The 524506-nt window shown below is 38.8% G+C and overlaps 6 protein-coding genes across 16 annotated transcripts; 3 read left to right on the top strand and 3 right to left on the bottom strand.

Moving 5' to 3' along the window:
• Window positions 1-1724: 1724 nt before the first annotated feature.
• On the top strand, window positions 1725-41184 carry dvl1a (dishevelled segment polarity protein 1a). 4 transcript variants are annotated; one of them, XM_084428337.1, is made up of 15 exons: window positions 1725-2148; window positions 11849-11918; window positions 14366-14487; window positions 26253-26365; window positions 30638-30776; window positions 31633-31726; window positions 31807-31876; window positions 32084-32223; window positions 33599-33675; window positions 33771-33838; window positions 33934-34011; window positions 34114-34248; window positions 34395-34562; window positions 35822-36040; window positions 38872-41184. In XM_084428337.1, exons 1-15 carry the CDS (start codon window positions 1979-1981, stop codon window positions 39390-39392), a joined length of 2184 nt encoding a protein of 727 aa, XP_084284463.1. In that variant the 5' UTR covers window positions 1725-1978; the 3' UTR covers window positions 39393-41184. The 4 variants fall into 4 exon arrangements, with proteins under 4 accessions (XP_084284463.1, XP_084284462.1, XP_084284461.1 ...); XM_084428336.1 differs by having other exon boundaries at window positions 26253-26371; XM_084428335.1 differs by having other exon boundaries at window positions 1730-2148; window positions 33934-34248.
• A 3736-nt stretch (window positions 41185-44920) lies between these two features.
• tnfrsf9a (tumor necrosis factor receptor superfamily, member 9a) lies at window positions 44921-48768 on the top strand. 2 transcript variants are annotated; one of them, XM_084427352.1, is made up of 9 exons: window positions 44921-45031; window positions 45364-45511; window positions 46263-46379; window positions 46496-46633; window positions 47056-47128; window positions 47234-47304; window positions 47391-47432; window positions 47563-47703; window positions 47789-48768. In XM_084427352.1, the coding sequence occupies exons 2-9, from the start codon at window positions 45370-45372 to the stop codon at window positions 47917-47919; spliced, it is 855 nt and encodes a 284-aa protein (XP_084283478.1). In that variant the 5' UTR covers window positions 44921-45031; window positions 45364-45369; the 3' UTR covers window positions 47920-48768. The 2 variants fall into 2 exon arrangements, with proteins under 2 accessions (XP_084283478.1, XP_084283479.1); XM_084427353.1 differs by having other exon boundaries at window positions 44965-45031; window positions 45336-45511.
• A 1298-nt stretch (window positions 48769-50066) lies between these two features.
• Window positions 50067-69718, bottom strand: ccdc187 (coiled-coil domain containing 187). Of its 7 annotated transcripts, none has more exons than XM_084427271.1 (13): window positions 69582-69701; window positions 68458-68548; window positions 63301-63363; window positions 62153-62282; window positions 61848-61938; window positions 56642-56720; window positions 53947-54993; window positions 52930-53045; window positions 52051-52128; window positions 51852-51974; window positions 51405-51478; window positions 51239-51324; window positions 50067-51151 (listed from the first exon to the last, which is right to left on the bottom strand). In XM_084427271.1, the coding sequence occupies exons 2-13, from the start codon at window positions 68504-68506 to the stop codon at window positions 50991-50993; spliced, it is 2097 nt and encodes a 698-aa protein (XP_084283397.1). In that variant the 5' UTR covers window positions 68507-68548; window positions 69582-69701; the 3' UTR covers window positions 50067-50990. The 7 variants fall into 7 exon arrangements, with proteins under 7 accessions (XP_084283397.1, XP_084283396.1, XP_084283398.1 ...); XM_084427270.1 differs by having other exon boundaries at window positions 69433-69670; XM_084427272.1 differs by having other exon boundaries at window positions 56648-56720; window positions 69433-69670.
• A 1542-nt stretch (window positions 69719-71260) lies between these two features.
• Window positions 71261-73138, top strand: uts2a (urotensin 2, alpha; the record flags this gene model as incomplete). Its single annotated transcript, XM_084427752.1, has 4 exons — window positions 71261-71366; window positions 72391-72504; window positions 72601-72644; window positions 72762-73138. 4 exons carry the CDS (start codon window positions 71261-71263, stop codon window positions 72873-72875), a joined length of 378 nt encoding a protein of 125 aa, XP_084283878.1. The 3' UTR covers window positions 72876-73138.
• Window positions 73138-75268, bottom strand: LOC311302126 (uncharacterized protein). Its single transcript, XM_084427753.1, has 4 exons — window positions 75217-75268; window positions 73882-73979; window positions 73614-73786; window positions 73138-73449 (listed from the first exon to the last, which is right to left on the bottom strand). The coding sequence occupies exons 2-4, from the start codon at window positions 73972-73974 to the stop codon at window positions 73380-73382; spliced, it is 336 nt and encodes a 111-aa protein (XP_084283879.1). The 5' UTR covers window positions 73975-73979; window positions 75217-75268; the 3' UTR covers window positions 73138-73379.
• Window positions 75269-79833: 4565 nt separating this feature from the next.
• On the bottom strand, window positions 79834-519774 carry camta1a (calmodulin binding transcription activator 1a). Its single transcript, XM_084428326.1, is given in 27 exon segments — window positions 79834-80276; window positions 82859-82889; window positions 83134-83208; window positions 83415-83614; window positions 84440-84460; window positions 84627-84698; window positions 85163-85406; window positions 86268-86446; window positions 86929-87413; window positions 88677-89028; window positions 89134-89212; window positions 89330-89520; window positions 90083-90237; window positions 108698-108832; window positions 109118-109244; window positions 109729-111959; window positions 113174-113314; window positions 117060-117213; window positions 153277-153348; window positions 227455-227590; window positions 289586-289653; window positions 405101-405126; window positions 405129-405156; window positions 405158-405178; window positions 444769-444872; window positions 515745-515846; window positions 519717-519774. Coding segments are annotated over 27 exon segments (5487 nt in total). The 5' UTR covers window positions 519742-519774; the 3' UTR covers window positions 79834-80243.
• Between the last annotated feature and the right edge of the window lie 4732 nt (window positions 519775-524506).

The raw sequence follows: 524506 nt of genomic DNA, 5'->3' as shown, positions 1-524506 counted from the left end.
CTGTTAAAAATAGATACTTTCATGCTCACAAAACTACAGAGCATTGTACTTTAGTGTAGTTTCATTCCACTTTTCTGTCTTCTGAGAATGTTCTCTTTATAAGGACATGCTGTGAGTTGGCGGCTGCAAACAACATGCAATAAATTGGCCAAAATATTAGATAATACGGTAACACTTTACAATGAGGTTCATTAGTTAACATTAAAGTATTAACTAACATGAACTAACAATGAGCAATACATTTGTTACAGTATTTATTCATCTTTGTTAGTGTTAGTTAAAAAAAAATACAGATGATTACAGATTTAATAACGTATTAGTAAATGTTGAAATTAATATTAACTAGAGTAATAAATGCTGAAGATGTATTGTCAATGTTAACTAAGGTAGTTAACTAATGTTAACTAATGAACCTTATAAAGTGTTACTGATAATACTAGTGTTCATTATTAACTACTCCTTTTTCCTGCATTATATGGAGACTTATTTTATTTAGGCCTGCTGCTTTGCCATTTATTAATGTGGCATATTAAATGTAAATATATTGTATATTGATTGTGGCATTAGATGTTGTTGTAGCTTTGGCACTTTCACATACAGGGTTCAAAATGGGCCAAGAAAATTTCCTTTTTTTACCTTTTTCAGTAAATGGTTAGCAAAAAGAGGCTTAATCATCCTCAGGAGGTCATATATTTATAGAAATATTTTCTAAAATGGTAATAGTTATATATTTATTTTATGTTATTTTAATTAATTTTATTTTCTATGTTCTATTCAAATACAGTTTTAAAATTGTAATAAAATAAAATAAAAATTAAAAGATTCTTTCATTTATTTTGGGAATGGTCTAAGGCACACGACTGTCTGACGATTGTTAGTTTTATAGAAGCTGATGATGTGATAAGGTGTTTCTCATGGGGTGGAAATACAAATATTTATATTTGATTGAATTAATATAATTGCTTGTTATTATATTCATCCAGTCAAATGGAATGGAAAATGCCTATGTTTGAACAATTTACATTAAAACATATTTGGAAACAATATGAAAAAGAAAAAACTTACAATCTATGCAAACTATGCACCTTCTGAATATGCATAGCAACTAATATGTACAAACATTATACATATTAGTTGCTTTTTTTTCTTTCTATAAACCCCTCACGTATTCTTGTTTGTACAATATGCTTGGCTCTCAATAATAAATAAATAAATACATTTATTTGGTGCCTGATATCTTAAATCTATAACAACGATGACCATAGGTCTTTATGTTTTGTCAGTGTACCGTCCCATACAGACAACAATTTTGTTTCCTAAATCCTAAACTTATAGAACAATGAGATACAGGCCTGGTTTCACAGACAGGGCTTAGATTAAGCCAGGATTAGACCATAGCCTTGTTCAATCAGGGCATAGCTTTAATAAACATACCTTTAGAAAAAAATCATTAGGCCTACTAGTGTGCATCTTGAGACAATATGCCATTGCAAGTTGCTTTCAGTAAAAAAAAAAGAAAAAAAAAGCATTTTAGTCTGGGACTAGTTTAAGCCTTGTCTTGTTCAGTGTTTTAACAGCTGTTGGTTTAGCGGAGCCACAGCAGCTCAGTGGATTGACTGTCACGGACTCTGACTGCCACTAGAGAGCAGCCTACCTCCACTAGAAACCTGAAATGGTAAAATATCCTGAACTCCAGCTCATAGGGATGTGAACCGTCCCTTCCTGTTTTACTGGCGATCAGAGAGAAACATTGACGCCGTGATAGAGACACGCAAGCTTCGAGAATGTCTGGAACCGCTCGCTCCGTCCAAGACCAGGATTTTTGTTTGCCTACGTGAAACCGGCAACCAGCAATGTCGCCTTATAACGCATTAATGACACTTGACGAGTTATAGTCTACAAATATATTTTGTATCGCGCTGCTGCAACCCTTGCTCCTTCTTCTGTCAATGATTGTCCTACCCACATAAGCCTACTCATGGCGGAGACCAAAATTATATACCATATCGACGAAGAAGAAACCCCTTATTTAGTGAAACTGACGGTTTCTCCGGAAAAAGTCACGTTGGCGGATTTTAAAAATGTCCTTAATAACCGTCCGGTCAACAGTTATAAATTCTTTTTCAAATCTATGGATCAGGATTTCGGGTAAGTAGGTGGAATTATGATTTGCTCATATTGTTGTGTGTGTTCGTAGCCTTTTCAACAACCACGATCACACCCATCATCGACACAGGATTATGGCAGCCACATGCCTTATAGACGCTGTCAAAACCTGGAAAGCATTTAGAACGTTTGCTTTTTCGTTGTGACGTTGTTACATTGTTACATTGTTGCTGCTGGCACCTGCTTTGAACCCGTGTTCTAAAGTGCGCGTTCCTGCGCGGGTGCGTGTGCTCGACTCAGAAGTCAGAACCCACCACCACTGTGGCAAGCCGTCGTAGCATTTATGTGCCCTTCTAGTGTCGGAATATCGTAATTTCGAGTTTCGATCACAGGATGACAAAGTGAAGTTGTATTTACAAGTGGAAAACTCTGAATTACACGATACGCGAGCTGCTGAGTTGAAACATGGCAGGAATATTTATCAACAATATAAATAATATGATGTATGAAGTCTATGGATCTTATGGATCAGTGAGCAGAAAGCAAGTCTTTAGTGAATGGTGTAAAGTGAATCACCCCACCCAAGTAAGGCAGCATCCTTACTACAGCCTTTTCATTGTTAAAAGTACCTTATTTAATTACTAGTAAGTAATCCAATGTTCGTATCCGGCCGCCTATGGCCAAACTGTTCTACTATCACATATCAGATCGGAAAAGGGATTTATTTTCAATAATGAAGAAAATATTCGAAAAGTTGTACTAAAGTGTCTAATTTGTGTTTAATAGTAAAGTGTTTATTGGTTAGAGTTAGGTGTTGGGAGGGCTTTATTGACCCATCCGTTTAATAATTTTAATAAATATAATAATTTACCCTCTGTTATTATTGCATATACGTTTAATGTAACAACACTGAGGTGCAAATAGTATCTGCCACTATTTATAAGTATAAATAGCATCTAAGTAGTAACTACTACAAAGTGTAAATATAATCTAGTTGCTATTTACATAAGATGACTAGTAGCAAAAAGGCCTATTAATATTTGAATGTCACATATGAAGTGCTTGTATCTAGTTATTAGTGAAATTGAAAAATATACCAGTCACTATTTGAATACTTACCAGTGATTTTAAAATAAGTACTAGTAACATAATAAATACTAGTTAGTTTTAATGAATAAATGTTAAATGGCTTGCCACAGCACCACACATGCACTGCAACAGAGCTAATTTTGTCAACTCCAGTCGCATGCTTGGAGTTGTCCACATGGTGCAAATATATCATGGTGTTTTCCTAATACAGTGTCTTGTGATGTAACTCCTTTTGACAGTGACTTGTGCTCTGGTTTCTCTCGAGTTTGAATCTTTTGAAGTTAAGGCCTGGCCATCAGAGGCATCGTCATAGAAAACCTGAACATGACATGACAAAGTCAGTCTGATCTTTTAAAGGTGACAGCTCCTTTTATGACTAAAACAAACACACTCATATCACCCAGAGGGGAGAATTACGTTAATTAACCTTGCCATGTTAGACAGGTATGTGTGTTCATACACTGACCAGTGTTGACCAGATCAAAGGAAGACATCAAACATAATCTTGAAATCCACTGAACATCTCACAGGTCCTAATTTGTTCAGACTGCAAACTCATTAGTATAGCAGAATTTCAGTCATTTTCTGTCACTTCAAAATCACCACTAATAGACTGAGGTTAATTGAGGGGAAGTGAGAGACTGCAGTGAACCCGCAGCTGCAAGGCATAGCAGTCACTTTCTAATTTGTCAGTGTCACCCAACATGTATATGGATTAGTTGCCTAAATGGCAAACAGGCTGCAGATAAAACGAGCAACTGTCATTTCAGCTTTCTATTATATTGTTAAACATTGTTCATTTTGAAACCGAGTCAGATTTGAGAAGTGTTCATATTCGTTTACAATATAGGTCAACTAGTGATTTGAGTTCTATTCTAACATTATTGAAGCTGTAGTACAATTAAATATGTTTATTCTAACAGAAATTATTATTTAACAGAAACATGTACATGTTACATGCTATTAAATGTAATTATAATAGCAATAGAAATACAAGTGCATAATTACAAGCAATTAATTTCTCAGTAGATACAAACACAATAAATTCTGGGTGGCATTTGAGGTTTTTTTTTAATTATGGTTGCTGCTGATATCTATATAGTACCTATATTTTTATTTTATGTTGCCATAAACAGTCTTCTAGCTGAGTATGTTGAGTTACTTGATGAGTTACTTTTAAATGATTTTTCTTAAGTCAGTTGAACTGAATAAAGGCCTGTTCACACCATGAAAAATAACTATTATGATAGCTATATTAGCGTCCACCACTCCAATACATGATAAAGTTCTATTTATTATAAGTAATGTCTGTTGCTTTAAATGCTCGAGGTCTTTAAAATCAGGTGAACTGTGGTTCCAACAATGTTTTGTTATCATTAAGGCTAGTGTAAAACATTGCAACAATCTTAATGCACATTTTTGTGTTTATTTTAAATGATTCATTGCTGCCCAAAAAAAGGTTTGTTTTTATAACTCCTTCTGAAATGACTAGAGGCATATTGTTAACCAGTAGCCAAACAGCTGTGTATCATTATTTTAGCAAACATTTGGTTTGGTTTCATTCAATAACATCTACTTATCACGATCCAATCATCTATTTATCACGATCCAAGTTCCGCCCATACATTTTTCTTCTCCCTGAATATCCTGTTTTGTTCAAAAATACATCACATTATGAAAGTAAAAAAGGTTTGCGAATGGTATTCCCTGTTTATCATAAAGAGTATCTGCTTATATATGTAATGTCATGGATGGATAAATACATGGATTTGATCTAGGCTTCGCATGTCATGTTATAGATTCTGGATCCCTTATTTAGGTTCAGAGATGACTGTCTCATTTGATCTTAAAAGACACAGACAAACAGGCACAGATGTTTAGTGATGTGTCTTGGATGGAGATGCTCCGGTCCAGTAGAGAATGTGGTTAATTGTCACAATTTGAATTGAAGGCCTCTTTAATCCTACATAGCTGAGGCAATTGATCTTCCACCTTCATCAGACGCTTTTAAATTCTCTTATTCACCACAACGCATGATGTTGGTGTTCTAGCATGACCTTTCAAAAAACTTGCTTTTCCTGTTAGCATAGGATAGTTTACTAACAGTGTTGCTTTCCTGTCACACCTAGCACTGAGCGCTCAGTTGGCCCTGGTGACTGTGAAGCAGACTGCGAGAACAAACGACGCTTGACCTTCAAAACCTGACTGCTAGTTCTCCTTAGCTACTTTATGTTAAAATGTGGAGTAGCAAACTTGGGCCTACACACTAAAAAACAAATTGGAACAGTTTTCACTCAGAAATTTATAGGAAATTTCACAAATAATTACAGCAAGTAAACTTGAAATTTCGAGGTAAAACTTGAATTTTCTTGTAAAACCTATTCCAATCATTTTTGTCAGTGCAAATAGGATACTTTGAGTTTCAGCATGCCGACTACAAACTTGGATCTGGACACATTTCAGAACCATAAATGCATCCCAGCGGGAGTTGATTTATTTTGTGTGCGGCTAAATGCGGCAAACATTATTTTTAGACAGCCTTGCATTGTTCATTCTTCAACCATTCACGAAGCAGGAAGAAATGCAACCAGTACAAGTCTTTTGAGATCTCAAATGCACAAAAGATGGTCTTAGGCCTCTGTAATGTGGGCTAGTGAACATTTACATTCACAGATCAGCGATGAGATGAACCTAAGAACTCTGGGATGGTGTAGAGACACACCCCTTATTATCACATCATAACTAGCCCTACAGCGTCCAACATAAACATCGATAATCCCACTGTTACTGCCACAGATCTCCACTGTGTGTGTCCTCCGTAATAATAAACAACATTCTGCTGCTTCTGATAATAACTTCTGATATTATCCACCACAGTCTGTTAATACCCCTGTAAACCTTTGCTCAAAGCTTTGAGGGCAGACCCCCTAAACACCATCTCTCTGAGGGCCGATTTGTGCCATTTACCTCTGCTGCGCTGCTGCTGCTGCGTGTGATTGTTGGATAACATAATCTTAAATGAATCTGATGTGTGTAACAAGATATGAATGAAGACTCCAGATGGATTTCCTTCACTTTTAAGTAGTTGCATACAAAGCTCTTGTGTTTTAACTAATGGTTACCTGGTAATGGATTCTTTGGTGTCAGGCCAGGTTGATGTATTATTTATCAGACCCCCATTGACTTCGCAGAAAGATTTCAGTTGTGTTTCATTTTTAAAGCGTTTCTGTCGCGTGTGTTATGCAGAAGGATGTGTTTGGCGTTTGACTGGAAGTGATATATCACTCTGTACTTAACAGCTTTAAGTGAATAATCTCATGGTCTCATTCACTGAATGATTGTCGGGCATTAATCGGACTGGGATGGCTCTCGTCTCAGCCCTGATAATTTGTTATAGGATCGCACTGAGCTGGGCCGCAGTCCCACAACACAGGCAATCCCTGATAAATGATATCATGACCATGTGGTTGCTAGTCAGAAAAGCCCTAGATTTCTGAATGAGGGCATGTGCCTTCGTCTGCTAGATCTCACTGGGATGATGTCATCAATGGTGTTTGCATCTCTTTTACTCTTTTTAGTAAGGCTAATTGGGCAATGAAACATGAATTGTGCTAGGGCTGCACAATATATAGTTTTAGCATTGATATCGCCATGTGCGCATCCACGATAGTCACATTCAAGGGCATTATTTTTGGCTTGAACATTGGGGGGGTTGAAGAGTGAACCGTTCAGTGGGGTCTCTCTCGGGGCATGCTTCCTCATGAGATTTATGTGTTTGTTTGTTTATATATTTATTTTTGCAAAATGGTCTTTTGTGGTATCATCCACACATGCATTGATAACATAACTGCAATAAAGTAATAGCCTAGCCCTAGTTAAAGGAGCTGTATGTAAGAAATGTAATTCAATTAATCATAAAATGGCCCTGATATGTCACTAGACATTAAGAAATCATGTTCATTTCAAATACTTATATCACTGACAACAGTAGTCCGGCCAGGATATTGTCATTTAAAAGTTAAGTTGCAGCCCTCAACTGATGTTGATGTTGTCATGTTGTGTTTTGGCCTGAAGCTCCACCCTCCACCTCTCTACCAATCACGAAGTCAGTAGTGTTTCGGCATCGGGGTTGCCAGCTCAGCTCTAGTTACCACAGCTGCAGCTACAAACGTTCCTGCTGGATCCTGCAGCCTATCTGGCAACCTCGAGTCAGGGGGGAGGGGGAGGGGATACACCGCTCTACAGTAATTTGAAAGTGATTGCAGTACCAGTTTTGGCCACAATCTTACATACGGCTCCTTTAACAATTTCTTGTTTACATAGGATATGATGTATTTGTGCTTAAACGGACACATACACACAAAAATTGTGTCAGAATGCCTGTCTCATCTTGGCGAGTATCTTCGTAAACACAGTTGCTTATGGCTTACGTGAATGTAAACAATTGAGAAAGAAAACGGATGCGGATCTTTATATTGGATCTGTACATTCGGCCTAATATTCCTGCCGCTGTCTGTGTCATTAATGTTAATCAAGCAACAATATACAAAGAGGAAATCACTATTTAATTAATACAGTGAAGAGTATAGTGGTAGGCTACTTTATGTTTGTTTATGTTTATTATTCAATTTCTGAACTTAAATACTGTTAGACTTACCTGAAAAACATAAAGAACTGTTTATTACATTTATATCTTTGTTCTATTGTATTTATCTATATTTCTAATTTGTTTATTATTTTCTATGCAGATTCGCTGTCCTACAAAATCACCCCAATCATTCTAGAATGATTAATTCTTTCTTTCCAAATAGAGCTATTCAAGTCATCTGGTGAATCGCAATATTTGTCGCATTTGAAAAAAAAAGTTTGTACATTTGTAAAATAGAACCTTTTTTTCAATATATCGTGCAGCCCTAAATTGTACCTTAAATTGTACCTTTTTGAGGAGAGTTTGTTTCTTTTACTATTTTTTTTAACTTTATTTTTATTTTTACTATTATAGTATTTAATATATTTTTTTATATGTTCAGTTTTTTATTTATTTATTTAAGGTTTAGTAATTTGATGTGCTTTTGTCATTTTTATTAGTTTTTGTTTTTCTAATATTTCTGCTTGTTTAATATTTTCTTTACTACATACACCTTAGTAACTACAAAGCAATGCTCTGGCAACCACATATAGCATTTCCTTCAGATAATGCAAATCATGTATTATTTTTATTCTGATTCTTAATATTTTATTGCTTGCTTAAAGGGATAGTTCACCCCCAAATTAATATGTAGTCATCATTTAATCACCCTCATGTTTTTCCAAACCTGTATGACATTCTTCTGTGCACCGATTTAAAAAAAAAAAAAGTCCATAAAATTGATTACAGTGGGGTCCATCCCAAACAACATTGGCTTTTCATTGCATGCCATGGACAAAAAAAAGCAATATCTTTTGTGTAAAAGAAGTAAGTCATACAGGTTTGGATTGGAACAACATGAGGGTGAGCAAATAATGACTGATTTTTAATGTTTGAGAGAGAACTGTCCTTATAAGAAACTTTGTTATAGCTTCAAAAAAAAAAATTATGTGTTAAGACAATATTATTACCGGTACTCCAAAGAACAGCTTTGTACTCCAGTTTGTAACCAAAGGCGTTACCTTCCCTCACAAGTTTGGACAGACCACACTTCCTTATGGCCACCCCCACGGCCCTCGCTGTATGTTGCTGTATATTGTAAAGACCTCTTGAGAGGACACAAACACTTCCTACCCATGACTAGAGTTACACCCCAGTTTCCTGTGCTGGGCTCAGGACGCTCGGACAGGCTGTAGAAACTCTACTTGTTTTATAACTCCTTCCACAAGACCATGTTATCATCATCCTTCAGTCCCATTCAACTCACCTCCTCAGTCTCACAGCCGTGTGGGTCACGTGACCTGGAAGTTCTGGAGGAGCAGAGAGGAAGACGTTACAATTACGACAGACTTCTGGAATTTCTCAAGTCACAGTGCTCTGTCAACACATTTTAGGACTGCACAATGTTGATATTTTTGTTATGGCTGAAATATAATTACTGATATTGCATCTAGGCTACATTTATTCGTTTAGCAGATGCTTTAATACATTGGGGATTTGAAGGAATGCTTCAACACAAGCACTAAAAGAGACATTAATGTAAGAAGTGATGTGATACAAAGTTCTAAAATTGTTAGAAATCATTAGAAAATGACAAGCTGCTATGGATGTAGAAGTGGCAAAAAAGAGCAAAGATGCTATATTGGGATGTTCGGGCATGACATCAGTTAGTAGGCAAACACGGAGGGTGAATTTGTTCCCTCAGGAACATCGAATGGGTTTTTAGAGTGGCTGTGTTCGATTTATGATTAAAATAAGGTCTGTGGTTACTGTGGTCCGCAGACACTTTCCCGTTTTGTTCTACAACATAAATTACACAGTCATACCTCACAGTCATTTGCAACAGTTCTCAGATGTTTGTCTCAAAAGTCCCTATGAGAAATAGAAACAAATGAAACAATTGTTGGCATATTTGTTGTTTGGTATTTGAAGAATTTGATAATAAATGTTTGAGTTCCTGAAACGTGACTTTTGATTGCAGAAGCAGAGCTTTGAGATCTTACTGAAAATTGGGAACAGAAAAAAAAAACAGAACCAAATGATTTTCATTATGGTGCTCACACAATATAGGATTTTTGAACAAATCTCTTGAATGAATGATTCATTTATATATCAAATACATTTTAACAGTCACTTGTTGCCACCTACTGGCATAACAATGTAATAGATACAATCTTTATTTAAAGGTGCATTGCGCAAGTCTCTGAGTTTTTGCAGAACTATGCCCCCTTCTGGCGACACACGAAACTGCAACCAGAGTTGTGCACGCGGTTACGTGGAGTTTGCGTTGGGGTTTGGGATGAACTAGAAGCCGGTCTCTTTGAATCCATCTTCTACTTTTGCAAAAGTCGCTTGAGTTGTCTTCGCTGATGCGGATAATGGCGGCGAATACACAAACCTGCCAGACATAGCCAGGTGAGCGTGAACGCGCATGACGTCACGCCCAGTCGATTCCGTCCCGAATCCCTCTTATTTATTTTACTGAACAGGATTATAGAGGCAATCGCAGTGATCATAGAAGGGCTCATTCAGCCCATCAGGCAATTGTTTAAGCATGTATGGGTTCGAAAAACGGGTATTTTTAACATGAAATGTTGCGCAATGCACCTTTAAAGCTTAACATTTGCTCTCTCTGGCTCAGCTGCAGTGTGAAAGTGCGGTATGATTGTAATTTCAATTGTTTTATAGATATAGCAAGAATCGTCATTGTCATTCATAAAAAAAGACCACGTGTGTGTTTGAATTGAGATTGCTCAAAAGTAATCTGGGACCAGGCCCGGGCGAACACTCTACTTCCACGACCCATGACTCTTATGATCCTGCCCTTTTTAGTAAACCAAAAGCATACAGCATGGCCAGTGTAGTCTGATTCTTGAACATATGACTCTTTTGAACCAGTTCTTTTTTTTAGTGAACCAAACAAATGCAACACAACCAATTATCTGATTCCTGAACAAAATAATATTTTGATCCGGCTCTTTTTAGTAAATCAAAAACACAGCGTTGCCTGTGTAGTCCGTTTCATGAACTAATGACTTTTATTAATCGGCTTTCTTTAGTGAATCAGTGACACTTGTGAATCAGTCAGTTGGTGAACTTGCAATGTAAGACTCACTTAATGAACCGCAAGTGACTATGTGTTGTACTTGTTGGCTTGTGAGAAATTAGTGTAATTTTTGTGGTTATTCATATGTGAATGTTTTAATACAGGTATATTTAGAGTTAATTATTGGATTTTTCAGCATTACAAATATGGAATATAATATTTTTTTTTTTTAAAGACAGCTTTATTTCTGATTCATTATATCTTCTGTTGAAATTTGAACGATCTCATGGTCGTTTTACCAATACGGTCAAAGATATGTTGTGCATCCTTAATCCTGCTTTGTCAGACTGCGAATCAAGCCTTCCCTTTAGTGGTTTTGTCAGTCTCATGTGGTTTTTTGTGTATGTACTAGTCCTGCACACAGTGACAAGAGACCAGCAGGTGTGTGATTGCTGAACCTCGACTGGAAGGGTTAAAGGGTAACTGTGTGGTATTTGTGTAGGGAATTTACAGCCTAGGATGGACACTCTGCTAACACACTCACTCACTCTATTAATAACCTCTTGTGCCCTGACACCTTTCACACATATAAATGTGCCTACACTTGAATATATATACAGTATATATATACCCTCAATACTCATAAATGTGCACACATTTAGAAAAATATTAGATGTGCATGTATACTAAGCCACTCTCTCGGTCCAGCAACAGCAGTTTTAGTAGGTAATCTGAAATGTGCATGAGGTACTAATGAGGCCCGTTAAAACGGAGTAGTTTTCAATAGAGTAGTCGGTCAACAGGGGCGTTCAGCATTCTCATCATGAGCAGCCAGCAGTTGAGAGCTAAGTGGAAAATTCCGCTGTTTGAGCGTGACATGCTTTCAGTATGCCTCAGCTTTTGCAAATAGACGTGAACTGATGTGCAATCCTGGGTGCTGGTCTCACAGAGTCCCTAACAGTTTGTGTTCTTTCCTGCAGAGTCGTCAAAGAAGAAATCTCTGATGATAACGCCAAGCTGCCCTGCTTCAACGGCAGAGTGGTGTCCTGGGTAAGTGAGACGAATGGTCCCCTCCTCTCTGTCTTGGATAGATTGTGACATTGCAAAATATAAATATATCAACCCTGCTGAAAAAAACCCCAGGCCTAAGCTGGTTTTAGTGGAGTTCTTTTTAGTGGTAATCCGATTCCTGTACAAATACTCATACTCTTATGAACTGGCAGTTTTTAGTGAATCAAAAACACACAACCCAATTAGTGTAGTTAGATTCCCAAACAAATTACTCTTATTTACAGACTCTATTTGGTTAGTCAAAAACATACTGGACAACTAGTATAATTAGATTCCCGAACAGCTCACATATAAATATTCATCAACTCACACATCAGTTATGATAAATGGAAGCTCAAGCATGTTTGCTTATCTTGCGAGAACCAATGAGGTTCATTCTCGTGTTACACAGCACGTTATTAAGAATAAAAGACTATATTAAATCTGTACATCATATAAAAGGATCGTGTCTCTTCAGAAAAATGTCATATTCAAATCATATGGATTAGTTTTACGATCTCTTTATGAACTTTTTGAAGCGCCAACATTTTTGTTTTAGTTAATTTTAGACAGAAAGCTGTCAGATTGCATCAAAAAAGATCATTTGTGTTCCGAAAATCTTATGGGCTTGGAACGACATGTGGGTGAATAATTAATGACAGAATTTTCATTTTTGGGTGAACTATCCATTTAAACCAAAAGCATGACCTGTGTAGTCTGATAAGTGAATGAATCCTATGAATTGGCTCTTATTTACGGAATCCAAAACATTCAGCATGGCCGGTGTAATTGGATTCTCAAAGAAATTTTTTTTTTTTCCTGAATTAAAAAGATCCTGAACTAATGAATCTTATGAACTGGTTTGTTTTAGTGAACCAAACAAAACACTGTGACCAGTGTGTTCTGATTCTTGAACAAATGACTCTTATGAACTGGCTCTTTTTAATGAATCAAAAACATATAGTACAACCGGTATAGTTAGATTTCCAAACAAATCACACTTATAAACCATCACTTTTTAGTCAAGCAAATAAATACAGCGTGGCCAGTGTAGTCTGATTCCTGAATGAATGGTTCTTATGAGTGGCTCTTTTTACTGAATCAAAAACATACAGACACATTTCAGCTGGCCAACCTGGGAAACCAGATATGGGATAAGGACAAAAATACAGGATTGTTTGAATATTTACCTTTGATAGTGACGGCAAAACCGAGGAATAATAATTAATCAGATTATCAGCTCTAAAACATATCTACACTATTATAAGCAGCTGTTATACCTGTGTGTTGGTTAAAGTTGGTGTGAGGTGCAAAATACAGGTTAGTGGACTCCAGCGAGCCTCCAGCTGCAGAGAGTTGCACAGACATGCTGAGATGCATGACATTGAGCTGTGCAGCACTAAAATATGTGCTTCATCGCCTGCTGAGTGTCCAAACACGGAGACCTTCAGTGTACTATATCACGATCACTGCTTTAATTACCATAGTGTACTGGATTTCTGCCGTTCTCTAAAGTTTTATCATTGTTTTTTTGTAGAGAATATAAACAATAGAATGTGTTTTTTATGAGTAGCCTTAGGTATCCACATCTATCCTCCATTATTTGGATCATGAAAGCACTGTACTACATTTTAAGACCCCTTTTTGATTAAATGAAGAGGAGTCTGACCACTCATAAGCTGTTTTCGAAATCTCCCCCATACCCTCATTCACTATTCCCTAAATCAATCCACTAATATAGTCCACTTGAAGGAGTGAATGAAAACCAGTGAGGGAATTCGGACACTGAGTGCACCGGAAGGGCTGCCGTGTTTGCATAGTTTGTGCTTGCAGTTTAATAATCATTTTAAAACGTAGCAAACTGGCAGCTCCAGTAGTAAAGAAAACATTAATCTTGAACTCTATCATGGATGTACAAAGAATGTATAAATTCCTTGGTAATCGATTATTACATTGTTTAATTAAGGGTTGTACATAGTTTCCATGATAGAGTTCAAGATTAATGTTTTCTGTATGATATTACGCTGTACCCACATTGGACCAGTGGTTTGGAAAATGGATGGATGATTCAGCTGCAGGCGCTATCTTCTGGTCAGATGTGGGTATTCATTCAGCGCGACCCTCACTGGGCATTATGGGTACTCTCTAACCTGAAAAATAGTGTTTTTGTGTGTGATTTAAGCGAAGACTGCATAATTTATCATACCATTGTGGTCATTTTTTATTGCTGATTTGAAATATGTTGAAATAGCTGCCAGGACCTTTACCAGGAAGTCCGCCAAGTGAACTGACATGCCTTTTTTCACACTCCTGTCTGCTCAAACAAATGCACTCTCTTCTCTTCCTTCTGCTGGTCTACTTACTTATGCAGGGCTAGTAGTTAGTCTAGAGAGTTTCTTCCTGAAGCCTTTGTGATTAATTGTGTGTGTGTGTGTGTTTGGCTGTAGTTGGTGTTGGCTGAAGGCACACACTCGGATGGGGGATCTCAGTGCACAGAGAGCCACAAAGAGCTACCACCACCCTTGGAGCGAACTGGAGGGATTGGAGATTCCAGACCCCCCTCTTTTCAGTGAGTTATGACATGCAAATAATTTATCTGACAAATCATCATTTATTACTCACTTTTCAGGCCCATAGTACACCAGGTCTGATAAGAACACATCCCATTATAACTGTGAAACATGGGTTTGTGACAAATGGATGTATGACAAATAATGATGATGAAATGTATAAATCTAGTTCAAAGGGTCAAGTTCTTCATGTCAGCTTCATACAAAAAAAAACAAAGAAAAAAAAGAATGTTTATACAATTTTCAGCAACAAAAAAAGGAACTGTCTGGATGATTAGGATGCATTACATTGATCAAAATTCTATTCATCAAAGAATTAATAATTAATCACTGTTTCCACAAAAATATTAAGCAGCACACTTGTTTTTGAGCACATTTCTGAAGGATCATGTGATACTGAAGACTGGAGTAAAGATGGTGAAGATTCAGTTTTGCAATCACAGAAATAAATGACATTTTAAAATTTATTAAAATATAAAATAGTACAAATATTTCACAATATTACAATTTTTTATGTATTTTTGATCAAATAAATGCAGTCTTGGTGAGGGTAAAAGACCTCTTTCAAAAACATTAAAGAGGTGGTATAATGCCCTTTTCATAATGCCCTTTGCATGTAAAATAAGTCTTTGATGTGTGTATGTGAAGTTTTAGTTCAAAATACCCCACAGATATTTTTATATAGCATGTTAAAATTGTCACTTTTTGAGGGAAAGCAAAAACGCACCGTTTTTGAGTCTTTCCCTTTAAATGCAAATGAGCTGCTGCTCCCGGCACAGAGGGCGGAGCTTCAACAGCTTGTGTCCTTTTACCTCACACAGACATGCACTGAAAATTAAAAAAACGTTTAGCCTTTTATGTTCAAGCCGGAGTCAGACAATGATGGAGAGACTCCAGAAGTGACATCATGTAGAATGCAACAGGACGTTTCTGTATGGTTAGTTGATGAATTTATGTAGCTTATGTGTTGTTATCTTCTAGTCATTGATTAGCATATTCTGTCATGATCATATATAAATCGCATTCCCGGGTGTGGGGTTTATGTAAATTTTAGGGTTAGTGATGTCACTAACCCGGGAGGAATGTTGTGTAGTCCCTACCAGCTGTTTGTTGTAGTCCTTAAAAAGCAATTTCTTTAAAGGTGATCTAAGCGATGTTGGGTGACGTCACTTCTTGTTGATTTTCAAAGTATTGTCAAACAAAACGGAGGCTAGCTCAACCCTCCCTCCTCCTCATCCCGTCCCCTCCCCCTCCCCCTCCCCCTCCCTTCCGTGCTTCCTGAAACAGTCATTAACCATTTAGGGCCCGTCCACACGGAGACGCGTTTCGCTGTATACGTATAAATTTTTTATCGTATAGGCGTTTCGTCCACACGGATCCGGCGTTTTGGGAGACTGAAACCGCTATTTTTTGAAACCGGGTCCCAAAGTGGATAAATCTGAAAACGACACCCTTGCGGTTTCGTGTGTACAGCCAATCCGTATATTTTGTGAAACGATGATGTCATCACATCACGTGTCGTCTGTATCACGAGTAACAGCAACAACAATAATAGCGGACTTATATGATTGTATTCGTGCTGCAGAAGCTACTAAGCCTACTAGCTTTATTACAGCAAAATCTATTGCTTCTCTGCAACTGTGGTGAGCAAAAAGCGATAATCTTTGTCTTCTTCTTCTTGGTTCGTATACAGCGCGCAAGGTTATGCGCATGCTCAAAGTCTTCTTCTCCGTGTATAGTGTATCTCTGTGGCAGAATTACAGCGCCCCATACTGGTCTGGAATATATACTACACCGTTTTCAGTCGGTTTCAGTGGTTTCGTGTGTACGCAGATATTTCTTGAGACGACGCCGTGTTTACGGAATTTTTTTTTATAACGAGGAAAAAAAAATATCGGATCGGGAACGCACCGGCTTCGTGTGGACGTGGCCTTAGAAAAACCAAACTGGATTTACCCACCTGTCCAGCAAAAACAGAGCCACCTGAGTTCTCACCACCTTTTGAACGCATTTCCGATGTAAATTCGGGACTTCGCACGTTCCTTCTCCTTCTCCTTTTCTTTGTTATTTGTTCATCGGAACGTCGTCTCTTTGGTCGTGTGTCGGCCATATCAAAATCCTCAAGAATATAAATTTTAACGTTAGTCGTTGTCTAGGACATCTCTCCTCTAGCTAACTTCCCTCTTCATGCTTCTCTCTCCTCCACTCCCCACACCCCCCTTCATGTGCATACGCACTAACCACCCAATCCACAAATAATTATTGTCGGTTATTGGCTGGAAAAGTGTTTGTTATGTTTCGTGGTCCAGGCTGGGCCAGTTTGTTTTTCTTGCCGTTTGTGGAGCCTGGGCTGTCTACAGAGACCGTGTTGCTTTACTGTGTGTTCAGGGGACAGGCAGCTAGCGGATAGTGAGATGTTTTTTCCTGTATGTGACAAAAAAAAATTGGCCTAAAAAACGCGTGACATCGCTTAGAGCATCTTTAAAAGAAAATATCTCCCTTTGCTTTGAACTTTGAGCATTGTAACTTTGCAGATGTTGTTTATGCTCAAACAGCAACATTACACAATAACTAAAGTTAGAAAAGTGAAATCATACTCAACCACCCCTTAAGAGGTAACTTTTGGCCCTCTAGCTGTTAAAAAACAAAACTGCATGCATTTTGAGGAAGAACGTTGTTTTGGTTGTGCTTCGGCTCAGTGTGACTGTGCTGTCATGCAGCCATACCGAAAATTTTCAGTAGGAATACACGTACCATTACACCCCTAGTGTCTGGACAGTTACACCAAGAAATAACAATACATTTTAATGTAGAAATTGAAAGCATGTCCAACATAGAAGTGTATACAAGTCATTGTATGATTTGCATATACGCATTATATATGCATATGCATTGGGTTTTTGAATAACCAGACAAATACATCTGCAAACGTAGGCATGAACACACACACAGACACACACATTCTTGTACATCTATGTGGGGAAATTTATTGATACAATGCAATCTCTAGCTCCTTACTCTAACCCTACCCATCTCAACTAAGTGCCAAACCCAAACCCTTAACTTCATTATAACTTTATCCCTAAAACCAAATATTGACCCTCAAACAGGCCTTTAAAGGAGAACTCGGTAACTCTAGCGAACTCTACTCACTTCTTCGCTGATTTTCCCTTTTGTTGTCGCATGTTTTCCCCACGAGCTCCCCCTACAGCTGTGGGGGGGGGGGGGGGGGGGGGGTATATTTCGTAAAAAACACGGTCGTAAAAAACTCACTTGCGGCGGCCTCCTCCCCCTCTCTACCGCTGCTCATGTGCGTTTGTTTTGATCGGAGCAAGCCAACTGTATCGTGTGGAGCTATGTCTACCGAGGTGGGTAATCTGGTAATACATCATACATGCGTGTTTGTTTATGTCGAATTGCCGTAAAGCAATTTGTGTTTCGCGCTCGTTCTCATTCTCGTTCTCGCTTCTCACGAGACTTCCAATTTCTATCTTGCCGGGACGGTAGTCCCCAAGTTGCAAGGTTGGTTTTCCGCCTGGGAACGCTGGGGGGAGCGGGGAAAGTCACCAGTATCACCAGAACAGGTTGTTTAACCATCCAAATGATTTCTAGACAGTTTTATTACGTTAAAAAAGTTACCAAGTTCTCCTTTAAAGGGCTCTCAGAAAGTGAGGACCGGCCAAAATATCCTCATGTTACTCTCTTTGTCCTCACTCCGATGGTCTAAAAATCAAACCGGTCCTCACAAAGATAGTTGTGAAACACACAACACACACTCTTGACAAGCATTAGAAAACCACTGATTTGATTTGTTCTGAGTTCCTGACCACAGTCACAGCAGTAGCAGATGTATGTTATCCAGCTGGATGGAAAATATCATTCTTGTCCTTCCGGGAGCCACATGTGTGAATCCCAGCGCCTGTCTCTTAAGCTGTATTCTAATAGGACACAGATTTGCCTCACAAAGTTCAGTATGTTTGTTTGATTTGCCAACATTCATGTGGTCAATGTATCAGTCATGTATCAATGCGTCCCTACATTCATATACATAGCCGCCCACATAATAATTCATGTTCTTGGGCAAATACCAATTATAGCCTTTATTAAAGTAGTATAGTTTATGGCGAGTGGTGAAAATATACAGATAAACTGCAGCTTTACTACAAAAACAAAGTGTCCCATGTAGTATTTTGCATGTTAAGACAATAAAGTGGTTCTTACTCATTTAATTGAAAATAAACTGTCCAAACCAACCGATTCACTTAACAAATCAGATTTGTTCGCTTGGGCCCTAAAAACACTCTTACATTGAATTGCTGTGAAAAAGTCTTTAAGTGTTATGTTGTGCCTCTAAAGCAAACACACAGATTAAATATTCTCTTTGTAGGTATTGAAGATGTTGAAGGCTAAATTTAGATCAACGTGCTACAGGGCAATTTTGCAACAGTCTTTCTTTGTAGTCTCTTTTGCACCTGTTCACTTTGTGAAAGTACTGCGTTTTTTCTTTATCTAATGTTTGACTTTCAGACTTGTGTGTGTGTGTGTGTGTTCTCAGTTGTAGCCTTCTCACCCCACCAGAGAATTCTCACCACTTGTTTTCTGTAGTGTCTAGCGCCATCTAGTGGCAGAACATGTAACGGTGAACCACAGACAGCTTCCTTTTCCTCATGTCAGTCCTTTTCTCCCAGCATCTCTCCAACAGACTACCAGACAATTTAGCTTGAAATAAATATGAATTCCCACTCACATGTTTCTCCCACAAGAAATCTCCCTCATTTCCATTATAAAAGCTTCACTGTAAGGCGCATCAGTAAGTAACCAAATGTTATCCCCTGCCTGCTCCCTTTGTGCTGTGCATTATTTATTGGTCCTGCTGAAAGCATTTGGTAGGGTGAGGAGAGGATGTTTTCCGCCGTCCCTTGAGCAGCTAATCCGGATTAGTGGACATTAAAAGCCGCATCTCTGTTGCCCCGCGGGCTCTGCAGGGTGACACAGCTGCCTCGGTCTCCCCCAGGACTGAACCGTCCGTCTGCCTGCTGCTCCTTGGAAATACAACATACTCACTCAAAGAGTACAAGAAATGTGCATTAAATGCATCAAATGGTATTTTATACCAGTGTTCGATAAATAAAATAGATTTCAATCTGCTAAATTTGTTACATTTGGGAAGTTTTTCATAAGCCATTGCAAATCAGACAAAATTTAATTTGCATTGATTAATTGGGTTGAATTTTCTTTTACTTCACTTTTGGCGTCAACAACAAAACAAATTCCAATGTATTTCTCTTCACTTTTTAAATTCTTAATCTATAACATTATGTATTTTACTGCTCTATATGATTATATTCATTTGACTTTTTATTATTTGGATTTAGCTTTGTTTTTGCCTCCTTTTTGCGATCAGCACAGACCTGCTGTGACCAACTTTAAGATCACGTCCTGCCAGTTGAGATCCACTGCTTAAATGCAGGTTTTTGGTGAGCTGATTCATGTTCTTTTGGCGAAACATTACCATACTGGTGAAATAACAGGCTCCATCCAGCAGAGAGAGACATTAGCACACTGCTTTGTGTTTGAGATAATTTTGCTTAAGGGGCGGGACTTGTCATTTTGGCATGTGCATGTAAATGAGTAAGCTTGAGTTAGATACATTTGCTTAGTTAACCTCCTGGGACCCAGGAATAGACTTTTGTCCACTGTAGTGGACATTATATTTGAGTGAATTTCTCTGACATCATACATGTCACATGTCACATCCTGGGTGTCCTGTAAAGAGCACATTCAGGACTTTTCAGAGATACCAAATGTTTGGAGGTTTCACCATGAAAACAACTTATCCTTGGTCTTTAAAAATGTCTGACATTAATTTAGTGATCAAATGTAGCGTTCGTATGGAAATATGATAATATATTGTAATTATAATTTAAATCGGACTACTTTTCACATTGCATTTCATAAACCAACATCTCAGGAAAACGTTATGGGGTTTCAAATCAAAAAATGACTTTCTGTTACAGAACAGGACATTTATTTCATATATGTCCACTGTAGAGGACATCAGGACTTAAATCATGTTTATCAGGCATTTTGGGAGACACAACAAGTGAATATGGAAATAAGTTATACATCAATATTCCTATGAAATATTAGATATTATTATTAAAATGTTGCTAATTATGACTCCAATTATTACACTTCTTTTTTCATTAAATGTTGCTCCAAGAACACATTAATGTGCAGATTAGATACAGTGTATAGATACATTGCATTGAATGGGAATATTAATTTATGGCCATTTTACCCACATATTGCATAAAGTAAAATGGTGTATCAATTCATTCCATTATATCTTTCATAACATAGTTGTAAATCATCTTTATACAAATTTTAGTTAAAATAAATCCTGAAACCCCAACATTTATTGATGATTAAAAAAAAAATCCCATTGTTTTTGCCTATACATATAATTTCATGTCATTTTATTTTTTAAACAACTGAGTCCTGGTGTCCACTACAGAGGACATAGCATAACATATGAATAAAATATCATTTTTCAAAACATTTTTTTTTTTTTTACCATTTGTTTCTTGTGCTTTAAACAATGTGATGACATGAAAAAAACTAAATAAAAATAAAATAAAATAAAAATTCTTGGTCTCAGGAAGTTAAAACTATTTCTCCCTGAATATCTTTATATTCCGAAGATTTTTTTACTCTAATGTAAACAGGTAGGTTTAAATACGTTTTAGCAGAGCTCAACAGCCTGGATATAGATAACTTTGTTGTATATTCTTTTTGGGGTGATAATAATATAGTATATAAACAGATTTAAAAGCAGAGTAAAATGGCAAAACTTAAACATTTGTGAATCTTAATAAGGTGTCAATGCATTTAACCCTCATGTGGTCTTCGGGTCATTTTGACCCGGAGAAGATTTTCTTTTTCCCAAAAATACTAGTTAATGTTATTGCATTGGACTGAAACTTAGTGACTTTGTTCCCAAAGGGTATAACTACTTCTCAAATGTTTTTTGAAAATTTTTTAGGGGGGGGTTTGTTACCTTGTTACACTTGTGGTCTTCCCGGGTCAAAATGACCCGCCTATAAAAAATAGCTTATAAATCACTCATTATACCATATTTTCACCAAATCTTGGATTCAATCTTTTTGTCAACTTGTTCTCGTTCAATTAGGACTGGTTTTGTATTTTCATTTGCATCTGATTAATCGTGGGCCTCATTTATCTGAGAGTAGGCATCTCATTTTTTGAGTAAAAAAAACGTAATTTTTTTATAATTTTGGGATTTTTTTTTTTTTTTTTTTTTTTTTAGAAAATTGGTACTGTTGATCACACTAGTCTACTTTAATGTTTCACCGGGAAGTTTGTTTTGAAAAACTTTTATTTTGTAAAAAATGGTACATAGTCACACTTGTGGTCTTCCCGGGTCAAAATGACCCGCCTATAAAAAATAGCTTATAAATCACTCATTATACCATATTTTCACCCAATCTTGGATTCAATCTTTTTGTCAACTTGTTTTCTTTCAATTAGGACTGGTTTTGTATTTCCATTTGCATCTGATTAATCGTGGGCCTCATTTATCTGAGAGTAGGCATCTCATTTTTTGAGTAATTTTTTTTTATTTTTGAATAATTTTTGGAAAAATAAAATAAAATCTGAAGAAAATTGGCACTGTTGATCACACTAGTGTACTTTAATTTTTCACCAGGAATTTTGTTTTGAAAAACTTTTATTTTGTATAATATGGCACAGAGTTACACTTGTGGTGTTCCACTGGGCCATTGAGGGCCTTGTGGGCCATTGTTTCAATGGGCCATTGAAAGTGAATGGGAGAGACCAATGCAAACAATGAATGGAACAACACAAAATAGGTATCATTTTAAAGTTTAGAATCTCAGCTTTTTAATGCATCTAATCACTTTGATCAACTCCTAACCAGAGCTGAGTTATCACTCTAAAACTGAGTGTTCCCCCGCAGGCGCCACCTAGCTGCGAAATAAATAATCATAATATTTTTCAAAACTATTACCTTGATCAACTTAAAATAGGTGTCATTTGAAAGCTTAGAGTCTGAAATTTACAATGAATGTAGCCAATTTTATGAACTCCTAAGTAGTGCTGAGTTATTTGCTGATAAATAGAAAAAAACAAATTCATAATTTATAAACTACTTTTTTGTACTACATTCAGCAATGTCAAATACATCATACAGCTCAGATAGTCCTGTGTCATATGTCATTTGAAAGGTCTCAATTAGTAGAATACAGCAAGCATAATTGTTTCAGGCTTTTTACTAAACTTGAGAGAGATTTTTGTAAAAGAAGCCCTTCAAGAGACCCATGTGTAAACCATATATGGATGATGGAATTTTAGACACATTTCTGCTCGTAACTTCATGAAACATGCTCCGATTGTGGAAAATGACACATCATTATTTACAGCAGATGCTTACAATTAAAATGAGTCCAAACTCAACATAATCCATCACTCAGATCTAAAGATATTCCTCATGGAGTTCTAACACAAAAAATACTACAGACACACAGACTCACATAGCCAAGCAAGGTAGCTTAGACTTGGCCTTTTTACTCGTAACTTCATGAAACATACATCGGTCATGAAAAATGACACAACGTTATTTACAGCAGGAGCTCACGGTTAAAAAGAGCCCAAACTCAATATATTCCATCAATAAGATCTAAAGATATTCCTCATGGCGTTCTAACACAAAAAATACCACAGACGCACCTAGCCAAGTATATACTCATGAAGCTCTCACGTTTGGTTTTTGCTCATAAATTCACGAAGCATGCACAGATCGTAGAAAAATGTACATCATTATTTTCAGTAGACTATCACAATTAAAAAGAGCCCAAACTCAGCATAATCCATCACTCAGATCTAAAGATATTCCTAATGTTGTAACACACGAACCCCCACAGGCGCTCACAGAGCCTTGAATATAGATGTAGCCTAGCACTTATGTCGCATTTTAACTCGTAACTCAATGAAGCATGCATAAATTGTGGAAAATGGCACATCATTATTTACATGAGATTGTTAAGATTAAAAAGAGCCCAAACTCACCATAATCCATCACATGCTCATATGTGTACATAAACAATGAACATGCTCCTGAAAATGTTTCATTCACTTTCAATGGCCCATTGAAACAATGGCCCTCAATGGCCCAGTGGAACACCGCAAGTGTAATTCTGTGCCATTTTGTACAAAATAAAAGTTTTTCAAAACAAAATTCCTGGTGAAAAATTAAAGTAGACTAGTGTGATCAACAGTGCCAATTTTCTTCAGATTTTATTTAATATTTCCAAAATTATTCAGAAATAATGTTTTTTTTACTCAAAAAATGAGATGCCTACTCTCAAATAAATGAGGCCTACGGTTAATCAGATGCAAATAGAAATATAAAACCAGTCCTAATTGAAAGAGAACAAGTTGACAAAAAGATTGAATCCAAGATTGGGTGAAAATATGGTATAATGAGTGATTTATAAGCTATTTTTAATAGGCGGGTCATTTTGACCCGGGAAGACCACAAGTGTGACAATGTGTCATTTTGTACAAAATAAAAGTTTTTCAAAACAAAATTCCTGTTGAAATATTAAAGTAGACTAGTGTGATAAACAGTGCCAATTTTCTTCAGATTTCATTTAATATTTCCAAAATTATTCAAAAATAATGTTTTTTTTACTCAAAAAATGAGATCCCTACTGTCAAATAAATGAGGCCTACGATTAATTAGATGCAAATAGAAATATAAAACCAGTCCTAATTGAAAGAGAACAAGTTGACAAAAAGATTGAATCCAAGATTGGGTGAAAATATGGTATAATGAGTGATTTATAAGCTATTTTTTATAGGCGGGTCATTTTGACCCGGGAAGACCACAGGTGTTATAGGGTTTTGAACACCACATGAGGGTTAAATTAGGTAGGTTACACTGCTTTTACACAAAACTACAACTTAAGCTGAGTAAATATATGTCTGGGAAAATTTACTAGAGAAAAGACTCTAAACTGGGGAGTTCATTAAGAATCACTCAGAAGCTGACAGTGCTGTTATGTCTATTTGCATTGTTTTAGTGCTCAATTTATTTAAAGGAGTCATAACCTGCAATTTTCACTTTTCCACGAGAATCAATGTATGTTATGATCGACTAACGATTATACACTGGCCGGGAAGCCGATATTTAAAAGTGAAGCGTTTGTTTACCTCAGGGTAAATAAACCAGCGCGCGTGCACGCGCACTCAAATACGAGATTTTGATTTCAGCTCCCTCTTGACGTCATGAGGTAGTAGGATATACCATATATGGACACCGCGGCAGGAAGCCCCCCCTTCCCCTCTCCCCCTCATAGTCAGTTCAGTCGAGAAAGATGGAGAAACCGAGTGCACACCGGACTTGCTCTGTGGTTGATTGCCATAAAAAACATGTAAATGTGTTTTATCTCCCAAAATCGGACGAAACTATCAGGGACCAGTGGATGAAATTCATTTTTAATGACGCTGTCCCAACAACCCTTTCAACTGGCGTGCAGAGCCATATAGAGCGTCCACGACAGCCAAAACATCGCATTGATCTCGCGAGACAATAATGCCTTCAGAAATAAGGGTAAAAGTAGGTCTGTGTTTATTTTTTTTCCACTTTTCTTTTTTAGAAGGGCCTGAAAGACTATAATACAGCAGTAGGTATCCAATGTAATACTAGGTTATGACTCCTTTAAAGAATTATGCAAAACGCTATAGTTTATATCTATTTGTGTTTTGCATTTAGCGGCTGCTGTTATCCAAAACGACTTGCATTGCATTCAAGGTTGCATTCATTCATTTCTTGGAAATTGAACCCATGATCTTGGATGCAGGTTTTCGTGCTGAAATACAAAAATGACCAGCATTTATCTCACGTTTTATCACGCGTTAGCATCTTTGTGTGGGCTCAGTGTCTCAGCAAGCTGTTCTCACCAACCTTAGGTTTCTTTTCTGCCCTGAGCAAAAGCATTCCACCCTCTCTGCTAGAATATCTGGCCTTTGGCAAATCCGCATACACTTATCCGTTTACCCCCAACAACCTGCTCTTCTGGGGCCCAACCACCCCATACACAAAAGAAATATATTTTCTGGATATGTTTTGGAATATATGCACATATTTGAAATTGGCCCAATAAATATATTTCATACTTATATTTCATATATTTTTGTTATATTTCAGAATATATTTCAATGTATTTTTTTCTGTACGGGTCCCCAAAAGTGTCAAAAATATATGTGGCATATATTCCAAATACATTGAAATATATTCTGAAATATAACAAAAATATATGAAATATAAGTATGAAATATATTTATTGGGCCAATTTCAAATATTTGCATATATTCCAAAACATATCCAGAAAATATATTTCAAATATAATTCTTTTGTGTATGGGACAGCCCTCCAGGATTTGAGACTGCAGTTCAACCCAGCTGGACCTAAACGCTCTACATTCTCAGCTTTGAATAACTAGTGACAGCTGCTGAAAATGCACGACTGTAAATCATATACCCCTAAACAATGAAATATCTGTTAGTGGTGAAATTGAATGTAGGTATGGTAATCATAATTTTAGAATGTTTCTTAGAACATTTTCTCCTCTTTTGTGACCAAGTGTATTGTGACTCAGCATAATAGAGATGGTCTCGAGGCCATATAATGAAGACCTTTCTGTTTGTGTGTGTGTACTAGTGCCAATGCGGTGAGTAGTCGGGATGGATTGGACACAGAGACGGGCACAGAGTCTCTCCAGAGCCAGCGGAGAGAGCGGGAGAGGCAGAGAGCTCACAGGAGGCTACGAGAAAGTGAGTGTGAGTGACGACCCGTTCTTACACTATACACAGCACATATCATGTGCCAAGAATCTATTTATGCCATTTAATCAGGAAACATGATACATAAGACATTATTTGGAAAGGCAGTTATTGCCACAGGTGTTTTCCCCAGGTGATGGATGTCTGGCAGGTGAGTGAAATATCCTAAGGACAGACACGTGATACAACAAAACAGCTTTTGAGCTGGTAAATGTGATGTTGTTTTAGGGCAGTCAGAGTGTGCCTTTTGTAGTTTGGAAAGGTTTTTATAGTGCAAATAGTGTCAAAATTTGAAACTTTCTATATGAAATATAATGCGTTTTTCTAATATAGCGATACATCAGAAAGACATAGGTGGAGAGAGGCCAAACATGACATCCTCATGACAAAGGGAAAAGGAAAAAACAAACATAAAATTAAATAAATGTACTGCTCTTTTTTACACTAATACCACCATTCAAAAGTTTAGGATTAGTGAGTCTCTTGTACTCAAGGCTGCATTTATTTGAACAAAAAACAGTAAAAACAACATCACTGTGAAATATTATTACAATTTAAATTAGTTGAAATAAGCAGAATTGTCAGCAGCCTTTGCTCCAGTCGTCAGTGTCACATGAGTCTTCTGAAATCATTTTAGTATGCTGATTTTTTTCAAGAACAAAATTATCTAAAATGCTGATTTGGTGCCCAAGAAACTTTTCAAAAAGTTTTTGTGAATAAATGATGACATAATTTCCCCTTTAACTTTATCTTCTTGAAAGCTAAGAGGTTGGCTCATGGTGTTGCAGGATGTAGCTGCTTTCCTCATGAATTTTTCCTAGAATGCCCCTGTTTTTTGGGTTGTTTGCTGGAAGTTTGCTTATTTTAAACCAGTAATTTACAGAAAGTCTGTTTTTGTTAGGGTACATGCTGAGTTCTGGGTAAAGAGAGGCCATTTGGAAGCATGAAATCTGCCTTTTGCAGAGAAAAAATATTCTGTCATCAACAAAGAATGTTCTTAGGGGTTCCGTTGCCTGTAATCAGAAAAGGTGTGTGTGTGTTGTTGTCAGTAGATTTTAAGGTGAGAAAGTCCTACCTGAGTCTGGAATGTCTACATTATTGAAGCCAGAGTTTCTTAATGCCTCTTACTGTATGGAAGTAAGATACAAGATTGCTTCCTTCTCACAACTTATCTGATGCAGTTGGGAAATCACACCATTCCTCCAGTTTTGTTCACTGGAATAATTTCATGTTGCTCGTCCATTAGTGCCAAGTTCATTTATTAGTGCAGCGACAGAAACAGATGGAGGCGTTTGTGTGTTTGCTGAAGATACTGATGATTTATGGTTATTCGTTGAACCTCTGTGTTTACGACTGTCTGTTAGAGACATCATGTTACCTGATGTTTCTTCTTTGCAGACAGCATTGGTAGATTGTTACCAGATAGGAGTGCTACTTTGTTTGTAGTGTCATTGCTTTTGGTTAGTTACTCCCTAACACTGATATAAATGTTGTGATCCACACTGTGCATGTGTTTTTAGCTTCTCTTTGAAGTCAAGGATCTATTCATTTAGCTTGTGTATGTCTTGAGCAGTCTTGTAGCTGTGTGGTTTATATCTGATGATATCACATGAGAAATGTGTCAGGTCAGCTCCCCTTTTATTCTCCTCCAGAAATAGTTGTGCATAGTAGAGCTGGTAAACCCAGAAAACTGCCATGATAGTGTTCAGTCACTTAAGGATTCCAGCTATATATGTGTGTGTGTCGGGATTCTTTGATGAATAGACAGTTCAAAAGATATCTTTTGTAACATTATAAATGACTTTACCGTTTATCAGTTTAATACCACTTTCTGATTTCTTGAGCAACGAATCAGCATATTAGAATGATTTCTGGAGGATCATGTGACACTGAAGACTGAAGTAATGATGCTGAAAATTCAGTGTTGCCATCACAGGAATGAATTACATTTTAAAATATATTCAAATAGAATACAGTTATTTCAGATTTTTCACAATATTACTGTTTTTACAGTATTTCCGATCAAATACATACAGCCTTGGTGACCATACTTCAAAAACATAAAAACTATTTTTACATGTATGCATTATATATTTTTGTTATACATGCATCTGTATTTTATTTATTTATTTAACTGGTAAGAGATTGCACAAATACACACATTCCTTCCATTGATTCCACATTCCTTCTATTTTCATTGATTATTAGTCATTTTATTCTTTTAGTTGTTGCAGCTCAAATCACTGTGCATTTTTATTTAGCTCTTACTTTAGAAAAGCAGATTCTCCTTTTCATTAGAACAACAACAAATGAAAAATTGTGATGTCTTTTTGCACTGCTTATTCACAGGGTACATTGGTAAGGCTGTCCTAGTGCTGACCTCTGCTGAGTGTGATTGCATGAAAAATGTGTTTGGTTGTTAGGAACGCCAGACAGGTGTGTGCCCTAGGGGCAGGAGGAGTGTGAGAGGAGATCTCTTTTCTAGCCTCAGGCCCTTATCTGTTAACCATGCTGAGTTTCCAATATTCAGTTTCAATGTGTTCATTTTGTGGTTATGTTGATTTGTCTTGGGTCTGGCTCGTCTTTAGGTTAAGCAACCTTTCATGAACTTATCGTTGTGTGTTGTTTTGCTGTCAACATGAATCCTCAACAAAATGACAGATTCTCTTTGCACACAACCTTGCCAATAAATCATCAGTTATCAGCGGCAGCAGTGGCCAGAGGCTTAAATCTGAGTAACGTATACTGCACCTTCGCTCAGGGCCAGATCATTTTCCCGTTCCATTGGAAACTGATGCGCATGTATTTGATAGTTTAGTTCTCGCGTAAAGGAGGTTACGTTTCATTGAGTGCTAGAAATGCTGCAAGCTAATGAGAGGTGCTGCACTGTAATGAGAGCCGTGCAGCAGCAGAGGTAAGACAAATGCGTCTCTCTGATACCAAGATTATTCTTTAAAATATATTTTTAGTTTAAGATTAATTGCATGATTTTATCTTTAAAAAAATCGTATTTTTTAATTGATTTCCAAGACCACCTATAATTACTTATGTTTTATGTAAAAGAAAAAGTTAGTTAAGTTGTTCAAAAACTCTCTATTGTGATATATATATAAAGACATAAGATTATATTATCTTAATCAATCTAATGAGAATAATTTATACATAATTATTAATAAATAATAGTATGTTAATATAAATTAATTTTATTTTTATTTTTATTTTTTTATAAATCTTACCATATTAAAGATGTTTACTTAAGATTTACAATAATTTCCTGATCAGTAGTATTACGTAATTCTCAAGAGTGGACACACACTGTCACACCCAAACACTAGAAACTAGTTTTATGTTCAGGAAATCGGATTAAATGAACAAATAAAAAGGCTTTAGTCTTTTTGCTGCCTGTTTTGATTTTAGTATGAATATACTGGTCACTTACATTTAATAATATGCGCTTTACAGGAATAAGTTGATCTCCTTAAGCCAGATGTAGAGGGATAATTTCCACATGTCTTTGTCTCTATTTTTCCTGTTGTCGGCCGCATACTAAGTGAGCCTAAAAGGATTCCGGAGAGGATATGAATGCATTACCCACCTGTGGATGATTCACTCTGATAAAGGGCTCCTGATAGGCTGTTTCACACAGCTGCAGGCGGACAGCTCATCTTGCCACAGGCCTCTGCTTGTACCCTTAATCGCTGAGGTGATACAATTGTCCTGTGAACTCACACATGGCAGAGGAATGAAAAAGCTTCCTCTGTATGCGAACAGTGCCGTGGTTGGCTAAAATAGCCGTGACTGATTTGTGTGTTTGAGTGGCTATGTGGAGAGTAATGGTCTGAAATGGGCACCTCTGCAATACTGGAATGCTTTGGTCGCACTCGGGGACCACAGCGGTCTTATCGTTTGGTCAGACCTTTTCAGCGCATCAGATGTCACCCAGAGACGCAACTTCGTCCCTGTCTCTGTACGTATAGGCTAACCCAGCCATATTGTTAGACTGACGTGACAGATTCTAAAAGCCTTCTGGATAAAGCACATTTGAGTAATATGATTGCACATTCATTTAAATGCATCAGAGGGCAGGATTCAATTTCTTTTTAAACAATGACTGTCCTTATTAGTCCATTAGCATGATTCATTGTCTAAAATTTACTGTCAAGAGCCTCTTTCAGAATGATGTACTGTATTCTGTCTTTTATGTGCTGTCATGTTGTTGATGTTCCTCTGCTTTTAAACAATGTCTTATTTGTTTCTTCTCAGTTCCTCGCGTGAACGGTCACTCGAAATCAGAGCGCGTGAATCGTGACTCCGCTCTTGGCTATGACAGTGCATCCGTGATAAGCAGCGAGCTGGAATCCAGCTCATTTATTGACAGCGAAGAGGATGAGGATGCCAGCAGGTCAGACATCCCCCAGTGTTTCATTTCCCTGAAAAAATGATTGGCTCAGAGTGCATGATTCATTTCCTTTAAACAATGACTGTCCTTATTTGCCTATTGGCATGATAACATTTGAATCTAATTTGTGTAGCTGGCCCAAAAATGTAACATGAATGTAATGTTTAAAATGAAAAATGAAGTATGGTTTGTCAATTGATTTCAATTTTGATAGATTTAATAATGTTTAATCTTTTTTTCCATAATTATGTGGCTGATTTGAAAATTCTGTACTATTTTGTCTTGATAAAATACAAATAAAATAAAACACTAACAACTAAAAATAATTGTTTTAAATGCTACTAGTGAATTTAGGTATCACAACATAATAATGTACTTTATGAAGATGGATCATCATTTTAATATTTGCTGGAGATTATACTTGTCAGTGTTATTAAATTATTAAATGAAAACATAACTAAAATCAGCCTACATAAATTAAATGAAATCTCTTATACTATTCTATCTTATCTTATCTTATGTAACCATTATGACACTAATATATTGTGCATGCATCCAATAATTAATAATAATTCTTTAAATATAATTCATTTGTTTTGCCACTGACCTGCACATAAGTCCTTCTTTGGTGTTTGAATTAACTTCTCATCGGGTTTGATTTCTGAGAAACTTGATTTTTGAATGTTAACACATCAGTGCCAGTCAGAATAAAAAATGTCAAATGAAAATAGATGGCCATAATTTTAATTGAGAGCCAAATTGAGAATTAAAGTAATGCATTTAGAGTTTCATAATTACATGGTGCTTCATTATTGTAGTGTTGGCCTCTGCCCTGACCTCTCATTTTTGTCTGAAGCAGACTTAGCAGTTCAACCGAGCAGAGCTCTTCATCACACCTCATGCGTAGACACAAACGCAGGCGACGGAGACAGAAAGTCACCAAAATGGACAGGGTGAGAACATAGAGGGAAAGTACACATTTCTACACGTTAGTGTTTGATCCTTATCAATCTTTTGTATGTTCTCTTAACAGTCCTCATCCTTCAGCAGTATTACAGACTCCACAATGAGCCTCAACATTATCACGGTCACTCTCAACATGGGTAAGAAACTTATTCACTAGTTCACTCCCTTCTTTTTCCCATTGTTCATCCTTGTGCATCCTCCCTCGCTTCTCTATCTCTCCACTCCACCTGCACTCAGGAAACTGAACTTCCTGTTTTTCAAGGTCTAGTGTGCACAGTGTGCTCTAAATATAGCCCTCAGATGAACACATAATTGAAAACAGCTTTATCTCTCTTTCTCTACAGAGAAGTACAACTTCTTGGGTATCAGTATAGTGGGTCAGAGCAATGTCAGAGGAGATGGAGGCATCTATATTGGCTCCATTATGAAAGGCGGAGCAGTGGCGGCGGATGGCAGGATTGAGCCTGGAGACATGCTGTTACAGGTGAAGGGATCAGCAGTCTGGAGTGATCTAATGCATTTTTTGGAAGATTAAAAATGATAATAATTGCCAATTTCCACATTGTTACAATGACAGTTCATCTAAAAATCTTGTTCCAAACCTGTATAACACAAAAGAAGATATTTGGAAAATTTGGACAACATGTAGGGTTAGCTTTCTATTAAATGTTATATCACCAGGAAAATCGCCTTAAATATATCATTTTGTTAGTAAGGTGTTAATTTTGAAATGACCATGTTCCCATTAACAGAACTGACACTTGCCAGTCTCTTCTGCTTTTTAGTTTCTAAATATACTTTTTAGGGAATATCATCTCCTTCTGTTGTTGACTTATTTTGCTCCTCTCCGTATCCTTCCTGCTGAAAGACCCTGTAGTCATATCTGTTGTTATTTACCACAGTGGACAGAATGGTGCTTTCAACGCTTTTGTCATTTATTTACATAATAAAGGGGTTTTCCTCAGCACTGGTGATCTCAAATTCTGCTTAGAAATGGTAATGGTTAATGACCCTGTTTTATTAGGTGAATTTTTGTCAGTGGCGTCCAAATGACCATGAGATACAGTATCACATATGTATGCAAACATTGTGCACTCTGGTAGACTGAGACATTGGCTTCATTCACTTAAAAATTCTGTCATTATTATACACCATTACAAACTTATTTGACTTTCTTTCTTCAATGAAACGCAAATATATATATATAAAAAATAAAAAATTCATATAAATGATTATATAAATATACATTTTAAACTATATTTTTTGATAATGTCCTGGTCGCACATTTTTCCATGCAGTTACAATGAATGGGCAGGAAAAGGCATTATAAAAGTGCATTACTATAAAAATAATCCATATGCACCATATTTTTATATGATGGCTTAATGTGTGAAGAACAAGTTGTTGTTGACTTAGTGTCTGTTTGTCACACAAAGCTATTAAATTTCAGAATATAGTTTATAGTCATTTACTTTTATGATACCTATTTTGGAGCTTGACAGCCCCAGTTCACATTCACTTTCTTTTTGCTGAAAAGAGTGGCCAGGATTTTCCTCAGATATTCACTTTTTGTGTTCCATAGAAGAGACTAACAGTCATGATGACTTGTAATTATAATCATGTGAATTTGGGAAAAAATAATAAAATCGCTGTACAAAGCCTCAAATACATATATATATATATTTTTTAAATAAAAACTGATTGTGGAAATAAATGTTATTGTATCTACAAATAATACAATACCAATTCTTCATAACTCCATGTTGATTTTGCACAATATTAAACCCACAGAAACTTTTGAAGTCCTTCAAGTTAAAAAGCTTCATATGATGTGAGGTTTAATGGAATTGTAATTTCAGGTGAATGATGTGAACTTTGAGAACATGAGCAATGATGATGCTGTCAGGATTCTACGGGAGATCGTCTCCAAACCTGGGTGAGAGAGGCTGCCACACCTGAAATTAGTGACACATTCAATAAATCGTGTCGTAATGCTCTCTTCAAAATTCATGTTTCATATGTCCTCTACAGGCCAATAAGCCTAACAGTGGCGAAATGTTGGGACCCTTCTCCTAGAAGCTACTTCACTATACCTAGAGGTGCGTACCTACCGCCTGCCATTATAGCAGCTAAATTAGAGACATGAAGAACCATGCTGCATTCATCTAGTTCATTTATCCCTATCTATCCTCAGCTGAGCCAGTAAGACCCATTGATCCTGCAGCCTGGATCACACACACTACAGCACTTTCTGGGCCGTACCCCCATTATGGTATGATCAAAGTCACATTCACGTTCCATAAGAGACCATCTGTTAGTATAATGGTAGATGATGTATCATGCTCAACACTGTTATTTCTTTCTTATTTCACAGAGTTTGATGACCTTCCCCTTTCTGTGCCAAAAACAGACATGGCAACTATAGTAAAAGTCATGCAACTACCAGATTCAGGCCTGGAAATCCGAGACCGAATGTGGTTGAAGATCACTATAGCCAACGCTGTCATCGGTTTGTGTTATTCTTTGCTGCGATTGTTTGGCGCACCTTTTTTGTTCCGTGTATATTCCAAGCATCAAGTTTTTTGGTTGATGTTTTGTATAATCAATGTATTTACTTGTGTTATTTTTCCTCATTGCTCGTTCTCTGTGTTCCAGGGGCTGATGTTGTTGACTGGTTGTTCTCTCGGGTGGAGGGCTTCAAGGACCGCCGTGATGCCAGAAAATATGCCAGCAGTTTGTTGAAACACGGCTACCTGAGACACACAGTCAATAAAATCACCTTCTCGGAGCAGTGCTACTACACCTTTGGAGATCTGTGCCAAAGTACAGTCAACATACAGTCATACAGTCATGATCATACAGGGCACTGCTGTTTAAAGTGTGGGGTCTGTAGGATTTTTCAATCTTTTTGAAAGAAATCTCTTACACTTGCTCAAGCTACATTTATTTGATCAAAAATACAGTAAAAACTAATATTGTGAACTAATGTTAACAAATACATTTGATTTTAATAAATGTTGAAATGAACCTTAACAAAGATTAGTAAATGCTGTAGAAGTGCAGTTCATTATCAGTTCATGGTAACTAATGTAGTTAACTAATGTTAACTAATGAAACCTTATTGTAAAGTGTTACCAAAAAAATCTTACCGACCCCAAACTTTTGTATACCTTTAAGAAGTTAAGATAAGATCTGGCCCAAGGTCAGAGCCATAAAGCATTATTAAAAGTGAACTAAGTAACTTTTTTACCTTAACTGAACAGCTTCGGAGTCATTGGAATGGTTATATTACTTATTTCGGGTTGAATGGTGGTCGTTTCGCACCCCCCTGGTGCCCGTGAGCGGAAAATTCGCACTTGCAACTTTGAGACGGCGGGCCGCCGGCCGCCGCGGCAGGAAATATCGCGTGATATCAGGTCTCGCGATGTAAACAATTGCTTTACAGCCAAAAGAAATCTGCTCAAATACTGTCATTATTGCGCTCCCTCACGCTGTCCGAACCCGAAGGAAGAAGATGTTTTAAAGAATATCCCATCTGCTTTGATGTCGTTGATCTACTAGCCTCTGGTGTCTGAGAATCACCAAAGAGTTTTTACAACAGTGTTGTCAAATATCTATTCCGAAGCTGTGGGGGGAGCTCTAGACTGCAACCAGAGTTGTGCACGCGGTTACGTGGAGTTTGCGTTGGGGTTTGGGATGAACTAGAAGCCGGTCTCTTTGAATCCATCTTCTACTTTTGCAAAAGTCGCTTGAGTAGTCTTCGCTGATGCGGATAATGGCGGCGAATACACAAACCTGCCAGACATAGCCAGGTGAGCGTGAACGCGCATGACGTCACGCCCAGTCGATTCCGTCCCGAATCCCTCTTATTTATTTTACTGTACAGGATTATAGAGGCAATCGCAGTGATCATAGAAGGGCTCATTCAGCCCATCAGGCAATTGTTTAAGCATGTATGGGTTAGAAAAACGGGTATTTTTAACATGAAAAGTTGCTTAATGCACCTTTAATAATACTATAATTAAAAATGATGTGAAATATCATAAATAATTTTAATGGTATTAAAATGTGTTTGTTTTCAGATATGGCTTCTCTCAATCTGAATGAGGGATCCAGTGGTGGTGGCTCTGACCAGGATGGTCTCGCTCCTTTTCCTCCACCAGGAACCAACCCCTGGCCCCTCGGTGGCCAGCCCTATCCTCACCCAGGTTACCCCACTGCTCCGCCAGGCTTTCCTCCTGGATACTCGGACCCCTGCCACAGTTTCCACAGTGGCAGTGCAGGCAGCCAGCAGAGTGAAGGTGTGTGTGAAAGAGAAATAGAGTTTAGTGATGGATAAAAGGGAAAACCCCTCAATCCCGTGAACTTCCTGTGACTTTTTCTTTCGGTTTTAAGAGCGCTTGTTGATGTTAAGCAACAACAGCAGCACTGCCCTGTTATGTTAGCGACTACTCAACATTTTTTAGGGCATTAGATGGAATTTATGATAGTAAAAAGGAAACCATCAGTGGGTTTATTGTAAATGTGCATGTAGGAAGACTAGGTACAATACTACGGTATGTTTATGCGTGTTGAGTTTTGCTTTCAGTACCTAAATGAAGGCATTGAGACAGAATGACATCAGTGACACAAGACTAGTAAATCATGTGGACATGTTTGCATAAAGAGGGATGATGGTAACACTTTTAGTTTTTTTCCCATTTATTCAGAAAATGGTCAACCCAAAGGTTTAAAAATCAACCTTTTTTGACATAATAGCAGTCGTTACTTATGTAAATGAAAATGAAACGCATAACTGATTAATTAGTCAGAAACAGTTAAGCTAGTAGTAAACAGCCTGGTGTTACATTTATAACACCTTTCCTGAAAATGAAAATTATCTACAATGTGAATGATTATAACTTATGTGTAATGCTAGGCAAAATATAAAATAAAATCGAACAACATATTACTAAAGATTAAGGACATTCTTTAAAACTGACGCCAGACTATATGTAACCACACAACATGCATGACAATGTTAATATGGAAAACACATTTAATAAATATTAAATCCTAAAGACACACTAAACAAACAGGAAAAATGCTGATATTTTTTTGTATTAATGCTACAAAATCATACCCAAACACACACACACACAAAATTCTATCAATTAATTTGAACTCACTTGAAAATCTGTGTCAAAGGTGAGAATTGATTTGTCTTTATCAATGTTACATTTATTAAGTGTTAGAATATTCCTTCCTTAAAAGTATATTACAATTTATTGATAAGTATATCATGAAATACTAGTTTAACAGTAAGACTAAATCAAGATCTCAGATGCCAACTATTTTCTTTTTAATCATTCCATTTCTAGAGCATCATCATTGTCGCTGTATTCAGTTGGATTTTCCATATATGTGGTATGACCAGACTTTTTAAATCATTTATGCTGCTTATGCCATCCTTTGCACCCTTTGCACCCTGTACAGAGCTGGGAATGTGTATCAGGAGTTATGTGAAGGTCATCAAGCTAAAATACTTATAAAACACCAATCCAGCATACTCAGGTTTGGTCGCTTCAGGAGGCATAATGTAGGGTGGTATCACAGAAACTGAGGTGCAGGGTTCGGTTTGTGGGAGTGTATTGGAAGGACTGGTTGGGTGACGTGTCATAATTATGATATTCCCTCTGTTTTGCTGGACGTCTGTAGACTGATGGAAATTTTCTCCTAGGCACAGGGGATCCGGTAAGACTAGCACTTTCACCTAAATGCCTTTCCGCCCCACTTTTTCTCCTTATCATCTTGTTATTTCAATGGTTTGTCATCATATGGCATTTGACTCATTGAGATGGCCATTGTGACTCCCCAGCTGTGTTGCTTGTTTGTGTTTTTGTGTGGGCATGTACAGTTCTATACCTTCATTGTGCACAAGAATCAAACCGATTCTCATCTTTTGAAAAGTTATTTTGCATTACGCTTTTCTCTATTTGCCAAAGTCTGAATCAACTAGGGAAAGGAAAAATGAATATTTCCATGATGATGTATGATGTGAGCTGAAGCATTGTCCAGAACTGTGTTGACCTACCCTCAATGCTGACGTTTTTGAAACGCATAACCGCCAAAAAAAAAAAAGTATTTGTACCACATCGTTTATATGTTACGTTACTCATATATTGATGTTGTAAAGTACCCTCATGGTATTGCTGTCCTATACACCCTGCCCTAACCAGGTGCGACACAACAACACCACAGCCAATCAGAGCAGAGAGCATAAAGCTAAGAACATGATGCCTCTCGCGACAGCATCCTTTTTTATGCTGTTCCTTGTCAGACATAGGGAATTCGTTTTTTTTTTATTGTTTTTAATATTACATATAGAATATTTTAAAATATTTTTGCCTTTTGTGTTGATGGGACAGTTTCAGGAGAGATGGGAAGCAACCATGTCATCCAAAACGTTGCTGCACAACATGAGAGATTTTTTCAGTGTTTATAAATTTCCACAATCAGTCTCTTCTTGTATATGTTTGATGTTTAATATACACTACTGTTCTAACGTTAGAGGTCGGTAAGATTTTTTTTAAAATGTTTTTGAAAGAAGTCACTTATGTTCACCAAGGCTGCATTTGTTTGTTCAAAAATACAGTAAAAACAATAATATTGTGAAAATAACTCTATTCTATTATAAAATGTTTTATAAATGTTCCTGTGATGGCAAAGCTGAATTTTCAGTAGCCATTAATCCAGTCTTCAGTGTCACATGATCCTTCAGAAATCAGTTGTTAAAGAAACATTTCTTATCAATGTTGACAACAGTTTTTATAGAAAGTTCAAAAGAGTGGATCTTTACTGTCACTTTTCTTAAATTCAATGCATCCTTGCTGAATAAAAGTATTAATTTCTTTCAAAAATTTCAAATATAATTTCTTGACCCCAAACTTTTGAATGGTAATGTACAAGAGAAATGCAGAAAAAAGGAATTAAGCAACTAACCAAATGTAGATTTGCTTGTTGCGGCTGATGGAACAGAAATTCGGTTAACACTGAAGAAATGGCTGTCATTGCTTGTCAAGTCTGGTTAGCGCATGGTTTTATGAGGAAAATAATACTACTTTTGTCCTAACACATTATTTTTTCTTTTCAGGTAGCAGAAGCAGTGGCTCCAACCCCAGCGCTGGGAAAGGACGGAGACCCTCCCCTCGAGAGAAGGACCATAAGGCGCCGTGCTGTGGGGGCAGCGAATCAGAACTGGGCACATGGGTTGGAAGGAGGGGTGAGAAGGCATCCAGTCAGCTGAGTCATCAAAGTCACAGCCACAGCCGCTCTGCTGTCAGTCAAGCCCACTCTGGGTACACTCATGGCCACTGTCACAGCGTCTCGCAGCATAGTCACAACTTCACCTACACCCACGCCCCTTTCCTTCAGCCCAATCATCTGTCCTGTGCCCACAGCGAGAGAAGTCACGGCTCATCCTACGGCCCGCCGGGTTTGCCCCCTCCGTACTGCCTTGCTCACCTCGCCCCCAAAGCGGCAGCAAGCAACAGCGCACCTGGGGCTCCACCCATTCGGGAGTTAGGAAACGTCCCACCAGAACTCACGGCTAGTCGGCAGTCTTTTCAACACGCTATGGGCAATCCTTGTGAATTTTTCGTTGATATTATGTGACAGAAGAGTGCCTTCAATCCTTTCAGAGCACAAGGCCTATAGTTCCCCCCCAGTTTGCTTCATGAATTTTTGCTACTGACGATCCCTGCACTGAGAATGTACTAACTGATAGCCCGATTTAAATGACCCAATAATGAAAATTGTCATTTTTTTATCCTCATGTTGAGTTTCTTTCTGCTGTGGAACAAAATAATCAGTGTTATTGTTTACAAAAACTAGTAATTGAAATAGTAGATGAAAGAAATTAGACTAACAGCAACTAACAGAAATTCAGATGAATATAAAAATACAAGCTAATTCAAAATATGAATAAAAACTATAATAGTCTGTAAATAACACTAAAATGCACTGTACAAATTAAAATGTTATCTAGAATATCCTGACTTTTTTTTTTTCATATAATGAGAGTGAATAGGGACTGGGGCTGTCAAGCTTCAAAATGACAAAATAAAAATAAAGTATCAAGTAATCCATAAGAATGAGGCGAACATTATTATTGAATCATGAGGTTTGTTTTGTAATGAACAGACCAAAATTCATTGTATGGCTTATGGAAGACTACTTTTATGGTGCTTTTTTGTCATTTTGGAACTTGACAGGCCAGTCCCCTTTTATTATATGGAATATAACCAGGATATTTTGTGTTCAAAAGAAGAAAATGTTTGAAACAACACGAGAGTGAGCAAATGACAAAATTTTCATTTTTAGGTGAACTCTTCCTTTAACGTCCATTCAATGTTATTTAGATCAACGGAGGACACTCAAAAAGCACAACTGCAGAGTTCATTTAGACTCTGACACAAAAACTACAATACTGCAGTAACAGCACAAGATAACATAACTAATATGCTTTTTAACAGGAAAGTCAGTGTATCAGACTGTCTGCTTCTTATCCCAAGCTGCTCTTTACTTTGCACAAGTTAAAAGCCAGACAGCTCTTAACACAGTCTGTGCTTTTAAATATATCCATGCGCTGGATTAACGTTTTTCCTTACACAGTTGCATTCGCAGAGTCATAATCCTGTTGACAATCACAATGACAACTGACGTCCCTAAACACTGCTGAATGTATTGTCTTGTGAGGCTACAACTCCGCCAAATTCCCTCATTAGCATTATAGCATGTTAAGCTACAGTATCATTAAGTAAATGCTTGGACGTGCTAATGGTTGCAAAATGTTGCAAAGATTTCCACCGTGAACTCTTAATGTACATGATACATTTGAAACAATAACAAACTTTATTGGTGCTTTTCATAGAGTCTGTGAACTGACTGTTCAAACGTCACCAGTTGTCTTAGCATTTACCACTGTATTACGAACATCACTGTACAGTCAATGCAGTAGTCTATGATCAGCGTGGTAGTAGGCCCTTAAAGTTAAAACATAGATGATATTTAAAGAGGCAGATAGGTTAACCAAAGTCCCTTGGCAATTAGTGAGTTGTTATCTTTGTTTAAAAATCTTGTCTTTATTATGGATGAAAGGCTATGATGTTTGTTATGGTCAAGTTTCCTGGTAAATAAGTGAGGTGTTGTGAAAGAGCATACTCTGAATGTCCTTGTTTGTAATGTTCTGTTCCATGAACTGACCTATCTGCCTGAGCCAAAACAGAAGAGAGACGCAGTTTCTGTCAAGCACTTTTGGAATATAACTTCTGGGCCCTTTCGAATGAAATGCTGATTGCAGTGAAAGCTGTATGCTTTATTGTTTCTTCACAAAAGAGGAATAATAAATTGTATATATGATAAATATATAAAACCGAGAAAATAAATTTTATGGATTAAGAAGTGGCCAGCCATTGTCTTGAAGTGGGGTTTGTTCTGAGATTCAAAAACAACTTGTTCTGCTTTTCCACCGTCGGGCCCAGCGGTAAGGAATGTTCCCACTTGAGCCTGGTACGGCACGAATACAAACAGTTCTCTCCTAGAATGCGTGTAGTGACGTAACCACTCAGAATCAGGTCACTTGTGCACTATTTGAGCAAAGTAAACAAAAGTTCCAAATCTGATCATCCTCCTTAACGCCGTCGCTACTTGCATCTCATTCCATCTGTAAACTATTGCGTTACCAAGGCAAAGACTGACGCACATGTATTACATTTCAAAGAGCTCTGTTATCAGCCCCATAGTGGAAAATAAAACGATATCCTTATTGGCTGCATAGGCATGCATGATTGGCATGGAATGGAGCGATTAAGCAACGAGAATGGTTTGGCATGAGGGTGGAAAAGCGGGAAAAGTTTCTGAAACAGCGATGCCATAGATTAACTATTTTCGGTTCTCCAAAGAACCTTGCAATGAGCAGTTCTTAAATGAACCTTCTTTTTCTTAGTGTGAAGAACATTTTGAAAGGTGCCATGAATGTTAAAAGCAAGGTGTTGACCTTGATCTGATCTTCACTATCTAATGATTTCATAATTTTCCTTTCATTTTCTAAGAACAGATATCTCGTGTCTACGCATCTGGTATTATGAAACTTGTGAGAAGCTATCATTTCCACATCTCTGAAGCATAGTTTCTGATGGTGATCATACCTCCACTGAGATTTGGAGTAACGGAACAGCATATTTTTCACGCTTAACCAATGATTAGGAATGTTGATCTCAAAACTAAACTTTTGATATGAAGTTGAACTTTGAGATAAAATGTTCTTATCGTTGGTTCAGCACGGAAAATATGTTGTTCCGCTACTCAACCAAAGCTCAGTGGAGGTATGATCACCGTTTGACACACAAATTAAAAGTTGACACAGAAATGAAATCGAAATCTATTCTGAATATCTGACATATTTGAATCTCTGCTCACTTATGATCCATGAAAATCACGTTTCTGGGTAACTTCCAGATGTTCTGTGGAGATTGTCTATCACTCATCATAAACAGCGTCAAGTTTCTTTGAAGATAATTTTTTATGGTAAGTTTGAGACACTTACTGGCATACTTACAGAAGTGTTTCCCCCTGCTACTGTACATGTAGGCATTTGCATGAGTATGCTTTGGACCCTGCTCTATCTCTGACTCAGTACTGCAGCTTCTCAGTATGAGGAAGTGACACGCCTTTTCTGTAGCTTTTAACTTTTAATCCCCTCGATTGCGTTTGTCTAAGACAACAAACGTATTACTTAGAGAGGAAGTGTGACAAGTGGAAAGAACAGATGCTGATGGTGATACTTAGCCATGGTTTGACACAGATGTATATCTCTTAAACTTAGCAACGCGTGTGTGATATGTGCGATGAGTGTGATGCTTAGACACGTTTTTCTTGCCACTTCAAATGACGTTTTTTTTAAATGATTCGTATTGCGTATGACGCGATTGGAGTGGGTGTCATTTAACCTTCTAATGAAAAGGTTAGTGTGGGAGTGTGTGATGTGATCATTGTAGGAGGATATGTCAGAAGATTACTAGCCTTCTTTTTTAGTTAATTACATGACATAATAGCATTTTAGAATAGCACTGACTTGACCCTAATTTCTGTAAATGATGAGAATAGTCTGACAAACTAAAAGACAACAAGTGATTCAATGAGATGCTATCTGGAAGTATCAGGGGCGTAATTTGTGGGGGGGTATATTTAAATCTATGCATTACAACCCCCCCAATATTTATACCATGATCACATGAAAAGGAGGCATACCCAAACTTCACCCCCCCCCCCCCCACGTTCAAACCAAATTACGCCCTTGGGAAGTATTATCACATTAGATATGGTGAATTGGTTTTAAATTAAATGCAGCTTATATTAATTATGAAGGCTGCACCTCTGCGTATCATTCATTTGACATGGGCAACTACCAATACTAGAGATGTTTAGCCACATCCCATTAAAAGACAATGGCATTCCTCTCAGGTGAGCTGCAGATGAGCACACCTGGTCTCACAGGTCTCACATACAGTATGTCTCTCAAAGATACTGTCATTTCTTTCAATTCACTGTCTGTAAGATGAGATGATTAATGCATGTCTGGAGGTTAGCCTACTGTTTCCTGCATAGAAACATTTGAGGTAAGTGGGTTTTTTTTCTTTTACTTTTTGTAATCAATCCTATTTCCTCATTTCTCAGCTGTTAAACTTATGTCTTTTCCCATAATTTAAACGATCGAGCTCTTTTTAAGATTCTGATTGGCTGTTAATGTTTTTTTTTTTTTCACTCATCAGCTGGAAAAAGTGATTCCAATGATATCGTTCCTCTGTGCCGTTATCGTTATAGTTGTGGTGTGCTCTTATTTTAAGAACGATTTTTAAAACTTGATCTTTATCGTTAAGGCTTGTTCACACCAAGTCAACTAAATTGACTATGTTAGCGTCCACACCAACGCACGATTACATTGTTTAGTTTAAGCATGCTCTGCAGTTATGTCAACTGCTGGTGTGAACGGGCCTTTTACACAGTAAATTGACCATGCATTTGCACACAAATGATCACAAAACATGTTCAAGATGTTTTAAAAACTACTTGATAGACAGCTAAATGCTTTGATAAAATGCATGTGGGGTGAAATCTTCAAAACACCAACTGTCTGAATGTCGCTAAATTATTCACCCACTATAGGGCCTATACAATATACAATCCCTGGAACTTGGGATCTGAAGGTTTTTTTTAATGCTTTTTCATTTCATCAAGTGCTTTAATGACCATTCAACACTAATGCGTTGCTTTATGCACTCAAAAAACATTTTGCCCTGTATATAGCCTATTTAAGATTTATGTATTTGAATTGCATATAAAACATCAATCCATTTAATTGAATTATTTTAATCTAGCATAAATATGTTCATTGTGAAAACAATAAAATTTACATTAAAATATTGCTAGATGTGAAACAAGCTACATTCAATTGGTTAAAAATGTATGAGATCAAATTGGATTGTTTACCTATATAAATTATGTAGGCTATGACTGAAAAATATGCATCACATTAAGTTTATTAGTTTTTTAATGTTTAAACTGTAATCCGAATAGATGGAAATTGTTTATGCAATTCACTAATCTTAAATTTAGTGTGGAAATGTTTACTCGTGTTGCTGTAAAAAAACAAATGATAATAGTCACATCCTACTCGGGACAATGACTAAGTAGCCTATCACCTGATTCTTAAGAATAGCCTCCACTGTATTTCAGACCTCTTTCAACCTCCGTCCCAAAGCGAAAGAGCAAAATTATTAAAATATTGGGGAAGTCGAAATACTGTTCCGCAGAGTTTCTAAATGTGAGTAACATGGCACTAAGTGATGCTCATGAGATCTTTTGTGCGACACTGAGTCATGATGTGTCATTAGGCAGACGTTGTAGCCAGGCTCGTAAAATACCAAGTCAATAACGTCGATCGATCGATCGATATATCTATCAAATCTTCGCTTTTTCCTGTATCTAATTATGTTTCGCGGTAGCAGCTAACACTCCAAGCTCGATATGAAAATGTGTGAGGAGAAAACACTCGGCAACCGAGGACAAAGACGAAGTAAAGATAGAACAAAGAGAAAGAAAGAGAACGTGTCATTTTGCTCACAGACACAGAAGCCACACCTACTACTGAGTTGTCAACTTTAGCGTGTGTGCGTGTTTTTAAATCATGAGCGGAGTGGAGATTCTCATCTTAGTTCGTGTTTTCTTTGAGTCAGGACCACTTCACTAAAACAGTAAGAGAAAATATTTATTCATGACTAATTCATTAATAAGAAATATATTAATAATTGTAATGTATTACGTTAACATATTAACGTGTAGTCTACATTTAAAAAATATTTAAGCATTTGTGGATTTTAGATGTTCATTGAGTGTTTTACACTGTTGACAAAGTTGAATTAACTGATTGATTAATTCATTTTTTAATCATTAATACTAATATTATATCAAAAAGCTAATGCTTTTCCGTATATCACATATGCAGTTAATTAATAATAATTAACTAATAAACAATAATTACTTACTGATGTCCTTTAGTTGGTGAATTGTTTTCTTTTTTGTGTAGGAAGAAATGCTGACTGCTTTCCAAGGACTGTATGTCTTTCTGATATTCAGTCTAGTGCTGAACTACACTATGGGTTCTGATTCTGGCTGTGATGATTGGAAGTTGTCTGACTCTGGACCAAATGTCTGCTGCAATAGATGCAAGCCAGGTAATAGACAATAACTGACTGCAATGTGATGTGTTATGTAACGTAATATGATATCTGTAATACTGACATATTCTTGTAAAAACTTGATCTTAATTTTAGGAAGTGCACAATTGCATAATTTCCCTTTTTTCAATGACTTATTGGAATATCGAAGATGCAAAAAAGCAGATTACAGTTTATCCTTGAAATTATTCATTAGTGACCAAGTGAAGGAAGTTTCAGATGATTTTGAAAGTACCACATGAAAAGAATGTGGTTTAGCACTTTAAAGGGAAATCCATGAATTGTTTTGTCATTGCATAAAAATGAATAGATCATTCTCAACCTCAAACCAAGGGTTGTCCCAACACATAGCACAATACTAGTGCCAGAAATATTACTGTGAATGAGGAACTCTGTAAAGCTTCCTTGCTCGCTTGAAATGTAAAGTAGCAAACCTTCTATTCACAAGATGAATGAGATACTCAGTGGATCTCAGTCTCTGTTAGCAGTAATTGTCCTTCTTTTTTGGAGATGTCTTTCCAGATAAGCAAATGTTATCTTGTTGTATGATTGGCTTATTTTAGTAAATGTCATAACTTTTGTTTGTTTTATGTTCATCAAAATATTCAAACTTATTTAAATGCTGGGTTTTAATGAGATGAAAAAATCTCCCTCAGGCTTTTGGACCGTTATAATAGTGCAGAAGTCATGCGTGTCAAATGTGTATGAGTTTCAAAGCCATACTGTAAATAGTTGCTTGTGGTTACAGGGAACCGCTTGGTGGAAAGTTGTGGAAGTGACCCAGGAAAGCTCTGTACCCCCTGTAAACCTGGCACGTACACAACCAGTTTGAGATACTTCTGTTTGAGATGTACCGAGTGCACAGGTATGATTCTGTTTTACATCCTCACTGTCATTTTTTTTGCAGTTTGATAGAACAAATGATTTTGCTTTAAAACATCATACTCTGTAAGCATTAATCTTTCTGTTTCATGTTTGTAGGTAAACAGATTACACATACACCTTGCACTATCAGCAGCGATACGGTATGTGGATGCAAGGCTGGATATCGGTGCGGAGACGACAAATGTTCATTCTGTGTTACTGAATGCAAGGAGGGGGAGGAGCCCACCAAAAACCGTAAGAATTCCGGACCCTTTCAGGGGCCGTTTACACAACACCATTTTCAAATAAAAACGTACAACTTTTTATGGCCATTCATTTAGACGACAAATGCAAACTTTTTAAAACAGAATTCAAAGTGCACGTTACGGTTATCGTCACCAAATAAACTGCAAAAACGCGAATTTGTGAAAATGGTGAAGTCATGTGCTTGCGTATAAGGCCTGTATGTTCGGTCTATAGGCATGTTGTGTTTCTTTACCAAGTGACATTGCCAACTACTGTCATAATACAGCGTTTTTAGTCGTTTTCGTGATACGCAAAAACTGCAAAGCTGTTGTGTAAACGTACATTCAGATTCAGACAAGCTGTTCAATAGGAAATTGCTTGCTGTTTTGCTATATTATTTTCATATAAATTCTTTCATTCAATGCTTGCAGGATTGTGCAGAGAATGTCCAAAAGGAAAATTCAATGACAAAATCCACAGTAACTGCAGAGAATGGAAAAAAAGGTAGCGTACAATTACAGTTTGTCTGTTTTTAAAACAAATATATCATTTATCTGAAATTAGATCTGCATTTGCCATAAAACTCATTCAAACTCATTCATTCTCTAGTTGTCCCGATGGACAGGTGATGAGCAAAGGAAATGCTACCAGTGACTGTACTTGCAAATATTCAAACGAAGGTAACTAGGAATACAGAAAGACAATATAACTTGGGATGTCAAGTAACATACTGCCACATAATGTAATGTTTTTGTGTCTGTTACAGAAGCAATACAAACGACCTTACATGTTGTGAGCAATAACAAAGGTAAATGAGAATATCTAGAATATCTCGTTGCATATCTGTGATCAGCATACATGATCAATTTAATTGGACTGCATATCTTTCAATATGGATATTGAACTCTAACCTTAGAATATATTTCTATGACCTCCAGAACAGACAAAATGGCTTCCAGTTTTCATTGCTGGGGGGATGGCAGGGTTGGCTGTCCTTTGTATCATAGCATCAGTGGTTGCATATGTAAAGGGACAAACCAAAACAGAGAAGAAGCCAAAAGCTGATGCCGCTGACCAAGGTACCATTTAAACCTGTGTTCATTTTTTCCTTTCCTACATGGTCATATTGTCTGTATTTACAGTATTGTAATTTCCTTCTTTTAGACCGCTCAGATGAGTCCAGGATTATGGTCGTGGAGCAGGAAGACTGTAGTTTCTGTCATCCTGAGCAGGAACAGGGTGGCAGCTCAGAGTCCATCGATACACAAGACTCGGATTCTAAACTCATAGTGTGAGTTCACTGGACAGCTTTCTTATCTTACCGTAGTATTGCTACAACAGCAAGAGGATAACATCCACTAAAAACTGTTGACTGGGTGTCTGTCAGCCATTCCAGCTGGTGTATCTGTGATTTAATGCGAACAAAATGGGCATTTTTATGCTGTCACTTTGTGCATTACATTTTTTAAATTATAAAGCAAGTTGCTCTTGATAACACAAGATGAAAGGGTTGTCATCGTAGGTGTGCAGTAGCAGACAGTATGTCAACACTTTTATGAGAGTAGGCGTCATCTAAGGGTGCTTGCGTCACATTTTCAGGTCAAAGCCCTCTTGAAATACCCTGGTGGGCTTCCCCACTTTTCTGTTGAAAACAGCACCTTTTTTTCTTTTATAAAAACACTGGACCAAGAACATTGAGACAGAAGAACAATGAGGCTGTTTTACACTGTATGTCTGCACTTAACACTTTAATAATAGCATTTTTGTGTATGGTAAATGTGGTTGACCGAGTCATGTTGGAAGTGGACTCAAGAAATAGCAGCGTTGACTGTCCTTCTGAAACTAAACTTTTGACCTCATCAAGATTGTAGTGCATTTTACTGTTTTGTACATAGTAGGATTTAAAAGTAAATAAATAAAATTGTCAACCCTGGGCCAATCTAAACCAGAGTTAACAGAACCATGAGTTATCGTTTTCCATTCATTCACAGTTCGTTCTTTACCCTGGGTTAGGAATTAATTCTGGGTGATTAGGTTTTGAGGTTTCACACCGGGTTAAAGTTCTTATTTGCATATTTGCATTGTCAGTATAATTTACTTGACAAACATGCAACTTGTTTAAATAAAGGCTTGTCTCGCTCTTACACATTAGTTGGGCTTATTGATTCCTTTTGGTTCGATTTTTCGGACTTTCAACTATAAGAATAAAAAATATCTCCGCTCTAGTGGGTGTGTTTGACAATGACCCTTTTATATAGCCTACTGAAACAAAATAGAGCGCGTCTAGGTTGCTATAGCTGCACAACTTAGGTTGGCCTTCACATTCTAACATTGCATAGTTTCACACTGTATACATTTGGCACAACAATGTCGTGGGGTGAATGTGATTTCGCCAACAACATTCCACACAACCAATCAGATTTGGGGGACATTTTTAGAGTTTTATGTCAAGTAGGCCTACAACTAGGGTCGGTATTATTCACCTACATGTATCATTTCCCTCTGATTTTAGGGATAAGTCATGGGTAGGGGTAGGTTTAGGGGTAGGGATATGGTTAGGACTAAATTTTCAAACAGGAATGTTGTTCCAGGATCAGCTAAATATGTTGATCCAGAAACACCCAAAAGACAATAGCTTGGTGTTAAGGTCAGTGTGAAAAGCCCTATAGAAGTATATGGGAAGTAAAAATGCATTATAGTGTGCTGTAAAACAAAAGTCCCAGGTTGCCCCAGTGGCCATATAATTTATGTGTTGGGAAATTTCCAGTAAGTAAATAGTTTTAGTTCATGGGGCATATAATTGGTCAACCTAATCTAATCTAAAAAAAGATTGTTCAATGAACTCTATATTCTTAAGTTTTTGGGTGACTCAGCGGGAGTTCCCTGATGACCAGCTTTGAACAAAACCTTACTGTACCTGTAGTATGATCAGCCTAGAGTTAACCTAGGAATTACGATGAATCATTTTGTATTCTGGTTTCATTTTCATCTCAGGCAAACACTAACATGTGCTGACATGTTCGATTTAAATCTCTGCATTCACAAAAAAAAGCTTTCTTTTTTTCTTGGCTCCAGGGAGATGAATTGTATTTATATACAGGGCATTATAATCTTAACAGCAGTGAGGAGGGAATGGAAAAGCTGGTGGGCGAGTGATGCGATGATCTTAGTCTTCAACGGTCAAAAAGGTCACCCTGTTATGCGTCACAATGGTTTTACTATGTAAAGCCCTGTATAGAGTAATCATGTTTATAAAAGACCAACCTCTTACAAAAAATAAAATAAAAAATCCCAGCACAAGTTTCGCTTTGTAGGAAGAGAAGGTCTCGCAGAAACTTGATGTTTGAGGTGCTTCCCACAGAGATTTGCATGAATTTGTTAGTAAATAGGGAAAGTCTCAACCTCTCTATCTATAGTCCAAATTTAAATCCACACAATTTCTGCTGTAAGTGTAAAAAGTGTTTATTGATATCTTTCTGACATCCAGAAAGATATTGATATTATAATTGTATCTGTCTTCTGTACAAAGCATTTTTTAAACATATAATCATTGAAGAAGGCATACAGATTCATAACAAATTTAACGTTGTCATAACAGTACTGAATATATTGGAAACATATAATAGTGACACTCAGCATCAGTACAAAAATACAACACAAAAATTGTGTTACATTTCCTCCAGTCTTGTAAAACTATGCATATATAGAATATGCTGATGTACACTACAAAGAGGGAATATAACTCAAGCCGGAAAAGTCTCGTAAACCACTGAATATTATTAGTAATAATATTAAGAATAGTAAACAATTCATTTTTACAATCTGAATGCATGATTTGTTTTTGCAAATTGTAACTTCTTACAATAAGAGACATTCATACATGGGAGACAAATGGAAATGCAAATTTAGACTGGTGTAGTTCCTGGAACAAAGAAAAAAAAGTTACAAGCAATTCTAAAAGAATGCCCACTTAGATATATTCATAGATTAACATTAATACAGAAAAACTCCAGAGGTTAACTCAACCATGAGCCAACATCCTTTATCAAAACATTCTGGTTTTCCCAGAAGTCATGTTTAATGCTAGGGTCTATTAGAGGGAGGTTTCCCACTGTGGTGACATGCCAGCCTGTAACCAGCTGCTAAACAAAAATGAAACAGATAAACCGAAAAAGCATGACATGACTGAGACAGATGTTCACCAGCAATGGCAGTTGCAAGTTCAAGTCGTTTTGTTGGTTACAAAAGTATTCCACAAGTCTTGGAGAAAGCAGAAGACTGGAAAGCCCGAACCTGTCAGGACATGCAAGCATATCTTTAATCTTTTATGGTTATGAATTCATTATTGCAGTTCATTTGTCCCGCATCACTGCTGCTTGCAGTTGTCTTTCTGTTTCGAATTTTCCTTTTTCTCCTTGGGCTTTGCTCGTCCCGGTTTGTCACCCTGTCGTTTGGTGGGTGGCACAAAAGTAGGTTCTTCCAAGGGATTGTACAAGCCTACTTGTGAAGTTTGATTTAGACAGGGACCTGTAAATTAAACCATTTATAATTATTGTTTTGTTACAATTTATAATTATGGTAGAAACCATTTGTTATTTGAATGAATGAAAGCACCATTAATTTGTCCTGCTTCAGCTGCATCCTTCCTTTGAAAGGTGGGGTCCAGCTCTTCTGCAATATTCCTGATGGCTTGCGCTTGCCTGTAGCGACACCAGATGATGTTAAGGGATATTTCTTGAATGCATATAAGCTGTAATTTATCGAGAAAATAGTGACTTACATTGTCATGGAATTGTGACTAGGGGTGAGGTCATCAACTGGGGATTGAAGACCTTCAGAATCCAGTCTCCGCCTCTGTATGTTCAACGGCAAAATTCACATTCTAAATTCTTTTGTAAAAGCAGGTCTACTAAAGGCTGGTTCACTTTGCACCAACAAACACAAAACAGTTCTGGATTTATGTTTTTTTTGGCTCCATATTGAGTTATGTGTGAATCACCCTTAAAGGAACAATATGCTGATGAATCACATGATGAATTCATGTGAGCAAGTCAAAAGGCACGTTTAACTAGTTTCAACAGCACCAATTTTAAAGACATGCATGACTAAGGCAATTCCACAGATGAGTCATTTTATACACTCAGCAAATAACTGAAATAATTTTTTAGTTAGTAAAGAGTAAATGGTAAAGCAATAACAAAAGACACACTTCTAAAAGTGTGGCTACCTGTCTGTCACATGCTGTTCTCCTTTCATTCTCCCTGTATTCCCGCCCAGGTCCAACAGGTTCCAGCTCACGAGAGCTCCGTTTAGCCTTTATCTCCTGTTTCTGCATGAAACGTGCAATTTCCTATCACAAAACGAGAAATTAATTACCCACTTTTCATGCGTTGGGAAAGCAGCCCTTTCATTCAACCTCTTCGCACCTCATCTTGAGCAACCTGTGCCGCTCTGAAGTCTCCAACAGGACAGTCCCTTCTAAGAGGAGAGGAACCTGGCTGAATCTGAGAAGAGAAAAGAGAAAAACCAACTTCAGCTTACATTGTTTTATTTGAGTAATTTTGCTACTGTCTTTGATAGGATTACAAGACTTCATTTCTGAGGACTAATAGGGGTACGATGGTATATACCAGGGGTCTCCAATCTTGCTCCTGGAGCGCCTCCTTCCAGCAGAGTTTAGCTACAGCCCTAATTAAACAAAAAACCTGAAAAGGCATGTGTGTTGGAGCTAAAATTGGCAGGAAAGTGTCGATCCAGGAGCAGGACTGACTGGTACATACAGGAGTAGACAAAAGTGGTGTCCGGCTTAGGAAAATTGACGCCTTTATTCAAATATTATTAACAATGCTGTAAGCATATTATGTAGTTGTGCTTGAAGGCAATTGTTTTAATTGTGATGATGGAATGAAACATGCAAAATTGTGCAGACATCATTTTTGGCCAGGCGGTCATTCAAATTATGAACAAGAGAGAACAAACAAAATATTAATGATTATGTTGATTAATGAATAACTGTCAATGTATGCGTTTTCCTGAGATTTTTTCATTTTCTATGCCTTTTTTTGCATAGTAGAATAAAACATGTAGCTGTAGTTTAATTTTGAAAGACAAATACCTAAACCAAGTTAAGTGTGCTGTTCTTCCCTCCTATTTAAAACATTAAAAAAAAAAAATCTAAAATATTTTCCTCATATTTTGATGGTTGATTCAAACTTGTACAGTCATTAAAACATAATATCCCCTCCGGACATCACTTTGGCCACTACTGTACTGTACTGTATATTTGCACTTTTAGTTGAGTTCACCTCTTCGACCAATCTCTCCTCCTCTTCCTGAAGCCTGCGGGCCAGCTCCTCATCCTCCAGCACTTGCTCCAGCTCTCCCAAGTCAAGAGCAGCCATTCCACTCCTAAAAGCAGATCCTGTTAGGGAAAGAGGTTAGAATCAAAACCAGGTAATGTTGAGACAAGACACCGGGTTTTCAGACCACCATCACCTTCAACCAGTTGGGCCTAGACCAGGGGTGTCTATTCCTGCTCCTGGAGGGCCACTGTCCTACAGAGTTAAGCTCCAACAAACCTACATTTTGAAATTTCTGGTAATCCTGAAGACCTTGGCGGCGTCCAAAAACTTAGGCAGCTGACTTGTTGCTTCGCTGCCTTATGGCAATGACTTTGCAGGCAGCAATTGCACATGAAAATGTATATATATATATATATATATATATATATATATATATATATATATCTCGTTCTGATGGGATTCGGACATGCCTTGATGCCTTACCTTGGAAATGCAGCATTTTTTTGTTTGTTTTCGGACGCAGCCACAGGTGTGTTTGATTAGGGCTGGAGCTAAACTCTGCTGGAAGGTGGCCCTCCTGAAACAGGATTGGCCGAGGCCATCGAACTTTAAAAGTAGGTAGATTTCCTATTATTAAACAGTAGGAAACTTACTGAGTAGATTATATCCCCTGGAAACATACCTCAAAGGAGACAAAGTAAGAGCCAAATCCAAAAGAAATGCAAGAAAATCCAAGCATATGTAACGGTGAGGTACTAAAAAGAGAGAAAACAACTGATGCTGCTGTAGGAGAGATAGAAGCATTTTGAGGTTTTTGAGAAACGAGGATGAGATCTGGAGGAGGGGTCAAGCTTGAGAAAAAGCAGATCACACCAAAAATTTGTCTCCACTTCTAAATTGTACACCAGAAGAACGCAGGGATGCACAGGAGTTCTTGTTTACTGATTGGGGATGATTTGAAAGCAATGAGCAGATGTAGGGACAGGCTCAGCCGCACTGCAGAGCTCAGAGAGAGGTTACCTGCTCCGGAAGACTGGAGTCTCTGCATCCGTCTCTCCCTCTCCATCTCCTCCTCTGTGCTCGATCTTTCTTCCTCAAAGGTCTGACAGCGCTCGCTTTGGCTTCGCCTCACTCTACGCTCTCCATACCTGTGGTCCCTGTCTATCCTCTCACCCTCGGCTAATGATCGAGCTCTCTGCCGTGTGTTTCTGACTCTCACCATCTCCCTCAAACGATCCTCCACTTCCACCTCCATCAACTGTGGTGCTCTAGTCTGCAGTGAGGGGGCATTATTTGAGAGTCTTGCTCTAGCCAAGTTAGAATCATCTACGCTGTATGTTCTGCTTCCCTCACGCACCGATGTCCGCCTGACATTACCATGGTAGCTACGTCTCATTGAAATGTTCCGTTGAAACCCCTGAGCTTGAGTCTGGAGACCTTGAGTTTCTCTGAGGTGTGTGTGATCATCCCTTAATATCCCTGTAGAACACGGAACTCTTTCCCTAGTGTCACTGTAACCACTTTTGCTCCTCCGTTCATCCGGGAAATGAACATGTCTTTCCCTAAAACTCTCCCTACGTCCGCAACCATCTCCCTGCCATGTTCTGCTATGATCCTCCCTCACGCTGCTTTGGCGACTCAGCCTCGTTCCAGAGACCTGCTGCTTCTGTTGCAATATTCTCTCAAGTTTATAGACGGGTTCAAAGAGATCATCCTCAGAGCTGTGGCTGAGGTAGCCTTGCTCGCTCATATCGTTCTTTATGAGCTTGATGACATCACCCCATCCACCCGACAGGTGTGAAGATCTGCTGCTGCTGCTCTGGCTGGTCAAGCTTCTGTCGTCCTGCTCTAAATGTGTTCTGGAAGGTCTGCCGACCAACTTCCTCTGCCCTACAGTGGGTTTGCTGTCCTGCCGTGTGACTGTAGGTCTACTGTACTCAATCAGGTCCTCCTCAGAGTCTGAGTAGGTGGGCGAGGAGGAGAGCTGCCATCTTCTAGTTGGAGACCGGTTGTGAGGAGCGTGAACAGGCTGGGGTGAGTATGGACGAGCAGGAATGCTTTTGGATGCTTTAGTGAAACCAACCATGCAAACACAAAGCAGGGGATTTGGGAAATTGTTAGAAATCGGGTGGATGCAGAATAAAACAATTAACTCATGAAGCTCTGTTTAGAAGTTAAAAGGACAAATGAACCATTAAAACATGCATTACATGTCAAACATAAACATGACGTGAAAATGAAGTTCCACCGAATTAAGGATGATTCAGGGTGTTGTTAGTATGCCAATAAAATAATTTTTTTATTGCAAGTCATAAAAGTTATGGCGTAACCATAGAACCTTTCAAACAGGAAACAAACATGAGTGAATAGGACATTACCTAGGGATAGTCATCATCCCATATGAGGTCATGTCTAGTGGGGTTTAAAAAGCAGCTGGCTATATGCGTCATACAGTATGATGGATACATTAACATTACACTGCATGTTGAAACAGTTTATTTGTGTATTATTTTAGTAGATTTAGTATTCCAAATTTGCAAAAAGATGATGGACTACTCTTTAGGGATGAAATTGCAAGCTGCTAAGGTGTCAACATCACCCGTGTCACATTACTGCAAATCAAATCCTTATATGGGAAAAAACCATTTGACTAAAAAACGAATATGCATGTGACAAGACATTAAGACATAGTCACAATGTTTTTGGGATTTCAAAAGAAATTTCCTATGGACATATTTACTACTTTACAGGAAAGCTACTGTTTTCAAAGTAAGAGGGAGATAAACAGAAATATTGTGCTACAGACAAAAGAACTTTAGTAAATGTCCATAAGGTCTGTTTCACACATTGTGTATCTTCATCCCGTTCACTGGATGAAGGGCTCAATCCAGATGATTTACAGAGTTTATAGCTGTATAGGGTTCAGGTTTAGTGTCAATGTAAATGTGACCCCCCTCGTCATGTAAACCAGATTTCACACTTCTGATAATCAATAAGTTCAAGCGATAAGTTCACTTTCTAATTCTATGCAAGAGCGCAGTGCTATTGTACCCTGGTAATCCAGAGTTCTCGCGAGAGCACAAGTTGAATTTGCTCAGCGAGTTACTCTGGTGTGGAGTAATGATGCTCATTAAATATGCCCCTCGATCTGAGCTGCACCAATCACATCGGGTTATCTGATATAGGCGGGCCAGAGGCGAGCTAAACAGATGATGACAGCGCTGTGACGTCGAAGTCATTAGTAAACATTGCAAGATGGCTATGGATGAACACCAGTTGTTTGAAACGGCTTTGGCCGCTACAATGAACGAGTTAGACTTGGCTTTTTATCTAAAAGAGCAACAGAAGACGCAGCTCGAATCGTTCCTTTCCAAGAAGGACATTTTTGCTGTTTTGCCGCCCGGATACGGTAAGAGTCTAATCTACCAGTTAGCTCCGCTGGTAGCTAAGCGTATGGGGTTTATTGGTCGTAGTGTTATCCAATTGCGTGCAGTGAGATTTTCAAATGCACGCTCGGTGCCGCCCCTCGAGCTGGCCAATTTTCATTAGTCAAAGCCAGACCATTAATCTTTCAGATTTAGGTCTGGATTTCCAGGCTAGTGCTATTGCAAAACAGAAACACTAAGTGTGAACACAGAATCGGCTCAAGTATACCTAACAAACCTATTTCATAAAAACACTCCAATAACACCAAGCATGAATTTAGTTATTTTACCTTTACCATCTTTATTTTGGTAACTGCTCCTGTGTCTCTCACAAAGCTCTTCCTCTTCCTGAATCCTTTTTGCAATTTCCTAAAAAAGAAAACCTAAATGAATTATTACAGATAATAATGTTCAGTGGGATCTGTTGGGGTTTTGAACAAGTTTTTAATAAATACAGAAAATCATGTAAAGTATGGCTGCAAGATTATAGTTGGGGAAAATACTGGTCTGTGCGATGAATAAATTTACCACAGTAGCACGCGTGCGATAGATTTGCATGTGTGTGAGAAAGAGCCGCTATCTGAAATTAATCCGAATCACGATTTGGCTTACTACGATTATAAAAAATAAAACTCAACGTTTTGATTTAGTAGGCCTTATGCGAAGCACTGAGATTGGATTGGTTTGTAGTAAATGCTGCTCCATCTCTGCAAGCGCTGTTAACGTGCATTTGAAAAAGCAACAAGCGCCGAACATCTTTCTGTAATGAGCAGTGTTTACAAACCTGTTGTCCAACAGAGGAGAACTTAATTCCAAGTTTTTACTCCAAACTTCATAATGCCAATCGAGTGTTTAAAATAACTTTATTATGTGATCTGACGAGGCTTCATATCATAGAATGAGGCAGAAATTATATTATTTTATCTAAACGGTGATTGTGACAAGACATTAAGATAGTCTTGTTATCAATGTTATTTGGATTTCAAAAGAAATGTCCTTACTATGAACATGTCGCTTTGCAATAGCCTATAAATATACTTCATTCTTATGAAAATACCCAAGATTTCTAGAGGAACGCTGATAAAACATGACAATAAACATTCGATTGCAACAATATATATTTATCAGTCAAAACGTCTCAATCTGTATCATATGAGAATAGATTTTCTCCAGTGTAGAGAAGTTTTTTTCTCTCTCAGTGAAGATTTCCTGACAAAAATTAAGAAATTTCGTCACATATTTTTAAAGACCTTTCTAACAATTTATTGGAAAATGAAGCTGCATTTTCAAGTGCTCAACCAAAATGGACGGATGTTGTTTGGATTGTGGTTAGTGATATTTGGCTATATTATAAACAAAACGAACTTGATGTTAAGCAAGAGGTGTTATGTTCCTGCAGTCCGCCATTTTCAGCAAATAAAACGTTTATCTGAAAACATTTCTGGTTAAAGTTTGTATTTTGTGTGCCCTGTATGGAACATTAATGTCCTTTATCAGTCACATGCCTATGATGAACTGCACTACTTGTGGTTGTTTTCAAATAAGGTAACAGCCGTTTTATTCTTGTGCTATAATTGAGTGGCCAGTGCTATAAAAAATGTCAACGTCTGTAGCACCAGTGCTATTTGCAAAAAAAAAAAAGTTAACGTACAGCTCTGCTGTTCTGGAACGTCAAAACGCTCAGTGATGACACATTGAGGTAAAATCCAAAGCGTGGGTTTTCTGACAAAAATGTATCCACCCACGTATTCAACATAGACACAATTGAAGACGGTATACGTCAACAGAGGGGAATTTCCATGCTTACGTATAAAAGGCCTAAAGACCTGCCTGCTCTTAAAGCCAAAAAGCCCACCATGCAGAATCTACACGCTCGGCTTGCAACAAAACTGGCAAACAGAGGCCACAATGTATCTCACCACTGACCACAATGACTCAGAAGTTTCCACTGACAATGTACCATCGAAAATTAAACCAGTTACAGTACGATTACCGCACTGATCTTATCTTTAATCTTCTCACATGACTATCATCATGTAAATAAAGACCAAATTAATACACATTTTATAATAAAGTTACAAACTACAAAAGCATTACTTTAACTCCAACATTTTTATATGCTTGTAAGAAATTAGCAAAGTCACTACTAGCGCCTCACTTGGTTACTTTTTGAAACATCTGGTATAGTATTTCTACCTGAAATACTCTAACTGTGCTATAAAATGTATGTCCTTTAAAGTCTTGCAAAAACAGCTATAAATGTGACACAATACACTGTGTGTGACAGAGATTTACAGGACTTGACCAGAAGATGGCAGAGTTCTGCCTCATTGACAAAACTACAGGTTCATTTCTACAATCATAAAATTTACACTGAGCTTAAAAATCTGTACTTGGATTCAAATGCTTGAACTAGGAACTAGACTGATTATTTATAACAAAGTTCTTCAAGGTTTGTCTGAGAAAACGGGAGAACGGTAAGTTAAGAGAGAAGTGGTTTAGGTCAGGGGTTTTTACTCAAACGGACCACAAGGGTGTGCTAAGGCGCCTGTGGAAAAAAATGAGAGAAAATAAAGCAGATTTTACAATGTGTTTTAATAATAAGCTTTGGATTGATGCTATTAATTGTGAGATTTTAATGTTTCTCGAATTTTCTAATAGGAAGAACTAAAAATTAATATAATGAAGAAAAAGAAAGAAATTAGGTCAATTTTGCTATTAACTTAAATTTAATATAAAAAATTAAATATTTTAAAGCACTTTGCCTTTAGACAATGACAAATTGCCAGTCATTTAATTTTTGGAAACAACATGCTGTCTGTATAATACCATGTTTATTCCACACACATCATAAATGGGTCTGTATACGTGAAAATAAAAATCTGCCTTTAATAATTTTAGTAAGGAGTCCTTACAAGCAAATCTCCAGGGGGTCTTTGGCATTAAATCATGTTAACCTCCTTAGCAGAGTCTCTCTATGTCTGTTGTCATCAGGTCCTGATGTCCTTAACCTTTAAGGCTGACCTTTCTTACTTCACAGCACTAACCGAATGAACTCCACTGTCCTGGGCTGAGAGATTGTGCCCCACACAGGGACCAGCTCCTGTCTCTAGAGGTCCGACTCAGAGCTTATCTGGCACCTGGACTCATAAGAAATCATCCCAACAGATGTGGTTTGTTTGTGTACACAACAATTAGAATGGCTGAGTGAGAATTATGTTCAACATTACTCTTCCGTGCTCCTGTATGAGCCTGATAGGACAGCAGGGTCCACAGCAGCGTGTGGAGATGATGTTAAGATGTGACCTGGTGCCTCACAGGCTTTAATTAACACAGGACTGCAGGGGTGTAAATATTAGTAATTAATGCAGCGGAATGACATTTACTGCAATATGGCAGGCCTATCAGTGCCAAAGATGCGACTCAGGTTTGAAAACACACTCAAAATTACTAGCAAGTATTAATTAAATGATATTTTATCATGTCTGTTTTATCTTAACTTTTAATTAACACTGCAAAGTCACATTTACACAGTACATTTGTTGCTTTCCAGTAACATTTTCTCAATTAAGTTTATTTTGTTTTAAGGATGTTTAGATATATTTACTGCAAAACAAGACTAAAATGTGGAGCTGGCAGGCCAAGACATGATTCATGAGTCAGAAAATACCTGCAGGAACAGAGATCATGTTCACTAGTCAGAAAATATCCTAAATGTCCATAATTACTTGTTCAGAATAAGTCAAATGATTGGACTGTTTTTTAATAGGCCTCACAGGCACATTGACTCAGATTTATCTGGAATCCACATCTCTGAGATCACCTGTAAATGATAGAAGGTGGCCAGGATCAAATTGCTTGATATGCCAGTGTTCTCTGACTCAGTTTTTCTAACTGCTGAGCCAACAATTTCCAGCTTTGCCACCTGAATCACACGGGACTCTCCAACTCCCAAGATACTCCCCAAAACACTTTATGCTTTGATTTCCACAGTAACCCCCCACAGGCTGTCTGTCTTCAAACAACTCTGAACAAGAGACTCCTTAATCAAGGTTCACTGCATCATAGTTCGAGAAAAAAAAAAAAAAGCTACAAGCTAATCAATTTTTTTTTCCAGGCAGATTCAGAGGCCTTGTTGCTACATGTTTACATTTCTCAAAGACATTTAACTCTGTTCTAGTTTAAATCATGACAATAATTGCTCTCATCTATGAATTTGTGCAAAACAAAAAGTAGTAATGCATTTATGCTGGAGGTCTCGAGAGAAATGGATTTACGAGGGTTTAAATGTGCATCTCTTATTTTTGTTTAAATACACAGTACATTTTATTTAATTAATTGAACTGAAAAGGTGAAAACCATCCTTATTTTAAGCACAATTACAGTTCAAGGTGAATGAGTGTGGTTAAGACAGACATTTTATATTTTTATTGCCATGGTTCTCAACCTTTTTGACTCAAAGGCCCCCGTTGTCCAACACAATATTCCTTTATAGGCTACAATATGCCTGATATTTCTGCATGGATACAGTATAATACATTTTGTGATTCCAGAAATTTCAAGAACTGTTTTTCAAAAAGAACAAAAGTTACTATATGACTGTAGTTTACATAATTTTTTTTTTTAGCATTTTAATTTAGAGTTTGATTATTTTAATATATTAATAATAAACTTAAATACTCAACATATTAATAATAAAATGAAAATTATTCATTTAAATATTTTTAAGTCACCCCTGGTTGAGTACCACTGGTTTAGTTGTACATGCTCAATACAGGAGGTGAAATATTAGATATGAATTAAACATTTTTCACACTAGTCTCATTTTAACATACTCCGTTTCAGTCTTTTAGCTACAACTTATAAACTGTCCAATCTGCTGCCCCAATTCTATTTTAAGTTCCTTACTGCAAATCAGATAAACATTCTGTGACAGAACTTAGATTTAATATTTCTATTAACTTTGAGTTTTTAGATTTTGCTGATGGTAAACAACTATTAGTACAATATTACAAGGAAACCTGCAGGGTCTGTTTTTAACCACTATGCCACACCACCTCCAACACAAAAAACTGCTACAACATTTATGGAACCTCATCAAGAAAGCTGCAAATCCATAGAGGTTTGCTTTTATTTCTGGAGAACATTTCCACACTCAGCTTTTTTGCCCACGACTCACTGAACGAGAAGACCTCGGTCTCTTTTTGTGTCCCTGGGGGGGTTCATTTAAGGTGGGCTGAAGTTCAATGCATCTGGATTTGATTAATGCACAGTTTTGAGTGTGACTTTTGCTTTATAGCAGCTTGATGCTCATTCCTGTGTGGTCTTTGCCAGCACTTACACTCCACATGAGACTAGCTGAATAAATCAGCTTACTGGCGTCCCACAGTGACTCATTAACTATTGATCCATTTGATGCTTCAGACAAAGCAGTGCAGAGGTGTAAATGAAAAACAGAAGGAGTGAAGTTTACTGAGCCTGAAGTGTGTTACACACCTCGTCCTCCATCTCCCTTCTCAGAGCCTCCTCCGCACGCCGCTGGATCTCCTCCTGAATCATTTGTGCGTATTCTGAGTCCCGTTCCTCCCTAACAGAAAAAATAATGACAATAAACAACTGAAAAAACATGTCTGTTTCCTTAATGTAAGAAGGAAGCACAGAGATTGTCACACTATGGGACAGTGGTGGACTTTGGACATGCTATCAGCTACTGAACTGCTCATATACAGTACATAACTTTGAATACACACAGTGTCCTATCTGATAGTGGTCTCTGACAGTGTGCGTGTGTGTGATCTTACAGCTGGCGAGTGGCCTGTTGCTGAAGCATCTGAGCTGTCCGCTCCTCCTCATCCTGGAGTCTCTTGGCTACTCTGATGTCCCTCTGCACCAGCTGACTCCTCTGCACATTTGAGTTGTAATACTGCTCAACTGTTGGAGACAGCATGCAAATAAGGTTACAGAAAAGCATGTGGAAGATACACTACAGTTCAAAAGTACTTCACTACAGTACTTTATTTATTTTATATAGAAAGATGCATTACATTAATCAAAAGTGACAGTAAAGACATTTATGTTACAAAAGATTTATATTTCAAATAATTGCTGTTCTTTAAGTTTCCACAAAAATATTAAGAATTATATATATATATATATATAATTAAAAAAATATTATTGTTTTCAAAATTGATAACAATAAGAAGCATTTTCTTGAGCACCAAATCAGCATATTAAAATTATTTCTGAAGGATCACGTGACACTGAAGACAGGAGTAATGATGCTGAAAATTCAGCTTTGCCATCATAGGAATAAATACCATTTTAAATATATTTAAAAATAATAATTTTTAATTAAAATAATTTTTTCATATTTACAACATTAGTTTTCCCAAATTTGTTCATATTTACAACATTAGTTTTTCCTGCATTTTTGATCAAATAAAGGCATCCTTGGTGACTAATAGACTTTTAAAAATCTTACCGACCCAAACTTTTGAACAGTATTGTATATCAGGAGATTTAAACTTTGACTGATTTCTAAAGTGTTTCTTTAAAATATACTACTGAGTGTTTCAATAAATATGCACAGAGAGAGACTTTCCGATTTACATGTAAAGCAACCAATAGCAGATTGTTTTGTTTTTACATGCCATTTAGTAATGGGTAATAGACTAAAATATTAACTCAAATATTAGTGCAATCTCTGTAAACGGCTGTATGGAGAACAATCTAAAACTACACTCTGTCTTGTCTGACCAAGCAGGATATTTTAATTAAACAGGTAGATTGACTCACATGAGAGATCTTATATATGGCTACGCCCTTGCATTTCGAGGTGTGTGAATACCAGCCCTCTTTAGAAGTTTACAAAAGATGGATGAATGTGAAGACTTTTGAATGCTTTAAAATCCTTTAGGTGTGGCAGATGAAATAAGAGAACGGGTCTTACTTTCCTGTTCCTGCAGGTTATGAGCTAGAGCTCCATCCTCCAGTACAGCAAAACACTGGCACACTGCAGACGAGAAACAACACTCAATACAACTGCAGAAACATGAATGATGCTGAGTGCTGAACTTTATTTCTTAGATTTTAAAAGAACAGTATCTTTTGCATTTTATCCACAAAATTATAAACATTCAAGGCTGTAACTGGAGACTTTGTCAAAGAAAATGTGACAGACTTGGAAATGTGTTCAAAGACTATGTAGTGTTATTTCATGTCTTTAGTGGTCACTTTTGGTAAACTAATTCAAAGCTTCATTTGAAAGTGTTCATAGCACTATTTTTGTGAAGCCTCATATTTCAAAACAAATAAAAAAATATTTTATCCCTTAAAAAAAAAACAAAAAAAAAAAACGCTAAGTTTAAAAATGAGACACTCATATTTCATAAAACCATAATAACAGTCTCCATGACAAAAACGGACCCTGGAAAGTTAAAAACAAAATTACACTTGTGGTTTTGGTCCCGTAAGTGTCACATTTCATTTTAAACCCTGTGTTAAAATAACTGACATCACAGGAAGGCTCTCGCTGCTTTAGGAAAAAAAACTTAAAAGGAATCTGTGTTGAAAATAATTTCTCTCAGTTTGTTAAACCAAAGTCATTTCTATGGGGCAAACCATTTCAGAGGGTTTAAAACCAGAAATATGAAGATTGAGCTCAGTTTTTTCATTATTTTCAAAATTGTCTGAATAGCTCTTTTAGTGGTAGGACTACTGTTCTAGGTGATGAAGATCTGGTCATGCATTATTTTCTGTGGTAATCAGCAGGGTTTTGATGCTGTCGATAGAACCTGGAAAATTCCTTTAAAACAAAAAAAAAACAAAAAAACACAAGGAGCAAAAGCATTGAGTGCCAGCCACTAAACTCTAAATTTAACAAATGTTCATGTGAACTGAAAAGTACAGCTCTTGAGTGTCTTTCAAGCTGATATACAATTACATAAAATCTACAAATTACATAAAACCGAAAAACTCCATCAAGTGACCAAATGGTGTCCTAAAACTCCATCAGGTGACCCAATGAAAAAAAAAAAAAAAACCTTGGGAGAACCCAGGCTCAGTCGGGGGCCAGTTCTCCTCTGGCGTTTATTAACTAGAGGCCGGATTGTAATTTGAACTGTAAGATTAAAAATAATAACATTGATTTATTTTGTGCATTGCCATTTTCTTATCCCTTGGGAAACCCACTCTATACAGTGAAACTAAAAATGCTCAGTACAGTGTTCTGCATTTACTGACATGACACTGCAGAATCCCTCAAGGAGTTACAGAAAATTCTACATAGCTTGTGCTACATGTTGTGGTGAATGTTGAGTAGTGTAGATTAACACAGTGTCATTGTTGTTACCAAACAAACACAAACATATATGGCTCTCATAAACGCGCAACAAAACTTCAACAAACCCGCTGTGTGTGCCGCCCCTCAGGTTATCCACAAACCATGTAAGCAAAATACAAATTTAGTCAAAAGCAACCTCAAATTCAGGGATATACAAGGCGGCAGAGCCGCAGAGAGTTTCTGAGGGGAACATTCAGTCTGTAATTGACACAACAGCTGGAGTCTGAGGCTATAGCGCTGGTGCTGGACCTGCGGTCAGAGCGGAGAACATTACAGACCCTGAGAGCAGTAAAAAGAAAGAAAAAACAAGAAGAGCGTTTTATAAAATCAAGAGTCGCCTCATCAGCGCAACTGCTGGATTCACACTCAAAAACCTGAAACACATAAATGACACTACATCTGATTTTTCTTCAGTGTAGCTTAAGCAATTATGCTGAATTAGAGTAGCATGAACATAATATCCTAATGGAGACATCCTGACTTCAGCACAACCTCTGACCTGAGCAGCTGGTGGAAATCTATGTATAGCTGAGAGGCCCAGCCATCCTGTCTGGCGGGGTGAAACCTACCGAAACTACCGTCCGACTAAAAATGTGAACAGAGAAAAATAATCCTACTGTGGGGTCTCCTAAGTTTAAACGCAACTGTTTGGGTATCCAAAAAGACAAATGTCTTTCCTGCTTGAGCCCACCTGCTGCATACTGCGATAACCCATATCAGGTCACACAAGCACCCCCCAACAATGCCCTCACACATCCATCCACCCAGAGCGCACACACACATATACGCCTGCACACAGAAGGAATGGTTTCCAGATGTGCCAGCAGCAGAAAAAAGACATTAAGCTGAGCAGAAGGATAGTGAGATCGGTGGCGTTAATGTTGGAGAGGCAGCAGAAAGAAGGTGTACAGATAAGGACAAGAACACGATGGTCAGTTTCGTTGTCCTCTTTTGAGACATCCAGTGCTTCTGTAGACTCAGTAGCTGGTTTGTTTTGTCCAGCAGCCAAAATACTCTCTGCCTGGGAACAGGGCATGAATAGAACTCTAACATCAAGAGAATTACACTGCAAAAATATTTGTGGATCCATATATATACTGTATGTGTTTGTGTAAAGGATAAGGCAGCAGAATCTGAATCGATGTCTGCATCTGAATCCTTTCAATCTGATTGCAGATTTTGAATTCACTGAAATCCAATGAAAACATCTACATCTGCATTTCATTTATTGAGAACAAAATGCGTGATATGGCATTTATGTCAGTGTTACAGTGAGAAGCTTAAAAGTAAGCAGTCAAAACACATAGACCTAGACATTAGCATGGCCCCTTAAGTACATAACTGGAGTTTTTCAACATTGATGTTTCTTGAACAGCACATCAGCATATTAGAATGATTTCTGGAGGATCATGTGACACTGAAGACCGCAGTAATGATGCTGAAAATGCAGCTTCGCATCACAGAAATAGATTACATTTTAAATTATATTCCATTAGAAAACAGTTATCTTACAATATTACTGTTTTACCGTATTTTTTATCAATTAAATTCAGCCTTGGGGAGCATAAGAGACTTTCAAAAACAGTAAAAAAAAAAAAAAGTTACCCAAACTTTTGAACAGTAGTGTATACAGTAATTGTTCTCACATTTCACTAATTATGTAAGATCCTACGTCAATCGATTCCATTTGGATCTAGTTTTCAGACTGAGGTGTTTACATGAAATATATTGGGAAATGATTGGGCTATCGGTCTAGAATATTAAATATACTACAGAATATTAAGTGATTAGGCTGCATGTAATCATAGCTACTGTTATCAGGAAGCATAAGACAGCAAAAGATATGTGAAGCTTATGCTAGCCAAGTACATACGCCTACAGCCAATATTAAAAACATCTTGTCTGATTCCTTCAGTCAAAACAATCCTGATAACACAAGAACAACAGAATGACCTACTGACAGTAGGATTTAGTACATTGATAAGGTTTGGTCAAGAAAACGTATTGGTCTACTCTCTGAACACTGATCTGTCCTTCAAACTGATAAGACTGTTATCAACCTACAGATTAGGCCATGTTTGCCAAAAGAATTCTGCTCGTCTTCATCTACAGGCCCACTAACAACAGCAAGAGTTCTACAAAATATATAAAAAACATTAAGAAAAACCACTTACAGATTCACACGCTGAAAGGATCATCCATTTTTATCCAGTAGAGGAAGGAGAAGATGTACACCTGCGTTAAACCTCACTTAGAAAGTCTTCTTCTCGATAGCTTAAGCACCTGCTAACCTGCTCTGCACACACTCCTCTCGTTTCAGGAGGAGGGATCTGAACCTGCAGGCCCGGTTCTGACCTCAGCGTTCAGGTGTCAGATTGGATTGGCAGGCAAGAGGGTGTGGATATAAAGTTGTCTAACTAGTTTTGCAGAAGCAGAGCCAAAAATCACATGCTCACATTACAAAGACAAATGTGTGTTTGAAAGCATATATGAATACTTCAAAAACAAGATTTTTGACATGTGTAAATTCCTACACCCACTTAAAAGATAAGATAGAGCCGTCATCAGTTACAGACAGACTAACACTGGGACGAAACAAAACAAAAAAGAGCTTGACAGGCTAGTGAGCTGAGACAGGAAGTCTGAGATGGATCAGTCCATCTCACCAAGGCTGTGTTTATTTGATCAAAAACAGTGTAAAAACATTAATATTGTGAAATAAAATGTCATTTGTTCCTGTGACGGCAAAGCTATTTTCAGTTTAATGTGTCCTTGCTAAATAAAAGTATACATTTATTTCAGAAAAGAAATTCTTACTGACCCCAAACATTTGAACGGTAGTATAAAGAGTACCACTGGGCAGAGGTTTCACAGCAGAAATAGGAAAAAGGTCACTGAAAGCAGGGAGTGAGGGATGCAAAGGGGTTAAAGTGCAGAGAGGAAAGAGGCTGCTCTTTCTCAAGGGAACTGGGGTATAGAGACAGCATTCCCAAGACTAGGTCAAGAGAACAACCAGAGCAAAAACACATCCACAGGAACTGATAACAGAAAAGTGAAGACAAAGAGAACTCACTACTATATATGTATTACACAATGTTATGGGGAATACTGAAAACAAACGGAGGAAATGAAAACATAGTTGCTCACAGGCCATGTAAAAAGATATATAAAACCAATGGGATAGAAACATGGCAAAGTTCTGTACATATCTACAAAAGCCTAGACAGTTAATTGGGTGATACAGGGTCTAATAGGGTCTTTGTTCAACAGCCAGTGCTTGTTTAAGCGTAAAAACACAAAGCAAAACAATAAAAGCATTGTGTACAGAATGGGAACGGAAAGGAAAATCATCATAAACATTTCCCCCTTCAAAAGAAGCAGTGGGTCGACCTCAAAATACATGATTTTTACCTAAGAGATAATACTTGAGCAAACAGGGCCATGTGGAAACATTCTTTCACCAGTGGAAGAAAGACAGCTTTTTCTGCTTCCGAGATATACAGCAGATGTCTGGAATGTTAATCAGATCTCAGACTTATCAGTATAGAACATGCAGTACTTTGAATTTGACAGCAGAATGAGACATCTGAAAATCAGAGCGGGAATCAACAATCAAGACCACAGAATGATGTGACGCACACATCATGCATACACATTATGTGTATCATACTGCAAAAGCACAACTCTTCCTAAATGAAACGGTCTGCAATGTGCACACACAGAGTCATAACCACAAGCAACATGTGCATGTCAGGCAGGTCTTACCCTCCTGGATTCTGGGCAGGTTGGACTGATCCACCTCCAGCTCGGCCATGACTGCTGGCACTGCTCAACAACTCATGCCATTCAGCAACACCTATTCTCATGAAAGACAGACTTTGGTTAGTGCTCAACTGACGGGGCCAAACTAGTTTATTTGGTCACTGTGAGCGTACACACAGATTGACAGGTCACCACTGGCTCATTAAATACTATTACTTATGAGACATGCATCTAGAGTCATGATTCACTGCAAAGACTGAGCTTTGGCAAGAGCTTATAAAATATTCACGTTACAGAACAAGTTAAATATTTGATCAACATTCCCATGAAAAGAAAAATAGATTAATGTATTATTATTTATAATAGTAGCCTAATTATTTAAAACAAGATGATTTTCTCTTAAGAAATCACATGTAGGCACCTATAAATAACCAGAAAAATATTTGAGATTTATTTTTAAATAATAAATCATCAATAAAATAAAACAAGAATGAAAGTTAAATAAGCCATTCCATTAAATCACCTGTAAAATAATATAAAAGGTATTTTCTTAAGAAATAACCTGTAAAGTAAATAACGTTACATGTAAATCGTTTAAGAGTCTCTATAGTCTAAAACACGATGACTGATTAAAAGCTCAAAAGGTTCAAATTTAGGGCCAAAAGATAAGAGTATCGACTGTGTTTTACTACATATTGACAGAAAACATAAAATAGGAATGAAAGACAAAATATATGACAAAGCAGCACGCGACAGCAGTAACTTACTAGCCTAATGCAAAAGCGCCCTGAAACAAAACAAAGCGAAACTAAAAATAGAGAGAAAAAAGACAACAAACCGGCAGAAGTGAAATGAATGAGGACAGAGTGGGGAAGACCGAACTTCACATTCCTCACGTTTTTCACCTCAATGATTCATCACACAAACATCAAACACCGAAAACATGATTCACAACAGACACCAAACACAGACTCTTACCTGCTCTGCGCTCGACCCTCACTTCTCTACAAACGCTCTTTTTTATGTTCAACTACTTGTTGCATATTAGGGCTACTCGAAAAAGTTTCATTTCTCAAAAGCTCATACTAATTTCGGCAGTGTCTGAAATAAGCCTGAACTATAATTACCCAGCCTCAAAGTTTCCGACCAGGCAGACTGTTTTTGACAACGAGACAATGGCAAGAAGCTTCCACAGGGATGGGAAGCCAGCGCGGACAAACTTCTGGACGCTCCCTCCCTCCCTTACATCACACTGGTTCATCCAATCACATAAAAAAAAAATATATATATATATATAAAAAAAAATATATATATATATAAATGTTAATATGAATATAAATAAAAAAACTTTGATGCCCTATTCACCTTTTAAAATATACTTAGATCTGAAATATGTATTGATTTTACAAACTGCACAGAAAGTTAAAGCTAACTTAATATAATAATAAATTCTTAGTATTTTACTCTATTACAAAGTGTTCCTAAGAGACGTGGGAGGATATTGTGCCCTCTACTGACGTTTGAGTCTTAGAACCTTTCCTCCTCTCTTCCTTTTGACACATCTGCTGTTCAACAAACATAAACAAGATATAATGATGTTTTGTGCATTGTACTAATATGTTATATATTGTAAAATGTAGGCAAAATATTCAAGATAATCCTTGTGGTTTATCTTCTCCACAATGTTTATTTTCTTCCTCAGCCAATTTTTGTCTCGTTTTCCACTTTAAATATAAACATTAATAAATCAAGATGCATTTAGGCTACTTGAGAAGAAAATTACTTATGGTATTATGTCATGTTTACTGGAAATTAAGTGAGTTTTATGCTTAAAACAAGAAAAAAAAAACATCAGGGGGGTAAAAATAGCTTCTTTTTTTTCAGAAAACAGGACTATATCTTAATATCATAAGTCATGTTGCTTCTCTATTAATTTAGGAATGTTTAGATATTTTTTAATGGAAAACGACAAATATAAGCAATATTTTGGATATCATGAGTATATCATGTGTGTTGTGCAGTTGAAAAGTTATTGCATTGTGTTTAATGTTGAGAGCAATTCATTCAAACAAATTCCTCATAAGATCAATCTCATAATCAAAGCCAATGAGAATCAACAAGTGTATAGCCAGACTGTGAGTGACATACATCCTTTTAAAATGGCTCTTCATCCCAACAGTCTGCTCTGTCTGATTATACTCCACGCTTTGTAAATGTCAAATGTGTGTCACTAATAAGATGTTGCCAGTGGGTGATAAACAAATGTCATTCTCTCCTCAGCAGATGGGTAGTCTGGAGTTTATATCCCTGCTGCTCTTGAGCTTCGTTTTTTATTACCTTCACTGACATTGACAGTGTCTTTAGCATCAGTGTGGCTTGAATTCCCAATAAAATCTTTTTTTCCTATGCATCAGTTCACCAACCTTCATTGTGAATTTAAAGAGATATATTTCCATCCTTTTCAACGTGAAAGGGCTAGATTCATGGGCTAAATAAGACAGCTGACATATTCATAAAATCATCCCGGTCATAGACGGACATTTGCGCACCTGTGTTCCCCAATTTACAAATTCAGTAAAACAGGCCAATGAGATTCAAAGGTGATAAAGCCACTGTGGATCTGCTGCACCGGTCATCCTGATTTATTCATGGCCATATCAACTCTACAGGATCCACATTTTAAATAAAACTTTCAATAAAAACATTGCATTCATTATGATTAGAGTGGAGTATATAAGATAAGAGACCATCCATCCACTCCATTCACCAAAGGCTGACCTTGGAAGACCTTCATCCTGCAGCAGAGATGATCTGTAACCTGCTTCTGTCCTGCTCTGTCCTCCTGCTGTCCTGCAGTCGTCTGCTAGCACATCCCGTTACAGACACAGCTGACAGGACTTACAGCGGCCCTGGTGAGTGCATTCACACACAACTTTTCAGATGGGCATATTTTACACCCTATATATTTATGGATGTTAAAGACTGTATATATATATGTGTGTGTCTGTGTGTGAGTGTATGTATTTGGCACCGTAAGCTTATATAAGATGGCATTTATGGCAAAATACTGTACATCAAAATAATGCAGGGATTGGATGTGTGGAATTTGAAATCAATAACTATATATATATATATATATATATATATATATATATATATATATATATATAAGCTTTTTTAATTACCTATTTAATAATCGATGTATGATTTTATTATGTTTAGTTGAATTTGATTTAATGTGGTTAACATTGTTTTTGTCCGCTGCACTCTCAGAAAATAAAGTACCTAATTGTACCTTAAGGGGTACAATGGCTTGTCACTGGGGCTGTACCCTCAAGGGTACAGTATTGTACCTTAACCTTTAAAAGAAACGGTACATATATGTACCTTTTAATGCTTTTTGACCCTCAAAAAGGTACATATATGTACCTATCCTTGAGGTCCAATAATAAGCCCTATGGGGTACGTTAGTGTAGATTGTACCTTGGGGGACAGAAATGGACTCCTACTGTACCCCTATTTCTGACAGTGTGTATGTGACATACTCAGAACAGTCACTTTTTTTTTGGTTGGAAACAATGTAATTAATCCAATCACAGCTGTAATTAATTTCTGTAAACTGATCTATAATTACACTGTTGATCCTTTCACTACCTCTTAACCCACACTTAAACCTACATATACCACCAGACCTGTCCCTAAACGTACCTGTATCCCACCTCAAGAGCAGCAAAAGTGTTTCGCAACACATCATGAACACAATAAGTGTTTAACACTTTTTTTTTTTTTTTTTTTGATGCAAGTAGTAGTTTAAGGCACCTTATACAAAGTGTGACCCAAAAAGGTAACATTAATTTTGTAATGCTGGTGCCAAATAGCAATACATGCAAAACGGCTGTAGCTGATGAAATCTGCTGTGTCTGTTTGCTGCTATAGATTCAGTGGAGTCGGCCGGAGTCATCAGCCCAGATGATTTCTCTGTCTCGGATCTCAATGATCTCCTGCAGAGGGCAGCAGTCGTAGGATATCCCCCGCTGCTCAGCAGAGAGAGTGAGACTCACTCATCTCACACAGACGTTTCATCACAAGCTATCTTTCAATGTTACAGAGGATGAAAAACAAATGCTCATGCTGTTCCTTTCACAGGTACCAAAATGTCTGGACAGATTCCTAAAGAGGCTCTAGGAGAGGTAAAGGAAATAACAGTCTCTTCGCTTGTAAATACTGTAATGCTGTGTTGTTCATGTGCATTATCTTGGTTATATTACATTTACATGCAAATATGTGACCAACATCTTTCTCCTAAGTTTCTGTTAGAAAAACCGTATCGCCTCATCCCTCCCAGCGGACTGTGGGGAAGCAGGAGACAGTTCAGGAAGAGAGGAGGCAATGCAGACTGCTTCTGGAAATACTGTGTTTGAGCCTTTCATGACACACTGAACAGAGGGACAGGGCTTTTATGGACTCGCACACACAGATATAATACAGTACACTAATCATACAGGATACAGTTACAAACAAATGCGCAAAACAGTTGCTGATGTAAACCACTAACATGTAAAATATCTGGGATTTTTTTTCTACATATCTTCAGCTTTTAATGCTGGAATATTTGGATTGAGTACCAATACCATATTGAAGAGACCACAGCTGTATGTTTTAAACCATGTAACTCTAAATAAATGCAAAAATAAAATAATAAAAAGCCTCCATTCTTTGTCCAAATGAGTCCAAAATGTTCTTCCCATTTTTTAAATTGAAATATAGAGTTCACATTTGTACATTTTGCAGCTCCTTTTATTTCTCGTCTTACAATGAGTTCTTTATACAGAGATACAGAGAGCATGCATGCAGATGAGATTCGAGTGTAAACCTGATAGCTTTTCAAGCATTTTTGTGACAGATGAATTCCTCCAAACTATTCTTCAACCTTGGAGGCTGGACATCCACTTAGCTGGGGAGGACAAACGGTAACGAGATGCATCTACGGACTTACTGAACACACACACAAAAAAGAAAAAGACAAGCCAAAGACTGAGCTACTGTATGATATGTGTTAAACACCACTTGTCACTTTCAGTATATTCTTATAAAATGTATAAAAAACACACACTTGTATTATGTTTATGAGAACAGCAGATCAGTGGGTGTTTGATTACCTGCTGTGGACTCTTGATGGTAAGGCTCTATGTATTGATACTCCTAGACGTGGAAGGTCTCTCTTCTCCAGATCTTCAGTATTAGGCCAGAGAACCTCATGAGAGCCCATCAGCTCTGTGTCCTGTCCTTCCTGCTCAGTCACTGGAGTCATCGCTCTGAGGAGCTCTATCATCTAACAGCAGTTCAAACAAAACTCATGAATGAGCCATTTCTCATTTTTAGGACTGAATGACTCTACTTGAGGAATCAGTACAGAAGTTCCTTCACCTCTCTGACAGTGTGAGTGTGAACAGGCTGAGTGTCACTCCACCAGACACACAGCAGCAACAGACCGAGAGACATGCAGAACGTCCTCTTCATTATATCTGTAAAACAGAGGGGTCTCAAAAACCTTATCATCATGAGGCAAGGAATTAGCCTTAAAGGGATAGTTCGCCCAAAAATGAAAATTCTGTCATCATTTCGTCACCCTTACAAACAATTGTGGGGCACCATTGACTTCCATAGTATTTTTTTTCCATACCATGGAAGTCAATGGTGGCCCATAACAATCTGGTTACTGACATTCTTCAAAAAATCTTCCTTTGAGTGCAGCAGAAGGTTTGGAACAACTTGAGGGTGAGTAAATGATGATAGAATAAATTTTTTTGTGTGAACTATCCCTTTAAGGCAATAAACAAACAAAAACTGATATTATTAAACGGTATTATGAAAATACAACATTATTTATAAATACTGATATGACATATTGCTTATTATAAATAATAATCATTATATAATATTAAATATAAATAAAAATGAGTAATTAATAGTTTTATTCATATAGAATTTGTTGATATTCATATACATATTGCTTATTATAAACAATAATACAATATTAAATATAAAAAAACCTCTGAATTAAGTACTTTATAGAACTATAGTACAATCATATTAGCGATTAATATCTACAAAAAAAGTTTATTGGGGTTCTATATAGAATCATAGGGTTCTTGACTAAATTTTAAAGAACACTTTATGCCAAAAAGGTTATATATAAGACACAGTTGATGGACCCCGTAAAAATACTATGGAAGTCAATGGGGTCCATCAACTGTTTGGTTACAGACATTTTTCAAAATATCTTCTTTTGAGTTCAGCAGAAAAAAAAAAAATTCTTACAGGTTTGAAACAACTTGAGGGTGAGTAAATGATGACAATTTTCATTTTTGGGTGAACTATCCCTTTAAATGATCACATTATGCGTTCATATTTAACATTTTTCTTTTAGTAAGAAGGTATGTTTATACAATTTTATTAAATAAAAACGTCTTAAAACAAAATCACTTAATTAAAACTAAATCTATGATCCCATGATGGAAACCCCTAAAAGGTTCTATAAAATATCTAAAGTTTTTTTTTATATATATATATATTAAAAATATAAGGGTCATTAAAATTTCTATCATAATTGGAAAGAGGCTCTTAATACATTACATATACATGTAGAGCAGTATACTAAACAGATAATGCAAAAACTTAATGCTTGCAAAAACAAGCAAATCAGAATAGAATTAAATGTAAATGATATGAGTAAAAAAATACAAAGCCTTTGTTCCTTACCTGGACAGCCTTCCGTGATACCCAGATTGTTCTTGTTGTCCAGAAAACAGCGCTATAGTGAGGTGAAGGAATCTTTACAATTTATATCCTGACCAATAACCACGTGTTTGGATTCCAGAGGGCAGTTACCTGGCCCATAAACCCCGCCAGACCCAATCACTGTCCCCTGCTCTATCGCCAACATTAAAAGCAAAAAATGCCTCTTCAGCACAAGCACAAATGCACACACAGCAGTCATTTACTGTTATCATAAGCTATTATTCCCATACATTCCTGATCACACAAAATTACTAACCATTAACTAACCATTTGTTTAATCACTGACTCTGAATATAAGTCCAAGGACAACCAATAACTCTAAAATTTACTGTATGACCTTTCACTAATTCATGATCATGATTCAATGAACACGAACGCCATCATTTGGACCTAAAACTGTCATAGCATCTTCTCTTAATGACAGGATGCAGTGTGTTGCAGTGACCTACAGATGGCCCAACTGAGCCAACAAATCAATTCAACCTCTAGACAAGGCTTAAACCCAAACCTAGTGCCAGACTATAATGCATGTTTAAATGCAACTTGCACTGGCATATTTGAAAATACGTCAGTGCTATTGTTTTGTCTCAAGATCCACACCAGTAATGCCCCCCCCCCAGTGCTTTATATTAAAAAGACACTAAAATGACTTTGAAACTTTTTAAGTTTTTTCCCCTTTTATTATTTTACAGCAGAGAGAATATAAAGCATTCAGAAAACATCTTTCATTATTTAAGGGCAATTCAAAACATTTTGCATGGCTTCAGCAGCTGAATTCTCTTTTTTTAACATATCCATCGATTCAGTGACTCTTTAACATGCACAATTACAAAAATAAATTGCTAAAACCAGGGAGAAGGAAGAAAAACAAAGACATTTAAAAAAGAAGAAGAAGAAGAAAAAAAATCAGGGGTAGGAAGGGAGAGGGCTACATAATCGGGAAAGACAGAGAAAGACAGCTAGAGAGGAGAGGAAAAGTAGATCTAACACTAGTTTAACATGCAAAGTGTAGAGAGGCCCAAGTGTAGCTCGTAATAAAGGCAGGGCCGTTATTTTCTGGGTTTGAAAGGGATGAAAACGTGCAGCTCCATGAAGGGTGTCGTATAAGCACTGTCCTTAAACTACTGCATTCTAATCTCACAATACTGGCATTTGCATAAGAGTTAGTCAGCTACGTGTGTCCAACAGATCGCTGTCCCCATTAGGTCTACAGGTCTTCACTTCAGGAATTGCTTATTGCTCTGTGTCCATGAATGGTGGGATGTTTGTTTCCCTTTTCTAAAGAATGCATGCGCAGGAAAGTTGGTGACGCGACAAACGAAAGTGATGATGAGGTATCTTCTGTGGGCTGAGCTGTGATACCGTTAAAGCTAAAGCAGAGTTGTCAAAATGAACCCGTATGCGACCAGATGAGGTTACAGTCTGGCGTTTATAAACTACAGCTATGTCTATCTATGGCTATAAATACGTGATGATGACGATGAATCGATCTGAGCAGCACTTTTTCATTATTGTGATACAGTATATCCACGGCAGTGTGTTTACACTACAGGATCCGGAGAAGCTGCATGGAACTGAAACATCCATGCGTATTTACACAAGCATCAGACGCATTCGTGCAGACCTGCTCCATTCGAACGGGCTTGATCACTCTTACACAACACCAGCCAGAGCGGCTCTTTTGACAAATCGGTTTTTAGAGACCCAAGGTACGCCAACTCAGCTCACATAGTTGGTTTAAAAAAAGGTGAACAGCATGACATGTTCAGAATCACAGTAATTTGATCAGGACAGTGTGGCTCGTTTCCCAATAAGCAGCAACTAATTCTCAAGTGACCTGCTCTACTTCCCCTTTTCTCCAGTTTGGCACCTGAGTTAAGATACAAAAGTGAACCCGTCAGATTCACAGCCGAGGTTTCAACTGCACTAGTGCCATGGACACTTTAACGTGGATATGGACACAGTTCTGTGGCGCGTGTTTTTGTATGAGGTACACACAGGTTCTTTTTTCTTTTCTTCTCTTTTACCTGCTTCTGTTGCGGAGTCGTTTAAGAAATGGGAATGGAAATGGAAAGTGGAGTGGAACTGAATTCGATGCCGTTTAAAACAAAACTGGAAGCCAAATTCTATTTGATCAAAAAAGAAAAAAGATTCATGCTGCCCCTGTAAATATGAGTACTGACAATTTGCCAGCTGTTTTGACTTTTTGTACTGTAAAGTTACGTTTCGTAGCCATCGGTCTGTTTGAAGTTCTGCAACCCATGAAAGCAGCTGCTTTACAGAACAGTATTTCTTCAACAAGTCTACCTGACTACCAAATCTACAAAAATAAGCATGCTTTGGGTGCTGTTTCAGCAACCCGGTTATCTATGTTACCCATGCAAGCATAATAAGACTCGAGTTGCCACCGCAGTGCATCAGCTGACAACCTAAACTGCTACCGGAATGATGAATGCAAGGCAAGAACCAGCCGGACTGAAATCTGCAGTCCTTGCGGGTTCATCTGGCAGTTCCAATAGAGGACGTGAGTTATGACGAAGCCATAAATTCCTGGTGCGTTAAAAATGAAATAGGCTACATGGAGAAAGTACAGACAAAGGAACAAGTAACGTAAAGGAAAACGACTATAATTCACTTCTCGCTAATGCCAGTCCCTTGCAAACCTCACATGCAGACTGACTGACACGCTGGCTCGCTGGATTTAGAATATGATCAGGCACTTCCAGCATAAGCACTCTGAAGAAAACATTTACATATCCTTCTCTTGAACAGAGACACAAATACAAAACATGACAAAAACATTTTGACGTGAGGGGGGAACTGAAATATACACATTTTAGTGCATTAGAAATCGTTTTCAGGAGTGTTTCCACACACTTCTTTTCAAAAGCCATGGAAAGTTACGGCACTGCAACACTGGTGAAATCGGTTGATCTTTGGAGGTCTATCAGGCCCTTGACGCCAACGTTTTAGCACCAAAAGAATCCCGTTTACATGCATAACAGAGAACCTAATCTTTCAGTCAGTGTAGCAGTGTGGATTTCTAAAGAGGTTGTGTCATTATTGTGTCTTTACTGTCAACTCACAGGGATTCTTGCACACCTTCTTGAACTAGACTGTCAGAATGTTACACTCAAAACTGGTCAACTACCTCTGCATTCATAACAGAAAAGCATATTTTACATCGTTTCACTGACATAATACAAAAGTATTTGGGCTTATGAAACACAAAACAAACAAATATACAAATAAACCAAATTGGATATGTGATACACTTAAAGATCCTTCCTGAAATACACCATCATTCTTGACTGACTGTGTTCATGGGTTATGCATATTGAATGCAAGTGAATCTGATCACGTTTTACCATGTGATTATCTGTTCAGCAATGATTTACTTCCTTTAAGCAGTAGCATTCACATTACTTGGCACCGTTGGCAAAAAGATTCTTGGTAGCCCCGAAAAAACAAACAGATGTAAACATAACCGAATGATCATTTTGCCTTTTCTCCTACCTCATAAATAGAATTTTTCATAATTGCAGGAAAGTCATGCTTTAGCAAAATGTTCTTCTCAAGAACATTCAAAGTAAAATAAAATACTCTTATAGTGAAATAGTTTTACAGAGCATAGCCACTAATGCTTTTGAACTCTTTTTTTGTATCTTTGTTCGTTTTTGTCATGCACATACAGTAGCTTGACTTTATCCCAGGTATTTACACTATGTACAAACGATACAACCATACTTCTTAGGCATTCAAACAAAACTATACAAATATTTAGATTTTGACGCTAATCTGTTTTGATCCCTTTCAATGAGTAAAATAATATATTTCTAAAATACAATCCTGCTTCGATAAATGTTTAACTTTGCGTACCGGCAGCCTTCTTTATTTACAGGAACCGCTCAATTGTCAAAAATATGGATTTGTCTAACCCCGGGTGTGGAGACCCTTTAAAGTATGTCAAAGATATCAAGGCAATGTATGTAACTTTCTCTTAAACAGCTTTAGAAAACCCCGGAAGTTGATTTTCAACCGAACAATAGCTTCGCCAATGACTATTTAACATTGGATTAACAAAAGAAAACATATTACAAACTTGCCAATAGTAAATGATGGGCAGAGGTGATGACATTTGGTGTCTCCAGTACATGAAAACGATACAAACGAAAAGACTGTGGCCTAGTTTCAAGCATGTGTAAGACAAGATCTGCCTGGAGCGATCCGTGTGTGGCTGAATATCATCAATCTGAAAATAGTTGTTGATTACAATTGTATGTACTTCTTGTTGGCGAAATAAAATCAGCATGACATCACCCAAGCCTGCTCGTTTACCTCTTACATTCATTAGCAACCCAGTCCCCTTGTAGCTAAGGGAAGACGGGCGACTGTAAGGGACAGACTGGAAGAAGTTTCTGATGAATTCAAAAACTAATTCATGAATTATACATCGTTTTTGGTAACAATTTTACCCTCCAAACACATCTTGTCATCTTTTTGAAAACTACGAAATACACTCGGAACAGGTCCGGCCATGTTTCTGTGTCGAAGCCATATTTTGTCACCATCTTTCTCTTTTCATTTCTCCTTTCTTTACGAGCCACTGAAGAGCATGACTTCCAATCTTCCATCCATTTTCAAACGAAACATTTCAACGCTCATCCAAAATGACAAATCAATCCATTAAAAAGTGCAAAAAATGCCACGAAGCAAATGTTCTTCCTCCTAAAACAACGTCCTTTGAGTTTGTTTTGATCAACAGCGGTTGCCTCTTTTCTTCATAAAAGAAACATAGAAGGAATAAAGAGATATGAAAAAAACGCAGTTGTTTAGTAGCCGAAGTATCAGTCATACAGTAGTAGTAAGAGTTGCAGTGTTCTTGCTATTTTTTTCCTCTTGTAAAACGTCTCTGGTTGAAACAGAAAAACTGAAAGGAAGAGTCTGGAGAGTAATGTCACATTGTGAGGGGGCTCTTCTGGACGCTCTCATGTTCCCTGGCCTTTCTCAATTCTCTCACTCTGAAAAAACAAACAAACACACAGACATTAAGATACACAGGTTCAAAATCTCAAAGATCAAATCAAGCTGTGGTTATTGTTAAAGTGGTTATAGTTTCTTTCTTGCATGAAACACAAAAGCAGATATTTATCAGAATGTCCAAGCAGCTTTTTTCTATACAATGAAAATGAATGGCTGTCCCTGCTCATCATACATTGTATGGAAATAACACAGATGGACATTCTTCCAAACAACTACTTTTGTGTTCCACCCACAAAAAAAATAAAAAATAAAAATCATACAGCCTTGGAACAAATTGAGGGTGAGTACAAGACGTTTTTTTTTTTTGTTGGGCAAACTATTCCTTTAAACAGAAAAGAAAACTTTGAGAAAACCCATTTAAATCTTTAAGTATCCATCCAGCACAGTGTAAAATATTTTGTTGAACACCGACTGTTATGAGATTGCATGGTTTATGTGGAACACTTAAAGGGTTAGTTCACCCAAAAATGAAAATTCTGTCAGTAATTACTCACCCTCATGTTGTTCCAACCATGTAAGTCTTTCGTTCATCTTCGGAACACAAATTAAGATATTTTTGATGAAATCTGACAGAATTTTGACTCCTCCATAGGCTTCCAGTGTGACCGAAACTCACCGGCCCAGAATAGTTATTAAAACATCGTTAAAATAGTCCAAGTAACTACAGTGGCACTACATTAAGTTTATCATGCGACGAGAATACTTTTTGTGCGGAAAAACAAACAAAAATAACGACTTTATTCCACTTTTCATTTCCTTCTCTCTGGGCCTCGTAGTGTGTTTGCGCTGCGCGTCTGTGTTGCACGTCATCACGCAACACACACATGACTGGCGTCGGCCAATAGTGAGCCTACGTGGTGACGTGTAACACAGACGCGCTGCACAAAAACACTACGCAAACCAACTAGACATCCAGAGAGAAGGAAATGAATAGTGGAATAAAGTCGTTATTTTTGTTTGTTTTTGCGCACAAAAAGTATTCTCGTCGCTTGATATACTTAAGATTGAGCCACTGGAGTCACTTGGACTATATTAACGATCTCTTTAATAACTTTTCTGGGCCAGCAAGTTTCGGTCACACTGGAAGCCTATGGAGGAGTGAAACATGGCTCAGATTTCATCAAAAATATCTTAATTTGTGTTCCGAAGATGAACGAAGGTCTTACGCGGTTGGAACAACATGAGGGTGAGTAATTACTGACAGAATTTTAATTTTTGGGTGAACTAACCCTTTAACTAGTTTAAAGATGCATCTACATAAGATAATATACTACAGATCAAAAGTTTAGGGTCAGTAAGATTTTTTCTTCATGTTTTTGAGTTCTTATGCTCACCATAAATAATAATATTGTGAAATGCAAAATGTAATTTATCCCCGTATTGGCAAAGCTGAATTTTCAGCATCATTACTCCAGTCTTCAGTGTCACATGATCCTTCAGAAATCATTATAATATTCTGATCTGCTGCTCAATAAACATTTTTTCTTCTTCTTCTTATTATTATCAATGTTGAAAACAGTTATGCTGCTTCATATCTTTGTGGAAACCATGATATACATGATAAATATATAGTGTAGTATATAGTAACATCATAAATGTATTTACTCTAAATCATCACTAAATAGAAGTATTCATTATTTATTTCAAACCTTTGAACAGTAGTGTATATAAATGAACAATCATTTTCTATATCACTTGTATGAAAGGACACTGCTCTAGCCAGTGCTCTGTGCAAAAGTTCTCTCAGATCTTCACTGACGATTTGCCCCATTTTCTTCATTGCCTCACCTTGTAAGTTTCTGCTCTAAGTAGATATTTAGGACAAAAAGCTTAAAATAGTCTGCATTTCATTTAATACTAAACCAGTCTGAAACCTTCTCATCTTGTAGTCTTTAACAAAAAAGTTGTCTGCTGTCTGATGATCATTCTGTCTACTTCCTTTTGAAATATATCAAACATATAATAAAATAAAAGCAACTTTGTTTTTGTACTGTTTTGCTTTTTTTGTACAAAGATGTGTCATCTACAACCAAACAATTAAATAGAGATAGACAGTTCCCACTGCAGCATGAGCAATAAAACAGGCTTTAGTCAGAACCAAAACACACAAGCCAGAGAGGCAGACAGTTTTCTCTGGGTCACATATTTCCCAGCATGCCTCATGGTCAAAGAGCAAGACTCATCATCACCATCATCATCTCCATGCAACGTTGTTTACACCAAACAACCTTCAATTCTTCCGTCTATCTTATCTTTTCCTCTTTACAAATGCTGGAAGTAAAGGAAACTTAAATAATCTAGACAGGAGAAAAAGGTGCTTGTTTAATGCAGCATCTCGGTGGTTAGTGTATAGCAAGACACAACTGATATCCTGAGGCCCTTGATCTCGGTCATCTGTGCGTCCAGTTGGTAGCTGTCATGCAAGCAGGCATCAAGCAACGGTGATGAGGAGGGCAAGAAGGAGCAAGAGAAGAAGATGTGTGTGCGCGTGACGAGCGAGAAGGAAGAGAGATACAGTAGAAAAAAGGGAGACATACTGAATCGCTGAGGCTGCACTCACCCGCTTGAATAGTCTATGGTCCATCAAGGGGCTTTGCATTAACAGCAAAACAACACCAGACAGCTATTAGCACACAGCAGATATGATGATGATTGGGGTGGAGGGGGGAGGCAAGGGAAGGGAGGAGCACCTCTCACTAAACCACTCATGATTAATGTATCACACTTTCAAAGATTTCTGTTAGTTCTGTTAGTATCTGTAATAAGTTCACCAAACAAAAGCGTCACATTTGTATTTGAATCAGGAGCGGATGAATGGTGGTAGTGGGAGAATACCTGTGGCGGCAGCGGCGGAGGAACTTCATGATCTTGCGGGCGGCCTGATCTTGCCTCTTAGTGAGAAGACTGCTTCTGAAACACAAATGTCGCTTTTAAACACATTTAATTTGGCATATTACATCTTGTCCATGAATAAAATATCTCGCAGGGCAAAGCTCAGAATACTATGCCACTTGGAACAGATTCATAAGTGCTATTGGCTGACTACATAATATCAAACAACAGTTGGAATCAGATTTGGACAGACGTTTTATCTCGGGGCGGTGCATGGGTGCTACCTGAGTTTGTGCTGGACCAGTGCCGCGGTGGCTGCTCTGCGGTGGGGTCTCAGCCGGCCAAACTCCCTGTAGCTGCGGTAACACTGCTGGATCAGTACGGCCGCCCGCCGGCTCTGCTGGAACTTCTTCTGCTCGTGGTAGCTGCGGAACTTACTCTGGATAAGGATGGCGGCCTGCGTCATCTTCTTATAAAGTGCATACTGATACATAAACACACATTTTCAAGACATTAATGACAAAAAACTAATTGCACCCTATTTGACTTACATTGGCCACACACACACCGCAAAGTTTAGGAAGCGAAAACCGTATTTAAAGGGATAGGTCACCCAACAGTGAAAATGACTTTTCAAACCTGTATGCATTTTTTTTTTTACATGTTGCATTTAAAAAAAATCTTATTTCTATAATACAGTTGTTTCCAAACTTTTTAAAGCCCAGGACCACCAAAAACTACCCACTTCTTAAAATATAAAGGCAGCTATATATTTTCAGCCATTTATCCTGTGTGAGATAAAAAGCGTGATATAAAGTTAGCTAAATTAAATGGGCTTTTATATTGTTACTGTACTGAAGCCAATGCAAATGACTAAAATATGACCTAGAAAATATTGACTTTGTATTAAGTTCTACCCGCTGTTATGTAATGTTAGATGCATAAACTAAAGAAAATCAAATGTATTTTTATTGTACCTTTGACAACGAATATTGTCCTAGAGCAGATTTACAGTACACAGTGGCATCTCTAAAATACATTTTTACATTTTTCCAGTTACATTTTTCCTAAATCCCGCTTGCAGCCTACTGAGGGTCTCCAGACTCTTTTAAAAACACCTGGTCTAGCGAGATCTGTCTCTTTGGTCCGCACAGTGTGGTGTCCCTTGCAAGTAATGTTCAGAGAGACATCCTTTTGTCAAAATGTGTGAATGACAGTGTATGAGTGGCCATTGCTATTGAATCAATTCGAAATTTCTCCAGTCCAAAAAAATCTGCTTTAAATAATGCATGAACAATGAAAAAGTTACCTTCAAGGCTATCCATGTTAGCTTGTAAAAGAAAAGAAAAGAAAGATTTGTCATGAATGTGACCTTGCGGTTGATGTTGCTCTGAAAGCTTATAATTGACTCAATTGCGTTTGCTGGAACTTGACGCATTAACCAGACATCCAGCAAAGGTTGGCAAAGACAATGTCAGAGCATCTTAAAGGATTACCTGCTTGTACTTCCTGTAACAGCGCTGAATGACAGCGGTGGCTACTTGCTGTTGCTCGCGCAGTGGGCGTCCCTGCAGGGAGAGAAGGAAAAGAGTTGGTCTGAGGAGTGGGAAACACATGGGAGACGGCCACTAGGCTGCTCACTTGCAGGAGAATGAAAGTCATAGAGAAAAGACGCCCTTCTTGCTTAGGTGCAGCTGGGTGCTGAGAGACCAGATGCCTCTGAGCACAAGCCGCCAGTTTGGCCAGCTGGTGAATCTTTGTGGAAACTCATTACAGGCAGCCACAGGAGGCAGCAATCGCTCCTTATAAGCCAGGCCATGCGCTGGTTAAGCCACCTTACCCATGCGGAAGCTGTGGGGACTGACTACTCTGTGTCTGTGTGTTAATGAAATTGAAAGGAAGGACAAAGCAGGAAGGAGACAGAGTGTTCGTCCCATGTTCGTTCCTACCAATACCTGTGCACAGACGTTTACATCCTGTCTCTATTCACACATCAACACAAGCGCGTGGCACCCGAGCCACTGGCCTGTACCTTGTACTTGCGGAAAGCGGTCTGCACCAGCCGTGCGGCTTCGTAGAGCTCCCTCTGCTCGGGGTCCGACAACGTGAGCTGGGCTAGCTCTCTTTCCACTTTGCTGTTGGAGGCTCTGAGAAACTCACTCCACTCGGCTGGAGCGGGCAAGGTCGGCTTCTCAAACGGGCCCTCACGCATGGGCGAGTTACCCGGGCTCAGACTAGGGTTGGAGGGAGGGGTCAGGGGTTCACTGTATATGGGACTGCACAGAAACAAAACAGGCACATACATATATGAAGTTAGCAGGGCTAAGGCATACATTTAGTTTTTTCTTTCATTTTCAGGGTGGGAAATTAACACCCGCCACTAGGCAAACGCAGGTAACATCAGAACATCTCAGCTCCATCATGCTCTTCGCTTAAAATGTATATTGAGAATGTGAATGCACTACAGGCTCACATTTGCGCAATAATATTTTTTGCTGCTATACGGTCAAATCAACAAACAAAAAAGATGAAAGATGCTCACCAAGGCTGCATATATTTGATAAAAAAATCCAATAAAAATAGTACTATTTTGAAATTGTTTTATAATACAAAATTAACTTTTTTATATTTTAATATATTTTTTTATTTAATTTATTCCTGTGATGGCAAAGCTGAATTTTCAGCAACCATTAATCCATTCTTCATAGTCACATGATCCTTCAGAAATCATTCTAATATGCTGATTTAATGTTCAAGAAAAATATCCTATTATTGTCAGTGTTAAAAACATGTTATTAATGTTGAAAACATAAACAGTGCAACAGAAACTTTACATTTACTGTTTTTTTTTGTGTGTGTTTTCAAAAAGAGGTATAACTACATCCGTTTTCACTCAGTTAACTTATAGTTATTTTAAAGTGGACTCTCTGAAAAAAGGATGTTAATGCTGTGTTTGCTATATATCTGAAATATATCTTAACTAAAAAAAAAAAAGTTTTGTACAAATTTGGAGTGGCTGCTAAAATTCTGCATTCACCAGCCACTGTGGTTGGGCAAAAAAGTTAATTTCCCACCCTGGTCGTGTATTTCAGTACATATGTATATTAAAGTATGCATTTTAAAAGCCGTTGGCTAACCTCAAGTGGATGATGCTGGGCAGGTGTTCCACGTCTCCCAGGTAACTGGCCAGCCAGCTCATGGTGTTGGTGAGGCCACTGTTGTCCAGAGGAACAGACTCCACGGTTGGAAAATGTTCCCGCTTGATGCGCTCCGGAGTTGCCTCAATGATGTGCTCCGCCAGGCTCATCATATTTGCCTGTGAGGCGCACAAACAAGCAAAAACAAACACATGCATTCAATGTTACACAAGCACTGACTTTCTAGTGTGACAAAAAGCACACACACTTGCTAACCCAGCCGATCAATCAAGCACCGGGGTGTTTACTTTGGAGGAACACGCTGCAACAGCCCCTCTATCCCCATAGAGTGACAGAGATGAATGGGGCTGGACTAACTCCTGGCAATAGGAGCAAATCAATGGCAGAAGTGTATTATGTGGTGACGAAGGTCTGTGCAGAGAGCGGGGCTGTGACCGCGGCTCTCTAGCGCTTATTTCAAATGTCAGCAGGACGGATGGTGCTCTATATACCCCTTGGCCTCTCAATGCTTGTAGTCGTGTTTGTTTGCTGAGCCTATTTACTGACAAATGCATCAATACAGGTGTGAATGTGGCTGGCTGACTGTGAGTGAGTGCCGCTTAGGGCACTGTGTGAGTTTGTGTATGTGCACTTCTCTCACCTGCAGGTCCTCCATGTGAGACAGGCAGTCCTGGTTCTCTAGATCCTCCTTGTAAGAAAGCATCTCTGTGTCTACAATCTCCCTCTCCACCATTCCCAGCATGCTGAGGGGTTCGCCGCGCTGTCGTAATCGGCTGGCCAACTTCTCCTTCCCTACGCCACTGATGCCTCCCTTCCTGAGCACCTCTCTAGTGCCCCATTTATGCCCTCCACGGAAAGAGGCCATCTTGGCTTGTGGGATGCCCCCTGTCCCTAAACCATCCTCAGAGACGCTCTTATCCGGGCTGGATGGGGTGGAGGCGAGGGTCTTAGGGCTGGTTGACAGTTTATGTGTCTGCTGCTCCATGTTCAAGGGAACCGACATGGGCTTTTCCAGCTGTGCTTGCACAAGCTCTGGGTTGGGCTTGTGTTTCTTGGCGAGGGGGATTTCCTGCTGGCACTCGTTGCTGTAGTAGCTGGAGGGCTCTGATCTCGGTCTTCTCAAATCTATGCACAAAAGAGAAAGAGAGAGTGAGCTGCACACAGAGGAGAGGACGGAGATGATATGTCCATTATATTTGCTCTGTCTATGAGGTTCTGTTAGTTACAATCAAAAAAATAAATAAGATAGAATTAGATTGTGCAGCAAGTACAGCTCATTGAAGCAAATGCTATAAAGTATTAGCCTGGTCCTACCAGACTCTCGTACATTTCATTTGTACAGAGAGTCAGGCCACTCTCTATTGACAAGCGTTAACTTTGAAGGCGGGTACTCTGTTGTAGTTTAAAACTATTGGATCTGCCCAGAGCCACTCTGGATCTGCCATAACCAATCGCTAACGTTTGGCTGTGACGTAACCCTACAACTCAAACTAGCGCACAACCTCAACATCATCGTTCTCAGCCACTCCCTCTGTTCGCTGATTGGACTGGTAAAAATTTTGCCAGAGAAAACCCACGAATATACCGCAAACCCAGACGGAGTACTGATGGAAAATTAAAATTGAGCGGAAGTACGTAGGAGGGAGGAGCCAGGCTAATAAAGTATTACATTAGGCAAGCAAATCTGCTGTAATATTTTCAGTAAAGAAGCATTAGTCTGATTTCAAAACAGTAATGAGCTACAAGTAGCGTTTTTCAACTAGTAACCTAGTGAGCTCTCCTAAAACATCTCCTATCAGTCTCATATTTAGTTTTGGAAAGTCTGATTCAGTTTAGTGAATTGGTTCATACTGTACTTTTGATATATATACATACAGATACATACAAATTATCAAAAGTGACAGTAAAGGCATTTATAATGTTACAAGACTTCAAATAAATACGGTTTGAACTTTCTATTAATCAAAGAATCCTGAAAAAATGCATCACGGTTTTGACAAAAACGAAGCAGAACAACTGATTTCAACATTGATAATAAAAAGAAATGTTTCTTGAGCACCAAATCAGCATATTAGAATGATTTCTGAAGGATCAAGAAATGCTGAAGACAGTACTTATAAAGCACATATAATCCCTAAATCCTACCCAGTTCTTACCCAATACCTAAACTTAACAACTACCTTACTTACAAGTATCTAATTACTATTAATAAGCAGTAATTAGGAGTTCATTGAGGCAAAAGTCGTAGTTAATCATTAGTTAATAGTGAGAATTGGACCCTAATCTAAAGTGTGACCATAAGAAAATGCCCCCTTAAATAGCTTTAAAGCAATTAGCAACTTTTTGTTACTATCTTGCAGTAAAACTAACTACTTTACAGGTTCTCACCAGGGTTCTGGTTGGTGCAAGGTGTTGTAGTAGTGGTGGTAGTACCAGTGTTCTGCCCACTGGGGGTCACCATACTGTCACTGCCCCAGCTGACCATCCAGCTGTTGGAGGTGGGGATGTCAGGGTTGGGAGAGAAAGACATGCTGGAGGTAGGGGGTAAGGAGGACGGGGTCTGCTGCTGCTGTTCCTCCCTCTGGAGCTGCTCCAGGCACTCCGCCAGCTTGGTGTGGCCACGGGAGCGGGCGATGGAGAGGGGCAGGCGGCCTAGAGAGTCTGGGATTGCCAGTGCTCTCCGGTCCCACTTGTACAAGACCACTGCTGCCTCCAGATGACCCAAAGCACAAGCCCACATCTACAACAAGGAAACAGAGTAAAAAGAGGAGTAAGAAAAGCAAAGACGGCGCAATGGAGTTGTCAAATGCACCAAAGTTCAATTAAAATTGCTTGAGGAGCATACCAGTGGAGTGCAAGAGAAGTGATCCACGTTGAGAGGGTCCACCTCAAGTTCCAGATCAATGCTGTCTGCATGCTTCGTGCTAGATAAGATAATACCATTTCTCATGGTTAGCAATGACAGAGGAAATAACACAAAAACATATTTACACACAGATGTACAGTAGATAGATCTGAGTGCTCTTATCGCTTTAACTGACCGCCATTTGATGAGAGTCTGGATGAGGGTGGCGTAGCCTTGGCCTGCAGCAAGGTGTAGCAAGGTCATGCCCCGGAAGGTCTTTGAGTGAATCAGGTGTTTGGATTTGGCCCAGCAGGCCCTGTTCATCATCTTCTCACAAACAACCACCACACGACTCTCAAAAGAGCTTCCTGCCTGTCCCGAGATACACTGCAGGAGAAAATGGAGTGCTTCATGTCTTCACAAGCTCAATGAACTGTCACAATCTTTCACAAAATTTCATTGCTTTCTGCATCATTTTTTATGGCAAAAAAAAAAAAAAAAAAAGCTACTGTATAATCTGAGAGGAAAAGCTGCAGCGATGAACATTTTGTGAACAATCATTATAATAAATTGGCTCAACTGGCTCACATAACTGGTTTTAATTAACACCATGTTATTACAATATGCAAAACTTTTCATCTAAGTGATGTAATGGAATTTTAATATTGTTTTTTTGTAAATGCAAATTACATTTAGTTTCTAAATGACTATGTTTTTTATGAGCTAAATCATAGCAGCTATAAACACAACTGGGAAACATGAAATAACAACCACCCATCAACAAACACATAATAAACAAAAGTATATACATAAATATATACTGTATATATATACCGGTATACATACACATGGACAATGGAAAGACTTTACAATATGGCTGAACATACTTGTTGCCGTTTTAAAATACATTCTAATCTCACACATAACAATTACTGATGTGCTGCTGTACCTGAGACTGGCTATTAGCACCTCCGTTCCCCCCTACTCCTCCTCCTCCAGACCCCGCTGTTCCTCCACTGCCCTGCTGCTGCTGACCAGCCATCTCAGCCATCCTGCGCTCCATCTGTTCCAGCCGCTCCAGGATGGACATTCTGAACTGGTTATCTGCAGAGGAAAATTCCTATCAGTTTAACCACTTGGGTTACAACTTTAGTTCAACAATAAAATAAAAGATCTAAATGAACGAAATTCGCTAATGATTGTACAATTCACACTTCTGCAATGCAAATGGTTGCTGTACACCGCACTCACTGAGGTCTGAATAAATTCTTCTTTGGTTTAGCTCACATCCCCAAGCAAAATTCTGTATTGGATGTTTAATTAAAACTCAGTCATTACCCTTATGCTTTCCAATCAAGACACAGAGTCTGATGTTATCAATCACCATTTCCGTAATTGCAGTCATTATTGTAAATTAATGGAATCATTAATGAGGCACACCAACACATTCAGCTTCAAAAACACAGCAGTGAACATACACAGATTTGTTTGGAATTTGTACTTCCTAACTAGATTTGTACATTTTCTGCACATGCAAACCTCACTACCATTATGCAAGGGTGCCCAGGGCATTGCTATAGGGTTGCTAAGGTGTTCTGAATTGTTGCTAGGACGTAGGATGAGTTAAATGCTTACAAAGTTACTTTGTAACCCAAATCCAGACACACCAAGCAGGTTTTTCTTACTGGATTTGACACTAAACATGGCCATGTAATCTGTCAATCAGAAATGCTCACTGTGCAGATGTAAAAGATGAGAACTGGGACCAGCACAGGTGAATTACAGCACCAGTACTGAGAACTGTATGTGTCTCTCACTGATAAGCCTGTTTCTGTGGCAACCTGCAGCTGCACGGTAACCAGGCGACAGGGGCATGCTGGGCTGTGGTTTGCTCCAGTGTCAGTTTATTGATGAACAAGGAGGCACATTGAGAGACGACTAAAGTGCAAAAAGGTTTAAAAAAAAAATCTGTATCGCCCATGCTAATGTAGCTAGTAAGCAATATTTTATGTCTTTTGACTAAACAAAAGTATTAATCTAGAGGGCCACCATGAACACCACAAAGCAAACAGATAGTGTTTGGTTGCCTGGTGAAAATGTCAAGAGTGATCATGTACATAAATTCACACTGTTTGACAACTCAGTAAGAGTCTGGTTGCCGGAAGGACAGCAGTCATTTACAGTAGCTGCGTTTACATGGACACTTTTTGTTTTAATCGGAATGAAATCATCATTTATTAAGCAGATGAATCCGAGTGTTTACATGAACGCTAAATAAAGTGGTCGGGTTGATGTGCGCGTTTATATGTGTATATCACAAGCTTCAAATTGGAATAAAGACATGCGCACACTGCACTAATATAATATTTCAGAGGATCGTGAGAGAGCGGCGCGAGGCCGGTGGCGTGATTACTGATAAGCGACTCTCCTAAATTGCTTATTTTCTTTGTTTTAAACTGCAGACTTAATATTTATCTATTTTGGGTCCTAATAGAGTGGTGCAGGTATGGCATCACTTTGTAGGCCAAAACGTAAAACGCAGAAGCAAGTTAGCATTTTAGCCGAAGTCAATGGGTTTTTTGAATGGGGTTTTGGTTAAATGGCTGAAATAAGGTCTATGGTGAACACAAGCTCAAGACACTTTCACGTTTTATACTACGACATAAAAATACATCAATATTACCCTACTTGTGATTTTTTAAATTACGATTTTTTCTGTTATGTGTCTTGAAAAAGGCGGTTGCTAACAAGTGGCTGTAAATGGAACTACAGAGGCAGTCGTGGAGATTAAATGTCATCACACATAACAGGTAAACTCTGTTTGCTTTCACAGCCTCATTATGCTTATATTTGTGCTCTTATAAACTATTCTAACTCATAGTAACTATCAATGTTGTTGTTGTTTGTTTGGCTATTGGGTTTTTGTCGAAGGAACCAGTGTGATGCTAATTGCCGGTTGACCTACAAAGAAACGTCATACCTGCACCACTCTATTAGAAGACGACGAGCACATGAAGCTTTGTGCTGTGCTGCGTATTTATTAAGCAGTAAAAACGCTTGTTCCCGCACCCAAAACAAAGACTGGTGGGACGTTCCACCTCACAGACAATGAGTGGAAGGAGAATCTTAGACACGACAGTCATTTATGACACTATATTCGATAACAACAGCAAGTTCCACGTGTATTACGCAATTTCTACGTAATAGAACCTAGTTTCGGTTTTCAATCTGATCAAGTGTTTATATGTCCCCTCGATCGGATTACAAAAGGTTTAAACCACCCCTTACAATCCGAATTCAATTTGAATCAGATTTGGCCAATTCATTCTGACTGACGTGGTTACATGTTACTTTTTTATCACGACTGTGCTACTAGTTCAATTACAATCGTATTATTAGGGTCTATGTAAAGGTCATGGAGTATTGCAATGAAGCAACACATGGCCCAGAGTCAGCAACCTTGACTGGCTCAGTGTTGTTATTGTTAACCAAAACTATTAAAAATAATTTTCAGTAATTGGAAGAACCTGAAATCAACTTAAGTTTTACTTTCAGTCTACTAGCTATAGTTCGTCAACTATTTTTGACTCGTCTAGATTGCAAATCAGGGCAACAATCTGAGCATAAGTTGTGTAGTGTATTCCAGTCTTGAGTGATTTTTAGCATGTTGCTTTGTAGTTTCTATGGTTTTCCGTGTAGTTGCTAAAGTGCTGCTGAAAGAGCCTATGTTATGTGTTCTGGGTGGTTAGCAGTGCATTGCTATGCCAATTGCTAAAGTATTTAGAGTGTAACTTAACATGTTGCTATGCAGTTACTAACTTGTTCTGAATGGTTACAAGGGAATTGCTGGGTGGCTACCTTGTCAGTCAGGCAAAAAGTCTTACAGCTACTTAGAAAAGGCTTAATTCATGTTCGCAACATAAATTCTGCAGTATATTTTCCAAAGTTAAGGGATTTGTTCAAATCTCTTAACCCAATCTCAAAGCCTTTACAATGACCATTACTAAACCCTGCTGGGTGAGGACTTGCATGATTATCTTTCATTTAAACTATGACTTATTGAATCAGTGGGCTTCAGTCTGTGTGCAGTCAGTGTTAAGTCTTCATTCAGATACCATGCCAGGAAAGAGAGAGATGGAAGCTACAAAGATGGCAAGAGAGACAGACAGAGAGGCCGTGCGAGCACCAGTTAGCAGCAGCATTGACATGTCTTTGTTCAGACACAGTGCTGCAGTCTGCTGCAGTGCAGATGATGTCATCTCCACCTGCTGCGCGTGTGAGCTCAAAATGCCACACACGTACACTGCAGAGGGAGAGGGGGTTGGGGGGAGGGGCCACATGCAGGGGGCCACCAATCAGAGCTGAAGCAACACAGTGACCTTCCTATTTCTCCATAAACTACAAATGTGACAGCCAATAGGACAGCAGATATTTAATGAAGAAAAGTGAACTAAAACTCACAAAGCCATATTTTTTGCTTTCTTTTTTATGTTGAAGAATACGTTATATTATCATTTCCCTATTCTGATGCTGAGCTGTCAACACACACTACTTTCTTTAATAATGGCCATAAAGTATAAATTGGTTATCGGAAGTATTAGGACTGCACGATAATGTTAAACTGACAATCAAGAGAACGACGTTAACGGATGTTTATTATTTTAACATTATCTAGTTTCCTGATTTAATTGATCATATATTAACTATATATAATAAAAATTGGGAATTTCACTGTTTTAGCTTTTGAGAGAAGCTTATTTATATTAATAAGCTAATCTTTAACATGTTTGTCTGTGTTTTTAAGTCTGTGTTGTTACAGTATCACCAATATCTCAGACAATTACTCTTAATCAAGAGAAGCAGAAAAAGTGGCCACAATTAATCGGAATTTTTTTTTTCAAACTTAAAAATTTTATGCGAGGAACGGGACCAAAAATAAATTAGCTAATTAATAATAATAATAATAATAATAGTAATTTGTTACATTTATATAGCGCTTTTCTGGGTACTCAAAACGATTTACATGGAAGGGGGAATCTCCTCAACCACCAGCAATGTGCAGCATCCACCTGGGTGATGCGACGGCAGCCATATTGTGCCAGAACGCCCACTACACACCAGCTTATTGGTGGAGAGGAGACAGTGATGAAGCCAATTAGTAAATTAAACTGAAGAACTGCACTCAAACCCAAAAGAATGGCTATAAATCATGTGTATTCTGCCAGATTTACTGAACAGAAAGACTTTTTCAAATGATATGCAAGTAACTTAAAAAGAAGCCTATATTTCAAAACTGTTCATAGGTTTATTGTGCATTTTCAAGGGTTTTTTTCTGCTGGGTTCAGCATGTGCAACATGGCCAAAATAACTCCAAAACATTGTTTTTGCATCATGTCTGGGATCCTTCTAAGTGTGAATACAAAATGATTATGTGCCACTCACAGTACGTGTAAAAAGGACTAAGACAATATCCATATATAGCCAATAGCCATATCACCCTGTAGCCCAAGACTGGTTGCCCCCTGAAGCTAAGCAGGGTTGAGCCTGGTTAGTACCTGGATGGGAGACCTTCTGGGAAAACCAGGTTGCTGCTGGAAGAGGTGTTAGTGAGGCCAGCAGGGGGCGCTCACCCTGTGGTCTGAGTGGGTCCTAACGCCCCAGTATAGTGATGGGGACACTATACTGTCAAAAGAGCCCCGTCCTTCGGATGAGACGTTAAAACCGAGGTCGTGACTCTCTGTGGTCATTAAAAATCCCAGGATGTCCTTCGAAAAAGAGTAGGGGTGTAACCCCGGCATCCTGGCCAAATTTGCCCCTTGGCCTCTGTCCATCATGGCCTCCTAATCATCCCCATATACTGATTGGCTTCATCACTGTCTCCTCTCCACCAATAAGCTGGTGTGTAGTGGGCGTACTGGCGCAATATGGCTGCCGTCGCATCATCCAGGTGGATGCTGCACATTGGTGGTGGTTGAGGAGATTCCCCCTTCTATGTAAAGCGCTTTGAGTGCAGAGAAAAGCGCTATATAAATGTAAGGAATTATTATTATTATTAATATCATCATATCTTTCTCTCTGGAGACTGCCTTCTTGTGTGAGCTGACCTAAACTGCCTCCAACACTGCCTCCAACACTGCCTCCAGCTGTTTAAGCGTTTCAGAATCTGCCTTTCCCTTTAACACAACCTTGAACCACATCTTTCTCTCATCCTCTTTTCATCCCTTCTCTTAGAATAAGGCACTGAGTCACATTCATGGACGTCAGACATACGTTGTGTATGTGAGCTGAGAGATCCTGGGGAGTAATGGCTGAGAGAGAAAGAGAGGGAGCTGATAGACAGCTCAATGAGAGGAGAACTTCATTAAGGGTCTATTCACTATTTATTCCTGTGGGAGACTTGATGAGTCAGGAGCTGAAGACTGAGTGTGTGTTTGTTTTCAGCTTAGGAACTGCTTCTGTATCTGTGAGGATTCTGTTTATACAGTCACATATACACAAACAAACACACCTGGATTAAACACAGAGATAATAATGCTCTGTCTTTCGCTAAAATAGCCTAGTGGATTCTCACTCGATCTACCTCGCTCTTCCTTGTATTATAATGCTGAGAGTGAAGTAATGGGAGCAAATGGGACTGCACTCATTTGTTGCAATAAACCACAGCAATAATGTACTGCATTAATATATAATTCTATGGAAGGAGATATAAGTGCTATGTAGGCGTCCCTGTTACCATCTTTCTGTGTTGTTAACGTTTACAGTGCCCACTTAAAGATTATACATAATACTTGCATTTGTATATACATGTAAACAAACTGTATACTTCACAATTTACATGTACACTGAATACTGCCTGTTTTTTTCTTAAATGGTACACTTTATTAATATAAAAATGTAGTTTGGAACAATTTTGTCAAATGACTAAATTACATGCATATTCAGTTCATTGAGTGGCATCCAGTTGTTGTTTTAGAAATAAATTAGTTATTAGCGTTGTACATGCAATTTTGTGATAAAACATCTTAACAATCTGATCAAATGATGAAAAATGTGTTAAAATTATGTTACTTTTGGGTCACATTGGAAATTGAAAGTCAAGTTGAGTGCATTGCATTGTGGGATATAGTATTCTAGGCACTAGGCAGTGTGTTCTGTTGTGTACTGCATACAGAAAACTGTATATGGAAACTGTATATTGCAGGTTTATAGTGCAGTATGGTAGTATGCTGCTATCCTGAACTATTCATCAATCACAAAACCCCATGCTTGGCCATCAGGTGGTTAATAATACCCCAGCTCTCTAGAATAATGGTATTCTGGAAAAACCCCTTCCTGAGTTAAGCTCCGCTGGATGACATAGGCTGGTATTTAGTGGAGGGAAGGGGGAGTGCTGTTGGCAGAGGCTCTCCCAGCTGAAACCACCATCTGCATTCACCCTCTCATCTCACATTGAGCAGAATAAGAGCATGAAACAGCAGTAGATCAGAGGATGTGAATAGTATCTATCACTCAATTCATGTGAGAATGAACTATGAACTATAGGGTAATGCATCATTATCTCTAATACTGCTCCATCTCAAACATAACACGTTACCAGCCAGTAGCGCAAGTATTCACAATGTTAAATAGAGTGCAAATATAATATTTGTAGTCAGAAGGAAAAAACTGAATTAGTGAAATATTATTAGAAAGACTGAAGAAAAATACAAAATGTGTATTGCAAAATAACAATAGATGTATGCAACAAGTCACTGTAATTTTGTCACCTAAAAGATTTGTTATTCAATAAAGCCTAAGGGTGTTTAAAGGTCTTTCCTCTCAGATGTGTATTTTAGTCAAAATTATGAACAATCATACTGTCACACTCACAATATGACAAAAATGACAGAGAATTTTTTTTTTATCTTGTATAATTTTTTTTTTTTAAATCACAATTATTACATAAAAAGTTGAAATTATGCCAGTTACAATTACGAGATACAAAGGAATTTACATAAAGTCAAATTAGAGATAAAAGTGATAATTCTAACAAAAAATGTCAACTTTGTCATAATGACTTTTTATCTAATCATTTCTAAATTTTATGTTATAATTTAAACTTTTTATGTCATAATTTTGATTATCAAAGCATGTTATTTTTTCTTATGTGGCAGAAACGGGTTGATCATTTTGCTATGGAGAGATCTCAAAGTGGGATTTCTTTCACGTGTGAGCAGGGAAAACCTGAAATTATTCAGTCAGTATGAGAAACTGCATTCATCAACTTATTAGAAAGCACAAATATCACAGCTTTCAAATATTGAAATAAATACAAACTTCTGTCATGAAACTCTAAGTGGTGCAAGCTGATAGGTCCTTAACTCAAATAGCTTGCAATCATATCATTCTCTATAGGGCACAGCTGATTGGTTCCTGCTGTATCAGTAGCCCATGAGCTTGCATGGTCAATCTTCAAATACTTCAAATTTAATAAGGTTGGCATTTGCTATAGCAGTGCAGCGTGCTTTCAGAAACCCTCCACCTTCCCCAGCTCCACCTGCATAGATCTACTACGGGTAATGCATGTATGCTATTGTGCAGCAGCAGCATGTCTTACTTTCTCACAGCAGCATGTTGTGTATGTAATGGCAGTAGCTAGTCCCACACTTGCTCTGCAGCAGCAGCAATAACAACAGCAGCGTAGCAGATCTATTCCACCAAGACCAAACCTATCAACATTGCCATATCCATTCCTATGCCAAACATTCAGACAGTTGTCATGAGAGAACTCCACCTTCAAGACTGAGAAGAGTCTAATCAAAGAGATGCAGCATATTAGGGGTCCTATTATGGCCTTTTACAAAGTCTTGATTTTGTTTTTGGGGTGTACTAGAATATGTTCTCATTATTGGTTGACAACAATTATTACAGCACCTCTCTTCCCAGTCTGCCTCGAACACACTGATTTCGATTAAGCCCCTCTTTCCGAAATATGACATGTCCTGTGATTGGTTAGCTGGCCCAGTGTGTTGTGATTGGTAGCGCTTAGCACGTGATCAGGAAATGTCCTGCTCCTTCATAGCTGTGAGTGTAAATATTGAGGATGGCGTCAATTTCCAACCAATTCAAGCCCGATTCAGACCCTGACAATGTTAATGAAAAAGAGGACTGTGTAGAATGGATTACATGAACAGACTTTGCAAGCACGGATTTCACAGGACGTTTCAGAGTGGTATGTTTTTTTGTAATTTTCATATACATTATAGATACGATGTTATCCACCATTTAATCGTGAGCTTACAAAAGCAACAGAAAACAAGCTGTTCTCCATAAGATGTGCAGCACAAAGATAAACGCAGGGGTTATAATGTTCAGGAACAGAGTTTAAAATACATTTTTACCACTCTAAGTTAGTCAGCTTTCGTCAAGTAAAACAAATGAGTTTTGGAAAAAACAGTGTCTCTTTGACAGCGACAACACTGTCTTCTCTAATGCAGCTCAGCCAGGCCTCGTCCTGCATATTCCATGGGCAGGGGTTATTAAAATGAGTACCATTGTGACTTCATAAGATCCGGAAAAAACGCGCTGTATTCCAAACGAGCCGTTCGTTGTAGTTCTTGAAAAGGGGATTCTGTTAAATAAAATATCTCCCTTTGGAGTTGACTTTGAGCTTTGTAACCTAGTAGATCTTTTTTATGCTCAAACAGCAACATTACACACTAATTAAAGTTCAAAAAGTAGAAACGCATAATAGGACCCCTTTAACCATATCAGCCTTGGTGGACATTGTACTGAAGTTCAAGATGCCAACACTGATTGTGGTAAGTTAAACCAAAAACACAGTAATATGTGACTAGATGTTTCTACCACAAGTACACATTCAAACTTTGTCATGTTGTAGTTAAGTAAGAAGTATGGAAATATAATATTCTTATCTAAAATAACTATTTATACCTTAAATCGAAAGTACACAGTTGGAAACATGTGCTCATTTCTGTATTTCCATCCATGTCTGTTAGTGGAATTTTACTACAGGCAGCAGCACTATTTCCTACCGCATGAGGCCTCTGCAAGTGCCCTGTCCCAACACAGGAATGCTCACACAGAACAAGTCCCTTTCAGTCTAGACTTCAAAAGCATTGGGAGCAAGTACTGACTCCCGGTGCTGCAGAGAGTACTATGCTATCACTGCACAGCTCACACACAAATAAAAAAAAACCTCTTCTTTTCCCAGGTGTTACAACAAGAATTGAGTGTTTACACACAGGTTGAGCTCTTCTGCCCTGATTTTGAGATCTGAACCTTCAACTCGAGCTGACCGGCTGTGTAAGAAAGCTCAAGCTCTAGTAGGAAATGCCAGCAGTGACTGTTACATACATGTTGCTTTGCTGTCAAGGTTAGTAGTGATTAAATGGGTTAACGTGTGTGTCACTTCTGGAAACATACTAGTCCTATGAAACAGATAAAGGGATGAAGACTTTCCATGCCTGACTCATGACATGGCATTATGCTAGTCACACACTTTACACTGTACTGATATAATTTAATGTCTATCACAGGCATAGAGCAGCGAGAATGTGCTATATTGGTGAGGAAACAAACATGGGGTGTATAATCTTGATTTTATACCACAGGTCAATAAGCAATATGTTGATATTTAGGATTTTAGGCATGATATTGGTAATTACTTTGTCTGAAACAAATCGGTTGAGTGAATGATTAAATGATTCACTCAAAGACAGTCACATGTTTCAATGTTTTCACATGGATGATCTGATGACTCACTCATAAAGCTACTTGATGCCATCTACTGGCGTAACCATATAAAGAGCAGACAGAGTCACTGAAAAATCCTCACCACTAATAATACACAGACTGACAGCCTTAACCCTGCTTCTATTCTACTATTTCAAAATGTTTTATAGTATATACGTCTTTTTAAAGCATTCATTGATCTTGCTTAATACTAATCTTTACATATACTAATACATGTTTATGTTAGAAAATTATGCATTAGGATTAATGCATTAACTTGAACAAACAATTAACAATACTTTAAGATTTATACATGCTGTATATGTGTTCTATCATATTAATTCATTAACAAATATTAACATGTAGAACCTTCTTGTAAAGTATTCATATATTTTTTACAGACTAATGCATAACATTCTGTATGCACATGGGACAAAAGTTCTGTTGCAAATAATGCCCTTTAACCAGCTTCCCAAATCACAAAATGGATTTTGAAAAAAACTTCACTGCGGTCTCCTTCTGGTCGAATGGAGCCCTTCAATTTATCTCCATACAAACCAGCAGCAAATCAAATTAAATCACAGGCAGGCATCTCCATGAGCTACAGTAACTGCTTTACCCATCCTCCAAGACATGCCCTGGTTATATCTCCTACTTCATGTGCCATTGTGTGACACGGTTTATGCAAGCACTAACAAAATCCTTTATCGTGCTTGGCAGTACTGCCAGACTAATACATCATTATACAGACTAGCTGTATTGTGAGTAGTTTTTCCAAACTTTTATATAAACCAGTCCACAAAAATCTCACAAAAGACTCATTCATACTATTATTAATGACTTTACTGTTCATGTGAGTCAGCTATTTTGCTCAGCTCTCCCTGTCATCATTCAGACAAACATACAAAAAAAAAAAAAACAGGCAGCAATGCTGACTACAGTGTACAATGTCAAATATATTTCAGTGATAAAACTAACAGTGAAAATGCTTTCATCAGCAGCATTATTTGGTATCAGCATATCTTCTGTAATTTCCTTATATATTTTACTTTCAGTGACTAAACTGGCTTATCATTGTTTTAAAAAAGACAAAGAATCCTTAACTCAAGCTCAAGACTTAACAAATCTAATTTTCAGTCAATTTCAAATGTTCCTCTAACAGTCTGAGGGCCGCTGTGCCATTCTCCCTTACTGCTGTCTGATTTAACACTAATTAACGATTGTGCCCTTGAGGCACGTGTTAGATAGAAGCAACTAAAGCACAATGTATTCTGCATTGGTCTGGGGTGCAAAAAATATTATTTGGGATTTGGCCAATTACTGCTAGAAGCTGACAGAATCAATTCATGCATCTCCAAGGAATCTTTCACTTAAAAAAAACTTCAAATCCATATTAGAAGCAACTGATTTGAACCAATATTCAGACAGACCACATAAAATATCCAATAGTACACTAAGTCAAACATCAAGTTTCTTCTAGTCTATCACTAGCTACTGTATATGATTCAACATGTTTCTCAGATCTAATGAAATAAACTGAGCAGGATCTGGGAGAGTGCAATCGGCCGAGAAATGCTGGCACTGTACAATATGCTGGCTAATCTTAATGGGTATTCAGAGCATGATGATAGCTGCAGAAACACTGATAACAGGACATAACTGACTCCTTTCCTTAACAAGATGACTGTCATGACCTCAAATTTATATGAAATAACCTGACCAGAGGTTCTCTGAAACTCAGGTTAACTGTTCTGACATTTCCTGCACTACTCTAAATGAGGTAGAATTTAATAAAAGACAACCTGAATGGAAATTGATTCCTTATGAAATAGAATGTATTAACAATTTTTTTTAAAAGCATATCACTTGTAAAGAACTGACAGTGTTGTAGAAATGGAATCAATCAATCCCTCAGTCAATCAATGTTCACAAGTATTGAAAATTTTGTATTTGCAATGTTCGGCAACAAAACATATGACACGACTGAAATCCCAATATTACAAAAATTACAGGTATCTAGTGCCTAATTTTTGAGCTCCTGGATGGAACATGGTGTGGAATATTAATTTAGACGTAACACAACCATGAAAGCTCTAGGGTTGTTGAGTTCATTAACCCTCTGCATCATGTTGCCTCAGGATAAAAAAGCAATTTTCTACACTGTGCAAGCACCCATGAGATGGATTTTTCAAGCATTAAAAATATTATTCAAATTTTGTTATTCAGTAAACTTCATGTTCAAACATTTATTGCTTAAATGTTTTTTAAGCAATAAATGTAGAAGCAACGTTATGACCTGTACATTGACATCACACAGGCACTATATAAAATACAGCAGTTGTTATACGTTTCTATTTTTATTATTATTAATTATTAAAATAGATACCATTTATAGAATTTGCTTAAGTTATGATTCATGAAGCAGTCAATATAAAGTCTATTACACTAATATTTAGAAAATAGTTTTTGATTTTAGTGACGTGTTGTATATAATGCAAGAAAAATGGGTGAAACTTTTTAAACATTTCAATCACTATCAACAGGTTGTTGAGCAGAACATTGTTGGAAAACAATACACACGAGTGTAATGATTGTTAATCTCTATTTTCCTGGCACAAACCATAACCATTACCAATATAAAGCTCGTTTGTCAAACTTGTGTCGTGTTTGTGAATGTTTCGCGAGCTCACTTAAGCGCGTGCCTCGTGCGTCGCTGTCCTCGGTGCTGAAATCAAGAGCGCAGATCACAGGACTACTGTGTGTGTTACACACATACATACACACACTCCGGTCACGACTACATCTAACAGAACCACTAAATGGCAAGACCGCCTTACAAATGAGCTGTTTTTCCTACTTTTGCCGTGTGATGTTTTGGTGCATTGAAGTGTCAAACAAGCGGATCTTTGTCATGTCCTATTTAAGATGATAGAAATGAGAGTGCATGCAGCTAGAGAACTAGTGAATATGTTCAAACTATGAAAAGGACATTACTAAGAATAATATACGAAATAGCAAAACGTTAACTATCTATTTGCCTCAAAACCAGAACAAGGTGGTCTGCTCCACGAGCCTCGTACATGTATGTCCAAGAACAGCGTTCTTGTGTCTATTTTGGAAGTTGACACATTCAGTTCAGGAAACAGCAAAAAGAAGTGCTTCAGCAGAGAGCGAATTCAGTCCAAACAGATCAGCTCGAGCTTATCTTAAAGAATATATTCTTTCATTTTCTGAAAAAGCAAAGGCAGCAGGAGTGTAAATGTAAACCGTACAGAACGTCACATTTCTCTATCTGAAGTAAAGGTTCACTTCCACAGACGGAAATGACAAGTGTTTAAAGTGGGCTAAGCACATGTAGTAACTTTAGAGACAAGACTGCAAACACACAGACACTAGGTTCATTTGAACATGTCCAACCTTCTATTTCACTGTCCATGGAGAGTCGCACTGCAAAGCAAATGGTCCCCTTGTCTTTAGGAAAAGCAGATGTCATTCAACGGCATCCTGACCACAATGTCCCAAATGGCCGTGTCTCACACACGCAGTTTGTCCCTGTATTTACTAATACTGGACAAAATAAATGTCCCTTTTTATACTAGGGGAATATCCTAAAAGGTCTAATCAACAATAGAAGAAAGTGTAGAAGCGACGTGCAAGAGCAGAGAGAAATGTAAAGCCCGCTCACTTACTCTCGTACTCTCCCCCCCGCCCCTCTTTACTCCAGCGCTACTGCAAGTGTTGCCAAGTCCATTAATTATAAGCCACTTTGTTTAATAAAGTCCTTGCAAATATCAGCATTGTGTGTTGCGGGGTTTCAGGCTTTTTTTCTTCTTCTAGAAAACACGCTTTTCTTTGGAATACATGATATATATATATATATATATATATATATATATATATATATTTTTTATAAAAGGATGTATAAATGAAAATACACTAGGCCTATTTTGAAGCTAGGCAAACAAGTCTTGCAAATAATGTTTAATAAAAAGTATATGTTTATGTTTTAATTAAGCATTATGCCTCCCTCCATGATGATATTTGAACAACCAACAGCAGGAGCAAAATGAAAAGAAATCGCGTAGCCTACTGTATTTATTTCAAAGCAATCGCTAACTTTTCTTGGAAGATTTGGCAACATTGACTACTGCTCCCCCGTGCGCGCGCGTGCATGAATCTCCGCGAGAGGAGACGCTGCGCACGTGCCGCAGGTAAACAGACGCCCTAGTTTTTCCACGAGCCACGAAGACAAAGCAAAAAAAAACTGAAGCAAACGAAGAAATTATTAATGGGAAAGACAGCATGTGACACTGTCTTTCACATTTATAATGACTACTGCACTTTTCCTCAGTTTCTCAAACCGGCTTAGAGAATTTTCCCATAAACATATTTAATGCTTTTTGGAGGTGACGGAAAATTTTACCTGGGAATCGGTAAATGTACGAGGCAAGACAAACAATTGTATATCTATTTGAACGACTGTTTATTTCCCCTATATTTGCAAATCACAGGCATTGTGATAAACCGCTGTAAAAATACGCTAGAAATGCTGGTTTATCGCAGTAGCCTAATGTGTGAAGAGCGGCATCGACTGACCACAGAATAACTAGACAGTAATTTGGACGCACAGTTTAATCGGTGGACAATATGAATTGGCGTGAAGACAATATACTGGTCACGGTTACAGTGCACGATGACTCCAGCCTGTGGCTTTGTACCTGCAATGCTGCAGAGAGAAGCAAAGCCCCGCCCCCTTTCTGCATTATGACAAATCAAGGCAGGCAGCTGTGTGCCATTAGAGCATCAGAGCACAGCTGAAAGCAAACGATAAATGTAGTGTCAAACAGCAGACGCTGAGGTTTGTCTCGAAATCGTTTTATTTGACTAGAGCTCAATATAGAAACCAGGCTGTGGTTTAATGACCAGGAGTGAGAGTCAGTGCAGTAGCAAGTGAAGAAACCCCAAAATCCAGTAACTGGATTGAATATGATGATAGCTATGGCTCTGATAAACAACAGTGTCATGTGGGCCACGTCCTAAATGTACTGCTTATATAGCCTGCGCACACTATCTTTTCCATATACTTAGGAATACTCATTCAAATGTGTATCAATAACATGCCCAATAAAGAAAACTTCAGACTTGTCCTATCTCAAACTTTGTGATTTCCTTCCACACACCCTCATTTCCAGGCAGCACTGTTTCATGAAGTGCTTAAAGTCAAACCAACTGATGACTCACTCTAATTCAGTTAAGCTTATTCTTATCCACTAATCCAATAAACCAACCTTTTGCTACTTAAGTTTACAAAACACTGAGCAGTAAGAAAAAGTTCTTGAGAACTCTGTGAATGTTGAGAATGTAGTATATTGTGGGCAATTTAGTCATTAAAGTAGTTTAAGTGTGCATACAAATAAAAGTGCATGGCTGGCTGTGTGTGCTGTCTGTGAGATGTGAATGGACTGGTGTTGAGCTGTTTGAACGGAGACATGTTTCTGAGAGGGGCATCGGTCCTCTGTTGCTCTTTCTCTGCCTTAAGGACTGTCTGCATTGCAGCTGTCCCTTTCCACAGGCTCCTCCACCATGCCCTACTTTACCCTGTCAATGCACACTGCAGCAACAACACTCACCCCCCGCCCCCACCTCCACAGACAAACAGCACCACACACAGGCACTGGCACTCTCTTCTTTACTCAGACTCATAGGAGACAGAGCACTTAGCCTGTCCTTGTAACACACACACCTCCCAGATTACATATCCACAGAATTCGGCCGTTTAATAAATATGTGCAGTGATATACAGTAAGTGCATCTGTTGGTGTGACTGTGAGCGCATGTGCCTGGTCCCTCTTACTGTAATGCGTGATCATCTGTACTGGTTTGGTTTAGTTTAGTCTTCTGCTCTCCAAACATCATGCTTGTCAAACACATGCTGTATCTGAATGCTGGCTGCCACTCCTCGTTGCCCAAATCATTCTTCGGGATTGTTTGTCTTGGCTAACACCTGATCGGAGCAAGCAGATTAGAGCTTCGGACGTCAAATTGGCAGGCGTGTCACTTTGCCCATATGCTCCAATATTTTCATAAGCTCTTTGACGCCACAGCCCCAGTTTGAGGCAGCCTGGGTAGCACTGAAGCGTGTGTGGGATTGTATTTGGTTTGCCAGACTTTAAAGAGGGCAAATCCCCCACAGCGATCATGGTATGATTAGACTTAAACCCTTGTGTTTAAGTTATCACTAACAGACTGGGACAGCTAAAGGACGCCGTAAAGTTCACCGATGTGTGCAAAAAGCAAGTAACAGAATCAGTACAGCGTAAGTGTTTAATAGTGGATCTGAGTCACATGTCTTTCTTATTGTCCCATCTTCTCACAGACAAACTTTACATACTTATTAATGGTTTACATGGTAAAACTTTAGGTTGAATTTGTAACCATTTGCTAATGCATCAGGTATCATTAACTAATAATGAACAATATTTGTAATGCATTTATTAATCTAGGCTAATGCTAATTTCTTCATATTAAATTAAAACACTTCAAGTTAACATAGGAATGAATATTAAATCAGTGTCATTTTAGTAATATTTATATAGGGTGAATACTGGCAAAGTGGGACAATGGTGGGACAGTTAAGCTTCTTAATTTCTATCTTTACATGTAAATGATTCCATTACTAAAAATCAACACTGAGCTCATCATAAGCAAGTATGTGATAAAAAAATATAGATTCTGTGGCTATGACATCATTTCCGGGGGTGTGGCACACCATATTCAACAACCTTACAGTGAACCGTGATGGTAAAGTAAAATGACATTCTGAGGTGAATAATGTTAAGATTATAAAAATGAAAACATTCATGGATCATTTGTGATTGTTATATATTTTGTTATAGGATGTAATGGTGAATCAGAATTTGTAAAAATCACATTCATATGAATCTTTTTTTGTTGTTTTTTATGTGATTTTGACACTGTCCCAGTTTGCCAATAGCGCATTGTTAAACTGGGACAGGGTATTACTAGCAAACTGGGACAGCCATTCAAGTCATTCTAATGGGGGAATTGAGTTCCCTTTTTGTATGCCCCTCATAAATTTAGTTAGCTAGATAGATATTTCAACAAAGATTGTAAACTGATTTTAAAAAACAAGATGGAGGGTACAAACTCGGATGGCTGGAGCCTGGGACATTTGCAATATTTGCAAAAAACTTTTCAACAAAAAGGAATGAAACTTAGCCTGTGTGGAATACAATTAGCCTATAAGAAGAAATGTTTATGAAGATTGAATTTTTTATTTATTTATATGAAATAAACTAAACCCAATACAAAATATTGTGGACAGGCGAGGGAGGGGTGGAAAGAATCTGCTGTACCTGCACCCCTCCTTAAAAAAAAAGATTTTTATTATTTTTGTTGTTGTTGTTCATATTGTTATTGTGTATTTAATTCATTGGGCCTACATTTGAATAACAATTTAATGTGTTTGAAGTGTCCCAGTTTGCCAATAAAGGTGTCCCAGTTTGACAGTAGCGCCTGGAAAAATGTTTGAGGAAGAGTCATCCATCCTGTGTTTAATGTTTCTTTCTTTTTTATTCTGTATAGTAGAGTAGAGCACTTAAGCTATTTAGAATAGTGTCATATGAGGAGCTAAGACATTTGGATCATAATAAAACATTATGCAGAAGGTAAATTATCAGAAAGTGTCCCACTTTACCAGTATTCACCCTACTATTATAGTATTTATTTATATTATATTATAGTATATATATATATATATATATATATATATATATATATTATTTATTTATTTATTTATATACTATTATAGTATTTTGATTTTTTTGAGTATTATTTTATATTTATAGTTTTCATTTTAGTAATTTTTTGTACTTTTGCCTTTTTAAGTTTTAGGTTTTTAGTGTTTCCATTAGGCTATATTTTTTTATTTCAGTTTTAGTAATTTTAGTACTTCAACTTATTTCAATTAGTTGTCAAGTTTAAAAAAAAAAAGTTTTTCATTTAATATTTATATTTTTTTGTTATTTTACTTCAGCTGTTTGTTCATTTCAATAGGTTTAGTCAAGGCGGGACTTGATTGTCCATCGGGAATTGATTAGAATGTTGTCTATTGCTGTAAGGTCCCCAAGCCAGATGTGAAGGAGCAATCAACCTTCAGTTTGTCTTAAGTCATGGAAAGCTCATCAAAGTCATCAGAGTACTATTTCCAGACTGCTTTTCTCCTTGACCCTAAAGTATTAACCACTTATATAAATTACTGCCTCTCTCCTTTGTGCTTGCCATACCTCAGATTAAAGCACAAAGGGCAAAACAAGCATCAAAAGCTCTTCCTTATAGTCCTTAAACACATATTCTACCTAATTACAGGGTGGTCTACCCTCCCTTTAGCTTTGAAGAACACACTTGTTGACCTCAAATACATATTCAGCACATGTGGTGATTGCTTAGACTTCAACAGAATTCTGCTTTCTTTGCTAAACTTGCCCTCTATCCCCACCTAGAGGTCAATTGCAAAGCAAACCTCACACATGGACATTTTAAACGGCATCTTATCCTTCCTCAATCCACATTTTTTATTAACACACACTCTTTCTCTGCCTTCATGACATACTCTTTATCTCGATCAGATGTGCCTTTAATTTTTTAATAAAATGTGGGATAATTAGAAAAGCCTTGGGCTAAGACACCATTATATAATCACCTACTTCAAGTAGCTCAATAATCAGGGGTCACAAGATGGGTTCCAAATTTAGTAAAGTAACACATTTTTTTCCTCCTACAATGCAGAAAAAGACAGAGGAAGACCTACCATCAAGTGACAGCCAGTCATGCTGGGATGAAGGTAGGGAGGGCAGTGCACGAGCTTTATACTCAAACACAACCGAGTTAGAGATGATTTGATTACTGACAGCCACCTGCAGAGTCACCAGGCCTGTGTCATGGGCTGCAGACACACACAACCCCATAATTAGAGAGATCAGAGGAAATCATGAGGAGTTCATGCAGTTCTGCTCCTTATCAGGGGTGGCATCTGAGGGCTCACAGAGATTCATTGCAATCCAGGAAAACATTTACTATTTTATGTTTTTTGAAGTAATGAACATTTTTCTTTTTAGAAACACAATATTTCATATTTACTTCTTAATATGAATTAATATTTACTTCTTAAATATGGAATATTAATAAGTCAGTTACTTCTGTACTACTGTTTGTATGAAAGTGAAATTACCAGGACAGTAGCAACGTAAAACTCCAGGCTGGATGAGGGAGGCAGGGACAGAGATCTGATCAAACAGGCAGGAGTAGCTGCTGTTGTCTTCCTGCCATGATCCTGTGATTAAGACCTTCACACCACCCTGAAATATGGAGGAAACAAATCCTCACATGACCTACGTTTATCATATCATAATTATTAATATAAATAAAGGTTTAAATAAAGATTTGAAGAAATTAAGTATTTGAAAGGAGAATAAAATACACATGCTACAATGCCATCTTGTGGAAGAAAATAAGACTACAACATCAATACGTTTTAAACTGTTTTCAAGGGTATTCTGCCATCTCGTGGTGCAATAATGCAACAGCAAGAGATCAAATACCGGGTTCATAAATTAGGCTATTTTAAAAAAAGTCATAATAATAATATAAAGGTAATTTCACAAATGGGTTACTAAAGACACAATTTTCAATAATCTAAAAATGTATAAATAATAATTACAATGATTTTCGTTGTCTAATAATATAAAGCATCTAATAATAATATTAAGAAATAATGCTGAGTATATGTAACTGAAATGCAGGAAAAACTGAATTTAAAGCATTTAATTCAAACAGACATACCTCTGGGTAAGACCACTCTGGAGAGTAGTCTGTGACCATGAAAAGTCGCCCGGTGGCCTGCAACATTCCCAGAGTGCCCTGGGCCACCGCAGCTGACACTACTTCAGCTACATGCATGTAGGCCAGTGATCCTGTCTCTCCTGAGCCTCCGCCAGCGCCAGCACCTCCACCTAAAGACTGGGGGCTGCAGCATGACTGGAGGCAGAGCTCTGAGGGGCTGTATCCTGACACTCTGTTGCTTGTATTCTCTTGACCTTGCTGTTGGTTCGCACCTGAGGTGGCTGTTCCATCTGACCCAGGTGGGGCCACCAACTGGTGGGTGTATAACGTTCCCGCAGCCCCTACAGCCGTGGCTCCGCTGTCTACAGAGATGAAGTCGTTGATGAGGTCAGAAAACTGGTTTCCAAATGAGATGTCAAAATGATCCAAGCTGATTTCCATGCCTGTGCCTCCTCCGCCATTGGCTCCGGGTCCACTAAGCCCGTGGTTAGTGTTGTAGAGCCCCTGAACCAAATTAGCTCCCTGAATCAGTGGCTGGAGTTGCTGTTGCGAGCTGTTGTTGGGCCCGCTCGTGGTGTTTCCATTCCTCAAAGCCACGGCTTCGGCTCCATTCTCAGAGCTCTGCTGCATGAAGTGATCTGCTCCTCCGCTCTCTCCGTTTCCTCCTCTGCAGGATTGTAGATGATCCCCAGACTTAAGTAAACCATCTGTCCCATTCTCAGTGGCCCCAGTCTGACCGGACCCAACACTGCGACTCTGATCCATACCGACCACATCCTCGTGCTCTGGACCAAGGCCTGGAAAACCTCCCTGGTACTGGAGGAGCTGCAGTGAGCCAGCCTGTCCCTGGGCCTCGGTGGGTGAGCCTCCATTGCAGTTGGGTCTGTGCTGGCCCTGGTGGGTGTGATGGTGGTGGAGGTGGCCATTACTGCCAGGCGATTCCGTTTTTACAACCTGCAGACCCATGTAGCCTCCATCAGGGGAGTTATGCTCCAGCAAGTGGCCCTTCTGGCTGGAGCTCTGCCGGCCTTGTTGGTTCTGGGCTGGCTGTGGTGGTTCTTGAAGGAAGAAGCTTGGAGATTGGTTCTGGTGAGCTAAGTTGTTCATTGCCTGGGTATAACCTACGGCAGTGGCACCGGCGGAGTAGTCCTGCTTTGCATCGATGGCACTGAAATCCATCTGCTCCAGGGTGGTGCTCGGACTCAGGCCCCCTCCAGATGGTAGCAGAGAGGAAGCAGGGGTCAAGGTGAGTGAGTTCTCGGCGCCAGAGCCGCTGGAAACGCTACAGCTTACGACTGCCCCCACCTGGTAGTTCCCTTCTTTGGCCAGCTGTTGTTCAAAGGAAGTGTCCTCAGTCTTGATGTTCTTCACCAGGGCAGAACTGAAGACATAGTTTGAATCAGATATAGTTGGCGAGCGTTGCAAACCGTTGGTGTTAGCTGTCGAGGAGGACGAGGCACTGCATGTGCCATTCTCCTGCTTTAATCCACTTCCCCCATATGTCTGGCCCTGCTTAGGGTTATTCAGGAAGCAGTCAGGGTCGAAGTTCATAGTGGTTTCTGGGATTTTAATGCTGCCAGAGTCTAGGCTGCTGGAGAGGACAAGTTCATCAGAGATGCCAGAGGCAGACAGCATGGATAGCCCGTCTGCTCCAGGACCGCCTGCATCTGCGCTCCCACTTCCTGGAAAGGCAAATTTGTGGCTGTCAGAGGGGACTGCCAAGACCAGACCGTGAGAGGTGGCATCGGGGCCCATAATATGTGTATTGGGGCCTCCAGTGGGGGACATGCTGTAGACGGGATCCCCAGTCACCTCAGACATGAAAACACTCTGGGATAGGCTGCTCATGACAGAGGCAACGTGGCCCATGCCTGTGACCGCTGGGCTATCAGCCATGTCGGGGTCCGAGTTCAGCCCGCTGCTGATGGACACAGGGGAATTCTGGGTTGTGTCTGGCACTTCCACCTGATTGGTGGAGGATACCTCAGTGCTGTTCTGGTGCAGCAGCACGGGTTTGTGGACCTTGCCGTTACGTTTCTCACGCACGCTCCCTCCTCCTGTTCCTCCACTGTTCTTGCTGCTGTGGCTGTGCTCTGTCTTACCCTCTGACACATCATTATTCTGGAGCTCAGAGTGGGTGCTGCTATAGCCTCCTGAGCGAGGGTCCACTTTGGGAGAGATTATCCGGTGTTTGGCGCTGTTACATTTATGATGCACACTGCTTCCTGCACCTGTAGAGACATAACAAAATAGCAACTCTTTAACATTTAATAATTATAATAATGAAAAACAATATATTATTATTATTTATTAACATTATCCATACTATTTCAGTCAGAAGAATTAATATCTCTGACTCCTTAATGACATTATCCCTTTTAAAATTAACATTATTCCAAATAATCAACAGAATCCATAGTATTATCAAATATTATTATTAAAATATACATATAGATTATAAAATAACAACAATGATACAATTATTATTATCCATAGTAATTCATTCAGAATTATTATTTTTACAACTTAATGACATTAGCCCATTTAAAATTAACATTATTAGTAGTATTAGTATTTTTATTAACAATAACAGTACATTATTATCATTAACAATTTAAATGAACATAATCATACATTTCCTCCTTTTCCCATTATTTAGTCCATTGAAACTACATTAGAATAATACAAAAAACACATCATAATAACTACACTACTATTTTAGATATGACACCACTATAAGAGGCTCTGTTTGCTTTATATACTGAAAATAAAAAGAATTCAAAGAATGATCCACATGTCTTTAAAATTGAAAATGCTTTGATGCTGATATTTTGAATGAACACTGAGATTAATTCAAGTCTTTATAGAGACCATCAATCATCAGTATTAATCGTTTCATGAGAAGCCAACACACAGCTTTACCGTTTTGTTAATAAATGGCTGATATGTCTCATTAGTCATTATACTGCAAACTTGGCAAATGAATTTTATATGAACATAAAACAAATGGCAATCAATCTATCCCACAATCATTTGTTTTAAACACTCAATTCAATTTGCTTCAGAGTAACGGCACCCTACAGGAGCAACACCATGGGATTGTAAAGTGCTGTGTTGGATATTTGTGATGAAGTACAAGGTGAAAATTCATTTGTTGTATACTTGAGTAAAAAAGACTGCCCTGACTGCACAGATACAGAGGAACATTACGCCCCCCAGTGGTGTCATTACAACAGACAGCTCAATAAATCAGCACATCTATGAAATGTTCATCCTGGACCTAGAAGCTGCTGTACTCTAATTAGGCATTCAATCTGCTCTACACTCACCTCAACTTTTAAAGTTCTTGAAGACATATTTAAAGCACTACCTGCTTCCTCAGTCTCTACCTGTCTCTTTCTGACTGCCTCTGTCCCACACCCCAGCCCTCCTGTCTGTCCCTTACCCAGAGTGCCAGTGCAGAGGCAGTTGTGAGTCCGGGGAGGAGGCTTGGTCTGGTGGCTGTCCAGTATCTGCTGCACCAGCTGCTCCACAGAGAAGCCAGAGCTGCTGTTCCCATTGCTGCAAGTCCACTTGATGCCATGAACTGCCGAGGGAGAGAGGAGACACAGTCGTCAGCCCACCAGCCGAGCCTTCCAGCCCTCCCCCATCCCGCCTGTGCACTACATCCCTGACCTTACCTCAGAACCAGACTCCATATCAAAAACACTTTGTCCAGTACTACGAGAAAAAAAGAGCCGTTTACTTTCTAACCTCAGACAGGAACATGGAAAGTTCAAGAACAGATTTGGGCCTGTTAAAGGTGAATTTTCAGCTGAGGAGGGAGGGAAAAAAAAAAGAGCAAAAGTCTTTCTTGTCTCACTTCAGCTGAAGTAAAAGCCCCAGCCCTTTGACAAGGTGCTTTTTGCTGTTTATGCCCTCTGCTGCCATCATTTCCAAGCTCAGCCTCTCTCCTCTGAGAAAAAGAACAATAACAACAACTGGAACAGAAAAATGGCAAACGGAAAAATGAACGCAACAAAGGAAATGTGGCAATCTCTGGAGAGGAACGGTATTTAGAATATCAAACAGCATTGAGCTACCTTAATATGGCTTGTTCACGCTTTGCTACTTCAGTGTGCGTAACAAGCTGAGGTGAGATTGCATGTGAAAGCGAGGGGAGGAAAAGGGAGGCGAAGAGAGAAAGAGACACAGAGTCAAAAATAGATAAAAGAGACAAAAGCATTTGGCTTGAACTCGCAAACAGTGCTGCGTCACCAGCCGGAGCCGGTACAACAGTTGTCACATACACAGCAGGTTTCTCTGCTCTGCTGAGCTCTGCCATTCCGCGCTTGGCCAGAGAATCGCAGCGGCGTTCCATAAGCCATTACACCAGCATGACCATGCTCCAACAGACAAATCAATCTCGCAGCGTGAGCCTGAACCAGAGTCACAGCACAAGGCAGGTCATGTAATGAAAGGGCAAGCTGGTTTGGTGGATACGGCGTGACATCGGCTGCGAGGATCTGAAGAAGAATCCACTGACTCACAGAGATCCACAGTGGCGGTTACTAATCGGCTTCTATCGGCCCAAACGTTGTCAAGGCAATGAAGTTCATGTATTTCTTTAGTGCCCAAACTGGGGTGCGCAATAACTTATTTGGGTACTTGAGATGAAAAGTAATTTAAAAAAAAATCTTTAGATTTACACCAATCTTTACATGGTGTAAAATGGCATATTCAATTAAATAAATGTATAAAAAGAGATTTTTGTAAGATTTTTTTGTAAATTTTATTAATAATAATATTATAATATATTATGTATGTATTATAATATGAAATGTATTATTCATATTTATTAAAAAGTTTTGAACACAATCTCAAGAGGTTTTTAATTCTTGTTATTGCATTTTTCAGGTTAGATTTTATACTTAAAATGCTGCTGACAAATCAAATCAAAAGATTATTCTCCCTGCCAGCCACATCCATATCCACAAGTTTAAAACACCCCATAACCACACCCATCGACTTTTTTAAAATCTACAATTTTTAATCGCAGCTTATGTTCAGGAAACATAAATCACACCAGATCTCTCGTCTCCTACTGTGCGTGCGTCTCTGATCATCTGCTCATGCAGCAGTAAGGGGGCTTCAGGCATGGCTGGTCCACGGTCTCTTAAATTATATCAGCGGAGAGAAATGAATCAGGCCGGCCTGTTCTCCTCTTCAGCTGTACTGTGACTAAGCAACTGATACCTTTCATGACCTGCCATCTGACCTCTGCTGCACATGCCTACTTGAACATAAAACCAAATTTACAATCTATTTTACTAGGTCTAAGATGATGTATTTCTGAATGGTAATTGAAAATCAACTACATCAACCAAAAACCTGGAGCTTTGATCTTATCTGTCAGGAATTCATTTGATTGTGAAAAGTATTCTCTATTTGAAAGTGGCTGAACTAAACAAGAAAAACAAAGAAAAATAAATCAAATTATTTACCTTCAAGTACAATAGTGAGATATTGCTGGTTATTGTCAAAAAAAAAAACATATTTAGGATTTCATTTAATTTTTCTTATAATGCAAAAAGTTTGAATTCTAGATAACAAGAAAGCTCAAAGCTTTGATGACGAATTAAAATATATCTCAGTGGCTTTGTAAAAAACATCAATATCACCCTGCATAATAGAGCTTGAGGGCAAAAATAAAAATTCGATATTTCACACTACAATGATGAAACACGCTCATATCGTGCAAAGCAGGTGATGATGCAACCTCAACATTGATGCATTTCCATGGTATCTGATGCAAATGCATTACAATGTTTGAAGCAGAGTTACTGAAACTTCTCCGCAACCCATCAACGGTTACAGCAGTCTTTCTCCGAGGACTGTCAGTCGAAGAATGCATCGCTCCTCACTCCCAACTCAAAACACACCTCGCCACGTTAATGAATGCAAGCTGTTTGTGTATGATATGGGTCACTCAAGGGAACAAATTGGGTTTGTAGAGCTGATGTATAATGCATCCATGAATTATGCATGGCTAATATAGTTCACAATGAATCTTTGACTGTTAACAGGCTGCATGTCTGCAGCTCCGCCACTAGGTGGTACTGTTGCTCTTCAGATGAGCTCACATCACAGATGGCTGTTTGAAGATCATGAGGGTGAATCTTGTGGCCCTATTAGCCTAGTCTCAGTGCACTGGCCCGACTGGTGGAAGCCATCTCGCACCTTTGCCATTGTCCACACCATTTGCAATGTTAATGACTTGCATGCATTACTGCAAATGGTTTGAATGTAGATCAGAGATGGAGTGTAATGAACACATTAGTTTACAGCACGTGTCTTAAAGTCAATGTGAAAGGGAGCTCTTAAGTGATTGCCGTGAGAGCTCTTAAGGGAATCGTAACACGCGGCAGCGATTACAATGTCAGCTGAGCTCGTCTGTATTCCCCTCGCCGACATCTTGTGTCTAAAAGTGCTGACGCGAGAGATCCGACTTCATATATTCATTACCTTGACAGCCCTGTCCTAGTTCGAATGATCAATGCCAGGCATCACATACAGAGACGTGTCCGCACAAGACTCTGGGTAAACATGATTATATGCATGGCATGTCATCTTTTTTTTTTACTACATCCTCATTAGACAGGTTTCCTTTGGTCAACTGACCCTGGGACACCAGGGCACCTCAGAGTGTGCATGTACAGGCGGTGAGATAATAATGTCAAGGGTTCCACATGGAGACTTGTCCTGCTATGAACTAAGACAGGCCAGATAAGCTAGATCAGGCTGAGCTGAGAGAGACTAACTTCTCGTGAAATATCACATAACTAAAACAGCACAGGTCTTGCATTAATCATACAGAAATTATAGAAGACAACGTCATGTATCATTGTCTAAGCATCTAAAGGCTAGTTCACACTGCCCTAACCAGCACCAACAACTGTTGGGTTTTGCTGGATCAGTATTGTAATCCTTTTGGTGTTTGTTGTGGCAGTGTGAACCATCTTGTAATATGTAATCAAGATATGTAACATATTAAACATGTGTAATTAAATTGTCAACATATTACTATGGAGTGCACTCCCCCCCCCCCCCCCCCCCCCCCCCCCCACACACACTTAATTTAAGAGCAAACCTCACTAAATGTATTATTTTCTTTCTTACACATTACTTAGTATTTTAGCAAAAAAAAAAAAAAAAAAAAATTTGTATATATATATATATATATATATATAATACACACACACACACATACATACATAGTATATAAAGTTTGGAGTAAGATTATTCAGTTATGTGTTATGCATTCAGTTGACAGAATGTGATTGGACACTCACACATGGGTTTCAGTTGGCCAATGAGTTCCTCCTTCGTCCATTTGGCCCATTCTTTCTTGTCTGTATTGATGGAGCACAGGATGGGCCCACACGGCTTCCCACAATCCTCGATAGCTGGCACATTCAGGTAGTGGACCAGCACAATGTCTGGGTTCTGGGGAAAAGAGAGAGAAAGAGGAAAAGAAAAAAGAAGATGTAGTGTGGTGAGTGGAAAGGTTTCATAATAACGGTTTCATTTATGGAATTCGATTTATAGCTGTATATAATTTCCAGCTTGTCCCAAGTGTTCTTAAGTAAATTTAATACATTTTACTTTTTCAATGAAAGCAAGATAATTTAAACATTTAATTAAAATGATAAATTATATTTTTTAGTAAATATAAGAAAAAATTGCAAAAAATGTAAGCACAAAAATGGAGCCTTTAAGGATCATGTTAGTTATTGTGTGTTTAGCACTAGCTATTATATTTGGCAGCTATCCAGCACACTTGACCACATTTATGGAGTGATGGAAATGGAGAATAAGTGAAAGCCCGTTCTGCCCGTTCTTCTCCATCATTTGAGGATTTACTGTTGTCATGATTACGAGAAAACACACATTGTCTCTTCTGAATAAAATAGCTTAGAGTCTGCTTTCTAGCGCAACATTAATTGCACAGGCAAATAGTGCTGAGTCTTGTGAATAAGGTGTAATCTATAATAAGCCTAATTTACATAGAAAGGAGGCATGTTTGTACTGAAAAGAATGACAACGATTTAATTTAAATACACACAGTGGCGCCTGGTTAAGCCAAGAGTGGTTAGTGAATAAAACTGTTTGTGCGCAAAAGTGGTGCAAATGTTTCCTGATCGTACGTAGTGCCAAAGTTATTCAGAGAGAGGATAAAACCAGGAACAGAACATCCCCAAACAGAGATGAGTTGTGTGAGGTTTACAAAGTACCTGTTTTTTGTACCATTGTGGTTGTCAACTCAAAAGTGGGGGCTTATTTTATATATAAAAAAATTCTGTCAATTTCAGGTCAGCAAGTGTTCGCTGGATACATTTTGGCAGCTTATGAATAAAACGGTTGTTTAAAGCATATCTAGCCAGTATGAACAACATCAATTCCGTTTGTAATCATAAATAGCGTTGATTACAAAGAGCTGTAAACAGTGACAAAACAAGCGGTCCCCTGTCACCACAGAGATTACACACACACACTCTTACAAAATCCCACTCGTTCCAGAACACCAACATTTGAATGTCACGTGAAACGCAGATACATAACGCATACACAAACCGAATCCGTACACTGAAACAGTGAAGAAAACTGTCCCTTTCATTAGCATTTTTATTAGTTTTATGAGCATTACGTGCTGAGTGAATTGGGGGCTGCGGCTCTGTGCTGCCTCCGCCTTCAGCATTACATTTTGACGCACATGTGCAAAATCTATGCATACTGCATGCTCAATGGGGTAATACACACAGAGAAAGACATTCATACAGCCGCTGGCACTTTTACAGAGAGCACCATGGTAACCACACCTGATCACGGCTGTGTCCGAAAGCTTAGCAGGCAGTATAAATAGTATCTTTATAATTTCTGCCACAATGTTTGCGTAACATCCAGCCTTCACTACTAAGATGCATTAACCTGTTCAGAAGAGATGCACACTTCACTGCCTACAGTATGATATCCCACAAGCTCGAAAGTCGGACAGAACACAGTTGAAAGTATATATATATATATATAATAATTTTAATATATTTTTAAACAATGTATAATAATAAATAATACAATTTATTAATACATTTATTGATAAATAAATGAATAAAATGTATGCATAAATCTTCCTATCAAGAAATAATTTCTGTAGCAACTAAGCACATACATATAATTATTTTATTTCTAAATCTAACTTGGATTTATTTTATGTAGATCATTTGTCATGACACCATGGTGCCTATTTTTAAGACTACTAAGACTTTTTTTTTATTGAGACAATATATCATTGTAGCATTATTGTGACAATAAATAAAAAAATAATAGTCCAATATATAATACACATAATACAATATAATACAACACAAATAATGTGAAAATGGTCACAATGCAATAAATAAATAAATTGAAATAAATAAATAATGGTCTCTTAATGGCCTCAAAAATACCCCTTATTTTCTTTGGAAAATTTTGGAATGACACCCAGAACAAACATTTTCAGAGGGATAGGTAATGAACAGATGAGCCAAGAAAGATCGATGCCTTGGAAGCCTGGTCTGAAACCAGAATCTGTAGGCACCTTTATACTAAAATGCTGCATGTTTAGTCACTTAAGGAAGCTCCTTTAGTTTCATAGCTCTTCTCATACAAGACATCTCTGAACCCCTCTATTACAGTGCTGTTGACCAGGTTCAGACTGACATTTCCTCTCTCAAACAGTTCTCCGACTACAACTGAATGGACTGCAAATCACAATTAGACAGAACATTCACAATCTCTGCATGGGACTAACAAGCCTTGAACAGTGACCACGGAGAGTGGGGACAAAGTCTGCAGGACGAAAAAAGACGGCAGAACAAATCAAAAGCTAAATTCAGAGAGCTCAAAATCAAACAGCCCTGTAATTCACAGCAAGAACTTTTGATTGAACTCTTCAACCAGCACACTTGATATTCAAAGGGAATGTGTCAAGGTGTTTGAACAGCACCTTTGATGGATTAAAAGGAAAAGATTTGATTTAAAATTTAAATCCATAGGAAATCTGTCTTCATGAGAGGATTTTAAGAGTAAGTTCTGGTGTACTATTCTCTTTCAAGTGGATGAAGGGAGTGTGCTGGACCGGGACTTGGTTGGAGAGGGCGAACTAAGGACTCTCAGGCATGGGTCCTGCTGCTGTAGCCGTAAGCTTGTGGGAGCAGACACCAGCGCTACATCCGCATATGGGACAAGCAGCTGTGGTAATCACCAGGACATGCCCTCAATCCTTAACCAGCATGAGAGGAGTAAATAAAACCCAGACTCATGCCATTAGGCAAACATAAACACATTATCATGCATATATGGGTGTCAAATGGATTAAATTGTCAAAAAAGAAATATGTATAAAGAAAATGTATATAAAGACAGCGGACAGATGCACGTTGGTAAATTAGGGAATGAACTTGCGCTCCCGGGGCGGTTCAGTGAAAAGAGGAGGCGTGTTCCGGCGCAAACGTTCCCTGGTGCTATTTTACAGTTCCAGAAAACAATTCCACCACAGACCAGGAAAAATCTAGTCTAAAGTCACTGGCACGTTATTCAGATGCTATTTTAAGGGCGCATGCTTGGCCATAATGTAGCGTGTGCACAACGCGCATACACTTTGCTTCTCCCATCTACACAGTAGCAGTTGCCATTTTTGCAAACCATACATAATTACAAGGAAAAATATTCCACACGAGGGAAATCATTGTGGTGTCCATGAAGATGTGAAAAAATAGGCATAAATCTAGCTTACACATTTACCCAAATTATTATACGCCTGCTGTTTAACCGAAGCTTATTTGGAGGGTTTCTCCCATCCCCAATGTCACTTCTCTGTCTTTTACGGCCCTGACAAGAACGTCGGTCTCCTCGGCTGTAAACCGCTCCTGGTGTGCGCCTGGCAAATCCGCCGTTATAATAGCAATCCGCCATGGAACAAGTGCGCCTGCTTTTAAAGGGAATGTGAGATGACGCTCTGATTGGTTTATTTCACGTTACGCTCAAACCACACCTATGTAGCTACTTCAGACCAACCCATTTTAGATTTCCGAGATCCGCCGAAACGAAAGTTACTTGCGTTTGATACTTGCGTTTCAGATCGTTAAAATAGGGCCCAAAAACATTATACATGCATAAACAAACATTTACATATATAAACATATTATAAACATACAGTAAAAGTATAAACCTATATATAGCTAGCCTACTGAGAGTGGTAGTCTAACTATACATATACTATAAATAATAGACTATACATACATAATCTAAGAAAAACTATCCAAATACTTTACATGTGTATATATATATATATATATGTAGAGAGAGTTATGGATAGGGCTAGGGTGTTGGGACCTTCTAGCTCCACCCATTACACCTAAATTACATCTAGAGAAGGGGAGCTGGACTTCACACTCCACCCATGTCTGTGCAGTGAGCAGCTTCTTAAAATAAGCTCCAATTTTTCTATGTGAACCATAATTTAATATTTTTTCCTTTTGATTTTGGGGTTAATTATGACCCCAACATTTCATTATATTCATATAAGCACACAGAGTAAAAAATACAGATAGCCAATACCACATATATACACAAGCCATGACCACCGCACACACACATACACTTTCCTCTTTTTCGGTCCCTCCTACGCCGATACATTTGTCCCTGTTTTACAATGCACATTTGGCAGACTTACAACCCATCCAAATATAAGTAATCTGTGAAGCTGTGCTTCGGTCGTAAATTCAAGAGTGAGCCAGAAGCGTATGACATCTACGGCTCACTCCTTTCTCGCTCTGTCTCTTCAGAGAGCTTTTACGCACCCACACAATCACGCTCGCACCCCCTCTAGACCCTCTCTCTCTTTCCGATGGCACAACAACACAATGAAAATGTGCGGTGTCTTATAAATCTATCAGGATGCAAACTTAATTTAATTTAATTTCCTGCTGGCTGCTCTCTTTTAATAACACAAGTCCAACAAGCAAAAGAAGGAGACTGAGGAGGAAACTTTCAGCCTGGATACTATTTGGTGGAGAAAATGCGATCTCATAAAGGTATTGATTAATTGTGCAATGTAATCTTTAGGCCATGTTTGTGGTACATTTCCATGGAGGACCAGGGCTTGCTTCCAGGTTTGTTGATGAGGGAGAAGGGGGCCAAAGTTTGGATAGAGTTGCAGCGTGTGCAGGGCTTGTGGTATTGCGCAAACGGCATTTTTCATTATTAAAGGCATTCATTTGAGCTCAGCACCTTTACGCTAGGCTCATCCCTGGAGTGCAGAGGCGTGTAGATCTTGTACTGCCGGTCTATAGAACTTATACTTATCCCTTGACTTCACTGTTTAAGAGCATTACATGCTAAATGAAGGTAAAAAAAACTTCATTAGGAAGCATTCTGTGCTTGAATTCACAGAAATTGTTTTCTTACTCTAGTCTTTTCATTGGTAAGCAAGAAAAGCAATTAAAGCTTGTTCGTTTTTTGCTTTAAGCTCGCAGAAAGAGAGCAGATCTCAATTCTAAAGGTGTTTCTCTGTTTTTGTGTGTGTGTGTGTCTGGGGAACACACAGGTACCTGGAAGCACCGTGGTAACCTGGCAACTAGTAGCTGGACGCCCACATGGATGAAGCCAATGTGGTCATGAGTGCTGCCCCATAGCCGGCCTCAAGTGCTATAAATATCCACTAGTAATAGCTTCAGGGTCATTACTGCTGCTCAGGCCTGCCTCCAACCAGCATCAACTCCAACCTGAAGGGCTGGGAAGAAGGACAGGGTTTTCAAATAGGTATCTGCATATTACGGATGATTTATTGCAGCGTGGGGGTGGGACGGAGTGTTCTGGCAGATAAGCATTTGTGCGTATAAGATTGTCTTTGAGTTGGACTTGTTTGAAAGCAGGCGGTTTGGGCTTCATATTTAGCTGGCGCTGGTTCAAATCTGGACACATGAGAACATTATTTGTTTTGTTGCAACTGATTGCTGCTTCTGGTCATGTGAATGAGTCACTCCTGTTATGAAAATCGTGCCCCAACTAATATGTATGAATATACTGGATAAAATATTACGCTCGCAATTTGTGACATGCATGAGATCATCCTGCAGGAAGTGTGGAAACAACAGCACAAACACAAGCAAGTAATTAGCAATGAATCTTTATCTATCTATCTATCTATCTATCTATCTATCTATCTATCTATCTATCTATCTATCTATCTATCTATCTATCTATCTATCTATCTATCTATCTACATGTATCTATCTATCTATCTGAATATCATTATATACGTATATATGAATAAAATATATACATAACATAATTTTACATCATTTTGAAAGTCTGATTTACATTTTTATAGAAATACTTTTTAAAATTGTAACCCATGCATAATAATCTTTTAAAAATAACAGTGTTCAAAACATTCCGCAGGAATGACACCTGACTAACATCAAGCACGGTTTAGTGTCCTGGAACATATACGTCATGACATTCGTTTTTGAGACACTAGAGAAGCAATGACGCTTTACTGAGGTCCCATATTTTATTTGAGAGCCGCATACCCATTTCCTGACTGGCATAACACCCTCTTAATCTCAATCATTGGTGTGAATCTGGTGCCAGGGCTAATTGTTTGAACAACAACAGACAGGAAGAGTGTTTGGGAAAGTATGGCACAACATAAACATCACAAATGCTAAAAACTTAAAAGCTAAAAGAGAAAGTCTTGGCACAAGAACAACAAGAACCTCATCAAGGTTAAATATCTTAATTAAGCTAAATAGCACACAAACGAGTCCAAGAGAAAAAGAACCAGTGCTTCTGTAGCTCTGAGAAGAAAAACGTCAGAGAGGAGTTCAAAGCCGCGGCACAAAAAGACACGGCCAAGCGCTGCACTCGGCTGACAGGAAACCCCTAGAGGATTGTGGGAAAAAAGCATGGGAGAGACAGATCCTCTGACTCATTTCTTGTGAGCGTGGTGAGGAACATACCCACTGGGTGTACAAGCAGACCCATTTCACTAACCCATGTTACATAAATCACAGCACTTCTGATATGCCGCAACAAATATTTAACTTTTTTGTCTCTATCTGTCTCACTATTTTTAACTTGATAGAAGGGCTGTGCTCTCAAAGTACCGCTGGGCTCAGTTCTGGGGGAAGACAATGTACTCTAGACATGATGTAGAGCTCAGTGTCATAATGAAGCATCAATAGTTTTCTCTATGAAAAAAACGACAGCGACCTTCAAGAGAATGGAGCATCAAACAGGTTGTAGCTGATTTCATTGGGATAAAATTGAAATGGTTAAGAGTGTGAGGATGTGGGTGAAGTTTAGCATTTAGAGTGTGTGAAAGCACAGTATGCTAATGTGAGTGTGTGATACAGTGTGGGCACATATAATAACCAATCCAGGTGTCTAAATGCATTTTAGGTGCTGCTTTAAGTAGAAGAAAGAAAGATTTTCACTCTTAAAAATATAGGTTCTTTATTGACATTGATGGTTCCATGAAGAACCATCAAGATTCATGGAAATTTCTATTGCACAAAAGGTTATTTATAGTGGAAAAAAGTTCTTTCGATTATTCAATTATTTGCTCAAAAGTTAGATCTTAGATTATCAATCAATTTTGATTGATTGATAAACTAAGCAAAAATGAAAAATGATACCGTGGCAGCTCTAAACCTGTATGACTCTTTTGAAACAAAACAAAAATTGTTCATATGAAGAAAGTCAATACAACACTGGACCCCATCGACTTTCACAGTATGATTAAAAAAAAGAAAAAAGAAATGAATACAGTTTTGGAATGACATGAAGGTGAATACATAATGACAGAATTTTGATTATTCGGTGAACTGTCCCTTTAAGAGTGCAAATACAAGAGTCCACCGTCATGATGAGTGAAAGAAGTGTGTGTGTTTATGAGTGAGAGAGGTGATTAAAGCCTTGCCCTGGCGGGTGCCCTGGCTGTGGCATGGTGATGGATGAAGCAGTGTGTCCGTCATTAGGCAGTAGGCTGGCCCCTGGCACCCACACCCAGCTCTTAAATGTATCCATACCTCGCTGTCCCCCAGTGCTGCTGTTCATTTCAAGGTCAATTGACTCAGTGCTGCGCAGGGAACAAAACATCCCCCTTTCTTCATAGTTTTATTTCCCATTACTGACTGGTGTGTTTGTGTGTGCGTGTGTTTGTACACAAGCGTGTGTGTGTGGGTGTATACGCCACGTCAAAGCCGATGGTGTGCAGCAAACACCCTACAGCTTGTGTCTAGTACAGAAGAAGACCCTTGTGTGAACCCTTTAATGTTTATGAGCCTGTATATGCAGAACATTTTAAAGTGCAAGTTGGTAAAAGACAGTTACTTTGCACCCAGTTATGAAAGCTATGATGTCACTTCCTGCCAGTGCAACCTGTTTAGCACAGGGACGGACCTACGGGTGGACCAAGGCCCAACCAGATTGACAGCTTGCCCACCCTGTCAGATCCAGAGAAATATATATATATATATTTTAATAAAACAATTCTTCAATAATTATTTTAAATGTGATTTGCTTTTCGTCGAATATGCTATCGTGATTTGCTTGAATATGCTAATTCGTCTCTTCAGTTACGTTGCGGCAGTAGTAATGTTATGCTCTTCTTCACGCCAATACCTGGATTCCAATTAGCAGCTCCCTTTTTATGTTAATACAAAAATGGCTAAACCGCTATCTATGACACATTTAAAAAAGAAACAAAAGATGACACAGACAAAGATGACAGGATGCCGTAACAACTTGACACTTTTGTCTTTTGAAAAAGAACTAACAGATAATAAGAATTACGACAATATTTGCATTTAATATTTGTGAGCAAGGGGTTTTCTGAAATGTACATAAGCCACATGTACTGTATTAGCAATGGGAGGTTGTTGATACAGGACCCTGATATGGTTGTTATCAGGACTCGGCTTGGATCTCTCTCTTCTGCTTTGTTTTTGTTTCCGTTTTTCATGTGGCGGCCGCTTTAAAGGTGCTCTAAGCGATGTTGGGTGACGTCACTTCTTGTTGACGTTCAAAGTATTGTCAAACAAAACGGAGGCTAGCTCGACCCTCTCTCCTCCTCATCCAGTCCCCTCCCCCTCCCTTCCGTGCTTTTCCGATGTAAATTCGGGACTTTGGGCATTCCTTCTCCTTTTTGCCTCTTCTTTGATATTTGTTCATCGGAACGTCGTCTCTTTGGTCGTATGTTGGCCATATCAAAATTCAAGAGAATATAATTCTAACGTTAGTCGTTGTCTAGGACATCTCTCCTCTAGCTAACTTCCCTCTTCATGCTTCTCTCTCCTCCACTCCCCACACCCCCCTTCATGTGCACGCGCACTAACCCCCCCAACCCCCAGCCCAATATCATTCTTGTTGGTTATTGGCTGGAACACTGTTTGTTATGTTTCGTGGTCCAGGTTGGGCCAGTTTGTTTTTGTTGTTGTTTGTGGAGCCTGGGCTGTCTACAGAGACTTTTTTCAATGTGTTCAGGGGACAGGCAGCTAGCGGATAGTGAGGAGAAAAAAATTCTGCTTAGAGCACCTTTAAATTGCTTTAAGTAGGCAACAAAAATCCATCCAACATATCTGCACCAGGGGCATTTTTTGATATGATGCACCATAAATATTTGAGGCTGTTCACACTGGACACATCAAATGAAACTTTATAAACTGGAACATTTGAATTTCTGAACGAGTTGCATGATGATGTTGTATTGAAGCGTTCATTGTAGCGCATTGCAATGCAATGCCCCGTTCGCTTTGACATGTTAATGACCTGTTTAATCTTACAAACTACCTTTAAGTCATGGGCGTTAGTATAGTGCCACGCAGGGATCAGTCCATCAATGTATTTTCTTCAAAATTAAAAGCCAAATGAAAAACATGGGGTAATATGAATTATTCCGGCCCACACATACTTTTTGAGGCCTACCTATCATCCACTTTCTGCATCCGCCACTGGTTTAGCATGACTTGTTTTTCCTGTAGCGGAGGCAATTACAGAAAACAACACCTGTCTCACATATGGGAAGTTTCATATAGGGTTTAAAATTTACCCCACCTGCCAACAACAAGTGAATTGAGAAAGTTTACCAGTGATGATTATTTCTCATCTGCAATAAAACTGAGCTGTTTTGTCTTACATATTTGTGGAAAACAATGGAGATTAGTGCGTCACTTGCAACAGCAAAAGTCTATATCATGCCACAACTGAGGGATTTAAAAACTAGATATAAATTACTATATTATTATTTTACAAATAACTAATATTTTTATGGATTGTCCAAGTTTAAGATTTAGGAAATTAATACAATTAATAAAATATGTATGATTTTATTTATTAATTTGTATTGATTGTAATGTATTATTTTGGATAAAGTCTGTTAAGTGAATAAATGTCAATGTCCTGTAAGGCAAAAAAAAAAAAAAAAAAAATTGAAATCTGTTTGACGTAAAAGTGCCGAAAGTTGAAGAAACGCCATTCTAACATGTTTAGCTGACCTTCTGATGTTAAGTAGTAACTTAATATACAGCAACATCAATACTAAAAATCATGAATTTTGTTATAGTCACACATTCCAACATTGATTAAGCACTCACTCCAGCACCCATCACACTCTGCGTGTCTCTTATGCATTCTCAGACTACTGCTATGCAATGGCCAGCTCATCTAACGCCCACATTCAAACACACAAACAAACATACACATTTCATGCAGAAAGCTGCAGGCCCCACAGGAGGTGCAAGTAAATCCCAGCCCCATGGGATGCACAGTAGGAAATGGGTGAGGAACACAGCATGGCTATTTGACAACTCCTCACTGCTCAAGCGTGTGAAACGACCTCAGCCGGTACACATCATCCTCCACTTCTCAAGGACTGTGATGTGCCATTCTCTCTCGTTAGGTCTCGGCTCGGCACCACTCGACAGACATGAGAGAGAAAAGCGTGTGGAGTGGTGTTAGCGAATGTAACTTTTTGAGGAAGAGGACGGAGCCGGTGCAAAGCACGGCAGAGCGCTTCTGCAGGAGCCAGAGGCTGAGGCCTGTGATGTTTAATTCAGAAGCCCATAATGACTCAGATGAAGTCAAGAGCCAGCTTTAAATAACTTAGCTTCCAGGGGCAGAACTACTCAGCTCACAAGAGTGTGTCCGTGGATCGTGCGGTTATGTGTTTGCCCAGGTGTCAACATGTAGTTCTGCAAAAAAACTAAAAAAACTAAAGATATTCTGTATTCTCCACTCTCTTTGGAGTACATGTTCATAGCAGATTAATTAGACTTTGCACAGAGCACAGAGGACAAAATGTAGGAGTTACTGTAAAAGTACAGATTCCACCTTCGCTGCCACTAGTGTTTCAGTTATTCATCTGGCAGCTCTCCATTAGCTTTGTGAGTGTGTGCCCTGAGCAGACCGGGAGCAGGCCGTCTGGGAACCATCAGTCTGCTGTGATGGGCTCAGTGGAGCTTGGTGACTGTGGTCCTAATGCCCAAAGTCTCTCACAGGAAGTGCAAGTGTCAGTGAAGAACACAGCAAAGACAGCCACCCCTTGCACTCAGTCTAACCCTGCCGGTTAACCAGCTTGTTGGGTTTTAGATGATGGCTTCTCATCTTGAAGCTTCAGCATGATCTTTTTTGTGAACTAGCATAGCATTAACTAGCATAAATTACAAAGACAAAAATACATTTCTAGATCAATATTTATGTTCTTGTTTCAGTAGATATTAAATAAGACAAATTTACTTATACAGTAAATAAAAAATATTCTAGGTTTATTTAGATTAATACACAAATGATCTAAAAACAAGTCTTAAAGGGAATACCAGTATATGAAAATATGAAAATTCTGCCATTATTTGCTTACCCTCATGTTGTTTAAAACCCTTAAACTTTGGTTAATCTTTAAACACAAATTAAGATATTTAAGCTTTTAGATTTTGATCTTTTTCAATGTTTTAAGTTTTGGTTACCTAGACTTTCAAAGGAGGGACAGAAACCTAAAAATATCTTAATTTGTGTTCCAAAGATTAATTAATGTCTAATGGGATTAAAATGACATAAGTCTGAGTAACTGATGACAGAATTGCCATTCTGAACTGTTCCTTTAACTCTGCTATATTACTTAATCTAATGAAAAAAAATTCAATTCAATTAAATTGACTTTGTTTTAAAGGTGTTTAGATATTTTTACTGAAAAATAAGAAAACTATATATTACTATATATAAAATATATATATTTTATATATATCAGTATGGGATTAAAATGACTTGAGGCAGAGTAACTGATGACAGAATTGCCATTCTGAACGGTTCCTTTAACTCCGCTATATTAATTTATCTAATGAAAATATTTTTAAAATTAAATTTACCTTGTTTTAAAGGTGTTTAGATGTTTTACTGAAAAATAAGAAAACTATATATCACTATAAGTAAAATATATATATTTAATATATATCAGTTTTTTTCTACAGTGCAAGCTGGGCCAGACTGGAAATTCATGCTGGTCTAAGCAGGGAAGCCTGAGTTTTGATTCTAATGCTAAACATGAGCCTAAGCCAAAGTCTGAACCTTGTATACCAGAATCATAATGTGCAAATAATGCTGAGGCCATCAATAATTTATATTTTGGGAGAAGGCTCTGTATGGCAAACAGTTCCTTGAGTGCCAGGACTTCTGGCTCCTGATTGAATCACAGAAAAGCTGATAGGATCAGGGACAGCAGATAAAAGAAGATAACATTTATAGCCTTAAGATGCTGTGGCACTAGCCTCGGTGTAATATGGAAATGGCCTAGTGAGTGAAATTCTGGACAAAAAAGCAGTTAAATAAATTTTTTTTCCATGATATTGACCATTACATCAACAACATGAGGTACAAAATCAGAATGCTGCAATATTAAGTCCAGCACTGAGAGGGCCAAGAGCACACTGACCACTCCAGCTGGGTGCCAGCGCTCAGGAGACACCCCCAGATGCCTACACACACAAACCCTCGCCCTCTGGGACAGTAGTTGCCTAGCGACCAGCAGAGTGAGTTAAGTCACTTTAGGAGAGAGGCAGAAAGACAGAGGTGTTGGACAGAGGGCAGAACTGAGGGTGCTGAAATTGGTTTGATGACAGGTGAAAGAAGTGAGGAAACAGAGAAGAGAAGATGGAGTAAATTGACAAAAAGTACTGAAACAATGCGAGAAAATAAAATTTCTGTGATAGTAAAGAGAAAATGTGAATTGAACTCAAAACAACTAAGTTACTTACAGGGTCTCATTCTGTGTATGTGATTGCCTGAGAAAAGGTTTGAGCACACGTCAATAATCTTCTAAAATGTATTATACATAAAAATGCAAAATTCACAAAAAGATACGATTGAGATACATATTTAAAGAAACCTGCACTTGCGAAATGTAATGTGTCATGACAGACAAACACATCAAAGATGATTTTGTTTTTAACACATAACCAAAATAAAAATGTGTCAAACTGAACATTACAGATGCGTGTATCAGTCACCCGAATCCGCTGTTAAAAATAAATCATATACCCACCACCCACCAGAACCCTTTGATTTTCTCTGACTTAGATATCCGCACCTGATAATCATTACAATGATTCTAGTTCTCAGTTAAGTGTGATGATATGGAAATATACTACACTAAAGTAGGCTGCTTTACATTCCCTTATTTGCCTAAGCACAGGCTTTATTCCCTTCAAACTTAATTTGGAATGTCTGTACTTTTTTCCCCTTCCTTTTTTGTTTTTAATTGTCCTTTTTGAAATTTGTCTAGAATCTGTTTTGCCTCCATTGCTGCTTAAAAAAAGTGTCAAATTAGTGTCTGACGAAAAGTTAATCTTTACTGAACATCTAAAATGTTAATATTTCCATCATTTTCAAATAAATGCTGATCTTTTGAGCTTTCTATTCATCAAAGAATCCTGGTTTCCCACAAAAATAAACTAAAAAAGTTTCTTGGGCACCAAACCAGCATATGATAATGATTTATGAAGGGTCATGTGACAAAAAAGACTGAAGTAATGCCTTCTGAAAATTCAGCTTTGACATCACAGGAATAAATTACATTTTAAATATATTCAAATAGAAAAGTTATTTAAAATAAAAAATTTCACAATATGAATGTTTTAAAATAAATGCAGCCCTGATGAGCATGAGACTAAATCATTAAAAATCTTACCAACACCAAACTTTTGAAAGGGATTGTACACACAAATAACGTCCCTGTTATTCTAAACCAATAAAAAAAATCATAATCTTGCTTTGTCCACCCCAGACACATTTTGTTTTCTGCTGATGTAACCAGTAACCAAAGCTGTGTGGCTGGTGAAAAATTATATTAAGGGGTTAGTTCACCCAAAAAGTGAAAATTCTGTCATTAATTACCCTCATGTCGTTCCAAACCGTAAGACCTTTGTTCATATTTGGAACACAAATTAAAGGCACACTATGCAATATTTGTACCTTAATATAACAGCTTCGAAATCATTTCAATGGTAAACAAACTCATAGTAGGGAGAATCATCCCGATAGCAAAGCAGGGAGGGGGACGCCGCTGGCAAAACCAGCAATGCAAGTTTGAGAGGTGGCGTCCCGACAAATCACGACTTGCTTTACGGCACGATGTCACATACATCAACAACATATGAAGCAGCCTCAATGGAAGACATTAATAATTCAGACGCGAATCATGGCAGAGTCGACGAAGAAAACGCGGTCGGAAGAGTCAAGGAAAAGAAAACGAGAAAGTGAGACACTCGGTCAGGCTTTCACTCGTTGGCGAGAGCTAAAAAGCAGCAAAGGATGCAACAGCGATGCTGACCTGGCGTTCTTGTTGATGGACTAGTAAGTAAATCTCTTATTTGTAAACTTGCTTGCGTTCTATGTTGTATGTTGCTGTGCTTGCTTGTTGTATCACAACGAAGTTGTTCATTCATCCAATGTTGATAATAAGACCAGTCCACTAATTTCCACATGTCTAACTAGCTATCGATTAGCAGAGCTGTTAGCAGACTTGATAACAAACACTTCTCTTATGTGTTTTTGCGTTATGTTTTATTGCCCAGCTTGCCTCACGAGCAAGTTTACCAGCTGAACTCAGGTGTTGTGATGTGTATTTATTACGTAGTTCTTTGTCAGGTTCAGGTTTCGTATGGCATGTGTACTGTGCTTATGCAAACTTTAGCTGGCATATATGTATGAAATCGTGAAACATTACCTAGTCAGTAGACATCTTCGGAGGCTATCTGTGCCTGTTCGATGCCCGACGCTTCCATCCTACTGAACAGGTACTGGTATACAAGGGAGGGGATCAGGTCGAGAGTGCAGAGACTGCTCTGCATGAGTGGTATTCACGACAGTAATGTTAAAAACAAGTACTCCACAGCGACTCTAGGGGTCGCTGTTTGACAAAAACGGAAAAGTGCATAGTGTGCCTTTAAGATATTTCGATGAAATCCAAGAGTTTTCTGACAGCAACGTTATTACCACTTTCAAGGCCCAGAAAGGTAGTAAAGACATCGTTAAAATAGTCCACGTGACTACAGTGGTTTAAGCTTAATTTTATGAAGCGACGAGAATACTTTTTGTGCACAAAAAAACAAACAAAAATCCAATGCTGTTCACGTTGTAAACAGTGTAGCTCTTCCGGGTTCTACGTCAGAACGCCGAGTCAGTATTGGTCGGCTCCTGTGTCAGCACCACACACATGCTCACATGAACAGTGTTGGAGACTGACATGGAAGAGAAGAAACTGTTGAATAAAGTCATTATTATGTTTTTTTTTTTTGTGCACAAAAGGTATTCTCGTCGTTTCATAAAATTAAGGTTGAACCAAAACATACAAACAGATAAAATCAAGTCCTGCTCCACATGATCCTGTTTCATTATGCACTGCAAATGTCTTTTCATGTTGTCTTTAAGAAATGCTCTTGGTCCTTACTGGACGACAAATACACAGTGAAGGTCAGTCACCATTGCACAGAAAATACTCTCCTCATCGTGTAAGCATGCTGCACAGCGACCCAAAATCTCCTGCTATCAACGGCAGCCAGCTGCCCTCAGAGATCTCCCCCAGCCCAAACTCAGGGCCGTGACAGAAACCGAGCAGCGCAGACCTGCTGCTGCGTAATAGGAAATTAATTGAGATCATCAATATGGTATTAATCATTAAGGCACAGGTGCTGAGATAGCACTTCTGCCTGAGTGAGCCTGTTAGCGATGCACACGTTTAAAAAAGTTTGACCTGCTGTTCGGTTAAAGTGAGTGGGAAAGAGAGAGAGAGAGAGAAAATGATAAAGATAGCAAAGAGCGAGTCTGTCCCGTGCTTATTAAGTCTGCTGACCAACACGCGGCAAGGTGTCACAGCAAAACGCATCACCGTGAACGTCGATGCCATTCAGGTGAGCAAACACGAAATCCATTGTCTGCATCCGTCCCTCGGCGAGGTGGGGTGTGAACAAACGTCACTCAGTGCTAATCAGGCAAACACAGCACAAACTGCAGCGACTACATTAAGCGGCTGGGCATGGCACGTCTCCAAACAGTCGAGGGTGTCTAACTGAGCGGACATTCCACAACATAAATTAAACATGGCTCGGCTAGATAGCTCTCATGCTCAGATGATGCACGGCAGTCAGGATCGATGCAGACACAGGAGCGGCTCGCCGAGCGGTAGAGAGGAGACACGTGGCGCGACTGAACGTGGCCCCGGCGTGGGGTCCGGCCCTGCACTTAAGCAATAAGCACGCAGAATATCAAACAAGCAGCAGGACAGGCGGAGGAGACTTGACGAGCTCACTCACATGGGTGTAAGGGTTGAGCTTATGAAAAGTTTATGAGTTCTGCTCAAAACAGATTGATTTGGGGTTAAAGCAAATGCCAAGCCAGAAAAGCCCTGAAGCTGAGAGAGGGGATTGGGTAAAGAAGACAAAAGTAAAGAGAGAGAGCGAGCAAGGGACAATCAGGCAGAAACACACAGAGAGGAGAAAGTGACAGAGGTTAGGACTGAAAAATATATTAAAAAGATTCATGTCTCTTTTCTATTCAGTGACTGTAAAAGTAGTGCATATGACTTATGCACTATATTCCTAAAATGGTAAAATAAACATGATCTATAAACATTTGTGCTTTAAATCTTCTAAAGTTTTATGCACTACTTTTAATTCTTTGTAATTCTACATCTTCATTTTTATTTTTATTTAAATTTTTCTATCCATTCTTGCCTTTTCTGTTTTTCTTTGATGTACAGCACTTTGGCCAACCAAGGTTGATTTTAAATGTGCTTTATAAATAAAATTTGATTTGATTTGATTTGATATGGTATTAATTTCTGTTAAAATGATTGTACAAATGTGTGCAGTATTCTACGATATTTAATCTGCCTAGCACTTTATTTTACAGTCCTGTTATTACATATTTATTATAGAGTTATTACAATAACTGGGTAATAACTAGGCACTAACCCTGAACCTACCCCTAACCCTGTAGTTCCCTTATATTAACCAGTATTTTGTTAAGTACACGTATATACAAGTACAAGTATACGTAAGTGCACGTACTGCAACCTTATATTTACTAATATTTCTCTTTTATATATTTGAACATCCTGTACAGACCGACACATCTGTGCACACAGTTATTCTTCTCAGCACATTTGTTTATGCAGTATAAATCTCTGTATAAATATACAATTAGTGTTATTTTGTTTTTATTATTCTGTAAATACACTACTGGAAGCTTTTGTTACCAAACCAAATTCTTAGAGTGAGTGCATTCGACCGAAAGACAAACTTTTTCTCTCTGATACTGTTCATCTGAGGACCGCTGTTTACTGACTTTGTTCAGTTGATCATTGAATCAATGAATCGGAACAGCAAACAAATCGCTTTTTTGAACTGGTTCTTTTCAAGGTTCACAATTTTGACTGAATGATTTGTTCATGAAGCAGACTGATTCGTTCATTGATTTAATGTTTCTGCTAAGACTACAGCTCACTGATTGGGAAGATTAACAGTGAAAAATTACTTACATTTCTATCTATTTTCTTCCACAAAGAGGATTTGAAATGAAGCCACTTGAAAAAAATTAGAAAATGTTATGGTGCTTTTTTAATGCTTTTTGTATGGAAAATAGCTGTGTGAAGCTTCATATTAATACTATTTTGTTTAGTCTTTTTAGGTTATATACAGTAGGTTTGGAATGGCATGCATATCAGGATTTCTAGGTGAACTACCCCTTTAAACACTACGCCTGTTCAGGAAGGAGATGCTTGAATGTGACTCTAGCTGGGAGAGTGTGGCCAACGTGTCAGTAGTCAGCGTGAGAGTGTTTAACATGCTTGGCCATATGTTTGACCTCTCTGAGATCAGTAGCTTCAGGCCTCGAGGTCTGCGTGAGGTCACCGCAGGTGTGAAGCAGATGTGGAGAACAACACTGGTTCAGGTGTCCATAAAGGCAACAAACACTGCCTGTCAGTAATTGTTTGCATGCAGTCCGTTTGTTAATGGCTTACTGCAGGTACAGTAAACAGGATCCGTATTAAAGGCGATGGGTGTCATTTTTTCAGAGACAATCTTATAGCAGTCTATTCATCTAGAAACACACTAAAAACACAAGTGAACTTGTGCAAAGATACAATAGGATGCAGACAATAGGATGTTCAAAAACCTAGACATACAGAAATCTAAAATTTCCATATTACTCAATGTGAATTTTGATCATGGTGTTGGATAACAGAGATTTAAAGATTAAATAGATCATTTTTTTCTGTCTACCAATCCCTACAATTTGAGGTATTGTGCTTCACATGAGCCACACTGCCCAACTGTGAAATAATAGGGGAAGTGATGTCATCAAACGCTGCTGTCTTCAAAAGACACGGGTGGCAGGGGAGCAGGACTCTTTGATGTGGCCCCCGGAGGGGTCTCTAGCCAGCCTGCTATAGAGAACAGAGCTGGAGTCTTCAGAGAGATAGGCCCTGGGCTCTACCGATCCCCATACACCCACCCACACCCACACACTCCGTGATCAATAGTGAGTCTTAATCAATCTCAACAATGCCTTACCCACTCCTCTCTTCTTTAACCTCTGCCCTGCCAGATACAGACAGAGTAGTTTAAAAGGCAAATACACGAGTGTGCTCTGGTGCATGAGTGCTTATTGCTACTTTTTGTTTATGTGCGTTCACAAAAACAAAAAGCACAGATTTTTAGCTGCTGCTTTCCTGTGCTAAACTCCCTACCATGATGCTAAGGTGTTCTGGACAGTTGCTAAGGTATAGTTAAGGTGATCTGGGTGATTGCTATGGCGTTGCTATGGTGTTCTGGGTGGCTGTAAGGACATTTCTAGGGTGTTCTGCTGGTTAGTACAGCAGTACTAGGCTATTCTGAATGGTTGCTAGGGCGTTGCTGTGTCGTTCTCTGTGATTAAGGCATTGCTAAGGTTTTCTAAGTGATCATTAGGATGCTGCTACGGTCTGGTCATTAGATCATTGCTAGGGTGTTCTGGTGGTCACTAGAGCATTACTAGACTGTTCTGAATGGTTGCTAGGGCATTGCTATGGTGTCCTGGGTAATTCATATGTAATTCCTATGTGTTTAAGGTATTCCTATGGGTGATTTGGGTGTGCATTAGAGTGTTGCTAGGGTGTTCTGGTGGTTACTGGAACATTACTAGGCTGTTCTGGGTGATTGCTAGGTAAAAGTATCTTTAGATAATATTCTGGTGCCTATGGCTTGAATCCTTCCTTTAATGTAAGTCTGTGAGACTTCTTTTCTCTCGTTTTAAAGGTTAGTTCACCCCAAATGAAAATTTACTCATGTTGATCCAAACCTGTATGACTTTCTTTCCAACTGAATTGGACCCCATTGACTTTCAATGTAAGGACAAAAAACACCTTTTCAAAATATCTTCTTTTATGTTCTACAGAAGAAAGAAAGTAATTCAGGTTTGGAACAACATGTGTAAATGACTTTTGAACTACTTAAAACAGGAGACAAACATTAGACAAACATTAATCTTAATCTTACAATTAAGATTTTTACAACCACCACTAATCATAATGAGAAACTAAATTAGCTAATAAAGTAATGCGGTGCTAAAAGAAACAAAACAAACAACAACTTAAATTTGCTCCGTGAACGGCACTGACCACAAACATTGTTGTGGATAAACAGATTCAGCATGACACTGCTCCTCTTGCCGCTCACCAGTCTATTTTAATTGGCTGAGTGCTCTTGTTATGAATTGATGAAAAGAGGAAGGACTCGGCAGGGAGCGTTACAGAGGTAGCATTAAAGAGCATTACTTTAACAACGCACCTGTCTCATACGGAGAGAATCAGTTCATACTGAACTAATTAAGGCAGAAGAAAAAGCATCAATCAAGCTACTGAGCATGAGCAGGAAACCACCACAGGAAGAGACCTCCGCTCCATTTGGCATCATCTGGGGCCTACAGGCTAATTTGTTTACATCCATAATACATTCAAAGGATTTATCTAACTTGCAAATGAGCATTCATTTACTGGTCCGAGAGGTACTGTGGATTGCAGGGAGCAGTGGATAAAGAGAGGAAAGGTGTGGAGGAGTAGGAACAGCTGGCAGGGCAGGGAAAGCAGAAGGGCGGAGGTGGATTTAACCCTTCGCCACCCTGATGTGAGCTTTCTGGGTCATCAGTGCTTTGTGCAGGCATGTGAGTATTTTAACAAACATTTCGCATCTGGTTGGATCAAATCGGATTGGGCTTGGATGGTAGCCATACATGAGTGCTGTCTACAGAAGTCAAAGGTCAGATGGACAATTCCTGGACCAGTTTCAAGGACACCATCTAAAAGTGACAACTCCATAACAGATTGTCTTGTGTCCAGACACACTCTGATCATATGCCAAATGCCAGGATAACAAAAGGTGTGTGTGTGTGTGTGAGGACGGGCCGCTCCCCGAAGGGAAGAGAGTAAATGGCTGGTTAAAGGTCTCCTCAACACTGCTGCAGGGGATGCGTTGAGTCAGTGGCCTCTCTGCAATGATATGGTCAGGAAGTGTTTTCTGAGGCCGTCTGATAAAGACACAACTTTAACCAGCGACAAGAAAGCAGATGCCACATTTATTGATGTAAATGCAATTACAACAAATATGACAGAAGTTTTGAAGTACTGGTTTCAAACTTCAAAAAGGATGTACAGTAAAAGCGGCATACAAGGAGTTTATATTGTGTTGTGTGCTACAGGATTGAGTGAGGAACAGATTGCGGGAGAGCATTAGAGAAGTAGAGACATCTGTTTGAAGGAAGCATTCTTTGAGTCAGATTTTTGCAATAAATCAGTTCATCTGGTTCACAAAAACAGAATGATTTACTGGTGAATTGGACTGATTTGATTCTCAACTTAATCTCACAGACTCAGACTCCGGCTGTGGTGGTTTCCGAGTTAATAGCTCATTTGATGGGAAGATTATCAGTGTATAACAACTTAAATTTTAGTCTGATACTCACACAAATCGATTCAAGAATATCGACCACTTTTGATTGTTTTTTACGCTTTGCTTTTTTAAGCTTACTTTCACTAACCATTATTATCTTCACTTATAATATATATTAAAGGGATACCCCACCCAAAAAAATTACGATTTTGTCATCATTTGTCATTCCTAACCTGTATGACTTTCTTTTTCTGCAGAACACAAAAGAAGCTATTTTTGAAGAATGTTTTTGTTCATACAATGAAACTCAGTGGGGACCAAAACAACATTTGATCCCATTTTTCAGAATATCTTCTTTCATGTTCCGCAGGTTTAGAACAACATGAAGGTGAGTAAATTATGACAGAATGTTCTTTTTTTGGGTTAACTATTCCTTTACTATATTTGAAACGAGTGAAAATAAATGGCTAGTTACTGACAGAGCGATGGAGTCTAGAGGTTCATGACAGCACTGAAAGAAGGTGTGCTGTTTTCATGTGTGCAAGCATGAGTGTGAAAAAGTGTCAGAGAGACAGAGAGAGAGAGAGTTTTGTGGGAAGAGGACAGCAGATCTAAGGATCCTCAGAACTGCAGTGAGCTGAACTCATGCTGAGATTCAGTACCAGAAATGGAGAGGCTTCAGGCTAAACATTCATACTGCTGCTAAACCACCAACACTCACACAAACTGTGATTTCAAGATATAAACAAGTTTTCTTATATGTTTTGACCGCTTGCACAAGCATATGCACCCAAACACAACACACATGGCAAACATACGTAATTTTTGTGTTCTCACAGATGTCTGTCTCCACCCACTTCAAGTCTTCTCCGTCTGAACGGATGGGGTCAGTGTCGCCCTACGAACACGCGCTACTGTGTGTGGCTCAGCATTTGCTGAGCCAATATCTTACATAGATATGGCAAGGGCACTGATGAGAGAGAGCGAGAGGGACAGAGAAAGAGAGAGAGTGAAAGAGAGACAGAGGGGATAAAGGAGAAAAAAAATCAATACCATATCTCAACACTAAGCACAAACCAAGCCAAAGCAGCAGGAGTGTGCAGCTTGCTACATAAACTGGACAGCTTCATCAGGCTTCTTCAGCACACCAAACACACACACAGTGTTTCCTTTCATTTCAGGCAGGCTTAGGAAAGCGTGTGCATGTGCCTGCTGGGAGAGCAGCACAGGGTGTTGGTTGGCTCACGGAACGGAGGATCTAATGCCGCACCTCCATTTCCCGTGTCCAAACACTCGTTTTTTCTCCCTCTCTCTCTCACAAACACACACATACACTGGCCGAGCCCTCAAAATACCCAGTCTAAAAATAGCCTGCAGGGAGGCGTAGGCCCGGCTATTATTATTACGTGCACGTCCTGCCCGCCCCTACCAAGGAAGGGGACTAGACTAATGCTTTTTCTGGTGCAGGCAATTAAAAAACTATTTGTCACCTGCCTAGCGCTGATGTTCGGGCCCCTGGCGCAGGATTACAGGGTCCCCTGATCAGATCGGCTCGGAGTTGAGATGGACAAATGAGAGATGGGAGGGAAGAGAGGGCTGATAGAAGGATGGGAGAGCAGAGAGCAGGCCTGGGAGGGTTCCTGATTTATACAGACAGGTTAATACCAGAGCAGCCAAGCCTCTGACTGCCACCGCCATCAGGAAGTCATGCAATATTTAAAGCCCGCCGTATTAAAGACGCTCGGCTTCAGGGGCCATGGCAAAAATAGGAATGTATATGTCTGCAGGCCTCTCACATATCCATGTACTGCACATGCAGGGGTGTAGCAATCAATGTATCACTTTTTAAAACAAACTTTGTAAACCCACATTTCGGGAAATCAACATTTATAGAGTGTAAAGAAAGAAATTCTTGTCAGTCATGTGGTGAGAACTCTGGTAAAACTTAAAATATTATTTCCCCCAAAATATATGATTTTTTCTTAAATATATTTATTAGCATTTATGATTAGGATAATTTCTAAATATATGAGTATTAAATATAATCATTGCAATATAATTGTTTTTTTAAATCATCAATATTACATATGATTATTATGGTTATTCCCAATAAATATAATCATAATAATCATAAATAGAAATAATTAATAATTAATCAAGTTTTTGCTATTAAATAAATAAATTGCACTCCAACGGTATCACTTTGCTTGGTGTGAGGAGAAAAAATCTATACTTTTTTTCATAGTATAAAAAAAGAAAAAAAGAAGACAGTCACATAAAACAATTTTAAGACTTTTCAGCAAACCAGGCTGGATCTTGGGTGATTGTCAAATAATTAATATTAATGAGTCAAGCTGACTTTTCACAGAGTTCCTATGTCCATTCATACCTGGGCTCCCCAGCTGCATTGTCACTGGAAGCAGTATGCGCACACATTTGAGACACGCACACAGAAATGCTAAGCCATTGTCGCCTGAGGGATCAATACCCCCGACTAGAACAGAAAGTAAGGTGTTGACAGATTCAGAGATGCACAAAAGACTGACGGAAAGATTCTTTTAAAGGCCCGGCTCCCCCACCAGCCGCTCAGAACAGGAACCTGGCACGTGTTTGATTGTTCCATTCATGCTATCGATTTGGCCACAAAACAATTACCATCGCAAAGCGTCAATGTTTTCCAGACACCTCATTCTGAGAGACGGCATGTGCTATCTTGATACAATTCTGGGTGTTATGGCAGCTGGCGGGACTCATAACCCAAACAGGCCAGACTGACCGAGGACATCCTCTTCCTCTTTATCATTATTAACGAGATGAAGACAGAAAAAAAATATTTTGGCTTAAAAATTATTTATACAGGCTGATTTTTTATTTTGCAGAAAATAAACACAATTGTGCAAAATGAATGTCAACATAGTTATATGTGTTAAAAAGCGAGCTGATAGCATACAGTAATACGTTAGCCAATATAAACATAGGACCTATAAGATATATAGGACTTTTTGAATGATGGTTGTTCCAAATCTGCACAGATTCTGTTCCAGCCTGGTTATGGGTCTTGGAGAGTAACTCCAAAGGCCCCAAAGCCTTCTGTTTTATCGTCCTCTATCATTTGTGAGGGTGCAAAGAGCACAGACGTTCCCCCAGGCCTTCTAACGAGCGATGGAGATGGACCAGTGAAAAAGGCCATCAAAGCTCTCTGGGCGTAGGGCAGTGTGCCAGACTCAGGTTCTGAGTACGGTTATGGTGGCAGTAAATAGCCCTGTGGAGGTAGTTTATGTGTCCCCATGTGGCAACCCCCCCTCCCCATTCCAGCTCTGACACACCCTGCATTGCTAATTTACAAGGCAGCTCATTAATGGTGTGTGATTTACAATGCTCATTTGAATCTCTGATCTCTGCCTGATGAAATCATCACCTTACAGTGGCTACACACACACACACACACACACACACACACACACACACACACACACACACACACACACACACACACACACAGTTTGAGGCAAATGACAAATAAATAAAACCCTGTATAATGAAGGAAAGAAAAGTCAACTTTAAAAAGACCAATGAACACTTTATTTTTTTGGTGAAAAAAAAAAAAAAAATGTACTGAAGAAAAAAAATCTAGTCAACCGTCATGACCTATTAATAGAAAAAATACATATATTTAAAATATTGCTTGAAAAATACATTAAAATAATTTTTAACAACAAAAGAAAGAAAGAAAGAAAGAAAGAAAGAAAGAAAGAAAGAAAGAAAGAAAGAAAGAAAGAAAGAAAGAAAGAAAGAGATTTAGACCAAGATCATCTCATCTAAAATCAAAACCTACAGATTTCAAATTAGATCTACACATCACCTCAAAGAATGAAATCAGGCCTACTCAACATTTTCCAATCAGATTACACTTGCATATTGTCTTCCATCAAATTAAAATTAGACCTACACAACACCTCACATTACACAAGCAGGCCTACAGAGGATTTCACTAAAATGGGAGTAAATTAGCCAAAATTAGAGGCGTAAAGCAGAGGCTAGAGGTAGAGGTGTACACCTCTCTCCATTCTTGTTCAGAGCTATTTGTTTATGTAGTTGCATCATAAAATCAGACCTTACAAGAACCATCTTCAGTCAAATAAAGCCACAACATGTCTCCTTATTATCCTTATAGTCACATAACAGAGCGGTCACTGACCTCTCCGCTGCTCTCTCAGTCAGATGGAGCCGTTTCCTCCCCTCGGGAAGGGCCAAATTCCTGAACTGATGAAACAGATCTCCACGATGAAATTGCCAATCACAGAAATTGGATTCAGAGCACTGCTTTGTATGTTGATGAGCCTGGGCTTGTATGACGGGCTTTAAATCGATATGAGAGTGAATAGACTTGAATTTCGGGTGGAAAAACATTTCTCCTTCATTCTTTCCATCTTCTCTATCTGGGATTTCTGTCTGTGATGAGGAAATCAGAATGTCAGACTCAACCAGAGCTAATTGGGCCTCTGATGTGTAATCAGTGCTGGACAAATGTGACAGTTCTGGTCATTAGCTGCAGCAACGCAAGTTATGTGTCGAAACGTCACAGCGCAGTTCAGCTCACTCCCAAAACACACCCGGCAAATGGCCGGCCGAACACACGCTCGTAAACGCGGCTGTCTGCCAACTGGCAGTACTGTGTCCTATTGATCTGCCTTTGCTCACAGCCTGCTGTCATCTGACACTTGCGCGCACACACACACACACACACACACACACACACACACACACACACACACACACACACACACACACACACACACACACACACACACACACACACACACACACACACACACACACACACACACACACACACACACACACACACACACACACACAGAAATTAGAGGCAGCACATCAAAAATGTCCACAGCCTGGGCCAAATCACACAGGCCTGTCCCTGGCATTGATTGCATAGGCTGCTTTAGAAAACATGAATCTAAAGCAGGAAAGGTCTGAGCTGTGCCAACTCGCCTCTGAGGCACACACGCAGGCACTGTTTACAACTGGTATTTAGATATGTTACTGGTGATCTGATCAGTAGTGGTCAGCTGTGACACATGGTAGAAAAAAAAGGTGAACGTCTCTGATTTTGACACAACATGCAATTCATCACAACATCGTCTGCTATTTGTTAATAAAGTCTGAAAAAACTGTATTTTACATTCATTGACCTTGTTGCCAATTTGTTGCAGATTAAAATGTTTGGTTCTGCATTGTATGTCATAGTTTAAGGAAAAATGTGTTTAATTAATTAATGAAGTTTATAGTTAATTTCCAACTATTGCATATTTTCTTTTTGTAAAGAAAAGCGCATTTTAATGAACACATTTTTTTATTTTGTAATGAACGTAATATTTAATGAAAAACAATTTGAGAAAATATTAAAACATTAATTTTCATGCTTATTTTTCATTAAATGTTAAGTTTTATTACATTTTTCTTTATAAACAAAAAATAAAACAACTAAGTTAAAAAAAATTCTACAAATAAATAAATATTTCAGGAAGATATTAAAACAAGTATTTATTTTCAAATATTTATTTTTCATAAAATGTCAAGTTTGTTAAAAAATTGTTTGCTCAGTAATTCTTTCTCTATAAACTAAAAAAGCAACAAAGACTTAAGTGGGAAAAATAAGTATTATAAGATTAAATCAATATTTCTAGCATATCTAAAAACGCATTGCTAAAAGTAAAAATGAACAATTCATTGAAAGTGTGGGGAGTGAACATGTTGACAGGGCAAGTGAAAATCGAAAGTACTGAGCCAGCAACAAAAAAAAAAGGTCTCTTGTTGAGACCTGATTTAGTGCCATCTTGTTTCAAACGGTTTGTTCAATATTGATGTTAATGCCAGGTGTAAACTCGGCCAACACGTGCACACGCAAAAACAAGTTAACCAGCCAACAGAGCATAGCGCTCCCAAGGCTCTCCAGACAGTGTCCTAATAGAAAAGCAGTGATCACGCTCAGATGCCTGCGTGACCTGCGGCCCATGAAGCGCCATCGGTCTATAGGTATAGGATCCGAGTCTATAGGTAAGAGTTGGATTAACACAATAAGGCAGGTCAATCTCCCGCTCTAATGTCCCAGACGCACAGAGGGAAACGGCTGGACACACACGGCTGCCAGCGGCCGGCGCTCAATAACTGGCTGAATGTCAGTTTGGCTCACTGGCAGACTCCTGCCCTTTCACAGAGCTCTGAATTATTAAGCAGCCATCTCACATCCTGGCTCTCTCTCTCTCAGCTCGGTGTCCACGTGAATGGCTTCTGTATGGAGGAGAAGGAGTGACATGCAGGATATGTCAAAGAGAAAGTGGATAACGGGGAAAGTGGTATGCAAAAACAGCCTAAAAGGTAGTTTGGAAAGGGTTAGGTCAGAAGAAGCTCCAGATACATACTGGCCCACAGCACCAAGACACAAAGACAGAGACAGAGAGAAGAAAAATTTAATTTTTGTTTACTCTGCTACTGGTCAGTGACCCTTAATATGGAGGAAGTCTCTCTCAATGGGAGAGCAATGTTCTGACCTGACTGAAGAGCTGATGGGGTCAGGAGGAGAGGAGTGTGCGATGAATGAAGGGAAGAGAGTGTGAAAAGTTGAAAAGGTAGGCGAAGGAGTACTAAATATGTTACTTTTACTAACACATATTTCCTCACCTATTTAGTTCTCTATTTTACATAACGCTATCCTTAAAGGGAAAGTTCACCCCAAAATTCTGTCATTCCAATTTACACAACCTCATGCCATTCCAACGACTTTGGTTAATCTTCCAAACACAAAATAAGATATTTTCAATGAAATCTTAGAGGTTTCTCTACCTCCAATGAAAGTCCAAGCCAAAATTTAGAAGATACAAAAGGGTCATGAAGACGTTGTTAAACAAATCAATTTGATTTAGGCTTTTATTCACGTATAAACACACATACATAAAGCGCATCACATATGGTAAACATAAAAGCTTGTGTGTGCGTCACATACGCTAGAACCAACCTCATTGGTTTTCGTGCATCACACATGCATGTTTGAGCATCCATGTTCACCGTATGGGATTGGCTCTATGTATGTGTTCACATTTAAATTAAAGTCTAAATTAAATTTGTTCATTATTTAAAGTGATTGTATCTCTTCACAAGACTTGGATTAAATTGCTTGATTCATATGGATTCGTTTTACGATGCCTTTATGACCTTTTTGGACTTCTAAGTTTTGGTTAATGGAAGGACTGAAACATCTCATCTTTCATTAAAAATATCTTAATTTGTGTTTTAAAGATGAACCAAAGTCTTATGGGTATGGAACAACATGAGGGTGAGTAAATTATGACAGAATTTAACTTATTAGGGTGAACTATACAATTTAATGCTAAAGCTGACAAAAATGTTTATTTGATTAAGCTGCTTAAAGGATACAGTAGTTCACCCAAAAAATTTACTCACCCTCATGATGTTCCAAATCTGTATGACTTTCGTTCTTCTGAGGAACACAAATTAAGGTATTTTGAAGAATGTTTCAAAACATTCTTGTAGGTTTGGAATAACATGAAGATGAGTACATGAGGTACATTTTTGGGTGACCTATCCCTTTAAGACCATGAATGCAGAATGCATATACATACGTTACATGCATTATCAAGTTGCTGTTGCCCATAAACTGAACACTAACGACTGTTACTTCTGTCATATAAGAAGCTCACTGGAAAAGAGACAACTAAACATAGAAAAACATTGATTAAGATTATGTCAGCTATAGCGCCCCTTGTGGCAATGCTGACAATGCAACAGTGCATGAAATTGGGCTTGCATAGCAAGAACTGTTTGCAAGAATTTGGGTCTAAACCTAAACATAACTCTAAAAACTGACTGATCTTGAAGGATTCTGATCTAGGAAAATGTCCAACTAAATAATGTTAAGCATCATGAAAAAAATGTGTTTAATATGCTAATTGTGTGAGAATGGGTAGACGGTACACATGGATTGTGTGTAAGAGAGGTGTCTGTGTGAGTCGGAGAGTGTGTACGACAGAGGCTGTGGGCCGAGATGGATGGAGATGAGAGAGCGGGCTACTGGGACAGCTGACGCACAATGACGGGAAATTGGACCGCTGCTATGATGAAGAGCAGGTGGAGGCAGGTGTGGAAGAGGAAGACGCTGATGTTTACAGATAAGGGGATTGTTATAGAGGAGGTCCCATGTGCTCTACTCTGATGTGGCCTTATGTAGCACTGACACAGCAGCTCTGCGGGTGACTGAAACCATGTGCCAAAACATGAATAATGTGATCCTGAGAGAAGACCTAAAGAAAAAGAAACAGAGAACTCAGAGAAGTCTGATCACAGTGAAGATTCATGCCATGAGAAAGTTTCTGTATTCACTTCTGTGTGTGTGTGTAGATCGAGGTATTTTTATTTAATTTTTTTATACAGACAATGACTTTAATATATCTATGATGAACAATCAATTTCTGAAAAAGTAATTTAGATATCATTTGAAGGGCTTAAAGTAATATATATATATATATATATATATATATATATATATATATATATATATATATATATATACAGTCGTGGTAAAAATTGATGGCACCCCTGATAAATATGATCAAAAATGGCTGTAAAAAATAAATCTGCATTGTTTATCCTTTTGATCTTTCATTCAAAAAATTCACAAAAATCTAACCTTTCATTGAAGTAAAAGAATTGAAATTGGGGGGTAAATCACATTATGAAATAAATGTTTTTCTCCAAAACACGCTGGCCATAATTGTTGGCACCCCTAGAATTTTTTATGAGAAAAATATCTCTGAAGTATATTCCCATTAATATTTACCTTTTTTAGCACACCAGGGTGACTAGGAACATGAAATTGTCCAGCTATGACTTCTTGTTTCACAGGAGTTTAAATATGAGGAAACACAAAGGCCAAATTCCCTTAATCATCCATCACAATGAGTAAAACCAAAGAATATAGTTCTGATGTGCAGCAAAAGATTGTTGAGCGTCACAAAATAGAAAGTGGCTGTAAGAAAATATCTAAAGAATTGAAAATCCCCATTTTGACCATCAGGGCAATAATTAAGAAGTTCCAATCAACTAAAGATGTTACGAATCTGCCAGGAAGAGGACGTGTGTCTATATTGTCTTAATGGATGGTGAGGAGGAAAGTTTGAGTGGCCAAAGACTCTCCAAGGATCATAGATGGAGAATTGCAGTGAGTAGTTGAGTCTTGGGGGTCAGAAAGCCTAAAAACAATTATCAAACAACCCCTACATCACCACATGTTGTTTGGGAGGGTTTCAAGAAAAATCCTCCTCGCTCCTCCAAAAATAAACTCCAGCATATTCAGTGGTCAGACACGACTGGATCTTCAAAAGGGACTGGATTCTATGGTCAGATAAAACGAAAAAAAAAGGGCTTTTTGGCAGCAAACCCAGCAGATGTGTTTGGTGCAAACAGGGATGAAGTGTACCCCATGCCTACGGTTAAATATACTGCTGGATCTTATATGTTGTGGGCCTATTTATTTGCTGGAGGTCCTGGACATCTTGTTCAGATACATGGTATTATGGATTCTAGCAAATACCAACAGATAAAAAATCTAAACCTGACAGCCTCCGCTAGAAATCTTATAATGGGCCGTGGTTGGATCTTCCATCAGGACAACGGTCCAAAACAAACATCAAAATCAACACAAAAATGGGTAACTGAGCACAAAATGAAGCTTCTGCCATGACCGTCACAGTTCCCTGACCTGATGAGTGGAGTGAACTGAAGAGAAGAAGCACCAACATGAACTTGTGAATCTGAAGGATCTGGAGAGATTCCGTATGGGGGAATGGTCTCTGATCTCTTGTCAGGTGTTCTCCAAACTCATCAGGCATTATAGGAGAAGACTCAGAGCTGTTATCTTGGAAAAAGGAGGTTGCAAAAAGTATTTAATAAAAGGGGGCAAATAATTGTTCCCAATGTGTTTTGGAGAAAAACATTTATTTGATTTCCCCCCCACTTTCAATTATTTTACTTCAATAAAAGGTTAGATATTTGCATAAAAAAAAAAAAAAAAAATATATATATATATATATATATCAAAAGGATAAATAATGCAGATTCTTTTTTTTTACAGCCATCTTTGATCATATTTACCAAGGGGGCAAATAGTTCTGACCAGCACTGTGTATATATACTGTGTATATATATATATATATATATATATAAATATAATTCAAAATAAATACTTATTATTCACATTTTCAAATGTCAGTAAGCTTAAAAAAAAATCTAATCTTTCCTTTTATAAAAATGCTAATTTTGTTCAAATAAAATGGAGTAACCCTGAGTAACTTTCTGACATTCATGACTAAATAAATCATAATATCTGTAAAAATAAATAAAAATGTAAGATTATAATACATTTTTTTATATAATATAGATTATATAAGCTATGTTGACAAGCCCAGGCAGTATTTTCACCTTAGAGGCATTATTCTCCAAAAAGCTATGTAAATGCAGAGATAATATCAGCTGAAATGGCAAGAAATAGCAATGAGACATAGTTTGCAGAATTTAACTTTTACTCTACTCAAATTATTCACTGGCAGCTGGCCACATGCAGGAGGTGGACTAACCACAAAATCACCTCACCTATAAACTAATATCTAGACTAGTTGAGCAGTTTACATTGTATAGCCTCAAGATGTTAACTTTCAGCTGGCTGAAGGCACATATACAATATTTGTTATTTTGTAGGGCTTCTGCAGCATATATGACCTGAATCAGTGCAGAAAGCTGGATGAGTCAAGAGGGCGTGTGAATGAACAGTGTCTGAATATTAATGTACAGCCCTAGACTGAGATCCATGTGTACTTGTGGATTTTAAAGCAAGACATACTCTTACCCTTCACATTTTAAAGCTGCTGTTTGTAAATACTCCCCATCTTCCATTGTTTGGACAAACAGACAGTCCCAGCCCAAACTCAAAAACTATAACTCAAAAAGCTCATTACCAGCATCCAAATATTCTTATTCTGTATAATTCACACATCCAGGGCCAGCGACCTGACTTAAACAGTAAAACTCCTATTCACGTGTTCTCTTACAGCAGCTGCAAGCCACAAGCTCTAAGACTTCTCAATCAATACTCAGCTGCTGATCCATGCGACAGCATAAACTTTCAACTTACCACATCGGCACCTCATAACAGACATTAATCCCACGGCCCGGAAATCAATACACCATCATTTCTCTTTTGTGTATTCAGCACCCTAAACAATCTGGCAATAACAAACACAAGCAAGCACGGGCTGTATTAATGTCCCCATCCGTTAAAACAGTCTAATGAAGCTTTGTCTCATAAATGACTCTGTCTGGGAGCATAAGCGACGTTAAATATACATTACTCTGAGCCTGGGAAGTGTGTGGTCAGGGGCGCGCCGACTCCAGCACAAATTTGGTGTGGCTACACAAACAACCGTCTATGAATAAATAAATGGAGAGCGGCGTCTGTCCGGACAAAAAGGAAGAGTCTGCCTCATGCCTCGGGCTAATTTACACCAGCCTAGCGGCCAAAAACAAATAAAAAGAAGATGATGAAGCAAGGGAGTTCAACTTTTCCTCATCAGATCAAGTCAGGAAATGGAAATGTAATATTGATTTTTAAAACACAACATGTGCGTGCCGGGGTCGACATTTAGGTAATGAGGAGATTTCAAAGCTCGTCAAAGTCTGTAAAGTGCACTTGTTTTGGAGCGCCTGAATAACTGATCACAGTTTAAGGGGGTTTCAGAACCACGGACAGCACCACTGACATGCCTATGCCAGATTTAGCCAATGTAAGACAGATCGTGAAGAGAAAAAGAGAGCATCCATCTCTCCTTCTATATGAGCATGCTTGTTTATTTTAATGAGCATGTATGTGAAGTGGTACAGTGGGATGTATACTGGAAAACATGGTCCAACTCATCCGGATCCTCAACGGAAAAACCATACCTTGCCATCAATCATGGGGAGAAGGCTCAGGAGGGAAAGAGGAAGACAGAAGCGGGGAGAGAGATAAACAGAGAGAGAGAAAGAGAGACATGGAGGTGGAGGCGGTTGCAGGTTTGCTGCCAGTTTCTTGATTAATCTGGACAATATTCTGTCTTATGAGTCATTTCATTCCCTAACATAGCCTGGCTCTCCTTTCCTCTCGCACAATAAAGAGGTCTCGGCAAAGGCTATTGACCACTTTCTAAAGATCTGACAGCCTGGAAGACAAATGAAGTGTGGCCTCACATTCAGCCATATTAATATAATAATGATATCCGGGTCTGTGTCCCCGGCCGCCACACCTCAGCCCCGTAATGTAGGATTTGATGAAGAAGGAGAGCCAAGGAATTACATTCGATTAGCACTAAACAAGAGAATGAGACGCGGAGTGATTAAATCAATCAAGTGCGGGATCAGGACAGTCACAGAGGGAGTGTGTGTATGTGCTGTGTGTGTGTGAGAGATAATATGCCCTTAACACCTCAAATCTCTAAACAGTCATTCCCTCTCCAAGACAGTCTATTCTGCGTGAGTGAGAACTTTTTAGAAGGGCCAACGAGGTGCAAAGCATTCTGGGTAAGAGGCGATAATACGTCCCCTCAGCAGATCTCTGCCTTTATGCAGAGCGAGAAGAGCAGAGCTGTGCAATACCACCGAGACATGCCTAGAAGAATGAGGCGCTATCTGAGGGAAAAGTGTTTTAGAGGGAAGGAGTGCCGAGATTCCTCATAGGCTTCTTTTCTCATTACCTCCTCTCCTCCCCTGCCTTATTACTGAGACTTTTCTCAATAAAGAAGATCTAGACTGGATAAAAAGGCAGCCACACTAGCAGTCTCTGTACGCTTCCCTCTTCTTTCGCTCTCTCTCTGTGATCACATTCCCTGAAAATGTAGTTTTGTGACATTGTGTGAGGCTTGACTGTGCTCGGATTGGGTTATGTGCATACTTAGCGGCCATGCAACCTTTGTGAATCTGCTCTCTGGAACACTAGTGTCGCATAGACACAATTTTGACTAAACAACAAAAGGTCTGGTCCACATTAGCATCTTATTCTGGCTTAGACTATTCTGGCTGAGACAGAAAGAAATTCGTCTGACTCACATATAAAGCAATTAGCTTGAGATTGTTTCATATTTACACTACTGTTCATGTATGGGGTCGATCAGATTTTTGAAACGTTTCTAATGGTCACCATTTTTAATGTAAATGTTATCATTTAAAATACCAGCTTATAATTTAAAAGAAGTTTTCTATTTTATGATATATTAAAATGTATTTTTCCTGTGATGTCAAAGCTATTTTCAGCAGATTTTCAGCAGCCATTACTCCAGTCTTCAGTGTCAATGCCGATTGGGTGCTCAAACATTACCTATTATTATCAATGTTTAAAACAGATGTGCAACATACTATTTTTGTGGAACTATGAATAGAACATAGAACAACAGAACATTCAAAAGAACAGAATTTATTTTAAATAAAAATCTTTTGTAACATTATAAATGTCTTTACTGCCACTTAATGTGCCCTTTCTGAATAAAAGTATAAAATCTTAAAAAAATAAAAAAATAATGACCTACTGAAAAAGTACTTTTGAATGGTAGTACAACTTGTAAAAAGCAGGATATACAGTGGACATACAGTTCTGCGCATAGTTAACTTACTCAACTTACTAATAAGGATGTGAAGGTAAGGACATTTTCCCACTGGTTAATCGATGTGTGACAACTCCGGTAATACAGTGCTTTTACATTTCGCTTTGAAATCAAATCTTCCGCCATCGTCTTGTCAGTCAGCTGGCCTCACTCTCATCATGTGATCTGTGCTGCGACTCTCATTCGGCTCACGTTGAGCAATTCTAGTGTTTTAATTGTAGAGACTGTTCTCTAACTGAACTAAATGATTTGTATTACTATAAAAAATCAAAGCGACGGTGATGGGCAAGTGATGTAACCAGTGTGCGGCTGAACACAGTGTAACACCAGTAACACAGACTATCGCAGCAAACCTACTTACTAAGGTGGCTCAAACTAAACTTTGAATATCTTTCAAAGATTTGATGAGTAACGTGGAAAAACTGATGAGATTTTTGTGCAGTATGTATCAGAAATCAGCGAACAGACACTGTGTGGCCCATCTGAGGCTGAGACTGCAGGGACACAGTGAGGCTGCCACCAAGCCCCAAAGAATGACACCATATGTGCAAGACAAAGTCATGCTGGAACAACTTGCTCTATCCTGGAGACAGAAATTGAGCAACTGAAGCGGCAGTGAAGCAGAACATGATTCAGCTTAGAGGAAACTGAGAGAACATGAGACAGACTGAGAATAATATTTCTTAGAAGATGGAAATGTTGCTACAAAAGCTTTCACTTTCCTCTTTTCAAAGTCTGTAATAAGTAAGATGCCAAAGCACTAATGTTCTTCCAATTAGGAGCATTTTGTGTCACAGTAAACACAGAAAACAGTGTTTTTTATTAATTAGTGGCTGCTATGGCAAGCAACACTTTTGCCATAATGTGCAATCAAAATGACACAGCAATTAAAAATATTAAATTAAAAAAATCAATTAATTATTGTTACTGGATTTTGACCGTGTGTGAAATGTTTTTAAAAAGTCAAGCAATTATTGTGTTTCATGATCGATGGTTGCTGTCACTTGTGAGTCCATCCTTAGTATATGTCCTAAAAGCCTGATATCTATCTTTTGTGTTTTTTTAAAGGCTTCATCTGCATGCGATCCCTCTCTGGACCTCTCTCAGTGTTGGGCTGTAGTTTCGAGGTTAGCTTTGATCAGTCGGGGAGCTCAGGCTCCAGCGGGCTGAGGGGTTAACGTTTAATCTCCCTGCCTCTCTCTATTACAGCTGAATTACACTCGAAGGTGTGCTGCTCAGCACCAAATGGTAAGGGGGAAAAGAGGGGAAAAAATATGATGGCTTCAGAAAAATAACAATGGGTAACTGAATTCCCAACAGGTGTCTTACCTGTAAAAGCCAGTAGCACCTGCGGTGGAAGGTGGGGATGATGGAGGAGTGGACGTAACAGCCGTACAGACACTGGGGAAAAACACACAGACAGAAACATGGTTAGTAAAGAACCCTGTTCGGTATGGCTATATCTGAATAACAAGAGTATGGTAGGTGTTATGGGGGTCCGCCTCTCTGACAGTGTTACATTTAAATAGAAAATTACGTTTTTCAACAGACAATTCAACAGATTTACTCTAGAATGCACCTGATAATTAATTTAATGAATAATTCATTTAAATAAATATTTAATATTTAAAAATTTTTTTTTTTAAATTTATACAAATAAGACAAAACATAACAATGGACAGCAACATTAAACAAAATATTTTGCTACATTAAAAATGTTGTTTTATAACTGCACATGCCTAAATTTTCATCACTTGATACAAGCGGTCAGATATATAAACTCCCTTTTTATTTTCTCTGCTGCAAACATCAAACACAACTTAAGTCTAAACACAGCAGATGACAGGACCATTTAGGACAAACTAGTAAATACTAAAAGCGCATGAAACTGTCAAGAGTACTTGAGTTACAATAACGCTCACACACACTCGCACTCGCACTCGAAACACAAAGGCACGCACACACACACTCACAGCCTCGCACGGTGAAAATTTCGGCACGGTGCATTTTTTATTACTCGCTTTTGTGTTTCGCCTCCCTCCACCATTTTACTAGCGCGAGAAGTTTGTATGTGACGAAAGAAGTCAGAGAAATGTCAGTAGTCTATAATCGATTATGGTCTATTACTGCATCGATGCAGAATCGTCCAGGTCTGCATCGCGTTGAGTCGATGCAACGATTCATTTCAACACCCCTAGTTCCTTGTGCTGCTGTAAATAGATGCAGCAGTCACTTGCATCACAGTTCCCCCTACTGTGTGGATGATAAGCTTCTTCATTGTTACATTTTGAATTCTGCTTTCATCACTTGCAATGTTTCCAGTTGCATCTTTAGTGATTTTGCAACTGTTTTCTATGTCTTATTGTCCAAAGAGGGGGACTTGGAGGTTTTTACGAAATAAGCACACATGGACTTTAAAAGTATTATTTTTTTAAACACAGTGAATTGACTAAAGTGACATTTTTGAAAATAAGCCATTTCAACAACTGACTAATAACCTTTTCATTGCATTAAAGTGAAATTACTGAACCTAAACAAAAAAAATGCAGATTTCAGACAGACTTTGAGGTTTTTGCATCTGAACTCTTCATATATATATTAAATTGTATTAATATTGTTGCCTTGGTAAGTTAAAGAGACTTTCAGGAATCTTATCAATAATAAAAAAAAAAAATTAATGGTAGTGATTACTCATTTGCTCTGGTAAAAAGCTGTGTGTATAATCCAAAGTTGAAACGGCGATGTAGAGTTTTTCCACATTTCACTGTCAAAAAATGTACTACTTAGCTAAACTACTACAACACTGCTGAAAAATGTTAGCAGTGTCACCGCTTTCAGTTAGTTCCTCCGTTAGGAACGGACAGGACACTCAGAGGTCTTCCAGGGCTGAAATGAGTCATGTGATTTTGAGAAGACATCTGTGATGCTGAGCTGTTGCTGGGTGCCGGCTTTCTTCCCAAACATATTGTTTGCAAGCACTCAAGCCAAAGAGCTTGGCTCTTTCTGGAATAAATCAAATATCCATTTCTATGGTTACGGCTCCTCTACAACGCACACAGGGAATATTTATTTACCTGCGGAGAATTGGAAAACAAAGCAGTCTTGGTGCATTCACACACTTGCATGGATATATGCACACGTCTGCAGGCACACACACACACACACACACACACACACACACACACACACACACACACACACACACACACACACAATGCACTATGAAATAATGGACTTCTTTGAAAGATCTAAGACAGGTTAAGGGCACCGTTATACTGCAATGACAAGCTAATGTGGCATACAATTAGAATTGTGTGTCCAGTGTTGGATCACAAAGTGTGCAAATCAAAACTATAGCTCAATTGAAGTTAGGTATTTCTAAGGCACTCTTCACAATACCGTTTCAAAAGAGCTCTACAAAAGATCAGAGTCTTGGCAATTCCTAACATGTTATAGATAGGAGGAGGATCAATCCTAGAGAGAAATCTTGTTAGTCTTGGCAGGAGGAACTCACTCTCCTCTTGTCAGCAAGATTGTTTTTACAAAACCATATATTTTTTACATACTACAGTTGATTTTGAGTAAGCAAAGGCAAAAACACAGAGGTTATTTCTGGAATGGCATACCTGCATACTAGTGTTCTGAAGACATATACTGTAGTATTTACTCAAGCTTAGAATATAAATAATAATATACTGCACACTACGGGCCCATACTGACCACTAATATGAATGGTTCACACAAACCATTTTAAAATAGAAAACAGCTATTTTAAATTGTAATAATATTTCACAATATTACTGCTTTTACTGTCTTTGATCAAATAAATGCAGCCTTGATGAACATAAGAGACTTCTTTCAAAAACATAAAAAAATCTTACCAACTCCAAACTCTGATGTATATGTTGATTTAGCACTTATTTTCATTAACATATTTTTGTGCTGATAACTGTACACCACTTGCTGAATTAAACATGCAACATAGTGAGGCCACGTGACAATTATCTAGCAGGTACATATACAGTATAGTATTAATTTAGTAAGACAGTCAGAACACTCAGAACATATATAAAGTCTATCTCTCTCTTTCTTTCTATCACCAGCAGCAGCACAGAACAAACAAGTGAGTGTGTCTTTGTGCTGACACAAATTCCCTGACCGTGTCAATGCACTCAGATACTCATGAGCAAACAAACACTATACTCAGCAGAGCATTGAGGTCCCGAGTCTCTCACAGGTCCCTCTACAGAGAGAGAAAGAGTGCGAGAGGGCCAGACAGAGAGAGGAGATCTCTGCAAAGCTTTCTACCAGGGGCATTTTCTCCGAGTAGACAAGGGAAGCAGTGCCTCTTCATTTCACAAGTCCGTCAAAACGCCACTGCTTTCCACAAGTTCAGCTTCCATCCAGATCTGGATCTAAACATACAGTCTAAGAACACATTGCTCCATCTCAATCTGACAGATAATGTCTATACGTGGATGTCTGCTATATGTACCAGAACGAGCGCAATGAGCGTCTGCTCCACGGTATTGACAGGTGTGTGCGGTTCCTTACTGTTCATCCCACTGTGTGGACTGGAGACTGAATAAATTAGCCCCAGGCAGCTTTTGTTTACTCAATTTAAGAAATACAAAAAGTGTTCAGCAAGCATAAACAAGACGCCTGGGCCGTGTCAGACTGTAGCACCTGTCAGAGCTGATACGGGAATCTATGTAAACTGTCCATCGGCTACACACACGCTGTTTGCACACTATCAGGGCTTACACACACATACACAACAGTATAGCTCTGTTACAAAACCTAGCAAGCCTGCCTGTTGCCTACATAGGCAGCTCTGACAATCATTGAACCTCAAATGTGACTGGTTAGGATTGATTTAGATCGGCAGTAACTTTTCGAGAGCAACTTGACTAACAATAGATTTTTATGATATCGTATAACATTGTATTATATTTTTGTGTAATTTTTTTATTGTTTTTATTTTATTTTATTACTGTTCTACGCACTGTGTGGACAGGAGAGTGAATAAATTAGCCCCAGGAAGCCTCTGCTTATTAGGTTTACTGGGATTCTATCATTAGGTTTATGAAGAGAGAAATTGTAAAATATATTGACTCACACACAAACAATCCCAGGCACAGGTAGGCTGACCATCTCGCATTCTCTCAGAACATTTGATGATATAATACACACAAAAAAAAGCAAACGAGAAAACCGCAAACCTCTAACACAGACAAGCTTATCAGTAAATCAGGACAAATATTATTCAGCTCTTTGCTGATTCTCTCTCAAGGCTGCATGGCAATGTGACAAACTGACAATGACAGAAGAAATTATTTGCTGTCTGTGGGCTGTGACAAATGACAGCACATCAAATGGCAAGCAATTAAGGCATAATTATATTCCTACAATCACGCAGGACTTCTCTCCATTTCTCAGTCTGACTTACTCATTATTTGAAGCAACAGCAAGACTACAAATTGCGAACTGTTCTCAATATATATATAAAACAGTCTAACTTGGATGAGATGAGATTTTGTTGTGAAAAGGGCCATTTGAGTTATAGTGGGGTCAGTCCATCAGTGGTTCAAAAACTGTAAAGTTGGTAGCTTGATTGAGTGATTACCTCTAGGTAGTGGTATTTCAAAGCCAACAGTTATTTTTTAATTAAAAAACTTCAAGCAACCTTGACCACTTGAGATGAATTGACCACAGCGAAAAATGTGTATAAACATTGCGATCAGAATTTCTGTCTGTCCAAAAGTAGATTATAAAGACAGCCAACGGGTACCAGAAGCGGGTGATTTCTTCCGATACTTGCCATTTTTGTGTAAGACTATGGTCTCTGCTAGGCAAGGCAAGGCAAGGCAAGTTTATTTATATAGCACATTTCATACACAATGGTAATTCAAACTGCTTTACATAGAAGTAATTAAAATAATAAAAAGAAATAAGAATAATGAAACAGTTTAGAATAAAAAGGAAATAAAATACAGTGCAAGCAGTTGGACGAACAGTGGCGCAGTGCTCATTCATTAAATGCACAGCTAAACAGATGTGTTCTGAGTCTGGATTTGAATGTGACTACTGTAGGAGCACATCTGATCTCTTCTGGAAGGTGGTTCCAGCTGCGGCTAGCATAATAGCTAAAAGCAGACTCACCATGCTTAGAGTGAACCCTCCAGACCTTAGTAGGGGTCTAGTAGCTAGGGGTCAGTAATGGTCATCAGAGGGAAAGGACACTTTGATCTGATGTTACATGGTCAGACAGTTGAGTTGTGTTTGGGACATGCCAATTGTGCACATCTTCATAGGAGGTGTTACGCGAAGCCATCAATCAAGGCAGGCGAGCTGGCAATGAATGCAAGGTGTCCAACCTGCCGAAGATGTGAGACTCTCTCATTAGGCCATAATGAAGTGTGAAGGCACTCTTAATCAGACCATGGCGTCTGAAGTATGGTGCCAATTTGCTGTTTTATGATGTGACAATATGTGCGGTTGGGATAGGGAATGAACTTCACAATGAACTTCAGTCAGGGTAGATGCCACGTTTAATGTGATGCGAATGAAAATGAGGCTGTGAGGAACAGACATACTGTTCAATACATGTACAGTATTCAATATTGCAAAATAGGCAAGACAATACAGATGAACAGCATAAAAATAACTAATAGAAATCACCATACTTTTCCCAAATGATTAACTGCAGTACATTAAGACAATTGTTTTGTATTGCAAGATTTCAGAAAGGTTATGTTTAAATATGTAAATGAGGCAATATCTGATGAAATATGCACCAATTTGGATACATTTTCAGAAGAGAAATGTAAACATTGGATAAAGTCAGGCTTAAAATTGTTTCATTTTGTTGACATATTAAATGTTTTTACAGAGGGGATATTTGATATTTAATTTGATCTTTTTCTTTTTAAATAAAAAATAAAAAAGGCAGAAAAAAATAATATTTTTAGGAATAAAATGTCATATAAATCAGGTGAACGATACTATATAAACAAACCCCTCTGTAAACTCATTCAGAATATAGATTTGGTGCATGGAAAGTTTGGTGCATGTAAGTGCTACTGAAATGGAGATTTCTGGTTCAGTGCATGAGAAAAAAACAATGGTTTTGCCTGTCTTGCCTTATTAAACAGACTCATATTCTATACATCACAGCCTCATTTTCACTTGCATCAAATTAAATATTGTGCCAACCCTGATTGAGGCCCTTAAGTCTCTGAGGGAAACCAGACACCACAGTGTTTCTCTGGTCTCGTATAGCAGCTATAACGAACCCCACGCTAACCTTGATAGAGTTTTGTCTTATAGCACTCGCTACAAAAGGAATAATTTATCAGACAGTGAATCCAGTTGGGAATACTCAATCATACAATTTGAAAGCGCATTGGCGACAACTTGATGAATTGCCTCGTAGAGTGATATAGTGAGCCGAGACCTTGTAGATAATCAAGACAAATCTATTACCAATCACTTGAACATGTACATTTGTCATGCCTTACTCTTCTTTCAGCAATACTGAACAGATCTGGATAACTATGTGCATACATGAAATGAAAACCCCCACGAGTATGTCCTGGTTATGAAACCTTGAGCTGTCACATCTATTGCAGAGTCGCCGTTTCATTAAGAAGATCAAGTTCCTGTATTATCAATCAGGCATCTATAAGTAGACCTGCCTAAGGGCTGTGAATTGAGCCAGAGGTAAAGACACAAATATGTCTCCTGTTATTCAGCCTCTTTCAAGGAAGAACGGGTCTATATCTACCTTGCTGAACCTAGTTGGCAAGTTGAAGCAGTAACAGGCTGTCGCTAAGACTCAGACTGCCACATTGCCAATCACAACCTAACTTTCTTTACACACTGATAACCTTCAAGACTTCTGCACCTCAAAGTGTGGCAGAGCTGTGAATTGTAAGAAAAATGGAAAAGGCACGGGTAATTTTCTGCAGGACACTATCTGTTAGGTTTACAAGCATTTCCTTTAACTCTAAAACACACAACACAATGTGTAATACGGGTAAAACACCTGGGAAAAAATCTATATGGAAAATTCCACAGTACATTAACACAGTACACTGTACCCTATTTTAACAGACTTTTCTTAGTGTATATAAGGCCATGCCCCAAATGGCACCTTAAGCAACATAGTAAATAATAAAGTAAATTAGTAAATATAAAGAATTATAATTGAAGTACAAATATCTATATGTGACATTTCTGTCTGTCATGCCTATGATACCTTAACATTTTAAGTTTATAAAAAAAAACTTATTTAAACTTTCAAACATTTTTTACTTTGTTAAAGGGACAGTAAAAAAAACAAAAACCTTATGAAAGAATTCAGAAAGAACAATCCTTTGAATATAAATTGGAATTCTCCACAATGTTTGTTACCTCACTTTAAATTCTAACCCTGCTAGTATCATCTACTAGTATGACCTTATATCATCTCTAGTAAGCATTATCATCTCATTGAGTTTAGCCACCTCTTTATCCTACAACACCGCTGCCATCGCAACTCAAACTTCAGATGTGTGGAAATAAATGAAGGTAAGGGGACAAAGCCGCCTGCACAAAAAAGAAAGCCTCATGGTAATTTGGTTTCTAAAAATACCTTGCACATTGTAAATAAACAAAAACAGTTTATACACAGACCCCAAAAGGGGGAATTAATTATTCGAGCTGGACAAGTAAACACAGCCATACATCAATATCACAAAGCCAACAATAACACAGAGGAAATATTGTACACCTAAGGCTGTCCAATATCATTGCACACACAGAGAGAGAGAGAAAAAGAGATAAGGAGGAGGAATAGTGTGTGTACTACCCACACTCATGTCTGTGACAGTACAACAAATGCGCGCGCGCGTGTGTGTGTGTGTGCACGCTTGAGCACGTCTCTCGGGCAGAAGACACAGTGTCTGTTGATGTTAATGCCAGGCCTCTGGGCTCAGGGCCAAAGGCATTAAGTGGAATCGAATTCCACAAAACTAGCTTTAATCAGCAGGTTTTTAAGGTTAGAATTACCCTCTCTCCTCCAGCCTGCCTGCCAAGGTTAAAGCCCTGCCGGAGGAGGCTGAGGTAATGGGATGACGGGGTGGCAAAGGCCCCATGCTCCTCTGCTCCTCTACACACTAAAACCCCAGCATACTCTCACACATGATGAGCATTCGTGGAATACTGAACATTCCAGTGCTCTCGACTTGTCAAGGACAACGGCGACAGACTGAAGTGTGGTGGTGTGGTGACTGTTGATTGCTGTTGATCTATTACATCATTAGTAGACAGAAGGTGAAAGTGGTATCCTTCTAAGATGAACATACACTGTCTAAAAGTGTTTTTACACATCTGAACCCCAATCAGCCCTCAGGCTGAGCAGGCTCAGAGCGGATAGAGCCATCATTACTATGAGTCTCTCTGTGTCACAATGTAAGGGTACCGTAATAGCCCATTAAGTCCTGCTGTCTGACAAAGTGACTTTGGGCCTGAAGCCTGGCCAGAGTTCTGCGGACAGAAACATGATTCATGAAGAACCATGTGCAACAGGCAGCCTTTTTCCTCCTTCATCTGCTCTGTGTCTTCCTCTATCAGGGTGAAACAAAAATAAATGGCATATTTCTCTCTGTCAGAGAGGGCTGGTGATGCATGAGCTCCTAACACAAAGAACGCGGGCCTCTGGGACTCCACAGAGCTCGGTTATTTGCGTCCGTGAAGGATAGTAGATGGCTCTCAAACCGCGCGGCCAAATTGAGGAGAGGCTCTTACATGCTGGAGTCAAAAGGAGAGAAAGTTTAAACGAGAGATTAGCTGCCTGAAGGGAGGGATTGTTGGTGTCTAATATAACAATTACAGAAACTTTCATGAAAGCTTTGAAGAGAGTTTATCTCTAAAATATGAAGAGAAAAGGCTTGGGAACTCTGTTCCTTGTCAAAAATATCAGGGGTATTGAGAGATAATTCCTCTTCAAGCCTCTGAAAAAAAACTTTGAAGTATAGGGAAATTGTCTCTCTTCATTCTCCATTCACACCATCACCCTGTCTGAGATCCCATTCTTTACTCTACCTCTTCCTGATCCTTGCCCACGGCAGGGCCCAGCTGTAGCAGACCATTATTCATAGAATTCTCGGTTTCATTATGGAAGCTAATAGAAAGTCAAAAGAACGGTCAGTCTCTCCTGTGTGGGTCAACGGTCAGGGGTTATCTGAAAACAGCTGATATTTTTCAGCGTGCTAAAGTTCCTACATTCATCAGCAATTAAGATTTGAGAGAGCAAGTGATTCGTAAACATGTCGCAGTAATATTAGACTTTTGAATATGAATCAGAGGCTGGTTTGCATGAATACCATTTCAGATCGTGCAGTGCTTTGTTTTATTTCCATTTGTGCTAAATATTTATGCACAAAGCTTTGCTCCCTGGGGAAACTGCTCTCATGCTTTTTGAACAGCTTCAAATGTTCACAACAAACGCTGAGCAGACAAACACAATGACTGTGTCAAAATATGGAAAGTGGGTTAAACCGTTTAACCCAACACTACAAGAAACTTAAAGGGACAGTTCACACACACCCGTATGACTTTCTTCATTGTGTAGAAATCTAAAGGACATTTTTTTATGGGTGCTCTTTTCCATACAATGAAGCACAATAAAATGACCATAAAAGTGGTTCATGCGACTTCTGAGACAAATTTCAAACCTTCAGAAGCCATTTGATATGATATAAAAATTAAGTTGTTATTTGTGCCGATTGCGAAATTGTATTTGATTTGATAAAATATTGTGGGTAGTTGGTTGCTCAGCAGTACATAATTAAAAAGTTATCATATGGATTCAGAACACTTGGAAAATAGCACATGGACTATACTATATATATGGATTATATAATGATACTTGTCATTTTTGGAGCTCAATAGCATCCGTCCCTTTTTCTTTTGCTGTACGGAAAAGAGCAGGGAAATTTGTTAAAAGAAAGTTATATACAGTTAAACATCTTATTATGCAGAAAAGCAACTATTTCTGTCTCTACACATTAATAGAAATGATTTAATTAACAATTCTTGAAAAATGTAAAGGGATAGTTCAACCAAAAATGAAAATTCTGTCATAATTTACTCACCATCATGTCATCCCAAAACTGTGTACCATTAGAAGGATTTTTTTTTGCAGAACATAAAATAAGATATTTGTCTTAGTTTTTTTTTTTTTGCAGTGTCAAGTCAATGATAACCAAAACTGTTTGGTTACCAACATTTAATGTTTTCTTTTGTGTTGAGCACAAAATGAAGTCATACTGGAACGAGATAAAGGTTAGTAAATGATGGCAGAATATTAGTTTTGAAACAAACAAATGGAAGTGTGAAGTGTGATTGTATAAACCAGGGAGAATCTGTAGCTCTGCATAATTGTGTTAGCAGTGATTAGCACACAGTTATAGATCTCCCAGCTTGATGTATATGCTTTCTTCATTTCTGCCGGCTCCCGCACGAGCAGACAGCCGCTCACAGAGACTGTTAATCATAAAGAGTCTCTTCAAAAAAGAGAGAATAGAGAGAGAGACAGAGTCAGGGAGACATCAGAGGAGAGCAGAGAGACTACTTGATTACCAGCGAAACAGCCAGAAAATTAGACCCTGGGATGAGGGAGGAGAAAAGGAGGGGAGAAAGAGAAAAGGAGGTACAGAGAGAGGATGGGAGAGAGAGAGAGAGAGAGAGAGAGAGAGAGAGAGAGAGAGAGAGAGAGAGAGAGAGAGAGAGAGAGAGAGAGAGAGAGAGAGAGAGAGAGAGAGAGAGAGAGAGAGAGAGAGAGAGAGAGAGAGAGAATGAATGCTAACCAGCACCCAAACACAGAGCAGAGGCTTTATCCTTCACAGGCAGAGGAACACCAATCGCAAACACATTTTCTCAAGCCCAGGCCCTGAGAGAGATAAAAAAAGCAATTTGTATTCTATTCCTCCTCAGAGTCGCTTGCCCTGTTCCTCTGCCTGCATATTTGTAAACACGGCTTCGTCAGAGTGGCTTAATCTTCCTTGCACAAACGCAGGCTGGAGGCTGTGGAGGGGTGATGGGATGGGGAGGTTTGGGCGGAGGGGTCAAGTGAGGTCAGTACAGGCCAAACCACATTTCCTGCTCTGCCCACTCACCTGGACTATCCTGCCTCCTAAGTCAAGATGAATGTGAAAATGGATTTTAATGATGAAATAGAATAGACTATTTTTAAAAGCACATAGGCTTTCTAGCATTAATATTAAGCTACTATAGTAACATTTTAGTTAAGGACAGTCTGTTTCGCAAAGTCACATTTTGATTGGCACATTTGACACATTGAACTACGAAATTCCCACACCACGAAGGATGTAGCTCTACTGAGTAGGCTAAAAGTATGATTCATATATTTTTTTCATGTTTAGAGGGCTAGATAATTGGTTATAGTTAGTTGATTATTTCACTGTTTAGTTATTGTTTGTCACTGGTTACAGTTCAGGCTGTTCTAACTTATATAAATAAAATTATGCATCAGTTAAATGGGTCGCAATGAGTGTGTGTTACGTGTTAGTGAAGCGGTTGCAATGAGCATGTGTTTTAGTAAAGCAGACACATTACTTTTGGTGGTGGTGATAGTATGGTAAGTTGTCTGTATTCATGGTAAAACAGAGTATTTAATGCGTATTTATATTTGCCGTGTTTATTTCATATTGAAGAATCAAATTTTCGAATATATTGTCCGAGACAATTTTTCTTGTTTGTTTTATGTAGTAGTAATATTCAACGCTCTGCCATCTGTATTTGCTAGGTAGCTTTTAGTTTTATAGTTGTAGACGCGTCAGGTTTTTTACAGTCGGACAAATACATGAATGGGCCACATATGTTTTTCTAGCTGGGGATACTTTGCATTACGTCATCGCCCCCTTTCGTTACTTCAGACGGCCCCTCTTTCAGTGCTCTGATTGCAAAATACACACCTGAAGCCAACTAATTGGTTGCTGTGAGCTCATGCCATCCAGAGAGGGGTCGCTATATTTTGGAGCATGGTGGAAAGGTTTTCAGTCAGGATCCAGATGGCTGGGAACAGTTTGGGACAGCTTGATATTCTCACAGAGTGACAGACAGAGTGATCAGTCCGACCTTAAATAGCAGGGCTGATACAGGCCTATACTAACCCGAGCAACCATGCCAAATTTACTCCCAAAACACAAGCCAAATTAACACTGAAGCGGCTCAAGAACAAAAAGGTGAATGGGCCTGATCTCAATCCAAATAAGAATCTGTGCAATTATTTGAAAATTGTGGTGCACAAGCTGTAGAAGGCAGCTGTACAAAATCTAATTATGTGATGACTAAATCTTTAAATATATTTTATATGTTTAAATATATGTCTGGAAATATTCTTAATAATAATAATACATTTCAAAATCTTTTTTTTTTTTTAAATATAATTACTTTATTTGTGCTAGGATTATTAGTTTTAGTTCTTTGGAATAAAGAGAACCATTTCTCTCTCTCTCTCTATTTTTACAAAATTACCCTACTAATATTGTACTTTATATACTAATATATTCAACATGCTACTCCCAAACATTAATTTAGAACTCCATGGGGGTTATAAGCTTTATTTATAAGTTTTCCTCATGGAGACCAAAAAAAGGACAAGGATTTCAGATACTGCCATCTTTGTGTGGACATTTTGGCCACACACACACACACACACACACACACACACACACACACACACACACACACACACACACACACACACACACACACACACACACACACACACACACACACACACACACACACACACACACACACACACACACACACACACACACACACACACACAGATATTAGAGACCAGATACAAGGAGACAGATTCTGTGTTATGAGAAAGAGAGAGGGAGACACAGGAGATCCAAAAACTAAAGGAGCAAGTGTAAGACAGAAGGGAAGGAGAATGAGAAATGACACTTCATTTCAGAGGCCCATGTCTGGCTGACTTATTATGAGATGTTTTGAAGCTGGCTTGGTGGTGCATCTGTTCTGGACCACAGCCTGTTCCCTCTCTCACAGAGACTGGTGGTTGGAACCTGTTTTTATCTGCCCTGGGCAGCAGCCCATTCTGTCCTCCTAAATATACAGCCTTTCTCTCTGTCTTACTCCCTTCACGATCATGGCTACCCTCTTTTCACGACATGCTCAAGCCTGGCCTTAAGTCTGAATCCTTCTCTAATTTAAAGGGTCATATTTTTCACCTTTATCATAATAAAATGGTTACCTTGGATCTTGTAAAACTCTAGGGGTGTGTACGGATATTCGAATTTTCGAATATTCGATCTGTAATTATTATTCGAAAAATAAAATACTATTCGAATTTTACTAAATTTGCTTTGCTGGCCGTAAAGGCCGTAATCCATGATAATTTCCTTCCTTTAAGTTTCGCTGAGGGAGACAGGTTTAAGAACAGAAATGCAAAGTGCTGTTAGAAACTTAGAACACCGTTATCTTTGTGTCTCGCAGCGTGTATTCTCACTCGAGCATAAATTGCTGGCGGCGCCCCTGCATGTGGATATTATTGTTTTTCTCAACATAAACGTGAAACAATATAAACACGATAATCGTATGCTGACTCGAGTGTATGTGTACGTTCTGTACGATATCTGGCGCAGTCTGCTTTATTAGGCGTTTTTTTTCCGTTCGCGCTGCTTGAGCTTAAATGCTTTTGTTCTTTATATTTTTGTTTACACATAGGCCTACTGTTTAATGTTTTCAACTAAAGAAAACTTTAACATATATTGTAAGCTTGTTGTGTATATTGATGACAAAAACTTTAAAAAAAAACTTAAACTTAAAAAATAAAGTTTTTTTCGTTAAACGTCATTTAAATAAACGAATATTCGATTTTATGAGCCCGAATATTCGAATGCAATTTGGCTCGATGTCATGGTGCAAAGGACTAAAATATAAAACAAAAAATAAATAAAAAGAAGAAGACATCATAACAAATAGAAGGAACCATAACATCCTATGAACATGACGACGCTGGATTTGAAACAAGGATTTTGAAAAATACAATAAAAATTATTTTACAAAAAATTTTAACAAAATATTAAATAAATACGTATAAGTTCATACTTTTGATTTATAAGTAAATAAATATTTTGTCAATTTACTGAAATAAATCTCTCATATGACCTTGTACAAACAAATAAAATAAAACAACAACAACAAAACATAACATCCAAATGTACACAGGCCTATGGACATGACTACGCTGGATTTGAAACATGGATTTAAAAAAATATATAAATATATATATATTAAATAAATAAGTATAAGTTCATACTTATAAGCAAGTAAGTAAATCAATAAATACATATTTTGTTAATTAAAAAAAAGAAGCTTTTAAGGTGTTTTCAGGACTTTAAATGAATGTCCATTTCACAGAGCTATATTATGGTATGCAGCAGGCTTCACCTTGACTCTGTTGGATATTTTTTGTATTCCGTCGATCAGCAGAGTGACAACTGAAATTCACTGACATTCAGACATCGATAAAAGATATAATAAAGACAGTGGCAAAGTTGGGTGATTGAAAGAGGGCGTTAGAGAGACAGGAAGCAGAGGAAGAGGTGGAGTGGAGGGAGTGAGTTATGTGACATACAGTATCTCTGGAGCTCAATCCCCTCAACAGTTTACTTTCCCCAATTACAGATATGGGCCGACCCGTTTTATCCTTGCTCATGAGTGATATGACGCCTCCGTCCTTCAGTGTGCTTCCCGCACTCCAGATGATCTAATGTGACAGAGTACAGGTGTTAGTTATCAGAGCTTTGCTTCGTTGGAAAACAGCAGGCTTTATTTGCGACTGAGAGCAGGCTAACCGTCCCTGGCTCTCGTGCCATCTCAAGGTTAGGAATGCTCACTCGGAGAATGAATGTGGACGCTAATGCCTTTTCCACAAGCGTCATTCCTGTTTCCTCTCTCCTGAAGTGGTTCAAGACTGCTGCTTGATTTATACGCCACACGCACCATTAATCCTGCAACCATGCATGGCTCTGCTGAATAATTGATCTCGGTGCTTCTGTAACTAAATCTGTCAAAACAATGACGACAAATCCCCCACAAATCGCTGGCCCCCACCAATGGCTTATGGTCTGCTAAAAGTCAAAGTAAAACAAACATTATAATACAAACAAAAAACGCTCATACCCAATGAAAAGAGAGGATGGAGCAAGTGGCATAGGAAATGAATGAGTGTGTGTGTGTGTGTGTGTGTGTGTGAGAGAGACACTCTTCCTGACCACAAGAGGGAGTTTTACAGCTATGGTCTATTCTGGCTGATGTGTGTACCCATGAGGTGAGGGTGAAACTCCTGCAAATCAAAAGAACATGTTGTAATGACATCAGGGAAATCAGAAAGTTATCCTGCTTCTTAAGCATTTCCCTTTTGAGAACAGATCTTTTGAGACTAATTTGGATGCAAAAATGGCCCTAGATTGTTGCTGTTTACATTCACAATGACATTCTTATTTAATCAAACTGTGTACCATTGGAAGGATTTAGGATTCTAGTTTCGATATTTTACCACTATTTATGATGAAAAACGGTTAGTGACAAGAATGTTCTGTCAATTTCTTAATCAACTTGTAGTTATTTGTATTCCAAATAGAATAACGAGACATACATATTGTGACACGAAACGAGACACTGTAACAGACTCATCATGTTTTTCTACTACACACCAAAAGGGGGCGCTGGTATACTCAAGTGTGAGGTTTAAAGCCAGGTACGTAGTAGATGAAGACAGTTTCCTGCTCAATCGAAGTAAGATATTCTTTTGTGTTATCTGTACAGTGTAATTCCAGGATTTCTTTCTGTCATTTTATATTATGTTTTCATAACTATTGCGTTTGTTATCATGCTATTTTGCTAATGTTATTTCATCTGTGTTTATAGAAGGGCTTCTTGATACATGTTGTTGATGGCTTACTGTGTAATTCATGGAATTAGAGATCAAGTGGATTTCTGTTCATGACCTTTGTTGGCATCGCTTGTGGATCCAGTTGGATTTGGCGCTCAAGGTTTAAGATCAATTTCCTTCTGTGTTAATTTTTGATGGATTATTTTTCTTCTCTCTCTTTTGGATTTCTCGGATTCATGGATTTTTGCTTTACCTCAATTACAAGGGACACTTTCTTTCATTGACGGACAATCTCAAACAAAGTCTCTTGCATTCATAATACTTACAATACAGCTCTTATCTGAACAATTCTTTCATTTATATTTGATTCAAAGATTTAGTATTTACTTTTTTTTCTATTTTTTTTCTATTTTGCTGGTTGCTTTTGTGCTATACATTCCTATGATATATAAACTATCCACGATGCTTAATTGTTTTGGGTTCAAACTGTCTAATTTATGTTTATGGTTAGTTGTTGAGTCCTCCCAAAATTCAGATTTATAACAGCCTCTTACCAGTGTAGTTAGAGATTTGTGATAACACATACATATATACATATTCAGTAGGCTACATGCATTCAATTGCATCTTCTCTGGTTTATTTGTGATCAGGGCTTCACTAAAAAACATCTATTATGGCTTTTAGTCCAAAAGTGTGCACATTTGAAAAAATATTTATTTATTCACATTTACTAAATTATGTCATTCGATTGTGTTTGCAATTTCGCAGTAAGTAGTATAGATTTATAACATCAGTTATTACTGTAGCTATAACATGAAAATAATTGTCCTATATTGGCCAGAATTTCAATATCAATGCACCTTAGTCATCATTGCTATAGCATACATTGCTATACACATGCTATTTAGAACAAAACGTCAAGGTACAGTATACTGCATCTAAGAGAGAATATAGCTTTCATATTTAGACAAAGTTTTGTAATCAGCACAGCTAGCAAAACAGTTTCCATATCCGTCCTCTCTAAGCTGGCCTGATGTTGGCAGTCATAGGGCTCCAGAGGCTGTAAATAATGTCCCATGTGCTGTATGGAGCAATACACACACATCACCCACAGCCATCCTGTGCCAATTTGCTGTTTTCTATGTCTCAGGGAACCGCCGCCTGGAAGGCATCTGTATGCGTAGCTATTCCAGCCCATTTACATGCAGTGCCCTCTGGACAGAGATGAGCTTCTGCTTCTCTCTCAGCCTGTCTAGTGGGGAGAACGGGGCGAGATGACCCTGGCAGTGACTGCATCCACTGAGATAGGGGTTTCTGCTAATGACCACAGAGCAGGTCATCAGAATCAGACAGCGAGAGCTGCATCAAAGAACGGAATGTACTACGATAACATCTCTGGCATGAAGCAATTCATCTCGCCTGATGTATTAATTAAACAACTGTGTTGGCTTCCGACTAATTACCATTTTGTCCCATTTGCAGGAGATCTAGCCAGTGTAGGTGGAGCCACATTAGCGCAGAGCCAATCCGGAAGCCTGGAAGGGCTGCAACAGGATGTGTCCTACGAAGAACTCGGATTTATACTAGCAACACAATGTAGCTGATTAATTAGCAAGGTCAAGTGGATATCGCTTTGTGGTGTTTTCTAATGAGTCCCTGAACACAGGCGGATAACTAAAAGGAGGAGGAGTGTGAGTTTACGGGTGGGAGTATGAGTGGAAGAAAGAACAGAAGAGTGAGAGAGATAGTTTTCCCATCAGTGTAATGCTCTGTTCCATATCAGTCCCAGCGGGATGGAGCGCTCCGCCGTCATTAGCGTCCACCCACTGCTGAATCTAATTAGCCATCCTTTTGCTCTGACACACACACACATACTGTATATATACAGAAACACACACCGATGCATGCACATGATCAGCAGATAGGCTGGCGTGAGTGCTGGTGACCTTTGGTTTCAGGCTGCCGTTACTAAGTCACTGTGAGTGACAGTATGATGAGTACAGCTTCCCTGCTGAGTTCATTCGGGGCCCGCCGTGCCCCCCCCCCCAGCTCATTACTGTGGGAGAGATTGTTTAGATATCTGCCATGACAGTCACAATGACTACAGGGGCCATTGAGTAGCATGTGTGCATGTCCATCTCCATGTCCATCCCAAAAGCATCTCCCTCACCCTTTAGGAGCCTCTTTACGCTTTCTAATGCTACGCAAGGGGCATATATTACACAGTTGAGTCTGTCCAAGCAAATGCCTACCTAAAATGCCACTCATGGCGAAATGACCAGCTCCAGCACTTTACTTCTGCAGCTCTGCTCTGTTTGTGCCATTTTGCCCTCTGTAAAGTCTAATTGAAGCGCAAGATTTATGTAGGCAGTTGATGGTCTAGGGGGAACACTGAGAGCAGACGTTACCAAGACGGCATGTAAATGAAAATCAGTGCCTGCCCAGCAGAATAGCAAACAAAACAAAACAAAAGTTTTTAGTTTCTAGAGTGTGTTTCTATATTTATTAAAAACAACATAAGCAGTGCTAATGCTATTGCAAAAAAAAAAAAAAAAAACAAGAATCAGACATAAGTTTAGCAGATCTCTGCAGAATAGTAATATCAGTAAGTTCAACAAATCCCCCAGGCCTTTACTTGTTCGTTTATTAAATATTTGGATATATTTGATTTTGCTTTCAGCTACTAATTAGAATGTCAAGGTCAAAAAATTAACAAGCTATTTGCTTTGGCGAGAAAATAAAATGTTACTGGCCAGTGGCAGGAAATTTTATAAGGAACTCCAATTTTGTAAGTTCTTTCAGTGGAAATCCACCACTCGGGTATATATAAATCTAAAGTCAGTTTTTCTAGAAATCCATATGGTGAATGTGTGTGAATATGTGAAATATTCCTTGAATTAAGCCAGCAAAACAAATCACGAAAAGTCATCTTTACATTTCTATAACAGGTGCAGTTTCACCAAGAAATTGAGACTAGTTTGTATATTACACAGTGAGTGACACAATGACATGTGATGATTGTTACCAGGGCCGTGCCCACCATTGAGGTCTCCGAGGTCCGAACTTCGGTAATTTTGCAAAGTGTAAATAATGAATGTTGTGAAATAATTGCCTAATATTAACTCTACTTTGGTGCTGCAATGATATTGCACATCGCCACGATAACCGACCTTCTCATCTGAGCTGCTTCAGTTGACTAACACCGCTCATCAATTAGTGATGGGTCGGTCATGAACGATTCGTTCATTTTGAACGAATCTTTAATAGGACAGAGTTGTCTCAGAGACTGATTTGTTCATTTTGTGTTGACTGCACATGCGCCACATCCTATAGGTTCAGTACTGGAAAGAGAAATTAATAGTTCATCTCTCGAGCCTTCGGGTTCGGGTCAGAGTCTTTTGTTCTTCCTGTCAGTCCCATAGAGGCTATGCTGTCAGTACCAGAAAGAGAAATGGTTAGGTCTTTCGTTCTTGTCACGTGACGTGATGTATCAGTGCTGGACACATAAATTATTTAATGTTTCGCAAACTTTCTCATAAACACATGTTTTTATTTTATTTTATCAGTTACATGCTGCGTTTTTGGTCTCAAATGATAGCTTTTTTATTTCTTTCAATTTAGAATTTTTTGAATTTCTGTCATGATGGTTCTATTCCACATGAATGTGGTACTAAAGAGTTGGTAATGCTTTAAACTTTATCTATGATGGGGAAAATGTGAAAAACATTCAGCTGAAATGAACGAAAATTACTCAAAAAATTATTCGTTCATTTTGATGAACGAGATTCAAAGATCCGAGTCAGTAAAATGATCCGAACTTCCCACTACTATCATCAATGTCAAAATGTTTGAGATGACCAATCAATTCAAAGTAAGTGGGCTTTATGTTCACAGAAGCGGCGAGCCGAGTGCGAATTCCAGCACAATATAGTATTATTGTATAAATATATATATATATATATTTATATGGGTCCTCGAATGTTTCAATATTTCACCATTATCAGCACTGGGACTTTTCACCGTTTGTATCACTCCGCTTGTCTGTGTTTGTGCATCTTGCATTATTCAGTCAGTAGGTGGCAACAAGTAACTTAATTTATGCTACTGCCCACTGACATGCTTTTAAAGCTATTGTTATCCATTTTTTTTGTCCTTCAAACACCTTAAAATGCACATGTGTAGATCAGGAAAATCTAAATTTTCATGTCACCAAACACCCCTAGCAAGATCAATTTTGGGGCCTCGGTTTTTATAAAACCCTGCGTACGCCCCTGTTTGTCACTATTAATATCCAAGGGCAAAACAACAACTACAAAAATCAACAAAATTATACATTTCATAAGGACAGATATACACTGAACAAAATTATAAATGCAACACTTGAGCTGAACTCAAAAGATCTAAGACTTTTTCTATGTACACAAAAGGCCCATTTCTCTCAAATATTGTTCACAATATGTTAGTGATAGTGAGCACTTCTCCTTTGCGAGATAATCCATCCACCTCACAGGTGTGGCATATCAAGATGCTGATTAGACAGCATGATTATTGCACAGGTATGCCTGAGGCTGGCCACAATAAAATGTCACTCTAAAATATGCAGTTTTATCACACAGCACAATGCCACAGATGTCGCAGGTTTTGAGGGAGCGTGCAATTGGCATGCTGACTGCAGGAATGTCCACCAGAGCTGTTGCCCGTGAATTGAATGTTCATTTCTCTACCATAAGCTGTCTCCAAAGATGTTTCAGAAAATTTGTCAGTACATCCAACCGGCCTCACAACCGCAGACCACGTGTAACCAAACCCGCCCAGCATCCAGCATCTTCACCTCCAAGATCGTGTGAGACCAGCCACCCGGACAGCTGCTGCAACAACCGGTTTGCATAACCAAAGAATTTCTGCACAAACTGTCAGAAACCGTCTCAGGGAAGCTCATCTGCATGCTCGTCGTCCTCATCGAGGTCTCGACCTGACTGTAGTTCGTCGTCATAACCGACTCGAGTGGGCAAATGCTCACCATCACCTCATGTTGCAGCATGATAATGCACGGCCCCATGTTGCAAGGGTCTGTACACAATTCCTGGAAGCTGAAAACACCCCAGTTCTTACATGGCCAGCATACTCACCGGACATGTCACCCATTGAGAATGTTTGGGATGCTCTGCTTCGGCATATATGACAGCGTGTTCCAGGTCCTGCCAATATCCAGCAACTATCCGCACAGCCATTGAAGAGGAGTGGACCAACATTCCACAGGCCACAATCAACAACCTGATCAACTCTATGCAAAGGAGATGTGTTGCACTGCACGACCAGATACTGACTGGTTTTCGGACCCCCCCCAATATAGTAAAACTGCACATTTTAGAGTGGCCTCTTATTGTGGCCAGCCTAAGGCACACCTGTGCAATAATCATGCTGTCTAATCAGCATCTTGATATGCCACACCTGTGAGGTGGATGGATTATCTCGGCAAAGGAGAAGTGCTCACTAACACAGATTTAGACAGATTTGTGAACAATATTTGAGAGAAATAGGCCTTTTATGTACATAGAAAAAGTCTTAGATCTTTGAGTTCAGCTCATGAAAAATGGGGGCAAAAACAAAAGTGTTGCATTTATAATTTTGTTCAGAGTATATTGTGATATTATAAATATATAAATGGATACTTGTCTACTCAAATCTCAAACCTCACAGTCCTAGTGATCTGGTGTTTGTGTAAACAGATGAATGGGCTACAAAGAACCCACTTAACTGCAAAGCAACAAACTACAAGAATGGGGCAGAAGAAACAAGCACGGATGTTTAAAAATCAGTGAATAGGCAGGGTACGACATTATCGCAAACAGCGAAATAGCGTGAGTGTGTTTGTTGTGAAACAAAGTATGAGCCGCACAGCTCACATACCACAGGTGGGCAAGTGGGAATAATTGTGTAATTACATCAAATGTGTTCACGAGGACGACAGCATGAATCAGCCCTGAGACACACACACTCACACACATACATCTGCAGCAGCTCGCAGCTCACAGCACCTGCAAACCCTGATCACTCTCTCCATACATAACGACCAATAAAGCCACTGCTGACTCCTACTGAAACACAGCCAACAGGGAAGAAAGAGCGAGAGGGAGAAGAAGAGGACTCGCATGATAGCACCCACTGAAACAGGCTTCACAAGCCAGCGGCTCCTCATTTAATGTGTGACCTGTCTCATCCCTTCGCCCACGGTGTGTGTGTGTGTAAGATACTGGTGTGGGATGCCCTGTGAGCAGAGGGCTCCAGGAAGCAGCCTGCTTGACTGTGACTGAGGGTGTTAATTAAAAGCCATGGTGAAGCCAACCAGAAGAGTAGGGTGAGCGGCATAGTGGACGAGCATAGACTATGGGAAAAGAAAAAAAAAAGAGAGAGAGAGAGAGAGAGATAAGAAGCACAAAAAGGAATAAAAGAAAAAAGGGGAAGACAGAGAGGAAGTGGGTGAAGGGATGGGGACAGCATGGGGCGAGAGCCGGGGATAATTACTGCTAATAAAAGCTAATGGAATTTATCCCTCTTGTCAGGTGTAAGATGATGTGATTATGGCCGAGCAGGCTGAGGGGAAATTGGGAACTGATCCGTTAATCCCCCTATCCTCCTGCACCACGGACGAGTGGAGGGCCGAGGGGACTTACAGAGGAGTGGAAACTTAAGAACGAGAACTACAATGAACCGAATGGAAAACGGTTCAGAAAATAAGTGACATCTTCGAAGTGCCTGTTGGGTCAATGAGTGTATGTACAGCTTATATAGTCCTTGAATCTTTGCATGGAATTAAGAAATCAGATTACTACAGTCTTTTGGAGTGTAATATTGAAGCCAGCATCAGAAAGTGTCTCCTTCAAAGGTCATGGGTCTTTCAGCAGGACAACGATGCTTAGCAACAACACCCTGGACTGGAGTGTGAAGCAATGAACCCACATTGTGTGTTCATATTTTGGACCCTTTGAGGAGATAATACAAGATTCACTTTGCTACATTCTACTGACAACAGAAAGCAGATGATTTGATTTAGTTAATAATCCCTGATTTTAACTATTTGTACAATGACAATGACTGCATTTTTCAGCACTACTGGTGGCCACAGGAAGAATATAAATGGAATTGTGCATTATTAAAAAAAAACCAATAATAACAAAACAATAATAATTATAAAGCAGGGGGGCAGTATTTAAGTGATTAACTCATTAAAAGTAACAGAGTAACATGCTATGCATATGATAATGATACTGTGATTTATTATTGTAACATTTTTAGACTTTCTTCCAGCTCTACCATAGCTTTCTGGCCTGCTGACCTTGATTGAATATCACAGCACAGCAGACGCTGAAAAAGAACAGTGTGTGGACGTTTGTGTGTGTGTATTTTCACAGAGTGGAAGCTGAAAGGACACACTCCACCCTGTGATTCTCACCATTTTATGTGCGTATCAGCTTTATATCACTTTTTGAGCTCTCCAAGTGGATATATGTGTGTGCAAGTGAGCTACGTCTGCAGATGCAGAGATGATCAGTGCTGTAGTTATTGCAGCACACAGATCTCAGTCTCTATCTCCAGGCAGCACCTGCTCCAGGTCTCGATCAGATCAGGAGGTACAGGCTAGAGGTGAGCTGAGCTGAGCAGAGCAAGCGAATGAGAAAAGATGGAACAGGTGTTTGAGAGAGAGAGAGAGAGAGAGAGGATGGATGGATGGAGATAAGCCAGTTAATGAAAACCTGTATCCACAAAATCCAACACAACTCAAATCATAAAAAAGAAACTGAGTACCATAACAGCAATTCCCAATGAAATTCAGAAGCATCTAACAGTTAGCTGAATAACAATCATCCACTCCCACAGGAAATCTCTCCACATTATTTTGTATAACATCAGATTTCTCCTGAGCCAAAAAGTTTCCTTCACTGTGTGTTTAGTACATCGAACCAAGCCTCCACCCTTGCTGATGCTCAATGAGTTTGTCTAGTGTGTGAAAAGGCCTGTTTGTGTTTGTATGAGGATGGGTGGGATTTATTACAGTGGAATATCTATGCTGATGCATCTATACAGCAGTATAAATGCAACTGAATACAGAAGGACCACACATTAAAAAAACTATATTCATCAACATCTATATTAATATAGCAAATATTTAAAACCAAAATAATATTTAAAAAACCCAACAAAAAATGCACATAACAAGATGACTAAAAATTTAATTCAAAATATTAATACAAATTATAATATTATATAAAAATATTACAACAATACTGGTATGCAATGGTATGACTTCCGTATATGAAATACTTCTGAATGATATTGTTTGTGTGATACTGGGGTTCTGACTGACAGGCAGCAACAAAAAAGCAAAGAACAGCGAGAGCGAGAACAAAAAACACAGCTTTTCATTCCACATGCACCCGCGCACGCGCACACACACACACACACACACACACAAACCTTTGTGCATTGTGCATTTGTGCACCCCCTTCACTGTCCAAGTTTTAAGCTTTTCAACTCTGAACTTACTGTCGGTTCTTTTGAATATTTCAGACAGCATTTCTGAAGCGCTCTGTCACTCTCCAGCGGCAGAGGAGATGGTCCTTGTCTAGCATGAGTTACCCAACACAGTGTACTGAAGTAGTACTCTGCATTCTGTATCGCTAGAATGCTTTCCGTAACCGACAACTATCCTCAACCTTGCTTATGCTTTGTATCTTATACGCTGTTTCTACTCCATATTGATCTATCCATTGGCCCATTTAGCCTTGCAGCCAAAGCAGAACCTTCAGAAAAGCCGTTCCCAGGACCTTAAGAGGGTGTGAGGGGGAACCAGGGTGAAAAGGAGTGGAGCGACTCCAATTCAGGTTGGTCTCTGGGGCAGACAGGCGCTGTTCTGTACATCGAAAAGCAGCCGAAAGGCTTTATTGAGCTTTAATCAGGTTGGGTGACGCTCAGTGGAGATCAATGCTTCATGCACGAGGTGCATCGACTGGGTCCTGCAGGGCCTGTCGACAGCCTCTCTCCCTCCTAATGTTACTCTTAATGAGCCAATTAGCTGACAATGGTGTGGCCAGCATCTTAAACTGTTGTTTACTGATGATTAATAATTAATTTCTCATGTTAAGGTATGAATGAAATTAAAAGAGCAAGAGGGAGCCATTAGCTCCCTATAGTAGGGGCTTATTAGGAGGATGCACTTATTTATCTGATCGTGGGAGGGGAGGTAATTGTTCACAGAGCCAGGAGATTATAGTTCAGTGGCCAACATAGGATTTGCAATTTAAATGGCCAGTAACAAGCAGCACTTTATGAAGTGAACACATGCATCATCTCTAATGCCTAGTAAGCAAAGGTAATCTGGATCACTGCTGCCATTTATCCTTTTATCCTCCTTCCATTTATCTTACATGTACCACTAACTAACTAACTAACTAACTAACTAACTGATGTAAATTCTGTCTTTTCCCCATGTTTGTTGTAATGAGTTTGAATAATTTACAGAATGCTGTTTTTTTGTGTTTTTTTTTTAGATATTAATTTTGGATATGCTGTAGAAAGAAACACTAAGATCTCTCTAAAATTACTAGAGAAAGTTGTATTAAACAGCAAACGAAGATACAGATTGCTTTATAATTATTTGCGACGGGCAAGAAAGCCTACGATTACTAGTTTTGACACATTTATGTATGTTATTTTTTTTTGTATTTTTTTTTTTGTGGTGGTGCTTTGAAGCAGATGAATTAGGAGATGCAAATTCCCCGAGAGGGTTTTAGTGTGCTGACAGAGTGTTGTGTTTAAAGTGCTGAAACTTTCTCTGAGAAGATGCATCTTTAAATTAATCCGTTTTGCAACACTTCTGCTACGGCCATCAAAGGACTGCTTGTAAAACAAATTCACCACATTCAACAATAAATTTCTTTCTATTGACTAATGATATTTTCAGTGTCTAACCCTAAATATTTCCTTTTGCCATTTTTATATTTTCATTAAGCATTGGAAAAAATGAAGTTTTCCTCAAGGGAACCAATGGTCTTCTCAATGATGATTTTAGGTTTTACTATCCAAATGGGAACATTTGGTAGGCAAAATCTGACCCCAAACCCACCCTACCAACAAACAGAATCTCAAAATAACCAATACACAAACGCACTTAGAAACTCACCTGTACCTATGCACACACACACAAACAATATCCTACGAATCGCTCACAGACTTCAATTGCTAAAGCTTCCACTTGAAATAGTCCCTATGACAAGCCTGCTGCTTTAAATAAGCACCTCTGCCAGTCTGGAGAGAACGCCTAATCCCACCCAGGAGAACGAACACACACACACACACGCACGCACGCACGCCTCCAGGTAGAAAGAGATTGTGGAAATTTACTGGAAGGGATTCTGGGAGAATTTTGTTCAGGTTCACAATTTTACCAAATCTTGTAGAAAGATTGTATGAGATTTCTTTCCTTGTAGATCAAAATTGTTGTTCTTAGTGTGACATGCTCACCAATGACTGTTTAATTGTCTTTGTGACGAATCTTGTCTTCCAACGAAGTTCGGCAGTGTCCTAAAGCGTGATTACTTCTATGACAGAAGAACCAATATAAGCGAGCTTATTGATTAAGCTCGTCTACATGATATGTAGAATAAATACCTCATTATGTAGCATTCATGTTGATCATACTATCAAAATGACCCCAAGTTCACTCAGAATGAGCAGCCCATCACGTCTTTGGCCCATACAACTGACTTCAGACAAAGAATACCAGCATTAGCGGAAGGATTTGCTTGGGTTTGTGCGGTATCATTTCAATTTTGCATCCAATCAACAATGTCACACGTCAAGTCAAGTCAAGTATATTTGTATAGCGCTTTTCACAATACAGATTGTATCAAAGCAGCTTCACAGTATTAAATTAAAATAATACAACAAGGTTTGTTTCTAGTGGAATTTATTGATTGATAAAATCAAATTAAATATCCCCAAAATATCCCCAACTGAGCAAGCCAAAGGCAACAGTGGCAAGGAACCGAAAAACTCCATCAGGTGACCCAATGGAGAAAAAAAAACCTTGGGAGAACCCAGGCTCAGTCGGGGGCCAGTTCTCCTCTGGGGTTTATGAACTAGAGGCCGGATTGTAGGTTGAACTGTAAGATTAAAAATATTATATGAATGCCATAAAGTCTTAGCCACAAAGCATTTTACACAAATTTTCTATTGCACAGTGTGCTTTTTATGCAAGGTCTCACTCTAGTCATATTAAACAATCTGATAATGTTGGTAAGCATAAGAGACTTATTAAAAAAACGTGTTTATGTATATTATTTTACAATGGTTGCTTGTCAGTTCTAACACTGTGTGCACTCACCTGGAGATCCAAATCCAAATGTGAAAGACTATTTACACCTGTATACATTCAGCACACACACACACAGCTCTCTCAGTACAGAAGCATGTGCAGACAGACCCACTGGGTACACAAACATGTTATTACTTGGAATTAAAAGTACCATTTCAGTCTTGTGGTGGTGACAGTTTGACAAGATAATTAGCGAATGATCACTCTTTGTGAATCCAGTTCATAAGCGCAATTGTTCTCAGTGGGGTGAGACTATTCACCTCTCACAAAGCGGGATCCTGGTCATTTGGCTACTTCTGACAAGACGAGCTGTTTCACACACACAAAAAAAAACCTCGCTCTGGACTCACATTCTCCTCGTGGTCCCTGCCACAGCCCAGTGTCACTGAGCGCTGATGTAATGTGGGCTGGCACAGGAGCCATTGGCCTGAAACTCTTCTGACGTCAGCGAGCGCTGCTGCCCGCCCTCACCCTAAAATCCATCTCAACTCCCCAATGAGAACAGCCTGTCCAGAACACACCAAAGAGCCAAGATACGGCTCGTCCTCCGCCTCCCTCTCTCTCTGTACCTGCGGCTCTTGTTCTTTTATAGCAAATTGAACCTTTCACTCCGAAAGAAATAATTACTCTCAAGAGAAAAGGGGACTGCCATGGAATGCTGATATGACATGCAATGTCACCTTGCCACTCAAGACTGAGGAAGTGAACACACTGCCGGCAGAGAGCCCAGCAAGAAACAGTGAGAGAAAGAGGGGGAGAGTATGCATGTTTGTGAGTGTGGTGGTAAGAGTACTGATATCGGTGACAGTGAATACATAAAGGACACAGGAGCATTCCGATGAGAGAGACCAGAGGGGTGTCGAGAGACAAGGAAGACAGAACGTAGGTGTGTGAGGGACAGGTCGGACTGTAGAGGTCAACCCCTATCCACTGGATCTGCTGGAGCGGAGGAATGTGCATCATTACAGGTCTTGGCTTTTAGCATGCTGCCTGGCTGAGGGGTCACGCTCCAGCTCCCAGCCAGTTAAGTGGCCTTTGAGAGTGTGTGTGTGTGTGTGTGTGTGTGAGAGAGAGAGAAAGGAGGGAAGAGCCCAGGGCTGGAGAACTCACTCAACACTGTCTGACACCTGAGACTGTGAGCTCAACAAATCACCCCACAGCTCCATAACACACACACACACACACAGACACAGACACACAGACACACACACACACACATATATATATATATATATATATATATATATATATATATAGAGAGAGAGAGAGAGAGAGAGAGAGAGAGCCTCCCTCCTACCTTCATCCTAATTCAGCTCGCAGCCAAGAGCTCCTGCTGATATTCCATCAGGAACAATATCTTCATTTCTGATAGAAGGGGAGGAGGTGGGCAGGCCAAAAATCACTAACACACCTAAGCGCACATCTTCTTACCTTTGTTCCAAAACCTTGTGAGCATTTTAAGGCATCATAAGTGAAAAAACCCGGAGGAACTAAGGAATACAGTTCATCTAAAATGCTGAAATTTTTACTTTTATTTCATTTACTACTGAAAATGAATGATACAAATGGTCATCTAATAAAATATTTTAGCCTTTTTGCCTGAATTTTTCTAAAAATGATTTTCAGTGTTAAGATAAAAGAATTACGCTATTACTGTAGCTTAGTTATGCCATTGTCAACTCGAATAAAATAAATTGTGACCCTGCATTCAAATATGTCTACTTCAGTACTATATAAAGGGGTGGAGGAATTATGCATTTTGTTGGCCAAACACGAAGTTAACATCACCTTTGTTCCCTTGTGGATTATTGAAGAAAATAAGATCTATGAACAATAAAAGTAAATTCTTACACATTTTGTTCATCAAGATAATCTTCACAAATTAACTCATGAATTTTAAAGCCTACATTTGCCAGAAGAAAAAAAGCTAAAATTAAGCTATAAAAAAACTACACCAAATCTTCACATGACATCAGTGTCACCACCACTAAGCTTCCGACAACTCTTTCAAATTTAAAATCTCCAATTTGTAAAGTTTAATTAGAATAGTTTGCAAGAACGTGAGTATAATTACATTGAGGCTATAAAAACAGACTAGTGATGGATGAGTTTTTATTTTTTTTCTCTGTAATCCTATTTAGCCACTTGTTAGCAACCAATATTTTCAATATACATAAAAGCTTAAAAAGTGGGGTATTGCTGATATATTTTGTTACAGAAAAAACAAAAAACCCGAAAATACCCTGAGCTTGTGTAAATTACAGACCCAATTAAAAAAAATCCCTTAAAAAAAAACATTGCATTCAAGACGATAGAACTAGAAGTGCAAAAATGCTCAATCTTTTCTGGCTTTTAGGATTCTGTAGCATGCAAAAAGAGTATCAAAGCAGTAGCATGTTGAAAAACAAAAAACAAAACAGTATTCTTAAAACAGTATATACACACACACACACACACACACACACACATTTAGAAATGTCTACCCAATTTACTATCCAATGAGGCCACATAACAAATCTAACAAATCAGAACATATACATACACGCATACTTAGAACATGTTTAATATATGGTCGAGAAGTTAGTTCTTCATCAAATGCAGTACATACGTGTGTTGACATTATATGATTTTGGACACAGCCGAGTCTATTGTGATGCCTAAAAAGAGCATCCTAAATGAGTCAGTAATGAGGTTTCAACTTAAGGTTAAGATGCTATGCTAATGTAGGCAGTATAAAACAAGGAAGCTCACTAGGTTTAGATACAGAGGGTTTAAAATGACAAAATTGCAAAACAAATGAGTATACACACGGAAATTATAATAGATAAACATAATAACGCATTCTCCACACACAAGTCTCTAGTGCAAGGTTCAGAGTGAAAGCTATTTTAACATTAGTGTGTGTTTTCAGAGTAATGCACAAATATCCTTAAAAGTCAAAACTCATTTGTTACACTGTGAGTTTTAAACTGTGTGCTAATAACAATATTTAGGTTTTATTGAACAAATAAAATATGCCTTGCCTTTTGAGAACTACCATCTAAGACAGTAAAAACACACATCCCAACACAGGAGTTTGAACGTATCTCTGTGTTATGGGGATTGTATGCATGGAAAATATGTGTTTGGCTACTGGCACAAGGCTGGTGAGTGGGCATGGTGTGTATAACTGAGAAAAAGAGAGAAATAGATCAGGGCTAGTAGATTTGCTTCATAAAAGAGTGAATCTATAGTCCCAGTGCAAGCTATATTCAGCCCAAATTACCCACTCAATGACTGATTCCCTCTGGTCAAGACCAACATATTGTGTTTCCAGATACAAACTATTTATTCTGTAAACAAGTTCTGATTCCTTTGTGGCCGAACCAGTATAAGATCCATGACGCCAACTGAGAGAAAACCACATCTCCCAGGATGCATTGGTGAAAGGCTAGATTACTCTCTCCCTCTAGGCTGAGGCTTCATCTTCTTCCTAGGCTAAGGCACGACACTGCCATCATGCTCTCAATTTTCTGCTCTGTGCCTCTGTGTTTTATGGGTCTAATACAACTACTCCCAACCTGGGCCAATGAGAAGATAACTGACCACACCACACTCATCCCTCAATCCCTCCACACACTCCAATCCTACAACCGGTTTAGTATACTTCACTTTACAGTACAGTATATTTCAAGAGTGTGGGTAGGTTTTTAGTTGCAATTACCATAGGTATTTTATTGTATAATTTCTTTTATGTTTTACTAATAGCTGTTATTTCATACTTCATTAGATTTGAAAGCAATATAAGTTAGCTGTACAAACATTTCATACCTAAAACATAAAATAAATGTACTTGAAAAGATTGTTTCAGTCAATGACATTCACACTTGTTTCTTTGTAGGAGGCGTAACAGTGGCCACGTTCACACAGCAGCAGAATACGGTTGTCAGTCATGTATTTGAGTCCGTAATAGGCAAGGCAAGGCAAGTTTATTTATATAGCACATTTCATACACAATGGTAATTCAAAGTGCTTGACACAGAAGAAATTAAAATAATCAAAATAAATGAGAATAATTAAAACAGTTTAGAATAAAAAAGAAAAGAAAATACAGTACAAACAGTCGGACGAACAGTGGCGCAGTGCTCATTCATTAAATGCACAGCTAAACAGATGTGTTTTGAGTCTAGATTTGAATGTGACTACTGTAGGAGCACATCTGATCTCTTCTGGAAGGTGGTTCTGGAACCTTATTCTGGAAATAAGGTTACGTTCACACACAGTTAAGTTATTTACGGAAGTGTCAACCACATTCTGTAACCTGTAACATTCTGTTTTCATGACTCACAACTGCAATCTTGGAAAACCCGCACTGTGAACTGGACTCAACAACTTGTTGTCTGTCAAGTCATACAGTGCGAGTGTGCGTATCTACCGTGTGTTGCGGGTTTTATGTGTGGTTTCATCAACTTCATCAACTGAGATATGAGTTTTTTAGATTTATGAGGGCTTTATTAGTTCTCCACCGGAGCAGCTCCAGTTAATGAAGATATGACGGATGAACCTGCGGCTCGACTGGACTTTGTCGTATCAAAAGTGATAAGACTTTTCAGTTTTATGGACGTCATCATCTTTGATATTACTGGTCACTGTCATCATGGTACCTCTTAAGAGAATACAGGCTTGACTCCCTGTAAGTTGATGTTTGAACGGGGCATTTTGTGACTCACACCTGTAATTAAATGCGGTTGTCAATCCCAAAAACTGACAGTGTGAACGTGCAGGATGCAGACAGACCCTTCTAGTATATACTGTATGGCATAAAACTTTGGTAGCTTTCATGTCCTCTCATATCATGTAAACACATGATGCCATATCATGCTAACAATCCCACACCTGTACCAAGATTGTGTGCTATTCAGTATTCAATTAAGAAATTTCATTTACAATTTAATTTCAGGATTCTAATTGTGGTAGCAAGCAGGATGCAGAATTACAATCTGAAATTGGATTAAAATGAATAAAAGATGGATGGATGGATAGATAGATAGACAGATAGACACAGACAGACAGACAGACAGACAGATAGACTTCCATTTCATTCCAATTAAAATTCCAATTCCACCTCATGAATTGAATATTTCTTTTCTACAGAAATTCGGACTCGTTGTGAAGGCAGCACAGCAGAGCTCCGGTGCCCGAGGAGCGTGTGCGGAAACCCTCCGTTAATGTATGAAGAGGGCAATTGATGTGGTGCTTACAAACGTTAGCGGGGCTGGTGGCATTGATAGAGGTGTGAGGAACACACCACCTGGACTCCAGACAGAAGATAAACAGTGCCATCACTCACAAAGCTGCTAGGCCTTTATTTATTCAGGAGCGTGTCGGAGAAGGGTGGCCCTCTGATCCGTAATTAATTAATTAGTTAATTCATTAAGAGCGCTGTTCATGGCACGCCGGCTTTTTGTGTTCATATGGCTGATGATCAGGTCTTAATAATACCTTGTTTATATCCAGGCATAAATGTCAGAAAAATGTGATGGACGACAAGAGCGTTTTATCCGGGGTGAGAGCGAGATTTATCCTCCAGCTGCAGTCTGGGTAAGAGGCTTTTTGCGAAGAGTGGATCATAAATTACGCTAGTGGCTACGGCTGTCTGTGAAGCAGTGAGAAAAGGCAGAGAGGAAGAACGAGAGAGACGGTTGGTGTTTAAAGGCACAGCCAATTCACGTGGATCTTTCACACAAAGGAACATTTTTCAACTTCGAAAACCCACAGGCAAGTCCTCAAGCAAATGCAAACATAAACACAAACTATTGTGGCCATACCATCACACGGAGGAGCGTAAATAACGAATATGCAATGTACGTACACAACACACACCGTCCCCGTAGGCGCTCTATTGTCTTGCAGAATCGTGCAGGCCCGGCCGTAATAAGCACAAGTCCCAGAGTAGGGCAGAAGACGAGATGAGCCGGCTATCAGAGGCAGCTTGCAGCAATGCACACAATGTGATACATTACATCGCAATCCAGCAAAGGGTGTCCACCGCTTAGCCGAACTTTGAAAGATATTGCTTATAAAAGAGATGACTCCTGGCTAAGGCTAAGTCCTGTAGTTTTATTACACCTCAGGGCTACAGTGGCCTGTCTTTGGAGAGATAAGGTTGTACCCTTTTCATTTCCTATCCGCTGGCCGATATTTTAAGCCGGCTTGTTAAGGGGCGTGAGAGGAGAGCGGGGAAAGGCGAGTTTGATGCATGGCTTTACAACAGGAGCTGGGCCCATAACGCTCAAAGGCCGATCATTACTGACCTTAATAGCCCAGTCTGCATCTGGGCTTGATTGATCGTGCCTAGCAGGTTGTGAAATGCACCATCTGGAAGGAAGGAATGAAGGAAGGTAAGTGAGTAGGAACCAGAGAGGAAAAGAGAGGTAGGCACCAAAAGCTGAGCGCTGAGCATTAGCCCAAGTGAACGGGGCAATAGATGGAGAGAGAGGTGGGATTGATGGCTGGAGTGGGATGCCGTAGAAACTTAACTGCGCTAAGAGGCCTTGCTAGTGCCATAAACACCATCACTGACATAAACAACAACACTTAGCTGAGCTATGTGTATACAATATTCATTTCAGGGGGTGGATTGCTAACTCTTGTTTACTTGCCGAGCACTGGTTTATGTGAGCAAAGTGCAGCCAGCTGGGGTTAAGCGCCACTTTCTGCCTCATCTGAGGTGCAAAGTGTGTGTGTTTACAGGATAAATCACCTCACAGGTGTCTGGACTCAGAGAGAGAGAGAGAGAGAGAGAGAGAGAGAGAGAAAATGAGAAGGCTTGTTTCAAATCAATGAAGAGGAAATCAAGAGAGCGGGCTCAGTTAGTGCAAACACTCATTATCATGATTACATGAACTCTGACATCACTTTTTATCAAAGGCTGTTCTGCTTGATTTAATTAGTGACTGAGCTCAACATATTAAAGAAAAAGGGGAAAAAGTCTTGATTCCAGAAGCAGACTAAATTACACCTAGGTCTTATTAAAGCTGGCCAATGCATTTACTGTAATACTAATTATTACATGTATTTACAGTACATTGTTGACAAAATGAAATAAACCAAATTTAGGTATATTTGTGATTAACACACACTCTACCGCCGGATCCAGTCCATATCCAGATCAGATGGTGGACCTGCACCTAGACACGACCAAAACGCAGCCCTGAATGTCAGCAGCGACCGTGTCTACTAGACCGGCCATTCCCAAACTGTGGTCCGCGGACCACTAGTGGTCCGTGAGGGTACTGCAGGTGGTCCGTGGAAAGGCAAAATAAAAGATTTTTTTTTACCTTCATTTTACCAGGAAATTCCCATAAAAAAATGAAAAGTAAAAAGAATATGTAGGCATATATTGATATAAAATTTTAATTAAATTGTCAAGTTATTGTGTGATTAATAAAATAGGCTAGTGGCGCTCGGCCGTGACGTTCAAGTTCAGTGCCGTTAGAACCACAACATGGATCGGTGGATAGCAACAGGTTCTCTGAAGAGAAAAGGGCAGAGGCAGATATGTTCTCATTATCACATCACATGCATAGCCTTTATAGGCAGTTTATATGAAACAAAATGTTTATAAATGGAATGAATAAGGCCTGTTATTATTTTAATTTCAGTTAGTTTCTTGATCTCGCGTTTCTGAAATGTTTTGCGGATGTGCTAAGTGGACAAACTCAAGCCTACTTTTTGAGGACTTGTAAAACTCTGAAGATTAATAATCCCCTAAAATCGCCAAAGGTTTTGAAATGTTGACTCTATCCAAGTGTTCTTATAACTGTATAGATTTCATACTCCATTGCTATGGAAATAAGCCTGTTGTTCAAATGAACTTGATTATGCCCTCGGGCGCTTGAGTAAATAAATAAATTAAATATGTGGCAGCCATTGTGTGCAGTTAACTTTCTTTTAACAAGCCTGTTGTACTGATGTGATGACCAGTTATAGTTTTAGTGCTAGTAAGCCTATTTAGAGGTGCGGATTAATTCAGGTAGGACTGTGTGTAGACATATTTTATTATGTGTATTATGAGGTGGTCCGCGAAAATTCTTGATTACAAATAGTGGTCCACACACACAAAAAGTTTGAAAACCCCTGTACTAGACAATCCCCTGTGAAGGCTTCATCGACATATTCGGCACAGATCCCCAGCAAAGACAACAAGAACCAGACAGGTCCTCCGCACAGACCCTATGGCCAGCTTTGGGTCCATACCGGCATGATGAATCTGATCTTTAAGCTAAAGGATGAATATCTGAATGCTACCGATCCCGATCTGAATTCTCACTTGTAATGCAGCCTGAATCAAAATTACACAGTGTTCGTTCGTTGGCCAGAGGAGAACCGGCCCTCCGATTGAGCCTGGTTTCTCCCAATGTTTTTTTCTCCATTCTGTCACCTGATGGAGTTTGGGTTTCTTGCCACTGTCACCTCTGGCTTGCTTAGGGATATATTCAACAACATTATAGATCTGACTGTACTGACGCTGTTAAGTGAGAACTGAACTGAGCTGGACGATGACATCATTTTTTGCAGAACTGCTTTATAAATGAAATGAACTAATTTAATAACTGATGATATTTACAACGGAACTAAATCATCACTGTACTGACTTCAGCTGAACAACAGACGAAATGTATCATTTTCCTATTATCACTGTTAAGTTGCTGTGAAACAATCTGTATTGTATAAAGTGCTATGTAAATAAAGGGGACTTGACTTGACTAACCAAGGCTGTATTTATTTGTTAAAAACTACAGTAATACTGTGAAAAAATATTATTACAATTTAAAATAACTGTATATCAAAATGTAATTTATTTCTGTGATGGCAAAGCTGAATTTTCAGCAGTCATTACTCCAGTCTTCAATATCTTCTAGTATTCATGATCCTTCAAAAATCATTCTAACATTGCAAAACATTGCAGCATCTGTTTTTAAATGAATTAATTTTTTCCTTGCTGAATAAAAGTACTTTGTACACATAACAAATACTCAATATTTTAATATTTAATAAAAATATTGTAATTTCATATTTTAATCTACTTCACAATTACAATAATGTTTGCTGAAAATGATGGTTCCTCTGACTAAAGCAAGAAAAAAAATAAAAATAATAAAAATAATAATAATTCACCCTTTCAGGCCATTTTGAATGTTGAATACTGGCTGAATCATGAGTAATTCTGTATGGTGAGTACAAAGACAACACTGATATAAATAACCACGACCTCACAGTCTCAGAAAACTTGAAACCGGACAGTAACAGAACATCTGGTGTGTGTGTGTCTGGGGTGACGGAGAAGCAGGTGGAATGGAAGCATTGAAGCTGACTCAACAGCTTTCTCATTTTATTAGCAAATCAGTCATGACAAACCCCCCGCTCTGTACATGGAGGGGAGGGGACAATGGCGGAGCGTTTCTATAGTGCACAGATTTATCTGCTAACGAAATATGACCTTCTCAATGTACAGTAACGGTCCCCTCTACAGACTTACACGTGGTGTGTGAGACAGAAACGTAGTGTCATCTCTGAAAAAAAGTTTCTTTTGAATCTGTCATATGTGGGCATTAAAGTATATGCAAAAGATCCTAAACCAATATTTAACATACAATATCCATTTCTATCAATATGGTAATTTAATCATCTTTGAATTTTGTCCCAGAATCCATCTGCAGAGAAATTATTTTCATGTTACATTAAATCAACAAGAAATTCAGATTCAGGCTTTATTATTAGTTTAATTTAAAATCGCATTTTCTGTATCTCAGGATGAGATGGCTATTGCCTGAAGAGCTTGTGCGATGGGCGGTGTGAATGGACATGTGGAGGGACATAGAGAGAGAGAGAGAGAGAGAGAGAGAGAGAGCGAAAGAGAGAAACTGATTGATGGCAAGGAGATGTGCGGGATTGTGCAGGACTCTGAGTGAGTGTAATGGAGTTCATTCATGAGTTACGAGTGCACTCCTCACCGTTGTAAAAGAGGGATAAATCTCCTCACAACTGCCAGTGAAAAAGATACAAGCCAATGCCATGATGGGACACAAACCAGACGCTGGGAGATATCACAGACACACACACACACACACACACACACACACACAGACAGACATTATATATCAGCAGTTCTCAACTGGTTTTGTCTCAGGATACAGATATCGTATTTTTGTTTATTGCGCTTTAAATAATTATCTAATTGTTTATTGTACAAAAGTAAACAAATGTATTCAAATGATGGGAACTGCATAACCAGTGCACAATTATGAACATGACATAGGCTCAATGGGAAAATTTGTTAATTTGATATGTAAATGTTGAATTTTGATGGTTTCAAGCTCTTTGCAGCCAATGAGTCACTGTACAAAACAAACTATGTTTATCCTCACTGCAAGACCCCGTCCATATTTAATGTAGTCTGCCCCCCCCCCCCCCATCCCCACCCCCCCCCACAGTTTTCAAAAATAAAGTCATGTCACGCAACCTTCATGTTGGAATCTGAATTATTTGGCTAGTTTCTACCAGAGTTATGGGATATGATAAATCTGTTCGCCTACAGTACCTTAGAAAAAGCCTATTTATTTTGCTATCCAAACTACGCACTATTATATGGTTAGTTTCATTTTATTATTCACATTTAGCATTGTTTTATCCCTGCAGTTCATGACCCTATCGGAACAGACCTGCGACTATATGATGTGCATTAATTTTCTTCTCTCTTTATTGGCTGGGCTAATGGGCCTTCAAAGAATTACTGAGAGTCTCAGCCTCACACAAAGCAAGGCCAGTCCTTTGCCTCATTGGAGCCTTGATAATGAGAACATAGACCTCTATGATCGTTCACAGTGAGAAGACAGCAAAGTTCATCAAAGCCTCCATTTATCTTCTTGTGCCAAAGAAACAATTATATATATAGCCTTTATACATTATATATATTACATTATTGGCATATTTCTGTGATTAGAAAACATATAGCAATGAGCAGATCCACTTATATTGCTATATATAAAATAATATTTAGATAATATCATATTCTATAAATAGCATCAATATCACTGTCAAAACAAAAGTAAAAAGTAAAAGGCTGGTACTAGTGATATAAAGTTGCAAATTCTGTTTTTATTTATTTATTTTTTCTAACTTGGCATTACTATGCATTATTTTGTGGGCAATATTGCATTGGCCATGTACGTTGGTCACTATTAATCAGAGTGCATTATAAAAGAGTGCACTATAAAGGGAATTAAATTCAATCAGAATTCGTACAACACTACAAAATGGCCAATACTGAATATAGGGTGACTTTGATCACAGCTTCTATTAAATAATGACATTAGACAGAGATAACATAATATCATACTCCCTCTGTAGGTGAGCTGACCCAAACTGCCAAAATCTGTCAGGTTTTGAGTTTGTAATTAATAATAAATAATAACAAAACATTATTCTAAACATTTATGTTATAATTTTAACATAGCTTGTGCAAAATGTTTTTTTTAATGCATCTAAATGTATTTGCTTGCAGAGGAAAAAAGAGAGAATACGCAATTTTTAGGTTCCGGTTTGTGGTTTCTGACAGTGCCGGTGGGGGTCAGATTGGGTCACAGGGTCACACGTGTACAGACAGAGTTCTTGCGTCAACTTGCTGGAGCTAACAGGAATAAATCCCACCTTCCCTGTGTGGGAGGAGATCAGCACTAATACACACTCATTATGGTATAGTGCCAGTCAAATTCTGAGAATATCTGGAAGGTCTTAAAATAACTGTTGCTCATCATTTTTCAGTGGCCCAAGATTGGGTTACTGTGACAAATCTATTCAGTGTCACAAGAAAGCTAATAACGAAAGTGTGTGAGTGCTTGTGTGTGACTGATGTGAGAGGTGGTGGGACCAAGTGTGTGTGGCAGAGGAAAAGAAAGGGAGATGTCAGGATCCAAAGGTGGTACAGAAAGCACAATGCTGCCGGATTACCCAACATACATGTCATTTAACCCCCCACCCCCCATCACTCCCGGTTATTAGTCATTCCCACTGACACCCTGATGCCCACTAGGAGACCTTGTGTCGGCCTGCGTGGGAGCAGGTAATGGAGGCATTGATGGATATTTCCCCTCAGCCTCTGCGGTGTGACGCCCGCTTCCTTTCCCGCTTGCCCGACCTGCCGCCCGCCTGGCCATGCTCGGCAGAGCTCCGGTGTCAAGGTAACAATGATTCATGGTGTGACCTTACCAGTAATGCCAGCCTTAATCTACGCAAGTGGAATAAATGAAGTGGTTCCGCAGCTGACGTGTCAAAGAGTTTTTATAAAGACAAATCCACAGGCGGGTTCAGCTGTGTACATATATTCATAACAGTCAGTGTGACGCAGAATAAAAAGGTTGGTGGGGGTATACATCTCTCTCTCTCACACACATACTGCCTCTGATGCTCCTAACACCTCCACAGTCAGACTGCACACAGACATCCACTGCAGAAAAGTGATGTGACAAAAGAAAAAGATATGAAAACAGATGACAAATAGATTTTCTACAATTTAAGCCACTGACAAAAAAATATGCAAATTGATTAATGAATGGATAAATGAGAATCACCTCAAAAAAATATAAATCTGGAGTACTTCAGAATCAGAAAGAGCTTTATTGCCAAGTGTGCTTGCACACACAAGGAATTTTGAGCAAAGTCCATCCGTGCTATTTTAAAAACCAAATCAGACAGCAGGGTACTTCCTAAAACACCACTCTCACTACTATCACGAAGTGGTTATAATGTTCACAACATATAGATCATATTTCACAGTATGTCAACTAGTTGTCCTGTGTTGGTTCCATTTACACAACAGAGGCTAACCAAACTCACTCTCAAAATTTTATTGTATACTAAAAACTGACCGGGATAGTTCACCCAAAATGGAAATACTGTCATTCTTTACCTACATTCATGTTCTTACAAACCTGTATGACTTCCTCTTTTCTGTAAACACAAAAGACAATGTTTTGAAAAATGACTATTTTTGTCTACACAATAAAAGTCAATGGAGTCCAATGCTATTCAGATCCCTTTGACTTTCATACAGGTTCAGAACAACATGAGGGTGAGTAAATGACATTTGTGTGTGTGTGTGTGTGTGTGTGAACCATCTATAAGGAAACAACTTTGGTTAGAGAATGTCGTTCACACTCTCGTTCATAACTCAACAGTGTGTTTGTGTATTTGGCAATCTAAAACAGGACTGACAACCATATTCTGCTGCCAATGTAAAATTAAACATTTTGTATATTATCATTGAAATATTTTAAGATGTGAAAAATAAAATCCAGTCACACCTAAGTGCTGAGTGCTAAACGTGCTCCTTAGCACTGTATACTAAATAAATGTATGTCATCCTATAGTATCTACCTTGCTTTAAACTGACTGGTCCGGCACATCACCAGTCAGATCCCCTCCTGTTCTTCTGACAAGACGGAGCTGGATCTATCACTGGGGGGCGGCTGTCACGAGGCGGTGTATTAAATCAAACACAATAAAAACTGACAACCATTCGACAGGCTACAAGTCCTGCACACTGGACCCTCCCCCACCCCCCTCTCCCACAGCCACACTGACGTCTGGCTGATTTATGCTTCTGCTAAGGATGATGATGATGACGATAATAATTAATCAAGGGCTCTTCCTGTACCTCAAAGAGCTTTTTGGAGTGACCTGAAAAAAAAAAAGATACATGGCCCGCTTTTCCCTCCGTCTCTCTGCCAGTCCTAAGCTGTGGCGAGGAGAAAGCTCCATGCATTATCCTGCCATCACCGAAGCTATTTATATCGCCCAGTCTATCACTGACACTTACGATTCTCCGCCTGCTGTACAGCAGGGGCTCCGCGCCAAAGCGCAATTTCCTTAAAGCTGCCCCATATATCGTCGGGCAACAACACAGCCTATGCAAATCGGGAGCAGTCAAAGGACATCGAGGTGACAACCAGAAACCAACATCATAATTTCTCACACAGGAAGGGAGGGGAAACCAGAGCAAAAGTGCCGCCCCGTCCAGAGGGAGAAGTCCTCTGAGCGCATGGCATGTGCATTTTGCGGGTGTTTTGAAGGCTGTAAAAGGGAAAGAGGGAACAGAGGGGGGGGTGAAGGAATAGATGCTCTTGGAAAATAATGATATTTTGAATTCCTATGTGGCTGCTTCAACTGTAGCCTGGAGCCATGGGGAAGCTTTTTGTCTCACCTCCTCTTTATTTCCTCTGCTGGACTGAAGCCGACCAGACGTGCTGGGCATGTGTTTAAAACTAAGCCTGACCTTCTGCACTCCGCTGCTGTGTATAAAGGCACGCACACACATTGTTGAAACACAGTGTCAGCACACCCATCCGCTGTGACTGATAAAGGAGCACAAATTGAGTACTGTACCATAAAAGACTCCTGAGAGGAAAAAAAAAGCCTGTAATCCATATAGCCGAAAACAGAACTTTACAGCAAAACACATAAACACGGGGCCTGCTATGAAACATCTATCTCATTCAGAATCACTCGTTTTCTCAACTCTCACTTTCACTCTTTGGGAATCTTTGGTTTTAACTTTTCCACTCTGTCCACCCTGTCATTTCTAACAACGTAACCATTTTTTCTCCGTTTTTTTTCTTCCACATTCTTTTATACAGGGTCCAAAATTTGTGCAATTTTTTGCAGATTTACAACATCAAAATAACATACAATTACATTCAAGTAAATACACCACTTGGCAAGTGTTAATTGTAGTCTGTGGATCCATGTAATATTCCATATGCACCAGCCCTTCAGCACTGACGATTCTGCTGTTTTAATATTTTACTTTCATATAAGTTTATGTATCGTTACTGTCAGGGCTGATGCGTTTACTGCGCCGACGTGCTTAAATGCATGTTGCATTAGATTTCATCTGTGCCTGACATGATCACAACGTGAATTTACTACCACTGTGTCTGGCTGCGAGTCATCATGCTTTACGACCCACAGTCTATTTATACGTCCACACCATCAAATGAAGCAAAGGAATGACCTGCGGCAAGATGCATATTCTCAAACTTCCCACCAGTTGGTTGATTTCCCTGGGCATTGGCACATAATGTGCCATTATGTGTCCACCTACGCTGTCAGGACCCAGTGGTGACACTGAGAATCTCACCACAGCCTCCTCAATATGCTCAATACATGCTGCTTCTCTTGCAATGACGATGGAGTTTATTTCTATTTTTACACCAATATCCAAGAGTCTAAAAGTAAACCTTGTGAAAGAAAGACAGACAGCCTGACTTCTGCTAGTTTGTTATCGTGGTTCTGTTGGCAAGGGCAGAAGGTTAGTTTGTTGCTCGCTGTGGCCATTTCATTGCTAGCAGTGAAGCCAAGAGCAATGGAAGACTGCCTGATTGAACTGAGAAAGAGCGAGATTTAACAGAGAGATTCAGGCCCTGGAGCCAGGAAGATGGGTGAGCTGGTCAGTTTGCCAGAGGAGTCCTCATCCCCACCCTGCAGTGGTCCAAGGCAGGAGGCCTACAGGCACCGTCTGCAAATCAGCACTGCCAAGACAAATGAGTGAAAGAGCCACAAACTCCCATTGTTCCAAAAATACAAAAACACAACAAAAGATTTAACACTCTGAATGCAGAAAACACAACCAGATTTAGTTTGATTACTATGGTTGTTTTGGTTTACTTAATATTCTGAAGTACTAATAACTTACAGGAACACAAGTAATGAATGTCACGAAGCTTTTTTAATAGGTAAAATCAAAAAGGTTTGGATTGATACATTTGAGTTCAAAGAGGCCTACCATGGTTCAACCCCATTCACCTCTTCCCAGCATGCAATTGCAGCATAAATAATTAATATAAATTACACTGTAAGACCATTTGCCAATTTACAGTTGTTGTTGATTTCATCATTCCATTTAGAAACGATTGCCTTAAAACGGTCAGTTAGTTGATTTGGCACATGAAACACTTTCAATGAAACACCATCAATCCATGGTATTTAACTCACATTTTTGTCTCATGAGTGTTCGTGTGACGAGTATTCTGGTGCTGATGTCAATAAAACCAACAGGTACATATCTCATGATGCATTTCACATTCTCATAGACAGCAGTTTAAAAACGCCAATAAAGTGAGTAATTTGCACAGAATCTAAAAAAAATATCAACAGCAAAAAAATAAAAATAAAAATAAATTATGCACAGTTATCATACTTTTTTTATGATCTACAAACACTTTTTTCCACAATATGGTAAACAGTTGTCTAGGAGACTGAAAAAAGTTAAAAGTTCTGACAATCCCAAACTGAGTGTCTGGCAATGATTCATTCAACCAAAGAAACCTTTAAAAGATAATCAGCATTACCACATACTTGACAAAACCATCGAAGATAGAGACAGCGCTGGTTTGGGAAGTGAAAGTGTCCTTTTACTGAGCAAATTAAACTTGCAGCTGAAGTCATAAAACAAGAAAGAATGAATTCAATTAGATTTTTTAGTGTAGCAGTTATGTTGGGTTTAGCTGAGTTAAGCTGAGTTAGCGTTGTGCTAAGATTTGTGCGTTGCCTGACGGTGGGCTAGCCTTCAGGAGCAGTTCAGACCTCTACAGGGCCACTATTAGCAAATGAATGACTCTTAATTGGCCTGCTGAATACACACTAGGTGCTTGTTGATTTAAAGAGGGTATCGTGCCTCTATCAGTGCAGAATATCTGACAGACACAAACACATACCTTCTCACCCAGGCTGAATTGTCAATGATGAACAATTTAGGGAACAAATGTGATTTGCACGTAAACTGTGAGACATTAGCGCTCTGTGGGAGAGAAGGAAAGGCAAGAAAAGAAAAGCAGGGAGATAAAAGTGAGAGAGCTTGGCTAGTCATGAGCGAAAGAAACAATCTTTCAAACAGTGTTGACATACTATAGCATTAACACTTCCTGGTAATAAGCAGGTGGATTCAGTTCCACCAGCATCCTCACTTTCTGTTAGTAAAGAGCAGCCCATCCATTCATAGAATTGAATAAGATGAGATAAAAAAGACTGAAAATAGCTTTGTACTGCAAAACAAAACAAAAAAACATCTGTCAAACACATTCTATTGTGTTTTCTGCTGAAAAAAATCACAGCATAAGGGCTCGTTCACACAGAACGCGGGCAGTGAACTAGGGTAAAAACGCATGGTCTCGAGATGCATTTTTTAAAAGTTGAACAAATTTTAACTTGAGTGCTGTGTTTTTAGAATGCTGTGTCATGCGTGAGACGCTGCAAAAGATGAAAGATGCGAGCGCAATGGTTATACATGTCCGTCTAGCGTGTGTTTACAGAGAAAAACAAAGGAAAAGTAGAGCATTGAAATGGAAAAACGCATTCTGTGTGTACTAACTCACCGGTTCTTTTAATGAATCACACAAAAAGGCTTAGGAGTTATTCATTTGAATCTTTTAATGAATGATTCTCACTCATCCTGCTTTCTGCTTCAAAGTGCTTCCTGAACTAACATCTGGCTCATTTACTAACAGTCTTTACTTTTAGTCATGAGTCATGACCAAATTGAAATGAAGCAAGAACAAAAGACTAAATCACTATCAATACTGACTGGTTGATCATGACAATATGAAGTTAGCAGAAAACAGCATTATAGAGACCATTAATATGTCTATTATGAACGAAGTATACAAATACTTGTGTCCGTCACTGGCCGGGTGATCAGTGCACTCTGACATCAGCTTGGACACAGATGTAGGTGCTGGGAGACGCAGGGCGTCTGCTTCATGTCATTTCCCAATCCCATTTCCTTCTCTATCACAATTACTTTTATGGCGAGATTTTTTTTCCAATCAAACTGTAACTTTGTCCTGAGATATTACATATCTCGCTGGGACTAGAGACTGGGCTAGCTATTATTTACCAAGAGAAAATCCATATTTTTGTGTTCTGCTGCTATTTAAAGCAGTGTCAGGATTCTCTCAGGAAATGATGTCTTAAATGGGATCCCTGCTTCTGCCATTTATTACTTACTTACACGACTCACGAGCTACACATAATTTCTCAAACTGTGTGAAGGAGAGGGCAGAGACATGCCTCTGCTGCTGTTGACACTAATCAGGTTGCAAATATGGGAAATGAGATGTTCATATATTTCATTTCTGAGTTATTGCATTTACCAGGGTAATATTCCTGAAACCCTGACTCTCCATGTCTTATTGGATTTATTCCTGTTGGAATCTTCTAATTTTCCCCTTCCACAGTTGTGCTTTGTGTATCAGAATAAGTAGGTTCATGAATGTAGAGGTGTACTCTTTCTTAAATGTCTGTCTGTTAAACGAATAGATCACTCAAAAATGAATATTCTGTAATAAATTACTTGCTGTTCTAAAACTGTATGAAATTATTTACTACTGATAATAATTTTAAAAACGAACAGGGATCAAATTAAAAATGCATTTCTTGTGTAAAACATACTGTATATAGATGGATTCTTCAAACGTATAAAAATGGTAATACTGAGTCCTTTTGAATGATTGAACAGCTAATCCTGTAAGCTCAGGAACAGTGTGTTTCACTAATGGTTTGTTTCTTGAGTCACTACCTGGAAGGATGAAGACGATGAATCCAGCCAGCACAAAAATAGGAAGGCAGTCGGCCAAACCAAGCTGGTATTAACAATGTAATAGTGCAAATCTTGCCAAAAGCCCTGAGAGGTGGGCCCAAAAGTCTACTTTCAGACTTTGGTGCAGGTTGCCAGATCTTTACCTAATCTAGCAGCTGACAAACATCTCCGTTCTATCACAAACCCCCCCGGGGCTGAGATTCAGATATATAAAGCAACACTGTGGTCCTTCCCTGTCTTTCCACTGCCATTCTTCCCCATTCCACTGCCAATTAAAGGCATTATTAAAATAGACAAAGTGCCTGGCAAATGAACAGAGACACCTCAGCCACTCTGGCTTGTCAATTATTCCACATGCACAGTGGGGAACAGTCAAAAACAGAGATGGGAGCGAACAGGAACTGAGTAAAAAGAGATCACAAAAAAAAAAGAAGAAAAAAAAGAAAAACCCTCACTTTCATGTGATTTCATACAGGTGTGGAACAACACGAAGCTGAGTAAATTATGATTATGAAATTTTTGGCTCTTTAAGCCAATGAATCATTGTTTCCATCTATTAAGTGCATGTACAAAATACATAAAATAAATGATGCAATATGAATGCAGCAAGTAAAATAGGCACTATGAGTGAAAGTGTCTCGCCAGTGACAGTTTGACTATAAGAGCCCTGGTCTGTGGCCACACATTGCATGTCAGTAAGTCACAAAAGGCCTTAAGTGATAGGCTCAACAGAAAAGCCCTCAAGCCCACATAAACCACCCACAGTGCACACTGACGGCTAAAATATGATGGGCTCCCGCAGCCCATAAATCTTCTTTTTGAGTCCCAGCCTCTCTAGCATCATTACTGTATCCCACCGGCCCATTTGGGCTCCATTTCACTTAAATGTCAACTTTTCAGCCTTTTTCTGGGTCCTCTCTGTTGCCATTTGTTTTAGCACCAATGAAGGAAAAACAAGAAAATAAGACAGCTGTGAGTGAGGAGGTTATGTGTGTATAAATGCATTTCTGACAGCTTTTTGAATAGAGTAGGTGGAAGGGGTTATCATTTAGCAGTAGGGTGAAAAAATGAAAATTAAAATTGGTAATGTTGTGCTTCTTTGATGTGCTGATGCAGAGGCAGCTGGATACACTGCGATTTTAAAAAGAAAAAGAAAAAAGAATCTCGCTCGCAGAAATGCACGTAAAAGGACAATTTCACATTCAGCTGCCTGAGGCATAATTGTTTGATATTTCCTAAATGTTACTGTTATTTATACATCAATCATCATTAAGAAGTTAATGATATTCTTTTAATTTAATTAAATTGAAACGATTTTCTCCGATGCAGATTAAAATAGAAGTGGAGGCAACTGGAAAAGGTGCTCAATCAATTAAAGGCAGATGGTCCAGACCTGCTGAAGTGTTGTACCAGAGGCGGATTCAAGTAGCAAAGAGCCTTGCTACTGGGAAATTCCCTCTGAAAACCTGTGCTGCTCCAAGATAGGCCTCTAACCACTATGATGAAGCCGTTCCTCAAAGTGTAGTGGTTTGAAATCAGCACTTTTGAGTCCAATCCTATCACACAGGAGCAGCCTGGACCGCCTCGCAAGCCAATAAAGTGTAGCCTCTGCATCTGTTTTATTCATTTCTGCTTTTTGCTAGCCTTTAAATGTGTTTTTATGCTCTTATTCCCCAGCGTTCTCACTTTGAGGTGGAGGTAAAGTTAAGTATGATAGGATAGAGGGTGAATGCAAACAGCTCTTGGATAAAACAGCAGCTCTGCACAGCTCATAAAGCTCTATGCTGATTGTGGAGAACACAGCTAGAGGACAGGAGGAACAGGCTGAGGTGCTGGAGCTAATGCACAAGCCATCTGGCTTTAGCCAAAACACAGTGCGCTGATCCAAGCTCTCTTCTTCCCACTTTCATTCTCCTCTCTCTATATTTCTCTCTCTCTACCCCTCTTGACAGGGCCTTCTGCTTCTGCATATGGGTAGTTTCACCAGTTTACGAGTGCAACCAAACAGAAGGACAAAACCCTAAAGTTCTGCCAATAATGAACAAGTGATCATGCGTGGCTGCTGTACTGTATGTGATGTGCTCTAACAACTAATAGTCATTTGTGATGATTATATGCTAGACAATGACAGTTTTAACTGCATTATTTTAGTTTTGATAAAGTCTCAGCAGTTTTCAAATTGTGTCAATTTTACTATGAAATTCAAACAATAAAAGCCATTTTGCTGCTCTTTAATGTGGTATGACAGATCCCTGAAGCTGCCTGGGTTCAAACTGCAGCACAGAGCATGAGTAAAATGTCTCTTCCTCTTTACTACTAGTTACAGTACAAAATATACATGAATGAACAGCAGAGGGCATGTTGAAACATCTCTTATGTAGTCACTCAATCAATGTTTCCAATGTGGAAATACATCAATAAAACAGCTTCAGAATAATGTCACCTGACCGTACATTTATTTAGATATCCAATGTCCTTAGCTTATTAGTTATTACCAAGTAGCTTATTAGTTATTAGCAAGATACCATTAGATTAGAACATATTGCTACAATCATAGATATACTGTTAAATATATTCACTATAGTATGGCTATAAGGCGCAATGCAGCACCAAGCACGATGCAAGTGTTTTTTGCTAGTTTCAGTCCAACGCAGTTATCATTTTAACGTCCTGCGCCACATTGTTTAAATAGCAAATGCATTTGTGCCCATTTGTGCGCCCATGGGCGTGCTGGTCTGAAAACGAGGTGTGTTCTGGCACATTGTTGCCACGTTGCTATTTTGAGGCAACAGAAATAGACTGCGCCATTGACCAACTGAAACCTGGTCTAAAGTCAATGGCGCAATATTTATTTTTTGTTATTTAAAGAGCTAGTAATGTGCGCCAAAAGGCAGGTCCACAACGCGTGTACACTCTGCTTATTAAACACACAGGGATGCACAGCAGCACACACATTTTTTTTTCAACCGCAACTGCCATTTAAAGGGAATGGGAGATGAGACTCTGATTGGTTTAACGCACGTAAATCCCAAAACACACCCATTACTCATTAAGAGAATTGGGACAACCCTTTTAGACCATGCGCCTGGCGAGCCGGCCATTTTTCCTGTCGTTAAACTAGCAAAAGTGGATTCGGACACGCCCTAAGTGAACTTGCACCTAGATCGTTAAAATAGGGCCCTAAATGTGTTTCTGGATCAAATGACTCAAAATGATGTAGTAGGTCAAATATATACAGTACATGCAAAGGCATAAGTCAAGCTCTGCAGCTCTGAGTAGGGAATTTAAAACCTGACTCTACTGGTGAACCCTTTTTTAATTCTCGGGGTCATGCATGGAAAAATAAGTCCAGACTTTATTCCCTGCTCCTCCACACTGTCCCTTATTGTGAAGAGCCTGCTGTGAATATTCCATGAGTATGCTGCGTGATAAACCACAGTGGAGGGCAGAAAACGGTTCAAGACCTCTTCTTCAAGAGCAGTACACAGCTAGTTCTGGGGGAGCAGAGCCTGCATGAAAAGACAGAGGCAGAGCTAACTGGACACATGCATTTCCATCCACTTGATTAGTCTGAGCGTCTGCCTGGCTGCCATTGCCGAGGCTTGTTTGGGGGGAGACGGGAGAGGAAGTCTGATTTATCAAAGCCCGGGCCACCACGAAGTTCAGCCCTCTGCCACGCAGTGCGACATTAGCCTAATGCAGCCTAAATCTTATTCTCCCTCTACATGCTTTATGATCTGCCAGCGGAACACCTCACACATTATTAAATTAGCCATAGTATGAGAATGCCATGAAACAATGCTTGTACAAGGCCACAACTTCTGGTAGGACTGGTAAGTTTGAAACTATACAAGAAGAACATATCTCAGTACAGCTGCAAACACTTTCATTTCCAAAGGATGGAAGCAGTGTTATGGTCCATTGTTATAGACACACCCATGATATGTTCTTCCCAGTTGTATTATGAAGACAGAACTAGATACGGTGAGATTAACAATGGAGCCACCAGAGAGGGAGGAATGGCCCTTTGTGTTAGTGAAGTCTTGAGCCACGTGGGTGAATTCCCTGCTTCAGCACTTCTGTACTGGGGACAGCTCCCATGGGGCTGTCAATCATCCCCTGGGCTCCTCCCACCGCTTTAACTGATGCTCACCTTCTGTTCACTTCTGGAATAGTAGGGGAAAAATGGGCCAACACCTGACCTATTTCAACAAGGCCGAGACTCAAATCCAAAGTCTGATATACATCTAGGAAAGGGTTAACTGGTATGAAAAGCAGTCAACTATTTTTGGGGATTTAAAAATGACGCTTTGATCATGCTGTATGAATGTGAACATTTTTATGTAATATCACATAAGCCAAAAAACTGGTACAATTTTCCAGGAATCATGTCTAATTTATGAGAAAGTCCATGTAGTAGAATGTTTGTGGCATGTTGGCCAAATGGGTTTGACAACCAAAGAGTTGAACATCTAAAACCTCTTTCTAAAAGTCTCAGAGAGAAGGAATTTTAAAGCACTTCCTCAAGCTCCCGTGGGGAGACAGTGGTGGGAGTTTCCCCACTAAAATCATATTAATAGTTAGCTGAGACTGTTTTCATAAGCCTCCAAAATTCATCAGGGAATTTGTAAAGGTCCCATAAAAAGGCTGCAATAAAAACAGCAGCTGAGGTGTAGAGCTATAAAGAGGTGAGGAGGATTCTCTCACCTGAACTTGGGCTTAAGCAGACAGCTGACTGGACACGTCTGTCTAATGTGAGACGTTTTGAAGAGACGTGGGAGGAAGTGCCTTGTATCATGCAGTTTCTTCAAAAGTAATTAGTTGATACTCTGTAAACTGGGAACTGGGATGCAAAAAATGTCAGTACTTTGGTGCCGTTCGAGATCAGTGTTGGTATTGGTATCTAAAACTATAAAAATTACATTACAAAAACTTAAATAAAAAGTAATGTAAAAATAATTATTTCAAAATATCAATAAATACTATAATAGTGATATGAAAACTAAAAATATAATTAATATTCATTAAATTAAAGAATCTCTCTCATTAAATTCATGCTGTGATATTATAATTATTATCGATAATCATGACATATTACTATTGACTACTGAAATGTTGGTCTTATGACAACCGTAGCTGGAACAGTGAAGGTACTGCCCACAATATGACGCCGCTGCAGATTTAATGAATGCCTCACCTCCAGTGTGTCAACCTGTGCACCCTGCTCTCCTTTGACCTTTCCAAAAAAGTCTGGGGATAGTGTGTAAGCAGAGTTGCCATGCTGATGAGGAGCTGCCACAAGACCGCTCCAGGCTGGCTGGGTGACTGGAGATATGGTCTTCCTCTATACAGAGCAGTGACACTACAGTCCAACACAAAGACAGCACTCTAGAGTGTGGGCATGCCACTGGCACATTCACACAGAGAGAGATGATGGCAGAGATGTATGTGACTCTACTGCAAACAGTCCAGATAGAAGCTCATTACGTTGCGAGGCTTGCTATGCAAAAAAGATGATTAAAAGCTAACGGCAATGATTGAACAAGACCTGGTGTCCCCTTCTCTTTTAAGTGAGCTAATTTGAGAGGAATCAACAGTAAATGAGAGAAGACAAAAACATCCATTCGAGCCAACAACAATTCTGATGCGCATTTAGTCTATTAGAGTTGATTAATCGAATGCTACGGCACTCAGTTAGCTCAAACCGCAGAGAGAGAAATATGAGAACAGCACAAAAGACTTCAGCCATGGCGAGAATGACAAAGACTGAGCAAAAGCTGGGATTGTTTCAGGAAAAGGTCAGCCTGATTTTCTCTTCCCAAATATGCTGGCCTTTACAAATTAACTTGGCAAAGGCGATATTTCCACAAAGCCTAGACTATGAATCAAAGCTGCGTCCAAAGTTCAAACAACCAGCTTCCCTCCCCCTCCCCGTTCCACCAACCGATTGAGTCGCCGATGTCAGTAATTGTGTAATTAACGCTATGGCAGGCCTAATTTCAGAGATACTGCTCTCTAATTACATTCAAATGTTCATTAGCCAAGCCCAGAGCGTGATGGTCGCTCAGCAGGTGGGGTCTGCCGGCCGAAGGCCACTTGTTGTTAAAAAACAATTGTTGTGTCGATCACTTGATTATTGTGTGTGTGTGTGTGTGAATCTGCTGATAGGACGGTTTCCTGTATTCCACCGATAATTACCCCAGCCTCTTACTGTAAGATGACTGATCACAGTCCAAGTCTGTTGACGTCCTTTCTTTAATTCTCTCTCTCTGTCTCTGACTATTGGCAGGAGAAAAAATTCCTCTGTCCACAATCGGCTTACTTTTATATTTGATATTACACAAGTGAAAACAATTAAACTGGACTGCTTTACAGTACATACCATACTGTAGCATGATATAAGCAAACTGTTATAAGACTCTTGAGATGGTCTCAGCTCTTTCAGAGTTTTCATATACAAATAAAAAAAAAAAATTTGTCCTGCATAAATATGACAATAGAGATATGCAAGCTATTGTTCTCTATTGCATGATCCCAGCTGGTCTCCAGATATTCACCAAGTGAACATCGACTCACTAGTCTACTTTTTTTTAACTAGTCTGTTAAAATAAGTCTTAACTGTGTTTATTGTTTATTCAACCTTTTAGGCATGCACAAATATTAAAAAGAAATGATAAGCTGATAATTATTTTCATGTTATGTCCTACAACCAAAAAGGGCAGATATTAGTATTCTGGGTTGTTTTATTTTTTTTATTTAAGGGAGCGTAAGATGACAGCAAAATAAATCTAAATGTGAAAATAGAGAAAATAACTATTTAATATCCATTATTGACTGATACCAATAAATTAGAACATCTCTAACGTCGGTCAGTAACTGGTATGGTACTGACATACTCTGCATCCCTGCAATCTGTTCTGAAATGGATTTTCCTGTTGGAAATTAAAAAATATACTCTGTACGAAGACACTACGATATACCCCAGTTCACTATGACTCCTGTCTCTATGGGACACTCAACCAGCTTCCTGCCATCTGTTATAAAATGACTTTCTTTGACAATTTACATTCAATTCCCTTCACAACTCCACTTCTTTTAGAACTTTTAGACTTCCTACATGCCAGCAAAGTCTAGATGATTCAATACCACATTTGATTCAGCCTGAACTCAATTTGGGAATAGACTTCATTACACTCCTTAGCTTTGGGAGGTCTGTCTGAACTTCAGCACAACAGTGAGTGTCTGGGATTCAAAGTTAGATTATGCTGGTCCAATATGAGTCAAGGAAGATATGCAGAGAGCTACATGAACCATACCTGTGTACTTTCGCTCTTAATCTCTCCCCTTCCTCTCTCTCATATGAGGTTATTTTCTGTGCCTGTTTCCACCAGCAGGTGCTGCTGTGAATTAAGCATAGAGCTTTCAGCAGCAGGAGGCAGCCATGTGCTCAGGTTGACATTTTGGCCTGGTCCCCAAGGACCGCGCACAAATTTATGTGTGCGAACGAGAGGAAGCAGAAATGAGAGAGGAAAAGATAGAGTTCATGAATCTATGTTTGCGTGCACATGTTTGTAGTGGTGCTGCTTGACTGCACATTCGGACAAGGTACATTCTGACCTTGTGCAACCGAAGACAAAAAAGAAGCCCTCGGCTCAGTGTCCATCACTCCATGCTGTAATTTCTACACTGTGTGACAGACCCACTGAAACAAACAAGCCCTCCACCTGCCACCCAAACAAACACTGTTGTCTTGTAAATAATCAAAAAATATATATATTTATAAAAAACAAGCAATTTGCTTGTGCAAAAGGAGTCATGTTTACATAAACTGTACTAAAATTATTAACTGTTCAAGTTCTGGTCAACTCTCACAGTCCTTTTTGAAATTTTTTAAAATTCCTACAAAAATGTAATTAGAAAACCATGGAAAGCCATATAAAGGTAAATCAGCAATGTCAATACACTAAAAACATTTCTTTTCTGCTGCATAACTGGCTCTATACCAGGAAGAGTACCACCTCATTAAATGAGGAATAGTCCTTCAGCTGTCAAATTAGATGCAAATAAATACATTAAAATAAATATAAACAAATTACAATACATACAGTCAGTAAGAATTTTGATAAAAAATACAGTAATACTGTGAAATATTATTACAATTTAACTGTTTTCTATGTCAGTATATTTAAAAATTCTATGTATTCCTGTCATGGCAAAGCTGACTTTTCAGTAGGCATTACTCCAGTCTTCAGTGTCACATGATCCTTCAGAAATCATTCTAATAAGCTGATTTGGTGCTCAAGCTTGATTTTGGATGCTGAACACTGAAAACAATTGTGCTGCTTAATATTTGTGTTAAAACTGCTATACATTTTATTGCAGGATTTAGAAAGTTGTAGTTATCGTTGGTCAATTTGGGGTTATAAACAGGTAAAAAATCAAATTAAAAAAAATGCATAAGAGGCACAATGTTAAATATTTAAAGCCATTGAATATGCTAATCTAATGGCAGAGGTGACCTTGACGAAATGAGGTGCAGTGTGTTTGGTGCCTCAATTCATTCGAAACACTGCATTAGCTGACCATCCAGCACTACATAACTACACATATTCAGAAAGTCACTGCCTCTGAACATACAGCCTTGAAACATATAGCAAAATCAATACCATCACGACCATACATTTACATGAGATCTACAGAGGGTCGTTTCTGCAGGCTGATCAGCGGATCAAACATGTTCAACCTTTAAAAACATCACCGGATTAGAGATGGAGCAAATCTCACCATCTAATGCACTATAGGGAAATAATGGAGGCAAATGAGTTGCACATGAATGTCACAAGTGATCATTAGGATCGATTTTACATCTCTCTTCAGAAAAGCAGTCTCCTTCAAAGCCCTCACGCTAAAACATGACTGTCGCCTCCTCAGGCTTCTCCTCATCTTTTCATCACATGCAAACACATCCACTTTCTGGCAGTAGATTAAAGGTTAGCTGATGTAAATGGAGTGTATTTGCAAAGATCTGGAAGATGGGTAAGGTCACAGCAGTCGTTCTATGGTCCATATTGGTGATTATAGTGACACTGAGAGGTGGATGGATCTGTAAACATCAATGATGAACAGCTGAGAGGTAAACCCACCTCCGGCCCACACTTGGCCATCTCTACAGGCAGCATGAGATTATCAGGGCTCCAGGCTGAGGTTGTGGGGTGACATCCTGAATCGTACACCAGCACATCAATCACGCCATCACTTGCCCCACTCAGTCAGAGGCCAAGGCAGTGGAAATCAAATTATTTATTTTAATTGAAAAAAGTTGAGCCTGTGACTGGAGACTCTGTGTTGTGCTATTGGCAGAGGCACACATGTGAAGTCAATAGCGCTCAATGGGTGACGATTCATCAGCGGCGCTTAATGTCGTTAGCCCTGAGAGGCCTTCTCTCTCCCCCTCCACCACACACATGCTCCTTCTAGCTATCCATCTTCTTCTCTCATTACCTGCCTCTCATTGACGACACTGTCTGGCTGACCACAGGGAAGCTTTTGCATAAAACACCATTTTAGATGAAGAGTGAGTTTTAGAGTATATTCCTTCACTTTTATGCTGCCTTCAAACCCTCTTGGGAAGTTCGCAAATCTTAATCACGGTGTGATGATAATTATGAATGTGCAATTTCAGGTTTCTTTCTCTCTTTTTTCACTTCCAGACATAGCTTTTTAGCACTAAAGCAAAAAAGAAGAAGAAAAAAACAAAGAAGAAGAACAAAGGGTGCATTTTATGTGTTCTAATTGATGCTGTATCAATGTATTTTTTCTTTTTCATGCTGCCACATGATTTGTCGTAGAGTGACAAAAAGTTCAGTTTCAAAACCAGCTAAATTAGTAGTATTTTCAGACAAGCTTTGAGCTATTCTTCATCAATAGAACATACAATGTGTACAAACTGAATTGAATAAAAATTCACAATTTACACTAATTATGAACATTACCAATTGTCTTTGGTATACTTTAATTGGCGTACTACCAAACTGGAAAGTTTGAACTCCAAAAGTATGGCATCTTATAAAAATGATAATTATGAATTTACATTAGTAAAAATGTATAATCAAATAAAAAAAAAAATATAGGACAGAATTGGGAATTGACAGGTTGGTGAAATGTGGGCGTTTCTGTACATAATGGAATGGAGTCAGATTGAATGTGAATTTGCTAAGTCAATGCCTAAAATCCATTTGGCTATTGGTTAACATTATCCAATAACCTGCATGACCTAATGGATGTCAGGAGAAAAGAAAAGTCATTTGGTTTCAATTAAAACATCTTTTGAATTGTATGCACTGATGAATCATTCACAATAAGATCATGAAAGTGTTAAGAAGTGGTGTTGATTTTGATTTGATGTTAAAGGCAGCATTACACACCTACCATACACTTCATTCCCTCAATATCTTTCTACCTACACCTTTTTCTATTGCTCTCAATGACACATGGTGTAAACTCCAGCTGTTGAATATCAGCAGCTCTTGAGTGAAACAGGTGATGAAATCATTTACAACACCATTATCGGACTAATTACACAGAGAAGATTGGAGGAGGAGAGGGAAGCTTTGGCAGCGGAAAACAGAAACGGTGAAACAGTATAACAGCGACAGTGAAGGTTCTGCCATTGGGCATAATGTGGCACCGTATCTGTCAAACAAGCACACGGATATGCAGAGGAACTGCACTTGCTGAAGTCACCTCTAAACAATACACAAGCCTCTCTTCTTTCACTGACTCTCTCTCTAGGACCGAAGAGTTTGTCTAAGTTTAGTGCTGTGCTGGGCCTATCTAACTCCCTAGACAATTACTGTGTGTATGTTCGCCCAGGGCAGTCAGAGGAGACACATTAGTGCTGGTCAGTATCCCAGCATGCTCAGCTCACCTAGGCAATGCCCCCATAGGCTTGGACTGTTGATAGTCTTCTCTCCTGGGCTGGTGCCAATCAGCAGCACATCCACTCACAAAAGCGCAATCAAAACAGAGAGAAAAACAGTTTGCGACAGTCTTAGGTTATCTGTGTCTGTATGAATCAAACAAATGTGCTCCTCGGAAGAAAAAATAAATCATACTTTCTATTTTTTTTTCACCCAAATCCCTTACCTACCCACCCACCATCTGTCTGTCTATCTATCTAACAAAAATACAAAAAAAGTTTATTTTGACCAACTTTCCTTTTAATTTTAGTTTAAAAATATCTTCTTTCATAAACGTAATGCATTTAGTTAACTTCATCACTTTCAAATACTTCTCTTACATGATGTGTATTCTAACCTAATTGGAGGGAAAACCCTTGCTGCACATAAAAACAAAACATAGACCTAGATCTAATAGTCAAACTGCATTGAATCTGCAGGCGCAAAAATATATTGGAAAGAAATACTTCAGGGAATTACATTCAAACCAGGAAATGCACTTTGTTGAACACATTTGAACAAATATACTTGGTTAGAAGTATTTCAGATATGGACTGATAGATATTTCTTTTCATAGCACAGATATCTTTTGTTAGAATCTTTCAGTACCTTCCCTGACTCTTTAAGGCTGATTCACACTGCAGCAAAAATGGCTACAAACATCCTAAAGTTGGCTGCTAGATTTCAAATATTGTGAAGCACAATTATCATGCTCACACTGCTCCAACAAACATTTAAAGAAGGTGACTGAAGGGTTGTGGACAGAGACTACAAGGGGAGGAGATGGAGAACTTGCATATACAGTAACATAAATTAATGGAAGAAATGCTAATGCATAATACGGCATAGACCTGCCTAAAAGTTAAAAGTGCTTATTGGCTTTTGATAGATGCATCTCAATGCTCAATATGACCAGAATGTGAATACAGAGAAACACAGCTTTTAATGTGAGTGAGACAAGTAAAATGGACATTTTGTGATGCTGTCAAGTTAAAAACAGTTCAATATCTAAAGACAACCTAGTTTTATTCCATTTTATTGTGCTACGTCTATCTATTTTGAATGCAAGAATGTGTCCTGTGTGAATGACCTCTTAGACTTTTGGTACGTGTATGAGAGGAGCAAATCACATTATCCAGTCAGTGTGTGTGTGTGTGTGTGTTGTATGGCAGAAGGTTCGGTGAGATGATCAGGGTTAAATTCTCAACCCTGTGGATGTGAAATCTTGGGATTAAGCTCCATTAAACACAGAGAGCCATGGAGCTTTATCTCAGGATTTCACTCTTACAGTCTGCTCAGTCACCATGCACACACACACACACACACACACACACACACGCACACACACACGAAAACCACCATGACACGTCCTTAACCTTTATCGACCAAATTATAAAAGAAAAAAGAGGAATAATGTGCCTTTCTTCTCTTTTCCCTGTCTCTTTTTCTTCTCCCTTACTCCCTCTCACTAAGAAGAGACTTTGGAGTCATTAAACTGTGTAGCACGTGTCTTTTAAAGGCACCAGTGTCCAGAGCAGCATAGGCTCTGAGCGCTGTCATGACTCCTACAGATCACAGTCGCAACAGTCTCTGGGACTCCATTCCCTAGTGGTTCTCTCTGTGTTAATGGGAATTGACCAGTGTTGTGTCCCTGCTCTCCCCTCGGAGATGGCCCATTCTCCCCGACGGCTACGAACCAGCAAGCCCTTCACGCTCGCCAGCCTCTGGCTGCGGTACAAGGCTGATGAGGTCGCAGAGCAAAGAGAGAAAAGAGGAAAAAACAGCTATAGAGGTTTCAGTGCTGTGGAATCCAGCCAAACAAAATCGAACGAAGAACAATCCTAATGCATGATAATTGACCTGCAAAGTGGAGAGAGATTTTGTATGCGTCCATGGCATAATGCATTGAATAAATCTTCTGCATTATGTGTTTGCTATATTAATTGAGAGTTTTAAAGGGGCCAAATCTAAAGACCAAGTCAAAATCCATTTTAGCAGATCATGCATCACACTTTTTTTTTATTTTTATAAATATTATTTGCACTTATTTGGCTTAATTATCCAAATACTATTTTTGGGCTCACAGTACCTCAAAATACCAATGTCCTGTGCCACTTTTCAGAATCAGAAAAAGCTTTATTGCCAGATATCAACCACTTCAACCTCTACATGAAAACATTTCAGATAACATCATAGAAAACCAATTTGCTATTTTAATATTTATTAATTTGTTGTATTAACGTTTTATCATGTTAACAACAATATATAGTTGTTAAATGATCACTAAACTTTTGGCTGCACTGGCTGTCTGCTCCTATGGCATGAAAACACTTGTCTTGTATGATAATTTTTTTTTTTTTATTATTATTCTCAATTAATAGGGGGAATAGTCTGCAAACACAAATATTGTTTTCTTTTTTCCATACTTATCAAGACTTGGAAATGACTAAACTCACATTACAATCTTTTCTTTACTGTATAGGAACCCTGGAAGCAGGTATAAAGGTAGAATTGTCTATAGCTTGGACTGTTTTTAAATAATGTGCTATAGATGAGTAAGCTTATACCTGCTCTGGACTAAAAAGAGCCACTTTCCATCAAACATTTATAGACACATGACATGCACACAGGCAAGGGCAAACCTGCACGGAACTAATACACACAAGCATCTAACATACAAGACACACACTGATGTCTTGTGCACACACTCACACTGTGTGGGCCGGAGAGTGTCCTCGCTCTGCTGTGGGCTGTATTGATCTGTGCTGGGCTCTTTATTGAAGTCATGATTCATGCTGTTGCTGTCTCTCCTTCACTCCTCACAGCCACACTTCTCTCTCTCTCACTGTCTCTCTCTCTCTCTCTCTCTCTCTCTCTCTTTCTCCTGACATAACCACCAAGCAGGTCTATTTACTTGCTTTGTAACTTTATCCTTTGACCCCTAACTAAATGACTGGCTGATAGGTGTCTGGGTCAGTAAAACATGCTGGCTAATAGGGTTGTCACAATCCCTAAAATATTAGAAGCCAATACAATCAATTACACAATTATATTTAAATTATTGTAATATTAAAATATATATATATATATATATTTCAAATATATTTATATTAATGAAAAGATAAAAAAATATTTCTCAATAAAAGTAAACATTTTTAGCTTCATCGTTTTAAAGAAATTATTCAAATAAACTAGCAGTAACAAAATAACGAAAAATAAACTAATTATAAGCAATAATAAATAAAAAAAATAAGACAAAGATTACATAAAGTAATTTAAATATTCATAAATTTTCAATAAAATAATTCAATAAAATTTTATACAAATTATTTAAATTATTCCGATTTTTTTTTAATTATATTAAATGTAAATTAAAACGGCAGTCTTCACTACATAACATTAGACTTATTACATTAATACTGATTTCATTCTGTAGGAGTTTGCTTAATATTAATGAGAGTTTGATTAATATTAAAACATAACACTGTCACAATCCCTGTGCTGTATCTTGCGTTTTGTAAGGACTTTTATTTTGAAGTGTTTCTTAGTTCCCATTGTTTCCGTGTTCACTTCCTGTGTTTGGTTCCTGTTTTGCCTTGTACCTTGTTTGTCGCCATAGTTACCCTCATTAGTTCCCATGACATCAAATCACCAACACCTGTCCCTCATCAGCCCCTTGTTAACCTGTCTAGTTAAACCTCTGTGCGTTAGTCGTTGGCCCTGTATGTGTGTTCCTGACGTTGTTCTTCTGCCTGCACTTTGTGGATTATACACATGTTCTTGGATTACCTGTGTTTATATTTTTTAATCAACTTTTGTGCTTGCATTTGTATTCTCGCTCCCTCTCATGCGTAACAAATACACAGCAGCAGGTAATTTATGCTGCAAGTCCTCATGCATAAGCCTGATGTTTTGATGGGCTGTGAGTGATAGTCAAATAAAACAATCAACTGTGCTAAGCCTACATTAATACCTCACCAAGACTTCAAGTTACTTCAGCCATTTTTTATATTGGCCAACAAGAAATCAGCAGCCCCAGTGCCTGAAGCTTATTAAGAATGAGAGAAGACACAAAGTCTTGTTCTCACTCTATAGATAGAGTCTGATTTATATAGTGCTGTGGGACTGATGAATCACAGCCCGTCTGCTATTCAACACGGCGAGACGTATACAACACGCACCCACACATGCACTATTGAGAAGAGAAAATCGCTTGAAACAATCTCACAAGCTGAAACACTTTCAAAAGCCATTTAATGTTATAGTCGAGTGTTGATATTGCATTATGGGGAAGTGTTATGCTTTCTGTATTTGATAATGCTTTTGTTGATGATTCTGTGCCCAGCGTCATCGAGAAAAAGCTCTGTATTGCTGACTAATGCCCTTCAGTGCAGTGAGACATATAAAGCCCCCTGAGTGAGCGTTCCATCTCCAACCAGCAGAAATTAATTGACTGAAAAAAATTTGCTGTTTAAGGTTGCAGCGGGTTACATGAGGCAGAGTAGCAATTGTTCACTGTTTGCCTGAGGCTATATAGCGTTTATTCTGCCTCCCTCTCTCTCACTCTGTCCGCTATGCGTGATATTCCTCCTTGATTCTTTTCTCCTTCTCTCTGCCACCCCTCCTCTCCTGTCCACTTTTCAGAGGCATTTCCAATAGATCCATCTTACTCCTACAGGGGATTCCTTAATCCCAAATCCTTGAAGAAAGAGAGTGGATTTGGCATGACCGCTGTGGTGTGTGCCGTGTGCATGTGTGAGTGACTGTGTGTGTTTCCGCAAGTACGTGCTGCAAGTGGGGGGTTCGTACCGTGGGCCTCAGTGTTGAGGCAAACAGATTCAGCGCTGTACAGAAGAGACCCTTAAGTGTTTCAGCTCACTCAGTGTGAGGATCATTGTGCTGAAGATTGAACTGTAATCTGAATATTCTAAGAAATGCTTCTTGTGTTATATTTTCCACCTCAAAAGCTGTATTTGCTATGTTAAAGACAGCATGAAATCAAAATGCAGCAGAGATAAATAAATAATGGTCTGATCAATGATTCATCAGAAGGCATTTTTATATAAAAAAATGTATACTGAATAATGAACAATTTCAGAATACCTTATTATTAGGTTTGATGTACAAGTTTGTAAAACCTGATGATCATATTTCCCGCCATGATTTGAGGATGATCTAGAGAATTTTGAGAGAAATCCTGAAACTTTATTTCCAGATTTTCAGTATGGTTTCAGACTTTTTGTCTCACTGAAGCGGTTAAATGCATTGTGAATGCAGTTTCATGTTGTCTTTAATGCTGATTAAGGATTAATTTCAGTATGTGTCTGAGCTTTATTGCTATAATTGTGTCAATATCCCTCTCTGTGGAAAGAGATGGTGGAGGCAGGCCAACAGCTCATGTCTCTTAAAGGGGTCATAACAACCCCCCGTGAAAATCGTGGCCAAAATCTTAACTGAGATGTACTGTATCACATACAGCCTGAAATAAATGACAGTTGACAAAATATTGCCCATTGTTAGCGCATGATACCGAATGCAAATGAATAGAACCTTATTGTAAAGTTACCAACAGATTTACAGAAATATCAATAGTTCTTATTTATTGTAAAATCTATAAGACTCGCTTCTAAACCACTAAAAGAAAATAATGAAATGATTAATAAAACAAGAACAAACAACAGTGAAAAACAGCCACACAGATCAATTTGTGAAAAGGAAGGAGCGAGAGACACCCAGGGAATGGCAGGACTAAATGGGAAGAGTGCTTAACTGTTTCCCCTGTTGCCCGGAGCAAAAGGCTTTAACCTGTTTTTTTTTTCTGTTAAACTCCTCTTAAGCAGTCCTTTCATGTTAAATATCAACTCCCTCCATATCAGCGGTAAAATAAGCAGCTCTGTGGACGTTATATTGCTCTATATAAACACTTTAGCATTCCCTTTGAACTCCTCTCGCTGCTCATTACGCTGCCTTTGAAGACGGGATGTTGGAACATTGCTACATTTTGATTTTACAGTTATTAAGCATACATAGCACTAGCAGCAAATTCCAACTTGTACACCACGTGTCAATAATGCATGACCTAGTGGTCAGCTCGCAGAAGTAAACATCTTTTGGTGCGCACCGCACACAGAGACCTTGACGGAGCAGGTACGGGAGAACTATCACACTGAACTATCGATTCGGGGAGATTTCTGCAGACCTTGCAGAAAACATGAGCACACACGCAATCATAAACACGCAGTTATAACGTCACCCAGGGTTAACGTCAAACAGTAATGATGTCACAAAGAGACTCTAGCGCCGCCTGCCTCCTTTTTCACCAATCCCACAGCAGACACTCACAAAAGTCAGACCGGGGCACTGAAAGACAGTTTAACACTGATCTAAGAGCGAATGAATGAACATAGCCATGACAAACAGAGGTTGACAGCCGGTTCTATGAACATCCTTCTGAAGAAAAGCCTCCTGGGAACTCCCTCCGCTGATCTGACAACTCGATACATCTCTCACCTCTTTTTCTCAGTGCAATTATGCTGCGGCTTACTTTTACATTACACATATCACTCTGAAACTGGAGCATCTGTCGACTACAAAGTGAAGCTAATCCTCTCTTTTCTTAGACGAAGGGGTGGAAAGTGAGTCTGTTACAGTGTCCAGGCCCTGACGTAGGTAATTAAAAAGGAATTTCAGATGACCTAAGAGGAAAAAAAAAGAAATCTTTATGAAAGCGCTCGCTAGTCAGTTTAAAGCTGCATGCTTAGTGTCGTCGCTTTGAACTCGCTCGGCTCTGACTTGTGTGCTGAATGCTGAAATTCCATCATCAGCCGAGTTGACAAATGAGCTGTGAGCTCCACGCTCCCAGAGAAGAGACTCAAGCGCTGCGCACAGAATCATACATCAAAACAAAGACATCTCTCCTTCATTATGCTCTCTCTACACTGGCACACAGGTATTAGTGCTGAAGGTGTTATAGCCCATAAAAACAATCAGTGATCTCTGTCTTTTTTTTTTTTTACAAAGGAGTGAAGGCAAGGGAGGTGAGGTCACAGCAGAGCTAATAATTAGAGGCAGAACAAGGGACGTGGTGTTGATGGTGAAGAGCAGTGTGTTCCTCAGCCTGTAGCCTTGTCTCTGGCTTTACCTTGAAGTAATGTCTCTTTCTCTTCCAGTGGCTTTGATAAGCAAACCTTGAATGTCTTTTGCACAGCTCCACCGATCGGCCCACAAATTGTATTTTAAAAAGCTCACGCAATCAGTGGCATTCATAAGACCACTCAATTTTACAAGTCATCTAACTAAAAGCCTTTATGTTCAACATGAAACATTTATTTATGTTGGTAACACATCACTTGAAGCTTGTTTATGTAATGTATAATAAATTATAATGCATTAAGAATTAGATCAAATACATTATAATACTTACCTATTCATAGTTATACTGGAAATACCCAATTTAATGTAATGTTTTAATGCATTACACGTATATCCATGAATATGTAAGCATTATAATGCATTATAGCCTGTCTAAAGGTGAAGTGTGTAATTTCATTTGCATCACAAGAATGGAGATAAACAAAAAATACGTTTTAAAAGGGTTGTGCATCATTCAAAACTGAATTGAAATGCCCTTCAAATGGGAATGGTTTTGAAAGGTGCACAACAAAAAATTATTTTTTAAAAATGTTTTACATATTCATGGTTATACCTTTCAAGAGTGTAATGCATTACAACATAACATATTAAAGTGGGTCTTTCTTTAACTATGAATAGGTAAGTATTATAATGTATATATAACAATATATAAAAAAGAGTAGAATTAAAATGAACTGAAATTGAATTCCATTATGTGTTGATTACACTTCCTTTAATTCCAATTCAGCTTCCTGTTGGGTGTGGACAGTTCATATTCCAACTGAAATGAAAGGGACACTGCCAATCTTAAATTACAGAAATGTGTAGATAATTCCAATCATCTTGTTCCCATCCACCTTCATAGAGGAGGCCCTCAAATCCCGCTGTCAGTTTGAGAGGGTCAGAGCGATGATAACATTCTGAAAACTAATTACACAGGGTTTAAAAGACATGACTGGGTGAGTTACTGCACTGACTAGCATTTCCATCCAGCCTTTGAATTAGCTATAGGAAGTCTGGCTCATGCCAGGTTTATAAAAACAGATCACAGGCATAAGATGGATGGAGGGACAAACCACTTTGTGAATTAGTTGTACAGTACTCTTGTGAAATCTGTTATTGGAAGACTAGTATTGATCTTCATTCCACCGTCATAGTGGCACAGTGATGCTTCATTCTAAGCGAGAAACAATCGAATATTTTTTCTATTTTGCACTTCCTTTTCTGCTGTCTTTGCTTTTTGAGCATTCTTCTTATTGACAACACTTGAGGAGACAGCAAGTCATCATGGGAAAACAGTCTTTCTGCACCTTCAGAGCTAAATCTTCAACAAATCTCTCGCTCTCGCAAGAGTTTGGAGCTGCAAAACCATGGCAACGGCACACTCAGAAACATCATAACCGGATTCGGCGTCTGCTTTCCACACATATGATATACAGAGATTGCAGGAGTGAGCAGTCACAGAAAGAAATACAGCAGACACACAGAACAAACGGAGAGAGAAGGAAGGGTATAGAGACAGAGAGGCAAATCGATTAGCTCTCCCATACAGTTCCTGCATCCCAGACAGTTTTGGGAGAATTGGGCAACCTGAAACTTTCCTTTTGTACTTCCATCAGTTTATACATATCTGCTAATTTCACACAAGAGCTGGAAGCAGCGGTTTGTTGAGAGAGAGTCTGTTATGTCACTTCCTCCCCCTTGTCTCACATCTGGCTTTGCAAGCTGTTGCTATCGGCGACTGCATCTGTACGTGGACACACCCTGCTCACAACAGCATGTGGCGTATCGCAAAATAATAGCCATTTTCTAAACAATTACAGACAAACGTCCCCCTGGAGAAAGGAGATGCTGATAATTGGAACCGAGAGCGGCCTCCGTTAACACAAATAAACACGGCCGCGTATCGCTGATCCTGCAAAGTAGCTGTTGCTTTCAATCTGGACACAGACTGGTGATAGCGTTGACATACTGCAACCTTCCCCGCCGCTGTCCGCCAAGAAGGTGCCCACTTGATTATGGCATTACAAAAAGGCGGTTTTGACATTTGTCTTCATTATTATCAATGGAGAGAGGTGATTGAGCTACAGGCACGCTCCATTAGCCTTGCTCATCGCGTACTTGCACGGCTGATATCACGCATTAGATGGAGTCAACATGAAATAACGTGTTGGGACCGACGGGGTCTGGATGGTGCACTGGGGTAGTGCTGCTCTCTCGGCCAGTGGAGGTTAAGAGAGCGGGAGCTGCATCTAAATAAGAAAGCTTATTTCAATCTGTATAATTACCACTGGGTAATGAAAAACTCGCCCACCCTGCCACCTTCACTTAAGAGAAATCAATACGTGTTTGGGAGTTTATTAGAATGCCAGAATCATGAGTTGGGTCTTGGGGAGGGCAATATGTGTATCAGCATTGCTGAATTAACAGCTAATCAGGAAAGGGGAGGCGCTCAATTCCTCCACTCTCGGTGACACAGATGCTGCTAGGGGCAATCTTACGGCTCTCAAAACACAAATTATTTAAGTCTACAAACAAATATTTATGGTATGGCCAGGAATTGCTATTGACAATGATGTTTACTGACTACAATCTTTCTCTCTCTCTCACACACACACACACACACACACACACACACACACACACACACACACACACACACACACACACACACACACACACACACACACACACGCACACACGCACACACGCACACACACACACACACACACACACACTGCATAAACTTCCATTGATTTTACATCAGGTTAATGATATTTTCTATCAACTAACCAAACCCCTACCCAACCCCTAACTACACCTAAACACAACGCTCACAGAAACGTGCAAAACACAGGGTTCTCAAGTCTCACGCATTGGCCGTGAGACACACGCAATTCAACCAGTTCACACGCTCACACGCCACACCATGTATTTCTCACGCTGAAAAGGCAACGCCAACCAAGTTGTCCTGCAAGCTTTATATATAACGTTGTGTACGAGGCGCACGCACACGCACCATACGTTCGTTACTAGGTAACCAACAACATCGCGCGAACGCGCTGGGTTTGTGCTGGTGTAATGCATTGGTCAAAAAAAGTGCCCCCAACCCCCCCTAGAAGGACAGAGGTCCACCCACCACAATTTTACCAAAAATCCTGTAAGAAACACGGGTATTGCTATGCCAATGCAGCTTATAGCTTGTTTTAGGATTCATCACTGTGGAGTATAGTTCAACTGTATTAATAAATGTCAAATTTGTACTTATTTCATCTGTTAACTCTCACTCGTTCCTATACTCACTCATTACATGGCATTAGTGGTTTTAAGGAATAGGAGATGGTATGCATATATTTAAGGGCGTGCAAAGATGGGTGGTGTTTATGATCATATAGTGGGCCAGTCTGGGCCAAAATGCCAGGGCCGATTTTTTGTCCCAGTCCAGCCCTGCTCTTGTGTACACACACACACAAACACAAACACACACCTTAATACTCTAATATGTCATTTGTTCACAATGTCCCACCACACAATAAATCATTATACCATTTCGACTAGACACATTCAAAATGCAAAAAGATTTGTTTTTCCAAACTGTTTGGAGCAATTTGTTATATTTTTGTATATTTGTAATTTGAAATATAACATTAAATAGTATATTTGATGTGATGAATTGCTCTGTCATTTATCAGATTTACCAATTGTTATAATTTCAATTTGTGCTGGTTAATTATGAACAATGGGTAAAATTGGGGGGCGGGGACAGGCGGGGGCGGGGCTCCATTAGGGCTCCTCCCCTAACCGCATGTGATCTCACTCCAAGCTTTTGATAAAACTTGAGAACCCTGAAAACACTAGATTTTAGAAATAAAAACATGTTTTAGCTGATATAAAATGTTCTCAGTAGTCAGTTCAGTTGTCATAATTGAGACATTCAGCCCTCGCAAGTAAGGCCAAACCTGTACACACACGTGTATGTTGGGTTTCCATGTTTTATTCCATATACATAATAGGCAGAATGATTTTTATATTGTACAAACTATATATTCTATCCCCTTACCCTAAACCTACCCCTAAACATAATCACAGAAGACTTTCAGCATTTTTACATTTTCAAAAAAACATCACATCAAGTGTGATTTATAAGCTGTTTTCCTCATGAGGACTGAACAATGTTAATGATGTTCAGTGATCAGTTGTTCGGGAGGTGTGTGTGTGGTCCTGGTAATTTTTTTTACAAGGACCACAAGGAACACGAAAACACACACACACACACACCTACACCTCCCGAATGATTGATCACTGAACAGCGTTAATCTTGACAAAATGACTGACAGGAATGGTAGTTAAAAGATTTTTTGATTTCGTAAAAATGAGAAAAAAGCATTATAACAATAACTAAAACCGACTAAAATACAAAATAAAAACACTGTAAAAAAGTAATTTCAACTTAAACTACATTAAAATGACTTTAAAAAATGAGCTGAATCTTGTATAACTTTATATTAAATTTATTTGATGAGTTAAAGCAATGTAAAAACATATGTTGTCATAACGTATTAATCATATTATATATATATATATATATATATATATATATATATATATATATATATTTTTTTTTTTTTTTACAGTGAACCTTTAAAAATTAATACTAAACTGCCCAGTCCCAACTAAAATCTGTTTTAGTGTTTCATAATGAGAAATTACCTAACTGAACCATAGTGCATCAATTAAATTCCCCTCTGAATGCTTCATTACAAAGCCCTGTTGGGAGGAACTACAGTATATCTGAATGTGTCTTGAAAATTTAAAGCAAGGACAGTTGCAGAAGAGCATCCAGACACAAATTTAAATCCTACACTCTTTTTTTCTAAATAAAACATTTGCATGGCTAATCAATATCAATCAATAATGCAACTAATCAATGTGTGACTATAATTAAAATACTCTGCAGGTACTGCACTGTTGCTCCTGCTCTAACTTTCTACCTAGAGAATATATTTTAAGTTAATTAACACCTAATTTATTTAGCGCTAAGGTAAAATATACTGATATACTGAGACTGAATTCTTTACCAGATATTGTCTTCCTTTCATCAGGTCCTTGGTTATTGAAGTGCAGTGATCTCTGAGACTTTCTGAGGGCAAACAAGGCCACAGAACATTAGAAAAGAACCGATTTTACACAGGACGGAAACTGAAAGCTAAGCCAATAATTAATGGATGTCCAGCTTTAAAGCCTTGAATCTACTTTGTACTTGCCCTTATGCAAACTTACAGATCCTGCATCCACAGTTTTTGATATCATTTTAAAAGAGATCAACGTAACGTGTTTTCTTTTTTAATTGTTTACCAAAAAACTTTAAAACTAATTGACTAAAGTTTACCTTGAAATTATTAAATTGCTTAACAAAGTAAAGTAAGTACAACACGAGGTCCAGAAAATAAGAACTGGTCACACAAAGAGAGAAAGAGAGAGCAGATTAAGAGGTAGAAATAGATTGATCCTCTGTTGATCAAGGGCCTCAACTCTGATTTCAAAATACAAAAAAAAAAATCTTGTGCTTAAAAAATGTATAATTAATGACTGCCAAGCTAAGATAAGCCCCTTACGTCTTTACAAGTCGTCTAATATTTTGTCTTAAGGGCCCAATATACTTCAAGCGAAACTGAAGAACAAACTGCTGTGACTTCATATCGAACAAATTCAGGCCAAAACGAACTTCGTTTGGAGTTCATTTTGGGTGTTCGAAACAGCTTTCCGGAAAAGTTTGTTACAGTTGGTAAACACCTTTGTACTACAATTGGTCCGTGGCGATTATGTAATATATAGGTGTGCGCAGGAGCTCCGCCTTCTTTCACGTGGATATTTTTCCCGGTTAATTTCTCCTGTTCAGTCCGTCTGTGAGTTTTACTTCTGATAAAATGAGACACTGAGACTGTTTCCCATGTTTAATATGGTAAAGCTGCTTGATTTTTAGCGATCTCTTGTATAAAGTGCTATATAAATAAACATGACGTGGCTTTACTAGAGTGTCGAATTGCAGAGCTCATGCAAACATATCCACGTTGCTATGATCAGATGCTTTTTTATGCTTTATTTGAAAAAAAATGCTTGCTGTTTTCTCAATTTAGTTGTGTGTTTATTTTGTTATTGAGACGAAAGCGCGCAGCACATATTTACATATTCATCTAAACGCCGCTCTCAGCAGTGTGGACGGCGTCGGATGTTCACTAACAGTATACTGCTGGTCACACTTAGTTTTAACCATAAACGAAGAACGAAAAAGAACTTCGCCGTGAGTATATCAGGGCCTTTAAGCCCTTGATGTCAAATCCAAAACAAAACAAAACAAAACAAATTTAATTAAATTTAATTTAATTTAATTTAATTTAATTTAATTTAATTTAAAATACTAGGGAGTTTTCCACTTTTAAGGCACTATTTTATTTTCCTGATTATTTCTCAATTTTCTGTAAAGCTGCTTTGGAACTGTACATTGTAAAGTGCACAAAAACTGAACTCAACAGAATTATGATGATCCCTCAAGTCAGCTAGTACAGCACAGACACAAAGAGTTGAGATCAGCTACCTGTGTATGTCACATTTAACTTTTCAGCTTTTCAGCACTTTTCCTGCAACATTATTCATCAGATTCGCCCCTTGAATTGATGGTGCTAAAAAGCCATGTAATAGAAAGACAAAACAGCTATCCTTGAAAGCTGTTAGGTAGCCAGGAATTATTAGGAATATAGATGAGTCTGCTACGCGCTGGGATCACGGCTGGTTGACTTCCTGATTAGGCCTTTGCATCTGAGGGTCAGAAGAGGGAGACGTCAACTACATCCAGGAAAGAAACTAGATAACCAGTAATGGACATGCCTTTTTCAGGTGGCCCTGTTGCATTGTGGGAACGAGTAAGAAGAGGAAGAGGGGATGCTCATCTATCTCACCGTCTACACTCTCACCTGAAGTGATGGGGAGACGTCAGGAAGCCAGGCTGCTATTTCACGCCCTGTTAAGTACTAATGCTGTAACACACGTCTTGCTCCAATTTTAGGGAACAAGGAGTTTTACTGTGGACTCAAGGTTCATCTGTTCTATGGAGAGAGAGAGAGAGAGAGAGAGAGAGAGAGAGCGAGCAAAGGAGGCTGGGTAGCCACCACAGTCGCCACTTCAAGGAGTATTCATGTATTGTAACCAGGAGACAGCCCTTGTTTCAAACACATAGACCACACAATATGACACCTATCACACACCCCTCCTTGAGAAAAAGCCCTCAGTGAAACGGTTCTGAAGGTGAAGGTCATGTCATTTATTTGCGTTTGCAGTAAACAGGTCTGAGGCAGACTGATAGGGCAAAGTTATTATCCCGAAGAGCACAGCTCTGATTGATCGCACCAGTCTGGGGTGCGCTGGGAGGACGTACTGAGTGGCCGCTCCCCTATTATACTGTTGCTCATAGCAGGAGGAGAAAAACACAGAACCGTCGGAGTCCACTCACTGCTGGAGTCATCTGATCAGCATGCCTCATTATGCTTCACCTATGGAGAGACAGTCATTTGACTGTAGGCTCTTAATAGACAGAGGGGATTTCTTAAAGGGATAGTCCACTCAAAAATAGCTAAATATATATATATAAAAACTAACAATAATTATCAACATAATCGATTAATATGTTATTTCTTCAATTATGTAGATACAATTTTTTTTTTTTTTTTTTTTTACTGAGAATTTTTATTTTATTTTATCTGCTGCCCAATGTTGTCCTTCAAACAAGGTGCAAATTGAAGGCTATGAAATAAATACAGAATCTATGCCATTAGGGGGCAGTCATGACCTAATGGACCTAATGGTTAGAGAGTCAGACTGGTAACGCGAAGGTTGCGGGTTCGATTCTCAATACCGGCAGAAATGACTGAGGTGCCCTTGAGCAAGGCACCTAAACCCCAATTGCTCCCCAGGCTCCACAGCAAAATGACTGTCCACTGCTGTACAGTTTGCAGTGTGTGTGTGTTCACTACTCACTGCTCCTAATGTGTGTGCACTAACTTGGATGGTTTAAATGCAGAGCATAAGTATGGGTTGGCCTTCACATGTCACTTTCACTTTCAAAGTTTGGGGTTGGTAAGTTTTTTTGTGGAATTTTTTAGAGGAATCTATTATCCTCAGTAAGGCTTAATTTATTTGATTAAAAAACAATCAAATATTTTTTCTATTTTGATATATTTAAATTTTTTATTTAAAAAAGTTGTGCTGCTTAATATTTTTTATTACGAAAAAAACTTGAAATGTTTATCAGAATGTCCAACCGTTTTTTATGCATTCATTTAAAGCGAATGGTGACCAGAGAAAACTGTGGTCACATTTTACTGCAGGAAAAAGTACAACTTGGAACATCTCTTTCTGCCGTATCCCTTTAAGCCTGCTTTGAGCTAGGAAATGTTTGCACTGGGCACTCTTTTTTTCTCTGCTTGCCAGACATGCAATTTTCTGCTGAGTCCACCATAGTACCCAAAGCCTTCTTGCTATCCTTCTGAAATTAGCCCACTGTAAGCCACAGCCATTTACACAAGAAAAAACATATGGAGGCATGTTAGAGAATAAGCCTGCCAGATGCAAGCAGGCGTTCCTGGCTGAGAGATATAAAGGAAGAGGGGACAGGGAGAAAGGGAGAGAGAGAGCGGGGTTTGTTTGAGTGTTTCTAAAGCTCAGTGGGTGAGTTCAACTCTGAGTTACCTCAGCTAAAACAAGCTCTTTTAGCAATAGTCAGTGTGTGTGAGGGTCAGAGGACACTTCAGACATGACAGGGATCCTTGCAGCTTTTCCTACAAAGATCCTTGCAGCTTTTCTTACATATATCTGAACTTAACAAGACTTTGCTGGCTGATGCGTTGAGAAACTTTTACCTCTGCAAATGTCCTGGAACAGTTCACTCAAAAATGAAGATTCTGTCATCATTTACTGACTGACTTCCTTTCTTCTGTTGGACACAAAAGGAGATTTGCAAAATCATTCAAGCCAAAAACAACGGCTAGGGGCTGTCAAGCTCCAAAAAGCGCAAAAAAGTACCACAAAAGAACAACAAAAATAGTCTGTTTGCTTTGTGTGAGGAATATATCAAAAGTCATTAGACAAATGATCTCAAATAATGCCAAATTTCATTGATTGTTACATGTGTTGTACTGTACAGTACATGTGTGTGAATATGCACAATTGTGAATGAGAATTGAACATTTTCAGTGAATTAGAAAAAAAATTTTTAAAAAATTGTTGGATTTATTATTTTCACTCAGAAATTTCAAATAAATTTGACCAATAATTACAAAGAAATAGAAAGTACCACAATGAATTAAACATTTTGAAGTAGAACATTTTAAAACAAACTCCCAATAATTTTTACAGCTTTCTTTTTTTCTTTCTTTTTTTTTACAGTGTACAAGACATTTTTTGGCCTTTTCCTAACATATGACTCCAAAATACATGCAATATTAAGCATGAGTTGTATAGACTACTTTTATGATGACGTTCTGCAATTTTTAGAGCTTGAAAGTTCCCATCACTGTATGGAAAAGAAAAGCGCAATCATTCTGTTAAACATCTAGTATAAAGCTAAATCCTACTGGTTTGGACAACATGAGTGAGAATTTTTTTTTGGAACTATACCTAAGAGGTAAAGCTGGTGAATTTAACGGATAATCTGTAGAAACTCAAAACTTCCTCTGAAACATCTGCTGTGAGAAAACACACTGCCAAAAAATGATTGGCAACGATTTGGTTGTTAAGTGAGGTCTGTTCACTGTCTAATGAGAGCTCCATGAAGAGAGAGCAAGCGGAGAATAATGCACATCTTGGCAAGTGTATCAAATATTCTGTGTGTGTGTTTTGTCATCTATATGACTGTATAACATGAGTTTGGGCTTGGATATGCAAAACAACATCACATGACCTCAGCATACTCAACTATCCAGGGGACACCATACAAAATGATAGATACTCAGTTCAAACCCCAAAAAACGAAAGAGTAAAACTCTGGATCCAGCACCCACGCTGTTTGGTGCATGTGTATATGTGTGTATGAGTGGAGATAAATCAAAGAGCACTCTCACACACACAGCGGGGCCGTGCCAGGGCGCGGAAAAGCAGAAAAGGGCCCTGCAGTCTACCTGTGATGGCAGTGGCTCCCAGCATGGGGGAAGATTAATGCCGGCACTCTGGAGCAGAGCAAACATCCTGAGCTTAATAAGGTACAAACAATTGCTTCCATTTTGTTTGCTATCAAGGGAAAACTAAACTCGGGCTGCTGAGGTGTATTTTTTCTTTCTCACATGTGGACTAGAAAAGATGGAGCCGAATTGGAGCTCATGTCCAAGCGATAGGGCTTCTTTTCTAAAGTGCGCCCATTATTTGCACCTGAACGATTTCAAAGCGAGTCGATGTGTTTTACGGTGCGGACGAGCGGCCTCACCTCCACTCCCTGTACTTTGAGCTTCATGTGATCCTCCCGCGTGGTCTTCCCATCTTTCCTTTTTTTCCAGCAGTAGCCGTCCTTTCTGTACTTCACCTTCTTCCTATTGTAGAGGATCATCGACCCATTCTGTGGCCTAGATCCAGAAATGAGGAAAAAGGAAAGAGAAGGGGTGGATGAAAGAAAGAAAGAAAGAAAGAAAGAAAGAAAGAAAGAAAGAAAGAAAGAAAGAAAGAAAGAAAGGAGATGGGGTTGGGTGGGGTGAGAGAGGAGAGGAAGAGAAATTTTAGTGCTGAGGGACGTTTTCGTCAGAAGTACAAAGAAGGCTGATTCAAGGCAGAGAGAGAAGCAGCAGTGCACCAGTGACTAACGCCACACAGACTTGTATACAGGTGTTCATGGCCATGCAGAGTTCAAAAAAGCCTTGAAGTTACCATGAAATGCTATTTGAAACCCATATTACCTCTGTAATGTAACTTACAGTTCTGCTTCATACATGTACATAATCCTTGCAGAATTTGCAATATGTTTAGCACTTTTTAAACAACAGAAAGCATATACATGTAGTATATGCTTTTTAGAATATACTTAATGAGTTGCTATTTCCCTACAGTTCAAAAGTCTGGAGTCAGTAAGGAATTAATACTTTTATTCAGAAAGCAAAGACAATGTTACAAAAGATTTATATTTCAAATAAACGCTGTTCTTTTGATCTTTCATCAAAGAATCCTGACAGGTTTTCACAAACATATTAAGCACAACTGTATTTAACACCGATAATAAAAAGAAATGTTTCTGAAAATAATCATTTCAATGACCTCTCTTTAATTTTTTTAATGCATTTTCAAAAAAAACAAAAAAACAACAACACACAACTAAACTAAACATTTTTTTTTTTTTTAAGTGAAAGATTTATCATATTCTAAAACCATATTTAATTAATCTCCACTGAATGCAAATGTATTGCTATGTGTGGTGGACTATTGAAACTCTGCTGGGAATGACATTTGAGAAGCCTTTTTGACCAGGATGTGAAAGCTGATGAAGCCAGTGCACTTTTACACTGCATTTTGCTACCAAATTCATAATCATAAAATTATCTATCTATCTATCTATCTATCTATACAAACAATAAATAAAAAATGATAAATAGTGATATGGCTGTTTGTTAGCATTAACCAGCATTTTCTTAATACATGTTCCTGAACTTATTATGCACAATTATTAACTATGAGTTAAAACAATAACCTGGTCGGCATGGTAATCTGCACAGCCTTTGTCGGTCAAAACTGGAAACTCACTATTGCATTTTGTTAAAAGACACACATTTTTTTCTATACAAATATAACATATACTAATGAGCTGTTCACTTGAAGACCAGGAAAGAGTATTAAGATTGTGCTGGTTATGTTAACCAATAGCCAAACAGCTATTCAGCATTTTTTATTCCCCTGTTGTAGGTTACGTAGCCAAACTGTATTGAAATAGGGTAAATTTTCTACTCATGTCAGCTTTAAACGTACTCAAACTTGGCTTTGTTTGTTTGTTGAGAGAGAGAAAGCCATATATTTCATATAGGCCTACGACCAGCAGCGCCTTGCTGATGCAAATAAGCAGTGAAGCGCATCCTGTGGGGAAAACATGCGCAAGAACATCCTCAACTTTCCATTCATAATTCATTCTCATTTTACCATCCCACTGCCCTTTGGTTGATAATGATATGGTGAACGTATCCGAAGAGCTCCCAGCTCGCTTCTCTTTACGACAGTACACATGTTTTCCAACAACTAAAAACTGCAGAGCGAGGAGGCATCGCAAGAACACACATTATACTCGGCCGTGTGTTCGCACACACATACGGCATCTGTGAGGGCATGCACGCTCAGTAAAAAGCTACAGGCGCACGCATTAAGGTGCATCTATAGCTGGCAGAGTCTGGCTAGGTCCCAGGAGGCTGCAGTTTTGTTGCATGCGAGTTGGGAGTGTGGGAGTTCAGGCGCTTCAGCAAAGTCTCAGCCATGAAACCAGCTGCTGTTAGCGTCTGTTAGCCAGCTATCACTTTACCCCAGCATGGCAGAAAACATATTATATATTCTCTCTCACACACACACACACACACACACACACCCCCAGACCCAAACAGCCCTGCCTCTTTGGAAACGGCAAATCATTGTCTGCCTGCATTGTCTTGTTTATTTTATCATTTCTTTCTGGCGCAGATTTATTTATAATCCTGCATACATCAGTTTGCAGCTCAGCTCATGGGGCGTCTTGTTTATCTTGCAATTGCTCATCAATCATTTCCGGGGACGAGTCTCAGGGGCTGATGGGGCCCCTCTCTCCCTGCACTGTGGCCCCTGACAGCACCTTTTAATTAGAGATGTCAGTCAAAATCTGTCATGCACAATCCTCTCTCGTTCTCCCTCAACCGATTTGTCAAGTGCCATAGGTAGTTGCTACGTCTGTTTGCCCATCTCACTTTCATTCCCCTTTTTCTAAAACCACAATTTGTCATGTTCTGACCTTAACACTAATTAATTCTGCTTCTAATCCCATCTCCTATCTCTCTCTCTTTGTTTCCCATTCTATCATGTCATCTTCTTCCTGATGCTGCTTTCATTCAACTCGCTGGGCTCTTCTGTGTGAATGTCATTCTGAAAGACTTCCTGCTGCACCGCATTCATTCTCTCTCTCTCTCGGTTTCTTGGTGAGCTTGGGACCATGTCGGCGCTGTTTAAGTCATTAATCTGCTCACTGTGATGCCTGCTGTGGGATGAGCCTGAGATACAAGGATAGGAAGTGGAATGGAAGACACTGGAGGTAAGAGTTTGCACATTGAGTTAAAAAGACATAATCAGATTTCACTCTAAAGACAAAAAAAAAAAAAGAAGACAAAAAAAAGAAGAAAAAAAAAACACCCACACAATATCATATAGCAAAGATATATTTTGTCTACTTATTTACAAGAAAGGGGGTCTGTTCACAGGATGTGTCCTTTCATTCTGTTTGCATTTATTTTATGTGCACATGGCTGGTTAGCATGACTGTGTATGTAGCCCCTCCTGTAACTATATCACCCGGTATCATCTATTCTGAATAAACAAACTGTCCAATATAAACATGAAAAGTTATAAATCCCGCAGACACCTTTTTAATTGTTTTTAATGTTTACTGCTTAGCCGTAATGGTATATATTTTTGTAATGTAGATCTATTTATGTTTTTGTTAATCCTGTAGAATCTGAATTAGTGTTATTGTTCATTTGTGTGTAGAATTAGGTTTGTGCTTTATTTTTGATTATTTGCTGATAATTTTGCTTGTTTTGTAAGGCTGAGGAAGGTAGATTTAACCAAAATGTTGCTAATAAAATTTAGTAACGATGCAAGTTTGAGAAGTTTGTGAGAAATATACTTTTTATTTTGGAGTTTATATTGGACTTATTATATAACGCACCTACAAATGACTTCGGTGTGCAAAGGAACATAAATCAACAAAGTGATAATTCAAATGTTGTACTTCCGGGACGTCATATGCCCGTCGAGCAACTGGCACTGAGTTGAATGGGAATGCTACAACATTTGCTATGCATTTTCACACATTAATATCAGAAAAAAATATTCCCAAAGAAATACAGGACACTCCAACCAAAGTGTTTGCTGAGACCATGGACACCATAAATGTCCCTACAGAGTGAAACATAAAACAACAAATAATAATATCTTATAATTGATTCTTGTCTTACACAAGTATGAGTGAAGGTTCTTCCAACTCAATCAAAAAGATTTTGGAATTGGGGTGAGGCTGGTAGGTCAATTTGAGGGAGTTGTAGGAGTACACGGCCATTTTCTGGGGTGTGAGACAGACTGCGGGTGATCCCTGTGAGATTTCTGTCTTACCCTCTGTGTACATAAGCTATTCAATTACACTTATCAGAATTATACATATTTATATATTGCAGGGAAATGCCAACTACTCTGTTATCAAGGCACCATGACAGAAGGCCATGTGTCTCAGAGGCCATAACGTGACAGATTAATATGGAAGTGCATGCAGGCCTTTATTCAGAACAACTTACTGTGATTCAGTTTCAACAGGTTAGCTGAGAGAATAAAAAGCTTTGGCCTTCAATCTGCACATGGGCTCACCTAGAATCTCAAGAGAACTTTCATTTACCAAAGCTAATAGCATTCACATATTTAGATTAAAGGGGTCACATGTTTTTCCTAAGGTTTTTTCCTATTTTGTGAGCACTGCGATACACTTTCTGTTTTAATTCTGAACTGTGTATCTATTGTTACTAGGGGTGTAACGGTTCACAAAATTCACGGTTCGGTTCAATACGATACACTTGTGTCACGGTTCGGTACGTTTGCGATACAGCAAAAAGAAAGAAATGCCAGAGATTAATTTTTTTTATTAAAACTAACATAATAAAGTATGATATATATATATATATATATATATATATATATATATATATATATATTTTTTTTTACTTTGAGCAATGATGGAGCTATAATTGACTCTTCTTAGGAGCATATAAAACAGATCCTTGGAAAAAATGAAATGTAGCCTAATATTGTAGTAGTTATAAACAAAGGTTTATTTTAGTTCAGATTAACATTTGAGGGCAGCAATTTTATTCATAATGTCAAAATAAAACCGACGTAATGTTACTTGAAAGCATTATAGCCTACTATTCCTGCCAAACTTCCATGGTTGCAGTTAGTGTTACTACAGTAAATCCATGGTGAATGTTGCAGATCTGTGGACACTGGATAGTTCATTCATGGCACAATGTTTCTCCTGGTTTCCACGCGCTGTTTGATCCGTTAATAATGGAGAAATGAGAATGTTTCTCACTAGATCTTGCAGCAATGTTATTACCTAAGTGGTGAATTCAAATGATTTCTTTACTGGATCTCTTAGTGCTGTGTAGTAACAGTGTCGCTTGATCAAGATCGGCTCGCGCTGCACTGGTCCAAACTGATAAACGGTCCGTCAACCACACAATAACGAGTAGCTCAGTTTCGTTCCGCTTACATTACGTTTGCCATTTGATGTTGGACAATGTTGTGGTCGCGCCAGCGTCTCTTACTTTATAAGCGCGCTTGCCACCCGTGCTATCTTGGTGTAAAGTCAGTGCTACTTGGTTGGTTTGGCAAGGCAAGGCAAGGCAAGGCAAGGCAAGTTTATTTATATAGCACATTTCATACATGTTTGATATTTTCTTCTCCAATGCAATGACATTCATACATTGTTAAGTGTCCAAATATATATTTGTGGCTGCTGTATAGCTCTAAGCATGATACATCCAAAAGTGAAGCATCTGAATTATAATTGCGTGACTCCTGCTGAAGAAAAGTCATCAAAACGCATTAGAGAGGGTGAAATGTTTGGCTGGGTGATCTAGTGCTACTAAAGGAGCAGACCAGGCAGCTTCTCTAAAGTGCTACAATTCCCTTGGAAAGAAGAGGCCGTTTGATTAATGCAACACTTGTTGTTTTTCTTTGCTTTCAACCAGTGAGTGTATGTGTGTGTAAGTAAGAGAGAAAGCAAGTGAGCTTTTGAAGATCAGGGAGGTAAGCAGGCTGAAGCCAAGCTCCACAGGAGGGAGTGAGCATGTGCTGTCATCAATTACCCATCAGGCTTTCAGACACCACTTCTAACGGCCAGCTACCACCAACCGACATTTATACAAACATGGATACCGATACACACACACACAGAGTCACTCATGCTAACACATAATGTGCACCATAAGACCGGATATAAATGACATACTGATGCATGCCCAGATAGTCACAGGTGCTTACTCACAAAACAACATACTGTACACAGCCTAAATATGAGAAAAACACACCCTGTCAATCTCTATACTGAATCAGCATTCGGCATAACATACCCCCAAGTCATAATGACAGCCTCAGGAAAAGTGATGCATCACAACCTTTTACACATACATAGTCTGGCATGGACTTTCTACAAAATACAATTCCACTTCCTTTGCAGTGCCACGTGCTGGTGCTAGAGGTCTGGGACCTGGGCTTGGGTCAGTTCTTACAGTATAACTTTAGGTTTGAGATTATATTGAATGGTAAATAAATTATTCAGGTTTCAATATAAAGCCTGTGCAGACCTATACAGTTTGTCAATTATGACTCCTGGAGGTCGACTATTTTCTTAAAGAAATTCTGTAGGAAATTTACCTTTAAGATTTTTTAAGCAAAAGAAAAAAGCTCACATTGGAGCTATATGAACCAGGAACTACCAGGAAAACTAGGAGTGGACTGAACAGAGAGGATATTGCTTTGCGCAGTAATCTTCATATATATATATATGATCAACGATATTCACTTCACTTGTGACTAGTTATAATGTTTTGGCTCATCAGTGTGTATATATATATATATATATATATATATATATATATATATGTGTGTGTATATATATATATATATATATATGTGTGTGTGTGTGTGTGTGTGTGTGTGTGTGTGTGTGTGTGTGTGTTACAGCTCAAAGTAGATTTTTTTAAAATAAATGAAATTGATCAAAAGTAAAAAAAAAAAATGCTTTCAAATAAATGATAATAATAAGAATCATTTTTTGGAGCACCAAATCAGCATACAATGATTTATGAAGGATAATGTGACACTACAGCCTGGAGTAATGCCTGTTCAAAATTCAGTTTTGTTTATAAAAGTATGTCATGTCCTCAGCTACATTCACTCAAAATCACACCAAGGAATGCAGGGAAGGCAATGTTACACAGTGAATGCAGTGTCTGACCTCTCTGGCAGGTAAGTTTAAACATTCTTGCTCTCTCTGCCATATCTGATTGCCTGAGAAGCGATGCCCGTCCCTTCCAGCACAAAACAGATGTTCTAGGCATGGTTATCATGATGGGAAAAAGCTGAGACAATTTAAAAAGAATATAAATTACAGTGATTCGCACAATGTCTAGCCCCTCTGAGACCTATGGGGTGGATAAGAGATGATGGAGGGGAGGGGATTGGCGCTTTTATCTGTACCGAAACAGCCATGCAGAAGGAGAGTTCTGAATGGTCACTGATGATGGGATGGCTGATATTCAGATCTGAGAGAGACAGATACAGAAAGATAGCGGAAGATTGCAATGGTAACATATAGTCATGACATCATAGTGTGCAATGGTTGGGTTCCAAAGTAAAACTCCCATTCAGTTTCTCCATAGTGAACTGGTTCATCCATCAACAATAAAGTATAAACATTTCAAGTCAGATTTACCATGAGATTGTTAAGTGATAAAGTCAGTGTGATTTTAACTTTCAGGCATTTAACTAGTCATAACGACGCTACCTGTAATCCTGATGTGGGCAGCTCAATAGATTCACCAGTCAAAAAAGTTGTTAAACACCCATGAAGCATTGCAAATGACACAATTCAATCATGTTGTGATTAATCTGGGAGCTGATAATTAAGTACATTTTTGGGAAATCTCCAAGGAGGAAATGAATGGGGAAACATACTTCCATATCCAAGGCCACTGAAAAAGTATCCGGTCATTGTTGCGATCTATAGTTGACGGGACTACACAGTTCTCCGTTCAGTGGTGCAATGTGTTAGTGAGCAGGCCTGCTGGGCAGTTCTCTCTGTTGAGGAATGACACTGCTGTAGCCAGCTTTAATTAAAGCTTTTGAAGAGCAGGCAGGCGTGCATGAATAAATCACAGAATAGGCTGGCATCAAAGCATTGGTCGATGTGGCTCGGGAGGCTGTGTCTGTGTGTGGTGGGCGCTACATTGGCCTCATTCTTCAAACTTGCCTCTCTCACCCTGTCCAGAACCTCCCACTGGGAACCAAATTCATTTCTCATGACTGTTTCACAAAATGCTCTCCGAGCACTCTTGATCTCAAAGGACCAGCGACAATAAAATGGTACATGGGTACGACTTACAAATGTATGGTTATTCAAATTTAATTAATTGCAAACAATTTAAAAGAATTACAAAACTATAGAAGTCCACATATTTTAATTTATTTATGGTCCACTAACTTCTGACGGGGGAAAAACATGAAGCTGGTACTTCCGATAATATATAAAATTCCAAATTTCCATACAAACCAAACCATAAATTAACATGTTAAACTGAAAACCCTAAACATCCATTTTTTTTTATTATTATTATATTTCTATCTCCAAACTCACTGCACTAGCTTAGTGTAATTTGTTAATTTTAATGAACTGAGACTGCATGTTTTTTTTGGGTGGTTTTAGTGCTTATAGCTAGAGGGATTCTTGTAAATGAGATCTATCTGCTCCGAGCATGCTGTTTTCTGTCTGATTTCCAACAGCCGGTACTTATTATGACATTTCGTGAAGAGGATACTTTGTACTATCAATAAAACATGGGTGTGTGGGAATTGCTTACTGCCTAATTTCGTGTAGCAGCTCACAAATATCTAAACCCTCCAGAGCTTTTTTTTGCACTCCTGCTAAGAATAGCCTTGCAATTAAATCTAAAACTGCCATGGCAGTGGATACCTCACAGATCTGGAATAGGCTAGAATTTTATCAACATTTCTGTGGTGCTGATTTGATTATGCATAAGACTGCTTAGTAATGAGGAAAATACATATTCACATAGACTTCCCCGCTCTACATGCTCATTCTCTGATGCTTTTCTGGTGGACATGTTATACATTAGTACCTTATGCACAATTACCAAGATTTCTATTTCCAGGATGGTCTATAACAGAAACTGGAGCGGTCTGTGAGTCACTGCGCCAACTGCCTATCCTCAAATTACACCATGACATTAGTGAAACAAGAGTGTTTTTTTATATATTTTTTTATTTCCAGATTTGTATATCAGTGCATGCATGGCAGCAACAGAATGGCATTAAAGTTTAAAGTAAATTGTTTTCTACTGGACGTATATGACAATAAATGCAATGCGATATGTCTTTGCAGAATGTAAATTGTTAAAGAGGGTTAAATAGATAATAAAGAAAGAACCACCAACCGCAAATCAGTATGCAAATCAACATAAGAAAGAATGTAAATTGCAATTCAATATGCAAATATTATAATCAGGGGCAATTCTATGATTTTTTTTATATTAGGAGTGCTCAGCCCCCAATGAAGGAATGATGAAAAAATATATTAAATGCGCGCAAATAACATAAATCAAGCAAGCTAGTATGCATAGGACCTGTATCTATGTATGTTTATTTTCAAGAACTTTTTTTTTTTTAGATTCACAAACTTTTCAAGCTTCACAAACTTCCTGAATCCCTGAATTCTGATTTAATTTCAAATCATTTTAACTAACCAGCTAATATTCTTTAATATTCATTAAAAATACAGACACACCCTATATTACTGTAATTGTCTAGATTGGCAATTCAATCTGTCCTATATTAGATCATTCCTTTTTTGTTTTCTATTTATTAAAAACAATAATGGCACGGTTAAAAAAATCTTACATCATTTTTCAAACACTATTATTTTTTAGCTCTTCAGTTGTGTAGTAAAATTTACTTTATAGAAGATCTAAAATTCTCATTTTCATTCATAGAGATAATATGGAAAATGTGCCATGCTTTAGTGAACAATTTCTGTCACCTGGAGGAAAACAAACACTTTTAACATGAAAATGACATGGAATAACCAGTAGATAACATTTCATCATTTGACATTTACACTGCCTTTTATAGTTCTTTTCACTTGTTTTGCATTTGGATTTATTATAAAATGAGTATTATAACCGAAGTGTATGAAGTACAGCAAGTGTAGGAAAAGTCACAAAGTCTCATACAAACCATCCTGTATTGCTCCCGTATCACATTATGTAAACTGTATTTATGACAAAGGACTGCACAGATGTAGGTGTCATGATCATATATCAATAAATGAACACACCATGTCCTCTGCTCTGCGGATTGAACATGCTGAATAACGCATACTAAAAGACAGGGAGGAGCCGTATTCAAATGAGTTTTAAAGGAAACTGAGGCCATCAAGAAGTTGTGTACAGATTATGTAAGAAGAAGAAGAATTAAACGAAGAATCTGGAGGGGAAGAAAGGAAAAAAGGAAGAAGCAAAAGAAGTAGTAGAATAAGGAGGACAAAAAGGGAGAAGAATCAGAAGAAGAATCAGAAAAAGACTAGAACCAAGTGTTTGAGGGATATATTGTGCTGTTGTGGAAGCACTGTAAATATATAAAGTGAAGTTGAAATGCAGCCTTGAATGCAGAAATTCCAATGTCTCAGACATTCTCGACATTACTGATGACAGAACAGACAGGTCGTTGGCCTCCAGTTAGATCAAGTGTCAAACTAGGCTTTATGGATCACCTGTGCATGGCCTTCACTCACCCACCCAGAGCTGTGTCCATTCCACACTGCTGACCAGAGCCATCGATCCCTCACCATACACATTCAGACAGCCAGCTATTGATGGCCTTATGATTCATCTGTAATGTAATGCTGCAAGAAAAGTGAGGAGAACAAAAGAAAGAAAGAAAGAAAGAAAGAAAGAAAGAAAGAAAGAAAGAAAGAAAGAAAGAAAGAAAGAAAGAAAGAAAGAAAGAAAGAAAGAAAGAAAGAAAGAAAGAAAGAAAGAAAGAAAGAAAGAAAGAAAGAAGCAGTCTGGTAGCTAGGTCAAGTGAGTGTGGTTGTTTATAAGAGACTGTCTGATATGGTGCATTTCTGTCTGGAGTCTAAGGTCATCTGGAGAAGTTACAGATGAGTTGTATCTCTGTCTGGGTGGTAGAGCGAATCAAAGGGTCTATCTCACCTTTCACCTATCAATCATGCCCTCCTGCACGCCCCACAAGAGATGCACACTTAATTGGAGATCAGGGATCAAAGCTCAGTCAGTAGTGTCTCAGAATTCACTTGTGCACAAACAAACAAACACACAAACAGTATAAGAACATAGTGGGATTGTTCTATAAGAACAAAAGCCATTTTTTCAAGGATGAACAAATGTAAATCACTGTGAGATCTACAAGGAGAGAAAGGGAGACACACAAACCTATTGAGCGGACTAAATATAGCCATATAAGATTTATCAACAAAATACATAGAACATTTAACAACTGTTCTACTGTAAAAATTATCTCTATACTCCCATTATCCTAACCCTACCCCTAAACCTACCCATCACAAAAAACTTTTTGCATTTTTAGATTTTCAAAAAACATTACTTAGTATGATTTGTCAGCTGTTTTCCACATAGGGATTAAAAATATCTCCACAAGGACAAGGATTTCAGATATTTCCTGGGGATATTTTGTCCCAAAAAAGTAGGGTTTACCTGAACTGACACAAAGACTGGAGTATTGGCTGCATGCTGAAAATTCAGCTTTTCCATTACAGGAATACATTTTAATTTTTAAATATATTAAAATAGAAACACTTATTTTAAATTGTAAGTCTTTTTTTAACTTAATTATTGATCAAATAATTTCAGCCTTGGTGAGCATAAGAGACTTCTTTCAAAAATACTACTGACCTACTACTGATCTTACTGACCCCTAACTTTTGAACGGTAGTGTATATAATACATATACAATATATACATGAGAAGCATATTGTTAATTTCGTATATCTTACTTGCTATGATGCATTTTTCATCTTCGTTGTTAACAAAATAATAATAATTACTTTGTCAGTAATTACATTCCTAAGATAATAAAAGAAACACATAGCATCTCAAACTCATTTCCCTCTGTACTTTCCTGTAACACATCACTACATCTGAAAGAAGAACAGTCACACCCTCAGTCACCCCATAGAGTGTTCTGCAAAATATTCTAAGAGAGAATCAATGCTGACATGTGACAAAAACTGAAGAAACTTTCCTCATACTGTATCCTTCATCGTCTCTCCATCTAACTTTCAACAAATGAGTTCACTGTTGTGCTATCAAAGCTCTCTAGTACAGAGAAGAACATTTTAACAGCCCCACTGAGAAGCCCTCAAATTTGAGTTTCAAGTCTCCTTGGTGGAGGAAAAACACACAGACGCCTACCAGGCAATGGGCTCCCTAGCTGAAGCTGTGCGGAGATGCCTTCTCTAGATTGTTTAAGGGCTAGATTCTCGTATCATTTACTCATTGTCACATATTTCCATATGTTTGAATAATGTACCATACGCTCTTTTGCATGCAATTACAGTGCAATTAATGGGTCTGGAGCTTTCAAGCTTTAAAAACAACAAAAGCATAATAAAGTGTCATAAAAGAAACAATTTTTTCGAGACTTTTGAAGTCATACGTACTTGGAAAAAAGGAGTGACATCTGATTCATGAATTGTCTGATTCGGTTCACAAAACCAGCCTGAATGATTTGTTCATGAATCAGACTGAGTCGTTCTCAACGACTCACTGATTCAGGCACAGCAGGTCTTAAACTAACAGCTCACTGAAGGGGAAGATTATCACTGAAATTTCTGAAGTTTTCACACAAAGCTATCAAACGGCTTCAGATTACTTACAGTGTACGAGTTGCATCATTTCTCCTGTTGTGTTTTAAGAAGAAGAAAAAAAGTTCTACAGGTTTGGAACGAAATGAGGGTGAGTAAATAATAACAATATTTCATTTTGGAATGAACTATCCCTTTAAATAAACCAATATGTGAGCTGGAAAAGAGTCAGCATACGCGAGTGAGAAACGAGGATGTGTCCTGCGTCAGAAGCACAAGCTCAGCAGTTGGATGGCCTTATGCAGCCTTTGGTCTTGGCATCTTCACCTCTGGCCTGGGAGCGAGAAAGCTTGCTTTCCTCCAGCCTGGACTGAATTCTCAGCCCTGAAATCTGAGCAGCTGAATGATGGAAATGGTTGTTTTTGGATGAAATCATGGGCTGTGGAATTAAACATCCTTCCTTGACATTTAGCCCTGCGCTCCACACACCATCAAGCACACTCGTGGAAGCATTGTGGGAATGGCAAATCTCGCTCCTGCCACAAATTAGTTTAGTGCAAGAGATGTGTGTATGTCTGTCAGTAGTGCAATGCACAGTTTAAGGGGGAAACCTGTCACTCACTTGTCTCCAGAGGGAGAACAGACGAGAATTGGAGATCGAGAGAAGGAAAGAGTCGACTAATGAGGCTGAGTACTGAGAGCAAAGAGAATGCCATTCCCATTGTCATGTAGAGGGGAAGGCAGTGAAAGTGACAAAGGGGGCCAGACACTTTAAGACTGTCATTAAACTTTCCCCTGGCTGCATTTTATGACTGCCTTTGTGTGTTGGAGGAGAGGGGCATCGTAAAGCAACGCTTTGTCTAGTTGCAATCGATTTATTTCCTTCGTTAGGGCCGTGACATTGCCTGCTTATGATGTCCTCACGCACACTGTAATTATACAACTGTTCCCGGTTTATTGACAGAACTTTGTTATTTTAATTAGGCTTTATTGGTCACAGGAGCAAGCGACGGTGTGATCTGGGATGATCAATGGTGCATGTATTTCGGGAAACAATACAGTGCTACAGGGATGATGTATTTTTGAAGGCCAAACCTCGGAAACGAGTTACCATTTAGCACTTCCGGTTTAATTTTTTAAAAGCTTTACTTGTCTTGAAACAGGCGGTTGCTACGGATGTTGTCGAGGACATTAAATATGATCATGTCGAACAGGTAAACTCATCTACTCACTAGTCCACTTTCACAGCCTTGCTGTGTTTATAATCACAGTCTTTACAAACTATATGGTAATCATACTTTCGGGGAAAATGTTTTTTAAATAAAGAGAGTCGATGGAGTTGTTTAAATAATGACAGCGTTGTCGGAATATGTAGTCTGTTTTTAGCCTACATTTAGCCTTTTACTTCTGGCAATTGTATTTAGGCTTCATAGAAGTTCTTCTTTGAGAAGATTATCATGATAAACAAAACGTGCAAAAATCATACATGTTTGTTGGTCACAGAGCAATAATCCAAAAGCAAATGGAAAAACCTTATTGGGTTTTTGTTGAAGGAACCAGGATGATGCTAACTTCCGGGTTGGCTTACAAAAATTTGTCATCATTGCAGCACTCTATGAGAACTGGTTATGGACCTGGCTGGCTGTGAGAGTCAGAATGCAACTTTATCAGTCAGTGTTTATATAAAAGAAAAGACCTCTGGGACCCCTAGTCATAATAATGATGTGTTTGTGTGTGCGTGTTTGTTAGTGGTATTGCAAGGAGGTTTCACACTGCTGTGTGTGAAGGTGACCTCCAGGGGGGAAGAGGCCACCTGCTTGCTGGGATGGGGTGACAGCGGCCCACCTGTCCTGACGGCGAGCCACAGAACCCCCATCTGCCCCCCGCAGGACGTCTTCTCCCCCAGGGCTCACTGACCGCCACTGTCAGCCTCTCCTGCAGGCCGGCCGCCTGTCCTCCACCTGACGCCCAGCAGAGCGAGGAGCAGCGGGACAGCCTTGTCCCCGCATTGCCTTGAACTCTCGGAGCCTTTAAGCACACAGTAATGATGAGTCATTCATAAGGTGGTAGCTGAGGTTTGATTGAGCGGTCGGAGCATACACACCCTGGTAGGAGGTTTGTCTGTGGCTAGACTTCAGATACGGCTCTGCAGGTGTCTGGTGTAGCCATTTCTCTACTTTCAGTAAAAACTGATCAAACTTCAATGCAGTCAAGCTGGATTACTTTTCCCCCTTTATTTCTTCATCTCATGCCCTTCAGGCTCATGCACACAAAGCACATGTACGGCTGTCGTCTTGAACTCTCCGGGCCCTATCTTACACCCAGCGCAATGCAGCACCAAGCGCGACGCAAGTGTTTTTTGCTAGTTTCAGTCCGACGCAGTTATCATTTTCCACATGCGCCACATTGTTTAAATAGCAAATGCATTTGCACCCATTTGGGCGCCCATGGGCATGCTGGTCTGAAAACGAGGTGTGCTCTGACGCATTGTTGGTGCGTTGCTATTTTGAGGCAACAGAAATAGACTGCGCCATTGACCAACTGAAACCTGGTCTAAAGTCAATGGCGCAATATTTTTTTTGTAATGAGCACGTTAGTAATGTGCGGGTACACTCTGCTTATTAAACATACAGGGACGCACAGCAGCACACATGCCAAATATTTAAAATAAAAGGATTACAATGTAAAATATAATTTTTGTGTACATAAAGATATGGTGGAATCCGGCTTGTCCCGTAGATGGTCTGCTTTACCTCGCGCACGAGCAGTTCTGTTTGCGCTCTGGAGACGCGTTCGGTCTTTCCACTATCAAAATCCGTCATGTAGAATCTGCCATGGTGCAAGCGCAACTGGCATTTAAAGGGAATGGGAGATGAGACTCTGATTGGTTTAACGCACGTAAATCCCAAAACACACCCATTACTAATTATGAGAATAGGGACAACCCTTTTAGACCATGCACCTGGCGCGCCGACAATTTTTCCCGTTGTTAAACTAGCAAAAGTGGATTCGGACACGCCCTAAGTGAACTTGTGCCCTGCACTTTAGACCATGCGCTTAGATCGTTAAAATAGGGTCCTCTGTATCATTGTGGGTCACTTTGACCCGTTCGCTCCTTCTTTTGACTTTTTTGCAGTCTGTTAAGTTCTAGTCAGACCAAAATTTTAAACAAGAAACACCACTCCTCCAACATTATAATCTTTTAGTCTGCCTATGAATGCTAATCAGCGTTGTTGGCACATAAAGCTGATGAATAATGGAAAAAAATGGATTAAATGTTGGCACATTAAACTGGTGAATAATGGATAAAACATTATGTTAAGCATTTCCATTGAAAAACCACTGTGGAAAAAACACATTAATAGTATTTTCTTTCAGCTTTATATCACAGAATTGTTGAACAGTGAAAAAAAGTTACAAGTTGTTATTGAAGAAAACAAGGAAATCATGATGTGTATGTCATTTCAGTTTTCACTCTTTTGTTGAACAATGACAAAAGTGACATGCTTCCTTAAATTAAATTAAACTGAATGAACCTTTTGTCACAAGTGCTATGTTTTTTTTTTTTCTGTATACCTCCTGTGAACGCATACTAGGGGTGTAAATCGGACAGTTCATCACGATACGATACGATACGATACGATACGATACGATATCGATTCTCTCAGCCAGCAATACGATATTTGCCGATACCTCCAAAAATTCTGCGATACGATTACGATTCAGGGCTATCGATATTTAGATATTATGTTCATACAACCAGTTATGTTTTTATTAACTCACAAATGCAACCAAAATATATAACATGAACGTTTAATTAAACTCTTTGAAAATTGCACACCCTCTCCCAATTGGGACATTTACAACAGAAGAGGTCATTTGCAAGTACTCCGTTCTTGTTCATTTTCATAAATCATGTTTTTTATTATTATTGTGCATTCCAAGTAATATCAATCAAACTGCAGCTGGGTTGTTTTGATTAATAATAATAATAATAACTTAAAAAATACAGGTAAATTACAAAATAAAAGTTAATTGAAAGTATGCTTTAATATGTTTATGTTTAATATGTTTAATAAGTCTTTTTTTTTTTTTAGCAGAGCAGAGCAGATACATTCACATTTCATCTTTCTGAGTCAAACAAAACCAAGTAATTGCTATGATATACAATACAACACTCGGTTAATCTTTGTAACGTTAATCTCCTCAGCTGACATAGACGCCTGACAAACGTTATTGTTGTGATTAACGTACACGCAATACAGGGAGCTTTTCCCTCACCACTAAACGTGCTGCTTTAGTAAGGTTCCGTGAAAATGTTTCAGCTTTTATTTTCCTTTTACACCCCGAAGAAGATATCACGGGCTCATCAAGTTCATTGAAATTATCCATCCTCGATCACTTTTAGTCAGCTTTGACGAAACTCCTTTTAGCTAGTGCGTCTTTTCGAAGTGACATCTGACCTGAATACTGCGCGCTGAGTCGCTAAAACGGACTTATCGTGTAGTGTTCACCAACAAGGGTGCGACTGATTGTCTGTTTCTGCTGTAAAACATGAACTCGCGATGCCTTGACAGCGGACAATACCGGCTTTTGTGAAAAAACTTGTTTAGGGTTCAGTCAGTCTTGTCAGGCGTCTATTTCAGATGAGGAGATTAACGTTATAAAGACACACCGGCAGACAGTATGGTTGGTGAGTAAACGAAAATGTGTGCTTTGGCGGAAGGATGTTACGTGAGAATATGGAGAGTGTCAAAATAAAGGTGTATATCGATATTTTATGTGTGGAATCGATGCATCGTATCGTTAGACGTTATATCGATGCATCAATCCATATCGATGTATCGTTACACCCCTAATGCATACAGCATATACTGTACAGCTATGCATATACCATTTTAATAACAGAAAATTCCTGTGGCTTATTAAAACTGTTTAAAAAATAAAAAATAATATAAATAGTTATTTTCAGTATTGAACAGATACAGCAACATAAACATAAAGGGGATAAAATCCATAATGCATCAGTATAATGGACCAACATTTAATTTAAACCTTTTTTCATTATACATTATTAGTATTAAAGGATGTGCCAAAAATAGTGATAATAAATAACCATCCTCCTGAGCAAAAGACAGGGAGGGAGGGAGAGACAAGAAAGTGGTCAGCAGACAGAGAGACAGATTGGAGCAGAAAGCACTTCATCACACATATTAGGGAAAATGTGCAATGTTTTTTTGTCTTAATCTGCTAAATCACTATGTATAAACAAGTCAAACATTCAAATATTGACCTTCACTAATTTATCCCTGGCACTGCTGCATGCTGATCCCTACAACACAGTGTTTCTGTAATCAATCAGGCTGGGATCAGGCTCTACTTCTGCTGCTGGCTGTGGAGAAAGTGGATGGCTGTCTAGAGCCTTAGACTAGTGGTTCTCCACTGCCGGGTCATGACCTTAAAGGAGAACTCCGGTCAATTTTAACATTGAGCTAATTTTTTTGTACATTTGGAGTACTGTCAATACAGAGAACAACGACAAAAATCGGTGTTGCCTACACCGAGTTATTCTATTTTTAAAATTTGCACCCTGTTGACTTCAATGGGGCAAGTAGTAAGCCTGCTTTTTAGCCTCTTAACATCCTTTAAGTGTCATTACAAGTGCACAGAAAATGTGAGTGATTCCTTCCGAGTGAACACGGGTGGATCTGACTGCAGTAGATGTTAGAGATATTAATAAAAATGAAGTTAATTCAGCCAGCGCTCATACCTTTGTTTACATCTTGTTTTCGGTGGAAGGCCATAGTAGTCGATTGTCGAGTTCACGCGCGTGATCATAGGTACTAAACCTATGCGCGTGAACTCGACAATCGATTACTATGGCCTTCCACCGAAAACAGGATGTAAACAAAGGTATGAGCGCTGGCTGAATTAACTTCATTTTTATTAATATCTCTAACATCTACTGCAGTCAGATCCACCCGTGTTCACTCGGAAGGAATCACTCACATTTTCTGTGCACTTGTAATGACACTTAAAGGATGTTAAGAGGCTAAAAAGCAGGCTTACTACTTGCCCCATTGAAGTCAATAGGGTGCAAATTTTTAAAATAGAATAACTCGGTGTAGGCAACACCGATTTTTGTCGTTGTTCTCTGTATTGACAGCACTCCAAATGTACAAAAAAATGAGCTCAATGTTAAAATTGACCGGAGTTCTCCTTTAAAACAGGAGACATTCAAAAACCAAAACTGTCCATTTTTCCTACTCAACACATTGTTGGTCCTACCATTGTAACTTTAAAGGGACAGTTCACCTAAAAAGAAAAATTCTGAAAATACACATGTAAAGATTGATTAGCGAACATAAACGGAAGTTCAACCTGCTTGACGTTTGAGAAAAAAACCTCTTGCTGAAGCTCAAATGTGCTGCGTAACACACGAGAATAAACCTCATTGGTTCTCGCATTTCAAACGAAGATGCTTGAGCTTACGTTGATAAATGTTTATATTTGAATAAAAGTCTTAATTCAATCTGGTCATAATATAAAGCGATCGAGTCTCTTCAGAAAATTTGAACTAAACTGCTCATATCATATGGATTACTTTTACGATCTCTTTATGAGCTTTTTGAAGCGTCAACGTTTCAGTTGTGTAGCAGCCAATGGAGGGACAGAAAGCTCTCAGATTTCATCAAAAAGATCTTCATTTGTGTTCCGAAGTCTTACAAGTTTGGAACGACATGAGGGCAACATTTTTTTTTAAATAATTTTGTAGAATAAACAATTGTTGGTACTTTCTTGGGTCAGATATTAAGTTAAAAATTAGGTCCTGAAGCCAAAACAATTGAGAAAACCAAAGCCATTGGCCACTATCCTCTTCTCTTCCCATTGTTCTTTATGATTGCCTGTTGAATCTATGTGAACCGCTGTTAGCCTGGCTGGCTCTTTCTAAAAGACATGATGATATCTTTACCCATGCAGCAAAGACGTCACAGGGAGAAGCTGATTAACTGCTCCACTGCCCAAGGAGCTCAACTTTAGCAAAGCTCTTTCAGAGATCTGAGAAGTGAGAAGTTAACCCCTGAGAGAGTGGTTTCTCTATTATCTCTGAGAATACGACTAGACTCCTTCAAGGACCTTACAACTCAGGGCTGATCTTGAATTGCTGAAATAAAATTGCAGTTTCCATAGCTGTTTTTTTTTTATGGAGGATGATCAGATAATTCTTTTAATTTTATTATTAACTTGTGTTTACTTTGCTCAAATAGCGTGCTTGGGCAGCTACAGAGAAACCAGGGAAACCAGAGAAAGGCCAGGCAACAGGCAAGTGACCAATCCTGAGTGACAACGTCACTACACGCATTCTAACAGGACTATCAGCACATGGATAGCCAATCGTACAGAGAAAGACTTGCAGTTGTGCCATTCAGAACCAAGCTCAAGTGGAAATATAACTGGAACTGTTCCTTACCATTCTTAGAACCGTTCGGCCCTAATTTGTGAGTGACTTTCCTATGTAAAACCTCACCATCAAAATGCTGGAGGGTTGTGGGTGTTTGCCAGATGCAGTTACAAACATGTTCTAAATGTTGTCTATCACATTTGCCTAAAAATGCTTTTTTTCTTTTATTCCAATTAATTTCGTGAATTGTGTACATTTACATTTGATGGTAAAGAAGTAAAAATTAAAATGAATATAATTGTTTCTTTTAACTAGAAAAGCAAAGTTTGTCAAATCTTATAAGTTCTTTTTAAAAAGAGTCTTTTCTGTTTAAAAAGCCTTGAAGTTTTGAAGATAGATAGATGATAATCTATCATTTTATATAATAAAAAAAAAATCATTATAAATAAAATAAACTGTTATTACAATTCAACTTCATGTGGTTTCATTTCAATTAAAATTTTAAATAATAAATTGACAGGGAGTCATTTCTTCAATTCTCAATTTGCAGAAATGTCCAACCTATATACCGCAAAGACGAAACTCCAACTCTTTCTTGAACCAAGAAAAAAGTACAGTCAAAATGCTGCATCTGTAACGGCATGAGAGCATACTAGTCCGTACATTTCCAGATGAAGTTGAAATACTTTTTAATGCTTTATTTAACATCACAACAGACATAATAAATGGAATACTCAGAGTCAGAGTAATAGGCTATGTTTTTACCTCACTACCGGGAAATAACCTAATTTATTAATAAACACTCCATCTTTGCTATCAAAATAGAAAGGATTTTCATATATAAAACATAGTAATTAAATAAGAAAATCAATAAGTAAAGAAATAAGCAAGTTCATGATCAAATAAGAAAGCCCCGCCCCCCACAATAGTATTGTGTATCACTGATCTTACAGGCTGATGATATGACTATGGAGCATATCGCCCAACACTAGTTTTTAGCTTCATAGAAATGCACATTGCTCAGGTGGCTCATCTTTGTCCAGAGCATTGTGAGGAACAGTATGAAAGCAAAGCGATAAATAGAGAAATGGGGACTCAAGTGCAGGGCCTTTGGGATGGAGCTGTCCCCTCCGGACTGCTTGAATGGCAGGCTGCACTCAGTCCTCCCCATGCTGCTCCATTTGCTAGGGTATACTCTGATTTTACATCCGAGTCCCCAGAGCAGCAGAAATCCAAAAGAGCCTGGCCTGTTCGAGTTAGCATAGAGCTTTTGCCACTAATGACCACCATCGGCCCTCAGACCCTCCACAAAGGAAAGCACAACACTACATCAGCAACTTTCACTCAAAGCCATTCCTCACACGGGACCAATGAGGGGTCCTCTCCAGGGGCCAGCCATGTTCTTTGTGGCCGTCTACTGCTGTTATATTGCTGTCCACTGTGAATTGTTTCAGCTTCCTTCCTGTCTGCAATATTAATGACTGATTTGCATGAATTTAGCCATTGTAGTTATTGTCTGCAGTGTATTAAGCAGTTTTATAGAGGGCTGAATACTGTGCCATTGCAACAAACTACATGTAGCAATGCTACTAACTAAACAACATGTCTCTGTAACATGTTTTTAAACAAAAACTCCTCTGGTCCTCTAAATGAATATATATATATATATATATATATATATATATATATATATATATAGAGAGAGAGAGAGAGAGAGAGAGAGAGAGAGAGAGAGAGAGAGAGAGAGAGAGAGAGAGAGAGAGAGAGAGAGAGATAGAGAGAGAGAGAGAGAGAGAAGATTGAGAGAGAGAGATTAAATAAATAAAAGCAAATGATCCCCTTAAAGGAGAACTCCGGTCAATTTTAACATTGAGCTCATTTTTTTTACATTGTCGAGTTCACGCGCATAGGCTATGATCACGCGCGTGAACTCGACAATCGACTACTGTGGACTTCGACCGAAAACAGGATGTAAATACAGGTATGTGCGCTGACTGAATAAACATCATTTTTATTCATATCTTTCACATCTACTGCAGTCAGATTCACTCGCGTTCACTCCGAAGGAATCACTCACATGACCTGTGCACTTGTAATGACACATCAAGGATGTTAAGAGCCTAAAAGCAGGTTTAAAACTTGCCCCATTGAACAAGGTGCAAATTTTAAAAAGAGGATAACTCGGTGTAGGCAACACCGATTTTTGTCGTTGTTCTCTGTACTGACAGCACTCCAAATGTACAAAAAAATGAGCTCAATGTTAAAATTGACCGGAGTTATCCTTTAAAGGTAGGGTAGGCAATTTCGGAGCGGCTAGCAATAACAGCTAGCTTTGAAAGCATGAAATCCCACCCTCCCTTCAGAGCACTCTCCAAAGCCACACCTGAAAACACATGAATACACAACAGCAGAGTCTGATTACCTCATGTCTCAAAGCACATAACATTACAATAATAATAAATGTAAACAACTTACAGAGCTCTTACTTCTACCACCTTATTGCTGCAGATTAATTTCAACATTGATAGTGTTGACATAGAAACGCATAAATCTGAGTCTGAGGACATAACCAGCTCCGGGTTGAATGTCACGGGTTGCCATATCATAATTATGGTTACGATATGGTGTGAAGGCAGCATAAGCTCATTTGTTTTGGTTCAAGAGGAACTGTAAAAGGCGGCTGCTGTTTGTTTACAGCACACAGTGAATGTGTCTACAACGCACTGATGAAGTGTGATGTCAGCGCGAGCAGGGTGCACGGAGGTATGGAAATACATATGTTGACAGGCAGGTAGGACATATTATAGTTGCATTCGGACCGAATGCAGTGATTGGATGAACATTTTTTGGTCCTGAGACTTCCATAGAAGGTATATGTACGTTTTAATATTTAGACCACTTTAGACCAATATTTAGATTATTGATTGCTATCAGGATGTGAAGAGAGTTTCAACCAGTATATAAAAGTGTTTATAAAACAAATTGCCTACCCTACCTTTAAGTAACTTCAAAGACATTTTTTTTAGCTTTTGTTGTAGCTAATTCATCAGCTACTGCTGCTGCTGTCTGACCAAACACTACATTACTCACCCTGTACTGTCACAAAGAGTAGAGAGTTTTGACAGTGGTGAAACAGTATAATTGTCGCTTCCCATGTCATAGTGAAAGATGGTTTGTTAGGTGCTAGGATGATAAGGAATTAAAGGAAGCATGTCAGAAATGGAGTTAAAGCTATTGGTGCTCCAATGGGGAGTTGAGCAGACCTGATCTCATTACTGTCAGACACACTTTGTCCCTTTAGGGTGCAGGTGACCCCAGTCACTGTGCTCATGGTGCGTATGGACTGGGCTAATCATTCAGTTTTAATCACCAGGATATTCACTCTTATCTGCTCTCTCTCTCACCCATCAGCCCCTCTGCCTGGCTTGGCCTCTGCCAAGGTCCAGCTCATTTTATTCTAATTGCCTGCGCCCTCAGCTGAGACTGATTTGCCTCATTGTCCTCATCCTTTCTCCATATTTTATCCTCCCTCTGTCGCTTTCCTACCCTTCCTCCTCCTCCAGTATCTTTCAGTCTCTACCCTTTCACCTCGCGTCATCATCCCTCTCTCTCTACTCTGGCCCCTCGTTTCTCTCTACCGCTCTCCCCGTTTGCTGTCATTGTGATTGTGACCGTGTTTCCAATTTTCTCTGCTCTCCCTCCTCCACTGACCCTTCATTCTGGCGGACAGAACAAATAGCCTCTGCGCTGCACGACCACAAAAGCGCGACGGCTGACTGGCGTGCTTCGCGCACAATGATGTGAAAAAGAAAGGCAGTCTGGTTCTATTAGGTAAACCTGATGCATTAAGCCAGAGGCTTGTTTGAAGCAGTCACGTACAGTGACCAAAAAAAAAGTTGTCCAAAAAAAAGCACAAAGGCATTGAGAGACTTGGGACGCTGTGGAGGAAAGCCTGTTAGAAAAGGTGGGGGCTCACTGATGGCACTAATGTTATCAGCACATACCTGCATCCATCCCAACAATCACTTAAACGGCAGAGCTCAAAATCATCCATCAAACTCTAATGCAGGCTGAGGTTGGCAGATCGAGACCTGTTAAATGTATGAATTTCTAGCTGGTCCCATAACCTCATGCTAAGGAGTTCAGTCAAGAGGTCAGAGTTTGGCTGGTTACCATGGCCTTGTGCGCCCTTGCTGGTAGACACTGTAACTACACACTGCACATGGGCATAAAAAAGAGGGTACTAAAGATGGTTGCAACACATTTTGCTTTAACATCTGTAAAAAATATGAAATTGTTTTTTTTTTAGCAAACTCATAAAACATGGACTAAGAAAATAAAATAAAAAACACATCTCTTTAACATTTACGTGAAGTTTTGAGTAAATATTATGCATCAAATTAAACAAACAAATCTGCTCATTTTGATGATATAATTTAACATGCACTAACCTGATCACAAATCATATTATAAACCACAAGTGAATGTATTGTTAGAACGCACGCTGTGTTACAAACATTCCCAGTCTCCCTTATATCATTCTTCATTGACGGTCATTGAAAAGCAGGATTGAATTCTGGGTACTTTTTCATTTCTATCCTATAATTTATTTCATTATAGAAGCTGTTTTAGCAGTTCCCAATATGAAATGCACTTGAATTTTATTATCAATAGTCTTGTCATATTATTAAACTCTTTAGCTGAACTTTTAGTGCTACTGATGAAGGACAACTGCTGTTGATGTGGAGAAGTGGTGGATTTGGCCTATCAAGCGTCTGAGTGCTTTCTTCCATTTGATTAGCACTGATTGTAAATGAAATGCTAGCTGGAGTGTGATTGAAAGGTCAGCATGGGGCAATAGACAGAGTTCTCATAATCACCCTTTGTTTGACCGTTCCACTCACCAAACAACACTTAAATAAATGTTATAAGAAATATTATTTTTTGCCACTGATGGAGATTAACTGGATATGGTGTGACACTGAATAGAAAGATGACAATTAGAATAATTGTATCAACCTTCTCAGCCTCTTCATGGTCATCAACCACGTGGCATTCACAAGTTCCATATATAGGCCACTATGGGAAATCCAGAGTCAAAATTCATCTTTGAAATCTTTCTTCTCCTTCTAATCAACAGCCCGATACATTTTCATTACACCTGTGCATAACTCTTCAAATAAAGCACAGAAGCAGAAACTAATTAGTTTTTAATTCATTGACTAATGGCTGCAGCCATCACAGCCTGCTGCAAATGTTCCAACAGTCCTCGTGCAAGTGCTATGTTTAGCTTCGCGTTGGATTCATAACCAAAATAATTCATCATCCCAAGCAGATTAAACTGAAGCGTATAGACCATAACCACAGCAATTTATAACGTTTTGTATCCGTTGATTTTCCCCCCCAGCAAATTCCCACTTTACTACTGTTCTTCCAGATTCCAGATAAATATCACCCTTTTATCAAGTACATACACTTTCTTTTTGCTCGGTTTAATAATTAATATTCAAACTACCCACACGATATAAACTACGATTGCTGCACAATATTATGGCTGCATGTGAAGCCATTGGACCTCATCAATCAGGGTTCAAGGTTCAAGCCCCTTTGCTCAGTTCGAGATGCAGCCCGCCGCTCTTTCCGAGTAGTGTTTGGCAGAAGACAGCTCAAAGGTTTTTATGTTTTATAGTTTGAGCTGTGCTTTGGTCCTGAGGGACACTCTCAACACTGCTTTTCTCTCCCTGAGGGAGTAAATCTTTTTCATCTTTTTCATACATCTCATCATTTTTCAGCCTCTTTGCAGTGGCTTCCAGCACCCCGAAACCTGAATCTTATCTTCTAGTTTTAGGACAAACGGTGTTGGGAGACATGAATCATATGAATCATATCATATGCATAAGCATCTTTATAAATAAAGGTCAGCACTTTTGACCTCATAAGGTCACGTATCGTTATCTAGAGATGCGTTTTTGTGCTAGATCTGATCAAAAAGCTGAAGGATGAGTACAAAATCTACTAATTCTCTGAAAAAAAAAAAAACGTCCCACGTACAATATAAGGCACAAAAAAGCATTCTGGGATGGGACAGCATCCCTGCTCATGAACAGCTCAGTCCCAGTGGTGTCCAAGGGAATGTAAGACAGTGATGAATTAAACAAACTCATCTAAGCTCTCCTCTACAGGCAGGACAAAAAAGCCAGGTCGGCTTTATTTTCCCCTCTACTTTTCAGTTGATTTTTTCCTCTTTTTATTTTCTCTTCTGTCCCATTTCTCTCTCTATCTTTGTCTTTTTTTTTGCTCTCTGTCGTTACTCGCTTTCTCTTTCTCTCTCAGTTGGCAGGACTCACAGCCTGATCAATAGACTCCAGCCAGTCTATGCTGAGTAGCTAAGAAAGCCCCTCCCTTGTGACCCAAAATAAGGACATAAGGAATAAAACACATACTCGCTCACTTTCTCTCTCGCTCGTTGCTGGTGACTTCGGTCCTTGTATACAAGAGCAGGGGGGGATGATGGACCACTGCCAGACACAGAGTATCAATGCTGGCAGAGGGCCGTACTGCGAGAGGGATGTAGCAACATAACAGAACACACCAGTCACATTCAGACCACCACAATAAAATGCCCCTGCACCCAGCTAGTTCTCCTCCCCTCACTATCAATCTTTCTGTTTTACTTGGACTTTGATGTCACGGAGGTCACTATCGATTTCATCTTTTGGCTCTGAAACAGTAAACAACATAAAACCACAGTTAAACATCCACAATGTGAGATTCCGAGGTGCGGTTTCAGAAACAAACATTTATCACGAAGAAAGAGATGATCACTTTTGGTCATTAACAACCGTTTGGTTCAGGCAAATGCCACGCCAGATTTTTAAAGCGCATCACTAATACATTTTGTAGGCATTACAATCCGGACTATTATGAAGGACACAATGAAAGTCAGTGTCTTATCCCTTTCTTCACATTTTCTTATGTCCCGTGAGTGTGTAGTGAACTGCATCTTTAAAAAATACTGCACTGATAATAGCACCATAAAACAGATAATTTTACAGCTAGGTGATCTCAGTCTTGAATGCACTTGAAAACCATTTTCAAGTGACATAAAGTTTAACATAGCGCTACATCTGCCGAGCCAATTCCATACTACATGGAGCTGACTATTTAATTATGAAGAGGGAATGAATGGAGATATAGAGCAGCCAGGTCTTCCTTACTCTCCATATTCATCCTTTAAAGCAAATATCTCTGTCAGACAAAGAGAGATCCAAATTGTCTAGTATGTAATACATAAAGTTGCAAACTAAACTTGATTTGCAGAGTGAGTGATGCTTGCCTATGCTAAACTCATAACCGTGATGCTAGGGTTCTGTAAGTGGTTGCCAGGGACTAAGAAGTCGGCAAGGCGGTTTGGATGGTTGCTATGTGCTTACAGGTCCAAGTCAAAAGGCTTTGTAAATGCCATACAAAGTGCACACATTACTGTATGGAGTGAACATGATCATTTTTGCTCTCATTCCTCATATAGCAAACTGTCTGACATGCACTTTGCACACTGTATAAAAAAAAATATTTTTCGAAGTTATAAACAAAACAATATACAATAATATTATTGGAGTATGATTTACAAGAAAATACTTTTTTAGTCTTTCTACTTCAGAATTTCATGTTTGATTCAATGTTACTTGCCGATTCTTTGCAATTATTTGTCAAATTTACTAGCGATTTCTAAGTGAAAATTGTTTCTACAATTTTTTTTAAATAAGTTAACTATACTGATCAGATCTGAAAAACAAAACGAAATTGACCCTTTGCTGAGCACCGCCCTCCTTTGGTTACTGTACAAAATGTCCCTTAAGCATGAAGTGGAGAGTGAGATTTCAGTGAACAGCGTGATCTTTAGTAAAATGTGCTCATTAAGTGTAAAATGATTGGATATCATTCTGATGTGAGTTGGAATGCATTGTGACATTGCAAAGCATTTTTATACGCCGTTTTTCCTTAAATAAATGGTAACAAGATTCATTAAAAAAAAATTGGAAAAGGGGACAATCCTCTCTGGGTACCTTTCGGTACTATTTTAAGTGACCTGACATCCACATTGTAGCATATTTTTTCATATTGTGTTAAAACTATCATATTTCTGTTTAAAACTAAACTCACAGATCCACAACAACAGCCATAAGAAAAAGACTCTCAAGGTTCCCCATGGCTGATACAGCCTTACAAACCAATCATTTGAGGTGCAAACAGAAGTGCTATGCTAATGGAGTCTCATTTAGAGAGTATGGATTACTAATGCCCGTCTCTTCCCAACCACCTTGATTTCAGAGCTAGCCACTTGAAAGTGCACACCATAAACTTAATAGATCAATGTGTATAGAGCGCTGCAAATGGAGGGAAAGGCTTTGCTACTTTTAGTCACTAAATTATAATGTACAGCTGGGAACATTTTGGTCATCAGACCTTTACAAAGTGTCAAATGATCTATGAGCAGTCAGGGACTTCTTGAAAGAAGGTATTCAATTTCTCAAAAAAAAAAAAAAAAAAAAAAAAAAAAAAGAGCAGTACTGCCTACAGTGAACACACATATACAAAATCCATTTTGTGTCACCATTAACATAGAGGAAGGACATTTTAAGCATTCTCAAATGCCACAGTGATGAATAAATGTCAGTCCATGCTTTGTTATGCTAAATCAATTAGCCACTGGATGGAGAACGCCAAGCACAGCCCTGCAGTTAACTTCACTTATGGCCAATCTCCGAGCTATCTATCCACTTGGCTGAGATTTACATTTTAAGTCACCCAAATTTCTCCCAGAATTGGAAAATTGCCTTAATTAGCCAGCTAATTAGTTTAAGCACTGGCTTGCTGAGGCCCAAACATTCAATGTCAACAAGTCTGTGAAGTCAAAGGAAAGTGCAGAGAAAATACAAACTAACTGTGGCGATTTGGACAGCTCTCGGTAAACAGATCCGCTCTGGCCGTCTGCACCGCTCCACTATCCATCTCTCCATCTCTGGCGGAGTCAAGCATCTTTTCAAACAAGGACCTCCTGTTGCGTCTGGCCCCTGCCTGCTGCTCGGAGTGAGTGCAGCATGGCAGCTCCGACACCCTGATAGATAGGAGTTGCAGGAAGCATATGGGCCAAGAGGCTGGTTTTCCACCGCCTACTAAAGTATGGCGTACAGCTGCTTAATGGCTTGCATTGATCTGTGGCACGGAAAATTATTTCTCCATTCCAAATACGTGACTCACCTGCCTCCACCTTGCATCCTGTTGATACGCTAGAGATGACGGAGACGCCCAACCCATGCCCTCCTCCAGCTGTGCTCCAGATGTGTGGAGGAGAGGAGGGAATCTGGAAACTGGCCCATGCTGAGCAGAGGGGGTTCTGGGACAGAGAGGGGCAGTGTGGTGCAGTGATCACATCAAGTGAACCCTGGGGGATAGGTTGGGGAGTGAAGCTCCCAGTGTAAAGAAGCGGCACAGTCATGTGAGAGCTGATGGATGCTGAGAAAAAATTATACCAACATAAACCACATTTAGTAATATATATATATTCAAAATATTAAAAAACACTAGCAAATACAATACTTGATTTCAGTTTCCTCACAGACAATTTACTGCAACTCACTAAGCACTGGTTGAGCTAGGACAACATTCCCACTTATGATATGAAAAGGACCCATGCCACAAAAAAAAAAAAAAAAAAAAACGATTATGTACTAAAACATAAACACTACCACCCTTATAACACCCTTGTGAGAGAAGTAATTAAAATTGAACAAGGTCCAAGTTTCCAACCAAAGGGGATACTAATCACCATAATGGTGACTTTAAACGAAAGACTCCTTATATTATAACAAAACAACACTAAATAAGAGCTAAAACCTCTATTAATTCTAAATAACAACTAATTACATGTATCCATTCATCCTCATGCTTTGCCCAAGCATACATATTGAATCTTTCAAGCACATGGCTTTATGAGTATTCTCCCATAGTGGGAGATCCATGCTGGGCAGTTTGGTTATTTATTTATTTCAGCAATTTAAATTGTCACAAGACAAAATGACCTAACCCCTACAGTTTTCACAGTAGAACATGTCTGGTAAATCTTTTAAAATCCTGACAATATTTTACAGTGCAGGCCAAGGCTGCCTAAGACAACTGCACAAAGGCCATCATGATTGAGCCTCCAGCACTCCCCTGCCACCTCTCCTCAGCTACGCTGCGTCCAATCTGCACGCAATCCTTCCACCACAAGGCCTGGGCCTGGGACAAACACAGACACTCATGCATGCATGAACAACTGCTGACACATTCTCTCTCTTTTCTCTCTCTCAATTCTTCCCTGAAGAGGTTGTAACCCACGTTAATGGTCAACATGACAAAAATACTTGGTAATCTCATTTACATACAAGCCTTTTTCAGAGAATAATTCATCAATAGTTCAATAGTTCATCACATAATTAGGTCAAAATTTCCCCATAAATATAACCATTTAAATCTATAATTAGAATCTTCTTTAGATAACCATTTACTAGAATGCAAGCAGCATAAATTATTTTATTTTTTTTTCATTGTTTGACTGACTGACTTAAAATGTAAACTGAATTCCCTTATTGACTCAAAAGTAACAAAATCAGTGGTGGGGAAGTAGTTAAACTACAGGCAAGCTACATTCACACACACACACACACACACACACACACACACACACACACACACACACACACACACACACACACACACACACACGTTCAAAATATTGGGGGTCAGTATTTTTTTTTAATGTTTCTGAAAGAAGTCACTTATGCTTACCAAGGTTTTACTTTTTTCATGAAAAATACAGTAATAACAATAACATTGCAATTTAAAATAATTGTTTTTATTTTATTTTAATGTAGGCTAAGTGTAATTTATTCCTCTGATATCAAAGTAAAATGTTTGCATTAATATGAAACATATGGAATTAATATGATCACTTTTTATCAATTTTAATCGAGTGCTTGCTGATTAAAACAAAAACAAATTTATTATTAATAATATATATATTTTAATCTTACTGACCCCAAACTTTTGAGCGGTAGTGTAAGACAAACAGAACCTCAGATACTTTGATCTCCTGAGATATGAACAACACAAACACATTCAGCCATTTGTCTCCACACCCCACAGAGTAAAGTTGCGGGAAAGCTTTCCCTCCTGTCCTTTCTTCTCCTCCACTTCCTTCCCTTTACACATTCTTCTCTTCACTCAGTTTACTTAGAAAGACTGTAAACTATTATTATAATGTTCTATGTGAATGCAAGTGAATTAACAGTCACGATTGGTATAATTTAAAATGTCTTAGTGCAACTGCTACAATGGTCTCGTCTCCACAGAAGTAAACCAAAAGGTAATAAAGGTTGTCACAATGTCCTCATACACTCAGCATTAGTTTTTTTTTTCCTAATGTCAGGTATGCATTAAGTACAACTAATAAAACTAACTTTATGCGGTGCAATAAGATTCATATATATATAGATTTATTGCTCAACTAAATATTTTGTAACAAAAAAAGTGAAAAGGCTTGAATGAATCTATGATTCTTTTTTACTCGGTTCTGTTCACATTTTAAAAAAATTATTTATCACACTACTAGTAGTTAATAATAGTGCACAAAATGTTACACAAAAACAAAATTAGACGAGCAAACACAAATGGTCTATATGTGTGTATGACAGCGCTGAGTACATGCCAGGATCAGACCTGTTTTTTATGTCATGATGCCTTGAGCTGGAGTGAAAGAAAGTGGATAAAATAGATAACACTGACGCAAGTGTGCTATAGTCTGCAGAATCTTATTTCGGTGCTCTGCCTTCAAATTCATCCATCCTATTTTCTTCTTATACTTCCTGTCTAGTTTCTCCTCCTCTCTCATTCTTTACACAGCTCACCCTGTCATTTCTTCTTTGTGGTCTCTCCTCACTTTAGTCTTACCCTGACAGTCATCTTCCGCTGATGTTTACAAGATTCAACCTCTGAACAGCCGTTGCCTAGCATGCCATCCGTGATTCAATTAGTGCGATTAAATCACAGATCCTTAATTAAGCCTTTTAAAGGAATCAGGTGGTGTGCTGGAATCCTGAGGAGGGGCCAGATTAGATAAAGAACAGTGAGAACATATGAGGTGGAATTGGTTTAGTGCCATCCAGCCGTGTCCTATGAGGACTGCCAAAGTAAGACTCAGTCAGGACTCTCAGGAAAAAAACAGACCTCACCTCTGTATGGGGCTGCAATCGAGGCATGAGAAAATGGACTGGTCTGAGAACAGTCTGTGAGCACAGAACAGCTCAATATAACCACATAGAGGGGAGCAAGATCAGACTTTGACTTAAGAGAGACAGATTGAGAGAGAAAATCAGGCAGAATAAGCTCCAAACTGTCCTAGAGTGTTCGCCTTGACAGAAGAAAAGAATCTGAGATTTGAGAATGAGGTTTAGGGTTAAAATCAGAGAGAAAAAAATGGATGAATGTAATTTGAATTCCTGATCTTAGAAAGTTGGTTGGAAAAAATGAGAATCACTTAATTTAAGTACAGTTTGGTGCTATTTCAGCACATTCAGGACTTAGGCTAGCTAAACTGGATTGTGAGTTGTGAGTGAATAAGGCACATGTTTTAGTGTTGAAATCTTCCCTTGAATTCACCTTTAGTTACTGTTTAAAACATCATCAATAAAGGGTTTTTGATTTTGTCAACAATAGTGAAGATGAGACGAAAATATGCGCATCATAACGATAATTTAATAATAATTTCAAGAATTATAACATGCTCTTGGTGAAAATATGACATATTACACAAAATATGAACAATACACTAACAATGTTTAGATTAAACAGTAATCAAACATGCTATTTTCATTAAACTCAAATTAGATGCCAGTTTAGTCAGAGTAAATCGGACTAAAATGAATATGATAGGATGACTAAATTAATAAATGTAATAAATCAGTAAATGTATTAATATTACATTTACTAACATAATAAAAAAATGTGTACACAATAATTCTATAAGCTTTCTTGAAACGGCAAGCTTAAATTTATTTGCCTAGCCTTACACAATTTTGGAAATCAAAGTCATGAGTGCTTCAAAGGAAGAACTAGTTACTGGATTTACCCAAATTTGTAAGACTTGAGGGCACTGAATCTTTGAAGGATATACAAGAGTTGTTTGAGACACTTATTAACAAGTAAACAACATATCCTTGAGTACCTTGCTTTGCTCACAGGTTTATATATGATTTCAGAAGTGGTTGATTGCTTTAAATGTCAGTCAGATAGCCTTCCAGTTAAAGTGGGTGGTTCTTGGCTGAAACCATCTTTAATGTGGATAAAAATTCATGCTGATGGGCAAAAGTTTTTGTACACAAGACGACTGGTAAGAGTACATACAATGAGTTATCAGTAACCAGACATGCACTTAAGAGGCAGAGCAAATGCAGTACAGTATCAGCTTCATTAAAATGGCTATCATATTTCAAAAGCTCAGGTAGAGATTAGTGGTCGACCGATATTGGTTTTTTGATGGCCGATGCCGATATCTTAGAGAGCAGGGTGGCCGATGGCCGATATTTTTATATATATTTATTTCAATCAATATTTAATAAATTATAAATAAATTAGAAAACAAATCTTTAAAATAAACATGCTTTTATACTTTAGATGGCAACTTCTTGAATCTGCAATCCTATTACAGTATTTTTCACAAAGTAATTATTTTGAAATATATGAATATGTGAATAAAAAGAAGGTAAACACTGTAACAGGGCACTCAGTAATCTGGTAATTTCGTGCTGGTAATCATATTTTTTCAAATAAAGACGCTAATTAATAAGGTAACGCTAATTTTACATACAGCACAGTGAAAACGATATGAATATGACACAGTTGGCAACTGGATATATCACAGATATGAATATGACACAGTTGGCAACTGGTTATATATCAGCATATTTTAAAATGAAGGATTTAAAAGTTTTTCGATCTTGTCTCCTGAAGCTGATCTTCTGTTCGCATTCACTCACTTCGCACGGACCGACCGTCGCAGTCACACGTTTATGCACACTTCACAAGATATCACAGCTGGATTCCATTAAATCTGCAAGGTTTGTGAAATTAAATGTTTAGATATTCAGAGATTTGTTTAAATGACGTAGATGCGCATTTGCTGAATGTTGACAGCAAATGAGAAAGTATTTTAGCCTGATTGTTTGCCTTTTCTGTTACAAATAATATAAAAGCAAACGCTTTACTTACTTCGCATACCATTTACTTTCTTTGTTTACCAGTTCTGTCTAACAAAGTATTAGATATGACTGACAGAGATCGTAAATTAATGAAGAAGGAGAATGTGAGTGAGCGCTGTGTGATCTGAGGAGCTGCCGTTGCCGTTCTTCTTCTGGTGCTGGTGTGTTCTCAGCGCCGCCCGTCAAAATAAAAGTCCGGAGCGCCATCAAAATAGAAGTCTCGCTTCCAACACATCGGCCAATCAGAAAAACTTATCAGCCGATGCCGATATTTCAAAAATGGCAAATTTCAGCCGATATATCGGTCGACCACTAGTAGAGATGTCATCCAAGTCTCTCAGAGAGGGACAATGCACCGATATCTAGTCAGGTGTGTATTTAATCAGTGTTTAGAAATCTTCAGCCTGAGGATCAGTGCGATAGCCTCTCAAACTAACACACACAATGGGTGCTCACTCTATCCGACTGATCCCTCACTCTAGATCAACAACATTAGAGTGTCATGCTATTTGCATATGTTTTAAAGGATTCTGATGTGTCACATTCATACATAATAAATAATAAAAACCTTAAACCTGCGCCAGGCTCAGCAGTAATCCTCCACTGCCCTAATTGTGGAGTGAAATCACCTGCTTTTCCTCTGCTATGACAGAACGAGGCAGGAAAGAAGAAGCACACCAAACTAAATCTGCTGCCCCATTGCGATTTACCATCAGACACTGAAACAGTAGGTAGGATCCTCATTTTCTTTCAGTTTTTCATTCTCTTTGTCACAGAGATAATCACAAATAAAGAAGAAGAGGGAAATCTTCTCTTCTGTGTTTCTGTAAATAACATTAGAGAGCTGATTTCTTCAGTTGGAGGGATGTGGGAGAAGGAACTGATGTTATTGTGTGTGAATCAGGGTAAACAGGAGGTCAGGGAGAGGGGGTGTAATAAGACTAAACTCCTTTAAAAGTGACAACGCTACAGCCTTGACTGCACACACGCTCACACACGATCACAAGGACAAAGGCAATATGCTAAAAATAGCTCAATCTGTGTGCAGATTTCTTGACATACAGAAAAAGATCTTATGGGGCTAATGATATATGCCATGATATAGGCATACTCAGATACAGACACACAGGCTTGCTCTCTTCATTTGCTCTGTGTAACAAAAGGCTGACATTAACGTTGAGAGACACAATGTTGGACCAGCACCAAATCACTTCCTGTCACCCGAGACAACCACATAAAAGAGGGTACCAAGCGAACCAGAAATAATTCCTTATAATTAAATTTTGCACTAGTTAATTCAAATGGGCCCTTGCCCATCATACATCCAAAAACGCACATTGGGAGCTCCTGGCAGACAGCGCCCTTGGCCCTGTCTATTACTAGCCAGTGTGAGAAGACAAGTCCAGATCGTGGGTTGTACTGATTAAAGGAACAGTTTAACCACTGTTATGCTATTGTAATATGGGGAGGAAAATAAAAAATAAAAAACTTGTTTTTAAATGCTTCCCTATATATACCCCAATTTAGTGTGGGGTAACAGTCCATTGAACACAAATGGAGAATTAAAAGAATCAATACAAATGACTGTTCAGGATTATTATAGCTAACTAAAACTAAAAAACAAAATTTCTGTTACTTGAAATAAAATAAACATTAACTGAAATAAAATATATAAAAAAAATATTTTTTAATTCAGCTAGTTGCCAACATTACTCATTTTAATTAAACTTGTACTAAAATAACTAAAACTAAAATAAAAATGTATTTAAAAAAACTATATAGACACAAAAAAATTGACAAAAGCACAACCAAATTACTAAAACCTGATACCACTCCTCCAAAATGGGCTGAGGTCAAGCAGGCGGTACACCAAGAGAGAGTGGCATCAGCATGCGGAACAAATGAGGTACCTTATAAGGCAGTGGTGACCAATCTTTTCAAGCTGACGATCCCTGACCTCGGCCTTAAAGAAAGGAAAAATCTACCTATCGAAGAATAGATAGAAAAAGACAGCCCAGATTGTACTTTCAACTTGAAGCCTTTTATTTAGTATTTTAATTGTATTTGAATTTAATATACATGAAATGTTCTTTTTTTTTCTTTTTTTTTTTTTCCGGATGCAACCATCATATGATCAGATCATTGTCAACCATGCCATTGTCAGCAGTAAAGTGCTTATTCTCTGAAGTTTCAGAAGGTACTACCCTTAACATATTATAAATGAACTGTACTAACAAAATTCTCAACAATATCAATTAGGCTAAGTGGAGTTATGTCCCATCTCATGCAACATCACTTTTCACAATGCCACCAGAAGGCAAAACTGCTGCAGTAATGTTACTCACTCAATGTGATGATTCAGTGTGATGGCTGTGACTGAATACTGTCTGTGAGTCCTCTGAACTCTGGCTCATAGCTAGAGACAGCCAGTTTGAGGCAGTCTGTAAGGTGTCTGTCAGTAAGGGGGCTCCTGTATTTTGATTTGATTATTTTCATCTGTGAAAATGCCATTTCACAGAGGTAAGTTGATCCAAAGTAGGCACTCACTTTTAGTGCACATGCCGTGAGGAGAGGAAACTTCTATCTGTTGACAAGTCCCCAAAAGTCACTGTCCCTTGAACTGGCTTTCAGCTCAATGTCATTTTGCAAATCAACCATCTCCATGTCAACTCCACCTGACAAAGAAAATACTTGCTGGAATTTGGCTGCAACCTGTTCTATATCAATGAGCATGAATGGGTTTGAGACAAATGCAGCAATACATTCCATTTCGTTTAACCAAAACGCAGATTGAACTCTGTTGCAACTTTGTCCAGGTGAGCACAGTATTTCTCAGGGTGAAAAACATCCTTGTCTTTAATGCTCTGTGACATTTTTTCCAGGTTGGGAAAGTGTGTTAGCCTCCCGTTTTTAAAATGTGTGATCCAAACACCGAGCTTAGACTTAAAAGCATTTACTGCGCTGATCATGTGGGGCAGGTGTCGGTCTTTTCCCTGGAGCTCGTTGTTGAGTGTATTCAGCTTTGCGGTCAAGTCTGTCAGAAACCCCAGGTCACACAGCTACGCATCATCTGACAGTTCCTTGTGCTCCTCATTTCTTGCAGACAGAAATGTCTTTATCTCAGGCAGTAAGTCAACAAACCGCTGCAGCACTTTCCCGCGGCTCAACCACCACACATCAGCATGAAGTAGTAGGTCCCCGTCCGCGGCATCAAGTTCATCCAGTTACGCCTTGAATAAGCGACGCTGAAGTGCTTTTGCTTGTATGGAGTTTATCAGTTTGACCACCAATGACATTACGTGAGAAAAGTCCACAACTTTCCCTGCCTAGTCCTGCTGATGAATGACACAATGATAATTCTTGAAGTCGGGAAAATAAGGGTCATTACGACACAGTGCTATAAAACCAAGGCGCACAACACCTGTGCGCCTTGTGCGCCGGTGCGCCGTCGGTGGTAATTGCTACCAGTTTATGAATGGGGATATCATTTTCTCTTACATATTTTTTAAATTCATTGTAAATATCCTCACCTCACGTTCTCTCCTTTAAGTACATGAGTGAGGAAGTCCTCTTTTGTTGTAAAATCCTGGAATGCCATCTAACAAAAACAACAAGCTGAGCTGTGTCCACTACATCCAGAGATTTGTCGAACTGTAGTGAAAAATATTCACAGAGTGACAAGTCCTTTAACACCTGTCGATCCACGTCCTCTGACAGTGACTCGACCCTCCTTGTCACTGATGCAGGGCCGAGAGCTACAGCACGGAGTGAGGCTTTTATGTTGTCTTTGTTTTTGAAATCCTTGAAAATAGTCTCTGCAGTAATGGCCATTGCTTCCTTGAATAATTCGCCATCGTTAAAAGGCTTTTTGTTTTTAGCCAGAAAGTGACTTACACGAAACGATGCTTCAGTAGCAGCCTTATTTTGATCAGCAGATTTAGTAAAAAGTGATTGCTGGGCCTTCAACTCAGATCTCAGCTCGTCAAATTTCCTTGCACGGATCGCGCTCTTTGGCAGGTAGCGGTCTTTAAATTTCGGGTGGTTGGTATTTGTGGTGCCGCTCCAGATTCACCCTTTTACATAATGCTTGTTTTTTGGTGGCACAACATACATACACACTTATCTTTTACCGAGGTAAAAAGAAATTCCTGTTCCCATTCTGGATGAAAATTTTATGTTTTAGCCTTCTTTCGTGGAGTCTCCGCCATTCTAGTTTGACTGTTACCTCGCGGCCACGGGCTATCACCATGGAGATTCATATTGACGTTTGCGACAGTTAACTTATGGGTGCTCTTCTCTTATCTGATTGGTCACTTCATTGAAAATAAATAAAGCAGTTGGATTAAGAAATACAGATGCTTGCAAAACTGAAAAAAAATTAATAATAATAATTCGGGAGCAAAAAATGTCCCAGGTTAATAAAGCTTCTGTGGAAATTGATGAGCGTTGCTTGGAAAACCAGACAGCAAAAAGCAGTAAGCCAGATCTCCATGTTCTTTGGCTTGATCTCACAAACGCCTATGGGTCGGTTCCCCACCAGCTCATCACCTTTGCTCTCAACTTTTTCCACATACCATGCTGCATCCAGAACCTAATAGCAAACTACTTTAACAGCTTTTATTTTTGCTACACAACCCATGAGGTCTCCACTGGTTGGCACCAGCTGGATAGCGAAAGGTTCCATCTCTCCTGTTCTTTTCATAGCAGTATTTGAGATCATCCTGATTGGCGGAAGACAGATGGTCAGAGGTATCAGAACTCAGTCTGGGCAGCGACTCACGGCTTTGCGGAGCTATATGGATGAAGTAACCATCCTCTTCCAAACAGCAGCTTGTACCTCTAGACTCCTGAAAAGGCTTGAGGAGTTTCTTGCATGGGCTCAGATAAAAATAAAACCAGCTAAATCCTGCAGTCTCTCGATTCGGAAAGGTCTCAGGAACAATAATATTTCTTTCTCAGTCAACAGCGAGAAAATTCCACTTTTGGTGGACCAGCCTGTGCAGAGTCATATAGCAGGGTTTTTCCTGCATAGAGAATTATGAGGCGGCCGCCTCCGTTAAATTTTGTGCCGCCTCCGGCTCTCGACAAAACTCGGACAGACAGAGCCTAGGGGTAACCAGGCTCCAGCCACAAAAATAATGTGGGAAACACATTAGGCTATATGATGATCTACGAAAAATACAAATTTAATTACCTTATTATTAAAATACATTATTAGGATTTTACCACCTCCGCCTCATTTTAAGCCAGGAAAAACCCTGATATAGCATATAGCTATATCATACAGTTTTATATAGCTAACCTGTTTTACAAGCAGATGGCTGTCTCGGTTTCAACCCAGTCTGAGATGGCCTGAGCAAGATCAACTAAAGTTCTCTACCAGGGAAATTCAAGGTCTGGCGTTACCAGTTTATTTTGTACTATCGCTTGATGCGGCCCCTGGAGTTGTCTGACATTACCTCAATAAACAGTCCAGAGGATGGACTTAAAAGCTAACTACATCCACAAATGGTTGGGCTTCCCTTGTTGCCTTTCTGATACAGTGCTGTTTGGCAATAACATCCTGAGCCTCCCTTTGAAATCCATAAGTTTGGGTAATAAAAAAGTAAAGGTGAGACTCTTAAAGACTCACCCGACCCGTCCATACAAAACACCAAGACCCAATTTATAGGCACTTCATTGCCAATTCAATGGGCACATCACCTGTAAATAATTGACACTCTTCATGTCCATTCCAACATCATCATATCCAAATCATATTGATGCATCTCTCTCTTCTCAGAGTGAGGTCAGCACCAAATCCCGCTCTAAATTTACTGCGCGCACACAGACACACAGCTCAATTATGCTCCTGGAAAATTCATTCATATTGTATGTTGAGCCATCCATTTCCAAGTCAGAAAAAAACTACATTTGCATTTCATGAGGAAAACACCAGTGCTTGCAAGGCAGAATAGTATTAAAGTTTAAGATAAGCTTAAATTTTAGGCATTGGTGCTGCGTAAATGAAATGTGCACATCTGTTTTTTACTTATCTATGCAAGAGAAACACTTAATGCGACTGCGTCTTTGTGGCATACATGCTTAAATAGCAAGATATTGTCACTCAAAAAGCAAAATGCCCGTCTTTCTTTTTTGGACCCGAAAAGGAGAATTAAAAAAAAAAGTCCTGCCCGTCCATGTAATGGCAATGAATAGTGACAAGCATCGATGCAGAAAGTATCACAGAATGATCTCATTTGACGTGCCTTATATTGCAAGTGTTCCGTGGTATACACAAGGGTTTGGTGAAAAAAAACCCCGAAATTTTATGCATTATTTAACAAAAATCCTCACTTGATTCTCAGTTAATTTTAACCATCATAGAGTGAAAGTTTATCATTTGCACGTTTTAGATCCTGTCAGTTTAAACATTCAATTGATTTTAAACCATTTGAGCGCAAGAAGACGTGAAAGAGAAATCAATTCCGAACTAGCGAGTTGTTATCTGTGCGCACACAATGAGACAACATTGTCATTGTAGACAGACAAACCAAATTCAGTTCTCTTCCAGCTCTGTTTGTGTTTGAACAGACACATACATGCAACATTATGTCAAAATGCTTGTCTCAGGGAGTATCCTCGTAAACACAGTCACATATGGCTTACGTGAACATAATACCCACTGCTGACTGTCATTAATCTTCTCATTTGTTCGTCCGTTTATTTATTTATACAGCACCTTACAGGCTACCACCGTAGTTCCAAAGTGCTGTACATTGCAATAAAAACCAACAATAAGAACAATAAGACAAAACATAAAACTAATGTACTAATGTACTAAAATGCCAAAGAGTACAGATAAGATTTTAAGTGGTCCTTAAAAACATTTAGATTCAAGGAAGATCTAACATCCAATGGCAGATTTTTCCACAATCTAGGACCAGCGACAGAGAAAGCACGATCACCCTTCAATTTGAGACGTGCACAGGGAATAGTTAGAAGAAACTTGTTTGATGATCTTAGTCTTACGCCTGAACTGTAGGGCTTAATAAGCTCAGCTAAGTATTCTGGCGCCATTCCGTGAAGTGCTTTAAAACATATATCAGAATTTTATACTGTATCCTAAAATGTATTGGTAGCCAACCTAAAATAGATTTAAAGGGAGTAACATGATCCGTTTTCCCAGTATTCATCAACAACCTTGCAACAGCATTATGTACTAGCTGCAAGCAGGCAATGTGTGTTTGAAAGGTCCAAACATAAAGTGCACTACAATAATCTAGACGGGAAAAAATATATGCACGGACAACTTTTTCCAGGTCGCTGGCAGAGAGAATTGGTTTCAATTTGGCTATTGCTCTTAAATAGACGAAGCAATTACGAACCAATGTCTTTATCTGTCGATCAAAAATGATGGATGAGTCAAAAATGACTCCCAAGTTCTTTACTTGATCCTGCAGGTACCCCTTCCATGGGCCTAAGTGATCGATTACCATTTGGCTACCAGCTGTGGGACCAAAAATAATAATTTCAGTTTTGTTTTCATTCAATTGAACGACATTTTCAGCCATCCACAGCTTTACTTCCTCCAGACACCTTATGCTGGGTACACACCAAAAGATTTTTTACATCTTATAAGATTTTCAAAATGTGATAGACCACAAACATGAGGACAAAAAATCCTAGATTTAAGCGTTTTGCTCCTATAGTGTGTGGTGTGCCATGATGTGACAAAGACAGCAAACCACACACGAACAGATTTTCAACCAGAGTCTCGACTGTGAACACAGGAAATCTCGCAAAATCTCGCGAGACTTCAGAATAAGCATGGATGATATGCAGGAAGAAATTGCGATGATAGTGTTTGGATGGAATGATTTTCACAGAAAATTCACGTGAAAAAAACCATTGTACCCATCATTATATATAACCTTTTATACAGAAATATATTCATTCATTATTGTCTTTATTTATTCTTTTATTGGATTTATTGTCTCTTTAGAAAAAGTTATTTAATCCCTCTATAGAACCTCACTGAACCCTTAACACTCCACGCTTCCAGCAAGTGTGTGTGTGTGTGTGAGAATGGCCTTGTCTTCCATCATCTCGCTTTCTGATTGGATATTGTTTTGTTTCACGTGATAATCTCCAGAACGTGCGCGCGTATGTCCTTGGAGTTCCCCCCACACATCAGGATTTCTGATCAGAAATATTAAACATGTTGAATATTTTCGATTCGCGATCGGGGTGGCTCCGACGTTCTTCCGAGCAGGTTCGGACACTCTTAACACACCTCACACCAAGGGAAAATCTGATAAGATAATCTGTTGAACCATCAAGATAATCGGGACATAGCTAGGATTGTCGGAAGGGGGGAAATCGGCCCAATGGGAGCATATACAATGAAAACAGGATAAGACCAAAAATGAACCCCTGTGGGACCCCACAGGAAATATAGGTGATGGAGCAGAGTAGTTGTTACCAATCTTCACTAAAAAGGATCTACATTCCAAATAAGAGGCAAACCATTTTAGGACCGTCCCCTGAATACCAACAAACTACTTTAAGCGAGTCAGAAGGATCTGGTGATCAATGGTGTCAAAGGCTGCTGACAAATCCAATAAAATTAATGCTGCATGATTACCTGCATCCGTAATTAAAAAAAGATCATTAACAACCATTAAAAGGGCTGATTCTGTACTGTGTCCACCCCTAAAACCTTATTCTTTAAGAAAGTGGATATTTGTTTAAGCACAACTTTTTCAAGTATACCGGTACCTGTTCAGTAGGATGGAAGCGTCGGGCATTGAACAGCCACAGATAGCCTCTGAAGATGTCTACTGACTAGGTAATGTTTCACGATTTCATACATATATGCCAGCTAAAGTTTGCATAAGCACAGTACACATGCCATACGAAACCTGAACCTGACAAAGGACTACGTAATAAATACACATCACAACACCTGAGTTCAGCTGGTAAACATAACACAAAAACACGTAAGAGAAACAAGTGTTTGTTATCAAGTCTGCTAACAGCTCTGCAAATCGATAGCTAGCTAGACATGTGGAAATTAGTGGACTGGTCTTATTATCAACATTGGATGAATGAACAACTTCATTAACATACAACAAGCAAGCGCAACAACATACAACATAGAACGCAAGCAAGTTTACAAATAAGAGATTTACTTACTAGTCCATCAACAAGAATGCCAGGTCAGCATCACTGTTGCATCCTTTGCTGCTTTTTAGCTCTCGCCAACGAGTGAAAGCCTGACCGAGTGTCTCACTTTCTCGTTTTCTTTTCCTTGACTCTTCCGACCGCGTTTTCTTCGTCGACTCTGCCATGATTCACGTCTGAAATGCGTGCTAGTGTCTTCCATAGAGGCTGCTTCATATGTTGTTGATGTATGTGACGTCGTGCCGTAAAGCAAGTCGTGATTTGTCGGGACGCCACCTCTCAAACTTGCATTGCTGGTTTTGCCAGCGGCGTCCCCCCCTGCTTTGCTATCGGGATGATTCTCCCTACTATGAGTTTGTTTACCATCGAAATGATTTCGAAGCTGTTATATTAAGGTACAAATCTTGCATAGTGTGCCTTTAAGGCAAAGTGGTACGATGCCATTCTGTAGACTACTATTAATAATAGATAAGATACTTGGGCTGACTATATCAGCACCTTCCTTAAGCATGGACAGCGCAACTGCATCAGAGGGACAGGATGATCGGTTTAAGTGGATAATGACATCTCTAACCAGTTCAAACTGACTAAAAGAATACATTTCAGTTAAATCTGTTAGCACTGGGTTAGCAACCATGGATGAAAAACTTGCTCATTGCTGGTGAGTGGTGGGTTTTTAGCAATCATATCAGACAAGTAACACACTCAATAATATTTCACAGCTTTTTGGTATTTTGTCAGACCTTCCCTTAACATTTGCAAGGAAACTTGCAACCTATCTTTCCTCCACCTCCTTTCTGTTCTTCTACATTCCCGTCTAAGAGCCCGAGTCTGTTCGTTTAGCCAAGGTTGTGTTTTGGTTCTTCTTTCCTTCATTTTATATGGAGCAATAGAGTCCATGATGTTCATACAGACAGAATTAAACGTTGTAATCAACTCATCTGGATCGACAGAGGGAGATGCAGAGTCAATACAAGGGATTTGTGGAGAGGCAATAAAAGAGTTTAGAAATTCTGATACTGTTAGTGGAGTGAGTATACGGGAATATACCACCGACATAGGAGCAGAAGGACATACACTTGGGAGATTTGCATTAAATACCACTGGACAATGATCAGACAAACTATGTGGCATAATATTAAGATCACAAATCGAAATTCCTAAAGACAGAACAAGATCGAGAGAGTGGCCAAGTTCATGTGTGCTACTCCTAACAGGCTGAATCAAGTTAAAAGAGATTCCTAGGAATTAAGCTACCATAGGTTTTCCTGGCCAGCAAACAAGTACATTAAAATCACCAACAATTAAGATTGAATCAGACAGTAGTACAATGTGAGACAAAAAATCTGAGAATTCTTCAATGAAGTCTTTGTGATATTTAGGTGCACGATAAGCATTTACACAAAGCACCGGATTCTTATAATCCAACATCCTCACTTGGGCTTCGAAACTCTGATAGTTCATAAATGGCAATAAGTGACATTTAAAACGTTTGTTACAAAAAATGGCAAGGCCATCACCTAGACCAGAGTTTCTGGGAGAGGTAAAAAAAAGTCACAATAAGCCGAAGTTGCTTCCATAATAGGGGTGAGATCAACAGCATTCATCCATGTTTCGACAATAAATAAAAAAATCCAAGTCGTAGTGTATATAAAAATCATTTAAAATGAATGATTTATTTGCAAGGGATCTGACATTGACTAATGCCGTCCTTATCGGGGTGTTCCCAGTCGGCACACTCACACTCACACCCCCACACTCTTCTATCTCCCGCAAGTGGCACAGATAATCGTGGTTTATATCTTCCTGATGTAATGGGGCCTTGATACAAAAGGTATGGGCACGGACAACAACACCGCCGGACAAACAGCACGAAGACACAGGAATCGCAAATCCCGCGCCCTCGAGTAAAAAAACATTCCGCGCTCTCTTTGCTTTCTCTGACGCACCTGCTCTGCAGCCCCGTCTCCTCTGGCGTTTTTTTCCTACCACTGGCATTCCCCGTCAGTCGAATTATCTCAGCGGGTAGATGTCTCACAAGCCAAGGATGAAAGTATTATTGTCCAGTGCCAGAGAGGTCGGGTACAGATGAACGGATATTAAACAATGCTTGACGATTGTAAGTCCATAAAGTTTGGCCATATTGAGGAAGTAAACACAACATAAAAAGTAAAAACAATAAAACAAACTGAGCAAGACGAGCAGCCAACACACCACTGGGCGCCATCTTTTTGTCCTCAGAAACTCCTCAATCTATGTTATTCAAACAACAAAACACAAAGAGAACCTTTAACAAAGATTCATTTTATTTAATTTATACAGTGAAGACTATGCAGTGTTATTTTACATTAGATTTTTCAGTTTTTGTATATGACTACTGTTAGACTTACCTGAAGAACATAGGCTAAAAGCACTGTTTATTTCATTTGTATCTTGTTATTTGCTTGTAATTTGTTTATTATTTTCTACGCAGAGTCATCTGGTGATACAATATAACATATCACAGAAAAAAAAATATTTCGCAATGTCAGTTTTTACCAATATCGTGCAGCCCTATAGTTGACAAATGTGAACACGATAACTTCTTGTGATGATGAACACAACGGATATATATTTACATCAGAGAAGAAGGTACATGGATTGTATTTCATGTCATGTTTCATTTTTGTTAATCTTGATTTCTCACAAATTGTGTGCTTTTTCTGAGCGAGACGGAGTGAATAGTGGCACTAATAGTCTCACGAATGGACCAAACCTTATCGTATACTCCAAGAACACTTGGAATATACTGCACGTGTCACATGGGATCATTCTGTGATGCTTTTGCTTTTTATATATATATATATATATACTGTATAAAGCATATTGTAAAACTGCCGACATTATATCTTAGAGCTAATACAGAATGATTAGGGAATATCAATACACTACTGCCTTGCAAGCACTGTAATGAAGGATTTAGTGTGTTGTCATTCATTTTTAACAGCTTAATTTAGCTAGATTATGTTTTATGCTCACAAGTAAACATTTACTCAAACAAACATGATAAATTGATTAAAAATGGAAAGAAAATAGCTCAAGAATTGCTTATGTCAGATGTCTAATAGATAAGATCAACAGAACTACAATAAATTCCATAATTACTGTTGGGGAGAGAAAACACATCTTATACTTTTAAAGGTTTTAATGAATTCTGACCAATTTTAGCAGAATAAATCCAGGATCAACACTGTGATCCCGTGTCTAAACAAACTCGAATGATTAGGTATGAATCAGAGATTCAGTTTGCCTGAATTATCCCTGACTGCCAGTAGATATTGCCTGTTTCAGAGGCTGTTCATTAAGTCGCCCCTAAACCTTGAAATGATAGCCATTTTTAACTTCATAAAAAAGTTATGAATATTAATTTTCCAATTTGAATTGGCACTTACCTCTCCTTTCCCATCTTCCCTTCAAACACACATACTAAAAATGGCTGAATAATTTATCAATTGGCTTCATACACTTTAGACAATTAATTCAGTGATGCAAAATTAATTATGGGTTGTCCCTTTCCAAGCCGTCCTTTCAAAGATTGTAATGGAGCATTTGAAGGGAAAAGCTTTATTTCCATGCAGTCAGAACTCAAGACAGCTGAATACATTAAAGTCTTCAATGTTTCATGTAACAGAATGACAGTCATGTAAAGCAACACTTATATCACAAGAGGTGAGACTCTACTTCTATGTGTGTGTGTCTACTAAGGACAAAAGCAGTTGTGGAAGGTGATAAAGTGAAACGAGTGAACGAGAAAGGGAGAGGGAGAGCACACGCAATAGGTAGAACACTGGCCCGGGTGCTGTCGTGCTCTAAATCAATGGCTCCCACTCCTAGAGCATGCTGTCCTGCTGCCGGTGACTTGTGAGTGGTAAGAGAGCCTTGGCCTGTCATGAGGGTTATATATAAGCTATTGATTCCAGGAGCTCTCCGGCACGTCTCTCCGGCTGTGTCTGTACACACAGCATCGCTCCTCTCTGACTCTCTGACTGACAGCACACTGTTCACAGCGTGGCCAGACTGATATGTTCTGGATTTGGATTAATGACCTGTAACAGGGGGCCCTGTGTGTTTGCACCACACACACAGAAATGCTGGCATGGACTGCTGTGTGTGTGGCATGATTATTATCACTGAGAATCTAACAATTACACATACATTTGATAAAAATATATATATAAATAATTCAATAAAACGCTATTAATAAACTATTAATAAACTATTAATAAATGAATAAACTATAAATAAAACTATAAACACTACCATTCAAAGGTTTAGAATAATTATAATTTTTGTAAATGTTTTTTTTTTTAATTTCCAAACTTTTGAATAGAAGTGTACTGTGGTTTCCACTAAAATATTAAGCAGCAAAAACGTTTTTCAACATTGATAACAATAAGGAATGTTTCTGGAGTACCAAATCAGATGATTTCTGAAGGATCATATGACACTGAAGACTGGAGTAATGGTTGCTGAAAAGTAATAAATAATTAAAATAAATAATAAATAAATAAATGCTGCCTTAGCATAAGATTCTTCTTTCAAAAAAACATAAAAAATCTTAATTTGGCAAAATTAATCTTTGTCCCACCAAAGATAATTTAATGTAACAAATCCTGCCGTTCTGCAGTACTGGTAGCCGGCTGCTTTAAAATGCTCCCGTGAGTGTTTGTATAAGTGCTCTGTGAAGAACATCAAAGGTTTGTATTTAAAACATGTTTTTGCAGCGTTGAGTTTATAGCTAATCACAGACATATCTGTTGAGCGTGTGAATGCAATGGCCAATCAGATGTGTTTAAGTTGGTCAGAATTCGCTTAACACAGCACGAATTTGTTCAGCGCGAATCCTTTCATAAAGTAAACATGATGTCAATAAGAGATTCATTGCACAGCTTCATTGATTATAACGGGAGTTTTCGCAAGAGTGCAGCTTTGTGCACTTCGCGTTGTACAGTAATTGACAGCTTCAGTGATTATAATGGCAGTGATATTTGCTCACCTTTGGTATATAATATATATTTTTCATGCTGCTAACAACACATTGCAAAGTTTGTGGATTGACAACCGTATTTAAATGCGCGATTGAATCCAATTGACAATAATAGCCAGAGCAACATATGGAACAAAACATTCTGATACTGTGTCAAATGATCTGTGCATTGTCTTGGAGTGTGCAGTAAACGCAAATTAATAATCCTGCCACTTTTTCTATTTAATGTGTTACTTTGTTGTTCACTTTTCAAATCAGTCACTCTAAAACTTAAATTTACAGATATTTAAGTATAAAATAGTTTGTTTTATGACCTGTCCTGACAGTGATTATTTTTTTATTTCATGAATAAACAGGATGAGATGAGTTAATATTGCAAACCGTTTCTTTGCATTTATTTTGAATTTATTGTCAGTACTCGTCTTGGTAAGGTACTTTGTACTGTGTGCAGATGACTGTGTTTATCCACCACCACCGAAGACCATTTTTGATCCAGGAAAATACAGGTAAATAATTCCATTATCATAGGTACAGAAATGTTAATAAAGTTACTGCAAAATTTTATATTTAATTATGAATTTAATTTAATTATTCAGAATAACAATTTCAAATGCAGGTGTGTGTACAAAAAGTACAATTTGGACCCTGAACATACATGCATAACATGCATGCTAAGTATTTGTGTATGTGTGTAATAATAACATCCTGTTGCTCTGTGTATATACAGAGAGTCACACACACACACACACACACACACACACACACACACACACACACACACACACCCCACACACACACACACCCACACAGGCACGCTGTGTTCTTCCTGTGCCACTCCACCCCGCTGGAGACCTGCAGATGGAACAGGACCGGTGTCTGTGTGTGGCACTGAAGTGTGGTGGGGCAGGTTACTCACGAAGCTCCCTGGAACATACCCAGGTCCTATTTTTCTACCATTCTCTTTACGTAATGCAAAGACAACACCCTCAAGCCTGGCTTCCCATCCATTCTCTTTCAGATGGAACAGGACTGATCATTTCCAGCTCTACTGTGCCAGGAGATAGCCTGCTGGGACACTGCCTCTACGACACCCACATATCCAGCACCTTTCATCCAACATGATATATACGTGTATAAATAAATCAATTAAAGGAATATTCAGTGTTCAGTACAAGTTAAGCTCAATCAACAGCATTTGTGGCATAATTTTGATTACTGCAACAATAATTTTCACTTGTCTCTTTCGTTTCTTAAAACAAAAAAGGGATATAATGGGAGTGAAGGGGGCTGTAAAAGTTACAATAGCAACAGGATGTAAACAATGTGTTAATATGATTTTAGCCTGAAAACGTTGCTTACTAACCTTTACTGCATAAAGTTATATCCAATTTTACAACTTTTGCTCACCATAACAACACAATGCCTTAAACCCTAAAATAACAGTAAAAATGATTTAACCAGCTTTACAACTCAAATAATCCAAAACATTTAACAGGGAAATTATAGGGGTAAAAACAATTGATTAAAACATTATACCACAAATTCAGTTGTATGAGCACAATTTGTACTAACAAATATTACTTTAGTAAAAATAATAATAATACTGGGGTCTTTCTCGGGAGAATCATCTAAAAAGCTGGACAAGTCTCCATTTAATCTCATTGCTTTATAAGATAATTGAGAGTATCACATTTGTGACACCTTTCACATGGAAATACCCAGCACTGCAAAACAATCAGAGAAATAGCAGACAAAGTGGGCTGAGGTAGCTAAGACGGCAGTATATGAAACCAGGAGGAGCAGGGATTGAGAGATACTGGGGGATTCTGGAGGAGTATCATCATTTAGCTATGCTATTGTGCATGTGTGTGTATTTGGGTGAATGTGCCACCATGTCTGAAGAACAGTACAGGGGCTGTTTGGAGCTGACAGGCCGCCAGTGTGCTGTGCACCGGTGCAGAAGCACTAATTTAATTAAGTCTTTATTATTACACTGCAGTGGCAGCACTTCTCCCCATTTCGGCCCGCTTGGCTGACACTTTCTCCTTGAACACCTGCTTGACATCAACTTTTCTTTCCAGCTTAATTATTCAACCATCCCCTCATTCAGTGGTCCTCTTCCTGGAGCCTCCCCTTACACTGCCGGCATTAGTGTTTACACTTGGTCATGCTCTTTTAATTGTGCCTGAATCTCTTCAGGTTAACCTCTTTGCTCTCTGCCCGTTGGCAAACAGACAAATGGCATACTGAGGCATTTCCTGTGGCTGCTGTGCGGGCAACAGTTTGATCTCTCAGCAACACAGACTATACTGATCTCTACTGAAGGTGACTAAAAAAAATAAAAATAATTCTCACCATGATTGGCCCGCAAGCTGCATCTTAAAGATATAGTTGATGCAAAAATAATTTGCTCAATCTCATGTCGTTCCAACCTTTCTTTCTGCACGACTTTCTTCTGCGAAATGCAGAAAAAGATTTTCAAAATATGTTTTTGTCATTGACTTTCAAAGTATGGACAAAAAAAAAAAGTATTCCACAGAAGAAAAAAGGGCATACAGGTTTGGAACGACATGAGGGTGAATAAATGATTTTTTTTTTCAACTATACCTTTAGGAGATCATATAAATCAACCATGATGCTTGCGGTGCTGCTCATGCTCGATTCAGGCCAGGACATGCTTCCCTAAAGAGGCCCTAAACCATGTGACTGACTCTAGTCTGTCAGTCTCCATCTCAATCCATACTGACGTTCTGCATTTTTCTGCACTCTCTCTCTCTCGCCCTCCCTTTTTACTCTGTGTGTGATGTCCCCTCCCTTCTTTAAACCACATCCATCATAACTCAGCCCATCTCCATTTGACTCACTCGCTTTCTTCTTATCGACATGTTTCCATTTTCCTCTGCTTTATCCCTCCATCATCTTCACTCTCTGTCCCCTTTCCATTTTTCATCCACTCTCTTTCTCCTCCAATTGACTTGTCTGTCTTTCTCCCTTGTCCTCGTTCTCTTTACCCTTCTCTCTCTCTCTTTTCCCATCTTCCTCTAGGTTGTGAGTGGCTCTTGCCCAGGGGGCCAGTGGGTGGCATGGTTGCCCTTGGTCAGGCCCCAGGCTTGGCAGCTCTTTTGTGGGTCATTGTGTCCTCTCAGGGTATGTGGATGGATGAGGGGCGTTGACGTCAGTCTGGCTAAACTTCAATCACTCTACCTGGGGAAGGTTACTGAGGTTATGGCTAATAGGCCATGCTGACATATCTGTGGCCTTCAGACTCAAACACCTTCCTGCTTTGTCACTTTCATCCTCTGTCTCTCTCGCTTTCATTTTGGTTCAAAACATATACACAAGTGCATGAGCATGAATGCTTCTCACTACAAAACATCAATTTCAAACATTGTTATTTTCCAAAGTGTATCTTGTTTCCAAGATGTATATCATATCATATCATATCATATCATATCATATCATATCATATCATATCATATCATATCATATTTTATATAATATAATATAATATAATATAATATAATATAATATAATTAATATCATCATGTTCTTGGATATTATTTAGCTAGCTATAAACACAAACAAAAAAAATAACTGTATTTGGCGAATTTGTTTTGTTTACAAGCAATATAACAAAATTGTAATAATATATTTTATTTTATTTATTTGGATGAAAATACCTTTATATTATATAATATATGAAATGTATAATATACTGTACACACACACACAAACACACACACACATGCAAGGACATATTATATTATATTTCATAAAATATTTATTTAATAAATATATCATTTTTTTGCCACCTTGAGAACTAAAGTTTGTTACTGCATCCAATACAAGCATATACAATAGGATTGCAGGCTTGCAATGTTTAGGCCAAGCATTTTGTACATGTACATGTCAAATGCATTCTGTATTTCCCTGCACTCTCACTCTTCTAAGCACGGACCAGCTCATTGGTGCCACAAAGCATCATGCATGAGCTTGGTCAGACCTTAAAGACAGGTTTCACCTAAGTTGCTGAGCACAGTGGCACTCAACTGATGCTTGATGAGATGGAAACACAAATGGACACACACACTTTCACAAATGTGCTCAACCACAAATAAAAACATTCAACTGAGAGTGCACTAATTTAAGTGTTGCTGTGGAGTGTGTGTTCATTTACTTGAGTTGTTACAAATGCAATTTACTGTTAGTGTGGCTGGGACTGTGTGCCCATTTCTGTTGTCATAGCTCGGGACTGTTCTCTGCACTGGCGGTGCTGCTGTAGGTTTTAATCAAAGCTGTGTCTTCTGGAGTGCTCTGCTGGGAGCTGTGCTGGAGTGGATGCTGGGACAGGGAGAAGGGAGCAGCAAAACAGTAAGAAACAGAGTGAAAGAGAAAAAGAGAGGCATAGTGCATGAGGCCATGAGGGTGGCAGACTACAATGTCATTGCAGGTCGTCAGAAAAGAGACACTTATTGTTTGATAGTTACGTAGGAAGCCCCATAAAGCTGTACACAACTTTAGCTTTCACAACAAGAGCCATAAGACATAAGACATTCAAGCACAGACTAACCAATATGAGACTTAAAGTCCCTGTAAAGGCAATTCTAAAAAACAATTCTAAACACATTATAAATGTTAAAAATGTATTGCTAAAACACATTACAAAGACTGTGAACTGTGAAGTACTGAACTGTGGAGTTAGACCGTTAAACAGTTTTTCACCATTGCTGTGTTCAGGATTTTTTGGGCGGGGCTAAAACGGTGGCTCGATGACACACTAGAGCCACCGAGCTCCTGGCCCTGCCCCTACAGTTGATGACGCACTGGAGCCACTGAGGCTGGCCCCTCCCCTAACAATATAACTAGAGCACATTCGCATCAGTTTGCCGCTCAATCGCGAGTTACTGTCAGTACTATTAGTTACTACAGCCTACAGTTTGCTAGCTAGCTATGCCGTCACGGAAATGCGTATTACCTGGATGCGATCACTTACAAAACAGATCGGTGTCCTTATTTAAATTTCCGAACAACAATCATATCAACAAGAGGTGGATTAATTTTGTGAAGAGCCACCTTGATGGAGAGCTGAGGATCACCACCAACAACCGCCTCTGTAGTGATCATTTTACAAAGCATAGTTTTATAAACTTTTGTCGGAGACAACTGGGATTCATCGCTGGGATTCGCTGGGATTCATTGGGATTAATCCGCTGTTACTGGTGAATGGGGCCGAACCGACTATCTCCCGCCTCGGCCTTCATCCTCCCGTCACGCCGACAACTGGTGCCATCATCGGCAGTGCGTGCACGCGAGTCAACTTTCCTGTGAGTGGGCGTGGTTTCAGCGCAGCCAGCGGAAACGCCCCCAGCGTTTGAAAGCAGAGACCACTGCTCATTTTTTCAAGATTTTGATAGCTTATTTTTTTTACTTGGCTGCTTTTTTTATCATTCAAATTTGGCTGGGTGGCTAATAACACATTTTTCTGTGGTGTGACAAACTCAGAACACATACTTAATTTTGACTTTACAGGGACTTTAAGCCCAAGACTAGACTAGTTTCCCTTGAGAAGGTCAGGTACATTCATGTATTACAGATATACACTCACCTAAAGGATTATTAGGAACACCATACTAATACTGTGTTTGACCCCCTTTCGCCTTCAGAACTGCCTTAATTCTACGTGGCATTGATTCAACAAGGTGCTGAAAGCATTCTTTAGAAATGTTGGCCCATATTGATAGGATAGCATCTTGCAGTTGATGGAGATTTGTGGGATGCACATCCAGGGCACGAAGCTCCCGTTCCACCACATCCCAAAGATGCTCTATTGGGTTGAGATCTGGTGACTGTGGGGGCCATTTTAGTACAGTGAACTCATTGTCATGTTCAAGAAACCAATTTGCAATGATTCGAGCTTTGTGACAGTGCATTATCCTGCTGGAAGTAGCCATCAGAGGATGGGTACATGGTGGTCATAAAGGGATGGACATGGTCAGAAACAATGCTCAGGTAGGCCGTGGCATTTAAACAATGCCCAATTGGCACTAAGGGGCCTAAAGTGTGCCAAGAAAACACCCCCACACCATTACACCACCACCACCATTGCACAAGGCATGATGGATCCATGTTCTCATTCTGTTTACGCCAAATTCTGACTCTACCATCTGAATGTCTCAACAGAAATCGAGACTCATCAGACCAGGCAACATTTTTCCAGTCTTCAACTGTCCAATTTTGGTGAGCTTGTGCAAATTGTAGCCTTTTTTTCCTATTTGTAGTGTAGATGTAGTGTAGATGAGTGGTACCCGGTGGGGTCTTCTGCTGTTGTAGCCCATCCGCCTCAAGGTTGTGCGTGTTGTGGCTTCACAAATGCTTTGCTGCATACCTCGGTTGTAACGAGTGGTTATTTCAGTCAAAGTTGCTCTTCTATCAGCTTGAATCAGTCGGCCCATTCTCCTCTGACCTCTAGCATCAACAAGGCATTTTCGCCCACAGGACTGCTGCATACTGGATGTTTTTCCCTTTTCACACCATTCTTTGTAAACCCTAGAAATGGTTGTGCTTGAAAATCCCAGTAACTGAGCAGATTGTGAAATACTCAGACCGGCCCGTCTGGCACCAACAACCATGCCACGCTCAAAATTGCTTAAATCACCTTTCTTTCCCATTCTGACATTCAGTTTGGAGTTCAGGAGATTGTCTTGACCAGGACCACACCCCTAAATGCATTGAAGCAACTGCCATGTGATTGGTTGATTAGATAATTGCATTAATGAGAAATTGAACAGGGGTTCCTAATAATCCTTTAGGTGAGTGTACTTTGTGATTTTAATCCTGTCTGAATAGCCGCGTTTCCATTACCCTTCAAATTGCGCAAATTGAAATTGAAAATGGAAAATACGCTCAATGGAAACACGTCAATTTCGCAAAAACTCCCATTTGTCGCAAAAAAGTTTTTGCGCTCGCATGAGGTGGTTTTTCAGGCAATTCGAAAAAGGAATATTTCGCAAAACTGCAATGGCATTTACAATCACCTGACTTAGAAGGCGCGGTGTGTGTTCTTTAGTAAATTCATATAAGACAAAAGAATGACAGAAATACTGGATTCTAAACCTCAATGAAATGTCACAATCAAGACCTCGGAGCAGAAATGAATTTTGTATGGGGTGGACAGGTGTCTTTATGCAGCTAACGACCTCAAACAGGTGCATCTAATTTAGGATAATAAATGGAGTGGAGGTGGACATTTTAAAGGCAGACTAACAGGTCTTTGAGGGTCAGAATTCTAGCTGATAGACAGGTGTTCAAATACTTATTTGCAGCTGTATCATACAAATAAATAGTTAAAAAATCATATATTGTGATATCTGGATTTTTATTTTTTTTAGATTATGTCTCTCACAGTGGACATGCACCTACGATGACAATTTCAGACCCCTCCATGATTTCCAAGTGGGAGAACTTGCAAAATAGCAGGGTGTTCAAATACTTATTTTCCTCACTGTATATAAACTTACCAACGTCCGTTGCCATGATTTTTGGGATGACTTATCGCGCGAGAAAAAAATGACGCTTTAGTCGCATAACATCGGTTAATGGAAACGCTGTCATTTCGCAATAGTTTTTTGTCAATATTTAGAAAAAAATCACAATCTTTAATGGAAAACGCCTTTAAACGCCTACTGTGTTTTTCACAACCTCGGTAAAATTTACAGAGCAAATTACCAGATTTTTTTTTGGCTAACTCAGGAGACCTCTGAGAAATGAAATCCTTTTCAGATAAGAATGTCTGTGATTATGGGACTCTTTTTTTATACCTCCATTCAACACTAACTAAATTCACAGTGTGTTGCCTGGTACAACTTTAATATGGAGTTGGACCATTTTGCCAACTTTCTAGGTAAAACAACAGTTGGTACAGTCACATTTAGTTCTTACCGTATATGCAACACATTCTCATCCTAGGGCGTCATATACTGACGCTTTTGACATTTCGTCTACATCCAACGCACATGGCACCCTTTAGTGTCAATATGAGACGCAGATAGCTTTGTTCGGTTATGGGTAGGTTTAGGTCTGGGGTAGGGTTAGGGTTAGACCGCTAGGAGGCGCCTTCTGGCCCATATCTATCTGCGTCTCATATTGACGCTAAAGGGTGCCATGTGCGTTGGATGTAGACGAAATGTCAAAAGCGGCAGTATATGACGCCCTAGGATGAGAACGGGCTGGTATATGACAGCCGAGGTTACTAGCATATCCTTAAACTAGCAAAGAATAGTAGAAAAAATCTGTCATGATTTAATCACCCTATACTGTTCCAGATCCAGACCAATTTAACCTTTTTCCCCCCTGGGCACAAAACGAGATGGATAAACTACCCTAAAAATAGTAATGCAAACAGGTATTTAAAAATCGTACTGTACAGTAACAAAACAAACAGAGCTGCATATACAATAATGATCATAAATATGTTGTTTGCTTCCTTCTAAGTTCCTCAGACAAACAAGATCTGATGCTATAACCCTGCAAATCCAGTGTTTAGTTCTTCCTCAAAAGCGCTCACTGTTTGCACCCGTTATCTTGTACAAACTACATTTCTAGTCGGACTGGTACCTTTGTCCTATTTTCAGTCAAGGACTAAGGTGTGGGATAGCAATAATGAGAGAACAGTATTGTTGGATACCTTCCAGAGACATATGACGTAAACCTGAGGCCAGGCAGGAAAGTGCATGAAGCTGTGTGAAGGACAGGTGCTTCAGCTCACCCTCAAGCATTAATGAACTAGGTCCTGAAAGCAAGTTTGTCTATAAATCATCCAACTCCAACTCACATTATCTTACGAACAAAGACACTTAAAGGGAGCTAGCTGACAAGGCTAGCTTGGTTTACTCAGAACAAACTGAACGATCTCCACTGTGACTTAAAAGAAGCATTAATAAAATAATTCAAACATCTGTACTAAAAAAGAAATAACTCTTTAAGATGTTTGTAGAGATTGTAAGTAAGATCATATTGTCCATGTCCAATCTTCTGATGTTCAGCACTAATAATCTTATTTCTCCAGTCTAGACTAAAGAGTTTTTCATTAAAGGGAGCGAGCATGCCATTTTGTGTGTATGTGTGTTAAAAAAGTGGAGTGAATCCCAGCCCTTTTTACGCAGTCAGCGCTGCGGGGCTTCAGCCGAGCTCACCTAAATCACAAGGCGGCTCCGGTTTTCATTAACACTTAATGCAGAGCTCTCCTTTTAATAGAAATGGAAAAGGAGGTGGCCGCCAGTGTAAATTAAAGTGCAGTGCACTGGAGTTGTGGGAGATTTTCTGGGCTTTGACAGGTATGGCCTGAATTAGCTGTAGTGTTGTTCCAGTGGCCGGTGTGCAAGCGGTCCTATTGATTTTAACCATTGTTGCACTTCCTGTCTGAAAGGGAATGTTCATTAAAGGAACCAAATGCATCAATCATGGTGCTCTGGCCTTGAATTCTTTAAAGCCAACCTTAATAATCACTAAGAACTTCTTTGTATTACTGTATATATAAATCAGTTTATTCCCATGTTTGTACTGTGTTTTCATTATGTCTTTTCTTACAGTGTGTTTGTTCTGGTTCTCTCGTGTGACTGATCTCTTGGTAATATGAATAGAATATTTATTCTGTGTTATCACAAGCTCTTGCCCGATTCTCACATGTTTGTTCTGTATGGACTGAACGTGATCAGGTGAGTGTGCTTGTGTATACGTGTGAGTCCAGAGCCCCGGGCTACGCCTCCATACATGCATGGCATACTGCTTAGCTATTACACTCTCCATGGCCCATTGACCTCTGCCTCCCTTGTCTCTTCAGCCTGGCCTGCCCAGAGGCTGAGTCAGTTCCTGTAGCCTGGCGCCTCAGAGCTCTTGGCTTCCACCGGGAAGGAGGAGGAGCAAATGACATACTGCAAGAAAATCGCTTAACCCGTAACCCTTGAACCTTGACATTCACTCTGCCTTGACTACCGGATTTTTTTTAAACCTTTCAGTCAAAGCACTGCTGTCATCTCTCTCTCTCTCTCTCTCTCTCTCTCTCTCTCTCTCTCTCTCTCTCTTTCTGCTACTGCTTCTCTTTCAAAAATATCCAAATGAAAACCACCACATGCTGATAAACAACAATATTCACCAAACCATCCTATTTCTCCATATGTACACTGTTGAAAATGACTGAACAGATCTCTATGAACCCTAAATTCAGCAAAACTTTTAAAAGACAACATGAAAGTGCTCAATAAGCAGTTTCTTACATGTGTTTACAAGGGTTGCTAGTTAGCATGGCCCCATTTACACCCAGATAGATTCTTCTACACCGACATCTGATTCAAAAAACATCTTTCTTCTTCGACAGCCAATCAAAATAAGCCAAGCAATGAATAGTTTTCTCAAGGTATTACAGACCACCTGACATGGGGTGCTACAGTACTCGCAATTGTTAGTAGGCAGTGTTAGTATTGTTAAAGAAAATGAAAAAGAAAAAGAAAACAACAACAACAACAACAAAAACATTTTTGTGAGAGGTAAATTATGTAACTTTTTTGTTCAAAATGAATCCAATTTAAATAATGAATATATACATCATAAGTCCTTCTTTCAAGACGTGTTTTTGTCTTACCCTGATTCCCAATGGTTAAGCCTATTTTTTAAGTGTTTATATTTTAGGTATTTTATTGAACAGATAAATTCCCATGTGTAGTTCTCTAACAGAGTTCATTGTAAAGCATTATCTATTATGAAGGGTCATTTCATTATGGGTTGTTGTAGCGCTGTGCAGGAATTTATTTTGAAGGAAGTACCAAGTCTATTAATGGGTATGGCTACAGTAACATCTTCAGCTAGTCAGCTTGAGATCTTTCCATCTAAACTGGTTATATCTCTTAAGCCTAGTAGTGAATCTTTCATGAGCAGTAGGATAATCTCTCTATCTCTTTTTAGTTATGAGAAAGAACCATATTCAGCCACACAGTCACGCAGAACCGAAGCACAACCAAAACAATGTTCTTCCACAAAATGCATGCAGTTTTTTCGTTTTAATGCTAGAGGGCAAAAAGTTACATGGTGTACCTTAATTTGAAATAAAATGTAACTGGGGGAAAAATAATACATTTTCATAAATCACTCCGAAGCTTTCTAGAATTAAATAAAAAGGACTCTATAATACAACTAAACTAAAAAAAAAATCTAAACAAACAAAAAATAACAACGATACAGTTATCAATTACAAATACTAGATAAAATTGAAAAGATCAATATAAAATAAACAATTAAATTATAAAAAAATACATTTTTTAAAACAATAACCCTAATATTAGGAGAGAAATTTCACTGCATACAGCACACACAAGAACTCCTCCCAACTTCCTTTTAGCCAGTGATAATATACATTACTCAGCGCAGACCTGTAATGAGTAAGTGCAGAGAGCTAGACTTTATTCATGGGCTAACTTTTTTGTGTGTTGGAGATAAAAAGCCGACGGGGTGCTCTTCAGCTCATCTCTAGCAATTACACAAGGAAATGTCTTATAATTGGCTTTTGCTTTATGTCCAGCCATTATCAATGTCCCTTACAGGCAGAGAGAAAAATTGGGTGGAAGTTGGAGTACTCAAAGTCCATTTGCACATGAATTAGGATTGTTAATATGGATGTGCAAAACTACATCTTTCAAAAACGAGTAGCTTGTTGGCTGACTAATTTTTCTTAAGGAGACCATGTATACTGTAATTAGGCTGGCCTCAATCGACCTAACTGTAATGGGGTGTTTATATAAGATATGTTCTTGCCTTTTTAAAATCTGGACAGTTGACACGAAGTCTTAAAAATGCAGTGGTCCTGGAACACTAAAAACAACAATGCAATGTGATGCAATGGTCCATACGTTGGCCATTTGATTGGCAATAAAGACAGTGCTTAAAGAGGATACATTTAAAACTTTGAGGGAAAACAGATAACAGCACATCAATTAAAACATCACCCAATTTAAAGAAAAAGATTATAAATTAGTCAACCTCACAAATTCACTATAGTTGGCTGTGGGATGAAAGACAGAAATTGAGATTTAGAGAGAGAGAGAGAGAGAGAGAGAGAGAGAGAGAGAGAGGACACTGTGTTTCATACACTATGAACAAGCGTGAAAGACGACAGGATCCCTCATCAACTTTGCTTTTTTTTCTGTGCCGATGGCGGCCAGCACTTCCTGTGCACAGAATGGAATAAAGCAGTTTCCAGTGTCTGGCACTGAGGAGAAAGGACTCTGTGCTGTCTAATAGTATAAGATCGGCTCTCTCTAATTGGGAGAGAAGTGGGACTTCCTTCTGGAAGCAGGCGGGAGATGGAGAAAGCACTGTTCTGTTTCGACAAACTGGCTAGAACAGGAGACTGGAGGGCTTAACCTGAGGCTAGGAAAAACAGACTGAAGAAACACAGGGACTTAAACCCTGGCATGTACACACAGATACATAATGTGCCCACACTATAAGCTTCTTAAAATATTACACCATACGTTTCCTGATGTTGTGCATTGGAGGATAAATGAAATGTAGTTTTTCCCAAAAATCTCCTCCACCTTCAAGTAACCTTCTTTCTCTTATCTCTTTTTAATGACTGGTTATATCTACTGAATGTGCGGAGTGAGTTTTAATCTCGGGGACAGAAGCAACTATTACATTGTGTCCTAACCAGGTGCCATAATTTCCATAGTGCAGTATTTTTTCTGTTCTCACTGAAAGTGAACTACTTCAAAAACACAATCAACTATATTTAATATGTACCATCTATGTGGAATTTTTTTTTTCAACCAATGACATTTTACTATGGGCAGGGCTACATGGCCCAGCACTACAAAAATAAAAGCGACTGACAAAATGGGGCATATTACACATTTTGCAGTCATGGATGCAGCTGGTTGACTTATATTATCAAGTATTTAAAAAGAAGAAGAAAAAAGATTGATTTATTTTGTAGAGTAAATGACAATTTAACATATTTGTTCACATAATTTGTTCACTCAATTACTATAAGTATGCTTATTTATGAAGTAGTTTGCTAAATTAAAGTGACAGTACAAACTCATCTCCCAAATCCTGCTCGCCATGGCAACCTCTGTCCTGCCTAACTCTGAAACATTCGCATCAGCAGCATCATTGACACTGTATAAGTGGCAACTCCATTACACCACAAATCCACCACTGCTGGCCTGGCTTAGAGCCAATCAAGTGTATAGACAGTCTATTTAAAAATACACAAATCCTACTCTTGTGGGGCCTGGGAACATGTAGATTCACCAGAGGTGCTTCAGACCCCAGGGTGAGCTATTAGCCATTAACCAAGATGACAGACTGATTCAGGTACATGCACGCATACACTCGCTAATAGACAAGACATGCTCACTTTTCCCTCTTCAATGTCAGTCAACACCTACCATCTACTTCTGCGCAGTTAGACACCTTCAGCTCACACATCCATTTATTATAGGACGTTTAAGTTGCTGTTAGATTACATTACCATCACACCCAGAGAAGAAATTAGAATAGAGCATCGAGCTAAGAGCTCTGCTAATAGGCTATTTGCAGTTATTAGTCCACATTAATAATCCATTACCTGCAAGGCTAACTCCTAAAAGAAGTAAACCTTTTGAAACTGCCATCAATGTCCACCAATATCAAACACCCAACTTTTAAGATAGCGGCAATCCTCAAGTGGGTCGTTGGGGGAATCTCCAGCTAATGGCTTCATTTGAGCATCACAGTGATATAACCTGGAATTCTGGGGAAAGGGGTTTCTAATGGTTAGTTGATAAATACTCTTACCTTGTTTTAGGGGATGTTGTCAACCATTCTTCATGCTTTTCGAATGTAATCAAATATGCTGCAATTTCCTGTCAAACAGAGAAGGCAGAAAGACAGGTAGACGTTACAGAATATCAACAGCTTTTTAACATGTGTACATGAATAAACTGAAATGAATGGACTGTAAAGTGCATTTACACAATTAAACAGGCATTATGACAAAATAAGCTTTAAAAATGTGTCTAAAAACATAGCCATCACAGAAATGAGTTCAAAACAAACCAGTTTAAGACCGTATTGCACTCCCGCAAGCTCGGGAACAGCGCCTTGAAAATTGCATTCAGCACATTTTGTGCACATATTTCCTCCCTCTTTGTCTGAAGCTCACATTATACTATATGAAGATGTGAATGACATGAATACCTCTTTTACAGTGGTTGTTTTGATTGCTATAACAAAAAAGAAATCGTTTCTTGGGATGCAAAAGAAGCATGACAGCAGATGATGTGATTTCTGGTACCGATGTTAACCCAGTCATCACTGTCACCCAACAAAAGAGACAAGTGGATGAGTGAAACGTATCCCATCATTCCTTCACAAAGCTAATCATGGGAAATGAAAGCAGACCAAGTACTGACAAGCAACCTCATGATTACCTGTGACAGCCAGCCATTCATTTCACACTGAGGGCATTTGTCATACAAAGACAGCAGGAATACGGAGGGACACAAATGATGTTATCAAACAAGAGTCCAATTATTTCTTGAACTTCACGTGTTGTTCTGGGTAAATTAAGATGAAACAGAATAACTTTAAGAAAAGATTTGTAAAGACTTGCCACAACATTGCTGACAGAAACTTCAAGAGCATTTCTGCTGAAGTGCTGAGCAATAGTTTATTGAAACTATTGTATCTTTTATCTAAGTATGAGTTTCAGGCTCATTTAATTTAATTCTACATGCAGATTCAATAGACTTATCACAAAAAAACATAACAGCCTAAAAGTTATCCACTTTGATTTCATTACAAATCATTTAATTTGTCTTTTTTTTCTGTTTTCAAATTCAACCCGTTTTTAATCTCATTGAAATCACTTAAATAGTGGTTCACAAAATATCTCACTATTAAAAAAAACTGTCAATCAATAAGCTTACTTTCTAGAACATTACACCAAGCAATCTACATAATGTAAATCCATCACACTACAATCAATTTCAATATTCTTCTTGCATCTGAGGTTGACAAGGTTTTATTTACTAACCTAATTAAACACTGTAAGTCTATCAATAATAGCCCAAATTCTACTCGACAATGGTATTCAGATGTCCTTAGGAAGTGTAATATATATTTATAGTCAGTAACTCTACGGTGTAATCCTGTCACAGTTGGCAGTATGGCCATCCCTCGAGGAACCAGGGTGCCAAGACTGGCATTGCCCACACAGAGAACGCTAGAGCTGGCGATAGCCTGCGGGTGCTGTCTGAGAGATAGCGCCGTCCTGATTAACGTTCTACCCTCCTGTCATCAGGGCCAGAGGGAAAGAGAGAAGGACGAGAGGAAGAGGCTGTGGAATATGACCATGGAGAAGAGTAAGACAACCACTCCATAAAGAAAAATACACTCTTGCCTGGCTTAACAAACTGAAAATGCTACAGATGAGCTACAACATTATTATTTTGTATATGCTGTAAAGTTTTGCTTTAACAACACTTGCACTTAACTCCTTTTTCAAATGAATGGAAAGAAAACTTAATATTATTAAACACTCAATTAAAACAGTAATACTCAATAAAATAAGTCTTTGGTGCATGGTGCTAATTTACTGCGGTGCTCATGAGTAATGTTTGTTTTACAAGCCATAGAGATAGCTGGGGGCGAAACTCCTTCATTGACCTTGAGGCCCATTTGAGATTCTTTTTTATCGTTTTCCCATTAAAAGTCAACATGCCGACCTCAGAGCTGGGGGGATGAGCCGAGGCCCGGTCCAGTAAATAAAAGGCAAACGTCGGCATCCCCCCAACCACTCCCCGAACAGATGTCGAGGATTATTCCAACCCCCCGATCAGCCATAAAGGTGCAATAACCTTACGGCAAAATAACAAAACAAACAAAAACAAGCAAAGAGCCATTAAACAGCTGCGAGAGACAAAGTTTGTGCGGTTTTATAAGCGGCTAGTTCTCGTTTGAGTTGATTTGGTGCAGTTGTCAAGATAGTGCATCAAAGTCTGGCCAGCAGCTGTCAATCTGGCCAGCCCTACAAGTGCTCTTTAAATATTGGGTCAATGACATATAAGAGTGTCCACGATAAAGAGAAGAATAGTTCTTTAAAAATGTTTTTCTGTTGATTTCAATATGGGTTTTAAAAACTTTTATACCACTTTTCAAATTTTTCTTATATTTTGAATAAATGTAATGTGCTGATTGACAACCCCATTGTATGAGCAAATAAAAATAAAAAACTTGCATCATTGAACCATTTACCACACCAGAAAATAACATTTATAAACCAAGAGCAATGTGCCACAGAGCTGGCTGAACATGCGCCCAACATCTAGCATACCGTATTCTAGCATTACTACAAAGGAGAAGAGGACCTTGACATTGGAGAGTCTGTAAAATCCATGTATCAGGAGCTTACATCAGAAAAGCTGATTACGGAGAACCGTGTCTACCCGCACCTGTTTAAAATGCTCTTAATATGCTAAATGGTGTCACCTCTACAAGGAGAACTAGCTCACATGAAACACAGTCACCTTTTTTCCCCATGTCCTCTCCTGTTTCTGTCTCCATCTGAGGGCAACGTGTAAACGAGAACCTCTGAGACACATCTCTGATTCAATTTTGAAAACGCCTTCCTGATAGGATACCGGACAACAACGGCCTCAATTTTCACTCAAACTGTCACCGCTGACAGCTAAAGCAAGAGGGTCTTCTGTGAACATAAGAAGACGTCTGGCAATTTAAAATAAAATATGACACACATATTTCCCTTCCTTTGTTTCTGGTGTGGAAAATTGACACAATAACAACATAATGCAAGCAAACACAATTTTGCCCAATCCTTCCCTCCTTTTTAAATCACGAGGAGACAGAGAAGCAGCTCTGATAAATGCAATTCCCATCACATTTCTCTTACGCACAAGACGCTGCTTGTATTGGCAGACATTTGATGAGGTGTTTGTTTCAGAGGTAGTATCTGTGTCCCTGGCTGACCCACGGCGTGCACGTTTGTCGTCTCTACCTTTTGACGCTTAGATTGACGCAAAATTCACAGTCTGAATTGACAGGGCTGATCACTTTAAACAATGATAGACATTCCATTAAAAGCAGAGATAGGCATCTCTCTGGCATTATTCCAGCACCCATCAGACACTTGTCTCTAAATACCATCCATAACGCATCTCCATGTTCCCATGAGCCATTGAGCATTTGAGACTAAAAAGCTCATAGACACTCAGGGGAACGAACTCCTCCATTTGAATACTAATATTCCATTAAGTCTAACATGGCACTTTGAGGCTGTTTAAATTAAAGGTCTCTATGTCTCTGAGTTTGAAACAAAAAAGTGATTTGATCAAATGGATTCATCATTCACAGCGTGAGTTTTCATGGGTTGTGCATATGTCAACCTCATTCTTTCAACCCACACTTTTTTCCACAAGCACTTCCAGACTTCATTGTACTTCTCTGAAAAGACTCCTATACTAAAACACACTTTCAAGCTTTCTGCCGTGTTCTACTCTGTAAAAACACACACAAATAAGTCCCAGATATAGTGGAGTAAGTAAATGGGTTACAGAGGGCCTTTAAAGTACAAGATAAATGTTCCTGAGAAACAGATGCGAGCACACAGGATATTTGCTTACTTTATATAGAACTGTATGAAATGATGATGCATTCATTAGATTGAATAGTGAATAAAGTGAAGAATAAAGTACAGTGGGGTCGAAACTTCTGAGACCAAATTGAAAATCTGGGATTCAAAATGAAATGAAATGCTGCATAAAATTATAATTATGTTAAACACAAACTTGTGGAGTTCATGCAGCTGAAGTGCTGCTGTTGTAAAAGCATAAGAGGGACAATCAAAATACTAAGAAAATCTATTATGTAATCCAGATTACATGTAATCAGTTACTACCCAGCACTATGTCATATATAATGTATCCTCAAACTTTTGGTACTTGGTATCACACAGTACATGATTCTGACCTTGTTCTACACTTGGCAGCAGGAAGTCTGTGCAGGAGGGGAAGATGGATATGAGGGAATGGGGGGCAGGATGAGCCTCTCAACTGATTCTATTCCCTATGATACCTTGTTGTCACTGGAAAGTAAGGTCATCTGATATTTCCTGCAGGGCAACCCATGAAACTGACCTGGCCAGGGCAGGGTGCAAATGGATTTGAGGGAAACCGGGGGAGAGGATTGAACTACCCAGGCATCCCTTAGGGCGAATTGAAATGCAATTAGACATAGGAGAGAGTGATACGCAGGGAGGGACAGTTGAGGAGGGAACGGGGAGATGAGAGGATAAATGAGCGAGAGTGGGAGAGGTGTGAGGGTATAACAGACGAACAAGAGTCAGCGGGATGAGAAAAGGTCAAGGACTCGAGAAAAAGCTGTGGAGCTCGTCTTCTCTCACACAGCTCATTAAAAACAAGCACATCATTGTAAGGTAGTTTACACACTTCAGGAGAGTGTGCATTAAACCAATGAAATGGGTAGGTTTGTTCCTGACCTGTTGTCAGACACAATGAAAACTCCACTGTCCACCTCCACTAGTTCACACTGCCCAAAAAGACTACAACAACAACAACAACAACAAACAGCATCAACAGTTGATATTTTGTTGGATCAGCATGTTTTTATACGCTTCTGTGAGTTTTACGTACTGTTGCATTTTTTTGTTTTGATGGATGGATGGATGGATGGATAGATGGATGAATAGATAGATAGATAGATAGATAGATAGATAGATAGATAGATAGATAGATAGATAGATAGATAGTAAGTTTGAAAATATTTAAGAAAAATGTGAGTTCAACCAGAAAGTGCAAAGGGCTGGAGAAGGCCACAGAGGGGAAAGAGGAGCGAGTAAGAAGAGAGCGTAAACAACAAAAGCACTTTGACTCATGACAGCTGCACTTGGCATCTGCTGGTGTGGTGTGGTTCTGTTCTACGAGTCCCTGAGCAGGGTTAAAAAGCTTTGCTTTCCAGTCAACCACCTATTAATCCCTGCATGCAGCCTCCTTGGGCAGCCCAAATGAGGAGCAGGAATGGCACTCGCAGCCGACTCTGCATTATAGCTCCTCTGTGCATGCCCCGACACAACCATTCAATACTCATGATGCTCGGTGCCTCACCCTCTTCCAAAGCTTTTGGCCACCAACCTGCGGACTCAACAGAAAGCAGTGGGACGTGGAGTACCCTGTAAACAGGTCTGCAGGATGCGCAGAGCCCTGTCAGCATGCTCTGAATACATCTGGTCGTAACTTGGCAAGATTGAATCCATTTACTGCACAGAGGCAACCCTCTCTGCTCATTTGAAAGTCTCTTCAAGGCCCTTTGCCCTTTCCCATAATATGCTTTTAAAGGGTGTGGGCAGATCATATCTTTTTCCCAGCACTGGTCAGACAGACAGCCAGTCTTAACCACCCAACAGCCTACATTATACATACAGTTGGGCTGAGATCAATTCTGAATTGATCCAGAATAGCTTAGATGTTTTCCAGCTGGTGGTCAATGTTTGGCTTGGCATGCTGATTCTCCTGCGGTGCACCTCCCAGGTCCCAGACACTTCGAGGCCTCTCGAAACAAATTATCCCCATCTCACAGCACTGAATCCTCCCTATCAAGGGCTGAGTGAGTGGCTGAGCTCCAGCCGTTCTGTCTCGGCCTTCTGTTTCCACAGTGCAGCCTGAGTGGAGGAGGAGGATGTATTGTGGGAGGGAAGTGTTCGCACTTAGCAAGATTGTTTTGCTGCTAGTGCCAGGTCCCACTGCATTGGATGGAAATGAAACTGCTCTTTGAGGGGATGTCATCATTTAGAGAAAAAAAAAAGCAGCATCACCTCCCCTGTAACATCTCCGCTCTGAATGTGACAGCTCAGCCTTGGCTATCCGTGCCAAGGTCTGTGTCTGAAAAGTGTGTGATGGGACATGCTTTCATCTACAATAACAATACAATGTCTTTAAATGATTTTGCTCAGCAAATATCAATATATGTGATTAAGATTAATTTGATTACATGCTATTCAGATTTGGTTTGATTACATGCTGATTTAATCAACATAGCATGTATTTTTAATCAATTGACACTCCTAATAATCATATTTTGGAACAAGCTGAATTTAAATAAACCAGAGCTGTCAAAAGTAAATAAATCCACAACTCTCAAATGTAAATAAAAGAAAACACCAAGGTTGTGCACCATTCAGAACTGATTGGAGACTGTCTGTCCAATTAAATTCCTGAATTTGAACCAAGGTAGCAAAAAAGATGTAGAATTGAAATTTGAACTGAAATGTAAGGAACAAGAAATAATATGAATTGAAATTCAAAGAAATTCATATTACAAATTTAAAAGTACAATATGTAAGATTTTTTTTATAAAATATTCAAAAACCACTTGCACAGTGTGATGTATGTTGTATAGTTGTGTACTTACATTATCCCAAAAGTTCCCAAGGATTTGTAAATCCAGAGAAGTTCCAGTTTTAAATAATGGCTCATCCCTTGCCAATGTCGCATATCAATCACGTAATATCTGTGCTATCCTCGGTTTTCGCTTGTAGAAACCATAGATATAATACATATATGCCTCATTAGCGGCCGTTTCAATGGCCCGCTATACGTATTATGTAAGCCGCTAATGAGTGATCTATGTATACATATCTATGATACAATATCTTGCGCACCGCTGTTGTGTTGTTCAGTCATCATGGATCGTGATTATTGAATGGCGAGTACAGAAAATCCAAAAAAACATAAACGTAGATCAACTGAGGCAAGCAGGCTTTGGGACAAACGGAGAAATAAAACAAGGATCAATATCGGCATGGCGTTTTCAAGATGGAGAGAGCTTCACAACAAACTTGGACTTGATCTGTCGACAGAGACTCCGCTCTCACATGTGTTTTAATAGACAGGTAAGCTAATATATTATTTATTACACACATACAGTTATACTGAACTTTGTTTGTACTTCAGTAACGTTTTTTATCAAGTCTGGTGACCAAGTTTATGGCAGTAAAATTAAATAAAGTATGTGTTGTACAAAAATATTTACTTGCAATTTAATTGCCATTACTTGCAAATACTGTGGGTTTGTTTAAATGTACTTTTAGTACGATTCCAGCTTCGTCTTTGTTATTGTTTTGAAAATGCGACCTCAATACAAAATGATCGATCAATTGATAGACAGACAGATTCTTCAGTTCTGAATTTTGCCCAACCCTGTAAAGAACTATAACTAGAGTTGAATGTTTTGGTATCATAGACTTCAGGGTCTGCATGATAAACCCCTCCAATTCAAATTTTATGTGGTAGGAATGAAGGAAGAGGGAAAGTTAAGTATGCCCTCTGCCACTTGCCTTGGGCACCAAAGCTCAGACACACATCCTTTTCCTTATCCTGCTTTTTCATGGATGTGGGGGAGGATTGAGCAGTTCTACGGCTGAGACACAATAGGACACTCTATTCCCCCATGTGGCGATGAAGAGGCTCATTTGTAAATGTCGGCCATTCGCTCCCACTCTCACTAGCTCCATGGGGAGCAGCCAGGTTCACTTCCCAGAGTCCTACGGCACTATCCTCCAATCTGCCCTCTCGAGTCTATGCTTGGAGCCTTCATCATCATCCATACAGCGGGACACCTCCCTTTTCCAGCTTCCCATAAGCCACCATCCACCCAGCAAAGGGAGCAGAGCAATGCTTTCAGTAACACATGCAGGATAGCCCTGCCATGGCTGAACAGTGGACAGCTTTATATATATATATATATATATATATATATATATATATATATATATATATATATAGAGAGAGAGAGAGAGAGAGAGAGAGAGAGAGAGAGAGAGAGAATTATATATATTTTTATAAAAATTATAATTTAAGTAAATTACATTTAAATTACAACAATTCAGAATAGAATAATAACATAAAAGCCAATGAATGAAGATAATGAAGATAATAATGATAATATTAACTTATAATGTGGCTATACACACATACACACTAAATAAAACATAAGATTTCTGTCATTTTAAAATAATAAAAAAAATTAAAAGAACTAATGCCATCCTAATGTTATGACACTTATCTAATGATATTTCAGTACTTCCAATGTCCTTTTCAGACATTCACAACTTCAACTGCCAATCAAACCTTGAGTGATTTAATGCTGGTGGCAGCGCCATTCCAAGTGTGAGACAGACTCATTTTGGGGGATCATGGGTGTAGTGGGAATTAGAGTAAGAAGTGAGTCTGATGCAGTGTCACTGAGTCTCATTGACGAGAGTCCCTATGGCGCACCTGATGTGTGAGAAAATAGGGCGAGAGACAAAGACACCACGAAGCCCTGGCATACCTGATCATTCACACGACTCTTACAAAGCTCCACTGACAGACTCCAGACTTGAATTTGCATTAGACTTGAGACATAATCTAGAGGGTTTCTGATGACTTGACCAAGTAAAGGAGTATTTGAGACTCAAATCAGTTGCAAAAAAACAAAACAAATATTCCAACAACACCTTAGTGATTTATCAAAAAGACAGGCATGCAATTAGCCTAGTCCTACACAACCAGCTAAATAATGCTAGCTGTCATCTTCCAAATATGTAGTGCTGTTCACAGTGCTGTAGCAAGTTACCTATCTTAGTTCATTATTTTACAAAACTCCAGGCATAGCCTTGAATCCATGGATATTCAGAAATACATATTTGTATGGTAGTTGGTAATTGCTTCCCTCTAAATCACTGTACTTTCACTCTGTGTTCAGCAAAGCAAATAAGAACTGTATAATGTAAGGCTGCACATTTTAGCACATTTTAAGCAAACTCTTAACCCTATGTATTAAACCTATTTCAAATCTTGTGACTTACTGAGGAGACGACATGCTATTACCTTTCTTATAATAAAATGGGTGAAAATCCCATTGATTTACATGTAAAATAATGACTTGGACTCATGTCTGATCTCAGCAACTACTCTCTTCCTCTGGAAAAATGAGTAGGTCTATTAGGCTGTGCCTCTACTTTCGTGCACTTTGCCAGCCTGTTTATTTCAGAGCCCAGAATCAATTAATGCTGGAATTATCCAGTGAATTCCACTATTCAGCACAGCAAATGACTGGGGCACCCTTGCGTGAAACCAATTTCTAACTTTCAATTCGAGGCGTGCCCACAACCACCTACTGGGCTCTGTGCAAAAACGAGCTTCACTTCAACTGTCCTGCCAGAGCTGGTCACCCGTGCAGCCCAGCACTTGGTTTGTGCACTGCTCCACTCGATATAGAAATAACACAAGAATGAGAAACAATACAGACAGAAGGAAAACTAAAGTTTCTAGAGTTCAAACGGCAATCAGTCTATTAGCATTGGGAAAAGAAATGTCTTCTCAATAAAAAGACATATCTAAATCTACACTGACAGGAAAAACATGTTAGAAAATTCATAGGTACAGGGAGAAGAGTTATTTCCACTCAACAAAAGTTGTGCTCTACAGAATAGAGAAATACTCTGCAGAATTTTCAAAACTGGCTAGTCGTGAGTTGGCTGAATCAGATTTTATGAGCATTCTGTGTAAATAGGCTAGTTTTGAGCTCACTAGACCAAGAGAGGCTTCATACAGCATGTTATCATGTGTTCAAAAACCTTGCAGCAAGACAATTAAATGTAACTCAGGTTTTTAAAGGTTTAACTATATTTAAAGGAAGACTATGCAGTTAATAAACAAAACTGCATGCATCTTACGGCCTCGATCCAGAACCCGGCCAGACCCAGAACCTAGAGAAGTTACCACCTTCGACCGCAGAGAATGCGTGAGTGCCCCCCACATACATTGAGGGACCACCCACCATGACAAGTGAGCCAGAGCCAGAGGACAAGAGGACAGCACTCATCATCGCCCCAGAAGATGTCTAACGAGTCTAACCAGGGGTGTGAGTCCGCGACATCTACGGTCGAGGGAATGGGAACCGAGGACTGGCTGCTGGACACCAGTGAGGAAGAATCGACTCCCACCCAAGCCAACCCTGTATCATCTTCTTCATCTCTGTTTAAATATTGCTTTATGAAATATATGGACACTGATTTATTCTTCTCTTTGATTTGTGCGGACTGTACCCTACTCACCATCATCCTGTCCAGTCTGATGTCACCTCCTTTACAGAGCTCAGCCAGTCCTCCAGCCCCGCTGCTGCTAGAGGTTTGCAGCCCTGCACCATTTCTGGAGATGCAATGCCGGGACTCTGTGCAACCATCTGCAGCGCCTGAGCCAGACGAGCTTAAGCATCGCCTCTGTCCTCGGTCTCACTGCCGTCACCCCAATCCTCAGGCACTCTGGCTCCACCCGCGACATTGCCTGAGTCGCCAGCACCAGCAATGTCGCTCAGCACCATCGATCCTCCATCTGCGCCATCGGATCCTGGGCCCTCATCTCCGTTGTTCATCCTAAAGATGTTGGCAGCCACACCTACCACATCTTGGCTCCTCCCGCCTTCGTCTCCGCCATGTGCTGTCAGCTCTGAGAGCTCTGGGTCTGCGCCATCGGATTTCCTCCACCTTCAACATCTGGGTCTCATCGTCCCACCATCACCATCCCTTGGTCTTGCCGTCCCACCATCACCATCCCTTCGGCACATCCTGCCACCATCCCTTCTCTTCTGCCTCCCCACATCATTTCACCATCTCCTCGTCCCCCTCCAGAACCCCCTCCATCCCTCCCTATGAATCACTCTATTACGGCGCAAGGTCACGTCTTGTCACAGGGGCCATTCTGTCACCATTCTGTTTAGATTTGTTTATGGACTTTCAGTTTGTTTTCATTTGTCACGTGTTTCCTTGTTCTGACTCCCACCACTCATCTGTCTCCATAGTTACCATCATTATTAGTTCATTGGTTTCAGCTGTGTTCTATTATCCTTGTTTGTGTTTGCTATATAAGTTGATCCCTCACATTCAATCTCTGTTCGGTCTACGTTACATTTAGTGTGTGTTGCTCTGCCTGTCTAAGTATTATTTGTATTACCCTCATTAAACTTCGTATTGAAACTGTACTCTTCATCTTCGCCTGCCTTCCTGCAACCACCTGTGACAACTCCGCAGTGGTTGGCGTCCCGCAAGGTCTAAAAAGGTCGGAATATAAACACTCATTATAAGCGAGCTGTAAGGATTCAAGATAAGACAAAAACACAATTTGGAAGATGGATTCATGATGTACTCGCTCATTATATAATTTTCTTTTACATTTTGAACAAAAAAAAAGTTACATAGCGTACCTCTAAAAATTTCTAAAATGCAACACCATCTAAAAGAGTATGGCTGCAGTGACAGTGCTTTAAATGAATTTAAAGAGACAGTGTAAAACCACAAAAAATATCAAAAATAACAAAGTAATCTAATTGCTTTTTTCTAATTAAAATGTCCAATAATACTACTACTAATAATAATTGTTCCTTTAGGAAATAGCAAAGAAAAGGCATACACTGTAAAAAGAGAAGAAGAAAAAAAACCACCTACAAATCACAGAGGAGCCGGCAGGCAGCGTACACTCTCCGTTTAAATTAGCTGGTCCACCTAAAGTGAGCTTTAATAGAGCACTGAACTAAGTCCTACTCATCACTCAGAGGGACTTGTCTCTCTCTTTTTTTCTTTTTCTCCTAGTGTTGATCCTGCCATTGTACTGCCGGGTTTGATTTGTCTTTGAGAGGGAAGGCTTTAATTGAAGTGTGTTTGTGCTATCTAGTGCATCAGTCAGACTGCCTTTGTTTGACTATCAGAGTGCTAGACAAGCAGCCTACTGCCTCTGCCCTCTGTCCCCGCTTTGTGCTGAGATCATGATAAAGAGACAGTGCGACTGTGAAGGTCACACTAAGATAGAGTCAAATCCAGCAAAATCTCTCCTTAACAGCATTTACCTTTCGAATAACATCAAGGCAGGGGCGACGGCCTGCCCGGGGCCATTAACGTCACCTCAGTTCAGTTCAGAAGGGATCTTCAACAATATTCATTGAAATAGAAAAAAGTTCATCGAAATGGTTTAAAATGACAAATTACTGTTACATACAGTACAAGTTCCTGCACTTGTTGACCAAGAATTTTCCAGACATTTGTGATGATTGGATGAAGAAAATAAAAATCATTTTATAGTAATTTCTAACAAAAATGTATTTGACTTTTTTTTTTTTTTTTAAAGAGCTAAGCATAAATAAACTAAAAGTCACTGTACACTATACAAAAATAATGTTTTTAAGGGTAGAAAAACTTTTACCTTATATACTCATAAAGAGTGCATATTAGTTCCTTAGGGGTGCATATTCGTGCTTTAAAGTAATATGCACCCTTTCAGGAAAGATATGGTATAAATATATACTTTTGAGGGTCCTGCCCCAGTGGCTACTGCTATATGTTTTATTTATACATTTCCACCACTTTAATATTTAATTAAGTTCAATGAGTTTCTCAGACCTGAAACATTACTATGTTAAAGGTGCTGTCTGTAAGAATGACAGCTAGTGGTCGAAATAGGTACTGCAGTCCAAAATCAAAATATCGGAGACTGTTACTTCCCTGTCCCCTCCCCCTCAGACTCGACCCTCACGCGGGTTGCCAGTTTGATGACGTGACAGAACGAGCGCAATTGACAATGAAAGCCCAGGAGACTTACTCATCAGTAAGTTGATGAGTTGATTTGTCCGCGTTTTAATATGGTCTCGTTCATAGAGTTTTTTTAGATGGATACCGAAGCTTTTAATGTTGTGTGGAATCTGCACTCTCCGACCAGTTTGTTTGCTCTTTTCCAAGGCTGCAATACGCTGTGTTTCCTGCCAACTGGCATCTGAACTGGCAGTGATCGAGATCCATAGACTGTAAAAAAACAGAGTGTCTGTGGCGTCACCCGTAGGTTTCTGAAGAGCATTTTTGAAGCCTATAGTGGGTGGAGCCGGCCGTCACCATATTGGCAGCGCGTCACTCTCAGATAACAGAAAATGGGCAAAGAGGCGGGACGTGGGTGGAGCTGAGGTGCCTAGTGCTGAAACCACGCCCGCCTAACTCGCTGTGATCGAGTTAGCTCAGGCTAAGGAGCTAATGCTATATGCTACTAGCAGTACCGTTGCAAGGGCTGTGGCCAAGTGTACGACCGTACAGGGCCTCACACAAAAGTGACCGCTGACTTGATGATGTAAAGCCAATAGTTAAAGTTCATATTTTTGCCCTTCAAAATACTATATAATTTAAAAAACATAGCTAAAAGTGAGACTATGTGTGCCGTGATGCTGTATTATTCTGATAGTTAAAAATGTATTATGCAGTAACTTACAATATTGCTCTGAGCAGTGATACATGCACATACATGTCAGTCAGCGCGGCATCGCACGTCAAGTTCGTAGAGAGCTTTATTCATTTTCAGTCTAGTTTAAATTCTGATTTTGGCTGCCTCTCAAATGGGTCAAACCATAGATATTACCTCAGAAATTCAAGTAAATGCGATAGAAATCCGTGCTCATTCAAGGATGTGCATTTATTGCATGGACGGAGAAAGCACTGACACCTGCAGGATTTCATCTGATGGTAGGCTAAATAAGCATATGAGAGCAATCAAAGTTCCCTGAGAGCAACGGTACCGAAGAACGATTGTAGCCTCTATATAGACGTTTTTAAATCTGAAAACTCCAAAAAGCAATGAAATTGTCAGACATCCATGACATGAGTGCATGTTCACAGAGGAAAACAACTGAAAAACAGCACTGGGTGTTCTCTCGATACTCGACAATGACGGAGTCCAACGGCATGGGCGAAGATATAATGTGTGTATTAAATTGTATGAAATAATCCCGAAAAAAGCACAAATACGGCAGAGATGCCAAGTTCAGCGGCTGGGATTAACTGAGGTGACGTGACGCTAACAGCAGACAAACAGCTAGTAGTGACAGCAGCGGCAATCCACCTGTCACTCAAGTGGCCACACCCTTAATTATGCAGAACTTTAAGGCTTAATATAATTTAAACGGATGAGTTATAAAAAAATTCACCCCCCTCACAGTTGTCATGAAGGGCAAAATTAGCTATATAGACCAAAACGCCTCGTTTACGACTGTAACCTCGGTTCCCTGAAGAGGGAACGAGCGTTGCGTCGAGATTGACGCTATGGGAACGCATTGCGTGATTGCATCATGAAGCACTTGTAAAATCAGTCCAATGGCGTATAGGCGGGTGACGTCATGGCAGGAAGCTATAAAGCGCACCCAGACCAAACATTGTCAACTTCTGATAGGTCGAAGCAAGTCGATCACAGGCGCGCCGGAAGTATGGCAAGGTGACGCAACACTCGTTCCCTCTTCAGGGAACCGAGGTTACAGTCGTAACCGAGGCGTTCCCTTTCAAGGGAACTCGCGTTGCGTCGAGATTGACGCTATGGGAACGTCTATACCAACGCCACCATAGTGACCAGTGCCTGTCTTGTGTGAAATCAGGCGAGCACAACAAAGACAGAATAACTTGGGACCCAGGAGTGAAGCCCAAAAGTAGGTTTTAAACCCGATGAGTGTGTGCGGAAAGGAACCGCCCGCCGCATCACACACCTCTTGTAGGGATACCCCTAATACAAGGCTACAAAGCCGCCATACTGCTCCTGCTCCAACGCACCACGGAGGAAACTGGTTTGTTTCCTGTGCAGGGAGCTCTAGAGAGATTGTGGCCTCAACAACCTCAGTTGAGAGACTCGAGTCTATGAGTTGGGCCCCCTCAGGGGCCAAACCCACACTCACATAACTCTGTTCTCCAGAACTCCCGGAAGTAGAACAATCAGGGAACCATATGAGCTCCACCGCCTCGGGGTGGAGTCTCCCTCCCCTGGGCCTCAGCCCCTGCCTCGACAGGATGTCTGCTCCCTGAATCTGGTGCCCAGGGATGTAGAGCCTGAGCCATCATCACCAGGTGATTAAGTGCCAGGTGAGATGGTGACCCGTCCACGGGCACCGAGCGACCATCCATGATCGCACCCCAGCCCATGAGGGAAGCATCCGTCGTAAGCGTTAAGCGACGACAATGAGCTCCCAGCACAGGATCCTGGGGACAAGAACCAAGGCTTCTTCCACATAACTAGGGCACGTAAGCATCGCCGCGTGACCCTGATCATGCGAAAGGGGATTGCCCCTCTGGGAAACTCTTTGGTCCTGAGCCACCACTGCAGGGGTCTCATGTACAACAGGCCAAAAGGTATCACGTTGGACACTGCTGCCATCAGACCCCACAGTCTCGGAAACTGTTTCACAGTAAGTGACTGGCCTAGCTTTATTCTTTTCACAGCTGACAGGATGTACTCTATGCGTGCAGGTGAGAGGTATGCCTGCATCAACATTAAGTCCCAACCACGCCTAGAAAAAGTGGTCCTCTGTAGTGGAGAAAGCACACTATTTTTGGCGTTTAGCCGTAACCGCAACTCCTTCCTGTGGGCGAGATCGACATCTCGATGCCGAACTGCCAACTGATGACACTAATCGTGAAAGTTTGGGGTGATAGTGCTAGGCCGAACGAAGAACTCGATATTGGTATGCTTTGCCCCCAAAAGCAAACCTCAGGAACTTCTTGTGATATGGAAGGATGGAAATGTGGAAGTATGCGTCCTTGAGATCTATCGTGACAAACCAGTCCTCGGATCTGATCTGTGGCATGATTTGTCTCAGTTTTAACATTTTGAACTTTAGCTGAATGACTGACTCGTTCAGAACACTCAGATCCAAAATGGGACGCAATCCCCCATCCTTCTTTGGAACGATGAAATACCGACAGTAAAACCCCGGTTTCCCTGATGGAGGGAGGTACATGTTCTATGTCCCCTTTCTCCAACAGGGTTTCACTTCTTGTTCCATTACCAGAACCTGCTTGGGGCCCAACACGGTGGATAGGACTCCCACAAACCTGGGCGGGCGAGACCCGATGATAACCCTTTTCTATGGTCTGCAGGACCCAACAAGAAATATTTGGCAGCATCTTCCACACTGTCAAAAATTCTAGCAGAGGTACCAGCCTCTCGATACTGGCTTCTGGATTCAGTTGTTGTTGAACAGTCAGTCCATCGTCCTGTAACGCGAACCGGCAGGGAACGACTGAACTGACTGCTCTGGGACCCTCCTCGGAGGGGGCAAGCATCCCAGGACCACTACGTTTCCGGGTGGACCCTGAGATATGTGCTCGCCAGAGACCACTGCCCCCCGAAACACACAAGGTGGCGGGGTTAGCATAATGGTCCCCTGAGGGCACCGAAGGGCAGCGGGCACCGTATAATGAGGTGTTAACCACTTTACTTCGGGGGAGACTGCCCTCGTTGGCCTGACCCCTCAGGCGTCAGGACCTTTTCCCCACAGCCTTCTTGGAAACAAAGACAGTCCTCAGATCTGTCTTACTCCTTAAAGGCTGCAGTTGAGAGTGCCATCCCAAACCCCAGTCCTTTAGTGGGGGCTCGGGAGCAGATTCTCTGCTACTGTTGAGATATGTTTGGCAGAAGTTCCCACGCTGCCAAAAAATCTACTAAGAGAACCAGCCTCTCAAGACTGGTGTAGGTGTTACTCGAGCGACCAATTCGGTGCCCTGTACGGCGAACCGGCAGGGAACGATCGAACTGAATGCTCTGGAACCCTCCTTGGAGGGGGCGGGCATCCCAGGACCACTACGTTTCCGGGTGGATCCTGAGATGTGCCGCCGGAGACCGCTGCGCCCCGAAACATACAAGGTGGCGGGGTTAGCGGGCACCGTATAATGAGGTGTTAACCGCTTACCTTCAGAGGAGATTGCCCTCATTGGCCTGACCCCTCGGGCGTCAGGACCTTTTCTCCACAGCCTTCTTGGAAATAATAACGGTCCTCAGATCCGCCTTACCCCTTGTAGGCTGCGGTTGAGAGTGCCAACCCAACCCCAGTCTTTTAGTGGGGGATCAGGAGCAAACTCTCCGTTTCTGTTGAGATATGTTTGGCAGAAGTTCCCACGCTGCCAAAAAATCTAATAAGAGAACCAAGCTCTCCAGATTGTTCTAGGTGTTACTCAAGCGACCAATTCGGTGCCCTGTATGGCAAACCAGCAGGGAACGACCGAACTAACTGCTCTGAGACCCTCAACATAGGGGGCGAACATCCCAGTGCCGCTACGTTTCCGGGCAGACACAGAGATGTGGGCTCGTCAGAGACCGTTGCGCCCCGACGCACACGAGGTGGCGGGGTAGCGGAACGGCCCCCCGAAGACAAAGGGAAATGGGATCCGTATAGTGAGGTGTTAACCACTTCCCCTCGGAAATTAAGAGAACCAGCCTCTCAAGACTGGTCTCTGGTATTACTCAAGCGACCAATTCGTTGCCCTGAAACGGCGCACCGGCAGGGAACAGCCGAAATTATTGCTCTGAGACCCTCCTCGGAGGGGGCAAGAATCCCAGCGCCGCTACGTTTCCGGGCGGACAGTGAGATAAAGGCTCGTCTGAGACTAGAATTCACTGGAGACTGTTGCGCCCCTAAGCACACGAGATGATGGGGTTGGCAGAAAGGCCCCAGCATATTAATACCGAAATCTAACTCCTCAGAGATCAGATAAGTACATATTTAATTTTCTCAAATTAAATACAGCCAAATATCAACCAGACAAGTAGAAACGGTCTGGATGAAATGCTGAATACTACATTAATATAGACATCGAACTCCTCAGAGATCAGATAAGTACATATTTAATTTTCTCAAAAATTAAATGCAGCCAAATATCAACCAGACAAGTAGAAACGGTCTGGATGAAATGCTGAATACTACATTAATATAGACATCTAACTCCTCAGAGATCAGACAAGTACATATTTAATTTTCTCAAATTAAATGCAGCCAAATGTCAACCAGACAAGTAGAAACGGTCTAGGTGAAAGGCTGAATTTAGTGTATTAATACAGAACTTGGTCTGGATGAAAAATAGAATATATTATTTTCATACTTCTTCTTTCAAAGCCAGACAAATATTTAATTTCTCCAAATTAAATTCATATTATATTCTCAAACAAAAAGAACCACAATAATAGTCTGCAAACACATAATTAGTTTGCAAACAATCATAAGAGAAAGAGAGAAAAGGAAATTCCCGTCTGCTCAGTTCCCTGTGAGTATATAAATATATCGGACCTTTGCCTCGGCAAACATATCGGACGTTGCCTCGGCAAACGCGCGATCTGAGCCACTAGATTCTTATTGCAGAGATGCAGACTCATAATCTATGCGCTGCCTCGGCAAACGCGCGATCTGAGCCACTAGATTCTTATTGCAGAGATGCAGACTCATAATCTACGCGCTGCCTCGGCAAACGCGCAATCTGAGCCATTAGATTCTTATTGCAGCCCCGTAATCTACACGCTGCCTCAGCACACGCGAGATCCGAGATCGAGTCACAGAATCTTTATTGCAGACCCGTAGCCTAATCTACGCGCTGCCTCGGCAAACGCGAGATCCAAGCCAAAGAATCTTTCTTGACTTTCTTCCCTCGAGAAGAAAGCCAACAGGAGCAGAGCTAAAACTTTCGAAGTGCATATGTTACACGTCAGGAATTATGAATGAACACTGTCAGCCACCTTTTACTAGAGCTGACCGTGCATGCTCTACTCCCAAACAAACAACACATAAATCGCGTGTATCCCCACTCGTAATGAAGCGAGAGCGGGGAGGAACACACGATCCAAAATGCTGTTTGCTCGCCATTATATTCCTGTCTAGATATATAATATGCTTGTTAGGACAAACAACAATAAATAGACAGAGACAAATTTCACAGAGAGCGCTTGCTGAAGACACAGAAGCTGACAATGTTTGGTCTGGGTGCGCTTTATAGCTTCCTGCCATGACGTCACCCGCCTATACGCCATTGGACTGATTTTACAAGTGCTTCATGATGCAATCACGCAATGCGTTCCCATAGCGTCAATCTCGACGCAACGCGAGTTCCCTTGAAAGGGAACCAATTTTTGGTTGTAAGAGTATGTGAACTTAGCATGTTTCCTAAATATCTGCAAACATATTATGGTAATTTTATGCTTTAATAGAGTAAAAGAGTTACATACAGCACCTTTAAAGTCCCCGTGAACCAGAAGTTGCAAACGTCTTTTCTCCAGTGTTGTGACCTATTTCCAAGTGAAACAGAATATTGAACAGAGGGCAGGGTTTCACTTTAGCACTCCTCCTCTCCATCTCTTGCTCATAGCAGACTGATGGCTTGAGGGGAGTGGTTAAGCGTTTTCAACCCAACCCGTCAAGTTGACGTCATCAGAAAAGGAACGCCATTCCAGACCAGAGGTAACTTTTCAGATTTTGATTTAAGATTACCACGGCAAACAAATTTTTTCTGCGTATTAACTTGCACGGATTAATTGTTCACCACAAGACTAGTAATATGCGCCAACAAAGTAAATAGGGTAAAATAGGGTTTCCTGACCATGTAAGTACTAAATGGTTTACTAATTTCAGCATATCAGATAAGTGTAGAGCTTGTATCAAACCAGACACGACTGAATCAATCATACAGATGAGTTGATGACCTCTTCCTCTGTGAGTTTACATTCTTTTTTAGAAGTCATCTCCCCTATTTGTTTATTGACCCAAAGCAGCTACAAAATCTTCATTAGGCATGCTACTAAGCTATTAATTGTCACCTGCTTCAATTTTCTCCCTAGCCAAAACTTAAATGGAGCTTAGCATGGAGAACAAAGAAGCCATGTTTAGGTGTTAATAAGAAACCATGTCAGGCTCGAACAAAGCCACCTCATGGCCACCTCGAAATTGCGACCATTTTGGTCGCATATGCTCCTGAAATTTAATCTGTGTGACCTAAAATATATATTTGGGAGCATTTGTGCGAGTGCAAATAATGGTTGTGGTGCGACCTGTTTTAATTTCTCTAAAAAACGTTTGCAAATTACTTCACAGTGTGTACCTTATGTGCGCTGATACGCGATGGCCGGACCATCATTCTATCCAACGTTATATAACCAATCCAGGTGTTTTCCTGCATTTTTTTTTTTTTGGCGGCCGCCAAAACCTTATTTGATCGGTGAGTGATGTAGAATAGAATGACTGCTGCGCTTGACAGGGCGCACATATAAGTACGAGAGAGAGCCCCGGCCGCGCGCGCGCACTCTCACGTCTTCAAACAACACGAGCGCTGTCTTGCTCTCTTTCCCTCGCGCATATGAATCAAAATAATTTGACACGATAGAAAAAGGGCGGAAGACTGAAGTTTCACATGGATCATTCAGAGATTTTTTTCTCCTGAATTACCGCGGAGTGTGAATTGTGCTAAAAAACAAACTGCCGGGATAATCACACAACGCGTGCCGTAGGCTACACGTCCACTAATGACAAGTCCGATTCGCGAACTAATGACTAATTTGATTCACTTTAATGAATGGTTAAAACAACTGATCTGTCCAACACTGAACTCACGAGACGTCTGAATCGGTGTAGCCTATAACAAATCGGTAACACTTTACAATAATGTTCCATTTATTAAATTCTAGTTAACTACATTAGTTAACATGTACTATTAATAAACTGCACTTTGTTAATTTGTTAACCATTGTTAATGTTAATTTCAACATTTAGGCTACTAATAGCCTACATTATTGAAATATTTTTTTTTATTTGTTAACATAGTTAATGCACTGTGAAGTAACATGAACTAACAATGAACAGCTGTATTTTTATTAACTAAGATTAACAAAGATTAATACAGCATAATAATAGCAATAGAGTGCCAAGTGCCAAGCAAAAAATGCAGGGACAGGTGTGTGGCAAACAAATCAGGTTCATCAGTTTCGATTATTAAGGCTTTTAATCGGCAGGATGCTGCTGGTCGTTCCGCTCTATTGGCAGAGCTAATTATACGTCAAATATAACACTGCATACACCATCAAAGAAGAGCTTGCCTTCACTAAATTTAAACCTATGTTGCAGCTCATGGAAAAAGAACGGAGTTGCGATTAACATGACGTATGCAAATGACAAATCATGTGCCAATATCATCGGGGTGAGATGATATAGAGCCAAAAGACCAAATTTCAAATCTTGGCCACAGGATGTGTAAAGCCCCAGTGAAATGAAATCTGTTCATATAAAATTTGTAGTTGTGGTGCTCCTTAATTTTTGCTGGTGCTCCTAACTTTTTGAAGTTGGGAGCACCAGTGCTACCAAGTAAAAAAGTAAATTTCGAGCCCTGAGCAGAGATGTGAGGTAGAAACTACATGTTCCTAGGCTGGAGAAGAGGGGACAAAAAGAGGAATATGCTTCTAATACATCATCTGATCTCATTTACAGATCATTTACCTGCAGTGGGTTTCAGCCATGTATTTCATCATAACCAAAGGACATGGTTGGCTCCAGCAATGCGCACAGGCAATGTTGCAAAGCCTTATTATTTTCTATTTCTTTTCTTTTTCTTTTTGCAGTCCTTTTGCCAGGCTAAAAAGGATGACAAATAGTCTAAATAAAGCAGATTTGCATTTCCTTAAGGAAAAACCTGTACATGCAAAGTAACACAAGAACAGTATTGAAGTTTTTAATAATATTTTTGTTTTTAATAAATGGTTATAATAAAATATATGCAATGAGGATGAATCACAATTTGGTATGCAAATGATGTCACTGTTGGTTTTTAAATTATCTCCATGTTAATTGATGTGTGATTTTCAAATGTTACTCTTAAAGGGATAGTTCACCCAAAACTGAAACTTCTGTCACATAAACTGGTATAAAACATGTATTCTAAAGAACACAACAGAATATATAAATAACATTGGACCCTATTGATTTTCATATGGACACTGAGCAATTTTTCAAAATATCTTCAGGTGTAATAGTTAGGGTTAGGGGTTGAGAACAAACCCCTAACCAGAATGTTTGAGGAGTATCAATACAGAGCAGCCTCGCAAGCACTGTAATAAATAAATCATTGAGTACAAAGATGAATTTAGGAGTGAGCAGCTGCCAAGGCATAATATAATTCATGGTCATGCATCAATGTTACTGGCAACTGCACTGGCACTATAAGGCAAAACTCACAGTGCCAGGTGCAAGCATATCAATCCTTCTCATCACAGAACAGCACAGAGGAATAAAAGAAAGAGAATTCTCTTTTTATTTACCAGTGATTAAAATAATAGAGATTTGCTAACACAGAGAGAGACTTCAACTACTCTCTAATCTTGGGTCACAAACACAAAAGCTCCCATGTCAGGTAATGTTTCTCAATCTGTGAGTAAATCCCCATGGTCTATGGTGGGTCACAGCTCTGTTCTAATAGAGTTGACGAACACTAGAGGAAAAAGGCGATGGAAAATGAAGACTTGAAAAAAACAACTTTGAAACAAAAACCAAGATAATGTAATCAATTTCATACTTTTCAGTTAATAATTGTGCTTTATATTAAGGAGACTTCCATTTACTTTAGCAAAGTAACTTTGGTGGTGTGTTAAGTCACCACTGGATGTGCAATTTTTAATTTTTTATTTTAACTCCTGAAGCAAAACCAGTTGAGAACATCTGGGGCTGGGAGTAGGTGCAGTCTCGTGGTGCCCCCCGGCCTGCGAGGGGCGATGGGGGTATGTGGCGAGCACGACGAAGTCGAGGGCCGTGGGAGGACGGCGCGAGGTCGGTGGCGTGATTGATAATGAGCGACACGTGTCGCACCGCTCTCGTATCTCTCAACGTGGAGCGGAAGCATAAAAGGAGGAGCGACGACAGTGGTGATCGAGAGAGGAACAGGCCTGGACTTATGTTGTGTTTTGTTTCTGTTTTATTGTGACAGCAGTCGTCCGTGAGGGGCTGCTGTCTTTTACTTTCGTTTTGTATTTGTTTTATTTTTATCATTAAATATGTGTAAATGTTTGCCGGTTCCCGCCTCCTTCTTCCCGTAACATCTGAACATCGTTACAGTTTGTTTAGTCTTTTTTTTTCTCTCCATACAATGAAAACATTTTCAGTTTGTTACAATGACAGTGTCATAAGTCTTAATGGTCAGACTTAAGTCAGAATGTAGTCTACTGCGGGACATGCTTTATCTCAAAAACAGTGTCCTGTCTGGATATTCTCTATAGTATATCTCAAAAATGACAAGATCGCAATTCAGATTGTGGATTGTGATTGTTTGTTATAAGATAACAAACAATCTTACCATTGCTATGCTGATGACACACAGCTCTTCCTCTCATTTCAACCAGATGATCCCACAGTAGCTGCACGGATCTCAAGCTGTCTGGCGGACATCTCGGCATGGATGAAGGAACATCACCTGCAGCTCAACCTGGCAAAGACTGAGCTTCTCGTCCTGCCTGCCAATCCGTCTCTACAACACGACTTCACCATCCAGCTATATACATCATCAATCACCCCATCAAGGTCGGTCAGAAATCTTGGAGTAATATTTGATGACCAACTGACCTTCATAGACCAAATTACAAAGACATCGATCATGCCGGTTTGCACTGCACAACATCAGGAAGATCAGGCCTTTCCTAACTGAGCATGCAGCACAACTTCTTGTCCAGGCCCTGGTCATATCTAGGCTTGACTACTGCAATGCTCTTCTGGCTGGACTTCCATCATGTGCAACTAACCCTCTACAAAAGATTCAGAACGCTGCAGCTCGTCTCGTCTTCAACGAGCCCAAAAGGGCCCACGTCACTCCTCTGTTCATCTCTCTGCACTGGCTACCACTCGCTGCTCGCATCAAGTTCAAGGCATTGACGCTTGCTTACAGATCTATCACAGGCTCAGCTCCCTTCTACTTCCACTCGCTCCTACGAGTCTACATCCCAACCAGAAGCCTACGATCAGTCAATGAGCGACGTCTCGTGGTATCACAGAGAGACAAAAAAATCACCCTCCAGAACATTCTCATTCACGGTTCCATGCTGGTGGAATGCTCTCCCCACCCTCATCCGGAATGCAGAATCCCTGACAACATTCAAAAGACAACTGAAAACTCATCTCTTCCGTGAGCACTTAACCTCTAAAAAAAAAAAAAAAAAAATCCTTTCCTTTTCCCTTAATCCTCCCTTGTCTGGCTTATGCTACTCTGAGCAATGCCTGCACTTTGTATTTTTGAGCACTTCTTGCATTGTTTTTGCCTCTTCACAATGACTCGCTTAATTTAGTCCTTATTTGTAAGTCGCTTTGGATAAAAGCGTCTGCTAAATGTAAATGTAAATAAGATCGCGATATGAAATTGTGGGAAGATCGCCCACCCCTACTTTACACAATTCTTTGTTTAGTTAAATAGAAATACAAGATCTTCCCTCTAAAATATTTTCCTCTTGTTAGTCAATTGCTAAACTCTGAAAAAAAACAAAAAAACATCTGATCTAAACACTTTAGCTTAAGGAAATGTTGGGGGACTACTGTTTATCAAACTGTTTGTGTACACACCTTGTGTATGCATTATCTGAATTCAGACTAAATTAAAGAGGGAGGTGCAGAAAGTGTTCCAGTGGCTGTTTTTTTTCTTTTCTACTTCTTCATGTTTCTTCCGTGTCTGCCTTTTCAGCAAACCCAATGTTTTGCTGCTGGCAAACTCACTGAGCGGTTGGGAATTACTTATTTAACAGATAGCATTTCTTCTGTTGTCAGCATAAAAAAAAGAAGAAAAAAAAAAGGTTCTTGTCCATAACAGGGAAAACCAATTCAGTGTGAAATCAGAGGTCATTTGGAGACAAACAGCGTTAACAGGAGCGAGCAGGGGTTAGGACTTGCAACATTAATTAGCATCTAAACACAACACAACATTACAAACAGCCACTATGGCATTTATTTGGTTTGGCAGACTTTTTTTTTTTTCAGACGGCAATAAATGCGCTTTTCTCTCATTACCAGCAACGGTTTTGCTGCACTTATTCATAACTGTTTCACTGAATGTTTCATAGAGGCTTAGAATATCATTGATCTTAATCGTGGCATGTGATGTCTTCCCGATCGTTGTGTCATATCCCCTCCAAGGCCAGTAATAAATGTAGAACCCCAGGGAGAGCAGTAATCCACGGTTTCTGGAGGTGTCGTGTTCTGGCTACGGACAAGAGATAAGCTCCCTACCCCCATGGAACAAGAAAGGGAAAAGCACGCTTCCACACTCTTACGTCTGCCACAGTTTTCTGAAAAGACAGGGGCCCAAATGTACCAGAGAGATAGTGACATGTCTAAACAGGAGAGGTGGGGGGAAAATAAATACGAAAAACATCTGCATTTGCCTTATCGCATGGCACTGCTATTTAAATGGCATGCCCATCATTTTCTGGATCACAGTTGTTATTCACAGCTTAGAGCGGTGGAAATTCTTTGAGCCAAGAGGATCACACCTCAGTCGGAAGGACACAGATAAGGACGAGCCTCTGGCACTTAGACACCTCACCACAATGCTTTAACACGGAGCGACATTCTTGTCGGAAGATGGTAGGATGACAAGCAAGACAAATCTTGCCTCATTTAATATTCACCGACTGACATTTTTACATCTCAAGGTTTACAACAGGGTTCGTACATGTTTTATAGGGCTAAATTTAAGAACTTTTCCATTACTTTTAGGGGTGATTCCCCCCAACATCGATGTCTTGTTTGCGTACTGAGCATTATGCCTTATGTATTTTATTGTTCTTCACTATATTTAACATTTCTGCTATTTTTTAAGCCAGCTGTCATTGAAACAGCAGCTTGGCCTGTCGATTTAGACAAGACATGCGGATACAATTTCTTTGGGTGCCAATCTACTTGTTTGGTGTAAGATATGCAGACAGAGAAATACATTTTTTGCCACACTTTCCAATGGTGAGTAAATTGAGAAATATTTATGATGGCAATAAAACTAAACGACCAAAAACAGTTGCGCCCACTATACACAAATCATTTTTGAATCAGAATCAGATGTGTAGCTCCCATCTCAGCCGGGAGTGAGTACTGCAGTCCTGAACCCCCTGCCATCAAAACCCCCCAAAGCGCCACACACCCGTCCATCGCTCCACTTGTCTAATTAAACATAGTTAACATTCATCCCAAGGTCTTATGCAGATGAGCAGAGAGGGAGATGAGGTGCATGGCACATTAAGAAAAACAACATGGTGGTGGGTGCTGGGGCAAATTTAGACTCTGGGAGATATCTTCAATTTGACCTCATTCATCAATTAATTAGAGCTATTAGGGGGTGGTGGGATGGAACAAGAGCAGAAGTCATTGCTGTGTCATTCCTGGAAGCTGGTAAATGGCTTCTGCCACTCCTCCTGTGCCTTTGAGCTGACATATGTCAGTCAGGCTGTCACTTGCACTGACGTGGACACACACATAAACACACACAATGCTTTGACGAAGACGCTCGAGGAATCTTCATCTCTACTGGCTGCCGCCCAAGAGAAACTCCCTGCACATCTCGTAGAAAAAAAGTGCCTCTAGTCTAGCACACTTCAAGAGGAGTTTTAGTGCACGTGTCTTAAACTCACTATTGTACAGCAATGTCCTGGACCACAAAGGTAAACCTGAATGCCTCAACCAGTGGGACAGATTTGCTGACAGCTCAAGTTCGATTAAACTGCTATAATACTGTACTACTATCATTGATTCATTCATTTTTACATTTCACACAATTACTATTTGGTCCTAAAAGCGAGCAAGCTTAAAAACTCAAAACACAGAACCTAAGAGCTTGTAACAAAAGGGGTAAGTCTTACAAAAAGATGCAGGTCACATATATTTATATGTGCAAATGGTGTTTTGCCATGGACGACTCTGGGTACTGGTATGGGTTGCTGGTAATGCTAGAGTGAGGTGGGTTTGAGCCAGAGAGACAGTAGGGGTTCAGAGTTATGTGAACTCATGATGGTTTCATATTTTTCGACACATGCTCCACGGCCAGCCATGCGGAGCAGCATTGCGCTCCCTTGGATCCTGTTTGTAACTGTCTGCACGACAAGGACCCCAGGGAGCAGGCACTTAAATTCACTCACCTTCACCAGATACCACAGATCTGTTTCCCAGCACAGCCAGGTGGAGCATGGCCCAAGCCCCTAATATCTCTCTCTCTCACTGTCTCACACACACACACACACAAGTCCCTCTGTGGGCTCTATATGTGATCTACACGTCTAAACACCATCTGCCCGAAGACAAAGGTCACATGGCAGGAACAGCATCTACCTCAAAATGTCCATTTATACCAGAGTATTGTATTTTTCAGTCAACGTCTCTCACTCTACCTCACAATCCCTTTCTCTCTAAGTAACTATGTGAATAGATCATTGCCCAGGTGGCAGTATTTCGGCAGGAATGGGCCCATAATCCTGGGGTTTTAATGCAGGATTCAAGCAGGGGGCACGTGAAGAGTTGCATCTGTGTCAGAGAGTGACTTAAGTGTGCAGTGGAAATGGCCGAGTGAAGTTGAGCTCAGTGGCATCGAGGAAAACGATGATGAAGTACGACATTAGCGTAGTGATTAACTCCTCTCCTGCTCTTCCTCCTCTCCGTTCGGTCCCATTTCCTCCAGCATGTCAAGCTGTTTTGATCATTCCATGCAAGATTCCCTCAGCTCATCGTCCATCTGTGTGAGAAAGAACTAAACCAGTGTGCGGTCCAATTGAAGGCTCTGCAATATGACTCCTTAGGATCCCCCCATTACAGCACGCTATCCACACAATTTTTTTTTTTATCAGAGCCCCATATGGTGAACGGTCTGGTTTGCTTATAACAACAATGCTGGTTGTTACGTAAGGTTAAAAAATATCAGTAATCTGACTCATGTCTAGCAAGGGCAGGGCTACAGACACAAAAAAGAAAATAATAATTTTAAGTGCCACAAAAGAATAAACGTGTTTTAATTTTGTCATGTGTTGTCATGTCTGCCCTCCTTTTACAGTATCAGTATTTTCATCCATCTTGTGGATGTCCTGGGAACTAAGATTCACTTAAAAGTAGGAACTGAATTGCTTTTCCAACTTGAGAACTATACACAGTCACAAAGAATTGTACTTTACACAAAATCTAATCCAGTGTCACAGACCATAATAATGTCTTAATAATAATATAATAATAATCACTTGGCCAATGAGTATAGTTTGGCCTCCTCCTAATGCATCCTATAAATGTTTTTGTATGTCTAGCAAACACACAATGTATTTTTCTTCATTAATATCTAAGAGGTAAATTTGGTGAAAGACAGCTCTATGCAATTATATAGGCGCATTGAATTAAATTTTTTAGCTCCTTCCATTCTTTCTCATGTAGACAACAGGTAAAGTAAAAATATATATAATATATATAATTTCTATACTTATTTTTCTAGCTGACTAACGAGTTTATGAGCATTAAATGGCTTTTCTGAGGTAAATTTGACGTTGCGTGACATGATTTTTCTCAAGCTGTTTTATACAAGCTCTTTTCAAGGTCGAAATGCTGATTGAGCGATCTGTCAGGCCACATAAAGAGGGCCAAAATGACATTTATTGCTTGTATTTCGTGATAAAATTGACAGAATTCGAAAGCTGAAAGTTTGTTAATTGTTTACTAAAGTTAACAAACACATTAAAGGTGACAATTAAGTACAAATCTTACTGCGATTATGGATGGCTATGAAGTTCAGGCAGTAACATAAAACAGCAAAGATTAGCCTAAGAGATATTGAGAATAAGAATCCATATCAGTAACAATTAAAAACCAGAATTGGTAACGATTAGTTTGCGTCCACACAGCTGACATTGACACGTCTCCATCATTTTCTCTCTCATGCTGGCACAGCCATCAGTGTTGTTGCCCGATAGAGTTGAGGACTTTGAAAAAGTCTGATATTTTTCGTTTTGACATGCGTTTTTGATGCGCAAAGCTGATCCTCGCTGTCCCAGTGCGTAATTTGGCGCTGGAATTCAGTGAGGTTTTTTTCCACTGCAACATTGCTGCATGTCTTCTCATTTTTATTACGTCAACACAACAAAAGATGTGATGGGCTACTCATCACAGAACGATCTCAGCACAAGTAAGACCACAAATAAGTCCAAAAATAAACACAATCACCTTCAGACTGCCATATTCTTTAGCTAAAACCAAACAAACTGAATCAAACAAGAAAAACCATCTATACTGCCATTGACCACTGACTGCCATGAATGGCTAAGGGATCAGCAAGGTGCATGCTTGTTAATCAGAGCAGGTGGCATGTGGAATTTTATCTAGCAATCTGCCACAGAGCAACAGTGTGACACTTGCACAGCGAGCCTCCATGCTGATGCTCGTTGCCGCATCACAACTCACAAACCTAGCTCAAGGCGTTTCTCAATACCAAGTACGCAAAGTTCAGACTAGCGTTCTGGTAGTAATTCTGTAAATGGAACAGCAGCGTTCTTTATAGCGTCACTGCAGCTCTCTCTAGCTACTCTGGTTATCTCTGTAAGCTATGTATATTTAGGCAACAACAAAATGAAATATGTTATAAAACACCACCCTGCCTTAAATGTTAGTTTTAATGATCTATAATAGCAATTATAAAAGTAAAGGTATAAGAAGCTATACAATAAGAAATAAATTCAAGCAAACAATTCAGCCAAACATACAAAGTCGGCGCTCAACAGGTTACAACGGTAAAGTTAAATAGCCTAAATATATAAAGTTATGAAACTTCACTTTGCCCGGGAAAAAATTATAGATTCATGAGACCAAATATCGCCTGTTAGATATGCACAAGACGAATTATATCTCATATTTAACCACTACAGAGACATCAGAGTCAGTGGCAAACGTTAGAGGGACTAGCTGAGGTAAGGCTGTTCTCGGCTGGGTACATGAGCGCTGAGCGCCTGGTGATCGCCTGGATCTCACAACTCCGGAAACGTCAGATCTGAAAAACTCTTAAAACTACATTTTGTGACACAATAAAAGTAGTATATTTAAATGACGCTGTTTTTTCCTTCGCTACTATTCTGGGATACCTGGCTGAACACAAGTCACCTCTCGATGCATCCTCGATAAAAGGGGCAGAGCAAGAACACATCCGGGGATTTGAACAGTACTTGGCTAAATGTGAACATTGAACTGGAACAGTACTTGGGCAGCGACTGATGATGTTTCACAAGTCCACAAGAACGCATTCGGAGAAACAGCTTTAAACTCCTAGAAAGAACAAAAGCCAAATCACACGAACTTGTGACAGTGTCTCAAAGGCAATGCTATGGAGAGTTCTAGGTTGCAAACATGTCTGGCTCATGTTCAGGATGCATCCTCTGCTGCCGCCCAGAGCCTACGGGGAGGTGAGAGTAGTGTCGAACCCATTTCTCAGAGTGTGCCTTCTCAGGGACCTCTTTGATATGCAGATTTCCGTGCCCTGTGGACGTTTCGTCACCGGCACCCAGCGCTGCTCGTTAACATTCTTCATCATTACGGCTAAAAATGCAAAACAAGAATAAATGGTCTCTTTCATTTGCAAAGACAGTTGAAAAATTGAATCATTACGAGAATAACTATTGTTTGCCAGGAAAAAAGCAGAAGGACTGCAGGCTGTTATTACAAGAGAATATGGATGAACGAAAACTCGCAGCGAGAAAGAACTGATTTCATCAACAGTAATTCACCCTCTCTGTTCAAATCATCCAAGGATGTTTGCTAACACGTATGTGCTGACAGCAAGAGAGAGTATTGAGGATGACAGAAAGCAGAGCATCACATCAGCTCCAAACAGTTGGCGTGACAGCAAGTTGGCCTCGCAACAACAACAACAACCACAACCTTTCCTCAGCCATCATGCACGCCCAAATACACAAGCGTTGGCTCTCATTCCAGTGGCTAATTCCATTAAAATAGTGTCATTCTGCATTTAAATCATTTCTCATAAAGACAGCAGTTTGACTTTCCTCAACCAACCACAAGGACACAATGAAAAAGTCAGAGTATATCACCTATCTCTCGTCACTCTGGTGAATGCAACATAAGGAGCCACATTACAAGAGAAGCTCCTCTTTCCACAGGCAAATAATTACAACACTTTCTCTCCCTGATCGCATCCCAGTGTCTCTCATCTATTATTTAGTTTTTAATTTGGCTATTTGAGTTTTGCTCTCATTTGAGGCCTAGTAAGCCACCTGCTATACGGCTTTTCATCAATTAAAGTAAATCCAACACAAGTCAACAGACACCCCTGCTGAGATTGACCATTAAACGGGTTATTGATATAACACACTCTCCCTGGTCATTATCCCCCTAATTCATGTGTAATTGCGTATGTCAGGGCTTTGAACTTTTCTTCTCATTTGTGTGAGGAACCGAGGCCGTGCGCACGCCCATATAAAACACGTCCACATTACTGTTCAGGCGTCTGTCGCCTCCGATCCCACGCGTATTATCGATTGTTTTAAAATCTTTGTGGGCAAAATGATTAAAAGTTCCTTTGAGCATATTACAAATGGTCACCGATCTGAGCTTGTGCTTTACCCATTTTCCCTCCCCAAACTATGAAAGACCAGCTGGCCAATCTATCAGAGAAATTTTCCAAGGCCATAATAATATGCAATTGGTGCAAAGCAAAAAGAGAAGACCGCTTTTCATAGGGATCTATTGCTCATTGTATCTCATGTGTCATGCGAGCCAGAGATCAATACTCATCAATAGTCTATTAATAGCCTGGTCGCCGTTCGAGTTCAGTCTGCAACACAGACTTCTAGTGAATAGAAGGGAGCTCAATAAAACCTGATATTCTCCTCTGTTAACACAGAAAGCCTCTTAATCATCTCCCTTTCCCATTGACTCAGTTCTTTTTTGTAATGGGCCTGCTCAGTGCAACGTTAAGCAATTCTCTGGTGGATGGAGGTGGAAGGATCGCTCTTTTGGGTGGAGTTGAAATGAGATGCTGTAATATTTAACCATGACACTCTCCATCCGGTGGACTGACCTAATGTGGTTGCCCCCAGACACTCTCCAGGCATCTAACCTTACCATGCACTGATAGCAGCATGAACACATCAGATTCAGTCCGTCTGCATTCCAGCTGAGCAGGGATAACTATCTGATGCCTGAGGGATGGTCTCCAGGCGCCTAACCCGACCAAACACTAATGACGACGCATGAAGGACAAATCCAGTGAGCTGATGGTTATCCGGACTACAGCAGCCCAGTCCTATCACTTTGCTCTGTGTGAGAGATGGCCATCTGGGACACTTACTATGAGGCAGAAAGTCATTGTGGAGCCCAACAGTCGAGCCACGGCTCCTTGTCTTATTCCTCCGCCACAGCCTGATTGGAGAACGGGGTCTGGTCACGTGATCTCCCCACAGCCCGTTCAGCAGGGACCCGCCCGCTCTGATAGCACGGGGCCGTCACATTCGTCTCTGTCAGAATGCGGCGTGCCATCCATTCATCAGCTCTGCCAGCCACTGCCACCCCTCCGCCCTGAGACTGTGCACATCCAGGCCTCACTGCATTCCAGTCATATGCTGGAGCTGCTCACTGCAACACTGATGTTTTTATTTATTAGACCTTTCATTACCCTGGAGGTAAAAATCCAAATGCACTACCATCGCCCATACAATAAACCTGTTTCCCACTGTGAAAGGGAAAAATCTGGGTTAAAGTGCACATGGAATTATGCTGGACTATTTTTATTTGTTTATGCAGCTTTAGGTGAGTCTAAATGCCAATTCAGTAGCATTACTCTTTCCTCGACCCCCAAACATTTAGTTATTACTCATAACCATAACCATAACCCAAAGCAGTAGTTTTCAAACTTTTTCATGCCAAATATTACCTCAGAATATGATGATCCTTTTACAAGGGGACTCCCCCTCTCGAAAAAGGCAGCTATCCATTTTTCTGTTCAAAGACTTAGGTGCTTTTCCACTGCGTGGTATGACTTGGCTCGACACGACTCAGCTCGGCTCGCTTTACTTTGGCTCGGTTTGCTTTTCCACTGCAGTTTAGTACCGCTTCAAAGTGGGTGGGATTATAGACTGATCGTTATAGTTGCGCCGCCACCTTGTCTACTGACCATAATACAGAAATGTATTTTCTCAAGTTGCATGCGACGGTCGTTTAAAGCAAGTCATTTTAAAAAGTAGTGTAAACAAATGATACTGAGGTTGCTGTTGCTGACTATTACAATTTAGTGGGTTTGGTGTCTTGTGTCGCAAATCCAATGACGCTGGTAGTGACGATTCTTTCTGACCAATCAGTGACTTGCAGTGTTTACACATCACATTTTAGTATCGGTACGGGTTGCTTGGAACCTCAACTAAAAAAAGTACCAGGTACTAGGTACTGTACACACTAGGTGTATCCCCTGACCTAAAGCCTTTTCAATCTTTATATTAATACACAAGTGAGAATTTGACCCAGTTTCACAACAACGACTGAAAAGCCTTTATCTAGGTGTGACAGGCAGATTCAAAAACAATCTGGCCAATTCCAGGATTTTCAGATGTGGTGCGAACCCCTGGTTCAATACTGTCCACACACACACACACAAAAAAAGTATTATTGATCCCTAGGCCGGTAAATTCAATATGGTCTAAAGAAGTTAAAATTGTGGATCTACAAGCCAAGCAATTCAATAGTGTTCAACTCATGCAGTGGAGAGGATCTGAGCACTGTCTGATTCAATACAACAAACTGAGAAAAGGGGCTAGGAGGGCTGGTGAAACCAACAAATGCAATACTGAGCTGCCTGAGAGGAGATCTGAGAGTCAACAAATTTAATACAACCTCTTTATCCCCCTCATATGTTCTGGCAACTAGATTTAGTGCAAGGAGGTCCCCCAAGTCCCCTGAGGCACCAGAGAGAGTATTCTAAATAAACCGGAGACTTTATTGCGTGTCTCCCTCAGATGCTGAGCCAAGTCCTGCTTTAATTATGACAAATCCACGCCATGTGCTTCTCATGTCTGCCAGTAATGGGGAATGCTTAACTCACACACACACACACACACAAAAAAGAGCAAAACAACACTCAACTAGATTTGTACATTCTCTGAAGAACATATAACTGGTACTTGCTCTGGCAAAACTCACTGTCGTTCTAGGGTCATTTTGTGGCATGTTGCAATGTGTTTACTAGGTAGCTGCTTAGATGCCCAAGTATTTACAGCCCACCCTAATGGCGATATTCTTGATATGTCTTGAGTCTTGTCTTTAATCAAAGTCTATGGCATTTTTTCATCTGTCAAGCATCTCCTCAACAAGACATGAATTAAGGTTCGTAGCACAAACAGTACAATATTTGTCCATCTGGAAATACATACAAGAGTATAGGTGGAGTGCACCAGGGCCTCTCACTTGGGGAGGATGATTTTCTCTTATCTAACACAATACATTCTTCACTGTAGCCAAATTACAGCATGAGTTAAGAAACGATATCGCAGACTGGTGTTCAGCAGAAACAAGATGAATGTGATATACGCCACTCATGAGGATAGAATTAATTTTAAGGAATGTGAAAGCACAGCATCACTGTAGGTAATAACAAAGTAACTCATTTGAAGATCTGCCGCATTCTCTCAGGACATTAAGATGAGAGAGTTCTGGCTAAAACCAAGGAGCCACAAATGTGCGTAATAAACTTTTTTAATTGCAAGCTTTGTTTCTTAATTTGTGGCCAGTGACATTAAAATTACCCATTAAGAACAAACTAGTGAATGCGTTGTTCTGACAGGGTGGACAGACTGTGTGTGAGGGAAATTTTTTAACTAAAAGTTATGCTTTAAACATAAAAAAAGATGGCACAAAATGGATGCTGTGGTTGTAATCCTGCACAAAGAGGCAGCTAATAAAAATCAGCTCAAGGCAGATGAAGCACTCGTAATTCAAATGCATTCAAGGCACCCATAAATGAACTCTGCAGAAAAGGCTATTTTTGTCGCTTTTCCCTTTTCTTTTATCTCCCCCTTTTCTGCCTCACAGTATCATTGCTAAATCTATTTGGGAATGCTGCTAGGAGCCATCGACTAAAAACGGCCATGTGAACATCCTGAGAAATGGCATCTGTCATGAAAATCTGAAGGCTGTTAATGGCGGCACTGGTTAAATAGGCATGTTTCCACTGCTCAATGACCTGGGGCAATGAATGAATGAGGCTGATGGGTAAAGCCTATAGTGAGGAAGTAAAGCCACTTTTTACACAATTGCTCTGTAATCAAGCATAGACTGCGCTGATCGATGTCTCAATCTAGTTCAGCTCAGTCCGTGGTCTTTAATACAGAAGTTTGTAAAAACCAAAAAAGTATTACCAAACCACTCCGGACCTGACCGCTGGTTGGTCAATGAAGGTTCCAGTAATGCTTAAAAATGCACAATATGATCAAAGTTATGGCCAAAAAAACACACACAAAAAAAACAGCTATTAAATGCAGCTTACAAAAAAAAAAAATCTGTTATTGTTTACATGACAAGGACAATGTGAAAAAAGGCATTTAATTAGAATTAAAAATTTGTGGAAAAAAACAACAGCAAATAAGGATAAAATTAATACAATTTGTATTTGTAATAAAAATGGTCTTATTATTATTAATATATAAACACTGTGTGTTTTGTGGTTACACAATATACCTTGTTGGAAGTTTTGCTAAATACTCTTAAAGGAAAGTCAGTCAACTCGGCAACCATCTTGGTACAGTTTTATTCTGTGTAGGCAATAGCATTAAAAAATCAGAAATACATTCTGACAACAATTATAGCAAAGTTCTTTAGCTCAAATCATGTGATATCTAGAATAAATAGATATTAATTTGAATAATACCAATGATTCACCAACGTTTCATCTAATTCCATTTCAAACCAGCAAATCAGAGGAAAGCTGAAGTTTAAATCAATATTCTCAATGACCCTTACAGTACACCTCGAAGCAGATTTTCCAAGCAACCAAATTGCCTTTTGAATTGATTTCATCAGCTCAACAGTAACCTGACTATACATCCAGAATAAAAATAAAAAAACTTCTAAAAAAGCCATCTAACCATGAGCATCTCAAGTCAGTAATTAAACATCTGATAACAACTCCGATTGATGCTTTCATAAAAAGGCACCAAAAGACAACGGCAACACTGACCAACCCCATACTTAAAAATGACACAGTGTGACACTGCCTCGACTCGTGTTTTGTAAAAGGCAGATAATATGAGTTCACTATGAGCCCCTTGAACCTCAAAGAACATGTTCATTTCCATGACTTTGATTTCATTATGCATCAAAGATAAGTGTCTCTCTCTCTCCATCCCAGAACTCTATTTGTCAATGTCACAGAACAAAGGCAAGGGGCAACTTATTCATGCCAAACATGCCTCTAGTCTCAACTTTTGGTTCCCCCTTTAATTAAAAGAGGTCTCCTTTCTTCTCCTTTAGCGGAAGAGTGCTTCTGATACCTCCCCCTCTCGTTCTGTCTCTGAACACAGTGCCAACTCCCGAGAAGAGTCAGGCATGATAACATATCTTTCAATTACAGTTTTAATGTGACTACCATTCTTCTACCATTCAGTGCCATCCCCTCTCAGCAGAGCATACCTGCAAATGGAGGAGTGACACATGGGCCTGCATAGAAACGGCTTCAATTACACCTCTCACGCTCTGGTGGCGAGCAGGAACTCTCATTGTGTTATCAGCGAGCTGCTGTGGTGTGTGTGTGTGAGTGTGTTTTGGTGGGATGTGCTGAGTGAGAAGGGAAGATACCCCCTCCACCACCCCACCAACGCAAACCATCTCCACACCCTTCAAAAATAGACAGGAGGGTAGATTGAGGCCTGAGATTAGCAGACGTGTGCTCACAGAAGGCCAGAGAGATACAGTATTGAGAATGAATGGCCATGTCATGTTGTCAATGTTGTAACCTTGGCAACAGACGAAACACTATTTTTGTCCCCCGCACGGCCACTAGGGTGGTGGATGTGTGTAGCAAAGGCAGCAGGCTTTCACTATACTTCAAGGACCAGAATACACTACTAACAGTGTTCTAAGACAAAATGATTTGCAAAGGGCCATCATTGGATGACACTACCTTTTATTAAAAAGGCATTTGCAAATAATCTGTTGCTAAACAGTCTATTTGGTTTTAAAATAAAAGATAGAACTACCTTAGATAGAACTACCTTTTATTTTAGAACTAAAAATGTTAAAACTAAAATTTTATTTTAGACTGTCAAAAAGTTTTTTCTCAAAACTGTCAAAAAGACAAAAAGTACCAGGGCAAAATACAGGTACCATTACTGTATTATCATTTTGGCTGAGAAGACCATCATTTCCTACACAAGTTTAACAGTATGAAACCTTCATATAATCAGGTACATCAGCTGTGTATTTTAATGTGATAACTAGCACAATAATTAAATAACTGACAAAATGTAAGAATATACAGAACTAAATATAAATATTACAAATTAATTCTATTTAAAAAATGTATTATTTTAATTAAATAATAATCAAATCATTATGTGTGTGTGTGTGTGTGTGTGTGTGTGTGTGTGTACATACATATCTCATTATTGCTAATGCAACAAAGTTAACTTGACCATAGCATTTAAAGAAATGCCTAAATGGAATAAACCCAAACATAGTTTTTCATAAACAGACAGCTATCAATAAGTTTAATGGAAAGACATTTAATCCATCTGAAACAAATAGTTGCTCTACCCAAATACACTTGTTTCTGCCTGTCAGAGTTCTCTCTCTAATGGACCAATGTATCCTTCATAGTTTAAAGGGCTCTTGTTCAAGGGCAGAGTCTCATATTTGATTCTTTTTTTTTTTATCAAAACAACACTTAATTTGGATGTTCTGTGATTATTTGCTACTGATGGAAAGTCAAAGCACTGCATTAAAATCTAATCTTTGCACACCAACCTGGCGAACGCTGATGAGCCACGGGCCATTCATCATTGCCATTACTCCAGCCCCCACCTTCATCCTTCATCCGATGCTGGCCAGCTCTCCACCCCAAACCCCCATCTCTTCTTCTTTCCCTCGGTAAGGCCATTTAATTCCCTTCCTTCTCTCCATTCTCAGTCAGTCTTTCTAATCTTTGTTTCTCTGTCTCCTGTCACAACCATGCACCTTCTAGTCACAAGGGCCTTCTGTGATCTGAAACACACTTCGCACTGAAAACTGGCCATGAATAGAGATGAGCAAAGCAACATAATTATTTACAAAATCGACAAAATCAAAAACAGACAAAGCATAATGCAATGATCAATAACATGCTTCTGCATGTGCATGGCTGTAGCAGGAGTGATTTAAAGGGAATGACGCAGCATCTCCAAGAGGATATTAACATGCAAACTGTCCAATATCTAAATAATTAAAATAATTAAAAGCATTGCTGCTAAAAAAATGATATATGCACAAATAAATATATATGCAAAAGACTACTATGACCCATCTCTAACCATGACATATGACATGATACATAAGTAAAATAAATAAATAACTTCTGTATATTAAAAATATCAATCTACCAATGAAGAAATTAGCCTACTAATCCAAAGAGTTCTACATAGTAAATCGTTATGCTCCATTAAGGTTGTATCAGGTTGTAAAGTAACAAGGGCGATGGGATCTACAGCAGATACTGAATGTAGTATAAGATTTAAGGGGGATGTTAGCAACATGCGAGGCATGTGCAATAAACCTGGTGCATTTGCCTAATGCTCATGGCAAAAACAATTAAGCCCAGCCTATCAGAGCTGTTAAGTCTTCTTGCTTTCTGTTGTACATCTGAGAAAGCAATGCTTCACAAAATGTAAACAAACCTATTTATATTTTAATGAGCCATGAAGCACACGTACATAACAGTGAGAGAGGGTGGGAGTAAAGTCATCTAGCATGTTATTTTATGAGCCAGGATTTCTCAGACCTGCAACCACTGCTAGGCAGTGTGTGGCATAATAAAAAGGTCAATATAGAGGCACAGCACAATCCTATAACTCTATATGAGAGCAGTGACTTTGACGACTTGACATCTATGGACTTTGATCATTCCCTCACAATTCAGTTAATAAAAAATTACACCAACCCATCAGAATGGCGAAGAGGCTCTCTCTATTCGTCTGGGATAAATTATGATCGAGTCTCTGAGATGGGTGCACAAAGACAGTCTATCAATACAAATATCAAGATTACACTTTCAATTGAATTCTGTCATTCTGTCACTTGGGATATGTGAATGCATTGTCATGGATGAATTATTATTAAAATTATGCACTATTTTGTCTAAATTAATAAACACTAAAATAATCATTAAGATGCTTTTTTTTATTATTATTATTGAGCATTGACCGCAGAAGCAACCTAAATATAAAAAATAAACATGGAAATTTAGCAAAATACTTTTTTTTTTTTTTTATTAATTTTCATATGAGCAAATGTCTCATTTGCCTTGTCTATATCAGCTGATAAAAATTAAATATCCAATATTAACAGATACAGATCAATTATAACAAATGTATTGTGTATCCCTACTTATTCTACATAATATTAAATTAAAACGTACACACACACACACACACACACACACACACACACACACACACACACCATCATCATCCAGTAGCCATTCTTCTGATTAGTGGCATAAATCACAGTTCATTTTCTTTTTATGTCATATTTCTAGGTGGGTTTTACAGTTGATAGCAGGTTGGCATGCATCAAATGGGTCAGTTAACAGATTTTGAGCGACAGAGATAGTGGCAATTTCAGTAGAAACTGACATGAGTGGGACATAACCTTGTTAACAAGGCAAGTGAACATGGTTATTGCTCAACAAATACAAAATAGACGATAAACAAAATAATTTCAGCTAAATAATCAGTACATCAGTCTATCACTACTCTATGTACAATACTTCTTCTAAATACAAAGTTTACAAACACATTATCACTTATACATATACACTCTAACTTCTTATTCCCTGATGCTTTGTGCCTTCAAATTCACCCACATGCAAGGGTTCCCTTTTCTGTTGTTGTGCTATGATGAAGAGTAAAAATAGCAGCAGTACTTTAGGGCAGTTTGGCTGGCAGTGTTTTTGGGGAAGGCATCTGAGTGTGGAGGATTAAAGCAAGAGCTTCTTTGATCGGAGTTGTATTTTTCAGAACTAGACAGAACATTCAGACTTTCCCAAATCCCTGTTGCCTCCTCGCCCAGGGCTCCCAGACAGGAGATGGCAGTGTAACACAGACAGACGGGGCCGCCTGGCACCACAATGTCAACATAAACACATATGTTTACCAACGTGGTCAAGCTTAGGCTAGTTAGAATAGCCTTGTTAGCTTTTCTGGTAGATGCTTCTCATTTTATTACTTTTTAATAAAATATTTAATGTAATATATTATATTTAAATATAGTAGGCAACATTAAATGCCCAATCACAACAATATCCTAGAAGTATTCAAAAAAAGTCTGTCTACTTGTAGAAAGTTCTAGTCAAGAACGTTTGAAAAGAACATTTTAGTCGCAGCTTATAAAAGGCAAAAGTGGACATGTGAGCTTGGAATGGAGTTCAGATCTCACCAGAGAGATGCCAACATCCTCCCGGCCCCACACACATGTTGTACTGTGATTGAGAAATGAGAGTTGAGAGAAGCCCAGCGTTATCTCGTGTTTAAGAATGGGTGCCGGAGAGGGCTGCGGATCGTTGTTCACGGGTCTCTAATAGAGCAGGGCTGAGGGGCCAGGAGCAGTTATACAGACATCGGCAGCACATCTGTGAGCCGATGAAATATTCAACAGCAGGTCTGCTCACCGAAGGGAGGCACAATCCTGCTCCTCATACCTTCTGCAGCCGTTAATCATTTATCAATAAGTATCCTGCACACCAGGCAGGGGAGTCAGGCTTGTTAAAAACAATCATATGACACAGGGAAGAGGCAATCATGAAAAATATATTTATTCAGGGTGGTGCATCACCATCCCCCAGCTGAAATACTAGTTTTCTTTTTTGGGAGAGAACTGACTCCATCAATACACCTTAAGACCCTTAGGGCAGCAGAAGTATCAGACAGAAACAGAAACATGAGTAACACCTGTGATACACAGCTCAGCTATACGAACATCAGCCGCAGAACGACATCTAACTGGCAGAACAAAAAGACTGAGATTTCAATGTGACGTACACACTCAAGCTACGTCATTTATATTGGCCCCTGAGTTCAAAATACAATTTAGCACAAGAACAAACTTACTTGAGGCTAAAAAAAACAAGAGGACTGCTTCGTCAAGCACAAGTTTTCTCTCTTTGATGACCTTTACGAACACTTTCGCATCTGTGTCCTGCGAAGCATAACTTTATAATAAAACCACTCCTACATTCAAAAGCACATGAGAGGGATGGAGGTCAAAAGATGAGGGAGCACCTATTAACCTTGGACACGGTGTTAAATGTCATTATTTTCAGCTGACACTAAAGAAGGACCAGGGAAAAGCTTCTCTCCGGGCGATACTGCATGTAAATCACTCGCTCTGAAGGAAATGACTTCCTGGGGCTCAGCGTTATTAATCTAAATTCTCTGTAAGTCAAATTGTTGCACATAATAAATATGGAGCAGCTTGTGATGCTTATCCGCTGTGACATTCCATTCTTGCTAAACATTTTTTCCTAGTTTGCGCTCCGTTCATGTGTGGATGGAGCTTTTCAAAGAGACAGCTTCGCTGAGCGGATCGTGCCCGCACCATGTGGTGCAGAGACCAGACACGGCGGGGTGGCGCTGACCCGGTGAGGTGGAAACAGGGCTGAGACCCACGGCTTCTGCTCTGCACTCTGAAACAGTAAATATAAAGCCTGTCCACACAGCACTCTCCAGTGTGTTCATCTCAGAACATCTCTGTCTCCCCCCCTCCATCGTCAGCCCGCTCCCTAACGTATTTGTAATGGCTGAAAGTAAAACACTTCTTACCCACACAACATACATGATTGAGTTTACAGATTTACAGATAAACCACAATTGTGGTGGTAATAGGGAGTAAGTGTATATGTCTATTCTTACATATGACAACATGTATTTATGATGCAGTGCTAGATCTAGTGGATGCCTGGGGACACATACTCACAATGGTACGTCTCCAGTCTGTGATCCCAGCAGCTGTATGACTACAACTAGAGCCAATAGAAAGCAAGCCTAATAAATCCCCAGCCTGCCATATTAAAATAAGCAACCTTGACAGAGGGATCATTTGCATTCGTTGTCACACCAAACACTTCATCATGTCGCACTCGGAAAAAGGACTCATGAAAGTCACATGCTCGGATGAACACCGCTACAATCATGCTAGGTTTTAGTCTTTAAAGCAGTTAATGTAACACATTGTGGCAAAGCTGCTAATATACCGCAGAGTGTACGTCAATAATCGATATAATCATGATGCAAGTACCGTCTTTAAGTTAATCCCACCACTATAGCATATAGCATATAGCACATAACACATTCAAATGGATCTTTTGGGCCGATGTCACATCTTGAACTTTTATTTTATGTTTATAAGATGGTGTCAAGTTTGCCTCAAAGATTCTTTTGAAAATATTTGGCATGCATGAAATATCAGTTCCATATCCGTCACTCAGCTATTTTACAAATGTTCTAATTTACATGATTATTTCTTGTATTTTAAGATGTAGATTACCTTTGCCATAATCCCATAGCACTGATGTAATCTTTAAAAGCACTAATAATACTGTTAAATGTTATCATTAGCAAATCTCAAAATGAATATCCATTTTTCATACTGAACATTATAACATGTACTAAACTAAATATTGTTTCATTTTGCTGACTCAATTTAGTGTTTAGTGTTATTTTAAATATTTGTTTTATTTAAATTAAACTTGGATCTGCGGGCAGGGCTGATTATGTAGGTGTAAATGCACACACATAGGGTAAGCGCAGCCTCAAGGTCAGAGTGGGGTGGCTCATCAGCTTCAGCCGGTAGCAGTTTAATTAACTCCTCTGAGGAACCCTTCCAAAAAGCCTCTTATTTAACATGCAGGAGCATAGACACATATAGAAAAACCAAGCTTATGAATGTTTACAAAGTGCCTTGCATGTTCCTCCCAGAAAGAAAACGGCAACATCATATCCAATCACTGATGTCAGTGAGTCTCATTTTGAAGGAAATGTCTTGCTGATACATCACTAATGTACCATTTTGCAATTAATGTTTAAGTCAATAAATAAAATAAAACTGGTCAGTCCATTTGAGGTCTGGAAAAGCACATGGACATTAACTTCACATGTTGTTATTAGATATGGTTCATTTGCACAAGGAAGCTGAGGAAGCAAATAGGGAGGAACCAATATTAAAATTCTGGTCAATATGATAAACCAAAAATATTTGTAATATAATCAATAAATAAATAACAAATAAAAAACACGAACATTTTAATTTGAAATGCTTTTAAAATTGAATCGAGTCATCACAACATTATAATGTACAGTATAAAAATGGATATTCATTTTAAGATTTGCTAAAGATTACATTTAACAGTGTTTTTGTAGTGTTTATTTTTATTATTAGTATTTTTAAGGATTAAATGAAAGTGCGTTAGATAATGGAAAAGTTCATCTAAAATGTTAAAATATGGGAAATTAGTAATCTGTTGGTACCATAATGGTATTGGCATTCCTAGAAGTCACAACTTAACAAAAAAAGCCAACACTTAGGAAGAATCCGAGAATGTTTGACCTGAGTCAGAGAGTGTGACTATACAATTGACTGGATGGACGGTACACACCTTAGATCACAGAAAGGACACTCTCAGAATTTAGAGGACAGCTAAACGCAGCAATCCAAACAGACATTCATGGTGTGGCATGCCACCTCTAAGGTGCAGAATAAGCAAACAAGTCTTAAGCGTGTGATCCGACAGGGCTCTGCCCAGAAAGTGCCATTAGCAGTTGCTTTATGAGCCTATTATCAAGATGTTGGCTTGGGAAGATGTGCTTGTTGGGGTTGTGGAGGACAGATTGGTATCACATTGTTTGCGGATCAATCCAGAACTTTAATTAGCACGGGGTCGAGCTGGGCAGACCCCCGGCGTCAGGTACGGCCCTACCAAAAGAAGCTTACAGGTACCGGCAGCCCTAATCTCTCCACCCATCACACCCAAATTAAAGCAGCAAATGGGAAATTGATTTCTGGCCCCCTGTCCGCTGCAATATCTCCCTTTGTCTTAAGGACATTAGCCGGGTTTGCTCCTTGCCTAAGCTGTTCTTTAAAATGTTCATTATTGATACCGAGAAGAGATTGGCGCAAGGCCAAAACAAGCCTTCCACCTCCTGTATCTGCAGTCCCGGGATTTTCACACCTGACTCCAGCCAATCAAAGAGCCTGACAGCCCCCACTCACTAGCTACCGATAATTGGACTATCTAGTGTTTGCTTCAGAGTTCTCCTCCACCTTTCCACACCTATCATTCGCTCTATGTAAAAGGAAGACTCCGACAGATCTCCAAAAAGTATGAGTGAGTCAGCGAAACCGCCGAGACAGACGTGGAAGTGAGTCCTTAGCTTCCTCAAGAAATCATATAGAACTAATGGGGTATAATCCATTTCCCTTCCAATATGTCACCTCTCCCAGATCTCTCTTTAGCTGCTGCTCTGTTGATGCCTCCATTTATGGTAGCAGACTATTTTTCATTTGAATGAAGCTTTCAGAGGGGGAAAATTTCCCTCACAAAAACATTTCTCACAGAGTCAGCAGGTGGGAACGCAAGGTACGCTATGTCATCTGAAGCGTGTGTGGCTTTCGACCAGATTCAACCCAGGATCACGGGGGTACGGCTCTGATACCCAAAGCTAAAGTTAAAAGCAAATAGCCAACCTAAGCGTATCACGTGTATCGCCGGGGAGAACAGGAAAGTACAGGACTCAACAATGATCTATTTTTCCTTCTGTTGTTTCAAGTCAGGATAGTATTTCCCTTATTTTACTTACCCTGCCAACATTTACACTGTCCCAATTCAAAAGACTGACCCATTTTTATTTTTACAATGTAAATCTATATTGGTTAGGGATAATATATACAGTATATATTTTAATTGAAAAACACACTTTTCCTAAAAAACTATGGTATACATGACAACGCAAAACATTACCGACTAGTTTACAGTTTTAAAGATATTCTTACTGATGCTTCCAAAACAATGAGTAATTTCTGCAGTTTCGACAAAACCTCATCTATGTTAACCAGCTTGATTACATCATCTTGGTGACAAATCAGCAGAATTCACAACAACAATATTGAATACATCACAGGATGCCTAAGATTTAAATGTGCAAGGCATAAAAATAGATGTACTATATGAGAACAACAAATCTAAAATTTTCAAAGACTGGCCCGAAAGGGCAAGTGACTCTTCTGTCAGCAGGCCCAAAGCTCTCTCGCACTCTCCCAGGTCAGCGGGCCATCCTTATTGTTGATCACTGAAATGAGAAAGATGGTTTGACAGTGGCAAAAATAGCTTAGCTCTAAAGCCTGGTCTGTTGTTTCAGGTCCTTTGCCTCCACGCGGAATCTGTCCTCCTCTTGGCTGAAAAGGTGACGAGTGAGCTTTAGGGCAGGCAGGCAAGGCCTGGTGGTAAGAACCTGATAAATCTGCCTGTATGGTGGGGCTCTTTTCTCATTTGTTAAGCAGCCATGTGTGAAAATGTTAATGAAGGCCTCTATAATCTAGGAGATTCTCACTGTTAAAATTTTGTTCACGTCCCTGGCTTTCTGCTTACACACTGACTATTGTGTGCATCAATCCTTCCACTGTTGGACTAATAATAGATCTAATTGCCTCAGTCAGCCTGGTAGCCCTGCATCTCATTCTCTCGCTCTCTCTTTTACACAAACACACACACACACACAGTACACAGTACACACACTCTCTCCCGCCCCCTCTCATTCTCCTTGCAACTTAAAAAGAGGTTAAACTGGGTAAACTTCTTCATTAATACTGGACAGCGACACACCAGTGTCCATCACCTAAACAGCCCTCACCTACTAAATATTAATGTGCCAAAATATTTACCAGGCCAAACCCTTGCACAGCAACCCTTTCTATCTCATTCATAATAGAAGAACCACAATAAAAATAAAACCTATTGTGTGACATTTCTTTTGACCCCAAGACTTGACTTTCATTTGTCACGCTAATAATAATAATTCTATATGAAAACAATGATGAAAAATCTGAGAGCACTAGTGAAAAGAAAATGTTCTAAATGAGTATTTTAATCATAATTAACAGTTTATTATTATTATTTTTAAAATGCAATTTTTTTCACTAGTGGACTTTTGGTCTCTTGTGTATATGTTATATGTCAAGAAAATGAATGATGTTCTGATATATGTGTTTGTGTTACTTAAACTTTTTCATATTTTATTATTATTTATTTGTTTTAAAATTGGATTACATCTGATTATTTTGTATAGCTCAGATTAGCTGAATTAGCTGAGACTGCAGCCCAAAATATAAACCATAACAGTTGTGCATTTCACACAATCAGTGCAAAATATGTGTAGAAGTGTCTTTCACAGCAGACTTTAAAATAATAATGAGAAAAAAGAAAATGGCGATATACAGTATGGAAGTTTCTTGCTATGACTATTCCATTATTACCAACCTGTAGGAGGCGATATATGGTCATTAGGCAGAATTCATTATTATCTAAAAAAATCAAATAACACTCTTTTGACTTATTTGGTTCTCTCTTCTCCCCCAGAATGAGAGGAGCAGGTGGGCCGACCCCAGGGTCCGGAGTCCATCCAATTAAGACACATAGAGCAAAGCACATTCCTCTATACTAGTGTAGCTTCCGCATGGCAAGCACACACACACCAATTCACATTCATTTGGACGGAAACACGCATGCTGCTAGCATGGGCTATCTTCCCAAATCAAGCTGTTTCCACTTCAGGATACTGCATAGATAACTAGTGACTTTTGTGCACCTGGGTTTCAATGTTACCATGACTATTAAACTGACCTCACTGACCACAGCTCACCCACAATGATGCTCAGACAAGCCATCAACCTTGATGGAAATAGAAAGCAGAAGAAGAGACAGAGTGAGGCCCTCAAAAATAAACTCATCAACAAACTGCCAGCATAAAGGAGGAGAATTACATGAACCAATACAAATGTTTCCCCCTGATTTCCCCAACAAGGACCAGCTATGCTAATTTGCTTTAACTTTGTTTTTAGTATTCAAATTGTTTTATAAAACAGTGGAATTGTACACATTAACACATTTCAGAAAGATAAAGCACTTTACACAAAGAGATATCAGTAAACGAGATTTAAGCAATAATCCCAAATAACTAGGTAAAATATATTTTTCATTTGCTGTGCAGTTGCACTGGGAACAACAATCAAATATATTTCAGACTGTTAAATGTTATTAAAAAGTTGTCAGATAAACAACTCGAAATTGTGAACTAGAGCTAGATAAAATATGTAATAAATAACTATGTTCTCCTTTGCCCCACTTATGTCTCATAAATACTGTAGATATTTGTTAATGCACAGGTTTCTTTGAAGAGGACCTGAAAAAGTAGATTTTACACTTTCTGGTGTACTGTAGGCTACAATATAGCCTGCTACACAAATTTCAGGATCTTTAATCTCGTGAATCATTCTGAACTGTGTATTTTTCATCCTCTCTCACTGGCAAGTGACGTCAGTGTAAAAAGGTTAATTGTCTCTTTCAGTAATAAAGTGTTGGATTGTGGGCCGTGACTGACATAAATGGACAGGGCTTTCTTTCTAGTGAATTTTCCCTTGCTGTGTGATCTGGATCAAAGGTCAATTTCTAACAATTGTGATTTATTAATAATGACATTCAGCACACTTTGTGACATTCCTTTTATTAGGGACTGGTGATAATGTGGTCGAGTCTGTGGTGAGAGCTGTCTGCCCGTGTCGCCTTTTATAGGCAAAAGAGCATAAATTTTAGCCCATCTCCGCCTTTAGTGACAAGTGATGAAATCTAAGTGATGAAATCTAACAATAGTCTCCAGTGTGTTATTTCACATTACAATTTACAAAATTTACTGGGGTTATCAAAAATTGGACTGTGGCATTGTATTAGTCTTGTGTACCACTAAAGACCAACAAACCTGAAAAAAGCCCAGATTGGGAAAAATCAGGGATATGCTCAATTGGGGGGTGGGGGGGGATTATCATGCAAATACTATAAATATTAAATAAACAAAAAATGAAGGTTTATCCTCATAAACAATTAATGTGCATGAGTGTGGTACAGGCATGAAAATCGCCTGTACGAAATGTTTGTTTGCCAGCTCTGAAGGTCAAGTATCCTTCCCATCAGCTGTGTGTATGTATGGGGCTGCCCATCATTGACCACCTTACCTTCCTGCCTAATTAACTCTCTGTGCCCGTTTCCATGTCCTGCAAGCCCTCACCTGTAAATAAGGGCAGACATTTGACATCGGTCTGCATCTGTGATGTAGCCCTCATTAGACCCTACTACATCCCTCTGACCAGACTCCATTAAACCCTCACACAAAACAAAAGAGGGAGAAAGAGAATGAGTGGAACAGATATACAAGAACAAGAAAGAGAGGAGGATGTTGAACTCTTCAATGTCCCAAAGGAAGATTTTCCCAGTGGGGTAAATATCTAACAGAGGTTTAGGGAGTATTTAAATGGATTGCTCATCCAAAAATTAAACAACTGTCATAATTTGCTAACCATCATTTCAGTCCAAACCGGTATGATTTTTCTTTTTGGAACACAAAATTAGTTGTAGCAGAGTATTCAAGCTGCTCATAAAATAAAAGTGGTGACCACAGCTGTGATTTTCATTTAAGTGACTTAAATTTTGTTTAAGTTGGGCATCATTAGTGCCGATGTGAAAAACATCGAACATACAGCACTTTTAAATTTGCTTTAATGTCAGGCCCTCTGGCTCCTGGAAAACATTTGACTATTGTGGCTGGTGTCTCTATTTTCACATTTCGTACAATAGAATTGCCAATAACTAAGGCACTTTTAAAAGGTTTCTCAGTGGGTGCATCACTGAGTGGGGAGAACCTGCATGATGTTTTAATCAGAACGGAAGAGTGGTGTTTTGTCCTGTGACTATGCCTTCTCACAGTCACCCAGTTCCCCTGCTGCGGGGGCTCTGCAACCAGAACCGGACAATGTGCGGGGCTCACTAAGCTAGTAGCATTCAAAGCAGTATCTAGAGCACTTGAATTCTTACTGTCCTTGATTGAAGTTTGATGCGTGTCTCTAATTCTGAAATCTTCTCTGTCAACCTAACTATTTCTCTGCATTTATCACATGTGAAACCCTCACTGCTGACAGAGAAGGCTACACTAAACATGTGGCAGGCAGTGCAAGTGACAATAACAGAAGATGCCATGACTCACTGTTTGTTGACAGATTCCAACTTACCACAGTTGTTTGATGGACTCAAAAAATGGAGCGAGGTTGTGCTAGCCATAGTGATTTAGATTAAAAGCAACCGATGTCAGATTAATGTGAAAGCCAATATTAAATAATAACAGATGGTGATTAAGTTATATATAAGAAAATAATAATAACAAGGAATGTTAGTAAATAGAGATTCATAATAAAGCTATAAGGGAGCTACAAAAGTAAACCACTCAGTAGTGAGGCAGACAGGAACTGGAAGTCTTAGGTGGGATCTAAGACTTCAGAAGAAAGTAAGTCATACAGGTTTAAATTAACGTGAAGGTGAGTAAATGATAATTTTTCAATTTTGGGTGAACTATCCCTTTAAGATGTTGTTTACCGGTAATTTAATAACTACAGAAAATATTTTCTATTACCTGCTAGACTATGATAGATTGCAGGGGTAATTTTTCAGATATTGTTCTGTAAATAGCATACAGAAAGATCTGATGAAATCAGCTAAAAATGTTACATAACCATACAAGCAATTATTTCTCAGCATCTTCATAAGAAAACACAATACTAACTGTGCAGAGAGCATCACCCTGGTCTCTCTGCATTCTGGGTCAGTGTTCTAAGCTCTATAGCTGTACATGTACATTACCACCTGGGCCTTGTCGGTTTGCCTCCGCTTTGGCTTTCCTGCCATGACCAAGATGGAAAAAGCTGTTTTACTGCAGGGTTTATTTGTTTGCGTGTTTGTTTTTTCTTTTCTCTTTCATCTTTGTCTTTCAAGGCTGCCCTCTTCTCTCCCTCTACACTCCCCAGAGAGCGAGGGAGCGAGAGGGGGATAGTGAAAGACCCTTTGAAGGAGAGATGAGAATTGAAATGGGCTGCTGCTGAAATGTGAAGGAAAGAAGATGAAGCAAGTCAATCTGCCTGTGAAGACACAGGACAGAAAGGACAAAGAATAGGAGCAAAATGGGAGAGAAAGGATGAAAGATGGGGAGAGATCGAGAGAGCGAGGGTGTGTGAGAAAGCAGACAGATGCACAAATGAAAGAATAAAAACATACTAAAGATTTGAATATCAACAGGAAACATGGGGTACATGGCAATGAGAGGCTGATTGGTTGCTACAACACTGTAAAAAAGCCAACTTACTGAAAGTTCTCCAAATAAACATAAAACAGTCAAATGAACTGAGATATTTTTATTGGAAGTGTTCATGCATCATACTAAGTTGATTCAACAAATTTGTTACTTAAATGCTGAAAACGTACAATGTTTTGTTGTTCAAACTAAATCGTTTTAGTTTTCATTGAAGTCCGCGTTTTTTGTTAGCGCGTGCGCAGTTTGAACCCTGAACGCATGCGCAGTTTGAGACTTCAGCTACTCGGCGGTTAGGTCTCTGTCTGCAGCTGGTAAGAAGCATAGACGGGTGAGAAGTCGGTAGCGGAGTGCTGCCTTCAATTCAGCGTTTCTGCAGAATCACTGGTATGTATTAATCATTTTTATAATCGACTGTATGTTATTTGTCATATATGATGTATTGTGCTCTTCCCAAACTGATGGCCTGATGTAATTCACCAGTAGGCCTACTGCCGATTTCGCACACTTTTGGGTGCTTTTGCCAATGCTGATGTTATCCTGCCTATTCAATCCAGCGTTTCTAAAGAGTCACTGTTATGTTTAACGACACACTGACGGGAATATTGCTCTTTGTGTTGTTTACTGTATCGTTTGTTACCGCCGGCGCTCTCTGGAAGACTACATTACCAATCACTGATTAGAACTACAGCAAACTACGGCAACTCAAATAGCTCAAAATACACAGCACGTTTAGTTTTTTTTAGTTTTTTTTTTTTGTGGTGACTCTCCCTGCATTCCAAATGGCATAATGTTATGTATTTTACAAATAATATTTTTTTTTATTGTGAATACAATTTTTATTTTAAATTAATTCATTAATGATTTAAGTAATACTTGATGTGCTATATTAGACATTTTTGAAGTAGAAATCCGTTTTGAAAGTTTAAAACGCTGTTAATTACAATTACGAGGTTAGCTGAAAGAAATATTGTTAAAAAAAGGTACAAACTAAGACTTGACTTGGCCTTTAGGGACTTGAACATGTCTGGTATTTATCATTTTTATAATCAACTGTATGTTTTGTCATATCAAATGAGATGTTTGATCATTATGTATTTACACTAGTTGAGGAGTTCAGACAGAGATGGCTTGCCACCTGCACTTTTTCTAAAGGATGAGGTAAACCATTTAATAGCAACTGTCAATATTAATTATTATTTTAATTATTATTTCTAAAGATTATTATTAATTATTATTTCTTTAGAACATTTTAGGAGTACTTATAGTATTAAAACTTTGTGGTGATTCCAATTGACTCGTTTTTTACAGATCTCCATGGAGTTTTCGTGTATCTGTAACGTCGACCATGATAATCTACTTTGAATGAACACATATAGAGAGGAAAATAGTCAGTAAATAACTTTATAATATCAGTTATCAATATCATAAACTTCATTATGACAGTCTGTTTTTTATTCAGTTGTCAATTGGAAAACAGTGCATGTTTTGTTGACAAATTTGATGATTTTACATCTTTTTTGATGCCACTGTATGTAAAAGAGCAATCTGTACATTCTTTAAAAAAATCTTTGTTATGGACCAAGTCATATGGATTTGGAATTACATGAGGAAGAGTAAAAGATGACAGAATTATCATTTTTGGGTGTGCTGTACCTTTAACTCCCAAAGCAGTAGAGATAACTATGTTAAATTAAGAGTTAAGGTCATAGTGCATCTGCAGATTTAAAAATATATATATATTTTTTTTCCTTTCTTTTTAGGTGAGTGACATTACCACACGTCAGAAAACAACAGATCTTGAGGGATTGCCACTTTTCCAGCATGAAAACTCTACAAGTTTACTCAGGATGCGTCTGGTAAATTACCATTTTCATTTTCATTTCTTGGTCATTTTTTAAACTATTTATGTTTTACATGTATTCAGGTTATTTTCACAACAACATCAATAATAATAATGTTGTTGTTGTTATTATTTTTAAATTTACACTTCAATTAATACCCCTATCTCATGAATTATTCTCCCAGGATACTGATCCTTTAGACCACGGCACCAAAGATGTAGAGATCGGAATCCTTACTGTGGCCGAAGATGCCGCTGTTACATACCAACTCTGACCAACTAATACTGGAAGAAGCCATTGTTCTTGAGGACATTACAGATCTACCAGCAGTATACGCTTGTTCGGACTCATGAATGCACTGAATATGGATTATCCAAAAGAACTGAAGTATACTTTCAAAGTAATTCAGAAGATTTTCACGGATCTTGGAGGTACCTTCTCTGCAAGACAAAGCCATTTTGCAAATGTCATGGGAAAATTTGTGTGACATTCCTCCACTGGACACTGGTTCTTTTATAGTTAATGACAAACAAAAAAACAAAAAAACAATACTGCTCTGTCAATGTATTGATTAATGTTAAGTATTAATTGGTTTCAACCTTAGCTTTAAAGGGATAGTTCATCCAAAGATGAAAATTCTGTCATCATTTACTCACCCTCATGTTGTTTGAAACATGAATGAGTTTATTTCTTCTGCTGAACACAAAAGATGATATTGTGAAGAATGTTACTACCAAATATTTGATAGTAGCCATTGACTGCCGCAGTATTTTAAGGCTACCGTCAACTGTTTAGTTACCAGCATTCTTCGGAATATCCTTTTAATTTCAATTTAAGGGTAAATCAATGATGACTGACTTTTCATTTTTGGGTGAACTGAACCTTCAGGCTAATGTTCTTTAACATGCATTGGTAAGTACCATGCATTGAGTTAACAAATTCAAGACTTGCTACGATAATGTCATTGTTGTGCATCGGACATAAACTGTTTAAATAAAATTAAAAAAAAGTTATCTGACTCGTGTTATGGTCTGTCTCTTATTTAATTAAACTATATATATATAATAAATCAATATAGGCCTATAAGATGATAGGCCCATTTGTGTTCAGCCAACTAAAAATACTCTGTTCTGTTATTCATTAGCTAAACATGACTATTTATGTTGAAGCAACTTATTATTTTAATGTAATCTTTTGAGTTGCGTGGACTTCAGTCCCTGTTTGTGGAGTTTACTCAAAAAAGAGCTTGCGATAAGTTGCCTTATTTTTTTAAGTTGACCCAATTTTTTTTTTTTTTACAGTGAAGTTGAAGACAAGTAATATCACAGTACATGTAAAACTATGGGCAACCATATAATTAAAATGTCAAATTGTGGTTCAAATGAGTATCTGGACAGTTTATCCACACAATGCATGAATGTATTTACACTAAAAAGATAAATAAAAATTATACTAAGCACATTAAGTTTGTTTCAAAATATATAACATAACATAATATAATATAATAAACAATTGTCATAAATTTCAAACTTTTAAAATATATATATATATTTCAAATAAATTATATTGTACAAAAGTAAGGATGTCAGATGTTGGGGAAAATGTCCACAGATATTGTAAACTTGAGAAAAACTGACTTCATACATCCAGTACAAATCACCTTGGGCCCAGTTGGCTAAACGTAATAGCAAAAATGGCTCAGGAAAGAGAAATTCGTTCTGAGAAAAGCTCCAGCAAGACATCAAGTGTGACGAGTCCAAAAGTGTCCAAATAATTTTTGGGGATGCTGTACCTCTGCAAACGTGATCTAGTGTAATACAGTAGGACCACAAGGAGGCAGTGTTGTGAATAAGCTGACTTAACTGAGTTTTTAGATCAAACCTAAGTGGCTGCATAATCAGTACATGCTGTTACATCGAAACAGTGTGGTGTGACTGATAGAAGCGTAATGAATCAAGAGATCCCATTTAAATGATCCACACGCCGACCTGCACCAACAAAGAGATCCAGGTGAAGCATTCTAGATGCGATGAATGGCTTATTTGATCGCCTTTTGGGGACCTACAAAAGGAATCTTCTGTGCCTCTTGAGCAGATTTGTAATTAAGATATGCGCAGTGTCATTAGCCGGGTTTTGTTTCGTATTATTCTGTGAAGTTTGCATCCTGTGCATCGCTCACATTGTGAGTGTCTGTAATTAGTCTGCCAGGAGAGAATGAAAAAAGAGAAGGACGCAAAGTAAGAGACCAGTGTTCAGTGTCTATTCTGCTATAAGTGAGAATGGAAATCTCCTGGCCTTCAAGGCAGCATTCACATCCTTTATACACCGGCCCTTATTCCCTGCATCCATCTCAAGCCTCTTCTGATGAGTCTGTCATTTATTTGTTTGCTGGTTTGTTGTTTTTTGTGACTCTAGGGCATGCGTGAAGAACAATACACACAAACACGAGCACACACACTTTCTCCTCTTTTTTTTATTTTCTGTTGAGAGCTGGACGTCTCTTGCGAGTACTGCATATGGAAAGAGAGCAGAGTAAATATTAATCATGCTGTTGACAATGGGGCCATCGTGTGCTAAGATGAGCTGACTTGTAGCAGCGTGGCAGTGCTAAACTCAGCTGGTGCTATTAAATATCTCAACTTGACATGGCTTTCTGGAATACTTGATTCTGATTGGTCAAATCATGTAATTCTGCAGTAAAATAATTTATATAATGCTAAACTATATATTTGACCATTATTCTGGGCAACCAATCTCATACACTGTGCTATATTCGTGCCTCTCGTATCTTGCATTATTGATTTTCACATAACAAATCAAATCAAATGATCAGTTCAATATTTAATGTACACTACATTTACTTGTTTAGTAAGCAGACATGTAAAGACAAGTAAATAAATAAATAAACACATTTTGAGAAATTGAATTAAATTGGCTTCCCACTAAAGATTTATTTACAAAAATTGAACAAAACTATCAGCCTAGCAACAACACTAACACTGCAACAACATTACAGTATTGCTAGTCCTGAAGTCCTTTGAGGTAATTTTCAGTACATTTGATAACTGAGACTCCAGATGATACAATCTGCATTTGTATGAAACAACAGAGAGTATGCGGTGTGATATGAAGACATGAAGCATTGCCATGGATGACAGCAAATATTAGGAGGTATCAGACCACGAATGCTGCAACTGACCAATCAGAATTGTGTATTCCAGACAAGTGGATATAATTTGCGCTAATTACCAGCAAACTGTAAATTATACCTTACATACAGGCAGGGTTCGAAATGACTTAGGACTCTTGGGGGGTCCCCTAAAATTAAATTATTAAATTATAAAAAATTCTGAAGACTACCTTGTTACACTATATACTGTAGGCAAAATTATATGGAGCAATGTTGAACTGTTGAAGGTGGGATAATGATCTTGGGATGTTTTTCATGGTTTGGGCTAGGCCCAGTATTGTAGTGGTGTCTGGAGAAGTGGCTATAATCTAACAGGTAACCCTCTAACTCTGAATAAAACATTTTAAAAGATAATTGTGACTTTTTATCTCACAATTGCGAGTTTACATATATATATATAACTAACAATTGTGAGATATTTAAGTCCAATTCTAAGGGGAAAAAAAGACACTTTTATTTTTTTTTACCTCAGAATTATCTCACAATTCTGATTTTATAACACGCAATTGCGACTTTATATCATGCAATTCTGACTTTATATCTCCCAATTGCGTATTAAAGTCAGAATTGCGAGATATAAACATGCAATTCTGAGAAAAAAGTCCGAATTTCAAGTATATTTCTCGCAATTGCGAGTTTATATCTCATAATTCTGACTTTATAACACGCAATTTTGACTTAATAACACACAATTGCGACTTTATATCACGCAATTCTGACTTTATAACCTGCAATTGCGACTTTATATCACGTAATTCTGAGATAAAAAGTCAGAATTACCTTTTTTATTTTTCACTCTGTGGCAGAAACAAGCTTCCATAGTCTGCTGTTAGCTGGCAGATCATTTGGCTTCATACACATACTTAGCTAACAAGAAACGTTGACAAACGTAGTCTTCTAATACACTGGGTATCTAGTTAATGCAACTTTTGATATAGGAACTCGAACTCCTAATATTTTACTATAAGCAATTATAGAGATATAAATATAATCGAAGCACTTACAGGATTTCACTCTTTGTGAGGTTTCGTTTCAGCTACAGTGCGTGTCTGTGGGAGCACCACAACAACAATCTGTGACGCTGTATAGGAACTCACTCGGCTAATAGCTGCCCTGATTGCTGCCTCGCGCTAGGAAATAAATGAATTACTGTTATAAATATAAAACGTCACTAAAGACCTATAATTTTCACAATTATTTTTAATGTTAAAATATATTTGTCGGGGACCCCCCAAAATCCCAAAATAAATTCTTATGGGGGGTCCCTAATGACTTATGGAGGGTCCGGGACCCCCCCAGACCCCCCTCATTTCGAACCCTGCATACAGGCCTCAAGCAATAGGGAAGCCTCTCGACTGACCTGAAACCAAAGACGCAAGCTCAGAATTATCAGAAAACTGAAATGAAACCATTAAGGTTTAAATCCCAATAACGTGTCACTAAAAACAAAAAATATTCAAGGATCTAAAAAAATCAAGAGACAAGTTGTTCATAGTCTCTGTTTGTTTTTCTGCCAGTGAGTGTCTCTCCCTGGAGGGGGCCAAGGCCCCTGCCTCCTCACACTCTTTTTACAGGTGATAAAAGGCTCTGTTGAACCCTCCGCTTGGGAATAACACACAGCCTTGCCCTCTCACACCCCTTTATTTCCCTCACAGAGCATGGAAATTTGTTTCATCCATCCATTTCTTTATCCTTGCTTTTCTCTCAAAGGGGTGCTTTTATTCTCTCTCTTTCTCATCTTTCTTTATTTTCTCAATCCCTGACATTAGTTTTTCTCTTTGCAGTTCTGCAAATCTTCTTCTTCACCTTTCTGTAGGTCCAGAGGCTCCAAACATGAGCATCAGTTGGGGACTCTGAGACCTTGCTTCCACTTTAGAAATCCTAATCCACACCTTCTGCACTTCCAGCGCTTCACAAGCACTGCTTTGAGAGTAGAATTCCCATTACGTTTAACTTACTCAGCATAGTGCAAAGAAAAATTAAGCAACAAAAGGTGTAGATGCAAAAGATGCGAGAGAAATAGAAATGAAGAGGCGGCTGTGGGGAATACAGATAGTGTGCGTAGTGTTCACAAACCCCCCAAAACCATTTCCATACGGAGGGACAAAAACCTGCATAAATTTTGCCCAGTGGATAAAATGTGAAAGGTATTATTTGTCAGGAAGGTATTGGTCCAATAACTAGAATTACATTTGCCTTTGAATAAGTTTGTGACAAAAAGTTTCAATATACATTAGAGATGCACCAACCAACCAGGGACCGGAATCAGCGATTTTTCGCATGATCGGCTTGGACCGGTGACCGGCTGGTCAGTCTCACGTATTTACGATTCTGAGCCGGTCCGTTTTGTTGCCAGCGAGACAGGCAATAACATCAGCTGTGCGTTCTCGCTCTCATCTCTCCGACGGCGAAGTGACACACACACTCGCCTCCTCTCATTCACTCGTGTTATTCCCTCCGGTTAAATAGTGCCTGTGCTGTGCATAATTTGACTCATTCCCGCAGGTTTTGCGCTCACACCAAAAGTGCGCGCACCACTGATCTATAGAAGCGGAGCGCACAAGCCGCCTCTCAGTCTCAAGCAGCTTGTGAGCAAGTACCAAAATGAGTGGCTTACTGCACTTAAATGGTAAAATGCACACAAAATTATTTCAATATCGTTGGATCAGTTTTGGAACCTTATTAGTTGAAAAAGATAACATGTTGTGTAACAGTATATTGGATCTGTGCATAAACTCTAAAAGTGACAGCAGCCTAATATTCCTGCTGGTATCTGTCATGTTAATAAAAGAACAAAAGACAAAGAAAATCTCTGCTCTTGACTGAATAACTTGTAAGAATTAATCTTTATTTAATTTTTACAATGAAGACTATCCAGTGTAATTTTACATTTGATTACTTTAATTTCTGTAGTATTTCTTACCTGAATATACTGTATACCCACGTAAAACTTAAAGCTGTATTTATTTAATATCTCTCTTTATTCTATTGTATTTATTTGTGCTGTTGTTTAACATTTGTTTATTTGTTCTTATTTTATTACTTTCTTTTTACTTGTTTTATGAAAATAAAATCTTGCATTGAAGAAAAGTAGATTTTTGTTTGTATATGTTGTGAATTATAGTTATTTGAAAGAAAATCAGAATCTGCAAAAATCGGTATTGGCAGGTCACACTTACAAAAAAAAAAAAAACGGAATCGGCCAGGAAAAATGCAATCGGTGCATCTCTGATATACATGTCAAGATTACATGTCTTACAATGTTCTCACTGGTGAGAGTAAGTCTGGAGAGACTAGTTCTGACTATTAGTTTTCAAAGATAGTTTTCTGTTTTTAGATTTGAAGATAAAACTCTTGCAGTCTGCAGTAAATTGAATTTCCTGTTTGGGGGCAGTCATGGCCTAATGGTTAGAGAGTCAGATTGGTAACCCAAAGGTTGCGCTTTGATTGTCAATAACGGCAGGAAACTGAGGTGCCCTTGAGCAAGGCACCTGACCCCCAATTGCTCCCTGGGCGCTACAGCAAAAATGGCTGCCCACTGCTCCGGGTGAGTGTGTTCACTACTCGCTGCCCCTAATGTGTGTGCACTTGTGCACTAACTTGGATGGGTTAAATGCAGAGGACAAATGAGTTACCATACTTGGCCTTCACATGTCACTTAAAAAACCTTTAATGTGAGAACTAAATTGTCAAGACAGTAAACCACAGCTTTAACATTTTTGTAATGTGATAAAACAACAGCAAAGCTCAATGCAGTTCAACTTCCTGTGGGTTATCTTGGCCTGCCTGGAGACTTAAGAAAAAAATGTGCAAAGATTATTTTAAATGTTGTTCATTAAGGATGACAGCTGAATGGTATTTTCAAAAACTGTAATTCTCTAAAAACATCAACATGGTATTGACTTCTCAATATGTTTCTCACTGAATATCTTAAAAGAGCTTTCATGGCATGGGAAAAATTCATGTTAGCAGTTTACTGATTAATTGTTTTCAATGGATCAAGATGGTCATCCGGTATTTCATCTTAAAAACTTTTTTACTTGTAAAGACACTACTTGCAGAGAGTGCTGTTATTCTAAAAGTTAATGAGAGCCACAACAAAAAAAGAAAGAAAACCCACTGACAACACTCTAAAGGCATCTTTACACCGTCGAATTAAGGCTGCTCTAAAGAGAAAAAAAAAACTATTTATTAACTAAATTAATTTAAAATTGAGTTTTCTTTCATTGTTTATTATTTCATTATTTTTTTAATTAATTTTATAATACATTAAAACAGCAGTCATGTTCAAATCATTGTTTCCCGCAATTTTAATTCCTGTGTAAATGCATTTATGCCGCTTCAGAGAAGCAATAAACATTCTGTGTAAATAAACATTTTTGTGATTTTATGCCGCTTCAGAATTGGTTTCTGTGCCTCTTTTTCTGTGTAAAGACGCCTTAAGAAAAGTCAGTAAAAATACAGGCCAATGAAGGAATTTTGTGAATTGGTTTTTCACAGGTGCTTTACCTAGATTTTTAATTTCACATTGCATTGTGTTGAGATTTAGGGTTAAAGGGATACTCCACTTCAAAATGAAAGTAAGATATTTAGAAGAATATCAGTAACCAGACAGTTTCTGGTCTCATTGACTTCCATAGTATATTTTTTTCCTACTATGGAAGTCAATGAGACCAGAAACTGTCTGGTTACTGACATTCTTCTAAATATCTTACTTTCTGTTCAGCAGAAGAAAGAAATTCATAAAGGATTGAAACAACATGAGGGTGAGTATATGATGACAGAATTTTCATTTTAAAGTGGAGTATCCCTTTAAAGGAAAGGTCTGAAAAATTAACGGAAAAAGTCACTGGTAATTTTCTGCCATGACACTATCCGATCTTTAATGGATTTGTTCTTGCATGTGCAGTTTTGCACATACCTACTGGCTAAGACACTATATTCAGATCTCTGATATCTGTCGATTTTGTCAAAAGAAGAAAACATCTTTAGACATCTCAGTACTCAAGATATATGAGAGACAAGCTGAGGTCCTGTGGTAGATGAATTGGGGTTCAAAGTGAAAGCAAGGACACAAAACAGCAGCACACACAATGCAGGGAGCTCAAGTAAGACAAAATCAATTCAAACAACAATGTACTGCGCTGGGACCCGGTGAGCCAACAAGCTCTCAGCTTTTCAGGATTTAGCTCCGAGACCATCCCGCCCAACACTTTGTCATCTTCTCCCACACAGACACACGCGTAGTTCGCAGTCAATTTATTCCCAGCCACACTTGCTGTTTTCATAAATCTGTATATCCAAAGCACAATGCAATCCCCATCTGTCTTACTCACTCATGTGGTGTCTGTGCGCTCGCTGACCACTGCCCCATCCTTCTGTAACAGCTAGAATAGTGGGCGTCTCTCCCTCATGCATCGTAACAGGTGCCTAAACGGATACAAGGATGGCCAGGTGTGGTTTCTATGGTGTGTCGGCTTGCATGCTTGAATTATATTGGCTCTGCTGATGTGTGTAATGAGGACAGAGTCAGGTCTTGCGTGCTCCCTCTGAACTGACATTTACCACCACCACATTTAGACAAACCACAGAGACGTATGTGAAATAAATGTGCAAAGGTGTGACTGCTCTCTCCACATGTCCATGGTCAAAGCTGAGTGAAAGAACAGGCTGGAATCATTACTGCAACACTCTTACAGACTTTACAAATCTGCACACAGCAAAAAAAAATCTTGTTAAGGCGAGACACGGCAGGCAAAAACATCGGGGGTTTTTTTACTGGTCAATTTTGAGATTTTGGGATATTTGTCTTCAATAACATGTCCTCTTTCAGACTTGTGGTGAAAAAAAGTCCGCAATACACATTTAGGGCTTTATTTTATTACACTTTGTCTGTTTGCGTCTGTAGATTTCTCATAAATTCAACAAAAGTTTGCGTTCTTAATCCTCCCGCTGCTCCGCAATCTCTGCCGGCAACCTGTCATCACATGCACCGTTAGGAAGCTCTCTCTCCTGTACAATCCTGTCGGATCCAAATATGGTCATTTCCTTTTTATCAGGAACCAATCGTGAAAGTAAAAGGGCTGAATGCGCATTCTCATTGGCTGATGATAAATCTTTAAAGCCCGTTTTCTCAAAATGACCTTTCTCTCATACTCCAAGTCCGAAATCTCCACTTCAGTAGCACCTATATACACTAAACTTTCCAGTCTTGTACCTAGTTATATTATGAAGACATTAAAATAATTTTTTTAAGGCTATTGACAGTATTTTCTGATTTACAGGATAACAAAAGTAGATATCCATAAATCCCTCTGTAATTTTTTTCCCATCTAATATGTGAACACAATGAAAAAATATTTTTTAACCTGGCTTTATCCAATACTCAGATTTCGTTTTTTTAAATATATGCAAATTAGTGCATATTTAATTAGATATAGCCTAATTTGCATATTTAAACATTAAATTACAGAAAACTTGTAATAAATTTTTTTCTCATCTTAATGTAGGTAATCAACTGGGAAAGTTTCATGGTGATATCTGCTAGTTAAAAATTTTACCCTATTCACCTGTAGTGCCTTAAAGTCATGGTAAAGAAAATGATGTGTGACTCAGGGACATCTGGGAAGGTCTTTTTCTATTTTTTTCAACCATAAATTATAGGGTGCCTTCTTACTAATAAATGACTGTAAAAGTAGATGCATTTTCTTGAGTATTATATCTATTTAAATTATGTGGTTATTCATACTTTTTCTGAAACCAATTCTACAGTATTTTACAGTAAAATGACAAAGCTATGTTAAACCATATTAAATTTTTCACCGATTATGGTAAGTTAACCATAGTTAACCAAATAACATTATTTTACTGCATTTTAACTTTTAAAATAATTTATCCATAAAAAAATTACAAAGATTTTTACAGTGCAGTGGTGTATTTGTAGAACACTATTAGATCTACACTACCGTTCAAAAGTTTGGGGTTGGTATTATTTTTTTTGCAACAAATGTCTTCTTTACCCTCACTTTTGAACAATTTAATGCATTCTTGCTGAATAACAGTTTTATTTTTTATTTCTTACTGACCTTGACTTTTAAAAAGTAGTGTGCACGAACTTCCTTCAAAAGCTTCAACACTCAACAGTTATTAAAAGTTCCGAATATTTCAAGCATTTACAATGACATCTGCCAGAAATTTTAGACCAGCTGCTCAATATTGATCACTTGAAATAAATTGCTTTCTGAAGATTGACCGCACTCAACTATTGATGTACTTGCCTAGTTTTTCAGCTAGTCTTCTGTGAGGCCTGCTCAGTTAGGAGGGGTTGTGGACACTGCGGCCTGTGGAGAGACCTGGGATCAATGGCCAACCGAAAAGCTCTCCAAAACAGCTTCTCCAGTATGTGGTAAAACAAAACACTCATGCAGTGAAACAGGCACAGGGTCGGACACCAGCAGGGAGAGCAGGGGTCCTGCTGAGGCACCCCTGCTTCAATGCCAGTCAGATTACAGCCTGGCTCCCCGGTCTGTCTCATTACGATAAGCCCCCGGGACCCCTGGCCACACACCACCTCTATAATAACACAACCAGCTCTCCCTGCCGCAGGGGCTCCACCATTAACATTCACCACGGACTGAAAAACAACAACAAAAACAACAACAGCTGCAGAGGCCTGCTGACAGCTCTCTTACTGACATCTACAAACTTTGCAAGGCGCCTCACAGTTTCTCGGCCTCTCGCACCCGCATCGGCTGACGAAGCCGAGGAGATTATTGACGTTCGGATCAGACCGAATCGGCACTACTGGTGGAACATATGCCCCTGAACAGCTGAAGTTAAATCAAGCATTGCCAAATATTTTCTTACCTGTGGAGCAACAGAGGATGCCAGATTTCCAAGGAGCCACAGGTCCAGAGCAGAAATGGAACAGAGGAGAGAGAGAAGATTTGAAAGTTAGTGGAAAAGCTTGGTGTGACACATTTCATGTAAAGAGTTAACCTCAGACAGAGACAGATTTTCACAAAGGAAAAGAAGGATTTTAAAGAAACACTAGACAATTCCAGTGACAGTTTTACACAGTATGCCGTATAATGTGAATCAGCAGGTTCGTTCTGCCAGTCACATTTATAAACAGGGTGACATCTGATTAGCATTTTTTAAGAGTCAGAATGTTTATTAAGCCCTGCGATATGACATGATCACATAAACATGTCACAAAGCCCTGCAAGGGCATGATACAGTCCAATATAAATTATGACTAACGAGGGAGTTTGTGTGTTTCCTCCCTCACATCAACATACACCATCACAGTTCACTTCCCCAGGGAGAAAGGAAACGGGGAGGAGGTACCAGTAAACTGCTCAGTGCACTCCCAGCCTGCCCCTGGCTCACCTGTCACTCAAACCAGACTGAGGCAATTATCATAACCTGCAAGGCAAAAAGCCACCATGGCCTCCCAAATCTTATTTCCATGTGATGCCTAGTTATGTGCTAAACGTGGTACGTTTGCATCTGCATCATCAGACTATTTGATATATTCATGATGACTTTGTAGTTCTTAACATAAGTGACAGGGGACAATTAGCCACCACTTGGTTTTTACTCACTGGCTTCTGTGACTCTTTTATTACACTTGTAATAAACAATACACGTATTTAAAACAAAAAAACTGTTTGTTTCGCTTATCCATAGACCTATATCTGATGAAGTGTTTGTATTTTTTCCAAAATACACTTAATGATCCCGATTATTATTATAAAAGAGATGAGGTTGTTTAGTTAAAAGCATTATGACCTCATTTCATTCAGAGAAAACTGGATTCCATTGAACTGAATACTGTACGACATTATTTAAAGGAATATTCTGGGCTCAAGTCAAGCTCAGTCAACAGATTTGGCATAATGCTGATTTGCCACAGAAATTAGTTCTGACTTGTCCCTACTTTTCTTTCTTTTTAATAATAATAATAATTTGTTACATTTATATAGCGCTTTCTGGGTACTCAAAGCGCTTTATGAAGTTTTATGTAACAAAGTTCGGGAAGAGCACGTTCAGGTAATCAACCAATCAGCACAAGAGGAAGCCGGTATAAATATAGCCTTCCCTCACCTCTGTCCCATGACAGTTTCACAGCATCCCTCCACCACCCCATCACCTCACTCTTGGCTGGTTTTCTATCCCAGCCAAATTTCGAGCTCGGAGCCCTCTCCCGGACAGCACGCCAAATACACATAAATTACTACAGGATGCCGGAGTTACACCTCTACTCTTTTTCCGAAGGACATCCTGGGATTTTTTAATGACCACAGAGAGTCAGGACCTCGGTTTAACGTCTCATCCGAAGGATGGTGCTTTTATATAGTATAGTGTCCCCGTCACTGTGGGGCGTTAGGACCCACACAGACCACAGGGTGAGCGCCCCCTGCTGGCCTCACTAACACCTCTTCCCGCAGCAACCTGGTTTTCTCAGGAGGTCTCCCATCCAGGTACTAACCAGGCAGAGCCCTGCCTAGATTCAGTAGGCAACCAGTATTGGGCTACAGGCTGATATGGCTGCTGGCCAATTTTTATTTTTTTTAAAGCAACAACAATCTAGATTTAAAAAAAGCACTTGCTGTTGTATGGAAAAGAATGGGGCCAATCCGTAAACATTAAAACACTCTCTGTTTTAAAGGTACACTGTGTAGTTTTTTAAAAGTATTTTATTAGCTAAAATCAATGTCTTTATTCATAAATATGTCCTCATTGGTGTAAAATTACCTCTGCCAATGATCTGACTTATCCTCGTAAGCCAAGAATTTCTTATCTTTATTTACATTGGACGGGTAAGTCCAAGGAGGCTTCCATGTCGTTCCGCCATTTTGAAAAACTATAACAGTAGAGAGGGACAAAAAGCACTAGCCTACCTCAACGCGCTTCCACAACTCGTTTTCGTTCAGAGCCAGCGTCACGTGACTGAAACTAGCTGAAACGTACAAGGAGATCAGTGAGAGGCACTTGTCACTGCCCCGGCAAATTTGAAAGGCTGCACTGCACGGTACTTCATGATGCAGGATCATACTTATGCCGAGCCACAGGAGAAGGAATCCTCGTCGCCAAAAAAGCAAAAAAATGTATTTAATGCTAATGAAGACTTCGAAAGGGACGCTGAAGCTGCCTGCTTTCTTCTCGACAGGTAAGTCAATGTTACGGTCTAAATTACAAGCTTTTTTCATTGCTTGGTTGTGTAATTCATTATATAGGCAGCATAACAGTAGGACATGTATAGTTAAACTCGATGAAGTGCTATTGGAAGACATGTCATAGCTTCTTGGTACATATCGGCTACCGTAGTTGCAACACGCATTTGAAAAAGCGAGGCACTAGAGAGCACTATTCGTTTGAATGCAAAATACAATTTCACCTAGCCTAGAAATCTAGACGCACCCTAGCGGCAGCAAAATTATTTTGCAGCCAGGGTGGGTCTAGCAACTCTCAATAGACCTTTTTGCTGCAAAAACCTAAATTGGGTCAGGCCAATCACGTCGTGTATAGAGTAGGCGGGGGCGGGCTTAACATATGACGACAGAGTTGCGACGGCTCCCTGCCACTTGAAAACAAAGAATGGCTGCTGCGGATGGAGAACAGCGGTCTTTCGAATCGGCTTTAGCCGCAACTCTGGAGGACTTGGAGTTAAGTTTTTCTTTGAGAATAGAACAAAGAACGGCACTTAAGTCATTCTTAAAAAAAGGAAGATGTATTCGTAGTTTTGTCGGCCAGATTTAAAAGTTGAATCTATCAACTAACGTTAGCTCCGCTGTTGGGAAAACGCTCTGGTTGGTTGAAGCGCTGTCCTATTGTGTGCAGAGGGAATTTGAAAGACAGCCGTTTATCCCGCCCATCAGATTGACCGTGTCTATGGTGAGTTGCCAGACTAAACATCTTGATGTACGTCTGGCTTGCCAGGCTAAATTTCACCGCTAGATGGGAGAAATACCTACACAGTGTACCTTTAAAAGAATAGCCACAAGATGTAAACAAAATTTAGTCAAAATCTTACAAACCTTTTCTTTTCTTTACAAATTTGCTGTATGTTCCCATGACAGCAAAATTAAACTAAGACACAAAACTAAAGAGAACAACATTGCAGCTAAAATATGTCTTGCGGCGCGAATGAGGCGTCACGCTCTCCGCGCGTCAATTTCGCTTCAAACTTTTGCTTTTGACGCGCGAATGGATTCAAAATGTTCAAGAGTCCAACTAGACGCGGTAGACGCGAATCCGACATTGAACGCTCCGAGCGAGCTGTGCTGTGGTAAACAGAGAACTTTTCCTTGACATGAAACAGTAAATAATCAAACCAGTGGAAGCCTGCAGTGCATGAAACTGCTGTATCTAACCTACCTTATTCATGCAATATCTATTCAGTCAGTACAGTAGCCTACACTTTAGTAATGTTTCTGTTTAACGTTAACGCCTTCTTCCTGTGACCTGTCCCCACTCGCAAAGCAGACAGCCGCGCCTCTGCTACCGCGGGCGTTTTTCCACATTCGAATATTAATATTCACATTCGAAATTCTGTTTTTTAAAACTATTCGAATATATATTCGAATTTAGAATATTCGTTGACAGCCCTAGTGGTAATCAACATTATGTCACAAGTGCTACTGATTGAGCTTCACTTGTATTGAACCCACAATATTCCTTTAATACACAATCGAGGTTGCATTTTTGCCAAGGAAACAGAAATGTTTCACCACCTACAGTACAAATACCAGTAATGTGAAAATATGCATGGCAGCCAAAATAATGTTCTACATATTGGCTTGTACTGTCTGGCAAATGTTTCTCCATTAGCACTGGAGGATCATCAATGACAACAATTATAGTTTCATGTTGCCATGAGTGCATTATTGTTACCATAAACATAAAGGAACTTGAAATAAGACGCTTTATGTTCACAGAGAGACATTGTTGTGCAGCCCTGCACAATAAATCAGACCACGCTGTCGCCTGGCCGCCAACTCAAATGCTCCGCAATCATGGAAATGTAACTTGGAGAATAATTTGAAAGAGGAAAAAACTGTAAAAAAAAATATTTTATGCTGAGAATCAAACTTCACCAATACATCATCCTGATCAACAGAGGAAAAACCTGTGGATTAGACGTGTGTGATTACAGTTTGGACGGGCCATCATTAACCCCAACATTACCCCATTAATCTCCATCACATCGCCCTGATTGCCATGTCCGCTCAATCACAAAGGGCCTACTGCTTTCTGTAAACATCACGTTACACTCTGAGTTGGAGGTTTCGGCTCACGCAAAGCATTCCAGCCCGCCCCTCGTACACGGGAGCAAGCTGTTTTACAATGAGGCTGGAGACTGCAACATGCTCTAATTGATATGACCTTTAATTGCCTCACTCACTGCAAAAGGAGAAGGGAAAAAAGACATCAAGCCTGTCCGCTGTGGATTGAGGGCAAAAGAGGGAGAGTCTGCACCGGGCCTACACATTCAGGCCCCCTGGACATAATTAAACCTGCATAACAAACACTTGCTCTCCGACTCAGCCTCCGAAATGGGGCTCCGCTGTACAGAAAACAGCCCGGTTCAGGATCGACGCTCAGGACAGACAATCAGCCTGAGTTTGTAAGTGCAAGGGAAACCTACAGGAGCCATTGTAATGAAGACAAAACAGCATACTTAAAGGAACAGAAGGAAAATTGCACATTTTATCTCATGCAGCAAATTTCAATGCTTTTTAAGAGGATGATTTTTACCAGTGGACATTGTGGTTGGTCAGTAGGGGGAACAACAACTTTTGTTAAGCTTTTTATACAGATGTTATATTCCCCAGTACACAAATGGCAATTTAATACCAGACACTTTGATTTCCAGACTAGACCAAGTATTAAAAACTAGAGCTGTCAAAGTTAACATGTTAATGCATACGATAAATTTATATTTTGTATTGACATAACATTAATAAATGTATTCAATTTAAGATTATAACAGTTTCATTCATTGTTGTTTGATTTTCTTAACAAGGAACTGAAAGAATTAACATGTTAGCTACAAAAAATAAATAAATGAAAGTACAATAACATATATATCTAATTAAAATGTATGAACATATTCCATTCCCAAACTTTTTGACCAATGAATTTCAAATGAATTTTCAGATGGCCTTCGTGTTGATTGCTAGGTATAGAAATTATTTTGATTCAGACTGAATTGCTAACAAATCATGCAGGACAATTAGTAAATGATGCACTGAATAAAACTTGCAAAAGAACATTTTGCTAACAAATTGAACACCACGATGGCTTGTGATCAAGTTTAATCTAAAATATTTCAGTGGCTAGATATTCTTGTTTAGAGCAAAGTGTAACAAGAAAAATGTGGAAACATAATCCAGAATATCCCATCTTGACAAAATCATCTCTATTAAAAAATATCATCTCACCATAAACTTTACATTCTGATAAGACGTCACTCTTGTCCAAATCATATCATATTGTCAAACAGGAAGTCCCTGGCTGTGATGGAGCGAGTCACTCAGCTCATTTGCTGTGGGGACACAGTAGGCTTTCCTGCCTACAGCCTGCCACCAGCAGCACAGATGTCTAGACTGCAAACTCATTTGCTTTCCCGTGGCTTGCCATGCAGTGATTGTGAAGGCCTGTGCTGAGCTGAAGGGAGTGGATGTGTCCTGATTGAGAGCGTCCTTTATTACAGGGCTCTGACAGGCCTGCTGGATTGGCTCTCCAAGCCTCCACCTGCATGCCACCGAGAGGAGCATCACTATTTGTAGCCGATAGCGGTTGTTGCAACCACCTGAGTGTTTGGAGCACTTCTACTGAACTTTTTACTGACATTTAGTAGAAGACTACCCAAAGAAAAGACGTTAGACAAAGTATTATTGTTTTGTCCAACATAACCCTGCTAAAAAGGTGGTTTATGTGAGGTGTTGCTGAACCAGCATGTGAAACACAACATATGCTATCTTTTCAACAGGGAAAACCACAAAACCAAATGCTCACTGCTCAAAAAAGTCTGTTAAATTGATTAACTCAAAAAACTTGGATGTGACCAAGGCTTGACAGATGGTGTTAGTGTGTAGAAAGGGTTTTTTGTTCTTTTTCAACAGTGGTCTAATATCTCATCTCCTGGCAGCAGAACACAAACCAAGGTCCCAGAGAAGGTCTTGACCTCTTGGCCAAATCAATCCCCCAACACCAAAGTAAAAGGTGGTGCAGCTAGTTGAATTAGGGCAGGTATAGATGACCTTTCGTCTGCGCAGTGGCACAGTGGCTCTGTCAAATCAACATTTGACACAAGTGCGGATTAAGTGACACCGTTTCTGCCTCCACTTCACCTCTTGCAATGAGAGCCAGGTTCTTTTCCTCGGCTCAGCACTTTCCTTCCCTTCATCCCACCCTTCCTGATATTGTTCCCAGTTGGTGATGTGCTGCACTCGCTTCAGAGAGCTGGTGTAATATTGGTTCCCCCCTTTCTCAGATCCACACAGGCCCATTACGAAAGGTCAAGCTCTCTCGCACTACAAATTATAGCTGTGATGCCACAGAGGCACTAATCACATGACTTATCTGTACATGGGTGGTATCCTAGGTGATGTCCTAAAATGCATCCTAGTCATCCCTGTCCTGGACCGGAGAGAAAGCGGGGGGCAGAGAGGCTCAATTAAACAGAGGAACAAACAAGTTTTCAAAGCCTTTGCATAATGATGATGCCTGCGGGCCAAATTATTCATCTGAAAGCCATTTTGTGCTCAGGAACTTAAAATAGCTGCCTCTAATTGTAACAGAATTGGCTTAGCTTGCACTGTGCAGCTGTGAGCCTGTCTGTCATTTAACTGATTACGGCGTACATGCCAACCAATCAGGTGGCTCATCACGCTGTCTGCTTGGTAAAGGACTCAACAGTGAGAATTCTGACAGAGAACAAAAACTGGCAGGAGTGTGATGCCAGAGAAAGCGCTGAACTCTGGATCACTCTATCAAACCCAAACTCATTCTTAACGCTGTTGAGCAAAGCAAGCAACACTGTCAGGGTTCAATTAAAGATGGTTGTGAAATGGATCCTAATCCTTATTGTGCACTTAATTTACTGTAATTGCAAATGGGGCCTGGCTTTTCATTCAGCAGACAATTAAATATACAGCAGTTAGAGAGCAAGACAAAGGAGGTTAAAGTGAGAAAGAGACAGAGAGACAGAGGTTCAGGAGGTACAGAGACCAGTGCAAGTGCTAACAAATGATTCAACGCTCTTAGCACAAGATTCTAGATCAGTGGTCTCAAATTTTTTTTAGGTGACAGGCAACTATAACAATTCTCACCACTCACAAAACAATTAAAGTCACGTTTATTGTTTGGTAGTTCCTTCCTCCTCCTTCCCTGAACGTGGACTTTGTTACACCAAAACCTTTGTATTTTTAATTTATTTAAATTCTACTTGATTTAAATTTAATCTTTTCAATTCTAAACCAAATGTAAGTACCTGCTTTACCCTGCATACATATACAGCTGGTTAGGAATCACCACTCTAGACAGCACAGAGAACGCTTATGTCCTTGGGCTCATGCAGCTGCTGCCACCATCATATCAGTGATACAGGCTTATTGACACACACACACACACACACACACACACACACACACACACACACACACACACACACACGTATATGCAACTGACCCGAGGGCCAAGCCCTTGATTACACCAAGACTGATGGAAACTGGTTGAATTCCTAATTCTGCTAATGCCAGACTATTTACCACATGAGTGAGAGCATGCCCAAAGGCTAGGATTTTAGCAGTGATTTTGGAGACAGATGGATGGTTCATTCACAGGATCATGTTGCACAGATTTCCAGCACTGTATTTAAAGTAGGGGAGCAAAATTCATCTATAAGGCAAAACTTCTGTAGGAGTTTATGTGCAGGACAAAAGTTATTGGAGTGGGTCACTGCAGTGTCTTTAATTGCTACTTTGAGCTGACTTTCAGAATTTCCAACAACAAAAAAAGGCAGAAAAGACATTCAAAGTCAATTCTGTTCTAATAAAGTCCTTACATACATAACGTGATTTATAGATACTGTTCCAACAATTCATATAATTCCAAGAGAATATGATGAATTATGTTATGCAAGGTGGTACCTCTGTAACCCACCGCTGCTTCTTAGAGGACAACTCAAAGAAAAACCAAAAGAGATGTAATCTAAATGAGCATTTGAGTTAATTAACCAATATACACATTAGAGCAAGATATGAACCCATAGCTTCTGCTTGGATTTGTCTTTGACTTGGTTTATCATGAAAAGAGACAGGAAGAACTAAATTAAGAAAAAACTAGGAGGTGCTTTCTAATTACAGAGCTGTGTGATAACGCTCCCGTCTCGCTTGTACCTAGGTATTGTTTCGTTCGATTACCTTCATCTACTTCGCTAGCACTCATTAGAGTATGCAAAAATATGCTCTTGAGAGTGTTGCCATCTGACACAGAGCCCAAATATGTCCACCGCTCTCATTTGAAAACAATAGAGGGGTGACCTTTTTGTAAGGGGCTATTATTTATGAGCTCCACTAAAGCAGAAAAGCAAGACGCCACAAAAAGTATTAATTGATGATAAACATTGGTATTTTGTTCTGTGTTAGCATTAAAATGTGAGAAACCTGATAATTTTAAATATTCTTGCTCAGCGAAATGATTCACATAAAAAGTCTGTCTTTGGATCACATGTGTCAGATGTGGCACTAAATTAATTGGCCTTGATTCAGTAACAAATTCCAATTAGTTTTGTTTTCAGCGCATAACAATCACATCACCCATTACAGGGGAAATTAAAAGACACAATTGTCAACTTTAATCAGCAAGATGGACTGATAAAGTTTACAGTTTGCCTTGTGTATCATTTTATACATGGCTCTCTTGAATACTCTATTCTGATTGGTCAATCGTGGCATTGACAATATATTTGTCATATAATGACTGATAAATAGTTATTCTTACATAATACACTAATTTCAGCTCAAATCAATATTTTATGTCAGGCATTATTGCAAAATAAACCCAGACAAGGTGATCAGCACAAAAGTATTGTCCAACTGATCATTATTGTAACGCTGATATCCACAGAAGACAAAAATGAAGATAAATCCAAGGTTTATTAAGCAAGTACTAACAAAAGAGCCAACAATGCAAGACAGTGTGCTAAACAAACAATACCGGACAAGGAGGTGAACAAAAGGAGGAACTTAAATACACAGTGATGATGACGTGCAGGTGCAGGTGATCAGGTGATGGCTGATTGAGTGCAGGTGGGAATCATTTGGAATGCTGGGAAATGTAGTGCCGTTGAGGTGTGTGACAATTACCCCTTACTTGCAGATCTTTTGAGAATGTCTAAAAACACTGGCTCTCATGTAATATCTGAATAGTCAATTTAAGTGAATTACAAGTTGAGATGAAAGTTTATGGGATATCCATCAACTCCTTCTTATTATAAAACAAAGGGAAGATAAACTTTCAGGTTTGATATGGCATTATCAGATTTAGATGTAATAAATCATATTTCTATTGTATTCCTGCCGTTGAGGAAGCTGAAACATGAGTGGGGGCATTATAGGATCCCAGGCAGGCAGGCAGGCAGTTTGGGCTTCGTGAGGAAAACAGAGAGGGGGGAGAGAGGAGAGTGCTTTGTGTCTGAACATACAGCGGAGGGAAAACCTTCAAGGTCACCGTCAGAAAGAGAGGGAGAGATCGAGACTGAGAGGGAGATGGAGAGAAACCGACAGCGTAAAAGAGAGAGAACACAAGGGAGATAAGCAAAGAGGAAGTAATGAGAAAGGGAGAGGCTCAAAAACATTTCAGAGACAGAGACAATCCAGCGATGGAAAGTAAAAAGGGGGACATTAATAGAAGGAAGCAAAAGTTAGAGGGGAGCTCAAAAGCACAGGACAGAAAAGTGCAGAGATGTCGGAAATGAAAGTAGAGGAAGTAATGGGAGGGTATCAGGGGAGAGAAGAGGGAGAAAGGAGGACTGATGAGATTCTCTCACGCCGGAGGAGTGGGGGAGTTAAGATAACTGAACGCTTTCGAGACGTCTGACTGAAGTGTATAGTGCACATGAACGTAATGGGAAAAGTACAATAAAAAAGGCTGTCATAAAAACGTCAAGCACTGCATTGTTTTAGAAATTGCCCTGTGTGGACATACATTCAGGCGTGAAGCTACAGCAAACCTATTATCTGCTTTTCTGTCACTTTGGATTTTCCCTTGCAAACGCAGCACCAGATTCAATTTCAACACCAGATATGTCTGCTTTCCAGACCATTGCCGCCCTCACAATCAGTACAGGAGAGTCGAGGCGGTCATGTGTGTGCGTGTTTGCCTGTGTGCATGGGAGAGTTCTGCCTATCTCTCCAAGGAAAGGGTATTCTAGTTATTTAACACACTTCAGTCAGCCCGGAAAAAAACACTCAGCAGCAGATTTTCAGTTGATTTCTCTGACGTGGAAGCACCGCGGCTGTTACACTGAATTGGTCTTGTAAAAGGAAGCACACAGTGTCCGCTCGGCTATCCGGACAAATAATCCTTGTCACAAAACTTTTCAGTGGTTGCATCTGGCCGGACTGGCTGAATGAATGAAAGAATGTATAGTGTCAGTCTTGTCACTTTTTTTTGGGTCAACAATAATAGACAAAAGATTTGCAACTACTTAAATTAAGACATACTTTTGACAAAAATATGACAAGAAAAATAATGTGAGGTGATACTAACAATCACCTAACCATGTTTTCTTAAATATTGTTTCAAATAATCCAAATATAGTCAATGTGGGGGGATGGGCCAACTTGAGCTGTGTGAGCTGAAGCTGAACAATGAATGAACACCAGCAAAATGAAGAGCTTTACAAGTGACTTAATTAACTCACCCAAACACATCCTATACTATACATATAAAAATTAATCAGATAATACACAACAATCAGTAGATACACAACATAAACATAATAACTTGCATAAATTACATCAAAACAACATGAATGCACAAGTGATTTTGGACTAGTTACTAGTAACAAGTTACATTATAGTCAGGGCTATTTCTAAAAATGCACTAGAAACATAAAGAATTACCTAAACTAAAGCATCAAAACAATATTGCATTACAATAATGTACTTATGTTATTTCAGGAGCTCAGCTATTAATGTTGTTAAAATGTTGACAAAAGTTTTAATATAATTTTTTTCAATAAATAAAAATTACATGATATGACAAAAATATTGACTAAATTTAAAGACGTTTTCAGCAAAAGATAAGAAAAAGTAAACATGAACACTGGGAGTACATCATGGATTATATTCAGTAGCGGCACGACTGCAGCCAAAGTGCAGCTGTCTCTACTCTACACATCCATCATGACAGCAAAGGGGAGGAGAGTGTGAAAATATTCTACTAAAACTCTGATTTGCTCATCTACACTAGCATACTAGCACCACTGAAAGCAAGGCCTTTTTTGTCTTCCAAGTCAAACTCTCCTTGTCAATCTCAGACATCAATCATTCTTTTAACCAGGCCAGCCATGTGTCTCCATGGACAAGCTTGAGGCTGAGTCACTTTGTTTAGAAATGCCTCTATGGTCAAGCCTTTGCTTGAAAAATTTGAAAATCTTCCAGCCGTCGATCATTGCGGTATGCTCGGGCTGTAGGAGTCTGACCAATGGCCCCAGGTAAACTATCGACAGATAGGAGCTGCTGACCTCGGACTTGGATAGCACTCTCAGTGTGCTCAATAGAGACGAGCAGAGAGGTGAGGATTGAGAGTGGAACAGGATCCACCTCTGGATGAGAGTGAGTTGAGGATACACTGAAAAGGTAATGAATGAGCTCAAACCTCAGCACTCCAAACTTTCACTCCACAATCAGTGGTGCAGTTTATGTAAGCTAAAAAGAGGGATGAATATCTTTCTCTCCCTCTCACACACACAAACCCAGATATACATTATATGGCCCTATTATATGGCTCATTATATAGTCACTATCATTTCATCCAATAACATAAAAAAAATGGAAGCATATAATTTTTTTAAACTGAAATGGTGTACCATTGTGATTTGTTTTCAAACCCATTATTAGAAGGGTACGGAAGATAATTTTAGCCATATATTATACGTGAATGTAAACAAACACACATCAATACACATTTATACAAACCTATGACCACAATTGTACAGTGTTTGCCAGGTTGCTATGAAGTTGCTAAGGTGTTCTGAGAGGTTTTTAGCATGTTGCTAATTGCTTTGCAAATTGTTGCCATGATGATGAGGTAAGCGTACCTGCCAGCTACATGTGGGTGCAAACAAATGTGAGGAGCAGGAGAATTGGAGCTGTCAATTGCAATCAATCACAATTTTTTTGCAGTGAAAGCATTAACTTCCTGTTTAATGGAAGAAAACAAAGCAATGTGTTAATACTGGGTTCAGCAATTTGTCTGGATGACACTCATTGAATATATGTGCATATACAGTGTGTGATTTAAAGACACTGGACAGAGACAGATTTCTGCAGCATTGCCCTTTGGTCATCTCACATCTCATGACAAAAAATATATACTGTATATATATGTGTATTGCACACACACACAAACACACACACACATTAACGTCTATATGTCAAATTACATCTAAATGGAACTCGATACTTAAATAATAAAAAATAAATTTCTCCACATTTTATGGGAGTAAAGATATTTTTCGCACTGACCCGCTGTTGGAATCCTCTTCCTTTTTATCTGCCTTCTTTAAAGGGATAGTGCACCCAAAACTAAAACAAAATCTCACCTTCATATAATTTTAAGCCTGTATGACTTTCTTCTGTGCAGCACAAAAGTGGATATTTAAAAATATGTTATCTTATTTTATTTTTTTTGACTAAACAAATGACATTAAATCAACACTTTACTCTAACCTTCTTCCAAATATCATTTTTTTTGCGCATTTTCCGCAGAAAGAAGAAATGAATACAGGCTCAGAATTTTCACATTTATTGGTTTTGTTGGTTTATTGGTTTTTGCAGTGTGAACCACATTAATAGGAATGAATTTTGTGATATTCACTAATTCCCTTCTTTGTTCCATTGTTATTGTTTCTATTCTGAAATCAAGTCAGGCAGTAATACATAATTGAGGTAGTAAAGCTTAACCCAATGAGGTACCGCAGGTGGCATTGCTAAGAGAGTCATTAATGAGCCACTCTCTGGTCTATGAACAGCAGAGTCGCCTCGCCATGGCAACCTTCTGGATCCCAGCCGACTACACATGTCAGACACTGTGCCGCCAACATTCAGCATGTGGCACAAATGACAGGTAATTAAGACAAACAAACATACACATGTGCACACACACACTCAAGTGCCTGGAGAAAACACATATTCTACACACTGAATGACTACTTATGTGACACAGAGTCATTAAACGCCTATCAGAGCGACTGGAACTGACCATGCCTTTTGTGTTTTTTTATCATAAGCTTTAAATGGCACTCCACCTCTGACCCGGCTTTTCTTCGCAGATAACACCGGCTTCAGAGATAGCTGTCGCATCCGTTTCTGTCATCCTCAGGGGTGAAGAGACACAACAGCAGCCGTTCGCAGGGGGGTACTGTGGGTTGTTTGCATAAACAGTGCCTGATTAAGCCTTATGATTATGATATTGCAAATGAGGCAAAAATTCACTTTGGATAATAAAAGGATCTTACCACATCAAGATGCAGAACTATTACAAAATATGAATGTCTCGCTCGTAAACCCCTCTCGGAGATCATATCACCTATTGAAGCTGGTGGGGAAGACCCTGCATTAAACCGAACAAGCGCACAGTGAGAGGTAAAATATGTAATTTGGGCTGCAACTTTGATGAACCTTACAATTTTAAAGCCTGGCCAAGATCAGCAGGATGAGAAAAAATAAAAAGGGGAAGAACGAACAGAACAACAGCACACCACATCAATACACTAGCGGTATACCTGGATCACTCCCAAAACCCAAAACCGCAGGGAGACTTTTAAGCTCCCCCCCCACCCCCATTCTCTTTAAACTCCTCTCTTTGATCTTCCTCTCTCTAAAGTAAAGACACTTGCTGGATGCTCCACTGAGACTTCTCGCATCCGCCCAAGCCTTCCCACTCCTCCAACATGCACAAAACTGACACTCCACATCCTTCACACCCAGGCCAAACTTTTCCCTGGACCTGAGTAACGGCTTTCAAGGCTGCACATTACTCCTGGTGGTGGCGTTTTAGGGTGGCAGGGTTTGGATTGCTTCTGTTGCCACCACAGGTGCTTTCCTGGCCCATTTATTTACAACCTCTCCTCTGTATTGATCTCTGCTGGACGAACAAACAATCCCAACTTACTTGTGAGCTGTTTGACCCTCAAACAATTAACAGGCCACATCCAATAGCAAAAAAGGGCCGTTGCCGCTGCGATCAGTAGCGCTGATACAGTGTTTTCTTTTTTGGCTCGCGCACACCGCACTGTCTTCACTCGGACGCGCGCTTCAATACGTTGCGGAGACTCTCTATTCTTTCCGGTGAAATCACAAAATATAATGCACACAAACGTGTCCCTGCTTGATATACAACCACTGATGAGCATAATCGGTAAAAAAAAAAAAAAAAAAAAAACACTGTACGAATGCGGATTAGAACCCAAAACCTCTGACACGCTTGACGAAAGTTCAAGTTCAGCTGCCAGTGTCGTAGTGGACATGGTAAGTCTAGTATTTTAATGCCAACTGCAAATCTTGCATATCAAGTATGAAGTATATCAAGTATATTTATATGAGGCTATACTGTGTGTGTTAAATATTTCTGCTCAGTGTCAGATATTTCTCTGTTTTAAAGTAAAAGTCATAATATGAGAAGACAACATTTTTATCTTAACTTAAGTGTTTTAGGCTACATTAGTAGCCTATTAAACGGCGCAATTTTTCATTTAATCAGAAATCAGAAAATCTTTAAAGATTTAAGTTAATATTGTGTCCAGTTTGGACACACACACACACACACACACACACACACACACACACACACACAGGTATTAATTGATAAAGTGTGTGCGGTTTCGTTTTCTTAAGTACCAGTTCAAGAACCGTTTAAGCACCGGAAACCGTTTAAAAAATACAGAGTAGGTACTGGTATCGGATAAAACCCAACCAATACCCAACCTTGTGCATGACTCACAAATTATACAGTGATTACACCAGTGTGATCAAAACATTTAGGGCATCACGTGATCAACTGCTAATTTCAAATGTGCTTTCGAGTTTTGGTTGGCGCTGAGCCAGAGACAGAAGCGCTCAGCGCTTGTCATATATCACAACTATTCAGTGTTTTCAACCACATACCTTCGGGATTTTAACATTTCAAATTCTTGAGCTTTTATTTTGGAAGAATATTTGTGAAATGCTATGCAATTCTGTCCACAAAAAATGTTGGAAATTATGCAAATGGAAAAGTGAACATAGTGCACATTGTGTTCCAAAATGTATGTTGAGCTCAGCACTTATAGAGAGAGACTGGGAACCAAGATGCTCTGGAAACATGAGCTGATCATGTGTAAACATTGACACTTTTCACACTGAAACATGAGGTGCAAAAGATTGTGTACTATAATTAGATTGCAGCTTTTGATTTGAAAAATTGCATTTTGACCAGATATATTGCTACTACAGTTTTTTTTTTTTTTTTTTTTTTTTTTACTACGCAGTGTCATTTGTTTATTTTTATACTACAATTTATTTAATAAATTGGAAGCTCAAACTCACGAACACCCTGCATTTCCCTAACAAACACCTGTTTGGGAAGCCCTTGTCTACAGGTATAACACCTATAGTGCAAAATATACTTCTAATAACAGTCACAACAATGGCTGATCCACTGGCATTGTAAAACAACTATAAAAAACAATATAGTGAAAAAATCTATTGCATTTCTCTGTAAGCAAAACATGTTGCTAGTAAATACAAATACAACCTTGTTTGGCAGATTATTCTGACAAAGTGTAAATGCACATATAGAGGAATTACTGCCTGCCATTTCACTAAAGAGATAACGATGACTTGATGATGGCAATGATATGTTCCCATTTGCATTTCACATAAGGTGCTGATGAGAAAAGGACTTTCGGGACTTGTGTGGTATAATTTTCCTCATTATTTTAACAGTTTTTTGAAAAGCAAATGGTACATAAGCCATTCTAATTAGTTTACTTATATTATTAAACATTAGCAAAATCATTAGTTTGAGATTTAAAAGTTCAATACGTAAGAAAATGAGCAGATTAGGGATTGTGAACAGACTTCCCCTCTTTGTTTAAACAGATTTATGGTGTTCCACATTTTCAAAAGGTTAAAAAAATCTCTTTTCCCCTGACAGATAAAGCAGACAGTGAGAGTTAGGGTAGACTGAATCTCATCAGCATGTTTTCACAGGGTGACCGCTCCCTTCCCATGAGCCTCGGCTCTTAGCATTAGCACCATGATGGTCTCTGATGGTGCTGAGTGTCAGGAAGCCTCCTGCTCCCTTCTCATCTGGGAAAAAGCTTTATCTTGTCCCACTGTCCACCTTAATGTGCATTGAGATGTCTAGAATTCAATTATAGACACCTCTTAACCAGGTCCTAATCTCACCACCCTCATCGCACAAGGACTGACTGACAGTCTCGCACCTCGACTCGGGGAAAAAAAGCGAGAGGAAAGAGATGGAAAAAAGGAAATAGCCGCAAGATTAGGTTGGCATCTCAGCTTCTGTGAGAAGAGAAGGATGTTTGGCTGAATTTCAGACCAGAGCTGAAGTTTGATTACCCATGCCTATGGGTTAGGACTCAGCTTAGCAATGAGGTGATGAGGTAGTGATCAGAGTAGAGCGGCAGGCGTGAATACGGCTGGTAGGGGGATTTTGTTCCTCTGGCATACAAAAACAAACAGTCATATATAACCCTGCATGACAGGTGACCTTTACAGGCCGCAGCCAGGGCTCCAAGCCTGTCAACCTGTCGGAGAGTCATCTAAAATGCTAGCATGAACGTCATGTGGCTGGCTTCCTCCTGCTGACGGCTGCCTCCATTAACGTCCTGGGGCCCGACATGCTCTTTGATTGGCAATTCCCTCATGTGAGCTCCCTGGGATTGACTTCTGTGGCGTGGAGGAAGAAAAAAGGAGAGCGGGCCACTAGCTAACATGCAGTTGGTTAATTGTCAAAGTCAGGGATGTGTTCGAGACCAGAACAGCTGGTAGTTTTATTGTTTTCAGAGGCATGCAGGGTGCTAAATCTGTGGTCTTTAGGGCACCGTGGTGTGAGGGGTCAGGTTTCTGACAAACACACGGTTGCATGTAATTAGCTGGTGTTTATTCCCTACCTGCGTCTGTCAATCAGCCAGGCTTTAAAAATTCTGACGGAGATGTCTGCAACGGTGTCATATCCCAGTGCTATTAACTAAAGTCAATAGAGCAGTGATCTGTGCACAGTATTCCTATCACTAGATAGGTGTTGATGCATGCTCCCCCCGCCCGCCGTCTCCTGCCCGACTTAATTTATCTGAGAGATAAGCAGGTGGATGAGGGGAGGGAGATGGCGTCAGACCGGGCGTCACTGACAGGCTTGGCAGAATGAGTGACACAGCTAATAGCTCCATCCCATTACCTCACCACAAGCTGCTCCTTTATCTCCACCAAAAGGATTGTTTGTTTGCTTGTAGGATGATAATATTTACCAGGTCGTAAAACATCAGACATAACAAATGTATGTGCATTTTGAGAGGATTCTCAGTGACAGGTGTCGAATGGGGTGGTTATCTTGAGATTCAACTTGGAACTACACATGCAGAGCACATACTTTTGCAAAAACATTTTTAAAGTCAACATGAAACCACATTCACTGCTGAAAACTCAGCTTTGCCATCACAGGAATAAATTACATTTGAAAATATTTAAAAATAGAGAACAATTATTTAAAATTGTAATAATATTTCACAATATTACTGTTTTTACTATATTTTTAATCAAATAAATGCGTCTTTGGTAAGCAAACTGTCCAACAGCCTGTGCAGACTGGGTAACATCAGCTGAAAACAAAATTGCTTCAGAGGCAAAGCAAGTTATTGCATTTTGATTAAAGATTATGAAGATGATTATGATGATTTATTTAGAATCATCACACCAATTAATCATTACAAAAATGTCTATTAAGAATGTCATTTCTTTGGGTAAATTTTATCATCATACTGACTTAACAATACTTTATTAAGACATAAGACTTTTAAAGGTTTAAATAAAAAGTTCAAATCGTGTGCATAAAGAAGTAAAATTAAGTAAAACCAATATTCTTCTAAAATATAACTAAAAGCTCTGGAAACAGTTGAAATAATAGACTTCCAGAAGTCTAACAAGATGTGAGGAATGGAACGGATTATCATCTGTTCTCTTTGGTCTCCTTCATGCTTCGGTAAAAGGTGCTCTGTGGGTTCCAGGTGCTGAGCTATGTAGACTGAGGGATATATCGCTTTAATTGGTGACTTACTGATCTTGCAAGACAATTCAGTGCCAGACGTTATCGTCAATGTTTCTGCCACTTTTCTGCTGTGCAATCACAAAAATGATATCGGGGACAGCAGATGATCCATAAAAGCCATTTTAAACCCTTGTTAATTATTCCTTTAGAAGTCCAATGAATAAGACAGATAAAACCAGGATCAAGATGTATCTATCCACGCAGCCAGTGGGGGTTGCTGAACTCAGAAACTTAGATCTATAGTGATTTAAAACGCGACCTTGTTTGTTATCGTAGATGTAGTGTAAAATGTTTGCTTTCATACTTGCAACTGCTGGCTGGGACAAATTAAGCTACAGCAGAAAGCAAGGGGAAAAGCATATGCTCTTGAATTTAAGAAATACCATTAGAAATGTATGCTCAGTAAGTTACATTAAGGCGAGACACTACAGGTGAATAGGGTAAAAAAATTTAACTAGCAGATATCACCATGAAACTTTCCCAGTTGTTTACCTACATTAAGATGAGAAAAAAATGTATTACAAGTTTTCTGTAATTTAATGTTTAAATATGCAAATTAGGCAATATCTAATTAAATATGCGCTAATTTGCATATATTGGATAAAGCCAGGTTAAAATTAATTTTTTCATTGTGTTCACATATTAGATGGGAAAAAAATTACAGAGGGATTTATGGATATCTACTTTTGTTATCCTGTAAATCAGAAAATACTGTCAATAGCCTTAAAAAAATGATTTTCCCCATGTTTTTTGGAATAAAATGTTATATAAATCAGGCTAGGAATAATATATTTACAAATCCCTCTGTAAATGTCTTCATAATATAACTAGGTACAAGACTGGAAAGTTTGGTGTATATAGGTGCTACTGAAGTGGAGATTTCGGACTTGGAGTATGAGAGAAAGGTCATTTTGAGAAAACGGGCTTTAAAGATTTATCATCAGCCAATGAGATTGCGCATTCAGCCCTTTTACTTTCACGATTGGTTGCTGATAAAAAGGAAATGACCATATTTGGATCCGACAGGATTGTACAGGAGAGAGCACTTCCTAACGGTGCATGTGATGACAGGCTGACGGCAGAGATCGCGGAGCAGCGGGAGGATTTAGAACGCAAACTTTTGTTGAATTTATGAGAAATCTACAGACGCAAACAGACAAAGTGTAATAAAATAAAGACCTAAATGTGTATTTCGGACTTTTTTTCACCACAAGTCTGAAAAAAGACATGTTATTGAAGACAAATATCCAAAAATCTCAAAATTGACCAGTAAAAAAAAACGATGGTTTTGCCTGCTGTGTCTCGCCTTAAGCAACAGTAAAAATTATATAGAAATAATAATATGTAACAATGACAACAGTCCCAGTGGTTTCTAACAACAAAATGTAACAAAAAGAGATACACTATCATTAAAACCAAATTAAAATGTAGCACAGAACTTGCTGTAGCGTTCAAGGGAGTTTTCTTTTCTTTTTTTCTTTTCTTTTTTTGCAAAATCTGTAAAATTACAAATTTGCTAAAATTATTAATTCTTATGTTTTCTGATTGATTAGTTGACAAGTTAAGGAAGCTCTAATTTGGCTGATAAAGTTTCATGTGCAAACAAATGCATTTCTTATGGGGTGTTTACACAGAACATGTTCTTGCATCTAGCTTCATGGACAGCAACAGAATGAAAGTTAACCCAAAGCTCATCAAGCAAGACAATGAATTTCAAGCTGCAAGACAAAATTGCCAGACTACCTATCCAAGTTCTAAGTCTAACATTTACTCCAACCGAGCTGCTGAGTCCGTAGCCATTTTCAAGAAACGGCTGAAGACGCATCTTTTTCGGCAACACTTGATCCATTAATACTAACACTTCATTTTCTCTTTTCTCTTCTTTTCAAAAAAAAAAAAAAAATTAATAATAATAATTTACATATACTGCGTTAGACTAAACTGGGAAGGGTCACAACACTTACATATTGTTGTTCTATTGTTAGTTTAACTGCTTCTATTGCTCTCCTCAAGTGGCTAAATGATTAAATGTAAATGTCAATGAGTCTTCACAAAAATCAAGAGAATGTACAAGAGGACCAATGTACAAGAGTTCCGAGTGGACTTCTGTTTGCTGCAAATCGCTGTCAGTGTAAACAGCCATTTGCTATTATGAATTGAAATCTGGAAAGGTAAAAAATACCACAAGTGCTTTGACTTGAAGAGAAGAGAAAGGAGAAGGAGAAGGAGGAGGAGGAAAAAAGGGATGGATATGAAGATAAAGGAGAAGAAAATAAGAAGGAGGAAAAGGAAGAGGAGGGGAGGAGGAAGAGGACGAGGAGAGAGAAGTGGGAGGAGAAGGAGAAGAAGAAGAAGAAGGAGATGAAGATGAAATAAGATAAGAAGAAGGAAAAAATAGGGAAGAGTTATCTAGACACAAACTTTCCCTGTCTTCTCACAGCTTGTCCCCTTGTGCTGAGATGAACTTGACAGGTGTGAAAAGAACTCGCAGGGACGGAGCCACTGCTGCCAGGCCATCTCAATCCTCCTCACTGGACTGGTGAAGGATAAATAATTAACACCGTTGAAAGAGTTAAAACAGCACTTACATCACAGGCAATTCCCTCTTATAGCGGCTCTCATTGGGTATTCATGCCAGATCAGCAATGCACACATGACTGGTGCCTTCCGCATTAGTGTATTTCACAAAAAAATGACACAGACTTAAGGAGCAGAGAGCAGGAAGTGCTGAGGTGGCAGCACACTTCTTTACTCTGATTCACCACAGAAGAAAAATGCTTTCAAATGAGACTAAATATACACGGCTGCACAGGAACTGTGTGTGACTGGATGTCAAAGCTCCGTACCCAAGCTGTCTTCTCCACCGTGCTTCATTCCAGCATGCTCTTATGACATTTTGCTCTGGGCAATTAAAAGGCGAAAACATTGTAAATATGAATTGAAAATCTGCTGTGCAAGCAGCTTCACTGTGTCCGTATAATGCATTGTGATTTGAAGAAAATCACAGCTTGCTCTTGCAAATACAAAACAAATTGCTCATCAGACTGCAAAATCAAGTGCCTTAATTTCTGTAAATCAGGAGGGAGAGAAAGTACAACATAAAAGTGCTGTAGAGTACATACAGAGAGAAGGGAGAAGGCCATGGGAAACAATAAAAAAAAAAACCGGAAAAGGAATAAAAAAGGAGCAAAAGAGTGAGAGACGAGGGAAAAGCTGTTCTGTGCCAAAGCAACTCTGTGAGCCAAGCTGGAAATGTAGCATTTGATCAGTGGAAATCTCAGGCATGGACCATAAATGCATAATAAACAAAAATTAGTGGAGGCGAGCAATGCACTGAGCGTTTTATCTGCCTCGGCACTGCCACAGAAGCAAGCGTAGCAGGCTGGATTCATCCATATTGATGCAGGGTGAGGAACATTTGTTAACACGTCTGTAGCATCACAACAACTAAACTGTGGTGAGGGATGGGGGGGGGGATAAAAGATGTGTAAAAACACATGCTACCAAAAACACTGCATAGAAAGTGATGATAATATATATAGAATGGCCTATAAAAAAGTTTCCAGACTTTGGATGCTTTAATAGAGAGGCAGTTTTTTTTTATGTGAAAAATATAAATTTGTGTAAAATATTATCTGGAAAAAAAATTATAGTGAGATACTATCTTTAAACTATAACTGATAATGGAAAAAATAATTGTGATTAATGTGATTTTTGACTAGCCTTTAGGAAGAATGAAATTGTAATAAATGTCAATTTAGATCATTTATTTTATTATTATTTAAACATAATTTTACTTTGCAGACCTTTTAAGTCATGTATGTTTTTAAAATGCAAGAGCATCTTAAGTAAACTCTAAAAATCACATCCAATCAGAGTCAGGTAAACCCAAATCAAGTTTTTTCTAAGACCGATGAAGGCAAGACTATTCAGAAAAAAATGTCTATAAATCTAGGATCTAGGTGATTTAAAAAAAAAATGTAAAAAAAAAAGAAAATGTTTTTGTTTTTTTCATGGATGGAGAAAATCTTGTAGACTTTAACAACAGTTATATAATTAACAACTGCAAAAAGCATAATTCAGACGGAAATAATTTTGAATAGATGGCTCCAAAAAGCACTGAAAATGTTGCTCCTCACAAATATCAAGATTTGCAAATACAATCGTTCGCGATGCAAGTTACATCAGCAAACAGCAGGAAGCAGGGGGCGATGAATTACTGTACGGGTTCCTCTGTAATACTGCTCAGAGACACTGCTGCAGGAAATTGCTACTCCCAAATTACAGCAGCACCAAATTGTCAAGCAAGCAAGGCACACTGAGCATGCTCCACCTCACCTGCCATGCACCAGTCCGCTTCATTTGAGGGGTGTCACTGTACAGCTCTCGCCTCGCCCCGTTGTTTATGATTGGATTGTCACACGCCATGCTAACGAGCATACAGCTCATGCATGTATACAGCCCCACCGCCCCGGTACCTCACCGCCAACCTGACACTTATGACAATGGTCCGTTAGAGCAGAGACAGTAGTAGAGCGGGTTGCAATGATGGAGAGGGTATGGGGTAAGTTTTTTGACAGAAAAGAAAAAGGAAGGAAGGTGCAGTGCAGGCCAAAAGGAGTGTATACTTAACTTTAGAGTCTCTTTAAGGAATTTAATTAGAGTTATATTTAAAATAATTAGTGCTGGGTTGTAACCTTGGCATGTAGTTCCAATATTGTAGATGTGTAGCACAATGCAAAATGGGAGCTGGCTGTGCTGAAAACTATTGACATGTGAAGGGTAAACTGAAGGGGAGGGAGGTGGTGAGAGACTGCCATCAGTAAACCTCAGAGCTCCAATATGCTTTGGAGTTTCATCTCTTAATTGTAATATTACTGCTAAAAATCATGTTTATACACAAAGTGCAATCATTAATTAGCTTTTTGTATGGTGTTGTGGTCAAAGCCAGTTCATTGCCATTGTTGCTTTTTAGGGAGCTTGCAATGACAAGCATGGAGCAGTGTTGAGCTAGAATAAATGAGATATTTCAGGTCTTGCATGAGGGAGACACAGGCAGGAGGTATGGGAGATGGAGCTGATACATCTTTGTGTAAATAATCTCTAAAGACCACACTAATTGAATTTCCACAACTTTCTTGTTTGCACCACAACAAAGAAAATTAGATCAAACAAAAGAAAGAGAAGCCAATACGGCACAAAAAAAAAGGAAAGAGGTAAATGTATTAGCAAAAGCTTTCACATTCAAATGCTGAATGAGGCAAACACATTACATAAACACAAAGCATCCATTCCCTGATGTGCCGACTTTCACCTAATAGAACAGGCCGTTTCTCATCTTCTTTGTTAAATTCTTTAAGCTCTGCTGATGAGTCCATGAGAGCACACTGCAGCTACTTATACTGGTGGTGAAGCGAGACTTGTGCGACTGATCTGGGGTCAGAGAATTAGTTGCTGTGGGGTGCAAGAACATGTTTTCCAGGGATGGTATGGCTGCCCTCATTTATGATACTAATTGCTCTGAGAGGTATGAGGATAAAATCAGAAGGTACTGTGAGAAAATGTATCAGCCTATTAATTATATTTACTAAACCTGTTAGTCTTGATCATTTATTATTTAATATATGTTTGAATAAATTTGTCATGAAAACGTTATGACAGCCACAATGTAAATAATTATATTTCAAAACTGAATAGGAGTAGAAAATGTACTTTATAATTATATTTAGAAGTTAATGCAAAACCTGCCTTGTGTACAATTTACATGTTTGTTTATTTTTGAGCGTTGATTATTATATCTAAAAATAAATAGCAACTGAATTTAATAATTTGGGCTCTGTTGTTAATTGTAACCTTTAATATTATAGTATATATTATATATATTATAGTGTGTAATTAAGGGCTCCCTATATAGTTCACAGCATTAGCCAAGATAATGGCTAATTAAAAAAATAAAATAAAATAATAAAATAATATATATATATATAAAAAAAAAAATTATCCTTACACTCAAAAAAATGCTGGGTTGTTTCTGTAAACAAATTGTTGGGTTGATTGTGCTGGGTCAAAATGCTGGGTTGTTTGAGGTACTGTAAACACATTATTGGGTTGCTCATGCTGGGTCAAATGAGTTGTAAGGGGGTTATTCACAAATAAATAGCTGGTTGCGTTATTTTGACCCAGCAACTGGTTTATTCTTTGCGGAAATTTCGGGATCTTCACTTCAGACTCGAGGAGCACGCCACACGGGAGCAGGCAGTGTTTTATGGTTAATAATTTTTTCCTATATTTTTAAAAAGTTTTGGTAACAGCAAGATAATTTCACTGTTCAACATAAAGTCTTTGATATGGAAGTGTGAGGGGTAACGTATTTATTCTGTGAAACCTTAAATAGCCACAGCTAGCCGGTTAGAATTTTTGACAAAATGGCGCATCGTTAAATCCTTAATTGTAAACCAGCTAGGCCTATATCAGCAGCCTTTTTGAAATATGCAGTATGTTTTTAGACCCTCACAGGGCTCGCACGTAAAATCTTCGGGAAATTTGTCTCGAGGCTAATGTAGCTAGTGAGTTGTGTGTGGAAAGTCTGCTGGCATATTGTAGAAATACTCGTCAGAAGAAGAGACTGTGGTAAGTTCCAGCATCTCCTCCTGCGTGTGACTTCTGTAATGTCTGTCGGAACCAGGATCGGTCAGAAAAAATGTAACTGAGGAATAACATCACAGTACGTGCCGTCACATTGTGATCTGGTTAGTAGTGTAAAGGAATTTCCGCCTGGATTATTTTCAATGGACAGGCACCAGTTTTGAGAAGAAAATGATTAAGAATGATAGTCAATATTTACAAATTTTAAAATGTAGACTTACATGATACCCTACCATGCATGTCATCTTTAATTTTATTGTGTAACATTATCTAAGCGTGGCGATCATCAGTGCTGCCGGTGCTGCCAGTCAGGAGATTAACAAGCAGCTTTGTTGGTTTGTGAGTTTTAATATTAAAGACACTATCAACATTACAGTAATATTTTGACTTTTATTGCCTAAATGTTGACAATATTAGTCCAAAGTACTATTTTATTACTATAATTCAGTTTGCAAATACTGAATTTAAATAGACATTTTGTTTGTTTGCCACATTTAGTCATATTTGGTAATGTTTGCTATAAAAATTTTTTTTGATACTTCCACAAAAAAAGCTTAACTTGCATGTTAGTTATATTGCAACACTCTAAGTGATTGTGTGTAATCAACAGGTGGGGACCAACATGGTTGAATATTCACAAAATGAGATGACTGGAGCATTGCTGCATATTCTGTGCCTCAAGGATGAGACGAGGGGGACATGTCAGACCTTTGCCATTGTTCCAGGCCACGCCATTGAGACCGAGTCTTTGCTGGAGGCTGTTCATCTTTGTTTCAAAGCTTTTTTTGTTTTTGATGTAAAATACACTAAGCAGTGTTTCCCCGCCTGGGAGTTTCTCCAGCATGCCTTGTATCAAATTAATGGAAAAGAGTCCTCCTCTGTAAAATTTGAGGACAACAGTTGTTTCAGGCCCACGTGATATTTAGTCGCATTTTAAATGTTTGTTGCTGTTCTTAATAAATCAACACATCTTAATAAATGAAATCGTAATCGTATAAGTTCAAATGAGTTGCTTAATGACTTTTAAAGGTACATTGTGTAATATATTACGAGGATCTGTTGACAGAAATGCAATGTTTTCAGTGGTGTATACAGACCTTACTTAATGAACGTTATGTTTTTATTACCTTAGAAGTATACATTGTATAATTGTAACAATTTTATACAAAAAAATACAAAATATATAAATATACAAAAAAGTATTAAAGACATGAATTAAATTTTTTTTTTAAATAAATAAAAATTAAACGAGATTTAAATCAAATTTACAGTGGCCTCTCTGGTTTATTGTATTACAGAGACAATCATTATTTTACATTTGTAACATAACAAATATTTGTTACTAATTTTATCAAGGCAATGAGACACGAAATAACCCAGCATATAAGTAGGACTTAACCCAGCAAGAGGGTTAATTCCACCCACTGGTTGGGTCAAATGAATGACCCAGAAATATGGGTTAAATGGTAAAACCCAGCACTTGGGTCAAACCAACCCAGCACGTGTTCTGTCCAATAGTGACCCAGCGGTGTGGTTAAGGTTGGGTTATTTTTTAACCCTGCAGTTTTTAGAGTTTAAGAAATGTTTTATTATAATTGAATTTATTTAAACACAGACGGCTCTATTTTAACGATCTGAAACGCAAGTATCAAGTGCGAAACGCAAGTAACTTTGTGGGCGGGCACTGTTGCTATTATACCAGTGGGATAAATGACTCTTGCGCCCGACGCAAATCTAAAATGGGTTGGTCTGAAGTAGCTTCATTATTCATAGGTGTGGTTTGGGCGTAATGTGAAATAAACCAATCAGAGCGACATCTCACACTCGCTTGTTCCATGGCGGATTGCTATTATAACGGCGGATTTGCCAGACGCACGCCAGTAGCGGTTCACAGCCGAGGAGACCGACGTTTTCTTCAGGGCCGTAAAAGACAGAGAAGTTACATTGGGGATGGGAGAAACCCACCCAAATTAGCTTCGGTTAAACAGGTGTATAATAATTTGGGTAAATGTGTAAGCTAGATTTATGCGTACTTTTTCACATCTTCATGGACACAACAATGATTTCCCTCGTGTGTTAATATTTTTCCTTGTAATAATGTATGGTTTTCTAAAAATGAGAACTGCTGCATCTGTGTGTAGATGAGATAAGCAAAGTGTATGCGCATTGTGCAAAATTAAAATCCTTAAAATAGCATATGAATAACATGCGCAACGTGACTTTAGACTAGGTTTTTCCTGGTCAGTGGCAGAATTGTTTTCTAAACCTGCAAAATAGCACCATCTTCTTTGCGCTGAACAGCCCCCGGGAGCGCAAGTTCATTTCCTAATTTACCGACGTGCGTCTGTGGAGGGAAAAGTCCACTGTGTGCAGGTGCAAAATAGGAACGATACATGCGTCGGTGTACAAAGTCAATTGCGCTGGGTGCCCAGAGACATATTTGTAAAAAAAAAAAAAAAAAAAAAACCTTACATTAAAAACAAAAAGATAAAAGAGGCAATTTTGTGTTTAGTTTAACACATTAAGTCCTGGTCCGCTTAGCGTTCACACAGGCATTTTAATCACTGAACCTAAAGACCCTTATCCTAAAGGCATAAGGATACGTTCACAACCTGATTGGTCGGCTTTTATGATGTATTGCCTATTTTGAGACGGTTCTTACAGAACATCCAAACCAATACAGTGTGCTGGGCTAAACGCGCTTGTTGTATGTGCGTAGCCTGCACATGATGGTACTTTGACCAGCTGAGAACTCGTGAAGTGCTTATAAAATGTGTGAAGGTGTCAAAACAGCGGCAGAAATCCCTCCGTCACACATACAATCTCCTGCAAAGAGACGTGGTTCTGATGTCTGTACTGAACTATGATGGTAGTAAAACAAGTATGCGTGAGCATTCTGTCCTTTTTCCTTCCTGTTTTTGGTTTGTTTACATTTCTTTGGTCTGTGTTGCGTTCATATATCATTCGAACCGCACCAGAGTTATTTTAGAAACGGAGCGAGACCCATCTTTTCAGCGGTCTCACTCCGCTTGTTTGGTGCACACCAGGGTTCGGATGGCAGCGTTCAAACTTATTCAAATAAACCGCACAAAGCAATCACACCCAGGTTTGTTTTAATCAAACAAAACATGTCAAGTGTAAACACACCCTAGAGGAAACGTCCCTTAAAAACATCATTTCAGACTGAATGAGGGTTGGAAATAATTATTTTTCCACATATATGTTTGGTTTTTGTGCACAAAACTATACTAACATGTTAAGGTTCACTTATCATGAACCTTATATGGATTTGATAACACCCAGTCTGCTGGAGTACCGTAATAGCCATTATCACCAATCTAAGTGTTAAATGGTAAGAGGTTGAATGTTTTGTATGTTGTCGTCCTTTAAAGGGGTCATACCATGGATTTTTTACATTTATTTTAATGTTCCTTAATCCATGGTATGACCCCTTTAAAGGACGACAACATACAAAACATTCAACCTCTTACCATTTAACACTTAGATTGGTGATAATGGCTATTACGGTACTCCAGCAGACTGGGTGTTATCAAATTCATTTCAGTAGCAGGTCCTGCCACAGACTCCCTCTCACTCAGCATCTTTTAGCCAACACTGTATCTCATCATCACTGTTTTCACTGCCTCTGTCACCCAGGCTGTTCTCATTCTTTCTTATCTATTATTCCCCCTGGATACTGTTAGCTAGGAATTACTCCCAGGCATTTTTTAAGTGCAATATCTGCCAATAAACATCTCTAAAATGGATAAAGTTGAGCATGGATGAGGCACACCACCACAATGGCAACATTGTGCCTTGCAAAATGCAATCCCTGATAATACTTATCCGTTGAAACAACTTTCTGGTTGTAAAATCTGAGACAGACTGATGAAATTAGACAGTTGAAGTAGTTACACATTCAAAACCAGAGCCCACAGGTGTCTCTATTATAAACTCTGCCTAAAAATGGAGATGCACTGTCTTCACTAAGATTTTAAACACCTGTAAAAGACAAAAGCGCAAAAACAGGAACTGCACAGTGATATCTGTATTATAAATTCTGCATGCATTTTCAGATGGGGGTGGGTTAAACTAGGTTGCCTTCTTTCTCTGACAGCGAGTCAGGACACTGATGATGCTGCCACTAGCTCTATCGCTCATCCTGCCATAATGGTGAAGCAATTACAGATAAGGCGACGCTGCATGCAGGCATCTGCTGTGCAAATATCTATATCACATGCTGGGATGCTTCTGGATCCCCCTATAGAAAGCATCATGCCCTCCCCCTCCACAGTTTTACAGCACACACAGTGGTGAGTGAGATGTGCACTGTATATAAAAAGGAAGTGATCATTGAGTTCAATTTGTTCACATGCTGGGTAATGTGTGCATTTTGCTGGAGATATTCCAACTTTTATTAGAAATGTCCTGAAGCAAATGTAAAAGGAGGGAATGTAAATGAAAAGGCACAGCTTGTTAGAGAGTTGACTGAACTTTTTGCATTCAGAGACTCACCTGAAAATGCCCTTCTTTAACTTTTCATCAAGATGTGTTCATTTTTGTCCTCAAACATTCAAAGCACCTATTAGCAGCATGGCTACAGCTTGTGCTCTCTCCAGAAATATGCTTATTTTTTCTATATTATATTGGTGTGTATATGCCCTCCTCTTCCTCAAGGTCATGGTCACATCTCAGTCATGGTACAATGAGCATTTGGAGCAAGTGCACAGATTCGAAAAAATAACAGGCTTGCCACACAGGTGTTTCCAAGATCCCCATAAAACTGCACAGAGTGGACAATAAAACAACAAATCAGGCTAGTTGATCCTGTTGTTCACAGAGTGAAAATGGTAAAAGCTATTCAATTAACTATAATGTTGGGGCTGAGGATGAGTGTGGGGGACACCCTACTTTTCAGCTGAAGAGCATATCAAATAAATGAGCTCGTCCTGAGAAGGAAGCAATTTCATTCCCGCTGTATCCATGGGACAAGTGGGCCAGCCCCTGGGAAGAGTCTGTCCCGTGTAGAAGGGGCATAAATACTGGAATAAAAATGATCATGCATATTAAACAGTAAGGCATGGCATGGAAAATACAGGGCACATAAAAAAAAGAAAAAAAAAGAAAGTAGAATGTGCATGGAAAACAAAAGTGAGGGAAAAGGCCATAAAGCTAGGCAAGCCCTGGCTAATGCCAGCCTGCCCCATCTGGGAGATAAAAATGAGTGATTTCGCTCCCCATCTCCATCCAACTGCATCCCTTTAGCACTCAAAAGCCATGCGAGAGGGAGTCAAAAGCCGAAGAGGGGATTTAATGCAAAAAAAGGCAGCTCTCTACCATGTTCATCTTAGCAGAATTCAGCTGGAAGCTGAAGAGAACATTCGTTCTGTGTCTCTGCTTTTTGCCTCACATATCCTCCCAGTCCCAGGGCTCATGCATTTTCTAGGGTTCCTTCATACTGAGTTCAAAGACAGAATAATTACAATGATAAACAAGGTGAGGCTCTACGCTACTCCTGCCTGAAACATACAGACCTGACTTACAACATGTCCTCCCTATAGTTATTCTCAATCTCCATAATTGAGTTTACACACAAAAACACACATACTTGGATACTAAATGCACTACTGACATGACTATAATTGCCCAAAACCATATTTCTACCTGCAGTATGCTCTAAAGGTTAGTATTTGTGAGGTTGAAGGTGATCCCAACTGAGTATTTATTCTGAATCAATGGAAATGGAAAAATTTTTTGCCAAAGCTCTTCCACTAAATCAAAGTTTCCACTTCCAACACAATCGCAAATAAACCTTTCATTTTTCAATTAGTTGCATACTTTATTGGACTTCACAAATTATAATAGTGAGAAGTGATTAGACATCAGAGGTTAAAAGGTGCTAGCATGGCAGCTTGTCCCCATTTTGCACTTGCAGAGTTAGGTGTGAAGACAGCCTACACCCCCCACACAGAGTGCAGAGCCTCAAAGCTCCCTTCAGTACATTGGTCTGCATGCAAAAGTCCCTCATGGAGAAATGCTAGAACGGTCTTCTCTAGAGGCATGGTGCAGATAAGCACCAACATGGGTAAACTCTAACAGCCTAAAGTTGTCCTCAAAATTAAACAAAGACTCAGCTGACACAGATGCTCTGTTTTAAAAACCTATTAAGCTGCCTACATACTCAGTTTCCTTCTAAATAGCATCCTAACAAATGCAGAGACTCTGTATGCTACACATATATCACACAGACCACTTGACTCACAATAGATTCCAATAGACTTTGATGTTAGCATGATGCTAAGCTAACATTAGGCACAAAGTGAGGCACCTGTTTGGAATTGGTGCAATGCTTAAATATATATTGTATTAAAAAAAAAAAAGTACTTTTTTAGAAACACTAGTTTATTGTGCCAGTGAATGTTATTCTGAATTCAGGTGATTCTGGTACTTCGGTGATGGAAGGACAATATCCGACTCGCCAGAATCAAGAGGGCAGAGACACTCAAAGAGGCTTCCTCTTAAATCCAAACACTACAACAAAGAGGATACATTTTTTATATTTTAAATTACAAATCAAGTTTATACTGATTATAGTTTTCCATTTTTAATGAATTATATAGTATGTTTAGAATAAAAAAATCTCATAAATCACATATCATCCTGGACTTCCCATTTTACTTGGCTACATTTTTTAATATAAAAACAACCCTTGCAGCCCTGTAAAGTAGGGGACAATTGTTATTGAGAAAGCACCACATTGTCATAATTTGCAAAAATGGTCAAGGCCCTTCTTGAGGACATTTCTTTGGGTTTACTTTTTTGCAAGCTACTAGAGTGCAGAGCTTTTTTCTACAATGATCACTGGAGTTGCAATGCATTCTGGGATTGCAATCTCTCTAAATTTTATCCAAAAGAAGGTATCTAAGGAGTATAATTAACTTAAGTTACCTTTCAGAACACCCTTTGCGTTGGGACCCTGTCTACAGATGTAGCTCAATTTTCGAAAAGAGATATGGTGAACTAGCCTGGGTGCCAGCCCGAACCCCGCCCACAATATTTTTTGGTCGGGAAGTTCGGTCTGGACTCGCTCCGTTGAGGAGCTATTATGCCCGAACAAAAATTGTTCGGACCAATCAAATTGTCAGGGCGGGCTTTATACGATGATGGACAGATAAGCAACGGTAACGTCATCATCCACGTCATCAACGAGCGCTTGGGTTGAATTCAAATGACTGCCGCTGAAGAATTGAGATTTCACGAGTTCACGCTTACAAATAAGTCAGATAGAATAAATGCATATTTGGCGTGCTGTCTGAGGAGAGGCTTCGGGCTCGGTATTCGGCCCGAACCCAAAGTACTCCCCCCGTATTCCTGGCTGTGGAAGAACAAGCCAAGAGTGAGTGCAGGGATGCTGAAAACTGTCATGTTAGGTGAGTTGACCGAGTGAATAAATATATGCTTTCCTCTCATGCTGATAGACGGTTGATTGGATTGATTATTTGAATGTGCTCCTCCTGAAATTTGTTTATAAAACATCATGTGTAGATTCCGCCATCGCGTCTGTTATAGAAGATATCGACAGCGCATTCATTTTAAAAGAGGAACAGAGAACCCCGATCGGAAACATGAATGAAAAACATACGTCACTTACTCCGTTGCTCTGATTGGTTGTAGGTCTATCCAATTGAGTGCAGAGGATTTTTTTTTCCTGGTTCGGTTGAAACACGCCCCATAATCAAAGCTCAATGGAGAAGTATCAGACTCACATTCTGACTAGAATTGAGTATGACGACGTCAGGCTAATGGTGAACAATAATCTCAAACAAAACAAGTGAGAGAGCATGGAACAGACCAAAATAGCAGGGGTTTGTCATTTCTACCTGGATCGACAAACAGTTGATCGTTACCAAAATACCATTTTTCCAAGTGACCTTAAAGGAAATGACAGCCACCCTGTGGGGCCCATCTGAGGCTAAAGGAAACCAGTCCTTTTTCCAGCTTTCTCTCCATCCTACTGCTAGAGAAAATGAGCTTTACCTGTGGGACACTGGAGGCCACATGAATAATGCCCCCCTTTCCGACTGTGGCCCCTGTGAAGTCCATCAGGATGTATAATGGGAAGCAATCCATTTTTAATTACCACTTTTTGGAATGGAGAGGTTTGGAATGGGAAACTCTTAGATAAGCTTTGGGAAGTTTCACAGATGTAACTTGGCCCGGGGCTGCACACGTACAGTTGATGAGAACATTTCCTGTTCCCCAAGGTGACATGAAACTTCCAAAGACATATCAGATAATTACCAATAGAGAGAGGATATTAATCTGAAATTAATGCACACCCATTTGATTAAGTTAGGAGGGTGATGCAGTACATGGTAAGAGATCAGTGTGTTTGAGTTTAATTCCTGTGACATTAATCCTGTGCTCGCAGGGATATTTGTCTGTGACGTGGAAGACAACACGGAGATGAGAAGATAGAGAGGCTCTTTGCAAGGAAAAGTAAACAACTCTCTCAACTCTCTCTATACTATCAGTACAGCAACAATAATGATCGCCTTTGTTTTCAGCAGGTTATCTGGGTCCAATGCAGATGTAAGGAGAACAATGACACTTCAGCAGAAATAAAAGAGATCTTTGAATGCACCGCAACAGGTGCATAAATAGCCCTGTCAGACATTGTTCTCCATCTCCATTTGTATATACATAATAAAATAAATATCAGATATTTTCCCCCTATCTTCCAGGAGATAAAAGGAATATTTCTACACTAATTTTGCTAATATTTATTCACAGCTTAAAAATGTCAGACCCTGGGTATGATACACATCCTGACAGACACCTGTCGAGAAAAGTTACTCCAAATGCACCTTTAGTGTTTATTGGACAAGCTCCTGGTTTCTTCCATCAACTGCATGTTTGGGTGGAGCTGAACATGAACAAGTAACTCTAATTAAAGTTGAGTTAATCATGAATAGCTGGAAAGGGCCACAATCCAGGCATATGTTAACAATAAATTACTAATTAGGCTTGGCGAGTAACAAAACAAGTCCCAGTCTGCTCGAGAAGTCTCGGCACGTTACTAATATATGAAAGGTATAAACAAACAGCAATCTGGTTGTTTAGCTTCTCCAGCCCACTTACAAGGATCCAATTATGGCAGATCCCTGGAGCCAGCAATACAATCAGCACTGAGAGTGCAGGCGATATGATTAACTGTGAAGGCCACATTCACAATGGTTTCTACAGCCAACCGGGCTACCTTTTAGGGTGAATATGCAGCAGTTCAGCATTAGGAAGAAGAAGCATAAACATGGTGCATCCCACCATTTATCAATAACAAGGGTGATTTCTTCATTTTCAGTGGCACTTGGCATTTATTTCCTGCTCCTTCCTTATTCATGGGATGCATTAGCTTTATACAATGAAGACTACAGTTGTTCAACATACATCTGCTCTAACTCTTGATTTGTGCTGCATTTTCCTTCCTTCAAGCTCCACAGCTACAGTACATACATACAGAGTTTGGCCCCAGAGATGCTCAGAGTAGGGCTAAGCACAGCTGCTGAGCTGTGTGTTTTATCAAAGATTTGTTCTTGGAAACACCATCTTTGTTGCCAACGTTTGCATTCAGAGCCTGTGATTTAAAATGTATCGAGATTTGCTCATATCAGTAAACCGCACATGCAAAAGCAGATGAAACAGCCAGTGTCAGAGTTATTCCAAGCTGCCCGTATGCCGGAGTCTCCAGTGGGCCCTTTCATGGCGTTTCAGACGGAATGAGAGCAAGCGGTGGAGAGGTTGAGGCCGCGATGGATGAGAGGAGCTTCTTTTGCCATTCATCATTCAATGCTGGAGGTCATGTGCAGTTAGTCTGTGGGCTCTATGGGATCTGTAAAACACTCTCCCTGATGGCTGGCTGTCAAGTGCGCTGAAGCCAGAGGAGGGAGGAAAACATACCATGCGATATGATTCCTTCACAGCCCAGCCAATCAATCCTTTTGCCAAGCTCTGGGCCGAAAAATCTCGCTCTCTTGTAAGCAGTGGTGGTGGAGGGAAGGTCTCAAACGTCTTGAAGATGTTTCATTATTAAGCGAAATCGATTCTAATGGAAGAGGAAAATCATTTGAGATATGAAATGTTATCAGTGACGCATCGCAGCAAAAGCACTGATCATTGCTTTCATAATACTTTACACATATCCATCTATAAGTCCCAAATTTCAGATTATTAATGTCTGTTTCTGTTCTTCCAAGCAGCCTGTGACATACTGCCGGAGGCTAAACAACATGATACAGCCTGCTGACAGACTGAAGATCATCTCGCACATTCTCCTTGACCAAGCCTTGTAGTTTAATTAGACACACCTCATCACCAGCCAACCGCTCAACCTTCATTGCGTGCCAACATTTCATTTGTCATTCCAATTTGATATCAAGCCATTTCTGAGCAACAAAACGTCAACAGAACCGTTCATGGGGGGATACGGATTTGACCAGAGAGCCTCTTCCCGATACTCTGTCCACGATTAATATGCAAGTCAATAGGCAAATTGAAAGGGTTATTTGTTTGTGGTTTCATTAGAGAGGTGTTCATAGAGTGTTCATAGAGAGAGATGATTTTCAGTCCGTAATCACATCTGCAAGTCTTACTGACCTTTCTGGATTTTTTTGCTTGTTTGGCTATAATCAGATTATGTATTATTCAAGTACTTTGTTATGTGCAGTCTGCTCACCACTTTCCTCACTCTCATAAAAATAACTACTCCCGCTTTAGCATGTCTGAGCTCTCTGTGTAGTACCAAAAAAACAAAAATAACCCCAAATGTTCTAATCTAAATGCATGAGAATGCAATTATTATTGAAAGTTTGTAGATTCAATATTGTAATATTGTAGTCATAAAATGAAATGTAAACACTTACAAACAGCTCTACATACAGATAAATAAAATTCAGAGGCATGTTGTGGACCCACACCGGCGGTAAGCACACATGCTCCAATCATACATGCTTCTATCATTTTGATCCTTTCAACTATTCCTTATAAATAAAATTGGGAAAATGGGAAAGGAAAAAAATTCAGAAAGGGTGCACAAAATCAAAAAAAGAGAGAAAAGATAATAAATAAATAAAAAAGCTCCTTTCCAAGGTTTATTTTGTAAATGAAACCTGAAACTAAGACTAAAACTATTGGTCAAAAAAGATTTTTGCGTAAAATTAAATAAAATTCTAAATTCTAAATAAATGAAAAACTAAAACTAAACGAAACTAACAACAGTTCCTGAAAAACTAACTGAAATAAAATAATAATTAGCAACAAAAAAAAACAATCGTTTTCGTAATTAATAAGCTCTTTACTTTGGCGGAAAATCGGACCTGTGGCCGTTTAGGAAAATGCCTGTATATCGCGCTTCATGCGTGTGAAGCTGAGGCGATTAACCACTGTCCTGTGACGCGCTCAATGAAGGACCTTAGTCGCGTCGAACACATCGCCAGTCCTAAGCGGCTGTTCATAAAGGAATGGGAAATAACTCAAGGTAATGAAACGCAAGTTGAACTTCTTTAAACTTGAGCGGAGCATTTATAGAATGCTGTTTCCCTTCAAGCACAAAAAACCTTTAATGTACTACTGTATGTTTGAGATATCATGTTTTCATGAAGGTTGACAGGCTGACAGGTACTGTTATTATCTTTGTTTTTACAAAACATTTACTGCTAACAATATTATCCATGTGGAGATATTTCCCCACAATGTAGGGAATACCAGGACAAGCGCAAGCATTCACAGACAGACAGACAGACACACACACACACACACACACAGAGACAGACAGTCTGGTCCACTATCTTTGTGAGGACTCTCCATAGACGTAATGGTTTTTAAAACTGTATATTCTGTCTCCTTACACTAACCCGACCCCTAAACCTACCCATCACACACACACACACACACACACACACACACACACTCTAACCCGACCCCTAAATCTACCCATCTCACACACAACTTTCTGCATTTTTACATTTAAAAAAAAAACTCATTCTGTATGATTTATAAGCTTGTGTACCTCAATTTAGGTCCACAGTGACACGAGTCCCCATGAGTCTGTGTGCATTCAGGTTTAAGTCCCCACCGGGATAGAAAAACATGTACACACTCACACACTGCATAGATACTTCATTATTTAATCACACTGGCTTCACAGCAGGTTGTGTTGGCTGTAGTCAGATGAATTGAGCTGTTTTCTATGTGCCAGTGGTCACTCTGCTACATTGTACAGCTGAAAAAAGTAAACTAGACATGTTTAACAAGATTTCATCTTTAATATGAATTAGTTTGTCTAAATTTTTCAGAGTTTTTTCTTGTATACTTTTAAGTTCCATTTATTTGGTGCTTTGTTCAATCTCAAACCATTATTTTATTTTTATTAAGATGTCTGCACAAGAGTTAACTAATCTCGGCAAACATTAAACTTTTCTGAAATGAAGCGTCTTGCTTTCGTCTACACTGGAAGTGTTCTGTTTGCTCTGCTAAACTATAATTACTAAAACTAAAACTGAAATAAATAAAATAAAAACTAAATTGAAATGTGTTTGCAAAATAAAAACTAAACTAAAACTAACAATACCATTAATGAAACTAACTAAAACTAAACTTAAATTAAAAGCAAAATTGAAAACGATATTAAAATAAAAAGTACTTTTAAAAAGCAAAACTATAATAACCTTGCGCCTTTCGCTTCTTGTCTCTCTTGACCAAAAATATATGACTTTCAAATAAATAAATAATTTAGTTAAAAAAAATACTCATTTAGAAAAAAATGTCAGTCAAAATATTTGTCAGTTCAGTCTACATGTTTGCTCAGGGAAAATGTAAAGTTTGCAAATAGAGTAGAAAGTGGGGGAGGGCATAGGATTTACTAAAAAACCTGACATACAAAGAGGTTTGCACAGCGGCATGCTAACTAGGTTATTAAGGGATTAATTACAGGGTTAACAGTGGGTGTCAAAGCCCAGCCTGTGTGAAACGCCTTGTCTGACACACACACACACACACACACGCTCACACCGTGATCTGCTCTCTGCCTGGCTAGCCTCAGGAGCTCAGGAAGGCTGTCCAGGCCAGCAAAGGCAGAAGTGGGGGGATACTCGCCTTGCCAGGGCCCTGAGGCTGAAAGTGATATGTTCGTGTTTGTGGGTTGTTCTTTAACGAAATGCTTAAAATGGGCAAATGAGAGCGGTGCTTATCCAGCAAAATTGCTGCTAGATGGAGCAGAAAGTGCACAAATGTTCTATGACACTCCCGTAATGAGGTTTCATATTGATCTGACTGCACTGAGCAGAACTGCTGGCTCTTCTCTCTTTTCTATTTTAACCGACACTGTTCGCTTTAGGCTGCCATTTATTTGGCTAGACTTGCTGGTCCTCGAGGGCCTCTCATGGACAGACAGGTGGCCCAGCTGAGCATACCATTCCAAAACATCATCAGCCATTCAGAAACTAAATTTTTTAGCTGATTTGAACAAGACCAAGGAGATGGCTGGACTATATTTGGAGGGAAAGGAGAAATCATCTCAAAAATGCATTCTGGAAGATCAGTCTCAGTACACTATGTGTAATGCAAGGATATATTATGGAAATGTGACTTTCTACAAGACCTCTATAAGCCCAGTCACTAACTGACATTTGGAATGAATTCATAATGCAATAATACCTGGCTGTTTTACATAAAATATGCCTGATAGCAACACCAGGTGCCTCTGCTAAAATATATTGCAGGGATCTTAAACCTCAGGCAAAGAAACAGAGAGACTTTATTGGATAAACTGTAACTGATGGTTTATCCCATGCTACATAAATAAAATGCATATTTCCACACAAATGTTAGTAAATCACCAGTTCACATTGCTGCTAAAAATTCCCAAGACAAAGAGGTCAAAATGATGTCCAAAATATCTGTTTAACAAAAGAGCTTGCTTGGCTTAACTGTCAAAAATGAAAAACTACCATTACTGGGAAAAATTGAACCTAACTAAAAACCTAACCCACTGTGATTCTAAAACAAACTACTTTTTATTCATAATTTTACTTTTTTGGACTTACGTAAAACGTAATCTTTAAAAACCAACTAAATTACATTAAAAATACTACTAAATGTAATACTGTTAAACCTTTGTAAATATCAGTTGATGTGAAGTACTAAAACTAAAATAAAACTAAATCTAGAAAACTAAAAAAATAGTAAAACTAAACCAAAACCTAACAAATTATACAGTGAAGGCACTAGGAAGCTATATTAAATTGAAAATACAAAGTGAAAATTAAACTTTAGTCTAAACTCAACCAAAAAAAGGCATGGTGAGCATTGAATAGTGTGTATTTTTCTATCACCAGTTACATAAGAACTCAAAGCCCATGAACCTTATACAACCTAATTATGCTTTTGGAACCATAATCAGCTAAAAAAAAAAACACAAAGTGCAGCAGAGGATCTTTCTTACAAACACCAAACTGTAAGATTTTGGATATTCTTTCTGGTAAGAGAAATGAGAGCCAACATGGAATCATTGTGGTGCCACAAGGGAGGTACAACTAACACCGGCAACACTAATTACTTCATTTAGTTTTCATGCAGATTACAGATGCCTGAGTTGTGCCCTGTTTATGCAGATAATCCATGGCAACTGAATCAAAAATAAAAAAAGTCCACAAAAGTTCACGAGTGTGATATTTATACTATAATAATACAGATAATAACAACAACCAGAAAGTGCCAGCTGCCCCGGTTAGACCTGGTGGCTGAACAATAGAAAGCCTGAGGTCTTCAGAATTGAAGCTTGTTTCTTCCACATAGGGACAGAAGGACATCCAGGTGTTTCCCTGCAAGGTTTAAAAGGTCACAACACTTTACCACATATCATCTCTACATTAATCAAGTGAGAATGTGGCACTCAAATATGGCATCAGCGAGCCGAGTGAAACAGAGTGGCGATTCAGACGTCCTTCCAGTTTACCTCCCTGCGATTAAGTGGTCACATATCTGTTCATGCTGAAAGGCAAACATGACCCATAAAGCCCATTTCTACTCAGCTGCGTTCTGCGTTTTATAGTTTGAGGTATCCCAAACCATCCATCAATCCATAGGGCAATGTGACAACACTGTGCCTTTTAGTAAGCAGCACAGAGTCATTTCTCATATGCTACAGGTGCAGTACTACCCCTACCACTAGCTGAATACATATTAAAACACAGCAATAAAGTAAACAGAAATTTGGTTCAATGGGGCTATCGAGGGAGGTAGTTCGCCTAGGTTTCTTTTTTCTTTTTTCTTTTTTAAATGGGTAAAGGCTCATAAATTGCATTAGAAGCATGGAATGATCAAAAACATGCACTCTGGAATACTTCAAGGACTCATTTGTGCAGCAAGGCAACATTTAATTTGGCATATTAATACCAAAGGAAAGAAAAAAACAAAAACAGGTTGTTCCAGGATTTACATTGGGGGTTCATGACAGAAATTAAGGTAGAAGTCTATCAAACACTATATTAATCACTCATATATGGCTTGTTTTCCAGTGGGCAAATGTATTTAAATGAAACTCAAAGACAGAAACTGTGAAAAAGATGCTTCAATATAAAATGCATGATTCATTCAAAAAGCCATATTTGAGCTTATTAAATCAATGCTAGACTGGGGATTGAGAGAGTAAAATAATGAAGCATTTAGAAAGTGATGTGTGCTTCACTGGGCCTTACCTGATCTGTGCCACCAGGGGAGTGCCAATCTATGACATATTAGGAGAGCCGTATTAATCCTAGCCTGTCTCAAAGCTAGCTTCAAATCAGGAGGAGTCCTTTGTGACTCCTCCATTTCTATTTTCCCTCCTTTGCAATGCATATCCTTTTTAATTTCATCTGAGAGGCGTCCGTGGCTGTCATTGATTTGGTGTGAAACTTCTCTGGTTGCGCTGTGCTGTGCGGCACAGTTCCTCTCCAGGCACTGTGAGCGGTTTTAATTAGAGCACTCTGGGTAAGCACCATGGGGCTCTCCACCTTCCACATAGCAGCCATGGCAACACTCTCTCCAAATGTGCTTTTAATTGAGTGACATCTAATCAGGCCTTGAAATACAACACCGAAGCTAACAAAGCGGGCCAGAGAGGGAAAAGGTCCTGCAAGCCAGCCAATGCTAGGACTGGCGTTCAGGATGTGAACAGCTAAGTGGTTCAAAGTAATATGCCTGCTGATGTCAAAAGGGCCAAAAGAATAATATTGCTAATGTGATGATTTGAAGCTTCCTGAAATTCATGTGAAGAGTGCATGCTCTCAAACTAAAGACAAAAGATATTTTGATGTGTGGAGATTACAGCAGCTCCCATAAGAAAAAGCTTCATGCACAATTCATGAAAGAAGTGTCTTTGCTGGAAATTAATACTTAATATTGCCTGCTTCTACTAATATAAACAGAAACCGGTCCCTTTGTCATTTATGAATGGAAATGCTTTAACAGAAACAATGAATCGACACATCGTCAGACATTCGGTATCCTGTCGGGTGGCCGTGAAGTACCGTGCAGGGAATCATTTGGCTTATCTGGCCCTGAGGCATGACCACAGGGTAACATCTCCCCTCACTCTTACGCTCGCCCTGAATTTGCTCTTCCAGCGCTTATTTGTATTCCAAGCCTCCGCGGACCATCACATAATCTGCGCTCCCATACCCCACTCCCTCTCTCAGTCTTCACTTTCTTCTACGCTCGCGTTGCGCCGGCTCTTTCTCTTGTATAAATTCAGGGGATGTTCCCCCCTGAGCGCAAAAACAAAGCGGATGACCTTTGTGCGCGAGTGTCATTTGCACAGCAGAAATAAATGAGATTTTAAAGCCGCTCTGCACGCGCCAACTTGACGCACAGATACGGGGCAGATTGGATCTTATATAGGGCATTATTTTTAATACAGCCTCCAGTTTGGCTGCAGTTCATGTCCAATCCGAAGCCGACAGAGAAAAAGCTAATTGGTGCCATCTTACAAGGAGATGGCCGGGAGATGTGCTCATATTCAGAGCTTCAGCTAAAAAAAAAATAATTAAACTTTGCTTTTAGTTTATATAAAAGGAAAAGTTTAGCCACAAAAGAAAATTGTCAATTTACATGCCTTCATGTCATTCCAAACCTGTATGTCAAATAGAAGTTTAGCAGAATCTCTGAATATACTGCACAAGTCATATGGACCAGTTTTAAATCTTTTGGAGCTGAAAAATCATCTATCTCATTCACTTACATTAAATCATGAAAAAGAAGCTTGGAGATTCTGCTTAATTTTTCTGTGTTTTTTCTGTAGAACTGTGAAAGAAAGAAAGCCATACAGGTTTGGAATGATGTGGGTGAATAAACGGCAACATAATTTACATTTTCCGGTGATATATTGCTTCAACAGATTTCCAGAGTTTCACAAAGTTCCACATTCACAAAGTTCTACACATCCCCAGCCGTTTCACATTTGTTAAATATAATAATTTGATGTTTTCAGCCAAAAACATTAATACTCTCCAGCTTAAGTACAGATGGTGGACAACCAAAATGCCTATTACCGCCGCGCCAGCCGAAAATAAACCAGCCGCATTTCAAAGTCGTTCCCGAAATGACCGCCAGGTGGCGCAAAGGGACATTGTGCAAAACAGCAGCAATTGCCGCATTTTAAAATGTAAGTGGGTTAAATATAAAACCCTAAGCCTAATAGGCATATTTTTCATATATATAAATAGGCCTATTAGGCTACAACAGAATAGAACCAAAGATAGAATAAATTTTAGAACTGAAAAAAATAGAATCAAAAGTTAAAAATAGAGACGATATTAGGAGCAATGACGCGGAATATTTTTACTATTCTATTGAGGAATTAGATAAATGAAGAGCTCTCGTGAGCGATACAATTGCATAGTAATTTATAGTGATTTCAAAAGCAGTCCTTAAAAAAAAAAATACATGGAGTAGTGTGGCATAATTTTTGAGAGATTACGCGGAACGCGTTTTAGTTAAGATCCTGGTTCCAATGCCCTTAATGTATATAGGCTTGGCTACTGCTTTAAAAAAATGTCACAACGCGTTTTGAGATTGTTTTGAATTAAACATTGAAGTTTAAAATGTAGTGTTTTGGCACACCAGGCCGAGTGGCGTTACGCATTGTTCAAAAATCAGGTTTAATCTGGCATGTTGAACTGGCGTTAGATTTTTTATTTTTTATTATTTTTTTATTATTATTTATTAGATTTAGATTTTAGATTTCGTTAGATTTTTTTTTCTCATAACAGCTAAAATAACTAATACATGCCTTGTCTTAATATGACCTACTTAATATAGGCAATAGGCATATAATAGCCTATATAATAAATTAGCAAAACTTGGCCACTAAATATTTAATTGTCAATTATTTTAATTATCACAATTAAAGTTTTAATTTTATTAAATTGAACAAGCGCAACAATCAGCATTTAATCAAATATTCTAAAAGATGTATTATTAATAATAATGTTATTTCAACATAATATTTCGTTTTTTCGACATGTGTGCGTGCAACAAGGAAGATGTGTATTTGTAAATCCGGTGATGCGTGCATTGATTTTTATCAATAAACTAGTGTTTTCTGACAGTGTCGACTGCAAAGATGAAGTTGACGATCGCCATATTTGTAGTGAACGCACCTAGAGAGAAATGCACATATAGACATAATCAGAGAGTAGCCTTTTTCTTTTCGTTTTGAATTATTTCGTTTGAAGACATTTCAAGCTTTGTGTATTTGATGTATTTATCATGTCTGTGTGAGGCATATGCTGAGTTTCGTTAAGTTAGGATGAGATGCGCTCCAGGTGACGTGCAATGCAAGTGACCGCGCGGGCGCCTCCATGATTAGTGTCTGTTATATTTGCTTCTCTTACTTTTTTTTTAGAAAAGATTTTTGCAGTGCACTTGCATATTAGTGTCAGCTGGGAAGGAAATATAGAGACCAGACCTCTTGGAACTTTAACTGAATACATAGCGTTGGTAAAGCATACTGAAATTACATCCCTACAAATTTATTAGGCCCTACTGAAAATAAATGTATCGAATTTAAGCAAAGTAGCCTAAATGTTAAGACTGTAAGCCCTTTGCTTTTTTACGTAGTCTATAAAGGACTCTTATAGCCGACTTTGTGTTAATTTAATTTGTAGAGGATTTTTTTTAACTCAAACATTAACACTGAAATAAATGAAACTAAATTATTGTAATTTTTTTGGCACACCACGACGAGTGGCGCTATGCATTGTTCTAAAGCCAGGTTTTATTCTGGCATGTTGAATTAGTGTTGGACAAACGCGGCGGCGCGTTCATTTGAATGAAGAGCGTTTGAGCGAACACACACTGGAACGTTAGGCCATGTCGCAACGAGTGAATCGTGGCCGAGTGGTTGAACTTACGTTACGATCATTTAGATGACACGGGTTCGAATCCCGAACTAACTTGGACTACTGATATTTTTATATTAGCCTATTAATGCATTAATGCGTTTAAACGACAAACAATAAAATCAGAACCAGTATTCTGTTGCGTTCATGGTTTCAGTGGCAGTAATGCATCCACGGCTTTTCAAAATGTCACAAAGCGTTTTGAGATTGTTTTGAATGAAATATTGAAGTTTATAATTAAGTGTTTTGGCACACCACGACGAGTGGCAAACTCTTTGTTTTGTTTTGCAAACTCAGCTATAGCCTGTGGGGGGTTTGGAGAAGGCAATAGTTGCTTTATCGTGGGGGTGCAGGACAGAGGTGTTAATGTTCCGTCTTTCATATGGAGAGTGTCGGAGCCAGCCTGATGAGCAGGCAAAGGCTAAATTCTTTTAAGGATTAATCTCAAAATCTCCAAAAGTCCATAGCCTATGTACAGTAGGCCCTATATCTTATTAAATTATATATTGTAGTTTTATTGATTGTATTTAAAGGTTTTCCACACACAATATGAAGTTTTATGTAACAAAGTTCGGGAGGAGCATGTTCAGGTAATCATCCAATCAGCACAAGAAGAAGCCAGTATAAATAAAGCCTTCCCTTACCTCCTGTCTCATGACAAATTTCTCAGCATCCCGCCACCACCCCATCACCTCACATTCAGATGGGCCTGCTCATAGATACCTATGATCTATACATTCATAGGGGGGAGTACTCTGGGGTCGGGCCGAATTCCGAGCTCGGAGCCCTCCCCCCGGACAGCAAGCCAAATACGCATTATAATATTACATCAGATTTCATTAACATGTGAACTCGTGAATTCAATTTAGCAGATACAGAGCTCTTTAATTCGCGACCCACCTCGTTTTATTGTAAGGTGAATTCAGCAAGGCATGTTGTATCTTTGAAGGAACAAAAGCTATTTGTTACTGCCACTGAAACCATGAACGCAACAGAATACTGGTTCTGATTTTATTGTTTGTCGTTTAAACGCATTAATGCATTAATAGGCTAATATAAAAATATCAGTAGTCCAAGTTAGTTCGGGATTCGAACCCGTGTCATCTAAATGATCGTAACGTAAGTTCAACCACTCGGCCACGATTCACTCGTTGCGACATGGCCTAACGTTCCAGTGTGTGTTCGCTCAAACGCTCTTCATTCAAATGAACGCGCCGCCGCGTTTGTCCAACACTAATTCAACATGCCAGAATAAAACCTGGCTTTAGAACAATGCATAGCGCCACTCGTCGTGGTGTGCCAAAAAATATGTACAATAATTTAGTTTCATTTATTTCAGTGTTAATGTTTGAGTTAAAAAAAAATCCTCTACAAATTAAATTAACACATTTTTTCGATTTTTTCTTTCGTGATTTGTGTGGATGACACACAGCGACATATACAGTATTATCAGCTGTATTATTAATGCTTAATTTCGAGAAAGACCCGCCGCGCGCAGTGAGGGAGACCAAACTTAGTAAAAAAATATCCAGCGCGAGAGAGGCAAAGAAAAACGCCTGTTCTTAATTTATGTTGCTTTGAACTTTTTTCGTTTTGTACCGTTTTAATTTTTTAATTTAGCTGCAATTTCTTTGACAATAGAAATTTAAAATGTTGCAAGAATAAGATTCTGTGTTTCTTATTTTGCATCACAAAGGGAATAAACTCTATCGATGCAACCCTGTTTAAATAAATAAACTGTCCCGACACTTTATTCATACCTTGAAATGTGCGATGGGTTTTCAAACTTAATTAATTTTCTTTTTCTTTTACATTTTCATTTTCATTGTTTATTTTTTAATTGAAAGTAATACTGTATTGAAAGTATTTTTCTGATTTGTTCGATCTGTTTTGAAAAATGTCTTCCGTTGCTATGGCCGGGTATCACTGTCAGTCATCTCAATCTCGTGAATGATTCACACACACAAAAAAAAGTAATTTAGCAGATTAAAGACACAACTGGAATGTTGCAAATTTATGTTGTAATGTACAATTGATAATTAAACAAGACGATTGACTTTAATAAACAGATGCATATTTAAGCATCAAGAACGGAAAAACATAAACACTGTCGGCTACACTGAGATTCGATCTCACATCGTTTGAAGCTCTGAGAGGCTATTGTTAATGCATTGACCACAGAGATATCGTCTGAATAACCTAGGTCTGCTATTGTTTGTTCGGTATTTGAACCGATTTGAATTCGGCCACGAATGTGTTTGAAATGTATTTTTACATATTTTGCTTTCGTTAATGTTAACCAATTCTGTTGTAGCATAATAGGCCTATATTTTTTCCCTAAAAGTTTGTTTTATTCTCTGCTTTGTTTGTTTATATTTTTACATATTCAATCAGTCTCATTTTTGTTCAAATAATGAAACAAGTTTTTTTTTTTTTCTTTACAAGATCTTGCGCCATGTTTCTTTTTTTCAAAATTTTTTTTTAAAATAAACAGATAGGAAACTTACCTTTTAAAATGCCGCAGTTGCTGCTGTTTTGCCCTGTCACTTGCGGCACCCGGTAGCCTATAGCCTAGTCATTTCGCGAACGACTTTGAAATTCGACTGGTTTATTTTTGCTGCGGCAGTAATAGGCATTGTGGTTGATTATTTATTAAATAATTCAATTGATATAATCATAACAACATGTAAGCCTATTTAATTCTGAATATAACAAAGAATGCTTAAACCGACTAACATCGGTTAGTAACTGCAAGTCCTGAAAATGGTTTAATTTTATGTAAGTAAATGACAAGTAACCTATTGACATAGCCTTTCTAAATTATAGAAAAACTGGGCATACAATTTTAACGTGTCTACTTTGTTTAAATTTAATGAATTTGAATTCGTTTAACCACAATATTTATCTTGAATTTATCTGTGGCCTCAGCTCAGATTACTGCCGCGGCAGATTACGTCATAAAGAGAATAAAATGACACTTTTTAAAGTCTGTGATTACAGCGCCACTCAGCGGTAAAAGGCAGCAAATACACATCCCAATTTTGCCGCCGCGGGAACGGCGGCGGTAAAAGTCTCATTCTGGTTGTCCACCATCTGTAGCTCAACTTTGAGTAGAAAATGTGAAAAGTGAGTCAATTCTATAGGTGTTAACATGCACTCATTTTCATCAATACGAATGAATCCAATCCCATTTCAGATTCAGAAATTTCTGTTTATATGAACCCTAAACTTTTCAATCTGATACACAGTAAATATTTAGTTAATATTCAGTCTCCTCCACTGACCAGTAAATAAACATATGCATAAATAAATATTAGGGCTGTAACGATATGCGATATGAAACCGAAATCGCGACACTCAGATCCACAAACCTGTGTCGCGGTGTGAGAAGGCAGAATCGCGACACACCCCTTCCAACTCCCAGAGTTATCCTTCCCGTCCAGATCCAATGCTACCACATCTTTAAATTACTATTAGTATTATTTGAAGTTAACATTATAAAATACGTAGACCTATACCACAAAACTAGTTGAGGATAAATTCTTTAAAATTGGGCAATTCCAGCGTTATGGATGTGACATTTGCAGTAAAAACTTGAAATATAAGTTCTCCGAAAATGCATTTAATACCAATATATTGAAACGTGTTTATAAATCCATACTCCCTCAAAAAAGGAGTCCAGAGATTAGAAAAATATCAGTCTACACATGCGTTTTATATTTAATATGAGGGAAATACACATGCGTTACAGACGTGACACAGAAAATCTTTAACTTTTAGGTGGCAAAATGTTTTTTTGTAATTCTGTATATAAGGCTACACTGCGCAAACCAAAAGTAATACTACCCACCGGATGAAGAAGGGTTGGCTCTCCACAGAACATAAAATATTCATTTTATTTTATTTTTCGTGTTCGCATTTATGAGGAAAAAACAATGTTACGGACGTGACCGCTCTGAAAGCGGCACTAAAAGACTGCTTTAAAAATTTAACAGAGACCTCAAACAGAAAACACAAAGCCTTTCTTTAACATGAATTTCGTTTTGTATTAATTGTATCTTAATTTTAATCAATGTTTCATCAACCAATTGCCTAGATTTAATAGATAAGTAAATATAACAGACAATAGATAATCACAACATGGAGGCGCCGGCGCGTGAACTGGAGCTCGTTTCATAAATGAACCGAAACTCAGTGTATAAGGTAGCCTACTTGCCTCACAGACCTGAGAAATATATCTATAGAAAGCTTGAAATGTCTACTTTTAAACAGAACAATTCAAAACGAAAGAAAACAGACTGCTCTCCGCTTATGTAATCCGTATGAAATGTGCATTTCTCTCTGGCGCTTTCACTACTGCGAAGATCGCGAACCAGCATCGTCAACTTCATCTTTGCAGCCACTGACACAGAAAACACTTGTTAATTAATAAACAATTAAAATTTTAATTAATTGTTTTAAACAATTTTTGAATCCGATTGAGAAGATAATCGTATTCAAGAGTTTACATGCTTAGTTTTTTGCTATTGATCAAATTATTTCAGGTTTACACCACCCTTTTCAATCTGACTAAAATTACATTTGGATCAAGCTTAATCGGATAGTTTGAGGTGTTTAGATGAAGGCTTTTCAATGCCATTGAGCAGATTATTTGGGTGCATGTAAACATATCTTATGTGGATCTATACATTAATGCTAACTGTGGAGGTGCTACCTTTTCTGTGTTCCACCAGAAGACAGTAGATCTAAAATCAATGGGTGACATCATTGCAATCCTGACATATTATGATGGGAATTGCCTGCCTGCTGAGAGTGACCTTGTGCCCCATCTCTACACTTCCTCTCCCAGAACATTGGCTGACAAGCAGAGCAGACAGCACTCAGTATTCAACCAAACAAATGAGGGTCAAAAAGAGAAATCCCATCGACACAGGCCTGTTTCCTTGCACAGCATGTATGTGTGACAGTACAGCGTGCTGTGAAGGTGAAGCTTCATACAGCAGGAGAGAGAGAAGCTCTGATAAGGCAGAGCGAGGATACGCTTGACCCTGGACACACTTCACGTGCTGGGTGCGGGAACAAGCGGCAGCCACTACATGTAAGAAGACCCGGCTGATCAAGGCAGGCAGACAGAGATACAGGAACACGTTCAGGGTCAGCTTGATGGGCACATGTTAGTGCACCCTGGAGGGCATCTGTCGACACACTCGGACCACTGACTGCCGTACAGGATGGGGGAGGAGATGATGTATCCCTCTCGTTTTTGAAAGAGGGCAGAAGAGATAAAAACAGGAATAAATAAAGCATGCATGACAGTGCTTATAGTGTTGCCGTGCACGTCCCTGTCTGTTATCTATTACTGTGCACAGACGAGAGGTGACGTTTTCTTTGCTTAGACAAGCAAGACTATAGCACAGGGTGGCAACCTTCAAACTGGCCTCTCACTCAGGCTGCCAACTCGCCTCATGTCTAAACCGGGCCCTCACACACTCTCAGACTGCGTATACGCAACACAAACATACAATCGAAGCCTCAGGGTTTGTCTGGAGGGAGTTACCATACATCAAATGTTAATTACAGAATTACTTCAAGATAACCAGAACATGCTCGAGTTGTTGATATGAGCCATGTAACGGAGTAATTACTGGCTACTGATTATGCTAAAGCAGCTATAAATGAATTATCCAGCCTTCTATTTATGTCAACTTATAGATTTAGTCACTGCCTGTTGTGGAAGACTGGGGAGTTAGAGAGAGAAACAAGAAACAAATAGGCCAATATGCTGAATTCACACATCTCACAGCAGCACACATTACTCTTCCTCTCTCTATCACATAGACACACACATATTGAGAGCTCAAAGAAACACACATAGGATAGCTAAACAGAAGAGGAAGGATATATCATGAATCATCGTAAGGAATGAATATACATGAGCATGTGTATGTCATCAACTAGAATGAATGTATGAAAGTAGATTTGACGTGCTACACAGCCAATGATTTTTTTATTTTTTTTTTATTGCCTATAGTTTTTAAATTGCATTTAAATTGCATAAATACACTAACATTCAAAAGTTTGGGCTTAGTAAGATTAAGAAATTATTAATTCAGCCACGATGCATTAATCAAGTGACAGAGACTTTCACATTGCTACAAATAAATGTTAAATACTGATACGCTGTTCTTTTGATCTTTCCATCCATCTAATAATACAAAAAAAAAAAAAATGTCATGCTTCCACAAAAAAATTAAGCAGCACAAATGTTTTCAAAATTGATTAGCAAAACTGATTAGCAAATTAGCATATTGGAATGAACCTAAAGAACCTGGAACAATGAAGACTGGAGTAATGGCTGCTGAAAATTCAGCTTTGCCACCACAGGAATAAATTACATGTTATTTGTAAATATATAATAAAATAGAAAATATATTTCACAATATAATATTATCTCTCTTTATTACTATTTTATAATATTTCACATTTAATATCTCACAATTACATATCTCACAAAAAACATAAATGCAACCTTGGTGTGCATAAGAAACTTCTTTAAAAAAAATTCAATTCTTACCAACCCCTAACTTTGGAACGGTAGTGTATATTACAATTCTTTTTCACAATTCCAATATTGTATCATACACATATTTTTTAATTGTTAATGTGTTCTTTCATATAATTTTCTATTAGATTTTTATATATAGATTTTACTGAAAATCTGTGCAGTCAGAGCCACTTCTATGAGGCACCTAATGGACAAATGTGAAGCGAACCGCTGAAGAGATTGAAACTAATACAGTAGATTCATTCTCTCTTTCTCCCTGACACGCAAAGTCACGTTTCCCACAGTTTCAATCGTGATCCAATTATGATATCGCAATTCACTGCGATGTGTATCGTTTTGTGAGGTAGTTGGCGATACCCAGTGTAGCCTTGAGCTTTCAGCTTATTGGTCAGTGTTAAGTGTACATTCTGAGGTGAAGTTTTAACACTTCCAGTGTAGACAGCATCAAGACATTGTGGTGTCTTAACTGTTACTGGAAGCATTGAAGCTTCGACGGGTACTTGCATGCACAGTAACACGTTACATGGGATGAAAAATGGGAGAGAAATGGAAAATTGTTAAAGAAATAGAAAGGTGTATTAAAAAAAATATATGATATGGTTACCAAGAGTATGCAGGAGCTCAGGGGTCAAGGTCAACATAAACAGCAAAACCGGAAAACATGGCAGCGGCATTGATGTGTCTGTGGAAATAAATATAATAATAAATCAGTGAATGAATCAGAAAAGTACTCAATGAAGTGATTGCACATGGCCAAGCAGTCCAAAGCTCCACTCTAGAAAACTCATACAGCAGAATAATCCACAAAGAATATTTTCTGTTTACCAAAGGATCAAGTGCACTACTTTTATCCCTAAAGTGCATTGTGCATCCTGTTTTTATCCCTTAGAATAGTCTGAAATAAGCTTAGGTAGGACGACAAACTCCTTGTCGATATTTTTCATATTTGCCTATGCTTTTAATAAATGAATAAATGACTCCCAGTAGAGAAAGCAGACAATGTGAGTGAAGTATTCAAAAAAATTTGACAGAATCTTTTTATCATCCTTGACTGAAGGAGCAAGACATATTTCACTTTTCTATATTTAAAATCACTCCAGAAGACTAGCTGAATTATACGAGGGCTGTGCTATAATTTCTAACAAACACATGCTTGTTCTGGCACAAATTAACCACTAAGACATCTCTGAGGTGACATTTCATGCAATAGTTAACAGAACATGCACCCACCACATATTTCAGAGAAGTGCATACTGATATAAAAAGGATGATGCATGTTCCCTACCCAACACATACAGAGGTAATCATAGTATTTCCAGAACCATGTGAAGAAGGTAGGACATTGCTAGCGGAGGCCTTAGAGCTCATTACACCTGAGCATTGCTATGCAGTTAAAAGGTCTTATGGGTAGTTCCTAGAAGGCCTGGGCAATAAAGCTAAATAAAATGTATATTTATAATTTTCAGTCTTAAGCAATATTCGATATAGAGGTTTAAGACTATGGTTCTTTATTAATTTTCAATAATAAAAAGCATAATTGTAACCTTGCAGTCATTGTAGCCAATTACATAAATAATGTTTAATACAACAAGAGAAATACAATAAGCTTCTAATGAAAATGATTAAGGCATGTTTCACATACTGTTTTTCACTAAATGCAAATAAGGAAGATTTATATTTAATTCTAATTTTCATTATGCACCTATTACAAAAAAGCCATATTTGCCTGCTTGAGCTTTTAATAAAACATTTTAATTTATGAACAATGAACATTAAATGATTATGCAAGCAAATTGCTAAATTAGTAATTTTTTATTTAAATTGAGAGTTTTACTAAATTAACTGAACATACCAACCCTAACACCATATATTCTTCTGTATCAGAGATGCTATTAAAACATCTCTCTTTTAAAGTCTCATTCTTGAATCACGAGAAGAGAGGGGATTAGTTTAATGGACGACTAGAGATATACTGATACTAAATTTCTCTGCCAATATCGATAGCTTATTATTCAGATTAAAATTAAAACAGATTTAGATTTTCTTAAGGAAAATAATCTTTCCCAACTAATGCTATAAACTATACAGGGGACCCTTTAATTTGATACATTGCTAAAATATTTAGCAAATATTATAAAACAAAATTAGGAAAAAAATGGGTAAACATTTTTATTCTGATAAGAGTTTTTTCCAACAGTGATGTAATGAAATATTGACAATTTAAGTTTGAAGGGAGTAAAGCCTCTGTTTAGGTTATTAAGGAAATGTAATTTTGCCAAAAGAAGAACTTTTAATTTAAATAAATGTTCATTTTAAATCAGCCTACTTTCAGTGTGATATGTAGGGATCGACCGACATGGATTTTTTAGTGCCGATGCCGATACCGATTTTTTTCATCAGCCTTAGCCGATGACCGATACGGGCTGCCGATTTTCTTGGGCCGATATTTGGAGCCGATACTGCTTTTGCTCACTCAATTTACATCATAAAAATGACACAATGATGATAACAAATGTTACAAGTCTCAATTTAAAAAAGGAACATTTATTGAACTTAAAAAAACTATATTTGACAAATATTAAAAACATGTGAGGTAGAACAAGTAAAAAAAAAAAAGTTCAGTGCTGAAAATACTGAAAAAAAATATTTAAGCATAAATAAAATAATTACACTATTGCACACAGTAGCAACAAGCAAGCAGCATAATAAAGTGCAAACTGTACTATACTTAACCAACTATTTACAACCTAGTCATTTAATGCTTAGGCCTAAATTTTAGTGCACTTAACTTAATCTCTTGTAGAGCAAATGGCTTTCCTAAGAAAATGGCTTTTCCTCCATTTTAAACAAAACAAAAACGATTTTAAACCAAATAGATTCTCAGTTTATTATGAATTAGGGACTGTTCACATATCGCGTCTAAAAACGTGTGGAAAGCACGGCCGTACCGCTTTCTCCTTTCTACAAGCGCTTGCGCTCCCGTGGCGTCTGTCGTTGCTATGCAACCATGAACTGCGCTCTCCATGATGACGAGGAAGTAAGGATTCATTTATTTCTAGCCCTTTACGACTACATATATTTATGGAGATGAGAAATAAAAACCCGCCCTGTCCAGCTATGATCAGCTGTTCGGCCGAGCTTTCGATGTTGTCATGGAAAGGTCAGTTGATTTTTGTCACATGACCTGCGTGCGCTTGCGGCATTCTGAAAAGTTTAGATGTTTTCATCTCACCACGGCATACGTTAGGAGCGCCTGGACAAACGAGCGCGCTGCATCGCATGCGTGTCGCAACCGCATCGCTTCTTTTATGAGCACACATCCAAAACTCAGCCAGGTGGTCGCTGAATAAAACTCCTACAAATATCACAGAATCACAGAACAACGTCGGCATTATTTAATCCTATGACCAGTGTTCGTAACAGCTGCCGTATGCATATGGATAGCCTCAAACTTAGCTATTTGCAGCTCCCTAAATACAATGACAAGCAGTTTTATAGATGAGGCATTCGGCATTCGCGGTTTCCATTTGGACCCACAAACTTGCTTAGCTATAGTTGCACGCACATATAGAGCAACGTGTTTCCACTTTCAAAGTGTATGGCAATATTTCAGCTAAGTCAAACAGTTAAAAGATGCTTTGAAAGTTTAAAACTTGCCGTTGTCTTGAAGAGGCTTCCAGCACTCTGCTAGTGTGGGAGGGGCAGTGCATGGGCTGCACGTGAACTGCAGCAACACAGAGCTGCCTGCAGACGCCTGTTTGTAAATAATGCCGGGAAAAATATCGGCGAACGCAACAGCCGCAAATATCGGCCCGATATATCGGCCGACCGATATAAATTTAAAGACTTTGTGCTTTCTGTTTGAGGTCTCTGTGCAAGTTTTAAAGCAGATTTTTAGTGCCGCTTTCAGAGCGCTCACGTCCGTAACCGAGAACTGTCCCGTCCGTAACATTGTTTTTTTTTTTTTTTTTTGAAATACATTTCGAAATAAATGCGACTTATAGTCCAGTGCGACTTATATGTTTTTTCCTCTTCATGACGCATTGTTTGACTGATGCGACTTATACTCCAGAGCGAATTATAGTACGGAAAATACGGTAAGTTATTTATTCTTTCTGTGCGGCCCGGTACCGGCCCGGGGGTTGGGGACCCCTGCTCTAGAGTACATTCTATGAAAAAATAAATAAAAACTCTTCTCAATCTGAGGATTCAGCTTTATCCAGTCTGGGTCAATCGAATCACAGACCTCTCTCCTCTACCACTGGTTGAAATGGGAACCCCCCCCCCCCCCAAAATAAAACCTCCGTCTGAAGGCTTTTTACCTTTACACTGCATCATTTGGGTCAGGTTCACACTACTGCTCTGTCATTGCTTCAACGGTCAAAGACTACAGACAGCTAAAATGTGATCCGGCCAAAAGAAACTGGAACACAGGAGAGGATGTGAGTGTGCAGCAGAGACAAAGCAATTCCAGACCCATTAAACATGAGCTAATCATCAAAGACAAATTACACTTCAGTGGGATATGTAAATTCCAAATGAGATGCAAGTCATCAAAAGATATGCACAATTATATTTGGTAACTTCAAGTGGAAGGAGTCTACTTTCAAACCTAGTTTCCAGACAATGACACAAGCCTCCCTTGATTGTATTAATAGGCTTTCTGCACATCAGCCATGACACGTACCTTCGCCTGCAATCTATCTCTTCTTCGATGGATTATTCTCCCCATCAGATGAAATGCAGTTAGTTTAAAATGGAGAAGCACGCAGACACAATTACCCATTCTATAGGGACTCACTAAAGAGCTGATCGATACACATAGTATAGCAGGTTCAATTCCTTTCCTTTGCCCAAAATATTTATTCAGAGGATGTTCCACGGGGATCAAAACTATTAAATTCAAACAAAGTGTGCCCACGAATATTGTCTTTAGTGGGTGAGAGAGAAAGAGAGCAAGAGCATGAAAGAGAGATAAAGCGACAAAGATAGAAAGAAAAAGAGAGAGATGCAATGAAATGCACATTCCTGTGTTCATTCCCAGTCTATCAATAACAAAAGTGACACTAGATGTTCCATGAGGAAAGGGATATTGAACAAAATTGCAAGTGCAGTGATAGAAGAACAAATTAGAGAGAATGAGAGTTTAGTGAAGGTCAGAACTCTAGGGGAAAACAGCAATGTTGGCACAGCACCTCGAGAGACGCGACTGATGGTTCACCTTCGACTCTGAGACACACGCACCCTTACATCACTATTCTTAAAAGCACTGTTCAGTCTATAATATCAGTCAGACGCCTTACAGGGGCCAGTTTTCCACATGATATTTCATACAGTTGGAGTTATTATATACCATTTGAGGTCAAACTGATGTATTTAAGATTCTATAGATGAAAATGTATAACCTAAAAGCTATTTGATGCCTCTCCCCCAATCCACCACCACCACACACAGCCTCAATCCCCTAAAAACATGATGGGGCTTATCAAGGGAGAACAGCATGCAGATACTGTCAGACCTGCTTTCAAGTAATCCTTATTAAAGAACTGAGATTTTCACAGTAAAACGGTCCCATCCCTCTCCTTCCCAATAAGCCTTGCAAGAGTGCCCATGCGCCTTTGTAGGTTCTATCGATCTCTTTGGGCATTTGGCACTTTTAAATCAAAGGCTAGGTGTATCATTTTTCTACACTGCTTTAAAATCACACAATCTGGATGTTCCTGTGGAGATGACTAGATGAGCTTCCATCCAGCCATGTTTGGAAAGGTCACAGAGAGGTAACAGAGGTCTGCATCCTGAAGCTCAGCTTTTGACATGCAAGCCCATTATCAAATGGAAGTATATATATATATAATATATGTCAGAAGAAAGCAGGATTACTCAAATTCTTATTCAACAACTGAAATGTTTGCATGACACTTCTGTGGGTTCTGAAAAAAAGTGAATGAGCGTCAACCTGGAGGCCGTATTATTAATTATTAAATAAGTACAGAAAGAGTCATTTATGCATAAAATCTATTTGGTGTTGGTGTCCTTGATAATTTAACATTCTTGAAATAGAGTCTTTTGTCAGCACAAGCACCAGCAAAAACTGTATTCTCCTTCCATCTGCATCATTTAAAGAAAGTTTCACATATATACCTAGAATATTGTTGCACTAATTTTGTTCCCTTCAATTTTTCAATGAAATATATTATTATTATCATTATTATTATTAATAATATATTCCTCTTTTACATGAGGAAAAGAAAAGATAATGCAGATCCTAATAATCTATTGAAAAAAAAATAAAAAATTACAAGTTAGTTCCACTTTCTCCTAGATGTTTTGATAGCCCAATGCAGCCTCAGGAACGGAGGGGACCCCAGTAAGGGCCCTGCACAGAGCATAGTTCCTAGCCTATATTGGAGCTGTCACATGTGTGTTTGGAGCTGGGAGGCAGACAGGCAATTTTGGCAATGTAGTGAGAATCAATACCCTATCACAGTCCTTGTGTGGAGTGCACCATCCTTCAGATGCAGCGTAATTTATATTGTTTTTGCCCCCATGCAAACAGCCCAAAGAGGGAATACAAGCATAGCACAAGAAGATGAACAATGTCTGCACAGAGGGTCTCATCACAGAACATGGATAAGAGTTAATGCACAGTGTCTCTTACCAATGCAAGCCTTAAATACCCAGGATACATCACTTTATTTGGAGCTAAATGCACTGCTCAGCAGGGAATGCTTTGCCAGTTGGTTTCACTGATATCGGTGTTGTTCAATAAAAAGCCTAGACTTGGCTTCAGTTGTCCCTTCAAACACCAAGACTAGGCTTCAGTTGTCCCTTCATTGTTTTGCCTCTTTCAAAAAAACTGCAATTATTAGAATTAGTCTCTTGTCAGGGCTTGTCTATCAGTAGATATGGATGCATTTCTATTAAAGGTATAAAATGGACTATTGTTCCATCAAAAAGTTTGTGATGCCTCTATTATGTCTCTCCAAGAGAAGGCTGGAATTTCTCTCTGCAATTTGCATTTCCATTGTAGGAAAACATCTGAACAGGAAAGAAAATAAATTAGATGCTGCAACGATTTAAATTGGCTTTATCTGGACATTAGCCGGGACAAAATTAGAGTGTTTTTCTCATGAAAGCCTGCATCCACAGATGTCCAAATCTGACAGATACAACACCTCATTCAAACTATCGATCATGCACCTTAGAAAAGATTTTTTAAAACACACACACACATTTGTTATTGGTCCCAAACAAATTAAACTGCCCCCCCAAAAAACTTCAGACATCAAACAAGTGAATAAAATTGTATTCTGCTTGGTCATTTATAGCCAGCGTTGCACAGTTCTTATAATTGCTTTGTGGTGTTAATGAACCATGTGATCCTGCATTAGCTAGAGCCAATATCAGACTACAATAGCCTCCCTGAAACCATTAAGCCAATAATTTAGTTGATTCCATCTCATCTACCAGGAACAATATTCAGACATCCAAAATTACATCAGCAAGATCTGAAAGGGAATAAAAAGTTGCCATGGTAGCATGAGAACCAAAATCTCTGCTTGTTGACCCAGAACGGCAGGTGTCTCAGAAATAGATCAGGGCAAGAGATGAGGCTGTTACCAGCCCAATCCCAGCATTAAGGCTGGGATCATAATGGAGGTGATAATGACACAGCAACTCTGCCCCCAGCCACAGGGTCTTCAACCATCCAGCCTCCCTCTGTCTGCTTATCAATCAGAAAATACAGTTCTTTGCACTCACACACATTTTGGAGAACTTTTTCACTGTTGTGGGGGACAACAGACTCTCTAGGTGACCAGAATACTTTAAAAACCATGGCAAGTAACCAGGCTTAATTTAATGTTAGTCTCTCATCCCTTCACCACAGTGCTCTAAAACAAACCACAGCCTGATCTCCAGGGTGACCCTGTAGCCAGAGAGAAGTCCACCATGCTTGTTCTATAGACTTTATCTGATTCTATTTGGACACAAAACCAGGCAACCTAGACAGTACATATAATTTGGCTTATGATCTCGTGAGACTTTTTTCCTGTCTCCTGTCTCCCAATACACTCCTTTTCATTCACTCTTTTCTCATGAGCTATCTAAGTTTACCATGTAGTGAATAGTTGAGTGACTGAAGGTGTCAGCAGCTTTGAACACAGTATATGCATGAATGCGTAAAACGCCTCTCACAACGGTGGCAAGATGTCATAGTAGACATGAGCAGAGGTAAAATTTCCATTTTCCTAACCTCTCTTTCCACAATGACAACTACTCTCCGTTGCTGTGTAAGAAAGTGTCTTGGCATCATTCTGACGCTTACATTACAAATACATTGAATATTGACTATATTGTCTAAACAACTGGATCAGATTTCATCATTTTGCAAAATGACAGAGTGGAATAGTCAGTCCTAAAGACCGGATTTAAAAAGCAAATTTGATTTGAGTGCAGTATGAACAAATCTAATGATATTCTGGTTTCTAGATAAGGCTTGAGTGATAAAGATTAGTGATGTTTGCCTTGTTCCATAAGATGTCTGTACAGTCATGCGTTGCTACTATCTTTTAGGTGAAACACTGGCCAAAACACAACACAAAACCAGTCAGGCATGTGTGAGAAAACATGCACATTTACAATCCCTTCACATCCTGCAAATACACCAATTTGCATCTGTCTTGAAACCACAACCTCAGAGTAAAAAACTGTCAACTTCCCTCTTACCACGCTAATGACTCTGAGACCAAAGTCAACTTGAAAGCCTCAAAATAATAATCATTATTCATCATGTCAAGGAAATAAATTAAATTTGTTGACTATAAGACGTGTTAAGATTTATAAAGGAAGCAAAAGGGAGTGAATAAACAAGAATTTTCTATATCCTACCCTATGCATACCGTAAATTAAACAGGCACACCTTAACCTTCCATGTGCCTTTAGGGCACAGCTGACTGGCAAATCCTGCTCTCACTGAATCATATGTAACATTTAGAGAGAGGTATAAACAGCCAAGGACTAACATGAAAAAACAGCACTTCCACTATTCTCTCCCCAGACAATATTCTGAAACCTGCATTTAATACAGCAACTTGCAAGTGCTTGCCTTGTCATGTGTAAAAAGGAAAAAAAGAGACCGTATCAGTGTACAGATGCCAAAATATAAGATGTTACAAGATGTATAAACACAAACCAATATTTCCTCTGCTGATACAAATATACATTCCACCATCCGGTGCGCTGTCTAATGTCAACAGACAGAACATTCACAGAACACACAGAGCAATCAGTCCTGAAAAATACACAAGCTGTCCTAGATAAGAGCCAAACAAAATTGTTTTAAAGGAATAGTTCACCCAAAAATGAAAACATCGTCATTTGCTCACCTCATGTCATTTCAAATCTGTACTTTAGCAATTAAGTAGATGCAAAAGTAAAACTCGCTCTTTTACAAGTAATAGAAGTGTCATAAAAGTGGTCTATACTAGGGATTGCAAATATTCAAATTTTCGAATATTCGATCTGTAATTATTATTCGAAAAATAAAATACTATTCGAATTTTACTACGTTGCTTTGCTGGCCGTTAATGCAGTGAATCCATGATAAAGTGCTTTTAGAAACTTTGCTTAGCAAACCGTTATCTTTGTGTCTCTGCATCGTCTGTCAGCGCAGCGCGTTTTTGTTTACACGTATTGTTTAATGTTTTCAACTAAAAGAAAATCTTAAGATATATACTAAGCTTGATGTTTCAATGTGCCTAATCGTAAGCTTGTTCAGAAATGGTGACAAAAACTTAAAATAAAAAAAACACTTAAAAAATAATGTCTTTCTCGTTAAACTTCATTTAAATAAACGAATATTTAAATATTCGCTTTTTATGAGCCCAAATATTCTACTCCAATATTTTAGAAAAATGCCTATCCCTAGTCTATATGTACACTATATTCAATATCTTCCGAAATCATACAACTTAGCATAAAGAATAGACCAAAATTTATGTCAGTATTCACAGAATATTTTCTTGACATGTTTGCGAATTCAACTCAAGAACCAGTTCAGTTGAGTATGTTAATGAATCATTCAAACCAGTGTTGTGAACTGTTTCAAACAATTAAAGGTGCTCTAAGCGATGCTGGGTGACGTCACTTCTTGTCGACGCTCAAAGTATTGTCAAACAAAACGGAGGCTAGCTCGACCCTCCCTCCTCCTCATCCCGTCCCAGAGGTGTCAAAAGTATTCACATTCATTACTCAGGTAGAAGTATAGATACTAGGGTTTAAAAAGACTTCTGTAGAAGTTGAAGTATCAACTCAAGCTTTTTACTCAAGTAAAAGTATAAAAGTACTTGTTTCAAAACTACTTAAAGTATAAAAGTAAAAGTAATGTAAGGAAAAAAAATTCTATTAATTCTCTCTCTCTCTCTCTTCTCTCTCTCTCTCTCTCTGAATCAATAGTTGACGCGATTTGCCCCGATTTTTCCCTTGCTTACCGCATCTAGGTTTCCTTCGGAGGAGTTTTGGCGCTTCGCACAACCAAATGTGACTACAGCCTGAAAAATAATTACTCCAGTAAAGTATAGATACCCCAAATTTCTACTTAAGTAAGGTAACGAAGTATTTGTACTTCGTTACTTGACACCTCTGTCCCGTCCCCCCATCCCCCTCCCTTCCGTGCTTCCTGAAACAGTCATGAACGAGTCGAAGGCTTTTCCAATGTAAATTCGGGACTTCGCACGTTCTTTATCCTTTTCCCTATTCTTTGCTATTTGTTCATCGGAACGTCGTCTCTTTGGTCGTGTGTCAGCCATATCAAAATTCAAGAGACGTTGTCGTTCAACGTTAGTCGTTGTCATTGTCTAGGACAACTCTCCTCTAGTTAACTTCCCTCTTCATGCTTCTCTCTCCTCCACTCCCCACACCCCCCTTCATGTGCATGCGCACTAACCACCCAACCTCCACCCCCAAATCATTCTTGTCGGTTATTGGCTGGAACACTGTTCGTTATGTTTCGTGGTCCAGGCTGGGCCAGTTTGTTTTTGTTGCCGTTTGTGGAGCCTGGGCTGTCTACAGAGACTGCGTTTTTTACAGTGTGTTCAGGGGACAGGCAGCTAGCAGCTAGTGAGGAGATGTTTGCTGTATGTGACAAAAAAAATTTCGGCCTAAAAAACGTGTGACATCACTTATAGCACCTTTAATTGAAATATGACTCAAAATAACTATTTGTTTAGGAATTAAACATTGATGTTTCTCTCATGAACGGGTCAAAGAGAACTAATGTGGATGTCAAGATGTCATTTTGTTATTTCGGTAAGCTATGGTATGCAGTGTAAAAGTTGTATAGAACAATTTTATGTTAGTTGTGCCTTTTTCAAGCTTGAAAGCTTCAGTCCACATTCATTGTAATTTAGTTAACCTGTTTTGTGTGATGATGGCACAAGTGGGAAGCTCTTGTTTATGTGCGATATTTGCATGTGCACATGAATATGTGAGCGATTGCTTGTGTGCGTGTTTGTGTACCGTCCAGATGGAGCAGGGCATTGCTGCACAGTATGAGTGCCCGTGGTATGAGCTGTCATTTATGGCATGCACCTGCCCTGCACACATCAGCCGTTCAGCCACTTTCTCTCATTCTGGAGCAACACACTGTGAGCACTTCAGCACTGGAGAACAGCCTCAGAGAGTCAGAGTATCCATCAATGTAAAATTATATACAGCCTTACACTGAACCCTCAAATACTGCTGTACTCCAAATATAGCCTCAATACATAACTTTAGTAGAATTAAATATGTCACTATTAACAAAATTTACATTTTTTTTTTTTTTTCTTTCAAAGGAAGTTAAGTTTTTCCAAGGAAAGGGGTCAACGTAAGGTAAAAACATAGCCTACTTTTCAGTTTTTCAGTCTGTGATGTTATTCTGAATTTGAGGTGGGCAGCAGGATCAAAATGGATCAAAAACAAGATATTTTATTTGGATTAATACATTTAATCATTAAACATTGGTTTTACATCAGTCAAAATCACACCCTTCATAGTGGTTAAACTGTAACATATGGCCTATTCTATTACTATGAAATGCGGAGAACTTGACAATATGGCTGTGTTTCATACTGTAATGTAAAGAACAGCAACCTAACAACATTTTGGGGTATCAAAGGCACTTTTGAAAATCTGAACACCTATAATGCCCAAACCTGCTGTCTAGGTTGGCAGCTCACTGTATTTTGAAACTGGCACAGTGTCACACAAAGTACTGCCTTGTTAATCAATACACAAGAGCTCCAACAGGTTACACGCTTCAACACCCTTCATAATTATGTACATTATCTCAATCATATCAGATGTATGAGTTACTCATCCTCCTCAGAGCTTAGTAATGTTAAATATTGTCGCCTCGCTCCTGAACCAAGACAAGATAAATGTGTGTATGTGTGTTAACATTTAAGAGCAAAAGATGTGGTCTGAGGTGACCGGGCTTCAATGTAACTTTTCAATCTAGCCACCCCGTCTGCGTTCACTGTGTTGGGTCTATTGCACTTAAGTGTTCCATCACTAAATGCTATCCAGGAGGCAGTGGAGGAAACAGGGCCATTACAGGTAAAAATGAAAGAAAAATCATTGTGCTGTGATTGATGGGCCCATTCCCCTCAGAGATAAGCCACTGCTTCACTCTCAAGAACTGCAACTGACAAAATTCTTCTCGCCATCATATGGGGTTATTATATGCAATTCTCTCAAAATTACACTTTTATACTCCAAAATATATAAATAAATAAAGCGGCATCAACAAGCTGAGGACAAGGGCATGTAATGTCTGGGGAAGGAGAGAGAGACACAAATTTACTTTTAATTCATTGTTTGTTTTTACCTTGATAATACCAAGCAATGTGACAAGAATAAATAAAAATCTGGCCCAAATGACCTTGAGAAGTCAGAAGTTCTATTCGTTGGAGGAGAAGAACTGCCATAATAAAGCCGTTACTAATTCATCTCTAATCTTTTATCCAAACAGTGATAATGCAAAGAGAGAAGGGGAGGGGAAAAAAAGCAAAAGAGCAATTCTCGACTTCATCTTGGAGAAGGACCTCCAACTGTAAGTGAACCACTGTACATTTAAGTGGAAGGAGTACCATATCAGGCTGGGCATCATCAGAACAAACTACAGACTATGTGTATCAAATACAGGAGACAAATAAGAGACCAGATTCATTTACCTCACATCAGCCTCCCTTGCTACTAAAAGCAACTCATAACATTTAAAAGACATAAAACATACATGTTGTAAAATCACCATTATGAAATCACTAAATTAATCACATTGTTTTTTTCTTTTCTTTTTTCTTTTTTTCAATTCATATTCACATGCCAGCAAGTGACCATTCACAATTGTCATTCTTGATTACTGGATGTGGATTTTCAATAATAGCTGCGGCATATTTCCATTTGTCAGGTACTAGTCAGGTACTAATTCTTAGAATTTATAAATATGAACTGTTACACTTTAATCATACAAATATCAGTAGCCAAGAAATGTCCTGATATTTGAATGCAGCACATGGTCCCTATCCCTAAACAGTGAAATATTTTATAGCATACCCGGAAAATTTAGATTCACTACAAAAATTCATGAATTTTCCATGTTTCCAGACCTGGAAATCACAACTTTAAAATTCCTTGACATTTCCCCTTTTTCAATGACCATGGGAACACTTACAGAAAAATGTATATAGAAATCGATGTATTCTTCAAAGTAATATTTGTCGAACGGTCAATATTCAGATACATTTTTATAAATAAAAATCGTTTTTAAAGAGATTTTTAAAATCAAAATAAGTCAAGCGATTACTTTTTTTTTTTTTATAAGTCACACCAGCACATCAATGCTTCTTAAAATTTAAGCCCAGATAAGAACATACAGAGCAGTTTGTCTATATTTGGGCTCCAGACTGGCAAAGTAGGTTTAATCAAGTGTTACTTCAGAGGACTGTCACTGACAGTGAGTGACACATTTATCCCCATCTGTTACATAAGCCAAGCTTCCTGAGTTAAGCTCAATTCCAACAAAGAATGAAAAAAAAAATCTTTCTAGGTTTTTTTTCTCCTCTGTTCAAAGTTCCAGGAAACTAATTTCCTTGACAGACAAGCGCTCCATAATAGATGGAACACTTCCCACACATTAAAAGAATGGAGTTCGAAAACAACAAAGACAGGAGCTGTTTTAAACATCCAATCTCACATTTCACATTGTCACACTGCAAAACACTCTCATCAAAGGCCATTGATTTTCCATTCCAGAGCAAATGATGATTAAGGCAAATCAGGCCTTTGTTTCATAGCTCAGAGTCTTCATTTCTGAATTTAGTGGCACTCTGGGTATTTCCTACAAAAAGCCTGCTGAGAGAATAAAAAAAGGTCTTGGCGAAAAAAAACAAAAAAACATCTGATGCCTTTTTTGTCACTACAGAACAGAAAAAAAAAGTTGTGTGTGTGTGTGTATATACACAGCGCCGTTTAAAGGTTTGGGATCGGTACGTTTTTTAACGTTTTTAAAAGTAGTCTTTTATGCTTACCAAGGCTGCATTTATTTGATTAAAAATACAAAACAAACAGTAATATTGTGAAATATTATTACAATTTAAATTTTTATTTGAATATATTTTAAAAAGTAATTTATTCTAGTGATGCAAAGCTAAATTTTCAGCATTATTACTCCAGTCTTCAGTGTCACATGATCCTTCAGAAATCATTCTAATATGCTGATTTGCTGCTCATGAAACATTTTTGATTATTATCAATGTTGAAAACAGTTGTGTACATATCTTTTCAGGATTCTTTGATTAATAAAAAGTTAAAAAGAACAGCATTTATTTGAAATAGAATCTTTTGTAACATTATAAATGTCTTTACTGTCACTTTTGATCAATTTAGTGCATCCTTGCTGACTAAAAGTATTAATTTCTTTAATGTCTTTTTTTCATTTTTATTCTTACTGATCCCAAACTTTTGAAAGGTAGTGTTTAATGTTACAAAAGCTTTCTATTTCAGATAAATGCTGTTCTTCTATTCATCAAAAAAATCCAGATTTTTTTTTTTACACAACTGTTTTCAACATTGATACTACTAATAATAATAATAAATGTTTATTGAGCAGCAAATCAGCATATTAGAATGATTTCTGAAGGATCATGTGGCACTGAAGACTGGAGTAATGATGCTGAAAATTCAGCTTTGCATCTCAGGAATAAATTACATTTTAAAATATATTCAACAGAAAACTGTTATTTTAAATTGCAATAATATTTCACAATATTACGTTTGTTTGTTATTTTCTTAAATAAATGCAGCCTTGGTGAGCAGAAGAGGCTTATTTTAAAAACATAAAAAATCTCACCGATCCCAAACTTTTGAACGACAGTGTATACACACACACACACACACACAAACACATATATATATACTGTATAGAAACACTACAAACTACTGCGCATACATACACAACATATAATACTCCCCAAATAACAAATTTATACACATAACACATTTAATAACACATAACACATTTATTTTCTACTGAACATAATTTCTGCTAGGGAAGAGTTAGAAAGGAAAGCATCAGAAGTATTTCATATACTGGGTTGTGCTCTTTTGCCTCAGAATCTGACGATTGGTTTGTTACTGTCAGGGGAGGAACATTTAAAGGGATAGTTCACTTTGAAATTAAATTTTGGTATGTTTTAGCTTACCTCAAGGGCATCCAAGATGTAGGTGTCTTTGTTTCCGCAGTAGTTTCAATTTTGATATTTTTAGGTCAAACCGTTCTTGTCTGTCAGTCATATAATGCAGGTCTATGGTCACCACCTCAAAGAGCATGCACAGAGAAGTCCAAATTAAACAATTCCCCATCGTAAGTACACATTGATGACATAAGACACGAAATGAGCGGTTTGTGTGAGAAAACGAACAGTATTTATAGCGTTTTTACCTTGTACACAACCACGTCCAAGTGATCTGAGGGCGCGCGCGCTTCCTGGTGTGTGACGTGTGCGCGCGTTCTGGCTTAGTCTGCGCAAGCGCCGGAAAGCGCCGTGGTTGTGTGCAAGAGGTAAAAACGATATAAATATTGTTCGTTTTCTCACACAAACCGCTCGTTTCATGTCTTAGGCCATCAATGTGTACTTACGATGGGGAATTGTTTAATTTGGACACCTACATCTTGGATGCCCTTGAGGTAAGCTAAAACATACCAAAATTTAATTTCAAAGTGAACTATCCCTTTAAACTACACTTGAACCTTTTGCAGCTCTGCCCTCCAGGCTGGGTGACCTTAAGAGCTAATGCTATACAAGACAACAGGACATCAGGTTGCACATACAACATCTCTACAGACTTTAATTATTGCAGGTCTCTCCTTTAGCCCACCTTCCTTGGTGGCTAATTACACTTCCTTTAATAAAGCTGACTACAGACCCTGGATTAGCCTCTCTGCTCCTGAGCAGGGAACCGCCTGTGGTCTCCATGTCCTTCAGAGGAGCCCGGGAGCAAAGAAGCTTCACATGGATGAGCTCTACACCAGGAGACCAAAAAAGCTCTGTGGTCCTCGTCATCATGCATGTTCTCTGAACTATGTTCTGAAATCTAGCCGTCAGGCTTTACTGTATAACCAATATTAAATTTAAATAAATTTGCTTCACAATTTAAATACGCAAGACCAATTGTGTTGATAAATGGGGGTCACCGTGTTACAGCTGCTTGTACTAATTGCACAGTTTTATGAATTATTACTCTCTAATTCCTCTTCCAAAGTCACGTTAATGCCGCCCTGAGTATATCTCATATATAGCTGAGTAATGAGAGCAAGACTTTCATGCTCATCGTAATCATTCGTCTGCTGCAATCACTTCTCCCATTGCTCGCAACATGGGCAAGATTTATCTTTTTTTATGGGGTACAGAGAGATTTATGCTTTAGTAAATAACCCTTAACTAAACATACTATTTTACAACAGGTCACTTGAAACCTTCAGAACCTTCTAGAAATAATAATAACTGTATCAACATCAGATTATAATTATTAGTAACAATGAAATCAGCACTAGGTCAATGTTAGGATTTGACAGTGTGACAAACCTACACCACTGACTTCATTGTGTTAAAACCAGGCCCAGAAAGAATCTGTAGTCTTTTCACACTGTGTGTTGAATTTGGGGAAAATCTTGTAAATTCCGTGGATTAAACAAGATAAAAGAGGTTCAACAGATATGATAGCATTACACTCTTATTGGTAGCTGAAAACATTTTCATATTAACCAAAATATTTAATAAACAAACAAGTGGAGGAAGACTTTGCAAAGGTTTGCTGTTCCAATTCACCTCAATTTTCTGCAAAATTCTGAGCAATCAGAGTAAGTGTGGGCCTGGTTTAAACCCAAATTTTTTAAGGTTTTAGCAAAACAAATGTTATGCCATAAATTTACATACTAGTGCAATTTGGGGGTCACTTCTGTGAACTCCAGCAAAAATTTATATTATTCCAAAGATAGGCCTTCAGGAATAAGGCAGTAGTGTTCTTTCTGTCATAGTGATTCAGTCAAAAACCAGTGCTGTGATGTTGCCATCAAAACTCCATAGGATCTGTTGTGCTTATCTAGCATACAGAAAGGGAAAATGGAGATGCATAGCTGTGCGACACAGCAAGGGTCCAGTTTTCAGAGGACAGAGAAACTGTCCTGTTTGGAGTACAGGTCGCTGGATGGACAGATGGGAGGATAGCAATCCCACTCTTATGTATAACACTATATGCTAGGTCTCATGCAGGACAAATTTAAAGTTACAAAATGTAAAAATATAAAGTTAGCAGCAAATAAAAGAGTGAACTAACTGATTTCCGTCCAGTGTGGGAGAACAAGTCACATGATCCAAAACTGTGAAATATCACCAGCCCAGCTCGTCATTACTGTTTCGCTCCAAACACACCTCTCAATTCTTCTCTCAATTGTCTTTTCTATTAAGAGACTCCTGTAGATATTTTTTCCTTAATCCTATCAACTAATGTGAAACTGCTGATCCATGACTGTCTAGAAGGTTATCTCGTGTGTGATTCACACCCAAGGGTATCTATTATTTACATGGTAGTCCACCCTGTGAGGGAGGTTCACACGAACAGCCAAAATTTCCAGTCTATCGGTGAGCATCCACATCAGATAACATGGCTGACTGACTCAGGGAGGACAAGGAGCTCAAATTCACATCCCCTCCCTATATAACAGATTATCATTCTTAACAGCTGAGAAGGGATATTTGCGGTTTAAATCAGAGGTTTGCTGCCGTAGTGCCTGGGGGAGCTGTTTTTCGAGACCGTTGTTTGTCAACAAACAAGCAAATGCCTTTGAAAGCTATGTTTCAAGCAACAACATTTGTAACAGGAAACCCTAAGGACAATTTCTCTCTGAAGTGCAGCACTTGTATGTAAGTGGAGAGAAATTTCAAACAATAATGCAGGACTTATTTCTAGACATAATATCGTAGTTCGACAGCCCACCATTCGTAACCGTGCGTTCTTTCATATAACCTAAAAAACATTCATTGCATTAGCGTATTTTACCTTCCTCTAATTACGGAGACATTAAGCTTATTCGCAGGATTAATAACAACGTACGCTTCACTGGAGTCAGAGGCCAGCTATTAAAAAGCACTAATATTTACAGAGAGACTCAGAGACCACGCAGTAAATGTGTTGATAAGCACCTCCGACAATAACACCTCTCTCCATCCACCCAATCAAACATCAGTTCACATCATTTGTGCCTATGTGTTGCACAGACTAATCTACAGGCTCTGCCAGACCCTTTGGCCTTGACGGGAACGAGTGAAAAAAGTGCAGCAATTACGCCGGCTTTTAGCAGCACCGGGTCTATTTAATAGGAGTGTGTGATGGTGCCATTTACAGAGGTATGGAGTTCTGCCTCTTCTGTGAGCTAGTTCTCATCTACACAGTATTGACAGCTTGGCTCAGTCATTCAAAAAGTCACCCTGTCAAACAGGCAGCGGGAAAACATGATGTGTTAACAGGCTGTGAAGAAACTAGCATCGTGGTCCTCTTGGCTCGGTTCACAGTGAAGTCCCGGCACACAATTATACAGGTCAACAAAATGAAAGTCTTTATAGAATAATTATTTATGACTGTCAATTAAATAACAGTACTGGTCACCGAAATAAAGAAATTACTGTGAACAAAAAAAGGTCATTTCCCGACAGCACTCCCTCTCTCAACCCTATTTTCTTGTCTGCTCTCTACAGTCCTATAAAACAAAGGCAAAAAGACCCATTATTAAAACATATTACATTATATCGGTATAAATAAAATTGTTTAATATACATGTTGCTTCTGATTCTTTTTTTTTTTTTGTTATATATTAAATAAGAAAAAACATTAAATGAGTTTGAGTACACAAAGATCCAGAACAGACCTCAAATTGGGCTTTAGAATGTGCTAAATGAGGAGATGGACAATAAATTAACTAAATTAATTAACCACTAAACACCACAGGCAGATATTAATATAAACATCTTAACAGTACTTAAGATGCATTATGCATTACAATGCTCTTTTGTGCATGCTCATATTTCTCCTGCAGATTTCCAGGTGTTCCTTTGGAGTTTGGAGATAGCTGGCTTTGAGCAGAATATCAGAACAATTCTGTCTTTCATCTCAGGGAGCATAGTTTAGTTGAGGGGAATTTTGGCTCAAGGTTTAGCACAGACCTTGGCACGTCCTCGCCGTGTATTTCTTATTCAAGCCCACTCAATCCTCTCATGTCGGGTATTTGGTATCTACTACATCAATCTCCTGTTAATTCCCCACTGCATATATCTTGCTTGAAGAAGTATTGGCTGCTACCGTCCTGCTCAAGAAGTGATAATGAAAGAGATGAACAGGAATAAGGGACATAACACTCGTAAAGAGCATCTCTGAATTTTGGGCTTACGTCTGCTCCCAAGCAAGTGCTGATTTAAAGTAGGTGCTGGCATTGAGGGAAAACACTGGGGATTTCTTTCCTAAGTATGTCAAGCGCATCTCACCTTCCATAAACTCTCACATGTCTCATGTGAAGGCCACAGGCTCTTGTTTATTATTATACATACTCTAACAATAAATCAACACCTGTCAAAAATAAAAAGAGAACAGAATCACCACGGTATTTTTTACATTCAATTACTCCAATTTAAAAAGCAGAAGGGAGCCTTCAGGTGCTAGTTTTAACTCTAGGAGAGCCAGAACAAAAAATCTATAGTTTGCTGTCGTAAATGAAAGCAATTTCTTCTGCCGACTATGCATACTCTGATCTCGTGTTGATTCAAGAAGTTATAACTCCAGGGCCCACGTCCACAGACAACAGCACAGGAAGAGCAGAATTTACAGAGGTAAACACAAAGGCAGCAATGTTTGTTTCCTCTCCAGATGAGATCTATGATTAGAGAAGGGCTTCTGTTATTCATTCCACATCTGCAACTTCAATCCATCAGAATCAGCCAAAACTCATGGCTAGCTTTGATGAGAGGAACTCTGGGAATGAAGAGGAACAAAGAGAAAGTAAGGCCTGAGCTGAAAAACTAAATTATTTAACCTCAGAGACAAACTGATAAATTGCTGCACCGCAGGTCAATATATTACAAGGACCTGTTGACCACACCGCTGGTAGGATTTATAATGTGCTCGGCAAGATAAAGGCCATTGATTGCCTCTCGCAAGGTCACACACAGGCGGTTTTCATCTCCCAGTGTCTCTATCTGTGACAATTTTCTGGAAATGTTTGAGAAATTTCTGCAATTTGGTTAATCAAATTCACAAACTGCTGGAGCTGCAAACAGAGGGAGGAATATTTCCAGCCACATGACAGGAAAATAAACTTGCAGCAGAAACTGGTTCTGGGGCAGAAAAAATGGTCTGATTTTACATTATTCATGCGAGTCAGAGAAAACGTAACAAGCAATCAGCGGGACAAATGAAACACTGACCCTTATGCAAGAAGTGCAGATACAGAGTGAATCAAGGATCTACAAACAGTGCAAATTACAGCCTTCTGTGATCCGAGGTGCATACAGTTTATCAAATATAGCATTCATTACTCTCCATTTAAATCTCACATTTTTGGAAAGCTGATCATTACTACAATTTCAGAGAATACAAACTAGAGTAGCGACAGACACACAAATCCACATGCACGCTCGAGATCAAAGATGTATGATCAAGAATCTTTGTCTGTGAATGCTTAAACTAACCAAAATAGCTCAACAGTTTTCAGTTCTCAACAAAATTTCATCATTGACTTCCACTCAAATTGTTCAAAACTTAGGCTACATTACATGTTTCTAAATTTTGAAGAGTGTACTGGCCACTCTTTTTCACATGATTAAAATGAGGGTGCAGGCTGTGGAGGTTTTACAAATTTTACATCACTCTAGAGCAATATTCATCATAATTCAGAAAAATTTGCTGGCTTCGGCAGCAGATCAGACTATAAATAAACGCGTAATCACTTACTTTAATGTCCTCCGTGTTTACTTCTGTATGATAGCGTGCTGCGTAACTTTTTTTATCATTCTTTTGCGCATGAGGGTTAGTCCAAGACCATGATCTGTTCGCACTGGAATCTGATATTGGGCACATTTAAAACAACAATGTGAACAGCTACAAAAAACATTGGATCTGAGTAATAAATCGGAATTGAGCACTAAGGCTCGCAGTGTGAATGTAGCCTAAATGTCATGTCTGACTTTGATTCACGTGATCGATCATAGTGAATTATAACACTAACATAATTAAATTTCTATCTGTTCACCATACAAAACTATTGTATTCTGATGCAAGTGTAGTGTACAGGTAGTATGGACAATTTCACAATTTGAACTTCTTTGTTTCAAAGAAGAAAGTCATAGAGGCTTAAAATGGCATGAGGGTGAATAAATGATGACTCATTTTTAACAGTCCCTTTAGGGTCTTGTAGCACATCTAATTTTGTCACAACCCATGTTTTATGGAAATAATTATTTTCAGTATTTAGCCAACAAATGAGCAACACCAAGGTACACAACAGGGCGACCCATTCAAAAGATCTATCCCTTACAGTCTCACTTTCATCTGTGTTAAATTAAATATGGTGTCTATCTTGAATAATGTTTGTGGTCTCTTTTGTTTCAAATTCAGAATGTGAGTGGACCAAAAAAGCCACAGAAATAAAGGAGAGTGAAAGAATGGATTAATGGTTTATCAACCACATCTAATGAAGATTTGTGTGTGGATGCCGGTGCGCTTTAGCTGATTCATCTCTCAAGACAACACCAAAGGAGAGGGAGAGAGATTTACAGCCCTCATCACATTTGTAATTAAAGAGTGTTTTTTCTATGTTTGGTGAGAAAGCTCTTCTAAGCGGGCAAAATCTGACCTCTAAAAAATGAGCAATCTTTATTGTAACTGTGTGCTGTACAAATTAAAATGTGACAAAAGAGTGAACAGAAAAAGCCATTCACTTCAGCATATAACTAGGCTAATATAACAGTGTCACAGCTTCTGAAGTTGGTTACATAATTTAGATTCAGCGATAAGGTCAAACGGGGTAAAGTGAGGCTCAACAGCATCACACTGTTGCCAATCTTATATGGACTCTACTAAAATGATTAATCACATTATGTCAAAAATAACTTTAATACACACATCCATCGTAAACAGCAGTGTGGGCCCTCATAAATGAATGGCCACTAATTATGTTTCTTCACAAATTTGAAACATCTAATTACTGTAAGAGAAGCTGTAAATGAAACAATAGCATTTCAGAGGCTGATAGCAGCACAGAGGAACGCTGGACAGGCTAGATAAGTAAAAAATCAATTTACAATTATTAACAGTATGGCTCAGTCATTTATTTTAGGAAAAACACTGTGAGCTCATTATGTAAGCTACATGCTCATGCATACAAAAACACAAAATACTTAATCCCACAGCGTAGCATACGGCACATGTAAATGTCTACAAAAGTTGGTTTCAATACATAAAATATATGTGAAAATTTGCTAGCAAACAGAGAGGAGCTGGTTTTTGCATGTTAGCATGCTTTTTGAATGTATGCATATCTGCGTATCTTCAGCACAGTGGTCTCAGAGAGGGAGACACATCGAGTGGACTACTAACTAGCTCCTTTCATTTTTTAAAAATTGCCAAGGCTCTCTGAGAGCTCGCTAATTATGTAAACATGACTTAGAGAAATGTTCAGCAGCGGAGGGAGCAGAGAGCTATCGCAGCCCTGCATTACCTCATCAACAGATATTTCAAAAGAGGAAAGCTCGGCGGAATTTCAATGGAACCTCAAGGTTTCGCTAAAGGACAGGCTGCAAGGAGAAAAGGGGTTAGGAGAGGGCACATTTTAATGAACTACCCGAACACACCCCGTCGACACCTCAACCTTTCTGGCTTTGGCGGCAGAGCATGTGATCGTGAATCTTGCTAGTGTCCCTGAGACCCAGCAACGCCTGCTTACCAAACCTATTCTACAGTCTGCCGTGCAGTCTTTATTTTCTCGGACAGACAAGAGACAGGAGAGAAATGCAATTTTTTTGCCTTTCTCTCTGAGATACACATCTACCACATGGTCCGAGGTGGAAGTGAAATACAGACAGGAATCCAAGGCCTCAATCTCACAGCTAAGCGTTTACATTTCCTGGTTGAGTGGGTCACTTCTGGATTAATTTAAATGTGAAGAAGGTCCTGTGTTCAGGACTGCTAAACACAAAAATGTAAACACGCTGCAACTGTGTACCTCTGGCTAAGGGGGCTGTGTGTTTTCAGTTCATTCAAACGAAAGGAGCATTCATAGTCTAATTAGATTTCATCAAGTCTGTATGTAAGGTGATTAAGAAGTATGGAGGCATGCTTCCCCATCTGAATAATTACTTCATTCATCAAAACAGATTCTCAGGTTTAAAAAACTGTAATAAACCAAAAGGAACACTGGTGATTTCAGCTGGTGATTTAATGCCCTTCATTAGCTCTTATGATTAAGATTGATATATTAAAGGGTTAGTTCATCCAAATATGAAAATTCTCAACAAAATTGTATGAATTTCTTTCTTCTGAGTAACACAATAGGAGAAATAAATAATGGACTGGTTGCTCTTTTCCATGCGATTTCAATGAATGGGACTAGAGGTTTCAAGCTTCAAAAAGGACACAAATGCAGCATAAAATATCATCTTGTGGCCCATATGATTCATGTTCTAAGTCTTTTGAACCATAAGAAAGATTTGTGACAGAAAAAAATAAGTTAATTCAAGCATATGGTAATCATCACCTGTTTTTGTTAATACAATGGAAGGGACATCTGTGGTCATCAAAACTGTTTGGTTACATACAGGGAAGTTTAAAAGCAGTCGCCTATCATAGAGTCTCAACTGGTACTTATGACAACACTAGTCATAAGTTTGAAACAGTCTGAGGACGAGTAAAATTACTTTGATAATTGTTTTCATTTTTAGGTAACCTATCCCTTTAAATTGATCAAATCCATTGTGTATTGGCTTTAGAACACATGGAATAGTGCACCACATTTAAGATACTTTTATGGTACTTTTTAGTCAAGACAGTCTAATTCCTTTTTTAATTATATTAAAAAAGTGGCCAGGATGTTCTTCACAAAAAAAATCACCTTTTGTGCTCTACAAAAGAAAAAAAGCCATGAGTTTGCAACAACTTGTGGAGGACTAAAAATAACTTTCATTTTTGAGTGAACTGTACCTTTAAGTGTGCAAAGATTCCCTCCTGAGTATGTGAAGATGTCTGGCACCTTCGATCATCTGCAATCAGACTACAATTAGAGAAGGTACATACTGTGAGAGTAAGTAGCAATCACTATGCTCTTTCATCCCATATAGCATGAGTAGCAAACGGTGGTATTAACGATTATGGCCATGTCAGCCTTTTTAGCCTGGCATTTACTGACATATGGATCTATGGTGGACACTGGCCAACATCTAGCAGTGTAGGACAAAAACTCAAGTGCCGACCTTCATGAAGGACACCTGTCACAGGGCTTCAACACTCTGACCAATGTGGCAGAAGTAACATTTAAGAGCATAAAAACGATGAAGAGCGACCTTTCATATTGTGATATAATGGATTGTTGGAAGCCGTAAAGGTCAGGCAGTGTCATCCATCGTGGTCCACAGAGTAACATGAAGTCTAACAATATATGAATCCATAGATCAAAGGCTTCCATACCCCAATAATCTAAGTACCTTGCTGAAGAGCAAATAATTTCTGCAGACATAAGCTGCTAAATTGTAATGTGAAGATTCTGAAAGATCTTGAGAGTTTTACGAGAGAAAATGTATTAGGAGATCCCATACCTGAAGTGTAAAAAGATTCTCCACACTCATACCCCTCACAGTAATAGAAATATCTTTGTTTTACAATCCACCTACATTAATACAAAACAGGAATAATGTGATCTGACAAATATCATGTTACCTTGACAAAACCCCTGCAGATTGTGACATCAGTACGTTAAACTTAGACTTTAATGACAGTCCAGTTAGCAGCGAGTCCAGGGAGTCCCGCTGTGCTGCCAAGGCTCAGGTTCTTGGTCGGTAAACCCTGTGTAATGCTTCACACTTATGCAATGAATGCTTGCGACCTCTTGTCACGACTGAAGAGGGATTTTGCCAAAAGGGGAGAAGTGCATTTGTCAGCGCAAAGTGCCGCTTTGAATTTGTAAAAATGATTGCCTGCGACGACACAAAAAGGATAGATAAATGCAAATGCATATATCATGGTTCAAAACAAATGAGAGCAATGGAGAAGAGAATATCAGGATAGTGATGGGCTGTAGCAAGTGTGAGCAGAGAGAGGGCAGAAAAAGGAGAGGGAAAGAGGGCAAGAAACACAAGAAGGCCTGCTGTGTCCAGGGATGTCCGTTAGATGGAGCTGCGGATGGGCAGGAATCCAAACGCAGAGAGTCCCAGCCTGCTGGCTCTTCGTTCTCAAGGACCTTTAAAGATCAAAGCCCAGCACATAACAAGAAAGGGAAAAAGAGGAGGGATCCTATGAAGCAGCAGATCTCACGTGCCCTTCCAGTGATTAAGCTAGAACTTCCCTCCCACTGATCTGAACGAAAAGCGCCAGAATGGGGGAGTCTTTCGAAATCTCTGTGAATCACCTCTGCAGTTGGCACCTCATCTCTCCACACTGTTGGAGGATGGTTCCTCTCATAGTAACGCTTCTAGTGTGGTTGTGAAGGGCTTCCTGGGAAACAGCTAAAAGGACCGGCCCTACTGGGATGGGCGGATGGGACCTGTGTTTGACCAAGATGAAATACAAAATAAAGCGCATGACCAAACCTGATGGACATAAAAACTAGGACACTAAGAAAGCGGAGTTAGCCTTGATACTAGGACTGCCCCAGACTAAAGATTTTTCTAGTCGACTAGTCGCACGTTTATATTAATTTAATTACTTATATATTGAGGAGAATACTAAACCATAATAAGCGTTTAATATAGGCGTAATATAGTCTATTCCGTGCTCAAGGAAGTTGAAGTTGACAATGCTGCCTCGTCTCTCCACAGTATAGTGAACGCGCCTATACATATAAAAAGCACCTTTCCTTCGGACTGATTAGCCTACATAAGCAGAGACTATTTATTTTTTATTTGAATTGGTTCATTTGAAAGTAGACATTTCAAGTTTTCTATAGATATTAGTCCCTCCTGAGGCAAGTAGCCTATACGCTGAGTTTCGAGATGGCAGAAAGTGCAACCTGTTTGTTTTCTTTATTTTACAAAGGCACAACGTTTTCTTGTTATTGTGAGTTTACACAAATAAAAACCCTAACAGTTTTGAATGATCTTATCTTATCTGTATGACCAAAAATAAAGGAGTATTTTAAGTTGTTTCTGCTGTTATCAGAAAAAAATGCAAGTGATCGCGCCGGCGCCTCAGTGTCATGCAGTAAGCGCGCAAATACTTCAGCTTCCACACTTGATGAACACCTGGATATGCACCTAATAATAGCGCACATTTATCTAGGTTAACGTTAGAGCAAGCAGTCATGCAAAGTTGCTATATCAAATGATGAGCCATATTTAAGGTCGATGGATGATAGGCGAACGTTTGAATTTTCCTCCCAACATACTGTAAATTACCACAAGGACCCGCTGTTAACGATCTGTCCTCGTGGACTGCATGACTTCACCACAAGGTTTTTTTGTTTGTTTGTTTTTCCTAACCAACTGATACAATTTTGGTCGACTAAGCCTCGTCTAGTCATCTAACATTTAGTAGACTGTTAGGGGGCAGCCCTACTTGATACACTGCAGCTCCATGAGGTCAAGAGAAAAAATAATAATAATAATGGTCTATTGTCCTTCACACACAAGCTCACAAGAGCCAAATAACATCATACATTAAATTTTAAACAATACATCATTAGGCCCTCCCAGTGATACTGTATTCATAAATGAAGGGCGGTTTTATGTGTACGCCCATCTTCCAGGCAGCTTTTTGCCGTGTTGTGTAGTCTTGTCTGTGAGAGGAAACCGCTAGCTTCAATAATTAATCCTGTACAAGATCCATCAATCACTGCATCTCTGAGAGTCAGGGAGACAGATACCAATCCTATTTATTTCAAGTGGGGGTGAGCGGCAGGGGTATGGATTACCGGGGTATGAGCGCTAGGCTGGCAGACTCCATGAAATGGAATAATACATCAGGCTTCAGTGTGTGCACCTCAGTTCCCCTGCCATTTGATCCAGAGAGATGAGAACACAATGGCATTTACTTTCAAACTCTTGTAAATATTAGCTGCACAACAATGCACTGAAACAAGCATGCAAATAAGCGCATTGTAACAGCATTCTTTTTCCTTTACAAAGTCCTTTACCATGCAAAAAGCCAGGCCAGGCAGCTCAAAACTAAAGGTAGAAATCTATTTCTCCATCCCTGAATAACTTTGCACCTCACTGAACACATGAGGGAGAGAGAAGAAAGATGGAAGATGAGAAGAATGAGAGGGGAGGAGAGGAGAAAAGAGAAAAGAAAGGAGGAGGTGGGGTGGAGTACAATAAAAAATGAAAGCGCAAGCTGGGTTCAATTTAGAAGTTCCCATAGGAGGTGAAGTGACCTGTATGTGCAACAATAGAGGTCAGGCAATTTTGAGCAGGGACCCCTGTCATCAGAGTGTACTGGAGACCCCTGCCTCAGAGCCAGGAGAAAACTGCAAAGTCCTTGTAGCATTCAAGACCCCAGAATGACCCACAGGAAGGTTCTCATTACAGACAAAGGCAGCTCGGCCCAGGCTACACAACTGCCCTCCTACTGCATGCCGCCACGGTTACGGAAACAGAATGATGGCGAACTGAATGTACAGGCAAGTCTGCCTGTGCATTCAGTTCGCCATCATTCTGTTTCCGTAATCATAAATTCAACTTATAAATGCAGTTAGATTTTTTCTAAATGTTACCACTTTGTAGAAACATTAGTTAACATTAACATGAAATGTGGCACATGATATAGAATATAGAATTCAGGTGGTTACAGATGAGCATATTAGTAGTAGTAGTAGTAGTAATAGTAGTACTACACATTAGGCAGCAAACATATATTGGATCTAATAAATGTATTTGCAAGGTTTTTTTTAACAAATTCTACTAGAGCTGCACGATTAATTATTAAAAGATTGTGATCTCGATACAAACACCCACGCAAACATCTATAAAAACTTTGATAAGTATGATCATTCAGATCTGCACTGGCGCTGAGTCAGAGAGAGCAGTTGTCATGTATAGGTATAAAACACAGTATCATTATTTCTGTTACAATAATTCAAAATATCACAAAAGCACTGGGATAAAACTTTGCAGTTCAGATATAAACACTGATGTCTGTAGCCATAAAAATAGAATAAATCACCTTTTCAAAGTAAAGACACTTCAAATAAACATTGTATGGAATCACATCATTACACCAGTAGGTGGTGACAAGAGAGCGTCAAAAAATGTATATGTCACTGAATCATTCATTCAGGAGATTCATCCAGTAATGAAACAAGTTTTTATGAGTGAGTCATTCATTCAAACTGACTTTTTAAATAGACTTAAGCAATTAACATTTTCAGTAAATTAGCCTACATGTTGTTTAGTTTTGTTAGTTACATTTTGTCTAGTTGTCTATTTAGAATCGTAGGAGAATCGTGAACTCTACTTAAACAAAAAAAAACATGATTCTCAATTAACCCAGAATTGTGCAGATCTAAATTCTTCACACCAACAATAAAATTCTGTTTTTTGCAATTATCTTATTTTAGTAATGAAAACTATCTTCACACATTACACAAACAATATAACCATTACTATGATTATGTGGGAGAATTTATCAACAGTCTCATTCAAGAGGAAAGTATTTTTCAAAATCATAATGGTCTAAATGAAATACTGGCAGCAATCCTATCATTATAAAATATTCAACAGGAAATAAAGAGAAATAAATGAATATCTATCCATATCAATCAACAAATACCAGGAAATTGTTTTGGTGTGCAAATGAAAGGCAGCTAGTTATGCAAATAGAGCTCCCCAGAAGAAGAAGGTGGCATTTGAACCTTAATATCCAATCCAAAATTTGAGAAGGCATCAGCAGCTCAACCCGAGAAGCCCATGAGCACTGCATTTCAAATTCAAGTCATGCTTTAGACACCTGTTCATAAAAATGTTAAAGCATTTCTCTCACCGAAAACAAACAAGCAAACATGACCTTTAATTTCCACTGATTGCCCTAGAGAGGCTAATGAACTTCTTGGTAAACACTTGCAATTCATACGGGGTAATTTTAATTAGTCACAGTTGAGAGGAACGTCCCATTTACAACATCAAAAGAAGACAAAAAAGTCAGTTACAGGTAGACTAGGGTTCGATTGGGCTTCCAAAATCATCAAACTGCGGTAATCAGCCAAACGAGTATTTAAAAGTTAAATACGTGTCTCTGTGACGAGAACTGTTCAAACATCTTAACGGTTGTAATCCATAAAGGAAGACTTTAATCCAGGGAAATGTTCTAATGAGCTCAGGCTTGTCTGGGTGGGGGATAGGGAGGCCCTCAGGAATACAGAAGGCACTGAAAGGAGTAGGCGGAGAAGAAGTGGAGGTTACCAGTCTAAATAACAAGCAGTCTGGGCTCTGAAAGGCACAGACAGGCCAATACATCAGCAAGCTAGCCATCTAGTTCTGGAACAGATCTCTGCCAAGCTAGATTTTAGTCAGACACTTTGGCATCCATAATAAGAGCACTATGAAGCAGCCACTACTGACATAAAGAAAATATTTACTTTCTGCAAGAAAAACAAGAAGAGCAAGAGGAAAAAATGAATGTGTGAATTTGATGACACTGGAAGTCAATATGACTGCCACATAAAAGATGCAGCACCCCCCTCACTGTGCTACTGAAAAATGTGTTATTCTGTGATAGTTCTAACCACAAACAAACAACTGTCTACTTGGAGCCCCATATGTATATGAGCTATTATTATTACAGGAATGCACAATATTTATGAACAATATCAGTGATTTAAATCTGCTATATACTGAAAATTTAGACAGCCAATGTTAGATAATTAATACTGACCTCTCGTTCCCACCAATTCAAGAGAAGTTAAAACTAGAAAGTCGCCTATAATACTTGTGCCTTAGCACAGTGTTTATCTAAATCTTAACAGTTACAAGCCTTTTGCTAGCAACTATCCTAAGCAAACAGAAAAAAAAACCCAGAAAAAACATCAATTTCAAAATTAAGCTACTTTTGAATGGTCACCAATAGTGGCTAAGGAGTTACTTTCTAACTGATGTCTATTATTTTTCCAAAGATTATAAAAACCACATTCCAGAGGCCACAATTCTATTAATATGTTTTCTCATTTGCACAGTCTAAACATTTTTCTTTCACCAATCTAAAAAATAATTCTTTATCCATTTTCATACTGTACATTACAATGTCTAAATTCCTTTGTACCATTTAAAATTTGTGATTTTATTTATAATATCGGCCATTTATTTGCTATCGGCCATAACATGAAATAATTATTGGATTCTTGGCCAGAATTTCAATATCAGTGTAAAGCCTAATTAATTATCAGAAGACAAGGCAATTTCACTAAAACAAGCTTGTAGCATGTAACTGAACCACAGCCTCATATTACAAATTACTCCTACAAACGAGTAACACAAAGGTTATGCAGAGGTTTCCCTTTGTTCATATGCAGCTCTTTTATTATTTGTTCAGTCTTTGCTCACAAAACAGTCATTTTATTTTCAAAGGTACAGCAGAGCAAAGGTGTCAAGTAACGTAGTACAAATACTTTGTTTCCTTACTCAAGAAGAAATGTTGGGTATCTATACTTTACTGGAGTAATTATTTTTCAGCCGACTTTTTACTTCTTCTTACATTTTCATGCAATTATCTGTACTTTCTACTCCTTACATTTTAAAAATAGTCTCGTTACTCCTATTTCATTTCGGCTTGTTTTCATTCCGACTTGTCATCATAATTTTTTTTTTTTTTAAATATCCAGATAAATCGTGCCACCCGGAGAGAGTGAATTTGATTGTGGTTAGATCAGAAGTATAAACATATACCATTCCGACACCCTATTGGTTTGTACGTGATCAAATCACGTCACACTCCAGCAAGGACATAGCCAGTGTTTGGGTCATGAAACAAATTAATGCTAAGTAGTGCACATATATGGTTCTTTAATGTATTTGCATTGTACTAAAATGCGTTCATTTTCAATGGGCATATATGCGGCTGAAACAATAGCCTAGTGCATCCCAAATTTTTCAACACTAACATTTTAATATAACATTATAGTCATTATGGCCTTTAGAAAAAAAATTTTTTTGAGGAGGTAGCGCAGCTTAAGCTTTTGTCCTTAATGCCATTTTTTTCCTTACATTACTTTTACTTTTATACTTTAAGTAGTTTTGAAACCAGTACTTTTACACTTTTACTTGAGCAAAAAGCTTGAGCTAATACTTGTCTTTTTAAACCCTAGTATCTATACTTCTACCTGAGTAATAAATGTGAATACTTTTGACACCTCTGCAGCAGAGTGATGTGGATATAATTGAAGCCATGACCTGAAACTGTTATTGAATAGATGTGACGCAGATTCCACAGGAGGGACGGCAAGTGGGGGGTCGGGAAAGATTCAGATGGGAGACAAATATAAAAGGAAGGACGTTCCCTTTATTGTTGGACCCCAACAGAGGAGCTAAACTAATCAAAAGTAGGTAATGTAAAGTGTGAGGCTGACTTCTTAAAGGATCAGTTCACTTTCAAAAAATGTTTTGCTGATAATTTACTCATACCGATGTCATCCAAGATATCCATGTCTTTCCTTCTTCAGTCGAAAAGAAAGTAATGTTTTTGAGGAAAACATTCCAGGATTTTTCTACACAGAATGGACTTCAATTGCAACCAACAATACCAATGTTCAAAGAAGGTTCAAATGTCCGTCTCAATGCAGCTTCAAAGTCTGATCCCAGTCGAGAAATAAGGGTCTTATCTAGCGAAACGATCGGTCATTTAAAAAAAAAAAAATTTGTTTGTTTTAATTTATTATTATTTTTATTTTTGACCTTTCCAACGTGATGACGTAATACACATCTCAGAGATGGTACAAGACGGGCATTTGTGGTTAAAAAGTATACAGACCCTTTCCAAAAAATTTGAATATCATGGAAAAGTTTATTTATTTCCATAATTCCATTCAAAACGTTAAACTTCCATATATTATAGATTCAGGGCCCACAACTTAAACGATTTCAAGTATTTAGTTGTTTATTTGTACATAATTTGGGCTTCCAGCTCATAAAACCCACGAAAACAGGATTTCAATTTTTTTTGAATATTACATGAAATCACACAGTAATTACACAGTGATACCATGGTCATTGAACCAGGTTTGGGTTATTTTGGCAGTGTAGGCAGGTGTAAATCCTGCTGGAAAATGAAGTCAGCATCTCCATAAAGCTTGTCTGCTGAAGGAAGCATGAAGTGCTCTGAAAATGTCCTGGTAGACGGCTGCGTTGAGTGGACAGCACAGTGGACCAACACCAGCCGATGACATGGCTCCCCAAACCAACACAGACTGTGGAAACTTCACACTGGACTTCAAGCATCTTGGATTGTGTGCCTCTCCATTCTTCCTCCAGACTCTGGGACCTTGGTTTCCAAATGAGATGCAAAATTTGCTCTCATCAGAAAAGAAGACTTTGGTCCACTGTGCTTTATTAAATCCAGAGTCAACGCAGCCGTCTACCAGGACATTTTCAGAGCACTTCATGCTTCCTTCATTTTCCAGCAGGATTTGCACCTGCCCACACTGCCAAAAGAACCAAAACCTGGTTCAATGACCATGGTATCACTGTGTAATTACTGTGTGATTTCATGTAATATTCTAATTTTTTAAAATCCTGTTTTCGTGGGTTTTATGAGCTGGAAGCCCAAATTATGTACAAATAAACAACTAAATACTTGAAATCGTTTAAGTTGTGGGCCCTGAATCTATAATCTATGGAAGTTTAATGGGGGGGGGGGGGGGGGGGGAATGACAGATTGTTTCGCTAGATAAGACCCTTATTTCTCGACTGGGATCATGTAGAGACTTTGAAGCTGCATTGAGACGGACATTTGAACCTTCTTTGAACATTGGTGTAGTTGGTTGCCATTAAAGTCCATTCTGTGTAGAAAAATCCTGGAATGTTTTCCTCAAAAACCTTAATTTCTTTTCGACTGAAGAAAGAAAGACATGGATATCTTGTATGACATCGGGGTGAGTAAATTATCAGCAACATTTTTTTTTAAAGTGAACTAATCCTTTAAAAGTGAAATCACCTATATTGCTACTTTTCTTAAAGAAGAGGTGGAAAAACAGGTCAGACAGCCACGTAACAAAAAGATAAACACACAGCTCAACAAAAGCAAGGAAAATTAACATTCATATCACAAACACAAGATGATACTCCCTATTCTAAAAGAGGAATGCTGAGACTAATGTGTCAAACAAGCATTTTGTGTGAATTTAACGTCTCTATTGTAATCTTCAGGACAATTGTGCACTGAGAGGCTTTCGATGCATTGTAATCAAAAACAGAAGATTGCTCTGATTGGTATTTAATCTGTAAATGGCTTTCTCCAGCAGCAGGTGCATTGACTCTCACGAGGGATATCATATTGTCTCTGATTTGGTGGAGGAAATGCAGTCATATCTGGCCTAGTGAGTCAAACCTCTCCTTTTTTTCAGCCTCTCCACATCCTGCGTAATCAGAACCCTCTCCCTGGACGTTGCCGCCGGACGTGACTGTAACCGGAAGATTCTGTTCTCTCTGCCCACGACTCTCCCTGGGCTGCTCCAGTACCATGTGCGTCCACAATGGCACCCCACCAGGAGCAGAGGCATATTGCACACGGGCACCGTGCCACAGCAGTGCCGGGCAGAGAGGATTAGTCCTGATGACAGGGCATTAAATGTGTAGAAGTCCTTAGAGCGACTGAGCTGATGCGCTCTCATCCCACAGTTGGGCTTCGGTTCAGAGCTGAGAGAAGGTTCACAGGTCTTTAGTGGCTGCCACTCATTAGAGGCTGAGAGTCACACTAGCTTAGCTCCTCTTTCCTGTCTCCCTCTCCCAGAGGGTCCCTTCCAGAGACAGAAACTTTTTCGGTCTTTTGATAGTACTGCTGACACTTTCCACATGCTAGATGCCCTTTTTTGATGAGAAACCATCTTAAAGGTTTGACAAGTCATCATCCTTTTTTTGAACCCCACTGGTTCTCAAGCCAACTAAACGTATGCCATTTCAACATGAGAAGGACTATGTCAAGTAGAACGGAGCGTGTACTTCTAAATTTAGGTGAGAGATACACTCTCATAGAGGTCATTCTGATAGAGTCAAACTATAAACTATAATCAAATTAGGGTTGGGCGATGTCCCCTAAACTGGCAGTTGACGATGTTTACAGTAAAACATCGCAATGGACGATGATATCGTCGGGGGGGGGGGAGGTGTTTGGGGATGCTACGGAATCGTGCTGACCATCACGAAGAGAGAGAGAGAGAGTGTAGCTACTTCTACTGTGTTTACGCCACGGGAATACTCGGCTTGGCATTTTGAAATATTTCTACTACTATGACTACTATGCTTGTCCGTGTTGCGCTTGGAGCGCGCGCACAGCATCCTATCAGTAGAATTCAGTTCTCTTTCGCGACTTATCATATCATATTTGCGACTTTTAATATTTCTTTTCAATATTCATTCATGTTTTATTATTAATAACTTTAAACAGAATCGTCAACTGAAATTTGCACGGATTATCAACAATATGACACATTTATAGGACATAAAGGGTCTCTGCGGCAAAAGTGAAAGTACCAGCGGTCAGCGGGTGAAATGTTTCGAAATGTCTCATTGAACAGCAAAGCACCCGTTTCAATAAAAGGATATATTAAAGTTTATATAGCCTACTTTTACATTTTCGCTGCTGTTCTAAAATTATTTTCACCATCACCTTAAACAAGCAGCAGCTGCTTGAATCCCAGTGCAGGAGCTGTAACTGTTAGGTTACCACAGAAACGTAAGCGGTTAGTTGATTGCTGTGGTTACTCGTGACACTCGCGAACAGCACTGAACACGCACGTCTTCATTTTTTTATCGTTTGTTGGTAAAGGGTTGCGAGCCAGGTTCCCAACCACTGGTGTACACACGAACACGAACTGCCGTGAGACTGGGCTGGTCTGACAGGGTGGGGGGCCTGTCAGCCATCACGATGGACGATACCCTAAATCAAACTATAGAGTTCGGAAATCAAGGGTTACAGTCCTTCCTATATGGTGTCCTTGCTGAAAGACTAGAAATCATGTATAAAAAGAAAGATAAAACCTAGTGAAAAGAAGGTTTCTAAGGAATTGTCTCAAAAGCCACTGTATACTGTTCCCATTGAAAATAACAATGATACTCCCCACATGAGGATCAATTTATGTCAGATTATGTCAAAAGCCAAACATGAGATACTAGATCTCTCTGTACAGGATCTCATCAGAACAAACCTGTTTCCTTGATTTCTTTTCCTGGAAGCCATTGTCAGATCTCATAGAACCCCTTTCTAATTAGTTTTCATGTCTGCCTCAAAATCTGTTATCTGCCTTTATTGTTAAGCCTGTTTTCTTTGTTATAAAGACTGTGGTGCTGTGGTTGCTCCAGTTAAATAAATTGACATTCCTTGACCCATATTGTCTTCAAATCTCACTCTGACAGTTTAAAAGCAGAGCAATACCTTTGTGCACATCACCTCTTTTAAACCACCTACATGCTGCTTACCTCCTCCTCTTGCCATCTCCCTCTTTTTGAGTAGATTGGTTTATCTAACTTTCCAGCAAATGTTTGAAATTATTCCAACTAACATTCTCCCTATGAATGCACATGCAGAAAAGACGACAGATATAAATATGGCCTAAAGCACTAAACATCCAGTAGAGGAGAGATGGGCTCCCCACATATGACCGCTGCACTCAATCTAGCCTGACTTGTCTGGACAGCAATAGAAGTTACGCTGTCATCTGAATTTAACTGCACTTCAAAATGGAGAATTGCATGTTACATGAGGGAAACTCAAACAACAACAGACTTTGTGAGAGTAAAAAACAAAGCACATAACATAATGTGAGCTGACAAAATTGGGGAGTTAATCCTGTATATTTCCTGCCCACATAAACTTAAATTGAACCCTCATAGTTACCAAAACATTATTTCAAGCAAAAAAACAAAAACAAAAAAAAGAGCAGCAGGAGGGATTTAGAGGAAATACAGGAGGTGTCACTTTCGGTAAGAGTCACACAATCAGCAGCAATGAGACTGCTTAATACCTCTCAGTCTGCCATCAGTGACTCACTCTAGCCTCAGTGTCTGCCTGGCACACATGACATACAAATGCCCTTGCTTTTTGGGAAAGGTTATTTAACATTTACAATATCATTTAGCATTATCATGAATAGGTGTTTCTTCAACTGTGGCCACTTTTAACACAGTAAACAAAAAAAAACAAAAAAAATTCACATTAGTTTGTTTTGTCCACGAACAATGTCCAACAACAACAACAACGACAACTATGTCTAGCCTATTTGTATGGATTACACAAGGTGAAGATTATCAAATATTTGATCAGTAATATTTATAGATTTTCATAAATTGAAAGTCTGTGACAAGAGTAAAACACTAAAATCTATACATAACAGGAATTTACAAAGTAGCGAAAAATAAAAATCTTAGTTAAAAAAGTTTAAAAGTAGCCTTCATACAAAAAAAGAAAGAAAAAATATCAAACACTTGGACATAAAAGAGCCTGTAGTTGAAGAAACACTAGGCTATAATATTATTACAATAATTTACTTTAGAAATCTTTGTTATACATAGAAGACTAAGTTATGTTTATATAACGTAATGTTATTATATTTCATCATCTCAAATTTGTATTGGGTTTAGATTTTGCATTTTCCAAGCATTTTTATGCAGATTGAGAAATATATAATCTAGGTTTGTTATTTTATAACTGAATTTACTTTTATTTAGTAAGTATAATGGGATTAAAAAAAGAAAGAGCACTGCGTTATTGTGAAGAGAGATACAAGTGAGGTGAGTAAAAAGCACTGCTGCAAAAATCTTCTTCTGTCCAACTTCTTCATAGGCTATATGTGAAAATCAATCCCATTATGAGTGCCATTTGCACAAATTAACACAACTTAGCCTACATATTTTGTTTCCTTTAAAAAAAGAATTGGGGGGAAAACATAAAATAACTTCCTGAAATATTACAGAGTTCCTGATTTCTTTCTGTAAACCTTTCTTTCACTTCACATACTAGGATGAATATGACATCATTCCACAATAAGTGCTGACATTTTTTAATCAATTCCAAAAAACACATTAATTAATTTTGACTGCAAGCGCAACACCGCAGGTCAAACGAGTTAAACCATCAGCTTCAATTAGGAAGGCAGCCGCTGATCTGAAGCAATATTCTTGTTCACTTGTATCAATCTAAACCAGACCACAAATATGTACAAACACACAGCATGCCTAATATAAACTGACAGCCTTTGAATGACAAGTGCACATACATAGTTCAAAAATCAAAATTTTTACTGCTCTGAGCATTGCATCATATTACATGGAAATAAAGCCAAACAATCAACCATATCCCACAATGCCGCATTTGCACTTCAAAGACAAACTATTCAACAAAACGAAAATGAATCTCTGGTTACCAGAACCGCAGAGGGAAAACATTCAGAGCTAAATCTGACAAGACACAAACATTCAAAGGCTGGTGCTTTCAACGTCTATTTCAGCATTGTCATTCAGATCCATACCTCTCTACCTTCAAAAAAGCCACTTGTCACTCTATAAAGAATACGAAGAGGGATAAAGCAGTGTATTCAATTCATAAATATCCCTTTAAGAGGGTCACGTCAGTGATTTGTCACTGGGGACTTTTGGCAGAGCTGAAATTGATGTAAAGGTGACATGTGAGTTATGTATGTGGCTGTGGCAGGTGTTTTGATATTACTGAGCAAGGCAGGCAGGCTCACTAACCCACCAGAGCGCTCCTCATCCCTCTCTTTACCTGCATGCCTGCATTAGAGGATGTCATTAATTTGAGGGGGAGAATCTTTTAAAAAAAAAAGTAAGAAAACCCCAAAAACACTTGACATGCACACACAAGGTTTCTTTGCCTCCTGTTCTCTGATGCCTGTCACTTACTGTGTGAAACCCATGCGTGCTTCAATGGGATCAATTGTAATAAAACTACATCGCCTTCACTGAGCTATGAGTTTATGAATCTCCTTAGAGAAGCTCAGTCATTCAAAATCCCTCTAGCTTACGGCAGTGAAACAATGTTTAGTTTCAATCTCCCCGCAGCCTCCACACAGAGGGAGTAGCGCCGCACAACAGACTGAACACGAACAACAAATAAAATGTGAAAATCAAGCAAGTCACCGTCTCATTTCCATTAAATGATAAAGTAGCTGCCCTGAAAAGAAATGAACTAATTTAAAATGGCTGGCCTATAGGTCAAGGACAGCTGGAGCAAACAGTCTATGATTTTTCCACCCACAGTCATACAAATAAAAACATTTTACATTTTCATTTTCAATACCGAAATCTAAGAGGCTTGTTATCTTTTCTTATTTGTTTGATGCATTGTGTCTGAAATGCCTTCAGGCTGTGATAAACGTACTTAAAACACATTCTCATGTAGATTATTAGGTATATGGCTTTGTTAGATAGCAGGGCTTCTATGCAGTGGCACAGTGGGGTCTGAAATAGCATGTCAGCATCTACTGAAAGTCAATAAACAACTGAACCAAGCTTGATTGTAATCCTAAAATATTGTTCGCTTCCTCTATGAATTGTTAATATACAATCACACGGTGCTCTGACCCCTGGGAAAATTTTCAAGGAGTCCTGAAAATGTTACAATTGTCGAGACTAAGCTTTCCACAACTACAGATTAAGTCGAGCTCGGAGGAAGTCCTGAGATGAAAAGAAGGTCTAAGGAAATTCAGTGTTCATGTTCTACTCTGAATTAGCACCATAATGTCTATTGGCAGTTTTTCTCGAGACACCAGTTAAAACATAAATAAATAAATAAGTAATCACATCTATATTTCCAGGGAATTAAAACATCTGTGAATAAATGTGATGCTGGAACAGATGGGCAAAAATGATATACATTTGAGTTTTAACTTACAAACCGCTGGGTAATTCACTACCAAAAAAGCAACAGAATATGAGCTAAAATATTGAAGGCCAAAATATAAATGTTTTATGAGCTGATCATAAAGTATTTCAAATTTATATTTGCATTAATGTAGAAATGAGATCTTTGTATTAATACAGAAAGCTTTATGAACCTGCTGTTTCCTACAACACTAAATCTATGTCCGCCTAGTGAAAATCCTTTGCAAGCACAGCACGGAAAATAGGCAACTTCCTCCTGCCACAAAAATAAGGCAATCACGCAGTTGCTGTTAATATCTGAACTGACTGCAGAATCCCTAGAGAGGTTTCTATTAACACATTGTGTCCGTTTCACTGCTTAAAATAAACGAGGTTTTATCTCTATGAAGTCAGCAGGAGTTAAAAAAAGACAACAGCAGATGGCGGAGAGAGGTGACCTTACCTCATTGGTGTTCCACCTGTGTCTCTCTTTTGGCAATGTGGAGCATTTTGGTAGACATTCAAGCAGCTTTTTGGGCAGGTATATTTTCAAATGTCCATGTTCATCTGCAAATAAAAACAAAAAAAACAAGCATGCAATAAAGATTAGAAATAGGAGACAGTAAAAGCATTTCAATACCATTATTTCAATAATAAATGTAATTAATCAATACCCAAGATGTATTGATGCAATCATGTTAATATATAGGGCTCAGTGCACTAATACAATAATAAGGATATACGATTTAATATTAGATTATCCTCTGCAGTTCTTCTACATTCTTCATACAGAGCATATAACAAGGATCATTAACTAATGGGCGCCAATTATTCTGACTGCAAAGAGCAACTAATGAGCAACTTGCAGAATGAAGGTAAAAATGTTAGATGAATGAAAATGTGAATTAATGGGCCAAGTGTACTGTGAGGAAAAAAAGAAATAGTGACATATTGTAATGTGAATCATCAGATTTCAGGTGTTTCAGTAGTGGAAGTCCACTCTCAAGGGTTTAAGGGAAACTGATGCTAAGCTTTATTAAGACTTTAACTACCCAATAAAGTACACAGCCACCCTGATCCTGGCTGTTCAAAAGAACAGTAAAAAGCACAAATGCTGGCTAAAGATAAAAGAAAAAGGGAATACAATTTGTTCAGGGGCAATTAAGGCAGGGCTATATATCAGGCTTTCTTCCATTCTTATCTTGTCTGTCTCTCGTTCCCATTCCTAAGGGCTTGGCAGGCCAGTCAAATCACTGCCATTTAACTTTCATTGTTAAATGAAAGTTCACTTTCAGAGTGGAATTTCTAAATTACAATGGAATTGTCTACAACTGTAAATTGAGTCCAATTATAATCACCTTATACGACCAACTGCTGATTATACATTTGCCTGTCACCTGCATCCACATGACATTCACATTCTATTCCCCTAAAACCCCCGCAGGATGGCAGGAGTATGGATGAAAGGGAAAAAAAGGCTTGGCCAGGCACCTTCTAGCAGAAATTCTTTCCTGAATGAAGTGAGTAGCCTATTTGCATTGTATAAAATTATATATATATATACACACATGTATTTATTTATCGGAACTCGATTTATATTATACAATATCCCTCTGAATGGCCTTACAGCCCTACAATGTGGACAACTATCTACTGAAGCAAATAAACCAAAAATGTGCATAAGTTGTCTATAGATGTTTATATTAATGTTTTATGAATATAATAAAACAAGAATTAACACAAAGCCTCAAATTCATGTTCACGTACTTTGTGAGCAACAACCTACATTTCAACACCAGCACAATGACGGAATATCTAATCCATAACAAACGTCCTAACAGCGAGTCAAAAATGTGACATAATATGCCTGAGTCACTGTCAAAAACACCCCCGCCATTTTCCTAAGGTTGTAATTGTGACAAACAATCATCTATCATTTGCGAATGCGATGCTATACCAAATCCTGTAAATGTGGTTATGAGCACGCATGCAAATCAGTTCGATTTCCTCTGTCTAAGCTAATGCGCTTACACGTCACCAAGTGTTCCGCTGCCGCACGCGTCACTGATGACAAATCAAGACACATATGCTGCATCCAATTACCCATCTCCAGGTCTGACAGTTTATGTTACACTGTCGAACAGTTATGCGAAATTTAAATAACCCTGGTGTGAAGGCCTCTTTCTCCACATCAGCGAGAAATATATTTGCTTCTCTCAGGTGACAGTGGCATCATCTAAACTGGTGCAGTTGTGAATCTTTCATTCTTCCCCAGTTGTCACACAATCAACTTTGATATTGCAGACATCTGTTTATGCCAAAGAATAGGATTTTGTCATCTGTTTGGACTGAGAAATATGGCCTTAAATTACATAATCCTGTTACAGATCTCTAGTTTTCCTTCTCTTTTCTTCCACACCCAAAATAATATTTTTTTTTCAATGAATAAAAGTACGAAAACATCACTTATCACTGTCTGCAAACTTGCAAAGCCAGATCAGATTTGCTTTACTTGCTATAATTCATGTTATAATGGTAGGGTGGTGTGATTGGAAGGGGTTAAATTTGAGGCTTATCCCTTAGCTGAGTTAGGGATAACATGTCTCTCAGTCATTACTGCAAAACGTAAACTCCGACAGGGTTAGCAACACCCTTACACTATGTGGAGGTCTCTTGTATCACCCTGAATTAGTGTTGTCACAATACTGGAATTTCTTTTTAAGTGAACATAAACAACAGTTGATAAAGACAACGCATATGTACAATATCAGTATACTGGATCCATGCATTATGTCTTAAAGTGACAGCAGCCTAATATATTTCTGCTATCTGTGTTTTTAATGTTAATCAAACAACAGACTCACTGCTAAAATCAAATCTTTATCGAACTACTGTTACATCTAACTGAAAAACCAGAAAAGCAGTTTATTTCATTTACATCTATTGTTTTTTATATTGTGTTTATTTGTTCTTATTTTATCATAGACTGATTACTTGTCGTTAATAGTGTTTGAAATTTATATTTAATATTTATATTACATTTATGTCGAATTTTTTCATTTGCATCGTTCTTGCATTCCATGTAAAAAGTATGGTGAGTAAAATAAAAAATGTACTAGCCAATGGTGACTCGAGCTTCAGTGTGTCCGTCGAGGGTTGTAAGGTGAAAATATATAGACATTTTCTATAGACATCCAATATATTTATAAATAAATATAAGCATCCTCAAGATTTTTGTAGAACACTGGGTTTCAATTTTGAGGCACTGACTTTTAGTTGTCCTTCCTGTATAGCGATGCCACCTTTGAAAATGTCTTACAGTGACTGTGCTCAACAAAGCCTTGTACTTTATTCAAGGAATGTGATTCTCAAGTGTGCGCTTCTGATTACCTGAACCCTTTTCAATTTGTCTGAGAACCCCACGAAAGCTTGGACTTCTGTTTGTGAATATAAAACAAAGAGCCGTGTCTCAAGCACAAGCCGACCAGAAATCAAAGATGTACATTTCAAATGGCAAACCCCCATGTCCCCAGTGCTTCTTAAAGGCAAAGTCACCCTGCCTGTCCGTTCTATAACACCTCTATTTTTAATTTTCTCAGATGTTTGGATGTCTAAAGTTATAAAAGACAATATTGGAGAAGATGGACTTAAAGGACGGCTGTGAAATATTTCAAGAATGAGAAAAGCTCACTGAGAAGAGTGTAATCCCAGCCTAGAGCAAGGTCCTAACAAAAAGTTTACAGCTACCTGATAATGCCATGAAACAACAGTGTGACTCTGTGCTCTTTCATTTGGTGCATGGAGATAATTCTGGAATTCTGGAGTATGTGCTGAATGTAGCATACACTGATGGCAACAATTGTACAAGGGTAAATAAGTTTTACAGTAGAGATCTGAGACTGGTATCTGGAATCATTTGACTCACTCAATTAACATTAGCACAGAGCACCTGCTCCCGAATGACAACAATCCGCCATCCCACACAGTACACATAGAAAGAAAAACAATATATCTCTGTAGCAACCAGTGTCAAAGGTAAAAAGAAAAGGTAAAATCAAAAACACATTTAAGGCATTAAGTCATAAGTCATCAAAAAAGTCATTTTAACGGGCAAAAGGCCAAAAGTCAACATGAAAAGGCAACCTATTTTATGTCTGTAATGTAACATTTCTAAGCATAACAGAATACTTAAAAAAGTATGGCGACACTTGATTTTATCCATCGGGAATTGCTTGGGTTGTGAAAACTGGCCGTTCCAAAGCAGAATAAAGCCAGAACTGAATACTTATTGCATTTTGAAGAAAGATTACAAAGACAGGCAGGTGGTGACAGGCCTTGGTCATCTCCAGACAAACTCAGATACAGATCAGACAGTGTAGGCGGAGCCCTCTATGACCGGCCAAGACTCTAATACCAGCCCATTTGTAATCATTTCAGACCACACACACACAGTCAGCCCATAACCAAGGCCTGCCAGTCATCAGAGCCAACAAACACATTCCCTTCGACACACCCACTGATGATGACATCATTCACTTCAGAGCAAGGAGGTCTATAAAACCTAAAGGAAGGTTAGCAATAGCATTATCATTCATCTCACTGGCAGTTGCTCAACTGGTGCAGGATCCCATAAGTACGTGATCTGAAGTCTGTGGTCCATGCTAAGCAGCCAAGCTCCTGCTCCAGAGCCATTTTTGCACACTGATATGAGCATCCACATAGGACAGTTGGTTCACTGAGTTACTGTCTGTTTTGAGAATAATGAAACAGAACATTATGATTATAAAACAGTGTGAGGGATGATAATTAAATGGTAAAACAGCTCAAATAAGCCATCCACCATATTCGCCGTGAATTAAAAGCAGACGTTTATCAGAGTAAAATGCTATTAGGGACTTGAAGACAGGTTCGAATCTGACTTGTGCTGAATATAAGCACACATCCAGGAGAATGAAAAACATTCACTGCTCCGATTAGATGACTGGTTGTTAATTAAAAACCCCTCATACTAATAAAATCCCTTCTAACTCCTCCCAGAGCACAACTTGAAAGACCTCTTGAGATGTTTGGGCTATGCTCCTTTTTCACCAAATAAAATGAATGGCATTGAAATGAGGGCTCATTGCTCCGCAGTTAAAAGCAGACAGAGAACAGAGCAGAATGCTAATTCACTAAAGTTCTAACGCTGGCTGCTTTAATAAAGAGCAGTCTATCAGTGTCAACACACACCCTTATCTGACATTACTGCGGCTCTGGGACTGGGAATGAGCTCTAGCGTCATAAAAAATAGAAATAAAATTGAGGAGAGTGCCAGAGAACAAACAACAAAAAAACATTCACAGCGTAAAGGGGCTGTTACGACTGTGAGCAGACACATTGGCGAAGCAGAAGGCTGATGAAAGCTTAGCGATTATGTATGTATATATGAATTTAGACATTAACATGGAATTCCAGTTCCATGTGCGAGATAAATCTGTCCGTAATTGCTGATCTAACATCAGTATCCCGATCCTAATCCAAACCTTAATTGCTAAAATGGGAAAAGCGGACTTTACATTAGTGTCTGCAACTTCATCCAATATCATTTTCTGGTTGTATGAATACATTTGTATTCATTTGTAAAATGACCATACACAGAGTTGTTTAATTTGTAGATTAAAAAGTAGGCTATATTGAACATGTTAAATTTAAAGGTCCCGTTCTATGTGATCCCATGTTTCAAACTTTAGTTAGTGTGTAATGTTGTTGTTAGAGTATAAATAATATCTGTAAAATTATAAAGCTCAAAGTTCAATGCCAAGCGAGATATTTTATTTGACAGAAGTTGACTACAAAAAACGGCTGGATTGGACTACACCCCTCTACATCCTGCTTTAATGATGTCACTAGAACCGTAACCTCCGCCCACAGGAACACAGGCGTATTGATGGCGAAATGTCAACAGACGTGGTTGATGTTTATCTATAATCGGATACCGCAAAAGTTTAATTCGAAGTTGTTAGTTTGCTCTGTCCATTTCACCACGGACTGCTTTTCTAACCTGGAATAATATCAAGCAGACTTCTCTCAGCGTTTCATACTGACGAAGGGGACTATTTCAACTATATTCCAGCAAGCGGTAAGTAGTGATTTAATATGGAAGTAGCGATCACTCTTCACATCGTTCGTTTCTCTTAGTAGGATGAAAATAATCTTACTTAAACTGTGATTAATATACAGAAAGCGATCAAAGAACAATCCCTTTCCAATCGCCCAAGCTATCAATCACACAGCGCGAGTTTATCTGGACACTTGCCAAAACTCGTTATGAAATCAATGACGCTGTTACACTGCACAACGAAGCTCTTACTGTATTTATATGCCTCATGTTTGCATTGGTGAAATCATTAGTGAGTGCAGAAACTGCGTTGCAATGATAAGATCTTTCACGCGATCAACAGACTGTCATCTGCTCAGTGCTCATCACTGCAACCTTTTATGTGATGGTAATAGATCTAAATACTTAAAAAACTTCTCATGATTCGTTAATCCAGATAGCTGTAATAGTAAAAACGTATAATAGCTGTAATAGTAAAAGTTTTCCAGATAGTTCCACATGTAATGCCAGATATTTCATATGCAAGCATGTCAGCCAATCACAGCAGAGGGCGTTTACACTGAAGTCTCACAGCAGACACGCCCCTTCAAACAGAGTGTTCAAACCAGGGAATGAAATCAGGCTAGGAAATATGCCTTTTATTTCTAAATTATAACAATTTTTGATCTAAAAAACATACTAACATTATAAGGGCACCCCTGGAAACATTATAAAATAATAAAAATAATCCATGGAATGGGACCTTTAAACTTAAAATTTAGCCTGCACTATAATGACTTTGGTGAAAATAGATTCCCCAGACAAAGCACTTGAACTGGACATTTTATCATGACTTCTAAAAAGTTGATAAATGGCAGCTGACATTGTCGACAATGACCACTGTGGCGAGCAGGACGAGGCCGAGGGCTGTGACAGAATGGCGTAAGGCCGGTGGCGTGATTGCTAATGAGCGACACCTGCGCTACGCACTGGTCTCGTATCTATCTCTCACGGAGGAATAAAAGGAGAAGCGACGATCGTGAAGGACAAGAGAGGACCAGGCCTGGACTGTTTTATTTGATGTTTTGTTTTATTAAACGTTATTCTTTACTTTAATTTTGTATTGGTTGATTTATTTTATTAAAAAGTCTTTGAATGTTAACCCGCACTCCTTCTTCCCATAACAACTAACTGCGTTTCAACCACATTTAATAAAGGTGTGTGACCTCAGGTTCAAGCATAGGATTGTGCTATAATAGGTGGCTCCCTTTATATGGCTAAATGTTTAAACAATTGGCCATTTTTAAACAAAACAAACAAAAAAGGTACAGTAGACGACTAACCTCAACCTATACGATATAGAGAGAGAGAGGGAAAACTAGCACGACTACGTCTGCTGGGCCTCAGCCATAACGACTCTCCTTGCCGCTTTGATCTCATAGATGTAAACAGCACATCCTGCTGCGCAACTCCAGCCTCTAATATGCCATCTTGTTTCCTTTATTTTCTTGCCTAAACAGCAGTGACAATGTGGACATTAACATAATTCTGTCTCCCTACCGGTGAACAACAATTTAGTTGTCAGATCCTAAAGTGCAAGGCTGGCTGAAACTGTAGCCTGTTATATTGGAAGATGTGCTGTGCTGAGCCGAGCTGAGGGGGCAGCCAATTACTACAGCAGTCCTGATCAGGAGAAAGCAACTCTCCAGTCAGGTGCATGGGGGGGTACAGAATGGTAGTAGACCACAAGAAACGGACCACAAGAATATAATAGATAGCCTATAGAAAGAGCTCCCACAAAGAGAGAGAGAGAGAGAGAGTTAGAGAGAAATGAGTAACTAGTGGAGGGACAGAAATGTTTTTTTCTGCTTCTGCTTGTGCTTGCCACCCATTCAGAAGGGAATTCTCTCATTAGAAGGGCAGGTAGGACGGAAAGAATATCACACCAGCAGGTCTTGACACAGCTGTGCCTACAGACATGGCTCGTTTCCAACTCACAACTTCTAACTGTTGGACTGTGGGAGTTGTGAGGTTTGAAGTGGGATGGGCCCCAGTCCAACACTTACAAACTGCAAACATAGAATTTCCCAAAAGACATGTTGCTGCTTTTTGCTTTTTCGAGATGCCTGTGGTGATCTCTTCAAACAAGGCTGTTTATTATTTCAGGGAGGACAACTACCTTCTGCACCAGTCTGTCCACTTCATGTCAGCCACAAAATAATGATGCTTCACGCTACGTTAGTCCTTTTGTCTAATCAAGTACTCAACTGAAATCAACCAAATACTTTGGGTGTCCATTATTTTAATTGTTTGCCAATATACGTATGCATTGCTTCTGTTAATTAAAACAACAGTCAAGTCAAATAAAAAATCCTTTTGAAAAATGGCTTTGAAAAAAGGGCTGGGTGATATACAATTAGATACAATAAACTGATAGAAATATCATACAAATTTCAAATTTCTTAACATAAATTGGCCGATTTCTCAGAATAGACCCAAACTAAAATGCATGTTTGAGCTGTCTTAAGTTAACTTAAACAGCTGGGAGAAAATATACCTGCTGCTGTCTATATCCATAACAAAAGAATGATAACAATCACTCACTTTTGACTGAATCACTTTAATAAAATGTTTGAGCAGGATTTCTTATTTTTGATAGATAGATCTATCTGAAGCAGTTAATTTAATTATCATTTTTGTTCAATTGTATTTATTTGTTATATTGCTCGTAGTTTCTTTGTTCTTATTTTATTACTGACTCTTTACTCAACTTTTTTCTTAGATTAATTAGGCTAGTTTTAGTTTTTGCTGCGAAATCAAAATTGATGTTAAGAATTATAAAATCTCAGGTCTCTACAAATTTTGATATCGCAACAACCTTATTTCAGTCAAAAACAACTATATCTTTATATATAGTAATTATTAAAAAAAATACTTATATCATGAATTTTGATCATATCCCCCATTCTGTACTCTAATCTAAATATACTATTTATTTAATAGGCCTATATGTTTTAAAAGATTCCTGCATTATGTGAAAAATCTGCTTATCACCTCCAAAATGTTCAGTTATTGCTGTTATGTCCAAATAAATATTTGGGTACTCATGCCTACCCCTAATAAGAGGACAACAGGTGTGCCACATAGAAGTGGACATATATTTCTATGGGGAGAAGGCGACTGATCCTGAGATTATCTGAGATGCCACTCCTGAAGGAGACGGTTTAGGAGCTTTAACAATATCAGTCACGCCAGCTTGAGCTAGTCTCACCCTGGAGACAAGTGTGGGTCATGAAACTTGAGAGGTCTGAAAAAAACAAATCTAAAATCAATATCATCCACAACGCAAAACTCGCCACTCTCTCTTTCTCTCTCTCTACTCTCTCTCCCTCACTCTCTCTGTTTGTGTGTGTACTTCTGCAGTGAGTGACACTTGCTTTTAATTGTTGCTTCCCTCGGCAAGATCCAATGGACATTTTATTCAACCTTCAATATAAAAGTTATCATCAATCACGTTTTAAAATATCAATAGCACATTACACCAATGCAGACACTTTCAAAGGCGATTACGATTATGTGGCCCCTATTTCAGAGCTCAGGTCTAGTTGTCAAAATTCACAAATACATTATTGACATTTGCTTCAATATGCATCCCCCCGTAACATGCTGTAGGCAATTGGCAGTGTCACCCTGAACATAATGAAAACATAAGAGACTATATCATTCCCCACCCATAAAATCACTAAACATTAGAAGAGACACTATTTGCAAAACCACTCTCAGCTGCGATATCGATCCATTCAATAGTGATCTAATAATGTTCTTGTGACCAAATAGGAAGAGAATTGACTTGAAATAATAATCAGATTGCTATTATGATGAAATATTCCTCAGCTTTTATATAGTAGACATAAAATATACAGCAATAGCACAATCATAAAATGGGATGAGAAGACTGGGCTTCCCTCTTTTCTTTTTTTTTTTGGAATGATCTGGTAAAACCCTATCTTTTTCTCCGTCAATGAATTTCTGGCTTCTCTTATTGAAGAGCCGTAGCCATTGGGCTATTTGTTAGAAGTCTGCCATTGCACAGAACCTCTGATCCTGCTATCACAGCTCAACTGATGAACTCAATTTAAACTAAGGCCTGGTGGGGCCACAGACTTCTCAGGCAAGCTTGTGCTGTCCAGAGATTGGGCTGTCATCTAAATTTAACTCCCTGAGAAAAAGGACGGTGCTGTTTCAGAAGAATCAGAATAGCTTCTGTTGTTTAAATATAGAGACCTCTATCTAATCTACATGTTTACACAGGGCGTTTTATTTTTATTTTTTTAATAGAAAGGTTCACCAAAAACAAAATGTAAATGCTATCATCGTTTACACCCTCATGTTGTTCCAAACCTGTTTGACTGACTTTCTTTCACACACACACACACACACACACACACACACACACACACACACACGCACACAAAACTTAATTCAATTGTGGACAGGGTTTCCACACATAGGAAATGGGATTTCTAAACATTAAATTAAACCGTAATACCCAATAAATTATAATACATTGTGTAGCAGAAAACAGTGTAAACAATAAATTCAGACATTTTAAACTAACCCAACCAAATCAAACACATCAAACCAACCCAACCAAATCTGACACATCAAACTAACCCCCAAAAAATATTTAGCAGTTAGCAAGCAATAGCACATGTTAGCATGCTATATGAACCTTTTATTTACCTTATGAAAAGTGTGTTGTTGGTATAAAGCATGATGGAGTGGAGAGAGAAAAATATAGGTACTTCATTTGCTCTTGCACTGTGACTGGTTTTCAAATGAAATAGCATAAGTATGGACACTCCACAACCTAAGCATAGGCTCCACTTTTCACCACAGTGGTAATTCCACAAAACACCAACAACACTTCTAAATCCCAACATAACAAAACATTAAACAGAATAAACAAGTCTCTCCCTTTTCCCAAATTGCAAAAAAAAAAAAAAAACAGATAACAGCACTTCATTTCAACTAAAATTCTCCCCATTCAATTCCTTGCAAAGCATGCTGGGAACTGAAAATCCCCCACCTAGTTTCATCAATGTTCATTAAAATGAGCTTTTAGGAAATTTTAATAAGTACCATGAGAAAGCAGATGTTACTGGCAGGTGTAAAGGGGGTCATACAAATAATATGAGGGTGAGTAGGGTCCTATGAAATAAGATTTTTATTTTATTTTTCAAATTACAATATTTTTTTTTTTTTTTATGTATCCTATGTTTCTGGAATCTAGGCCTGTGTGGTTTATTAGGGCCCAAGCCCTGAAGGGGCGAAGGCCCTATTGTTTTCGTTAGGATTATTATTATTAGGGCCCAAGCCCTGAAAGGGCGAAGGCCCTATTGTTTCCGGTAGGATTATTTATTAGGGCCCAAGCCCTGAAGGGGCGAAGGCCCTATTGTTTTCGTTAGGATTATTATTAGGGCCCAAGCCCTGAAAGGGCGAAGGCCCTATTGTTTCCGGTAGGATTATTTATTATTAGGGCCCAAGCCCTGAAAGGGCGAAGGCCCTATTGTTTTCGGTAGGATTATTATTAGGGCCCAAGCCCTGAAGGGGCGAAGGCCCTATTGTTTTCGTTAGGATTATTATTATTATTATTATTGTTCTTCAAGGGTTCGGGGGCTTTTGGGGCCTTTAACGTGCTCAAAAACTCATGAAACTTTGCACGCAGGTCAGAACCCGCGGCCATTAGGGCCGGGCTGAAGCTGGTACCCGGGCGTGGCAGGGGGGCTCAACAGCGCCCCCTAGAACACAATCTTAAATCTTGGACACATACAAGAACGTATTAGTATGAAACTCGGTACACATATAGATCTCATCGGGCCGAACAACTTTCGCACTCTAAGTTATTAGCTCTGCCCAACAGGAAGTCAGCTATTATGGGTTGTTTGAAAAACGCATGCTGTGGAATTTAATGTACTCCTCCTAGGGAATTGATCCGATCCACACCAAACTCGGTCAGCATGAAGTCAAGACATTGAGGATGCTAAATTGCGGACGGATTTTTGATATCTCGAACGGTTTGGCCGTGGCGATGAAACGAATTTATAGCGAGAAAAGATAAACAGGAAGTGTGTTATAACTTCTGCATACATTAACTGATCTTGATAAAACTTCAGCAGTGTGTTCGTGGTCAGAGGCCGATCACATTGATGTGACTATTGTGAGTCAAAGTTATAGCGCCACCAACTGGCAGCAGGAAGTGTGTCACTTTCAAAATGCTTTGAAATCACCCTCTTATTTTTACCCGATTTGCTTCAAACTTTATGTGTATAATGTAGACACACGGCAGATGTAGACCTGTGAAAGGTTTATTGATATCTTAAATACTGTTGCCGTGGCAACGCATCAAACTTTAATATTCTTTTCAGATGCTTTTGAAACTCTTAACATACTTGAAATTGGATGAAACTCGACAGACACATCACATTTATTAGCCGGTAGACATGTGCAAAGTTTCAGAAACGGGCGTGGTGAGGGGCTCAGTAGCGCCACCTTTAGTCATAAATGGGGCGGTTAGTTTTATCAACAGCAACAAAACTTGGTATGTGTATTGTTCTCATCAAGACGGACAACTTTCTAATTGACATTAACCATCTCCGACCAACAGGAAGAGAGATATTTTGGTTTGAATGTGGATTTTCTGAAGAATTTTCTCTCCCTCTCTCTGTGTCTCTGTGTGTGTGAGGGGAGGGGGGGATTTGACTCTTGCTTTTATATTGTTAATCAAGGTTTCAGGGGCTTTTGGGGTCCTTAACGTGCTCAAAAACTCTTGAAACTTTGCACACAGGTCAAAACCCACGGCCATCAGGGCCGGGCTGAAGCTGGTACCCGGGCGTGGCTGGGGGGCTCAACAGCGCCCCCTTGAACGGGGTTCTAAAACTTGATCCATATATCAAACACGCTCGCATGAATTAATATGAAACTCGGTACACATATAGATCTCATCGGGCCGAACAACTTTACCCCGGTCAAGTTTTACGCCAGCCCAACAGGAAGTCGGCTATTATGGGTTGTTTGGAAAACGCTTGCTGTGGAATGTGAAATACTCCTCCTAGAAAATTCACCGTGTCCCCTTCAAACTCGGTGTGCATGTAGTCAAGACTTTGAGGATGCTAAATTGCGGACGGATTTTTGATATCTCGAACGGTTTGGCTGTGGCGAGGAATCGAATTTATGGCGAGAAAAGAGAAACACGGAAGTGGAATAACTTCTGCATACATTAACTGATCTTGATGAAACTTCAGCAGTGTGTTCGTGGTAAGAGGCCGATCAGATGGATGTAGCTATTGTGAGTCAAAGTTATAGCGCCACCAACTGGCAGCAGGAAGTGTGTCACTTTCAACATGCTTTAGACAAAAGTGGGGGGGTTAGTTTTAACTACAGTAAAGAAAAAATAGTTTTTATATTGTTCTCATCAAGCCGGACAACTTTCTAGTTTACATTCAATAGCTCTGGCCATCAGGAAGTCAGATATTTTGGTCTGAATGTGATTTTTTTTGCAAAATCAGCCTCTGAATTTTTAGCCACTCCTCTTAAACTATTTATTTTATTCGTACCAAACTTTTTCAACATGATGAAACTACATTAAATATGCTAAGTTGTGAATGGATAATAAATATCTCAAACGGTTTTGCTATGGCGAGGGATTAATGTCCAAAAAGGAAACACTAAAAATCTTCTAAAAATGTAATTATATACCATTTATTTCTATATAAAAGTATACAAATATCACAACTAAACCCATTTTATTCTGTTTTTGCAATTCAAGAAGAATGAAAAAGTTAAAAACAGGCTATTTAGTGCTATTTGGTTCAACAAAAAAGCAAACATAGGGCTATACTGCCCTCTTGTGTCCAAAAGGACATCAAAATAGTATATAAAACTTTTTACCAGGTAGGCCAATATTGTATTTAAATATACATTTATTAGGTATGTGTCTGAGGATATTTTCCCACCGGTTAATCGACGTGTGACACGAGTGGGTGCTTTTAAATCGCTAATATAAAAGTGAAAGTAAAAAAACGGACGTCCGCACGGACATTGATAATGGTGCACGTTGGAAAGAATGATACTTTTAAACATAACACTAAACCGCCATTAGGTGTCGCCAGGCGACCATCTTAATGAGCGAGTCATTGATTCATTCGTTCAAATGATTCGTTCCAATGACTGAGTCATTCATGATTGAGACAGATGTTTATGGATTGACCATTGAATCTTTGAGTCAAGCGATTCGTTTCAAAATGCTGAATCATTCAGTAATGAGAAAACAAGTTGCTGTGATCTTTGTTTAACTATTTTTGCTGCTGAAACAGAACAAAAACAGTCAATATTGCATCTAAAATGTAAGTGACTTAATTGTAACTGTTTATTAACCTGTTGTATGAAATCAATGTCACAGTTTCAATCGTGATTGTATTCAGGAAATAGTTGCCTACTCGTCAAGTGAGGTTGCTTAACTCTATCATATGTTATAAAATATATAAAAACTCCATATTTGTCATTTTTATAGTCAGTATGTTGTTAACTGGGTTGCTTTTTTGTGTGCTGCGCTCATTTGTTTACAATTCTCCTGGAAAAGCAGCATGAGCCTCAGCAGTGCAACCCTGTTACCATTGATCAGTAATACATTTATTATTAACTGATGATTGCAACTTAAAATGAATGTAATGAAATTAGAATAATCTCTCGTTTTAGTGATTCCCAAGTTATTTTTTTGTTATTGACGTTCTAATCAGGCTATACTCTGGTCGGGCAAGTAAAATTCTCTTTCAGGCAGGCCTATTGTATTTATATATAAATATATTAGGGATGTGACTGTGATAACATTTTCCCACCGGTTAATCGACGTGTGACACCACTGAGCGCTTTTAAATCGCTAACTATAGTATACTATATACTAGTAAAATACAGACGTCCGCACAGACATTGATAATGGTGCGGAGTAGAGCGAGCATTTTCAATTTATTCCTATGGATGTAGGAATTAACTAAAACATTTTATTTATGTTTTTGTGTCCACTGTTCAACCGCAACCGCGTCACACACACACACACATTCCAGAATTGCAATCTTGACATCACAGCCTGTTCATTATAGCCCTAATACAATATAATAATAAAAATAGTCAACCTAACATAAACGAATTACACTGCTCTGTTTAAATAGTCAGTAGTACAATCTGTACCATTCACAGTAAGCAGAGCTCCACTGTGATGTTTCCAAGAACATTTTTGCGCGTGTGAAGAGGATGATTTTTTCCATCGATATTGGAACACGAGTGAAGTACAAAGCCTATAATAAAGAATAGTTTAGCATCCAAATACATCGCAAATATTGAAACATTTTGATTCTAATGAGAGGGTTACGTGAGACCAACACTGCTTACTTTCGTTTTTATTTTTACATTAAATTTAAAGGATTTGTTGTGGAATATTTTGGGTGTATCATAAAATCAGAATAAGGTAAGACAAGTAAAATTTTCTGTCTTATATTTATATATATATATATATATATATATATATATATATATATATATATATATAAGTATATATATATATATATATATATATATATATATATATATAAGTATATATATATATATATATGTGTGTGTGTGTGTGTGTGTGTGTGTATATATATATATATATATATAAATATAGCTGCGAGCAGCGATGGAGGGCCAAAGCCGGTGGCACCGCCATCCCCGGTGCCTTTAGGTAACTAAAGGCACCGGGGTGGCGGTGCCACCGGCTTGGGCCCGCAATCGCTGCTCGCAGCTATATTTATTATTATTATTATTATTATTTTTCTTACGACTATTCAGGCATTTTTGGGGCTCTTAACATGCTCAAAAACTCTTGAAACTTTGCACACGAGTCAGAACCCGCGGCCATCAGGGCCGGGCTGAAGCTGGTACCCGGGCGTGGCAGGGAGGCTCAACAGCGCCCCCTGGAACGGGGTCCGAAAACTTGGTCCATAAATCAAACACGCTTGCATGTAATAATATGAAACTCGGAACACATATAGATCTCATCGGGCCGCACAACTTTCATGCTCTAAGTTTTACGCCAGCCCAACAGGAAGTCGACTATTTAGGGTTGTTTGGAAATGCATGCTTAGGAATTTGAAACACTTCTCTTAGGGAATTCACCCGGTCAGCACCAAACTCGGTGTGCATGAAGTCAAGACATTGAGGATGAAAAATTGCCAGGGGATTTTTGATATCTCGAACGGTTTGGCTGTGGCGAGGAAACGAATTTATGGCGAATAATGGGACACAGGAAGTGTATTATAACTTCTGCATACATTGACTGATCTTGATAAAACTTCAGCAGAGTGTTCTTGCTCAGAGGCTGATCACATTGATGTGACTATTGTGAGTCAAAGTTATAGCGCCACCAACTGGCAGCAGGAAGTGTGTCACTTTCAAAATGCTTTGAAATCACCCTCTTATTTTAACCCGATTTGCTTCAAACTTTATGTGAATAATGTGGACACACGGCAGATGTAGACCTGTGAAAGGTTTATTGATATCTTAGATACTGTTGCCTTGGCAACGCATCAAACTTTAATATTCTTTTTTGATGCTTTTGAGACTCTTAACATACTTGAAATTGCATGAAACTCGACAGACACATCACATTTATTAGCCAGTAGACATGTGCAAAGTTTCAGAAACGGGCGTGGTGAGGGGCTCAGTAGCGCCACCTTTAGTCAAAAATGGGGGCTTAGTTTTACATAGAGTCACTAAACTCGCTATGTATATTGTTCTCATTAAACCGGACAACTTTCTAATTCACACTTATTAGCTGAGAGCAACAGGAAGTCAGATATTTTGGTTTGAATGTGATTTTTTGGAGAATTTTCTCTCTCTCTCTCTCTCTGTCTCTGTGTGTGTGAGGGGTGGGAGGGAATTTCCAATTGATTTCAGTGTGTTTCAAGGTTTCAGGGGCTTTTGGGGCCCTTAACGTGCTCGAAAACTCTTGAAACTTTGCACACAGGTCAGAACCTGCGGCCATCAGGGCCGGGCTGAAGCTGGTACCCGGGCGTGGCAGGGGGGCTCAACAGCGCCCCCTGGAACGGGATCCAAACACTTGTCCATAAATCAAACACACTTGCATGTAATGATATGAAACTCGGTACACATATAGATCACATCGGGCCGAACAACTTTCGTGCTCTAAGTTTTACACCAGCCCAACAGGAAGTCGGCAATTATGGGTTGTTTGGAGAACGCTTGCTGTGGAATTTGAAACACTTCTCCTAGAGAATTAATTAAATCGCCACCAAACTCGGTGTGCATGAAGTCAAGACATTGAGGATGCTAAATTGCGGACGGATTTTTGATATCTCGAACGCTTTGGTCGTGGTGAGGAAATGCATTTATTGCGAGAAAAGAGAAACACGAAGTGGTATAACTTCAGCATACATTAACTGATCTTGATGAAACTTCAGCAGTGTGTTCGTGGTAAGAGGCCGATCAGATGGATGTAACTATTGTGAGTCAAAGTTATAGCGCCACCAACTGGCAGCAGGAAGTGTGTCACTTTCAAAATGTTTTTGACAAAAGTGGGGGGGTTAGGTTTACCCACAATTACAAAAATCAGTAAGTATATTGGTCTCATCGAGCTGGACAACTTTCTAATTTGCAGTCATTAGCTTGGACCAACAGGAAGTCAGATATTTTGGTTTGAATGTGGATTTATTTGCAAATTCAGCCTCTGCTTTTTACCCACTCCTGCTAAGTGTTTTTTTTTTTATTCACACCAAACTTTTTCAACATGATGAAAATACATTAAAGATGCTAAATTGAGAACGGATATTGAATATCTCAAACGGTTTTGACATGGCGAGGGATTAAAATAATGTCAAAAAAGGAATCAGAAAACATCTCATATATTCTTAAAATTTAATTATACACCATTTATTTTTATATAAAATTATACAAATATTAGAACTAAACCTATTTTATTCTGTTTTTGCAATTCAAGAAGTATGAAAAAGTTAAAAACAGGCTATTTAGTGCTATTTGTTTCAACAAAAAAGCAAACATAGGGCTATACTGCCCTCTTGTGTCCAAAAGGATATCAAAATAGTATATAAAACGTTTTACTAGGTAGGCCTATTGTATTTAAATATAAATTTATTAGGTATATGACTGTGAGGATATTTTCCCATCGGTTAAGCGACGTGTGACACGAGCGGGTGCTTTTAAATCGCTAATATAAAAGTGAAAGTAAAAAAACGGACGTCCGCACGGACATTGATAATGGTGCACGTTGGAAAGAATGATACTTTTAAACATAACACTAAACCGCCATTAGGTGTCGCCAGGCGACCATCTTAATGAGCGAGTCATTGATTCATTCGTTCAAACGATTCATTCCAATGACTGAGTCATTCATGATTGAGACAGATGTTTATGGATTGACCATTGAATCTTTGAGTCAAGCGATTCGTTTCAAAATGCTGAATCATTCAGTAATGAGAAAACAAGTTGCTGTGATCTTTGTTTAACTATTTTTGCTGCTGAAACAGAACAAAAACAGTCAATATTGCATCTAAAATGTAAGTGACTTAATTGTAACTGTTTATTAACCTGTTGTATGAAATCAATGTCACAGTTTCAATTGTGATTGTATTCAGGAAATAGTTGCCTACTCGTCAAGTGAGGTTGCTTAACTCTATCATATGTTATAAAATATATAAAAACTCCATATTTGTAATTTTTATAGTCAGTATGTTGTTAACTGGGTTGCTTTTTTGTGTGCTGCGCTCATTTATTTACAATTCTCCTGGAGAAGCAGCATGAGCCTCAGCAGTGCAACCTTGTTACCATTGATCAGTAATACATTTATTATTAACTGCTGATTGCAACTTAAAATGAATGTAATGAAATTAGAATAATCTCTCGTTTTAGTGATTAAGTTATTAATAACTTATTAATAAATTGATAAGTTATTTTTTTGTTATTGACGTTCTAATCAGGCTATACTTTGGTCGGGCAAGTAAAATTCTCTTTCAGGTAGGCCTATTGTATTTATATATAAATATATTAGGGATGTGACTGTGATAAAAATTTTCCCACCGGTTAATCGACATGTGACACCGCTGAGGGCTTTTAAATCGCTAACTATAGTATACTATATACTAGTAAAATACAGACGTCCGCACAGACATTGATAATGGTGCGGAGTAGAGCGAGCATTTTCAATGTATTCCTATGGATGTAGGAATTAACTAAAACATTTTATTTATGTTTTTGTGTCCACTGTTCAACCGCAACCGCGTCACACACACATTCCAGAATTGCAATCTTGACATTCATTATAGCCCTAATACAATATAATAATAAAAATAGTCAACCTAACATAAACGAATTACACTGCTCTGTTTAAATAGTCAGTAGTACAATCTGTACCATTCACAGTAAGCAGAGCTCCACTGTGATGTTTCCAAGCACATTTTTGCGCGCGTGAAGAGGATGATTTTTTCCATCGATATTGGAACACGAGTGAAGTACAAAGCCTATAATAAAGAATAGTTTAGCATCCAAATACATCGCAAAAAAAATATATAAATATACATCGCAAAATAAAATATATATATGTGTGTGTGTGTGTGTATATATATATATATATATATATATATATATATATATATATATAAATATAGCTGCGAGCAGCGATGGAGGGCCAAAGCCGGTGGCACCGCCATCCCCGGTGCCTTTAGGTAACTAAAGGCACCGGGGTGGCGGTGCCACCGGCTTGGGCCCGCAATCGCTGCTCGCAGCTATATTTATTATTATTATTATTATTTTGTCAACCTTTCGGGCACTTTTGGGGCTCTTAACATGCTCGAAAACTCTTGAAATTTTGCACACACGTCAGAACCCGCGGCCATCAGGTCCGGACTGAAGCTGGTACCCGGGCGTGGCAGGGGGGCTCGACAGCGCCCCCTGGAACGGGATCCGAACACGTGTCCATAAATCAAACACGCTTGCATGTAATAATATGAAACTCGGTACACATATAGATCTCATCGGGCCGAACAACTTTCGTGCTCTAAGTTTTACGCCAGCCAAACAGGAAGTTGGCTATTTAGCGTTGTTTGGAAACGCATGCTGTGGAATTTAATGTACTCCTCCTAGGGAATTCATCGATTCGCCTCCAAACTCGGTGTGCATGAAGTCAAGACATTGAGGATGCTAAATTGCGGACGGATTTTTGATATCTCGAACGGTTTGGCCGTGGCGAGGAAACAAATTTATGGCGAAAAAATGAAACAGGAAGTGTGTTATAACTTCTGCATACATTAACTGATCTTGATGAAACTTCAGCAGTGTGTTCGTGGTAAGAGGCCGATCACATGGATGTGACTATTGTGAGTCAAAGTTATAGCGCCACCAACTGGCAGCAGGAATATGTCACTTTCAAAATGCTTTGAAATCAGTGTCTTATTTTTACCCGATTTGCTTCAAACTTTATGTGTACAATGTAGACACACGGCAGATGTAAACCTGTGAAAGGATTATTGATATCTTAGATACTGTTACCGTGGCAACGCATCAAACTTTAATATTCTTTTTTGATGCTTTTGAGACTCTTAACATACTTGAAATTGCATGAAACTCAACAGACACATCACATTTATTAGCCAGTAGACATGTGCAAAGTTTCAGAAACGGGCGTGGTGGAATGGCTCAGTAGCGCCACCTTTAGTCAAAAATGGGGGCTTAGTTTTTCCTAGAATCACAAAACTTGGTATGTGTATTGTTCTCATCAAGACGGACAACTTTCTAATTTACATGAACCATCTCCGACCAACAGGAAGAGAGATATTTTGGTTTGAATGTGGATTTTCTGAAGAATTTTCTCTCCCTCTCTCTGTGTCTGTGTGTGTGTGAGGGGAGGGGGGGATTTGACTCTTGCTTTTATATTGTTAATCAAGGTTTCAGGGGCTTTTGGGGTCCTTAACGTGCTCAAAAACTCTTGAAACTTTGCACACAGGTCAAAACCCACGGCCATCAGGGCCGGGCTGAAGCTGGTACCCGGGCGTGGCTGGGGGGCTCAACAGCGCCCCCTTGAACGGGGTTCTAAAACTTGATCCATATATCAAACACGCTCGCATGAATTAATATGAAACTCGGTACACATATAGATCTCATCGGGCCGAACAACTTTACCCCGGTCAAGTTTTACGCCAGCCCAACAGGAAGTCGGCTATTATGGGTTGTTTGGAAAACGCTTGCTGTGGAATGTGAAATACTCCTCCTAGAAAATTCACCGTGTCCCCTTCAAACTCGGTGTGCATGTAGTCAAGACTTTGAGGATGCTAAATTGCGGACGGATTTTTGATATCTCGAACGGTTTGGCTGTGGCGAGGAATCGAATTTATGACGAGAAAAGAGAAACACGGAAGTGGAATAACTTCTGCATACATTAACTGATCTTGATGAAACTTCAGCAGTGTGTTCGTGGTAAGAGGCCGATCAGATGGATGTAGCTATTGTGAGTCAAAGTTATAGCGCCACCAACTGGCAGCAGGAAGTGTGTCACTTTCAACATGCTTTAGACAAAAGTGGGGGGGTTAGTTTTAACTACAGTAAAGAAAAAATAGTTCCCTTTCAAGGGAACTCGCGTTGCGTCGAGTTTGACGCTATGGGAACGCTTTGCGTGATGATGTCTTGAAGCACATGTAAAATCAGTCCAATGGCGTGGCGGAACGTCAGATGCGGGTGACGTCACGTACCAGGAAACTATAAAGCCTGCAAGAAAACAGAGAGCGGCAGCTTCTGTGTCTTCAGTAGCGCTCTATGTGGAATCTGTCTCTGTCTATTTATTGTTGTCTTGTCACTCAAAGCAATTATGTCCAGCGAACAGTTCAGAATGTGTGTGCATCCCTGCCCGCGTTTTATTACGGGTAGGGACACTCACGTTCTATGCATTGTTTGTTTGGGAGAGGAGCATGCCCAGTCAGCACTCGAGGGTGCTGGCTGTGTGCATTGCGAGGCGCTGTCCATGCGCTCGCTCCGATCCCGGCTGAGCTTCTTCCGGGAAGCTCGCGTTCCCCAGGGCTCGGGTCCCGCTGCTGCCGAGGCACAGCGGCGATCTCAGTCCTGGGGTTCGCAAATGGATCTATCAGCGGGGTCTGAGACGGGCTCTGCCCTATCTCAGCCCTTACCTGATAGATCCGGTGTCTCTCATCAGGGTTCGGAAGCACGCGCGGCGGTTTCTTCCCCCCCGGTGATTGAACAAACACTGCAATTGTCCAGTTCTGAGGAACTGGATGTTGTTAGTGTTGATGCTGAGTCTGAGGAAGCCCCACCTCAGTCTCATGCATTTGAAGAATTGCTGGATGTAGTGACAAGAGCGGTTGATAGACTATGTATTGAGTGGCCAACTGATAAACAGGACGTTCGTTCAAAAAGTAAACTTGACGAACGCTTCCTGCCCTCACGTGCACAACCACAACGCCGAAATCTGCCGTTTTTTCCCGATCTCCACACTGAGGTGTCGAGATCGTGGGAGAAACCAGTTTCCTATAGAGTTTTTAATCCACAAACCATGAATTATTCCACTATATCTGGGTATAAAGAGTATGGTTATGGGGAGATGCCGAAGGTGGAAGAGACGCTTGCGAGCTATCTCTCTCCAGCGACGGCATCTTCCCTGAAAGCTCCGGCGTTGCCTAATAAGCCCCTCAGAGTCACATCTTCTCTGGTGGGCAAGGCTTATTCAGCGTCTGGTCAGGCTGCAGCGTGTCTTCATACTATGTCACTGCTGCAGGCTTATCAGGCTGAATTATTGTGTGATTTGGATGAGGGCGGGGGTATTGGTCCTGAGGTGGTTGCTGAACTACGCAGAGCCACAGATTTGTCTCTCAGGGCCACCAAGGAGACCGCTAAATCAACCGGGCGGTCTATGGCAGCCCTGGTGGCCACTGAGAGGCACCTGTGGCTCAACCTCAGCGACATTAAAGACAAAGAGAAGAATGTTCTTTTAGATTCTCCGGTTTCTACGCATGGTCTCTTTGGCAACGCTGTTACTGCTGCTGTGGATAAGCTTCAGGAAGCATCTAAGCAGGCAGCTGCTTTGCAAAAACTTCTCCCCCGCCGATCTTTTCATGAGGCTGCTGAGCGGGAGCAGCCTCACTCATCAAAAAAGAGCACTGAATATCGTGCGACTCAAAAACAGAGCGTGTCCTCCCGTGCTCCCCCACGTAAATCTCGGGGACACGGAGGGCACGCTCAAACCCAGCAGCCTTCGAGGGGTAGGACGGATCTGCGGACCGTGATTACCGCCAAGAAGGCTGCTGGGAAAAAGTCCTGACGTCCGAGGGCTCAGGACATATGAGGGTAGTCCCCCCCGAAGTGCAGCGGTCAACACCTCTTTTTACGGTGCCCGTCTCCCTTCGGTACCCTCAGGGGACCGTTCTGCCAACCCTGCCACCTCTGGTGTTTCAGGGCGCAGCGGTCTCCGGCGAGCACATATCTCAAGGACCACCCGGAAACGTAGTGGCCTCGGGATGCCCGCCCCCTCCGAGGAGGGTGTTAGAGCAGTCCGTTCAGTCGTTCCCTGCCGGTGCGCCGTTACAGGGCGACGAACCGACTACTCAACAACAACAGAACCCAGAAGTCAGTCTCGAGAGACTGGTACCTCTAGTAGAATCTTTGACAGCGTGGAAGCTACTGTCAAATGTTTCTCGTTGGGTCCTGCAGACCGTGGAAAAAGGGTATCAGATACAATTCAAGAAACGCCCACCTCGGTTTATGGGGGTCCTGCCCACAGTGGTGGGCCCCGAGCAGGTTCTGGTTATGGAACAGGAAGTAAACACTCTGTTAGAGAAAGGGGCCATAGAGTATGTACCTCCCTCCAACAGGGAAACCGGGTTTTACAGCCGGTACTTCATAGTTCCAAAAAAGGACGGGGGATTGCGTCCCATTTTAGATCTTCGAGTTCTGAACGAGTCAGTCATGCAGCTCAAGTTCAAAATGTTAACATTGAGACAAATCGTGCCACAGATCAGGTCCGAGGACTGGTTTGTCACGATAGACCTCAAGGACGCATATTTCCATATTTCCATCCGTCCGTGTCATTGGAAGTTCCTGAGGTTTGCTTTCGGGGGCAAAGCATACCAATATCGAGTTCTTCCATTCGGCCTGGCTTTATCACCCCGCACTTTCACCAAATGCGTGGATGCAGCTCTGGCGCCACTGCGCCTCCAGGGTATTCGCATCATGAACTACATCGACGATTGGTTGATTTTAGCTCAGTCGCATCAGGTAGCGGTTCAACATCGAGATGTTGTTCTCGCCCATATGAGAGAGTTGGGGTTACGGCTGAACGCCAAGAAGAGTGTGCTCACTCCTCTCCAGAGGACCACTTTTCTAGGCGTGGTATGGGATTCAGTGCTGATGCAGGCGCGCCTGTCACCTCCACGCATAGAGTCCATCCTTGCAGCTGTGAAATATGTAAAGCTAGGCCAGCTACTCACTGTCAAACAGTTCCAGAGACTGTTGGGTCTCATGGCAGCAGCTTCCAACGTGATACCTTTTGGACTGCTACACATGAGGCCCCTGCAGTGGTGGCTCAGGACCAGGGGGTTTTCCCCGAGGGGCAACCCATTTCGCACAATCAAGGTCACGCGGCGATGCCTACGTGCCTTGGTTATGTGGAAGAAACCTTGGTTCCTGTCCCAGGGCCCAGTGCTGGGAGCTCCTTGTCGTCGCAAACTGCTAACGACGGATGCTTCCCTCACGGGCTGGGGAGCGATCCTGGAGGGTCGCTCGTCTCAAGGTCTGTGGGAAGACCATCATCGTTCCTGGCATATCAATCGCCTAGAGATGTTAGCTGTCTTCCGGGCTCTGAGGAGCTTCATCACAGATCTCAGGGGACACCATGTGTTAGTGCATACGGACAACACGTCGGTAGTCGCCTATATCAACCACCAAGGGGGTTTGCGCTCGCGCCCATTATCCAATCTGGCACGCCATATCCTCTTGTGGTCCCAGGGGAAGTTGCTGTCTCTCAGGGCAGCTTACATCCCCGGGGTCCAGAATATAGGAGCAGACACTCTGTCGAGACAGGGGCTGAGGCCCGGGGAATGGAGGCTCCACACCGAGGTGGTGGAGCTGATATGGAGGGAGTTTGGCCAAGCGCAAGTGGATCTGTTTGCGTCTCGAGAGACGTCTCACTGTCCACTTTGGTTCTCCCTCACGCATCCAGCTCCTCTGGGACTGGATGCTATGGTGCAGACGTGGCCGAGGCTACGTCTGTACGCTTTTCCCCCAGTTGCTCTGCTCCCGGGAGTTCTGGAGAGAGTTCGCAGGGACCGGGTTTGCCTGCTTCTTGTAGCCCCGCGCTGGCCGGGCAGAGTATGGTTTCCCGATCTTGTGTCGCTCCTCGACGGGCCTCCTCTGGAGCTACCCGTCAGGAGGGACCTTCTGTCCCAGGCAGAGGGCTCGATATTTCACCCTCGGCCAGAACTGTGGAACCTGTGGGCTTGGCCTCTGAGGGGGCCCAGCTCATAGAGTCAGGTCTCTCAACTGAGGTTGTTGAGACCATTCTACAGTCCAGAGCTCCCTCCACGAGGAAACTTTATGCCCTGAAGTGGAGAGTCTTCACTTCTTGGTGTAGTGACCGTCGGTTGGACCCAGTTAACTGCCCAATTGGTACAGTGCTGGAGTTCCTGCAGGACCGGTTCACTGCAGGTCTGACCCCGTCCACTCTAAAGGTCTATGTGGCGGCCATAGGTGCTTACCACATTCCTTTGGGTGGAATGTCTGTGGGGAAAGACCCTTTGGTATCTCGTTTCCTTCGTGGCACTTGGAGGCTGAGGCCTGCAGTTCGCTCTAGGGTGCCACCATGGGATCTGTCCATTGCTCTGCAAGGCCTTTCCCTGGCTCCCTTTGAGCCCATTGAGGAGGTTCCTGAGAAATTTCTAACTCTGAAAGCTCTTTTCCTTCTTGCTATTTCTTCTCTTAAGAGGATAGGGGATCTCCAAGCACTGTCGGTTGCCCCGTCATGCTTGGAGTTTGCTCCAGGCATGGTGAAAGCTTTTCTTCATCCTAGGCCGGGCTATATCCCCAAGGTCCCCACTAATGTGGCCAGACCTGTTATTCTGCAGGCCTTCTGTCCTCCTCCCTTTATGAATGCGGACCAGGAGACTAATAATTTGCTTTGCCCAGTCCGGGCATTAGATGCTTATGTCCACAGAGCTGCCCTGTGGCGTAAAAGTGATCAATTATTTGTGTGCTTTGGGTCCCCTAACAAGGGATCTCCAGTGTCTAAGCAAAGGATGAGCAAGTGGGTGGTTGAGGCTATTTCGCTTGCTTATGAAGCGGCCGGGCAGCCTTCTCCTATGGCTGTCCGGTCACACTCTACTAGGAGTATGGCGGCCTCCAAGGCCCTTATTTCAGGAGTTTCTCTCCAGGACGTGTGTGATGCGGCAGGCTGGTCCTCACCGCACACCTTTGTCAGGTTTTACTCCTTGGACCTGGACTCTACACCAGGGTCTCAGGTCCTGTCATCCTAGTGCTGCTCTACATGATTTCACACAGGACAGACACTTGTAGCTATGGGGGCGTTGGTATAGACGTTCCCATAGCGTCAAACTCGACGCAACGCGAGTTCCCTTGAAAGGGAACGCCTCGGTTACGACTGTAACCTCGGTTCCCTGAAGAGGGAACGAGCGTTGCGTCACCTTGCCATATCTCCTTCATGCCTGTCAGCTGCTACTTCAGACTTTACGAAGCTGCCGCTCTCTGTTTTCTTGCAGGCTTTATAGTTTCCTGGTACGTGACGTCACCCGCATCTGACGTTCCGCCACGCCATTGGACTGATTTTACATGTGCTTCAAGACATCATCACGCAAAGCGTTCCCATAGCGTCAAACTCGACGCAACGCTCGTTCCCTCTTCAGGGAACCGAGGTTACAGTCGTAACCGAGGCGTTTTTATATTGTTCTCATCAAGCCGGACAACTTTCTAATTTACATTCAATAGCTCTGGCCATCAGGAAGTCAGATATTTTGGTCTGAATGTGAATTTTTTTGCAAAATCAGCCTCTGAATTTTTAGCCACTCCTCTTAAACTATTTATTTTATTCGTACCAAACTTTTTCAACATGATGAAACTACATTAAATATGCTAAGTTGTGAATGGATAATAAATATCTCAAACGGTTTTGCTATGGCGAGGGATTAATGTCCAAAAAGGAAACACTAAAAATCTTCTAAAAATGTAATTATATACCATTTATTTCTATATAAAAGTATACAAATATCACAACTAAACCCATTTTATTCTGTTTTTGCAATTCAAGAAGAATGAAAAAGTTAAAAACAGGCTATTTAGTGCTATTTGGTTCAACAAAAAAGCAAACATAGGGCTATACTGCCCTCTTGTGTCCAAAAGGACATCAAAATAGTATATAAAACTTTTTACCAGGTAGGCCAATATTGTATTTAAATATACATTTATTAGGTATGTGTCTGAGGATATTTTCCCACCGGTTAATCGACGTGTGACACGAGTGGGTGCTTTTAAATCGCTAATATAAAAGTGAAAGTAAAAAAAACGGACGTCCGCACGGACATTGATAATGGTGCACGTTGGAAAGAATGATACTTTTAAACATAACACTAAACCGCCATTAGGTGTCGCCAGGCGACCATCTTAATGAGCGAGTCATTGATTCATTCGTTCAAATGATTCGTTCCAATGACTGAGTCATTCATGATTGAGACAGATGTTTATGGATTGACCATTGAATCTTTGAGTCAAGCGATTCGTTTCAAAATGCTGAATCATTCAGTAATGAGAAAACAAGTTGCTGTGATCTTTGTTTAACTATTTTTGCTGCTGAAACAGAACAAAAACAGTCAATATTGCATCTAAAATGTAAGTGACTTAATTGTAACTGTTTATTAACCTGTTGTATGAAATCAATGTCACAGTTTCAATCGTGATTGTATTCAGGAAATAGTTGCCTACTCGTCAAGTGAGGTTGCTTAACTCTATCATATGTTATAAAATATATAAAAACTCCATATTTGTAATTTTTATAGTCAGTATGTTGTTAACTGGGTTGCTTTTTTGTGTGCTGCGCTCATTTGTTTACAATTCTCCTGGAGAAGCAGCATGAGCCTCAGCAGTGCAACCTTGTTACCATTGATCAGTAATACATTTATTATTAACTGCTGATTGCAACTTAAAATGAATGTAATGAAATTAGAATAATCTCTCGTTTTAGTGATTCCCAAGTTATTTTTTTGTTATTGACGTTCTAATCAGGCTATACTCTGGTCGGGCAAGTAAAATTCTCTTTCAGGTAGGCCTATTGTATTTATATATAAATATATTAGGGATGTGACTGTGATAACATTTTCCCACCGGTTAATCGACGTGTGACACCACTGAGCGCTTTTAAATCGCTAACTATAGTATACTATATACTAGTAAAATACAGACGTCCGCACAGACATTGATAATGGTGCGGAGTAGAGCGAGCATTTTCAATTTATTCCTATGGATGTAGGAATTAACTAAAACATTTTATTTATGTTTTTGTGTCCACTGTTCAACCGCAACCGCGTCACACACACACACACACATTCCAGAATTGCAATCTTGACATCGCAGCCTGTTCATTATAGCCCTAATACAATATAATAATAAAAATAGTCAACCTAACATAAACGAATTACACTGCTCTGTTTAAATAGTCAGTAGTACAATCTGTACCATTCACAGTAAGCAGAGCTCCACTGTGATGTTTCCAAGAACATTTTCGCGCGTGTGAAGAGGATGATTTTTTCCATCGATATTGGAACACGAGTGAAGTACAAAGCCTATAATAAAGAATAGTTTAGCATCCAAATACATCGCAAATATTGAAACATTTTGATTCTAATGAGAGGGTTACGTGAGACCAACACTGCTTACTTTCGTTTTTATTTTTACATTAAATTTAAAGGATTTGTTGTGGAATATTTTGGGTGTATCATAAAATCAGAATAAGGTAAGACAAGTAAAATTTTCTGTCTTATATTTATATATATATATATACGTATATATATAAGTATATATATATATATATATATATATATATATATATATATATGTGTGTGTGTGTGTGTGTGTGTGTGTGTGTGTGTGTATATATAGATATTTATATACATATATATATATATATGTATATATATAGATATTTATATACATATATATATATATATATATATATATATATATATATATATATATATATATATATATATATATATATATATGTGTGTGTGTGTGTGTGTGTGTGTGTGTATATATATATATATAGCTGCGAGCAGCGATGGAGGGCCAAAGCCGGTGGCACCGCCATCCCCGGTGCCTTTAGGTAACTAAAGGCACCGGGGTGGCGGTGCCACCGGCTTGGGCCCGCAATCGCTGCTCGCAGCTATATTTATTATTATTATTGTTCTTCAAGGGTTCGGGGGCTTTTGGGGCCTTTAACGTGCTCAAAAACTCATGAAACTTTGCACGCAGGTCAGAACCCGCGGCCATTAGGGCCGGGCTGAAGCTGGTACCCGGGCGTGGCAGGGGGGCTCAACAGCGCCCCCTAGAACACAATCTTAAATCTTGGACACATACAAGAACGTATTAGTATGAAACTCGGTACACATATAGATCTCATCGGGCCGAACAACTTTCGCACTCTAAGTTATTAGCTCTGCCCAACAGGAAGTCAGCTATTATGGGTTGTTTGAAAAACGCATGCTGTGGAATTTAATGTACTCCTCCTAGGGAATTGATCCGATCCACACCAAACTCGGTCAGCATGAAGTCAAGACATTGAGGATGCTAAATTGCGGACGGATTTTTGATATCTCGAACGGTTTGGCCGTGGCGATGAAACGAATTTATAGCGAGAAAAGATAAACAGGAAGTGTGTTATAACTTCTGCATACATTAACTGATCTTGATGAAACTTCCGCAGTGTGTTCGTTGTAAGAGGCCGATCACATGGATGTGACTATTGTGAGTCAAAGTTATAGCGCCACCAACTGGCAGCAGGAAGTGTGTCACTTTCAAAATGCTTTGAAATCACCCTCTTATTTTTACCCGATTTGCTTCAAACTTTATGTGTATAATGTAAACACACGGCAGATGTAGACCTGTGAAAGGATTTTTGATATCTTTAATACTGTTGCCGTGGCAACGCTTCAAACTTTAATATTCTTTTTTGATGCTTTTGAGACTCTTAACATACTTGAAATTGGATGAAACTCGACAGACACATCACATTTATTAGCCAGTAGACATGTGCAAAGTTTCAGAAACGGGCGTGGTGAGGGGCTCAGTAGCGCCACCTTTAGTCATAAGTGGGGGGGTTAGTTTTATCAACAGCAACAAAACTTGGTATGTGTATTGTTCTCATCAAGACGGACAACTTTCTAATTGACATTAACTACCTCCGACCAACAGGAAGAGAGATATTTTGGTTTGAATGTGGATTTTCTGAAGAATTTTCTCTCCCTCTCTCTGTGTCTCTGTGTGTGAGAGGGGAGGGGGGATTTGTCTTTTGAGTGAGATTTGTTTAAAATTCCTGTTTTTCAATGTTTCAGGGGCTTTTGGGGCCTTTAACGTGCTCGAAAACTCTTGAAACTTTGCACACAGGTCAGAACCCGCGGCCATCAGGGCCGGGCTGAAGCTGGTACCCGGGCGTGGCAGGGGGGCTCAACAGCGCCCCCTGGAATGGGATCCGAACACTTGTCCATAAATCAAACACACTTGCATGTAATGATATGAAACTCGGTATACATATAGATCACATCGGGCTGAACAACTTTCGTGCTCTAAGTTTTACGCCAGCCCAACAGGAAGTCGGCAATTATGGGTTGTTTGGAGAACGCTTGCTGTGGAATGCGAAGTACTCCTCCTAGAGAATTCATCCAATCCCCACCAAACTCGGTGTGCATGAAGTCAAGACATTGAGGATTCTAAATTGCGGACGGATTTTTGATATCTCGAACGGTTTGGCCGTGGCGAGGAAACGAATTTATGGCGAGAAAAGAGAAACACGAAGTGGTATAACTTCTGCATACATTAACGGATCTTGATGAAACTTCACCAGTGTGTTCGTGGTAAGAGGCCGATCAGATGGATGTGACTATTGTGAGTCAAAGTTATAGCGCCACCAACTGGCAGCAGGAAGTGTGTCACTTTCAAAATGCTTTTGACAAAAGTGGGGGGGTTAGTTTTACCCACAGTTTTAAAAATCAGTACGTACATTGGTCTCATCGAGCCGGACAACTTTCTAATATACAGTTATTAGCTTCGACCAATAGGAAGTCAGATATTTTGGTTTGAATGTGGATTTATTTGCAAATTCAGCCTCTGCTTTTTACCCACTCCTGCTAAGTGTTTTTTTTTTATTCACACCAAACTTTTTTAACACGATGAAAATACATTAAAGATGCTAAATTGTGAACGGATATTAAATATTTCAAACGGTTTTGACATGGCGAGGGATTAAAATAATGTCAAAAAAGGAATCAGAAAACATCTCATATATTCTTAAAATTTAATTATACACCATTTATTTTTATATAAAATTATACAAATATTAGAACTAAACCTATTTTATTCTGTTTTTGCAATTCAAGAAGTATGAAAAAGTTAAAAACAGGCTATTTAGTGCTATTTGTTTCAACAAAAAAGCAAACATAGGGCTATACTGCCCTCTTGTGTCCAAAAGGATATCAAAATAGTATATAAAACGTTTTACTAGGTAGGCCTATTGTATTTAAATATAAATTTATTAGGTATATGACTGTGAGGATATTTTCCCATCGGTTAAGCGACGTGTGACACGAGCGGGTGCTTTTAAATCGCTAATATAAAAGTGAAAGTAAAAAAACGGACATCCGCACGGACATTGATAATGGTGCACGTTGGAAAGAATGATACTTTTAAACATAACACTAAACCGCCATTAGGTGTCGCCAGGCGACCATCTTAATGAGCGAGTCATTGATTCATTCGTTCAAACGATTCATTCCAATGACTGAGTCATTCATGATTGAGACAGATGTTTATGGATTGACCATTGAATCTTTGAGTCAAGCGATTCGTTTCAAAATGCTGAATCATTCAGTAATGAGAAAACAAGTTGCTGTGATCTTTGTTTAACTATTTTTGCTGCTGAAACAGAACAAAAACAGTCAATATTGCATCTAAATGTAAGTGACTTAATTGTAACTGTTTATTAACCTGTTGTATGAAATCAATGTCACAGTTTCAATCGTGATTGTATTCAGGAAATAGTTGCCTACTCGTCAAGTGAGGTTGCTTAACTCTATCATATGTTATAAAATATATAAAAACTCCATATTTGTAATTTTTATAGTCAGTATGTTGTTAACTGGGTTGCTTTTTTGTGTGCTGCGCTCATTTGTTTACAATTCTCCTGGAGAAGCAGCATGAGCCTCAGCAGTGCAACCTTGTTACCATTGATCAGTAATACATTTATTATTAACTGCTGATTGCAACTTAAAATGAATGTAATGAAATTAGAATAATCTCTCGTTTTAGTGATTCCCAAGTTATTTTTTTTGTTATTGACGTTCTAATCAGGCTATACTCTGGTCGGGCAAGTAAAATTCTCTTTCAGGTAGGCCTATTGTATTTATATATAAATATATTAGGGATGTGACTGTGATAAAATTTTCCCACCGGTTAATCGACATGTGACACCGCTGAGGGCTTTTAAATCGCTAACTATAGTATACTATATACTAGTAAAATACAGACGTCCGCACAGACATTGATAATGGTGCGGAGTAGAGCGAGCATTTTCAATGTATTCCTATGGATGTAGGAATTAACTAAAACATTTTATTTATGTTTTTGTGTCCACTGTTCAACCGCAACCGCGTCACACACACATTCCAGAATTGCAATCTTGACATTCATTATAGCCCTAATACAATATAATAATAAAAATAGTCAACCTAACATAAACGAATTACACTGCTCTGTTTAAATAGTCAGTAGTACAATCTGTACCATTCACAGTAAGCAGAGCTCCACTGTGATGTTTCCAAGAACATTTTTGCGCGTGTGAAGAGGATGATTTTTTCCATCGATATTGGAACACGAGTGAAGTACAAAGCCTATAATAAAGAATAGTTTAGCATCCAAATACATCGCAAAAATTGAAACATTTTGATTCTAATGAGAGGGTTACGTGAGACCAACACTGCTTACTTTCGTTTTTATTTTTACATTAAATTTAAAGGATTTGTTGTGGAATATTTTGAGTGTATCATAAAATCAGAATAAGGTAAGACAAGTAATATTTTCTGTCTTATAAATATATATATATATATATATATATATATATATATATATATATATATATATATGTGTGTGTGTGTGTGTATATAAATATCTATCTATCTATATCTATATATATAGATATAGATAGATAGATATTTATATACACACACACATACATATATATATATATATATATATGTGTGTGTGTGTGTGTATGTATATATATATATACAGTGAGGAAAATAAGTATTTGAACACCCTGCTATTTTGCAAGTTCTCCCACTTGGAAATCATGGAGGGGTCTGAAATTGTCATCGTAGGTGCATGTCCACTGTGAGAGACACAATCTAAAAAAAAAAAATCCAGAAATCACAATATATGATTTTTTAACTATTTATTTGTATGATACAGCTGCAAATAAGTATTTGAACACCTGTCTATCAGCTAGAATTCTGACCCTCAAAGACCTGTTAGTCTGCCTTTAAAATGTCCACCTCCACTCCATTTATTATCCTAAATTAGATGCACCTGTTTGAGGTCGTTAGCTGCATAAAGACACCTGTCCACCCCATACAAACAGTAAGAATCCAACTACTAACATGGCCAAGACCAAAGAGCTGTCCAAAGACACTAGAGACAAAATTGTACACCTCCACAAGGCTGGAAAGGGCTACGGGGAAATTGCCAAGCAGCTTGGTGAAAAAAGGTCCACTGTTGGAGCAATCATTAGAAAATGGAAGAAGCTAAACATGACTGTCAATCTCCCTCGGACTGGGGCTCCATGCAAGATCTCACCTCGTGGGGTCTCAATGATCCTAAGAAAGGTGAGAAATCAGCCCAGAACTACACGGGAGGAGCTGGTCAATGACCTGAAAAGAGCTGGGACCACCGTTTCCAAGGTTACTGTTGGTAATACACTAAGACGTCATGGTTTGAAATCATGCGTGGCACGGAAGGTTCCCCTGCTTAAACCAGCACATGTCAAGGCCCGTCTTAAGTTTGCCAATGACCATTTGGATGATCCAGAGGAGTCATGGGAGAAAGTCATGTGGTCAGATGAGACCAAAACAGAACTTTTTGGTCATAATTCCACTAAACGTGTTTGGAGGAAGAAGAATGATGAGTACCATCCCAAGAACACCATCCCTATTGTGAAGCATGGGGGTGGTAGCATCATGGTTTTGGGGTGTTTTTCTGCACATGGGACAGGGCGACTGCACTGTATTAAGGAGAGGATGACCGGGGCCATGTATTGCGAGATTTTGGGGAACAACCTCCTTCCCTCAGTTAGAGCATTGAAGATGGGTCGAGGCTGGGTCTTCCAACATGACAATGACCCGAAGCACACAGCCAGGATAACCAAGGAGTGGCTCTGTAAGAAGCATATCAAGGTTCTGGGGTGGCCTAGCCAGTCTCCAGACCTAAACCCAATAGAGAATCTTTGGAGGGAGCTCAAACTCCGTGTTTCTCAGCGACAGCCCAGAAACCTGACTGATCTAGAGAAGATCTGTGTGGAGGAGTGGGCCAAAATCTCTCCTGCAGTGTGTGCAAACCTGGTGAAAAACTACAGGAAACGTTTGACCTCTGTAATTGCAAACAAAGGCTACTGTACCAAATATTAACATTGATTTTCTCAGGTGTTCAAATACTTATTTGCAGCTGTATCATACAAATAAATAGTTAAAAAATCATACATTGTGATTTCTGGATTTTTTTTTTTTAGATTATGTCTCTCACAGTGGACATGCACCTACGATGACAATTTCAGACCCCTCCATGATTTCTAAGTGGGAGAACTTGCAAAATAGCAGGGTGTTCAAATACTTATTTTCCTCACTGTATATATATATATATATATATATATATATATATATATATATATATATATATATAAATATAGCTGCGAGCAGCGATGGAGGGCCAAAGCCGGTGGCACCGCCATCCCCGGTGCCTTTAGGTAACTAAAGGCACCGGGGTTGCGGTGCCACCGGCTTGGGCCCGTAATCGCTGCTCGCAGCTATATTTATTATTATTATTATTATTATTATTTTGTCAACCTTTCGGGCACTTTTGGGGCTCTTAACATGCTCGAAAACTCTTGAAATTTTGCACACACGTCAGAACCCGCGGCCATCAGGGCCGGACTGAAGCTGGTACCCGGGCGTGGCAGGGGGGCTCGACAGCGCCCCCTGGAACGGGATCCGAACACGTGTCCATAAATCAAACACGCTTGCATGTAATAATATGAAACTCGGTACACATATAGATCTCATCCGGCCGAACAACTTTCGTGCTCTAAGTTTTACGCCAGCCAAACAGGAAGTTGGCTATTTAGCGTTGTTTGGAAACGCATGCTGTGGAATTTAATGTACTCCTCCTAGGGAATTCATCGATTCGCCTCCAAACTCGGTGTGCATGAAGTCAAGACATTGAGGATGCTAAATTGCGGACGGATTTTTGATATCTTGAACGGTTTGGCCGTGGCGAGGAAACAAATTTATGGCGAAAAAATGAAACAGGAAGTGTGTTATAACTTCTGCATACATTAACTGATCTTGATGAAACTTCAGCAGTGTGTTCGTTGTAAGAGGCCGATCGCACAGATGTGACTATTGTGAGTCAAAGTTATAGCGCCACCAACAGGCAGCAGGAAGTACATCACTTTCAAAATGCTTTGAAATCAGTGTCTTATTTTTACCCGATTTGCTTCAAACTTTATGTGTACAATGTAGACACACGGCAGATGTAAACCTGTGAAAGGATTATTGATATCTTAGATACTGTTGCCGTGGCAACGCATCAAACTTTAATATTCTTTTTTGATGCTTTTGAGACTCTTAACATACTTGAAATTGCATGAAACTCAACAGACACATCACATGTATTAGCCAGTAGACATGTGCAAAGTTTCAGAAACGGGGGTGGTGGAATGGCTCAGTAGCGCCACCTTTAGTCAAAAATGGGGGTTTAGTTTTTCCTAGAATCACAAAACTTGGTATGTGTATTGTTCTCATCAAGACGGACAACTTTCTAATTTACATGAACCATCTCCGACCAACAGGAAGAGAGATATTTTGGTTTTAATGTGGATTTTCTGAAGAATTTTCTCTCCCTCTCTCTGTGTCTGTGTGTGTGTGAGGGGAGGGGGGGATTTGACTATTGCTTTTATATTGTTAATCAAGGTTTCAGGGGCTTTTGGGGTCCTTAACGTGCTCAAAAACTCTTGAAACTTTGCACACAGGTCAGAACCCACGGCCATCAGGGCCGGGCTGAAGCTGGTACCCGGGCGTGGCTGGGGGGCTCAACAGCGCCCCCTTGAACGGGGTTCTAAAACTTGATCCATATATCAAACACGCTCGCATGAATTAATATGAAACTCGGTACACATATAGATCTCATCGGGCCGAACAACTTTACCCCCGTCAAGTTTTACGCCAGCCCAACAGGAAGTCGGCTATTATGGGTTGTTTGGAAAACGCTTGCTGTGGAATGTGAAATACTCCTCCTAGAAAATTCACCGTGTCCCCTTCAAACTCGGTGTGCATGTAGTCAAGACTTTGAGGATGCTAAATTGCGGACGGATTTTTGATATCTCGAACGGTTTGGCTGTGGCGAGGAATCGAATTTATGGCGAGAAAAGAGAAACACGGAAGTGGAATAACTTCTGCATACATTAACTGATCTTGATGAAACTTCAGCAGTGTGTTCGTGGTAAGAGGCCGATCAGATGGATGTAGCTATTGTGAGTCAAAGTTATAGCGCCACCAACTGGCTGCAGGAAGTGTGTCACTTTCAACATGCTTTTGACAAAAGTGGGGGGGTTACTTTTAACTACAGTAAAGAAAAAATAGTTTCTATATTGATCTCATCAAGCCGGACAACTTTCTAATTTACATTCAATAGCTCTGGCCATCAGGAAGTCAGATATTTTGGTCTGAATGTGAATTTTTTTGCAAAATCAGCCTCTGAATTTTTAGCCACTCCTCTTAAACTATTTATTTTATTCGTACCAAACTTTTTCAACATGATGAAACTACATTAAATATGCTAAATTGTGAATGGATAATAAATATCTCAAACGGTTTTGCTATGGCGAGGGATTAAAGTAAAAATCTTCTAAAAATGTAATTATATACCATTTATTTCTATATAAAAGTATACAAATATCACAACTAAACCCATTTTATTCTGTTTTTGCAATTCAAGAAGAATGAAAAAGTTAAAAACAGGCTATTTAGTGCTATTTGGTTCAACAAAAAAGCAAACATAGGGCTATACTGCCCTCTTGTGTCCAAAAGGACATCAAAATAGTATATAAAACTTTTTACCAGGTAGGCCAATATTGTATTTAAATATACATTTATTAGGTATGTGTCTGAGGATATTTTCCCACCGGTTAATCGACGTGTGACACGAGTGGGTGCTTTTAAATCGCTAATATAATAGTGAAAGAAAAATAATGATAATGTTGCACACACAAATCACACACATGTGGGAAAGAATGATGCTTTTAAACAACACTAAACCGCCATTAGGTGTCGCCAGGCATCCATCTTAATAAGCGAGTCATTGATTCATTCGTTCAAACGATTTGTTCGAATGAGTCGATCATGATTAAGACAGATGTTTATGGATTAATCATTCAATCTTTGAGTCAACCGATTCGTTAAAAATGCTGAATCGTTCAGTTATGAGAAAACACGTGATGCGTGATGGTTCTGCCGTGATCTTTGTTTAACTATTTTCGCTGCTGAAACAGAACAAAAACAGTCAACATTGCATCTAAAATGTAAGTGACTTAATTGTAACTGTTTATTAACCTGTTGTATGAAATCTAGGGGTGGGAGAAAAAATTGATTCTTAGATGCATCGCGATGCGGACGTGGACGATTCTGAATCGATTCACAAATGTCAAAAAATCGATTCTCTAAAAAAATATTTTACTAATAACGTAATATTGACGGAAGGGAAAAGGCGGAACTCTAAGCGGACGTGCGTGCAGTCTGTGGCGCGCACATAACAGAGAAGTTTCTTCTGCTCACCAAGGCTGCATTTATTTGATTAAAAATACAAACAAAAACAGTAATATTGTAAAATAGTATTCCAATTTAAAACAGCTGCTTTCTATTTTAATATATTTAGGGCCCGAGCACCGATGGTGTGAGGACCCTCTTGGAATTGCTCTGTTTATTATTATTATTATTATTATTATTATTATTATTATTATTCTTCTCCGCATTTAATTGCATTTTTGAGGGCCTAAACATGCTCGAAAACTCACAAAACTTTGCACACGCGTCAGAACTGGCGAAAATTTACATCTGATATAGGTTTCAGAATTGGACGGGGCAAAATGGCTCGATAGCGCCACCTATAAAAGTTCAACGGAGTGCGCCTCCCGCAACGTTCCACGTACGTGCACGAAATTCGGTACATACATGTAATGACCTAATACCTACAAAAAAGTCTCTTGGAGCATAGCCCTAAACACAACAGGAAGTCAGCCATTTTCAACTTCCTCTCAGATTTTTGTGCAGTTTTTGCCATTTTCAGGCCTCGTACTTTAACGAACTCCTCCTACAGTTTTAATCTGATCATCTTCAAATTTGGTGAGTGTAATCTTAAGGCCTTTGCGACGTTAAATTGCGAAGATCTTGAGTTTTCGTCGAAGAGCGGGTCCTCGGCGGCCTGACAAATTTCGATGTTTCGCCATGAAACAGGAAGTTGCTGTAACTCAGGCATGGAATGTCCAATCTGCCCCAAACTTCACACTTTTGATAAGCGTTCTGTCCTGAACACATCTACATGAGAATATTCAGTTATAGAAATAGCGCCACCTACTGGTAACAGGAAGTGTCGTGTTTAACACGTTGATGCCATTCTAGCAACATGTTAAAAATGCCATTGACTTCTAAACATGCTAGAAACATGTTAAAACATGCTAGCAATACTTAGCTAAGTGCTAAAGCATGCTAATTCAATGAAACAGGATGTTGTTGTTACGCAAGAAGGCAATGTCCATTCTGCACCAAACTTCACACTTTTAATAAACGTTCTGTCCTGAACACATGACCATGCTCATATTCAGTTACAGTCATAGTGCCACCTGCTGGCAACAGGAAGTGACATGTTAAACACTGTTGTGGACATATAAAAACATATAAAAAAGTGCCATCAAGTGCTAAACATGCTAACAACATACTAGAAACATGCTAAAACATGCTAGCAAACACTTAGCTAAGTGCTAAAGCATGCTATTGCTGCAATTAAATAGGAATTTGCTGTAACACAGGCATGGAATGTCCAATCTTCCCCAAACTTCACACGTTTGATAAGAGTCATGGCCTGAACACATCTACATGAGAATATTCAGTTATAGTAATAGCGCCACCTGCTGTCAACAGGAAGTGAAATGTTTAACACTGTTGTGGTCTCCTAATAATATATAAAAAAGAGCCAGCAAGTGCTAAACAGGTTAGCAACATACTAGAAACATGCTAGCAAACACTCAGCTAAGTGCTAAAGCATGCTATTACTGCAATTAAATAGGAATTTGCTGTAACTCAGGCATGGAATGTCCAATCTGCCCCAAACTTCACACGTTTGATAAGAATCATGGCCTGAACACACGTCTATGCTCAAATTCAGTTATAGTAATAGCGCCACCTACTGGCAACAGGAAGTGACATGTTTAACACGTTGATGCCGTTCTAGCAACATGTTAAAAATGCCATTGAGTTCTAAACATGCTAGAAACATATTAAAACATGCTAGCAATACTTAGCTAAGTGTTAAAGCATGCTAATTCAATGAAACAGGACTTTGTTGTTACTCAAGAAGGCAATGTACAATCTACCCCAAACTTCACACGTTTGATAAGAGTTATCTCTTGAACACATGTCCATGCTCATATTTAGTTATAGTCATAGCGCCACCTGCTGGGAACAGTAAGTGACGTTTAACACTGTTCTTGACTCCTAATAACATATAAAAAAATGCCAGTAGGTGCTAAACATCCTACCAACATACTAGAGACATGTTAAAACATACTAGCAAACACTTAGCTAAGTGCTAAAGAATGATATTACTGCAATTAAATATGAATTTGCTGTAACTCAGGCATGGAATGTCCAATCTGCGTCAAACTTCACACTTTTGATAAGCGTTCTGTCCTGAACACATGACCATGCTTATATTCAGTTACAGTCATAGCGCCACCTTCTGGCAACAGGAAGTGACATGTTAACACTGTTATGGACTCCTAATAACATATAAAAAAGTGCCAGCAAGTGTTAAACATGTTAACAACATACTAGAAACATGCTAAAACATGCTAGCAAACTCTTAGCTAAGTGCTAAAGCATGCTATTATTGCAATTAAATAGGAATTTGCTGTAACTCAGGCATGGAATGTCCAATCTGCCCCAAACTTCACACTTTTGATAAGAGTCATGGCCTGAACACATCTGCATGAGAATGTTCAGTTACAGTAATAGCGCCACATACTGGCAACAGGAAGTGACATGTTTAACACGTTGATGCCGTTCTAGCAACATGTTAAAAATGCCATTGAGTTCTAAACATGCTAGAAACATGTTAAAACATGCTAACAATGCTTAGCTAAGTGCTAAAGAATGCTAATTCAATGAAACATGACTTTGTTGTTACTCAAGAAGGCAATGTCCAATTTGCACCAAACTTCACACGTTTGATAAGAGTTCTGTCCTGAACACACATCCATGCTCATATTCAGTTATAGTCATAACGCCACCTACTGGCAACAGAAACTGACATGGTTAACACAGTAATGCAGTACTAACCACATAATTATTGTGTACTGAGCATGCTAGAAACAGACTAAACATGCTAGCAACACTTAGCTGAGTCATGAAGCATGCTATTATCACCATTATACAAAACATTTTGTAACTGACTTTGACATACTCTTACTATATATACCTCCTTAAATGTACATTTCCCAAACATGCTCTGTCTTCCTAAAACCACCGAGTGTTGATGGCACGGGTGCGAGGGCCCTTTCATCGCTGCTTGCAGCTTTAATTTAAACTGTTATTTATTCCTGTGATCAAAGCTGAGTTTTCAGCATCATTACTCCAGTCGTCACTGTCACATGATCCTTTAGAAATTATTCTAATATGATGATTGATACTCAAGAAACATTCATTATTATTTTAAATGTCGAAAACAGTTGTGTACCGTCTTTGATGAATAGAAAGTTCAAAAGAACAGCATTTATCTGAAATCTAAAGCTTTTGTAACGTTAAACACTACCGCTCAAAAGTTTGTGGTTAGTAATAATTAAAATTTTATTTTTGGGGGAAAGAAATAAAATAAATCAGTACTTTTATTTATGAAGGATGAGTTAAACTGATCAACAGTTACAGTAAAGACATTTATAATGTTAAAAATATATATATTTGAAATATATGCTGTTCTTTTGAACTTTACATTCATCAAAGCATTTTGAAAAAAAAAATCTGTACACAACTGTTTTCAACATTGAAAATAATAATGAATATTTATTGAGCATCAATCATCATATTAGTATGATTTCTGAAGGATCATGTGACACTGAAGACTGGAGTAATGATGCTGAAAACTCAACTTTGATCACAGAAATGAATTACTATGTAAAATATTTTAAAATTGAAAACAGCTGTTTTAAATTGGAATAATATTTCACAATATTACTGTTTTTGTTTGTATTTTTAATCAATAAATGCAGCCTTGGTGAGCAGAAGAGACTTCTCCTAAAAACATTAAAAATCTTACTGACCCCAAACTTTTGAACAATAATATATATATATATACATATATATGTATGTGTGTGTATGTATGTATGTATGTATGTATATATATATATATATATATATATATATATATATATATATATATATATATATATATATAAATATAGCTGCGAGCAGCGATGGAGGGCCAAAGCCGGCGGTACCGCCACCCCGGTGCCTTTATGTAACTAAAGGCACCGGGGTTGCGGTGCCACCGGCTTGGGCCCGTAATCGCTGCTCGCAGCTATATTTAGGGCCCAAGCCCTGAAAGGGCGAAGGCCCTATTGTTTTCGGTAGGATTATTATTATTATTATTATTATTATTATTTTTCTTACGACTATTCAGGCATTTTTGGGGCTCTTAACATGCTCAAAAACTCTTGAAACTTTGCACACGAGTCAGAACCCGCGGCCATCAGGGCCGGGCTGAAGCTGGTACCCGGGCGTGGCAGGGAGGCTCAACAGCGCCCCCTGGAACGGGGTCCGAAAACTTGGTCCATAAATCAAACACGCTTGCATGTAATAATATGAAACTCGGAACACATATAGATCTCATCGGGCCGCACAACTTTCATGCTCTAAGTTTTACGCCAGCCCAACAGGAAGTCGACTATTTAGGGTTGTTTGGAAATGCATGCTTAGGAATTTGAAACACTTCTCTTAGGGAATTCACCCGGTCAGCACCAAACTCGGTGTGCATGAAGTCAAGACATTGAGGATGAAAAATTGCCAGGGGATTTTTGATATCTCGAACGGTTTGGCTGTGGCGAGGAAACGAATTTATGGCGAATAATGGGACACAGGAAGTGTATTATAACTTCTGCATACATTGACTGATCTTGATAAAACTTCAGCAGAGTGTTCTTGCTCAGAGGCTGATCACATTGATGTGACTATTGTGAGTCAAAGTTATAGCGCCACCAACTGGCAGCAGGAAGTGTGTCACTTTCAAAATGCTTTGAAATCACCCTCTTATTTTAACCCGATTTGCTTCAAACTTTATGTGAATAATGTGGACACACGGCAGATGTAGACCTGTGAAAGGTTTATTGATATCTTAGATACTGTTGCCGTGGCAACGCATCAAACTTTAATATTTTTTTTTGATGCTTTTGAGACTCTTAACATACTTGAAATTGCATGAAACTCGACAGACACATCACATTTATTAGCCAGTAGACATGTGCAAAGTTTCAGAAACGGGCGTGGTGAGGGGCTCAGTAGCGCCACCTTTAGTCAAAAATGGGGGCTTAGTTTTACATAGAGTCACTAAACTCGCTATGTATATTGTTCTCATTAAACCGGACAACTTTCTAATTCACACTTATTAGCTGAGAGCAACAGGAAGTCAGATATTTTGGTTTGAATGTGATTTTTTGGAGAATTTTCTCTCTCTCTCTCTCTCTGTCTCTGTGTGTGTGAGGGGTGGGAGGGAATTTCCAATTGATTTCAGTGTGTTTCAAGGTTTCAGGGGCTTTTGGGGCCCTTAACGTGCTCGAAAACTCTTGAAACTTTGCACACAGGTCAGAACCTGCGGCCATCAGGGCCGGGCTGAAGCTGGTACCCGGGCGTGGCAGGGGGGCTCAACAGCGCCCCCTGGAACGGGATCCAAACACTTGTCCATAAATCAAACACACTTGCATGTAATGATATGAAACTCGGTACACATATAGATCACATCGGGCCGAACAACTTTCGTGCTCTAAGTTTTACACCAGCCCAACAGGAAGTCGGCAATTATGGGTTGTTTGGAGAACGCTTGCTGTGGAATTTGAAACACTTCTCCTAGAGAATTAATTAAATCGCCACCAAACTCGGTGTGCATGAAGTCAAGACATTGAGGATGCTAAATTGCGGACGGATTTTTGATATCTCGAACGCTTTGGTCGTGGTGAGGAAATGCATTTATTGCGAGAAAAGAGAAACACGAAGTGGTATAACTTCAGCATACATTAACTGATCTTGATGAAACTTCAGCAGTGTGTTCGTGGTAAGAGGCCGATCAGATGGATGTAACTATTGTGAGTCAAAGTTATAGCGCCACCAACTGGCAGCAGGAAGTGTGTCACTTTCAAAATGTTTTTGACAAAAGTGGGGGGGTTAGGTTTACCCACAATTACAAAAATCAGTAAGTATATTGGTCTCATCGAGCTGGACAACTTTCTAATTTGCAGTCATTAGCTTGGACCAACAGGAAGTCAGATATTTTGGTTTGAATGTGGATTTATTTGCAAATTCAGCCTCTGCTTTTTACCCACTCCTGCTAAGTGTTTTTTTTTTTATTCACACCAAACTTTTTCAACATGATGAAAATACATTAAATATGCTAAATTGAGAACGGATATTGAATATCTCAAACGGTTTTGACATGGCGAGGGATTAAAATAATGTCAAAAAAGGAATCAGAAAACATCTCATATATTCTTAAAATTTAATTATACACCATTTATTTTTATATAAAATTATACAAATATTAGAACTAAACCTATTTTATTCTGTTTTTGCAATTCAAGAAGTATGAAAAAGTTAAAAACAGGCTATTTAGTGCTATTTGTTTCAACAAAAAAGCAAACATAGGGCTATACTGCCCTCTTGTGTCCAAAAGGATATCAAAATAGTATATAAAACGTTTTACTAGGTAGGCCTATTGTATTTAAATATAAATTTATTAGGTATATGACTGTGAGGATATTTTCCCATCGGTTAAGCGACGTGTGACACGAGCGGGTGCTTTTAAATCGCTAATATAAAAGTGAAAGTAAAAAAACGGACGTCCGCACGGACATTGATGATGGTGCACGTTGGAAAGAATGATACTTTTAAACATAACACTAAACCGCCATTAGGTGTCGCCAGGCGACCATCTTAATGAGCGAGTCATTGATTCATTCGTTCAAACGATTCATTCCAATGACTGAGTCATTCATGATTGAGACAGATGTTTATGGATTGACCATTGAATCTTTGAGTCAAGCGATTCGTTTCAAAATGCTGAATCATTCAGTAATGAGAAAACAAGTTGCTGTGATCTTTGTTTAACTATTTTTGCTGCTGAAACAGAACAAAAACAGTCAATATTGCATCTAAAATGTAAGTGACTTAATTGTAACTGTTTATTAACCTGTTGTATGAAATCAATGTCACAGTTTCAATTGTGATTGTATTCAGGAAATAGTTGCCTACTCGTCAAGTGAGGTTGCTTAACTCTATCATATGTTATAAAATATATAAAAACTCCATATTTGTAATTTTTATAGTCAGTATGTTGTTAACTGGGTTGCTTTTTTGTGTGCTGCGCTCATTTATTTACAATTCTCCTGGAGAAGCAGCATGAGCCTCAGCAGTGCAACCTTGTTACCATTGATCAGTAATACATTTATTATTAACTGCTGATTGCAACTTAAAATGAATGTAATGAAATTAGAATAATCTCTCGTTTTAGTGATTAAGTTATTAATAACTTATTAATAAATTGATAAGTTATTTTTTTGTTATTGACGTTCTAATCAGGCTATACTTTGGTCGGGCGAGTAAAATTCTCTTTCAGGTAGGCCTATTGTATTTATATATAAATATATTAGGGATGTGACTGTGATAAAAATTTTCCCACCGGTTAATCGACATGTTACACCGCTGAGGGCTTTTAAATCGCTAACTATAGTATACTATATACTAGTAAAATACAGACGTCCGCACAGACATTGATAATGGTGCGGAGTAGAGCGAGCATTTTCAATGTATTCCTATGGATGTAGGAATTAACTAAAACATTTTATTTATGTTTTTGTGTCCACTGTTCAACCGCAACCGCGTCACACACACATTCCAGAATTGCAATCTTGACATTCATTATAGCCCTAATACAATATAATAATAAAAATAGTCAACCTAACATAAACGAATTACACTGCTCTGTTTAAATAGTCAGTAGTACAATCTGTACCATTCACAGTAAGCAGAGCTCCACTGTGATGTTTCCAAGCACATTTTTGCGCGCGTGAAGAGGATGATTTTTTCCATCGATATTGGAACACGAGTGAAGTACAAAGCCTATAATAAAGAATAGTTTAGCATCCAAATACATCGCAAAAAAAATATATAAATATACATCGCAAAATAAAATATATATATGTGTGTGTGTGTGTGTATATATATATATATATATATATATATATATATATATAAATATAGCTGCGAGCAGCGATGGAGGGCCAAAGCCGGTGGCACCGCCATCCCCGGTGCCTTTAGGTAACTAAAGGCACCGGGGTGGCGGTGCCACCGGCTTGGGCCCGCAATCGCTGCTCGCACCTATATTTATTATTATTATTGTTCTTCAAGGGTTCGGGGGCTTTTGGGGCCTTTAACGTGCTCAAAAACTCATGAAACTTTGCACGCAGGTCAGAACCCGCGGCCATTAGGGCCGGGCTGAAGCTGGTACCCGGGCGTGGCAGGGGGGCTCAACAGCGCCCCCTAGAACACAATCTTAAATCTTGGACACATACAAGAACGTATTAGTATGAAACTCGGTACACATATAGATCTCATCGGGCCGAACAACTTTCGCGCTCTAAGTTATTAGCTCTGCCCAACAGGAAGTCAGCTATTATGGGTTGTTTGAAAAACGCATGCTGTGGAATTTAATGTACTCCTCCTAGGGAATTGATCCGATCCACACCAAACTCGGTCAGCATGAAGTCAAGATATTGAGGATGCTAAATTGCGGACGGATTTTTGATATCTCGAACGGTTTGGCCGTGGCGATGAAACGAATTTATAGCGAGAAAAGATAAACAGGAAGTGTGTTATAACTTCTGCATACATTAACTGATCTTGATGAAACTTCCGCAGTGTGTTCGTTGTAAGAGGCCGATCACATGGATGTGACTATTGTGAGTCAAAGTTATAGCGCCACCAACTGGCAGCAGGAAGTGTGTCACTTTCAAAATGCTTTTGACAAAAGTGGGGGGGTTAGTTTTACCCACAGTTTTAAAAATCAGTACGTACATTGGTCTCATCGAGCCGGACAACTTTCTAATATACAGTTATTAGCTTCGACCAATAGGAAGTCAGATATTTTGGTTTGAATGTGGATTTATTTGCAAATTCAGCCTCTGCTTTTTACCCACTCCTGCTAAGTGTTTTTTTTTTTATTCACACCAAACTTTTTTAACACGATGAAAATACATTAAAGATGCTAAATTGTGAACGGATATTAAATATTTCAAACGGTTTTGACATGGCGAGGGATTAAAATAATGTCAAAAAAGGAATCAGAAAACATCTCATATATTCTTAAAATTTAATTATACACCATTTATTTTTATATAAAATTATACAAATATTAGAACTAAACCTATTTTATTCTGTTTTTGCAATTCAAAAAGTATGAAAAAGTTAAAAACAGGCTATTTAGTGCTATTTGTTTCAACAAAAAAGCAAACATAGGGCTATACTGCCCTCTTGTGTCCAAAAGGATATCAAAATAGTATATAAAACGTTTTACTAGGTAGGCCTATTGTATTTAAATATAAATTTATTAGGTATATGACTGTGAGGATATTTTCCCATCGGTTAAGCGACGTGTGACACGAGCGGGTGCTTTTAAATCGCTAATATAAAAGTGAAAGTAAAAAAACGGACGTCCGCACGGACATTGATAATGGTGCACGTTGGAAAGAATGATACTTTTAAACATAACACTAAACCGCCATTAGGTGTCGCCAGGCGACCATCTTAATGAGCGAGTCATTGATTCATTCGTTCAAACGATTCATTCCAATGACTGAGTCATTCATGATTGAGACAGATGTTTATGGATTGACCATTGAATCTTTGAGTCAAGCGATTCGTTTCAAAATGCTGAATCATTCAGTAATGAGAAAACAAGTTGCTGTGATCTTTGTTTAACTATTTTTGCTGCTGAAACAGAACAAAAACAGTCAATATTGCATCTAAAATGTAAGTGACTTAATTGTAACTGTTTATTAACCTGTTGTATGAAATCAATGTCACAGTTTCAATCGTGATTGTATTCAGGAAATAGTTGCCTACTCGTCAAGTGAGGTTGCTTAACTCTATCATATGTTATAAAATATATAAAAACTCCATATTTGTAATTTTTATAGTCAGTATGTTGTTAACTGGGTTGCTTTTTTGTGTGCTGCGCTCATTTGTTTACAATTCTCCTGGAGAAGCAGCATGAGCCTCAGCAGTGCAACCTTGTTACCATTGATCAGTAATACATTTATTATTAACTGCTGATTGCAACTTAAAATGAATGTAATGAAATTAGAATAATCTCTCGTTTTAGTGATTCCCAAGTTATTTTTTTGTTATTGACGTTCTAATCAGGCTATACTTTGGTCGGGCAAGTAAAATTCTCTTTCAGGTAGGCCTATTGTATTTATATATAAATATATTAGGGATGTGACTGTGATAAAATTTTCCCACCGGTTAATCGACATGTGACACCGCTGAGGGCTTTTAAATCGCTAACTATAGTATACTATATACTAGTAAAATACAGACGTCCGCACAGACATTGATAATGGTGCGGAGTAGAGCGAGCATTTTCAATGTATTCCTATGGATGTAGGAATTAACTAAAACATTTTATTTATGTTTTTGTGTCCACTGTTCAACCGCAACCGCGTCACACACACATTCCAGAATTGCAATCTTGACATTCATTATAGCCCTAATACAATATAATAATAAAAATAGTCAACCTAACATAAACGAATTACACTGCTCTGTTTAAATAGTCAGTAGTACAATCTGTACCATTCACAGTAAGCAGAGCTCCACTGTGATGTTTCCAAGCACATTTTTGCGCGTGTGAAGAGGATGATTTTTTCCATCGATATTGGAACACGAGTGAAGTACAAAGCCTATAATAAAGAATAGTTTAGCATCCAAATACATCGCAAAAATTGAAACATTTTGATTCTAATGAGAGGGTTACGTGAGACCAACACTTCTTACTTTCGTTTTTATTTTTACATTAAATTTAAAGGATTTGTTGTGGAATATTTTGAGTGTATCATAAAATCAGAATAAGGTAATACAAGTAATATGTTCTGTCTTATAAATATATATATATATATATATATATATATATGTATGTGTGTGTGTGTGTGTGTGTGTATATATATATATATATATATATATATATATATAAATATAGCTGCGAGCAGCGATGGAGGGCCAAAGCCGGTGGCACCGCCATCCCCGGTGCCTTTAGTTACCTAAAGGCACCGGGGATGGCGGTGCCACCGGCTTGGGCCCGCAATCGCTGCTCGCAGCTATATTTAGGGCCCAAGCCCTGAAAGGGCGAAGGCCCTATTGTTTTCGGTAGGATTATTTATTATTATTATTTATTATTTTTCTGTCAACCTTTCGGGCACTTTTGGGGCTCTTATCATGCTCGAAAACTCTTGAAACTTTGCACACAGGTCAGAACCTGCGGCCATCAGGGCCGGGCTGAAGCTGGTACCCGGGCGTGGCAGGGGGGCTCAACAGCGCCCCCTTGAACAGGGTCCGAAAACTTGGTCCATAAATCAAACACGCTTGCATGTAATAATATGAAACTCGGTACACATATAGATCTCATCGGGCCGAACAACTTTCGTACTCTTACTTTTTACGCCAGCCCAACAGGAAGTTGGCTATTTAGCGTTGTTTGGAAATGCATGCTGTGGAATTTAATGTACTCCTCCTAGGGAATTCATCGATTCGCCTCCAAACTCGGTGTGCATGAAGTCAAGACATTGAGGATGCTAAATTGCGGACGGATTTTTGATATCTCGAACGGTTTGGCCGTGGCGATGAAACGAATTTATGGCGAAAAAATGAAACAGGAAGTGTGTTATAACTTCTGCATACATTAACTGATCTTGATGAAACTTCAGCTGTGTGTTCGTTGTAAGAGGCCGATCGCACAGATGTGACTATTGTGAGTCAAAGTTATAGCGCCACCAACAGGCAGCAGGAAGTACATCACTTTCAAAATGCTTTGAAATCAGTGTCTTATTTTTACCCGATTTGCTTCAAACTTTATGTGTATAATGTAGACACACGGCAGATGTAAACCTGTGAAAGGATTATTGATATCTTAGATACTGTTGCCGTGGCAACGCATCAAACTTTAATATTCTTTTTTGATGCTTTTGAGACTCTTAACATACTTGAAATTGCATGAAACTCGACAGACACATCACATTTATTAGCCAGTAGACATGTGCAAAGTTTCAGAAACGGGCGTGCTGGAATGGCTCAGTAGCGCCACCTTTAGTCATAAATGGGGCGGTTAGTTTTATCAACAGCAACAAAACTTGGTATGTGTATTGTTCTCATCAAGACGGACAACTTTCTAATTGACATTAACCATCTCCGACCAACAGGAAGAGAGATATTTTGGTTTGAATGTGGATTTTCTGAAGAATTTTCTCTCCCTCTCTCTGTGTCTGTGTGTGTGTGAGGGGAGGGGGGGATTTGACTATTGCTTTTATATTGTTAATCAAGGTTTCAGGGGCTTTTGGGGTCCTTAACGTGCTCAAAAACTCTTGAAACTTTGCACACAGGTCAGAACCCACGGCCATCAGGGCCGGGCTGAAGCTGGTACCCGGGCGTGGCTGGGGGGCTCAACAGCGCCCCCTTGAACGGGGTTCTAAAACTTGATCCATATTTCAAACACGCTCGCATGAATTAATATGAAACTCGGTACACATATAGATCTCATCGGGCCGAACAACTTTACCCCGGTCAAGTTTTACGCCAGCCCAACAGGAAGTCGGCTATTATGGGTTGTTTGGAAAACGCTTGCTGTGGAATGTGAAATACTCCTCCTAGAAAATTCACCGTGTCCCCTTCAAACTCGGTGTGCATGTAGTTAAGACTTTGAGGATGCTAAATTGCGGACGGATTTTTGATATCTCGAACGGTTTGGCTGTGGCGAGGAATCGAATTTATGGCGAGAAAAGAGAAACACGGAAGTGGAATAACTTCTGCATACATTAACTGATCTTGATGAAACTTCAGCAGTGTGTTCGTGGTAAGAGGCCGATCAGATGGATGTAGCTATTGTGAGTCAAAGTTATAGCGCCATCAACTGGCAGCAGGAAGTGTGTCACTTTCAACATGCTTTTGACAAAAGTGGGGGGGTTACTTTTAACTACAGTTAAAAACAAAATAGTTTGAATATTGTTCTCATCAAGCCGGACAACTTTCTAATTTACATTCAATAGCTCTGGCCATTAGGAAGTCAGATATTTTGGTCTGAATGTGAATTTTTTTGCAAAATCAGCCTCTGAATTTTTAGCCACTCCTCTTAAACTATTTATTTTATTCGTACCAAACTTTTTCAACATGATGAAACTACATTAAATATGCTAAATTGTGAATGGATAATAAATATCTCAAACGGTTTTGCTATGGCGAGGGATTAAAGTAATTTCCAAAAAGGAAACACTAAAAATCTTCTAAAAATGTAATTATATACCATTTATTTCTATATAAAAGTATACAAATATCACAACTAAACCCATTTTATTCTGTTTTTGCAATTCAAGAAGAATGAAAAAGTTAAAAACAGGCTATTTAGTGCTATTTGGTTAAAAAAAAAAGCAAACATAGGGCTATACTGCCCTCTTGTGTCCAAAAGGACATCAAAATAGTATATAAAACTTTTTACCAGGTAGGCCAATATTGTATTTAAATATACATTTATTAGGTATGTGTCTGGGGATATTTTCCCACCGGTTAATCGACGTGTGACACGAGTGGGTGCTTTTAAATCGCTAATATAATAGTGAAAGAAAAATAATGATAATGTTGCACACACAAATCACACACATGTGGAAAAGAATGATGCTTTTAAACAACACTAAACCGCCATTAGGTGTCGCCAGGCATCCATCTTAATAAGCGAGTCATTGATTCATTCGTTCACACGATTCGTTCGAATGAGTCGATCATGATTAAGACAGATGTTTATGGATTGATCATTCAATCTTTGAGTCAACCGATTCGTTAAAAATGCTGAATCGTTCTGTTATGAGAAAACACGTGATGCGTGATGGTTCTGCCGTGATCTTTGTTTAACTATTTTCGCTGCTGAAACAGAACAAAAACAGTCAACATTGCATCTAAAATGTAAGTGACTTAATTGTAACTGTTTATTAACCTGTTGTATGAAATCTAGGGGTGGGAGAAAAAATTGATTCCTAGATGCATCGCGATGCGGACGTGGACGATTCTGAATCGATTCACAAATGTCAAAAAATCGATTCTCTAAAAAAATATTTTTCTAATAACGTAATATTGACGGAAGGCAAAAGGCGGAACTCTAAGCGGACGTGCGTGCAGTCTGTGGCGCGCACATAACAGAGAAGTTTCTTCTGCTCACCAAGGCTGCATTTATTTGATTAAAAATACAAACAAAAACAGTAATATTGTAAAATAGTATTCCAATTTAAAACAGCTGCTTTCTATTTTAATATATTTTAAACTGTTATTTATTCCTGTGATCAAAGCTGAGTTTTCAGCATCATTACTCCAGTCGTCACTGTCACATGATCCTTCAGAAATTATTCTAATATGATGATTGATACTCAAGAAACATTCATTATTATTTTAAATGTCGAAAACAGTTGTGTACAGTCTTTGATGGATAGAAAGTTCAAAAGAACAGCATTTATCTGAAATCTAAAGCTTTTGTAACGTTAAACACTACCGCTCAAAAGTTTTGGGTTAGTAATAATTACAATTTTATTTTTGGGGGAAAGAAATAAAATAAATCAGTACTTTTATTTATGAAGGATGAGTTAAACTGATCATCAGTTACAGTAAAGACATTTATAATGTTAAAAAAATATATATTTGAAATATATGCTGTTCTTTTGAACTTTACATTCATCAAAGCATTTTGAAAAAAAAAAAAAATCTGTACACAACTGTTTTCAACATTGAAAATAATAATGAATATTTATTGAGCATCAATCATCATATTAGTATGATTTCTGAAGGATCATGTGACACTGAAGACTGGAGTAATGATGCTGAAAACTCAACTTTGATCACAGAAATGAATTACTATGTAAAATATTTTAAAATTGAAAACAGCTGTTTTAAATTGGAATAATATTTCACAATATTACTGTTTTTGTTTGTATTTTTAATCAATAAATGCAGCCTTGGTGAGCAGAAGAGACTTCTCCTAAAAACATTAAAAATCTTACTGACCCCAAACTTTTGAACAATAATATATATATATATATATATATATATATATATATATATATATATATATATAAATATAGCTGCGAGCAGCGATGGAGGGCCAAAGCCGGCGGTACCGCCACCCCGGTGCCTTTAGGTAACTAAAGGCACCGGGGTTGCGGTGCCACCGGCTTGGGCCCGTAATCGCTGCTCGCAGCTATATTTATTATTGTTCTTCAAGGGTTCGGGGGCTTTTGGGGCCTTTAACGTGCTCAAAAACTCATGAAACTTTGCACGCAGGTCAGAACCTGCGGCCATTAGGGCCGGGCTGAAGCTGGTACCCGGGCGTGGCAGGGGGGCTCAACAGCGCCCCCTAGAACACAATCTTAAATCTTGGACACATACAAGAACGTATTAGTATGAAACTCGGTACACATATAGATCTCATCGGGCCGAACAACTTTCGCACTCTACGTTATTAGCTCTGCCCAACAGGAAGTCAGCTATTATGGGTTGTTTGAAAAATGCATGCTGTGGAATTTAATGTACTCCTCCTAGGGAATTGATCCGATCCACACCAAACTCGGTCAGCATGAAGTCAAGACATTGAGGATGCTAAATTGCGGACGGATTTTTGATATCTCGAACGGTTTGGCCGTGGCGATGAAACGAAATTATAGCGAGAAAAGATAAACAGGAAGTGTGTTATAACTTCTGCATACATTAACTGATCTTGATGAAACTTCCACAGTGTGTTCGTTGTAAGAGGCCGATCACATGGATGTGACTATTGTGAGTCAAAGTTATAGCGCCACCAACTGGCAGCAGGAAGTGTGTCACTTTCAAAATGCTTTGAAATCACCCTCTTATTTTTACCCGATTTGCTTCAAACTTTATGTGTATAATGTAGACACTTGGCAGATGTAGAACTGTGAAAGGTTTATTGATATCTTAAATACTGTTGCCGTGGCAACGCATCAAACTTTAATATTCTTTCCAGATGCTTTTGAGACTCTAAACATACTTGAAATTGGATGAAACTCGACAGACACATCACATTTATTAGCCGGTAGACATGTGCAAAGTTTCAGAAACGGGCGTGGTGAGGGGCTCAGTAGCGCCACCTTTAGTCAAAAATGGGGGCTTAGTTTTAAGTAGAGTCACAAAAATCGTTATGTATATTGTTCTCATCAAGCCGGACAACTTTCTAATTTATAGTCATAAGCTGTGACCAACAGGAAGTGAGATATTTTGGTTTGAATGTGATTTTTTGTAGAATTCTCTCCCTCTCTCTCTCTGCCTCTGCGTCTCTGTGTGTGTGAGGGGTGGGGGGATTTTTCTTTTGAGTGAGATTTGTTTAAAATTCCTGTTTTTCAAGGTTTCAGGGGCTTTTGGGGCCTTTAACGTGCTCGAAAACTCTTGAAACTTTGCACACAGGTCAGAACCCGCGGCCATCAGGGCCGGGCTGAAGCTGGTACCCGGGCGTGGCAGGGGGGCTCAACAGCGCCCCCTGGAACGGGATCCGAACACTTGTCCATAAATCAAACACACTTGCATGTAATGATATGAAACTCGGTACACATATAGATCACATCGAGCTGAACAACTTTCGTGCTCTAAGTTTTACGCCAGCCCAACAGGAAGTCGGCAATTATGGGTTGTTTGGAGAACGCTTGCTGTGGAATGCGAAGTACTCCTCCTAGAGAATTCATCCAATCCCCACCAAACTCGGTGTGCATGAAGTCAGGACATTGAGGATTCTAAATTGCGGACGGATTTTTGATATCTCGAACGGTTTGGCCGTGGCGAGGAAACGAATTTATGGCGAGAAAAGAGAAACACGAAGTGGTATAACTTCTGCATACATTAACGGATCTTGATGAAACTTCACCAGTGTGTTCGTGGTAAGAGGCCGATCAGATGGATGTAACTATTGTGAGTCAAAGTTATAGCGCCACCAACTGGCAGCAGGAAGTGTGTCACTTTCAAAATGCTTTTGACAAAAGTGGGGGGGTTAGTTTTACCCACAGTTTTAAAAATCAGTACGTACATTGGTCTCATCGAGCCGGACAACTTTCTAATATACAGTTATTAGCTCTGAACAACAGGAAGTCAGATATTTTGGTTTGAATGTGGATTTATTTGCAAATTCAGCCTCTGAATTTTTACCCACTCCTGCTAAGTGGTTTATTTATTCACATCAAACTTTTTCAACATGATGAAAATACATTAAAGATGCTAAATTGTGAACGGATATTAAATATTTCAAACGGTTTTGACATGGCGAGGGATTAAAATAATGTCAAAAAAGGAATCAGAAAACATCTCATATATTCTTAAAATTTAATTATACACCATTTATTTTTATATAAAATTATACAAATATTAGAACTAAACCTATTTTATTCTGTTTTTGCAATTCAAAAAGTATGAAAAAGTTAAAAACAGGCTATTTAGTGCTATTTGTTTCAACAAAAAAGCAAACATAGGGCTATACTGCCCTCTTGTGTCCAAAAGGATATCAAAATAGTATATAAAACGTTTTACTAGGTAGGCCTATTGTATTTAAATATAAATTTATTAGGTATATGACTGTGAGGATATTTTCCCATCGGTTAAGCGACGTGTGACACGAGCGGGTGCTTTTAAATCGCTAATATAAAAGTGAAAGTAAAAAAACGGACGTCCGCACGGACATTGATAATGGTGCACGTTGGAAAGAATGATACTTTTAAACATAACACTAAACCGCCGTTAGGTGTCGCCAGGCGACCATCTTAATGAGCGAGTCATTGATTCATTCGTTCAAACGATTCATTCCAATGACTGAGTCATTCATGATTGAGACAGATGTTTATGGATTGACCATTGAATCTTTGAGTCAAGCGATTCGTTTCAAAATGCTGAATCATTCAGTAATGAGAAAACAAGTTGCTGTGATCTTTGTTTAACTATTTTTGCTGCTGAAACAGAACAAAAACAGTCAATATTGCATCTAAAATGTAAGTGACTTAATTGTAACTGTTTATTAACCTGTTGTATGAAATCAATGTCACAGTTTCAATCGTGATTGTATTCAGGAAATAGTTGCCTACTCGTCAAGTGAGGTTGCTTAACTCTATCATATGTTATAAAATATATAAAAACTCCATATTTGTAATTTTTATAGTCAATATGTTGTTAACTGGGTTGCTTTTTTGTGTGCTGCGCTCATTTGTTTACAATTCTCCTGGAGAAGCAGCATGAGCCTCAGCAGTGCAACCTTGTTACCATTGATCAGTAATACATTTATTATTAACTGCTGATTGCAACTTAAAATGAATGTAATGAAATTAGAATAATCTCTCGTTTTAGTGATTCCCAAGTTATTTTTTTGTTATTGACGTTCTAATCAGGCTATACTTTGGTCGGGCAAGTAAAATTCTCTTTCAGGTAGGCCTATTGAATTTATATATAAATATATTAGGGATGTGACTGTGATAAAATTTTCCCACCGGTTAATCGACATGTAACACCGCTGAGGGCTTTTAAATCGCTAACTATAGTATACTATATACTAGTAAAATACAGACGTCCGCACAGACATTGATAATGGTGCGGAGTAGAGCGAGCATTTTCAATGTATTCCTATGGATGTAGGAATTAACTAAAACATTTTATTTATGTTTTTGTGTCCACTGTTCAACCGCAACCGCGTCACACACACATTCCAGAATTGCAATCTTGACATTCATTATAGCCCTAATACAATATAATAATAAAAATAGTCAACCTAACATAAACGAATTACACTGCTCTGTTTAAATAGTCAGTAGTACAATCTGTACCATTCACAGTAAGCAGAGCTCCACTGTGATGTTTCCAAGAACATTTTTGCGCGTGTGAAGAGGATGATTTTTTCCATCGATATTGGAACACGAGTGAAGTACAAAGCCTATAATAAAGAATAGTTTAGCATCCAAATACATCGCAAAAATTGAAACATTTTGATTCTAATGAGAGGGTTACGTGAGACCAACACTGCTTACTTTCGTTTTTATTTTTACATTAATTTTTAAAGGATTTGTTGTGGAATATTTTGAGTGTATCATAAAATCAGAATAAGGTAAGACAAGTAATATTTTCTGTCTTATATATATATATATATATATATATATATATATATATATAGATATAGATATAGATAGATAGATATTTATATACACACACACACATATATATATATATATATATATATATATATATGTGTGTGTGTGTGTGTGTATGTATATATATATATATATATATATATATAAATATAGCTGCGAGCAGCGATGGAGGGCCAAAGCCGGTGGCACCGCCATCCCCGGTGCCTTTAGGTAACTAAAGGCACCGGGGTTGCGGTGCCACCGGCTTGGGCCCGTAATCGCTGCTCGCAGCTATATTTTAATTTTATAATCAAAAGGATTGAGAGAATAATCAAATTAAATCATAACATTTAACAACATGCCACATAACATAATTAGCACTATCATTATCATATCGGTTATCAGACAATATTAAGATAATTTGGTCGATTTTGTATATTTAAGTGCATGTTTATTTCTGCTATTTTTACACACTAATATTTTAATAACACAAATATTCTCTTTAGCCAATCTCAAAATGAATGCATTTTTCATATTGTATATCATTTTGTGAGACCTAGGCTAAATTCACCTTCAACATTTAAATGTATTTTTTCTAGTGTTTTTTTTTTTTTTTTTTGATAAAAAAAAAATTAGCATTAAATGTATTTATTTAATTATTTTGTTATTAGCCAATACAAATAAATAGGGATGTCTCGAGCCGATGTCAAGAATCATTATCAGGGCCGATTAAGCATTTTTTAACTGTTTGGTATCGGCTTCAATCCCGATCCTTTAGATCAGCGGTCCCCAACCTTTTTTGCGCCACGGACCGGTTTAATATCAGACAATATTTTCACGGACCGGCCTTTAAGGTGTGGCGGATAAATATACAACAAAATAAAATGATACGACCGGCATAAAAACTGGGGTATTTTTTAAATATAATAATAAATGTGAATCCAATGTGCAGGCCTACTCGCAACTTTATTAGCAGCGTCCTCGTAACATCGCGCCTAAAGACAACTGAGAAAGCCTGAACACAAACAAAATGCCCCCCGAAAGAAAAAAATCTCCATGTTTTCGGTGCTGATGCGTTCATGTAACATGTAAGGGTGGCGCTGCCAATAAAGCACCTAAAAGCTGTTACAACGAACCAGCAAAATTAATGATTATGAATATGCAAAATATAGCAGGAGACATTTTAATTGTTTACTAATAAACCAGTTTTTTTTTTTTATGCCAGTGTTGGCTGGAAAGATGAAGTTGACGATGCTGACTCGCGATCTTCGCAGTAGTGAACGCGCCAGAGAGAAATGCACATTTCATACGGATTACATAAGCAGTCTGTTTTCTTTCATTTTGAATTGTTCTGTTTAAAAGTAGACATTTCAAGCTTTCTATATATGTCTCAGGTCTGTGAGGCAAGTAGGCTACCTTATACGCTGAGTTTAGGTTAATTTATGAGACCAGTACCACTTCACACGCCGGCGCCTCCTTGTCGTGATTATCTATTTTCTAATATAGTTACTTCTTATTTATTAAATCCAGACAATTGGTTGATGAAACTTAAAATTAAGATACAATTAATACAAAACGAAATTAAATTCAAAGATAGGCTTTGTGCTTTCTACTTGAGGTCTCAGTTAAAGTTTTAAAGCAGTCTTTTATTGCCGCTCACGTCCGTAACGGAGAACAGTCCCGTCTGTAATATTGTTTTTTTGTTTTTTTAAGTACATTTCTAAAAAAATATGACTTATAGTCCAGTACGACTTAGGCTATAGGCCCTATATGTTTTTTCTTCTTCATGGCACATTTTTTGACTGATGTGACTTATACTCCGGAGCGAATTATAGTCCGGAAAATACGGTAATTATTTATTCTTTCTGTGCGGCCCGGTACCAAATGTCCCACGGACCGGTACCAGTCCGCGGCCCGGGGGTTGGGGACCCCTGCTTTAGATTACGTCAGCTGTCACACAGGTGTCATGCAGTAGGTGGCAGTATGCACCTTCAACTGGGTTTGCAAAACTGCTATTAAAAGGAAAAGATGAAGCTCTAATGGAAATGTATGATGCGTGACAACCAATGAGGTCTGTTCTAGCGCATCACACACACTTTCAAACTTCCGAGTTTAGCATTTTTGATACGCACTTTAGTAACAAATCACTCAAAAGTCATTTATTTACAATTTATTTTGATCTGCCGCCTGAGACGTCGTTGCCATAATGCGTTGTGTCTTGCTTTGGACTTAACTGACACACTGGCATTCTGACACCGCAAGCTTATTTTACATTTACAATACAAGAAGTTTATATCAGCAGTCCCATATTCATAACTGTGACCACGTGGTCTGTTTACAATGTCTACAATTGTAACAGATGTTTACATCTACCATGTCTTCATATAGTATGTGTGTGTGTGTATATATATATATATATATAGGGCTATAAATATAATTACTGGAATAATTTTTATAATTGGAATTACTCCATAGTGATAGATTTACCTTTTTTACATTTGAGCCCCTGAGAAACTCTCTGTATACATTGGATTGATTTGAATAACTTTAATGTACTTGAAGTGTGCACCAAGCACTAGGAAAATACAAGTATCGGATCGGGACTCGGTATCAGCAGATACTCAATATTCAATGACTTAGAGCTGCACGATTAATCATTAAAAGATCGCTATCTTGATTCAAACACCCACGCAATCCCATTCCTAAATGACAATGATTCACCTATGTCTATTAAACATTTGACAAAATCACACCAGAACATTCAAATCTGTGTTCACACTGCCGCTGACCCAGAGAGAGCAGTTATCACATGTAGAAATGAAACAGCACAGTATTGTTGTTTCTGTGTTGCAAATATTACAATTATCACAGAAGTACTGCGATAAAAGTTTATAGTTCAGATATAAACACTGATGTCTACGGCAGCGATCATAATAGTGCAAAACACCTTTTGAAAATAACTTGAAAATAACTTCAAATAACGATTGTATCGATTACATTGTCAATGGTGGCGACACGTAACTGTTAAAAAAATGATTTGTCATTTAATCATTCAGTCAAGAGATTTGTTCAAAAAGGCTGATTCATTCAGTAATGAAACAAGTGAAGAATTTGAGTGAGTCATTGAATCATTCATTCAAACCGATTTAAAAAAAATTATTCATTCAAAATATTTAAACATTTTAAATAGACTGTAGCAATTAACATTTTGTCAGAACCGCTAGAAAATTACATATTATAGGCTACTTATTTAGTTTAGTTGTCTTTTCAGAATCGTGGGAGAATCGTGTCTTGGTTTGAAACAAAAAAATCATGCAGCTCGACAATGTCTTTGATCAGGGGCACAAAAAACTTGATTGGGACATCCCTACAAATGAATATTATCGCCTTATCCATATCAAAAAAAAATTCCAATTAAATTTTAACACCAGTGCATCCAGCATACCGCAGCATATTTTTATCAAATTTTGTTTTAATTTAATTGAATCACAGCCTTTTGCGTGATAAAATTGTACTATGCCATATCATGATTGAATGTGATTAATGTGCAGCCCAAATTCATTTTCATTAATTTCATTTCTCTGTGAAATTCTGTTTCAACTATTTTTTTGTCTGTGTTTTGTGCAGAAATCACTAGGGATGCACCGAATATTCGGCCGAAAATGGCCCAAAAGTGCATTTTCGGTTTTCGGCCGAAAGACTTTTATCACCGAAACAATACGGCCGAAATGTTGTGATGATGCAAACAGCAGATACCGCGACCTGCACGTGCTTGTCTGAAGCAACATATCTGCGGTGTGGACGTATTTCAATATATCTGAGAGTGACCCATGGACAGCGATTTTCAAAACACAGACATGTCAAGTCAAGTCAAGTATATTTGTATAGCGCTTTTCACAATACAGATTGTATCAAAGCAGCTTCACAGTATTAAATAAAAATAATACAACAAGGTTTGTTTCTAGTGGAATTTATTGATAAAATCAAATTAGATATCCCCAGAATATCCCCAACTGAGCAAGCCAAAGGCAACAGTGGCAAGGAACCGAAAAACTCCATCAAGTGACCTAATAGTGTCCTAAAACTCCATCAGGTGACCCAATGGAGAAAAAAAAACCTTGGGAGAACCCAGGCTCAGTCGGGGGCCAGTTCTCCTCTGGCGTTTATTAACTAGAGGCCGGATTGTAATTTGACATCCCAAGACATCCCAAGTCTTGCGAAAGTTCAGGGAGTCTTCCGCGTATTGATAGCGGCTCCCTGATGCCCGCAAATTAGTTTAAATCTCCCGGAATCGCGAGCGAGCATGAGCGCGCATACGTAGCGCGCGCGCGACAGAGAGAGCGAGCGAGAGACCTTGCGTGGGTGTGCAGAGCAGCCGTCATTTCTCAGAGGTGTGTGTGTTTACCTTAGCTGTTTATGGTTTTTGCAACTCACGTCCATGAGCATATAGCTGCAGATATTATTAAGGGCTATGGCAGTATTGACCTAAATGCACTATGTTTTTATGAGAGAACATTTCATTTTCAAACCTTTCTGCAGGCCAGTAGGCTTTTACATTATTATTTAATGTACACATGAGTGGGGTCAAGTTAAACATTTAATTTTATACTTTGCAATGTGCTAAATAAATATTTGCATAAAATTTGTATTGATTTATTCTTTGAAACTTTAATATTAATTTATGCAATTGCAATGCATTGGTTTTAGTAAAGTTAGTACACAGTCATAGCCATAAATGCAATGGTACTAATAATTGGCATCATTTCTTTCGGTGTTTCGGTTTTCGGTTTTCGGCCTTGGTTTCCTCTTTTTCGGTTTTCGGTTTCGGCCAAGAATTTTCATTTCGGTGCATCCCTAGAAATGACAGTGCCCGAAGTCACCAAATTCTGAGAAAAGTTTCATTTTTGGGTGAACTATTCCTTTTTCGTCCACTTGTGGGTTTTGGGAAAATCGTGCACCATCTTCTTTGTTACTGAATATTGTGAAGCAATGTAAAGGCCAATGTGAACAAATAATGATAGCCCTGTGGGGCAACATATTTAGATGGAGCTTCTAAGCATCATGGAATAAGAAAAGACAAGCATACAAGACTTACACACAAGTAAAAGTGACAGTTAGGGTAAGTGTACCCATTAAGCCCATGTACCCTTTAAGCCCACTTTCAACTCTGAAGTCAAATAAAAAAAAGAGAAAATAATATTTTATGCTGCTTATTATTTTAACCAATCCAGTGATTTGTTACTTCACTGACATTTTTTATTGCATACCAATCACATTTGGCAATGTTGAGTTAGCCCCACCCATGTGCATGCTGTCTCAGGAGACCTCACACAAAGTCACCTCAAAACTTTGGTGTTTCGGGACCCTTCAGAAATCAACACATTTCTGCAATTTTCAGCCATTTCTTTGGAAATTACATTGATATTATATAAAATAAGAGATAAATGTATTGTTTTTTGTGTTTGAACAAATAGTACTTCATCATTTTATATCATTTTCTTTTAAATTGAAAGATGAGTTTTATTAGCTTGCGTTCAAAGCTAATCTCTAGGTCAAACCATTAGCCTTACAGAAAGATAGACTGCCAAAGAATTAAGCATGTGAACTGCAAACAATAAATGTTTTGTGATTCATTTTACATTAATTTACTAATAAATACATCATAAATTGTTTTGTAGAGAAGATTTCTTTTATAAATTAACTTTTTTTTAAAGATGGGCTTAAATGGTACAGTGCCACAAAACGCATGCAAACTAGAGCCAACACAAGCTAACCTTGAATGAAAAAAACTTAACATTTCTCAATGTGGGCACAATGAAAATTACTATGATACTTAGTCCACAGTATATTTAAGCTCCATGCATGTATTTGTAAACATATCTTACATTTTTAAAGGAAAACATTGTCTTTTTTCACCATTACTCACTGTGGAGCCATTTAAGCCCAGCTGATGTGTTTCAATGAGGAATCCCTCTAATTGCAAACTGATTCATTTTCTGAAAGTGTTTAATGATAACGTGTCTTTGTGTGCTTTTACCTTACTAACCTTTTACCCTTACCTTACTTACACACAAATTACACACATTCATTTAAATGAGATAGAGCCCGGTTTGTCCTAAATCCTTTATGTATAACTGGGCATAATTCGGGAGCCAAGCTGAGTTAAGGCTTGATATTCCGGGCATGGAGAGCTCCCAGAGGGACCCTATATTCCCCACAGTCCTCGGAGTCAAGCCGACCTAAGGCTGCATACTCCCGGTGTGGGGGGCCCACTAGGAGACCCTCTGAGTCTGGAGCCCCAACTCAGCTTCCTTCCCGAGATACACCCAGTTTAACTTCCACCTTTGACCAGGCATAACTCGGGAGCCAAGCTGGCTTAAGGCTCCAGACTCCCTGTGTGGGGTGCCCACTAGGAGGCCCCCCTAAGCCCAGAGTATGGAGCCCTAACTCAGCTTGGCTCCTGAGATACACCCGGTCAAACTTCCAGCTTGACTCCAGCTACAACTCCAGTCAAGCCGACTTAAAGCTCCAGACCACCGGCCACTAACACCAACCCATCCCACCCAGGGCTCTAATCAAACATTAGCAAAATGATTTTTTTTTTAATACTTCCCTGTCACTAAATAAATATATTGATGTTTTACTTCTTTAAAATCATTAATTTTTTTATATTTTGTGAATCAGTGATGATGTGGGCTTATTTGGAACACATGCGGGCTTAAATGGTGCCAAAAGTCCCAATTAAGCCCATGCCAGACTTCTGACTTTATTCCTAAATTATCTTAATTTTATAGTCTAAAATTTACATCAACTAATTAATACAATTTCAAATGAGAGATTAATCTTGCATTTTAACAAATAATTTTTCTTATAAACTATGTCAATATCTATGAAAAAAACCTAGACTTAGATTTTGGTGGGCTTAATGGGTACACTTACCCTATGTGTTTGTACATGCACAAGGGCCACAAGCAAATAATAGACAGCTGTAAGAAAAGCCATGAAGAATTACCGCAGATGTACAATGAATTAATGTGGATTAGCGCTGCACAATTAATCGTTAAAATATTGCGATCTCAATTCAAACACCCACGTGATCTTTTTTCTAAATGACAATGATTAGCCTTTGTCTATTAAAAGGTTAGTTCACCCAAAAATGAAAATTCTGTCATTAATTTCTCACCCTCAAGTCATTCCAAACCCATACGACTTTTGTTCATCTTCGGAACACAAAAAAAGATTTATTTGATGAAATCTGAGAGATTTCTGTCCATCCGTTGAGAGCTACGCAACTACCACTTTGATGCTTCAAACCGCTCATAAAGAGATCGTAAAACTAATCCATGAGCGCCGTGTAAACTCAGATAAGTTGGCAAAACTTCAATAATCAGTTGCCTCAATTTTTAAGTTAAGAAATTCAAAGTTTAAGTAAGCAGTACTCATACATTTTACTTGTTCTGGACTTGAAATGTTTGAGTACACTAATTTAAACTTAAAATTTTCATGTAACTTCAATGTGAACATTTTTATTAGTATAAACTTATACTAACTAGATAACAATAACAAGCTAGTTCATTAAATGCTACCTTTCTAATTTGCTAACAAGCAATAGAATGTTATAGAACTTGATGTATGAGTGCAGCAATATAAAGCTTTTAACATATTTGCTCTCAAATCAAGCCTCATGTGCCACTTGTCACCATGATGGTAACTATCCTAAAACCAACATTAACAGAAATTCTTCTAAATTAGCATAACAAAACATTAATCACTTCTAAATCTCCCACTTAACATTAATCTTGCACACAAAATACGTTATATTACATTTAATTTGAGCATTTACTCTCCCTTTCGTGTGCCATGGGCAAAGCATGCTGGGAAATAGAAATCCCAGCCGTTCAGTTAGACTCAAGTTCATCTAAATTAAATGTTTTTTTTTTTGTTTTTTTTTTTGTTCAGTTTACTTAAAATATACCAGTTCTGTGAACTTGAAAGAAAAAGAAAGTGCTAAATACTCATAAAAGTTGAACTAATTAACTGAGCATGTATTTCTAGCTGGTAAAATGCCGTAAATACATGACATCCGATCAAATTACCTCATCTTTTTTGGTCAAAACTTTTTGCATTCACACAATATTGTGTATATGATAGAGTGCAGATTATGTTGTCTTGGCAAATCGTGCTATACTGCCGTTCTCGACCATGTACCTTTGTAAAAGTGGGACTTTGGTGGGATTTCATAGTTACAGTTAGCTTTGCTACATTAAATCCATGGTGAATGTTGGTGATTTGTGGATTAAAAAGCCTTCTGTAACTTGTTTGTTCATGGCACAATGTTTCTCCTGGTTTCCTGCACCGGCAGGAAAAAAGGTTGCAAAATGCACCCTTTTGGTCACAGTCTGGAGCCCTGATGAACCTCATTGGTTCTTGCACGTCAAGCAAACATGCTTGAGCTTTCGTTTACCACAACTGATGTGTGAGTTGATGAATGTTTATATGTGAATAAAAGCCTAAATTTTATTTATTTATCAATCTGTTCATCATATAAAGCGATCGTATCTCATCAGAAATGTTTTACTAAACCGCTGTAGCGATCAAAATAGAGGCAATCACCTTTCTTTTGAGGCTAACTTCAATCAATGAGAATGTCAATTACATTGTTACACCAGTAGGTGGTGACAAGTGACTATTAAAAAATGTATTTGCCATTGAATCATTCATTCAAAAGATTAGTTAAAAAAACGCTGATTCATCCAGTAATGAAACAAGTGAAGTGTTTATAAGGGAGTCATTGAATCGTTTTTTAAAATAATGTATTCAAATTAATTAAACATTTTCAAATAGACTGCAGCAATTAATATTTTGTCAGAACCCTATACTAAATTACATGTTATTTTCTTTAGTTGTCTGTTCAGAATTGTGGGAAAATCATGATTGATCTCTATTTGAAACCAAAAAAAACATGATTTTCAATTTATCCAGAATCGTCCAGCTCTAATTTGGATAACAACAGCAGGGCTCGACATTAACGCTTGTCCGGGACAAGTGAAAGAGAATTTTACTTGCCCAACCGGACAAGTAGCAATAACAAAACAAAAAAAAACTAGGGAATCACTAAAACGAGAGAATGATTCTGATTTTATTAAATTTATTGTAAGCTGCGATCGATAGTGGATAAATGTATTACTGACGGTAACAATGTTGCGCTGTTGAGGCTCGCGCAGCCTCTCGAGGAGAAATCTAAACAAATGCTAAACAACATACTACCTATAAAAATTTAAAATGTGGAGTTTTAATATTTTTAACATAGCCTATGATACAGACAGTTAAGCAACCTCACACGACGAATGCTGTTTTCCTGAATACCATCACAATTAAAAATGTGATATTGATTTCCTACAACAGTTCAATAAACAGTTCAAATATAGTCACTTACATTTTAGATGCAATATAGACTGTTTTTGTTCTGTTTCAGCAGCAATAATAGTTCCAATCAAAGATCACAGCAGAACCATAGCGCATCTCACAGCAACTCACAGCAACACCCAACCGTGTTTGCATTACTGAATGATTCAGCATTTTGTACGAATCGTTTGAGTCAAAGATTCAATGTTCCATTCATAAACACCTGTCTCATTCTTGAATGAATCAGTCGTTTGAACGAATCGTTTGAATGAATGAATCAATGACTCGCGCATTAAGACGGTCGCCTGTCGCCACCTACTGGCGGTTTAGTGTTATATTTAAAAGTATCATTCTTTCCAACGTTTCTTATTCGTATATTTAAAACAATCTCATAACATTATTTAATGCAATTGTAATTTTTCAGTGTAAATTACTTAATTTGATCAGCACTACCTAGGGTAACAGCCCTATAGTGTCTTATTATTCTAAATAATTTAATTTATTGATCAAATTTAGGAATTTAAAATGAAAGATGAAGCATAGCCTACATTTAATAAGATTAGGCGGGGGGGGGGATGCCCTTTAAAGGTGCATACATTACAATATGCAGATTTAAATATATCAACGCTGATTGAACACGGATGAGAATATTGCTTCAGAATCAATTATATTTACAACACACACACACACAAAAAATCCGGACAAGCAACTTTTTTACTCGGACAAGTAAATGGACAAGCACATGAAAAGGCTTAATGTCGAGCCCTGCACATATTCACATACTTCTCATTTCCTCCATTTACATATGACTGATATTCCACTCACTAACTCTCTGGTGAATTAGCTTATCTAATCTAAGAGATAGAATCGCCACTTGAAATCATAAAACATCTCTGACACCACCACATCAATAAATCCATTACTCAAAATAAACTATACATTTTCTTAAACGGATGTCAAACTAAGAACAAATGATTACCTGGAACAAGTCTCAACACTAAGTCACAATTAGCACCTGACTGAGAGCACTTCCACATTATAAGAAGCTAGACCTTGCTATTATCTTGAAAGGAAATAAAGAAGCATGGATTGAAGCATAATAGCAAAAGCCCTCTGAACCAGCATAATGTTGACTAAATCATATGCTACCATTCAGTGGCAATCAGTTACAATTAAGCGAGATATTTGTGAGAAGTAAGAAAATTATTCTTGGCACGACTGACTGTGAGTGACTGAACATCTCTTGAGGGCATAATAAAGAGAACCACATCTTAAACCTTTAAGACCTGGCGTCCATTACTATGAATGTGACACTGCTTTAGATCTTGTGGATGAAAGGTTGTATGTTTAACAGCCAATCAAATAGCAATATAGCATTTTAGGCAAAGTGCAAAAGTAATGTAGCTTTAAAAAATGCAATATTAACAGGCTTCTCATAACAGTTTGAAAGATTTCTTGTAATATTAAACTGATTTGTATGGCATAAAATCAACTGTAGCATTACAACTTTGCCAATTAAATATTCATTTTTTGTCAGGCTCATACCATTTTATATATATTTTTTTTTGTTTCTAGCCAATATTTCGAGTTTAAATAATCTAGTTCACAGTCCACAGTTTGCTGCATACAACGCTTTGTGGTCTTTTATTTTGTTATTGTGAATAGACAGTTAATCAGTGCCATCTCTTTAAATCTAGATTACATAATTTATTTTCCATGCTTTGCTCTTTGAAAAATCAATGCTTGATTAATTGCAAAAACCTGGACTTTGCTGAGCAAAAGGATGATTGTGTCTAAATTAAGGAGCACAAACAGCATAATTTCAGCATCTCTCTTCCACCTGATTATGTTCTTGTTCAACTTTATGATGTATTAGATAGCAGTAATATTGCCTGTAAAAGGATAGACAACAAAGTGAGCTCATATAACAAGCATAACATGTTATACGGAATACATTAATAATGTGAACCAGGCAAATGTATGGACAAACTGTCTGCCTTCACTGCCTTCGAATGCTGCTAGTATATAGCCATAGGAAATACTGAGACACTTTCTATTTTTCATTATTTGCCCTGAATCCTCAGACTAGACATGCTACACAGCAGTGTTCAGCTGTGTCTGCCCATATTGCTGTTTGTCAGGCTGGCTATAGCCACTGTGACAAATCACCAGCAGGCAGCCTTGTTAAAACACTGATGTGGTTTAATGGGTGATGTCCGAGACTTGGGTACATCTGATGAGCTCTCAGCAGACATTAGTGACCAGCCGTATCCACTAGTGCGTTCACAATTCTGGCTGTAGTTTGCCAGTAATACATATATTTTTCACATAGAGAAACTTGTTTCTAAACTGAATCTAGACTATGCAGCCTTTTTGGTTCTACGTTGACTAAATCATTACGAACATCTTATCTAAAAGTATGAGTATGAGACTGGCCTAAACCCACAAAGCCCAAAACAGTGACTTAATTCAGCTACCAAAGCGCCTGCAACAAACTGAAGAGAAAAACGAGCCTTCTTATGTATTTTCAGCCTCAGCCAAGCTCACCCATCCATGAAAATCCCATCTCAGGGAAAGAGGAGGTGAGGACCTGCGAGCACACATGCACACACACATTTACTCGCACACAGCAGACAGTAAAGGACACGCCGCCAGATCCTCGCTAAAGCCCTTTATCCTTATCATAACTACTCCCACAATTACTCACATGATTACTCACATAGGCCTACCTGTTTCCACCAAGCCATGCTGCATTTTTACTGTCCTGGTGATACGAAAACCTCTAGGCACCCAACATTAACTGGGCCGCTAGACAGCCACAGACAATGGTTAAAGGGTTAGTTCACCAAAAAATGAAAATTCTGTCAGTAATTACTCACCCTCATGTTGTTCCAACCCCGTGAGACTTTCGTTCATCTTCGGAACACAAATTAAGATATTTTTTATTAAATCTGAGAGCTGGATCACTCCTCCATAGGGCTTCTATGGGATTGAAACTTGCCAGCCAGAAAGTAAGAAAAGACGACGTTTAAAATAGTCCAAGTGACTACAGTGCGCTCAACCATAAGTTTATCAAGCGAAAAGAATACTTTTTGTGCGCAACAAAACAGTGTAACAGCGGAGCGCTTCTGTGTTGTACGTCAGAATGTAGGCTCACTATTGGCCGACGCTGGTCATGTGTGTGATGCGTGTGACGTACAACACAGAAGCGCTGCGCTGTTATACTACATGAACTCATGTCAGAGGCCCACACAGAAGAAAATTAATTGTGAATAAAGTCGTTATTTTTGGGTTTTTTTGCGCACAAAAAGTATTCTCGTCGCTTGATAAACTTATGGTTGAGCCACTGTAGTCACCTGGACAATTTTAAACATTGTCTTTTCTAACTTTATGGGCCAGCAAGTTTCAATCCCATAGAAGCCTATGTAGGAGTGATCCAGCTCTCAGATTTAATCAAAAATGTGTTCCGAAGATGAACGAAAGTCTTACGGGGTTGGAACAACATGAGGGTGAGTAATTACTGACAGAATTTTAATTTTTGGGTGAACTAACCCTTTAAATCATGCTGGTGTATGAGAGCGTGAGACTTGATACTTAACGCACAGACAGATACAAAAGGAGGCATGCTCACATACTACACAAACCATCTGAAATAATATCAACATGACTGGCTGCAAACAGCCACTTCTGCAGTTTACTTTACATCTCTTAAAATCTTTGAGCTTTGAATTGGCAAGGACTTAGCCAACTCCATGGCGTAATAAGCAGACAGCATAACAAGAAGATGAGGCTGATTTAACTCCACTTACAAATTTACAGAAAAAATGAACGGGCTTAATTACACAGATCAACTAAGACTTCAGAGGTGCCAGGAGAAAAAAATATACTGCCTATTAAACATGAGAACAGTGCCACTTCTAGGGTAATCAGAGCTCTACAACACATCAAGCCATATTAACATACACATGATCTGAACACAACAAATGCTTTATGCAAAAAGTCCGACATAAAATATGCATGTTTTATACTCTAAGGGGAAAAGCGTCTAGTAGCGTTGACAAATTATTTCAACAGATAGAAGAGCTCAGTCACGCTGTGCTATTGGGACCTCTGGATGGATGTTTTTCAAAGGTCGACGCTAGCATTTGGAGCACGAGATGTGCAAGGTCTTACCCACCCACTGACACTTTCAGTTACTAACAACACATCTGATATCGACAACATACCCCCATCAAAGCATTGACTCGTCAATCATCACATAAAGCCCCAACAGGAAATCCCAAAGGAGGAGAGGACGACAGATGAAATCAAGAGGTAAATAAATGAATCGATGGATGAATAATAGATTAGGCAGCAAGTGGCCCCTTCGAGCAATGCCACGAATGCAATATTAATAAGCAGCTCTTACTGTTCGTCTCTGTGTCATCACTGACACTCTTAGGAGGAGCATGGGCCGAATAACACACAGCTGATCTGTACATTCGATCCGGATTACGGATTTTCTTCAGTCCTTCAGGAAGCAAAGAGAGAGAGTGGAGAAAGCAAAAAAGAATTCTGGGAAAAGTACACATTCCCGGATGTACAATGGCTCACAACTTTGTTTTAGTGTTTATTTCCCCCATGCACATAGCAGGAACTTATAAGAATGTTTCCCGGGGTCAGCAGTGTCATGTCTGCCGAACCCCGGTCTCCCTCCCATCAGCAAGCCCATGCATCCCAAATGTGTCCATCTCCATGCTGAAGAACACCTCTCCCGAACAATATGCACCGTTCGGCCTCAGAGTTCAGCATGCCTATTTGCTTCTCCCCTTTTTTTTATCAAGCTCATTCAGGGGTGCATTTAAAGGGATTACTTTGGCCTAAGGGTGCTGCCTTGTGGGGAGAAAATGCAGTTTCATTTGCAGGCAGGGGTATGGACGAGGAATGTAAAAGCAACCCGGTTCCCTTGTAACTTGAGACCGCATGCACATTTTCATTAACTATAACAAAGTATTATAGATGGCTCCAGCTGTTAATGGCTATAAGGTTTTACGCTGCCAAGGGAGAAAACATTCTAGACCACTGCATATAGTAACTCCGATGCTAATTGATTTGTTCAAAAACTCATGACATGTTGTGTGTGTCTGCCTGTGTTTCTTGTACTTTTTCACTTTGCTCGTCAGTCTTACTGATAAATCTGTAGGTGTTGAAATAAACAGTCAAGAAATAGCCCTTAACAGGTAGCAATGAGGGCAGCAATCACACTCATTGTGGTCCCAGGGCTGTTTGGTGAGGCTCGATTTTAGTAAGCTACACCAATCGATGAAGTTAATGTGTGTTTCTGCGTGAGGCAGGTAGAGAAGGATCGAGACAAGCCGAAAGGATCTGTCACGATTCCCCAGGAAGAAGTGCCACCTCCATCTATCCCTGCCATTCACTAATTCAATTAAAAAGCATATTCTCAAACTAAGAACTGTGGGGGAGAGGACTATGCAGAGATCTTTAAAAGTTCATTTTCTACATAATGGCTCAATATATCATAAATCCTGCTTTGTAAGCTTATATCCTCCCTGCTTCTACTAATAGTCAGTTGTTGTAATAAACAGCACCTTATAACAGCCTTTCTGCCATTCTCTGGAGGAACCACCAAATTCAAATTGATCTGTATAGAAATATGGAGCATAGTTGAAATTTTTGTTTAAAGTAATTGTTCACCCAAAAATTTAAATCACTTATGTCATCATTTACTCACCCCCATGTCCTCAATATCTGTTTTAAATATCTTTTTTTTTTGTGTGTGTGTGTGTGTGTGTGTGTGTGTGTGTGTGTGTGTGTGTGTGTGTGTGTGTGTGTGTGTGTGTGTGTGTGTGTGTGTGTGTGTGTGTGTGTTCCACAGAGGAAAGAAAGTCTGATTTGGAAAATGATGAGGGTGAGTAAATGAGTAAATCATTTTTTGGGTGAACTGTCCCTTTAACTGTGCAGTTCTCCAGCACATCTCAATCCACGGTCGCCACCTTCCATAGGTACAGTCCCAGTTCCTGGCATTGTAAAAAGTGAGCTGGGTCATATCAGGAGACAGAAGAACTCTATGGGGTGCGTGAGACATTAACCATGTTTTCATAGCAGCCTCCAGCTAAGAACAGCCTGTCCTTATGTGCAAAAAACCCTGCCAAATAATAAGGCCCTGGAGAACCATGCTCTATGCAAACATTTTAAATGCTTCAAGGACAAAAGGTTAAAATACAGGCAAAATCAGCGCTAAAACGTATAATGGAAAACTCCCCTAGCATACATGCTGGAAGTGTGTAAGCCTAGAGTTTAAATATAACGCACTATATGGGACTACTGAATTTAGTAGTAGCTATACAGTGCAGTGCACTCTACATTAATATGGAGGTGTGGAACACTAGCTCCTCCCCCATACATTGACCTGACAAGCATGACAAAAATAACCGAGCCTGTTCTGCAATGGGAGTCACAAGTCAGGGTTTCTAAAAAGCTCTTGGTTACTGAGATGCATTGGCAGGAAGCAGGCCAGTCTGAGACACGTTTCAAGGCTGCTTGTGTTTGTCTGAATCTGAAATGCACACACAGACATGCAGAGATTGACTATTAACATGCACACACCCACAATTACACACCCACAAAGAGAGAGCTAGTTTAGGTAGTTAGCCTCAGTGCTGTTTTGAAAACAAACAGAGATGTATATTTATGGTAATGCTTGTATTCTTAGCTGACACAGTGTTAAAAATATAAAAGTGAACATTTGGGAAGCTCAATACCACCTCCTTGTGGATTGCTATATATTCAGAATCAGAACCCTGGATTTGTCTGGAGTCATTAATGCCACTTTTATTAGGATAATTTATTAATTTATCAATATGCATAATTTACTACACAGAAGTGAGATTTTATAAACAAACTTATCTTTCACTTTCTACTAGGCTTTTTAGCATCATGATAAGGAAAATATCATTATCACAGCATCATTTATAAACTCATATTGCTTTCTTTAAAGGTTTTTTTATAGGCTAGTTTGCTATCAAAAACCATGATAGAATGACTGTATATTCGCTTTAGCCAATCGAATATTTGTAAGAAATGATATCATGATTCCTTAAAATAACTTATTTTAACTCAATGTCGCCACCTTGTGGCTAATAAAAATATTATTTACTTTGATCTGACACTGAAGGTGAATTCCAATAAAAAATCCTTGCAACTAATGACGACTTCCCAAAACCTCGTTGTTCATACGTTTTATATACAGTGAAATCTGATATATGAGAGTGTTGACAGCTTGACAAAGCTGTTTAAAGTGTAGGCTAATTATTGTCATATAGCCATAATAATAGCCTATTAAACAATTCCGTTGCTACTTCTGACATAAATAATTAGTCATTTAAAAAAAAAACGAATTTGTATTTCAGCCAAATGTAGCAGCGACATATTGTGGACATAAGTTACATTATATTCAACTGTACTAGAGTGTCTCAGAGTAAAAGCAACTCTTGTTGTCTCGTACATTCTAGAGACAAATCTGAGAAGTATCCAAAACAGTGTTAAAGAGAAATGGTTATGTATAATCTTCAATGACACATCATCTTCCTTCGTGGCAAAAGAATAAAAATGAATTTTGCGTTATTGTCGACACATTCCATTGGTTCTATAAAGGTCTGGAAATATCAGACTCTCAGGTTATACAATAATCTAGTTCAGAGATTTAAATTGCTGTTTATGTGTATATGACGTAAAGGGGGCAAACTGGTATGGAAGAATGTGTCCTTGAAGCAAATTTCAAAGTGAAATTGCTTTGACCACACATCACAAAACCGCTAAAAAGAAGGTCAGTTGGAGTCTATGTACGCGTGAAAGTGACTGAGAGAAAAAAAATCTAGTATTAAACTAGCTTACCAGTAGTGTTTTATACGACTCCAGGATATAAGGTAGTTTTAAGTCAAACTACGGTCTCCAGAACTCTATACCCGCAAACTCTGAAACAATTTACGCAACTGAAGAAGCTTGATAAATCGAAAAAAGAAGTTAGAAATCGACAGCCGTGTCGGCTCACAAGTTTTGCTTTGAGCGCGACCGTTAAGGCTGAAGGAAACGGAACGCGAGACGGATTTTTGAATTTTCAGAGGCTCTCGCGCTTTTGCTCCGGATTGTTTTTAAATATATGTGATGCACACTGCTGGCTAGCTACCGATGCTGGCTAGGGTGATGTGATGTGATGTCTCCGTGCTGGAATAACGAGTGTGTGAGGATAAACACAGAGGCTTTAAAATCCCAAAAGCTCCTCGCTTCTCAACTGACGGCTCTTCCTCGCCTGCCTCAATTTTTTTTCCCTCGCACACTCTTGTCGTACAAGTAAAAAATATCCCCGATGTTTCTGACTTACCTTCCGGCTTGTTTTCGGCAGCCATTTCCCCTCCGCGCGCCACATCCTCCTCCTCTTCACGAGCGTTGGGTACCACGCGCGTTCACGCAGAGGACAGCAGCACGAGAAGGGACTGGAGAGGCAGAGGCAAGTCCAACCAGAGCGCACTCACCATTGGCTGTCGAACTATGACTGACCATGTTGTTCTAAAATGGCTTGCGAGAGCAAAGCAAATATCCTCCCCTTCAAAATGTCTCTGAGAACCATTGGGTAAAGCGTCGTGTGTAGATACACCTTAAAAAGAACCGTACCAATCCAAAGTGAGCGCTCGTGAGACGTTCGCGTGCAAATGAAAAGGCGATGCAAATGTTTCAACTTGCTCAATTCAAAAGCAGAAAACGTATTTCATTAGTAAGCGATTCAGGACAAGTTATTTGTATACGTTTTGTATATGACCTTAATGTATTTAAATATTTGATTACGAATTTGGGGCTATTGAGTTGTTGCATTTTAAAATCATAGCTCTGCTACCATATGTTCAACCCACTAAAATTGAAAACTTAACTTTTTCGACCACTTTGAATTTATGAAGGAAATCGACTTAAAACTGAAAACTCATTAAGTCACGTAAAATGGCAGATTTTTTTTATTTTTTACAGTTTACACACACAACAGCTTTTTATGTTGTTAAAGCGATGTATACCATTAAGATAAAGATATAGCAATCCATAGTAGGTTAACCTTGTTGATGAAGCAACGTTGGGCTGAATGCGCGGAGGAGCTGCGCAGGTGCTGAACGGACAGCTCCAGGTGGCAGCAGCGATCCACTCTCTCAGTGCGTAGAGAGACAGACCTAGGCTCCAAAACGTCTTGTGGTTCACTTAAAGTATCCTGCACAGACAGAGAAATAGTTTCTGACAGCCTATTCCAACAGTATATGAAGAATGCTGTGGTATAGGTCCCATCTGAATTGCCTAGAAAACCTCAAAACTGCGTTTAGGAATATGGAAGTCGCATGATACCCAAGCTGATTAATTATTCGTTAGATTAAGCATTCGTTAATTGCATTGAGCGTATAGATAATGGATTAAATGTCTCTCTGCCCGCAGCGAATACCCGCTATGAAATGTTATCATTAAAGCGTCATCTTTATAACATGAGTGCTTTCCAAATGCTTATCTGTTCGTTTTCTAAGAGAAAAATCTTGGATTGTTGAATAAAACATTCTAAATGACCCGTGGAGAGAAAACATTCGGGCCAGTATATCAGACGATACATCTGGTAATGGAAATAAACATAACATTGTGACTTATAATGTTTTTGGAATAACATATTTGTGGACTTAATAAATCAAGTTCAATGCATATATAGCAACGGTTTAATTTAGGATTAGAACGTGTTCAGAAGGCTAATAACAATAATAATACATAAAGCTTGAACAATGTTAGTTTACTACAACTTTTGAGGCACTTGAATTCTCTAAGGGACTAAAAATTATACTACAGCATAATTCTTTACGAACATCTGCAATCTATTCTTGCCAGGATCACATAAGTTTCAGACATGACATCACACAGAGGTCTTCAAAGACTACTCGATTCTTATTATCATTACTTCATGACAACATCTTTGTTTCCCTCCATTCAACTTGTTACAATCATTTTATTCGATTTTATGAGTTTTCAGAGATTCAAGTTGATTTTATTCATCTGTAATTAAAATCCAAGTGGAATTATTTAAAGATTCTGCACATGACACTGATTTATTTGGGTTTGATTTCAACTACAGTCATTTAAAAAACAGAATGTTAATTAAGGCCAAAAGATGCCTTTTGAGTTTTTAAACTGAAAAAAAAAATATTAAACCTCTTTGGGACTAATTATGAAATCACAGTTAGAAAAAAAATTATGGCTTTATATTTTACATATATTTAAGACTAATATCATTTTACAAAGTTATTTTTCTACATCTGACCTTTGACCTTTTTTAGGGTGCCATAATTTAAACTGTTAGGGTTATAAATTTGTCCTATATTAGGGTAAATGTCCTATTAGGGTAAATTACTTTCTGCAAATTGTCTGAAACTTCACGTTCAAATGCATTTTCACTATCTGAGAAGTAGTGAAAAGGTCTTAGTGTTAAAAAAAAACAAAAAACATTAAAAAGCTTTATTAACATTCCATTTCGTCTTGTGCTGCTATATTTCATTTGGATCTATGTGAAAATTTTAAAAAATGTAACAAATTCTGATGCAACTTCAGAGCAGTGGTAGTAAAACCTGTTTCAAAAAGCATTAAAAACATGGTTTCTTTCTTGGAATTCCAAATCAATGATTGTAGCATGAGTGAAAATCAACTCAAGACTCCTCTTTTTCTGTATACTCCACACTTTCCACATGTAACTCGATTTTGACCTGTTTTGTCTTCATTTTTGTTCGTGTAGTGAGATCAATAGGCATTGCCATCTGACCTTCAAATCTTCCAAACTGGCATAGGATTATGTACCCAAATGCCTGACTTCCACAATAATCTATGACTTATATTCTTCATCTCTGCCATCACCCTCACTGCTTCTATCCTCCTTGATCCTCAACTTTTTCCTTTCTTTCTACTACCTCATTTTCTGGCGCACTGCCGTCACTAAGTGAAGGAAAATGAAAGTGACATGTGAAGGCCAAGTGTGGTAAACCATTCTCTGAATGTGTCCTCTGCATTTAACCCATCAAAGTTAGTGCTCTGCTCACACATTAGGAGTAGTGAGTAGTGAACACACACACACACTTCAAACCGTGGACACACACACCCGGAGCAGAGGGCAGCCATTCACTACAGCGCCTGGGGAGCGATTGGGGTTTAGGTGCCTTGCTCAAGGGCACCTCAGTAGTTTCCTGTCGGTATTGAGAATCAAACCCGCAACCTTCGGGTTACATGTCCGACTCTCTAAACTTCGATACTTTCTGGAAAAAACATTCTACTTTCTATCATCAATCGTTTCTGGAAAAGGTAGCTTACAGCTTTTCCTCTCTGTCTTCTATAAAACTTACTAACATCAACCTAAAACACAGGCAAAAAGACTATTATACTGCCTGCAAGCACTGAACAATAGTGCCAGCTACACAGAAAAAATATATCCCCTAAAAGGACGTTGTCATTCATGCATGATTAACAGATTTTTTGGTCTTTGGGTGACTGTTTTTACAAAATGTGCACTAAAAATTACCAAAAACTTTAGAAAACACATTCGGATGTACAATGATATAAAATAAAATAAAAGGATTTTATATGCATTTTGTAGTCTAAAATGACCTCACAATGACCAAACATGGGCTAATGCCTCCTTCACTTCCTTGTTGCCAAAAATATCAAGCACATTGGCTGAAGGGGATGTCATATGACATTAAAAAATTATATATTTTTTATAATACAATATAATACAATATAATATTATTGTATTTTAAATGCAATTTTCTTTGCATCATTTATAAATGACGTTGTCCTATTGGACTTATTGGATTTATAAGCATCCCTAAATGGGATGTTTATTCATATAAAACGTCCCATTTACTGTTGATATACAATAAAATACAATAATAATGTTCAAAAAAAAAAAAAAAAAAAAAAACATTTAGTAATATCATATGACATCCCCTTCAGCCAATAAAATTAAAATGTATTTGCCATGTGCTTGATATTTTTGGCAAAACCATGTCCCTACCAATATTCAGCGATATTGATTTGTTCCTAGCAATAATTTTGATTTAAATTGAATTAAAATTTTAAATGTAAAAATTGAATTATGTTTATATGTAGCCACTATTGTTGTAATTTTGAATGCATCTGAAATGGGTCATACCATTGACATTTCCCGAGAAGTCAAACGCGTAAGAATTATAATTTGCAAAACGTTTGCAAATGAAGCATCACAAGCATGCACTGGTTAAGTGTGTCCCATTGAGTACACAAAAGTCTTAAAACGCGGTCTTCACACCCACTTTGGCCAAACTCTGGAAATGCTTAAAGGAGCCGTATGTAAGATTGTGGCCAAAACTGGTACTGCAATCACTTTCAAATTACTGTAGAGCGGTATATCCCCTCCCCCTCCCCCCTGACTCGAGGTTGCCAGATAGGCTGCAGGATCCAGCACGAACGTTTGTAGCTGCAGCTGTGGTAACTAGAGCTGAGCTGGCAACCCAGATGCCGAAACACTACTGACTTCGTGATTGGTAGATAGGTGGAGGGTGGCGCTTCAGGCCAAAACACAACATGACAACATCAACATCAGTTGAGGGCTGCAACTTCACTTTTAAATGACAATATCCTGGCCGGACTACTGTTGTCAGTGATATAAGTATTTGAAATGAACATGATTTCTTAATGTCTAGTCACATATCAGGGCCATTTTATGATTAATTGAAATACATTTCTTACATACAGCTCCTTTAATGTAAGTAAGTGGTCAAGTGCAGGGAACTTAAATGTGAGCATTGGCATTGTATCCCATTATTTAATAAGTTCAGGAACTTAACACCATGTCAAGAAAAACTTAGATGTGAATATTGTAGATGAATATTGTAGATATTTCCAACTGTAGATGAAAATAAATTCTGTAGTAAAACATGAAGTGTTGCATATAGAGATGAGTAGACCCATGCGTGTACTTTGTAAAACGTTTGCAACTGTTTTTTATCACTTAATTAAGCATCAGAATTACTAACTACTAGTGTCATCTATTACATAGGGATTATTAAACATACATTGAGAAGTTTTATTTTAAACTTTTGAAAACAAAAATGTGTACAAAAAGATCTGTAC

This window comes from Rutilus rutilus (assembly GCF_951802725.1).
Source record: "Rutilus rutilus genome assembly, chromosome: 13".
NCBI lineage: Eukaryota > Metazoa > Chordata > Actinopteri > Cypriniformes > Leuciscidae > Rutilus > Rutilus rutilus.
The sequence above is the reverse complement of the archived record's forward strand: the minus strand, read 5'-3'. Positions and strand labels throughout refer to the sequence as shown.

What these genes read in the sequence shown, in the direction of transcription:
- dvl1a (XM_084428334.1), top strand. Translation starts at nt 1,979, where the DNA reads ATGGCGGAGACCAAAATTATATACCATATCGACGAAGAAGAAACCCCT. An exon ending in CTGGAGACATGCTGTTACAG is followed by an intron (nt 32,224 to 33,598) that starts GTGAAGGGATCA and finishes TTGTAATTTCAG; the next exon opens with GTGAATGATGTGAACTTTGA. An exon ending in CTTTGGAGATCTGTGCCAAA is followed by an intron (nt 34,563 to 35,821) that starts GTACAGTCAACA and finishes GTTTGTTTTCAG; the next exon opens with ATATGGCTTCTCTCAATCTG.
- tnfrsf9a (XM_084427352.1), top strand. Translation starts at nt 45,370, where the DNA reads ATGCTGACTGCTTTCCAAGGACTGTATGTCTTTCTGATATTCAGTCTA. An exon ending in CTGCAATAGATGCAAGCCAG is followed by an intron (nt 45,512 to 46,262) that starts GTAATAGACAAT and finishes TTGTGGTTACAG; the next exon opens with GGAACCGCTTGGTGGAAAGT. An exon ending in TTGCAAATATTCAAACGAAG is followed by an intron (nt 47,305 to 47,390) that starts GTAACTAGGAAT and finishes TGTCTGTTACAG; the next exon opens with AAGCAATACAAACGACCTTA.
- ccdc187 (XM_084427271.1), bottom strand. Translation starts at nt 68,506, where the DNA reads ATGGCCGAGCTGGAGGTGGATCAGTCCAACCTGCCCAGAATCCAGGAG. An exon ending in TAACCTGCAGGAACAGGAAA is followed by an intron (nt 62,283 to 63,300) that starts GTAAGACCCGTT and finishes TGTCTCCAACAG; the next exon opens with TTGAGCAGTATTACAACTCA. An exon ending in ACTCCAGTCTTCCGGAGCAG is followed by an intron (nt 53,046 to 53,946) that starts GTAACCTCTCTC and finishes TTTCCCTAACAG; the next exon opens with GATCTGCTTTTAGGAGTGGA.
- LOC311302126 (XM_084427753.1), bottom strand. Translation starts at nt 73,974, where the DNA reads ATGAAGAGGACGTTCTGCATGTCTCTCGGTCTGTTGCTGCTGTGTGTC. An exon ending in ACACTCACACTGTCAGAGAG is followed by an intron (nt 73,787 to 73,881) that starts GTGAAGGAACTT and finishes AACTGCTGTTAG; the next exon opens with ATGATAGAGCTCCTCAGAGC. An exon ending in CCATCAAGAGTCCACAGCAG is followed by an intron (nt 73,450 to 73,613) that starts GTAATCAAACAC and finishes GTGTGTGTTCAG; the next exon opens with TAAGTCCGTAGATGCATCTC.